Raw genomic sequence first — 576,716 nt, forward strand, 5'->3', positions numbered from 1 at the left:
CCAGAGCCGGGGGACCTGAGGCCATGCCCCCCGCCCTGATGCTGGGGCCAGGGGACCTGAGGCTGTGCCCCCCACCCGGCACCGGGCTGAGGTACCTGAGGCTGCACCCCCTGCTCTGTGGGACTTGATGGGGGTGGGGCCAGCCGGATCTGGGTCTTGCATGATTTCGAGGCATATGTGGGTGGGCAGGGACTTGACTCTGGGTCCCACAGTGGGCCCCAGACTCTGACAGGAGGGAGATTTTTATATACATTTTACTAATTTTCTTTCATCTATGACACTTTTATTATAGAGAAAGGGAAAATAGCAATATTAAAATATTTCCTCTAATTAATTCCCGTTTAATGTGCACAAATTTTGTGCACTAGGCCACTAGTCTATATATATAAAAGCCAAGCGACCGGAATGACAGGAATGACCGGTTCCTATGACGCACAATGTGGCGGCCATCCAGCCCAATCGGGGCCTCTATTGGCCCATCCAAACCTCTGGCAGCCCCTTCCCCCAGCTGGCACCACCCCTGATCAGCCCCCCAGCAGCCCGATCAGGGCAGGGCCGGCTGCCCAACCACCCATGGCCCAACCACCCGCATCCCCTCCTCTCCGCTGGCCTGGCCCTGATTGGACCCCAATGGGGTGGGATGGCCAGACCCCACCCATGCCCAAATTCGGGCACTGGGCCTCTAGTCAGATATAAAGAAGAAGCCTTTGAGTTGGGAGATAGTACTAAGCAGGACTGAGAAAAGGGGATGGGAAGTTATCTGCTAGTGGTAAAAGTTCCTTAACTACATGGACTATTGATCAATCTCAAGTTTTGGGGAAATGAGAAAATAACCACACATATAATAATAACTATTTATTATTCTAAATTCAAAGATTAAAGAGAATTGTCAAAAACATTAATAAAGACAAGACTGGCAGCTAAGAGAAGGGACTTTCAAATCTAAATGACTTGTGTTATAAACCCAGCTTTGTTACTCATTGTCTATAATTTTAAACCTCTTTGTCTTTGAGGTTCAAATGATAACAATAAGAATTGAAATCACTATTCATTAATTTTCACAGATATTTATCTATTAAGCACTTACTACGTGCTAGATATTATTCTAAGTGTTGGAGATACTGTAGTAAAAAAAAAATAACAAAACATATTGAATTTAAATTCCTGTAGGGGAGACAGGCAATATAAGCAAGGCAAGAAGTGCTAGGTAGAAAAATAATCAGAGAAGAAATTTAGAGGCTTCTGGGAGCATAGTGTATTAAAATTTTATTTCTTTTTATTTTATTTAAATTCTTTATTGTTGAAAGTATTACATATATCTCCTTTTTTCCCCATTGACCTCTCTCCAACAGCTCCCACCCCCAAGCACATGCTCTCAATCCCCTCCTGTCTGTGTCCATTGGTTATGCTTATATGCATACAAGTGCTTTGGTTGCTCTCTTACCCCCATCACACTCTCCCCTGCCTTCCCTCTGAGGTTTGACTATCTGTTCAATGCTTCTATGTCTCTGTATGTATTTTTGTTAATCACTTTATGTTGTTTATTATATTCCACAAATGAGTGAGATCGTGTGTTATTAATCTTTCTCTGACTGGCTTATTTTGCTTAGCATAATGCTCTCCAGTTCCATCCATGCTGTTGCGAATGGTAAGAGTTATTTCTTTTTTACAGCAGCGTAGTATTCCATTGTGTAGATGTACCACAGTTTTCTAATCCACTCATCTGCTGATGGGCACTTAGGCTGTTTCCAAATCTTAGCTATTGTAAATTGTGCTGCTATGAGTATAGGGCTGCATATTTCCTTTCTGTTTAGTGTTTCTGATTACCTGGGATATATTTCTAGGATGGGATTACTGGGTCAAATGGGAGTTTCATTTTTAATTTTTTGAGGAAACTCCACAATGTTTTCCACAGTGGCTGCACCAGTCTACATTCCTACCAGCAGTGAACAAGGGTTTCTTTTTCTCCATATTCTCACCAACACTTGTCAATTGTTGATTTGTTGATGATAGCCATTCTGACAGGTGTGAGATGGTATCTCATTGTTGTTTTGATTTGCATCTCTCAGATGATTAGTGACTTTGAGCCTTTTTCATATGTCTCCTGGCCTTCTGTATGCCCACTTTCAAAAAGTGTCTAATTAGGTCCTTTGCCCATTTTTTATTGGATTGTTTACCTTCTCTTTGTTTAGATGTATGAGTTCCCTATAAATTTTGGAGGTTAGGTCCTTATTGGATATAACATCGGCAAATATGTTTTCCCATGCAGTGGGCTTTCTTGTTGTTTTGTTGATCATTCCTTTTGCTGTGGAGAAGCTTTTAATTTTGATGTAGTCCCATTTGTTTACTTTCTCTTTAGTTTCCATTGCCTTGGGAGCTGTATTGATAAAGATATTGCTACAACATACGTCTGATATTTTACTGCCTATGGATTCTTTTAAGATTTTTATATTTTCCCATCTTACATTTAAGTCTTTTATCCATTTTGAGCTTATATATCTGTATGGTGTAAGTTAGTGTCTAGTTTCATTTTTTTGCATGTATCTGTCCAATTTTCCCAACACCATTTATTGAAGAGACTGTCTTGACTCCATTGTATGTTCTTGCCTCCTTTGTTAAATATTAATTGAGCACAATGACTTTCTGTGTTCTCTGTTCTGTTTAATTGGTCAGTATGATTATTCTTGTTCCAGTACCAGGCAGTTTTGAAAACAGTGGCTTTGTAATATAGCTTGATATCTGGTACTGTGATCCCTCCAACTTTGTTTTTCTTTCTCAGGATTACTGCAACTATCCGGGGTCTTTTTATTCCATATAAATTTTTGGAGCACTTTTTCTAGGTCTGTGAAAGATGTCATTGGTATTTTAATGGGGATTGCATTGAATCTATAAATTGCTTTGGATAGTATGGATATTGTAATGATGTTGGTTCTACTAATCCAAGAACACTGTATATTCTTCCATTTGTTTATGTCTTCTTCTATCTCTTTTTTCAATGTCCTACAATTTTCTGAGTATAGGTCTTTTACCTCCTTAGTTAAGTTTATTCCTAGGTATCTTAATTTTTTTGGTGCAATGGGAAACAGGATTTTTTTTTTTTTTTTTTAGTTTCTCTTGCTGTGACTTCATTTATGGTGTATAAAAATCCATAGAATTCTGGGTGTTACTTTTGTATCCTGTGACATTGCTGAATTCATTTATTAAGTATTTTGGTTTTTTGATAGAGTCTTTATGGTTTTCTATGTACAATATCATGTCATTAGTGAATAATGACAGTTTTACTTCTTTTCCAATTCAGATGTCTTTTATTTCTTCTTGTCTTCTTTGGCTAGCACTTCCAGTTCTATGTTGAACAGGAGTGGTGAAAGTGGGCATCCATGTCTTGTTCCTGTTCTTAGGGGAAATGGGTTTAGGTTTTTCCTATTGAGTATGATATTGACTGTATGTTTGTCAAATAAGGCTTGACTATGTTGAGATATGATCTATCTATTCCCATTTTGCTGAGAGTTTTAATCAAGATAGCATGTTGGATTTTGTCAAGTGATCTTTCTGCATCAATTGATATGATCACATGATTTTTGTCCTTCAATTTGTTTATGTAATGTATCATGGTTATTTATTTGCAGATTTTGTACCAGCCTTGCATTCTCAGAATAAATCCCACTTCATTATGTATATGATCTTTTCAATTTATTGTTGTCCAATTTGCTATAATTTTGTCGAGGATTTTAGCATCTATATTAATCATGTATTTTGACCTGAAATTCTCTTTCTTTGTAGAGTCTTTATCTGGTTTGGAGAGTAGGGTAATGCTGGCTTCAAAGAAAGTGCTTGGAAGTGTGCCTTCCTCTTGAATTTTTTGGAATAGTCTGTGGAGGATAGGTGTTATTTCTCTGAATATTTGGAAAGATTCTTCTGTGAAGCCTTCCAGCCCAGGGTTTTTATTTGTTGGAAGTTTTTTGATTACTGCTTCAATTTCCTTCATAGTTATTGGTCTGTTCAGATTTTTTTATTCTTCCTGATTGAGTTTTGGAAAATTATATTTTTCTAAGGAATATGTCCATTTCATCTGGTTTGTCCAGTTTGTGGGAGTAGTTGTTCATAGTATTCTTTTTTTATAATCCTTTGTATGTCTGTGGGGTTGGTTATTATTTTAACTCTTTAATTTCTGATTTTGTTTATTTGGGTCCTCTCTTCGCTTCTTGGTGAGCTTGGCTAGAGGTTCATCAATCTTGGTTATCCTTTAAAAGAACAAGCTCTTGGTTTTATTGATCTTTTGATTTGCTATGTGTGTGTGTTTTTTGTTTGTTTGATTTTGTCTCTATGTCATTTATTTCTGCTCTGATCTTTATTATTTCCTTCCTTTGTTATTTTTGTTGCTCTCTTTCTAATTCTATAAGTTGTAAGGTTAGATCATTTATTACCAGTTTTTTTTTTGTTTTTTCAGGTAGGCCTGTGGTGCTATGAAATTCCCTCCCAGGACTGCTTTCACTGTGTCCCATAGGTTTCATATTGTTGTGTTTCCATTGTCATTTGTTTCCAGGATGCTTTTTATTTCTTCTTTGATCTCTTTGGTAACCCAATCATTGTTTAATAGCATGCTATTTAGTCTCCCAGTGTTTGATCTTTTTATTGTTTTTATTGTAGTTGATTTCTAAATTTATGCCATTGTGATCTGAGAAGATGATTGATATTATTTCTATCTTCTTGTATTTTAGAGACTTAGCCTGTTTCTTCATATGTGGTCTATCTTTGAAAATTTCCCGTGTGCACTTGAGAAGAATGTATATTCTGTAGCTTTGGGCTGAAATGTTCTTACAATGTCAGTAAGTTCCATCTGATGTAATGTGTCGGTAAAGATTACTATCTCTTTGTTGATTTTTTGTCTAGAATATATATCCAGTGATGTAGATGGGGTATTAAAGTCCCCTACTATGATTGTATTGCTGTAAATATATCCCTTGATATCTTCCAGAAGTGTTGTTGTGTTTGTTTGTTTTTTAATGTATTTGTGTGCTCCTGCATTGGGTGCATATATGTTTATCTGTGTTATACCCTCTTGTTGTATTGATCCCTTTAATATTATGATGTGGCCTTTTTTTATCTCTTGTTATGGCCTTCACTTTGAGATCTATGTTTTCAGATATAAGTATTGCTACCCCAGTTTTTGGGTTTTTTTTTTTCATTTCCGTTTGCCTGAAAAAAAAATTTTTTATCCCTTCACTTTCAGTTTGTGTGAGTCCTTTGTTCTTAGGTGGGTCTCTAGTAGACAGCATAGATATGGGTCATGTTTTCTGATCCATTCAGGCATTCTATGTCTTTCGATTGGAGCACTTAATCCATTTATATTTAAGATTATTATTGATAGGTACTTGTTTGTTGCCATTATATTCTTTATACCTGTGTTCCTTCTTCCCTTTCTATTTCTTCTTTTTACAACAGTCTCTTTAGTATTTCTTGTATTGCTGTCTTGGTGGTAATAAACTTCCTTATTATTTTTTTTTTTGTATGCGAACCTCGTGATTTCCCCTTCAATTTTGAATGATAGCCTTGCTGAATAGAGTAGTCTTGGATTCATTCCCTTGTCTTGTATCACTTGTATCACTTTGTATACTTCATTCCATTTCCTTATGGTCTGATATGTTTCTGTTGAGAAATAATTTGATAGTCTAATGAGAGATCCCTTGTAGATAACTATCTGTCTCTGCCTTGCAGATCTTAAGATTTTTTCTTTGTTGTTAATGTTTACTATTGTAGTTATGTGTCTTGCGGTGGGTCTTTTTGGATTCATCTTGTTTGGGACTATCTGTGCTTGGGTGACTTTTTCTTCTGCAAGCCAGGGAAGTTTTCTGTCATTATTTCTTCAAATAGGTTTTCTTTTCCTTGATCCTCTTCTTAACATTCTGACACTGCTATTATGCAGATGTTGCTTTGTTTCATGTTGTTCCAAAGCTCTCTTAAACTCTCCTCCTGCTTTTTGATTTGTTTTCCAATTGCCATTCAGATTGGATGTTTTTTCTAATCCATGTTCTAACTCGCCGATTTGGTCCTCTGCTTCTTCTAATATATGGTTGAAACTTTCCATTTTGTTCTTTTTTGCACTTATATCAATTTTTATTTCTTCTTGATTCTTACACATGTGGATGCATTTCTCATCCAAAGAATTGAGCATCCTTATAACTATCACTCTGAATTCTTTCTCTGACATATTGCTTATCTCTATTTCATTTAGTTAATTTTATGGAGCTTCCTCCTTTTCTTCCTTTGGAGATTGTTTCTTTGTCTTCCCATTTTTGCTGTCTCTTTCTGGCCTTGTGCACCCTGCCTGGAGCCTGAGAGGTTGAAGCACTATCAATCCAATGCTCCAAAACTCGTTATCCCAGAGGTGAGGTCTGCCTTGAGTCTCACGCTTGTATTGTCTCTGCTCTGAATTGTATACCCTTTTCCCACAGACCTCATCTCTCTGTTGTCTACTTCAGATACTTGGGGTGGTGGGAGCACATGACAGTTCCTCTGGTGTGTGACTCCCTGTGAGGACCCAAAGCCCTCTGGCATGCAATTTGCCTTCTGGCCCCAGCACCCGTGGTAGGCTTGCCCCACAGTTTTCACTGTCAGCCTACCTGCAGCATGGTCCTGTGCCCTGTGGCTGAGCATATCATGTTGCTCTGGGTGTCCCTGGAAACATTGCACATGTGCTGGGATATTCTAGGTTGCCTTTGCAGCAAGTCCCAGAGCCCGCAAGGAGCAGGTGCCAGGTGGCTCTGGGTCAGACCAGCAGCATGGTTCTGAGTCCTGGGGTGGGGTTCTGGTCACAGGGGTCCCCCTGCCTTGCACTCATAATGGAGTTCTGGAGCACAATACCCTTGGTCTCTGAGTCCCAAGGACTGGCAAGAAGGCCTGATGTGGGAGGTCTCTCTGGCGAGCATTCACTGAAGATGTCTGGGAGCCTACAGCAAGGTACTGTGCTACTCACTGCCGGGACATGGTGGTGGTCCCATGTGAGTTATGGCTGGCTAGCGGATCCCTACACTGATCCAGGGTGATCTGAATGTTGGTGTGGCTGTGCTTCTGGCCTCTGCTGCTCCCCTCTACAAGATGGTGTAGGCCAGCCGTGGGCAAACTACGGCCCACGGGCCGGATCCGGCCCGTTTGAAATGAATAAAACTAAAAAAAAAAAAAAAAGACCATACCCTTTTATGTAATGATGTTTACTTTGAATTTATATTAGTTCACACAAACACTCCATCCATGCTTTTTTTCCAGCCCTCCGGTCCAGTTTAAGAACCCATTGTGGCCCTCGAGTCAAAAAGTTTGCCCACCCCTGGTGTAGGCTCATTGCCAAAGCTGCTCCTGCCCTGGGAGTACCTACAGCAGTAGCAGGGGCTCCCCATCTAGGATAGCCCAATCTGCCTGTCCCCAAGAGTCCTGTGAGATCTAACTGTCCCTCACTCACCCACACATACAACACACACTCCTCTCTCACTCCTTTTCTCTCCCAGATTCTCTTCCTCCCTGCTGTCCTGCCAGCCACCATGGTCCTTCCTTGAGTATAGAAACATTTAAGAAAATTCATATTGAGAATGTGACATTTTGACAGGGCTAACTTGAAACACAAGTAGATAGGGCAGGGATACATTGAAAAACAAAGGCAGGTGGAACATAGGCAGGGAAAGACACAGCAGTTAGAGTCAGCCTAATCACAGAAACTGACCATGCAGAAATATTAAAACGTTTCTGGACTCAAAGTGGGAGGCATGGGGAAATAAGGGAGGGCCTGCCACAACAAGGTGTAGGAACACATAGGAACAGATAAAGTTCAGGTCCATTGCTGGGCAAGAACAAGTGAGGAAATCAATCATGTGGTAACACAGGTAGACATAGAGCAGGCTTGTAGCAAATATATACCCCTGGACTACAAGGTTTTAGGAGGCCGCCCTCCCCATGAGGGAAGTCTGGATCTGCTTGTAATAAATTTTTCATTTTTACTTAAATTTTCTGGTCAAAGATCTTAAATCTTCAGCTCATTTTTTGGTTTTATGACACACGACCCTGGGTGAAAACCTTGGCTCATCATTCTGGTTATCAATTTGAACAATGTCTAGAAGGAGGTAAGAAAAGGCACCATGAAGCTTATATTAAACAAACAAACAAACAAACAAACAAACATAAAACAACAACTTCATTCTGGCTTGAAAGACCAGTGTCAAGACCCAAAGCTGATTGTGTGTGCAAACTATCATTGAGCACTGGCACAAGAAATGCAGTGAGTAGAGGTGAGGGATATCCATAAAAACTTTGTTGTTAAGCAGAATCCCCATACCTTTTTTTTTTTTTTTTCAAAATAAATATGGCCCAGCCAGTGTGGCTCAGTTGGTTAAGTATTGTCCCATGCACCAAGAAGTAGCTGGTTCAATTTCCTGTCAGAGCACATGCCCTAGTTGCCAGATTGACCCCCTATAGGTGTGTTCAGGAGGCAGCTGATTGATGTTTCTCTCTCATCAATGTGATATTTTTATCTCTGTCTCTCTCTTCCTCTCTCCCTAAAAAAATATCAGAGTAGAGGGGGTTTGGGAAGCTGGATGAAAGAAGGTGAAGGAAATAAGCAATTGAGTTATACACTTGAAAGCTATGTGGTTTTGTGAATCAATTTTTGTCACTCCAATAAATACAATAAAAATAATAAATGATATGTAGGTCTTACAAGTAAATTTGGGAAAATAATTCAGGAATAATAACCTAAAGTTTCAGAGGAATAATACATTGTATTTTATTTTGTATGCATATAGTTTTTATATATTTTGACATGTTTAAAATTGAGATTCAGATTATAATTAACATGTTAAGAAATTTTATTTTATAACTTCATTGACAACATTTTTTGTTAATTATATAAAAACAATTATGCATTTTATAGTTGTTGAAACTGAAGATTATATGAAATATGGTAGCTATGTAAATTACTTAAGAAATTTGTGATGGTAAAAATGCTGGAAAACTTTTACATTCTTAGTATAATGCAAGAGTTCTTAATTTCTAGGAAAAAACAAACAGGTAAAATGACATAACAGTTTGGATTTAAGAAGATGCTAGGGTTGTTCCAATCAAGATGAAAAGCAGGAAGGAATGAAACAAAATGATCACACAGAAACCATATTTCTCTTTGAGAATTAAATGCTGCCCTGGAGATTATAAGAATTTAAATGCCTATGCAACAGTTATGAAGAAGATAAGCTTAAGAAGTTTCCCTATTAAGTATTTAAGAGACCTTTCTTTAATGGGAAAATTATGACACTGAAGAAAGAAAGAGGAAGGTATAAATTAGTGCAAGCATATACTGTGTTCATGGATAGGAAAAAATAGTGTCATTAGAATGTCCATACTATCCAAAGCAATCTACAGATTCAACAAAATTCTTATCAAAATATCAATGGGATATTTCATAGAACTAGAAATATGTTTCAAATATTTTAATGGGCCCTGACCAGTTTGGCTCAGTGGATAGAGTGTCGCTCTGCGGGCTGAAGGGTCCCGGGTTTGATTCCAGCCAAGGGAATGTACCTTGGTTGCGGGCCCATCCCCAGTCGGGGGTATGTAAGAAGCAGCTGATCGATGTTTCTCTCTCATCGATGTTTCTAACTCTCTATCCCCTTCCCTTCCTCTCTATGAAAAATCAATAAAATATATTTTAAAAAAATTTAATGGAAGCACAAAGGACCCTAAATAGCAACAACAATCATGAGAAAGAAGAACAAAGTTAGAGGAATCACAGTACCTGATATCAAACTATACTACAAGGTCATAGTTATGAAAACAGAATAGTACTGGCATAAAAGCAGACATATAGATCAATGGAACAGAATAGAGATCCCAGAAATAAATCCATGCCTTTATAGTCAATGTCTAAGAAAACAGGTAAAAATATACAAGGGACTAAAGATAGTCTATTCAATAAATGGTGTTGGAAAATTGGACAGATACATGCAAAAAGTGAAACTAGACTACCTTCTTACACTGCACACAAGAATAAAATAAGAATAAATTAATGACTTAAATGTTAGACTTGAAACCACAAAAATACTAGAAGAAAACATAAATAGTAAAATTTTGGACATTTCTTTTAGCAATATTTTTTTTTCTGATATATCTCTTCAGGAAAGAGAAACAAAAGAAAAAATAAACAAATGGTACTATATCAAACTAAAGAGTTTTTGCACAGCAAAAAAAAAACTATCAACCAAATGAAAAGACAACCCACCGAATGAGAGAACATATTCACAAATAGTACATCTGATAGGGGCTGGATATCCAAAATTTATAAGGAACATATAAAACTGAGCATGAAAAAAACAAACAATCCAATTTAAAAATGGGCAAAAGACCTGAATAGACACTTCTCCAAAGAGGGCATACATACATATGGCCAACAACATATGAGAATATGCTCAATGCCACTAATCATCAGAGAAATGAAAATTAAAGCCAAGATGAGATATTATTTCACATCTGCTAGAATGGCTCTCATCAATAAATCAAGAAACAAGTGTTGGCAGAATGTGGATAAAAGGGAACCCTTGTGCATTGTTGGTGAGAATAAAGATTGGAGCAGCCACTGTGGAAAGCAATATGGAGTTACCTTAAAAAATTAAAGATGAATTGTTTTATGACCCAATGATTCCACTTTTGGATATTTACCTGAAGAAACCAGAAACAGTAATTTGAAAAAAAACAAATATATATATATATATACACTAGAGGCCCGGTGCACAAAAATTTCTGCACTCGGGGGGGAGAGGGGTCCCTCAGCCCGGCCTGTGCCCTCTTGCAGTCTGGGGCCCCTTGGGAGATAACGACCTGCTGGCTTAGGCCTGCTCCCGGGTGGCAGAGGGCAGGCCCAATCGCTAGGTGCAGCCCCTGGTCGGGCTCAGAGCAGGGCTGATTGGGGAGTTGGGGCGCCGCCCCCTGTCATGCGCAGAGCAAGGTGGATCGGGAGGTTGTGATGCCACCCTCAGTCATGCTCAGGGTAGGACCAATCAGGGGGTTGGGTAGCTCCCCCCTATCAGGCACAGAGCAGGGCTGATCAGGGGGTTGGGGCACTGCCCCCGTCATGCTGATCCTGGTGCCAGGAAGCCTCACGGCTCCGCTGATCCTGGTGCTGGGAGGCATATTACCCTTTTACTATATAGGATAGAGGCCTGGTGCACAGGTGGGGGCCAGCTGGTTTGCCCTGAAGGGTGTCCTGGATCAGGTGGGGGTCCCCACTGGGGTGCCTGGCCAGTCTGGGTGAGGGGCTGAGGGCTGTTTTCAGGCTGGCGGGTGACTGAAGCTCCCAACTGCGCCTTTTTTTCTTTTTTTTTCTTTTTTTTTTTAATTTTAATTTTTATTTTTTTAATTGCTTAAAGTATTACAAAGGGTATTACATATGTGTCTTTTTTTTTCCCCGCCCTTGACTATCCCCTGGCCTCCCCCACCCCCCAGCGTCCCATGTCCATTGGTTATGCATATATGCATGCATACAAGTCCTTCGGTTGATCTCTTATACCCCTCCCTCCTGCCCCCAACTTTCCCCGGCCTTCTCACTGCAGTTTGACAATCTGTTTGAGGCAGCTCTGCCTCTGTATCTATTACTGTTCAAAAGTTTATAATGGTCTCTATTATCCATGAATGAGTGAAATCATGTAGTATTTTTCCTTCATTGACTGGCTTATTTCACTTAGCATAATGCTCTCCAGTTCCATCCATGCCGTTGCAAATGGTAGGAGTTCCTTCTTTTTTACAGCAGCATAGTATTCCATCATGTAGATGTACCACAGTTTTCTAATCCATTCATCTACTGATGGGCACTTAGGCTGTTTCCAGATCTTAGCTTAGCTTTTTTTTTTTTTATTCTGGGCCAGCTTTAGCTCTGAGGCTTGGCTCCAGCTCTTAGGCCTCTGCTGCTGAAAGCAGGTATCTGGTTTGTTTGGGTTCTATAATCGAAACACTGTTTCAACTCCAGCTCTGAGATCCCGGCTGGCTTAAAGCAGGTTTCTAGAGTTTGTTTAGATTCTATATTTGTAACAATGTTTCAAACTGCAAGCTCAGAGGCCGGCAGCGGCCGGCAGGGAACGTTGGAGTCCTCTGTCACTGAAGCAAGCAAGCCTCCTGTTTGCTTCAAGCTGCCTGGCTGCTGGCCACCATCTTGGCTGGCAGTTAATTTGCATATCGCACTGATTAGCCAATGGGAAGGGTAGTGGAGGTATGGCTAATTACCATGTTTCTCTTTTATTAGATAGGATGGATATATATATATATATATATATATATATATATATATATATATCCCTATGTTAATTGCAACATTATTTATAATAGCCAAGATTTGGAAGCAGCTCATGTGTCTATTAATAGATGAATGGCTAGAAGCATGGAACAGACTGATGGATCTTAGAGGAAAGGCAAGGTTGGAGGGATGGGTGGGGAGAGATAAACCAAAGAACTTATATGCATATATGCATAACCCATGGACACAGATAAAAAGTGAAGGCCTGGGAGGGGGGCGTCAAAGGGGATGGAGAGGATTAATGGGGAAAAAAGGAAAAATAAATTTTTAAAAAGTGCTGTGCTATATTTACACAATGGAATACTACCCTACTATAAAAAAAAAAAAGGAAAAGAAAAGAAAATTTTGCCCTTTGGACAGCATGGATAGACCTGAAGAACATGATGGTAACTGAAATAAGCCTGTCAGAGAAAGACAAATACCATATGATTTCGCTCATATGTGGAATTTAATGAACAAACTAAACTACCAAGCAAAATAGAGACAGACTCATAGACAGAGAGCAGGCAGGCAGCTAGGGGAGTCAGGGGAGGGGGTGTGGGATTGAGCAAAAATGTGGCAAAAAGAGAAAAAACTCATGGACATGGACAACAGTGTGGTGATTGAGGGGGTGGAGGTAGAAGAGGGCATTGAGGGGATAAACAGTGATGGAAAAAATAAAATTAATTTTTAAAAAAAGTTTCTCTTTTTTTAGAATTTAGCAGAATAGTGCAATGGGATAAAATTAATTAACAAGTGAAAGAGTGATAGGTGTGATGAAACACAATGGAGGCTTCATAATCAATATTCCTTAAGAAAACAAATGGGAACAAAGGCAGTATTCAAAGATGAAACAAAAATATTTTTGACCTAAAAATGCTATAAATATATGGAACCAAATAATTTACTCTTTCCCTGGAACATAGGACAAGATTTTTGGAGAAAAAGAACTACATTTAGTAAAAAAGAAAGAAGGAAGGAAAGCCCTATTACTCATAAATGAACACAAACCAGGACAAATTCTGGCTTTCTTCTGCGTCAGTAACTTTTTGTAATTAACACAACGGTAAATACAAAATTGAAGGAAAATGCGCTCTCCTAAGAATTTCATACTCGCCAAAGTATATTTCCGGTGTGAAAGCTATAACACTCCTCTTTCCAATTAGGTGGTATCTGCACTGAGCTTTCTGTTTGGTGAGACTGATTCACCAAATCATACAAATTTCTAGTGTACATCTCAATGCTTAATCCCTTCACCTTCTTTCATGCAGCTTCCCTCCCCTCCTCCCCTCTGACATATTTATTTTGCAAAATAAAATGTATAGGTACCCTGCTTGACAACAAAAGGTTATATGGATCTCCCTCACCTCTATTCACTGTTTACATGATGCCAGTGTTTAGGAACAAAGTACACACACACCCTGCTTTTGGACCTTCACACTTCAAATAGCTGCATTTGAAGACTTCTTCAGAATATCATCAGAAACTTGCTTCCACTACAAAAATATCGCAGAAACTTGACTGTAAGAAACCATATTTATGGAGGGCTTTCTTTAGGACATACTGCCATCCAATTTTATAGACAGGTATCCCTCAAGTTGTATTCATGTGAACATAAATATTCCCAGAATTGTTAGTAGAGAAGCACAAAGAAAAAATTATGTGATACAATTTGACAGGAACCTGGTGAGCTAAACTAAGTTAAACCGAATTCTCTGCTACAGTACTCCTCAGAGCCTGTAAGAAATGATCATGCTTTGTGGATCTTCAAGAGTAGTATGAAGTGTGGAGCATTCATATGTATTCGTTTTCACTGCCTCCCTAAAACACACAGAAATAACATCATGATGTCACATAATACTAATATTTCACAGAGCCTACTTTGGGAGATTCCCAGTTGAGATACTTTAAAAATTTATTCCTGTAAAAGCCACATTTGTTTTGATCTAAACAGTCTACTTTAGTAGGAGATGTCAAAAGAGATTTACCTGTGAAACTTGATCATAACAAGTCCATTATAGTAGTGAACAAGCAGAAGAAATATTTCTCTGGTCTTAATACCAAGTCTGGTTGTGATTCTCCTAAGAAAAAATTTGTTTGTTTGCTTTGGTCACTGTGAACCTCATACGTTACTAAATTTTCATTTCACATTGACTGCTAAAAACCTTGCAGAAAAACAATTGTGGTCTATTTCTCTGAAGTGGTCAACTTTCTCTGGAGATATTCAAAAAGAGAGGGGACAGCAGCACAATGATGGGACATGGCCGTGTCTGTCTGCCCTGCTGCTCAGACCTAGCCTTCACACTGAGCTTCACCGTGTGCATCCTCTGGAGTGTGAGCAAAAGCTTCAGAAACTGTTTCCAAGACAGATGTTGTGAGAGTCTGGGCAAGCAATACTACTCTGGACCCAAATGAATGAACATATATGGCAGGAAAGAGCATTTCTCTTCCCATTTGTGCTCACACAAAATAAAGTAGGACCTAGTTACTGTTTTAGCTCTGTGGGAGGCTGGCAGTTAGAGGACACTAAGCATCATGCTAGAGAAAGACAAGTTCTTCCCAAAGGGGCAGTGGCAGCTAGCCCAGCAGAACATCAGTGAGGACAGCCAAGCATGAGCTGTATACAGCAAAGTAAAAGAGCACTAACTTCAGGTATGTGCATCCTGAACAATGAGACACATGGAACTTTCAGGAATGCTTGTGGGGAAATTTTCAGAGACATGAATCCATGTACCTAGAAGGATGAAGACTAATTTATACCTAATGCATGGTATGTACGTACAAATGCTAAGAGTAGAGCATTTATACCCTTATGATGGTGGGATTTGGGATTACTCAGAATTTTCATTTACTAGTTTTAATACTAGCTCCAATTTCCTACTCTTATTATTTTAACCTTACCTTTTTACATTTATATTATGCCCTAGCTGGCTTGGTTCATGGGATAGAGTGTTGGCCTGTGGACTGAAGAGTCCCAGGTTTGATTCCGGTCAAGGGCACATACCCAGGTTTTGGGCTCGATCCCCAGTAGGGGGTGTGCAGGAGGCAGCTAATCAATGATTCTCTTTCATCATTGATGTTTCTATCTCTCTCTCCCTCTCCCTTCCTCTCTGAAATCAATAAAGAAATGATTAAGTAATTGATATTTTATGGTAGAAGAAACGCAAATGATTATTCAACATGTGATGCAAATAGAAGCTTGTGGTAGACAGAATGACAATCCCTCAAAGCTGTTCATCATCTAACTGACAATACCTGTGACTACGTTACTTTATATGCAAAAGGGACTTGGCTGATGTAATTAAGTTAAGGATCTTAAAATAGGGGGATGATCCTGGATCAGTTAGGTGGGCCCAATATAATCACAAGGCTGCTAAAAAAGTGGAAGGTGGAGGCAGAAAAGTCCGAGATGGAGAGGTGGCAAGGAAAGCTGAGGGCAGAGGGATGCAGACGCAGGCCAAGGAAAGTGGGTAGACTAGACGCTGGAAAGGACAAGGAGAAGCTTCTCCGCTAAACCCTCCAAAAGGAATAGAATTTTGGACTTCTGGTCTCTAGAACTATAAGGTAATAGGTGTATGCTGTTTTGTGGCAACCTGTCACAGGAGCAATAGGAAACTAATAGAAGGCCTCAATGAGCTACATTTTATTTCTACTAAATTACCTTTTTTATGATAACACTAAATTTGCATGAGTTTAATAATTATCAAACTCTTCTACACCACTGGTGGAATGGGAATTTTTTACAATATTTGCAGAAGGTAAGCTTCGTGGACCAAGGTCTAAGTCTTTTAAACATTTTAACAGTATTTTTTTATTTTTAATTAATTTAGTTTTCTTACATAGTGACATACAATATTTTAATAGTGTCAGGTGTATGACATAGTGATTAGACATTTATATACTTATGAAGTGCTCATCCGGACATGTCTAGTATCCATCTGACAACATAGATAGCTGTTGTAACATTATTGACTATATTCCCTATGCTGTCATTTACATCCCCATGACTATTTCTTGGTAATTTGTACTTCTCAATCCCTTTCGCCTTTTTTCACCCATCCCCATAATCCCCTACCATCTGATGGCCATCAATTTGTTCTCTGTATCTATAAGTTTGTGTCTGTTTTGCTAGTCCATTTGTTTTTTTAGTTTTCATGTATAAGTAAAATCATATGGTATATGTCTTTCTCTGGTTGACTTTTTTTCACTTAGCGTAATGCCCTCTAGGTCCATCCATGTGGTGACAAATGGCAAGCTTTCATTATTTTATGGCAGAGTAATATTCCATTGTATATGTGCACCACATCTTTTTAATCTTTTTATCTATTGATGGACACTTAGGTTTCTTCCATATCTAGGCAACTGTAATTAATGCGCAATAAACATAGGGGTGAATATATCTTTTTGAATTAGTATTTTGAATTTCTTTGGATAAATACCCAGAAGTGGAATTCTGGGTTATTTTGTAGTTCATTTTCAATTTTTTCAATTTTTAAAAGAACCTTCACATGGTTCTCTATAATGATTACATGAATTTATGCAATCCCTTTTTATAGAACTAGCATTTTTTATAGAACTAGAACACATAATCTTAAAATTTATATGGAACCACAAAAGACCTAAATAGCTAAGAAAATCTTGAGGAAGAAGAAAAAAGGTATGCTACTTGATATCAAACTATGCTACAAGGCTATAATATTCAAAACAGCAAGATACTGGCATCAAAACAGACACATAGATTAATGGAACAGAATAGAGAGCCCAGAAATAAACCCATGCTTATATGGTCAATTAATCTATCAGAAAGGAGGCAAGAATATACAATGGGGTAAAGGCAGTCTCTACAATAAATGGTGTAAAAAAAATAGACCGATATATGCAAAAGAAATTAGACCACTTTTTACACCATAAGAAAAACTCAAAATGGATTAGACTTAAATGTAACACCTGAAAGCATAAAACTTCTAGAATAAATTATAGGAAATACACTCTTTGACATTGGTCTTAGCAAAATTATTTTTGGCTATGTCTCCTTTGGTACAGACAACAAAGCAAAAATAAGCCAAGGGCACTACATTAAAGCTTTGCGCTGCAACGGAAACCACCAACAAAACAAAAAGGCAACTTACTGAATGGGAGAAGATATTTGCAAATGATCTATTTGATAGGAAATTAATATCCAAAATATATGAAGAACTCATACAGCTCAACATAAACAAATAATCTGATTTAAAAATAGGTGAAGGACATGACTAGAATTTTCTCTAAAGAGGACATGCTGATGGCCAACAGACACATGAGAAAATGCTCAACATCACTAATGAAAACCACAATGAGGTATCATCTCCCACCTGTCAGAATGGCTATTTATAAATCAACAAGCAAGCACTGATGAGGATGTGAATAAAATATTTTTAACATTTTGACCCACTAACTAAACTCCAGGAATGTGTAATGAGAAAATAATCAGATCATATATATTCTGGAAAAATATTAAATAACATTATTTTGAATTATGAGATTTATATGATTTGCAGTTCTGCCTTTATGCAGTCCTAAATTTTTAAAAATAATTTTTCTGCAAAGTTAATGCATTACTTTCAAAATCATAAAAAATAAATATAAAATATATTTTTAATATATTATCATGAGGAAACTCAAAAACAAAACATATCAGCACTGCTATGTTAGAAGTGGATGTGGCAGGTCAGAATCCTCACAGTTCGTTTTGGGGCCATTGTCCTTCTATTCTCTTCTTCCACCTCTCTCTGTCGGACTTCCAGAAATCTCTGGTTTCTAGGAACATAGTGAGAAAATCACTGATCTAGTCCAACCCATTCATTTGGACGGAATCCAGGAAACCTAATGAAAAAAGCAGCTATAAAGTTAGAGCTAGAATAATGGTTCTCTAGCTTCTAAGGCAGTGCCCTTTTGCTTAAATCAGGATGCTTTTCTTATTTTCATTTCTCCCAGACTGGTCTGAAAAATATGTGTCCCCTTGACTACAGAGAAAAAAAAAATTAGCTCACACTTAGCTTCTCTAATAAGAAGGATGCTTGGTACACAAACCATTTGGAATCCTAAAATTTCTGATATTTTTCTTTGTACACTATAATCCCTTATGAGAAAAAACATGTAGTTTGTTTTTCTAAAAGCAAAATATCCCTTTATTTGTTTTTTTTAAATGGGCCTCAAATACACAGTGGTAGACCTTAATGTAAGATGGCTCCTTTGCATTGTATTTTCACTAGCAATGTTGAACTATGTCCTTAAATTGCTGTCAGAGAAAGAGGGTAAACTGTGCTGTTGGTCCTGGTGCATGGTCACCTAAATTCCTTTGTTAGAGTAGAATCACAGTTGTCTGGATGTGTGTGTGCTGTGTAGGTCCCAGCCTGCTGACAAATGCTCTTGACAGGAATACTTGAAACACTCACTTGGCTGGTGCCTCCCACAGACATTGCTCCCAAGGAGCACCACTGTTGTGGCTGGATCCACCCTTGTGATTCTTATGATTGCAGGTTGCACTTCAGCAACAACCATCAGGAAACTTTGAGAAACAAGATTATTACTTGTAAGTCCTGGAGTTTATATGGCATGCCCGAGGGCCACACAGCAAGGCTGTGGAAAGGGAGGGAGAGGGAGAGGGGGAGGGGGGAGGGAGAGGGAGAGGGAGAGGGAGAGGGAGAGGGAGAGGGAGGAGAAAGAAGAAAAGAGAAGGGAAGGGAAAGGGAGGGAAGGGGAGGGAAGGGGAGGGGAGGGGAGGGGGAGGGGAGGGGAAGAGGGGAGGGGATGGAAGGGGAGGAAAGGAGGGAAGGGAGGAGAGGGGAAAGAGTAGGGGAGGAGAGAGAGAAGAGCACATGAATCTGGGATCTGCTTTGATTAGAGTCTGAGGGAGAAGGTGGAGTATCTAGGGTTTCTCTTGGGTTTGCTCTCTAGTGGCCAATTTAAAGCCCAAAAGTCTGAATGCAAGAATTAGGGCTTAGAAAAGTAGAAGCAGAATCACTCAAGTGGTTAGTTGTCTAATTACCCATGGCTTTCTGAACAAGGGAGCTTCATGGGAGGGTGCAGCTAATTCCTTATATCATTGTTTTTGGTTTTTTGTGTGTGTGCTTTTGTATGTTATTTTGAAATGGATGTCTTGATAGTCAAAAGCTTAATGTAAGCCACTTACATTACAGTTTGATTTGTCACAGTCAAGCTGTGTGGCTCTACTCCTACTCTTAATAGGGAATGTCATAGTCTTTATAATTGCTTTTCTTTCAGTACTTTTGCCCAGTCATGAAAAATAGAATCAACATGGTTTTTGTTATATTTTATTATATTTTGTTGTTTTAATTTACATATTTTATATTTTATTTGTCCACTATAGATATAACTTTGGTAATACTTGGTGGCCATTATCCTATCTAATAAAAGAAAAACATGGTAATTAGCCATACATCCACTACCCTTCCCATTGGCTAATCAGGGTGATATGCAAATTAACTGACAGCCAAGATGGCGGCTGGCAGCCAGGCAGCTTGAAGTGAACATGAGGTTTGCTTGCTTCAGTGACGGAGGACTCCAATGTTCCCCGCCGGCCGCTGCCGGCCTCTGAGCTTGCAGTTTGAAACATTGTTACAAATATAGAAGCTAAACAAACACCAGAAACCTGCTTTCAGCCAGCAGGGATCTCAGAGCTGGAGTTAAAACAGTGTTTCCAATAGAACCCAAACAATCCAGGTACCTGCTTTCAGCAGCGGAGGCCTAAGAGCTGGAGCCAAGCCTCAGAGCTAAAGCTGGCCCAGAATAAACAAAGAAAAAGAAAAAAAGGAGTGGTTGGGAGCTTCAGTCACCCGCCAGCCTGAAAACAGCCCTCAGCCCCTCACCCAGACTGGCCAGGCACCCAAGTGGGGACTCCCACTCTGAAGGGTGTGTGACCAGCTGCAAACAGCCATCATCCCCTCACTCAGGCTGGCCAGGCACCCCAGTGGGGACCCCCACCCTGATCCAGGACACCCTTCAGGGCAAACCAGCTGGCCCCCACCCATGCACCTGGCCTCTATCCTATATAGTAAAAGGGTAATATGCCTCCCAGCACCGGGATCAGCAGAGCCGTGAGGCCTCCCGGCACCGGGATCAGCATGACAGGGGCAGCACCCAAACCTCCTGATTGCCCTGCGGCTCTGTGTGTGACAGGGAGTGGGGCCACAACCTCCCTATCCGCCCTGCTCTGTTCGTGACAGGGGAAGGTGCCCCGACCCCCTGATCAGCCCTGCTCTGTGCCTGATAGGAGGGAGCTCCCCAATCCTCTGATCACCCTGTGGCTCTGTGTGTGACAGTGTGCGGCACCCCAACACCCCCCACCCCCACGGGCCCTGCTCTGTGTGTGACAGTGTAGAGCCATAACCTCCCCATCGGCCCTGCCCTGAGTGTGACAGGGTGCAGCGCCCCAACCCCCTGATCTGCCCTGCCTTGAGTGTGACAGGGGGCTGTGCCCCAACCCCCCAATTGGCCCTACCCTGAGCATGACTGAGGGTGGCATCGCAACCTCCCAATCCGCCCTGCTCTGTGCATGACAAGGGGTGGCACCCCAACTCCCCAATCAGCCCTGCTCTGAGCCGGACCAGGGGCTGCACCTAGGGATTGGGCCTGCCCTCTGCCACCTGAGAGCGGGCCTAAGCCAGCAGATTGTTATCTCCCGAGGAGTTCCAGATTGCGAGAAGGCACAGGCCGGGCTGAGGCACACCCCCTCCCCTCCGAGTGCACAAATTTTTGTGCACTGGGCCTCTAGTTATTAATAAAATAATTTTGAATTTAAATATTGGAATTTGTCACCTTCTTCACTAGTTCAGAATATCTAAATGTGACAGACATTCACACTTCACTGAAAAACCATTACATAAGTATCTCCTCAACTATGTTTTAAGTTATTCCAAACAACTTATTTGCACATGGAATATCATATATACCATTACCCTTTGCTGTGTAACAAACTACCTAGAATTAGTAGATTAAAATAAATACCACTCATCAGTTCATGACTATGTGGATTGGCAATTTGAATGACATTTAGCCAAGCAGTTCTTCTGGACTTGCCTGAGTTCACATATGTAAGTGCATTCAAGCCAGTGGTCCTGCTGGAGCCATATGGTCAGGATATAGCATCATTCTCACACGTTTTGATTCTCTTCAAGAAACTTCTCCAATAAGCTAATGTGGGCTTGCTCAGTAATGGTCTAAAATAAGGTAAAAACAATATGCCTTTTGAAGCTCAGGCACAAAATCACCTTTGCTGTAATGTATTGATCAAAGAAAGACACACTGCAACAACATATTCAAGTGCAAAACCACCACGTAATAAATTGGTCAACCCAAGAAGAGGCTATCACAATAATAAATATCTATATACCAAACATAGGAGCATCTAAATATATAAAGCAATTATTAATGGGCATAAAGAGATAAATCTACAGTCATACAATGGTAGTAGAAGATTTTAATACCCCATTCGCATCAGTGGAAAAATCACCCAGACAGAAAATTAATAAGGGAATAACTGTCATATCAGACAAAATCATGACCATAGACAACTTCAGATTTAGCAGCTGTTTTATAACTAATACCTGTACCTACTGAGGAGCACAGAAAATGACCACATAACTGGTACATACCGAGTGTGCATGATGAGCTCCTATAAGATTTGCATCTCCCATCATGTCAGAATGAAGTCAGATACAACTCATTATCAAAATAGTCTTAGCTAAGGGGCTAATATGATTGGGAGAAGAGGCAGGGACGAAGAATCTTTCTAATTACTCAACTCACACCTGTACCTCAATCTTTCACTTTTTGTACTAGTTTGCTGTAATTGCCATAAAACTACCTCAGAATAAGTAAAGAGGAAAAATTTATATTTTGGAATTCTGGAGATGATGATTGTCAGTAACATTAGTTTCTGTTGGAGTCTTGAGGGATAGATAACTAACAGATGCTGTCTAGCCTCTGTGCCTTCATCTGGTCTTCTCTCCAGGCCTTTGTCCTAATGTCCTCTTGTAAGAACAGCAGTTAGATTAAGACCCATCGATAGGACCTCATTTTATCTTAATTACTTCTTTAAAGTTCTTATTACAAATACAGTTACATTCTAAGATACTGGGATAAGACTTTAGCATATGAATATTGGGGTACATAATTCAGCCCATAACACTTCCATTCAATATTGCTCTCTTCCCCTCTAGCTTGTGGGCTCTTGTCTTTAAAAAGCATTTTCATAATCACATACGTTTCTATTAATTATTGCTAAGCCCGAAACAGTCTGTTTTGAAAATCAAAAGCTGAAAATTTTATCTTTTTCACTCATGTGTTTTCTGCTACATCAACCTTTAAGGCAAGTCTGGTTTTTCATGCCCTCTCTTCATTCTATTCTTTGGGAAAAGAAAGCTTGAAGGGTGGAAAGAAGTGTTGGAAAGAAAAAATACATCAGTTAATAGCTTGTAAGAATACCCCAATGCTGCTATAAAACATCTTAGTCATCATGTACTTTAAATATGATTGTTTTAATATGTTAATGAGACTGTAAAAAATACCATCATCCAAATCTTTTGCAGAATCAACATATTATTAGCCAGTTATTTCTCCTTTTTGATGAAAATCATGTCTGACAGAATTTTTTTTCAAAAATTATATCTTTGTTGCTCCTTTTCATAAATTGCTTTATATTTAGTATAGTTAGGAAAGGCAGTTAAGATTTTTTAATGAGTAACACCTTCTTCAGTTTTAGTGTGTGTTCATTGGCATTTTTTTCGCACTTTCAGCAATTTTTATTTTTTAGTTTGAATTTTTTTAAATAAATATTTATTGTTCAGATTATTACATTTGTTCCTCTTTTTCCCCCCATAGCTCCCCTCCACCTGGTTCCCACCCCACCCGCTGCCCTTACCCCTGACCCCTCACTGTCCTCATCCATAGGTGTATGATTTTTGTCTAGTCTCTTCCTGCACGCCCCCCTACTCCTTTCATTGCCAAGAATTGTCAGTCCACTCCCTTTCTATGCCCCTGATTCTATTATATTCACCAGTTTACTCTGTTCATTAGATTTTTCATTCACTTGATTTTTAGATTCACTTGTTGATAGATATGTATTTGTTGTTCATAATTTTTATCTTTACCTTTTTCTTCTTCTTCCTCTTCTTACAGGATACCTTTCAGCATTTCATATAGTACTGGTTTGGTGGTGATGAACTCCTTTAGCTTTTTCTTATCTGTGAAGCTCTTTATCTGACCTTTAATTCTGAATGATAGCTTTGCTGGGTAAAGTAATCTTGGTTGTAGGTTCTTGCTATTCATCACTTTGAATATTTCTTGCCACTCCCTTCTGGCCTGCATCATTTCTGTTGAGAAATCAGCTGACAATTGTATGGTACTCCCTTGTAGGTAACTAACTGTTTTTCTCTTGCTGCTTTTAAGATTCTGTCTTTTTCTTTTGCTCTTGGCATTTTAATTATGATGTGTCTTGGTGTGGTCTTCTTTGGATTCCTCTTGTTTGGGTTGCTCTGCACTTCCTGGACTTGCCAGTCTATTTCTTTCATCAGGTAGGGGAAGTTTTCTGTCATTATTTCTTCAAATAGATTTTCAATATCTTGCTCTCTCTCTTCTTCTGGCACCCCCATAATTCGGATGTTGGTACACTTGAAGTTGTCCCAGAGGCTCCTTACACTATCTTCATATTCTTGGATTCTTTTTTCTTTTTGCTTTTCTGGTTGGGTGTTTTTTGCTTCTTCATATTTCAAATCTTTGACTTGATTCTTGCAATCCTCTAGTCTGCTGTTGGATGTCTGTATATTATTCTTTATTTCAGTCAGTGTATGCTTAATTTCTAGTTGGTCCTTTTTCATATCCTCTAGGGTCTCACTAAATTTATTGGTGGTTTCTAGAAAATTCTTGAAAAACCTTATAACCATGGTTTTGAACTCTCTCTCCAGTAGTGTGCTTTCCTTCATTTCTGTTACTTGTGACCTGTTTCTTTGTCTCTGCATTTTTTATGCTTCCCTGTGTTGATAGAATGGCTTTGTGTGCTAGGTGTTCTATAGGGCCCAGTGGCTCTGCCTCCCCAATTACCTGAGGTAGACACTCTTGGTGCATCCCTATGTGGGCTGTGTGCACAGTCTTGTTGTAGTTAAGCCTTGAATGTTGTAGGTGGCACTGGGAGAAAATGACCTCCAGGCCAATTGGGTGTGAAATTCAGCTGTGCCTACGGTGGGGGAACTTCTGTGCTGGAGACACCCTTATGGGGCAAGACTTGCTTCAGTGGGGCTTTGGTGCTCACTGAGTCTGCCCCCTGAGTGTGTCCCTTATGGATCTAAGGAGTTGTAATCTGAATGGTCTCACTCTTACCACTGGGTACACTGGCTCTTGGATCTCTAAGGAGGTGCTAATTTAGCCTCTGCCTGAGGCTACCCAGCAGGAGCTATGGAGAGATCTTCAGATTCCTCTTTCTTGTTTGGGGTTTGGAAGTGCCCAGATGAGGCCCAGCTCTGAAGCAATGCAAGCTGCTATGGGGTCTTGGGCCTTCGTTTGGATGTTCTGGGTCTCTCTGACTCAGCTGCAGTTTTTTAGGTAATTTTAGATTGCAAAGGTCCAGGCCATTCATATGCAAAAGCCTCTGGGCACAGCTTGGGTGGGGAGGGGTCTCTGGGAATCAACAGGGCAGAGCAAACAGCTATGGCTGATCCTCAGCCCTGCCCTAAGAGGATTCGGGTCTCAGTGTTCTGCAGTAATTGCTGCAATCACCTCTGAGAGTAAGCTGCCCTTGAGTGCAGTCCAATGCCAGACAGTCCAGTTTTTCCCCGTATGAGTCTGGGTCCCCAGAGACTCACCCGGAACGGGGGTTCAGAGCAGTTGGGAGCTTGTGTCTCCCTCCCAGTTGAAAAAGACAACCACATCCTCAGTTGCCAGCCCTTTCCACTCGCCTCCATACCTCTGCTCTTTACTTCCACACCTCCTCTGAGTCTCAGTGTCCTTTTCTCTTTCCTTCTAGTTATAGAATTTCCACTCATCCATCCTTCCTGTGGTTCTGGATGATATCCATTTTGTCTTTTAGTTGTAGTGTTGAAGTGGTTGTAGAGGCAGCAATTTCAGGTGTTTACCTATGCCGCCATACCTTCACACCTTCAACAATTTCTTCTTTCCTAGATGTGTATTCTAAGCTGCAGCTAGTAGATCTATAATAACTCACTAGTTTTTGAAGTATCCAAATTATTCTAAGTACCACAAAAAACACAGGGTCAAAATCAAGTAATTAACTACCAGAAGTTTTTTTAGAGGTCCTCATCATACTGTAAGTATGCTTGAATGCAAATCATAGATAGCTATGGATGTTATTGTTATTCTACATTTCCTTAATATGAAAAGTCTTCTTTAAAATGTGAACTAAGTTATAATTATTATATTTTTTAAAAGATTAAGTTAGAATGCAATGGGAGGAACCAAGATGGCAGCATAGGTAACTGTCTATACTTGCTGCCTCTCACAACCACATCAACGTTACAACTAAAATACAGAGCAACTATCATCCAGAACCTCAGGAAAGCTGGCTAAGTGGAAGTACTACAACTAGAGAGGTAAAGAAGAAAGCACACAGAGACTGGTAGGAGTTACAGAGGTGCAGAATGGGCCGGTCAGTCATTCAGGTATGCTGCCTTTTTTAATTAGGAGGAAGATCACCTCTGTGCAGGCCACCTGGAGGAGCAAGGAGTACCAGAAGTCCCAGCCCCACACCAGATCCCAGCCCATGGTCCCAACGCTGGGAAAGAAGTCTCTACGAACAGCTTGTAAGAACTATGGACTGTGCTGAAAGGGGCTGAGTGACACACAGGCTGCTAGAGACACAGCTGCCCCTGGGTCTGTACCATGAATTGAATTTACAAGCTCCCACTTCCTCTGAGGTCCAGTGCTGGGCAAGGCTCTGGGGGACCCATACACATACAGGGAGAAACTGAACTGTCTGGCATCAGGGCAGGAACTCAGGAGCGGCTTTCTTCCAGATGGAGATGCTCACAGCAGTCATTGTTCTCATGTTGGGACCTCACTGGTGCAGGGCTGACTGGCAGCCATTTCTTCTTGCTCCACCCTGGTGATTCCCTGAGACCCCGCCCCACCAAATTTACAACCCCACCCAAGCTGTGTGTAGCGGCTTTTGCAAATGAATGGTCTGTCCTTTCTCAGGCTAAAAAGCTGTCAAACAAGCTGCAACTGGGTCAGGGAGCCCCAAACCTGTAAATAAAAGGCCTAAAAACTGGCACAAGCACCAGCCTGCCTTGTTTCACAGCTGGGCCTCATCTGGGCACCTCCAAATCCGATACAAAGAGGAGGAATCTGAAGATCTCTCTGTATCTCCTGCTGGATGGCTCCAAGCAATGCTGACTTTGCACCTCCCTGGAGACCCAAGAACCAGTGTACCAGTGGTCAGTGTGAGACCATACCAGATTACAACTCTTCACATCCATAAGCGACACACTCAAGGGGCAGAATCAGTGAGCACCAAAGCCCCAGTGAAGCAAGCCTTGTTCCATAAGGCTATCTCCTGCACAGCATTTCTCCCACTGTAGTTGCAGGTGGTCCCCACAGCCAATAGGCCTGGAGATCAATTCTTCCCACAGACACCAACAACAATCAAGTCTCAACTACAACAAGACTGTGCACACAGCCCAAAAAGGGGTGCGCCAGGAGTGTCCACCTCAGGTGATTGGGGAGGCTGAGCCACTGGGCTTTATAAGACACCTACTACACAAGGCCACTCTATCAACTCAAGGAGACTTAGCAGCTACCCAGTACATAGAAACAAACACAGGGAAGCAGCCAAAATGTGAAGACAAAGAAACATGTCACAATGAAAGAAATAGAAGAAAGCAAACTACTGGATATAGAGTTCAAAACCATGGTTATAAAGTTACTCAAGAATCTTCTAGAAACCTCTGAGGAACTTAGTGAGACTTTCAAGGATCTTAGTCAGAATGCCAAAAAAATGGAAAAGGACCAGTCAGAAATTAAGCATACACTGACTGAAATAAAGAATAATATACAAGGATTCAATAGTAAATTAGAGGATCCCAAGAATCAAATCAATAATTTTAAATATGAGAAAGCAAAAAACACCCAACCAGAAGAGCAAAAAGAAAAATGAGTCCAAAAATATGAAGATAGTGTAAGGAGCCTCTGGGACAACTTCAAGCATACCAACATCTGAATTATGGGGATGTCAGAAGAAGAGAGAGAGCAAGATACTGAAAACCTATTTGAAGAAATAATGACAGAAAACTTCCCCTACCTGGTGAAAGAAATAGATTTACAAGTCTAGGAAGTACAGAGAACCCCAAACAAGAAGAATCTAAAGAGGACCACACCAAGACACATCATAATTAAAATGCCAAAGGTAAAAGATAGAGAATCTTAAAAGCAGCAAGAGAAAAACAGTTACCTACATGGGAGTATCCATATGACTGCCAGCTGGTTTATCAACAGAAATGATGCAGGCCAGATGGCAGTGGCAAGAAATATTCAAAGTGATGAATAGCAAGAACCTACAACCAAGAATACTCGACCCAGCAAAGCTATCATTTAGAATTGAAGGTCACATAAATAGCTTCACTGATAAGAAAAGGCTAAAGGAGTTCATCACCACCAAACTACTATTATATGAGATGCTGAAAGATATCCTTTAAGAAGAGGAAGAAGAAGAAAAAGGTAACGATAAAAAATATGAACAACAAATACATGTCTATCAGCAAGTGAATCTAAAAATCAAATGAATAAGAAATCTAATGAACAGAATAAACTGGTGAATAGAATAGAATCAGGGGCATGGAAATGGAACAGACTGACGATTCTCAGAGGGAAGGGAATGTGGGGGAGTGCGGGAAGAGATTAGACAAAGATCTTATATGCATGTATACATTACCTATGGACACAGACAATAGGGTGGAAAGGGCCTGGGTTAGGGTGGGAACCAGGTGGAGTGGGGCTATGGGAGAAAAAAAGAGGGGCATCTGTAATAATCTCAACAATAAAGATTAATTTTTAAAAAAGATTAAGTTAGTTGTTAGGACTTGTGCATCATCATCTCAAGGTTTCCAGTAATTACTTGGATGACCTAAATTCTTTCACACAACCTTCTTAAATCCATTGTTCTCATTTAAGAAACAAATGTGCACCATTCATTAATTTATGGTTCTCAAACTGTGACTCCTGTAGGCACCTAAAATATATATGCCTCCCACCCCTCCTGAAATGAAACCACTATTGCCATAACATTCTTACCTAAATCTTAAAATCTTTCTCACAAATTACCCTGAGCACACTGAATTCAATTCTTTATCAGTGATCACATGTCTTCATGTAGATTAGATAATGGTTATTTTATTACTTATATTCTCATATTCATTCAATTCATCCATGAAGGGTCAACTATCTGCATAATAATTTGTGGGGAAGATTTTGAAATGTATAAAATTCTTTGCATGTATATAGGTTACAATATACTATTTAAGGGAAATTATTGTAGAATAAACTTAACTTTCTATTGAAGGTATATTAAGCCAGTAAGAAAAGTAAACCTATCTCTCTTTTGTCAAATATGCAATTACAAATATATATGAAATTAAGTGCTACAAAATCCCTTGAATATGCATATTTGCTATCAAAATAACTGAGAACATTTTTATGTGATACAGGACAAATTGAAAGCAGTTTTCTTGAATTATTTAAAACTAACTGAACAGAAGAGTGGGCAGAGGTTATAAAGACCATTTTCAAAATCAAGTCAAAGGAACATTGTTTCCAGAAAAAATACTTGGCTTTGATTGTAAATATTTGTTTATAGTATATTGAATACATATTTCAGATGATAATGCAAGCAAACCTCTCCCCCATCAAGATGGTAGAATAGTCTATATTACCTTCCCTAATTATATCTGTGGAAGTTCACAAAGAGAATATACGCAAAAGGAAGTATAAAGGAAATAACAAAAAGCCATGCTTGAAACTATGGATATCCTAAATAATAAAGAGGTAATATGCAAATTGACTGTCACACTGTCGCACAAGATGGCCACCACAAAATGGCTGGCAGAGGAGGGCAGTTGGGGGAAACCAGGCCTGCAGGGAAGGGTAGTTGGGGGTGACCAGGTCAGCAGGGGAGCAGTTAAGTGTCGATCAAGCTGGCAGGGGAGTGGTTAGGGGGTGATCAGGCTGGCAGGCAGAAGCAGTTAGGGGCAATCAGGCAGGCAGGCAGGTGTGTGGTTGGGAGCCAGCAGTCCCGGATTGTGAGGGGAATATGTCTCTTGGAGAGCAAGACATGATCCCCACAGGGATTGGGCCTAAACCGGCAGTCAGACATCCCCTGAGGAGTCCCAGATTGGAGAGGGTGCTGCATGGGCTGAGGGACACCACCACCCCCCCCCCCCGCACAAATTTGTGCACTGGGCCTCTAGTTTTATTATATTCTTCAAAAAAGTATTAAATTAATTATCAATTATCATCAATATTTGCAGAAAACTAGACATATAATCAATAAAATGTACATAAGAGAACATTCACCTAAAATTGCCTGCAAAGTTTTATATTATTGAGATCATAACTCTAGGTCATTACTTTCTTCACAAAAAGTTAGCTTTCAACATAATCCAGCAGAGAAAATATGTATGCCTTGCAGAGGGGGATATGTTTCACCTTTACAGGCATGGAAATTGAATCTATTTTATTCGCAATCTATTGTTTACAGCCATTGTATAAATTTTAAAGGTTCAAGAAATCACTTTCGAGATGAAATAATAAACATTCTTCTACTGATCCCTTAATATGTCCCCAAAGAAACTGCAGTCCACATTTTCTACTATCATTTACATATATAATTTTTTCATATGTGAAAACAGAATCTTTACCAGAAATAAATATTGCTTTACTTTCTAAAGAGTGAGTAGTGTTTGGCTTTTTGGGGAACTGTAATATAAGAGGAGCAGATTTTGCCTACAGATATACAAGGCAAAATAAATAGTTGTTCAATGCTTTCAAATGTAAAGGCAGGATAACAAAACTTTGGAAAGCAAGACACTTTCCCAGAGATAAACAAGGAGTTCATTTATGAAAGAAGAAAGCATTTCAGGTTAAATGAATGATGCATAAAGCATATTTCCCTCTAAACATGGTATTATGTGTTTTGTCTGGGAGTGTGTATACCGAGCATGTCAAACTCAAAGGCTAACACAGGACAAATAAATGAGGCATGCAGCCTGCAGGCCGTCAGTTTGACATGCTTGGATTGAATGACCAGGTTGGAATGGGAGACAAGGCTGGAGTCACAGGGAGGGGAACAAAGGCCAGTATCACACAGCTGATGAGCACAGGTGTGAAACAGGGGAAATAAGTGCAATATGAGAAAAAAGTTTTAAATGTTTTAAACAGACTTTCTCTAAGCTCACTAATTCAGTTCTTAACACTCTAATATTTACCAACATATTTCTGAAAATAAAATGAAGGTTTAAATGAAAAAGAGAAAGGTAGAATTTATATTATGGATATTTCACTACTATTGGTGAAAGAAAATGGGTGTTCTTTTCCCCCATAAATTCTATCTTTATGGGAAAGATAAATAGATAAATAACTGAGTAAGTAAATGTATGAACACATAAATAAATCAAGAACAAATCCTAATATATATTTAAAATTACCCTATTGTCTCTAGTTATTTCTCAAAAATAGAAAGCACAGCCCCATAACTTGACTCCCAGAATTACAAATGCCTAGATGATTTCCTGCTCAAGTGGAGGTAAATAATATATTTTACTCACTCTCTTGCATATATGTACAGGTTTAGGTTAGATGTAATGGCTGTGGCAAAGTCTTCAGCCAGAGAGTGCACCTCACTGAGCATCAGAAGGTCCTCAGGGGAGAGGAGCCCTATCAGTGTGGTGAGTTCAGGAAGGTGGCCCACAACAGCTCCAGACTCATCCATCAACAGAGGCCACACGTGCAGGGAATGCAAAAAAAGCCTTCAGCCAGGGTGCTTACCTCACCTGGGACCTGCGATCCACACCTGGGAGAAGGAAGCCCTCTACACGTTCAGGGTGTGGGAAGGTGTCTGGTTCAGGGTGTGGGAAGGCGTCTGGTACAGGGTGTGGGAAGGTGTCTGGTTCAGGGTGTGGGAAGGTGTCTGGTTCAGGGTGTGGGAAGGTGTCTGGTTCAGGGTGTGGGAAGGCGTCTGGTACAGGGTGTGGGAAGGTGTCTGGTTCAGGGTGTGGGAAGGCGTCAGGCACAGCTCTGAGTGCCCAGCAGCAGAGAATCCACCTCCCTCTGGGAAGACTTCTCCATGTGACGCTAGAGGCCCCTGAGTTCTACGTACACATCCCACAACCCGCCCATCCCCTTATTTATTGGTCACACAGGGTTGTCACCGGTGAAAGGCGTTTCTGTTTAACTTTCGGGCATGCGTCGATTGTCCAGTCCCTTCCCTCAGCAATCTGCGGGGAACAGACCTGGAGAGTGTTAAACTGCAGCTTCCTGACACAAATGGCATGTCCATATTATTTGGCCTTCCCTTTGCTTCCTTCCTAATTAATAACCATATTTGCCCTTTAAGTCTGGCTTATTTCACTTAGCATAACAAATGTCCTCAAGGTTCATTTAAAAAAGTAAAGTATTTATTCATTTAGCAATTACCATTTAAAATAAAGAATACAGCCTGATTGGTGTGGCTCAGTGGTTGAGCATCAACCTATGACACAGGAAGTCCTGGTTCAATTCCTCGTCAGGCCACATGCCTGGGGTTGCGGACTCTATTGCTAGTGGGGGGCATGTAGGAGGCAGCCCATCAATTATTCTCTCATCATTGATGTTTCTATCTCTCTCCCTTCTGCTATGAAATCAATAAAAATATTTAAAGAATAACCAATACAAAGTTTTTGGCTCATGGATATCTTAGCTTAGACCAATCCATGTGATAGACTAGTGTCCCATCACACAGTCCATTTTTCTTAAGTTACAGTGATTTGCTACATGTCATTTCACTATGGTACATTAATTTAGATCCTTTATCTTTCATTTCCACAGCTTCCACCTCTCAGATCTTTACTGAGAGTTTGGCCAAGCTCTGCTTCCCACTTGAACCTGCCTTCATTTCCCTGTCCGACAAACACCAACTCCAATCTCCACAGAAACGCTTTCAAATAATTACCTTTTGAACCATATTTTTCCATATCAAGAACTGTTCAATAATCTAGTTCCTGTATCCACAAATATGAAATATTTAGTTAGATTTTTTATATTCTTTTAGTAAGTAGTTCGTCCAAACTTATTTCTCACAAATTTTCAGCATAGATATTCCATGCCAACCAAGCTCATGCTATTGTTTCTTACACATCCACAGCCGTTTCATTGGCATATATAATATATATATATTATTTCAGAGTGGAAGGGAAAAGAAAGAGATAGAAACATAAATGATCAGAGAGAACCATTGATCAGTGGCCTCCTGCACACCCCTTACTAGGGATCTAACCTGAAACTCCAGCATGTGCCCTGACTGGGAATTGAACCATGACCTCCTGGTTCATAGATCAGTGCTCAACCACTGAGCCACACTGGCTGGGCTGCAACACATTATTTCTTTATCCTATCCTTTGGTGCCTATTGTAAAGCCTCTGGATGATTGACAGATGCCAGCTAGGCAAGTTTCCATGTGGTAAATCCTTAAAATTTTTTAGAAAACAGAAAAAAACAAACAAAAAACTGTTAAAAGTTTGTTGTCTTCTTTAATCTCCCTTGACATAAAAGAACACAAAACTATCCATTAAACTACTGCATAAAGTTTTATTATTAGGCAGCAAGTTATTTATTTTTTGACTAAACATTTTTCTTTCTTGCAAAATAGGAGAAAACCCTAAATCAAAAAGCTTATGTAGAGAGTATGGCAATCAATTGACTAATTTCCAACTATTTACTAAGAATAAATTGTTGAAGAGTGATAACACTAGGTTTCTTAAACATCCAAATAATGACCAAACTAAAAAGTGTGAGATGACAAGTTAGGTTCTCATAATTTTTCTGTAGTCAGCTTAATAAAGAAGAAAAATGTATTCTCTGGCAATGGTATCTAATAGAAATGAAAAATATAAACTGATTTTATGAGAAGTATAGAAAACTTGTGTCTATTTTAATATTATTTTACTTTCTTAAAAAGTGCAACATTGATATTTTTTATCTTTAGATCCCAAAACAAATTTGAAAGTGATAGATTATCACAGGTGTAATGAGTAGAAACTATATTTCTAACCATTTAGTAGATTTTTATCTATGAAATTCCTACCAATATGAGGGGCTGTGAGAAATTTAATCTTCAGATCCTGTCAGCTAGACAAACTGACAATACAGCCTTGCATTTTTTACTCCAGTTGCTCCTCATGGAGGAAGGAATAAGGAAGAGCCTGGAGTAAGACATATGTTTAGTGAAGTTAATTTATCCAGCAACAAAAATGTATGAATAGAATATGGCATTTGTTGAATGTATAAATTAATTTTTAATTTTTAATTAACTATTATCTATGCCTTGTAATGATTATTTTAATTAATCTATTTTTTCATGCTAAAAATCAAAATCTCTATAAAGCAGAACTCAAAATGTTTCTACTATGCTAGATTTTTTCATGAATTACATTTTTTGAGAAAATGAGGTGTTTGGATACCAGGGTATTGTAATAGCATTACTTGTGATTTTTGGATGTAGTTTGTGTAATAAGATTGATAAATATATGTGTAAGTTTGAATGTTGTGGTATATTATTTATTTATAATATCCCATTGATTTTCTAAAGAATTTAAGAAATGTGGCATAAAAACATAGAGCTAATAAAAACAATTTAACCTATTTTTAGAAATTACATATAACAAGAATTAAGCCACAATACAGAGAGGAGGAAATAATATGCATATGTGTTTGTGTGTGTGTGTGTGTGTGTGTGTGTGTGTGTGTGTATACCATACACATAAATCTATATGGAAATACTCATAACTAAAATTTTCTATTCTATCAAGGGAGAGAATTTTTTTCTTATTGAAAATATTAACAAGAATATATAATGTATCTTTTATTTCTTTTCTTTAAAGACTACTGACACAAGATATTTACAAAATGATATTCCATATTATCATATGCATATTTTTTATTTAATTTTTTAAAAGAAAGGCCCCATGTTAAAGCATAGCCCTGAGGGAACATCCATAGAGAGTTAAAGAATTAGAATATATGTGTGAAGATTTCTGGTAACCTGACTTGCCACAGCTGCAGAAACTAGAGGAACTAAGGAGTGAGTCTCAGAGTATCATTACAGCGGGTGACTACTCAGGTCGCACCCAGGCCGCCTGGATCAGAAGCACCAAGGCCAGGCCAGAAAATCTTTATTTCATCAAAGCCTATCAGGCGACTCTGGTGCACTTTCAATGTTGAGAACCACTAACCTGGAGTGACATTTCTCAAAATACTCTGTGGAGCATTAGTTCTGAGAGGTGACAAAGAGCACTCCAGGGGGCCAGGGCAGCAGAGCGGTGCAGAGGAGGTGGGGGAGGGAAACACTGCTCTGGGAGAAAAAAGCAAACAAAAACACTTTTGGTGAAAGTTAAACAGGTTTCTTTACTATAGGTTTGTCTCAGGCTAATGTGGAAAACTGGCTTTAACAACCAAAATCTGTTTTTCAACCAACAGCTTTAGTATCACAGTGGAGCTTGTTAGAAATGCACATATCAAATCCCATTTTGAACCTACTGACATTGAATCTGCAGTTTTATGCACATAAAGTTCAGGGAGCATTTTGCTAAAGTGCATACTAGGGGATATGGCCGAGTGAAGACATAATGTGCAGTCTGTTAAAAATGCATTGGCGGTAATTAATAGGATAACCTGATCTAGAGGTGAGTGTCTAACGTGTGGTTAGAAATCATTCATGTCTGGATGACTGGGATTGCATGAGCAGAATAAAATAATTCCTGTATACAGTATCCCTCTACACTGTGAGGGTCAGGGGCTTAAGCTGGGTTTAGAGAAAGAGTATGTCTTAGAAATAAGGAGAACACTTGTTTTCAAACATTACATGTTATTGTCAAGCCCCAGTTAACCAGTGAAACAAAAAAGTAAAAATCAAAGTCTATGAAAATAGGAAAAATTGAGCTATGTGTGAAGATTTCTGGTAATCTGACTTGCTACAGTTGCAGAAACTAGAGAAATTAACGGAGTGAGTCTCAGCAGTAGCATCACAGGGGTGACTACTCAGATCCTGCCCAGGCCTACTGAATCAGAAACTCTAAAGCCAGGCCAGAAAATCTTTATTTCATCAAAGCCCATCAGGTGACTCTGGTGCACTTTCAATGTTGAGAACCACTTTTGGTGTGTTATTTTCTATTGGACTTAACAGAGTATGTTTACAATCTCTTTTTATTACATGAGTTGACTTTAAATGTCAAACCTTATAGTAGTTCACACTAAAAGCATGGTTCCATGGAAGGATTTAAATAGCCTAGACATTCATCAAAATGAGAAAGGCCATCTTAAAATAAATAATATGCTCATATACAAATGTTTCTTTCTTAAGGCCACATACTATTTTCCTCAAATTTCCAACAACACGTTAGCTAGATGATCTCAAATAATAAATGTCTATAAATAATTAGGGTAGTAATGCTAACATTAAGTAATCAGTGATAAAATATAATAATGTGCTTTATGTTACACTTATGTTTATTCTAGCAAGTAAAATTGTGATTAAAAATAAGAAGCAGAAATATAAAGAAAGATAACTGATCTTATTTTTATAAAATGTGTGTATGAATTTAAAAGTAATTTTATTTTGAAAGTTTTGCCTGCTTGGGTAAAAATACTAGCTATTTTTTCACTATAGTAAAAGTAACTCACAGCTGTGAACCCAATTAAGATGCAATTTTATTGAACTACTAGAGGCCTGGTGCACAAAATTCATGCATTCGGGGGGGGGGGGTCCCCTCAGCCTGGCCTGAACCCTCTCATAGTCTGGGAGCTCTCAGGGGATGTCCAACTGATGCCTAAACCTGCATTCGGACATCCTTAGTGCTACCGCGGAGGCGGGAGAGGCTCCCGCCACCGCTGCTGTGCTTGCCAGATGTGAGCCCAGATTCTGGCTGAGTGGCACTCCCCCTGTGGGAGCGCACTGACCACTAGGGGGAAGATCCTGCATTAAGTGTCTTCCCCCTGGTGGTCAGTGTGTGTCATAGTGACTGGTTGCTCTGCCGTATGGTCTATTTGCATATTAGCCTTTTATGCCTGTGGTATTGGGCTGAAACTGACTCTCTGAAATCCCCTGAGGGGTCCTGGATTGTGAGACAGCACAGGCCAGGCTGAGGGACCCCACCAGTGAACAATCGAGGCTGGGGAGGGACGTGGAAGGTTGTCCAGCTGGGGAGGGACTGCGGGAGGGCTCCAGGGCATGTAACAGCCCATCTCGCTCAGTCCCAATTGGCCAGACCCCAGCAGCAAGCTAATCTACTGGTCAGAGCATCTGCCCCCTGGTAGTCAGTGCACATCATAACGACTGGTCGACTTTCTGCCCCCTGGTGGTCAGTAAACCTCATGGTGAGCAGTTGAACAGCCTTAGCATATCACTAGCATATTACGCTTTGATTGGTTGAACGGATGACCGGACATTGAGCATATTAGGTTTTTATTATATAGGATTCATTTAAATTATAATAATACACACCCTGGCCAATGTAGCTCAGTTGGTTGGAGCACAGCCCCATATACTAGGCTGGATTCCTGGTCAGAGCACATACCCAGGTTGTGGGTTTGATCCTAAGTTGGGATGCATGCAGGAGATTTCTCTCTCACACCCATCTCTCTCGCTCTCTCTCTTTCTCCCCTTCTCTCTCTAAAATCAATGAAAATTTATTTTAAAAATTAAAAGATAATTTTCTGAAAAACAGAAATATCTAGAAAGTGATCATTCTTCTTGCTATTTTTAGCATTTAATGATATTGTTATCACATACTGTAGTGCTGATATAAAATATTTTCAAATGGAAATTATGATATATAAATATATCTAATTCCTTTAATAAAACATAGTATTTTTCTTATTGTCTTATGAAAACTAAAACACCTAATTTTCACATATAAACTCTGTATTTAATTAAAACAAAATCAAATAATCAGGGAAAAAATAACTAGTACTAGGACTTGAATACCTGGGTCCAGGTAACTAATAAAAGAAATATACTACTTTGGAAGCCAGTAGAAGTTACAATGATGCTTACATTTATTATAATAGAAAAGTCATTTAAGAGCTACCATTTTACTATTAGAAATTAAAATAGTACTTTTAGGGGTGAAATAGACAGGTTTAGGGAATTTTTAGAATTGGAGGTGCATGGGAAAAAAAAGGACTATAGAGCAGAAGTTACATTTCCATAAAACAAGGGAGCAGCAACAGTTACATTTCCATAAGATAAGGAAACTGGGATTATCAAAAAGGCCTATATTTACAAAATAAAGGAGGAAGAAAGCCCAGAGGGAATGGGAGGACAATGAGGGAGGACAGCTTTAGGAGTTACTGTAGCAGCCAATTTAAAAGGGGATATGGACCAATCAGAAAGGAAATCAGGACATGGGGACTTGCAGCCTTTATAAAACATGGAAACAGGAACTTGGTGGGATTCTTTCCCCTTCCCCATGTGGGAGTCTGTACTTGTTTTCAATAAATTTCCACTTTTTCTATACCATGTTCAGTCTGTGGATTCATTCTTCGACTCCAATGGAAAAAGAATCCGGGGAACTATCCTACCCACGCGTGGCATGTTCCAGTCCGAAAATCCCACATCAGATTGAATGTCTACTAAACTCTTATCTTATAAAAGAGGTATTGAAGGAGATTATGACTGGGGAAGCTGCTGACTATTAAGAGAAAACAGAAGTTTTGATACATGCACGCTCTTTGCTCTTCCCTTTTGCCTAAGAATCTTTCTTATATTTCCAAAGGGAAACACTTTAATATATATATACTCTTATTTTTAGAGAGAGAAGATAGAAACATCAATGATCAATTGTCTGCCTCCTTCACATCCCTTACTGGGGATTGAGCCCACAACCCAGACATGTGCCCTGACCTGGAATGGAACCAGTGACCTCTTGGTTCCTGGGTTTACATTCAAACACTGAGCCACACCAGCTGGGCTAAAGAAAAGCACTTTTAACCGCACTTCTAAAAATATCACTTATATGGACCCTACACTGTCATGAAGTAAAAAAAAAAGTCACTAACCATGAAAGAGGTATTTTTTTGTTTTTGTTTTAATTTTCATTCATTGCAAATACAATTCCCTGAGTTACTAAATGAATTTGGAAACTTCTAAATAGTGTTAATGTAAAACAACAACAACAAAACATTCAAACCTGTAAAGAATTTTGTGAGTCTATAAGCCAAACTCTCGACAATTGCCAGGAAGCAGAATCTCAATGGATTAGGATTATGCTCCAGAGAATGGTGAGTTTATACCTTGTTTTTATAAATTACCATCAAAAGGGAAGATATAAGTGGGTTCCATGAAATCCAGTGGTGATAGATGAGGGAGGTGGGGGAAAGCAAAGTGGGGAAACCTATGGGATTGGATAAAAAGTGAAATGTTGGACATATGCCTCTTTTAAATAGATGGATACAGGATAGTTAACATAGCTAACAGTTGACAATCCTATATAATAAAGAGGTAATATGCAAATTTACCCTCACGCCCTCACAAGATGGCTGCCAATGACCAGGCGGGCAGGGGGGTTAGTGAGGGACAACCAAACAACTGAATAAGCAGGCTGCATGGGGCAACCAGGCTGGCAGGGGGATTAGTGAGTGATGACCAAACGACTGAACAAGTAGGCTGCGTGGGGCAACCAGGCTGGCTGGAGGGATGTGAAGGGCGACCAGGCTGGTGGGGGGGGGCGGGGTGGAGAAGTTTGGGGCAACCAGACCAGCAGGGGGAGCTGTTGGGGGTGACCAGGCTGATAGGGGGGGTCAGTTAGGGGCAACCAGAGGGGGGTAGTTAGGGGTGACCAGACCAGCAGAGGGGGGTAGTTGGGGGCAACCAGGCCAGCAGGGGGGGTGCAGTTGGGGGCAACCAGGACAGAAGGGGGGGCAGTTGGTGGTGATTAGGCTGGCAGGGGGGGGCAGTAAGGGGCAACTAGGCCAGCAGGGGAGGCAGTTAGGGGCAATCAGGCCAGCACGCAGAAGCAGTGAGGGGCAACCAGGTAGGCAGGCAGGTGAGTAATTAGGAGCTAGGGGTCCAGGATTGTGAGAGGGATGTCTGACTGCTGGTTTAGGCCTGTTCCCCAGGATCAGGCCTAAAATGGCAGTTGGACATCCCCCAAGGGGTCCCAGATTGGAGAGGGTGCAAGCTAGGCTGAGGGGACTCCCCTCCCTGCCCCCCCATGTGTGAATTTTGTGCACCGGGTCTCTAGTTAACATGATAACAATAACAATGAGGGAATGCCCTGGTGCCATTTGTTATGCCCTGAGGAAAGTTATGTTACCCAGACATTTCACAGGTATGTTATTTTAGATGCAAAAAGACAATAGGCTCAGTAAAGATCTATGTTCATCTTTGTCAGGGAAAATACTGGCCTAGGACATGTCTACCCACTATAAACTACTTTTAGTCAAATATTTAATTTTTAGACCATTCTTTGTGGTTATTGTAGGTCTTTGAGTTTGTACAGCCACTATGCAGGCCTTCTCTGAAGTAGTCAGGTTAGCAAGTGGCCCTTTTTTTCATTCGTAATAGTCATGCAGGTAATGTATTGCCATATATACATGATGTTTTATTCCATGTGTAAACTTTGGCCTGAATGCAAGACGGTGTCTTTTTATATCCCAGCACCTACCATACTCCTTAGCATGAGGAGACTAGTGAATTTGTTAAATGCATGAACAGCCAGATGACGAAATATCAGAATGGAAAAGCAAAGTGACTACCTGCTTTATGCAACCAGATAAATTAGAAAGGTATTTGATTAGAGTAGGATACATGAGTATAAATACAAACAATTATTTATTTAGTAGAATTATTGAACTGAGGTTACTTAGGACTATAGTAAATTTCTCATTTGGGATCTATGGGCTCCTCAATTTAGCAGCTCTCATATTGAAAATATCTAAAATATGTTTAATATTTTAGAGAGTCTAAACATTTGCACAGATTAAATAAAATTCCAAGTTGTTTTGTTTTAGCTGAATTTATATCAATTATGGTGATTTTGTGAAGCCAAGTATTTATGACATTAATTTTTAGTGTTAATGTCAGTAGAATTTAAATGTGTATATTTGTATAGAATTTAAATTAAAAAAATTAAAAGTTAGGTAAAAACTTTGGGAATCATTTCTTCAATATTAAATTACTTGTCTAATTGATATATCTAGTTATTAAAAAAAGCAAAGACAAACATTTGACTTTGTAATTTAGTATTCATTTTCTGAAATATGGGAATGTTTATTTCATTACAAAACAGGAACTGCATTTAAGGAGAAAAAATATAACATTGCCTTTCAAATTTAATAAAGTAACAAAAGTAGAAATCATGAATTTATATTCCCTAAATAGTAACTAGGTTATAGAAATATATAAGGCAATTATCTCAAATTGCTTTACAGAAAAATTTAGGTTTAAAAAATAGGTTATAGGCCCAAGGTAAACAATTTATTCCAAAAAAAATCACATTATTATATTTTTATTTTAAAGTAGTTTTAGATTTACAAAAGAATTGTGAGGATAGTATAGAAGTTTCCATGTATTGCACATCCTTTGTTATTAACAGCTTCTATTATTATGGCACATTTGTTATACTTAATTAACTAACATTAATATATATTATTAATTAAAATTCTATGCTTTATTCTGATTTTCTTAGTTTTTATATAATGTCATTTTATTTGTTACTAGAGGCCCAGAGCACAAAATCGTGCACAAAATTTGTCCCCTCAGCCCAGCCTGCACCTTTTCCAATGCGGAACCCCTTGGGGGATGTCTGACTGCTGGGATCAGGCCTAAATCGGAAGTCAGACATCTCTCTCACAATCCGAGACCACTGGCTCCTACTGCTCATCTGCCTGCCTGCCTGGTCACCCCTTACTGCCCCCCTACCATCCTGGTCTCCCTCAGCAGCCCCCCCCCCACCAGCCTGGTCATCCCTCACTGCCCCCCTATGCTGGCCTATTTGCCCCTCACTGCCCCCCTGCCATCCTGGTTGCTCCAAACTGCCCCCCTCTGTGGGCCTGGTTGCCCCATGCAGCCTGCTGTTTGGTCATTTGGTGACCTCTCACTAAACCTCCCACCGGCCTGGTCACCCCATGTAGCCTGTTCAGTCGTCCGTTCAGTTGCGATGGTCACTTAGGCTTTTATATATATGGACTAGAGGCCTGGTGAACAAAAATTTGTGCACTCGGGGGATCCCTCAGCCCTGCCTGTGCCCTCTCGCAGTCTGGGACCCCTTGGGGGTTGACCACCTGCTGGCTTAGGCCCGCTCCCCGGGGGATTGGGCCTATGCTGGCAGTCAGACATCCCTCTGGCAGCCCGGGAGCCCTGGGGGGGATGTCCACTTGCCAGCAGGGAGCAGGCCTAAGCTGCAGTCGGACATCATTAGCACTGCTGAGGAGGCCAGAGAGGCTCCCACCACCACCACTGTACTGGCAGCTGTCAGCCTGGCTTGTGGCTGAGCAGAGCTCCCACTGTGGGAGCGCACTGACCACCAGGGGGCAGCTCCTGCATTGAGCATCTGGCCTCTGGTGGTCAGTGTGTCATAGTGACCAGTGATTCCCAGTCTTTCTGTTGTTAGGGTGAATTTGCATATTACCCTTTTATTATATAGGATAGAGCCCTGGTGCATGGGTGGGGACCAGCTGGTTTGCCCTGAAGGGTGTCCTGGATCAGGTGGGGGTCCTGCTGGGTGCCTGGCCAGCCTGGGTGAGGGGCTGATGGGTGTTTGCAGGCTGGTGGTCCCCACTGGGGTGCCTGGCCAGCCTGTGTGAAGGGCTGATGGCTGTTTGCAGCTGGTCACACCCCCTTCAGGGTGGGGGTCCCCACTGGGGTGCCTGGCCAGCCTGTGTGAGGGGCTGATGGCTGTTTGCAGCTGGTCACACCCCCTTCAGGGTGGGGGTCCCCACTGGGGTGCCTGGCCAGTCTGGGTGAGGGGCTGAGGGCCATTTTCAGGCTGGCCAAGCCCCCCCATAGATGGAAGCTTCCAGCCTCTTCTTTTTTTCTTTTTATTCTGGGATTTATTTACCTTCTATAATTGAAACTTTGTAGCCTTGAGAGGAGCTCAGAGACAGTCAGGACGGGCGGGAAGGAAGCTTGGCTTCCTCCATTGCCAGGGGCAACCCACGCCTCCTGCTCACTCCAGCTCCGTGGCCACAGCCAGTTGAAAGCAGGTATCTGGGGTTTATTTACCTTCTATAATTGAAACTTTGTTGCTTTGAGTGGAGCTCAGAACCAGCCTCGGCAGGTGGGAAGCTTGGCTTCCTCCATCATTGGGGCAACAAAGCCTCCTGCTTACTCTAGCTCCCTGGCTGCCGGCTGCCATCTTTGTTGTGTTAATTTGCATATAGTCACTCTGATTGGCTGGTGGGTGTGGCTTCAGTAAGGTCAATTTGCATGTGTTTTATTCGTGTAGATAGGATCCCATCCATGCCATCATAGTATTTTGTCATGTCTCCTTTAGCTCCTTTTGGTTCTAATAATTTCTTAGACTTCCCTTTGTGGATGATTTTGACAGTTTTGAAAAGTAATGATTACAAATTCTGTAGCATCCTTCAATTAGTGTTTCTAATCATGATTTTGCTGTTTGTATTCTGATTAGACTGGGGTTTGTTTTTGGAGAAGAAGACTGTAGAGGTTGTGCCATTTTCATCACATTATATGAAGGTTTATAGTAGCCTCATAATTTACTATACATGTTAATCTTTATCACCAGGGTAAGGGAATGTTCATTATATTTCTCCACTTTTAATATATGCTTTCCCTCTTTTCCATGTTGTACTATTTGGAATGAAGTCACTACAAATAACACAATTAAGGAGTGAAAAGTTATGTTCAATGTGCTTTAAGAAGAAATCAATAGGTAACCATATAGGTCATACTGATGTAGGTGGGCCCTAATGCAATATGACTGTGATAGGGACTCTTATAAAAGGAAGACATTTGGACACAGATAAGTGCACAAGAACATTGTTGGTTTGAAATATCAAAGGCTTCCCAGGTGAAAACTGGAACTGGCTCCCATACACAGAGGATAAATAGAGACCAAAGAAAGAGACGGGCCACTTCAGATTAGCAGGTTTAATAAGCAAAGGAATTTACATATGAGGCTTGCCTTGGGTGTTGACAAGACATGTAGAAGCCCCCACCCATTCAACAGAATCTTTATATAGAGGCCTTAACTGGGCTCAGTTATGTATAATGTTCAGGGGGTTTTAAAGGCTGAGTCTTTAAAACGGCTCCCACCGTGGGAACAGTGTGAAGAATGTATATTCCAAGAAGAAATACGGAGGTGAGGAGCCTCCCATTGTCCAGGTCCAGCTCCTGAGTGACATCCTCTTGATGCCCTCCTCCAACACTGTGTTAACGCTGGAGTAAACACCTCCCTGCTATATGTCAAGGAACTACCAGAATGTAGGAGAGCGATCTGGAGCACAAGCTTCCCTGCTGCCTTCAGAGAGAGAGTGTGGCCCTGAGTGAACCTTTATCTCAGATTTCTGGTCTTCAGACTTGTGAGGCAATACATTTCTGTAGGTTCAGCCACCCAGTGTGTGCTACTTGTTATATCAGACTCTAGAACTAAGATAAACTAAATCAGAATTTTTACTCTATCCCCCAGGGGGAAATAGGTTTATCAATTAGAGACAGTGTTATTGTAAAGTTACTCTTGCATTTAGCCCTTTCAAAAGCCACTCATTTCCAAAGTTATTAGGTCAGCAGCCTATTCCCCACCTCCTTCACTGAATTTTTTTCAGATGATTGTTTCATATAATTAGATTGTTTTGTCACATTCTGTCCTCGTATCATTCAAATTTCTTGATATTTTTTAATTTGCATAAAGTGAGGTTCATATATTGTGTTCTAAAATTACAAAGGGTTTGACAAATGCATAGTTTTATTTATTTAACATTACCCTATCATACAGAACATTTTCATTATTTGAAATAATTTCCTGTGGCTAACCTGTTCAAACTACCCTCCTTCTCCACCAGTCTACATCCTGGCAAATACTAATTTGTCCCTATTTATATTTATTGTATCTATATTTGCCTATATTGAATGTCATATAATTGGAATCATACATTAAGTATCCTATTCATACTGGCTTCTTTCACTAAACAATATGCATTTAAGATTCACCTGTCTTTGGGGGAATGATAACTCATTTTTTATCACTGAATAATATTGAATTGTAGGAATGTATAACAACTTAGTAATGCAGTCAATTGCTGAAGAATATCTTAATTGATTCCAGTATTTGACAGGTTTGAATACGTCTGATATAAAAACATTTGTGTGCAGGTTTTTAGGGACTTTTTTTGTAGAAATGAGTTTTCATATAATTTGGGTAAATACATTGGCATGCAATTGCTAGATCATAAGACTGTATTAGGCTTTGTAAGAAAATGCTGACCTGCCTTCCAAAGTGTCTGTACTGTTTTGTATTCCCATCAGTAATGAATGAGCATTATTATTGCTCCACATACTTGCCAGCAGTTGGTATTGTCTGGGATTGGGATTTTAGTCATTCTAATGTGTACAATGGTATCAGATTGTTATTTAAATTTGAAATTATCTTATGACAAATGATGCTGAGAAAATTTTCACATGCTCATTTTCCACCTACATATTTTCTACATTGAGGTAACTGTTACATTTTATCATTTTTATCAGTTTTCTTAATGTTGAATTTTTAAAAGTTCTTTGTATATTTTTAATATAAATCCTGTATTAGATATGTGTTTTGTAGATATTTACTTTCAGTGCATGGTTTATCCTTTCATTCTCTTAATAGCATATTTTATAGAACAGAGTTCTTAATTTAAATAAAGTTCAACTTGTTAATTTTTCATTCATGGGTAATAGATTTGATACCCAAAATATATAAAGAACACATAAAACTCAATAGCAAACAATCCTATTAAAATTGGGCAGAGGATCAAAATAGACATTTTTCCAAATGGACAATAGATCCATGAAAAGATGCTCAGTATCACTAATCATCAAGGAAATTCAAATCAAAACCACAATATGACATCTACTCACATGTTAGAATGGCTATAAAAAAGGACAAAAGGTAACCTATGTTGGAAAATGATATGGAGGTTTCTGAAAAATTAGAAAGAGAACTGCCATATTATCCAGCAATCCCACTTCTAGGGGCTATAGTCAAAAGAATTGAAAGAGATATCTGTATTCTCATGTTCCTTGAGCATTATTCACAACTAGAGGCCTGGTGCACAAAATTCATGAATAGGAAGGGGGAGGACCTCAGCCCGGCCTTCACCTTCTCACAATCCACGACCCCTCGGGCGATGTCTGACTGCCAGTTTAGGCCTGATCCTGGATTGGGCCTAAACTGGCCGTCAGACATCCCTTTCACAATTCAGGACTGCTGGCTCCTAACCGCTCTCCTGCCTGCCTTCCTGATCACCCCTAACCACTCTACCTGCCTGCCTGATTGCCCCCAATGCTCGCTTGCCTACCTGATCGCCCCTAACTGCCTCTGCCTCGGCCCCTGCTGCTGTGGCTTCGTCCGGAAGGTCGTCTGGAAGGATGTCCAGAATGATGTCTGGAAGGTCTTTTAGCTGTCTGGTCTAATTAGCATATAATGCTTTTATTATTATAGATAGCTAAGTTAATGAAACAATCTAAATGCCCATTGATAGATGAATGGATGAAGAAAATGGGGTATATGATACAACAAAATATTATTCAGCCTTAGAAATGGCTGACATCGTGGATAGACCTGGAGGACATTATACTAAGTGAAATAAGTCAGTCACAAATAGATAAATAGTATATGATTCACTTATATGAGGTATCTTAAACAGTGAAACATATAGGAGCAAAAACTAGAAGTGGTTGCCCACAATTGAAAGAGATGATAGTAAGGATTGTTATTCAGTGAGTAATAAGTTACAGTTATATAAAACAAATAAGTTCTGGAGATCTACTTTATAACATAGTATCAGTAGATAACAATACAGTGTTATACACTTAACACTTATTTAGAAGATAAGATCTCATATTAATTGTCCCTACTATAAACAAATCAAAGATTGCAAAAAAAAAAAAAAAAGGAAACAAAGGGATTCAAGAATTTTTGGAGGCCATGGCTGTGTTTATAACTTTGATTATGGTGACAGTATCACAGATGTATGCATGTTTCCAAAGTTATCAATTTGTATATATTACATATCTCAAATTGTAAAATATTAATTATTTTAAATACATCAATAAAGCTATAAAAAAATTTACAATTCCCTAACAAAAAAGTCAGAAATCAGGTGAATTTAAGATTAGCACATTATCCTGTATTATTGAGATGGACCTAATATTGGGTGCCCCCCCCCCAAAAAAAATGTATACACACTTTTAATAATTATTAATTCCAATGGGTTAAGTCCAAAAGAAAGAAACATCGATTGAGCTAACAGATTTGAGCAGTGTAAACAGTTTTGGGAGAACATTCTGTATTATTACAAGGTTCTGACAAGTAGAAGAGGGAGACTGAAGCATCAGTGTCAAGAGTGATGCAGTATGGTGAAGTTGTTCTTGGACAATTATTATTTATTTGTTCTAGGTCTGTGAAATATGCCATTGGTATTTTAATAGGGATTGCACTGAATCTATAGATTGCTTTAGGTAGTATGGATATTTTAATGATGTTGATTCTACCAATCCATGAATATGGTATATTCTTCCACTTGTTAATATCTTCCTCTATCTCTTTTTTTAACATCCTATAGTTTCTGAGTACAGGTCTTCTACCTCCTTGGTTAAGTTTATTCCAAAGTATCTTAATTTTTTTAGCACAATTTACAATAGCTAAGATCTGGAAACAGCCCAAGTGCCCATTAGTAGATGAGTGGATAAAAAAGCTGTGGTACATTTACACCATGGAATACTATACAGCTGTAAAAAAGAAGGATCTCTTACCCTTTGAGGAAGCATGGAGGGGCCTGGAGAGTATTATGCTAAGCGAAATAAGCCAGTCAGAGAAAGATAAGTATTACATGATCTCACTCATATGTGGAATCTAATAAACCAATGAACAAAATAGATCCAGAGACATAGAAGCATGAAACAGACCAATGAATCTCAGAAGGAAGGTGGAGGGTAGGTGAGTGGGTGGGGAGAGATTAACCAGGGAACATGTATGCATATATGCATAGCTCATGAACACAGATAATAGTGTGGAGGAGGCATAGGTGGAGCGGTGCAGGGTGTGGGATCAATGGGAAAAAGTGGGGGCATCTGTAATACTATCAACAATAAAGATACATTTTAAAAAGTAATGTTTCTTCAACTTTCAATTATTTCGTTTTATCATGATTTATATCTCTTTTTATCCCTTTCTTTTAACTTGTCAAAGTATTTATTTGCAAAGTAGGATTTTTAGAGACAACATTTAGTTGACTCTTGTCTTATTATATACTTTGACAATCTCTGTTTAATTGGTATATTTAGACCATTCACATTTTAAGTGTTTTTTGGTATGTTACTATCTACCACTTTTTAACTGTTTTCTATTCATTACATTTCCCCTTTGTTTCTCCCCCCGACACACACTTATTTCCTGCCTTGTTTGGTTTTAATTGAGCATTTTATATAATTTCAATGATCACATCTATTATGTCAATTATGTTTTAAAGTAATCTCTTAGTTGTTCTAGAGCAGGGGTGGGGAAACTTTTTTCTGCCAAGGGCCATTTGGATATTTATAGCAGCATTCAAGAGCCACAAAAAATTATCAACTTGAAAACTAGCCAGCTATATTTGGTCAAACATTTAATTACCTCACCCCAATGCCTTGGCAAGGCCAGACCAAATAATTTTATGGGCTTTGTATGGCCCATGGGCCAAATGTTCCCCACCCTTGTTCTAGAGTTTCCAATACACCTTTTCAACTAGTCTAAATCTACCTTCAGGTAATGCTAGAGGACCTCACATACAGTGCAGATACTTTTCAAGAGAATATTACCAATTCCTCACTCCCATCCTTTTTGGCATTGCTGTCATTAATTTCCCTTATCCATATGCTATATTCACCCAATACATTGTTACTATCATTTATATGAACAAAAAGTTGTCTATTAAATCAATTAAGAGTGAGAAAAAAAGATTTTATTTTACTTTCATATATTCCTTCTTTGACTTTCTTTCTTTATGCAAAACAAAATTTCTGACCCATATCATTTCTTTCTTCTTGAAGAATTTTTCTTGAATCTTTCGTGCAGGGCCTATTGTTATATCTTAGTCTTTTTCTTTTTCCTTTTGGAAGGGTTATTTAAGTGTATGCATAATCCTATGATGGTGGAGCTTTTCTCTCTACACTTTAAATATTTTTACTCCACTCTCTTCTTACTATCATGGTTTCTAGTTATAAGTACACTGTAATTCTTACCCCTGTTTCTGTATTGAGAAGATGTTTTATTTATCTGGCTTTTTTTTTTAAGATTTCTTATTTGTCTATGTTTTCTTGTAGTTTCAATATAATATGGGTACATGCAGATGTTTTTGGTATTTATCCTGCTAGGTGTTCACTTTGGGCCATTAATATTTTAAGTATTTCTTCTACTTCACAGTCTCTTTCTTCCAATTATCACATGGTTCTTAATATTATATTCTGGATATTTTTCTTTTATTATTTTTACTTTGCATATCGGTGTGGGACATTTCTACTGACCACCTGCAAGCTCACTGTTTCTCTCCTTAGCCATGTCCAGTATACTGATGACTCCATTAGAGGTATTCTTTTTATGTTAAAGTGTTTCTGAAATCTAGTATTTTCTTTTGATAATTTCTTAGAGTTTACTTCTTTTGGCTTACATTACCCATGATTTCTTTCATATTGTCTAGTTTTTCCATCACTTCACTTAACATATTAAGTTTACTTATTTTAAGTTCCCTGTCTGATCATTTCAACATCTGTATCATATCTTAGTCTAACTTGGATGCTTGTCTCTTCAGAGTGTGCATTTTCTTTGCATGCCTTGCAGTGCCTTTCTTTGGCATGCCTTGTAATTTTTTTGTTTAAATAAATATGTATTAGGTTCTAGGAACTGAAATAAATAGACCATGAATGTAAGGATTTATATTAACCTGACTAGGAGTTGCGCTGTGTTTAATGTTTGATGTAGCTCTAAGGGCCAGAGGCTTTAAATTCTGTAGTTTTCTTGTTTCTGTATCCATTCCTGACTTCATGCTTCCCTGTGGGCTTGTCTTCAGAGAAAGTCTGTCTCTTGCAGCCCTTTTTGTCTGTAATTCGCCCTTAGATTGGTTCCCTGCTGATGTGGTGTTATAGTGTGTGTAAGAGAAATATTTCTATAACTTGTGATTAGATCGCATCTTTTCATGAGTCTTTGTTGGCTTTGACCTTTGCAGGTGTTTTGTGGTGGAATAGATTTATTTCCCCTTAGGCAAAGCAGAAAGCCTAACGGAAGCTGAAGTGGGTGGGGAATCCTTTCTGCAGGTGAGATGGGGCTCTGGTAAAGTTTCTTTCCCTAAGGAGTAGGCCTTATTATATAGAACACACCGGGTATATTTCACCCACCATGACTCTTTCCTTTTCCCTGACAGAGATAAAAATGTATCTTTGTCAGATCCTTACCCATGAGAACATTGTAGAGTTTCTGAAGGGGAAGCCCATGAAAAGGTGAGAGACCCTGTGAGACTGTGATCGCCAGGAGATTATAATGGTCATGTTAGCCCACACTGAGCCCCCAGCAATATGTCAAAATAGCCATTCTACCTGTTAAGCATATGTTGATTGTGACACTCCATATTCACCTATTTGTCAAGATTCAGACAATAGTTTGTCCTGAAATCTCATTTCTCTGATGGGTCCACAAAGAGTTGTTGAATTTCAGTTAGAACAGATTTAACTTGTAAGGATTAGAAGAATGACATGTTAGAGCTAAAAGTGCCGGTCCCATTCCTTCTTGAGTTACACAAACAGGTGTATCTTCAGATTGCTGTTGAAAACTCTGTTCTGGTTTTGATAAAATTCACCTTTGGGAGCCTATTTTTTAATGGAAAGCCCTATAATACTGTATTTCCTATTACAGTTTAGGAAAAGTCTGAAAAAAACACCATCAATTTTACGACCATAGTATAGAATTTACATGATATGGCTAAACATTTATGTCATTTTTTATGCCAGTAAACATAGCATTTGTTTTATGAGAAAATATTTTTTTCCATAGAAAGAGGAAATTTTAGATTAAATTCAGTATCCTGAGACTTCTTCCCTATGCAGTGGAATCCTCAGTGGTGATACATTCTACTCTGCTTTCAACAAAGTCCTCTGGCTTCAACCATTGATATTCTTTAAATCAGATCATTTCACCAACACATCTTAGAGCCAGAAGCCAATAACCTAGCCCTTGTTTTCTTTGTCTATTTCAAAAATAATCCAGGCTAAAGCAATATTTTATCGGGAATGTTATTCCTGGATTGCTTACCAAAGGAACTGGGGTCCTTAAATGCAGTTATAGTTTTTACAGTTTTGGCATGATTATATTTTACCACTCTAAGGCCTAGGGTAGCATCAAAAATAAAAATGAAAACCTCATTTGGTCTGTGTTTCAGTCTTCCCACTGCCTTTCTTTCTTCCAACTCAAAATATGATTGGTTTCTTCAGTTGGTATCTTCTTTTTATTCATGCCTGACTGTTGTGATTCTCTCTGATGGTGAGCCTTCTTGGAAGGTTTGGATTCCCCCAGAGAATTCAAACACCACTGCTGCGGCACAGGCTGCCTCCCAGGCTTTGTGTGGAGCTGAGAGCTGAGAGCTGCCAGGAGTCATGCTTATGTTACAGAAAACAACATGCGGTTGCACCACATTTGCACTGTGCTCACTTTAGCTTTGCCATATTTTAATCTTAGCAATTTACCACTGAGCCTGGTACAAGCAGCTCCTATGCAGGGTGCTTAAGAATGTGTCAATGGCCCGGCCACCATGGTTGACCATCATCCTATGAACCAAGAGGTCAATTCTCAGCCAGGGCACATGCCCAGGTTGCGGACTCCGTCCCCAATGGGAGGTGTGCAGGAGGCAGCCAATGCATGATTCTCTCTTCATCATGGAGGTTTCTGTCTCTCTCTCCCTCTTCCTTCCTATCTGAAATCAATATATATCTACACCAATAAAAGAGAAAGATGAAAATTGGCCATACCTTTTGTGATACCCACCAGCCAGTCAGGAGTGAGTATGCAAATTAACCCAACAAAGGTGGTGGGTTAATTTGCCTATGTGGGCGCCGAGCAGCCGGGGGAGGGGCGGGACACTTGTGTGGTTGCCATGGCGATGACACAGGCATTCTGCACCACCCTAGCTGATCCAGGCCTTGGGCAGTGTGGGAAGGCAGAAAGGTGGCTCCAGACCAGAGCAAAGGCAGTGCCGGCAACCAGGGGAAAGACGGCCCATTCTTGCATGAATCTTCATGCATTGGGCCTCTAGTATCCTATCTAATAAAAGAGAAACATGGTAATTAGTGTACGACTGCTACCCTTCCCATTGGCTAATCAGGGCGATATGCAAATTAACTGCCAGCCAAGATGATGGCCAGCAGCCAGGCAGCTTGAAACTAACATGAGGCTTGCTTGCTTCAGTGACGGAGGACTACAACGTTCCCCGCCTGCCTTGCCGGCCTCTGAGCCTGCAGTTTGAAACATTGTAACAAATATAGAAGCTAAACAAAACCCCAGAAACCTGCTTTCAGCTGGCCCAGGATCTCAGTGCTGGAGTTGATACAGTGTTTCAATTATAGAACCGAAACAAACCAGATACCTGCTTTCAGCAGCAGAGGCCTCAGAGCTGGAGCCAGAGCTAAAGCTGGCCCAGAATAAAAAAAAGAAAAAAGAAAAAAAGGAGCGGTTGGGAGCTTCCGTCACCCGCCAGCCTGAAAACAGCCCTCAGCCCCTCACCCAGACTGGCCAGGAACCCAAGCGGGACCCCCACCCTGAAGGGTGTGTGACCAGCTGCAAACAGCCATCAGCCCCTCATCCAGGCTGGCCAGGCACCCCAGTGGGGACCCCCACCCTGATCCAGGACACCCTTCAGGGCAAACCAGCCGGCCCCCACCCATGCACCAGGCCTCTATTCTATATAGTAAAAGGGTACTATGCCTCTCAGCACCAGGATCAGCGGAGCCGCGAGGCGCCCAGCACCGGGATCAGCGTGACAGGGGGCAGCACCCAAACCCCCTTATCACCCTGCAGCTCTGTGTGTGACAGGGGGCGGGGCCACAACCTCCCTATCCGCCCTGCTCTGTGACTGATAGGGGGGAGCTTCCCAACCCCCTGATCACCCTGTGGCTCTGTGTGTGACAGGGTGCGACACCCCAACCCCCTAATCAGCCCTGCTCTGTGTGTGACGGGGTAGAGCCATAACCTCCCCATTGGCCCTGCCCTGAGTGTGAGAGTGGCAGCGCCCCAACCCCCTGATCGGCCCTGCTCTGTGGGTCATAGAGGGCGGTGCCCCAACCCCCTGATCTGCCCTGCTGTGTGTGTGACAGGGGCCAGTGCCCCAACTTCCCTATCGGCCCTACTCTGTGAGTGACAGGGGGGAGCTCCTCAACGCCCTGATTGCCCCTGCTCTGTGCGTGACAGGGGGCAGCACCCCAACCCCCAGATTGGCCCTGCTCTGTGCGTGACTGGGGTGGTGCCGCAACCTCCCCATCGACCCTGCCTTGAGTGTGACAGGGGGCGGTGCCCAACCCCCCAATCAGCCCTACCCCGAGCATGACTGAGGGTGGCATCGCAACCTCCCAATCTACCCTGCTCTGTGCATGACAGGGGGCGGTGCCCCAACTCCCCAATCGGCCCTGCTCTGAGCCCGACCAGGGCTGCACCTAGGGATTGGGCCTGCCCTCTGCCACCCGGGAGCAGGCCTAAGCCAGCAGGTCGTTATCTCCGGAGGGGTCCCAGACTGCAAGGGGGCACAGGCCGGGCTGAGGGACCCCCTCTCCCCACCAAGTGCACAAATTTTTGTGCACTAGGCCTCTAGTATATATATAAAAGAACATGTCACTTAAGCCCCATTTTCTTATCCACATTCAGAAGCAGAAACTATTTTGAGGAATTTAACTATTCTGCCCAGACGCTCAGGATAATCCAGATCCTACTTTATTACAATGTTTCCTTGTTTTTAGTCTCAGGTGTTATTTACTACTAGGTGAAGAAGTCAAATACCTCCCCATGTCTAATACTGACCCCTGTCAAGGTTGCTGCATGCCATCCTGGGAATAGCTCATATCATTAGGACTATTCAGCCACTCCTACTCTTTCAAGTATCTTCAATAATTCAATATAAGTCTTGTTGTTCCATGGAAGTTTTGTTATATTTCTTTGTAGGATAAAAAGAAATATCTAGATAATACCTAATTTCTCTTTGAGTTTTTAGATTTCATAATTAATATAAATGCCTTCATAAGAATGTAGTTATAGAGAATATGCTCATAGTCTCTCAGCTTATATAATTTTCTTATGACTCTTACATTTAACATAAATTTTCCAAGTAATTAGTACCGTAGATAGAATACACCCACTTTTGTTAACTTCTATCAAAAAGGTAACTGGGATATAAGGAACTGAAATTCTTACCATAATTCTTCTAAATGAGAATTTAGATGGAAAATAAAAGATATATATATATTATATATATATTATATATATATATGTCTTTGGATGTTCAGCTTTCACACAGGATTAAAAAGACAGCATAAATTCTTGAGCTTCTCCCAAGTTCAATCTTTAGTAACTCCAAAAACAGAAACAAATCTATGACTTTATGCATTTATTTTTTATTGTATCTTTTATCTATGTGCTCAGAAAGTAATTACTTAGACCCTGAAGGGGAGACATAGTCCCTCTCCTCATGGATGGGATCAACAAGTAAACAAATGTAATTCAGTGTGTAGGCTGCTCTGCTAGGAAAAAGCACACAGGGCTAAGGAGGGGGGGGGGGGCAAGGGGAGGGCACCTAAATGTTCTTTAGTTAATCCTCAGGAATTGAGAAACAAACAGAGAGAGAGAAAGAACTCATGGACACAGACAATGGTGTGGTGATTTCCCAGGGGAGGAGGGTGAAGAAAAGTGGCGGGTACAGGGGGGGTAAATGGTGATAGATGGAGATGTGACTTAGGGAGGTAAACACAGAGTACAGTGTACAGATGATGTGTTGTAGAACTGTGTGCCTAATACCTGTATAAAAGTTCACTAAAAATACAAATGTTTAAGCAATAAATAAATAAATAAATAAAACCTGTATAATTTTGTTAACCAGTGCCAACCAGATAAATTCAATTAAAACAAACAAACAGATATATTTCTTTTGGGAGATGTGGGCAAGCAGGAACGACATTTTAGAGGTAATAAATAGCTAAGCATAATCCTGAAGGATAAGTGGGAGATGACAAATAAAAGTAAAAACGATATTCTAGCCCTGCCTAATTTAGCCCTGTGGTTAGAGCGTAGGCCCAGGGACTGAAGGCTCTCAGGTTTGATTCCCAGTCAAGGCCTTGTACCTCGGTTGCAGGAGGCAACCAAACAATGTAGCATCTCTCTCTCTCTCTTTCTCTCTCTCTCTCTTTCTCTCTCTCTCTCTCTCTCTCTCTCTCTCTCTCTCTCTCTCTCCTCACTCTCTCTCTTTCCTCTCTTCCTTTTCCCTGGCCCTTCCACTCTCCCTAAAAAATCAATGGAAAAAATATCCTCACTCATTGGGTGAGGATTAAAAAAAACAAATAAAAAGGATATTCTAGTAAAAAGAAGCAGCGTGCACCCAGGACCAGAGGAAGAATACAGTAGAATCTAGGGAGACAAATTCTATGATCAGAAAACTTGGGACACAGAATAAAAATATATTGTGATAGTATGATAGGTTTTCTAGGGAGATGTAAGTAAGAGCAATAATCAGAGCCTCCTTCTTCCCTCTTTCTCCTGCTCACTTTCCTGGGTCAGAAATCTAAGGCCTCTTTTCCACAATTTTCTATCTCTAATCTTGTTCCTCTACAATAGCCTTGTTAAAGCATTTTATATATTTATTTCAAAACCTTTTATGTTTCATTAAAATAAATTAATCTGGCAGCCTGGGAAATCTTCAAGGAACTAAAACAGATGAAATTGTTGATCTGAAAGGAGCAAGTGAAGCGGGGGGTTATCTGCTAAGATGGAAACTACAAGGTGAGACCTGAAGCCCAACATGTTGCAGAAATGACTATTACAGGTTTTCTCTTAAGTATAGGTCAGGACAATATAAAATGGTGTGAGTTTTTCTTAATTTTCATTCTTTCACTTTACTCTCAAATGACAAGAGAGTGGGGGGGAGGAAAGCTGAGAATTTATAGCACTAGTTTCTGGTAAGTCTTATTAAAATGTAGGTGAAGATGGTAATTAAAAATTTAGAACAGAAGACAACCTAAATGAAATGTTGGCATTTAGCAACTCTTCAGATGTCTCATATTAGATAAGTTATTTCATATGAGCAGAAACATGGTAGAAATCACATTTGGACACTATTAACATGTATGGCCAGATAACTTTTTGTCATGGTAGCTGTCCTGTACAATGTAGAATGATTAGCAGCATCACTAGCCTCTACTCAGCAGATGCTAGTCTCACCCCTCAACCTCTGCCATGTCACGGTAATCAAAAATGTCCCCAGACATTGCTGGAAGTGCCCTGGGGGACAAAATCACCTCACATGGAGAACCACTTGCTAGATTTTAGTAGACATTGAAATGCATAGGAAGTCATACTTTCCATCAAGGATCGTACTAACTTGTGGGCAAGAAAGACTTGCTCAATCTTATTTCAGTTCACCTACTTCAAACCAGATTGTGATTATTACAAGAAAATAAATTCCCATACAATTTTATGAGAACACACAGTAAAATAATTCTGAGAAGAAAGTAGAAAGCAAAAGCAGTAAATATTCTATAGAGAAAGTGTGTAGATTGAATGACAGAAATGGAGGATAAGGAAACTTCAAAAACCAATAGCACACACAAAGGCTGGGAAACATGGAAGTATTTGAGAAATTGTGAAAATCCATTATAATCAGTCAATTTTAGAATAACTGATGGGCTCAGATAATGGAAAGATAGATGGAAGACATGTTTTGAAAAATCTTCATTGCATCTGGCCAGCGTGGCTCAATGGTTGAGCATCTATCTATGAACCAGGAAATTACAGGTTCAATGGGTGCCAGGGTTGCAGGCTTGATCCCCAGAGTGGGGAGTGCAGGAGGCAGCCCATCAGTGATTCTCTCTCATCATTGATATTTCTCTCTCTCTCTCTCTCTCTCTCTCTCTCTCTCTCTCTCTCTATATCTCTCTAAAATCAATAAAACTATATTTTTAAAAGAAAAATATTCATTGCTCTGGTTAGAAATTGGATGCTTTTATCCATCAAGTATTAAAGAACTAATTAATATTGCATAATCTTTGTGTTATGAATGCAATTTTTAATCTTTATTTTAAAATGTTTACAAATATTATAATAAAACAAGTCTACTCTCTATTGCTTAGGTAACAACACTAAAAGGAAGCCTATATATTGAAACTTCAAAGCCCTACCCCATATTAGTGTGGTTATTCAAATTGTAGGTCACGCTTCTCCAATGAAATGAATAGCTTCATAAATAGCTCACATAAAATCTACATATTTCCAAAAATATGGTTTCTACATCTTTGTTTTGCTAGTGAGAAAATGATTACTTTAAACAACAAAGGATGAAAATTATTTAAGAGATGTTTATAAAATGTTGTAACAAGTGAACCAAATTATAAATATACATTAAAATAAAGGCTTTGATTGCATTAGACTGTGTAGGGATATACTGGGTTGATGAGCACGGCCTCCAACTAGATGAGAGTTGGCTTTTACCCATGAACAGACTAGAGAGTCACTTGGATCCTCCCAACAAAGACTTCAATTTTTAATTAGCATAGGCAATGTTTTGGCTATGTGCACTGTGCTTGAATTTAGACAATATTTTGATAATCAAGGAAGATTTTATTCAGCACTACCCTGTTATCAGTATTTAAGAACCTAAGTAAAACATATTTGATAATTAAGAATTATTGTTCATGAGTGAGCCCAAATAGGCCACACAGTATTCAGTTGCCTTAATATTAGTGAAAGTGGTATACCAATGAAACAATACTTACTTAAATGAAAATGTTGTAATAAATACAGACAAAATTTTTATCCGTGTTACTTATACACCTGCTTTATTTTTTTAAGTATTTTTATTGATTTCAGAGAGGGAGAAGGAGAGAGAGATAGAAACATTAATGATGAGAGAGAATCATTGATTGGCTGCCTCCTATACTCCCCCTACTGGAGATTGAGCCTGCAACTGGGGCAGGTGCCCTGACCAAGTATCTAACCATGACCTCCTGGTTCATAGGTCGATGCTCAACCACTGAGCCATGCCAGCCAGGGTTAGTGGATAGAGTGTTGGCCTGCAGACTGAAGGGTCTCAGGTTCAATTCCGGTCAAGGGCACATGCCCTGGTTGTGGGCTTAATCCCCAGACAGAACTAACAAATGCAAAGTTCATGATAACAGGTATATTTGGTTTGAGGAAAAATGCAGAAACCATCAGAAGTTGTTTGCTACTTTGTTCATGGTAACTCAAAAGTGTTGACCTCAATGTAGGAGCTCAATAAATGTTTGCTTAATCAGTCCAGCGTTCTAGAGCTGGGAGTGAGAGGGAAAGGATAGGAAATGGAGTAGATAAGTTCTGGAAAGTACCTACAGGGTATTCTAAAAAACTATGGCTCTTAGTCTAAGAGAAATGGGAAATTATTAGGAGATTTGGAGAATGAAAGTGACATTACCTGACATATGTTTTATGTACACCAGAGAGTACTTTTATCAACTTAAGAATACATGAGGCCGAAACCGGTTTGGCTCAGTGGATAAAGCGTCGGCTTGCGGACTGAAAGGTCCCAGGTTCGATTCCGGTCAAGGGCATGTACCTGGGTTGTGGGCACATCCCCAGTGGGAGATGTGCAGGAGGCAGCTGATCGATGTTCCTCTCTCATCGATGTTTCTAACTCTCTATTTCTCTCCCTTCCTCTCTGTGAAAAATCAATAATATATATATATTTTTAAAAAAAGAATACATGAGAAAAAGCAAGGACAGAAATGATAGAGTTTTGACCAAGATAGTCACAATGGATGTTGCAGAACTGTTCAGATTCTATAAATGTTTTGAAGATGTAAACCGTAGGATTTGTTAACAGATTTAGAAATGTGATAAAAAAGGAAAAGTCAAGAATGACCCCAAGGTTAACTGAGCATTTGTAAATACGTACAAAGAGTTGTATCTACTGAGGAGAAGATTATGGGAACTAAATATGGGGAAGAGTTGTGAAATAAGGAGTTTCTTTTGAGGATACATTGAGTTTAAAATGTGTACTAGATATCTGTGTGAAGTTGAGTGGACAACTTCAAGTGCAATGCTGAAGATTAGACTAGCAGTTTGGACTTGGAAGTTCTCAGCATTGATAGTATCAATAGCCATATGAGACCAAGAGAGTGAGGGTATAAACTTTCAAAGGAAGTGCCAACAACTGAACTTTGGGGCACACCAGAACATAAGGAAATGAAAAGGAACTTGTAAACAAGACCAAGAAAGAATGGCCAGTGAAGCAGGAACAGAATAAAGAGAGAATCCTGGCAGGATCATATATTAAGAAGGAGAAAGTTATAAAGTCACTGGATCAATAAGATAAAACTGATAAGACAAATAAGTTGAAAACTGAGAAATTACATGATAGTCATTGGTGATTTTGAGAAAACAGTTTTTGCCAATTTGCAATAGAGTGGCAGGAACAGAAGCTTAATTGGGGAAGGATCAATACAGAACAAGAGGAGAGGAATTATAAATAGCAACTATAGCCAAATCTTTTGATACATTTTGCTTTGAAATCAACAGAAAGATTGTGTGCTATCTGGAGGGATAGATGTGCTTAGAGTGTTTGTCTTTTTTAACAAGGACAGTATAATATTGTAGTTGCATGATTATAACAATGACTAACCATAGTAGAAAATTTGATGATGTAGTGTGGAAAGGGGGCCTGTTGATAATGTGTTGTACTTGAATGGATGACAGCAATATGACCGCATGAAGAGTATTTCTTAAGTATGAATGGGCAATTAATTCATCCATAATAACAGAAGGGAAGGTAGAGAGTGTGTGTAGACTGGTAATGTATATAAATCATTTCCTTTCTGCTCTCTTTCTCAGTAAAGCAGAAAGGAAGAGCACCTACAGGGAGTAAGGAGGAGGAAGAAGGCACTAGATGCTAGAGGATTAGAGGAGGGAACAGTAGGTGAGAAAATGAGGAAATAATTAAATGTACTGGGTAGTACTGAGGGCTCAGCTGGGTGAGTGGTCATTAATTTAAAGTGAGACCAGCAGACACAATTGTGTCTTTTTCCCCAGCCATGTTCAGCTACCTGGTATGGGAATGAAGAAGGTGGAGAATTGGGTATAACCAGGATTGGGAGTAAGGATTTGTAATGAGTAAACAATATATGCTATAAGATATAGATCCACATAGGAATAACTTCAAAGTAAAGAAAATATTCAACTGCATGTGCATATGTGTAAAAAGAATTTGATTCTGCTTTGTCTACTAATCTTAAAAACAACAGATTAAATTAATGACTCATGGCTACCCAATCACAATCACTTAAAATAATATATACTTTATGTCTTTATAGACACTGATGTTTAAATTACCGTACTTTAGGCAAAAATACCAACTCCCTCTACCTCTCACTCTACCCACCCTTTTCCACCACCCACATCCACACACTTTAACTTGTTCATTTGCAATGGAGGAATAAAGGGTGAGGAGACTCTGGTCAGGCACCACGGTAACTGCAGTTCAAGAGTGACCCTCATATCTTCATGTGTAAAAATTGCAACTCCTTCTGGTGAAAGTGGGTTGTTTCCTTTACCTAGGGAGTAATAAAATGCACCTTTCTCTTTTATTGTTCACACAGCCTTTAAAATAATGTTTCTTATCCACATTCCATAAAAATTGTCTTTTTTCACAAGTGGTTCTCTTTGGTAGAAAAACAATTTCATGGAGGTTTTGATTGGTTCTTTTACAGTTATATGAGCATGGCAGGAACCTGGAAAAAACTCTTCTCATTTGGAACAATAATGTCTTAGAAAGAAAAACAAATTTCTCTCTCTCTCTCTCTCTCTCTCTCTCTCTCTCTCTCTCTCTATATATATATATATATATATATATATATATATATATATATATATTTGAAAGGATGTTTTTAATAGGAGATTTTTAAAATATTTTGGAGGCAATTGGGATATTTGTGAAGTAGAATGATTCATTATTCTTATCACAGTCATCATTATAAAACTAAAGAAAACACTCAGCAATGAGCTGTGTGAAATTTTAAGATTTACATAGTTCAAGTGTATGCCCTTTAGTACAAAATATTATTGAGGATCTATTTATATTAGCAAACTGTTTGAGCAATTTCAGAGAAAGAAGCATTTTATAAAAAATAAGTTGAATAATTTATGTCTACAACCTGCATTTAAAAAATGGTCCTTCAAGTATTGTTAGGGAGTCTAGAGAGTTTACTTATTGATTGAGCTTACCATTAACTGGTAATGTGTCTGTATATGTACTTCATCTGTAAAATAAGAGATGCCATCTAATGGATCTAGGGGTTGGGAGGGGGGAGGGGGAAAGAAATTAAATATATAAGTACTTTCACCAGTTTTCAATGACAATAACATGTGAACCTATATTCTTTTATGTATTAATCTCTGAATATTTATTCAGCTCTTGCACTGTTAATTATTAGGAATACAACAGTATATCTCTCTGAGTCTGTAAATGGCAATAATAAACCTAGTCTGCTGATATCAAAGGATTAATGCTATAAATCAATAATACCATATACAAAAACATATTTGGAATGATAAGGGACTATTTAAATGTGAAGTATCAATATTAATTTTTAGGGCTTTTTTAATAGTCTACATACAGCAAGCTTGATAGATAAGATTTTGGTGGAAATATTTGGGGACATTCTTCTGGAAATGATCAGAAAATTATAAAAAATGGTACTAAACCCACATTCTCTTGTCATTTCTGTTCATTTGAAATTAAAAAAATAACCTTTAGGAGAAAACTCATGCTGATTTGCTTTTAATGGAAAACAATGTTTTAAAATATATTTTATTGATTTTTTTATAGGGACAAAGGGAGAAGGATAGAGAGTTAGAAACATCGATGAGAGAGAGAGAAACATTGATCAGCTGCCTCCTGCACACCCCCTACTGGGGATGTTGCCCACAACCAAGGTACATGCCCTTGACCGGAATCAAACCTGGGACCTTTCAGTCCGCAGTCTCTATTCACTGAGCCAAACCGGTTAGGGCGAAAAACAATTTTTGAAAAAGGACTGTTAAAAGAAAACAGGAATCTTGGTTGGTGTGGCTCAGTTGCTTGGGCATCATCCTATGCACTGAAAGGTTGTAGGTTTGATTCTTGGAGCAGGGGCACACCCCCCAGTTGGGGGGCTTAATCTCCAGTGGGGGGGCATGAAGGAAGCAGCTACTGATGTTTCGCTCTCACATAGATGTTTTTCTCTCTTTACCTCCCTCTTCTTCTTCTCTCTCTAAAAATCAATAAAAAATCTTTAAAAAAACTGAATAGGAAAAATTTTAAGTAATTTAAAAATAGAATTATCTTTTGCTGAGTGTCTTTTTGGTGTGCTTGTTTGTTTTTATGTTACATTTTTTTTCTTTGTTCTTTTTACTTTTTCAAGTCATGAGGTATAAGAGCAGTCTTTGTTATTCATTTATTCTCTTCCCCATGTTATTTTTAAAATATATACATATATATGTATATATTTTAAAAATATATATACTTATATATAATATATATTTTTTAAAATATATATATTCCTATACAAAGTATCTACACTAATAAAAGACAAAGATGCTAATTGACCATACCTTCTCTATGCCCAAGCCACTCCCACCAGCCAATCAGAGCGACTAAATGCAAATTAACCCAACCAAGATGGCAGCCAGCAGCCACTGAGCTAGAGCAAGCAGGAGGCTTGGTTGCCCCTGCGATGGAGGAAGCCAAGCTTCCCACCTGCTCTAGCTGGCTGTGGCCTCTGCAAAAGGCAACAAAGTTTCAATTATAGAACCTAAATAAATCCCAGATACCTGCTTCCAGCCAGCCTCCACTGGGAGCTTGGGTGGCTGGAGGCTGTGGCCAGCCTGCAAACAACCATAAGCCCCTCACCCAGGATGGCCACACCCTCAGGGGGTGAGGGTCCCTGCTGGGGGGCTTGGCCAGCCTGCAAACAGCCATCAGCCCCTCACCCAAACTGGCCAGGCACCCCAGTGGGGACCGCTACTCTGAAGGGGCTGTGGCCATCATGCAAACAGCCATCAGCCCCTCACCCAGGCTGACCAGGTACCCCAGCGGGGACCCCCACCCTGAAGGGGGTGTGGTCAGTCTGAAAACAGCCCTCAGCCCTTCACCCAGGCTGGCCAGGCACCCCGGCAGGACCCCCACAATGATCTGGGACACCCTTCAGGGCAATCCAACCAGCCCCCATCCATGCACCAGGGCTCTATCCTATATAACAAAAGGGTAATATGCAAATTGACCCTAACAGAAGAACGACTGGGAATCACTGGTCACTATGACACACACTGACCACCAGGGGGAAGATTCTCAATGCAGGAGCTGCCCCCTGGTGGTCAGTGAGCTCCCACATGGGGGAGCTCTGCTCAGCCACAAGCCAGGCTGATGGCTGCCAGTACAGTGGTGGTGGTGGGAGCCTCTCCCGCCTCCTCAGCAGCGCTAAGGATGTCCGACTGCAGCTAGGCCTACTCTATGCTGGCAAATGGACATCCCCCTAAGGCTCCCAGGCTGCCAGAGGGATGTGTGACTGCCAGCTTGGGCTCAATCCCCTGGGGAGCAGGCCTAAGCCAGCAGGTGGTCATCCCCCGAAGGGTCCCAGTCTTCAAGAGGGCTCAGGTCAGGCTGAGGGACCCTCCCGAGTGCACAAATTTTTGTGCACCGGGCCTCTAGTAATATATATATATATATATATATATATATTCCTGTACAAAGTATATCAGAATGAAGTACACATGGTGATACTTCTTACAAAACCAATGAAATGAAATGAATCAAATGAAATTCATCACCTGTTTTTGTGACAGAGTGCAGAGAAGCAAAGAAGGTGAGGGATCAGTTCTCAAATAGATAACTGCCCAGGTGAATCTCTGTAAACTGGACAAGCAGCTTGAGGACCCAAGGATCAGATCTGTAGTCTGCTCTCAGTAATCATGGTAATGATTATATCAGGGTTTATCATATTATATAATATTGTGGTATTATATGATTAGTTACAGAAAAGAGACAATGAGAATATCCATAACTTCAAAAAAAAGCAGGTTTTTCACTGTTAGTAGGACTAATCTGCTTGTCTTATACAATAGAGTCTTTAAAAAAAAAAGTATACAATACAAATACACCAACCTATGCATCATCCTGTGGTAGGAAAGTCACATTATTCTGTTTTCCAATTCAGTCATTACAACATTCTAAGAGCTAGTTAATAATAATAATAATAATAATAATGGCTAAAACTATTGAGCCCTTATAATGTTACAGATAATATTCTAAACACTTTAATGCATATACCATTACTTTTTCCTATTTTATGGATGAGGAAATTTTAGCTAGCCCCAACAGGTTAACTAACTTATCCAGAACCACTTTGCTAGGAAATTTTGGAGTGGGTTTTCACACCTGGGCATTCTGATTCTAGAACTCACATGCTGATGGGAAAAGAATAGTGAGCCCTAGCTGGTTTGGCTCAGTGGATAGAGCGTTGTACTGCAGACTGAAGGATCCTGGGTTTGATTCCGGTCAAAGGCATGTACCTTGGTTGTGGGCACATCCCCAAAAGAGGATGTGCAGGAGGTAGCTGATCGATGTTTCTTTCTCATTGGTGTTTCTAACTCTCTATCCCTATCCTTTCCTCTCTGTAAAAAATCAATAAAAAATATTTTTATTTTTTAAAAAAAAGAAAAGAATAGTGAACTCTGGAAGTATGGTCATTTACCAGGTCCTACTGAAATCCATTATGTGCTCCCACCAAGTGAGGGGCATGAGGATATAGAAGAACTCAAAAGCTTTCCCAAGAAGCTTACAATCTAGTTAAGAATTCATGAAAGAAAAAAAAAAATTGGCAAGTCACAATTTTAACTGTCCATACAGTAATCTGGAGCTTGGATTATAAAAACTGAAATAGCTGGACTTTTGTTGTTGTTTTTCATTTTGGGGAGGCCTAATGGAGGAGGTGAACCTTTTAATGGGAGAAAAGGTTCTTACGGGTAGAAAAGAGAAGTAGAAATTCTTCCAGTAGCCATATAAATTTTACCTGCCTATTATTGCAACTGTTAAGAAAATCACCACCCTCTTGTTTTCTGGGAAACAGCTTACTAGTACTTGAAAGAATCGCCCTCCCCATATGACTTAGGTAATAGTCACAGATACCTTCCTATTCACCTAAGACAAGGCCAGACACAGACTCTCCAAATTCTCATTCTTTGCCTCATAAAAGAGCAACAGAACTTGTTCTATTGACCAATTTTGAATAATACCCATTAACTTGACTTGAGCAAACATTAGTGTTTCTTTCCTTCCTCCAGATTCTTGAACTTTGACTTCCCCCTACTCTGAGCTGGCATAAAACCCCTCTTTAAGAGACCCGCCTGAGAATCAGCTGACTGCAAGGAAAGATATTCCCTAACCCACTCTCCGATCATGCCATCCACTGGCCCACGGCCAGGTCTTTCTAATTTTGTTTACACTTCCCCATCCAAGAACAGCCCCTTCCCACCTGGGACCCTTGCAGAGCCCACAGTCAGCGAGCCCCACTGCAGCGGCTCCCTCAGCTTACTATGACCGTCCTTTCCCCATTCTTGCAAAAACCTTCAAGTAAGGCTTCCTTACTTAGTAAGCCCAGGCTTGTTATCTGTCAATAGAAAAAGAACAATGTGAGAAAAAAGTTAAAAACCCAACACAGAGGAAGAAGGGAAGACAGTGTCACTTACAGGACAGTGAGGAACTCACATAAGCAAAAAAGGGAGCCAAAAAGCTGACTTTGCAGAGCGCAGGGGAATATTGTGCGAGCAGCCTGGGGCAACATAAGAATTTGATTTATTGTTTACCTGACAATCACAACTAACAGCTGTAATAAAGAGACCTCTATCTAAAATGTATTGACTGCTTACATCATACCAAGTGTGTTACATGGTTAGCTTCCTTAAACCTCAGGTGAGCCCTAAGAATTAGAGACTACTCCGGACGGAATTGTGACCCCAATATATATATATAGTAGCCCTAACTTCTGGTGTGACTATATTTGGAGATACCAGACATTCTTGTTTTATAAATAGATTTTCATAAAATTCCTTTAAAGAATGTACTTTCTCATGCATTTTGAACACTTTTCTTACAGGCACATAAAAGGTTATTATAGTTGAATGAAAAGCAGTAAAAAGCAAGTGATGGTGCCTTAGCTAGTTTGGCTCAGAGCATCGGCCAGCTGACTGAAGGATCCCGGGTTTGATTCCGGTCAAATGCATGTACCTTGGTAGCAGGTTCCCCAGCCCAGGTTGGGGTGCCTGCAGGAGGCAACCCACCAATGTGCCTCTCTCACATTGATGTTTCTCTCTGTCTCTCCCTCTCTCTTCTACTCTCTCTAAAAATAAATGGAAAAATATCCTTGGGTGAAGATTAACAACAACAACAAAAAAAGCAAGTTATGGTATTATAATAATCTTTATAATATACAACAAACTAATTCTACAAACTGCCAGTTGTAAGGAGGTAATAAAGATTAAATCAGGTCCTAAGATGAGGCTTTCCTCATAGGACTGGTACCCTTATAAGAAGAGACACCAGAGATTTTTCTCCCTCCACGTGTGGGCCAGAGGGAAGGCCATGTGAGGACACGGCAGGAAGGTGGCCACCTGCAGGTCAGGAAGGGAGGGCCATCCAGCAGAAACCAACTCTGACAGCACCTTGATCTTGGATGTGAAACCTCCAGAGCGATGAGGAGATAAATTTCTGTTGTTTAACCACCCCATCTGTGGTACTTTCTTATAGCAGCCCTACCAGGCTAATACACTGTCTTATCCTTATTTTATCAGTGCAGAAATTAAGGCAGATAGGGTAAATCATTTAGCTGGTAAGTAACAAAGCTGGAGCAGATTTTGAACCCAGGCTAGCCAATTTCAGAATCTGTCCTCCTTGGTATTATATTATACTGCCCTCAGTAGGAAAAGAGGACGCATGCATCCTGTCTGGACCTGCACACGGAGGTCACAGGGCCTGTGACAACATAAATGCCACAGTTGCTGAGTACAGGTAGGGCTTACAAAGTACTTTTCTGATCTGAAGAAAAATTGGAATTATAAAAATGTTAAATATATGAAACAGTAAGCTATTGTGGGTAAAAGTGCCTGAGCAATACCTGTCACATTGTAGGCACTAAACTATTATTCATTGAAATTCTGTTTTATTATTTTAAAAGGTTATGCGTATTTCACAGGAAACGATGTTAGAAGAAGGTTTTGAATACATTTCATTGGATACATTTCACTTCATAACACATTGTATACTGGAAATGTTATAATTTCAAAATTCTCGTATTAAATAATAAAAAATAAAAAAAAAACATGAAAATAATTTAGCATAATGTTGCTAGTCCCAGAAGGAATTAGGAACTTCAAATTCTGCCCTTGTTGAGAAAACTAAGCCAGACTAAACTAAACAAAAATCATTGTATAGTAAACAGATTTCTCTTAATATGTGTAAAGTCCTGAGCAAGTAGAGATTTAAAAATTATTCAGTCAAACCAAACTTTAAATTATTGTGCCTTAAGAGCTTCACGTATGTTAAATATTTTAATAGAGAATACAAATGCAATGGATTAAATCAGGTTCAGCTGAAATACTTTAACAGAAGAAAGGGGTGATAACATAACACATCATAGCTTGTTTACTATAATTGGGAAAATGTACTTTATGCCACTATATACACAGAAACTTGACTTGAGATTTAATATAGACAATCAGTGATAAAATTTTATCTAATTCAAATGTGACTATCTGGTCCAACAACAAAGTTCATAATATGATACCAGACATTCTTGTTTTACAAATACTTTTTTCATTAAATTCCTTTAAAGAATGTGCTTTCTCGTGCATCTTTGAACCCTTTTTTTCCAGGCACATAGAAGGTAATCACAGCTGAATGATAATCAAACATCAATTTTTACATTAAGTTATTTATCTTTCTCATTAAACTGTAGCATTATTTCTCTTAATAATACAACTAATTCAGGGTCTGATTATCAGGTTCTTACAACATTTCTGCCCTTGGAGACTTGATATTTATTAAATCCTGGGAGAGGTCTATGTGTAGAATATAGCAAATAGCTCCATCCATATAAATCATGAAATCACAGTTAAAACCAGAATCATGACCTAGAAATTCATTCGGCAATTTATGTATTTTAATTAACAATGAAATTGAGTCAAACCATATTTTTTAACAAATAGAAAGAGTTGACTTTTTAAAAATTCTTAAATAATCATATAGACTAACTAGGAAGTAACCCCAGAAGCAAAATGAGGTGGAGCCCTATACTGAAGAGACCACAGAAATGAAAGCAGATTGACTGAAAGTCTCAAAACGCTTACTGAAGATTGGTTACTCAGGATGCTAAGGAGCAGCTACTCATAGGGCTGAGGGAAAGGAGAGAGGCAAACAGTAAGTGAAAAAACCTCTGGAAGGAGTATATTCATAATTTTATTATCACTTGCTTTAAGTATAAATATCACCTAAGTGAGGGTTCTCTGAACTTTATAACTCTTAGAGATTTATTTAGTAATCAGCCACTTTTAACTTCTCAATATATCACATGGAAAAGGAACAGTATAAGGTAAGACATGTATCCAGGAACAGTTTCAGGACCTGAATTGCCTTTATTCTGCCGTGAAAGCCATCTCACACAGAGCCAGAAGCTGGCCACAGAGACATCAGGGACACCACCCAGTTGTGTCTCCCACAAAAGAAAGCCCTGAAGAACGCTAATATTTTCAAAAGGATAAATAGAAATGTTCTACTGGGAATTGAGAAGTCTTTTATTCTTTATGGAATCTAAATATGAACAAAGCTAAATTTAGCTGTGCTGTGTGTGTGTGTGTGTGCATTTACACAATATTAGATTTGAAATGGTTATTGTTTTGGGGTCTCTTTATATTTCCCCAAATATGTTGTTTAAATACAATATTTATACTAGCTCTAAGTTCACAGTTAATTAAGCATAATTATGTATGTTTTTCTATATATTCTACTTACTTGGGAGAAAGATGATATTGCAGAAAGATAACATTCTTTGGAGTTAAGATAAATATTGTTTCTTGTTATTTATTCAAGTTTCTGAATATAATTTTTATTCACTATACATATATTACATTGATTGAAAACTAAATATACCAGGCACTGTAGCAAATGCCTTATAGACATCATGTCATTTAATTTTCACAATAATTTAAAGAGTGAGGTCCAGTTATTATAAACGTCTTTCTTTTTTTTTAAGTTCAAGGTATATAGCATGATGGCTTAATATACATTTATTGTGAAATGTTCACCGTGATAGTTTTAGTAAACATCTAAAATCTCATATAGATACAATAAATCAATTAACTTGATATCAATTTAATAAACATAACTACACAAGATTTTCCCACTATAAACATTTTTTAAGCAGGGAAACTGAGATGATATAAGTTGCTTAAGGACATGTCACTTTGGCAGTAAATGATGGGTACAGGACTCAAATCAGGCAAGTTGGCCTCAGAGGCCACAAGCTTAACCAATATGAGATTCTGCCTTCTTGGAACTTAAAAAATAAAAATAAAAATAAAAAGGCTTTGTATACATAAGTTCCCCGTATTCTGGAGTCTTGCAGCCTGAGTTCAGATCCCACTGCATCATACATAAGTCTGTTTAATCCTTACAATGAGTCTATAAAGTAGGTATTTCCCCACTTTTTTTTTAAACAAACAGATAAACTAAGGCTTCGAGAAGTTAAGAAACTAAGTTTCCCAAGGGAACATAGCTAGTAAGTGACACAGACAACAGTTTGACATGAATTGTTTTGACTCCGAAATTTATGTTCTTTCCAATACGTTGCACTGCCACTCCTTTCATTTTTATATAATCTTCCCAACAACACTGCAAGATAAGTCCTATTATCTGTCTTCTTATAAACAAGGAAATGGTTAAATGACTTACCTGAGTTCACCTGATTACTAAGTATTGAAACTTGGGTTCTAGTTTAGGTCTGTTTGACTCAAATTCATTGTCACTAAACTGTTCTTGTGACCAAGCTGCCATCACTTAGATATTTTTGACAAATTAAGAATTTATTCATTTTAATCTTGCTTTATAATCCTGTTTATAGATAGATGAACCTCAAATATAAACTTGATCCTTTTATGGCAGTCATTTGTTTTCCTAATCCTGATCCAAATGATACCAGAACCTGGAAAACATTAAAGACTTAGAAAGGCAATAGCCTAAAAAACGATATGGTGCTATAGAATACATATAATGTCATTTTTAGGGGAGATGAGTTTATACTATTTGGAATGTTTAAAGTAAGGTCATTTAAATATTCATTAAAAATAAACAAATTCATGTTTATTTAAATAATTAAATATGCATGTTTTATTTATTTATATATTTCCTCATTCTACCAAGGAATTATTTAAGGATTCTTTAGAATGGTGTTTCATATCTGTTAATAGATAATTTCAAGAACACCTCTTCTCTCAAAAATGTAATTAATAATGATAAAAGACATACTTGTTTTAGAGATTATCCATTGCACTAACAGCAAACAGATGCCACATTCAAATTAGAATCATCTGAGGAGGGTTTATTTGTAAAGCAACTACTAGTAATTGCAAAGAAACAGAAAGGGTGTGGAGGAAGCACAGGGACTAGAGCATAAATCAGAAACTGTTACCACCGCTATTCCTATGTGGATGGAATGGCGAAGGACTGAGAATTGTGTAGCAAAGGCCACTCAGAGTAAGCAGTCACAAAACACACCAGCCTAAGATAATTGCAGAGGATGAGAACAAGAGAAAACTAGTGATCTCATATTTCTATCCTACTGTTCTTTAATATTGTTTCAGTGCCTTAGATTGGCCTAACCCAATTGGAAGTCAAAGGACGTGGAAACCCACTGATGTTAAATATATAGATCAGTTTCCCTGGGTAGAAAGAGAGGTGGAGAAAGGAAGAAAGCTGATCTAGAGGGCCAATACAAAAATTTATACTCAGATTAACTAATTATGTACTTATGTATTTATATGTATTTTATCAAATCAACCAGGATTCATGTATATGCTGCTATATTAAAACTTTAAAATAGCAATAACTGTTATTAATAATGGCTAATTATTAATAATGGCTAAGCCAGCAGTCAGACATCCTTAACTCTGCTGCGGAGGTGGGAAAGGCTCCAGCCACTGCCACTGGGCTTGCCAGCCGTGAACCGGGCTCAGGGCTTCTTGCTGAGTGAAGCGTCTGCCCCCTGGTGGGCAGTGCCTGTCATAGCAACCGGTTGTTCCATTGTTTTGTCAATTTGCATATTAGCCTTTTATTATATAGGATAAACGTAATCTGTTTCCTAATAAGAATATAAAGGGGCCCGGAGTGATTTTTTTAGAAAACTCAGAGGTTATGAGTTAAGATTCCTACATTTGTCATTCATTGAAGGTGTGATCTTGAACAAATCAGTTACCTATTCATATTTTAGTTTCTGTTCTATAAAATAGAAATTATATATGCATTACCTCTCTCATGGGGGTGCGATGATAGCTACTGGTCACAGTACTTTAAAAATAGAAAATTATTATTTTTTTTCCAAAAGAAAGTGTCATGTTTAATTATGTCATCTGGAAAATATAATTTTAAGTAGTTTTGTTTATTTGATTTTTAAAATGGAAACTCATATTTAAAAATTATGTATGTACACTATTTTGATGAATATGAGTGTTCAATTTAGCTTTATCTCAATAGCCTGATTTCTGTTTTTACGTTCAAGCTATTGTCTTCTTTCTGAATAATTGATGACCATTTGTATACCAGTTACCATATGGTCAGTCACCTGACATATGTCTTGCATATTGTAAAATGAACAGTACAGCATGTATACTTTGACACTCTGAACATTTCAATCCTATATTAGAAATTGGGCTTATTTAAGTAAGAATATTAAAATACTCCAGAGTATAAAATAATTTAGATAAATTCTTAAAAATGGGTTTAAGTATTAGTTACCTTCCTATTTTCATTCTGTACACTCTTCCTGACTTATTGCATACCTATGGCTCTATCAGTTATAAAGCAATGACTTTCGTGTTGTTATCCAATGCTGGCATCTCTGATAACACATGTTATAAGTACCTCAAGTTCAATATGATGGAAATCAATAAAGTTATTTTCCATCCAAAATGATGCTGCCTCTTTTGTTCATCAATTCAATAAACATACATCTATTCAGTCACCCTGAAATTTAGATATTTCCAGTAGCTACCACCTCCTAGTCACCCACATTTAATTGATTTCAAAATTTACTATCTTGTGCTTCTTATCTTTAGGTTAAGATTTCAATCTACTCTTCCCAGTATTACTGCAGTAACCTTTTAAAATAGAGATGTGATCAGTTATTTTTTGCTTAAAACCTTTTAAAATATTCAAAACAGTTGAGTATCCAATGATGGGTGACCATTATTTGCGCTATCTTTAGTCGTGATATTTTACCACTACTCCCATTCTACCATAGTGCCCAACAAATATAGATATTTCCAACTCTCAATCCTATTCCTAACTATCCGTGCTGCTTCAGGTCTCCATGTCTTTTCATCACATTGTGTTCTTTCCATAGAAGAGTCTTCTGTCTCCCCCACCCTCATTTCTGACCCAGTCTAGCAGATCCAAACTACTCATCAGTCAAAATGGGCTAAGTGTTACCACCTCTATGTGTGCTCTTAAGCACTTTTTCTTCAGTTAGAAAAGACCACATCTTCTTTTGTGGTCTTTTATCATAGTAGCATTATTATTATTTTTAAATCAGTTGCTTTCCCTTACTAGAATTTAACACTCATTAAGATCAGTGGTGCTGACTCAATATTCTTACATCTAGTAAAAAAGGTTAAAAATGGTTATAGTGACATAGTTATGAGCTCATGTACTGTTTCCAACAGAAAAAAAAAATCATGCAAAATAATAGCAAATCTGTTAATTTCACTAAGATCAGGGCTTTGTTTCTCATTTTCTCAGGTAACTATATTTTATACTGAACTTTCTGCTTCAAAATAATTAAATACTAAGAAAGATAAATGCCCTTTATTTTTTGCCAAGATGAAAAAATTCTCTACCAAATTTGTGTTATGCTAAAATAAGAATTAAAATACATAAATTTGCATTCTCAATGTAAAAGTTTGCCTTTAAAAATCAAAATGTGAGTTAGTCATAAGTTTAAATATATTTAAAATTAGAAATGCAGTATGGGCACTCAAAAGAAATAGACTTTACCAACTTCAAGTTACAATTATTTTCCACTTACAAAATATTTTTCCAATCAAAATTTTTCTACTTATCCTATGTTTAAAAGATATAATTTCAGACTATTTGACTTAGCAATAGAATTATATGAACAATCATGTTAATTAGACCAATATATTTTAATGAGTCAATTTTTCCCAACCATGTTTTGCTGAAAGCAAATGTGAAATATATGTTCTTATTGTGGTTTTTCTAAAAAGAAAAAAAATCATCATAGCATCCACTTTACTCCAGAGGAAAGGTTTTATAGTGAGAAATATAGTAAACATATTTTCAATATGTTTTATGCAGAGTAAAGGAGATTAAATTTCTTCAAGTTCAAGTATTTGCAACACTTTTGAAAAGAAACAAACATGAAGAGAATTTCCTAGAAATTCTTATTATAAGATGTGCAGAAATCTTCTAGAAGGCTCTATTTTAAGCCTGAGTGTTAGGCATTCTAAGAGAAAATTATTTTCTATTACCACATGGCAGTTTAGAAAGCATTGCACTGACTGATAAGCCATAGCACAGTCCAGGTAAGAGCATGTAACAGTACGAGTCATAGAGGTACATGGATGTTGGCAACTAAACTGGAACAAGGCCTTGGAGGGGAAGAAAGAGTATTTCTCTCAGCCATGATATTCTACTTCCGAGAGGAATCCAAGCTATGGCATAGTCTGATGTGTTATTTTTTTCTTTTAAGGCATTTTTTCTATTTTTATCAAGATAAATTTGACAGACTGTGTAAATTTAAGGTGTCCAACATATTGCTTTGATACATTTATATATTGTAACTAGAGGCCCAGTTTACGAAATTCATGCACGGGTAGAGTCCCTAGGCCTGGCTGGCAATCAGGGCCGATCAGTGCCTTCCAGCTGTTGGCTAGGGCCTTCCTTCATTTTGTGCTGCCCCCTGGTGATCAGCACACGTCATACCAAGCAATCGAACTCCCAGTCTCCTGGTCAATCTACCGAGGGGACACTTTGCATATTAGCCTTTTATATATAGAAGATATGATCACCACCATAGAGATAGCTAGCCCTTGTATCACATCACAGAATTATCATTTAGCTTTTGTGGTTGGAACATTTAAGGTCTACCTCTTAGCAACTTTAATGTATATAATACAGTAGTGTGATGTGTCAATATTTGATACAAAGAAACAATGGCAAAGCAAGCTTAATGACCTGTCCTGTATCACACAACCAATATTTCCCAATTCAGAAATAGTTACATTTTCTTACACCCTTCTCTCCTGTGACATCAAATCATTCTATTCATTAGTTGTTTTCTGAATGAAATGCCTGGAGTTGAGGTAGAAAACTGCATCAAATATGAAAGTGGGTGCACACACACCTGTGTAAACAATTGCTTATGATGCTGGTGTGAGCATGAGTATGAAGGCAGAAGCATAGTCAGCTGAGGAGTAGCATTTTATAATATAAGCCTCCCTCTCTACCTCATATTTTTTGTTCCATTTTCAATCACAATATCACATCCTCTATTTTTATAAAACACTATGAAAAATCAAACACTATTACCTAATGACTTAAAGTATAATGCAAATTTTCTAAGTTAAGATACTGAATTTTTTTTTGGGGGGGGGGGATGCTGGTGTTTGCCTGGGTTTGAATTTTAGCCTTAGCCTGAGAAAATATGGACAAGTTATTTAGTCTCTCTGTCCCGCAGTTTCCCTAATTGTTAACTGGGGATGGTAGTAGTATCTTAGTGGGTTGTTGTGAGGAGCATATGAGTAAAGATATCAGAAATATTTCAAATAGTGCCTGGCACACATTTAACCCTATACCTAAATTATGATTATTATTGGGTTGTGTTTGTTTTTTACTATTAAATTTTTAATATAGGCATTCACTTCTAAAATGAGAATAAAAATCCACCTTCTTCTTGAGAGTTTATGAAATATTTAGAGCAGACAAACTATATGTATTAGCATTTTTGGTGTGCATTTATGACTCAGAGAATATTAAATAGAAACTAATACAGTCTGGCGACTGTTAGAGTGTCCCTAGTCCAGTTTTTGCTATTAATCCCATCACCTATATGCCTATTAAGGGCAGTACAATTGTAATATCATGTTATTTTAAATAAGTTCAACTGGTTACACTTGAATCAGAAGATAATTCTGCTGATATTGTGAGTGTGATACGCCTCTGTTTATAAAACTTACATATTTAAGAATTTCTATTTCAATTCTCACTACGCTGTTTTAAATCCTTCCGCCTCTCAAAGCAGGTAATATCTTGCCTGTTTTCCTATTCAACCTCATTTCATATTCATCCTTTTTTATTGCCTTTTCCAACCTGACTTTCAGCTTCAACAGACTTCCAAGCCCCAAAGCACCTGAGGGCATTCCTTCATTCCTTGATGAGTTCTATTCCTAGTAAGAGAATACATGCAAAAAGCCAACACATCAGTAAATTAATGAGAAAGCGGACCTGACATTCATAAGCTATCCCTCCTCAAAATGGAATTGCACATGTTTATTTGTTCATTCATCTGTTCATAAATTCATTTACTTATACATTTAACAAATATTTATCGAAATCTATTCTGTGCCAGTTACTGTTGGGCATTTAACATACATTATCTCACAATAATACCATCAATCTATCCATTTTTGACTGCACTATTATTATCAATTAGCAATAATTATACTCTGGATAAACCTCATTGTCTATAATATTGTGATTGCTTTTTTATTGTTTAAAATATTACAAATAGAACATAAGTCTCCTTTTCCCCCTATGGACCTCTCCCCTAGCCCCCTCACCCCTATCACATGTGCAAAGCTAACCATACCATTATTATCAACTTCAATATATACATGAAAAAGCTAAGATTTGGAGGTTTTAAATAACTGTCCTAAGATGTTAAGTTTTAGAACATCTTGCTGACTTTCTCCATTATAATAAGCCAGCCAGATAATATTCACACAAGATTAGAGCAGACCATCATTCACTTATTCATTCACACATGCATTCATCCATTTGTTCCAAAAAGGTAATTATGTGCCCAGTCTTGTACTAGGTATTAGGGGAAAGTCTGCTGTCAGGGAAAAAGGTAGTATTACTTGCCAGTGCTGATACTCGATATATGCTAACTCACCTAGTTTAAGAATGGGCTGGCAAAGCTTTGGTCCAGGGGTCTGAATGAACTTGTTCTAACAATTTGTAGAACACTGAAGTGTAGTATCCTGTATCATTTGCACCTGGTTGTTGAGATTCCGTCATTCTTATTGAATAATGCTTTTTGAATTCTTCAAAGCCTTTGATTATTTTTCAGATTTCTGAAAAAGTTGATTTTGACAATTTTTGCTATTGTTTTAATCAGTGTTATTGAAGAGCAGATTTTTAGAAGTCATTACTCTTATTCTAGAATTACCTCCCTACTATGGTTTTAAATATATCTAATTATATTCTTATCTCATTCTTTTTTTAAAAAAATATCTTTATTGTTGAAAGTATTACATATGTCCTCTTTTTCTACCACTTTGGTCCCCTCCACCTCCTCACACCCCGCCCCCCAGGTCTACCACATTATTGTTTGTGGACATGGGTTATGCATATATGCATATACTAGTAAAAACCTTCAGCAAAGTAGGAATAGAGGGATCATACATGAACATAAAATAGGCCATATATGACAAACCCACAGTCAAAATCATACTCAATGGGTAAAAACTAAGTGTTTCCCCTAAGATTAGGAAAAAGATAGGGATATCCACTTTCACCACTCATATTCAACATTACACTGGAAATTCCAACCACAGCAATAAGAGAAGAAGAAGATATAAAGGGCAAGTGAATTGGAAAGAGAAGTAAAACTGTTATTATTCATAAATGACATGACACTATACATTGAAAACCCTAAATACTCCACCAAAAAAACTAGTAGAACTAATAAATTAATTCTGTAAAGTAACAGTATACAAAATTAATATTCAGAAATTTGTGGCATTTTTATACACCAATAATAAGCTTTTAGAAAGAGAAATTATGAAAACAATCCCATTGCAGCAAAAAAAAATAAGGTACCTGGGAATAAATTTAACCAAGGAGCTAAAAGACCTATACTCAGAAATTTATAAAATACTGAAGAAAGGAAGGAAGATACAAATAAGTAGAAGCATATACCATGTTCATGGATCAGAGGAATTAACATCATTAAAATGTCCATACTATCCAACACACCTACAGACTCAATGCAATTCCTATTAAAATACCAATGTCATATTTCACAGATCTAGAATAAATATTCCAAAAATATATATGGAACCACAAGAGACACTGAATAGACTCAGCAATCTCGATAAAGAAGAACAAAGTCATAGGTATTACACTACCTGATATCAAACTATATTAAAGGCCATTGCAATCAAAACCATCTGATACTAGGATAAGAACAGACATATAGATCAATGGAACAGAACAGAGATCCCAGAAATAAACTCATGCCTTTATGGTCAATTAATAGTGACAAAGGAGGCGAGAATATACAACGGAGTAAAGGCAGTCTCTTCAATAGATGGTATCAGCAAAATTGGACAAGTACATCCAAAAAATAAAACTAGACCACCAGCTTACGCCATACATAAGAATTAACTCAAAATGGATAAAAGACTTAAATGTAAGTCACAAATCCAGAAGAATCCTAGAAGAAAATATAGGCAGTAAAATATCAGACATCTCTCATAGCAATATTTTTGTTGATAATATTTGGGACTATATCAAACCAGAAAGCTTTTGCACAGCAAAAGAAACCATTAACAAAATGAAAAGGCAACCCACAGAATAGAAGAACATATTCACCAATGAATAATTTCCAAAATATACAAAGAATTTATATAACTAATCACCAAGAAGAAGGCAACTAACCAAATTTAAAAATGGGTAAAAGATCTGAATAGATACTTCTCCAAAGAGGACATTAAGATGTCCAAAAGACATATGAAAAGATGTGCAATGTCACTAATCATAAGATATGCAAACAAAACTACAATGAAATATCACCTCAGATCTGCCAGAATGCTATCACCAACAAATCAACAAACAACAAGTGCTGACCAGTATGTGGAGAAAAGGGAACCTTTGTGCTCTGTTGGTGGGAACGCAGACTCGTATAAGCACTATGGAAAATAGTATGGAGTTTTCTCAAAGAGTTAAAAATGGAACTATCTTTTGACCCAGTGACCCCACTTCTATGAATATCAGGAGAAACCAGAAACACTAATTCAAAAGAATATATGCACCCTTATATTCATTGCAGTATTGTTTATAATAGCTAAATATGGAACCAGCCCAAGTGCCGATCAATAGATGAGTGTATTAAAAAATCTGTGGTACATTTTGCACAATAAAATACCATCCAGCTGTAAAAACAAAAGAAATCTTACCTTTTGCAACAGCATGGATGTATATGAAGAGTATTATGCTAAGTGAAAAAAGATAAAGACAATTACCATATGATCTCACTTATGTGTGGAAGCTAATGAACAAAATAATTTAACAAACAAAATAGAAACAGAAGTATGGAAGTATAGAATATATTGACAGCAGTCAGAGAAGAGTTGAGCTCAGGGTGAAGGGTTTAATGTGTGTGTGTGAGAGAGAGAGAGAGAGAGACAGATAGACAGACAGACAGACACAGACAACAGTATGGTAATAGGCAGAGGAAAAAGGAAGGGGATGGAGGAGGTAGGAGTGGACAAAGGGGGGAAATGGGGGTGGAAGTAGACCTTACTTTCGATGAGGAGCACATGACGCAGTATGCAGATGATGTTTTACTGCATTGTACATTTGAAACTTGTGTGATTTTATTAGCCAGTCACCCCCCCAAAAAAAATTAATAAAAAAAAAATAAAACCAACTGTCTTAGTTGACCTCTACTTTCAGTTTGTTTCCCTTTTATTCTGAACTAATACCTTAGTAAATTCCTCTATAGGAATTTTAGCTTAGTCTCTGGTATACTATAGGCATAGAATAGAAGGGTCATGTAAGTTCATAGTGAGGTATTGAAGGGAATACCATTAGCCCTAAGGTTAATGTAATAGAAAAAAACTATAATCAGTGAGAGAGCTTCAAGCTAAAGGTTTACCTTTCAGGACAAAAGTCAAGGTAGATGTTCCACCACTGCTCAGATAATCCTTTTGGTAACCTTGGAACACTGGCAATTTTTAAAGGGGACCTAGCTTCCATGCATAACATTATAACACTAGAGGCCTGGTGCACAAATTCATGCACTGGTGGGGTCCCTTGGCCTGGCCGGCAATTGGGGTTGATCATGGTCATCTCGCCCAGTCCCAGTCAGGGCCATCAGGGCCGGCCAGACAGGGAGGAACCACAGGAGGGCTCCAGGGCATGTCCAGCCCTCTAGTCCAGTCCCAATCAGCTGGATCCCAGCAGCAAGCTAACCTACCAGTTGGAGCATATGCCCCTGATGGTCAGTCTGTGTCATAGCGACTGGTTGGTTGACTGACTGGTTGGACGCTTAGCATATTACATTTTTATTATATAGGATAACATATAGATTTTATGTATAATATAGATATTATATGCTGACTATCCATATCCCTGAACTTGGGAGAAATTCTCTGAAGATTTTAACTCCATACCTCCAGAAATTAGCCATGACCTCCTTCTGTAAGTGCAGGTGGGATTAGATGTCCCACTACTGTACCCTCACTTCACTCTGTGCCTCCACCACACCATACTCTATTAGCATTCCTTAACGCTCTGTACCTACAAGCACTTTGACTAGCATTTTATATCTCCGTATCTCGACAGGTTTTGGTACTACTAGATGCGCAATAAATTGCTTGTGAAACTTTTATTGAACCTTCCTCTTATTTATTCAGAATTACTTATTAGTGCTTTCTTAAAGCACCTGCCAAGCTGGGCTATTTGTTCCAGCAGGGTTTCTCTACCCTTTGTCATTCAACTCATCTGATTTTAAGATTTACTATATTAACATATAGCCCTTTTTTTCCCCTGACATTTTATTTTTACTCTGTTTTTCCTGAAAGACACACTAGTATTGCTTTTTTCTTAATTTTGATAGCAAGGATTATATTGGGGTATTTACACTTCTTGAATTCATTTGCTCTTCAAAAATTTCATCCTTGTCTTTCCTCTTTTAATAGCACTAAAACTATGTATTAAGTATTATCAACTCCTAGACTCTAAATAGTGGTTTTCCTCATCTCCCATAATTCTAAGCATTGTTTCACACTACTGATCTATCTCACCCTCTTAGAGCTTGTCCCAGATTTGCAATGCTCCTCTCATGTTTCAGTATCTACCTGGTGTGTGAGTGCTCCTCTGTCGGCACACTCCAGAGCCCACACACCTCCCAAACAGCTCAGCCTCACTGGAGTGATGGAAAAACTGCTTAAATCAGGTTAGAGGGCAGGAGGGCCCTTTCCTGTGACCTACTCACCTACTGAAATGGTTTGGATCTTGAAATACTTCTTTTTCGCCTAATGCAGACCCCATTCTTCACCAACCACATTGTGCTATTTGAGCCCTACATTGTTACTGTATACAACGATGTTATTTTATCTAATGACTAACTCTGCCTATGATGACTTTCTAGATTGGGGGAACTCTACCTCCCCTGCTCAAATTCTGAGAGTTCCACCACATAGCAATGTGTACCGCTGCTGTGGATTTCAGCCTCAGTTTTACTGGAAGGTCCCAGGAACCACACCCATCTCTCTCTCTCTCTTTCTCTCTCTCTCTCTCTCTCTCTCTCTCTCTCTCTCTCTCTCTCTCTCTCTTTCTCTCTCTCTCCATTCTTCTGACACTCTTTCCCTTCCCTTAGCCTTCCCTTAGTCCCCTTCTCACATGTGTAGCCTAAGCATGGCTTCACCCACTCTCCTCTTTGGTTAGTGCTCAGCTTCCCCCCATTTTTCACGAACACAAGTCACTTTAAAATTTATTTTTCTTGTTGCTTTCTCTTAAAACATTAACCAGCCCAGCAATGTTATTTAATAAACATCAACTTCTATTATTATTTTACTTCTACCCATTCCAAACCCTAGGGAACCCAGAATCTAGAATTTTCTCTTACATCAGTTATCTATGCTATATTTTAAGTTGACCTAGAGCCTTTTAAGACCTCCAATTATATCTGACTTATATAGAGCTACTTACAGGCATGTTGTGATGCCACATAAATTCATACCGCAGCTTCTTTGTTTTTTGTGCTCATCTTTGCCTTTCAACTTTTATTTTTATTCCAATACACAAATCTTTCCTCTCCAACATATCTTCCTTACACATTCCAAGCCATAATGTGTAGGGCCGCGGCTATAGGGTTAAGCCTCAGGCTGACCTGTTGGCAAAGCCACAAAGTCCCAGCTTAGAGGGCACAATCCTCTTAGCATAATTAGGCTTGACCTTATGACGCTCCCTAGATCCTTCCTAGGTAGCTAATGGGCTGTGGGAGGTGCAGCAAGTGCTGCCCAAACAAGTGAAACTCACAAGAACACTGTAACTATGGTGACCACTACCTTGTTTACCGCTGGCTGTAAAATAAAGGCTCAGCTTGCCTCTGGATCTTTCTCTCTGTGGCCTCAGCCAGGCACAGGAAGATCCACCTAGACCCAGCTTATTCTCTGTGTCATTTCTTCATCCTTTCGCCATCCTCCCTCAGGCTTGTGGAACCCTTGGCTGAGCTGGCTTGGCACAATAATGTTTCTCTTTGGTCTCTTAATAGTGTGCTCCCCATGTAGAGCCTTGTATGTTTGCCACTTTTTGGTATGCCTTTGCTCACCAACTTATTAGGGCCATTGAAGACCCAGTCTACTCATGATCTGAGTGCACACAGAGCATACACACATACACACATATTCATGCTCACACACCCATGAAGGAAAGTTTTTTCCTTAAGTCAAGAATAACTAGTCAGAATCTAAGGCTTTATAGCAAGTTAAATAAAAAGGAACAAACAAAGCACCAACTTACAACTGTATCATAATAAAACCTTGCATGCTCATAAAAAATAGTGCCAGCTTAAGGACTGTTCATTTAGACTCTTTGATGGTAAAATTTATTCTAAATAAAACCTCACCACCATGCTGTGCCCTTTTATATAAGAATTGGAAAGAACGCTGCAGATCTAGCACCTGTTGAGTTGTACAGAAAAAGCCTTCAGGAAACCAAAAGTGTAAGTGCATGCGATTAAATACAAAATATTAGAATGAAAACCTTATGTGGCTATGGTTTCTTCTGTTATTTTAACTCTCCATGCTTTTCTACACTGCCTATAATAATTACAAATTACTAGCCTTATCCTTGAACTTCTTAGACAATGCATATTATGTGAACAGCTATGGCTATTCTATGAACAGAAAGTGATTAAGCTAAAAAGAAAGGTTATCACGTTGAGCTCATGAATTTTGATAACCAGTGGTCTTGTGTTACACACGTCTGTGACTCTGGAGAGCAGATTTAGGTTCAGTCTTGTGGCAGCTCCTGCAGGGGCTAATCAAGAGGGCTGCTGTGACTAAAAGTGAAGTGGAGGATGCAGCTGCCTGGGAGATGATTTTCATTTAAGCTGTCTGGCAGTGTCAATACAGAATTCAAACTGGATTTTAGAAACAAACTGTGATACTTACGAGGCACTTGGCATAGTACTCAGAATTCTCTAAAGTTGGCATTGCACCTTTTCACCAAGAATTGAACGAAAATCTTTAAACAATTATTGACATAAAATTCACCCTATAGGGAGAAACTAAGATGGCGGCATAGGGAAACACCGAAATTGCTGCCTCCTACAACAACTTCAAAACGCAATAAAAAGACAAAACAGACATCATCCAGAACTTATAGGAAGGCTGGCCGAGTGGAAATTCTACAACTAGAAGGAAAGAGAAAATCACATTGAGGGTCAGTGGCTGCGGAAGTAAAGTGCAAAGGTACGGAGGCTCGAGAGTGCGCGGAAAGGGGCTGGTACCTGAGGACGCGGCTGTCTTTTTGAATCGGGAGGGAGTCACAAGCTCCCGACTGCTCTGAACTCCGGTTCTCTGGGGACCCAGGACTCATACTGGGAGAAACTGGACTGTCTGGCAGTGGGCAGAACTCGGAACGTGAGCGTGGCTTTCCCTCAGAGGTGCTTGCAACAATTAAATTATCAGGACACTGAGACGCGCGCGGCCCCTTATGGCAGGGCTGAGAATCCACCATAGTTCCTTGCTCCGCCCTTTGATTCCCTGAGACCCCGCCCCACCCAGGCTGCGGCAGAGGCTTTTGCATATGAATGCCCTGGCCCTTTGCAACCTGAAAATTACCTAACAAACTGCAGCTGGGCCACAGACCCAGAACTTCCAAGAGAAGGCCCAAGGCCCCACAGCAGCTTGCATTGCTTCACAGCTGGGCCTCATCAGGGCACCTCCAAACTCCAAAAAAGGAAGGGGAATCTGCAGTTCTCTTCATAGCTCCTGCTGGGTAACCTCCAAGAGCCAGTGTACCCAGTGGTCAGAGGGGGACCATCCGGATTACAACTCCTCAGATCCATAAGGGACACACCCAGGGGGCAGATTCAGTGAGCACCAAAGCCCCACTGAAGCAAGTCTTGCCCCAGAGGGTGTCTTCAGCACAGAAGTTCTCCCACTGCAGACACAGCCGATTCTCACTGCCAATTGGCCTGGACGTCAATTCCTCCCATTGGTCCTACAACAATCAAGGCATAACTACAACAAGACTGTGCACAAAGCCCACAAGGGGGTGCACCAAGAGTGTCCACCTCAGATAACGGGGGAGGCTGAGCCACTGGGCCCTACAGGACACCTAGCACACAAAACCACTCTACCAATACAGGGAAGCATAAAAAATGCGGAGACAAAGAAACAGGTCACAAATGACAGAAATGGAGGAAAGCAAACGAATGGATATAGAGTTCAAAACCACGTTTATAAGGTTTTTCAAGAATTTTATGGAAACCGCCGATAAATTTAGTGAGACCCTCAAGAAATATAGTGAGACCCTTGAGGCTATGAAAAAGGACCAACTAGAAATTAAGCATACACTGACTGAAATAAAGAATAATATACAGAGATCCAACAGCAGACAAGAGGATCCCAAGAATCAAGTCAAAGATTTGAAATACAAAGAAACAAAAAATACCCAACCGAAAAAGAAAAAAGATTCCAAAAATATGAAGATAGAGTAAGGAGCCTCTGGGACAACTTCAAGCGTACCAACATCAGAATTATAGGGATACCAGAAGAAGAGAGAGGGCAAGATATTGAAAACCTATTTGAAGAAATAATGACAGAAAACTTCCCCTACCTGGTGAAAGAAATAGACTTACAAGTCCAGGAAGCACAGAGAACCCCAAACAAAAGGAATCCAAAGAGGCCCACGCCAACACACATCATAATTAAAATGCCAAGAGCAAAAGATAAAGACAGAATCTTAAAAGCAGCAAGAGAAAGAAAGTCAGTTACCTACAAGGGAGTACCCATACGACTGTCAGCTGATTTCTCAACAGAAACCATGCAGGCCAGAAGGGAGTGGCAAGATATATTCAAAGTGATGAATAGTAAGAACCTGCAACCAAGATTACTTTATCCAGCAAAGCTATCATTCAGAATAGAAGATCAGATAAAGAGCTTCACGGAAAAGAAAAAGCTAAAGGAGTTCATCACCACCAAACCAGCATTATATGAAATGCTGAAAGGTATTCTTTAAGAAGAGGAAGAAGAAAAAGGAACTCTTACCATTTGCCACAGCATGGATGGAACTGGAGAGCGGATAAATACCACATGATCTCACTCATTTGTGGAATATAATGAACAACATAAACTGATGAACAAGGACTGATCCAGAGACGGAGAGGCATTGATTGGACTGTCGGGCCTTGAAGGGAAGGTAGGGGAGGGTGGGGGTAAGGGGGAAAGATCAACCAAAGGACTTATATGCAAGCATATAGGCCTAACCAATGGACACGGACAACGGGGGGGGGGGGGGGGGGCATGAGCGGGGGGGTAGGGGGTAACATGGGGATAAGGACACATATGTAATATCTTAATCAATAAAAAATGTATTTTAAAAAAAATTCACCCTATAACAAACAGGCTAAATGTGAGCATTTCCATAGTTCTTTCTACTGATAATTGTTATTTATACCGAGGTTTTGGCACTAAATATACATGTCTTCAGGATGTGAATTACACTATAAACAGAGATCAGAATATAATCCTGAGTTATATTAAATTAATGAAATTCTGAGTAACTTTTAGTTTTTCTATTACAATTATTACCGTGTTTTTTAATCACAATGAAATAAATGTGAAAATAGTTGTAACAAATTTTTGTTCATTTAAGGACAAAGATTAATCTTGAGTTGACCTTTGTATAGTACTATATTTTTATACTTGGTTTTTAAAAAGTAGCTTTAATTACATAATTTTTTTCTAGTAAGATAACAGATGTTTGGGAAATAAACATGGCATTCAGGAAACCTCTCTAATAGATATGTCAGAATTTCTATGGCCATTAAAATATTTGTTTATTTAATACTATTACCTTGACTATTTTAGTGCTAGTCTACAGACTTCAGATAAAATTATCTCTATAAAATAATTCTTTGTTAAAATAAATGTTATGCTTAGAAACTAGTTGATAAGGTATAGACAGAAAATATTCTTTTCCAAGGGAAATAAATAAAATGAAGAGGAATCTCATAAGTGCTGTATTACAATATAGTATTTGGCTTCAGTCTAAAAAAAAGTCCCTCTCCTCTCTACCGCTTTATCCCAACAAATGTATAATTTTTTTAAATCACATTCATATCTTATTTGAGTTTTTAAATAAAGTTAAAATTCATCTGTGAAATAATGAGGGAAAAGCTTAGTCCAAGACTATGTCATGCCTTTCTGACTCAGAGCTCCTTCCTGGTTTCCTGGACATTTCTCCTGTGCCTTTGAGACCAGCTTATAGGAGTCTACAATTCAGCCAAATCTCTGACATATACCAATAAATATTAGTTTCCCAAATAAATTTTTCTAGTTTTTACTACTTCAACTAAAAGGATTCAACCTCTGATCTTTATCAGGATATGCTTCAGAGCATAGAAAATCTAAATATTTGAAAGATTTTGCAGCAATGGCAAATTAAAAAACACACCTGAAAAAGTCATGATTGCTGACCAGAAGAATTTAGGTTGTTGTTAACAGTGTATATTCATAATATTATCATTTTAGATAAGTGCAAGAAAATGCTTCTCGCTGTGATCATTAGGACCTAAAGTGCTTATTTTTTTTTTGGGGGGGGGGGTACACAAAATTTTATTTAAAAAAGATTCTAGGCTAAAAATGTTTGGAAAAGAATGTTCTACAAGAAACTGCCTTTTAATTTAATTTGTTAATACAACGTTCAATGTCTGAGACAAACTTAAGACATTTCAATTCTTAAATTCTTCTGCACAATGGCAACATTTCTACAAATCATAGTGTTGCAGGTCTTTAAAAATAGTGAATAACTTGTAATTAAAACTTACACTAAAAATTCATAATTGCTTAGACTCTTTTGATAGGCAGCTTTAAACAAGATTTCTATTTTTAAATTAGTATGTGTGTTGTGTTTTAATCTCCAACTATGGCCCTCCTCCACGTAACACGATTTTCTATCATCACACACCAAGCTGCATTGTGTTCAGGTACATTTCAATGATTTTAGATTTTATTTTGTGGTTTCATTATGAAACAGTTTGCACACGCCAAACTCAAACAATCTTTTTATTTAAAAATCCACCTCAAAATTCTCATTTTTGTGAGCAACAAAAACTAAGTGGAATCAAACCATAGAATTCATGAAGGAAGTCAATTTTTCAGAAACTTCTCAAATCGCTACAAACTGGTGCTAACTAAGGGCATCAGCATCTTAGAACATATGAGCCCCTTCATATGTTCTTCCAACACAGCATGCACTGGGTATTTATGATAAACTCCTCAAGGTAAGATATATCCTAGAAGAGGCATTAATTTCCCAAGGAAGAAGGGAAAGAAATGATTTTACTTGATAAAATAAAGTTGCCAAAAAGCTGTGGAACTTCCCTATTTTCAATCCATGAAGTTGACATCTTTGCTTGCAGGGGCCAAGTGATAATTTATTACTGTGCATGTGTCACTTGAATGTGTGTGCATCACAAGTGGATTCAAATACATGAGTTTTTACACCATTCAATTACTATTTAAGTCCCTATAAGATGTAGTCACTATGTCAACTTACCCACTTCAATCTGAGAGTAATTTTATATGCTTAATAATACTTCATCAACCACATTATTAGTTGATGGTATCAGAAACAGAAACCCACATCTGTCATTTAGACCAGAGTTTCTTAATTCAGTACCCTACCCATTGTGCCCTGCTCCATAGCACATTTCCTCTAGATTTTATTTCTCTTCTTTCCCTTCTTAACATGCTAAATCAAATTTCTGTATGCATCCCTTATTATATAAGTACATATACAAAGGTAAACAAACTTCATACCTATACTCGTTATATTTTGCACTGTATGAAAAAAGTTTTTAACCTAAATAAATTTTTGCCAATTGTGTGTGTGTGTGTGTGTGTGTGTGTGTGTGTGTGTGTGTATATATATATATATATATATATATATATATATATATATATATATTTGATTAGGATTAATTGTAACAAGAGCCTGTGGATTTTGGAGGGGAAAGCAAAATGAATGCCCAATGCCCACCTCTATGAATTTTTTTTTTGTTTGTTTAAGGTATTACAAATAGTAGTACATATGTCTACTTTTTTTTCCCCGTTGACCTCCTGGCCTCCCCTACCCTCCGTCACTTGCTCTCCCCGTCCCAATGTCTTGCGTTTATTGCTTGTGCTTATATGCATGCATACAAGTCCTTTGGTTGATCTCTTACCACCCCCCCCCAACCGCCCCTGCCTTCCCACTGTAGTTTGACAGTCTGTTCAATGCTTCTTTGCCTCTATTTATTTTTGTTCAACAGTTTATAATGTTCTTTATAATCCATAAATGAGTGAGATCATGTGGTATTTATCTTTCTCTGACTGGCTTATTTCACTTAGCATAATGCTCTCCAGTTCCATCAATGCTGTTGCAAATGATAAGAATTCCTCCTTTTTTACAGCAGTGTAGTATTCCATTATGTAGATATGCCACTGTTTTCTAATCCACTCATCTGTTAATGAGCATTTAGGCTGTTTCCAAATCTTAGCTATTGTAAATTGTGCTGCTATGAATTTTGATTTAGTGTAAAGAAGAAGCAAACTAACTGTCTAGTTTATAATGATCCACAAGGTATTTAAATTTCAAAATGTATTAAACTTATAAATATTACTTTAAGAGAGCTCTCTTAAGTATACATTAATATATCCAATTCTACATCTCACAGAGGAAATAAATAGCAGTCACATAAATTTCAAAATTCAATTTTTCTGTTGATTTATCTCTTGACCTACTATTTAAAAGAAAGCCAATATCTCCCATATCTTTTAGTACAAATACCTTGGTAGAAGTTTTAATAATCAGTAAATATATGAAAAGTTAGTATCAAAAGGAGATTGAGGAAAAGGGGATGGAGCTAAATAAGATGTGATGCATTTATGGCAGTAGGCTAAATTAGACAATTTTCCATTTATGTAAACCTAGATTCTTCTGATAATATTAACTTGTGTTCATATGGAACAGATGAAAACTTCCGCTGTCTATAATGTACTAAATTCAAACAAATTGCTTTTCTATAGACCAGGTGACTAGCACTGACTGTCAGTATATCTGAAAACAAAACAAAACACTGGAACTTTATATCACTAATTATGATAAACTGATGAATTCTTATATTTAAGTAGAGCATATGTTTACATGACTAATACTGTAGGTATGCAATAATTCCCCATCTATTTCCTCTCTCTCTTTCTCTCTCTCTCTCATACACACACACACACACACACGCACACACCAAATTATGATAGTTGCAAATATTAAAACAAAGAGTCTAATTATTTTAATCTTAGGCATACCATATTTTTTCTATAATAAAACTATAGTGTTTACACAATTATCACTTCACTGACAGGTTGCAAAGTTTTAAGTAATCCTATCTAATAAAAGCCTAATATGCAAATTGTCCAACCAGGAGTTCAACCGCTCGCTATGATTTGCACTGACCACAAGGGGGGTGGTGGAGCATGGTGGCCATCGGCGATATGGCACTGGCAGCAGGCGGCAGTGGAGGCGCTGCCAGCCCTGATAGGCTGCAAGGAGAGAGGGACCGTGGCAGGATGGTGGAGCAGGTGAGCAGGCGGTGCCAGGCCAAGGCAGGTGCAGGTGGGGGACTGATTACCCTGCTGATCATCCCACAGATGGCTCCCAGGCACTGAAAGAGCCAGGCAGGGGGCCCAGCCCTGACCAATCACCCCAGAAATGACAGCCAGTGGTGGCGGCAGGGGGTCGACCTGGTCTAATTAGCATATTACCCTTTTATTAGTATAGACTAGAGGCCCGGTGCACCAAATTTGTACATGGGGGGGGGACGGACGAGTCCCCTCAGACCAGCCTGCACCCTCTCCAATCCGGGACCCCTCGGGCAATGTCTGATTGCCGGTTTAGGCCCGATCCTCATCGGGCCTAAACCGGCAGTCAGACATCCCTCTCACAATGCAGGATTCTGAGTAGACATCCCTCTCACAATGCAGGACCGCTGGTTCCTAACTGCTCACCTGCCTGCCTGCCTGATGCCCCTAACTGTCCCCCTGCCAGCCTGATCACCCTTAACCGCCTCTGCCTGCCAACCTGATCACCCCTAACTGCCTCCCCCCCACCAGCCTGGTTGCCCCTTACTGCCCCCCCACCAGCCTGGTCGCCATGCTGACCTGGTCTCCCCCACCTGCCCCCCTCTGCAGGTCTGGTCGCCTCTAACTGCCCCCCCCCTGCCAACCAGGTTGCCCCCAACTCCCTCCCCACACTGGCATGGTCGCCCCTCACTGCCCACCCTGCTGGTCTGGCCGCCCCACACAGCCTGCTGTTCAGTCGTTTGGTCATCCCTCACTAACCCCCCCAACCAGCCTGGTTGTCCCACGCAACCTGCTGCTCAGTCGTTTGGTTGTTCCCCACTAACACCCTGCTGGCCTTGTCACCCCACTCAGCCTGTTCGGTCATCAGTTCGGTTGTTTTGGATGTGGCAGCCCCTGGCTCTTTATATATACAGATTGTGCACTAGTTTGGAGCATACACCACACACTGCTGGAGGGCAACTCACCATTGACAAGGTGCTGTCTCTTAACAATTGCTATAACAAGTCTTCAAATAGACATACCAATTTTCTTTATGTCCAGCAGCTTCTGGCTGATTTGAGAACCTTATAATGTCAGTGAATTCTATGAACAGTTTTCAATTACCTTACTTTTTTAACTAAAATGAAATCATTTTAGAAAGCAATAGTTTGTGACATAACATGATTTTTTATAAGACAGAAATTCCACAGAGGATGATTCTAGCAGAGGCATCATGAAGAAAAAATAAAGTCAAATCCAGAATATGTCTATTTATAAGTGAGTGCAAAAAGCCAGCTCAAAGGAATGGGTAATCAAATTTCCTCAGATAGCTGGCAGTGCAGATCTCTTAGAGGTAATATCCCATATTGGGGCTGAGAATTCCTAGAAAGTTAAGCACTGAGCAGGGGCAGTAACCAAGTTAGCCTTGATGACATGAAATCTTATTACTGAGTTAATCAATAGCATCTATCGTTAAAATAGTGTTTTTTTTATTATCCTAATGACAAACCACTGAATAAGCAATTTTCTTTACCTTATTTTTTGGGGTACCTTGGGTGTGAATATTAATATTGTATACAAACATTATCAAATTCTGGGCCTAAGCCCACTGTGTGCGGTCAATCTACATATCTTTCATAAATCTTTTTTTTTTCCTCGTGTCAACGCTTATTTCCACCAAGTATTTTATTAGTCAAATTTTAAGAATAGAGAAAAGTTGAAAAAATTAGTGTGAAAACCCATATATTCACCACTAGATTCTTTAATCTTGTTACTTATATTGTTTTTAATTGACTTTATAAGGGTGACATCCTAATATATAAAAACCCAGGGTCTGTAACATCCAAAATGACTGAAGGCTCAACCGAACACCAGGCTGCGTGCACAGCAGGCTCTGGTGGGCGGGGACTGGTGAGCAGGCTGAACTGCTGACCTCTTGGGGAGAGAGAGAGAGGTGGGGATGATCAGTGGCTACCACAACTGCTGGAGAGGCCCAGAGAGAGAGAGAGAAGCAGGGTCTGATCTGCGTCTGTTCAGGCCCAGAGACACTGACTGGCATAGACACTGACCAATCAGAACCAAATCTGGGTGAAGTGCAAGGAGCCAATGGCTTCCTAGGAAGCAGAACTTTTGACGCTGACAGGAATAGAAACTGACCAATCAGAACCTAATCTGGGTGAACTGCGAAGGTAGAACCTAAGGTGGGGGCTGAGGAGGGGTTTTAAGGGCAACAGCTGTTTGGTGTAAGGTGTAAGAAAGTGGTTCAATTTTTTAATGACCTGTTTGGCAGTATAGTGCATATGGCTGGCAATCAGTCCAGATACAGAGATTGTGTATTTTTGTCTGCCAAGAGCATCTCCTCCTGCTGAAAAAAGCTTCCCCTTCCCTTTTAAGCAATTCTATCCTATATAATCTATACAAATAAAAGAGTAATATGCTAATTAGACCAGGTCAACCGACCATTTTCCAGACGTCTGACTTCCTTCTGGACAAAGCCATGGTGGAGGGGGCTGAGGCAGAGGCAGTTAGGATAGATCAGGCCAGCAGGGGAGGGCAGTTGGGGGAGAGATCAGGATGGCAGGGCATTAGGGACAATCAGGCCATCAGAAGAGGGCAGTTGGGGGAGAGATCAGGCAGGCAGAAGCAGTTAGAGGTGATCAGGCAGGCTGGCAGAGAGGTTAGGGGTGATCAGGAAGGCAGGCAGAGGGGTTAGGGGCAATCAGGCCGCAGGCAGATAAACAGTCAGGAGCCAGCGGTCCCAGATTGTGATAGGGATGTCCGATTGGAGAGGGTGCAGGCTAGGCTGAGGGACCCCCCGCCCAGTGCATGAATTCCGTGCACCAGGCCACTAGGTAGTTCATAAACTCATATAGCTTTCAAGTGTACAACTCTATAATACATCATCTGTATACTCCACCATGCACTCACTATCCAAAGTAAAGTCTCTTTTACCACCATTTATCTCCTCTTTGCCCTTTCCCACCTCCCCTGCCTCCTTTCTCTCTGGCAAACACAATTCTATTGTTCATGTTTATGCATGTTTTTTTTTTAACTTTTAATTCCCTCACCTTTTTCACCTAGTCCCACAATCCTTCTCCCCTTTAACTGCTGTCAGTCTGACCTATATATCTATGATTCTGTTTTGATTAATGTTCAAATTAATGTTCCTTCTAAGTCCTACACTTTCTAATCCTCCTTCTAAAACAATGTAAGTGCTAAGGTCAGGCCATCTCTGCTTTGAGCAAAGAAGACAATGTGATGTACTATTGGCTATTCTACCCCACTAAGAAGATTTCTTTCCTGAATACTTCTTCAGGGCCATACATCAGTGAGATTACTGCAGTGTCTTTCTGGCCTGTGCAGGCATAACATACTGGGTATTCTGTGGCCCATCCTCCAATATTTTGTTACCAACAAGTCATAGAGAACTGTCTAGGAGACCACACTTTTGGAGTCAAGAAACACACAGAGTATGCAAAATTATGCATCTTTGTAATGTGATTTAAATACAACAAAAAGCAAAGCTCAAGTTTAAGTTGTCATTTTCATGTCATTGAACCAAAATGGTTGCTATCGTGTGATCAACATAATGTGTAATCTAGGAAAAGGTGACTTTTCAGAGATATATTTAGGTAGGCAGGCAGTTGCCATGACAGTTTTTGGAGATAGCAAGTTATCCAGATAAATATCATCTAATGCAATATGTAATTTTCAAACGGTGCATGGATTTAGATTCAAGAAACCTAGGATACAATTTTGTTTCCCGAGAGGGCCAGTTCTGGAATGGCAGAATAATGACTCCAAATATATACTCCTCCATAAAAGCCATAACAACTGGAAACCCTTGCAAAATTAAAAAAAAAAAAAAGAAATTGAAATAAACCTATTTAGAAATTTTGAAATCAACTAAAGATCTGTAGTGATTTAAAGTGTGCATATTCAAGAACCATGGCCAAATCTTGATAAAAGCAACAAGCTTGTATGTTATTCTCTGCCTCCCCAATTCTGTGGTAGCTTTAAAACTAACAGCCTGGCAGCTACAACTGCTATAAAAATCAGCTACGTGGAAGCTGCTGTATAAGACTAAGTGGGACTGGAGTTCCTAACCCTCAACCAGGAGAATTGTCACTATTTGACCTGTCTGGAAGCTACTAAAATGCTCCATTTTCAAGAAATGGCTGATTCAGGGCCTGCTCTTTGAAAGCAGCTCTCCTTGGGACATTTGTTAAAAGTAATTATCAGTAATTTTCCATCATCATAGTTGCCTGGGTCATTTACCATTTGGGGCTAATTAGGGGCTGAAAGGAAAAACTGGGGAATGACATGTTCACAGGGGGCTTTAAAAATTCCAACATATCCCTGGCAATCTAGAAAGCAACATCTATGTGGAGAGACCTGAGAAGGTCCTAATCTTTGACCCCAAGTTGACCTTCAGGGTTTGGACAACCAAAAGTGAATACTAAGGCAGACTTATCAACTACTTTCCAGAGCCTTTAGGGTATGGCCCAATGTAACAAAAAAATGCAGGTTCAGCTGCCTATGGCAACAAAAGCCAAACTTTTGAGACAGGTTCTGGTGCAAAAGAAAAGAGGTTTTATTCAGGTGCTGTCACCTGGGAGAATGGTGTTCTCCCAAGTCAAAGATCATCTCCCCTTCCTTCTCAAGCCGGTAGTTCTTACAGGGATAATGAAGGGAAGGCTTTTTTGTTTCTCTTCTATACAATTAACTTGCCAGCTTTTGGTGCATTTGGGCTCTGTCCATTCAACTTTCTAGCTTATGGCATGCTCCTGACCTATCTTTTCAACTTTCTAGCTTTCGGGGTGCTCAGTGTAAGAACCTCCCCTGTGCCATCTTAGTCACATGGGAGAGATTCCCAGGTGCTCCCTGCCTGTCTATGGTAGTGGGTAGAGGGACTGCAGGACCCACCATCAGGAAGCTTGTAGATGCTGAAGCCCTCAGCCGTCTTTGGACATGTGCTGAACCTCTGGGGGAGCCAGCTGAAATCCAAGCACCCATGTCCTCAGTGCATTCCCCGCACAGCCAACCCCTCTGAAGTGTCCAGCCAGGCTTGCACTCTGACTTATGGCTGCCTACGGTAACACTAATAAAGAGCACCCCTCAGCAATGTCTGGGAAATTCACTGGTTAAAAGACCTGAGGGAGCCTTGGCCAGGTAGCTCAGTTGGTTGGAGCATAATACCTTACACCAACAGATCACAGGTTTGATTCTGGTAAAAGCACATCCCTAGCCCTGGCCAGTTTGTCTCAGTGGGTAGAGTGTAGGGTGTAGGCCTGTGGACCAAGGGGTCCCGGGTTTGATTCCAGTCAAAGGCATGTACCTCAGTTTCAGGCTCTTCCCCAGTCCAGGCCCTGTTCAGGGTGTGTGCAGGAGGCAACTAATCAATGTGTTTCTCTCACACCGATGTTTCTCTCTATCTCTCCCTCTCTCTTCTACTCTCTCTAAAATCAATGGAAAAATATCCTCAGGTGAGGATTAAAAAACAAATAAACAAAACCATTTAAAAGCACATACGTAGGCTCCATACCCAGTGAGGCATGTATAGGAGGCAACTGATCAATATTTCTCTCTTACATTGATGTCTCTCTCTCTCTCTCTCTCTCTCTCTCTCTCTCTCTCTCTCTCTCTCAAAATATCAATAGACATCCTCATGTGAGAAAAAAAATAAATAAAAAAGAACTGAAGGAAATCTGTGTTTAATCATTAGTTGACCAGCAGCACTTACGACAAAAATGCATATTCCACAGAATATTGTCCAAGAAAGTAACTAATCAAACAGCAAAAATAACAAACCCTGGAGAAAGAGGAACAATATAATTTTTAGAGTTGGAACATTATAGTACTTAAAATGTCCAGTTTTCAACAACACTAAAAATTATATCCGCAAAGAGACAGGAAAGTAGGAACCATACACAGAATAAAAGCAGTCAGTAGATATTGTCCCAAACACTTTAAATCAGCATTTTAAATTGGTCAATGAACTAAAGAGAACTAAGTCTGAAGAACTAATGGAAAGTATTAGAAAGAGTTCTTAGCAAATAAAAAGTATCAATAAAAAGACAGAAATAATAAACAAGAATCAAATAGAAATTCTGGAGTTGAAACTACAACAGAAATAAAAAGAAATTATTACAGAGTCACAATAGCAGATTTGAACAGGCAGCATCAGTGAATGAAAAGTAAGCCAATTGAGATTATTCTGTTTAAAGAGCTGGGGGAAAAAGAATGAAGAAAAGTGAACAGAACCTCAAAGATGTGTGGAACAGCATCAAGCATACCAACATATGTATAATGGAAGATCCCTAAAGAGAAGAGAGAGAGAAGGAATATTTGAAGAAATACTGGCTGAAAACTTCCTACATGTGATGAACAACATCAATCATCACAGCTAAGATTAATGAACTCCAATTCAGATAGACTCAACGAGATTAATGTGTAAATATATCATAATCAAAGCTTTCAAAGACATAATTTTTTAAAGGAGCAAGAAAAAAAAGTGACTCCTCACATACAAACAATCCTCAATAATGTTGACAGATGACTTCTCAGAAACCATGGAGGTTAGAGAGAAGTGGGATAGTATATTTAGAGTATTGAGAGAAAGATTCTAAACCCAAGAATTATATATTCTGAAAAACTATTCTGAAAAACTAAATGAGAAATTAAGACATTCCAAGATAAAACTGAGAATTATTTGCTAACAGACATGCCCTGGGAGTCCTTCAGGCTTTAATAAAAGGAAACTGGATATTAATCCACACAAAATATTTAAGTGGTAAAGGTAGCTGTATAGGAAAATAAGAGATGATATAAATGTAGGTTTGCTTATAATTCTTCTGTTCAACTATCTGATTTAAAATATATCTGAATAAAATAATATTTTAAAATTGTGTTAATGGGCTTCTAAATGCATAAACATGTAATATGCATGAAAATAATTGTACAAAATGTGGAAAAATTGGAGCTATATTGGAGAAAATTTGGTATACTATTTAAATTAACTTGATATTAATGTGATTTATTTATTTTATTTTTTAATAAAATTATATAGGCTTCAGGTGTACAATTCTATAACACATCATCTATACATATTAATATGATTTACATATTAATGTGATTTAAATTGTTTTGAATTAAGATGTAAACTGTAATCCCTATGGCAACAACTAAGGAAATGACAAAAACATACACTGAAAGAAACAACTATAGCATTAAAATATAAAATGTAATATATAAAAGATTAAAAAATGGTAATTTAAATAATCAGATTAGTAGGCCCTGATTTAAATGTCAACCATAATTAACAAAAATGAAGTAATCACTTTACTTTGTTGGTATGAACTTATTTAAGCTTAAAAATTTTTTATGTATTTGTACACGCATGTATTTTAATTTAACATGATAATATCCTTTCTCTAAATGGTTGAGTATTTAAATCTAAAAACAGTGTAAATAATTCTTTAACCATAAAATTCTTATAAAGTATATTAATAAGCAAAAGTTGACATAATTTAAAATAAATTAAATGTTCATTCAAATGCTTTTGGTTTGTGGGCACATGCACATTTGCTTGGAGAAATTATTTTCACAGCATTCCCTTCACATAGGGATTTGTGTGATGTTTGTTTTCACTAAGAAGGAGAAAATTGGAAAGCTATTTCAGAACCTGATTTGATTGCTTTGAAAACAAACAAACAAAAAGTGCTTTTCTTCTTATGGCCTTGGGCTAATTGCTCTTCCTTTCAAAACTCTGTTTTGGGGGTTGATGTATTTTTTCTCTTTATCTATTTTCAAGGAAGATTTAATGGCTTATGTGAAAACTTGTTTAATTTACTTCTTTCTTATGAAAAAGGTTTTCTTCCCTATCTTTTTTTTGCCTTATTCTCTGAAGTCTTACTTTAGTCTTAGTGTGTTGGGGAATTAATAATGCATGTGACTAATTTTTTTTCTGATATTTTTCAAACTTAAGAAGTTATACCTAATGATCTGATCTCAGAAATAATATATCCTCATTTCAATTCTGCCTCTGAGGAAAACTATATTATCTCCAGAGAGCCATGATATAACATTATCCATTTATTATCAATTGTTTTACCTATACCAGTGGTCAGCAAACTCATTTGTCAACAGAGCCAAATATCAACAGTACAACGATTGAAATTTCTTTTGAGAGCCAAATTTTTTAAACTGAAACTATATAGGTGGGTACATTGCTATTAACTTAATTAGGGTACTCCTAAGCTGGCCTTTGCTAAAATCGTCCTCAATCTGAGTGAGGTACACTCGCTGAGGTCGACCCCTTCCAACTCTCACATCCACACTCAACTCCTGCATGAATCGCACGCTCCTCCCCAGCGCTGAGTATCCCCTGGCCTGTCTGCGCTGCATCTCCCCTTGCCCTACCGACCTACACCCCCCACTTCTTCTAATGCCACTTCTTCAAAATAGACTCGCCCAGGCCGAAAACCGACTTCTGCTCATGGGCCACGAAGTTTCAATCGCACTGTACGTGCGCGCCCGCACGTGGTATTTTTGTGGAAGAGCCACACTCAAGGGGCCAAAGAGCCTCATGTGGCTCGTGAGCCTCAGTTTGCCGACCACTGACCTATACCATAGAAAGGAAGGAAGATATGTTTCCGATAAAAACACTTTGAGTTAAAAAAAAAAACCTGTTAAGAATTTACATAATTATTTTAATGATGTGAAAATATACCATAGATATGTTCATACCCTCAATAATTGCTGACTAACTTTAACTTCAATACTTGCTCTTGAAATATTTGAATCCAAGTGATTTCTTATGTTCATTTTCTTACACGAAAATAATAGTTAATGTTAATTGAGTATTTATGCACCAACCACTATTCTAAGTCCTTGGCATATGTCCATTCACTTAATAGTCATAATAACCTATTAATAGGTATTATTCCCCTGACCTGTTTGGCTCAGTGGATAGAGCGTCGGCCTGCAGACTGAAGGGTCCCAGGTTCGATTCCGGTCAAGGGCATGTAACTTGGTTGCGGGCACATCCCCAGTAGAGGATGTGCAGGAGGCAGCTGATCGACGTTTCTCTCTCACTGATGTTTCTAACTCTCTATCCCTCTCCTTCTCCCTTCCTCTCTGTAAAAAAATCAATAAAATATATTTTAAAAAATAGGTATTATTATTATTAGTGCATTTTATAGCAGAAAATAATGAGATAGAGAGGTGTTAAATGACCTATCTAAGGATATGACTTCAAGTAACTTTATAATAGAGCCTACAGTCTTAACCTCTACATTATTAACTATGAAAAAAGTTATTGATGGGAGAATTTAATTTTGGATCAAAAATAAGCAATATCTTTCCTATTGCAAAAAATATAGACATATGGAGTATCACAAATAACAGTAAAGATATAAACATTTACTTAGAATAAGATTAATGGATGGAAGAGTTCCTCCCATGATTAAACTCAAATCATCATAAAATAGTAAACTGGGATGAGATTTGAAAGCAGACATCAAAATTATTCTTGGACTGGGTTATCTAAAAGTAGATTCCTTTTTTTTCCCAAATTCAAGTAGTATTTTTTAAAATAAATCTTTATTGTTAAAAGTATTATATATGTCTCTTTTTCCCCCATTGCCCTCTAGCACCTCCTCTCCCTCCACACCTTCACCACCTATTGTCTGTGTCTGGGTTATGAATATACACATATAATATGAGTTCATTGGTTGATCTCTTCCCCCCCTCCACCCACCCCTGTCTTCCCTGAGGTTTGACAGTCTGTTTGATGTTTCTATGTCTCTAGGTCTCTTTTTGTTCACCAGTTTATGTTGTTCATTAGATTCCACATATGAGTGAGATCATGCGGAATCTAATGCTCTTCAGGTCCATCCATACTGTTGCAAATGGTAAGAGTTCTTTCTATTTTATAGCTGCACTAGAGACCCAGTGCACAAAATTCGTGCAGGGGGGTCCCCTCAGCCCAGCCTGCACCCTCTCCAATCTGGGACATCCCTCTCACAATCCTGGACCGCTGGCTCCTAATCACTCACCTGCCTGCCTGCCTGGTCACCCTTAACTGCTCCCCCACTGCCTGCCTGATCAACCCTTACTATCGCTGCATGCTGGCCTGATTACTCCTAGCTGCCCCCCCCCCCCCGGCCTGGTCACCCCTCACTACCCCCACCCTGCTGGCCTTGTTGCCCCTAACTGTTCCCCTGCTGGCCTGGTCATACCCAACTGCCTTCCCCGCTGGCCAAGTCACCCCTCACTGACCCCCTGCCGTACTGGTTGCCTCTTACTGCCACCTCCTGCTGGCCTGGTGGGCCCCAACAGCCCCCCTCTGCTGGCCTGGTCACCCCTAACTCCCCGCCCCCACCGGCCTGGTTGCCCCACGCAGCCTGCTTGTTCAATCGTTTGGTCATTCCTTACTAAGCCCCCTGCCGGCCTGGTCATAGGCAGCCACCTTGTGAGGGTGTGATGGTCAATTTGCATATCACCTTTTTATTATGTAGGGTAGTATTCAATTGTATTTTATTGTTTTATTGTTTTGTTTTAAGGGGAGAATGAAGATTTTTATTTTTTTAAATATTTTATTGATTTTTTTACAGAGAGGAAGGGAAAGGGATAGAGAGTTAGAAACATTGATGAGAGAAAAACATTGATCAGCTGCCTCTTGCACACACACTACTGGGGAAATGCCCGCAACCAAGGTACATGCCCTTGACCAGAATCGAACCTGGGACCCTTGAGTCCACAGGCTGAAGCTCTATCCACTGAGCCAAACCGGTTAGGGCTATACCATTGGTTTTTAATCCATTCATCTGCTGATAGGCACTTAGGCTGTTTTCAAATCTTAGCTATTGTAAATTGTGCTGCTATGAACATAGGGGTACATATATTCTTTCTGATTGGTGTTTCTGAGTTTGGGGGATATATTCCTAGAAGTGGGATTACTGGGTCAAATGGTAGTTCCATTTTTAATTTTTTGAGTAAACTCCATACTGTTTTCCACAGTGGCTGCACCAGCCTGCATTCCCACCAGCAGTGCACAAAGGTTCCTTTTCCCCCACATCCTCTCCAGCACTTGTCATCTGTGGATTTGTTGATGATAGCCAGTCTGACAGGTGTGAGGTGATACCTTATTGTTTTGATCTGCATCTCTTGGATGATCAATGACTTTGAGCATTTTTTCATATGCCTTTTGGCCTTCTGTATGTCCAATTTGGAGAAGTGTCTATTGAGGTCCTTTGCCCATTTTTTAATTGGGTTGTTTATCTTCCCTTTGCTAAGTTGCATGAGTTCCCTGTAGATTTTGGAGGTTAACCCCTTATCAGATGTATTATTGGCAAATATGTTCTCCCATGGAGTCAGCACTTTTGTTATTTTATTGATGGTTTCTTTTGCTGTGCAGAAGCTTTTTATTTCACTGTAGTCCCATTTGTTTATTTTATCCTTCATTTCCATTGTCTTAGGAGATGTATCTATAAACATGTTGCTATGCGAGATGTCTGAGATTTTGCTGCCAATGATTTCTTCTACGATTTTTATGTTTCCATGTCTTACATTTAAGTCTTTTATCCATTTTGAGTTTATTTTTGTGTCAGGTGTAAGTTGGTCATCTAATTTAATTGTTTTGCATGTAGCTGTCCAATTTTCCCAACACCATTTATTGAAGAGACTGTCTTGACGTCATTGTATGCTCTTGCCTCCTTTGTCAAATATTAAATGAGCATTAGGACTTGGGTTGATTTTTGGCTTTTCTGTTCTGTTCCATTGGTCTATATGCATTCTTTTTATTATTATTATTATTATTATTATTATTATTATATTATTTTCTCTTTTTTAATTGTTCAAAGTATTACAAATAGTAGTACATATGTCTCCTTTCTTTTCCCAATTGACCTCCCCCCAGCCTCCCCTACCCCCCGGCACCTGCCCTCACCCTCCTCCCAGTGTCTATATGCACTTTTGTGCCAGTACCAGCTTGTTTTGATTACAGTGGCTTTGCAGTACAACTTGAAATCCAGTATTTTGATTCCTCCAACTTCGTTTTCTTTCTCAAGATTTCTGGAAAGTAGATTCCAGATATCTAAATCTGGAGTTTTAAAATTATTTTCTTGGTGATTCAACTATGCAAGGTAATCAAGTCTTTAACAAAAACCAATGCTTGTAAAGATTTCAAGAAAATAGTAGTATTGACTTTCATATTTTCACAAAAAAATGAAAATCATGTTTCTTTCAGGTATATAATAAAGAATATTTTGGTTGGATCAGAGACCTATCTGACTAAAAAATAATTTATAAACTTAGAATAAATTTCTAATTTTCCTAAAGTATAAGTAAATGAAAAGAAAAACAAAATGATAAACATTTGGATTATATTAATATTTTTTAAAAATGTTTTTTTACTTTTACATTATGCACTTATTTTATGCCAGGAGCTTTTCTATGTGTTCTACAAATATTATCTCATTGCATCTTTCTATCAACTGTTGTGTGTGGCATTTTCATCTAAATTTTACATATAAAGAAACTCAGAGAAGTTAAACTGGATGCCCAAAGTCATAAGTTATGGCAGACACGGTACATAAAACTTAAACTTGGGATCATAACCACTACGCTATATTGTGTATCTTAGGTTTTTAAAATTGTTTCTCTCTCTTCACACACACACACACACACACACACACACACACACACACACATTGATTTTTAGAGGTGGTGGTCCTGCAAGTTACCTTGGATTACCTATTTAGTTACATTATTCCTAAAATCAACACATATTATTTTCAGTAGCTTTTTTTGCATTAATTGTTGTGGGTTTTTTTTTTTGTTTGTTTGTTTTTTTGATTACAGAGCAGAAGGGAGAGGGAGAGATAGAAACATAAATGATGAGTGAGAATCATTGATTGGCTGCCTCCTGCATGCTGCTCCCTACTGGGGATTGAGCCAGCAACCTGAGCATATGCCCTTGACTGGAATCGAACCCGGGACCCTTCAGTCTGCAAGCCAATGCTCTATCTACTGAGTCAAACTAGCTAGGGCTGCATTAATTGTTAATGAAATTTTAAAATCATGTTTAATATGAAGAAGCATGTATTCCCTTTCAACATACACCATTCCAAGTAGGTACTCCTTAGATATTTCAGATGGACTATCAAGGAAAAATAGTGATATTACCTTGAAAGCACCTGCCAGTGCACTTTCTTTTCCTGTGTATTTAGGGTTATACTTAGCTATACATAAATAAATTATACATAAAGGTATAGATGATGATCAGCCATTTACCATGGCAGCAAGAGACCAAGAGCTAACACTTTTATCACATTTTATAACTACAAACTCTTTTCATACACATTATCTTCAAGAACCTTCCATAGGCAGGTATTTATTTTTCCCCATATTTTTTAATAAAGCTAAAATATCTGATATTTGTAGAGCACTGTGATTATTGATAATTAACTGGGTAACTTTAGAAAATAACTTTTCCATACCACAGATTTTTAACCTACAAAACAGAACTGGGCTGGTAATATATACTTTTCTCACTTCCAGGGGTTTCTACTACTACCAAGATAAAGCAGGAGAAAAGTAACTGCATACTGAAAAGTGCTTTCTTGGTCCAAGTATCCCCATATGCACAGCAGGAACTAATGTTCAGGCCCTAGAGTATCACAAAAATTCTTTCTGTAACAAAAAAATCTATTACTATATAGATGTAGAATGTTATTAACTGTTTATGACCAGTTAGAAAGACCTAGTTTAGAAAGACTTTAGGTTACAATTTAATTAGACCAAAACCTCAGTTGAAATGGCATTTATAAAGGTCTAGGTCATCATTTACTACAAATGGTTTTAATCAAAGGAAAACGTGCAGAGTGAAAGTACTGACCAATATTTTGTGTAATGCAATAGCTCCCCCATCTTACAGACTAAAGAATATGAACTGGAATTCTTCTTTTGATGAATAATATTAACAACATTTGTATTTTATTTTGTTAATTCTATTTTCTTTCCTTAACTCTTGAGAAGAGAGAAACCTTTTTATGTATATACCTACTAGAGGCCCGGTGCACAAATTCGTGCGTGAGTGGGGTCCTGAGTGTAGTGGGGGGAGACCCAGGATGCCATCTGCCCCCCAGCAGGCGGTGGGACGCCCTTGCCAGCAGGGATCGGAATCCCTCCTGCTGATGTTCCCGCTGGTTGTCGAGAGCCACCTGGAGGCTGCTTTTTTTTTTTTTTTTGACACTTCAACTGTTTATTCCATAATCAGAAATGGATCTACGCTACCACAGAGGATGAAACCGCACGGTTAATAGATTAAAAGCAGAAAATAGGTAATTTCACACAATGTCCCAGTTATCAACCCAGATGGGTGCATGGATACAATAACACATGAATGAGGGAAATCTAACAGGCTGAGGGGTTCAAGAAGACTGTCACCTACATGGTAACAAAATCCAAGGGCTCTAGAACCCAACACCAGGCCGGCCACAGGCTTCACTTCACAGAACAACCCTAACGTGCATGGGTTGCTGGGCTCTGTGGTGACTGTGTATCTTTCTGTGTAGTTGTCTGTGAGCCAACTGCTCTCTTACTTCTTGTTTAGGGCGAGCAGCATGTGAGGGCAGAGCACGCTGTCATGGAACACAGAGGGCTGCCCAGAGCCGAGGGGAGTGGCTGGGCCCACTGGGTGAGAGGTGGACACAGAGGACACTATCTCACCCAATTGTGGGGCGGGCTGGCTGGCCATCTGCCTGACCCCACCCAGGGAGGGACCAAGCAGGGTGTCTGCCTCTCCATTCTCCATCTTTCTATTTGTGACACCCGTCACCTTTGCCAGGCCTCCCCCAAACTGAGTTCAGTTCAATCCCTGCATGTAAAAGGACACGGGGGGAGGGGGAGGTGGGGCTCCACTCCAGTGCCCCTCTGATTCCCAGAGAAAGGACCTGGTCTCAAGATGGTGGCCACAGCTGCAGAACGTAGATCCTCAAGAAAAGTTGGGAATGCAGACTTTCGTATGAGCCCCTATTCCAAAAGGTGGCAGTTTATTCACATTGTGGCAAAGACACCTTCAAGAGTAACATAGTGGGTAAAATCAGGGCCAAACCAGGCCATTTCCTCATCCAATCTCTCTGAGGCACATGGACAGAACCAAGTCTCAGCTCTTCGCAGGACACTTCCGGGTTTTTAAGTCTGTCTCCATTCTTGTTCTTTGGGATTTTTCAACATTGGATAAAAGGATACGTACATTGGGGCAATCCTCTCAAGATACAATATTCTAATTGCACCATGTGAGGACGACAGCACCCCTTAGAGAGAGGGAGCCGGCAGATGGGGAGCAGGGAATTCTGAAAACCAAAGGGATGACAGAGATGCTAAGCCTTTCCTCCACGTGTCTGACACCCCTCCTCAGGCGGCCTGCAGGCCGGGCGTCTGCTGGACCTTAACCACTTGATGTCCTGGCTGCTGGCAGGCTGCCCTGGGCCCTGCTAGGGGGAATCGCCCCCTCCCCAACCACTCCTGGTACAGCTCCTGCACATGGGAGCTGGTCTCCGGAGGCCACACCGGGATGGCAGTGTAGATGCTTCCCATCTGCCACAGCAGCGCCCCATCTGCACACCCGTCCTCACCTGGGCCTAGCCCCTGCCGCTTAGGCATCCCTCGGCGCAGGCCAGGACCTCCACAAAGTGGCAGGGGAACTGCCCCTCTTCAGCTTCAAGACCACCTTCTGGATGTTCCGAAAGCAGTAAGCAGCCACAAAGCACAGCAGAACCTCTCCATACCTTTCAAGGGTGACCTCCTGGAAGTCTTTGTTCCTCAGGGTGCGGTAGGTGAGCACCCCCACATCCTCACTGAACAGCTCCTTGGACGTGTGCTTGAAGATGTGCGCCAGGTGCTGGATGGAGCTGGCACCCTCATGGGGCCTCACCTCCTCCTCCTTCACGTCTCCAAACAGAGTGTCCACGGTGGCAGCATTCGTGACGAGGTCACTTTGCTCCATTATCTGGACAATTTCACTTGAGGTTAACACGCAGTCAGCACCCCAGGAACTATGCAAAGCTGTTGGAACATCTTCTTGAAGGCCCTCCAGTTTCTTGTCATAACATGGGGCCACAATGACATGGAACATCTTGTCTGGGAATAGGTTCTGCTGTCTGGTGAAGTAATCCTTCACCAGAGAGCCCATGATCCGCTGGGGAAACTTGGCAGAGGTGGGGATGATGCGGTGACCCAGCACCTGCTCTGCATATTGGACCCAGCCGGGGCAGGCGGTCATCAGCATGGGTAGCCGGGGCTCTTCCTCATGGGGCTGATGGTATTGACAAAAAAATTCCTTCTGACTCTCGAGGATGCTGAAGTCTGTAGCTATCTTCATGTCAAAGACAGTGCACCCTAAGGCTTTTGAGGAAGCCACTTTGTGCTGTGAGGTATCACATTTCTTATTAAGGTTCAGGACACAGAAGTCGTCCTTGGCGTTCGGCTGAGAAACTTGGACTCCTTCCTCTGTGGTCACACAACTATCACACACAAGGCAGTCACTCAGAAATATCTTGGCATTGGCCAACTTATGGAATTCTCCTTTCTCTCTGTTCTTCTGAACTGAACTCTGGACGTCGACTGTGGCATTCTCTTGGTCATCGGTTTTTGTTTTTTTACTACAGTCCTGCCTCGTGCAGTGCTCACACTTTATCTGGAGCAGGGTGGGCGGGGGGCCAGTGCACGTGACCTAGAGGAAGCACGGGAAGAGCAGTCACCACTGGTCACTCCTGGCATGGCGGCCGCTTTTATATTCTTTCTTCCTTGTGGAGTGTCTAGGGCAGGGAAGTGGCCGCGGTGCCCAAAGCCAAGTTCCAAGAGGCTGGCAGCGCTGTCAGGATCGTGCCAGTAGTGCTGGTCCATGGGTGCCTGGTCCATTCTCTGGAAATTGAACCTGCAGGACTGCTGAGGGAGTAAGTGGCTGCTGCAGGGCTGGTGGGCCTCCTGAATGGGTCGGTCAGGACCGGCGCTCCTGCGTTGAGCATCTGCCTCTGGTCAGCGTACGTCATAGCAACAGGCCAGCCGGTCGTTCCAGCCGTTCTGCTGTTCGGTAGCTGGGCTTTTATTATATAGGATTCCAAAAGTACTCATTATTTCTACATGATTGAAAACATAAAATCTTTATAGGTGACTGAAACTATTTAGATATTTAAAATTCATCTTGTGAAAATGAATAAGTATTATAGGTATCCTATGCTTTGAACATATTCTGGAAAAATTAAATTTTCATTGCCTATATGTTTTTAAAGTGTTGTTTCCACTGCCAAATTCTTTTTTAAAGACTTCTTATATTTTGATCACTTAATATCAATATTCAGGGTAATCTATCCAAATTAGTTTGACTCAGATTTTAAACAAATATTCTTTATTTGCAGTCTTGCAAAATAGCTTTAAAAAGTACTAAATAGCCGAAACCAGTTTGGCTCAGTGGATAGAGCATCAGACTGCGGACTGAAAGGTCCCAGGTTCGATTCCGGTCAAGGGCATGTACCTGGGTTGCGGGCACATCCCCAGTAGGAGATGTGCGGGAGGCAGCTGATAGATGTTTCTCTCTCATCGATGTTTCTAAGTCTCTATCTCTCTCCCTTCCTCTCTGTAAAAAATCAATAAAATATATTTTTAAAAAGTACTAAATAATTTACTTCATGTATCCTTAATAATTATTACACAATAATTCAATTTAAAAATCCTAAAAATTAAGTTACTCAAGACAACATAGGTGAAAGGATATTTTTCTGAAATTCCTGAAAAATTGTGTCTGTAAATATATAAATTAATATTTGTGAAATTATGCTGCATAATGCATAAATTATGAAACATAATATATGAATTAAAATTTCTCAATTTTTAAAATTTTGTTGGGCCCTATTTGCTAGAGTTTTTCTCTATTAATTAGTATGAAACAAATACACATTTTATGATAAGCCAAAGGGGTTAAAAAAGGCCCAACACATAAAAAGTCTTAATAATGATTGATTAAAGTAAAATTATATGAGATTTTCATCTTATAAAGTAGGTATGCAACAGCCTACTAAACATAAAACAGATTCTTTTTTAAAATAATATATTTTATTGATTTTTTACAGAGAGGAAGGGAGAGGGATAGAGAGTTAGAAACATCAATGAGAGAGAAACATCAATCAGCTGCCTCCTGCACACTCCCCACTGGGGATGTGCCCGCAACCAAGGTACATGCCCTTGACCAGAGTCTAACCTGGGACCCTTGAGTCCCCAGGCCAATGCTCTATCCACTGATCCAAACCAGTTAGGGCAAGCAGATTCTTTTTTAAAGTTATCCTTTAATATTACATCAAGGACATGGCTCCATTTGGAAAAGAGTTTCTTCTCCTCTGCTTCCCCCTGATACCCACACACACATACAACCACCCAGGTTTCTTGAGAGCCTTTGGCAGGGAATATAGTGGTTAAAGCTATTGAATGTTTAATAATGGGGACATGTGAGGAGACTTTTAGAACCCACCTTATTGGTTAGCTCAGTGGTTGGCAAACCGTGGCTCGCGAGCCACATGCGGCTCTTTGGCCCCTTGAGTGTGGCTCTTCCACAAAATGCCATGTGTGGGCACGCATGTACAGTGAGATTGAAACTTCGTGGCCCATGTGCAGAAATCGTTTTTCGGCCTGGGCGAGTCTATTTTGAAAAAGTGGCCTTAGAAGAAGTGATGGGTGTCGGTTGGTCGGGCGACGGAAGATGAGGCACAGGGGGGCCGTGGGATACACAACGCGGGGGAGGTACATTGTTTTGAGGTACGTTCACTGAGGTCGACCCCTTCCAACTCTCCCATCCACACTCCTCAATCTGAAACAAGTATACAAGAGTGTGGATGGGAGAGTTGGAAGGGATCGACCTCAGCGAATATACCTCACTCAGATTGAGGACGTTTTTAGCAAAGGCCAGCTTAGGAGTACCCTAATTAAGTTAATAACAATGTACCCACCTATATAGTTTCAGTTTAAAAAATTTGGCTCTCAAAAGAAATTTCAATCGTTGTACTGTTGATATTTGGCTCTGTTGACTAATGAGTTTGCCAAACACTGGGTTAGCTGAAGCCAACTGTGTGCATCTCTTCTCAAATCTGTGTTCCCCAACCTCAGAGAGTAGTTTATAATCCCTCAAAGTAGGATCCTTTCAACCCTGGAGACTGGCATAGTTTACATACCAAAACTTTCCCTCCTCCCTTCCCCAAACCCTCTTTTCAAGTTGGTGGTTAAACCTTGACCTGTATACTACTGCCAGTTGCAATTCTAAACTTATAAAATACTTACTGGAATCAAGATTTCTTTTTGCTATGCATTCTGTAACATTTCTTAAATTGATGAAATTTCTCCTACTGGTAATTCTTTGGCTCTATAATTCAAATACAAAAATCTAAAACTTCTATTTTTGTTTTTATATTCAGATTGTCTAATTTGTTACAGACTTATATTGGGTAAATGGCAACTGTTACCTAATACATGAATTGTAATCTGAACATTTCATGATTTGTTATCTCCCATACAATTAAACATTGTTATACATAATTTATTCCATAGATTCTTCAATGTTGTGAAATTAGTTCTCAAAAAGAAGAAAAGACATTTATTAATGTAATAATTTACTTAAAGCAGTGGTTCTCAACCTTCCTAAGGCCATGACCCTTCAATACAGTTCCTCATGTTGTGGTGACCCCCAACCATAAAATTATTTTCATTGCTACTTCATAACTGTAATTTTGCTACTGTTATGAATCATAATGTAAATATCTGATGTTCAGGATGTATTTAGGCGACCCCTGTGAAAGGGTCGCTCTACCCCCCAAGGGGTCGCGACCCACAGGTTGAGAACTGCTGCTTTAAAGCAACCACAATTTTACTTTTAAGGAAAATAAACATTTGTGAATATTTACAGATTATAATGACTGTCTTCATACTTTAAGCAATTTTCTTGAAAATCAACAATTTAAGCTGAAACACAAGTATAAAAGTGGGAAGATGCTGGGGTTCATGTCCCAGCATCAAGAAGGGTTCAGGAATCTGAAAAAGGGGCTGTGCGCAGATGACATAGAAATCCGGAGACTAATAAAGAGTCTGGAGATGAGTTATAATTTTGAAAGGCATTGGGGGTCAGAGGACCTTCAGCTAAAGGAACTGAAGAGTACCTCCTTGTCTAGGACCCTTGCTTTTATTAACACAATTTGTCCTAAGGCAAGGTAGAGATAATACAATTCAAAGGGTAAGGTTTCAAACGGTACAGAAGCATTGTCAGAATGGGGGAATTAGCCTATGGCTGTTCAGGTGTTTGACCAATAGGAGGCAATAACATGTAGATTAAGATGCCCTTTAAATGTCTGGCAGCCACAGTCAGTTTCTTTTTTTTCTTTTTTTTTTTAAATTAAATCTTTATTGTTCAGATTATTACATTTGTTCCTCTTTTTTCCCCCCCAAAACTCCCCTCCTCCCAGTTCCCGCCCCACCCTCCAAAGTCACTTCCCACCCACTGTCCTCATCCATAGGTGCACGATTTTTGTCCAATCTCTTCCCACATCTCCCACACCCCTTTCCCCCCCAAGAATAGCCAGTCCATTCCCTTTCTATGTCCCTGATTCTATTATAATCACCAGTTCATTCTGTTCATCAGATTATTTATTCACTTGATTCTTAGGTTCACTTGTTGATAGATGCATGTTTGTTGTTCATAATTTGTATCTTTACCTTTTTCTTCCTCTTCCTCTTCTTAAAGGATACCTTTCAGCATTTCATATAATGCTGATTTGGTGGTGATGAACTCCTTTAGCTTTTCCTTATCTGTGAAGCTCTTTATCTGACCTTCAATTCTGAAAGATAGCTTTGCTGGATAAAGTAATCTTGGTTGTAGGTTCTTGGTATTCATCACTTTGAATATTTCTTGCCACTCCCTTCTGGCCTGCAAAGTTCTGTTGAGAAATCATCTGACAGTCGTATGGGTATTCCCTTGTAGGTAACTGAGTTTCTTTCTCTTGCTGCTTTTAAGATTCTCTCTTTGTCTTTTGCTCTTGGCATTTTAATTATGATGTGTCTTGGTGTGGTCCTCTTTGGATTCCTTTTGTTTGGGGTTCTCCACGCTTCTTGGACCTGTAAGTCCATTTCTTTCACCAGGTGGGGGAAGTTTTCTGTCATTATTTCTTCAAATAGGTTTTCAATATCTTGCTCTCTCTCATCTTCTGGCACCCCTATAATTCTGATGTTGGTATGCTTGAAGCTGTCCCAGAGGCTCCTTACACTATCCTCGCATTTTTGGATTCTTTTTTCATTTTGCTTTTCCGGTTGGGTGTTTTTTGCTTCCTCCCATTTCAAATCATTGACATGATTCTTGCGCTCCTCTGGTCTGCTGTTGGGAGTCTGTATAATATTTGTTATTTCAGTCCGTGTATGCTTAATTTCTAGTTGGTTCCCCAATATAACATCGAGGGTCTCATTAGTTTTCTTGTAGATCTCATTAAGTTTATCGGCGGCTTCTAAACAGTTCTTGAGAGACCTTAAAAGTGTGGTTCTGAACTCTATATCTTCCATTGACAATTTTGTCCTGTTTCTTTGTCTCCGCATTTTGTTATGCTTCCTTGGTGCAACCCCTAGTGGTCTTTGTGCGCAGTCTTATAGTTAAACCTTGATTGTTGTAGCTAATACCAGGGAGGGTTTGACCTCCAGGCCAAGTGGCTATGAGAATCAGCTGTGTCTGCAGTGAGAGAACTTCTGTCCTCTAGGGAGGTGCTAATCTAGCCTTTGCCTGAGGCTATCCGGCAAATGCCTCTGTGCAGGGCTTGGGCGGGGCGGGTCGCACAGGATCAACAAGGTGGGCCGGAGAGAGCAGTTATGGCAGCTCTCAGTCCTGTCCCCAGGGGCTCTGCCTCTCTGAGTCCCAGCACCCGCTGCAAAGCTCGGAGAGAAAGCTGCACTCGCTCTGACCGAAGCCAGACAGTCCCGCTTCTCCCGTTTGAGTCTGGGTCCCTAAAGACTCGCCTGTATCTGGAGCTCAGAGTCTGCGACTCCCTCCCGATTGAAAACGCCAACCGCGCCCTCCGCCGCCAGCCCGCTCCGCGCACTCCGCACCTCAGAATTTGACTTCAGCACTGCGCCTCCTCTGAGTGTCCGTATGCGTTTCTCTTTCCTCCTAGTTGTAGGACTTCCACTCAGCCAGCGTTCCTGTGGTTCTGGGTGATGTCCATTCCGTTTTTTAGTTTCACTTTTGAAGTAGTTGTTCAAGGCAGCAAACTCCGGCGTTAACCTATGCCGCCATCTTGGTTCTCGTTCCCACAGTCAGTTTCTTATTCAGGTTTGGGGAAATGCCTTTAGCCATTTCCAATAGGTGACTACATGTGTGACTCAACCCTGTTGAGTCCCCAAGTATCATCAACCTTTTGATGAAACTCTTGAAATTATGACAGGCTGGAATTGGTCCTCGGCAGGAAGAAAAGTAAAAAGCAATAAAATTAAAACTAAATTAAATTAAGGTTTTTTTAAACTTAAATTCTGTATTGTTTAAAGTATTACATTAGTCTCCTTTTCCCCCCATTGACCTCTCCCTGGCCACATGGGGCTCCCAGTACATGCCCTCACCTCCCTACTGTCTGTATCCATTGGTTATGCTCATATGCATGCATACAGGTTGTTTGGTTCATCTCTTACCCCTTCACTCCCTGCCTTGCCTCATAGGTTGGACAGTCTGTTCCATGCTTCTATGTCTCTGGTTCTATTTTTGTTCATCAGTTTATGTTTTTCATTATATTCCACAAATGGCTGAGATCATGTGATACTTTTCTCTGACTAGCTTATTTTGCTTAGCATAATGTTCTCCAGTTCCATTCATGCTGTTGCAAATGGTAAGAATTCCTTCTTTCTTACAGAAGCGTAGTATTCCATTGCTTAGATGTACCACAGTTTTCTAATCCATTCATCTACTGATGGGCACTTAGGCTATTTCCAAATCTTAGCTATTGTAAATTGTGCTGTTATGACCATAAGGGTGCATATGTCCTTTCTGATTGGTGTTTCTGTTTTCTTGGGATATATTCTTAGAAGTGGGGTTACTGGGTCAAATGGAAGTTTCATTTTTAATTTTTTGAGGAAATGCCATACTGTTTTCCACACTGACTGCACTAGTTTGCATTCCCACCAGCAGTGCACAAAGGGCTCTTTTTTCCCCACATCTTCACCAACACTTGTCATTTGTTGATTTGTTGATGATAGCCATTCTGGCAAGTGTGAGTGAGATGGTACCTCATTGCTGCTTTGATTTGCATGTCTCTGATGATTAGTGACTTTGGGAATTTTTTTTTTTCATATTTCTCTTGGCCTTCTGTATGTCCTCTTTCAAAAAGTGTATATTGGGGGAGGAACCAAGATGCCGGCATAGGTAAACACCTGAAATTGCTGCCTCGCACAACCACCTCAAAAATACAACTAAAAGAAAAAAACGAACATCATCCAGAACTACAGGAAGGCTGGCTGAGTGGAAATTCTACAACTACAGGGAAAGAGAAAAGCACACTGAGACTCAGAGGAGGTACAGTAGTAAAGTGCAGAGGTACAGAAGCGCTCTCGGAAAGGGCTGGCAACTGAGGACGTGATTGTCTTTTTCAATCTGGAGGGAGACACAAGCTCCCGATGGCCCTGACTCCAGTTCCGGGCGAGTCTCTGGGGACACAGACTCATAGGAGGAGAAACTGGACTGTCTAGCATCGGGCGGAACTCAAGGACAGCTTTCTCTCAGAGATGCTTTCAGTGAATACAGTGGGACACTGAGACCCAGGACCTCTTAGGGCAGGGCTGAGGATCAGCCATAGCTGTTTGCTCCACCCTGATGATTCCCTAAGACCCTGCCCTACCCAAGTTGTTGGCAGAGGCTTTTGCATATGAATGACCTGGCCCTTTGCAATCTAAAATTACCTAACAAACTGCAACTGGTCAGAGAGACCCAGAACATTCAAAAGAAGGCCCAAGGCCCCAGAACAGTTTGCATTGCTTCACAGCTGGGTTTCATCTGGGCACCTTCAAATCCCAAACAAAGAAGAAGAATCTGCAGATCTCTCCCTAGTTCCTGCTGGGTAGCCTCAGGCAGAGGCTAAATTAGAACCTCCTTAGAGATCCAAGAGCCAGTGTACCCAGTGGTCAGAGTGGGACCATCCAGATTACAACTCCTAATATCCATAAGGGACACACTCAGGGGGCAGACTCAGTGAGCACCAAAGCCCCACTGAAGCAAGGCTTGCCCCAGAAGGGTGTTTCCAGCACAGAAATTCTCCCACTGTAGACACAGCTGATTCTCACAGCCAATGGGCCTAGAGGTCAATTCCTCCCAGTGATACCAACTACAATCAAGGCTTAACTACAACAAGACTATGCACACAACCCACAATTACCTGTCCACCTCAGGTAATTGGGAAGACTGAGCCACTGGGTCCTATAGGACACCTAGCACAGAAAGCCACTCTATCAACACAGGGAAGCATAAAAAATGCAGAGACAAAGAAACAGGTCACAAATGACAGAAATGGAGGAAAGCAAACGACTGGATATAGAGTTCAAAACCACACTTATAAGGTTTTTCAAGAATTTTCTATAAAACGCTGATAAATTTAGTAAGACCCTCAATAAGTCTAGTGAGACCCTCGAGGATATGAAAAAGGGCCAACTAGAATTAAGCATACACTGACTGAAATAAAGAATAATATACAGAGATCCAACAGCAGACTAGAGGATCACAAGAATCAAGTCAAAGATTTGAAGTATGAGGAAGTAAAAAACACCCAACTGGAAAAGCAAAACAAAAAATAATCCAATAATATGAAGATAATGTAAGGAACCTATGGGACAACTTCAAGCATACCAACATCCGAATTATAGGGGTGCCAGAAGAAGAGAGAGAGCAAGATATTGAAAACCTATTTGAAGAAATAATGACAGAAAACTTCCCCTACCTGGTGAAAGAAATAGACTTACAAGTCCAGGAAGCACAGAGAACCCTAAACAGAAGGAATCCAAAGAGGAACACACCAAGACACATCATAATTAAAATGCCAAGAGCAAAAGATAAAGAGAGAATCTTAAAAGCAGCAAAAGAAAGAAACTCGGTTACCTACAAGGGAGTACCCATACAACTGTCAGCTGATTTCTCAACAGAAACCATGCAGGCCAGAAGGGAGTGGCAAGAAATATTCAAAGTGATGAATAGCAAGAACCTACAACCAAGATTACTTTACCCAGCAAAGCTGTCATTCAGACTTGAAGGTCAGATAAAGAGCTTCACAGATAAGAAAAACCTGAAGGAGTTCATCACCACCAAACCAGTATTATATGAAATGCTGAAAGGGATTCTTTAAGAAGAGGAAGAAGAAGGAAAAGGTAAAGATACAAAGTATTTACAACCAATACATATCTATCAACAAGTGAATCTAAAAATCAAGTGAATAAAAAATCTGATGAACAGAATAAGCTGGTGAATAGAATAGAATCAGGGGCATAGAAAGGGAGTGGACTGACAATTCTTGAGGGGAAAGGGGTGTGGGGGTGTGGGAAGAGACTGGACAAAAATCGTACACCTATGGATGAGGACAGTGGTGGGGGTAAGGGCAGAGGGTGGGGTGAGAACTGGGTGGAGGGGAGCTATGGGGGGAAAAGCGAGGAACTGTAATAATCTGAACAATAAAGATTTAAAATAAAAAAGTGTATATTTAAGTCCTTGGCCCATTTTTTTTATTGGATTTTTTTTTGTTTTTTTTTTTAAAATATATTTTATTGATTTTTTACAGAGAGGAAGGGAGAGAGACAGAGAGTCAGAAACATCGATGAGACAGAAACACTGATCAGCCTCCTGCACATCTCCTACTGGGGATATGCCCGCAACCCGGGGATATGCCCGCAACCCAGGTACATGCCCTTGACCGGAATTGAACCTGGGACCTTTCAGTCTGCAGGCCGACGCTTTATCCACTGAGCCAAACCGGTTTTGGCTTTATTGGATTCTTGATCTTCCTTTTGTATGAGTTTCCTATAAATTTTGCTGATCAAGCCCTTATCGGAGATACCATTGGCAAATATGTTCTCCCATGCAGTGGGTCTCTTGTTGTTTTGCTGATGGTTTCTTTTGCTGTGCAGAAGCTTTTTATTTTGATGTAGTCCCATGTGTTTATTTTCTCCTTCATTTCCATTGCTCTAGGAGCTTTACCAGTAAAGATATTGCTACGACATATGTTGGCAATTTTGCTGCCTATGGCTACTTCTAAGTTGTTTATGGTTTCCCATCTTACTTTTAAGTCCTTTATCCATTTTGAGTTTATTTCTGTGTATGGCAGAAGTTGGTGGTCTAGTTTCATTTTTTGCATGTATCTGTCCAATTTTCCCAACACCATTTATTGAAAAGACTGTCTTGACTCCATTGTATGCTCTTGCCTTCTTTGTCAAATATTAATTGAACATAATGGCTTGGGTCAATTTTTGGATTCTCTGTTCTGTTCCATTGATCTATATGTCTGTTCTTGTGCCAGTACCAGTTTTGAGAACAGTGGCTTTGTAATATAGCTTGATATCTGGTATTGTGATCTCTCCAACACTGTCCTCTCTCAGGATTGCTGTAGCTATTCAGGTCTTTTTTATTCCAGATGAATTTTTGGAAAGTTTGTTCCTGGTCTTTGAAGTATGTCCTTGGTATTTTAATGGGGATTGCATTGAATCTATAGATTGCTTTGGGTAGTATGGACATTTTAATGATGTTGATTCTACCAATCCATGAATACAGTATATTCTTCCATTTGTTTATGTCTTCCTCTATCTCTTTTTTCAGCATCCTGTAATTTTCTGAGTACAGGTATCCTTTACCTCCTTGGTTAAATTTATTCCTAGGTATCTTAATTTTTTTGTTGCAATGGTAAATGGGATTGTTTATTAATTTCTCTTTCTGTGGGTTCATTACTAGTATATAAAAAAGCCATAGATTTATGGGTGTTAATTTTATATCCTGCTATATTGCCAAAATCATTTATTAAGTCTAGTAGTTTTTTGATGGAGTCTTTAGTTTTTTGATGTATAATATTGTCATCTGTGAATAATGACAATTTTACATCTTCTTTTCCAATTTGGACGCCTTTTATTTCTTCTTCTTGTCTGTTCGCTATGGCTAGCACTTCTAGTACTGTGTCAAACAGGAGTGGTGAAAGTGGGCATCCCTGTCTTGTTCCTGTTCTTAAGGGAAATAGTTTAAGTTTCTGCCCACAGAGTATGATGTTGGCTATAGGTTTGTCATATAGGGCTTTTATTATGTTGAGGTGTGATCCCTCTCTTCTCACTTTGCTGAGGGTTTTTATCAGGAAAGGGTGTTGGATTTTGTCAAATGCCTTTTCTGCATCAATTGATATAATTATGTGATTTATGTTTCTCAATTTGTTTATATGATGTATCATGTTTATTGATTTGTGTATATTGTACCAGCCTTGCATCCCTGGAATAAATCCCATTTGGTCATGGTGTATGATTTTTCTAATGTACTGCTGGATCCAATTTGCTAGGATTTTGTTGAGGATTTTAGCATTTTTGTTCATCAGGTATATTGGCCTGTAATTCTCTTTCTTTGTAGTGTCTTTATCTGCTTTTGGTATTAGGGTAATGCTGGCTTTATAGAAAGAGCTTGGAAGTGTGCCTTCCTATTGAATTTTTTGGAATAGTCTGAGAAGGATAAAACCTATCCTTCTTTGGTTATCCTTTCTTCTTTGAATGTTTGGTAAAACTCCCCTGTGAAGCCATCCAATCCAGGGCTTTTGTTTGCTGGAAGTTTTTTGACTACTGTTTAAATTTCATCCATAGTTCTTGGCCTATTCAGGTCTTTTTAATTCTTCTTGATTAAGTTTTGGAAGCTTGTATTTTTCAAGGAATATGTCATTTCGTCAAGGTTGTCCATTTTGTTGGAGTAGAGCTGTTCGTAGTTTTGTTTTTTGTGTGTTTTTTTTGTGTGTGTTTTTTTTACGATTCTTTGTATGTCTGTTGGGTCAGTTGTTACTTCACCTCTTTCATTTCTGATTGTGTTTATTTGGGTCCTCTCTCTTTGTTTCTTGGTGAGCCTGGCTAGAGTTTCATCAATCTTGTTTATCCTTTCAAAGAACCAGCTCTTGGTTTATCGATCTTTTGTATTGTTCTATTTGTTCTATGTTGTTTATTTCTGCTCTGATCTTTATTATTACCGTCAGTCTGCTTGCTCAGGGCTTTTATTGTTGCTCTCTTTCTAATTCTTTAAATTTCAGTGTTAGATATTTTATTACCATTTTTTCTTTTTCTTTCTTTCTTTCTTTTTTTTTTCTTTTTTTTTGAGGTAGGCTTGTAGAGCTATGAACTTCCCTCTCAGCACTGCTTTCACTGTGTCCCATAGATTTTAGATTGTTGTGTTTTCATTGTCATTTGTTTCCAGGATGCTTTTTATTTCTTCTTTGATCTCTTTGGTAACCCAATCATTGTTTAATAGCATGCTATTTAGCCTCAAAGTGTTTGATTTTTTACCCACTGTTTTTATTGTAGTTGATTTCTAGTTTTATGCCATTGTGATCTGAGAAGATGCTCGATACGATTTCTATCTTCTTGAATTTGAAGAGACTTTGTGTGTGACCCATTATGTGGTCTATCTTTGAAAATGTCCCATGTGCACTCTATATTCTGTAGCTTTGGGGTGCAATGTTCTGAAGATGGCAATTAAGTCCATCTGATCTAGTGAGTCGTTTAGGATTGCTGTTTCATTGCTGATTTTTTGTTTAGAGGATTTATCCAGTGGTGTCAGTGGGGTAGTAAAGTCCCCTACTCTGATTTTATTGCTGTCTATCTCTCCCTTGATATCTTTCAGAAGTCTTTTTATGTATTTGGGTGCTCCTGTATTGGGTGCATATATGTTTACCAGAGTTATATTGTCTTGTTGAATCGCTCACTTTAGTATTATGAAGTGGCCCTCCTTATCTCTTGTTATGGCCTTCACATTGTGGTCTATTTTGTCAGATATAAATATTGCTACCCCAGCTTTTTTTCTCATTTCCATCTGCCTGAAAAAATTTTTTCCATCCCTTCACTGTCAGTCTATGTGAGGCCTTTGTTCTGAGATGGTTCTCTTGTAGACAGCAAATATATGGGTCATGTTTTCTTATCCATTCAGCTACCCTAAGTCTTTTGATTGGAGCATTTAATCCATTTATATTTAAGGTTATTGATAGTTTTTTTGTTTATTGTCATTATTATTCTTTATGCCTGTGTTCCTTCTTCCCTACCTATTTCTTCTTTTTACAGCAGTCCCTTTAGTATTTCTTGCATTGCTGGCTTGGTGGTAATAAGCCAGATTTGCCTTGTTTTATCTTGAAGATACTGATTTCATCTTTAATTTTGATTGATAGCCTTTCTGGGTATAGTATTCTTAGGTTCAGTCCCTTGCTTTGTATCACCCTTTTATGCTGATAACAGTATGCTCAGTCATGGGTCTCTCAGGTGACAAACTAAGGAAAGAGTGCATGGATACGAGTTAGTTTGCCACTAAACCTCACATTGGTAACATTTCAGGAAATTGTGCTGTGAATATTTTTGTGTTTTTTTGCTGTTGGGGGTCTGGAACAGATTAATTCAACTTATGTTATTTCCATTGGGGAAAAGAACAGTTTTTGAACAGTCTTCTGGAACAAATTATGTTTGTTAACTGTAGTTAAAATAACAAAATGGCAATAAGTATGTGGCTATAAATAATCATTTTCAAAGAAAATGGAATAAATACACCAATAAAAAGACATAGATTATCTGAATGGATAAGAAAACAAGACCCATATATTTGCTATCTAAAAGAGACTCACATCAGAATGAAAAGTACACACAAAAAGGGATGGAGAAAGATACTTTATACAAATGGAAATGAAAAACAAAACTGGGGAAGAGGTACTTATATCTGCCAAAATAGACTTTAAAACAAAGGCTATAGTAAGAGACAAAGAAGGACACTACATAATGATAAAGGGTGCAATCTAACAAGAGGATATAACACTTAAAAACATTTTTGCAACCAATATAGGAATACCTAAATATGTAAAGCAACTTTGGTGGACATAAACAGAAAGATAGAAAGTAATTCAGTAATTGTAGAGGATTTTAACACCCTATTGACATCAATGGCTAGAACTTTCAGACAGAAAATTAACAAGGAAAAGGTGTTCTTAAATGATACACCAGATCAAATAGATTGAAATTACAGCAAGCATTTTCTCTGACCATAATAATATGAAACTAGAATCAATCATATGAAAAAACAGAAAAACACACACAAAGACACGGAGGCTAAAAAAATGTAACTAAACAATGAATGGGTTAACAAGGAGAACAAGAAAAACAAAAGATACCTCTAAACAAATGAAAATGAGAACAACCCAAAATGTATGGACACAGTGAAAGCCATACTAAAAGGAAAATTCATAACATTACAGACCTATCTCAAGAAATAAGAAAAACATTCAAATTAACAATCTAACTTTACACTTAAATGAACTTGAAAAATAATAACACACAAAGCCCAAAGTGAGTGGGAAAAGAAAATACTAAATACCAGAATAAAAATAACTGAAATAAAGTCTAAGGAAAATATACAAAGCATCAGTAAAATCAAGACCTGGCTCTTTGAAAAAATTAACAAGATTGACAAACTCTTTACCAGAATCATCAAGAATAAAAGTAAGAGGCCTCAAATAAATTAAATCAAAAATGAAAAAGGAGAAGTAACAACTGACACCAAAGAAATGCAAAGGATTGTAAGAAAATATTATGAGTAAGTGTTAGCCAACAAAATTGATAATATGGAAAAAATTAATAAATTCCTAGAAACATACAATTTTCCATACTGAATCAGGAATAATCAGGAATATGAATAAACAGATTGCAACTAAAGAAACTGAAGCAGTAATAAGCACACACACACACACAAAAAAAAACAAACAACAAACAAACCAACAACAAAACAACAACCAACCAGCAAACAAAAAAACTCCCAACAACAACAAAAATCCCTGGACCACACGACTTCACAGGTGAATTTTACCAAACATTCAATAAAGAACTAACCTCTATCCTCCTTAAATGGTTCTAAAAATATCAAGAGGATATAAGATTCTCAAGTTCATTTTACAGGGGCAGTTTTATCCCAATTCCAAAACCAGATAAAGACACTATAAAAAAAAGGAAAAGTATAGGCCACTATTCTGATATCTACACTAATAAAAGAGAAACATGAAAATTGGTGTCACTCTGCTACGCCCACCAGCCAACCAGAGTGACTATGCAAATTAACCCAACACAGATGGTGGTTAATTTGAATACACAGGAGCAGAGCGAAGACTGAAGGCTCCAGCCAGAGTGAAGACTGAAGACTGAAGAATGAAGACTGAAGAGGCTTGGATTCTCTGCTGTGGCCAAACCAAAGGCCTGGGTCCTGGGTGCCGGAGGAAAATCAGTGCCAGCAGCCAGGGGAAGGAAGGCCTATTGCATGAATCTTCATGCAACAGGCTTCCAGTCAATACTAAAATCCTCAACAAAGTTTTAGCACACTATATCAAGCAATACATTAAATAGATCATACACCATGATCAAATGGGATTCATTCCAGGATGTAAGGTTGGTACAATATCTGCAAATCAACACACACGATACAACACAGAAACAAAATTAAAGATAAAAATTATGTGACCATATCAATAGATGCAGAAAAAGGCATTTTATAAATCTGGCACTCATTATGATAAAACTCTAAGCAAAGTGTGAATACAGGGAACATGCCTCAATGTAATAAAGGCCATATATGACAAATCCACAGCCAACATCAAACTCAATGAGCTTCTAAAACCAGGTGAAACCATTAATACTGATTGCTACCGACAACAAATAATCAATTTGAACCACACTTTGATCGTGAAACTACCAGAATGTGCCAGAAGACAGGGCAAAGTAATTTTGCTTCATAATGACCCATCATCACACACTACAAAACCAGTTAAAGACAAGTTAAGAGATCTTGCCTGGGAAGTAGTAACCCACCCACCGTATTCGCCAGACCTTGCTTCTTCAGGTTACCACTTGTTCCGATCGATGGCACACGCACATTCTGAGCAGCATTTCAAAACATACAAAGAAGTGAAAATTGGGTCTCTGAATGGTTTGTCTCAAAACAAGAAAAGTTCTATTGGGACGGTATCCACAAATTACCTGAAAGATGCGGGAAATGTGTAGTTAGTGATGGACATTACTTTGAATAAAGCACTTTTGATGTTTCTCTTGAGATTATCATGTTTTGTTTGATTATAAAATCTGTATTAATAACCACTATACCTAGCATATCTACAGAAACTGGAAACATTGGTTCAAAAGAATATATTCACCCCTATGTTCATTGCAATGTTATTTACAATAGCCCAGATTTAGAAGCAGCCCAAATGTCCATTACTGGATGAAAGTATAAAAATGCTGTGGTAGCCCTGACTGGTTTGGCTCAGTGGACAGAGCGTCAGCCTGCAGACTGAAAGGTCCCAGGTTCGATTCCAGTCAAGGGCATGTACCTTGGTCGCAGGCACATTCCCAGTGGGGAGTGTGCAGGAGGCAGCTGATCGATGTCTCTCTCTCATCGACTTTTCTGACTCTCTATTCCTCTCCCTTCCTCTCAGTAAAAAATCAATAAAATATATTTAAAAACAAACAAACAAACAAACAAACTCTGTGGAACATTTATATGATGAACTATTTCTCAGTCTTAAAAGAGAAGGGACTCTTATCATTTTCATCAGCATGTATTGACCTGGATAGTTTTATGCTATTGAAATAAACCAGTGAGGGGAAAAACAAGTATCATATGATTTTACTTTTATGTGGAATCCAATGAACAAAATAAACTAATAAACAAAATAAAAACAGACTCATATATAATAGACTGACAGCTGTAAGAGGGAGGGGACTGGGTAAAAAAAGTGAGGTGATTAAGCAAAAAAAAATAAAAAATAACACACACACAAAAGAACTCATAAACACAGACAACAGTATGGTAATTACTAGAGGAAAGAGTGTTGGGGGGAGGTAAAAGAGGGTATAGTGGACATAAATGGTGATGTAAGGAGACTTGACTTTGGGTGCTGAACACACAATAAAATATACAGATGATGTCTTATAGAATTGTATACTTTTAACCTATATAATTTTATCAACAAATATCACCATAATAAATTCAATAAAAAAGTGAGAAAACAAATAGAAATTCTGGAGATGAAGGACTTAATGAAAAAGATCAAAATGAATTAGTGAGCATTGGAAATAGAGCTGATCACATGAAAGAAAAAAATAGTGATATTGAAAATAGAAATCTAGAAATGATGTAGAGGTAAGACTTGATCTTGAAAAAAGGAGAGACCTATACAAGAATGATCTAAATCCATCAGGAAGATAAATATAAGAATAATAGATATACCAGAAGTAAAGAAGAAAGGAACAAAGAGTCTATTCAAACAAATAGTTGACAAGAACTTCCAAAACCTCTAGAAAAATCTAGATTCTCAATTCCAAGAAGCAAAAAGAACACCCAATTACCTCAATATAGTAAGCCTTTTATTAAAACTGTCAAACATTAATGACAAAGCTTCATTTTGGATTTCAACAGACTTTACTTCAGTTGTGATGATGACTTGAGCAAAAGTGGTCACCATGCTAGGTACCAATATCACCTATATCCCTAATATCTTCCAACCCAGTTAGTCTTAGTGGTGGAAGGATGGTCTCAGAACTGTTTGTCTCAAGTGGTCATTTAAGTTTAATATCAAAGGACTAGTTAATAATTACAATGTAAAACCTTCAGAAAGAAAGGATAATATTTTGTGGACCATTTGGTGTTTTTTGTATGTGTGCATGGCAGCTTTTAAGTTATTAGTTGTAAAAATCAGTATGTTTTAATGGAAACAACTTGACAAAAATCTGTCACAGAATTTTGAGATACATTGAAAAAAAGTTGAATGAGAAACAAAATTAATAACAAAGAAGAATTATCAAGGAAGCCAATGAAAGGAAGAGAGTAACACATAAAAGAAAGCCCATATATGGTTATCATCAGACTTAGCAGAAACTACAAACCAGAAGAGAGTGGAAACAAGTATTCAAACTACTGAGAGAAATTACCAGTCAAGAATTTTATATACAGCAAAGTTATCCTTTTGATATAAAAGAGAAATAAAAACTTTTTCACACATACAGACCTGAGGCAATTTATTACTAGAAGATCTTCATTGCAGGAAATACTCAAGGGGGTTATTCTAACTGAAACAAAGAACAAAGGGTCACAAAAGTAAAGGTAAGACCACCAACATAAACAGGAATAATTTTTTACAACAAAAACATAAAAAAGAAGGGGTGAAGGTCTGAATTTGTAAAGGAAGATAAATATCAGATGCATTAAAAAAATGACTACTGTATACATACAACTTTTTTTTTCATAAACCTAATGGGAACCACACACACACACACACAAAAAAAAAAAAATCAAAAAAACAAACAAACAAAAAACAACAAAGACAACTAACTTACAAAAAAGGAAACAGAGTAATAAAGTATGGAATACCATCAAATAAAAACAACAGACAATAACACAAAGGAAAAGAACCAACATATAAAATGGCTATAGGAAATCCTCATACATCAATAATTACCCTAAAATAAATGGACTGAATTCACTAAGTAAAGGGCACAGAATAGATTTTTAAAATTCAACTATATACTGCCTTCAGGGGACACATCTAAACTGCAAAGACAAGTACAGGCTCAAAGTGAAAGGATGAAAAATGATTCTCAAGCAAATAGCATCCACAGAAAAGCAGGTGCCGCTATACTTTTGTCAGACAAAACAGATTTCAAGATAACAAGGGGCAAAGATCTATATTTTATAATGATAAAGGGGATACTACCTCAAGAAGACATAACACTTCTCAATATATGTGTACCAAATCAAGGAGCACCAAAATATATAAGGCAACTACTAACAGTACTAAAGAGAGAAAATGACAAAAACACAATCATAGTAGGGGACCTAAATACTCCATGGACAACTCCAGATAAATCACTGAAACAGATAATCAATGAAGAAATACTGGCCTTGCCTTCCTGGTGTGGTTCAGTGGTTTAGCATCAACCTATGAACCAGGAGGTCATGGTTCTATTCCCAATCAGGACTCATGTCCCATTTGGGGCTGGATCCCCAGCAGGGGGCATGCAGGAGGCAGCTGATCAGTGATTCTCTGTCATCATTGATGTTTCTATCTCTCTCTCCCTCTCATTTCCTTTCTGAAATCAATAAAAGTACACTAAAATAAAAAAAGAAATACTGGCCTTAAATGACATATTAGAACAAATGTGTATAATTGACATTTACAGAGCCTTTCATCCCAGAATATCAGAGTATACATTCTTCTCCAGTGCACATGAAACATTCCAAGGATGGAACACATGTTGGGTCACAAAACTAGCCTCAAATTTAAGAATATTGAAATCATACCAAGCTTATTCTCTGACCACAATGCTTTGAAATTAGAACATTTTTTTAAAAAGTGAAAAAAACCCAAAACCCCCAAATATGTGGAGATTAAGCAACATACTACTAAAAAATGACTGGGTCATAGATGAAATAGAAGGTGAGATCAAAAGATATATAGAGACAAATGAGAATGACAATATGACATATCCAAATTTCTGAGATGCTGCCTGGCTGGTGTGGCTCAGTAGCTGAGCATTAATCTATGAACCAGGAGGTCACAGTTCTATTTCCAGTCAGGGTACATGTCCAGGTTGTGGGCTCGATCCCTATGGACCACGTGCAGGAGGCAGCCGATCAATGATTCTTTCTCATCATTGGTGTTTCTATCTCTCACTCCCTCTCTTTCTGAAATCAATGAAAATATATTTTAAAAAACAACAAATTACAAAGTTTTACATAGACAGCAACATGGTGGTTACCAGAGGGAAGAGGATTGGCGGGGGTTGGGGGGGTAGTAATTGGTAGAGGAGGCCAATTATATGGTGATGAAAGACAATTTGACTTTGGGTGGTGGGCACACATGCAATATATAGATCAGGTATCATAGAAATGTACACTTGAAACCTATACAATCTCATTAACCAATGTCACTCCAATAAGTTTAATTTAAAAATAAAATAGTTGCCCTGACCGGTTTGGCTCAGTGGATAGAGCATTGGCCTACAGGCTGAAGGGTCCCAGGTTCAATTCCAGTCAAGGGCATGTACCTTGGTTGCGGGCACATCCCCAGTAGGGGGTGTGCAGGAGGCAGATTATCGATGTTTCTCTCTCATCGATGTTTCTAACTCTCTGTCCTTCTTCCTTCCTCTCTGTAAAAAAATCAAAAAATATATTAAAAAAATAGTTTACTACATGCCATCATAGTTTAATTTTAAAAATATCTGTACAAAAAGTTATGCAACTAAAAAGTAAATATTTATGGAAGAGCTTAGATAGGGCAAAATGTACCAGCCTCTGTCATATTTTTAGAAAGAAGTCTCTTTTTCTGCCTGGAGCTAATCCCCTGTAGATGGGGCATTCCACTAATCCCTGGATACCTTGCTTCAGCAATTTATTAACTCTTTTTCCTGTATTTGTGTGCTTTGTTTCTTATTAGGAACTGACTTAATAGACTTTTCAACACTGTCTGCCCCCGTCTTCACATTTGAAGGATGACCCAGACCCGTCTTGGATTTCTCATCTACCATTTTCTTCTTGACCCACTGCTAAAAATTCTCATCACTCCACGAAAACTGTTCTTGCTAATATCACCAGTGATAGCCTATAAGTCTTCTCCCCTCACTTCATTTCTTATATTATTAATCTCTGCAACATTTGATACTGTTCTGTAATCCATTTGTTGGAATTATGTGCTTCCATTTCCCTCTATCATTCTCTTCAACTCCATATTAAAATATGTTCTTTTCAACTTATTTCTATCTCTTTTTTCATCAATTTCCTGGCTCTTTCTATATTTCTGCAGTCAATGTTTAGTCAGATGTTCTCTCTCATGCATTCTCATTTAATCCTATGGCTTTAATTGTCACCTATAAATTAATGACTTCCAAATGTATCTCCATCTCAGATTGTTCCTTGATGAACTCAACTTATATATCCAAATACTTCCTGAGAATGTTCTTCCAACCATCTTGAACTCATAAAAAAACTGAATTAATTCTTCTTACCCAAACTAACTTTCTTTCTATGTCCATATGATCCCAATATGTTCTTTCTTGGCTATAGATCCAAGTCTCAGAAAACTTACCGGAATCTCTTCTTAGAGTATGCTTCCCACGGCCATTTGTTGAGTAGGTAGCAGGCCATATTACCCAACACCCTGAGTACAGCTAGACTGGTCTAATCTCTTCTTTGAGGGTTGAAGTTCAGAAATAGACAGAATGTGGTATTACTAGCATTTAAGATCACCATATCCAGGCCATATTCTTTCTCATATGGGGGGGAGGGGAAGCTGGTCTGAAGAAAGGATCATAAAAACCGCATGTAAAGAGAGCATAAAAATAAGAAACTGTCTTACCCTATTAAGTGAAAAAGATGGAAAGAGCAGCTAGCTGCCCTGCTTTCTCATAACCCTTCTGTACATCCTTTTCCTGGGATACCGAATATTCTTTGTTGTTGTTGTTAACCCTCACCTGAGGATATAGGATATTTTCCTTTTGATTTTTTTTAGAAAGAAGTGGAAGGGGAGGAAGAGATAGAGAGAGAAACATTCTTGTGAGAGAGACACACGGATTGGTTACCTCCAGCACGTGCCCCAACGAAGGCCAGGGATGGAGCCTGTAACTGAGGCACATGCCCTTGATTGGAATCAAATCTGGGACCCTTCAGTCCAAAGCCTCTATCTTAGCTATACTGGTTAGAGATAGAATATTTTTATATAGATCAAGTAAATTCTGAGTTATCTATGGGACAACATAGTCTATTTTTTTTACAGTGATTGAAGTAGCCATTTGACCATATGGATACTAACTTATTACCAACTCTGGAATCCAAACTTTTCCCCAATCCATAGCCATGCTCTCTTTATTTCTCACCTAAGCTACCATAATTTCCCTTTATAGTGGTATTTTTTGTTGTTTTTTATGAGCACTCTCAGCCATCACTCTATTTTCCATACTTCTGCAGGACTAATCTGTCTAAAATAAGAATACTTACTTATTCTTCTGATAAAGCCATTCAATGGCTTCCTGTTAACTATCAGATGAAGTCAATGCTTAATCAGAGCACACACACTGTTTATGTCCAGAACCTGGTCTACCTTACATTATCCTGAGCGTTTACTGTCTTGTACCATTTTATTTGGCTCATGTCAATCTTGCTGCCTGAAATACCCTTCTATGCCTGTTACCTGGATCATTCGTACTGATCTTTGCAGACTCAGCTACAGTGTCTACATTTGCAAGCCTTCCCTGACCCACCAAGTGGAACTGATTATTCCCTTCTTTAGAATATATATACATACAAACTTATCTACTCTATTTCATTTATTTAAATGCCTTTCCTTCATTCCAGAATATGAGCTCATTGTTGATAGCAAACAATGTTTTATCATTTATGTAGTATTTATTTATTTATTTATTTATTTATTTATTTATTTATTATGATCTGATTAAACACAAGCAGTAACTGATGTAATCTGAAGTAGATCTGGGTTTTTGGAATCCTTATGGTTGACTAATCATCTAGTGGTGTTAATCCATAATCTAATTCACTTTCCCTTCAAGAAAGAGGATGACTTTAGAACTATTATAATGCACACAGCCTCTCTTTTAAATGTGAAGGAGCTAATGTGAAAGCTAAAGTGGAGCACATTAAAATGTTCAAGAATTTATTTAAGCACACATTGATACCAATCCGGCAGCACCAAACCGAAGGTGGCAGTAGCACTCCACCAACAGGAGCGAGGGGAGAGATTTTTATAGAAAAGACCTGGAAGCAAAACAAGGAAATTATTTGATTGGGTGTGGCTTCATCAGTTACCTATAAAAGCCTTGCTGACTGTTTATGATTGGTTCTTCTTGTTTCATTTTCTTGGATTTGAGTCCTTTGACTCTGGTTTAGGTTTTGGCTTGCTTGTGTTGGCTACCAAGATATTTGAATCACCTTAGTCTAGTGCCATCCTTGTTTAATTACATTAACATTCATAAATCACATCTTATTTTTAAATTAATGGTTCTCTTTATAGCATTTCAAATTGTGACACATATTGGTAAGATTCCTTGGAATCAAAATTTACCTTTTCCTACTCAAATTCAACATGTATTTTTTAAATGAATTTCTTTTACCTAAATGTGACCTAGCCAGGCCACATGGCTCAGTAGTTGAGCATCAACCTATGAACCAAGAGATCTCCAGTTTGATTCCTGGTCAGAGCACAGGCCCAGATTGGGGGCTCTATCCCCAATGCGGGGCATGGATGAGGCAAACAATCAATGATTCTCTCTCATAATTGATGTTTCTATCTCTCTCCCTCTCCTTTCCATTCTGAAATCAATAAAAATATATTAAATAAATAAATAAATAAATAAATGTGATCTAGATGATTTTCTCCTTTTACAATGGGGTTTACTAATAGGATTACAGAGTGGGAGAAGGAGGCAGTGTGACCTAGTTAATTCTAATCCTGTCTCTATTTCTCTACAGGAAGCATGGAAAAATTAACTAAAAATTAGATGTTGAAATAGTTGACCTATAAAATTCCTTCTAAGTTTCTGCTCTTAGAAAGTCAAAGCAATTCTAAATTTTAATAAATAGAATAGTTTGGAAAGTAATCATTAGTGGCCAGCTTACATACTTATTTTAATACTCAAAGGCAAATATTACTACCTGTATAAGCATAAATTTAAATATATTAATGAATTTTCCCCTCCCTAGGTACACATATCACAAAACATTTTGATTATAGTAACATACATATAAAAGTAAAAGTGCTATATATTGATTTTAATTTTTAGTAAATCAGAGACAACAAAATGTCAGATTACATGCAATAAGTACTTATTCATTTGGTGGTAACCTCCAACAGATTGTGTTCCATGAATGTTTCATTATTAGTTTGTTAGCAGCAGTGTTAGACCTTGGTTCTTGAGTTTGGCAAAGAAAGAATGCAGAGCCAAGAACTCTAGTGCAAGAAGTTTATTTAGCCTTTTAGAAAGAAAGTCACAGAGGCAGAAGCTGTGAGCCAGCTGGGCCGCATGGACTCAGGAAACAAGTTACAAAGGCAAAAGAAGGGCCCTTGGAGCTTAAGAGAAAGAAAGCAAAGGATACTTTCTAAGGAAAGGAGGGGGCAGTGCACTGGGGGAGGGGAGAGAGAGAGAGAGAGAGAGAGGAAAAGAGAGAGAGAGAGAGAGAGAGAGAGAGAGAGAGAGAGAGAGAGAGAGAGAGAGAATACACACTAGGTCCTCTCCTTAAAGTTTTTATGTTTTTTAAAGGCAGGAATTTTAAGGGAGGTCTCTGGAGAGGATCTCAATAGAACAGTCAGCAGCTTTCCAGGTGTGTCCTTTCAGGGTTGTGATCTCTACTGACTGGTCAGTGCTAGGGCAGAGGGTCATTGGTCATTGAAACTGGTCCCGATGTCAGCCATGATGTGGCTTTTTTCTGGTTTTGCTGCTTTTCTGGGCCTAGACTGAAACACAACTGAGTCCTAGATGTTATCTCTAGTTCAGGGGTTCTCAAACTTTTTAAACAGGGGGCCAGTTTACTGTCCCTCAGACCGTTGGAGGGCCAGACTATAGTTTAAAAAAAAACAACTATGAACAAATTCCTATGCACACTGCACATATATTATTTTGAAGTAAAAAAAACAAAATGGGAACAAATACAATATTTGTATTTGCATGTGGCCCGCGGGCCATAGTATGAGGACCCCTGCTCTGGTTTAACCAAAATCCTGTCTCTGTGATCAATAGACCTGATACTTTGTTCCTAAGATTATATGATGATGGTCAGTACCTCATTGTCCTGAGGGCTCAATGCTTAAGGGAGTGGTCATGCAAGGGAGAAAGAAGTAGGTGAGTCAGGGTGCTGGATGAGGCCAGTTTAAATCAGCTGTCTCCTTTTCTTCATTCCAATTGCTAAGGAATGTTCCTAACTTCTTACTGTCCTGCCTCAAGTTCGTGCTGTTAAAACCTAAAACAGAAAATGGAACAAAGTGTCAAATGATTTTTTAATGTTTTTATTGATTTTTTTTTTATTTTTTTGATTTTTTTTTTTTAGAGAGAGAGGAAGGGAGAGGAAGAGAGTGATAGAAGCATCTGACAGACAACACCCATTGGCTGCCTCCTGCACACACCCTACTGGGGAATTAAGCCAGCAATCCAGACATGTGCCCTGACCAGGAATCAAAATGGTGACTTCTTGGTGCATGGGTCGAAGCTCAATTCACTGAGCCAGGTTCAAATATTTATTTTTAATTTTTTTCAAGACTGCTAAATATTAGTGACTTCTCATTTTCATGGACAGCAGTTCAAGTTAGGTATCCTGTTTCACCCATTACACAGTTAATAGCTTACAAAAATAAAACAAAAATACATCTAAAAATAAACATAATACTTCAATTGAACAGTCTAGTCTATGTAAATTTTATGTACATGGATCTTTTTAACATTAAAATAACAGGATAAATTGTGCTGCTTGAAATCACACAACAAATGGTTTTTATAAAGCCTGACACATATGCAAATTATCTTTCTGCAACCCTTATGTGACACAGGAATAAGCATTAGATTGGAAAATACAAAAGACAGTTTTTTCATTCATTACATTTTATTTATTTTTATTTATTTATTTTTTTAAATATATTTTATTGATTTTTTACAGAGAGGAAGAGAGAGAGATAGAGAGTTAGAAACATCGATGAGAGAGAAACATCGATCAGCTGCCTCCTGCACATCCCCCACTGGGGAAGTGCCCACAACCCAGGTACATGCCCTTGACCGGAATCGAACCCGGGACCTTTCAGTCCGCAAGCCAATGCTCTATCCACTGAGCCAAACCGGTTTCGGCTCATTCATTACATTTTAAAAAATGTAGTTATTACTTTGTGTAAATGTGATCTACACAGAGGTAGAAACTAAATTTACTGGATCATAGCTGAAACTACAGACACACATTGAGGAGGGTGCTCAGTCACTTTCTCTTCCAAAATTTAACAACCTTGTTCAAAACCAGGGTTTACTCTCTTGGGCTACTCATTACTGTTGTCTTTCAGTTACAGCACTTGCTTCTTAGGGAAAACCATGGCACAGATACATTGCACTAAAGCAGTGATGGCGAACCTTTTGAGCTCAGCGTGTCAGCATTTTGAAAAAACCCTAACTTAACTCTGGTGCCGTGTCACATATTGAAATTTTTTGATATTTGAAACCACAGTAAAACAAAGGTTTATATTTTTGATATTTATTTTATATATTTAAATGCCATTTAACAAAGAAAAATCAACCCCAAAAATGAGTTCGTGTGTCACCTCTGACACGCGTGTCATAGGTTCGCCATCACTGCACTAAAGCAATACTTACCAAGTGAACCCCAGTTGGAGAGATTTTGTACCTAAAAGTCAAAGCAAAGGATAATAAAGAGAGTAACCAAGTGTTCATTCATTTCAAAAAACAGAAAAAAAATGTTATGCAAGTCAAATAAGCTTCAAAGAATAGTTGCCACGGGAACTGGACATTTACTCTATTGTTGTAAAATTACCTTGCATATTTACAAAGGTGAATGAGTTCACGTTTACAGAAAGTGATCTAATATTTTTTTAATATATTTTTATTGATTTCAGAGAAGAATGGAGAGAGAGAGAGAGAGATGGAAACATCAGTAATGAGAGAGTATTATTAATTGGCTGCCTCCTGCATGCCCCCCACTGGGGATCGAACCTGCAACCCATGCACGTGCCCCCAGGACCCTACAGTCTGCAGGTTCACTGAGCCAAACCAGCTAAGGCTCTTCTGTAATATTTTAAGTTTCACTGTAAATTCCAATTGGGGCATTTTCTGTGATATTTTCCAGAAGCCTCTTTTATAACTATTCAAAGAAGCACTCTTCTAATTCTGCAGTTACAAACAGAATAATTCCTGTGTTGCTTGGTGTTGGAAAACAGACATACATTTCACTTATAAAATGATATTTTCTTGTCAAAGATAAATCAGAAGTGATTAAATAACAAAGGCAAGAAAGAGAAGCTAGTTGCATAGTGCAGAGACAGACACAATAGGCAGAAATGAGTTCAGGATGTCCAGGAATCCATCTCATAGCTCACTGGCAATTTTCAAAATGAATGAGTAAGTATAGTACTGCTGAATCCAATTAAGGCCTCCAAAATGAGGTCACCTGAAAAAGAAACTGCCTTATTCTAGTTCACTGCCAAAAATAAGTGTCTTTTAAAATTAATAAAAATTTTATTTTTTTGTGTTAAGAGCATTTTCATATTTAAAAAAGTTAAGATTTAAAACTACATTTTGAACTTTTCACCATTCACTAAATTGAAAAGTAAGACGTTTAATGTGTTCTAAAGATCCATTATATATGATTTAGGGATATGTTCATGTTTTATGCAATTCTACTTATCATACTTGTAAATCTTCCATGTATCCTCATCTTATTAAAATATATAAAATAAATGTCTCAGTGGAATGGTAAGAAAATACTTTTGAAAATAGAGAATTAACATTTGTGAAAAAAAGTATTCTTAGACAAGATGAAGAGAATTGTTTTTGTAGTACCAAATTATTATTGACTTTATAATTTGCCCTCATTCTTTGCTTCTCTCTCTTTTTTTTGCCTTTCAAGTTATATTGTTGAAACTGGAGAACATGACCATCTTAGTAAATTTAAGGGTCTAATCTTGATGTATCCTGTCTAATAAAAGTCTAATATGCTAAATGTCTGGTCAGCCATTCAACCAATCAAAGCATAATCCTATCTAAAAATAGACAAACATAGTAATTAACCGTACCTCCGACACACTTCCCATTGGCTAATCATGGCGATATGCAAATTAACTGCCAACCAAGATGGCGGCCGGCAGCCAGGCAGTTGAAGCGAACAGGAGGCTTGCTTGTTCCAGTGATGGAGGAAGCCAATGTTCCCCGCCTGCTGCTGCCGGCCTCTGAGCTTCACTCTAAGAAACAATGTGGCAATTATAGAAGCTAAACAAAACCCAGATACCTGCATTTAGCCGTCAGAGCTGGAGCGAGCAGGACCGAAACAATGTTGTAATTATAGAACCCAAACAAACCCTAGATTCCTGCTTTCAGCAGCCGAGGCCTCAAGCTGGAGCCGGCCTCAGAGCTAAAGCCGGCTCTCAGCTCCAGTGACAGCCATAGAGGGTAAATAAATCCCAGAATAAAAGAAGAAAAGGAGAGATTGGGAGCTTCAGTCACCCGTCAGCCTGAAAATGGCCCTCAGCTCCTCACCCAGACTGGCCAGGCACCCCAGTGGGGACCCCCACTCTGAAGGGGGTGCGACCAGCTGCAAACAGCCATCAGCCCTTCACCAAGGCTGGCCAGGCACCCAAGTGGAACCCCCACCTTGATCCAGGACACCCTTCAGGGCAAACCAGCCAGCCCCCACCTGTGCACCAGGGCTCTATCCTATAGAGTAAAACGGTAATATGCAAACTGACCCTAACAACAGAAAGACTGGGAATGACTGGTCACTATGACACACACTGACCACCAGGGGGCAGACACTCAATGCAGGAGCTTCCCTCTGGTTGTCAGGGCGCTCCCACATGGGGGAGCTCTGCTCAGCCACAAGCCAGGCTGATGGCTGCCAGTACAGCAGTGGTGGTGGGAGCCTCTCCTGCTTCCTCAGCAGCGCTAAGGATGTTTGACTGCAACTTAGGTCTGCTCCCTGCTGGCAAGTGGGCATCCCCCAAGGGCTGCCGGGCTTCCAGAGGGATGTCTGATTGCCATCTTATGCCCAATCCCCTGGGAGCAGGCTTAAGCCAGCAAGTGGTCACCCCCGAGGGGTCCTAGACTGTGAGAGGGCACAGGCTGGGCTGAGGGACCCCCTACCCCCGAGTGCACAAATTTTTGTGCACTGGGTCTCTAGTATGCTAATAATATGCTAAGGCCACTCAACTGCTCACTATGATGTTCACTGACCACCAGGGGGCAGACACTCCAACCTGTAGGTTAGCTTGCTAACTGAGGTCCTGCCAATCGGGACTGAGCGAGATGGGCCAGACACACCCTGGAGCCCTCCCGCAGTCCCTCCCCAGCTGGTCAACCTCCTGTGTCCCTCCCCAGCCCAATCATGCACAGGTGGGGTCCCTTGGCCTGGCCTGTGCCCTCTCACAATCTGGGACTCCTTGGGGGATGTCAGAGAGCCAGTTTCAGCCTGATCCTGCAGGCCAGGCTGAGGGACCCCACTGGTGCATGAATTCGTGCACTGGGCCTCTAGTAATGTATATGAACATGAGTGAGTAAACGAATGAATGAACAATAATTTCAAAGTCATAGTCTTATGCTTTTGGCTACATTCATTATTACACTGGAAACCAAGATAGTGAAACATTTCCACAGAAAATGTAGCAAATCTTCAAATTGTACAACTATAAAAGCTAACTATAATCAATGCTGACCATATTTGAAAACCATATAAAAAGACTTTTTTTATATGACTTACCACCTAACTTTTTGTTAGTTCTTAAATTCTGTTGTTAATAAAAACAACACAAAATATCTAATATTAACATAACTTACTCCCACAATGAGTAAGTTATGGTAATTGTTCAATAATGTGTTTTTTGGTTTACTATATTACTAAAAGGTTAAAACATGCCAAACTAACTCAAAATAAGACATTAGTTTTTGTTTTAGTATAGACATGCATAAACAAAAGATATAACAAATGAATACTATTTAAATTAATGTTCCCAATATACAAATTCACTTTAAAGAAACTGAGAAAATATTATTGTAATATAATTTAATAAAAAGAAAAAAGGGGTTAAAATATTTTTTACAAATACAAATTTTAATGAGGATATTAATAAATTGGAGGTCAAATAATTTAAAATATAAATTTTATAATGTTTTATCTTTATTTAATATTGCTCAACTTTTATTCTCAACATATTTCTTAATTTTTATAACTAATAGAATACATTTCCCCCCTTTGATGAGTTATAGATAATTCAATAATGATCAAGAGACATTATGTATATTATAAGTAGTCTGAAAGCCAGGATTAAGCTAGACAAAATCCAAGAGAGCTGCTTTGATCATATTCTTACAAGGGTAGCTCTCATAAAAGAGAGGGTATTTAAAGAATTTGTACTAAACTTATAAAATACATTTTGAGGGTAATTACTGTGCAAAGGTCAACTTGAGTATTTCCAAATTTTGATAAATCATGTCACCAAAACTACAGAATATTTACTATGAAGGGGAATAAAAAAGTACAATTGTTATGCATCTTCCTGAGAATTTTTTCTCTCACTTTTCTGAGCAATTTTTCTTGGTTAAAATTGATTATTTTGAGGAACTGGATTATTTTTCATATATTTTCAGTGAAATTAGTTATTCACTACATAGTTTGAAACAGTCTAATGGCAAGGAATAGAAATGACATGTATGAAGAACCTCCTTGTAGTGGGCAGCTTGCGAAGGCAAAATAAATAAAGCCTCCTAACAAACCCCAAATGTAAGTCTTATAATTTTCATTTACATACAAGAAAATTCGAGATTCAAACTAGAGTGAAATTATTTCAATGAGTAATGCAGTAAATTTCAGAACCGAGATTCAAACCCAGTTGTGTTGTATCCCAGCATTTCACGGAATATGCTGTGTTGCACCCTGTACTCTGATAAAGGACGGTGTCTGGGTATTTTACAGGCTATCTCTCAAGACAGTTTGAATGAATGTGGGACCAACAACCTAGAAACAAAGAACAATAGAGAAACTATTACTGGAGCCAATTGTGGGGTGGGTTCCAGAGGTCTAACAAAAGAAGACTTGGGTTTAATAGCGAAGTATAACTGGTGCAATAAAAGCAAGATCATATTGCAATGACTTGCTTATTGGTCTATATAACCTCCATTAGCTGGGAACCTCTCTTGTGGGGCCACAGATCAAGAGAATTGTGTTTGCTCTTTTCTCCCCAGTGCCTAGTGAAGGACACTGACTAAAACAAGACATTGGATAAATTTCCACCAAATGATCAAAACTGCCAGCAGAAAAAGAAAGGCCATTGTATGGAGATAGAAGTATGGTGGGAAAGTAGCACAGAGAGGACTTGTGTTCATTACAGAAATAACTGCCACTACAGCTATAAAATAAATCTAAAAGGAACTTTAATGCCACGCTGGCAGAGAACTTGGGGGCCAGTCAAAGGACCAGGACAAACAGGGTGTAGAACATGAATAAAGGAATGAGAAGAAACCCAGTGTCCCAAAGAGCCCCTAATTAACGGAAAAGAGAACTAGTGGAGAGATTAGGAGAAAATTACTTAATGTTACGCTTTAGGAGTTTATGTTAAGAAATAATTGTTCTAAAGAAATTATCTGTTTTCATGTAGCTAACATACCCAACAATATGTGTTTCAATGAAAATGCTTCTTTCACAGTGAAACAGGAATTTTAGGGGTAAAATAGGACAGGTTTAGGAAATTTTAGAAACTTTAGAAATTAAGGGGACCATGCAGGAAGCACAGGGCTGCAGAGCAGCAGAAGGTACATTTCCATAGAATGGGGAGCTGGGAACAGCAAAAGGTCTATATTTACAAAATAAAGAGAAGGAAGTCCTTCATCCAGAAGAAGAAGAAATCCCAAAGGGAATAGGAAAACAATAAGGAAGGAGGTGGGGGAGAACCTCACATGTCCCATGAGCTGTTCACCTTTGAGCACAGGAGTTACTATAGTAACCAGTCTAAGGGAATAGTGACCAATCAGAGGGGATATCAAGGCACCAGGATCTATAGTTTATCAGCCATAGGGAAAAGGAACTCAGTGGGACCCTTTCCCCCTCCCCATGAGGGAGTCCATTCTGCGGGACTCTCTCCCTCTCCCCACGTGGGAATCTGTACTTGTTCTTCAACAGATCTCCACCTTTGTGATACTACTCTTTGTCTGTGGACTCATTCTTTGACTCTGGCGGACAAAGAATCTGGGTTCCAGTCCAAAAATTCCATTTCAATAGAAAAATAGAAATTAATTCTCAGTTCTAAATCTACGGTGGCTGTGAGAAAGGCAAACTCTGTGATCTCAGCCATATGAGTGTGTCACATTATTGCCGACTTGTGGCCACTTGGCTGAAATTCAGGGGCAGATTTTGGAGAAAGATAAACATGAGAAAAAGAAATCTGTAAAACTAAAGCTTAAAAGCAAATGCTTTTTATGTAGTTTATTATCAGCATTTTTAGAAAAGTTAAGTCCATAGGCTTTCCTTTTAAAATTTTTTTTTATTGATTAAGTTATTACATATGTGTCCTTATCCCCACATTACCTACCCCCCACCCCCTCCACTCATGCCCTCACCCCCCTGAGTCCATAGACTTACAAAAGCTTATTACTTCCATCTAATATAACTGGGTATGCCTACCAGTGCTCATAAATCAAGTCATTAAGAAATAGCAATGCAGACTTTTGTTTGTAAGATAATTATGTGAAGACTGGCTCCATTTTATAATAGAATTTCAAGATCCAGTGGAAACGTTCCTAAAATACTATATGGACATATAAATATAAAACTTTCTGAATGTTTCTCTCAAGGTGAAAATGTAGGTTTTAGAAATTGTTTCAGGGCACTATCAAAAACACAAAAAGTAAAACATAAAAAACAGTGCCATAGTTAACATTTAATCTTGTATGAAAATTTAAGGATGGTCAAGGTGACTTTGCTTCCCATATACGTATCACACTGCCAGAAATTCTGCTTTTTCAGAAGTTAAGTTGGTTTCATATTCCTGAATTAGGCAAACTGGTAGTGGATGACACTTTAGTTGGAATTAGTGTGCTATGATTGTTTTCTTCTTAATGATTTAATTAGATCTGTCCAACATGACTAACTGGAGGCTTTGACTAAAAGAGGAAAATATATCACAACATTGTATCATTCTTCTCTGGGTTAGATATTCCTAGATAGGATGTTGCATTTTGGGGGTTTGGGGTAACAAAATTAAAGCACCAGACAAATACAGGGAGTTGATACCAGGATGTAAGCAAATAAGCAAGAAAAAAAAGATGGATGGATATTAAAGATAAAATTTACTTCTTACTTGCAATATTGCCTAAGAATTGCCTTTTATGTCCAGCAATGTTTATCTCTGAAATAACTCCTCTTTGTGCTCTCTCAAAAAGTTCTTCCTAGGACACTATCATTAAAAATTATTACACTTATGATTAAAAATTAAGGTTCAAAAAATCACTTTTCTTAGTAAAGGAAATGACTACTTTCATGTAGTAATTTATTGGGTTCTTATTGCTAGTTCAGTGCTCATAATGTAAACCTTAAATCATGTAGTACCCCATCATCATGATCCGTAAAGTTTAAAAAATCTCACAAAAAATACAGGAAGAGAGGAAAGCAAGTGTATGCTTTACACAAGATCAAGTGAAAGCATTCAACAACAACAAAAAATATTTTTATTTGAACATAAAATAAAGATAAAAAATATCTTCTGTATCTCAGGAGAATGCTAAATAGTAAATAAGTTTGATTTCTGTGGGGATGTCCAGAATAGATAAATGAGAAATCTGTTTATTTATGATGAAATATGCTGGGTCTTCAAGTCTGATTGCCAAAACAATTTGTACCTTAGGACTTTATAGTCAAGTACAACATCAGAAACATGTTTTAAGATAAGCAGATCTCCTTTTATATTTCAAAACTATGTAGGGCACAACTTGGTTGTAATTTGAAAAATATTGATGTTTGGATTTAAGTTAGCCTATTTTAATAGTTTTTTTAAATGTTGTTCCTTCAATTCAAAAACCTATATTCCCCTGTTGGTTCTTCATATCATATTCCAGTCTTGAATTAATGGAGGACTTTATATTTGTAAAAGGAATCAAAAGCTCTTTACAGTAGTTATTAGTAATCCAGGAAATTTGGAGGTAATTCCACTGTAAATTAATGTTTCTGAAGCTACTTTCTTAAAAAAAATAAAATGAAATGTTTATAGCATCCATGGTATTGGCTTTCCCTTTGTGTTTTTGAGCCTTCTTGCTTCAAGGAGCTTTATGGTAGTCTTATTTGATTTGCAAGCTAAAGGGAGACTGGCCATTGGTTAAAGAGAGGACAGTTTGGTCCTAAACTGGAATACAGACTAGATCAAAAGTGATAATTTATCACACACTTCAATCCAAAGATATAAGAAAATTCATGGGGTAAGCAAACAAATTGTTAATTACAATTTTAAAATACAGTATATTGTGCCTTTTTCACTGCCTTAGAAGAAACTTAAATGCTAAATTATAATATAACCAGAAACTCAGGTTACCTTTGGTATCCATTAACGTACTGCAAAACAGTCATTTCCATTAATTGTCTGAAATCAGCAGAACACTCAACTTATTTTCAACTTCTAGATTATTATGGGAAAACAATCCAGCATTTATACCATAAACAATCTGAGAGAGAGACATTTGACATGATTTAAAGGTGATTTAGTATAAACTTTGGATTGGGGGATAAATTAAGACAATCTAGGCAGATATATTGAGAAAAATAAAAAATAAATGACTGAAATAAAATTTAGTTCTCTTTAGATGCTAATGTGTTAAGGGACCCTATTCTACAAGAAATTAGTTTGAACTCTTAAAGGTATACTAGTTTCAGAGTTAGTTAATTGTAACAATAATCATATAGACAAACTAGAAATTTTCATCTCCTTTGTTTTCAGAGGCTTTTTTTTTTCCTTTGGAGGAAATAAAAGTAAAAATTACCCTTTAACTCTCTGAACGATCCTTCGGGAGAATACCCTGGCCTTTTCCTTGAAAGTTTTGCCACTTCCCACTGAAAGGCATGTAAAATAAAGCTTTCTTCTTCCTTTCCATTGGCAAGCTCCAATGGGCCCGTATAGCAGGGAAACATATACACACTGTACCTGGGAGTGAGAGGTACAGGGCTTCACCAGAGTGCTTTCTAGAGAGGAGAAGAAATGTGAAAGCAGAAGAAAGCACTTTTACAATGAACAGGAAGGCTCCGCACAGCTTGCAACTTAAAAGCACACTGAAAAGTTACACACATTATGTATTACTCTGCACCTTAAGGATAGGTGGGCTTCACCCTTCTCAGGCAAACATACGCGCGCGCGCACACACACACGCACACACACACACACACACACACACACACACAAACGTGTGCGCGCCCAGGAAGACAGTGGAACTTGACCCTGTTCCCAACTCTGGACTCATTACAACTGGATCAGTGTGTCCCCTCTTCACCTCGATCCCGGTCCGGGGATGCGGGGAGGGGGGAGGGAGATAATAAAAAGAAAGCCAAAACGAAAAAGAAAAGTTAATCAGTACAGCAAGGCGAGGTCTTTGGGTTTCTCATTCAACATCTCTCTCTCTCTCTCTCTCTCTCTCTCTCTCTCTCTATACATATATATGTACACACACACACACACACACACACACACACACACACACACACTTTGGTCCCAGGGGAACTGCAAAGCTTCATCTCCCAGTCTTGAGTGGTTCCAATCAGCTCAGCCAGGAAGAGGCGCCAGAAATGGGGCGATCCTGAAGGAACAAGGAGTCGCCCCGCGGGCTAAGTATTCGGAGGTGCTCTCTCACCTCTGCCAGTCTGGCTGGTGCAGCTCCGCGCCCTCCAGTGAAGTCCCAGAAGCCGCTAAGTTTAAAGTGAACCAAGGATGGAAGCACGCTCTCTCCGCCTTCCTCAGGGAGCTCTGGGACTCAGTCCCCTGCAGGATCTTACCTTGGGCTTATCCGGAACCCCCTGTTTTCACTTCGGGAGACTTAAAGCCGCGGGGGCAGCGCTGCTGGTTGTAGGGGAGAAGCTCCTGGACTGCAGCGGTGGCCGCGGATGCAGGTGTCCGCGCTGTCCCGCTGGTTTATTTTTTGGGAGGCACCACCGCACAGTCCAGCTGCTGGGCGAGTGTGATCCTCCAGTTCTCGAACTCGGATCAGCCGGCGCCTTGGGGCTCCGCAGAGCTCCCCCCAGAACCCCGGACGCCGCGCCAACCGCCTACTTGGGGAGAGGAGGCGCCGTGGCAACAGCAGCTTCAGAGCCGCGCTTCTTCGGAACAAATCGGCCAGAACTGTTGCGGGGATTTCCAAACCCGGGGCTGGACTCCGAGTCTGGCGGGCATAGAGGGGGAACAGAGGAGAGGGAGGAGGAGAGACGACAAGTACCACCCGCCGGTTTCTTCCCGAAGGTGGCAGCTGTGTGGGTCCTGCTTACGGTGGTTGCCCTGTAAGCACTTTGGGGAGCCCGTCGGTGAGTTTGAGCATGAGCTTCTGTGCATCGCAGAGCAACGCTAAAGCCGGGGCTCTACCGGTAGCAGAACGCGAGAGCGCCCTATCCAAGGGGACTACTAGCACGTGGCTTCCCCAGTCGGCCACGCAGAGGCCCCCGAAAGCCAGCTTCCCTCTGCAACCTCCAGCTCTCCTGTTCTCTTTGGATTCCGGCTGGCGTCCGGGCCAGCTGGGCGGGGTGCTGCGGGGCGAGGCGCTCTGCTGGGAACGAGGACCACGTGCTGGGAAAGGGTTCCCCGGTTCCACCTGAAAGTAACGGCGTGATTTCATTGGGGGTTTCCAGGGGGAAGCCCTTTCCCGCTGGAGGGAGTGAGGGTAGAGGGTCTTGGCGAGAAGGTCCGGAGAGCAGTGGCAGAGACTCGAGAAAAGCCAAGCCCTCCCCGTGGGGCCCTGTCTAGCGCCTAGCGATCTCCCCACCCCTTCTCTTTTCTGATTCAGGCCGGTGCCCAGTTCCCGTGGCTTTAGTGGTCAGGCTCGGCTTATGGTGACTATTGGGCTTGCTTTCTACCCTTGATATGCTAAAATGTGGACAACAGATGAACCCAGTTGGTTCTCAGATATAAATGTTCTTTTCACCTTCCACTTCCAAGAAACTCTACCACCCACTATGCTACTAAGGGGACACGGGGAGCTGGTCGCAGGTGGCTAAGATCCCAAGCCAGCAGTCCTGGGTCTCAGATTTGTCCGGCGGGTTATAACGAATGGATTTTCCACCACCGTCAGTCGTTGGCTAACCCGGCGACAATCCCTTTATACCACAAGGTGGGGCAGTGGGCGGTCAGCAAGTCCCCCCTCGGGAGGAGTTCGGAACCCTCTGGAAGTTTGCCCCCTGGCTCCAGCTTTTCCGCCCGCCCCTCACCGCCCCCCCATCCGCCCCCCCGGAGCCTGCAACACCCGCGCACTTCCCAGCCCGGGGATTTGCGGGCGCTGCGCCGGCCCTCTCCAGCTGGCAGGGGTAAACCGCTCCGAACCTTCCAGGCTCAGAGGGGCCAGGGCGGCGCGGCGGCCCCCGCGGGGGTCTCCCCTGACTCTCAGTCTGGGCGGCGCGGCAGCTCCCGTCTCGGTGGCGAAGGCCGGGCCCACGGCCGCGCGCCCGCACCGCCTCCTTGCTGCAGCGCGGGGTGCAGTTGCTCGGGGTTGGGCGGTAGCTGTTGCCGGAACACGCCGCCGCGGGGAGCCAAGGACCGGGGCCCGCCTCGGCAGAGGCTGCAGCCGGGGATCTGGGCTGCCAGCCCGGCGCCTGAGCCACGGACTCGCCTGGGTGCCGTGGGCAGCGAGCGGGGCGCTGGGTGCAGCCGCGCGGGCGCGCAGGGAGGCGGTGAGCGTGTGCAGAGCGGCCGGAATCGAGGACTGTGTGTGCGTGCGCGCGAGTGTGCCTGTGTTCCTGCGTGTTTTCCCTTCTCCCTGGAGGATGTGAAGGGCTTCGCAGCTCGCGGTTCTCTTAGGATTCTTGACTTTTCGGAGCTCTGGGCTACGAGCACAACCCACCCACATAATCCATTTTGTAAGATCGGTTTACATCTGGAGTAAAAAGCGCAACTGGACGGGGGTGGGGCCGATAAACGAAACCTTCTGGAAATACGCACACACTCATACCAGAAAGAAACAATGAAAGATCTGGGAAGATTTTCATAACCTTCTAGCGGGTTCTTCCATTTTTTTCCCGAAGGATTCTGGATTTTTTTTTCTGCCTTTCGAAGTCATCTTGGCATTTATTTTTTGTAAGCTGTTCTCCAGATACGTGTGTGTGTGTGCGCGCGCGCGCGTGCGCGCCTATCTGATGCATTTGACTGTCTTTTATCCAACTGCCCAGAAGCAAATGTGTTAACTCGTCTTGCCCTCCGTGTTCAGGCTCTCGAGGGCGGAGGACTCTCAGACCCATTTTCCCTGCTGGATTCGGAGCGGCTACCTGGCTGTGGACCTATGTGTGTGGATCTTTTTACCCAGAGGCTTGGAAAGCGCCGGTATTAACCTGCTTCCAGGTACATCACAAGGTCAACAGAGGGTCCCGCAGCCCTCTTGTTTCTGTGCATCCAGACCTTCCTTTCTTGGCCAGAAGGATATTTACGTTTTGGACCCGTCATTTGAAGCCAAAAGTTTAGCCCTTCCTGCTGGCTCTGATTTCTGTTCAAACAAGGTAACAAGGATAGCTTTTAAAACTGCTTAACAAAATCCCCGGCTCCTCCTCAACCTTTCCTCGGTTCCCTCCTCCCCGTCAAAATGTCACCAGCTCTTGAATTATGTGGATTTGGGTTGGAGGAGAACTTGAAGGAAACATGATCTACCGGCGATGGCTATGTCAGACCACTCTCTCTGCTGCCCTTGGTCCGGTGGGCATCCAAGCCGATCGTGAGAAGGGCCTGTCCCCTCCTTGTTGCCTCCTCCCCGTGTTGTGCTGGGTGTGCGTGTGCAAGTGTGAATGCGAGTGCGCGCGCGCCTTGGTGCGAGTGTGTGTGTGCTTCTGAGTGTGTGTGTCTGAGTGTGCGTGAGCGGCCGCCCTGTCTCTGCCCGCTCCCTGGGCGCAGAAACGTGGGTTTCATGGGGCGATCGCCGCGGATTCCCCACCCAGCGCGACCTGCAGGCAGCGGCATCAGTGGCAGAAGCCATCTCTCGGACTCCCTAGGATGCAGGGGCTGAGCTATGGCAAAGGGCAGCCGAAGTGAGGAGAGAGACCCGTGTCGGACTGTGAAAGCCACCTGGAGCCACCTTGCCGGAATCGTACCTGCGGGCAGAAAGTACTCCTACTACGGTCTTTTCCTCTAGAGGCACCAGGTAACAAGCAAAAGACTACTTGCCTCACCCAGTTTCCTTATGATCTTGTTTCTAATGTCTTATCTGCATTGCAGGCTACTTTACTTATTAATGTTTTGAAAATTATTAGCAGCTGGGTATCCAAGGGCGTTCCCTGATGTTGCAATATAATTCTAGTAGGCGGGCTATAAATCTATACCTGAGCACTTAATCTAGCAGTGAAAGCTAAGGGAATATGGATACACTCCGCTGTAGCAGATGTTTTCGGAACACTGGGCTTGGTGAACCTCTCTGAAAATGCCAGAGGTTAAAATCCAGTGTTTCCTTCGGGTTATGGTTGTCAGGGACCAGTTGGTATCCAACCCTCCCCAGATTGTGGAGTGCAAGAGGGTGCTTGGTTTCCACCCATTATTTCAGGCCAGGATAATCGTTGACCCTTCCCTACTCCTGGTGCCAGGTTGATTTTCTTTCCTTATCGTGGCAGAGCTTGCCAGATCCTTTAGTAGTTGTAAATTACACATCTGGAGACTTTAATCCCAAATGGAGTTTTTTGTAACTTGCTTTGTCTTTGCATGGAAGGAAATTCATTGCTGTTGTTGTTGTGTGTGTGTGTGTGTGTGTGTGTGTGTGTTTGTGTATTGAGATATGGTTTTTAATTGTGAGGGTTGCTTTTAATGTAGCAAAATAGATCCATGAAAGAAGTCATTTGTATATCTAGAGGAGCCAGGCTAAAACCATAACCACCACCTCAACACCACCCCAGCTGTATTGTCTCAGTTGTGGAGAGGGGCTTGTGTGCAGTAGTTTGTGTGTGTGTGTGTGTGTGTGTGTGTGTGTGTGTGTCTGTATAGCATGTAATTTTGTAAATTCTTGATTTACAAGGAGTAGGGTGTAATTGTGACTGCCTAATTAATGTATTGGGTCTGAATGTTAAAATGGAGATTCCCATGGCCAGCTGAGGTAGAGCAAATTTAGTGAACTTCCAAAGCACCTATTTCTCATTCCTTTTTTCCATCACCTCCTTGTCCCCTACAAAAAAAAAAAAAAAAAAAAAAAAAAAATCCACTCCCTTCTCAGGGCATTAGGATTAGCAAGACAGAGCACTTCCAAAGTAGTCTCATCAATATTTCATTCCATCGTGGAGGTGGTCTGAATAATTCAGCGGAGGAGTGCTCGTCTGTCTCCAGCCTCCCAGCGCTGCTGGATGGCTGCACCCAGCAGAGGGTTTGGCCAGGCCCAGCACCGGGCACCCTGCTCTAGGAGACAGTGGCTGGGACTGCTACTAGGGTTTCTCTTTGCTGAAGCCGCTTAGAAGAGTGTAGGGGCACTGCCTGCTATTCCTCTTGCAGCTGCATTTTGATAGATATCCATATGATGGCATTTGCAGACTACAAGCTGGCCCTTAGCTTGCTCCTCTGGCTTGATGTCCTGGACTCCTCTGGAGTCTGGGCTCGGCTGCTGCTGCAGCCCTCACAGGCTGGTGGTGCTACAAAGCCATATATGCAGCCGGCTTGGGGGCTGGGCTCCTCCACTGCAGCTGCCAGGCCCTCCTTGACACTTTCTTGGGGCGGGGCAGGAGAGCTCAGCGGCCCCCTGGCAGAGCGGGCACATCTTTGCTGAGGTGGCTCCTTGGATATGAGAAGGAGGTAAAGAGAGGCATGGAGGGCATTGATGTCCTGGGCCTGCAACCCTCATCCCCTTGTGAATGAATATTCAAGAACGTAGAATAAAAGCTTGCTGCAAAAATGCCTTGATATTCAAATAGGATTTCTCAGGATTCAAAACCTGAAACTAAGTGCTTTTTCCTATACTTCCATTTGTTTCTTCTCTCCCCTCACATCCTCTGGATTGAATCAAGCTCATTTATACACCTGCTTTATCCTCAGTTGGAATACTAATGGAAAGACTACTACACCATCCCCTTCACCCCAGGCCCAGTGAAGATGAAGGAGATAGGGCCACTTTAAAGACAGATTTGCTCTTAACTTCAAGCTCTGGTGAGAACCAAGAAAGGATATAGAGGGTAACTCAGATTTAACAGAAAAGCAGGTCCCCACTCTACCTTCTGAAGACTCAAGGTACTGCCTGCATAAAACTAAAAAATTCTTGGGAATTTGGGAAAAAATAAGTGATTTTTTTTTTCTTTTAGTGAATTTATTGGCATTTCTCCCATCACTCAGAAAATCCTAGACAGAAAACTGACTTCTGTACACTACAAATCTGACAAGGACACCTCTTTGTCCCCCAAATTTCTCCAGAATATTATTACAACAGAAGCTATATCATTTGTAATATTTGTTAACAAATAAGGCATACCTGTTTGGAGTGTGCCCAAGAAAGAAGGGCTGCTGGTGGAGCATACAAGTACTTGGGACAATAATGAAATAATCTTTTCCCTCTTCATTTCACTTTTTTTTTTTTTTTTTTTTTTTTTTTTTTGCCTTTTCTCACTAAGGAGCTAAGGATTTAGTGAATTGTAGGTCAAGTCGTGGCCTTCTACCCTCATCCTCAGGGGTTTAGGTGAAATGTCATAACCATAAACACCTGCTAGCACAGAGTTTCATGTATAGAAGTTCCTAAAAAATGGACATTTCTGCCTCTCTTTGCTTTTCCTGTCTGGAGAGACAGAACTGTGCAAACCAATTTGGAGATCTGAGTCCTCTGTGCTTGTTAAGCATTTGTCCTTAGAGCTGGCTTGGCTCTTTAGCAGGTTAAGACTGACAGGTGTTGATAGGAAATTTCTCAGCAAAATCTTCCTTCCTTGTAAGCCCTCTTATGGTCCCTATTAAGAGGGCAGAGTAATAAGAAAGCCAGGACACCCATGGGAACCAATGTGAGCATATAGGCAGGTGGAAAGAAGTTGTCATTTGACTTCTGTCCCCCAGACCATTTCTTTTAGTCATTTTCCCATTTCTTTTTTCAAGAAGGGAATGACCTTGAGCAACACCAGTCTTCTGTGTTTCACACATGTCTTTTTCTCCCACAGGCATGTGATATATACATATAGGAACACACACACCCCTCATTTTTGAAATGTGAGATTTCTGTGCTTATGTGTTTTGGGATGGGTTCATCAGGATATATCTGACAGATACCAGACAGAGGTGATTTTCTTTCTTTTTTTTTTTTCTCAAGAGGGATGGCAACAACTGTGATCATTTGAGGGAAAAGTGCCCCACCCTTTCCCTCTCTTCTATTATTTTTGTCTCCTCTATCATTAAATGTATTAGTGTAAAGCAGTATCTTGTTATGGTATTTTATGTAAATGACCATCATATATTATATCTGCTTTTTATCTTTTCATTAATGACCAACAGTTCCTTGGTCCATTTAAACCAGTGCTCTGTTTCCTCTTGCTGCTTTAGAAGCACTTTTGGCTTCATAGTTTTGCTGAGTTTTCTAGCTGGTGAAATTAGGACCTTGCTTTCTGCTGATACTATTGCTGTGTTCTTATGTGGTTGGGATGAGATGCTTGCAGGTATCAACCAAGGTTCCTGCTTCTGCATGAAACTACTACATAATAGCTCATGAGTATTCAGTTATATTAGGAGTATTCAGTTATATTATATTAGCAATAAACATTGCTAATACGTTGTGTGTGTGTGTGTGTGTGTGTGTGCACGTGCGTGCCAATTTTGGAGTTGGAGGAAGCAGGCTACTTGAAATTTTCTAAAGGCTTAGCTGGCTAATCTATTCACTAATTCCAGTGGTTTTAATTTCCTCTTTACCCAGAAATGTAATATATTGCCAATACTTTCAGAGTTTTGTGTATGATATAATCTGTTATAAGTTCCATGTTTCATTGAAGTATAAAGATATAAATTTAGGCTTTTAAATAGATGTGATTGTGACCTCCTAGGACAACTGACTAACAGGGAATTTTGCTAAATAATTCCATTGACACACGTGTATACTTTGCCTTGTTCAGTAAATTTAGAGAGTGAGACTACACATTATATTTCTACAGCCCACATTTTTATTCCTGTGGCATCCTTTAATCATTGAGGACTATTTAAAACCTAAGGCAGAATAATTTGTCCATGGCTTGGTGTGTGTATGGTGAAATTAGGAAGTACTGTGTTTATAAGTATTGAAGCTATTCTGGTTAGAGGCAAACCATTTTTATTATGCTCTATTAACATAAATTATAAGTAATTATGAAAACCCCAAATTTATATAAGTATAAAAAGAGATAGAAATATAAGGATTTAATGCAGAGATAGTTAATGCTATATTGAAACTTTTATATCAGATTATCCTAATAGATACTGTTCTGATAGAGTGCTACTAAATGAACTATGACATGATTTAATACTAATTATTAAGATGGTTAACAAGTGATAGAATATTACGGTGGAGTTACATAGTTTTATAAATGAACTATCATTTTACTGATACCAAGTAAATCATATGAAAAGGCTTTATTATTAAAACTACAAACTATTTTTGTAAGGTTTCTAGGAAATTTGCTTTGATTATTAAAGTTACAAACTTGGTCACTTTGAGAGGAAAATGTCAATTGATTAATTTGGGTCTTCCTCAAAAATATTTTTATGAAAGAAATCTGTTTAGTCATAAATTTTCTGCTCTTCTTTTCTTTGTGGTTGAATATATGTAATTCATTATTTTAAAAAACTCCCAATGAAGTATTTTGAAATTGGTGTTATTATAATCCTTGTGAAGAATAATTGCAGAATTTCCATTCAATAATGCATCAATTTTAGATTTAACAAAAAAGGCTCTAAAAGAAGTAATAAGATACATAAAGCTACAGGATCATTTTTTCCCAACTCTGGGAACAGTTCCTTAATTCTTAGAAAAAGAATAAAAGAAAACACTAATTAGATCAATATATACTCAATTAGAACCACTGTATTTTATCAGGGATAGAAGCCAAAACAGTGTTGTTTAAGTTACTGTATTTTCACTTTGCTTGCACAGTTCCTTTGAGGAAATGCTAAAGAGTCCAGGGCACACAAGTTTCTCTCTGGATTCCATTCCCCATGTAGACTTCTCATTTCCTGTCCAGAAGTAGGTTTTCATGAACCTTAGTAGTGTCACTTCCAAAGTTATAGGATGCTTGCATTAAAGTGATTTACTAGTGGGGACATATCAATTCTGTAACCATGAAAACGAACTTTTTCTATTTTCTTTGGAAGAACAGGCTGTGGTATATATTTCTCAGTAATTAACACTTTTTGTTATTTTTTTTCTCATGGTGTAAAATGAGGTTATGAGATGATTTATGTGCACTTGTCTTATTAGTGCTAAGGCATTTGTATAGGAACATTAAAATTCATATAATTTATATGGCAACATTGAACACAGCATTGAGTAGTATGTATGCTTTATTCTACATGGAGAAAGATAATTATATCACTAATAGTCACAGGTATTTTAGTTTGAAATGCCTCATTTAATAGAAATGTGCCTCCCTGGACACTGAGAATTTAGGGTTATTTATAAGAATTATGGAGAGTACTTGCCATGTTTTGACTGTTCAAATATTAGGCACTTTAAAAACATATAACTAGACATTGGATCCTGACCTCAAGGAACTTGTTTTCTTAGTAATATGAAACATATAAACAATGCATATGCTTGAAAGTAACTGATATTTTCAATTATATTTTGATATTTTATGTTTGTAGTAGGAGAGAGAGGAAATAAAAAAATTGTAACTGTGTTTTGTGGAGGATGGTGTATGCAGTGGTTAGAAGCATGAACTTGGGGATTTCACAAACCTGTGTCTCAGGCCTGTGTAATCTTGAGCAAGTCTTATAACCTCTCTGAGCCTTGGTGTCCTCACCTCTAAAATGAAGCTAATAATAAAAGACACACTTAGTTGCTACCATCTCATCATTAGCAATCTATCTATAATAATAAAAGCATAATATGCTCATTAGACTGGACGTCCTTCCAGACAACTTTCCAGACGAAGCAAGGGCTGCTGCAAGGGAAGCACAGGTTCCGGGTGCCAGAGGGAATCCGGTGCTGGCAGGCTGGCAGTCAGGGGATTGAAGGCCTACTCTTGCACAAATTCCGTGCATCAGGAATATATATATGCCTAAGCTACCATTCAACCATTGGACTGGTAGCTATGATGCACACTGACCACCAGGGGGCAGATGGTCTGACCGGTAGGTTAACTTGCTGCTGGGGTCAGGCTGATCGGGACTGGGCGAGATGGGCCACACACACCTTGGAAAAATCCATGCACCCAACGGTTTTGGCCCAATCCCTACAAGACAGGCCAAAGGACCCCACAATCAGGCCGGGGAGGGACCACAGGAGGGCTCCAGAGTGTGTCCGGCCCATCTCGCTCAGTACCAGTCAGGGCCGCCTGGCTGGGGAGGGACCCCACTGGTGCACAAATCCATGCACCAGGCCTCTAGTTATGAGCATAAAAGAGAAATTAAAGGGTATAGTAGTTGGATAGGTTAAGGCTTATATTTTGGAGCAGTGGTTCTCAACCTGTGGGTCACAACCCCTGAAAATACATCCTGCATATCAGATATTTACATTATGATTCATAACAGTAGCAAAATTATAGTTATGAAGTAGCAACAAAAATAATTTTATGGTTGGGGGTCACCACAACATGAGGAACTGTATTAAAGGGTTGCAGCATTAGGAAGGTTGAGAACCACTGTTTTGGAGGGTCATAGACTCTCAGAATTCCAAGGAATTCTAAAGCCAAACCAAGGGTCATATAGTCCAGTGTCTTCAGTCACTAAGCAGAAGATATAAAGCTGGAAAATTGACTGGGTTTAAGACATTGTAGGCTGGACAATCTCTGTACACCATAGAGTGTAAGACTTACCCAAGACATTAACATTTAAATTTATTTTAACCTTTGTTGGGTCTGTCATTGTGAAATTTTTGTGTTAGTCTTAAAATTTTCTCTAAAGCCAGGTTGGTCATCTTGACTAAGCTTGAGAACCCTCAGTGATTCTAAAATCACTCCACCTAAAGTAGAATATTCCATTTTTGAATAGGCATATTACATAATTTCTTTTTTTCATTAAACCAAAAATCTGGCATCCTGTGGCTTGTAATTAATTTTATTATAGAAGGAGGGGTACACAATAAGCCTAATTCCCATGACAGTACCTCAAATATTTAAACTGACTTATTTGAGATCCCCAAACCATGATTGCTCTGCTTTTGATTAAATCTAACTCTGGACACAAACTGATCATGATTTTAAGCCCTATTATCTTTTACACTCAATAAATGTTAGCTATATGTCTTCATCATCACTCTATTCTAGATGGACTTCATTTTTTTTGCCTCACTTTTAATTGAAGCATGGTACCAGTGCCAACAAAACACATGTGATGATTAGCACAGAGTTGAGCAGGGCCATCATTTCTTTGTTTTTGGAACAGAGAAAGCAGGTATACATGGTTTAACTCTCCATCTGCATTCATGCCAAATATTATTTGATTAATTACTATTTTTCTTTTGAGCCTGGACAAGGCCTTGGAGTCCTATGGTGATTGCCACAGAAAAGAGGGTTAGGGGGAGGTAGAAGAGGGTACGGGGGAGATACATGGTGATGGAAGGTAACCTGACTTGGGGTAGGAAACCCAGAATACAATATACAATGATATCTTATAGAATTATACACATAAAACTTCTATAATTTTATTAACCCAATAAATTTAATGAAAAAATTAACATACCTCTGGGATGTTACAATTTGTCTATCCAAGTTTGGCCACAACTTTAAGAGTATTTGCCATTCTGAGTCTAGACACTAGTAAAAATACCTATGTAAACCAAAATTAATTTCAGAATATAAGAAGGAATAAAATACATTTATTTGAGCAAAAAGGAGCTACAGTCCAGGAGATACTGATTCAGGTAACAACCTAAACTAGGGAGGCCATCTTTTATAATAGAAGTTTCTATCCAGGTTCTTAAGTTCATTTTATATAAAAGTTTTCCATATTGTGCGATTCTTATTGGACAGGGCAGGTCTCAGTCTGTTGGTAGAAAGATAAAATCAGGGTTTTCCTGCAGTTTTCAGACTTTATAAACAAGTGAGGCATTTTTCGGGAAGCTGAGAGTTCAGTTGGAGGTTCTTCCTGGTGTACGGGAGGAGCTCCTCTCAGCAAACAGGCACTAGGCTCGTATTGTGTATAAATTTGGGGCCTTTAGTTGACCATGGAGAGTATGTTTTAGCAGATGAATTTCTTCTCAGGGTTCACATCAAATGAATCTTCTCTAGGTCCATACCTGAGCCCACTTTCTCAATGATTTGCTTATAATGAAGAAATTAACTTAAATCTTTTTACTAAATATTGAAAGAAAACTAACTTATACATTGTAATGATATTATTCGTAATAAATATGAAAATGAAATAGAGAAAGCTTAGATTAGTAGATTTTACCTGATACTAAGGGGTTTGGGTGGCTGCCTCATGAGCTCTCTGATCTGGATAAGAATGACTCAAGCCCATCCTCTGATTCCTTTAGCAAACATTTACTCATCATTTAGTGCATGCTGAGATACTCTGCTCACCATTGTTCCTTTGAGACACAAATGCCAAATGAGGAAGCTGCAGCCCAGAAGGAACAAATATTCCTTCAGAAGGGCAGCCTTAGGACAGAGTCAGTGTTGATGACATTCTCACATATTAGCCTTTTAATTTCCTCTTAAACCTAGATGAAACTGATTTCTATGCTCAGTTAATTTGTGCTACCTCCTCCATTTTTGAATAAAATTGACAATGATACTCCTAGCAGTTTCTCCAGCCTTCATATGAGGATACCTAATTTTTAACAAAGGGAAAAATAATTTGAATATAGAAGGAAATTACAGCAAATCTCCCTTTTATCTGGTATATTTGTAGAATGACTCTAGGACAGTGGTTCTCAACCTGTGGGTTGTGACCCCTTTGGAGGTCGAACGACCCTTTCACAGGGGTTGCCTAAGACCATCGGAAAACACATATATAATTACATATTGTTTTTGTGATTAGTCACTATGCTTTAATTATGTTCAATTTGTAACAATGAAAATACATCCTGCATATCAGATATTTACATTATGATTCATAACAGTAGCAAAATTACAGTTATGAAGTAGCAACGAAAATAATTTTATGGTTGGGGGTCACCACAACATGAGGAACTGTTAAAGGGTCACGGCATTAGGAAGGTTGAGAACCACTGCTCTCGGATATCAACATTCTTCATAATCTTCAATGTTATTTGTTTAAAAATGTCATTTAAATGCTTTACTTTTAGCATAAGCCCTACATTGTTAAAATTGACACACTAATTCTAAATCTAGTTTTCCTTCTCTTAATGACTTCAGGTCTTCACTGTATATGTTAGTGATTGCAAAATGCTCTCAGGAACCAATCTGTGACATGTTTAAGGCAGTTTTTACTGAAACTAATTTTTCCCCAATATTTTTTCTCTTCTATCTTCTATATATGATCATTCTTTGATTTATCCTTATTCTCTTATAGTTAACATTTTTTAGTGAGCCTATTTTACTTCTTCAATCACTGATAGGAACTTATTAATAAAATAACAAGATCCTTAAATATCTTTGGAAAGTAAGAGCCTGAGGGTGAATGCAATTCTATGACCTCCTCCACTGAGGAAAGCACATGAGTTTTCCTCCAAGTACTCTATGTGGAAAGCACTGGATGATGCTAACAAGTATAACTTGGATAATATATAAGAGATGTTACCCTAGCTGGTTTTGCTCAGTGGATAGAGTGTTGGCCTGTGGACTGAAGGGTCCCAGGTTCTATTCCAGTCAAGGGCATGTACCTTGGTTGCGGGCACATACCCAGTAGGGGGTGTGCAGGAGGCAGCTGATCAATGTTTCTCTATCATTATGTTTCTAACTCTGTATCCTTCTCCCTTCCTCTCTGTAAAAAAATCAATAAAATATTTTTTAAAAATATATCTATATTAATAAAAGGGTAATATGCAAATTGGTCATGAAGCCTTCACAGTCACGACCTGATATGCTAATTAGTCATGACCAGTATGCAAATTGACCATCACTCCAACGCACAAGAGGGCCGCCCACATGTCGCCACAAAATGGCCGCCACAAGGTGGCCTGCAGGTGAGGGCAGTTGTGGGTGATCAGGCCAGCAGGGGAGGGCAGTTAGGGGCAACCAGGCTTGCAGGGGTGGGCAGTTGGGGGCGACTGGGCCGGCAGGGGAGGGCAGTTGGGGATGATAAGGCCGGCAGGGGAACAGTTAGGCATTGATCAGGCTGGCAGTGGTGTGGCTAGGGGGTGATCAGGCTGGCAGGCAGAAGCGGGTAGGGGCAATCAGGCAGGCAGGCAGGTGAGCGGTTGGGAGCTAGCAGTCCTGAATTGTGAGAGGGATGTCCGACTGCTGGTTTAGGCCCGATCCCACTGGGCCTAAATGGGCAGTCGGACATCCCTCAAGGGGTCCCAGATTGGAGAGGGTGCAGGCTGGGCTGAGGGACACTTACCCTCCTGCCCCCCAGTGAACGAATTTAATGCACTGCACCTCTAGTATATATATATAATAGATATTGATCATCATCAGCAGCATCTTCATCATTTCCTGAGAATGTACTCTGTGCTAGGCATGCATTATTGATTTTCACTTTCCTCTACTCCATGGAATAATCATACATCTTAGGCATGATTATATACATTTTTAGAGGAATAAGTTGGAGCTGAGGGCAGTAACTTTACTTGTCCATGATTATATGACTAATAGATGATAGGGCTAGAATTCAAGTCCAAATTCTTCTGATTCTAAAGAAGTTATATGTGCTATATTTAGGAGATTTCCCCCTCTTTCTACCCATTGCCATGAGGTCTGAGCAGACTGATGTTGCAGTCCTTAATGAGAGTTTCAGGCTCTTCCCCCCTCGCCACCCCCTGCCCCCAACCTCCTTCTATTGGGACAAGGCCAGAGAAGAAGTCAAATGCCAAACTCATTTTGTCACCTTTATTACAAATTTCTATGCTGTTATTTTAATGACAGAGAGGCCTTACAGCTGGAATCTGATGTTTAATTCTAGCTATATATTTGGCAGAACAGACCATTTCTAGATTAATTCATGTGGTGTATTTCCCTCTGTTATTTACTTTCTGACCTCCTTTGGAAAATTTAAAATGGCCACAAATTTATTGTATGTCTTCCCATCAAGAGTAGATATCTGTTACCCTTCTCCTTGAATCTAGACTGGCATTCGACTTGTTTTGAAGGATAGGTGTGGCAGAAGTAATATGTTATAACTACCAAGCTGAACCCTCTAGAGCAGCGGTTCTCAACCTGTGGGTCGCGACCCCTTTGGGGGTCGACTTACCCTTTCACAGGGGTTGCCTAAGACCATCAGAAAACACATATATAATTACATATTGTTTTTGTGATTAATCACTATTCTTTAATTATGTTCAATTTGTAACAATGAAATTGGGGGTCACCACAACATGAGGAACTGTATTAAAGGGCCGTGGCATTAGGAAGGTTGAGAACCACTGCTCTAGAGACCAGGTACCCTCCATTCTTGCCATCCTGGAAAAATATTATCATCATGTGAAGAAGCCCAGGTTTCCTGCTCTAGACAGTGGCCCAGCTGAAAGTCTGCAGCAATGGCAAAGCATGTGAATGAGGCCACCTTATACCATTCAGACACAATTGAGTTTCCAATAATTATAGTCACATGAGTGACCCCAGGTTAGACCAGCAGAAGAACCAGCTCATATTTATGACCCACAAATCATGAAGAAATAAAATGGTTGTTACTTTAACCCACTAATTTATAAGGTAGGAATAAATAACTGAGACTCCCTGCCCGCCCCACCCCAACTCTCTGCCCGTTTGGGTCATGGGACATAGCCACCCACCATGCCTATTTTGGAAGACAGCCTTACCTCCATTTTTTAATACTTTCATCAAATATATGTTAACTATTTATAATATTCCATCCTGCTGTCCGTCCATCCACATAAACATGGATTTTTGAAGAATATATTATTTTCTTAAACCTTTAGGAGTATTTGCTGATTCCTTAAATATATTGAATGTCCTCAAAATGCTTTTTTCTAAGATGCTTCCTAATATGGCTAAATGTAATTTTGATTTGTGTTTTCTTCTTCACCCACTTATTACTGCATTAGAGAAGCTTCCCCAAAAGGGTTATTCTCTTATGCAAGAGGCCATGCCATTCACCTAAAGCCCAAGGAAGAATCTGTGTTTGTTTCTCCAAGTTGCATTTGGGCTTGGTTTAGTTCAGAGTGACATTTTGTCATTTCTCAAGATTTCATTTTACTCCCTAATTATATTTCAGTAGTTCATATTTACTATTCATTTATTCTGTAAATTAAACCTAGATAGCACAATTACTTTATTCTGGGACTTCATACACACCTTGTTTTATTTAATAATGTTCTCATTTATGCATCACATTACTCTACAGGAATTTGGCATACTGGTGCAGATATAATAAGGTGCGGAATGTAGGCCATGGAACAGTACAATTATGGTTTTCCAACTTGCTGATTACTATTTGTTTACAAAAAGTACATAGTTAACAAAGTAAGTACAATCAAATTCAGTGTTTTTAGTTTTAGTAAAGAAATACATTTGTGAGGGGGTACTTGGAAATGCATATCACATTCACCTAAATATTTTCCAGAAAGGTGTTTTGTCATGGATATGAAAAATCTCCCTGAAATATATTGAAAATGAAATACTTTATTTATATTTTTTTTCTGTTTTCTCATAATATTAATTTAGAGTTTAATATAAGTAAGGTAATGTATATTGTGTTAATCATTTGAAATTTTTACTAGTGATTTCAAAATAACCAAGCACATATTTTATCTGCTGCTGCCATAATATACATTAAAATTAATTTTCTTAGCATGATATATATCAGTTCCCTCATCTAAAAAATGGGGTTAATGTTAGTGTCCCAATGGCCTATTGTGAGAAGTAAGCCAAATAATGCTTCTCAAGACTTCACATAGTGACTGGAAAATAATAGAATGTTGAACAGCACTAGCAAAACATATATCTTATATTTTATATATCAGAGTGTAATATTTAGTCTGAGTAGATTGTCAGCTTGTAAATCTCATTCTTCTTTACTCTGTGCAGGCCCTGAGATTGAAGAAATCTTCTAAGACAAAATCAGGAAGATACTTTTATTTCCCAGTGATTGCAGAAATTAATAACAAAAAAGAAATTAATAATAATAAACTTTCATACAGATCTAGAATAACTCAATATAGTTAAACTAGCTAGAATATTTTAACAGGACTATCTCAAATAATGTATGAGCTTTGTTACATGATTTGGAAAACTGAAGATAACAATTATTTTAAAAATTATCTAATAGGTAAGACCAGTCCAGGTTTTTCAGAGTTTTAAAAATTATACAATTTGGTGGAGCTTTTGAGGAAGACAGTATCAAATTAAAAACACAAAAGAAAGGACCTGTGTGTGCAACATTAGCTTGGAAAATTTGCCTTTTATGTCATGCACATGTTCATCAAATTCTGGAGAAAATGAGTAATTTTCTTTTTTTTCTGTTTGGGAAAATTGATTTTATACTTCTTTAGACTAATTTGTGCCAAGAACTGTTTTATTAATTCATGGTAATCCCTTTAATAGTTCTAGTACATCTTTGAGTATTTTTATTAAATTGGAAATGGAAATATTTATCTAAGTACCTATATAAGTATATCACTATCACTTATTATTTTATTGGGATCAAAATAAATGGATGAATCAATTTGTATAATTAATGACCAAATTTTCCAATGAAAATTTGGGGAGATCCTTTCTTCAATTTCAGGTGATACCTGTAACATTACAGTTGAAAACATGGAATAAATAGTTGTCTCTAAAGTATCTATGTTAAAGGAAGAAAGCAGATTAAAGGGCAATTTTAAAGAAAAATAGGGAATTTTAGTGAAATCTTGCGTGTACACTCAGGAGGTATTGTTTGAATATTTACATGTACATTCATTAATAAATACTGGGTTTGGAGTCGAGCACTAAATCTATGTTTATAAATAATAGAAAGAAAACAGTTTCATTTTTTATAGTTACTTCCTGTATATTGCTGTTTACATAATAATTTTAATATTTGAACATTTGGGGATCCATGGAAAACTATATCACAGTTTTAAAAAACTCTCTCTCTCTCTCTCTCTCTCTCTCTCTCTCTCTCTCTCTCTCTCTCTCTTCTTAAAAACAATATATATATCTCCTTGGAAAACAGTGTCAGGTTTTAATATTATTATGAAGATTTTCCCTATTTTGCCCATCCACATATTCCCTCTATAAAATAAAATCCATATTCAGAATGGAAAGTATCAACTCTTTAAAACTGCTTCAAAGCACATATTACAAAATATTCCTGGATGAGGTGATAGGTTTTCTGGGATTCAGTACTTCTTGGATGGAGAGAATCCATGTGAACTGAGTTTAAATGGAGTTAATACTCATTACCGCTGAATTCGGTGCTATCAGTAACAATTTAAATATATGATTTACCATTGTAAGTTGAAATCATATATTGACTATACAACAGTCGAAGGAGGAGTTGAGACCTGCAGTTGAATAATATTTCAGAGTGAGACAAATGGAGTGATGTGGGGTAGTAAGCTTGTTAGAGTTCAGGTTGTGTAATCAGCCTTCTATAGCATAAGATTTTTGTTTTCAACAACTTACGACTAGAAAACAGGGTTGTGTTACTTAGGGCTCATTTATCTGTAATTGGAAAACCCAAGCCAAACTGGCTCAAGCTGAAGGAATTTCTTGGTTCACACAACCAAGAGCATGAAGCAGAGTTATCTTCAGGTATAGTTCGAGTCAGATTTGAAATAATTGAAAAATTGAATCCAACTTTCAGCTCTATTTCTCTTTGTTAATTTATTTTCTCAGATTTGGAAGGATGGCTCACTGGCCTCACATCATCACAACACTAAAGCCAAAGGCAGAGGGAGGAAGACAAAGAAAGAGGGAAGGAGGAAAAGAGAGAGAGGGTGGGGAGAGGGGGTTCTGCTTCCTGGCAGTCTGAACAAAGATTCTTTAACTATTTCTTTTCAGCCCTAGTTGTTTAACTTGTTTTCTTCTAATATCGCCAAACTTGGAACTTGGTTAGAAGGAGTCAAATAACTGTTTGGTTTATTTACCTCTTCCTTCATCCTGTGCTATCCTCTTTCCATCCTTCTATCCTCCTTCCATTTTTCTTTCAGAATTATTTTCCATGAAAAGCCATTCTTCTATTCTCCATGTGAAATTTTAATATTTTTCTCTGATAATCAGCGTTTCCTGCTTAGGGGAGGAAAAATAATTTTCCTTCTACCTTTCTAGGTTCTTGGCTAAGACCCTCCCTCCCCATAATAAAAGTATAGGTTAACCCGAGAAAAACAAACAAAAGCTTAATAATGTGTATATCTCTTGTAGACATGGAAGACTGAGTAACTCCCCCAGATGGCCAGGCCATTACCATCTTTAGCTAAAGACCAAAGATACTGAGAGTGGGGAGGGAGTTATGGGAGGTAAACAAGCCAAGCACTTAAAAGTGATAGTTGTGCCTTCTCCATTGATAAATTTCTAGAGATTTTCTAATCCTCTTCCAGGTATAAAGTGAAGACATTACAATGGAAATTTTCCTTATAAATGTAAATATATTTTACGAAAGAGTGACTACTACTTAGTTTTTAGAGCTGTTCTTGTGTTCTTTCTTAAAAACAATTAGCCTAAAGTAATCCTTATGCCAAAGAGGCATATTTTGGGGTGGTAAATCCTATTCCCCTAAACTGCTTTAAGATTTCTTAAATAAATTAAAAGTGGTCCAACCATAGTCTTACCATAAAATACTTGAAATGAGTAGGTCTAATAGAACTTAGCTACAAAGAAAAATGTATCTGTCTGTCCTTGAGAAATTGTCATCCTACTATTGTTGACCTATATTTGTCTAGGAAAATGGGTATATTCAAGAACAATAAAGAATCACAATTCAGGATATTCATGGCTAGTCACTTGCAAGTCCAGAGAACAAAAGAGAGTCCTTTGGAGGAAACTGGGCATTGGAAGTATAGTGGCTTTTCATTGGCTAAGTGGTGGCCAGGCAGGAAGGAGATCCTCATTCTTCCTGCTGGAGTAATAAAGACAAAAACATCTTCCTGTTGGCTGTGGAGAGTATAGTCACTTCCTTTTTGGGGTGAGTGCTAGGGCATGAGTGTCCCTCCCCAGGGAAGAGATTAACCAAAGAATTTATATGCGAATATGAATAACCCAAGGACGCTGACAATAGTGTGGTGAAGGCCTGGGGTGGGGATGGAGTGGGGTGGAGGGGATCAATGGGAAAAACAAGGTGGCTTATATAATATTTTCAACAATAAAGATAAATTTTTAAAAAATAAATGATATTTTTCTTTATTAATCTTCACACTGTAATACAATAGTAGTAGTTTATTTATATACATAGACATGTCTCACTTTATTGTGCTTCACTTTATGTGATTCACTAATACTGTCTTTTATTTTATTTTTCGCAAATTGAAAACAAGACCCTCTAACAGCAGAAATTATGACTTGCTGAAGACAGATAATGGTTAGCATTTTTAGCAATATATATTTTTTAATTAAGGTGTGTACATTTTTTTAGATATGCTATTGCACACAGTATAGTGTAAATATAACTTTTATATGAACTTGGAAACAAAAATTACATGTGACTTGCTTTATTGCAGTTTTCACTTTATTGCTATGGTCTAGAACTGAACTTGCAATATCTCTGAGGTATGCCTGTATGTGTGTGTATGTGTGTGTGTACATACACATATGTGCATGTATATATATGCACATGCATCTACATAAGCTTGTTTTTTACATAAGCTTATTTTTATCAAATACAAAATCTCTATATACAAGCTATATATAGTACTCTGCAATGATCACACTTTAAAAAGGAGTTGTAAATAATTTTTAAGCTAAGTGGTTGTGGAAAATAGTCATCTACTATTCATTTGAAAATAAAATGTAGTAAAATTATAAAAGATAAAATGATAATGACTGAATTTAAATATAATTTTTTAAAGACTCAGATAGCTTTCTTTTTTGTTGTTCATACACCAGAGATTATACAAATGCCAGAATAATTGTTGTAGATTTTGCATTTGTTTTTATGATTTTTTTGATCTTCTCAACTATAACATTCTCCATTATGATTATTGATTTCTTGAAGTCATACTCATTTTTTGATAGGAACAAACCTATATTTTCTTATCAACTTCCCTTCTTTCTACTAAGATGTGTGATAATAATAAACTCGGTTTTAACTAAGATAAACCATCAGATTTTATTGATTTCAGGTGAAGGAGGGAAGGAATAAGCCCCTGGCATGGGGTGAGGTGGGCACTTTGAGAGCCTCTGCCTCAGCATAGGGTCAGCTCAGCTATTAAAGCTCAGCCTTCCAACCGCGAAAGGCTCATTGCTGTTCCCTCAGGACCATAGCATTCTTGCAGTCGCTAAATAAACTTCCATTAGATGAATACAACAGCTAAAACTCATACCTGTGGGGATTTTGAAAAATTTCTCTGTGTTCGAGTTTCTATTAAGTGGAACATCAGAGAAGTAATCAAATGCACCAATGTTTTGCAGGGAACTCCATAATGCAGTTACTGGTGTATGCAACCTATAGTAAGTGCTTTGATTTTATTTTATTTTAATCCTCACCCAATGATATGTTTTCCATTGAGAGAGAGAAAGAGAGAGAGAGAGAGAGAGAGAGAGAGAGAGAGAGAGAGAGAGAGAGAGAGAGAGAGAAAGAGAAGAGAGAAGAGAGAAGAGAGAAGAGAGAAGAGAGAAGAGGAGAGAGAAAGAGATCAATGTGAGAAACACCAATCAGATCAGTTGCTCCTATAGGATCAGATGCCCAGGGATCAAATCCACATCTGAGGTATGTGCCCTGAAGGGGAATCAAACCTGCAACCTTCTGGTGTATGGAATGACACTCCAACCAACTAAGCCACCCAGCCAGGGTTATATTAAGTGCTTTTAATGATCAATTTTCAGTGTCTTTGTTATAAAACTGATGAAGAAATTTTAAAAATAATGTAGCCCTGGCACTCTAGCCTTAATTGATAATTATAAGCAATATCTACTCATGCTTCCTTTATGTCTTAGGTGCACTGGGCAGGTCTGTTAAGGTGTGCATCTTTAAAAGATGGATATTTACCTTCCTTTTAGCTTCCTTCAATGTAGTGGAGGTGGAAACTTCCTTTCATAGTCATTTTTCTTCAGAGTACTCTAAGATTTACTAACTAATCACAGTACAATCACAACTGTTTTCCTCGTTGGGAGGAAGCTGGTGGAAGCCCCAGAAGAAAAGAAGGTGTTGTGGTGTGGTAATGTTCCTGTCTCCTCTAGTGTACTGAAACTAGTTTAACCAATTCAATATGCAACGGTAAATTGTTGAATTACCAAGGAGGTAATGGTTCCTGGGCACTAGGTACAAGATATTTTGCTTTCAAACACCTTCAGCTCAGAGTTTGAAATAACTGTTGCTTCACTATGGGTAGCACAGAATCCATATATTTTACTATCTAAGCATACTTTGGAATATTAAATATTTTACATATAGTCCAACATCTTGCACTATAGAGAGAGAGTCATGCAATAGAGAGTGGAAGAGAGAGGGAAAGACAGAGAGAAATATTGATGTGAAAGAAACACATCGATTGCTTGACCAGGGTCATGGCCGGGGAGGAGCCTGCAAACCCAGGTATATGCCCTTGACTGAAATCGAACCTGGGACCCTTCGGTCCACAGGATAACGCTCTATCCACTGAGCCAAACTGGCTAGGGGTGGACTAAAATTTTAATGACTGGTTAGTTTTCCTGCAGTTAGTCCTTGTGTGGAAATGTGATTGCTATTATTTAATTAAAATCAATAATAGATTGCTCATAATTGTGAATAAGGAAGATATACTGTAATGTAATATCATTTACAATCTCTTTGGATGATTTTTCAGAAAGCAAAAACACTGTTTTGGAAGGTTATCAACAAAAATAGAATATATTAAAGGATATAAAAATAGCACACTTTTCCCTGTCTTTTTCAATTTGAGTACTCACTTTTTTAATTCTTACTCAAGGATACTTTTCCCATCGATTTTTTTTTAGAGAGAGGAAGGGAGGAAGGGAGAGTGGGGGGAGAGAGAGAGAGAGAGAGAGAGAGAGAGAGAGAGAGAGAGAGAAAGAGAGAGAGAGAGAGAGAGAGAGAGGGAGAGAGAGATCTACATGAGAGACAGATCGGTTGCCTCCTGATGGAACCTGCCCAGAGGCATGTGCCCCTTGACTGGGAATGAAGCCTGTGACTCCTAGGTCCCTAGGTCCTCTGGCCAATGCTCTACCCACTAAGCCAAACCCGCAAGGGCTTAAAGACTCACTTTTAATTGCGGTAACCCTAAGCTTTTTGAAGTGTAACCTGTGACAGACTAAAGTGACATTTCGATTAAGCCGCGGTTGTGCTCTCAAATACTGTTACTCTGTATTACTGCTGGGAGCCTTAATTGGACTACAGAGTCTTACTAAAGAAACAACTACGGCAACAAAGCAAAAAAAAAAAAAAAAGAAAGAACTGAATTATGATACCTTTTTATGTCAGTTCTCTCACAGTTCGCACACATGTTCTTTTGTTCTTCTCTTTAAATCATTAAAGAATTTCCCTCCCGATTCCTTTTTTTTTCTTTGTCTTAGTTCTAAAAAAGAAATGGACTCATTCCCGATAAAATATCTTAATTAAAGGTTAATCACTTACCAGTTTACTTTTTAATGAAGTAATTCTAAGGTTATACCTTTTGCAAGTATTTTCATGTTTTTCTGAGATACATATTGCTTTATTAAGTTCATCATGATTAAATATTGGACATTTAGAGATACATTAATGAACCAGAGAGGACAGGATAATAACAGTGCTTTTCTGTGTGTACTATTCTGTATTGTACTCCACCATGTTAAAGGTTAATAGGATCAAGGAATGGCTTTGAAATTCATCTCATAGTTACACAGAGTAAACGTATATTATAAGAAAGTTTATTGCAGTATGATTTGTAATAGCAAAAACATATTTTACAACATACTATGCAACCAAAATATTTATTAATGGTGAGCAAGTTTCTTAACAGATTATTCTGTACTCTTTAAATAAATGAAATAATATCTATTTTTTGATAAAAAAAAAAAAACAGTCCAAAATATATAGTTGGAGAAGGATGGGAATTATGATGACTGTAATGTTATCCTATGTGTGTAAAAGTATGCATACACATGCATATACATATAAATGTATATTTATGGATTAACTTTCTTTGGAAGGATACACACACAAAAAAGTAAGTTGTGTTTTCCTCATGGTGGGAGGGTCAAATGATTTTAAATTTTATTCTTTTATAAAATTTGAAATTTTCGAGGTTGTACCCATAATAATTCATAATAGTAAGAGCTCAAATATCAGGTTTGAATAGCTATTACTAACCAAAGAACTTACAGGCATATATGCATAACCCATGGACAAAGACAATAGTGCAGTGAAGGCCTGGAAAGGGGGTGGAGTGGGGAGAAGGGGGTCAATTGGGGGGAAAAATGGGACATCTGTAATACTTTGAACAATGAAGATAAATTTTGAAAAATGACTATTTCTAAATAATGACAGGTTATTATATGTTGCACACACACTATTAAATGTTTATATGTCAACAGAAACATCAATAATATGTACAAATTTACTTTATATAAATGAATTGTAAAAATTTAGCAACCAAGCTTAATTTGGAATGTTGTTTATACTGTATAAAACAAATTATATGTCTGACTCCTAGTGGGAATTTCAGTTTTAGTGTGAAATATCAAAAAGGCATTGCTTAATTGCTTGGGAGTTTCTGCTCTGGCTTATATTGAAGTTCTTTTGGAAAATATTTCTAAAACCTAAACATTCAACTTATTTAAAAAAAATAAGAAACTTTGACTTGTATTCTGGCCTTTATAAGTCCACAGCCTCATGCTCCTAGAAATAGAGTAGGAGAGGGGGAAAGTTCCCCTCTTCTCCCTCATAGTTCTTCTGGCTCCACGAATAATTGACATGAGACAAATTAAAAGGAGAAAATAGCCAAATTTATTACATATGTATATACGGGGGCTCCAGGAGAATATGGGATTTAGGAATGAGTGAGGCACTTGAAGCTATGTCCCATCATGAGGTAAGGAGAAAGGGGGGTTGGGAGCTTACTGTTTGGGAGTTCAGAGGGCAGGAAAGCAGTTCACAAGGAGATGAAAATAGTTAATATTTAGTTAACAAGTGTTTGTTGGGCCAATTTGAAACCATAGAACACAGACAGAACTTTGATCAAATGAGCCTTCTCCTTCCTCCTGTCTATCACCAATAGTTCATATTGACTTATAGTTATCTCTGATGATAGCTTTTTTTCTAGAGAGGTCCTCTATCTGTTTTTTAGGCAATAAGGGTGAAGGTCAAAGTTTTTTTTCTAAGTCTGATTTTTTGAAATTAACCAACTTAAAATCCCAAAAGCATATTTTGGGGTGGCCATCTCTGCTGTCCCCCAATAGAAATTTTGAGTGTTTTTTGTGTGTGTGTTTTTTGTTTTGTTTTGTTTTTGTTTTTGTTTTTTTTTGCAGCAGACACCAGCACAATGTTTGCCATGCAGATGAATGATTGGGCCATAAAATAAAAATTAAAATAAATTCTTGCCCTGGACAATGTGGTGCAGCTGTTAGAGTGTCCACCTAAGGGTCGCAAGTTCAATTTCAAGTCAAAGGCATGTACCTGGGTTGCAGGTTTGATTCCCGCCTGGTCAGGGTGCTTGCAAGAAGCAACCAATCAATGTCTCTCTCTCACATTGATTTCTCTCTCTCTCCCTCCTTCCTTTCCTTTCTCTCTGAAAATCAATGGAAAAATATCTTCAGGTGAGAATTAACAACAAAAAAATAATAATTTTTTTTTTTTTAGAATCTTAATTTAATTTGAAAATAATACTGTTTCCTGATATTCTTCAACGTATTAAACAAACAAAACAAACAAACAAATAAAAAAACACAAAACACAAGGATACAAGAGGCTCTGCTCTGAGACCAGTTTAGAAAATTAATAATGTGAAAACAAGTACTACTAAATTCCACATTAAAAGATGTAAAAGTTTCATTTGGATTTTTACAGAAGAATGAAGCTAAACTTTTGAAATCTAATCTCATATTTAACAAAATACAACTATGTATGTTTTAGAGCAAGAGAAACACTCAAATCTTACCATTCCTGTGCACATTTTCAAATAATATTGATCAATATCATAAAAGTATACTTTTTAATTCACATTTTAACTTTCGTAGCAAAATTCTAAGGAATTCAATTTTTTAAAATGTATTTTCCACTTCTTATTGAGATACAATTTCCTTACTATATAAATCACCCTTTTAAAGGGTTCAATTTGTAGTTTTTAGTATATTTACCAGTATTTAATTCCAGAATTTTTTCTTCTTCCCCAAAAGAAATTCCATATATTCATTGGCCACCACTCCCTATATCTTCTTCTCAGGGGGTTAATATTTCTTTTGGGGGTAGAAGGAACCAAGGAAAAGAAAAATAAAATGCACATGAAAACACACACACACACACACACACACACACACAAATTAGGGCTTTTTTTTCAAGACATCATTTTTCCCAAGGGCCTTTCTTTATCTTTTAGGTAAGTAAACCAATATCTTTTGAAGCCTTCTTGCAGATCTTTTTCATTTATAAGGTGGTTTCATTCTGCCAGATCCTCATTTGTCAGTAGCTATGCATTTGATTCTAGAAGTTATTGGACATTATTTCAAAAATTCGTGAAATCCCAATTTTTATAGATGAAATAGAAGTTCTACTTTACTTAGATATGCAATACATTTGTAATGCAAAAGTGATGGTAAAAAAGTTGACAACATCATCAAAAGTATCTCTAGATTGATCTATCTGATCACCTATATTGGTATTAAGTAGAGGGATATTTGAATGCAGTTAATTATGTAAGTTCATTAGTGACTATTTGTAGTTCCCCTTTTGCTGCTTTTTAAACAGTCTTATAATTTCAGAGACTTGAGTAAAGAATACTAGGTTAAAACCCCTTTGTATATCACGCAAGATTTTACACATTTTTACCCTCTTGAAATAAACTTTTTTCCATTTATGCAGTTGGTAATTGTGAATATTGAATAATAGAAATTAATTTTACTTATGGCTGATGAGAAAATTTGTATTTTCTCAGTATTTGCCATCCAAGGTTTTAGTGGCACTTAAACTGCTAGCATATCTGTGAAAAGCCATGGCCAGCGTGGCTTTCAGGTTCAAAGGCTTGGAGAAAGAGCTGATGTGCAAATTGACACACAAGACAAGAAATATTAATTTGAAATTATGGGGGGAAGCCAGGGAAAGCTTAACTATAGTAGTCAAGTTCCACTGAGTCTCCATTCCTAGCTGCTTTTATTTACTAGAATACACAATTGCCTTTTAGGAATGCAAACAGACATATCAATGGTAATGTTTAGTAAACAGCAACATTATCAGATTTTGGGGGAGTTTGCTTTAGGCCATTGAGTCAGCAGTAGGTAATAAAATGCAAATATTCATCCTGTGAATATCAAAGCCCAACCTCAGCCTTCTGGGGGACTTCTCCCATTTATATTAATTACTGTTGATCTTGGTTTCCAGCACATATCAAAGCTGCTGAATTAATATTTTGTTGTGGCACAGAGGCCTATGTACTGTGAAGACCATTCTGTCAAGGTGAAGCTATCTGGTCTCTCAACTGTGAGTTCCAGAATTTTGACTATAATTTTAAGTTCCTTTTTACCCCTTATTTCTCCTTAACAATTTCTCTTTTTCTTTTTTCTCACTGAGGTGTCAGTGAAACCATCTATTAGACTGGATTTTTTTTTTAAAAAAGTTCTTCTCTCTAAGCTGGTCCTTTTATTCTGTTGTGAAGTTCTGCATTTTTAGTTGATTCATTCACTCAACAAATATTTATTGATAAGATTCTTCATGAATAGTAATAGTGGCCAGAAATAGTGATAGGATCTAAAGATTCAATAGTAAATGAGATAGGATTGTTGGCCTTGTTGAATGCATAAAGTAGCAGGGAGATATATACTTTGGAATTTATGGATTCAATTTGTTGTGACCAATTATGCGTCTGGTATTGGTATTAGCAGTAAATATATAGATTCCCATTACATATCTGAGGACTGTTACAGCACAGGAAGCCCCGTGTGCTCTGGGAGCATGTAAGGTGGGATCCCATCCATCAGGCTCACTTTGTCTTGTCATCCCATGCTCCATGGATTAACGGTGGTGCATATTGGACTAGTTTGTTATATCCGGGCTACTGTTCTGATTCTTGTACATTCTCATTTAGTCTATAAACTATTAAAATTCAAATGTTAAGGTAGAAACATCACCAGATAGTTTTTACAAGATATTTACATATATGTGTATATGTATATATATAAATGTGTATGTATTTATTATATAAAGAAGTGGAAAGTGTCATTATTTCCATATCTGCAAAAAATATTTTTTGCAGTTATTCTATGAGGTCTGAGGATTTTTCTACATTTCTTTCTATTTTGGATAATATAAGCTGTTCTGCCTTGAGTGCTGGACTGAAAATTTACTTGAAGAATATTTCCTGTCAATAAAAAATGTATTGCTGTATGGTTTCTTGTATTACACCATCAGATAATTTATTCAACACAAGGAGCCTGAATTTTATTATTCAGTCAGCTTTGTGTGTTCACTTATTTGTATGCTACGCTTCCTTGCTGCTTTTATGGCCTTGAAATAATTTTCTGTTACTTATTTGTAAAATAATTCTATTGTTTTACTTCAACTCACTTTCTACAACACACCCACATATTCAAAGCTTCATTCATATTCTGTAGGTTAGACAAATACCATTATTTTTCTCTGAATGGAATTTCCTAATTGGGTAGTCAGTACAGCGGGCACAAAATTTTGTCCAAGCATCACTAAGCTGTCTGTAGTTCTTTAGACATACTAACTTATTTATGTCATGTTTCTGTGTCTTAGATTCTGTTCTTCCTTATTCCTAAAATATTTTCTCATCATCCTCAAATTATTTATTTAAGATGATTTCCAAAATCTCCTTTTGAGGAAGGCTTCTCTGATACCCTAAAGTTGAGGTTATTGTCACACACCTTTGTTCCTATACCAGTACTACCCTCATATCATATACTAGTAGACCCTAGATGGGTTCTGGGGGTTGGAGTGGGGGCCATTTTTACATTTCTGCATGAGGTGCTGATTTGATCTAAGATCTTTGGGCATATGTTTTTCTAAGAAATTTACAGTTTTACCTAGTCGCCATTCTGAATGGAGCATTCTTTCATCACAGCATTTATACCTCGTAATTAAATAATTTGCTTATCTTTCTCTCCATAGATATTAGGTTCTAATATCTTTGAGAGCAGGAAATATTTAGCCTATTTTTAATATTTCTTAATCCGAGTGACTAGAATAGTATTTGAAATTATTGAAATGAATTACCAAATTATTGAAATGAAGCACACATTTATGTGTAATAGCAATACTGGTGAAATAAAACAAGGGCCACAGTTTTCTCAGAGATTTTCCTTGAGCTTGTTTTGATAATAAGCTAAAAATGTTCTCCTTAACAATTTCTCACTTATTTTTCCTCATGAAGGTTTCAGTGAAACATTTTATTTTAACTTAATAAATCATTTATTTTAAACCATTTAATGTAATTAATTTATTGGGACACATTGGTTAAAATTATATGTTTTACTTGAAATTATACGTATCAAGTGTACAATTCTATGATACATCATCTCTGTAGAATAAACTTGAAAACTTTTTCTCAATAAAGAAATACTGGGAAGAACTAGGAATTACCTATATACATATCCTATCTAATAAAAGAGAAACATGGTAATTAGCATACGACCGCTACCCTCCCCATTGGCTAATCAGGGCGATATGCAAATTAACTGCCAGCCAAGATGACAGCCGGCAACCAGGCAGCTTAAACTGAACATGAGGCTTGTTTGCTTCAGTGACGGAGGACTGCAATGTTCCCCGCCTGCCTTGCCGGCCTCTGAGCCTGCAGTTTAAGAAACATTGTAACAAATATAGAAGCTAAACAAAACCCCAGAAACCAGCTTTCAGCGAGCTGGGATCTCAGAGTTGGAGCTGATACAGAGTTTCGATTATAGAACCTAAACAAACCAGATACCTGCTTTCAGCAGCTGAGGCCTCAGAGCTGGAGCCAGGCTAAAGCTGGCCCAGAATAAAAAAGAAAAAAGAAAAAAAGGAGCAGTTGGGAGCTTCAGTCCCAGCCTGAAAACAGCCCTCAGCCCCTCACCCAGACTGGCCAGGCACGCCAGTGGGGACCCCCACCCTGAAGGGTGTGTGACCAGCTGCAAACAGCCATCATCCCCTCATCCAGGCTGGCAAGGCACCCCAGTGGGGACCCCCACCCTGATCCAGGACACCCTTCAGGGCAAACCAGCCAGCCCTCACCCATGCACCAGGCCTCTATTCTATATAGTAAAAGGGTAATATGCCTCCCAGCACCGTGATCAGCGGAGCCGCGAGGCCTCCTGGAACCAGGATCAGCGTGACAGTGGGCAGCACCCAAACCCTCTGATTGCCCTGCGGCTCTGTGTGTGACAGGGAGTGGGGCCCAACCTCCCTATCGGCCCTGCTCTGTTCCTGACAGGGGAAGGCTCCCCAACCCCCTGATCGGCCCTGCTCTGTGCCTGATATGGGGGAGCTCCCCAACCCCCTGATCACCCTGCGGCTCTGTGTGTGACAGGGTGTGGCGCCCCCCCCCACCCCCCACCCCACGGGCCCTGCTCTGTGTGTGATGGGGTAGAGCCATAACCTCCTCATCGGCCCTGCCCTGAGTGTGACAGTGGCGGTGCCCTAACCCCCTGATCGGCCCTGCTCTCTGGGTGATAGAGGGCGGTGCCCCTACCCCCTGATCAGCCCTGCTCTGTGTGTGACGGGGGCGGTGCCCCAACTCCCCTATCGGCCCTCCTCTGTGAGTGACAGGGGAGAGCTCCTCAACCCCCTGATGGGCCCTGCTCTCTGCATGACAGGGGGGAGCTCCCCAACCTCCTGATCGACCCTGCTCTGTGCATGACAGGGTACGGAGCCCCAACCCCCTGATTGGCCCTGCTCTGTGTGTGACAGGGGGTGGCTCTGCAATCGACCCTGCCTTGAGTGTGACAGGGGGCGATGCCCCAACCCCTCAATCGGCCTTACCCTGAGCGTGACTGAGGGTGGCATCGCAACCTCCCAATCGGCCCTGCTCTGCGCCCGACCAGGGGCTGCACCTAGGGATTGGGAGGGCACAGGCCGGGCTGAGGGACTCCCCCCCCCCCCCCCCCAGTGCACAAATTTTTGTGCACCGGGCCTCTAGTCTTGAATAAAGTTAAGAATTTCCTCTTGAGTTAAATCAGTTTAAAGCAATGACTTTTTTTCAAATATTCAATTAAATTTCTGAATTGGCTGTTGGGTCTTGTAAATTTGGTAAATACTGCAAATGTTTAAAATTTCAAAATTATCATTTGACTTCTTGATCTTTTCCTGGGGTTTCTGAAGGCTGTTTCTGGGAAAATCATGGCTTTAAGAATGGATTGCTTTCTAATAGGCTTCCATTTGTTTAATCAGTCCATATTATTTTTTCAAGACCAAGAAATTCATATTCCATGTTGTACATTATACATAGTTTTAATTTCCACTTATTTTCTGCTAGTTCAGATGTACAGTAATAAGACAGTGATAATAGTCTCATTTTTTGACAGCATTACTATTTTACATCATATACTTTTGAGGTGACATAAGCAGAAAAAGATACTTTTCTTTTGTAATAGGATATCTTTTTTAAAAATATATTTTTATTTTTCTCAGTGAGGAAGAGAGAGGGAGAGATAGAAGCATCAATGATGAAAGAGAATCATTAACTGGCTGCCTCTTGCATGCACCCTACTGGGGATCAAACCCACAACCCAGGCATGTGCCCTTGACCAGAATCAAACTCAGGACCTTTCAATCCACAGGCTGATGCTCTGTTCACTGAGCCAAACTGGCTAGGGCTGTAATAGGATATCTTAATCTTATAAGACATTAACCCATTTTAGTCATTGGTCATATATTTTTTTCTACTCAGTTTTTTTGTCATTTAATAAAGTCTTTTCTATCAATTACATATATTTTATTTTCTTGGGATTTTTCTATATATGTGTTAGTTCTTTACCATTTTGCTTCTATATCTTCTATAATAAAGGTCTTTACTTTTAATTTAGTGACCTTACTTGAAAAACTTACAAATTAAAATCTGAAAGTCTTTTCTGATTTATCCGATGTTAGGGTGAATAAGGTTGGGATGGCCTATAGAAAGCACTGGCCTCACTATTTATAGACTTAGGCCTCTCTATTTATAGACTTCCCTCTTTAATCCATACTGTATATTCCTGCAAGAAAAACCTTCCTAAAGTGCTCCAGTCATGTTATTTCCCTACTCAAAAGCCTCCAGAGATTCACCATTGCTTATTAAATTAGACTCAAGCCTGCGCTCTGACATTCATGGCCCTCCAATCCCCAATAAGACCCAGCCTCTCCCCTGAACTATGACTATTCCTCTGCTCACACTGAGTACAACAATAAAACAGAAGTATTTGCTTGTACAGATTCTACTCTTTTTTTTCACTCTGTGTATTTTCTTGGGCTTGCTCTTCCTGCAACACTTGCTCTTATATCATTTCTGATTGTTCAAATTCTACTGATTCTTCAGAAATCCATGTTTGTAAGAAGTCTCTCCTGATATACTTATTCTGCCAGGTATTAGTTAAGGGCAAGTGAATGAGAAAGTTAAAATTCCTATTATTAAGGTCTTATTTTTAAGCAGGTGTAACAGACCATAAACAAATAAACAAATAAGTATATTTGTGAAATGGCTATGCAGGAAAATATTGAAGGTTCCATATGGGGTGTGGAGTTACAGAGAGAGGGCTGATTTACATATTGAGGGTGATCGGGAATATGTTCTTTCAGATGAGGGGACATTTTCAAAGACATCTAGAGAATAAGTCATGAAGATTTCTAGGAGAAGAATAGAGACTGTGGGAAGAGTGACTTCAAGACTTCTAGGGCAGCAGCAATCCTGGTGTATTTACACAATAGCCAAGAGGCTAAAGAGGAGTGAGCAGGGGTGTCACTACAGAGATTAGAAAGAAGTAATTCCTGTGGGGCAGCCTAAGGGCTTTGACTCTCAGTAGGTAAGATAGAGGAAAGCCAGGGAGGGTTGTGAGCAGGGATGTGACCCCTCTGGCCACTGCCCTTGAATAGACAGATGGACACAGAGGGAAAACAGGGGAACACAATGTCTATATTGATCAAGGTCTGATGGTGGCTTGAACCATGGATTTGGTGTAGGGAGTGACCAGAAATCCCAAAGAAAAAGATCAGAAGCATTTTGAAGAATCTTCAACTTCAAAGCGACCATTATTTTTTTTTAAACAATAATATTATGTGCCAGGTTGTTTACTAAGCTCTTTACTTCCATTATCCATATTTAAACTTCAAAACAACTCTGTAAAGTATAGGTATTATTATTGTTACATTTTATAACATGTAGCACTTGGAAAATGGAGAAATTGAATTATAAGAAAATATGTGTCTATCTTCCTGTATTCTTAGAGAAGGAAAAAAAAATGGTCAGGAATAAATACATAAGAATGTTAATAGTGGTGTAGAATGTTAATAGTAGAAAAATTGATAATTCTGTCTTTATATTTATCTCCTTCTTTTTAAAGAATAAATGCTGGTTTTCTTTTGCTTATCTAAAAATTTTTAGAACTCTAAGAGTATTGCTTTTATAATCTGATAAACATTAAATGTGAAAATTATGAAATTTAACCCAATTTACTGAACTCTTCTTATTTTATAGTTGATAAAGTATGCAATTTCTGTTCAGACTTGGTTTCAAATTTTATCACTTTGGGCAAATAATGTAGCCTCGCTGAACTGCAGTGCCTATCTGTAAACGAAAGCTAATAATCCCAAGGTTTCAGGCTTGTTAGGACATAAGTGGATAACAAAATGACGGTCATAGGCACAATGCCTGAGGTGAGTGTTTTTAAGTAGGTTTCAATAATTACAAATAATTAGTTAAGGATCCCTTTAGATATTGGCTGAGCATGTGCCAGAATTGTTTAGTGAAAAATTCTACTGAAGTTAGTTGCAAACAAGTTTGATGTCCATGTTGGTTCTTCTGCATTCAGGTTTTAGGGTCAGGTCCAATTCCATCAAAATTATTGCAATTATAACATTATATGTGGCACTGTTATGAGTGTCCATTAAGATATTCTTTTTTTCACTTACATTTTTAAAAACAGCAGGCAAAAATATTCCCCTCAGTTTTTTCAGTGTTGCCCTGTATAGCTAAGAAATTTCAAAAGTCATCAAATAAAAACTATAAAAAGTAGGTGTGTGCCCCCTTAATGACCCTAGACCCCCATCTTCCTAATCCATATGCTGTATTATGTATGCCTAGCACTCCAAATGAATTGCATGCTATTCTTTTGCTTTGAGCCCTATACCCTTCATTTAGAGATCTGTTTTGTTTGTTTGTTTGTTTGTTTGTTCTGTTTTTAAATATAAATTGGGTTGCATAGGGATAAGGGAAAATTGCAGCCTGTGTCTAAGGGCTGAGCTCAAAAAGGACAGGAGCTGCTAGATTTACATTTTTTTAAGGACCCAGGGATTTGATCCCGTTTTCCACAACTTTTTTTTTAAATATATTTTTATTGATTTCAGAGAGGAAGGGAGAGGGAGAGATAGAAACATCAATGATGAGAGAGAATCATTGATTGGCTGCCTCCTGCCTCTGGTTACTATATGAAGAAATTACTAGCAGAAATTTAAATTTCTTTCTCAAATTTAAATTCACCTTAGGGAATCTTTCAAGATTTTGCTTCAAATTCAAGTTCTATTCTCCATTTACATCTCTGGATTTCAGATACATTGTTTCCTTATCCCCAGACTTACGCTTGCCTAGGAGAGCAACACCAGACTCTGTGCTGTCCCACTTTGTGTCTAGACTGGCTCTACCCACAAGGCAGCTCTGACACCCTTACTATATGCTCAAATGTGAGAACAACCTATTCTTGTGAGTAGCAAGTCCCTGATTTCTTTGCTTAGCTCATAGAAATGGGGTAACCCTGAGGACTTAAAAATATTTGCTGTTACTAGTGAAGACTTTTAAGTGCTAATATATATCCTTGTTATACTAGATACAACTTGTTCCTCATAATTAGCTTTGTAAGGAGTTACAAACCAACATTGGCCCTACCAAGAACTGTCAGATTCTTCTTAGAAGGCAGTAGGGGTATCTGTGGAGTGTTATTAGCCAACTCTACACTTGACAGGAGGTCGCTATCCCCAGAAATTACGGAAAGAAATCCCCCACATTGTTGCTTAAATATATTGTTGATGGATTCAATGATGAGAGCCATTTAGTGAAGAATAATATACTGTGGATAACATTTCATATAATATTATAATTGCTTTCTCTTGCTAAATGAGAAAAAGACGGTTAAAAATATGTGACTTAACAACTTCAAGTTTGTTATTCTTACAGCATTCTAAATGAATTCTCTTCACTAAAATTTATATTCTACATGAGGAAGTTCCTAGTTCTTAAAAATAAATTTCAACCAACCTCAATTTTTAGGTGTCAGTTTTAAAATTAAGATAACCAAGATTATATAAGCTATGCAGTTCTTATAAGAAAAATTATATGATGTTATCTAAACAACTATAAATATAAATTTTATGAAGCTTAGAAGTAATGATATTTAAATATGTTAACATATATTTTTATTAAAACCTTTGAAACATACTTCTGAAACTACATCTTTATGAATAAAATAGATGTAGTATTTTAAATGCAGGCAAAATATTAATTTATATTTGTATATCTTATCTCTTTGTTGTTTCCTAGAAAGCTTTTCTTTCAGGTTATTGTTTACAGAAATGCTCTTAGGGTAGAAAGGAAGGTGTCATTGTCTTTACAGTACAGATAAGATATTTCTTCAATAAAACATACCTTAAAGGTGACAGAAATGGATCTAGAGCCTTCTGACTCCTAGTATTATTTTGCCTCTGTTGAAATAATAAAATGATATCTTTCCTCTAAAGACAGAGCACATGAACGATCCCTTCAGTAGGCAGAATCCATTATGTTCCTCTGAGGACTATTTGAGTAGGCACCAGGAATGCACAGTAAGTCAGACAGCCTTGGCCCTCAAAGGGTGGATGTTCTGGTAAATGCTTTTTATAGACTCTTCTCTAACCAATCTGGATATCACAGGCACAAATAAATAGGCTCTTGCTCCTTTAGCAAACATGATGCAGTCTTATCTTTTCTCCTACAATCTTATTAATTGAGCAAGGGGGAGCTCATGAATCCAGACCCACTATCTTATTCTGTAGGATTGGGTGGTTGCCCTCTGTAGAAACGGTATTCTCCAAGGAACTGGGAACCCAGATTCTTTCTTTGCATCTCATACTAACCTGTTGTATAATTTTAAAAAATATCATTTAACTTTCCAGTCCTATTTTTTTTTGTGTGTGTGTTTTTTTTTCATTTATAAAATAATCATAATAACACTTGGCCCACCTAACTTGCAGGGCTGATGTGAGGAAAAATATACTACTTCGTAGGTAAAATTGAAATTAAAAAATGTAGGAAGACTGAACAAATACAGGGTAATAATGTCTAATTCTGGTTACTATATGAAGAAATTACTAGCAGATAACTGCAGTCATAATAAAAACTACCACACTGACCATGTCCAGTTAGTGCTCTAGCCACTGTGAACAGAGGTGAAAAGTAAACCTAGATAATGGAAATGTCAGAGGTGAAAACATGTAATTGTCACACTGAAGACCCTGACATTCCAAGTGAGCTTTGTCAGAAGTCTTAGAGGCTGAGGCAGATTGGAATACCATTTTTCCTTTACCTTAAGCTCTTAATATAAAGGCACACTTAATTTTAATGCCAAACCAAATGGGAATAAGTTATTGTTAGAAACGGATGATAAATCCAACATTTCAAGACAGTAAGGGACATCAAAGCACTATGTTTGTATTCAGTTATACACTAAAGGGAAAGGCAGTGTTTTTCGATAAGCAAATTGAGAATGTATTTCCACCCTCTGATTGTTTCCATCATGGCCTGTATTATATCATATTTTACTTATGATTACATCTGTGAAGGAGCAACATGAAGGAAGGATGAGGACACTGGAGACAGAGTCATGTGGAACACTCATGAAAAATTCAATGCCCTTCCATTCTCCAAAGTAAGCCAGTTTATGCTTTATTAAATTTATATATCATAGTCACTGATTAACCTATATTTGGGTATTATAATTAGATAAAGCTGAATTTTGCATCAAAGCTCTTGTACAGCATCTGCCACATGTAACAGACAAATAGTATCAAGTTAAAAGATCGTCCAAGAAGTTTCTTCCTCAGATTTTATTGTCCTTATCTCATATTTCACAGCCCTGTGTTGCATACATCTAGGATTCTCTAACTAAATGACCTATTTTTATCTTTGGTTGCTATATCAGCAAAAGACGAAAAATCTCAGGTCTAAGTAGAATACTCAGGGCATTGCCTTAGGAACTGTATCTGAATCCCCTGCTGTTAGAATTTCAAGGATGGGTATTTGAAGAAATGGCACAAAGAACCTTATGTTTTTCAAAGGAATCGGATGGCTGCATAGACAGACTAAAAAAAACCCCACTCTCTCTCAAGTGCAAATTACATGAACTGTGAGCAGATATTCCCCTCTTAATGTAAAACCTCAGCACAGTAATTTGAGACGTATTTGATTGCTCCTGGAGACAGGATGAGTTCTTTGGCGGGCATTTGAAAACATTATTCCAAAGGTCTGTAAAGAACATTGAATGGATCATATGAAATATTAACTATACATCCAAGTAAGATACAAGAACACTCTAGAGAAATAGGAATGCATTTGATTGTGGGTTTTAGTAAATGGATGGAAAAAGTAAATTCATATTTTTTTTCACCATCATTGAGAAATATGACTTGTACCATTTTTGATTTTTTGTTGATTGGTTGGGAAGAGTGATATTTTGGTTAATTTTAATCACAAGTTTTAGCTATTTTGTGATAATATCTTTTTCAATGTTCCAAAATAATATACCACAGTAATTAAAATTACTGTTTTCTCTTTCCATGTAAACATCAGCACTTTTGGCATGAAATGGCTTTTCTGTGCCTTTTTATGCTGATATTTTTACTTTGCTCAGGAAGAAAACATGAAACTCAACATCCAGCTGCTCTTTATATTCCACAAATATAATAGCAGAGTGATAATTACCAGATCTGTGGTGTCCCAAATCAGATATTCATATGGTTCCTTGTGGTTTGATAATGGCTTTATAATATAGATTTAAAAGATTTTTGAAAGGTGTGGGATAATTTTATTACTCTGAAATATCAGAAGTTGAAAATTTGAAACATTACTGTAGTCCTTATAAGTCAAGCAATTTCCCTTTGTTTTTGTAGTGCAAAGTATTTTCCCTTGTTGAAAACAAGTGCATCAGCATAAAAGCCTCTTGAGCAAGAAAAATGTATATTGATCACTGTAAGTGCATTTCTGTAATACCCTGAAGTTATTGAAGTTGACCCTAAACCACACTTTATTTCTGACAATAGATTCTTTTCATGTGTTGCTATTTATTGATTTATAGTTTAATAGAGATGCACAAATAATTTTATTGCAAAAAACACATGTAAGACCATGTCTTAATATTGAATTTGTTTGTAGCATTAGGAAAACATCACAAGCATTATACTCAGAATAAGAGTTCACAGATTACTCACCAAAGCTTTTACAACACTTTCGCCCTCCAACAATGTGCTGAAATAGATATGTGTGCTGAATCATCTGCATTACGACAAAGTACACTTGGCTAGAGAACATGTAGGGAAAATAGATTCTGGAGAGGAAGGCTATTTGTGTTATAACCTGAATTCTAGTTTTTCTCAGACTTACCATATCATTTCTTGGCACTTCACATTTTCCATTTGGAAAAAGGTGATAACATTAGCCTTCATGTAGCTCAATGGATGTTAGAGAAACAGCTGAGGCAGCGTATATGCATAGCTCACAGAGCTTCGACAGAAAGTTGCTATGCAGATCAGGTACGGTGTATGTCAAAGCTACTGGCTAAGGCCGGTGCTTCTTCATTGATATTTAGTTTCTTCCATTCTAAGGTAAAAGCAGGCCGTCTGCCAAAAGACATGGAGTACCATGAAGAACTGGCATCGATTGCAGGAATTTAGCTCTGTCTCCCATTTCTGCATTCTCGATGATTAGGCTAAAATAATGACCACCATGATGGATTGATAGAAAGATCATTTGCTGCACGATTCATAGGCCCCACTTCCCCACTGGCTACTTATAAACGGCCTTTTCCTTTTCCTTCTTTCTTTTTTATCTTTAATATCTTAAACTCTGGGTTTAAAGGCTGATGAAGATGTTCTGTTGTCTTACACAGCATTGTGCATAATATTATGCAGGTGTTTGAATATTAGAGAAACATAATTAGCTGAATTAAACCACCAGTCATTTAAATGCAAATGATTTGTTATACCTCTGTTACTGCATTTTCACAATTTATACCAGATCTGTTAGTGAAAGTAATAAAGATGAATTAAGAGCCTATGTCATCAGTATGAGGTGGTCACACTAAATGCAATATTAAAAATACATCTTAACTAATTTATAATTCAGGACAAAAATCTAGTGCTTAGGGAAATCATAACTATTTTTGACTCCCCAAAAGCTAACTTAGGATTACATGGGTATGGATTTTGTAATTTCTTCATAAAATAAAGCAAGAGAAAAATATCTGTATGAATTTTTAAAAATACTTAATTTTGTTGTATTTTCAGTAAATTAAGTTGACCAAACAGAAAGTAAACAATTGAAGTCATTGGACTATTTAATACATATTAGTGCAATTAAAAATAGATAGATAGATAGATAGGTAGATAGATACAATATCTTGTGAGAATATTGAAATAGAAAAATATTTTAGAATTTAATTCCTGTCAGGGATATTTTTGAAACTAAAATACCTCCCCAACCCATTCAACTGCTCCACCCCAAACTATCTATGTATGTTAGTTTCCAAATGTTCTAGTGTATTTGAAAGTTAACTTCTTTGCATCATTGGGTTGATTCAGAGTCCTGGTTCTATCCTCAGTAGCTCCCCACTATATACTAAAAAAAGGTAAATTCAGTAGTTACTTCGTGTTTTTTATCGGCTTCTCTGGGCACAATCTCTGCCTCCCTTTGAGTCTCTCTCTCTCTCTCTCTCTCTCACACACACACACATTTTTCTGCTTAAGCTAATTTACTGTGATTTCCATGCGCCCTTTAACCCTCTGATTTACATACTCTGGTGTTTCATTGTCCATAAACAGTGTCTGGGCTCAGGTTCCCCGCATGCAGCGCTCCCCTCCGAACCTCTGTCAGTTTCAAAGTGAATTCTTCCACGAAGACACCAAAACCAACATTTCCCTCCTTGGAACCACTGCTGCAAACCACAGTTTAGCAAATCGCCCTATGTAACATGTGGTGATACAAAAATAAATTACTAATGTAGAAAATTGAAATGAGAGGTAATTAGAATACTCTTCTTGTTTGAAGTCACTGTTGAAAGGAGTGTTTTGTTTCTGACACTATTCTGTTGGCTGCTTTATTTTTGCAAACCTCTGAGGGTTTTAAAATTAACAGATACTCTGAGATCCTAAAAGTCCTATAACATGATTACAACCAATTTGATATTTCATATACTTCACATGTGCATTTCAGATTTATAGCACACTTACAGTCATTCGCATTTACAACATACATGCAGACAGATTACAAGTGCCAAATCTCTTAAATAATGTGTTGTTACCTTAGAGCAGCAGTTCTCAACCTGTGGGTCGCCACCCCTTTGGCGGTCGAATGACCCTTTCACAGGGGTCACCTAAGACCACCCTGCATATCAGATATTTACATTACGATTCATAACAGTAGCAACATTACAGTTATGAAGTAGCAACAGAAATAATTTTATGGTTGGGTCACAACATGAGGAACTGTATTTAAAGGGCCAGAAGGTTGAGAACCACTGCCTTAGAGCATATAGAAAGTAGGAAAACTATGCTGCTTTCAACAACTGTTTGAGTCGGTCATGTAATAAGGCATATAGTTTCTTTGAATCTTCTTTTTAATGCTTTTATAGAATAACTAGAGGCCCAGTGCATGAAATTCGTGGATTGGGGGGGAGGGACGGGGTCCCTCAGCCTGGCCTGCACCCTCTCAAAATCCGGGACCCCTCGGGGGATGTCCCACTGTCAGTTTAAGATCCCGCGGATCGGGCCTAAACCGGCAGTCAGGCATCCCTCTCACAATCCGTGACTGCTGACCCCTGACTGCTCGCCTGCCTGCCTGATCACCCCTAACCACTCTGCCTGCCTAATCGCCCCTAATCACTCTGCCTGCCTAATCATCCCTAACTGCCTCTGCCTGCCTGATTGTCCCTAACTGCCTCTGCCTGCCTGATCACCCCTAACTGCCTCTGCCTCCTTGATCGCCCCCTAACTGCGTGCCTGCCTGCCTGATTAGCCCTAACCACTTTCTGGAGACAGCTGGCCAGGGTGAGGGGCCATGGTCATTCTGGTCTCTGGTAGTTCTGCCATTTCAGTTTCTGGGCTTTTATTATATAGGATAATTTACAAAATATAGGTTATATTTTGTAACCAGTAATTATATATATATATATATATATATATATATATATATATATATATATATATATATAATGCGCAGTCTATAAAATAATGCATATCCTAGTATACACAGGATGCCATGAGTTTCATTACATGTCATGAACTATATACCACACACTATAGCTGGCTGTGGTAATCAGGTGTGTGTGTGTGTGTGTTGGTTGGTTGAGGTTAAAATAGAGGATATCTGTGAACCCTGCGATGAAAAGGAGAACATGACTCATCCTAAGCAAAATATATAAGGATGTTTCAATCAGCATGTGCTTTCAGTTCTTCCCCTACTTCTTCCAACTTTCAGTCACTCTATTATTTGAGAGTTTAATTCACAAACATTGAGGACCAGAACAGATGGATGTTAAAATCCTGGGAGAATCTTGGCTCTAGGCGCAAGTTTATCTTTCACAAAGACATTAAGATCAGATAATCTTAGAATGAGATGGGAAGTAAGTAATAATATTTACCTCACAGAGTGGTTGAGAAGATTAAAAGAGATGATGTAAGTAGAATGTAGCATAATGCCTGGAAGAAAACTCTCAGTAACTACTAGCGGTTATTTTTATGTGATTAATTTGATGAAGAGCTTGTTAAATTTTTTCTCCCCATATTTTAAGTCCCCCCAAAATAACAATCTTGCTAGTTTGTGCTTAGTCAAAAGGACAGTCTCTTTAGGATTAGAACCATTTAACTACAGGTAACCTATTTCTTAAGTCTTTTCTTTTGGGGGCTAAAATCCTAAATTATTGCATCTCCTCATATGTTATGATCCATCATTTAGGCTGTTCTCTGGGTATTGAGCAGCTGTGTAATGTTTCTCTAGACACTGAGCGCAGTATCCTTGGTGGATTGGCGAGGCAGAGTCCAGTGGAGTCATCATCTCCCCTTCCTCGTCTCCTCAGCTTATGCTGCTGATGGCTCTGTTTTCTCACTGTTTTGAGGCAGTGCACATTTCATTTTGAAAAGGCTAAGTTTTCTAGTTATATCAGGGCAGTTACACATTACATTTTGGGTGGCATCATTAAAATCAAGTTTGCAGTCAACTCAGAATCTGAAATGATTTTAATCCCTGCCTTTTTGTCTGGATGTTTTTGCCATGTTTTCTTCATAATGTATATTTGTCTTCATTTCACCCAATATTGTTAAGTCTCAGAGAAGACGTTTCTCTTTTTCTCTATAAAAATAATGTTAGCCCCCGAGACCATCTTGTCTGTTGCTGGACTAGATGCCTCACTTTACCTGGTGAAAGCGTTCAAAGGGGAAGAAGAAATAGTGCTCCCTAGACAAGGCAGAAGTCTCAGGGGACACAAACTCTTTTTATATCCTATTTGTTAGGACTACTTCCCTCTGTACTACATCAGGAGACATTTGCAGTAAGCATGAGCAGAAGATGAAGAAGCCGTGTAGAAGCATAATCCACAAGCATTGGCAAATAAAGTGGACAGAGAAAAGGAAGCAGGGATTAGTTGGAGATGATACTATGGATTTTGATTAAATAATGGGAGAATTATGACTTTAATAGGTGTAAGAAAGTCTGGAGGATGTGGCTTATCAAGAAGAGGAGTGCGTCTGTCCAATAGGTTTGACCATGTTGATTCTGAGTTACAACCAGGAAGTAGGGTTAAAGTGGGTGGAGGTTGTTTGAAGAGCAGTGATAAAATTTAAGTAACAGGAGGAGCAATATCTGGATTCAGGTAATGTAAGAAGATTAAAAATTATATAGGCAAATAAAGTGAATACAATAATGACTAATGAGAATAATTACTAAGAAGAATTGCCCAGTTTAGTAATGTGAGCTAATATATCTTTATGTAAGCCCATATTAAAATCTATATCTGTATCTTTATATATTTTATATAGTTTCATCTTTTAAAAACAGGAGTACACTTTTGAAGGTACTATACAAGCTACATTAGCATCATGCTTAGTGGGGTGTTAACAAATCCATCATTATTACAATTGAACAATACAATAATTATTTTTATTATTAATACAATTTCACAAGATTATGGAATGGAAATCACCATTATTATTTAATACTCTTGAAGTATTCAGGAAAAAAAAAATGTTAGAAATGAAGAGTTATACCCTAGCTGGTTTGGCTCAGAATAGAGCAATGGCCTGTGGACCCAAGGGTCCTGGGTTCGATTCTGATCAAGGGCACATGCCAGGGTTGCGGACTCGACCCCCAGTAGGATGCATGCAGGAGGCAGCCGATCAATGATTCTCTCTCATCATTGATGTTTCTATCTCTCCCTCTCCCTTCCTCTCTGAAATCAATAAAAAATATATTTAAAAAAGAAACGAAGAGTTATGTTTATTATTTTCATATTATTTTCTTAATCCAGAAATTTCCTAAATTGGTAAATATATCAGAAATACTGAGAGTTCATTATTACCAATAGAACATAAATATGTACAGTGAAGTAGCTTCTTTTTAAAAATCAGGAGTTGGAAATAAAATACATGCATTATCAAACAGTAATAGATACATAATATATGCAAGGATAAGCTTAAATAGACGTAAAAGAACTTTATCAATAAAACTATAAGACTTTGCCTTTTGGCTCCCCAAACAGCACCATGGCAGTAGGCAAGAACAAGTATTTTATAAAAAAAAAGACGACAAGAAGGGAGCCAAGTAAAAAATGGTTGGTCCATTTACTAAGGATGATTGATGCAATGTGAAAGCACCAGCTATGCTCAATATAAGAAATATTGGAAATGCACTAGTCACAAGAACTCAAGAAACCAAAATTCCATCTGATGGTATTAAGGGTTATGTTTTTGAAGTGAACGTAGTTGATCTGAAGAATGATGAAGTTTCATTTAAAAAATTCAAGCTAATTACTGAGAATGTCCAGGGCAAAAAGTGCTAATTTTCATGGCATGGATGTTACCCATTACAAAATGTCCTCCATGGGCAAAAAATGCCAAAGTATGATTATAGCTCATGTTGATATCAGGAGTACCAATTTTTATTTGCTTCATCTATTCTTTGTTGAAATTATTTAAAAAACTAGAGTCCTGGTGCACAAATTCATGCACGGGTAGGGTCCCTCAGCTTGGCTGGCCATCGGGGCCATCGTGGCCATCTGGGCCATTGGGGCCATTTCACCCAGTCCGGATCAGAGCTGATCAGGGCCGGCCAGCCCGGGGGGAGGAACTGCAGGAGGCTGGTTGTGGGAGTGCACTGACCACCCAGCCGGCCAGGGGGAGGGAGCAGGAGGTTTTCTATGGGAGTGCACCTGCATTGAGCATCTGCCCCCTGGTGATCAGTGTGCGTCATAGTTACTGGTCAACTGGTCTTTCGGTCAACCGGTCATAAGGCTCACTTAGGCATATATATATATATATATATATATATATATATATATATAGAGAGAGAGAGAGAGAGAGAGAGAGAGAGAGAGAGAGAGAGAGAGAGAGAGAGAGAGAGAGAGAGAGAGAGAGAGAGAGAGAGAGATATGCAACAGTCAGAGTTTGAAGGCCTCTTATGCTCAGCATCAATAGGTCCACCAAATCTGAAAGAAGATGATGGAAATCATGACCCAGGAGGTGTGGATAAATGCAGGGGAGGGTGGGTGAGTGGGAAGAGATCAACCAATGAACTTGTATACATCTATACATAACCCATAGACACAGATAATAGGGGGTAAAGGTCTGGAGTGGGGGGAAGGGGCAGGTTGGGAGAGGTCAATGGGGGAAAAATGGAACATATGTAATACTTTCAACAATAAAGATTTTATTTTAATTTTTAAAACATTACTTGAAAGAAGTGGTCAATAACTGATTATAGATAGCATTGGAAAAGACATAGAAAAGGCTTGCTAATTTATTTATCATCTCTGTGTCTCTGTTAAAAATGTTAAAATGCTCGAGAAGCCCAAGTTTGAGTTGGGAAAACTCATGGAGGTTCCTGGTGAAGGTAGCAGTTCTGAAAAAAACTACTGGGGATGAGACAGGTGCTCAGGTTTAATGAGCTGATGGATTTGAACTCAGTCCAAGAATCTGTTTAAAATTCGGACTTTTAATGGTGACAAAAATCCTAATTGCTATGTTTTAAAAAATTATAAGATTTAATAAGAGAAATTTTATAAAAGGTAAATAAATGACACTAATAAGTCCCTTGGTTGAAATGCCTTAATTTTTGTAAAAATGTCCTTTCTTCCCAAATATTTTCTGCTTTTATTAGAATCCATCTATCTCCTACTGCCTATAAAAAGACAGCCTTTTTGGGGGGAAGAAATGACCAAATAATTACCAATTTTATTTGAAGAATAAACCTTTATATTGAAAGAATAAATCAGGAAAATTATGATAATAATAATATAAAACTTTCCTTGTCAACTTGTAACATATATTTAAAATATTGGTAAAATGATCAACAAGGAGTTTAATGGGACCAAAATGTTGTTAGAGAAATAAACCAAAGCAAACATTACAATTTACTTTTGAGGATAGAATTTTTACAATCTTGAGAAAAATAGATTACTTAGTAAATAATGGAGATAATTTTGGAAAATATACTTAAAATAGTTACTCATTATCATAGATTGAAATCAACACCCAAATATTGCATTGAGCACCATAAATTTTACATTTTTGGTGCTCAAAGGCAAGAATCATTAGGAGAAATATTAAATTTCTTTACTATGTAAACTTGTTTTGATAAGAAAACAAAAATGTTAATAAATGATATACTGGTAAAATATTTGCAATGTAGATGAGTGACAAAGGTATAATACACCAAATATATAAATATAAATATGAAAACAAATTAAAATGGTGATATAAACAAATTCATTAGCAATTAAAGATGTGCCACAGTGGTACAAATCTGTGAGCAGGTGGGAGTTTCCATGAACTCTTTGTTGTAGGTTAAACGATAGGCTCTTTCAAAGGGCAACTTGATAGTATGTAGTATGTAATTTGAAGATTAGCAGACATTTTAGTCCATAAAATCCACAGTGAGAAATTTCTCTTAAGGAAATAATTAAAAACTTACATATATATGGATTTACAGAAGAATACTTTTATAAGAAAACCAGAAAACATTTTAAAGTATATGGTTAAGGTAAAGTACATTGCTACACACACACACACACACACACACACACACACACACACACACACAAATATGGTACCTCCATCAAATACTTAGATAAAATGTCTATAATATGCTCTTAAGTGAATTTTATAGGCTACACATATAATACAATTTCATTAAGAAAAAAAAGAGATAGGCAGAAAGAAAGGGTTAGAGATATAATTTTAATATGTAGTGGCTGGAAGGATATACCCCAAAATTTTGCAGAAAGATACTGGACCTATACTTTATTTTCATTTTTTCTTTATACTTTTTATACATAAAATAAAAATATATTAACTTGAATTTGAAAAAAGGTAAGGCTATATATAAGCATTGTCTATTTAACATGAGGACAGCAAATTCTGTGCTCAGCTCATGGAAACAGAGCAAATAGTGCAAATTATTTGCTATTACAGCACTCTCATAAATCCTCAACAAACACTTTGAGCTTCCTTGGTGGAAACTTTTAATGAGTGTGCAGGTTATGCTACCATAATGCAGAGTCGCTCAGCTGGCTTGAGATAGTAATTCTCCAGCTCTGGGGTTTTCTCAAAGACTAAATCTCAAAAGTAGAGCACTCTCAAGTTGTGCTTTTGAGATGTTCCCTGAAAAATCTGTGACATGAGCTGAAAAGATATTTTAAATGATAATCAGCCAGCTGTAATACAAAAAGATAATTGGAAGGACAAGATTCAATTTTGACATTTATACTCACACAAAGAACTTGAAACAGAAAAAGAAAAGATGCATTCACCTTTCATATCTTCTAGCAGGTAGTGTAGTGCAGGCAATTCATTTAATGATTCTTTAATTTATCCATGAAGGTATATATCTGAGCAGCCTGGGAAATAGCCCTAGAATACAACATCCTTTAGAACGAATAAAAATAGATATCCAAGTACTAAGATGTGTGAAGCTTAACATTTTTGTTGTAAAATAGTTAATTTAAAAAATGTAACTGAACCACACTACTAAGAAAAGCATACTGTATTAGCTGGTTGCTATTCTTAGCTGTCAATTAATTTTCTAGTGCTGTCATGACAAAGTACCATAGACATGGTGACTCACACAACAGAAATATGTTTTGTCACAATTCTAGAGGCTAGAAGTAAGGGTTGGTTTCTTCTGAGGCATCTCTCTTTGGCTTGTAGATACACATCTCTCAACATCTTCACATGTGTGTTTATGTCCTAATCTCCTCTTCTTATAAAGACATCAGTCATATTCAATTAAGGCCCTCTCTAATAGTCTTGTTTTATTTTAATCACCTCTTTACTGACTCTATCTCCATATATAGACACATTCTCAGGTAACAAGGGTTAGCATTTATAAAAAGGATTTTTGGAGAATACAGCTAAATTGAGGAATGACTGACTGACTATATATAAATAAATGAATAAATATTTAGTACTGCTCTAATTGCTTTGCTAATGTATTCAATTAAGAAATATGCTGAAAAATATTAAAATGGTATAAATTTTCTGAAAATGAGATGTCAAGTAAGACTCCCTCCACGTTCTGCGTGGAGTAGGGTTCGGTATCTGAAAGAGGAGCCACACAGCAAATGAGAGAAAAAGACAGGAGATAATTTTGCAATATTGGGGGACCAGGAGGCAAGTCCTGAAGGACTTCCCCCGTGCTCAGACCTCACCAAGCTTTTATTGATCTGGGATGCCCCCATAGCATAGCCCTTAGGCAGGTGACCCCCTAGTAACAAGCAGACTAGCCCATCAGCAAGGATTTACATAATAATAAATGGGGGAGTAGTTTCAGCTACCACTGTCTGGACAAACAGAGGTGGCGCCTAGCTCCGAGCTTTGCTAGGGCTTCAAAGGCATCCAGCCTTGGGGGGGGGGCGGGGGTTTCGGGGAGTTCTCTGTCTATGCTTATCAGATAGTGAAGGCAATAAACAGTTTCCCACATCTCCCCCTTATTTTTTCTTTAAAAAATAATCAAGTCCCAATTTCAATGTCCAAAAGTTCTGAGTCCATGTTTCAATGTCCAACAGTTCATGTGTACACGCCAGCAATGAAATGTTGGTTCTGGATGGTGGAAAATGCAGGTCCGGTCCTTTCTGGTCTGGTCCTGGGCAACCTGCAGCGACGCACAGCTGCTGACTGCTAGCATGGCAAGGCGTCTTCCACCATCTCTGTCTCTGAACTGTCTCTTCTGTCTTTGTGGCTGGCTTTTTGTGATCCGTTGTTACAGGAATCCACATGGTCTTATAGCTGTTCTCTGAAAGTATACAAACATATTCTCGACCAAAGGTTAAAGGAAATTTTACTTGGGGAATCCTTTTTATATTTGCCCAAATGATTTTCCTTTGGCTTATTTTGACACCACATATGTTTTTCATGGGTGTCTTGCTGTTAGCATTACAAAATGAAAAAAAAAAATTTTTTCTAGATGTAATTTAGTTACAGGATATTTTTCCTTACATGGTATTCTTCCACTATCCCCCTTTTTTGATTTAATTAGGAGACTTCTTGGAAATTTTATAATGCAGTCTAGATAGCTTTAAATATTAATTTTTTGCACGCAAAAAAAATGAACCTGAACATGCTTTAGGTTCATAGCATGTTTACCATGAAATGAAAATTTGGGTTAATACTATATGAATAATTACTTATTTCAAGTTTAGCCAAATTTAATTAATTTGAAAACTTGACAACTATTTTACTGTCAAATTTAATATTCTAACAATGATCTTAATTTACATTGTAAATATTAATTGAAAGGATCACTTTACATACTTGTGAAGGCTCTGAGCATTCCTGTTGTTAGTTAGCCAAGCCTCCATTTATCTGGATTCTGATTTCAGCTGGACCAAATCTCTTCTGTTATTTGGTTCCTGATCTGGGCTGGGCATGGGAAGCAAGAAGCAGCCATGGGGACAGGAGGCCTTCCTCAGAAGGGGCGAGTGTTCAAGCCCGTGCACCATTGGGGGGGAGGTCTGTGCCCCACCTTTGTTGCACCCCAAGTTTTCTCCTACTGGCTCCCAACTGTGCCTATCTTAGGTCGCCCCACCCTGTGGGGTCTTACCCGTCGTTGACTACCAGCCATCTCTGGGCCAAGTAGGGTGATGTGAGGTTCAGTTTTGTCTCCTTGGTAGCCTATGTCCCTCTGGCCTCCATGCCCAGCAACTGCCTTTGGATCCCCTTGCCTGCTGGCGGGGCCCCGGCATTGATCATAGGGAACCCAGGTTTCTTCTCCAGAGAGAGCCCAGCTTATGCCATTGGGCAAGAGACAAATCCATGGTACCAGCTTTTCATGATCCCAGCTTGAACAGAGAGCTCAGATAACAGCTATAGACAACTGGATTCCTCTTGGCAAAAAAAAAAAAAAAAAAAAAAAAGTCAAGATAGGTCAATACAGAATGCTTAAGTGGCTTCCCAGGAGGGAATAAATCCCTTCATGTAAAACATTCAAATTCATTTGTAAATTTGTTTGGGATAAATGCACAATATACTGTTGTAAAGCATCAAAAATTATTAATAAAACTTGTAGAATAATACCATGCAAGAATATTCTTTGCTCTAGGTCAAAGACAACTTAATTTTAAACTCAAGGTTTGGAATGAGGAACCTAGTTAGCAAAAAAAAAAAAAAAAGCAATTTACAGAAGCAGAGACAGCATGCTATCTAAATTACAGTTTTGGGTGAACACATTATCTAGAGTCCTTAGTGACCTAGGTTAAACTTAGGCATGTTAGGCAGTTTTGGGTCTCCAGAACACTGAGTTGACACGCTAACTGGAGCCTTCTGAGTTTGGGATAGCTGTGCTGTCCTTCCCAGGTAAAGGAAAAATGTGCCTTCTAAGACATATGAAACTTAGTTTTTACCTGAATTAATTGTTACCATACTTCACTTTATCATGCCCCCGGTGGTCTCTGGGCTGTTGGTTGTCTGGTTTGTCTTCCTCCTGCTGGATTACACTTGGAGAATTTTAACTTAAAAAAGAAAAACCTTTCTTTTTTACACCAAGTAACTATAGGGTTACTTCTTGGATATTGACTGATAGTGCCGCAAGGCCATGTATTCCGAGTCAAAGTCATTAAACATTTATGGTGACTGTACTTATTTTCAGATTTGGTATTTTAACAGCAAATCATTAGATTATCCTGTAAATATTAGTGGAAGATATTTCAAAATATTAAAATTTCTCCTTTTTATTAAATTTAAAATAATGTTTTTAAACAGCATTCCCTTTTGGCTTATTTGCATATACAGAGGGATCATGGGAAGCCTTCAGTAACTTCTTAGAAGATTTTTACTTTACTAGGATTCAATTGCTTACAAAGATAATAATTTAAGTAAGTATTTTTTAAAAAGCAAAGCAAGTAAATTTAGTATTTAGTAAACTTCTGATTCACAAGGGACAAATGCTGCACCACTTCCAACCTAATTTAAAATGCAGTGGTGAGGAGCTTTTAAATAAAAGACATTGCTAGTTTAAATAAAGACTTTGCTACTAATAAATCAATTCTTCCTTTTATTTGGCAGAAATTCCTTATGCAACCAAGCATATTATATTTTGAAATATTGCACTCGGGAAAAACTTCCAAATACATATCTAATTAAAACATTTTCAACACTTAAAAACAGTTCTCAACATAATAGGATCTAGTCTTGACCATGGAATCAATTACTCTTAATTTGTTTATGATATATGTATAACTGTGGTTCTACTGAGATTTTAAGATATCTTTTAAAAATGTATCTACAAGCCTTTTAAGAAATACGAGCTCTATTGTCGGCCCTTATAAAGCCAACTGCTTAAAACATTGGTCTATCATACCACTGAAATTATATTAAGACCGTGATTGCTAATTTATTAAGTATTAAAAATATCTTCTTAAAAATAGTATTAAATAAATCCGAGAGGCAAGCACACTTTCTGCCCCATCCACATTTCCGCAGTAAAACTCCGCCTTAAAACTCCACCCCTGAAATCCCATCCTGCCTCAGTGAGCAGACACTCCTTTTGTGATTGGCTAAGTCAGAGGGAGGGGCTGTTCCAAGATGGTGGCCCCCAGGGGAGCAGCAGGCCATGTGGCCAACATGGTGGCTGCCAAGTCACACAGCTCAACATTGTGGCTGTCTACACTGTTCTCTGACAGAAAAGATGATTTCCTTATTCTCACAATAAACAAGGGAAGAGGAAACCAAAACCCCTAAAAGATAGATGGCCAACATTATACTCAGACAAGCAGAAATCCCATTAGCTGTTTATACCCTTTATAATTATCTTAATATTAATTACATTTAAACTGGTTTTTGTATTAAAAATTTTCAGTTGAGATCTTAAAAATTAATCCTCTTTTTTTAAATCAGACAAAGAAGTAATATATTTTGAATTCCTAATCATTTAAGAGAAAACACATTTTATTTTTTAAAAAACAAGTTATACATTAGATATTTAATTTTTCCTGATTCAATTTGCATTTTAAACTTTCAGAGCTTTAAATCTTAGGTCGCAAATTAAATACTTAGCATTTTTCAAATCAATACTTTTGCATTTAAGGATACATTTCAAATAAAATATAAGGCATTTTCAATTAATAGATTAACTTCTATCTTCTAGACTTCGTAATAGGCATACTCAGATCAACATTTCAGTAATATAAATCTCAATACTTTTAGATGATTTGAACTTAAAAGTTTTAAATTTCCAGCCAATAAGCCTGGCATAGCTGCTAAATTTCAAAATGGTCACAATTTTCCCTCTGGGGAAGTCAAGAAGCAAAACCATAGCTATTCACATGTAAACTTGACTATCAACTTCCTGGTGGTACTCGCCTCAGGGCGGGAAATTTCAAAAGAGCTACTTTAAATGGCCTTGGGAAACCTGTCTACATTTCTTTCTTAGGTTCAACTTCGCCATTTTTAAGGCCAAAACAGTCTCGGGATTTTATTCTGTACACAGCAAAAGGTCAAGTTCAGCTCAAAACTATGCGCACTCGTTTTTAAACTGGCCTTTTCCCTTTACATGTGCACAGAAATCCTGGATGCATTTATGAATTAGTAAAAGCTATTCAATTACAAGAAGGACTTTAATTTTAGAATACTTGGGGAGGGGGCGTCCACACTGGATCGCCACGTGCTCCTTCTTCCCTTTCCCCACCTTCTGCTTTTGGGGGAAGTTTCAGCAAATGACTCAGATGGCGTATTTTTCCCAAAGTCATGCTTAATTGAAAAAGATAATTTAAGTTTTTCCCTATTTCGCTTTCTAAAGCAATGGCTAGCACCCAAGGTTATCTTAGCCAAAGTTTGGTGTTCCAAACATGTTCTCCGGTAATTTTTAAATAAAACATTAAGTAATCTCATTGTGGGAGAGCTTATAGAGCTCTGCCCTTTCCTGACACCTTTGAATCTCTCCGAACCAGAGAGAGATTCGGCAGCGGGGTTTCATTTCTTATTACAGATAGATTCCAAATACAAATTAAGATTTTAATTTGGGTAAGAAAACACATTAAGATGACCATGGCACTCTTTTTTCAGCCCGATCTAAAAGAGTACCTTTTTCAAGAAAAACAAAGGTTATGTTCTATTATAACATGCAAAAACTGTAAAAAATTACCTTCTAAAATTTTAACACTTTAAACATGCAAATCAAAAGTCTATAATAAAGTTTCTTAGTTTTTAAAAGCCAAATATACCTTTTTAAAGCTGAATCTACTTTTTTAAAGCCAAATCCTGCCCCGTTTGTTAGCCTGGTTAAGAAAACGTTCCCAGTGTACTTACAGACCCGGGCTTCTGTAGTTGATCCTGGGCATTGCGTGCGGTGGAATTCCCCTCACCTTTTTTCGGTGAGTTTTCCACACCTTTTCGGTGAAAACTTCCTTTTCTTGCTCCAGCAAGACCTGCACTTCCAGATTACCCGTCGGGTGCCAGATGTTGAGTAAGACTCCCTCCACGTTCTGCGTGGAGTAGGGTTCAGTATCTGAAAGAGGAGCCACACAGCAAATGAGAGAAAAAGACAGGAGATAGTTTTGCAATATTGGGGGACCAGGAGGCAAGTCCTGAAGGACTTCCCCCGTGCTCAGGCCTCACCAAGCTTTTATTGATCTGCGATGCCCCCATAGCATAGCCCTTAGGCAGGTGACCCCCTAGTAACAAGCAGACTAGCCCATCAGCAAGGATTTACATAATAATAAATGGGGGAGTAGTTTCAGCTACCACTGTCTGGACAAACAGAGGTGGCGCCTAGCTCCGAGCTTTGCTAGGGCTTCAAAGGCACCCAGCCTTCGGGGGGGTTTCGGGGAGTTCTCTGTCTATGCTTATCAGATAGTGAAGGCAATAAACAGTTTCCCACAGTGAGAGGTTGAAATATTTTTCATGTCATATTTTAGTGTAGGATGTTTACGAAGTTATGTCATTTCCATGATATACCTAGAGGTGCAGAAGTGTAAAAGTAAATAAAGATTCTAGAGAAAGACCCCTTAGGTTTTATGATATATAGTTATATATCATAATTTTGTGTGTTTTTATCAAGGCATAAAAAATGCTGACAAATTTGACTTAACAATTCACAGATTTGGTTATCATGTAATTATATAGTGGGCCAGGCACCATTCTGTGTATATTTTGATAACAATAAGCAAAAGAAATTGAGCACTTTCCTTCAGAGAGTTCATACTCAAATGGGGAAGAGAGTAAATAAATGTGCAATCCAATCAATAAAATAAGTTTAGGGTTTTTATATGCTACCAGGAAAGAACAAAATAGGAAAATATGGTAGGGAGTGGCAGCTGGTGTCTACTGTAGTCAGGGAAGGTCTCTGCTGAGATGACATTTGAGTGATTTCCTTTTGATGCGAAGGGCTCTCTAAGCAGAGCAGCATAAGCATATTCCCTTTGGATGAAATGATCTTCATGGGTTTAAAGGGCAGAAGTAGGTAACCATAACCGTGAGTAAAATGAAGTGAACAAAGAAAGTGTAGGGAAAGACCAGACCGTATGCAGAGAGAGAGGCCTTCAGATTATAGAGAGATTTAGGGATTGCAGTAAAAAGTTTAGATTTTAATATAAGTGTATTCTTTTGAAGATTTCAGACAGGAGAGTAACTTGGTCTCAAACACTTAAGAAAGACCATTCTTGCTTGGAAATGAGGCAAGAGGAGGATAAGGGGGAGACCAAGAGAATTGCTGCTACAGTGGTACATGCACAAGGGGAAGGTGAACTTGAGAAGGGCTGGGGAAGTAGAAATGGGGAAAACTCATCATATTTGGGAAATATTTTTGAGATGTAACTGACAGAAGTGAAGGGGGATTGGTTGTGTAGTGTAACAAGAAACAAATAATCCAACATGACACCACAATATTTTGGTTTCTGTTATTGTGTGAAAGATGGTATCATATACTGGGTAATTTTTTGGAGGGAGTATATTTGCAGGAAAAACAACAAGCTATCTTTTGTCAAGGGGAACCTGAAATGGAGAAGATGTTAAATAATTGGATATGAGTCTTATTTTTCAGGGAAGATTTCCCACTACGCAAGATATATAAATTTGAAAGTTTTCAGTATATACTTTGGCTGGGTACAGAAAGAAAATATGCCTTGGCTGGCGTGGCTCAGTTAGCTGAGCATTGTCCCATGCACTGAGAGGTCTCTGGCTTGATTGCTGGTTGAGGCACATTTGAAACCCTGGGGAGCTAGATGAGGTTACCTTGGTTGAGTACCGAAAGAAAAAAGAGGGGATTCTAAGACAGTGCTACAGACTTTTCAGGTTTGGAGGAAATGGAATTCCTAGTAAAAAATAGTAGTCCACAAAGTAAAAAAAAACCTCAAGAGCATAAGGTCTGGGGAACCTAGACACATTTTCAGGAAGAAGGAATAATCTATTGTGTCAAATGCTGATGAATGGTTGAATAAAACAAGAACAGATAATCATTTACTTTGGCAAAATGTTTTTGGTGTTCTCATTAAAAGCCATTTCATTGAACTGATGACAATTAAAGCACTATTTGAGTACATTTAATGAAAAATGGAAGATGAAGAAATAGATATAGACAGAAGAGGGTCAAAGGCTAAACAGAAGCCTGGCAGGTATGGCTCAGTGGTTGAACATCAACCCATGAACCAGGAGGTCACAGTTAGATTCCTGGTCAGAACACATGCCTGGGTTTCAGACTGGATCTCAAATAAGGGGCATACAAGAGGCAGGCAATCAGTGATTCTCTCACATAGATGTTTCTCTCTCTCTCTTTATCTCCCCCTCCCTTTCACTTTCTCTAAAAAATCAATGGAAAAATATCTTCAGTTGGGGATTAACAACAACAAAAAAGGTGAACAAAAAATATGAAATTAAAAAAGTATTAAAACACTAGAAAAGATTACAACATCACATTACTATGCCTTTAGGGGGAGGGATTTTTTGTTTTTTGTTTTTATCAAGGTATAAAAATGCTGACAAATGTGACTCTAATTTACAATAGAAAGAAAACAACAACAACAAAGACATGTTGATCTAAAGTCATCAGATCAAAACTACTTTTCCACACCCACTTGTATAAGGATATCCATATCACAAAAAGCCCCAAATAAGAAACAGTTCAAATGTGTATCAACTGATGAATTAATGTAAAGAGAGAAAAAAACGTCCTGGCTGATGTGGCTCAATTAGTTGAGCATTGTCCCATGCACTGAGAGGTCTCTGGTTTGATTTCTGGTTGGGGCACATGCCTGAGTTGTGGGCTCAATCCCCACAGTGGGTGGCTAGGAGGCAGCCAATCGATGTTTTTTTCTCTCTCTCCCTGTCCCTTCCTCTCTCTATAAGAATCAATATATTCTTAAAAAAGCAAAAAAAGCATCATATAATTACATAGATAATTGAAATATACCAAATTCTAATATCTTTAATAATTAATAAGGTATGGGTATAAATTTAAATAGACAATTGAATAATTCAATAATATTTTCAAAGAATAGCACAAACATTCTCATATTTTGGACTAACTTTAAAAATGTTTGTCTCCCTGATTTATCAAGTATCTGCATTTTAAAGTACACATCTATTGAGTGAGAATACTACTAATCATTCATCAGTGTTAAATCTTTAGGCCATTTCTCCTCTATAGGGATAATATTGTGAGTTTTAATTTAGTTTCACAGTATATTTGATCAACTACCTCTGTAAAGTCATAAATTTTGTAAGTTTCTACAGTATGAAATGTAGCTGTGATTTCTGTATTGTGCCACATTGTAGTATCATGGATACATGGTTCACTATAATTCAGACATAATTACATATAATTATTTGCCCTTTCCAACAAAATCTACCTTTTCTCATAGAAGTACAGGTTAGTGACCATTTCTGTTATTTCAGGATTTCACATTTCTTAAAAACAATGCCAAATTCTTTTTCTCTAGTTACATGGTTTGAGAAATAGGGCATCTCAGTGAGATGTGTCCCACAACTGAGTCCATCTGTTCTCCATTTTAAAGTGTTTCCAAAACTCATGAGTTACATTATAGGAAAGGAATTGTTAGCTCTCAGTCATGTCACCAGGGAGGGAAAGTCAACTCATTTGTCTGATGGCAATTAAAGTACTATTTGTGTACATTTAATGATAACCACCGCCTCATACACACCCACATTCACTAAACAAATAAAAGTGGAAGGTGAAGAAGTAGATACAGACATGATAGACACCTTGGATGACATTTACTACAGTAGGGAAATGGGAATCCACTGGAAATTCTAGAGAATTATGCTTATGGGTGGGTGTCTGTGGATACTGGTTAAATTAGGTGATATTAAATTATTCAGTGAAGAAGGAACTGATAATGCAGGGGAAAGAGAGAGAGAGAGAGAGAGAGAGAGAGAGAGAGAGAGAGAGAGAGATCCAGAACATGGATACATGGATAGAGAGTTTGGCTTTAGATAGGAGTAGAAGCACTTCTTCCATGGTAACTTGATGGAAGACAGATTATGGACTACAGATGTGGGTGAACTGGAAGAATTAATGGTGGTAAAATTAAATAATCTTCATTTCATTGCATTTATTGTCTTTATGAATTATCAGTGACGTCATCAGCTGGGGATGATGAGATAGAAAGGTCTAGGGAACTTGAGAAACAAAAGGCATTGTGAAATAGTCACCTTGAAGAGGGGTATGTGAATTTACTGTGGAAGTGTAGTAGTAGTAAGGCAATCAGGCATTGTTAAAGCATTCCTTGTGTTGTTATAAACTTGCGATGGTACTGCTGAGTGAACTAGGCATTTTTAGCTGCTGGGTTCAGCTTTTTCCTTTTATTATTGAAGGGTAACTTACATAAGATTATATTAGTTTGAGATGTATAATGTAGTGACTTGATATTTTTATATATTGCAAAATGATTACCATAATAAGTCCAGTTAACATCCTTCATCATACATAGGCACAATTTTTCTTTTTTTGGAGATGAGGACTTTCAAGATCTACTCTTCTAGCTACATTCAAATATGCAAGGCAGTGTTATTAACTATAGTAATAATGCTGTCATTACTTCCTCAAGACTTATTCATTTTATAATGGAAAATTTGTACCTTTGACCCCCTTTACCCACTTCACCCTTCCCCACACCCTGCCTCAGGCAACCACCAATCTGTTCTCTGTATCTGTGAGGTCAGTTTGTTCTTTTGTTTTTCTTTTTTGTGTTTTTTTTTAAATTCTAATTATAGATGAGATCATACAGTATTTATCTTTTTCTATCTGACTTATTTCATCTAGCATAATTCCATTAAAGTCCATCCATGTTGTCACAAATGGCAAGATTTTATTCTGTTTTTTAGCTGAATAGTATATAGGGTGTCCCAAAATGTATACACAAACTTTGAATACTTATAAAGGCAATGTTTATGAAAATAGATTTTATTTTTAAAATTGAGCTATCAGCTGGTAAAGTGTGTATACATTTTTGGGGGGACACACTGTATACAAGCATGCACGCACACACACACACACACACCTAAAAGTAGATTTATAGTTGTGAGTACTCAAAAACACTGAGTTTATTCTTGTATTATTATTTAATTATTGTATTATTTTTCATAAGAACAGCTAACTGTAAACCTACTTTGGCCTCACAACATATATATTTGTGTGCACGTGTACATATTTTTTTCTTTATTCATTTATCACTTAGGTTTCTACCATTTGCCTAGTGTCAGATATCTTTTTTTAGATACTAATTTTGTTTCTTTTGGATAAGCACCCAGAATTGGAATTGCTAGATTATGTGATAATTCTGTTTTGAAATTTTTGAGGATTCTCCATACTGATTTCCATAGTGGCTGTACCAACTTATATCCCCACAAAGGTTCTCTTGCCTCATCACCAACACTTGTTATTTCTTGGCTGAGCAAAAGGGATATGAAGATAGAGGGAGCTGATAAATAGCGAAAATCTGATGTGGTAGAGAGAAGGCCTCAGTGATATTAGAAGATTGTTGGAATTTCAGAATAAGTGACCCAGGCGGGTTAGATATGATAGTTAGATAGCAGGTACAGTTGTCAGTGATGACATGGTCTGTTGTATGGTCATATGCATGGGTGACAAAGGTAAGGAGGATAAAAAGATCATTGAACACAAGGATATCAAAGACATGAGAATCCACAATGTTAGATGGATTGCATTCTTGATTTTTTATTTTTATGTAGCTAAGAATGATGAGAGCATCAGTTGTGAATTGGGAGACAGTAAACTGGAACCAACATTACCACTGAGTGAGGGATATGTTGAGATGTCAGAAGATGAGGACAATTAGGAAGGGTATGGAGTAGGGAAGTCTGATAACATGCACTTCAAAGGAGCTGGGGTTTTCAAAGAGGTAAGAGAGAGTTCAAAAATATCAAGGAGAAGCAAACAGGACATTTAGTCTACTTATGCGGTTTTCTTACTTCTTCTACTTTGATGTGTGAGAGGGGGAAAAAACAGCCTCTTCTTAAGGTGAAAGGAGAAGCATGCCTTCAAGAAGACCTATGTGTCAGATAATCAGAAGTAATAAATTGAATGATTTTCACTAGAACTTGGAATATCAGAGAGTAAGTTTTAAAGGGAATATTAATAAAGCTTGTGAGGGAAGGGTTGAAGGGCTCTTGGATATGAGAATTAATGTTTTTATGATGGCTAATCTGGAAGACTGGGATTTTGGTGGTGACTGAGATGCATGAGGAATAGCTGTAAGGCAAACTGGTAATATTTCTGATCCTTAGGGCTGGATGCTATTTAAGCTATTAAGGCAAATATCTCACCTGTGACTGGTGGAATTTTGTCACAATGAACCATTAGGGAGGCTGGATATATTCTCAGGAAACGGAGTGCTTAGAAATGGAGGTGATTGAAGAAGGGCTAGGATCTTGGAGGAGAAGCTGGAAGGAGGAGGGCTCTGGGTTTTTCTGTGGCTAAAGGCTATTTAAAATCATTGTAAAACATAGGCTAGTCAAGGTGTTTGTAAATAGCCTGGATTGGTTAGCTCAGTGTCTGTGGCGACCTCTCTCTAGTGAGCCTTGCTAAACTACAAAGATCGGGAGACTAAAAGCTACATTACCCAGGCAAATTTCAACATGATTTCTCTGTGTGTTTTAGATTCTGTCAATCAGATGGGTTTGGATGAAATGTGAATTTGGAAGTGAGTTTTTGGGAGAAGGATTAGGGAATAAGGCCATCATCATTCTGCTGGTACAGATGGTGACAGAGACAAAACACTTTGGGAGCTGGCAGTTCTAACCCTCAGCAGTAGGTTTCTTGATAATAAAAGGAGCAGCAGTGCCTTTGGTGCTCAAGTATGAGGCATACTTTTTGAAAGCTGAGCCTAGAGTCTGATTCCGGGTCCTCCCAGTGATTTTGTAAGCCATTTTATATCCTATAATAAATATACAAACTTCTACTCTAAAAGCTGCCCTTTTCCAACCTGAAGTCAGGCACCCGATCTAGTTTTGGGGTTAAAACATATCAGCTATGATCACAGATTTTCTGTTTTAGAATTTTATTATTATTTTAAATAAGATAAGAACCAGTCAATTATGAGAAATAATATATGTTACTTTTAGAAAGTAAGTTGCATTATTCATGGGGTTGAATTGGGAGAAGAGAGATACAGGTATACCTGGTTTCCTTTTGCTTTGCTTTATTGCACATTACAGATGTTGTGATTTTTACATATTAAAGGCAAGACCCTCCACCAGCAAAGGTTTTAAACGCATTTTCTTGTGGTGGTCTGGAACTAAATGCACAATATCTCTGAGTTATGCCTGTAATCTTTAGTTAATCTGTAGTGTGTGTGTGTGTGTGTGTGTGTGTGTGTGTGTGTGTGTGTGTGTATGTATCAGAAATATTATTGGGTAGTTTATAAATGCTGTAAAATGACTCTTGATATGACACTGTTTTCCTAGAATCAGAAATTACCCTCTCAACCAAACTATTGATTGTTTCCTCCTATTCTCCTTTCTATTCTCAAGTAGACAGAAATGTTACTTTGAATAACAGGCATTTGTTAATTTCTGAGATATCTATATACACTGAGTGGCCAGATTATTATGACCACCCCATCAGTACTTCGTTGGGCCACCTTTTGCCTTCAATACCGCAGCAATTCTTCTTGGCATTGACTCCACAAGATGTTGAAAGGTGATGTGAGGAATCTGACACCATGCCTGATGAATAGCACTGTCCAGTTCTGTGAGATTTGATGGTTGTGAAACCAGCTGCCTGATGGCTCTCTTAACTTCGTCCCACAAATGCTCAATTGGATTGAGATCTGGTGACTGTGGGGGCCACCTAAGCAAGGTAAAGTCTCCCTCATGGTCTTGAAACCACTCCTGCACAATACGAGCACCGTGGCATGGCGCATTGTCTTGTTGGAAGAAGCCATCTCCATTGGGATACGCCATCAACATGATAGGATGAACCTGATCAGCAATATTACTTAGGTATGTTGTGCTATTCAGACGTTATTCCACATGAATTAAAGGGCCCAAATCATGCCAGGAAAACATGCCCCAAACCAAAGCACTGCCCCCACCAGCTTGAAGGCTTGTACTCATGCATGTGGGGTGGATGCTTTCATGCTGTTTCTGCCAAATTCTCACTCTGCCATCTGCATGATGCAACTGGAAACGTGATTCATCAGACCACATGACTTTTTTCCAATGCTCAGCTGTCCAATCCTTGTGTTCCTGTGCGAATTGGAGACGTTTTATCTTGGTAACTGCAGACAGCAAAGGTGTTTGAACAGGCCTTTGGCTTCCATATCCCATACGATTCAGTATATGAATAATTTGCCTACAAACATCAAGTGTTCATAATAATCTGGCCACTCAGTGTATATAAAAGCCAAGTGCCTAGAATGACTGGAACAACCAGTCACTATGACACCCACTGTGGCAGGCCAACTGGCCCGATGGGGGCGGAGCCGGCCGGCCAACCTCCCACAGTTCCTCCTCCTAGCCAGCCCAGCCCCCAATCAGGGGTGGGGCCATCCAGCCAACCTCCCACCGCCCCTTCACCCACCGGAGACCAGCTCTGATTGTCCCCAGTCTGGGAGGGCCGGCTGGACCCCATCCGTGCACAAATTAGTGCCCCAGTCCTCTAGTTTATTAAATGCTTAGGTGTCAGGCACTAAGCTAGGTGTTGGGAATACAGCTCAGGAAAAATTAGACAGCATAAAGCTTACAGTCTACTATAAAAGGTAGACATAAACAAAAATATTAATTAAATATGGTGAATATTATTGACAGGAAAGACTTGGTCTTTGGAAGCAAATCTAGAAGGGAGATCTAAGCTATCATATGTAGGTGGTGCTTCTCAGGGAAGTTTGCTGTCAATTGTTTTATTACATGTATTACTGAGCTTAACAATATGTGCATGTGGTAACAAAGGCAAATCTCAAAAGCTTAACAAAACAAAAACGTATCTCTTGCTATCATAAAGTCAAATGGATGTCTATCGGATGGCTTTCCCTCAATGCTGACCCATGTGTCCTTTCCTCCCTCTGGTTGCTCCTTATTTCTCTCAGGTCTCCTCAGATTCCCCTGCTGCATTGACAACATTCAGCTGCCCAAAGAGCAGAGCCAATTTGAGGAGGATTGTGTATCTGATACTCAATTATTTCATCCTGGATGGGATTGTTCACATTCCATAGAGAACAGTCAAATGGACCCACCAAGATACAAGAGTGGGGTGGAAGGAAAGGGATGTGGGAAATATCGTCCTTGACAGGATACGTGCTCCCCAGCAACAATACTGTTCTCTGCAAAAGAAGGAACATTTTCCCAGTTGAGTAGTTAGTTGTCTCTGCCACAGGAAGTAAAAGAGACACACTTGTATTTTTGAGAGATAACTAGCCTCATATTAAAGCTGACATAGAGAAAAATATGATTGCAAATGAACTGTTGCTATCACTGATTTTAGTACCATTGAGGGAATATTGGGCTTAAATATATATTTTTCATATAGTTCACATAGAAATTATAACTTTAAATTTGGGTCATTAAATTAAAGTGAACACTAGCTGTGATGTTAGGGAACTATTCTTAGAGTTCTATGGAAGTAAGCTATCTTAGAATTTAAGTCTGTGATCCTGTTCACAAACTTGAAATATTTAGGATACGAATGGATATAAACAATGTGGATTTGACCCAAATTTTACCTTCATTTTAATCATTGTTATTAATATTTCTTGTATTGAGATTCTATAAATAAAAATCATTGTAAACAATAGAGAAAGGCTACATAATCCTATATAATAAAAGGGTAATATGCCAGTTGGCTCTAACGGCAGAATGACTGCTAGACCAGGCACAATGAGGCACACTGACCACCTCTTGGTCTTTTCCCCAGCCTGCAGGCTCCAATTGCCCTATGGCAAATGGGGAACTGGGGGTGGGTGGTGGCAGGGGGTAGGGCTGTCTGTGGGAAGCCAGAGAAGATGGCCCTGATCACAGGCCAGGCCTAGGAACCGTACCTACACATGAATTTCATGTGCCAGGCTTCTAGTTTGAATTATAATGGAAAAATTTCAGGGGGCCAATAAAACTCATGTATTAACACAAATGGATGTGGCACAACAAATTATTTGTGCTTTTAAAAGTTGTTTCAAAATGTTTCAATATTTCTAATGTATTTAGACCATAGCTTGTGATATTGTGATTTATAATAAGAAATATATATTCATCCCTATTTCTGGCACTGAGTTACTAAAACCCTTGGAAATGCCTAAGTAATGAGAGGGACAAAACTATGTTTTATTATCTTAATGAGGTGACCATTTTAATTGAAGTATAATTGACATACAATATTATATTCATTTAAGTATACTGTACAGTGATTTGATATTTCAATACACTGAGTAATGATCAGCATAATAAGTCTAGTTACCATCTGTCACTATACAAAGTTCAGACACTATTACTAACTGTATTCCCCATGTTGCATACTATATTCCATTATTTATTTATTTTATATCTGTAAGTTTGTATCTCTTGATCCCCCTCATCTGTTTCTCCTGCCCCATCCTTCACTCTGGCAATTGCTAATCTGTTCTCTGTATCATTGAATCTGGTTTTGTTTTGTTTTTTTATACTCCACATATAAATAAAATTATATGGGATTTGTCTTTATAAGTCTTATTTCACTTAGCATATGTTGGGTTCAAATCCCTCTACCAGGGGCTGGACCTTCTTGGATCTTAGAAGCTGGAGAAGACATGATAAGTCGTGGGTATATAAGAGAGTCTGTATTGCAGCCCAAGTAGCCATTGCTACTAAGGAGCCATTAGATTAAGCAGTTTTTCAAAGGAGCCTCACAAAGGCAGCTGCTTCTAACATAGCAGCAAACATATGAGTCATCCTTGCCAAAACAGCTAGTATTGGCCGGTTAGTAACACATCTTCCCCACAACGCAGCCCTCAACATGGGAGCTTTACAAATATGTAGCCCAACCAAGCAGCCTCACATAACAGCAGCCTCTCACTGGCTGGTCAGTAACACACTTTATACTAACTTAGACAAAAGAGGCTTCTAGCCAAATAGTGACCTCAGTCTTTTGGGCTATAAAAGGGTTCACTTGTGCAGTGTATACAGTGAAACTCCTGTGTCCTTGCATCTGCCTATGGTAACTTGGCCTTGAACATCCCAATTAGGATTCCTATGCTCAGATTGGCCTTGAACATTTAGTGTAACTGACTGATTGGGGTTTCCCCAGCATAATACCTTCTAGGTCCATCCGTGTTGTTTCAAATGGAAAGATTTCATTATTTTTTGTGGCTGAGTAATACAGTGGGGCTTTGACTTACAATTGTCCCGACTAATGAGTTTTTCTAGATACGAGCTGTCTCTCAGCCAATTTTTTGCTTTGAGTTGCGAGCTAAAATTCGGGTTATGAGTCAGCTTCAGAGACTCCACCGCTAGTTGGTGCAGCGAACATCACAGTGAACGCCACAACATTAGCCCAGCATCACGTGTCTTACTCGTTCACTTTTTGATTTGACATACGAGTAATTTGAGTTAAGAGCTTCGTCATGAATTAAACTCCTAAGTCAAGGCCCCACTGTATTTCATTGCATATGTTCCACATCTTTATCCATTCACCCACTATGGACACTTAGATTGTTTCCATATCATGGCTATTGTTAATAATGCTGTAGTATAATATTTTTTGAATTAGTGTTTTCATATTCTTTAAATGGATACTCTGAAGTAGAATTACTGGATCATATGGTAGTTCTATTTTTAATTTTTGGGGGAATATGAGGTGACTTTTGGACCCCACCTAAGGATGGGAGCTGGTTGCTAGGAGAGCCAACCATAAAATTACTGGGTTGGAACTTTAAGTCCCACACCTGACTCTTGGGAAGAGGAGTGGGTCTGGAGGTTGAACCATTTTCCAAATACCAATGATTTGATCAATTGTGGCTATTTAATGAAGCCTCCATAAAAACCCCAGAGAACAGCGTTCAGAGAGCTTCCAGGTTAATGAGCACATGGAGTTGTGCAGCCTGGAAAGGGCACAGGAGCTCCTGTCCTTCCCACACCCCCCTCCCACCTTACTCTATACATCTCTTTCATCTGGAAGTACTTTTTATAATTATGTCCTTTTATAACTAGAGGCCTGGTGTGTGGGTCCCTTGGCCTGGCCTTTGGGGATCAGGCCAAAACTGGCTCTCCAACATCCCCTTGAGGGGTCCTAGATTGCAAGAGGGTTATTCTCAGGTGACACACCCCAGAATCAGGCTCTCTCCTTTCTAGTTCTGGGTGTGTCACTTGAGAACCGCAGCTTCCGAGTCACTGTAGCTCAGCAGCTCCTGCATTGAGCATCTGCCCCCGGTGGTCAGTGCGCCTCATAGCTACTAGTCAGAGGGTCTGACCCCTGGTGGTCATTGCGTATTATATCTACCGGTTGGACTGTCCAGATGGTCCCTTAGGCTTTTATATAGATTATGTCCTTTTATAATCCTATATAATAAAAGGTTAATATGCAAATAGACCAAAAGGCAGAACAACCGCTTGCTATGATGCACATTGACCACCAGGGCGCAGATGCTCAATGCAGGAACTGCCCCCTGGTGATCAGTGCGCCCCCATAGGGGGAGTGCTGCTCAGCTAGAAGCCAGGCTCATGGCTGGTGAGCGCAGCGGCAGTGGTGGGGAGCAGGCCTAAGATGTCAGTCAGACATTCCCCAAGGGCTCCCGGACTGCAAGAAGGCACAGGCCAGGCTGAGGGACACACACCCCAACCCTGCCGAGTGCATGAATTTCATGCACCAGGTCTCTAGTTAACTGATAATATAGTAAATGAAATGTTTCTCTGAGTTCTGTGATCTGCTTTAGCAAATTAAACCCAAGGAGGAGGTTATGAGACCCTCTGACTTACAGGAAGTTGGTCAGAAATACAGGTAAAAACCTGGCTTTGACTGGTGTCTGAAGTCTAAGGAGGGGGTTGTGGAACCTCCAATCTGTAGCCAGTTTGTCAGAAGCACAGGTAAGAACTTTGGGATTGTGACCGGCAATTTAAGTTGTGGGGAGGTGCAGTCCTGTAGGACTGAACGCTTACCCTGTGGAGCCTGATGCTGCCTCCAGTTCATGGGCTCGTCATTGAGTTGAAGTGTAGGGCATCCAGCTGGTGAGTGAGAGTTGCTTGTTGCTGTGGAGAAGCCTCCACATGTACACATACTGCAATTGGGTCCAGGAACCCAAGGAAGCTTTCTCCACAAGTATTTTTGAAAACAATTGACAGAAAAGTTAAATAAATTTAGTAAATCCCACATAAATCTTTGCATAGATTAGTAATTACTAACATTTTGTCACATTCATTTTCTCTCCCTTTTTCTTTCTCAGATAGATGGAGAGCTAGCTAGCTATAGATATAAGTTGTTGTTTTTTTCAGACTCAGATGAGATATTGCAGGTATCATGACACAAAACCTCTAAATACTTAAGTATGTTCCCTCTAATAGGTAGGGCATTCTTCTATATAAAAACAATAATTTTCAATGTGAAAAATGTAACAAATATGATACTCTTAACTAAAATGGAATATGTAATCAGAGTTCTTCAATTGTCTAATAATGTCCTTTAGAGCTAATTTTTAATCTAATGTAGGATCTAAGCAGAGATCATGCATTGCATTTAATTGTCAGTATTACTTAAACTTTTTAAAAATAGAATTGCCATTTTTTAAGAGTTCAAGATAGTGTTTTAAAAACGATTTCTGAGCTTTGATTTCTCATCGTTTCCTCATATTAGGTTCAGGTTGGACATTTGTCAGATTATTGCATTAGGACAACTGTGATACTAGTTTCTTCCATTGCTGGTGATGTCACATGTCGTTACAGAGTCACTGTGGTGTCTGATTTCTGCATTGGAAAGCTGCCTTTTCCTCTTTGTCATTAATGATTTAGCAGTGAGGTGATAGGAATGTGTAAAAATCCTGTTTCCTAACAACTTTTTACCTTATTGATGAACCTTGCCTGAAGTTAGTATTAAAAGTGTGTGGCAAAATGTTTATTTTTTATTTTGATTGTTCCTATGTCACTGGATCCCTACACTCTACCCTCCCTTCCTCCTCCTCTTCCTCCTTCCTTTTCCTCTTCTCTTCTTCCCCACTCCTGCTCTTCTCTCCTCTCCCTCTCCTCTTTCCTTCCTTCTCTCTTTCTTTTGTTTACCTCTTTCCCATCCTTTTATGATTACCCTTGCATTGAGGATTCACAGATTAAATGTGAGACACCTACTGTAATCCCAGTTTCCTTTTCTGTAAATCCCCTGGGGAAAGACAGTCTAGTAGCATCCACTGCATGTCAGACACATGTTATAAGCAGAGTTGATTTGAAGAGAGCACAGGGAGCACCCTGCACATGATAGCTACTAAGTACGTATGACCTTTGCACGGAGCTTCATGAATTTTCCAACATTTCCTTGCTTTCTGGCATGAGAAGGCCCGCTTTGTCCTCTTCCAATCTCAGTCTTGTTATCAGTTATGACTCTAGTTTCTTAATAGGAACTGTGTTTATAAACAAAGGCCCAAGCATTAGATTTAATGGAATCTTTTTTTTAAAAAAGCAGCCTTATAAAAACAAGAAGAAAGTAAGTGAAGACAGAACATTGCTCCAGTATGCTATTGTAGCACGGATATTTTTAGGTCACTGGAATTTATTTAGAGAGCAGCGAGTTCAGTGACGAGGTGCATGCATGTAGTATGCAGCCACACTACAGTTTTTGCTAAGCTCTGCCTGCTCTACCTTTGTGACTTACGGTAAGTTATTTTGTCTCTGCATACCTCCCTGCCTCTACCTCTTCATCTTTAAAAGGGATGTAATATGAGACCATCTTCATTGAATTGTTAATTTATTCTTTTGTTCAACTTAATTTTATTGAGTACCTAGTATACCTGCTATGTGACAGATAGCTACTCTTATAACAGGTACAAGACCTGCAAAAATCTCTGTCTCTGGAGCTCCCATTGTCACCTGGGAGATAGACTCCCCACCCCTCCAAAAGTCCCAGACAAACAAATGAAGGGTATGTTGGGGTGCTGACAGGGTCTATGGAAAAAAATGAAACTGGCTCAGGGTTGTAGGTTGGGGGAGGGTTGCTATTTGATATAAGCTGATGGGAGAAGTCCTCACTGATAGTATTTGAATGGTGACCTGAAACAAATTAAGGAGAGTTCTCTGTACAAGACAAAGCTAGCACAAGACCCTCAGCGAGTGAGGGATGTACTGCATAGAAGGATCCAGAACAAGCCTCCAGGTTGGTAAGGCTGGAACAATGGAGTCATGGTTGAGTGTCACTTTGTGAAGACTCCTATTTATAGAAGGATATGAGAAACCATTAGAAAGTTTTCAGAATAGTGGTGACACCAACTGTGTAATGGCTTTAAAAAGATAATTCTGGCTACTGAGTTAGGGAACAGATTGAAGCGGCCAAAATTAGGAAAAGGCAGGTGAGTTGTGAGGCAGTTGCGGTGATCCTGAAGGTAGGATAGGACAGGTGGTGGATGGTGATCAAATCTAGATATATTTTCAAGTTGAAGACCACAGTGTTTGTGGATGGGTTACATGTGGAGTAGAGGACAATGAAAGCAAACAAGGATGACTTCACAGTTTTGACCATTGATTTTGGGGCTTTGATAAGGATTACATAGTTATTTCACATCAAACATTTAGAACAGTGCCTCACTGGTGATAAGCAATCTATGAATATTAGTTATTTAAATTAGTTTTCATGCCTATGAGTTATTTTCCACTCTTTCTTTTATCCCTTTATGTTGTTTTTGACTTCTAGATTTTAACTTGGCTGGCACCTGAATGTTATTTTTCTAGAAATGCTAGCCATCTAACCAAATAAATTTTAGGAATGCAGTCATCTTAGTACCAATGCCCAAGATTGAAGTCAGCATCTACTTCACTTACAGTGTAGCTGTGGGCAAATTACTGATCTCTCAATTTCATCTCCTATGAAATGAGGATAATGATATTCACCTCCCAAGGCTATTATGAATATTAAAGAATATCCAGATTAAAAAATGAAAGTCACTATGAAGTATGAGTTATTGCAGTTTTTATTGTTGCCTACACTCTAAGAAGGCTCTTTATGCTAATCCTAGCCACTTAAAGGAATGAAAGAAATGAATTTGAATGCATTAGTCATTCACACTGAGTTTTATTGTTGTTTGGTAATATTTGAAGGTTTTTATTGGTGAAATTTGTTTTTTATATTTCACAGTTTGGGATTTATTGGGACTGGAACAGCTCTATTGAACCACTTTTAAAAAGCTTTAATCAACCCAGATCTTCCACTCAGGATTAAATTGGGTCCAGGAAGGGAATGTGGCAGGGGCAGTTTAGAAGATGTGTCTAAGTCACCCCAGAGGGCTGCACACCTTAGTGCATATTAAATACTTCCAGGATACAGTTATCAAAAGCAACTGTTATAGTTTTTATGCTCAGCAAATGTAGTGTCTAATAATTATGAAAATGTAAAAAGCATTTTTATTTGGGATAAGTTGTAAAGCCTTGATCACTTATACAAAAATTCTGGAAAGACCACCGAGGGATTTTTGTGGCTTTTTATAATTTTATTTCAAACTAGAGACCTGGTGTATGAAATTCATACATGGGGGGGGGGGTATCCCTTAACCTGGCCTGCACCCTCTCCAATCTGGAAACCCCTGGGGGCAGTGGGACATCCCTCTCACAATCCAGGACCACTGGCTCTTAACTGCTCACCTGCCTGCCTGCCCTGATTGCCCCCTAACCGCTCCCCTGCTGGCCTGATGGACACCTAACTGCTCCCCTGCCAGCCTGATCTCCCACAACTGCCCTCCCCTGCTGTGACTTGCCTCCTCCGCTCACTTCGTGGAGCAGCTGCTGGGCCCCGCCTCTGCTGTGCACGCAGCCATCTTGTTACGGCCATCTTGTGAAGATGTGAGGGCATGATGCACCTAGGCTATTATTAATATAGATGTTATGTCCTTACTGGGACTGAAGGTGGAAAACAAAACAAAACAAAACACTCCAATGTCCTTTCTAGGGCAAGTAGGGATACATAGCACTACCATTGCTCATTAGCGTAAATTATTTTACTATGGCCAAATATTTCTGTGTGGACTCTAAACAAAAAATCCTTACCCTGGTCCATCAAGTTATACTTTTTAGGTAGATGTTTTGTTTGTAATTAATAGAAAAAGGAATGGAGGACAAGGGAGAATAAATCACAGGGTTATTTGCTTAATAAGTGAAAGAGAAAGAAATACCACCTTATTTCCAGTCTCTCATCTCTATCTTTCAGTTTTAGACCTACATATTTTTCATCTAGGTACCAGAATTGTTCTAATCAGAAGGAAAAAAATGGTGGTATTTGAGCTTTTGCAATTCTTTATGCATTTAATGCGTAAAAGCTTTTACATTTAAATGCTTTTGGAGAAGTGAGGTTATACAGTGGGGCCTTGACTTACGAGTGTCCCGACTAACGAGTTTTTCGAGATACGAGCTGTCTCTTGGCTGATTTTTTTCTTTGAGTTGCGAGCTAAATTCGGGTTAGCCAGCTTCAGATACCCCACCGCTAATTGGCACAGCGAACGTCACAGTGAACACCACAACATCAACCCAGCAAATTGATTTGTCAAATTGATTTGACATACGAGTAATTTGAGTTACGAGCTTCGTCACAGAACAAATTAAACTCGTAAGTCAAGGCCCCACTGTAATTTGATTTTAGACACAAATCAGATACAAAATAATTTCATAATTATGATTTTAATAAAGGTTAAGGAGACATCTATGTAATCTGTTCAGCAAGCATGTGCACTGTCCATTTTATTTTTACATTAAATTATTTAAAATCAAGTGGACAACTCCCATGGTTGTCACTGGAATTAGGGCTCTGGTCCGACCCATTTCAGAAGGAGGTCAGAAATGTAGCATTTTATTTATTTATTTATTTTTAATATATTTTATTGATTTTTTACAGAGAGGAAGGGAGAGGGATAGAGAGTCAGAAACATCGATGAGAGAGAAACATCGATCAGCTGTCTCCTGCACACCCCCAACTGGGGATGTGCCCGCAACCAAGGTACATGCCCTTGACCGGAATCAAACCTGGGACCCTTCAGTCCGCAGGCTGATGCTTTATCCACTGAGCCAAACCGGTTAGGGCAGAAATGCAGCATTTTAGAATTAGCCTCTATAAAAATAGTTTTTACATTTGGACAGAGTTCATAAGGTAATTTGAATGACTGCTTTGTAACTAAGATATAAATGACTTTTAAAAACCTTCATATTTAAAGGCACTTCCAAAAAACACAAGAAGGATTTAAAGCCATTTAAAATATTTACTATATCCTGTTTGTGATATCATGATCACATGATAAAACCAAATATATACATATATATGTATATATAAATATATATTCATAGTCTTTTTAAAAGCCTTGTTATAAAGGGTTGAAATAGGTATGAAATAACTTAATAAGCCCTCTTCCCAATTCCTTCCTTTTGTCAAAGGCAACCTGTGAAATTATTGATGAACCTTAAATATATTTTTCATCAAGAATACTTTTGCTTTTTCCTACACAGAGAATAGGAATGAGAATTGCTTTGGTAAGGTGAAAGAGGCTGTTGAAAACCAGATTTGGGGAGGGGGAGAAACAAACTCTAAGCTCTACATTTTCAAGCCTTTTTTTTTTTTTAATTTAAATTCTTTATTGTTTAAAGTATTACATGAGATCAAACAAAGGCCCTGCATGAAAGCTTTTTTTTTTTTTTTTACATTCATATATAGTATAATTTTTTCTAAGCTCTAAATAATAAACAAATAAAGTTATTTTACCATTGGTGTTTTGGGTTTCTTAAGATATATTTCTAGAAGTGGGATCACTGGGTCAAATGGAAACTCCATAGTGTTTTCTATAGTGGCTGCACCAGTCTGCACTCCCACCTGCAGTGCACTAGGGTTCCCTTTTCTCCACATCCTCACCAGCACTTGTCATTTGGTGACTTGTTGATGATAGCCATTCTGACAGGTGTGAGATGATACTTCATGGTTATTTTCATTTTCATTTCTCTGATGATTAGTGACACCAATCAGAAAGAATATATGCATCCTTATATTCATAGCAGCGCAATTTACAATAGCTAAGATCTGGAAACAGCCCAAAAGCCCATCAGTAGATGAGTGGATAATAAAGCTGTGGTACATTTATACCATGGAATACTATGCAGCAGTAAAAAAGAAAAATCTCCTTTCCTTTGAGACAGCATGGAGGGACCTGGAGAGTATCATGCTATGTGAAATAAGTCAGTCAGAGAAAGAGAAATATCACATGATCTCACTCATATGTGGAATCTAATGAACAAAATAAACTGATAAGCAAAATATATACAGAGACATAGAAGCATGGAACAGATGGATGAATCTCAGAGGGAAGGTGGGGTTAGGAGGTAGTAGGGAAGAGATTAATCAGGGAACTTATATGCATCTAATCATAGCCCATAGACAAAGACAATAGTGTGGTGAAGGTCTGGGCGGGGCGGGTGCAGAGTGGAGGGGGTGAATGAGGAACAAATTAGGGCACATTTGTAATACTTTTAACTATAAAGATAAGTTTTTAAAAATCAATGTGAAAAAAAAACTACCATTAATTAGAGGAAGGGAAAAAGTTATTTTTTAATACCATAGCTTATAAAAAAAACTATATATATATATATATATATATATATATATATATATATATGTTATGTGCTGGGAAGTAAGTCATGTCACAGGGATCTAGAAATTATTTTGGACCCAATGCAGACAATAGGTGTTTGTATTTATTATTTGAACAAGATATTGAACATACATTTGTAAGAGAAGTTTAACCTTGAGAAAAAAAATCTAATTTTCTAATGAACAGAGATAGGCATTTTTATTCATAGGATTATAAAGAGCAAAATTAAACAAATTTCTCTGATAAGTGTGTGTGATTGACACTTATATAATTTTTAAAATAATGACTTACTTAATACATGCAACTTTATCCAGCGAAAGTATTGAATAACAGTTCATTGATGATTTAGTCATTCACTGCTTACTCTCTCGAAAGTAACCTCTTTGAACTTGTAATATATATTTCAAATCCTTTTCCTCTAAATCTGTAGCATGGAATTCATTTCTAATACATAAAATTTTCTCATGTAAATGTGAATAACTTATAATAGACTTTGTAAATAAAGTTTTACACATGTAGCCAATGTGGTGCATTTATCATATTAAAATACTGAATTACATCTTCTTCAAATGAACTCAAAAAGAGTCTGGAGGCTTAGCTAGAAATAAATGATAAAGATGTATTCAAAGGTCTTAGAATTTGCAAACCAGAAATACAACTATGCAATACCCAGAGTGTTCTGAAGGAGAAGAAAGAAAAAATTGAGAGTTTTATAATAAAAAGTACTTTTTTTAAATATAAGTATTAGTCCTGAATTCTGGATTGGTTCAAGATGGTAATCCTCTTGATGTCTGGAGGGCTCGATGATGGATGTCAGGTGGTCTGGATTCAGGGGACAATCAGAGAGTTATTTGGAAATTTGATGTATATCCAAGATTTGACTCAGTACTAAAATGTTTAAGTTCCCAGGGTAGTTAAAACAAGAATAGTCCTATCTAGGTGGCTCAGTTGGAATGTCATCCTGTACACCAGAAGGCTGTGGATTTGATGGCTGCTCAGGGCACATACCTGAGTTGCAGTTTCCATCCCCAGTTGGGACACATGTACAAGAGGCAACGGATTGATGTTTCTCTCTCACATCAATGTTCCTCTCTCTCTCTCTCTCTCTCTCTCTCTCTCTCTCTCTCTCTCTCTCTCCTCCTTCCTCTCTCTAAAGTTAATAAACATATCCTCAGGTAAGGATGAAAAAAAAAACCAAATATAGAAAATTTTTCTTGTGCCTCAACCTATTTGATGTTAGTAATTTAGCAACTTGGTCATAGTGACTACATTTTGTTTCTTCACTCTATTCCTCATCTTCACTTTTGAAATTTTTAGTGTAATTTTTTTTTCAAATATCCTAATGCCTTGTAAAATTTTTCTTATTGCTTACATTTCCCTTTAAAAGGAGGATGATGTTTATTTTTTATTTTTAAAATTTTTCTTTTTATTGATATTAGAGAGAGAGGAAGGGAGAGGCATAGAGAGATAGAAGCATCAACGAGAGAGCAACATTCACCGGCTGCATCCTGTACAAGCCCACAGCCCAGACATGTGCCCTGACCGGGAATTGAATCAGAAACCTCTTGGTTCATGAGTCAATGCTCAACCACTGAGCCATACCAGCTGGGTGATGTTTATTTACTGTTGGTTTAATGTCAGCTATGCCCTTGGATATCATATATCAATGATCATTACATTTTAATACCTGTAATTTTTGTTTATTAACTACTGCAAGGTAGTAGCTTTATGCTGGATTATCAGTGTGTCCTCACCCACAGCCATGAAACTTCCACTTTTAAATTCAAAAAACATGCTGTTTTAATCCACATAACTATGAAAGTTCTGCATATTCAGAAGACTGACTGGCATAGCCCTTAAAGGATTTATCCTTTTATTCTAGACATTAGAGCAATTTGTTATTCACATATATCTCAATTTAACTGCTTATATTATGTATGTAAGTGGTACTCAAATAGTGGGTGAATGAGTCACCTGGTGTGCTTGTAAAGATGTTTACTGTTGGTCAAAATTTCTAATATAGTAGGTACTGGGTGTGCCTTGAGAAACTACAAAATTAAGCAGAACCCTAAGTGATTCTGTTGGCAACAGAATGGCACCAGGTGTTGCATTAGTGAATTCAGACTGGATCTTGGCTCAGCAATCTCAGTTCTTGAGTTCTGGCTAAGAAAGAATTTCGAGTCAAGACTCAAACTGTAGGAGAAAATTTATTTAGAAAGTCACAGCAGAGGTAGAAGAAGTGAGCCATAGAAGAAATGGGCTCAGGAAACAAGTTACAGAGCAAAAGAAGGGCCCTTAGAGCTTAGGGGGAGGGAGGGAGATAGAGAAAGAGAGAAAGAGAGAGAGAGAGAGAGAGAGAGAGAGAGAGAGAGAGAGAGAGAGAGAGAACGAGAACATGCCTGGAGGAAGGGGGTAGAGAAAGTCCTGGGCAGGCTCCATAGAGAGAGCCACACTGGGTCTTCCACTTTGAGAGTATTGATCTGGAGATTTCAGGGTGGGTGGATTCCAATAGAATGTTCATCAGCTTTCCAGGTGTGCCCTTTCAGGGTTGTGGTCTCTACTGATTGGTCTGTGCCAGGGTAGGGGGTCAATAGTCAATGTAGCTGGTCCTGATGTTAGCCATGGTGTTGCTTGCCTGGTTGTGCTGCTTTTCTGGGCCTGGAGCTGAAAATAACCGAGGCCTATGTATATAGGTGATGCCAGTCGGAACCTCATTGTCCTGGGGGGTTAATGCTTAAGGGCTATTCTCTGCCCCCCTTCTTTGTTTGCCCTGGAAGGAGGTCTAACCCACATAAATACCCTCTGCCAGGGGCGGAAAGGTCAGGGAAGGGTCCAAACTGCATGACCAGTGATAAGCTGGGGGGCTGGGGGTGGTAGAGGAGATCACCCTGGGTGTGAAGTCCTTGTTTTCCCAGTTTTGCCTGTTGCTAGGCACCTGGGACTTTCCACCCAGGTGGCCTTCTGTACCTGGACTGTAGTTTTCTTCCTCTCATATCTGTCTGTCTGCTTACCACATTTCTCCTGCAAGAATTTTTGGCTCTGGGTTATTTAAGGGAAAGGGGGCACTGGGTCTCTCCTGTAGCTGCTTCTTGCTAAAGAGGGACAAAGTTTTACTTCAGGGCTAAGAGATCCCTGCTCTCTGTCAGAGGACGATGAGGCCTGGGCATGAAAAGAGGTTGTAATGGTGTCTAGAGGCAGTGTTCCCTGGGTATGAGTAGGGCTTATAACCTGGTCGAGAGAAGTTGTGTTATAAATCTCAGTATTATTGGGGCAAAAGCTAGAGTGACAAGAATTATGATGAATGGTTAGATAGAAGGGAAAAAAATTAATTCTCAGTAATTCCAATTCAAAACAGGAGAAGAAAATGAAACATTGGTTTGGAAGGTTGTAGCCAAATATTTAAGAAAACTAGCAAGTTTGGGATCTAGTTCAGTTTATAGGTGAAGAATAAACTTTGAAGACAATGAACTGGAGTCTAATATCCACAACAGTGTACTATATATCCTATTGAAACACAATCTCTCCCCCGAACTCACCCTCATTTTTATCAAAGAGCCAAAGTAAGACTAATTTATTTGCTGCATTAAGTCTAATTTCTATTTGGCCTGATTATTTACATAAACATAAAAAGAATAGTAATTGATCATATAGGCTTGCTTAAATATGCTTTGCTGGAGCCTTATAAGGAATCCCCAGGTGGAGCTTTAATTAGTCTCTCGTGTCGAAGAAACCAAGACACATATTTGCCATCAGGCTACTAGTTTAAGTTTGGGTGAATTCCTCAAATTCTCAAGGTTCCCCAAAATGTTTTGAGGTTTTTCCTTTCCTATATGCCAGGAAAGCAGCCTTCACTCCTTATGTGGAAATACTGCCATGAACCATGTGAATGAGCAAGGTACCAGGCCATTACTCCAAGGGGATTTTATGAAATTCCAAAGTCAATCTTAATTCCTTAAAGCTTGTTGGTGACATCCAGAGTCTAGGCATATCTTTCTCTAACATGACATTCCAGTCAAAGTTCTGTTTATAAAACCACAACTGGAAACTGGGTTTATGTGTCCTATTATAAAGAGGTCATATTCTTATTGGATTCGTGCAAACAAACATATTTCCATGATAATAATAATTCTTACTGATTAAGAGTTTCCAAGTTCTCGAGGAATCAGGGAGGGAGAGAAGTATAAATGCTTTAATATTGCTTGTGAAAGTATAATTTATCAAATTGCTTTCAGAAAAAAAATGTTTGCAAGCAAATCATTGTCATTTTAACAGAGTGAAAAAGAACTAAACTCTAAACTCTATATTAGTTTACTTCTTATATTTAAATTCATTTTCTAATTAAATTCATTATTTAACTTAACCCTATAATTTTCTCTCAATATTTCTCTTCATGAACCTTCTACAATTTTTCTAGGCCTTTTTTACTTTCATTTTTTTCTTATCCATTCAGAAGTGACCAACTTTAGAGCAACTCACTTCCTTTTCTTCCAAAAAGTATCTCCATACCATATAACTTTTATTAACAAAGCTATACAATTTCTTTCCAACTTAATTAGAAATCTTAATTCTTAGAAACTTTGATTTTTTTAGTGACAACTAAAAAGTAAGCAATTAGCATTCTTTTGATTAGCAAATACATTTTATAATTTCTAGAAACAGGGGCTCCTCCACTGGCAAACACACACTTTTAAGAGACATGCTTCTGGTAAAATGTGACACTCGTTAACAGCTCCAAATGTATTTTCCAGCTTTTCTGTAGTCAAAAGCCAATGTGGGTGAACTTGAAACTTGTCTAGCAATAAGTGTTTCCGTATTTCATATTATCTTAAAATATCTAGATAATAATGTCTATCAAAACATTAATTTAGAAAGGAACAGCTGAAATAAGTTAAATTGACCTGCTCAGTTGGCTAGAGGCTTTTTTTTTTTTCTTTCAGTAAGAATTACCTTCCAGAAGCTTGCATTTTAAAAATGGCCCAGATAAGATTTCATGGGCTTAAATTGTTTATGGAGCCATACCTCTGCCCCTATAAAGACTTCATTTGTAAAATAAGGAGAGTTGTTGTTAGTACCTCAAAGATTGGATTGCCACCCAAATGTTGACAAAGGACTGACAAATTCATTCACCCATTTTTTGAATTGTTTTCCCCATCTGGATATATTTTTTCTTTCAGGCTCTGTAGCAATTACAGAGAGATCTAGTTTATAAGGAGTACATAGCTCACCCCCTGAGATCCATAAAGGCTTGGGTGTATGGAACCTTCACCCGCTTCCCTTGGGAATGACAAAACAGGTCCCACTGCTCAATAGTATTGAGATTAATGGTGCCACCAACTGGCCAAACCTCTCCACTGCCTTCTTTATACTGGAACCAGGCTGTGTGGCAAAAGGAGATTTGCCTCTTTTTCTTTAGAGACCCAGGATCAACTTTCTCCCAGTTGGCGAGCATGGCTCCCAAAAGGGGTCTCTCGAGGTACAGTGGACTATTTCCCTTCCATGCAGAGACAGTCACATATCAAGCCAACGGCTAGAGGCATCCCTACAAGCCACTGGGCTGTTTGGGGCTGTCTGGAAGGCACCTTGTGCCTCAGCCACAAGCACCCTATACCCTGTTGTCCTGAAGTACAGTAGGTTGGCACCTGCCTCCTGGGAGCTACTTGGGATGTGGAGTGTTACCCTATTTCCTGAGGGCAGTCTCACCAGTGGTCATAGTGGTGGCTGGGCAGTCTTATCAGGCCAGTGGCCTAACGCCACATACCTCCAGGGCAGCATCCCTCCCCTGATGACCTCCAGGCTAGCCTGTCTACAGACATCCTCCCGCCTCACCTCTCCATGCAAGCAGCACCTAGTGCCTGCCTCACCACGGGTGGGAAACTCATCCTATCACTCTGGTTTTTAGTAGTAGGGTTAGTGACCTGTGTTCCATGTTTCTAACAGCCCTGTTTTTGTTTGTTTATTCTAGTAGGGAGAGGGCAGCTGCCCCTTGAAAGGAGGGAAAGTCTCTGCTGAGCCATCCCGGGAGTTCTTATGGAGGACGGCCCCCTCCCTGGTTTCAGGGACCTCAGGGAGTACGCAGAAAAGATGTTTTAAAAGACAGGGGACATGGGTAGTATAAAAAGATAACCCCAGTGACCTTCGTAAATTAGCTGGGTGGGCCAGGCTAAGACAGTACCTTGAGCCCCGAGGGCAAGTCCTGTTGGCTTGTTCTAGAAAGATCATAAATTTCTGGGTATGAGAGGGCCTAGGGTTTGTGAGAAAAATTGACAAATGTTGTTAATGTCAAGATTAGTTTCCTCTCGCGGCAGTGCCTTTAAAACCATTACGTTTTAATTGATTTGATATCTGCTTTGTTTAGTTCTAAATGCATTTCATTATCCTGGAAAAGGATATGTGGGGTGTCATTGATTTCAAGAAAATCTCATCCTATCAGGTGACATTGTGCCATCACATCCCCTAGTTGGAAGGGAACAGGTTCTGATTTAAAAACAGATGTTAGTTGATTAGATATTCCTGCCATTTGAGCAGAAGTTTTACTCAGAGAGAAGGCAGCTTGGGTGGGTGTGGTTAAGAACAGATAAAGTAGTCCCAGTATCTGTGCAAGCTTTAGTAGCTTCCTTTCCCCCTTTATGATCACCTCAATAGCTTCTGAAATATTACTAAGGAGACGGGAAATGCCCTCTCATAGTCCTGTGCTTGTTCCTGTTTCTTCTCTCTTTCTAAATCCCATTTCAGTTTCCTATAGGCTTTCTCAAGGTGACCAGGCTTTCCACGATAAAAACACACTCCTCTACAGCAAAGCCTATTTAGTAATGCTGCTGTTTTGCTCCCAGAAACCCATAGGTATATTAATTGGAGTAGGGCAAAATGGCCAGGGGCACATGTTCTAACAGTTAAATTTATTTATTTATTTTTTTTGTGTCCTTATCAGATTTCTGGAGAAAGTCAGGGAAATCTTTAGGTTCTAGTCCAAGGAATGTAACACTGTTTCTCCTCTGCCTGAGACCAGTTTTTCTGGGTTTCTATTCTGAATGTAATGTACCTGTGCTCCTCCTAAAAGCTTTTCATTTCCAATCAAGATAAGCTTTCCATTCATTGAATTTATTTTTAAAGCTGACTTTTTCTAATTTTGAATGTAAAAAAAAATAATTTAGCTGTCCAAAGAGCCTAATTTTGGCCATCGTAAGTTGATATAACTTCTAGCTAAGTCTTTCTATTTCTGTAAGTATTGTACTTGTAAGTAAAGGTTTCCTATTCATTGTATGTCTTCAGGAATATTAATGGGGGCTGGGTTCTTGGAATTTCCAGCCTTCTGGGCATAATTTCTCATGTTGATTATAGTTTTATTTTTAGATCTGCAGAGTTTGAATAAATTTCTACGGATATGTAAAAAATATATTTTTATTTTTAGAGAGAGAGGAAGGGAGAGGACCACTGATATAGAAACATCAATGATAGAGAAACATCTATCGGCTGCCTCTTACATGTTCCTACATAGGGGATTGAGCCCGCAACCTGGGCATGTGTCCTGACTGGGAATTGAACCAGTGACCTCATAGTTCTTAGGTTGACACTCAACCATTGAGCCATACCAGTTGGGCTCTAGGAATATTTTGTAGTGGGTCAAAGTGTGCTGCTTGTGGATAGAGTTCCAAGAGGCTGTCACCTTCCAACTCATCTAAAATTCTGCTACCTGTCTCAGTTTCCCTCCCTGGCTTTCTAATACAACCATGAGCACTTGGAGAACTAGACAACCAACCTTTATGTTCAGGTGCCTTGACAAGTTAACTAATTACAATTGAGTTGGAATTCCCTGTGGGGAGCCTGTACGTCATGAGAGATACCTCTGACACCTCCACAAAGATTCTGACTGGTCTAAGAACACCTGAGATTGAGCGAGAGGAATGAAGTGCCCCTTCTCTTTAGAGCCAAACAAGTTCAGGCTCTCATTAATCCAGCAAAAGGTTTTGTTCAGACCTTTAGAAAGCAGTTCCAATTGAAAGACAACATTAAGCCATGCCTTTCTCTCCTGTCCTCAGTTATCTCAACTCTTCTCAATTTTTTAATCCTAACAGGAGGATATGTTTTTACTAATTTTTAGAGAGAGACAGAAACATGAATGTGAGAGAAAAACATTGATTGGCTGTCTCTCTCCTGTACATGCTCTGACTGGGGATGAAACCCCTAACCTAGGTACGTGTCCTGACGGATAACCTTTTTTGGTGTACAGGATGGTTCTCCAACCAACATAGCCACCCAGCCAGAAATTGACTCATATTTACCTTAGGTTCCATCAACCCTTAATCTTTAACTCCACCTCAAGAATTTTAAAGAAGCAGTTAAGAAGTCTTCCTCTTGCCCTGACTGGTTTGGCTCAGTGGATAGAGCATCGCCCTGTGGACTGAAGGGTCCCGGGTTCGATTCTGGTCAAGGGCATGTACCTTGGTTGCGGGCACGTCCCCAGTGGGGAGTGTGCAGGAGACAGCTGATCGATGTTTCTCTCCCATCGATGTTTCTAACTCTCTATCCCTCTCCCTTCCTCTCTGTAAGAAAAATCAATGAAATATATAAAAAAATAAAATAAAAAATAAAAATAAAAAGAAGTCCTCCTCTTACTTTAAAACAGGGAGGTCTATAATTCTAAGGAAAACTTACCCAAGTTCACCTGATGCGAAGGGAGGAGCTGGTTGCACACAATGGGCCCCTGTGGGTCGGGTCTGCAAGGTGGTCCTGGGTGGGCTTCTCTGAAATCCTGTCACGGTAAGCTATGAGAAGACACTCGGAGGCACAGTTCCAGGCACCGCACCGATCTGGTGCATGTGGTCAAAGGATTATACTCTTATGAACTACTTAGGATAAGAAATTAGGATAATTTGACCAAGTCTGAACATGCATTGCTATTCTTCTCTACCTAATTACAATGAGAATAGCTCTAACTCCAATCTTGGATTCACGGCACTTATATATCTCGAGTCCTCATTTGATTTGAAATTACTGTTATTCATTCCTATAAGGAGGTACAAAAGATAGATACCTATTTCAGATGGCTTAGAAGAAATTTTATTTGCAAGTATATTACTAATTCTTCCATTATTAAAACTAAAAAAGAAAAATTAGAGATTGTAGAGACATTGTAGATAATTTATTCTAATACCCTGTTCTAAATGAATCCAAAATCTAGCCTTCTTAAGGGATTTGTTCATGAAGTATAAGCTAATTATTGGTATTGTGACTGGTAGAAGACAGGTTTCTTTCATCTCAGGAAGAACACTTCCCACTAAGCAATACTTTTAGATTTTTATTATTGATGAGAATCACCTACAGTGCCTATTGAAATAAATGTTCTTGGTCTCAGAAATAGTGCTGTAGTAAGCAAGGTGAATAGGCAGCTATCTTACAATTATTGATTATGATTTGAATATAAGTTGTCCAAGGCCCACGTTTTGTGAAAGACTGTACAGTTTCCTGCTAGAAGGATTGGTAAGTTAAATAAATAATGATAACTAGCCTTAATTAATAAAGATAAAGGTCATTCAGCCAGGCTTGATGACAGTTTCTAAAAAATATAGCCTAATAAATATAGCCTTTAACATTCAGGATTCCCACTGGTTAGAGATGGTAACACATCGGCAAATCCACCACTATAGTATGTTTGATGATATGAAGCAGAACACCCAGTAGAGGAAACATCAGTGTGAAACAGAAACATTGATTGGCTGCCTCCCATACGTGCCCCAACCTGGGATCGAACCCACAACCTATATATGTGTCCTGACCAAGAATCGAACCCACAACCTTTTGGTGTGTGGGATGAAGCTACCCAGCCAGGGCAGTTACCAAATAACTTATTTGAATTTTGAGGATGTAGATTTGTACTAATTTATTAGTACAGTGACCTAATTTAGGAATCTCTAATATTTGGAGCTCAATCCTAAAAACAGACTAAGTAAAAGGCATCTAACCGCTTATGTAGGAGTAAAATTTACCCCACTGAAGCATTATTTACTTTTATTTTTATTGATTTCAGAGAAGAAGGGAGAGGGAGAGAGAGAGAGATAGAAACATCAATGATGAATCATTGACCAGCTGCCTCCTGCACACCCCCTCCTTGGGATCGAGCCCGCAACCCTGGCATGTGGTCTTGACTGGAATTGAACCCGGGGCCCTTCAGTCCACAGGCCGACGCTCTATCCACTAAGCCAAACCAGCTAGGGCTCATTGAAGCATATTATTGACACAATATTAACTGAATATTTTCTATGACTCATCACACTTTTAAAAACAAAGTAGTATTGTTGATGATGAGAGATAAGAGATTAAGAAAAATGATTTTTAAGTGCTTAATTGGATTGTAAATATCACAGCTGGGACAGAACTGCATTTTAAAATATGTCATGTCATTTATTTATTCAAAAGTTTTTAGGTTTTCATATAAAGAAAGCTTAACACACAGTTCTTGAACTTTTATGTCAGCCTATATATTTATAATACTAGTATAAATTTTATGCCAGATAATATTAACTTTTTATACCATTTTCTTTTCTTTATTTTTTTTTTAAATATATATTTTATTGATTTTTTAGAGAGGAAGGGAGAGGGATAGAGAGTCAGAAACATCAATGAGAGAGAAACATCAATGAGAGAGAAACATCAATGAGAGAGAAACATCAATCAGCCGCCTCCTGCACACCTCCCACTGGGGATGTGCCCACAACCAAGGCATATGCCCCTGACCGGAATCGAACCCGGGACCCTTCAGTCTGCAGGCCGACGCTCTATCCACTGAGCCAAACCGGTCACGGCTATACCATTTTCTATACTAAATACAAATAATGGCTATTATAGCAACCACAAGCATGCAAGGAAAAGCAACGTTAACAATCTAACGTCTTCGTCCCTCGAATCACACCTAGTATGATATTAGGCCATACACAATTGGGAGGAAGAGCTAGGGAAGTAAAATTCTGGAAGGAGAGTTGGAGAAGGCACGAATCACCACATCTGAGAAGCCAACTGCGTAACGGCTGTGTTTAAGTGGGACCAAATGTGGCACTTTTATGACCAATTTTCCTTTTCGAGAGCATTGCTCCTCTGTGTAGCTCCCAAATCAGTAACTTCACAGCTGAGCATCTGTGGTGAAGCTGGAGCTGCAGTTAGTCAGTAGGGGCCATCGGTTAGGAAAAGGAGCTGTACCTGGGGCAAAGGAGTGGAACTACCTGGAACCCACAGGCACCTCTGCATCTATTTGTCACCATATCTGTCTGCCACTGTCAGGGAGCTGCGGCAAGCACTTCACTTCTGCTTTCTAAATCTCATAGTAATTCAACGTTTACCCAACTCTAACCTGGACAACATACTAGTAAAGGAGGGAATTCTGGGAAACAGAGTTCACAGCCTGAGTTGCCACAGCATAATCAACCCATAACTTATATTGAAAGCTGCCTTCTTCACTTTGCCTTTAGAAGTTAGAGTGGTTCCATATATGGTATGAAGTTGTATTTGATGAGAACATAAGAATGCCAGTGAACCAGAATGGCAGCTTACGACTCCTCCTCCGATTATAAATAGTGTGTATCAACTATTTGAGACGTATAAGAACTGTGGAAATTGTTTACACACAGTTTAATTTTGTCTTCTTAGAAACATGAGAAGTGAGTAATATTTCCTTCCAACAGATGAGAGATTTGACTTTAATGGATGGTGAGTTACCCAGATGATATAATCTTTCTATTAAAAAAAAAATGACTAATTTGTTAGGCTAAGGCAGGGGTGGGCAACCCCTGGCATGCGTGCCAAACATGGCACGCCAGTAACTTTTGCTGGCACGCGAAACCTCTCTTATAATCTTCCATTTACAATTTTTTTCTTAATAACGACTTTTTTATTTTTCAGATAAATTCAGTGTAGGTGCATCTTAGATAAAGAAATAATTTTACATACAAGTTATCTTAAAGACCATAGACATGGATTGGTGAGAGAGGGGAAGAGCAATTTCTATGCCTCTGCCTTAACTCTCCCTGCCTTCGTAGATCCGACCAGTGTTTTGGTTTCATTCACATACACTTGTGAATCTTTGTTCTCAGTGATGAATTTTGTTAAGTCTCAGAATAAGAGTAGCCTGACCAATGAAAGTAGTAGCTCGTGCATATCTCTGAAGGTCACAAAATATAAACCTGATGTAAAATCTCTGTCATCAGTGATGCAGCAGCAGAAGTCCCACTGATAATATCAAACGGAGTCATAAAGTTTTCTGTCGGACTATCAGTGCACATGTATACATTAAAAAATAAATGTATTTTTCATCATCAGATACCGTGTTTTTGTCGCTCGAATGAATTTTATTATTTCTTCAAGGTTCTTCACATATGTTCACCTTAAGACATATCAAGTAGGCGTAACATGTTCTCAAAAAATTAGGGTTGGCAAGCAGAAGAATTTTGAGTCAGAGATTTTGCTGGTTTTGGCACGCACTCACAAAAAGTTTGCACACCCCTGGGCTAAGGGGTGTAGTCAAACCACTATGCTGTTGAAAGAAAAACCAGGATTTCATGATTCACCTAAATAATGATGGGAAGACTGGTCAGAGGCCTGGTAGTTGTTTATATACTTCTTCCTGGTCAAAGAGGGCACACTTGCATCCCTTAATGTGTTTAGGTCAGAGGTTGACAAAAAGGCCAACCAAAAGGTCACAGCGCACCCAGGAAAGAGGACTGGGAGATATAGTGCAGAGCCTCATGGGACTGTAAGACCTGATAAGAGGAAAATTGTTTGCATTGGTATTTATAGAGGAAAACAAGCCTTCTAATTTTATAGCCATTGTGAACCTTTTGTGTAAATATAAAGAGGGAAGAGTAGTAGCAAGTTCTAAATATCATTTTTTTAAAAATGAGAATAAGGGGGGGTCACTTTGAAGGCAGCCTAATTTTTCATTTTGAGAGCATTGCTCCTATGTAAAGAAACTGCTTTTAGAATTATCATCTCATTCTGTATTTTCTAGAATAACCTGGCAGCTCATCTTAGTTGTGGAATCTGACAGGGAATTTGTTCTTAGGGGTTTATAAGGTGGTCTGTGCACACAAAGTGTTGTGTGGAGCCATGGACTTGGAGTTAGAGAACGTGGGCAGTTGCTAGTTTCAGGGGGAAAAGGGTAAATAATACCTGTCTAATCTAGTTTATATAGGGATTGTATTTAAGTAGTAAGATAAACTAGTAAAAACTCAACTTATTCTCTATAAATGAAAACTATCTATTATGGAAGGTACATAACTTGATCAATAGACATTAACACTAAAAATAGGTTTAATTTGGGTGGGAATGTTTAATGTGTTCACAGTAGGACTCATGATAAAATGTATTCCTTTTCTACCTCCCTCTCCCTCCCCCCTCCCCTGCCCTCACATAATAGTCCAGAGTGGTAGAAACACCGTGGAAACATCCCCCCCACCCCCGTAATTCACCTTCCTTCATTTCCAGAAACAACTACAAAATTAAACTTTCCTTACAACTGTTTGCAAATTATCTATAGGTGAGACATGGGGGAGTTAAAATTACAATAGTTTCTCTCTCATAGGAAATTGCTATGTTTTATGTAATTAAACCTTTAGCTTAATTTTAAAATGGCATCCTAAATAGCTAATAAACAAGCTATATCTTAAAATGCAAAATTTGTGCTACTTCCTTAACTATAAAAGGGATAGTAGAACCTGCAATTTTCAGTTGTTTGTGCCATCATTTTGTATCATTTTTCCTAATATAAATTTTTCTTGGAGGTACATAATGCTGAGATTGATAAGTTTGAATCTTACAAATTTGGGAGCTAACTAAATAAGTTCTTAATTTATTTGGTACGTTTTAGCATTCAAACATTCTGGATTTTTTTTCTCTAATCCAAGGACATTAAAAAAAACCCTTAGGAATAATTATACAAGGCACATTGAATCATAAAATAATAATTATTTTTTATTTGTGAGATAGTCTTTTAAAATTATTTCTGATTTAAGTTCTTCTAATGTATTGATTGAATTGAGATATGGGCTACACAAATCAATGCATAGGAAGACAAGTGTTCATGATGACAGTAATTCTATATGCAAGGTAACTGCCAAATGTCTGGGTACCAATGATTATATTTCAGCTAGCTGGTCAGCACAGGATAATTTGTCAGTAAACCATCTTGCTTGCTTATTTTCTTCGAAATATTCATTTTATGAACTATATCAATATTATGTTATTGTATATGTAATTATATATGTATTATGACTATAAAGCTTGAAAATGCACATTTTTAAATTTGATTTCCTTTTCTTATTTTAGAGCATGGATGGTCCCAGCATCCTCATGCTATCTGGTTTACAATGTTGTTTTATGCAGCAAGCTGCTTGTGATCGGGTATAAGACAATGATACGCTACTGTAGCTACTGAAATACTCTCTAATAGGGACATTTCTGTGCACTGAGGGTAAAGAAAATAAAGGAAAGAAGAGTAATAGATTACATTGGGAATTTCTATAAGGGGCTAACAAAGGAGAGGTACCATTTAGGAACCACATTTTTGGGTGGGACTAGAAATCTGTAATCTATCCTCCATTCTGTACAGGAAGCCCACCAGGGAATCCCTCTCCCCCCTCCACACACATGAACTCACTTCTTGGATTGACAGCACTAATTATTAGGCAGTGGAACACAGTGTACATGGGTAAGAAATGATAAACATCATAGTTAAAAGAAAAGCATCACTCAAGGAAGATACACTTGGGATTTTCAGCCCAAGGGCAAGTAAACTTTTCTCTTATGTTCTTGCTTGTTTCTTGATTCTTTTAGCTCAAAAATTTTAATATAAACATAAAATTTCTATTTTTAGAAACCATTAATGATATGAGGCTGAAGCTCCCTTCAGAGAGAGCAGTGGTGCTGTAAAAAATGCCCACTTCAGTTTTAATGACTAGAACTGACACCTATTATTCACTTAAATTGCAAAACACATTTCTTTTCTGATATGTAGACTTGTCCATTTTTAGTTAGAAGTGTAAATCCAATTATAATGCCGTGTTAAATTTATTTTTACATTTGTTTTATGTTCCCTTGCAACTGAATATTTCATAAAACTGAAGTTACCAACTTTTTATAAAGGTATATTTTAAATCAGGAATAAGAATGTTTGGTTGTTCATGGTTATTTTGTTTTAAACAGAGAGATTTCTTCAGAGACCTTCTCTCCAAATATAACTAGCATTCTGTTTTGTTCACATAAGAAAAAATTATATTAATTGAAAGGACCTAAGAATTCACAGAAGTCACATAATCCAAGGGCTTTAAAATTGTTTTATCCAAATGTTGCTTGGTGCCTTTGAAAGAAAATTGATCAGTGATGTGTTTATTTCATGCTTCCTCTTTCTCTCATTTTGTTGAAGCCCTGGATATTAATTGGGACTATAGGATATTAAATATAATTTGAAGAGTTGCACATTTAAAAAAAATCTCACAGTCTAGGCATAGAAGAAGGTGTTAGTCTCATTTTTCAGAAATGGAAACAGGTTTAGAGGTTTTAAATTATCCTGTGTTAGGCCACACTAATCAACAAAAGTGGAGTATGTTAGTATTTTTTTCCTTAATGAATATTTCAAATTATTATCACCACTTCTACTAAGTGGCAAAATGAATCATGCTGTATATAGATGTTGCATCTTTACCCTAGAGTTAGTTTCTCAAAGTGCTTTTTAACTAGGGGGCATCCATGTTTGTGAAAGAGAAATCGGGCTACAGGAGTTAATTTCAATTGATGAAAATGTTGGTTTTATAACTGGATTCTATTCTTTTAAAGTTTCAATTTTGTGATTTAGGAATTATCTTGTAAATGGAAACAAAATGGCCGGGAAGAAATTATTGCTATTAATAATTTTTCATGGGGTAGGAGGTTCTTCAAAAGAGCTCTTCAGCCATTACTCAGGGAGTTCGTGTGTGGTTAGTAAATTGTAAAGAAACATGATGGATTGTTAGTTTAGAGAATAATGACGATATGGCTTCAAGTGCAATGTAGAGTGCCAGTATTCCTTACTTTTTTTCTGTCTCTACATTCCTAAATTTAATGGTTATGTATACTGTACAAATTAGGATTAGAGTCAATTCTTGCTAAAATTTGAGGTAAAACAATAGTAAAATTGTAACAATTGTCAAAAACAAAATTACCTTATGTTTAGCAAAGGGGATTTTGTGTAAAGTTGTATGTTCTAGCTGTATTGTCTAATACAGTAGCCATAGGCACGTGTGCTATTCAGCACTTAAAACCTGACTAGTGTGATGGAGGAACTGAATTTTCAATTTGTTTCATTTTAGTTAACTTAAATAGCTATGTGTGGCTAGCGACTACCAAACTGGGCAGTGATGTGTGTGGCTCTAGAGCTCAGCAGTGGCTGCTAGAAATCCACGCTCCTACTGTTGCTCCTGAATCTGTGAGTGCTGGTTCTTTGTTAGGGGTCATTAAGCCCTGACTCATTTACAAATTTGAGTCTTCGTTTTCCCTAGTGTGGGCCCAGCTTGAAAAGCTAAATATCTATCCATGAAACTTTTTAGTTAGCCAATATCTCCTACTCACCCTCTATGTTTGAACCATTGGTGGTCTGTCTGCCTTCTCTGATTCTTGGATTCTGTTCCAGTTTTGACTTATCCTGAGAGCTACTGAGCATGACTTCTGACAGTTCTAGCCATTTACAGTTGGTGATTGGTGATTCTTGAGCATACAAGTTCCTTTCAATAATGTGCATTGGACATCTTGGCTGTGCTTGTTAGGTAGAGCTCTACAGTTAGCTTCTGTAGTCTGTCCTGGACCTCCCCATGCCAAACCGGGTGATGAAGCTGTTGTTTCTCATTTTGTTACTGCACAGCCGGATCATTACTGGCTGTAGAACCTTGGCAAGTTATTTAATCCCCTTTGCTTCAGCTTCCTAACTTATAATATAGAGACAGTAATCCTGTGTAGCTCACTTGATTACTTGAGAAATAAATGAGTTAATACAAGGTGGTATTTTGAATGGTGCTTAGAATATAATTGTTGTATAAATAGCCATTATTTACAGTATTTTAGTAGTTTGCATCAGATGACCCAGTCAAAACTATTTTATTTCATTTAGCTTTTCATTTTTATTGTATGTCAAAAAATATATTAACTCTTTTTTTTTTGTTAATTTAGAATGAAAAATTTGTCAGGGAGACTTAATCCCTGCCCTATGATCTTGGGAGATTAAATGTGTGTTTTCTTTTTCTCTCCTTACCTATGCTGTACCATCCCTCCTATTCTACATTATTGCCTAGTTTAATAACAAATCCTGGGTCAACAGGAACTTCTTATAAAGCGATTTAATAATGTCTATTTTTAATTACACATGCCCTTTTGGGTTTTACCACTATCCTAAATGGCTTTAGAATTTTTCTACACAGAATACCAAGCCCAAGATAGCTTTTCAGAGTGCTTATAAAGAATGATATTTTTCATGTAATTATACTTTTAATATTAAAATGATCTCAGGTTTGGAATACATATTTTATAATTGCTGTCTTTACCAGATACCAAGCAGAGTTTGTATAAGGATCAGATTTCTTGAAGAAAAACCAAGCCAAGGACACTGTGCACTTATCTTTATTCAATACTACTGACTTAATCTGTTGACCTTAGATCTGGCTTCTGTTTCTCTAAATACTCCTTCTATATAAATATATATGTATATGTGAATACATATATATCTTGGTAATTTTTTCAAGCAATTATGTTCTGTATACAGAAGAGAAGAGAAAAAGTGGAAAACATGGATGAATAATCTTGGCAGCTATGAATAGAAATATGTAATTTTGTTTACAGAGCCAAATGACAAGTCTGTAAATGATGTTGTGAGAAATGTGTAGCCAACTAACAGGAAAAAAATGGATCCATATTTCAAACCATATATCAAGATGAATAGTTAAAATATTTACATGTAATATGTGAAATCTTAAAAATATAAGAAGAAAACCTGAGAAAATTTATAACCTTAAAATGGGTTAGTCCTTTATAATCAAAACTCTTTATCTGGAACCCATACAAGGAAGAATAATTACATTAGAAAAATAAAAAATATTGAATAAATGCAAAGGCAGAGAAAATTATTTGTAACTTATATCATTGAAATATACTAATATTGTTAAGATACTATAGAAATCAAGAACAAGACAGAAATTTAACCCATATAAAAACAACATAAGTTGAATGAAATATGATAAAATGTTCTTAAACATAGAAAATATCCATCAGAATCCTAACAGGAATTCAAATTAAAGCAATGCTGGTAAAGTGTTTTTATCTATTTGATTGATGAACATCTGTAAGCTTGTTAAACTTACATTACTGGTATGATAGCAAAATAACACCCTCTTATGTGGCCTGTGATGTTAACAGTACATCTCACATGTTGGATGATTTTACAAGAGATATAAATATTACAACTATATGCATACTTTCTTCTCCCTGGAAATTTTGCAGTCCTATATTTACAAACACATGAAATAAAGTTTGTACAAAATACTTTACTCAACCATTCAATTAAAAAATGGGCAAAGAACCTGATTAGACAATTTTACAATGAGGACATATTGATGGCCAATAGACATATGAAAAGATGCTCAACATCATTATCACCAGAGAAATGCCAATTTAAACCACAATAAGATATCACATCACACCTGTCAGAATGGCTATTATCAATAAATCAACAAACAACAAGTGCTTGCGAAGATGTGGAGAAAAAGGAACCCTCGTGCATTGCTGGTGGGAATGCAGCTGGTGCAGCCACTGTGGAAAACAGTTTGGAGTTTCATCAAAAATTTAAAAATGGAACTCTCATTTGACCCAGTGTTTCCACTTTTGGGAATATAACTTAAAAAATACAAAACACTAATCCAAGAGGATATATGCACCCCTTGTTCACTGCAACGTTATTTACAATAGCCAAGATATAGAAGCAGCTCATGTGCCCCTGAGTAGATGAGTGGATAAAAAAGCTATGGTACATTTACACAATGTTATAGTACTTGGCTATAGTATAGTAAAAGAAGGAAACCTTACCTATCGTGACAGCATGGATGAACCTAGAGAGTATTATACTAAGTGAAATTAGCCAGTCAGAGAAAGACAAGTACCGTATGATTACACTTATATGTGGAATCTAATGAACAAAGTAAACTAGCAGAATAGAAATTAATTCATAGATACAGAGAGCAGACTGCAGTTGTCAGAGGGGAGATGTTTGGGGGGCTGGGCGAACATGGTGAAGGGATTAAGCAAAAAAACCAAAACACCAACTCATAGACACAGACAACAGTGTAGTGATTGTCAGAGGGAAAGGGAGGTGGAGGGGTTAGATGAGCGTAAAGGGGGAATGGTGATGAAAGAAGACTTGACTTGGGGTGATGAACACACAAACAATATACAAATGATGTATTATAGAATTGTACCTAAAACCTACATAATTTTATTAACCAATGTCATTGGTTCATATTTTTAAAATATAAAAAATGAAAACTTTGTGGAAAAAAAACCCAACTTTTCACATTATTGTAATAGCAGAAACAACTTAAATTGTTAGTGTTTGATGGTTAAATAAATTAAGGAATGTCCATGCAGTGGAAAGTTCTTCAATTCTAATAATTATAAAAAAAAAAAAGAATAAGGAAGTTTTCTAAACAGGTGACAACCCAGCTACACTGTTAAGTCAAGCTCCTGTACTGCATGCAACGTACAACAAAAGCAGAAGTGCTGCCTGACAGGAGTGGCTTGGTTGGTTGGGCGTCTTCCCCTGCACCAAAGGGTTGCCATTCAATTCAGGCCCAGGTTCATGCCTGGGAGCATGCAGGAGACAGCTGATCTCTCTCTCTCTCTCTCTCTCTCTCTCTCTCTCTCTCTCTCTCTCTCTCTCTCTCTCTCTCTCTCTCTCTCTCTCTCTCTCTCTTTCTCTCCCCCCTCCATCCCTCACTGTCTTTTAAGCATGTCCTGGGATGAAGATAAATTTTAAAAAAGGAAAAATGCAGTCCAATAAAACTATACAGTGTCTTTCTATATTCGCATATATAAAGAACCTCCAGAATACATATTATTGGAACTGTCATATGGGTACTGGGTGTATGAGCATGAGAATTTGAAGGAAACTTTTCACTGCACGATCTTGTGTATGTTTTTGATTTGTGAATAGCATAAATTCATTACCTATTAAAAATAACTTGAATTATATAAAAGGTTAATTAGGGGAAGTATCCCTTCAAGAAATTCAAAATAAAAAGTATATTTCTATTATTTACATTTCAAGCCATCTGTAACTATATTAATTTGATTTATTATTTTTGGCACAGTGGACCTTTGGGCCTCTGAAGTTTATTGTTTTGAATTTCATCTTTGGTTATATTTCATTGAGTTATAAAATTATACATAATTCCTCACTGAAATAAGTCCAGAATTTTTTCATCATTTTTGTTTCAGCAGATAGCAAAATAAGACCCAGGAAGATTAAAGTTGCATGTCAGAAAGTAACATAGTTGTAAACTGAATAAATTTTCTATTTTCTAACTTTCATTCAATATTTCTTTAATAATGGTGAATTCTATTAAGTAGATTGTTTTTATTTGTTCTACTTTAGTTTTAAAAGCTTCTATTTTATTATTGTGAAAAACCCTGAAATGCCTCTTTCTAAAGGGCAAAATTATTAGCAAAATGGAGCATAAGCAATAAGAAATATTAATATCCTTTTTAAAATTTTTATTTTTAGTCTGTAAAGGTCATCCTTTGCTCCAAAGGTAATTTATTTCCTAATATGAGACTACTTTAAAAAATAATGTCTGTAATAGTTAACAAAGTCATGAAAAGAGATTACTATTAAGAAATTTTATAATTTAAAAAGAAATCAAGTTCTTAATATGATAATAAGAATGTGAACTTTCTTTGCTGAAGTCTAAAATCATCTTAATGGGAAACTAATAATTATTTTAGCCTAAAAATGCAGAGCACCGGACTAACATTTTTCTGTTTAAATTTTTTCTCTTTTTCCCCACTCCTAACAACTGTGGTTTGCTGTGCTTACATCTTAGATACCAGCTGCCTTAGCTTGTCATCTTTATTTGTTCATTCTAGTATCTCTTTAGGCAATCATTCTTTTTTTCTTGTACTCCAGTACCACTTCCAACAATATACCTCTCTTCAAACAAGATTGTTCAATAAATCTTCCTAAAACATCCCTTCATGATACCACTTCCCAGCCCAAGAAGCTCCTGTATCTCACAATACATTCAGGAGAAATCAATACTTAAGAGCCAAATCTTGATTGAAAACCAATTTATTCGCATCTAGTCATGTGCAAAGTCTCAGACTTATTTCCTCTTTCCTCCTCTTCCAGAAGCCAGAGGTTTAATTCATTTTCATATTCTGGTTCTGTTAGGTGACCTAGGGAAAGTACTTATTTTTCAGTCACCACAGTCTCTTTAGTTGTAAAATTGGTATAATAAGTGTACTTATCTAACTAGATATTATTAGGATTAAATGATGTTAATACCTGTAAAATGCTTTAGAAATATGTTTTGGATATGGTAAGCACTCTACAACTATTACCCATTTTTATTCTCTTTTTCTTTGAAGTGTCAATGTTGTGTTTGATTCCTCCCTATGTTCATCTGTGTCTCATGTGAAAGATTATATTCCTCCTCCCCATTTATTCAGATTATATCCTTCCTTCAGGTCACAGTTTAAGTGCCTTCTTTCTGCTACAGACATGTCTGTTCATTTCAACCAGATGCCTAATAGCACTGGACTGAAAATTTCACTTAGCTCCTAATCAGATACTTCTCTGGAGTAGAGATCATGCTTTTTAATTATTTGATTCCAAGTAATGCTCAGGCTGCCTAACAAGTAGACAGAATTAATAAAGCAACACACTTCTTATATGGTATATGGACCCAACTTGAAAAAAAATTATAGCCTTCAATCTTTTTATCATGCTGGCAATTCAAATGTGTTGCTATTTTTACATGATATTCACTGGCTGTCCCTTGAATACAAGGATCCTTCCATTGGGATTTGTAGATAGGCTTCAGGAACACTTCTACAACTCTACAGGAAATCAATATCTCAAATATGTGTTAATTATAATCATTTTCCTAGTTATCTCTCTGGCCTCATCCCTTCATTATTTGTTTCCCAGAAAAATATAGAGGCTAGGGGGGAAATTAATAGAGTTCTGTATATAACAGGGATAGTTGTAATGGTTTTCTTTTTTCCAGTTTTTTTTTTGTGAGATATTGACATACAGTACTCTATAGTTTAAGGTACAGAGAAAGATGACTTGAGTTATATATATTGTGAAATGATTACCACAATAAGTTTCGCTAACCTCCATCATCTCATATAGATACAAAAAATAAAGTTTTCTTTTTTTGCAATGAGGACTCTTAGGAGTTATTCTCTTAACTTTAAAACATACCATACAATAGTGTTAACTAATCATCATGTATTACATGATATCCTCAGTACTTACTTATAACTGGAATTTTGTATCTTATGACCACCTTCATCTGATTCCCCACCCTTTCTACCCTCCCTGCCTGTGGGAACTACAAATCTTATCTCTTTTTCTATGAGCTTGGTTATTAATTTTTTTAAGTTCCCACATATAAGTACTGTCTTTCTCTGACTTGTTTCTCTTAGCAGAATGCTCTCAATTCCATCCATGTTGTCTCAAATGGCAAGATTTCCTTCTTCTATAAGACTGAATTATTTCATAGTATATGTAAATGTTTTATTTGCAAAAAAAGAGTGATCGATAGATTTACAATTAAGTAATGCAATTTTAAAAATGTACAAAGCAAGAGAAACCTATGAAAAAATAAAGGGAACTGAGGAGTTAGAGAACCTGAATAGTTTACTCTGAAATCCTTCCTTTTAGACGTAGGTGATTAACATTGCCAAATGCTATAAAATCGTGTCATTTGTGTGGTCCTAGAATCAGCAGGATTAGATTCATCTAGGATCTTTATCAGATTCTGCATTAATAGAAATCACGAAGTGATTTTTCTGCACATTAAATGTGAACACTGTATAGAGCAGTGGCTCTCAACCTTGCCTGCATGTTAGCATTGCCCAGGGAGCCTTTAGAAACCCCATTGTACAGGCTATACCCAAGATCAAATCAGAGTTTCGAGATCTGAGACTCAGAAATCAATCTTTTAAAGCTCCCAGTGGTTCTCTTTTGCAGCTGAGGCTGAGATCCAGCGCTATCAGATGCGGAAGAGAACAAGGAGAGCTGGGGAGGCCCTCCGAGGCTGGATTCCAGTCCTTGCTCTGTGTTTGGGAGAGAGTCATTTATACTCTGTAAAATCAGTTTGATTTTTCTGACTACTTTTCTTTCTACAGAAAATACTATTAAGGGCATACTTTATTCCAGACGGTATGAGGGGAGTTTATTAATGATCTCCAAATCCATTCCAAGTCTATAATTTATAAATTAGGAGATAATTGGCAACATATAATAGATGGATGCTAATCATATGTATCGGATCAATGTGTGAATGGTGGTTAAAAGTTTGCCGATTATCACTGTTCAAGTAATTGAGTATGCAGTCTTCATTAGAATATCTATTGTATCAAAAAGGATTTAAAAAACAGTCAGAGCTGGTTTGAAGAAATAAAACTGGATAAGCCAATACATTTATTTGTGTATAATTTGAGGAAAGTTTGAGAAAAGATAAAACAGAAAAAAATTAAATTACAGACATATATTTTTTCTTTTTTGATTTTACCAGCAGAGAAATGAGGAAAATTAGATCAGTGCATCTCAAACATCAATGTCCACAGCAATCACCTGGGAGTTTTTGTTGAAATGAAGATTCTGACCTAGTAAGTCTCTAGGGTAGTTTTTCAAACAAGCATCTACATGATGAACACTGCTGTATGGTAACCACATTTATAGCGGCCAGGAGCTGGCGTTCAGGTGTATGATTACAGGTAGAGCAAGGATTGTATGGAAAGCTGACCTGCTCACACCTCTTTCTCAGTTGCCTTAGTAACTTCCCCATATCAAGATAAAACATCATAATAATGCTGATAAAACATTGTAGGGTACAACAGGGCTATTTTATTTTCAACTGACCTTCGTCATAGCCAGTATCAGATCACATAGGTCATGGATATGTCCTCACCTATTTATGTGACATTAACATTGAAAGGAAGAAAACCTTCCAGAGAACAGAGTTATGGAGTCAAAACCAGGTAATAATCAGGAAATGATATTCATTTCTTTTGTAGGTATAGTTAATAGTGAAATTGAAAGGGGAACTATTCCAGAGACCACTGAAAGAAAAAAATAAGAACATTAACATTGGGAGTAAAGCATGACAAAAGAAAAATACATTTTTTTCTGTTTCAAGGATGAAAAAAACTAAAGGTGGAAAGTGTACCAGTATACTCTCCATATTAGGAAAATAAGGACAATCTGTCAAGAATGAGAAAAGGGCCCTGGCTGGTGGCTTGGTTGGTTGGAAAATTGTCCCATGTACCAAAAGGTTTCAGGTGCAATCCCCGGTTGGGGCATGTGAGAGAGGCAATGGATCTCTCATCTCTCTCTCTCTCTCTCTCTCTCTCTCTCTCTCTCTCTCTCTCTCTCTCTCTCATCTCTATCCTATCTGTCTCTATCTCAGAATATACCTTTGGGTGAGGATTAGAAAATGGAAAGATTGAGTAAATGGAAATTTATAGATCAGAGGAATAGATTCTGTTTGCTACCAGATTCAAATTTTTGGTGAAATAGATGCGTGGTTTCTCCATCTATGCTCTGAACTCCAGGGAGGGCAATGGGAAAGTAGATGAGTGTTTGCAGAGAGGGACTGGTGACTACTGTTGGTAGTATTATGTCACAGAACCTAATTATAGAGAGAAGTAGGTGTTGCATGGAAATGGTTGACTCACTATTTTAGGGAAAATAAGAGAAACTAGAAATGAGCCAATGAGTTGCATGAATTGGAAAGCATTTTAGCTTGAAATCTATGATAAATATAAAGAGGAAAATGTGTTACTTGTGAGATCTGAGAGTGAAAATATGTTTGAAACCTTGGGAATGGAATATGCTATGAGATGACAAGTATAAAACATGGTTGTACATGGCATAGGTGACTGATACAGAGTGAATCTATAATAATAAAAGCGTAATATGCTAATTAGACCAGACATCCTTCTGGACATCTTTCCAGACAACTTTCTGGAAGCAGCTGGGGCTGCAAGGGAAGCCTGGGTCCTGGGTGCCTGCCAGCGGCCAGAGGGAAGCCCAGGTCCTGGGTGTCAGAGGGAAGCCAGTGCCAGCAGCTGGGGGAAGGAAGGCCTACTCTTGCATGAATTTTGTGCATTGGGCCTCTAGTATTAACATAAACACCAACAATGAACTCTCAGAAAGAGAAACTGAAAAAAAAAATTCCATTTACCATTGCAACAAAACTATTAAGATACTTAGGAATAAAATTAACCAAGGAGGTAAAGGACCTATACTTGGAAAACTCCAGGACATTGAAAAAAGCGATGGAGGATGATATAAACAAGTGGAAGGATATATACCATGTTCATGGATTGGTAGAATTAACATAATTAAAATGTCCATTCTACCCAAAGCAATCTATGGATTCAATGCAATCCCAATAAAATACCAATGAAATATTTCACATATCTAGAACAAATACTTCAAAAATTCATATGGAACCAAAAAAGACCCAAATGGCCACAGCAGTCTCGAGAAAGAAAAACAAAGTTGAAGTGTTCACAATACTGGATATCAAGTTATAGTATAAAGCCACTGTTATCAAAACAGCCTGGTACTGGCACAAGACAGACATATAGATCAATGGAATAGAACAGAGACCCCAGAAATCGACCCAAGCCATTATGTTCAATTAATATTTGATAAAGGAGGCAAGAGCAGACAATGGACTAAAGACAATTTCTTCAATAATGGTGTTGGGAAAATTGGACAAGTACATGCAAAATAAAATGAAACTAGAATACCAACTTATACCATACACAAGAATAAACTCAAAATTGATAAAAGATGTAAATGTAACTTCTGAAACCATAAAAATCCTAGAATAAAACATAGGCAGCAAAATATCAGACAACACTCTTAGCATCATGTTTGCCGATACATCTCCTAGGGCAAGAAGAACAAAGGAGAAAAGAAACATAAATGGCTTCAAGGAGAGAAGTTTTAAAGCTGGGCGCACAATGTGATTATTAAAGTTAGTATAGATGTTCCAAAATGTCGAATGGGAAAGAAATACATGAGACAGTTCTTGAACTTGTTAAGGAGGGAGAATGTGGATCCTAGTTTTGAGGATTTGGAAAGAGTGGTATAATAATAATACAGATTAATAGGGTTGGGAAAGAATTTAGAACCAATTTTCCAATGCCCATAATTTATACATGAGGAAGCTTATAATCAAGAAGGTAAACGACTTGTCTAGAAATACAAATCTCTTACAAAACAGTTGGGATTAGACTATAAGACGAGTGACCTCTCCTGTGTCGTGGAGAAGACGCCGGTAGTGATTTTGATGATACGGGCCTAAATACACATACTGACGGGCTTATGATAGATGGGTGCTTGCAAAACAAAAAGGTAAAACGTTTGATTCAAATTCCCCTCCAGAATGTTAGCTCCATGAGGGCAGTGATTGTCATCTTGCTTACCCCCTGGCATATCCCTGAATCATGTTCACTACTCATTATGATTCATATCCAGCTACTCATTTGCTAAATACATAAGTGAACACATATTTAATTTATTTCCAATCGGCTAGTTCCTACTGTAGAATGATAACTGCTAAGGGCAATGTTGTTTTATTGAATATTTATCACTACAATACTCATTACTAACTATTGATAGACAAGAAGTTACAGTTACTGCACACACATTATAAACCACATGGTATACATATTCTTTATCCACGTAACAACTCTTGAAAATAATTAGTATAACATGGTATGCCACATCTGCTATTTAAAGTATTTCCTACTACTAAAGGGTTATATGATGAACTTACTGGGCAGACCTTACATAATTTATAAGGAAGATTCAGTATTCTCCAGGGAGAGAATGTCTCCTAAAACAAAGAAGATGCCAGGCTAAGGTGGGTTCATCAAAAACCATTAGTTATCAAATGAAAGTTTCTGGTTTGGTAGATGCAGTCTTTCCCTGGCTCAGCTGCATGGATCTATGTGTGTCCTATTGATAGAGAGAAAAGCTGTTGCAATAAACTGTGTTAATTCTTAGGGAAATGAGTAATGATGTGATGGGGAAATAAACACCCTCAACTTTTTTTTTTTTTTACTTAGATCACCAAGACCATTCAATACTGAAAAGTCTCAGGGTGATGATTATAGAATCATAGATACCAGAGGAAAAAGTTGGGTTTAGTACACTGATCTGAAAGTGCGACTCCTCAGATTACGCCCATGGACCAACAGCATTAGCATCACCGGGGGGCATTTTAGAAAAAGGGAGCCTCAAGCCCACACCAGACTGACTTTTTTCCGAAACTTCATTTTAGCAATGTCCCCACCTTAAAGTAGGTGATACGTGGCCAAGCAGTTAATTGAAGCTGAACCCAGTAAAGCAGCAGCGATGTGACATGTAAAGGAGATGTAAGACTTATTCTGAAGATTCCATACTGACTTGGTAGATGGATAAAGATGCTATGTGAGCAAATGAAGGTGAGTTTAAGTGAATTTTTGGTAATTATTATTAATAAGACTTTGTCTATATACACAAGTCAGTGAAGCTTAGAAAATTTGAGGTTTTGTCTATTTTACTAATGAAGAGAAGTTCACTAGCTCAGGGTGACACAAGGAGTCTGTGTTCTTTCCAAGTTCCTGCCAATATTTTAAATGAGAAGTGACCTGGCTAGCAAGAAGCATGCCCTCACTGCCTTCTTTTGCATAATTACGAGCCAGGAGAGACAATATGGCCTTTTCATAATGAGTACTTGGGCAAGATGGCTGTTGATGTTTAGGAAATGCCAGATTTCTGCTAACGCAAAAAAGTGGAGAATGAAGGTGATAAAAGTTTGGTGGTAAAAAGGACTTAGTTGATTTGAAAGGTCACCAGAAGAGACTTAGTTGATTCAAATTGGAATTACATAGCAAGAGTTTCAGGTGTAGCTCACAAGAAGCCAGCAAAGAATCAGTAGAGAGGCAGTGGTTCTCAACCTTCTGGCCCTTTAAATACAGTTCCTCATGTTGTGACCCAACCATAAAATTATTTTCATTGCTACTTCATAACTGTAATGTTGATACTGTTATGAATCATAATGTAAATATCTGATATGCAGGACGGTCTTAGGCGACCCCTGAGAAAGGGTCGTTCGACCGCCAAAGGGGTCGCGACCCACAGGTTGAGAACCACCGGTTTAGAGGCTCCTATCAGTGAAGGTGGCAAAGTAACAAAGTGACTAACGAGGCTTAAGACTGAGTTGGGACAGGGGAGGTCTTGCAGGAAAATGATTAAACAGTAAATCAGACATCTCACATACAGTCCACACTTTTAAATTAAATCTGTATGAAAAAACTGGCACACTACATATATACTTATTAGAATTCTAATTATAAATAGGCCAGCTTCTATTCAAGGGATCAATGTGTTTAATAAGCATAATCATATTAATCTTATAGTACTTCGAGAAACAAGTAGATATATAATCCTACTTAAATGTTTAAATTTTCTATCCCTCAATTTAACAGGGGAAATAATTTGATGAAACAACACCCTTCTCCTGAACTGAAATAGTTCACAGAATATTTTGATAGACTCTAAGCAAGCCAGCTATCTTTTCAAGTCATGGTACTCTTATACCACTGTCAAATTACAGTGTCTGACTTAATTATTGGAATATCCTTTCAGATTTCCTGAAAGACTTAAAGAAGAAAGAATGAAATTCCGGATATAAAAGTTAGGAACATTTTAAGACTGTCATGTAGCTATAAAAGGCTAATATGATATCTAGATTTATCTACAAATGGAATATAGTTGTTTAATTAATTAGAAATTAAATAATATATTGCATTATTTCAATTAATTTTTTCTAATATTTTAAAAATAATGATGTATAGTGATATTTGATGATGAGTTCTGACATATATATCATGTGATTATACTATGATAAGAAATTTAATATAATTAATGGTTTCCTCAAAAATGGCTCTTTTTTGGAAGAAAAATTTTCTATAAACTAATAGACCTTGTTCCCCACTCCCCCCTTTTTTTATCTTGAACAATCAAATTATTCTCCAGGTCCATGAAATAAAACATTTTTGTCTGCTTATTTAAAAAAACACTAATTATTGCAGTCTATTTGACCTGTTTTCTCTTTTTTAAATATGTTTTTTATTGATTTTGCATAAAGGAAGGGAGAAGGAGAGAAAGATAGAAACATCAATGATGAGAGAGAAGCATTGATCAGCTGCCTCCTGCATGCACCCCACCAGGTTAGAACCTAAAACCTGGGCATATGCCCTGACCTCCTGGTTATGGGTTGACGCTCACACACTGAGCCACTCCAGCCAGGATGACCAGTTTTCTTTTAGAGTGCATTTCTTTCATTAAACAGAGTGGCCTTCAGAGCAGTGACAGTAGGAATGTTTTTTGAACATGTCTAAACCCAGCTAAAGTGTCTTCTTTTTAAAAGGGCTGCAGCACACAGCAATTTTTGCTTTTTGTTTTCTTTCCTGTGGGAGAATGGCTATTAATAAATATTTGTCTCAGATATTGTGTACATTTATCAGAGTAAATGCTCCTGATTTGTTTTTCTTTGTTAATCCTCACCCGAGGATTTTTTCCCATTGTTCCATTGCTTTTTAGAGAGAGTGGAAGGGAGGGAGGGAGAGACAGAGAGAGACAGAGACATTGATGTGAGAGAGACACATTGATTGCTGCATGTGCCCTGACCGAGGTGGGGAACAAACCTGCAACTCAGGAGCATGCCTTTGGGAATTGTACCTGTGACCCTTTGGTGCCTGGGCTGGTGCTCTTTCCACTGAGCCACACTGGGCAGGGCAAAATGCTCCAGATTTGATGATCATTTCATGGTAAAACCCTTTAGAAATCAACACATACTTCTCCAAATGTGATAATGCCAGGTGGTACAATAAATGTCAAAATGCTTTATCAGCATTAGTGTGACTATTTTTCTTAAACCACATAATGATAGTGTATGTTTTATTCATTTGGTGGACTTTGACCTTCATGTATTTTGGTTTCTTAATTAAAATGGGAGGTACTAATTCTTTACCTTGCAATAAACACTGCATACAACATCTAAGTCCTTCTTTGACTCTTCAGAATATTCAACTCTTACCTGAATTAAAACTCTGTATCAATTTAAAATGTCCTTCACATTGAAGTGCTTTATCCTCTGTTCAATTGCAAGTCTTTTCTCTGAAACAGGAGAAAAGGAAGACAGCTGAATTGAAACTAACTCCCTTTTGCATAGCCATGAAATATTTAAGCGTGGATTGTTGATACCAATCCATTCTCTGGGGCCAGAAGAGAATGCACATATTTTAAATATTTTAATATATGAGAACTGCTGCATTTTTAAATTTTACTCTCCTGGGGACAAACTCATTTTTCTTCCCTTTTCTGTGTTTGCCTATATTTTTAGTTAGCCTAAGTGTTGATGATGACATTACTTTCTTCTCCAGGGTAATAAGGGATTGAATATATTTATTGTCTTTCATAATAAGTGGAAAGTTAAGTGTTTCCAAAATTAATTCTCCTAGAAATATTTATTTGATTTTAAAATATTTAAATATCTCATGCCTTTACCCTTGTAATTAGATGGATTCCACAATTATGAATTTATTTAAATTAAGAACAATTTATATAATTTTAAAGAGCTATATTTGCCCTGCCAGTGTCAGTGGTTGAGCATCCCATATAATAAAGAGGTAATATGCAAATTGACCCTCACTCCGTCACGCCATCACAAGATGTGCCCACAGCGAAGTCAGGGTTCCTGTAACACAAGATGGTTGTGCCCACAGCAGAGGCAGGGTTTCTGTAATGAGCCATAATGAGTGATCAGCAGGGACCTGAGGCTGCACTCCCCGCCCGGTGGGGTTTGATGGGGGATCTCAGGCCACACATCCCCAGTCCAGCGGGGCTTGGTGGGGGACCTCATGCTGCACCCTCCACCTAGTAGGGCTTGACAGGGGACCTCATGCTGCACCCTCCACCTAGTAGGGCTTGACAGAGGACCTGAGGCTGTGTCCCCCACCCAGCGAGGCTTGATGGGGGTGGGGTCAGCTGGGTCTGGGTCTTGCGTGATTTCAAGGTACATACAGGTGGGCGGGGACCTGACTCTGGGTCCCATGGCATACCCTAGACTCTAACAGGAGGAAGATTTTCATATGCATTTTACTAATTTTCTTTCATCTCAGATACTTCTATTATAGAGAAAGGGCAAATAGCAACATTAAAATATTTCCTCTTATTAATTCCCTTTTAATGTGCACAAATTTTGTGCACTGGTCAATAATAATAATAATAATAATAATAATAATAATAAAAAGAGTAGTATGCTAATTAGACCGAACATTATTCCGGACATCCTTCTGGACAAAGTTGGGGCTGGAGCAAAGCCCGGGTCCTGGGTGCCAGAGGGAAGGAAAGCTTACTCTTGCATGAATTTAGTGCATCAAGCCTCTAGTTGACCTACAAACCAGGAGGTCTGGTCCTGGTCAGGGCACATGCCTGGGTTGCAGGCTCAATCCCCAGTAGGTGAGCATGCAGGAGGCAGTCAATCAATGAGTCTCTCTCATTAATGATGCTTCTATCTCTCTCCCCCTCACCCTTCCTCTTTGAAATAAAATTATACATATGTATATGTATAATTATATATATTAAAGAGCTACATTACTTTCAGGTAAGATGAGGCTACTTCTTCCTATATGTTTAGTTAGCCATCTGCATAGTGGTCATTAAAGTTTGGCTGTAGGTGATTGACATGGATTTGGTAAAATGACATCAGACAGTTTAGTTCCAAGACTAAATGACACATGAATGGGTCCTATAGCACAGGGTGCTGAAAGGCATTCACCAAATTGAGAGTAGTATTTTAGTAGGTATTTTGGCATCAAGTTAGCCTATAAGGTAATGTATTTCTAGTTGATATTGTAATCAGTATATTTGGACTTGAGAACTAGATGGGTGTCACCTGACCTGGAAGAGGCTAACTTTTCACCAAAATGATGTGCTTGGAAGCTTTCTCTTCATGGAAAGTAATTTCTTTTATCCCTCACCTTCCTGATCCAGGCAACCAAAAGGCCTGGCACCCATTTTCGTATTAGGAGAGTATTTCTGGCAGCCTACCTCCAAATGTTTTAGATAGCCAGGTTGGGATTCTGTTTAAGTGAATTTGAGGTAATTTTTGTGCTCTTTAATCTTGTGTTCAGAAGTACTTTCTTGTCCACAATTGAAACGTTTTCCAATCTGATGTCCTGGCACATTAGACAATTAAGGTTCTGATTTTTTTTTTTTTAATCCTCACCTGAGGATATTTTCCCCATTGATCTTTTTAGAGATTAGAAGGGAGTAAAGAGGGGGAGAGAGAGAGAAACATGGATGTGAGATAGACACATTGACTGGTGGCCTCTCTCTCACCTGGTTGGACCAGTGATCGAACCTGCAACCCAGGTTCATGCCCTTGATTGGGAATCAAACCTTAGACCCTTCAGTCCAGGGGCTGATGCTCTACCCACTGAGCAAAACCATCTATTATAAGCTCTGATTTTTTTATCTGTTATGGGGCCAGTCTATTTTTAAGATCCAATTGTGTATTAGTCAGGGTTCTCCAGAGAAACAGAAACAATAGGGTATAGTATATAAATGTGTATAAGAGGAGAAATACAGGAATTGGTTGTATGGTTATGGAAACCTAAAGTCCCAAGATCTGTCAACTGCAAGCTGAGAACCAGGAAAGCTGCTGATGTAATTCAGTCTGAGTCCAGAAGCCTGAGAATTGGGGGCTGAGGGTGTAAGTCCTTATCTGATTCTGAAATCCCAGGAATCTGGAGTGCCAACGTCTGAGGGAAGGAGAAGATGGATGTCTCAGTTCAAGTAAAAAGATGGAAGTTGTTTTTCCTCCACATTTTTGTTTTATTTGGGCTATCAACAGATTGGCCAAAGCCCACCCACATTGGGGAGGGTCATCTGCCTTACTCATTTTACCAATTCAAATGCTAATCTGATCCAGAGACAACCTTACAGAAACACCTAGCTATCTAGACTTACCTTGTCAATTTGACACCTTAAACCAAGCACGTGAAACTCAAAGGCTAACACAGGCCAAATAAACAAGGATTAATGTGGGCCACAAAAAAACAAACGCTTCAATTTTCATAGAAACATAGGTTTATTTCGATAGAGACATGTTGAACACAAAGGTCTAAAATAAATGAGTAATCGTTAACATAAAATAATAGAACATTTTAATAAAAATTAATATTTTTTCTTGAACATTAACTTACCAGGCACTGAATAACTGCACAAATTAATAAGCGTAACACAAATAAACCTATTTTTCTTCTTCTCCGAAAGCGAAATATTTCCTGTTGCACATACCAAACAAGTCAGTACATGACTAATGATGTGGCAATCAGCTGCTAAAATATTCGCTCTTAGTATTAGTGGAGAGAAATGGTGCCTGTGCATGTAAGGTGCATAAGGGAAATGAATGCAACAAGATTATAGTAATCAGTCATTAGCAAAAGTTGTAGTTCATTATTAATAATCCTATCTAATAAAAGACAAAAAGGGTAATTGACAGTACCTTCACTACACTTCCCATTGGGTAATCAGCGAGATATGCAAATTAACCACCAACAAAGATGGTGGCCGGCAGACACGCAGCTGAAACAAGCGGGAGGCTGGCTTGCTCCAGTGATGGAGGAAGCCAAGGTTCCCCTCCTGCCGCGGCCCGGCTCTGACCTCCGAAAGCAACAAAGTTTCAATTATAGAATCTAAACAAACCCCAGATACCTGCTTTCAGCAGGCTGTGGCCACAGAACGGCAGCGAGCAGGAGCCAGCTCTCAGCTCCAGTGACAGCAACAAAGTTTCAATTATAGAAGGTAAATAAATCCCAGAATAAAAAAAAAGAAAAAAGATAAAAAGGATAGGCTGGGAGCTTCAGTCACTGGCAAGCCTGAAAATGGCCCTCAGCCTCTCATGCAGACTGGCCAGGCACCCCAGTGGGGACACCCACCCTGAAGGGGGGTGCGGCCAGCCTGAAAACAGCCATCAGCCCCTCATCCAGGCTGGCCAGGCACCTAAACGGAACCCCCACCCTGATCCGGTACACCCTTCAGGGCAAATCAGCCTGCCCCCAGCCGTGCACCAGGCCTCTATCCTATATAGTAAAAGGGTAATATGCAAACTGACCCTAACAGCAGAAAGACTGGGAACGACTGGTCACTATGACACACACTGACCACCAGGGGGCAGACGCTCAATGCAGGAGCTGCCCCCTGGTGGTCAGTGTGCTCCCACATGGGGGAGCTCTGCTCAGCCACAAGCCAGGCTGATGGCTGCCAGTACAGTGGTGGTGGTGGGAGTCTCTCCCACCTCCTCAGCAGCACTAAGGATGTCCGACTGCAGCTTAGGCCTGCTCCCCCCTGGCAAGTGGACATCCCCTGAGGGCTGCTGGGCTGCCAGAGGGATATCTGATTGCCAGCTTAGGCCCAATCCCCCAGGGAGCAGGCCTAAGCCAGCAGGTGGTCATCCCCCGAGGGGTCCCAGACTGGGAGAGGGCACAGGCCGGGCTAAGGGACCCTCCTGTGGAGTACACAAATTTTTGTGCACCGAGCCTCTAGTTATATATAATTGGATATTGTAAAAATTAAGTTACAAAATTTTTATTAAAATGTTTCTTACATACTGTTATATTGGCTGGGCCACAAAAATACTCGTTGTGGACCACATGTGGCCCACAGGCCATGAGTTTGACATGCTTGCCTTAAACCATACTTAATTTCCAAATAAAAACTATAGCAAGGTTATAATTCCATCTAACATAACACAGTTATCTAAAATACAAATGCAACCACTAATTTCTTCCACAGATGAGGATGTAAAGCCCTTGAATGTTTGCTCGTTTCCTGATATCCTGAATATTGAATACTATGATGTAAAATTGACAAATACTTAAACAATGATCTAAAGTCAAGACAACTTATGTTACATAAAAGGGAATAAGAGAGGAAAGAAGAAAAACCAAGTTGTTTGCTACACACACACACACACACACACACACACACACACAAACATTCAAAATAAAGAGGAAATACGACAATTACCATTCTTTCTATAATTAGTCATGCTGTGGTAAGCTGGTTTTATAATTAAATTTTTCTACTACCTATTATTCTTTAGTTCCTTTGTTTTCAGCATGCACCTCAGATGATGTTAGTTCTTTATCTGGTTGGGTGATTCCTTCTTGAAGGGTCTGGGCAATTAGTAATTCTGCCTGGATTGGGTTGTTGTAGTTTTTCATTGGCATTAATCACAGGTCATGGTAATACTAAGAGATACTCTAAGGCAGCGGTTCTCAACCTGTGGGTCCCGACCCCTTTGGGGGTCGAATGACCCTTTCACAGGGGTCGCCTAAGACCATCAGAAAACACATATATAATTACATATTGTTTTTGTGATTAATCACTATGCTTTAATTATGTTCAATTTGTAACAATGAGAATGCATCCTGCATATCAGATATTTACATTACAATTCATAACAGTAGCAAAATTACAGTTATGAAGTAGCAACGAAAATAATTTTATGGTTGGGGGTCACCACAACATAAGGAACTGTATTAAAGGGTCGCGGCATTAGGAAGGTTGAGAACCACTGCTCTAAGGGATCTTCTGTATCCCAGACATACTCTTCCTTACCTTCATTGTGGAGGAGTATTGCAGTTCACCTTGGTATTCAGGATTAAACACCCAGCCAACTCTGTAACTTTCTTGCTTACTGAATCAGAGGCAAGAGGAGCCAAAAATGGCCAGGTGGCAATCTGTTGTGTGTCCTGGTGGAAACATTCCTCTCTGGAACTAAGGTCTCTAGGCCATCACAGCATATATTCATGGGGACAGGAATGAAAACATTGCCAAAAACATACCCCTCCTTAATAAGAGGGTTAACAGTGAGTAGTGCCGCTGCCATTACCACACCCAGATTCCTGCACCTGTGAATCCTAGCTACTAGAGAAAAACAACCATATATTAAAAACTCATATATGCTCACTGATTGAGAATGTATGCAGCCTGTGGAGAATCTTGCTCAAGCCTGCAAAGTATTGCCACCTACCTGGTGCTAGCTGTCATGGGGACTATCTTATTTTAAAGTTGGATTGTTTCCTAAATTCTGTATTGTACCAGTATTATTGGGGGAAATCATTTATCTTTTTATGTTTTTAGTAAGACTTTTTTTGGGGGAAATGTATCTTTTAATAGGATGTAATGCTCATAATTCCAGTGTGAAAGACAACATAAGGATGGCAAGGTTCTTAAAAAATAATTGTGTCTGATTTGCTTATCATTCCAATCTAGTTAGCTCCATTATTTACCCTAAAATTTTCTACCAGGAGAATATGACCATCGAGATTCTAGATTCAAGGAGATCTATCTCCATAAGGAGAGAATAAAAAACAATAAATTAAAATAAAGTCTGTGAGACAACAGTGGACAAAATAGATCTTTCCAAGTGCCCACTGGCTTGTATTTCTGTGAATTTAATGGAGTGTTCTTTTATTCCCTTTATATGGAGGACATCTTTAGATGTCAGCCGCTGCTGTAGATTTGGGAATTATTTAAAATTTTCAGAGTAGCCACATGATTTCCCTCTTCCCCCTTAATGCTGTACCCATTGTTTCATCTCCTCAGTACTTTATATCTGACACCGTGTTGCTTGTACCTAGCTCCAATGAGAATTTCACTTCAACTTCCTAGACTTGTTATATTTGAGATAATTTTCCTTATCCTATTGTCCAAAATCTATTGTTATTTATTTTATCAGTTTCTAGGGGTGTTTCTTATCATTTTTACTTTTTTAAAAAGGAATTATTAATTTGTAAGCTTGTTTCCTAGGTTTGCAAAATGTCAATATGTAAGATAAATTTTCTTCTAACAACTCACTTTCTCTTTTCTTTCTTTCTTTATTTTTTATTGATTTCAGAGAGGAGGGGAGAGGGAGAGAGAGACAGAAACATCAATGATGAGAGAGAATCATTGATCGGCTGCCTCCTGCACATCCCCTACTGGGGATCAAGCCCACAACCCAGGCATGTGCCCTTGACTGGAATTGAACCTGGAACCCTTCAGTCCGCAGGCCAACGGTCTATCCACTAAACCAAACCAGCTAGGCACAACTCACTTTCTTGGCTGATTTTTAAATCAGGTAGCCACCAAATTTAATTTTGTGAGGGATCATGAACTTTCCTATTAGTCCTTTGACTATGTACACATCTGGGGATAAATATTCTTCTAAAATTATTTTGGGAGGAGAAATAAAGAAGATACATATTATATTAGCTGAACTATATGATACATGTCCAGAGATATAAGCTTATTGTAAGTAATTAGGTTTCTGGCTCCTATCTGCTTATGTCTCAAGTGCTCTCAAAGAATGAAGGCTAGATGTGAGATATACTTTGTTGAAGTGATATATGCAGGGCAGTCAGCTGTATGCATCATCCATTAATTATAAGGATAAGTTATTATGTGGTTTGACTAGTTCACTTGTTTGTTTCTAGAAGCATTTTAAAGTACTAAAATTATACATTTGAAAAATATATCTTTTTTGAAAGGAGAAAGTAGCCATTTTTCTTATAAATTAACTAATATAATTGCAAATGAACCTCAAAACCTCTTCAAATAAAATGTGAAAATAAATAAATAAATATCCAGAGGACAAAACAGTATAACACACCACACTAAGCAGCAGCTATGGCTTCAATTGCTTTTTGGAGACTGCAGATATATTGATGTCACATAAATATTGATGCCACCATAACTTCCAGTTCTCAAAGTATCTAATTCTTGATTGTGAAAATTCTTGATGTTACCAAAGTAATTTTTTCTCTCTAATATTTTTATTGATTTCAGAGAGGAAGGGCGAGAGAGATAGAAACATCAATGATGAGAGAGAATCATTGATCGGCTGCTTCCTGCATGCCCCCTATTGAGGATCAAGCCCACAACCTGGACATGTACCCTTGGCCAGAATCAAACCTGGGGACCCTCAGTTTGCAGGCCGATGCTCTGTCCACTGAGCCAAACCAGCCAGGGCTTACTAAGATAACTTTTGTTGTGGTTGTGAAAATGTATCCTCCACAGAGGATATTTTTTCCATTAACTTTTAGAGAGAGTGGAAAGGAGGTGGAGAGACACAGAGAGACACATCAATTTGAGAGAGACACATCCATTGGTTGTCTCTTGCATGTGCGCTCGGATGGGTGGGGGTTGGGGGCATTCCAGGATTGAGCCTGCAACCAAAGTATGTGCCCTTAACCTTGACCGGAATCAAACCCAAAACCCTTCAGTCCAAGGGCCAATGCTCTTAAAACTGAGCCAAACTGTCTAGGGCACTAAGGTAATCTTGTAATAGTTTAGGAATGAAACTAAAACAATTTGAGGTTTAAGACCTCACATAAAAAATAATACATATTATTTTGCATCAAAAAATATCTTTAGTGATCATTCTGAAATAGCTATTACTGTTTTGGTAATTATTTCTTCCTCATTTTTTTCACACACACAGACATCACAATGATAGTATTATATAAGCCATTGTATAGATCCTTTTCTGAGTAGTGTAATACATTTTTTTCTTCTTTTCTTAGTTCTACTTCACATTAGACTGCAATAATTTAATGTCTCATTGTGCTCATCCTATATCATAAAAACCTAATATGCTAAGTGTCTGGTTTACTGGTTGACCATTCAACCAATCAAAGTGTGATATGCTAATGATATGCTAAGGCCCCTCAACCACTCGCTATGATGTGCACTGACCACCAGGGGGCAGATGCTCCGACCAGTAGTTTAGCATGCTGCTGGGGTCTGGCAGATCGGGGATGAGTGATACAGGCCAGACATGCCCTGGAGCCCGCCCACGGTCCCTCCTCAGCTGGCCAACCTCCCGCATCTCTCCTTGGCCCTGATCTTGCACCAGTAGGGTCCCTTGGCCTGGCCTGTGCCCTCTTGCAATCCTGGACCCCTCGGGGGATGTCAGAGAGCCGGTTTTGGCCCAATCCTGCAGGTCAGGCCAAGGGACCCCACTGGTGCATGAATTCATGCACCAGGCCTCTAGTATATCACATATATGCTTATATGTAGGGTTTACATATTTATAATAAATTATATTTATATAGTCTATACATGTATCTTTTTTTCTGTGTTCTCCAAAAAATGTTTTTATATCTATCAAACATACCAAAACTCTGTAAATTAAATACATATATGTTATCACTATTAACTTATAAGCCTGAGCTATGGTCTATAATTCATTATTTAAACATACCTTATAGGATTCTTGTCATGTCAACTAGTGTACCTCCAATATATTTCTTAAATTCTTTCACAATAACTCTGGTAATAATTTATTCCTTATATTCATCAATATCATTTACATTGTTTCTACTGATTTTTACAACTACAACCATACTTTTACAGAGAACCTGTACTTTACCCTTAAATCTTTAAATTATTAATTTTTTTTTCCAATGGGATAGTTTCCCAGGAAGAACTTTTTGGGTCAAAGTTTCTGTTAATGTTATCTATTTGGTTTCTAAAAAGGCTATCAAAATTCACAATCCTCTGGCAATGTGTGAGTATCCCCTCATATCTAAGTCAACTGCTGTTATCAATTGCTCAAAATTTTATCAATCTGATTCATATAATCTAAAATCTCACTGTTATTTTGAGTTTGAGCATCTTTTCATGTATTTATTGGCTGTTCATTTTGTTTTACGTGAATTGTTTTCTTATTGTTGATTAGAGCTATATTCAGCTGCATTAAATAAAACATTCAAAACAATAGTACATCTAACCATATAGAAGGTTGATTCTATTTGTTATAAAAGAGATATAGCAGTAGGCAGTGCAAGTATTAGTGGCTTTCTGCTGTAACCTGGGTTCTGGGACCACTGTGTGCTCTGCCATGCTTGTGTATTCTACTCAGGGCACTAGCACAGGCTTGAATTTCACGCATTAATTTCCAGGCACTTGGAAGCAGGAAGAAAAGGAGTTAACTGTTCCCTCTCTTTAAAATAAATCATCCTCAAATGCACATATTTGTTATTTCCTGCTATATGACACTGGCTAGTAGATAGATACTGCTGCACATAGCAACAGTAGAATTTGTTAAATGTGGTATTTTAAATTTTTGGCAGAATGGCTGGCTTAAAAGCAGGTATATGTTACTAACAAAGAAGGCAAGACTATATGTTAGGACACCACAGCACTCACCGCCATCCATATCCTTTCCTATATTTCCATTGGATTGTCTTCTTGATTAAATTGTATGTACTTCCTGCTACCTCGCAAATATTAGTCCAAGTATATCATGTGTCTATTAACTTTGTTTATGAAATATTTTACTGCATAAAAGTTTTAATTTTTAGATAGCCAAAGATGTCCTTTTTCTCTAAGCTTTCTGTGTTGAGTAGAAACTCTCCCCAGATTATTGAATGCACATGATTATATGAAGGTTTTCTAAGTTTATTATTGCTTTTTCCTGCATATTTAAATTTCAACCAATCTGTACATACTTTTGTAAATAATAGGTTATGGGTCTAATTATGTTTTCTCTTGATGGATATTAGATGTGTTACCATTATTGTTTTAAATGATGACATTTGTCATCTCTTTCTTACTGAATTAAAATACCATCCTAGCCATTCTATTTTTACACATAGTGACATCAATTCCTGGACTTATTTATTTCCTATTCTTTTGTTAGCACTATTTACTGATGTGCAGTAATAATATTTAGTTTTGGCAAACTGAACTGCATGGGCCAAACCCAGCTTACTCCTTGTTTTTGTAAACCACGTTTATTGAAACACTAGAGGCCTGGTGCACAGAAATTTGTGCACTCGGGAGGGTCCCTCAGCCCGGCCTGTGCCCTCTTGCAGTCTGGGACCCCTCGGGGGATGTCCACCTGCTGGTTTAGGCCTGCTTCCCAGGGGAACAGGCCTATGCTGGCAGTCAGACATCCCTGTGGCAGCCCGGGAGCCCTCGGGGGATGTTTACTTGCCAGTGGGGACAAAGCCTTAGCTGCAGTCAGACATCCTTAGTGCTGCTGAGGAGGCAGGAGAGGCTCCCGCCATCACTGCTGTGCTGGCAGCCATCAGCCGGGCTTGTGGCTGAGCAGAGCTCCCCCATGTGGGAGCACAATGACAACCAGGGGGCAGCTCCTGCATTGAGCATCTGCCCCCTGGTGGTCAGTGTGTGTCATAGTGACCAGTCATTCCCAGTCTTTCTGCTGTTAGGGTCAGCTTGCATATTACCCTTTTACTATATAGGATAGAGGCCTGGTGCACGGGTGGGGGCCGGCTGGTTTGCCCTGAAGTGTGTCCTGGATCAGAATGGGGGGTCCCGCTTGGGTGCCTGGCCAGCCTGGGTGAGGGGCTGATGGCTGTTTTCAGGCTGGTCAAGCTCTGCTCAGTGGGTACCCTCATCCCACAGCCCCTTCAGGGTGGGGGTCCCCCCTGGTGTGCCTGGCCAGCCTTGGTGAGGGGCTGATGGCTGTTTGCAGACTGGCCACAGCCCCTTCAGGGCAGGGGCCCCTCCTGGGGTGCCTGGCCATCCTGGGTGAGGGGCTGATGGCTGTTTGCAGGCTGGCCACCCCCCCCCCCCCAGCCACGCAAGCTCCCAGTGGAGGCTGGCTGGAAGCAGGTATCTGGGATTTATTTATCTTCTATAATTGAAACTTTCTTGCCTTGAGCGGAAGCCACAGCCAGCCAGCGCAAGCGGGAAGCTTTACTTCCTCCATCGCCGGAGCAACCAAGCTCCTGCTTGCTCCAGCTCCATGGCTGCCGGCCGCCATCTTGGTTGGGTTAATTTGCATATAGTTGCTCTGATTGGCTGATGGGCGTGGCTTGGAGAGTAGAAAAGTTATGGTCAATTTGCATGTTTCTCTTTTATTAGATTAGATGACCATCTGCGTGTCATCTATGACTGCTTTTGTGCTATTTTAGAAGGGTTGAGTAGTTGTGACAGAGATTTTATTGCCACAAAATGAAAAATATAACTGTCTGTCCTTTTTCAGAAGAGTTTGCTGGCTCTTGAATGACTAATTGGTTGGCTCTTCAACCAATATATAGGTATTAAAAAACGAAGCACTTGCTGATATTTAAATATCAGATGGGTTAACTGATTTGAGCAAGAAATAATATAAAATATATAAAAACTAAAACAAATTATAGAGTTAACCAATTATCAAAACCAATCCTATATGAGAGGGATGTGCTAATTAGCCCTTATATGCTAATTAGTCATGGCCAGTATGCAAATTGACCATCACTCCAACACACAAAATGGCCACCCCCATGTGGTCAAAGATGGCCACCCCATGTGGCCACAAGATGGCTGGCAGGGGAGGGTAGTTGGGGGTGACCAGGCCAGCAGGGCAGGGCAGGGCAGTTAGGGGCAACCAGGCTGGCAGGGGAGGGCAGTTGAAGGTGATCGGGCTGGCAGGAGAGTGCTTAGGGGTGATTAGGCTGGCAGGGTACTGGTTAGGGGGTGATCAGGCTGGCAGGCAGGTGAGCGGTTGTGAGCCAGCAGTCCTGGATTGTGAGAGGGATGTCCCAGATTAGAGAGGGTGCAGGCTGGGCTCCCCACCCTAGTGCACGAAATTCATTTTGACATATTTGTACTTGTTTTTCATTTTTAATAAAGTTGTCATTTCAGGGATAAAGAACCCTAATAGGGATCATATTGAATTATGTTTTAAATAATGTTATCTTTATTACAGGAAACTTCAAATAAACAGTTTACAAAGTAGAAGTAACAATATAATAAACCCATAAGCCAGTGGTTCTCAACCTTCCTAATGCCGCGACCCTTTAATACAGTTCCTCATGTTGTGGTGACCCCCAACCATAAAATTATTTTCGTTGCTACTTCATAACTGTAATTTTGCTACTGTTATGAATCATAATGTAAATATCAGATATGCAGGATGTATTTTCATTGTTACAAATTGAACATAATTAAAGCATAGTGATTAATCACAAAAACAATATGTAATTATATATGTATTTTCCAATGGTCTTAGGCAACCCCTGTGAAAGGGTTGATTGACCCCCAAAGGGCTCGTGACCTACATGTTGGTGACCCACAGATTGAGAACCGCTGCCCTAAGCAGACATTACCCACTATTATTAATTATCACCAAAATGGCTAATTTTATTTCATTCATTTGCCTAATCTCTTTCTACTATCTCACTTATTTAAAAACAAACCTCAACATCAATTTTTTGATCCATAAATGTTTGTTTTGTTAAAAGTTTTAATAAACTTTTAATAAATCAATTACTATTATCACTCCTAAAAATAGCATTAGTTTCTTTATATAATAAAAATCCAATTAGTATTCAAATTTCCATATTTGCTTTATAAAGTTCTTTTATGTTTGGTGTTTTCTAACCAAGATCTTCTATTCCAGTGGTTCTCAACTTTCTTAAGGCCGCTACCCTTTAATACAGTTCCTCATGTTGTGGTGACCCCCAAACATAAAATTATTTTCGTTGCCACCTCATAACTGTAATTTTTCTGCTGTTTTGAATTGTAATGTAAATATCTGATATGCAGGATGTATTTTCAGGGGTCGTGACCCACAGGTTGAGAACCGCTGTCAGTGATTTGTTGATCATCATTGAGATTCATTATCTCATTAAGGTTTACGTAGTGGTGATATTTGAGGTTTACCATTTACCTACTAGAGGCCTGGTGCACGAATTTGTGCACGGATGAGGTCCCTTGGCCTGGCAACCAATCAGGGCCATGGGAGGTTGCCCGGGCGGAGTGGCCACTGGTGGTTGGCTGTAGGAGCTCACTGACCACCAGGGAGCAGCTCCTGCATTGAGCATATGCCCATCATGGTCAGTTCATGTCATAGTGACCAGTCGACTGGTTGTTCAGTCGTTTGGTCACTTAGGCTTATATATATGGATTAGGTGAAAATCTTCTACAAAGTAAAACTTACTCTCTAGAGTAAGTATACATTTACATGTGTTACATTTAGTTACATAGTTAGTCCAAGTATACTTACTTGGTTACATTTAGTTACATTTAGTTACATAGGAGTGGGCACAATTAGGTGTACAATTGCAATACAAATAAATAATGCAGTAATTAATAAATAATAATATGAGGATAAACTCTGTTTTGTGTATCTGCAACTGTAAACCTGCTTTTGCCCACCCCTGTAGTTCCTGTAGAGGAAAAGCAGAATAGATGCTTGAATCTTTTCATTTATTTAGACATTTCAAAATATTTCAATTTACTGGCAAGCTCAGAACCTAAATCAATATGATTTTTTAAATATATTTTATTGATTTTTCACAGAGAGGAAGGGAGAGAGATAGAGAGTCAGAAACATCGATGAGAAAGAAACATCGATCAGCTGCCTCCTGCACATCCCCCACTGGGGATGTGCCCGCAACCCAGGTACATGCCCTTGACCGGAATCGAACCTGGGACCTTTCAGTCTGTAGGCCGACGCTCTATCCACTGAGCCAAACCGGTTTTGGTCAATATGATTTTTATTGGTTGAATTGATAGCTTATTGAGTACCACTATGTTTGTTACCCCAAGCTTGGCTACTAAAGCTCCTTCAGTTACTGTACTTCTGAAATCCTTTTGATTAGAACTCAGTAGTTTTTCTTTCTAACCGGTAAAATTAGATGATCCAGATTCCTCAAGTATATTTTTAGACCCAGACCTGGAATCCCACTGGGTTTCTGAGAACTAGAACTTGAGATCACTTTTTATTCTTTACATGGTTTATATATGTACTGATAGGAAAATAATTCACATATTGAATTTGCTGTTTCTGAATTCTACTTCTTATATTTTCCTTTACATAGTTTTCTTAAATGTGTAAAAGAAGTGTTTTATGCTTATTAAAGATATCACCTACCAGTCATTTTGTAGCATTAACTATGGTATTGAATTTCTTTTTGTATGTGAAAAATGTCACTATTGGCTATCCATCTTTCTTTACTGTATACTTGTTTGGAATTTAATTATCATGTTAGAAATATATATCCACAAAATTCAAAATTGGAAACTTAAAGGAGAAGAAAAACATTTTAGCTTTAAGTTAGAAATATTAAGCAAATTTGTCTAAATTTTGCCTACATATAAAAATGTAAAATTTATCCCAATCTAAAGATATAAATGAACATGTAACGTATTCTAACCTAATAAGTGACTTTATCACTACCTGTAAGCATACCTGAAGAAACAAACAATAACAAAAAAAAACCAAAAAGTGAGCCCAGCTGGTATTGCTCAGTGGTTGAGCATAGACCTATGAACCAGGAAGTCATACTTCAATTCCTGTTAGGGCACATGCTCGATTTGTGGGTTCGATCCCCTGTTGGGGGCTTGCAGGAGGCAGCTGATCAATGATTATCTCTCATCATTGATGTTTCTAGCTTTCTCTTCCTCTCCTTCCTCTCTGAAATCAATACAAATATGTAAATATTTTAAAAAGTGAGGCAAAATGAATAAACCATAATATTGAATGCCAGGATCTGAGTTCTAATTTCTCCCTCTGAGATGATTAACTGAAATTTTACATATAAGTTATTATCCATTCTAAACTCAAATATCATAATAGAATACATAGTTGTTGTTTTGGCAAGACATTTTTAAAGCAATGATATAAATACATTAGATGAGTAATCTCTGTGCTCCAATTTGAAACTACATTAAAGTATCAATATAGGACATTAGTGTCAACATTAATGTATGAAATAATTGTAGATACTAATCAAGAACTTTACTTTGGAAACTTTCTGAAAGAGCCTCAAATTAATGCAATTCATTAATGGCATATTCCTGAATCATGGATTATGAATATTATATCAGAGCAAGTCTTAGAAATAGAGAGAGAGAGAGAGATAATATGCAAATTAGGCCAGGATGTCCTAAAGGTCACGACCAGCTCAGGAGGAGGTGCCTGGCGCGGGCCCAGAGCCTAAGAGAACAACAGACAGGGCGGCCCGCACCCGGCCCTGGAGCCAGAGAGTACAACACGCAGGGTGGCCGGCCTCCAGCCCCATCCTCGTGGCTGTGGTGCTGGGCTGCTGGGGCCAGAGCGGAGACACAAACCCGCAGGGGGGCCGGGTTGATTCTGACCAAGGGCATATACCTAGGTTTCAGGCTCCTCCCTGGCCGGGGCCCAGGTCAGGGCTCATGCAGAAGACAACTTATCAAAGTGTGCCTCTCACATTGATGTTTCTCTCTGTCTTTCCCTCTCCCATGCTCTCTAAAAATCAATGGGAAAATATCCTCATGTGAGGATAAAAAAAAAGAAAGAAAGAAATGTCATATCCTATGAAAGACACATCTTGAAAATGCCTAAAAAAAGTTGTCATTTTTTTGTGGTGAAGGGACTGGAGTCCGTGTTGATGAAAACACCATGGCAGGTGTGGTGGCCAGCAGTGGCAGCAGCAGCGGGGGTGATGGGGGTGGCATCTTACCCTGATCAGCCTGGTTGCCTCCCACAAAGGGAGGCCATACTGTGGCTTAGGCCCGCTGGCTCCCCATGGGGAGCAGGCCTAAGCCATCAGTAGGACATCCCCTGAGGGCTCCAGGACTGTGAGAGGGGCAGGCTGGGCTGAGGGACCGCTCCACCCCACCCCCAGCCCCAGTGCACAAATTTCGTGCACTGGGCCTCTAGTTTAGTATAAATTTTTGGAATCTTTTTTGAAATAACTAATGTGCTTATATTTTGTCAAATATGTACTCAGTAGAGAGTTTCCCTTTAGTGTAAATGGGCTTAGAATAACAACACAAGACCCTGTTTTATGAAAGTAACAGTAGTTCACTTCGTTATAACTATCAATAAACAAGTATAACATAAAGCTCACTTTTATTTGACTTTTACATTTATCTAATGATATATAATTCAATGACTCTTCATTATGAAAATCACTAAAAATTAACAATTTGGAAATATATATTTAAATTTTGATGATGAGTTTTTCTATGTCAGAAAGAAAGACCAGATATCCTGAACAAATATTTTAATTTAAACAAAAAGTCCTAAATATCTCTCATACACATACACATGTACACACACACACCTCACAGGAAAATAATGCATATTAACTGAAGCAAAAACAAAAACTGAAAATAGCAACATAGAGAGAGATAAGCACTTTATAAACTCGTTATTTGCTTTTGGCATGATTTTGAGGTTCCATTTTTCGGATGAGTGCATAATTATAGGAGAAAGGCGACAAAGCCACCACACATGCAAAGCTGGGTGACTCGCGGGGGATGCCTCTTTAAAGCCAATGTCTCGGAGCGTGACATGTTCAGTCAATGAGAGAAGAAAGGGCTCCGCACAGACAGGAAAATAAGCAGATTTTTCTGCTTCAAATTTAGCACCAGGGCTATGGGAAATATTAAAGTAGACAGGTAGTCTGCTGAGAATTCAAAACCTCAAACTGATATATGGATTAGATTTGTGACCTAAATGTGATCGTAGTTTTGGTTCCAAGCAATTGTAAGGTGTAAACTGTTTTTAAATTTATTTCTGATTTTTAATGCTTACAGACAGTTGGCAGAAGCAATCATAGCTTCTCTCTAAAGAAACTCTCCTTAAATAAAGGATTCAAATAAGTTTTTATTAATAAAGACTCAGAGCATTAGAAAATATAAGGGAAAAGGCACTATACTGAGACAATAAGACCCAGCTGAAGTATGGAAACAAAGTCAGACTTCCAGTGTTTTCAGGTTTTAGAAAGATTTCAGAATGGAAAGCCAGTATGTGTGTGAGTGTGTATGTGTATGTATCTCTGTGTGTGTTTGTATGTATCTGTTAGTATATGTCAGTGTGTGTGTGTGTGTGTGATTCAAAATAAGTTTTAGGGAGAGGAGACTATGAAAGATGGCCAAACAAATTAAGAAAATAACCAAATGAAACTTCAAAAAATGAAAAATAATGTTAAAATGTATCATCCAGTTAACATCAATTAGAGATAATAAAATAAAGAATTGGTAAAATTAAGGAATAACTAATGAAACTACACAGTAGACCATGGAACCAAATATGGGGATTATGCAGGATATTATGAGAAACATGAAGGATAGCTTGAGAGAATATTTGTCAAAGCAGTCTTAGTATCTATCAGCCAGGGATATTTCTCCTTTTTATATCATCTAATGTCTTTCAAGAAGGGATTAAAAATTTATCCAAGGTTTATAATTTTCTCCAAGAAAAATGTTTTGTAATAGTTTTATTCTAGATACCTTCTTATAAAATTGATCTGTAAATTAAATGTCATTCTAAATAAAATTATGTTTTTCTGTGAAACCTGACATTTATTAAATTGATATAGAACCAAAAGGATGAAGAGCCAAGACATATTTTAAAAATGAACAATTTAAGATCTTGACTAAATCAAATAACAACTGTCATATAACATTAGCAATTAAGACAATATGGCCTTGTCACTGAGATTGTCAAGAAAGAGTCCAAAGAAAGAAAATAGAGATCTACAAACAAATCCACATAAATATAAGAACTATATAGATAGAGCTGTATTTGCAGATCCATGGGGGAGAGGATGGGTTATTAATAATGCTTTGGGAACACTTGATTATCCTTCTGTGAAACTATTTGAAATTTTTGACTATAGTAATCTCAAAGCAGTTCCAGTTGGAGTAAAAATTTGTGTGCAAAAAACAAATATTTTCATATGTTTGAAGGAAATAATTGATCTTTATGATATAATGACAAAGATTTAAGCAATTAATATAGAACCAAACAATAAACAAAAAGAGAAAATGTGCAAGCATGTAGAAAGTTATTGAGAAATTTGGCTCCTGCAAATTAAGATTGTTTCAACCTAAACATCCCATAAAGTACAAAGATAAATTATAAACTTGTCTTCACTAATGCAAACTTGAAGGTATATGTAACACATATAACTGACAAAGGGTTAGTATGAAGGATATGTGAAAAATCTTCTAAACACAACTTAAAATCTCCATAATTACCCTGTAAAATGAGCAGAAGGCACAAATAAATATTTTCTACTAGAGAAGATAAGAATGGTTAATAAACCTATCAAAATACATTCAATATTACTGGTATTCAGGAAAATTCAAATTAAAAAGAAACAATAACATTGTTTTTAATCTGTTGAATTGACAATGCCCAAAGAAGACATAAATCAACTTATTAGAGTTCATAGAACAAAATTTGTAATTTTGCCTGCTGGTAAGAGGTAAAGTGGTATAATCTCTTTGTGAAACAATTTGTCATTACTCTTTTTTCCCTTTTAAATATGAAATGTCCACACTTTATAGCCTAATACTTTCAGCTGTAGGAATAGAATTGCTGAGAAGCTCTTTTTAATGTGAATGAGAAGACATAAGTATTAATGGCTAATTTCTTGCAATAGTGAAATATCAGAATTAATATATATGGCCGCTGACAGAACAATAAATACATAAATTGAAGTATATACACAGGAATACTATGTAGCACTGAACATGAACTATAATTAAATGCATAAACATGCACAATTAAAGATCCAATAGGAATGGAAAACAAGATTCAAGAACATGGCTACTCTGTGGATGGGATAATGAATGGGATGGAATTGGGCCTTAAGAGTCATGATTATCATTATTATAGATAGTATGTACATAGGTGCTTATTTCTCTTTGTCTTTAGTGGTCCACATATTTGGTCATGCTTCTCATTGAGAATTTACGTTGAATCATCAGCTTTACCTATCAGTTTGTTTACCTGCAAAGCTAAGAACATACTTGACACGTAATTATCATACAAAAATGGTTGCTTAAATAATAGTCTTTAATATTTTTAAACTATTCCATTTCTAGTTAGCATTTAAGATGAAATGTCTTTTGTTGCCATAGTGAATTGTTGGTGCTTTACTCTAATAGGAATTTAATTGGACAGACTTTTGTTATTTTGTAACATGCAAAGGTCAGTGGTATTTTAATATTTTTGGTAAAATATGATAAACGTTATCATGATTTTCCATAACATTTCACTTCATTATCTGCCTATATTCTTCAAACACTTCAAAACATAGGCAATTAATGGAATTTATGAAATATTGATGGGGAAATATATACTATACTAGAGGCTTGGTGCATGAGATTCCTTCACTGGGGTAGGGGAGGGGGCGGTCCCTCACCCCAGCCTGTACTTTTTCTCAGTCCAGAACCCCTTGGGAGATGTCCACCAGCCAGCTTAGGCCTGATTCCTGGGGGGGTCGGGCCTAAGCCGGCAGTCAGACAAACCTCTTGTAGTCTGGGGTTCTAATAGCCCAGAACCCCTTGCTCCTTACCACCCGCCTGCAGCCTTGTTCCTTACCACCGCCACTGCACTTGCCAGCCATGAGCCCATCTTCAGGCTCAACAGCGCTCCCCCTGTGGAAGTGCATTGACCATCAGGGGGCAGCTCCTGCATTGAGCATCTGCCCTCTGGTGGTCAGTGCACGTCATAGTGACTGGTTGTTCCACTGTTCAGTTGATTTGCATATTGCACTTTTATTATATAGGAGGATAGAGGTAGACAGACTTTCATGATCCTTATAGTCATAAGTAGCTTATCCACAAAATGAAGGAAATTTCATATTAAAGAATGTAATAAAATGGAAAATAATGAAAAATAAGTGAGATTGAAAACATCTCTAAATCTAGTGCTTGCCCAAATAAATGGCTCCTCATGACCATTTTGAAATAGTTTTCTTAAAAATCAAAGAGGAATTCTAAGACCAGAGCTTTGACATTTAAAATATTTTCTTGTAATGTCCTTCCTCTGAATTGAGTCATTAGAACATTCTATTCTGATCCAACCATGTGGAATGTTTAATTGACTTAATCTTGGGTTTTAAATTAGGTTTATAACATAAGAATCAGAATTCCAGCCCTGCCTCTTTGGTCTTTATTAACCTCCTCCTTTAACAAAAAGACTTCACATCATGTCACATTTGGTCCTAATTTGCAGGTGGAGACTGTGTTCTTCATAAACAAGAGAGTTTACAATTCTTCCATGTTCCTCTTTTGTTTTCTTTCTCATTTCTCTTCTTCAGGTTATACTTCTCAATGGAATCTTTCTTCTGATGAAATTACCTTTCCAATGTTTATATTCTCCCTCATTCTTTCAGACATTGTTGGAAATCTAATTTATTTCCTAAACCATATCCTTTTTTACTTTATATTTATTGCTCTGAAAAAACACAATCTCAAGAAATCAGTGAGCATTTTCTTACACTTTTCTGATACTGTATCTTGAGCTTATAGTTAGTGTTTTAAGATACCCATGTTTATAAATAAAGAAGGATGAAGAATGGGATGGTGATAATTAGAAATTCTGGACACTGTGCCTGTCCTCCCCACTCCACACCTACTTTCCATTATTCTTTATTTGGTTATCCTAAGCTAAATATATTTTAGCCACTGGAATGGCTCAGAGTAGGCTTAGATGAGTCAATGCATGTTGAGGACAGATTTTCTGGGCACATTTGGGACAGAATATTTTTGTATTTAAGAGAGAACTATAGTGCTCACTTTGGCAGCATGTATACTAAAATGGGAATGACAAAGAGAAGATTAGCATGGCCGCTGATCAAGGATGACACACAAATTGTGAATGTTCCATATTAAAAAAAATGAGAAAGAACTCTTACAGCCGTATTTTCTTTCTCTGACTAGATGTGAACCCCCAAACATGTAACTTTAATCTCAGTGGCATGTACATGGTGAGGGGGACAAGCTTTAGAGTGAACCTAACACTGTGCACTTGAGGAGAGTTAGGAATCTGAGTCTGTGATAACACCTCTGAGCCTCTGGTTCTGCTGAAGCCCCTCCTCACCACAGATTCCTCTTCTGTCAACTGATAATTTTTCTTATTTTTTTAAGCCATGTTAAGTTGGACTTCCCATTACTTGTAGTCAGAGTAATGCTAAGGGTTTCATTAGCCTTCCTAAAGTGTCCATTATGTGTCAAATCCTGAGATTGACATTTTACATATTTTATAACTCTAACTAGAGGCCCGGTGCACAGATTTGTGCCTTGGTGGGGTCCCTCAGCCTGGTCTGTGCCCTTCCGCAATCCGGGACCCCTTGGGGAATATTGGGCTGCTGGTTTTGACCCAATCCCTGAGATTGAGAGACTTCACCGGTGCACAAATCCATGCACCAGGCTTCTAGTATGCATATAAGATTTTTGATTAAACTCTTCCCTCCTTCCTTCCTCCCCACTTCTCTCTGGGATTCATCAGTCTCTTCCATGTGTCCATGCTTGTGCTTTGAACGTCTGCCCCCTGATAGTCAGTGTGTGTCATATCTACTGACTGAATGGTCGAATAGTCACTTAGGTTTTTATATATATAGATTAGACTTCCTCGGCCTGGCCTTGGGGGATCGGGCCAAAACCAGCTCTCCAACATCCCCTGAGGGGTCCCAGATTGCTAGATGGCAGTTCTCTGGTGACGCATCCCAGAATCGGGCTTCCTTCTCTCTTCTCCCAATATTATGTCACTTTTTCTCTGTATCTGTCTCGCTTCTTTCATCTCACTTTACCCTAAGTTTGGTGGTAACTGACAACTTGTAGGCATTTAGCTGCAAAATGCAATTATTTAGCAAGCAGGATTTATTTAGCCTGAAAGCTGGTCAGCCTAGGGCAGGACCCTATTCAATGTCAGGCTCCTGCCCAGGGCCCTTCCACCCAGGGGGAGTCCTGTGATGGCAGGAACCTCCTTCTTCCAACCTTAGCTGCTCCTTCACCTCCTTCCCTCCCCAAGGTTGCCCACTGGCACTACTGTCAGCCCAGAAGGAGGGAAGCTGTGGCTGGTTTCCCAGGTTGAGAGTGGTAGCAGGAAAATTCACTGCCTCCACTGGAAATCAACATTAAGTGGATGGGCCGGCATGGGCGCCAGACGTTGGGGCCGCAGCCAGTAGGTCCTGCACATCTCATCATTTAGCTAATTGAGTCGAAAAGTTTCTGTAAGGGCCAGACCCATGACCACTGCAATGGGCTAGAGCAGCAGTTCTCAACCTGTGGGTCGCGACCCCTTTGGGGGTCAAATGACCTTTTCACAGGGTTCGCCTAAGACCATCGGAAAACACATATATATTTACATATTGTTTTTGTGATTAATCGCTATGATTTAATTATGTTCAATTTGTAACAATGAAATTGGGGATCACTACAACATGAGGAACTGTATTAAAGGGTTGCGGCATTAGGAAGGTTGAGAACCACTGGGCTAGAGGCTGGTGGGGAGCCAGACCCGAAGTGGGGAGCCAATGGACTAGAAGCCCGGTACACGGATTCATGCACCGATGGGGTCCCTTGGCCTAGATTGGGTCGAAACCAGCTCTCCGACATCCCCTGAGGGGTCTCGGATTGTGAGAGGGCAGTTCTCAGGTGACACACCCTGGAACTGGGCTCCCTCCTCTCTGGTTCCAGGTGCATCCCCCGAGAGCTGCAGTTGCCAAGTCACCGCAGCTCGGCAGCTCCTGCATTGAGCACCTTCTCCCTGGTGGTCAGTGCGCATCACTGGTCGGCCGGTCGCTTAGGCTTTTATATATATAGATAGGCACTGCTTAAAAGCAGACCTCTCAGCCTCAGCAATATTGATTTGGAGGCCAGGTAATGAGCTGCTATGGGAGATTCCTGTACATCACAGTGTGTTTAGCAACATCCCGGCATTTTTCTGCTAGATGACAGTAACACCTTCCTGTTGTAACAACTAAAAATATCTCCTGGTAGTGCCAAACACCTTCTGGGAGACAAAGTCACATGTGATTTAGAAAAATTACGTTAAAGGAAAGCATATTTATCTTACTTATACATGAAGAAACTGAGAATGAAAACACTTAAGTGTGAATGGATCAAAGACAATAAAACTAGAACGTGCAGGCAACAAGGCTTGGATCCAAGTGTTTATAATCCCCAAGCTTTAACTCTTTAGCTTCATTAATCAATGCACAAAGAAGTACACTTACTACATATATAGCCATAGGAAGGTATTTATTCAAATACAAGGTGGTGGTTGCTAGTACTGTTAGCATTTTGATATATGATACCAGTACATTGAAAACCCACTGCTCACCAGGCTGCATTCACAAATGAACTATTAATGTCCCACACTGGGCTATGTTATCCTTTTATTTAGATGAATCTCTGCAAGCCCCACAACTTCTTCAGTTATTGCTAGATAACATGTGTTTTTTATTTTAAGAATATTTTACTTATAATAACAATCTAATTTCAGAAATTAAATGGCCGGTCGAATATAATTTTCCAATTCCTTATTTTAATTTAATTTTTCTCGTTTCCTATAACTCAGTCTTCTTTCAGGCTAGAAACTGCAGTGAGGCAGAGTGGGGATTGTGTTCAGTTTTCCTCATTTTTCCCACTTTTCTTTCCCCTCCTGCTCTAATCACTGTTTTGTGGCTCCTAGTCTGAGGCTAGAGTTTGGAAAGGAAAGAGAGTTGAAGACAAGGAACAACTTGGCTTGCATGGTTCTTATGTTCCTTGATAGTAGTGTTCTCTGAGATTGGTGGATATGCTAAACTTTCCTTTTGAGATATTTTGGAAGATAATCAAAGATATTGATTTCTCTCATAATTACAGAGGTAATGCATTTGCTCTGGGTAGTCATGCATAACTCTTTTTTAACTCCCAGACATTTCCTATATTTGGATAAACTAAATTAAACTCAGTCTTACTAGGTATCAAGGTTTCACATCTAATCAGCTGGAAATAGGTACTTTTGACTCAGCATTGTTAGAAGTATAAACCTCTCTGCTTTGTATGTTTCTAGCCAATATATTTCTTACGTTTAGAATTTTCCAAGCTTCAGTCCAGTTTCAGTCTCAACTTCTATAACATTTAAGTGACACAGGAAATTCCTAGGAAAAGTTCCTCTCATGATTGTCACTTACCTTGAGGGGGAGGTAATCATATCCCTTCTCTCTTGGATGAGATGTCCGAGGGAAAATGCCACAACATTCCTACAACGTTCAAAAAGGAAAGTCTCTCTGCTTGTTTGTTCACATCCAACCTCTGACCCTAGAAGGGCATGATAAGTCAAAAGTCACCGGACTGGTTTAGATCGCTAATATCACAAGACCAGCATCCATGGCTCTTCACTGAGGAATATGGGGATACTTGTCACCTTTGTGTTGTTCTCAGCGTTTGTGACCTCTCCCAAAACTGAGACAGAAAGCATCCACTGTTAGCATCTTGTTAGGCATCGATCAAGCATAGACATGTTGCAATGCATATATTGAAAGATAAGGGAACTGGCTATGGTCTTGCATTTTTCTCTTAACTCAGTCAACTTGGAGAAATTATGTGGCATTTTAAGCCTCAGGTCCCTCGTCTGCCAGAATAAACACCGCATACACTTTACTGGCCTTAATTGCCTGGCAAATAGTAGGTTCATAATAAGATGGCCATGGGAGGTGGTTCTAGAATATGTGCTTCTCTGTCTTGGAATTTGAAATATCATTAGTCTAAGTGACCATTGAGCTTAATGAAATTAGCCAACCATATCATTAAATGTCAAGTTATGAACCTGTCCTTTGATTTGTTTGACATAGATTAGAAAGGGCAGAGAAATACATCTTTTGCTAAAATCAGGCAAAAATGCTATTTATTGTAACCATTTTAAGCCTACATAGTACATGTACTTAACTATATTGTACATTTTGAAAAGTATACATAAAATGATTAATTTCTAAACTTCAAATAGTTTGTATTAGTTGTTTATTGTGCTACATCTGCATAGGAAGAGTAGACATTATATTGATTTCCTCAAATTCATCTTGTCTCTCCCTGACTGCCTAGCCATTTAGGCTACTGGCCCAAACTCCACATCCTAGCTGTGATTAATCAAAGTCAGTCAAAGTAATCCCACCTGTCTTGTTAGCAACTGGTTCAGACACCCGGCTCTAAGCACACTTCTGATTGACATTCCACTACTACCTTATGAGTGAACATCTGACCTATGTTGGGCTTTTAAAACTGGTGGGAGGGTATTTTTTACAATTTGAGAGAGGCTTTTGCCACTTTGCTTGCAACAGGCAGAACCGAGGAAACACTGCCACTGGAAGCCATGCTACAGCTGCAGGCGGAAGCAGCCTCAGGAGGTAGCTCAACACTGGACCACAGTGTTAGACTAGAAAGAGCCAGGGTCCTCATGACGTTTCTGAACTGCCCTTCTTTCTTCTGAACTTGCAGAATTCTGAGCTAGTAGAATCTTTAGTCTTTAACCATCATGTAAAAAGCAAAAAGAAGACCATCTCTAGAAATGTGTCCTTTTTGAGTTTTTATTTTTATCCTGACTTTGGGCTTGTGTATTATTTATTGAAATATGTTTCCTTATTTGTTCTATTTAAGCCTTTCCATTTCAGCAAGAGTAGATTTTTAGTGAACGTTTCCCTATTTTAAGCTAACTTTTTAAATAGCCGATTTTTTAAAATATGAAAATGCCCAAGATTATAGTGTCATTTTATAGTCATAGTGTGTGGTATTTTTACACCAGTGATATATATGTATATTTTAAGAAATCACTGTTTAAATTATCCTATTATTATAAGAGCTATTATTCCAAGTCACCCACATACACCCTTTCTCTCTAACTTCTGTTTTTATCATGGTACCACTTAGCTCACTTAGGAATCTTATAACCTTCAGTCTACCTCTTATGCAAATCCATCGTATTCTCTTACAGTCTCTCTAATCATACCTTTTCACTTCTGTAAAAGCTAAATATAGTTTACATTATTTTGCCCTTTTCATCCTTTAAGATGTTACTATATATATTCTATTCTATACATACACATATACATATAATATGCATATACATATATGTATATGTATTGGAAGAGAATATGTATATAAAATATATTTTAAAATACATATATATTTAATATTGAAATAGAAGGCAAAAGACAAATAAAAAAATAAAGAAAACAAAAACAAATTAACAAAACCTTTGCTAAAAGTTCATGGTAAAATTCAACATAAGAATTGGCAGAATCTGCCCATTCGGCGTAGCTCAGTAGTTGCACATTGACCTATGAACCAGGTGGTCATGGTTCGATTCCCAGTCAGGGCACATGCCCAGGTTGTGGGCTCCATCCCCAGTGTAGGGCCTGCAGAAGGCAGCTGATCAATGATTTTCTCTCATCATTGATGTTTCTATCTCTCTTCCTCTTCCTTCCTCTCTGAAATCAATAAAATCAATAAAAATATATTTTTAAAAATTGGGAGATTCTGCTTGAGGATATTATGCCAAGTGAAATAAAACAATCACAGAATATCTAATACTATGTGATTTCACTTACATAATGTATCTCAAATAGTCATGTTCATAGTAGCAAAGAATAGAATGGTTATCAGGGTCTGGGGGAGGGGGGAATGGGGTGTAAAATTTCATTTAGGCAAGATGAATAAGCTTCCAAGATCTGCTGCACAACATTGTGTCTATACATAACAAAACTGTATTGTACAGATTTCATGTTGTGTTCTTACCATGATGCAATAAAAAAAATCTAATGACAACATCTGTTAAAAGCAAATAAAACAATCTTTCTTATTCAAATGATTTTAAAACCTTGAAAGGAACACCAAATTTGTCCTTTAAATTTGTAGCATATGTATTTTGAGGGCGCCAAATTACAAACTAAAGACCTGTGAAATGAATTAAGATATTTATATTTCAATTAGCTAGCACCTTTACCTAAAATTTATTTTAATATGCTACACTGAAATCAGAAATAATTTACATTTGAACTTCAAGAATGATGTCTGTAAGTGCACATAAATTGATTTATACTAATTAAAAGTAACCATAAAAACATGAAATTATAGTATGCTTAAAGTAGCAAATTAACCAATAAAATCAATTTTTTATCTTTGTGCAACATAATAAATATGTATGCTCACTTTTTATAGAACATCGTAAAGTAGTTCTTTCTATTCCGGAGAGTCTATATAATCTATAAACATGGTTAAGAAATTAAAATCTAAGCATATTTTAAGGAGTGTATTATCACTAATATACAATAAACGCATGATAAACTAAACATAGGGAATTTATTGTATGTGATGATTATTCATTTTCATCTTTGTACACATCTTGTTTACCCAATATTTTATTATCATATCGGTTCTTAATTTCTCTTTTCTCCAGAGCCACAATAAAAGCCTTATTCATTTTTCTTACTCTTTGAAATTTTTATTTATATCTCAGTAAGCAGTTACTGCCTTGAAAATTTTCTAGCAACATATTCCCCTATTTTTTCTACTTTTTGTCAGATTATTCTTTTTAAACAGTCCTGAATGGTTTCTTTTATTGATTATGATTGATGTAGGAAAACATTAAACTATTTTGCCTTGAGGCTTCATCCTTTTCCTTTCTTATTTCTTAGTAGATGGTAGGTAGTTGAGTAATGAAGTTAGCAGTCATTATGATATTTTAAGGAGCATTTATATGTCTCATATAGCACCTTACATTCATTCACCCATTTCAGTTTTATGACTACTTGGACAAGGTGCCTAGAATTAATATTCACATTTAGGGGTGAAAAGCTAGAGGCTTAAAGATGTTAATTCCCCAGGTGATATTTCTATTAAGAGGTAGAGTCAGCATAAGAAGCAGGAGCTATGTGACCTTGGAACCCAATGTATTAACTCTGACGTTTTCTGCTTCCCGTTTGCTTGCATGGCTTCACCTGATATTTTTGGAAACTGGTAACATTTAATTTCCTCTTCTTTTTAAATATGTTTTTATTTATTTCAGAGAGAGGAAGGGAGAGGAAGAAAGAGATGGAAACATCAATTATGAGAGAGAATCTTTGATTAGCCCAGTGATGGCGAACCTATGACATGCGTGTCAGAGGTGACACGCAAACTCATTTTTTTGGTTGATTTTTCTTTGTTAAATGGCATTTAAATATATAAAATAAATATCAAAAATATAAGTCTTTGTTTTACTATGGTTTCAAATATCAAAAAATTTCTCTATGTGACACAGCACCAGAGTTAAGTTAGGGTTTTTCAAAATGCTGACAGGCTGAGCTCAAAAGATTTGCCAACACTGGATTAGCCGCTTCCTGCATGCACCCAACTGGGGATCAAGCCTGAAATCCAGGCATGTGCCCTAACCTGGAATTGAACCTAGACCTTCTGGTTCATAGGTGGACACTCAACCATGGAGCCACACTGGTTGGGCTAATTTCCTCTTGATTTACATACCATATGACAGTTAAGTCAGGCCTAGTGAGAGATCTTCCTGTCTCTTCCTAGACATTTTTGAATGCCTGACACATAGAAACTAGTCAGCTGTCTCAAAATGAAAACCCCAAAATTATCCTATTCTTCAATTGCTGTGCTATACTTTTGGAGGCATCTTTAAAAAATGTATACCTCTCTTCCCCTCAACCCAATTTATTTGTCAGGTGTTGATAAATGTTTGCCAGGATTACTATAAATTGCAAAATCTATGCAATGATTTCAGAGAATTTCTGGTCAAATAATAATTCTCAGTCTTCAGAACTATATTGTTATATTTATAAAAGAAATCTCTTTAGATCTTCCAGGAAATGTAAATCTATTTTATAGGGCATCTGGTCCCTGGATGCTGTAGATATATTCTTTAATCCTCTGAAATAACCACTATATACTATTAATTTCATACACACACACACACACACACACACACACACACACACACACACACTTTCTCTTATGTTAGGCTATAAACCAGGCTGGGAAAAGTTCTTCTGAGTGTTAACCTTTTATCTTGTAAATAGAAATTGTGACACAATTGGTTGAATTTCCTCATAAGTTATTATTTGGTAGTGCTTTTATTTAGTTATTTAATAAATGCTTATCTTAAAAACCTAAGCATGTAAATATGATTGAGAATTATAATATATTACTTAGATAAAATGGGAGCACATTACTTAAAAAGGTTGGCTTGCTATTGGCTGTAGGAATGACCCTTCCTCCCTACTTGGTGCTCAAAAGTAGGCTACATTGTCTGTGCTCCCCTCACTCATTGTCCTCAGTATCTGCGCCTCTAGTTATGCCATCTTGTAAGTCTGATCATTCAAAGGAACCCAATGAACTTCACCACCTCTTGTCTTTCTTATAAAGTACCTTAATATTTCCTTCCTATTCCTGTCAAGTGAAATGTACAAGTATATGTAAGAAATATAGTATTATATAAGAAATACGCTATGTGAAATATAACTTTTGCTAATGTACATTAGAGCAAGTAATACAAATGCATATTTTCAGCAACAGTCTAGAAATAATAACTAGGAAAACTGTAATGCATGAGTTTCCACAGGTGCAGTGTGATAATGAAATTAAAGCCTGTACTTGCCAGGAATCGAACCTGAGACACTTTGGTGTACAGTCTGATGCTCTAACTATTGATGTGCCCCTGTATTGTATATGCGTAGTAGTCTGCTTTACTTAATCATACTTTTTCCATAATGTTAATGAAGGTTTGTTCATTTTTTTCTATTCTCTCTCTCTTTCTTTTTTTGTTAATCCTCACCTGAGAATGTTTTTTCCATTTTTTTCAGGGAATGGAAAGGAAGGAGGGAAGAAAGGAGAGAGAGAGAGAGAGAGAGAGAGAGAGATGTGAGAGAGACATATTGATTGGTTGCCTCCCAAAAGTGCTTCAACCAGGATTGGGGAGCAAACCCAAAACTCAGGTATGTTCCTTTCACCAGGAATCAAACCTGAGATACTTTGGTGCACAGTCTGATGCTCTATTGAGGATCCACCAGGCCACTAGTAAATACTGAAAAAGGAAGGTTGGCCAAAAGACAAAGATCAAAGAAAAAAAATTACTCTATTTATATACATCTTTGCTTAGTGGTTGATTATTAAGTGCTATTTTTGAGGCACCAAATCTAGTTTTATTTTTCAGAATATCTGTGTTAAGAAGCACTCAGAACTTTTTGCTGAGTGTTTTGGAAAGAGCTGCATAGCATTTAGGGTTTATTGAGAATATGACGAGTCTAGATTGGAAGAAAAGATTCTAAATTCACTTTGGTCTTTTGTGCAATTTTTTCCATGATCTGTTTTTCCTCAAAACCCCACTTTTATTTCTTCTTAAATTCTTCTTTAGCAATTTCTTCCAGCTTTAATTATACAGAATTACATGAGAACATCCCTAAGGAGCTTTTGTTTTTTCATATCAAGCAAACTGTCTCCTTTGTTTTCATAACCCTTCAAGAATATCAGCCAGTGCTTATTTACAGGTCAGTCCTCACCATAATGAGAAGATTCTGTGATTATATTGGCAATATCACTCCCATGTGTGAGGTTTTTACAAAACCTAAAAGGCTGTACCTACGTGGGCAATCCACCATTACTCACATTTATCGGTTAAACTTGCAGGGTCAGCAATCACTAACAGTACATACAGACAACATTAGTGTTGCTTCATTTTGAAGAAAAAACAAGTAAAATGGCTGTAACTACCTCTTTGAGAGTTCTTGCTAACAACTTAAAAAAATCTATAATTCAGAGGAAAATAAAAGACAATAGAAACACTCAGCAAAAACGTCTAACAGTGTCTGAGTCTCATATGGATAGATCATCCGAACAAACTCAAGGACTCTCAAACAAGAAAAAACACACCCCTGTATATCCCTTCCAAAAAGTGACAAAACAAGTTCAACTATAAAAATAAAACAAATTGAGACCCATTTTCTGTGTATCTTTTAATAAGGCAGGAGTGAATTATATTGCATGATCCTTAAAATGTTATTCTAAGTCCTTTTTAAAATTAACTCTAGAATTTCCTTTGAAACTAAGAATTATAATCTTTTAAAGATTTCTAATGTTCTTTTTAAAATAGTCACCATAAGACAGTCTATCAAGTCTACAACATAAAATTGGGAAAGTTTCCAAATTTTATAGCTGTCTTATATCTTGAAGCCAAAACGTTTAATGAGTCTCTTGGTTCTAATGTTCTTAACTCAGTTGAATGCCTGAGCATTTTGGATGAGAGACATTTTTATCACTGTCACAAAAATTGCAACTTTAATTTTAATGGCTCCATCAAAAATTTATCAAATATGTTGTTTTTGTGAGGTCTTTTCAAAAATGGACTAACAGGCAAGCTCCCCCTCCTCTTCCCCTAAGGCTCCCTACCTCTGCCTTCCTCTCTCCTATGCTCCAACGGCCCTTCTTTTGCCCCTGTAACTTACTGTTTGAAAGCCCAGCTGACTCACTTTGACTATCTCCATAACTTTTTAAGTAAACTTTCTCTTGTCATTTGAAAAAAAAAAACACAAACTTACAAACCAACAATTTAGAAACTCATCCATTTTGTCTTAAAAACTTTACTTCAGCTCAATATATGAATTAACCAATTATTTACACATGGCAGCTTTTAAAAATGAATCTGAATTGCAGATAGAAATCCAGAACAAAGGTTTCCAACATTCAGCTCACTTTTTGAAATGAATTAATAATTCAGTCAAGCTATCAAAAACTATATCCCCATTCTCACTTTTTTTTCTTTACAATAATAGTTTCCTATTAAATACAGGAAAGAATATTAATTTGAGTAAAAACCTTTTGTAATTTCAATACTTTATTACCTGTCTTAAGTAATACTTGATATTTTCAATAGTTTTATGGAAAAGATTTATTTATTGAAATGTTTTTTAAATTTTATTTTGCACCTCTGTTTAATTTTTTATTATGTTTTTATTAATTTTTGGGAGGTGGAATTGGCCTATAACATCATATAGATTTCAAGTATATATGATACATCCATCATCTGTATATTGCATTGTGTGCCCACCACCCAAAGTCAAATCATTTTCCATCTCTATATGTTTGGCCCACTTTATCGTTTAGTATGTGCATCCTCTTCCTTCTAGTAACCACCACAGTTTGTTGTCTATGAGTTTTTGTTTGTTTTTCTTGTTTTTCCAGTTTTAAACTGAATAGTTTTTAGATAAATGAGTTCTCTATAAATACTGTTCACTTTTCTAAATATTTAGAAATGATTTTAGAGTATTAAATATTTTAAAACATCTATGATTATCAGGGAAATTTTTAAGAAGATAACATTTGTTAAATAAGTGAAGAATAATTCACTTAATGAGAGAGTTTTGTGAGAGAATTAGTACTTATTTTAATAGCTAAAATCAAAGAAGAAATAAATTGTGCTTTAAAATATGAGAATTAATCAAATCCATAGTATTTTTTACCCAAAATTCTTTTTCTGCTATTTGAATATTGCAATTGTTTATTTAAAAATAAATCTGAAAACATGTATTTCAAATCATCAGTGCTATTAATGATTATATTATCAATATCAATAAAACCATAGACATCAATAGACTTTCTAAATAGCTATATTCTCATTTTGTTTACCTTTTATTGCTCAAATGTTATGAAATGCTAATTAAATTCCATAATTTAAAAATACTAACCATAATAACCATGTCTCTAGTCCCTTCAAGTCTTTGGTCATATGAAAACTTATTTTTAGCAAAGTTTACTAAATTTACAAACATTTTAATGACTTGTACTCATGGAGTACTTTCTGAAATCTGAGACTGGAATAGTAAAGAGATAATGCATGGACCATTCAAGAAGATGGGTAGGTTGACAAAAAACAAAATGTCGTAAGTATTAAATTTATATTATAGGAAGCCTAAACTATAATTGACCAACCATATTTAGGAGTCACGCAAGGCTTAACAAAGGGAATACAGTTTGAGTGTGGACTTGATGTGGCATAGTTAGAATATGTATTTTGTTATGTTAAACATGCTAATTTTTGCTAACACTTACTATGTAATTTTTCATTTAAATAAGTACTTACTAATCTAGTCAAATCTACTTTCCATAACAACTTTTCTGTTTTTAAACATTAGTTCTTTCCTATTCCTCAGTTCACCATTATGTCTAATGAGCATCTTTTATGTAAATTTTTATTAAGATAAATACCCTAATATGATATTTGCAAAAGAGATGAGAGTTCTTTTTATAATAATTATAGAATTTGAAGTTGCCTTTTTCTTTTATGATTGTAGCTAATTTCTAATTTATATTTTTAAATGTTAATTTAATAAAAGGTCCTCATCTGGTTAGTACCCTGTAGAGTGCCATGCACAAAATGGGCACAGTATTTAGATGTTTCATTTCAAAAATGAGAAGAGATATTTCTTTTATGTAGTCCAAATGCCTTACTTTATATCCAAAATATTTGATAATTCAAGAAATTAATTAACTTGCTCAAGAATAACCACAACAAGAAAGTGTGAGAGAACTGAGTCTAGGACCACAGTCTGAGCAGCACACAGACTACTGATCCCTGTCACTCCATTGTATTTTGCCCATCGCTAAAATTATCTAAACATTTCTTTTACATTATGTTGTCAGCTCATATGAATTTAGGGAGTCATTTTTTTCTATTAGGTTATACTGGTATCTGATGTTTTCCCCACTTCTTAAATTGTTCTCAAGCTTACCAGATTTGACACTTTTCAAAGGTAATCTCTCCCTTTGACTACCAGCTATATTCTAGGCCAGTGGTTCTCAACCTTCCTAATGCCACAAACCTTTAATACAGTTCCTCATGTTGTGGTGACCCCCAACCATAAAATTATTTTCGTTGCTACTTCATAACTGTAATTTTGCTACTGTTATGAATCGTAATGTAAATATCTGATATGCAGGATGTATTTTCATTGTTACAAATTGAACATAATTAAAGCATAGTGCTTAATCACAAAAACAATATGTAATTATATATGTGTTGTCCAATGGTCTTAGGCAACCCCTGTGAAAGGGTTGTTCGACCCCCAAAGGGGTCGCGACCCACAGGTTGAGAACCCTTGTTCGGCCTTCATATTAACTCTTCACTCATATGATCTCATTTAATTCTGATATAAAATAGATGAGATAATAGGTACTTTGGTAAAATGACTTTCCTGTGACCATAAAGCTAGTAAGTGATAGAGTCAAAGTCGCAAATTCTATTCTTTGTGCCATGGTGCTCATACTGGCACATTACAGACCCTACGATGTCCCATCTTTGCTCCTGACATTATCCTCCTCTAAAAATCCCAGCTGCATCCTGGGTGATGGAAATAATCTCCTAACTGGTTTATCTTCTTCCTCATTGACCATCATTAACCAAAATAAATGTTTTAATGTAAATTTGATCATGTAGCCTATCCTTGATTTTTTTTCCCTCTCTGTCTAGATAGTAGAGCTCAGTTTGGAAGATGAGTTAGCCAGGCAAAGAAGAGGGGTTAGGATACTACAAGTTGAAGAAGCAGCCTATGTAGATGCCTCACCTTTCCAAAAGGAGAGTTGGTTTGAGGATTTGCAAGTATACTTGGAGATTTTCAAAGTTGTCTTTGAAAGTATATGGCTTAGTATGCATGGAGATTGGTGCATGAAGAATGGTGGAAGTCAGATGCTTATGGGCCTTGTGTATCAAGCTAGAATTTTACTTGTGACATATAATTTGATTTTCATTTTATAGAGATAATCATTACAGTGGTGGAAAAATGAAAATATGGAGGAAAAGTTGTCTTGTGATAAGACAAGAGCATGGATTCCCTTTATGAAGCTGTTGTATTAATGCAGGCGAGAGGTAGTGAAATACTGAATTACAATAAAGCTAATGAGGAATAAATGCAAATATAGCTAGGATACTAAGGACATTGAATGAAGAGAACTTGATTGATTAGGTAAGAAAATAATAATCTTAATATTGAGTGTTCATTCCCATTAAATTATTGTAATAATTAAAAAGTAGAGTTATTGATGCTGGAAAACCAGCACATATTTTAATAAAATAATCTCAAAAATAGTAACTTCAAGCCAATATCAATAGGAATAGATGCACATTTTAAAATTCTCTCTAACTTTTATTTTCATATTAATATATATTTTCTGTTCAGCTTATTCATTTTTGATGTGCTGAGATAAATTTAAACATATACTGCCCTTAGCTCCAAAATAAATTGAAAAAGTATACATAAATGATTTACCAATTTGGCTTCTATGAATTGAATTTCCATTTTATTTTTTATTGCTCACATCTTTTATAGTACTGTCAGTTTTCTTCTTTATTAACCTGACTTGGTTGAAGTTTCTTGTGCCTGAGCAACTTTTTCTATAAATGTGAAAAATGGAGTTGAGTGGAAAGAGACTTATGAGAAGTCATAGATTCTTTAGTGTCTTATTTTATCTACTACCCAGTAGTGGCATAGACTTGTGCAAGTGACTTCTTATATTTAGGACTGGGAAATTAAATCAATAACAGTGCTACCTGCTTTGTAAGAATATTTTGAAGGCCAAACTAATTAAGTTGTATGGAAAAGCTTTGAAAATTGTAGAGTGCCCAAAGAAAATATTAAATTGGCTTTTATTTTATTCCAAGCTCAGTTACACCTATGAGAACCATTTGACTAATGCATGTAATCCCTCTAAAGAAAATAACAGTGTGCTCTTCCTTAGAGTCTTAAAGTTTACAGAGCTAGTAGCACTTACAAGAAAATTCAAATGCACACTATTTTTAGAGTTATAAAAATGTTATACTTCCAAGCATCAAAAATCACAAACTTGAATATATTGGAAAAATAATTAAAACTATATTCCCCTCACACGTGTGTATTGAAGTAGGAATACACTACTTATAGGTAGTGGTGTCCTAGGAGTTGAGGTGAATTTCTCATGTATATGTAGTCTTAAAATTTATCATTATATATTCAGTAATGATGCATACACTTATCTATTTATCTCAACACTTTATAAGAGGCTTCTCTAAGCAGTCATACTCTGCAAGTGCTGGAAAGCCACTTTGCTTTTGCAGAAGGGCCTGCCGAAACCTGGCTGTCTTATTAGAGGCAGTCCCATAAAATATGAAGATATTAGCATTAGAAGGGTATCTTCATGGCCATCTCCTCCAACTGTGAGTCTTACAAGAAATGTTATCTTTGATATTCATATAGAATGAACCTATCAGCAAATAACAAATTCAATGCCTCCAGCTCATCCTTTTGTGGGACTATTTACATAGCATGTTCTTAATGTAAAAATAAAATCCTCGTGCAGTCTTATCCTTTATTCCAAATCATGTTTTCTGGCTTTAACACTTATTCTTCCTACCCCTTAAACATTACATGTGAAAGAAATTTTCCCTATATCTAACCCCTTTCCCAAGATGTAATTTCCAGTTTTATTCTTCAGCTATTTTTCATTTGCAGTGGTAGGGGTTGGCTGTACTTTCCTTAGATGTCTGTCCTAGGCATGGCCCACCAGAATTCAGGATGAGACACCCTGTAGTTTAGATGTGATTCAGTAAGAATCAAATAATTCACTGCAACTGTTAAACTTATTGTTCTGGATGTTTCTTTTCTATTGATGAATGTTGAGATTGCAACCCTGAAACTGTTGACCCTTAGGATCATGGACACAATTAATACCTTAAGTGCATTTCATGTAAACTGCCTTTAAAGATGTACCCTTCAACTTTAATAGCTTTGTTTCTGAATCTAAGCATCTTTAGCTGTGGCTGTGTTGTATTTCATTTTGACAGTCTTGGCCCATCTATTAAACCTATGGAGACATTTTTAAATCCCAGTTTTATGTCAGTCACAGTGTGACAGATTTAATAAGCACTGTTTCATATATCCCCTTACAAGTCAGTGTTAAAATGCTGAACAAGAAAAGACCAAGGACAGCAGGGTTACTGTCTAATGAAATAATGTATCTGAAAGTGCTTTGTAAACGCTATTTTACATTCATCTTTGGTTCTGCATCCTTCCTTCTTTTATACATACCACTTTATAATCTGACCTTATGGGAATTTCTTCCTGTACAGTCTTCATGGTTTCCTTAACTATCTTTCCAATAACCTTTGTCATCAAAATCATTTCTAAATTGCACCATATGGATTTTACTTTCAGAACTTCTCTTTTTGAGTCATCTTTGCTTTCAGAAACTTTATTATCCTCAAAAGGCAACTTCTCTGAATATTTCACCATATTATTTTCCTTTATTTGCTTTTAAAAATATTTAATGTGTATTTCTTGGGTGTCTGTTATATGTAGCTGAGTGTGCTTGAAGCTGCAGCGCATGGAGTTACCCATGGGATGTTGCGGGACTTCAAAGAGCTTTTAGGCAGACAGAAGAGTTTAGGCACAGGATATACCATTAGTGATTCATTATAGATGTGATATCTCTCACTCCATTCTCATAGGTCTTTCCTGTAGTTGTAAAGGTGACTTTAAACTCCCCCCTCCTCTTCCCACAAAAGAAGTAATCTTTGTGCTTCTAGATATTTTCTACACCCATGTTACCTATTAGTGTGTTCCCCGTGGTTCCAACTCCCAATCTCCATGTAGTTCTTGTTTATCTGAAGTTGCTATAAATTATTGTTATAACTCACTGTCAATCCAGCTGACAATTGTGCAACACTTGCCCAGGACCCACAGCCCAGTGTTTAACTCACTGACTAATGTGTAAGCTCTAGTGTTCTTAGAGTGGCCATTTGAAGCATGTTCTCTCTGTGTCCCTCTCTGGATAGACAGATGGCTTGATATACAGGTCTACTTATTTATAGTGTTCTAATACATATTCAGGTGGGTGCACCCATTAGAAAAATCTTCTTTGTACATATATGCATAGAGTAGATGTTGCTAATATAAAATATAGCTGTTTCTAATATACTGTGTATAGTATGCTTTTGTGTGAGTTCAATTTGTACACATTATACATGCATTTGTTTGGATTTATACATTTTAAGTAGATTTTATTTTTAATATAATTTATTAAGAATTTTCATCAGAGATTAAAATAATGAATTTTAAAAAAGAAACTACCACCATCCCAACAAAAACACAGAATGACTCCTATCCACACTACTAAGCATTTTCTCTCACTCTTAAATCACCTCACATTTCCCAGGCACCAGAAATCCACATTTTCTCTTCTTTTTTACCTAAAAAAGTAAAGGGTATCAGTGAAGAGCAGGTAAAGCTTTTACTCCACCTCAGCATGGCAGGGTACCCAGCAGTTCTTCATTTCTCATACCACACTTTCTGTCCCTTATAAGGATGCGCTGGTGCACTCCGGGACCCAAAGCAAGCAGCAAGTCAGTCTTTTTCATTGACTAAAGGACTTCAGCTCTTTCTGAGTTTTTTGTTGTTTTCTTTTTGGGGGGCGGGGGGCGGGGTGGGTAAGGTGCACTGTATTACAGATGTAGTTTGAAAATCACCAAATAATTCACTGAAAATGTAAAGCTTGGTGTTCTGGGTATTCCTTTTCTATCAACGAATGCTGAGAGTACAGCCCTGGAATTGTTGACTCCCAGGGGTCACCTTAAGGTGCATGATGGACCATTATGTAGATTGACTGCAGTTGTGAGAAATGACAGAGATCCCCATGTACCCTACACCTAGTTCTCCCAATGGTAACATCCTGCATAACTGTAGCACAGTAGCTCGTAACACAATTGAAAAACTGAACTTATTTGGATTTTACCAGTTTTACATATATTTGTGTGGGCGTATATTTAGTTTTCTAAATTTTATCACATATGTAGGTGTGTATGAAAGTCAAAATTCAGGGTAGTTCTATCAGCATGGTACCTCCTGCTACCTTTTATAGCCGCAACCACCTCCCAATTCTATCCCTAACTCCTATCTAGTATATACAATTTTAAAAGAAGAAATGCACCCATGTATTACTTGTGTAATTAATATTAATAAACAGATGGTACACACACTTCCTCATCTGCATATTAAGAAACTAGAGGCCCGATGCATGAAAATTTGTGCAAGACTAGGCCTTCCTTCTCCTAGCTGCAGGCACCAGATTCCCTTTGGCACCCGGGACCTGGGCTGGCTTCCCTCTGGCCCCAGCTGCGTCAGGAAGGACATCTGGAATGACGTTAAGAAGACATTCGGTCTAATTAGCATATTGCACTTTTATTATTATAGATTGATCTGAATTCTTCAAATTATGCATGAATAAAAAGTCAGAATTTCATGTTTTGAAACTCTAATGTATTTGAAAAATTACTGTTTAGAGAAGGTACAGTATAACGGTTCCTAAATGAAATTATTTCTAATTTCACCTGCAAGTGATGAAATTGTGGAGGAAAGGAAGAAAGGGATGGAGGGAGTGGGGGCTGGAGAGAGAAGACAAGAGGTGGAGGGAAGGGCGGGAGAGAGGGATGAAATGGGGGAATGGGAAAGAAGAAGCCAGGGAGGAAGGAAAGAAACACTGTATGTAGACATGTGTCCTGAAAATAACCAGTGTACTAATGAGAGTTTGCTGGTATTCTCTTTTAATTGAAATGGTTATTACCAACGTGACACAATGCCATGCAGATTAAGGTGACCATAATAACTGTCTGCTGACTTTTTCCAATTCACTGAAATGAGCAGGGAGGCTGCATTTTATTTTTCCCTGCATTCAAATGAACAGAACAGGACTGGCATATTGTCCCAGCAGACCAAGGGCCAGGACAGGGAGAAAGAATAAAGGAACAATTCTCTCATTTCACCAAAGGATGCAAATGTGGAAGGAACCACCAAGGTCCAAGTGAGCAAGAAAATCCCATGACAGAAAGATCTCTAGGGGCCTATAAATCTGTTGCTATGGGCCCTTTGCCAACATGCCCAGACAGCAGAGTGGATGGTGCCGCTTGGTGGGGCTTCTATGGCGAAGGGCTTTCTTCATTCACCTGTGGCAAGGGAGCTCACCCCATTGTGGTCATGCAGACGGATTCCTGGACAGAAGGCAGTGGCTTCCACGTGACTGAGCAGATGTGTGACACCTGTGGGTGTTGGATTGTGCAGCCCTCTACCAGGGCCAGTCAGGAGCTGACACCTACCTGATACCCCAGACCCCTGAGCTGCTGCGGATTCCCGCCAGCCATGTATGTACTGTTTATACAGCCTGTCTCCACACGGCCCCAAGTATGAGCTTAATATATGGCCTTTTTCCAGGTCCTGGGAGCCTTTCTTTTGTCCTTCCACAGTCCTGGTCCCTAACTGTTTATGCACATAAGCCTGAAAAGAACTTCTGGCTGTGCAAGGGTCCCTTCAATATTTTCTGCTTCAAGTCTCCCTTTGAGATCTGCCCTGAGCACAAAATTGTGGTAATTTTTCATCTGAAAAGAATTTTAAATGCTACCAATTGAGCAAGATGCTGATTCATTATTTATCAGACCTATTCCTTGTACTGGGATTTTGGCTCAGAGCTGGGGTCACAGAGTTGCTGGGCTCAAGAGAATAGCTGGTTTCTTTAGTTTGTTTCTCTAAAACCCTAGGTTCATAAATACCAAGAGGCAAACCCTCACATGGAAGGTGCGTACTTAGGGATGCGACTTAATGTCAGGACAGTCCTCGGGCAGCTTTCAAAGGTTGGAGTGGAGCATCAAGAAGGGCATTCAGAGGCAGGTAATGGATATAAATATGAAACTGAATTAGAGGGAGAGTCATGCTGACCCTGATCTCTAAAAGGCTGGGTAAGATCTTGTGTCTGAAGAGAGTCTTCTCATTCCCTGTTGGTAATAAATAAAATGCTTACTGTTGTAGCTATGATATGTGACCCACTCCTCTTGAAATATAAGATCTCTGATATGAATATTTCATGTCTGTAAAGTGACGGATCCCACCAGCAAAGGAGCTGTTGCTTTCCTTGAGGTAATTTTTCCTCTTGCTCCCCACTGCTGGCGGTACAGCTTCATAAATAATTTCTTTTGCTGAAGGAAGAGAAAGTGTTTTCTATAAACTCATTATCCGGGCTGTTTATAGCTGTTGGAAGGACAAAGTCTTCCTTTGTCCCTCAATGTGTGAGGGCAGTGCAGACTTGATTGTACAAAATATGTTTTGTAAATGTACTATTCACCTGCAAATAAACTTGGTAGCAAAAACACTTAAAAAAAAAAGATATGTCAATCAAATTTGTATCTTGGAAGAAAAATAAATTTAGAAATTCAAGGAAATTTCAAGCAAATTTTTAACAGAGTAAATTTATATAGTGAATGATTTATATATTAAAATTTTTATTACTATTTATAATCTTTTAATTCTGTCATTTAAGAAAATGTTAGTTATGCAAAGAAAAATACTTCATTAGCTCTATAATCTTTAGTTAGGCCTTATTTTACATTTCTCTTATTTATTTTTTGTATTAGATTTTTGCAACCAAATTTAGTAATTAGGATTTCTTTTTTTGTAATTAAAGTTAAACTATGGTAGTGAATTTTTGTGTCTTTACTAAATCAGTCACTAACTAGTATCTGTTTTGTCACAATGAAAAATATTATTTTAAATGATCATTATACAATTTAGTGAATAAGTTAGATCCTTAATAACATTTCAAAGTCAACCCCACCTCTACTTATCCTCTGCCCCTCTCAGAAAAGCCCTTCACGTGGGTTGTTTCTTATTGAAATATACCCATCATTTAAAGTTATTTTCTTGAGTTGTTGAATGGGAAATTACAAAGGCAGTAATAAAAATTTTCAGGTCACCAAGAGTTATGTTTTATTTAACTGCTGAACTCTTGCTATTAGAGGAAAGGATGATTAGTTGTTTTCATTTACACTGTGACATTTACATTAAGCAATGAATGCTCTAGGGGTGCATTAATTTATCAGAGGATTCTGGATGTATATAATAATTTATAAACATTTTTCTATATTTGAGTATATAATATTACATTTTATTCAGCAACACAAATGCATTTTCATATTCAATCATATGAATCTCTCTGAATATTTATGGAATTTAAAAACTCAATGTGAAATTATTTTCAATTTTATTCTATATTTCTTCCCTAAATGTTTTTAAGTTATTCCTCTTTTAAACAAATAAAAGCAAACATGTTTTATTAATTTTTAGAGAGTGAGGTAGTGAGAGGGAGAGAGAGAGAGAGAAACATCTATGAGAAAGGGAAACATCAATTGGCTGCCTCCACAGCACTTCCAGCGGGGCCCCAGCAGCAAGTTAACCTACCCTCGGAGTGTTTGCCCCTGGTGGTCAGTGCACATCATAGCGACTGGTCCAATGGTCAAATGAACAGTCTGACACTTAGCATATTAGGCTTTTATTATATAGGATGACTATTACGTACATGAGTTGCAGTGAAACAGCTGGTTTTTTTGCATCATGGAGCCAAGCATATGTATGATTAAATGCTTAATCATTTTCACACAAGGTAAATATAATTAAAGGCTACTGTGAAACACCTTCTTCATGTTATTTATTTTGTACCATTAGAGATAAGATGGAAAGAGATTGGTAATGATACCATTTGGTGGATTCATAATTGTTCAATCTCTATGGATTTTTAATTGATGGAAATATTTAAGATCACGTTACTGTTATCTTTGAATATTTCAAGGGTTTCTGTTGTGTTCAATGGGTTAAAACTCAGGGCAACCTTAGGAAAAGCTTCCTGAGGGAAACAAAATGATTGCATGTCTACAAAGAATAAAGCACCATGCTTAGTACCTTCAGATATTATGCCTTGAAATAATTACAGCTTTTTGTAATATTATTTCTGTTTTTTTTTATTTTAAAAGAGAAACTGAGTGATATGATTATTGCTATGATTCTACCAAGTTTATAAGATGTTAACATCCTGCCTTTGCTGATAGTGAAATTGGGATCAAAGAACAGACCAGACATTCCCTGACTTAGGATATACAACTTAAATTTTTTGACTGTATGATGTGTGAAAGCGATGCCATTCGGTAGAAACTGTGCTTCAAATTTTGAATGTTGATCTTTCCCTGGGCTAGTGATATGTGGTATAATACTCTCCCATGTTGCTGGGCATTGGTAATGAGCCACAGCTTCCAGCCAGCCAGGCAACCATGAGAGTCAACAACCAATACTCTACAGTGTTTTCATCGTTTAGATGATTTTTCCCAATTGTAGGCTAATGGAAGTGTTCTGAATACATTTAAGGTAGGCTACGTTAAGCTATGACGTTCGGTAGGATAGTTGAAATGTATTTTCAACCTAAGTTATGTGTTTTTGGGGACATAACCCCTTGAAAGTAGAAGAGCATCTGTATATGTTTAGACAACTGATGAACACTTAGCAAAGACATAGGGGAAGAAATTTCTATTAGGGACTGGAAGGGGTCATGAGTTCCAGTTTTATGAAAGACATTCTGTAATAACTTCCAGAGCTTTGCCAGTTTCCTTAGTTCTTTCAGAGTTTAGTATTGTCATTCAAGATTATCATTAGAGGGAGATTCATATTTCTTGGGAATACATGTACATATAAATTAACTGTTGCCAGATTTTCTAAGACTGTGGAAGAAGGCCAACATATCAACCTGGAATTAAGAAATCGATCAGAATTTCTTATGAGATGTTTTATTTCAGCATACTATCAAGAAGAAAAGGAAACACTGGAAAAATTGTATTGTTCAAATTCCAATCTAACTGTTTTTGGCATTGCACTGGTCAAAGTATATGGACTGAAAAAAGCACCTTATTAAGTTTCTTTACTATATAGAATTTATGTTTTTCTGAAATCTTACATCATAAGATATAAGAGCATTGATTTGTAGTCAGATAGACCTAGGTGAAAACCCCAGCTTTGTCAACTACTAGCTATATTACCTTGCCAAAGTTCAGTTGAAATATTTCTACTCCTGCCTCTTATACCAGTATATAGGTAAATGTAACTTATCTCATTTTTTTAAAAATATATTTTATTGATTTTTTACAGAGAGGAAGGGAGAGGGATAGAGAGTTAGAAACATCGATGAGAGAGAAACATCCATCAGCTGCCTCCTGCACATCTCCTACTGGGGACGTGCCCGCAACCCAGGTACATGCCCTTGACCGGAATCGAACCTGGGACCCCTCAGTCCGCAAGCCGATGCTCTATCCACTGAGCCAAACCGGTTTTGGCAACTTATCTCATTTTATTATTGAGAGGATTGCCTTCGATAATACATATTTTCATATTAGGCACACATTAAGCGCTTAATAAAAGTATTATAATAAAAAGGAAATGTTATCATTTATAAGTAATGCAACCATACATAAAAAGAACTTTCGCTGGGAAATTAGAATTTAGATAGGATTATAATAGTTACTAAACTCTTCAAGCCAAAATGAATACATGTAAACACTGTTGGTCATCAATCCTTTTTTGTTGTTGTTAAGATCATTATAGGAAATATTTATGTTTTGCTATCATAATGCAATAATATAAAGCATCTTTATAAATTCAAATTTACTCTTGATTTATACTACCTCTTCACTGCAAAGAAGAGGACATAATCAGAGTTTCAAAAACAATGAGGCTTCTTGTTCTAAACATTTTACTTCTAGGAATTTATTATATCTATATTCACTCATAGATACATGTATATTGACTTTGGTTAAATCACTTTATAATAACAAAAGTCTATAAAGTTAAATTTTGACTCTGTAAGTTCATTCAGACATCTTTAAAAATGAAAAGAGCAGGAACAATAAATTTAACCTGAGTTATATTTGTATCATCTTATACACGTTTTATTTTTTTTATTGTTACACTTTGGAATTGTATTATTCCTCACTTTTGCTTCTGTAGATGAAATAAGTCATAGCCTAGTAAAATTACAATTCTTTTATTCATTTCAAGAACATTTTTATAAATTCAGCTCATTTCTGCATTTAGAATGATAGTGGTTGAGTATTAGTTGGTTCTATTACAAGAATCATGGGGGGATTAAATATTGTGTCTTAAAAAGCTAGGTCTATTATTATTTAGATTGACATAGAACCCTCAGACATAGATAGAAATCAACAATCTTCTGAAAGAAGGTTAAAATACAAGTGGCATACCTGTGTATTTCCTTCATAGACTTGTGTGTTGAAATAGTTTCTCTATTGATAAAATACAGGCAATGCAACATAAGACTATTAGCTTCATGAGGGCAGGATTTAAGAGCTTCATTTCGGTGATATATTCCCAGGGTCATGTATCTGGTGCATAGTAGGTGATGATTATACATTTGTTGACTAAGGACATTTTTTAACATTCGCTTGCAAGTTGAATTAATGGAAATGCTATCAATAAAATTGAACTAGATATCTGTTGATTGTTTAAGCTATTTTCAATTATGAGATAAGAAGACTCCTTCCAAAATGAAAAACAGAATGCAACATATCTATTGAAATCAGAGCATATTGCACATTCCTCTGGAAAGCCTCATTATGCAAATCTATTTAAATTCCATTTAGTGATATTCCTGATATAGTTTGAGGTTGATCACACAGTTAACAGCAACTATATTTATCAAAGATACTTCCTAAACATATTTTGATACAACTTTTTTGTGCTTGTCTCCTTTGAAGAATCCCTGTAACCATTCAGCCAGGTGTTGGGAAGCCATGCAGTAGCTGAGCACCCTTACTTCTGACACCAGCCTCAGATTCAGTTTTGGAGATGCTCTCAACCTGTCCGTCTTCTGCAGCAGCCAGGCAGAGTGCCGACACCTTCACAGCAGTGAGGAACTCTTCAGGCTCCAGAAGTAAGTTAATTGCCTTCAGTTTGATCATTGCCAATGGGAGCTCCTTCCAGTTAAAAAGAATGTCCTAATTTTTGCTGACTTCAGTGGTTGAAAATAATTCATTGCTAATTGTGTTTCAAAGCTAAAATTATGCAGGGTGTCCCCAAAATTGTCTATATGCTTTCACAGCTGAGAGCTCAGTTTTGAAAATGAAATTTATTTTCATAAACACTGCCTTTATAGTTATTCAAAGTGTGTGTATACATTTTTGGGACACCCCATATTTCTTAATGATAAATGATAACCTATAGATCTATTGGGTTTTTGATGAAAAAGCACATACCAAGTACTTACAGAGTGTTATTTATTTCTAGGAAAATTATTGGCAGGAAAAAGGTGGATTTGGTGTATAAAAAAGCAAACAAACCTGATAGCCTTACTTATTTTACCATCAGAAGTAGAAGAAGCAAGCTAATTTTTACTCAATATCAGCTATGTTCTAGAAACTCTGCTAAGTGTTTGAGCATATATTGCCTATGCTGGGAAACAATCCTTAGAGTGAACAATTGCTGACTTGAAAAGAAATTCTGTACATTTTGCTAATTGAACACCAGATAATGACTAAGACTAGTCACATGTGTATCCTATGCCTTGTGTTACTATAGAATCAAAAAATGGAATTTTCAGTAATGAATTTTCTTTCTACATTTTAGCATCCTATTGTATCTAAACATTCTCTGTCCAACTCATGTCATATTGCAATATAAAAATAATTAGAAAGTGTAGAGTATATCTTAAATGTCTTGTGTCCACAATAAAAAACAGGCAATGTCTTCCAAAAAAAACCACATAGGAGAGGTTTACTAAAAAACCTTATAAATTAATGTACAAATTAAAACAACATCAGTCACTAATTGTTATTTTTTGTCATATTTCTGGAGATACAAAATATACAATTTTTTTTATGTTTATGACCTATATCTTTATGGAATTTTCTGATTTTTTAGGATTGTTTCACAATGCATTTCCATAATTTATATTTGCAGCTTTGAGGAATAGACAGGGGAAAAATTGAAATACTAATGTTTGCATGTGAGTAAACAGATGCAGAATGAACAAGTATTTTATCAAAGTATCTTGACTAATGATTTGTAAAGATGAGATAAAATCACTGGCCTTTTGATTCATAAAAATCAAGCACTCACCCTGGCCAGTGTGGCTCAGTTGCAGTGTCATCCTATACACCGAAAGGTTGTAGGTCTGATTCCCAGTCAGGGCACATACCTTAGTTGCAGATCCCATCCCCTATTGGGGTGCATACAAGAGGCAACCAGTTGATGCTTCTCTCTCACATTGATGTTTCTCTCTCTCTCTTCCTGTCTCTAAAATCAATAAACATATCCGTAGGTGAGTATGAAAAAAAAATCAAGCATTTATTCTATGACTTTGATCACTTGTGGTATATGGAGATATGGGGGTGGAACTAAGAATAAAACTTTTCCTGATTGGTTGGATTTTTGACTGACATATTCCTTTTGTGTCATTGAAGGAGACTTTGTGGCTGCTTATAAATATTAATACTGAAAAAAACTGAAGAAAAGGAAAATCACATATAGGAAAATGAATTGAAATCAGGAGACAAATTCTAAGCTACATATATATTTTTGGGCTTTCTAATTACTGGATAAATAGATAAATGCATTAATTACATGACTATGTTCATAGGATTTGAAAAGTCAAGACAGTTTCTCTAGAAAATTCCTTACTTTCCTGGTCCATACCTATGATTCTATTGTTTTGCCATTTTTATAGTTTACTTAGTTTACATTTGACATATTTCTTTTTATCCCTCCTTCTCCCCACTATTTGATATAGGCATCTCTTGCTGCTCTTAGGAATATATTTTTATCAAAATGTCACCACACAGAAAATGCAGTGGATGAATTTTTATAAAGAGCAAGGTTTGTTAGAACTGATATTGTCTTTTGGTAATTAGGTGCTTAGCAATTGAAATTTCCTTGAGAGGAAGGGTAGAAGACACTTAATAACCTTCGTTTATTTTCCAGCATATTACAGCTCAGTATGCCAGCAATAGAAATGGCTATGCCCTTCAGAGAACATAGAGATTGTTCTTTAAGAATTTATTTCTGAATCATGGTGCTATGGATTACATAAGTTTTAAAGCAGGCAACCAGTATGTTTTGCTAGTGTGCTCAAAATAATGTAGAAGGACCACTTTTAAGAGGTAAACAAAAAGGATATATTAGGTTATATTAACTTATTATAGCTATAAGTGTAGCATAAAATGATGAGTCTAAGTATGTGGAAGACAGATAAGAAGTGATTGTTTTAGCGTAGGTTTCTTCTATGTATATTTTATTACCTTGTACTCCTTTGGTACATGATTTACTCATTTATCTTAAGAATTGCTTTTGTTGCTTAGGTCCTTGCGTTTTTTTTTATTAAATAAAGAAACTTGAGGAAGATATTCTAGATTTTTCATCTTTTACTTTCCTTAAAGAAATGGAGGACCCTGTCTAAGACTGGTTGAATTCACACATTGGAAGACATGGAAATGTATAGGGTTTGTTTCTTAAAAGCAACCACATAAGAAACTCCAGAGATTTTATCTGGCCAACAATTAGATAATTAATGAATTTTTGTTTTCCATGAATAAGGCTGACTTTTTAAAAATAAAACATCTGATGTCATGAAAGCTCTTAGCAAAGGAAATATATTTACTGATATAGATTCCCTTGTGTAAATCATAAGACTTAGTTAATTCAAATACATTTTCATTTACTAATGGCAATAAGGCCAAAGGATTTATTTAATTAACCTGGCAATAGAAGGCTAAACAGAAATAATTTATACATTGAAAATGTCTCTTCTGAGTTAATGCTTAATTCAATTTTTTTAATTAGCAGTCCATTAGTCCGTAGAAGTAGAATCTTCTTTTTCCTTCCTATTTTTTCTTTGGAGTAACATTAGGCTGAAATTCTTTAATGGAATTAATCACCCTGAAAAAAAAGAGAAAGTAAATACATTCCTAATTAGGTTCCCCAAATTTCAAATAGCTCATTGAAAATTCATAGCACATCCATTAAATCCCTTTAAAAGATAAATGGAATACTGGGAACTTTCTTGGAGGAAATAATGAATGGAGAAGTAGTACAATAATGAGGCAACGGGATATCCATTAGTTATTAGTGCAGGACAGTTGAAGAGGTGGTGGTTATTATGATGGTTATGTTTCTCACTGTGGCATTTTCAATTAGTCTTGGTCAGTAAAATAGTACTTTTGTCTGTTTCTGCTATTGTTTCTGGTTTAACTAAAGCACTGATGAATTTAAACAATAAACAATAATGTCTGAACAGGACATTTGTATGCCTGTATAAATAGATCCATATATATCTAAAGATAATCTACTATACACATAATAGCAATGATGGTCACTCTATAAAACTAATATGCCTTCTTTATATTTAGGTTTGCTTAATAACATTTCATATGTAATATTTAAAATAATTTTATTTTGCTGAAACAAATTTCCTGATGTTTAAGACTTGTAAATATCAACTCTGATAACATTAGTTGACTTATCATAATAATTGCAAACATTATTTGATACTTTCTAATAGTTTTTAATAAACATTATTTTTATTCTTATACTATATAATTGATATACTTTAAAAATTGTATATGCTCTCAACCAGATCAATTTTTTATGCTTAATATCTTTAGGTAAATATTTATATACTTGAAATCATACCAGACACTTGAGCCACAAAAGCAGTTAGAAATTAGTGTTACCATAATATGCTAACCATGAATACTAAGATGGTTACATGAATTAGGTTTAGTAATTCCAATTCCAAAAGGTAGAACAAAGAGGAAACATGTTATACTATGCAGTGCTCATTTTAAAAAGAAGAGTGCAAAATTCTTAAAGAAAGCAAAGTTTTAATGACTATCATGAATGTATGTATTTTGGTCCAGTTTGATACATCCAATTTCCTAAGTGCCTTAAATTTAACATGTTGCAAACTAAGCACTTGGTTCTCCCTCCAAATATACTCTTTAGACATTTCTGAGCTCAGTATATGCCTTCACAATTTACCAGATAAAAAAAAATAGACATCATCTTGTCACCTCTCTCCCTCATTCCACAATTCTGTCACCTAATCTGGTCATACTTACCTACAAAAAAAAATCTTCTGAAATTCATCCACTTTTTTTCCATTTGGGACCACCATTTCCCAGTCCCAAATAATATAATGTCGCCCCTGGGCTACTACAGAGGCTCCTGAATTATTATAGACACAGAGGCACCTATTCAGTCTATTCTCCATAAGCAGCCAAAGAGAGATTTAGAGACACAAGACTGAGACATCATATCTCTCTATAGACAAAGTTCCTTATCATGACTAACATGCTCTTATGATTTAGCACTTTTCTAAATGCACCCAACTTATCCCACAATGCTCCCTGCCCTTCCTGGATTCCAGGAACCACCAGAAGTCCTTAGGTTCTTCCCTGTCATATGACCTCCCACTTAGGTCTTTGCATCTGTTTGTTTTTCCCTAAGGAGATCATTGCTGTCACCTATTTTTTTGCCTAGTATCTCAACAAGCTAGTCACCTCCTGACAGAAGCCTTCCTTGCTATGCCTGACCCTATTATCTTATCTTAACGTAGTGTAGCTATAACTCGTTACAATTGTATGTCTCTTTGTGGAGGTGTCTGATAATGTTGACCTCCCTGCCAGATTGTAAGCACGATACGGTCACAATCCATGTTCATTTTGATCATCATTAAAACCCCTTTTTATATTGAACACAGGCATAGATCCTCTCTCATTCTCTCTCATTGTGTGTGTGTGTGTGTGTGTGTGTGTGTGTGTGTGTGTGTGTGTGTGTGTGTGTTTTAAGAGATACATTTCTGAGATCTGAAAAAAGTATCATAGGAGTATCAGGGAAAGAAATTTGTAGCAAATAGGAAATGTTGGCACTGGAAAATTATTATTTAAATTTTCCCCTTTCTTTAGTAATTTACTGGGATAGTTTTTTTTAGAACTGTCATGGCTTTTGTTATGAAGTTCCCAAAACTATGATTCTACTAAAAATAGCCAGACCTTTGTGTTTCTAGAACTAACAGCAAGTAGTGGCATGAAATTCTTCTACTTCGTATTGATAATGATAAATGTTAAATAAGAACTTTCAAATGTTTAAATATGAATGTCCAACCCAAGGCACTGGTTGGTAAAACAGAGGAAGTTTCTATCATGTAAGAAATGAGCATTCTTTTATTTTTATGTGACAAAAGAAAGATTCCAAGGATATCAACTGGAACAAATTTTTTTTTTTTGCATTTTACTGTTGTCAAAGTTTGACCCTGTTTACTGCAGTCTTACCATTCACAGTGGGTGTTTATTTTTCCAGTGCCATTAAATTGCTACCCTTTCCTCTTTTCAGTCTGAGCACCATTTTCAGGGACTTGTTTTCAGATAGGTGATGGATCAAGACCCTGTGCTTGCTGTTACGAAGCAGGTTCAGATGAAATAAAATGAAATTTTTGTTTAAAAAATAATTATATATCAGTACGAGTGGAAAGAGTATTACAGTGCAAAAAGAACTGCCATAGATAAATAATGATAAAAAGCTGCAAATGATCACGGGAGTTCAATGGAAAAAAGGTACTTCCATCTGAGATTATGCAAACATATCTCTTAGTAGAAGTAGACTTGTCTGGACCACAGATACCTTTCAACATTGGGCTGTTGTTAATGTGCTGATGTATTGTGCCATTTAGATGAAAATTCCAGAAGGTAGACAGATAATGTGCAGTTCTCCCCAAAGCCCTTAAGTACTGACACCAAAACTAAAAAGGTCTCAGCTGGCAGTATGTGGCGTCGAAAGGCCTCTGCTCTATCTGCCTACTGTTACGTAGTGTTGGCCCTGTGGGTTGCTAATACTACAGTTCTTACTGTGAAGTGTCCTGGGAAGAGGTCTGAATAAATGCTTTTCTTTAGGAGATAATGATTACATTTAGGCCCAGGAGATTGTGTCATGGGGAGAGTACTCCTGGCCGCTGACATCGGATGCATGGAAACAATCTTATTGCAAAGCATTGGCTATGAAACCCGTTGGAAAAAATCCAATTTGTACAGACTCAGCCTTAGTTATTATCCCAGTTATTTTGATGAGCAACCTGTCCCACTGACCGAGCAGTCAACCTCCTTTATACTATTGTGAGTGTCAGTAGGGATATTTTAGCATATGTCAGATTTAGAATTTTCTGGGTAAACTGAAACATCTTTCATCAACATAAAACTGAATGTGGGCGATTTTACAGCAAGGAAAACCTTGGCAATACAAAGGCTTCTAAAAGGAAATTCAAGATTTGCCATATGGAGAAAGTGACAGACTGGAAGAATCTATGTATATTGATCCTAAACACTAACTTTTATTACGGATGACGTATTTGAATGGGAAAGACACCATGAAATTTATAGTTACCACTACATGGGAAGATATGTGAAAAAAAGTAGGGACTTTGTAGACGTATCCTTACTAGCTGAAAACAATGTAAGAAAACCTATGGTGGATGATACACTTGGATAATACAGTTTTGAAAAGTGCTATGTTGGATGATATGCTTGGATAATACAGTTTTGGTTCAGAAGTACTTAATGGCTAAAATGTTGAAGAACCTCCGTGGTGTTGAATATATTTTATATTTGAGAGGGGATAAATAAAGCACACCACTGGGAATATTGACAAGCAGGATTTGAGTTATGAGTTAGTCCCAAATGGATTTAGGAATATTTACTGTGTCACTGACTTGGCATAAAAACACATTTTCCCCTCTATACAATAAACTATCAAGCAGATAAGGTTTGTCAACTGAGGAGAAAGCTTTGTTTGTGAAAGCAACATTTTTTTTCCCCTCTAATGGCTTTTCTTGTTGTCTGGCAATTCTAAATCCGTAATAAAACCTTGGCTTTCTTTTTGATCACTTGCATGCAAATATGGATTATGATGCTAAATCCTGAAGCCTTAACATACTGTTTAATATCTGGAAAACAAATAACCTTTTAAAACCTGCTTACTTATTTATGTCATGAAGATAGAGTTCCATTACAGGCACATGAGCACCTCCTGGGTTATTTCAGTGCCTACTACAATAATGATTCTAACACAAAAATAATCTGCAATTGAAAGCATACATTTATTATTTATAAAGAAACAGAAAGACAAAGTAAACTGTTTTGTAACAAGAACTCTATACTTAAAATTGAGAATTGAAAAGTAAACACTGACAAATAAAACTATGTATTTTAATATAATATTTTCATTTTATCAAGGTTATTTTATGAAGAATTTTTTAACATTTCTTATAAGCATCTTGAAATAAAACTATAGAATCTCAGAATTTTCATTCAGTATAATTAAATAATAACTCAATTATAACAGTTATAGAGATAATAAGAGTGGGCCTGTGGCATTCATGGGTTGTATATGTGAACACTCCAGCCTGGAAAATAGTATTCAAGAATGAGTCATATAATAATGAGTTCAGAAGATATTCAACATCTGAATTACTTTTTTAGTTCATTCTGTATTTAGCATGACATACCAATAACTTTTATTAAAGGTATAAAGAAATTCTTTAAAAATTTTCAGCAGTTCTATATTATATTGTATTATACTAGAGGCCCGGTGCACAAAAATTCATGCACTGGGAGGGTTCCCTCAGCAAGGCCTGCTCTCTTCCACAGTCCGGGAGCCCTCAGGGGATGTCCTACTGATAGCTTAGGCCTGCTCCCTGAGGGAGGGCCACCAGCCAATCATGGGAAGGTGATGCCCCCATCATGCCACTGCTGCCACTGTGGCTGCCTGACTTCTGGAAGACATCCAGTCTAATTAGCATATTACCCTTTTATTATTATAGATTATATTATATTATATTATGAATTATATTATACTAGTGGCCTGGTGCATGGATTCCTGTACATTGAAAGGAAAGTAATTAGAAGAAATGTTTTAATATCGCTATGTGCCCTTTTTCTATAATAGAAGTGTGAACCAAATTCACGATCAACAATGACAAATCAAAACACACATGTGTGATTGGTGCCAGTGAGAGCTTACTATGAATCGTGCATGCGTGAGTCAACTTAGCCTTTTACATATATAGAATAAACTTGCTTAATTGGACCTGATTTCTGATTTAGCTAAACTTTTTCTAGTCCAATGAAACACCCCAACTTCTCTTTCAGGTAATTGTCAGCAATACAGCAGTAAATATCAACACGAAGCAGATTATTATTGTAGACCATTCAGGAAGAACAAAGGGTAAAATATTTAACTGCAGCAGTGTTTGACTATATTTTGCACAGTGAGAAAAACTGAAGTAATTTTCAAGGTCCACCATTTCTTACTTCTTTTCAGTAGGGTCAAGTCTCTAAACTTTCTAAATCTCTGTTTTCTGGCTAATGAAAAGAAAATAGGATTCTACTAAGTCTCCTATCTACCTACTCCAGGACTTCTATAGAATCAAATGAGATGAGGCAAGGAAAAATGTTTCACAGACATTTGGTTAAAGTGTAAAATTTGTGCACCTGGCTATAAAGCAAGTTGTGTTCCTGGGCTGAAGAAACTCCAAGGAAGCTAGTATCTAGGGAGAGGAAGCCAGGTGTTGCTATGTGACATCATTACCAGGTGCCCACAGCCACCATTTCTGGGCTGGGCTGTGGGCTGCATTTTGCGTCATGGCGTCTCGGCAGCATTGGCTGTGATTTGGTGGGCTGTCACTCTGGGATGGTGGGAGGGCCTGTCCCACTTGGGGGGAAGCCGAGTGTTGCTTTGTCAGCACCAGGTCCGCAGTGCCGTTTCTTTGTAAATGGTCAGTGCATGTCCCTGTAGCTCCTGCATTGAGCATCTGACCCCTGGTGGTCAGTGCATGTCACAGTGACCGGTCGGATGATTGGAGGGACACTTAGCATATTAACCTTTTATATATAGATTATTTTTGTTATTCACTATAAATCAGTATCAACGATTTCTAAATATTTTGAGACAAAATCCATACATATGACTCAATATGTAGTTGTACAAGGGTATTCATGTAAAGAGATCTATAGTGCCTCATTATGAAAACTAATGGTAATAAAGGAAGATAATGAAGAAAATATCAAGTAAAAATCTGACAATCATTAAGTCAAAGTAGAGCTCATCCCTATCTAGTCTAGTAGTATCCTTAGATTTTATTTTTGCTACATGATACCCATGATAAGAAGTAAATATTTTGTTCTCATATATTTTAGACCTCAGAAATTGTCAAGTCTGTCCTCCAGACCTAAACAGGTGTTTCACTCATATAAGTATTTTATGCTTTTTTTCCTCAGAATATTTCTTAAGTCACTTTTGGAATAAATCCAGGCATTAATAAAATACTAACTTCAGTTAAAAGATAGACTACTCTATGAAAATCTCTAATTTAGTCCATTCCAAATAACAAAAACATATACAAATTTGCAATTTGTACTTTTATGCAAGATACTCATATGAGAAACAAGAAATATCAGTTATTTAATTTTTTAATGAATACATCAAATATGTTATAAATAACAAGAGTGGTAAGTCCACGGCACTGGGGATCCTTATGAGAAATGGCTAGTTATAGATATTTATCTCTTGCTTCTGTTTTCAGTATTAGGTGCATTTTGACATGCTGCAATCAATTCCTTGCAAATTAGTAATCTATATTTAGGACATATAGTGATTTCACTTACTATATGTAGCTTATGCAGCATTCTATAATCATTCTGAATAAGTAGGACAAAGGGAAAGAGAGAGAGAGAGAGAGAGAGAGAGAGAGAGAGAGAGAGAGAGAGAGAGAGAGAGAGAGAGAGAGAGATCAGTTTGTTGTTCCACTTATTTATGTAGTCACTGGCTGCTTCTTGTGTCTACCGTGACCAGGGACTGAATCCACAATCTTGGCATATTGGGAGGACACTAACTAACTGAGCTACCCAGCCAGGGCGTGATTTTTCCCTTTTTTAATGAGACATCGATTCACAAGATATGAATAACACACAAGCATGCTTCAATGTCAGCACCAGACCCTTGACTCTCAAAAGGGCATAATAGAACTGATATTTTAGTCCCACTGGGGAGCAGTTAACAGACACTAAAGGAAAATGAAGTGTTTGGGATTGTGGAATTGTTCCTACAGCTTGCAGATCCCCAAGGAAATGGAACCCTATCCCATCTGGTCATGGAAGGAGCACATGTATTAGAGGGTGTACAGGTACCGTAGTGGTGGCCTGGATGAGAGCATGTTTCCTCAAACTGCACTGGAGAGGTAGTCATTAAGTGCTCTCCTTTATGGTGTCAGCTGAGAGTGTTTCTGAGTCTTATTATTGTGTTTTGATGTTTGATGGACATTCTGGAGCTTACCTACGCTAGCAACCCATACATAAATTTTAAATATGGATGCTAGCGACCCATTCCACATTTCACATGTAGTGCAGATGCCTTAATTTAGTGTACTTTATTGTCAGCAGATTTCATCTGCTCTTTTTGTATTTATTAATTTTAGTCTTTAATTTTAAGGGACAGTATAGTGACAAAAAATGTAAATCATTTGTACATAGAAGAATTTGCATGAAGGACTTCAAGATCCAGGAAAGAGTTTGTTTCAGAAATTACTTATCCAGATAAAATATTTTCATTTAAATATGACAAAATTTTCAATAATTTATTTTAATTTCGATGTGTGTGTATATTTTGTGTGATTGTATGTCTGTTGTTTAAGCAATTGTTCTCTGCTATTGAAGAGATAGATATTTTGTATGCATTCTTTTAATATTTTGTATTTTTCACATGTTTTATGTAGTATGGAGATTAAATTGGATTTGGAGTAAAGTTCAGTTCTATTTTATTTTGCCATACTTATAACCAATTTCCTGATATTGTTTCTTGAATAATCCATACTTTCCACAGTGAACTGAAACTAATTCTGCCATACAAAGAGCTTTCATGTATGCATAGATATAGTTCTTGCTTTCTACTTTATTTCATTATTCTATTCATGACCCCTGAACAAATACCATACTGTGATTTAATTATTCTATGTATAAGTCTTGAAATATTGTAAAATGAATGAATCCACTCTTTCCATTCCTCCTTCAAAATTTCCTTGGCTAATGTTGATTATTTATTCATTGTCCTTTTTCAATTTTTGAAATAGACAATTTCAGTCAAAAATCATGTTGTACATTTTATTGGAATCACATGTAATTTTTCTTTTAGTTTAGGAAGAATATATATGTTTAAGTTTTTTAATATTGGATATATTTTCAATAATTTTTTGGGTCCTATAATAAGGTTTTAATCATTTATCTTAATGGATATTGCATTTTGTTTCTTCACCTTAAGCAATCCTTTTGTATTTTTGCAAATACTTCAAACTGTTACATTTTCCAATTAACTGTGTCTACATAGTAACATTGCTTTTTATCATTAACTTCTAAGCACTTTTCTGAATTCTTACCAGTTTTCATAGTTTGTAGTTGTTCCTGGATTTATGTAATTTTATTTATAACATATATAATAGTGTTGTATAAATGTGTGTTATATTATCATTATTTAATTGAACAGATTAGAAGATCTAATAGTGAATGCAAATGGTGATTATGGCCATTTTTATATTTTCTCCCCTTTAAGGGAAATGTTATAATGGTATGAACATTGTACTTAAAAGCAGAAATTATCAAATTGAATATAAAAGCAAGACCCAATGTTATTTCCCTTAAAAGACAGCCACTTTGAATTAAGACATGCAAATAAATGAATATCAAAAAAGTGAAAAAAGATATATCATGTATATATTAATAAAAAGAAAATTAACAACATTCAATGAACAAACAACTAACTAGGAAACAGAGATTTAGAGGAATATTCCATAATAATCAAGGTATAGACTTCTTCCAGAATACATGATGATACTAAATGCACATTCAAATATTAAGAGAACTTTGCATATGGAGATAAATAAAGGCAAAACATTTTTAGATGAACAAAAGAGAATATATGTCAGAAGTCTACCTGGGTTGCAGATGAGATCCTGTGTGCTGGAGACAGCCTATCAATGTGTTTTTCTCACATTGATGTCTCTCTCTCTCTCACCCTCCCTTCTTTCTGCTTTCTCTAAGAATCAATAAAAAAAAAAAAATCCTCCAAAATATCCTGGTGAGGATTTACAAAAAAACAACCCCCGCCCCCCACTAAAACAAACAAGATAAATATAAAAGTAAAGTTCATGACTTAAGTTGAAAGACTACTTTGTTTATAATCAAACATGGCCATGAAATCCAGGAGTATTTTGAAACACACAATGTTGGAAGATTGTCACTATCGGAAATCAAAACTTATTGTAAAGCTATACTAATTATGACAATGTGGTATAGGTATAGCTACAACCAAGTAGAGGGGTAGAACATGCAGTGTCCCAAAACATTCTTCACTTTACTGTTATACTGCACCATGTTTGTCAGACGTTGTGTCCATGTACACATAATTTTTAAGAAAAATTACAGAGCACTGCATTGGGGTAAAGAAAAACATTTTATTGTATATTAAATAACTATTAATATAAGAAAAATAAATCTAAATCTTACCTTCCACCATATATAAAACCTATACCAAGTGGATTATAATGTAAATGTCAAAGGCAAAGTAATTAAGCTTCTAGAAAATAGCATAAGACAATTCATTCATGATTTGGAGACTATAGTTATCTTCTACATTAAATAAAAATTAGGAAAAGACTTATAAATTAAATAATATTAAAAGTAAAGACTTGTATTTATCAAAAGTTACCATTATGAAATTTCAAAAAGAAAAACCTCAATGGGACATATTTGTCACAAATACTTGAAAAAGGACTTATACCCAGTTACATAAAGTCCTTCTATAAATCAGTGAGAAAAGTTTGACTAGTGCCCATCAGCAAATGAGTGGTACATCTGCACAATGGAATACTATGCTATGGTAAAAAAGAATGAACTCTTACCATCTGCAACAGCATAGATGGACCTGGAGAGTATGATGCTAAGCAAAATAAACCAGTCAGAGAAAGATAAGTATCACATGATCTCACTCATATGTGGAATCTAATGAATAAAATAAACTGATGATCAAAAATAGACACAGAGACATAGAAGCATGAACAAACTGATGAACTTCATAGGGAAGTTTTGGATAGGGGGAGTGTGTGTGCTGGGGGAGAGATTAACCAGGGAACTTATATGTATACTAGGGGCCTGGTACACAAAAATCGTACACGGGGGGGGGGGGGGGGAGTCTCTCAGCCCAGCCTGCCCCCTCTCACATACTGGGAGCCCTCAGGAGATTTCCTACTGACGGCTTAGGCCGGCTCCCTGCTCCCCTTGGGGAGTGGGCCTAAGCCACAGTCTGGCCTCCCTTTGTGGGAGATAACCTGGCTGATCAGCCCCATCACTCTGCTGCTGCAGCCACTGCCAGTCACCACAGCCAGCAAGGTGTTTTCATCAACACGGACTCCAGTCCCTTCACCATGAAAAAAATGACAACTTTAGGCATTTTCAAGATGTGTCTTTCATAGGATATGACATTTCTTACTTTCTTTATTTTTTTATCCTCACCTGAGGATATGTTTCCATTGATTTTTAGAGAAGGTGGAAGAGAGAAGGAAAGACAGAGAGAAACATCAAAGTGAGAGGAACACTTTGATTGGTTGCCTCCTGCATGAGCCCTGACCTGGGCCCCGGCCAGGGAGGAGCCTGCAACTTAGGTACATGCCCTTGGTCAGAATTGAACCCAGACCCTGCAGTGGGCAAGCCGAGGCATTATCCACTGAGCCAAACTGGCTAGGGCAGGATATGACATTTCTTAGCCCTCCAGCAGCAGACCTTCATTTTTTTCCCCAGGAGTGTGATGGAAAAACCCTAGATCACCTTTTTGGATTCTTATTACCGAAGTTAGTAAGAATATTACCAGTGGCATACAGGGAGCTTAACCAATGAGCGGTCAGAAAAGGTATTTCCTCTGTAGTTCACACTGATCGCCATCTTGGCCCCTGCCCAGGCCTAAAGCCTCTGGCCAAGGCTTCAGGGCTGGGCAGGGGCCCCCCAGCTCCCTTCAATTGCTGGCTCGGCCCCTGCCCAAGCCTAAAACCTCTGGCCGAGGCCTTAGGCTTGGGCAGGGCCCCCCTTGGCTCCAAGCACAGGCTCGGCCCTGCCCAGGAGCCCCCTGGCTCAGGCCCTTCCTAGGCTGCTCAGGGCCCACACGGGGCCTACCTCGGAGTGACCTGGGTGCCGATGATGTTCCCGGGACCCAGGCCGCTGGGCGCCTATGTGTGCAAATTAACTGCCATCTTTGTTGGGTTAATTTGCATACTTATTTGATTGGCTGGTGGGCATAGCGGAGTCACAGCAATTTGCATGTTTCTCTTTTTTTAGTGTAGATATGCATAGCCCATGGACACAAACAATAGTGTGGCAATGGTTTGTGAGGGGCCGGTGCAGGGAGAAGAGGGTCAATAGGGGGAAAAACCACAACATGGACATCTGTAATACTTTCAGCAATAAAGATAAATAAAATTAAAAAAAAAATCATTCAACAGGGGCAAAGTTTTACAGAGGCAGTGCATTAAAAAGTATTTAAAAGAATTATAAATATGCAGAAAGCTGCTAAAGCTTATTAGTCATCAGTCAAAATGCAAATTCAACCTCTAAACCACCCATTGGAATGGCTATATTTAAAAGAACTGACAGAGCCTGACCAGCTAATTCAGTGGTTGAGCTTTTACCTAAAAACCAGGAGGTCACAGTTCAATTCCATGGTCAGGTGGCACATGCCCAGATTGCAGGCTGGATCCCCAGTGTGGGGCATGCTGGAGGAAGCCAGCCAATGATTCTCATAAACATCCAATATATATATATATACATATATATATATATATGTATATATATATATATATGTGTATATATATATATATATATATATATATATATATTATCCTACATAATAAAAAGCTATTATGCAAATCAACCAAACAGCAGAACGACTAGTCACTATGACGTGCACTGACCACCGGGGGCCAAACTCTCAATGCAGGAGCTGCCCCCTGGTCATCAATGTGCTCCCACAGGGTGGGCACTGCTCAGCCAGAAGCCGGGCTCACGCTGGCAAGCACAGTGGTGGTGACGGGAGCCTCTTCCACCTCTGTGGCAGTCAGACATCCCCTGAGGGTTCCCAGACTGTGAGAGGGCACAGGCCAGGCTTTGGGAGCCCCCCACCCCCCAGTGCAAATTTTATCAGGGGATATATATCCATCCCTTATCCCTGAAATTAATAAAAAGACATTTTTTAAAAATTAAATAAATAAAAAGATATACATAAATACTGTATGATCTCGCTAATATGTGGAATATAAAACCATCAAACTCACAGAAACAGTAGAATGCTAGTTTCTAGGGGCTGAGCAGTGGAGAAAATAGATATGTGTTGGTCAAATGGTACAGACTTTCAATTATAAGATGAATAAATTCCAGGGAGCTAATGTTCATTATGATGACTATAATTAACAATTTTGTATTGTATACTTAAAAGCTGCTATGAAAGTAGAACTGTAATGTTCTCACCATAACACCACAACAGCATAATCACAATGCATAACTTTAAATATTCACACGTTATATGCCAATTATATCTCAATAAAGCTGAGTAAAAAAAGAAAAAATTTAAAAGACTGATAAGGTTTCAGATCCAACATGGAAATTGTCTCTCTAATTCTTATATCATAAAAGAGCTGAACAAATATTAAAAAATCAGTGATTCTTGTATGATATATAATCAGAACATTGTATGTTCACATTTGGGGTTCAACTTTTCATTTTGCTACTTCTTTTCTATTTTTCTCATATATCCTTCATTCATTTTGCTCCTCTTTTCCTGCCTTTTAGAAAAGTTACATATTTTTATGATTGTATTTTATTTTCCTTATTGGATTATATAGTTATACCTGTTTGCTTTATTTTTTCAGAATTTGCTCTAGGGCTTAAAATTCTTTAACTTATCAAAATTTACCTTTAAATGATATACCATATCACATATAATGCAAGAACCTTTGTATCCATATTTTCACCCCCATTCTTACTTCCAGATATGTTATAATTCTTACAGCACATAGTTATTAGTTTCCATTTAAACTGCCAATTATATTTTAAAGAGATAAACACTGTGAAAAATACTTTCATTTTACACATATTTGCCATTTATGTAACTTTCTATTATCTAGTATCATTTTCCTTTTATCTAAAGAAAATCTTTAATATTTGCAATAGTGTTAAGTCTACAGGTGATTAATTGTTCCAAAAGTATGTAACTATTCATTTTTAAATCCTAATTGTACATTTTTTTTTCTTTTAGTACCTTTCAGATCTCTATCCACTGCCATCATCTTTTCATAGTTTCTGGTAAAATATATTGGCATTTTTCCCTATTTTCTGTATCGTATGAATATGTGTTAGAGTTTTCCTCTTTATCAGAGTTTTGCTGAAAATTGATTCAATTGTGGCTTGGTGTTGTTTACTTAAACTTCTTTTGCTTGGAGTTTGTTGTGCATTTTCCATCTGTTGGTTTATGATTTTTTTATATCATCTTTGGAAACATATCAGCCATAGTTGCTTCAAATTTTTTTTGCTTGGCAACTTTTTTGAGATTCCAACTACGCATATGTGAGACTGTTTGATAGTCTCAGACTACTGATGCTCTGTCTGTATTTTTTCACTTTTGGTTTTTTTCACCTCATTGTTTTTATGGTTAGTATTTTTCTGTCTTTGCTCTATTTTGTATAGTATTGATTGCTATGTCTTTCCTTAAATTTATTGGGGTGACATTGGTTAGTAACATTATATAGGTTTCAAGAGTACCATTTTATGATACGTCATCTGTATATCACATTGTTTGTCCACCACCCAAGGTCAAATCTTCTTTATATTCACTATATATTTCTTCTGTACTGTCATTTCTGCTATAACTAATAATCATGTGTGTTTTTAATTTCTTAAAATATGTTGTATTGATTTCAGAGAGAGGGAGTGAGAGGGATAAAAATATCAATGATGAGAGAGAATCATTGATCAGCTGCCTGCTGCCTGCCCCCAGTGGGGATAGAGACTGCAACCCAGGCATGTGCCCTGATATGCATCAAACCATGACCTCTTCATGGTTCATAGGTCGATGCTCAACCACTTAGCAACATCAGGCAATGGTGTTTTTAATTTTTGATATTGTATTTTTCATATATGGTCTGTCTTGTGTATCTTCCATTGTGGCCATGTTATCCTCTAACTTTTTGAGCTTATTAAACATCTTTATTATAGCTGTTTTAATATGTGTTTTTTGCTATTTTTACCACCTCTTTCTTTTCTGCATCTTTTTTATTGATTGAGGCTTCCTGTTTTGTTTTTTTAGGGGGGGGGAGGGGGTCATATTTTCTTCTTTGCATTCCTGGTAATTTTTAAGTGGAAGCCTGACACAATGAATTTTATATTGTTGATTGCAAGATTCAAGGGGATTCTTAGACAGATCTCTGGAACTCCCCTTATGCGTCACCCTCTCTTCTGATAGCTGCGTACATGTTCTAGACTCTTGACCTCCTGAACTCTGATCACTCTGGACACACTCAGGAAGACTGCTGGCTTCTGTTAGGGTCGCCCTCCCTGTGGTACACCCTGGAAACTGCACCGTGGGCAGAAAGTGGAGGCAATTTTAGGAATAACTTCAATTTGCTATTTTTCTTTCAGGAATTATCTTTCTGTGCTACCTGTTAACCAATATGAAAAAAAAATGTATTCTATTTTTGTACATTTTTTCAGTTGTTTAAAAGGTGGGAGGGTATATTAGTCCTATTTACTTCATCATAGATGGAAGTAGAAGTCTATTTTTTTCTTTAATTTTTTAGAAGAAAGTTTACTGGGCACTGTATTATGTTTGTGGATATTTCAATTAATTTCATTGTTTTCCAGTTTCCAGTACTTCTTTTCTTTCTTTGAAGGAATACAATATGTTTTTTCTTACTGCCATTTAAATATTTGTGAGTTTCTTTTATATCAGTTTTATGATGCAAACGTTCTGGACTGAATATTTGTGCCTCCCCCCCCCCCAATTCATTGTAGAAGCCCTAACCCCCCTTTTGATAATATTTGGAGATGAGTCTTTGGGAGGTAATTAGGATTAGATGAGGTCATGAGCATTGGGCCCTCTTGATGGGAAAAGTGACCTTAAATGAAGAAGTACCAGAAAGATTGATTACTCTGAAAACCAGGACCAGAATCTGATCATGCAGGCACCTCATCGCACATTTCCTTCCTTCAGAACTGTGAGAAAATCAATTAATTTCTGGTCAAAGAGGAGATCAGCCTTGTGTTTACCAGAGACAGAGTTGGGGGGAAGGGGATTGGAAAAAAGTGGTCAAAAGATACAAACTTCCAAGTACAAGATGAACACTAGGGATGAGCATTATGACATATAAGACAGTTGTTAGAATAAATCCTAAGAGTTCTCATCCCGAGAGGATTTTTTTTTCTTTTTGTTTTATCTATATAAGATGATGCATGTTAACTGAACCTATTTTTCTAATCCTTTCACAACATATATAAATCAGACCATCCTGTTGTATGCCTTAAACTTATACAATGATATATGTTAGTTATTTACAAATAAAACTGGAAAATATTTTCTGTTTTTTAAGCCACACAGTCCTTAGAATTAATTATACTTTAATATTTATAATGCTAGGGGTCATAGGTTTTCTTGAATCTCTTGATACCCTCTAACAGCTCTAAGGGATATTGCTTACTATATCTTTAAATGGTGCTTCCTCCTTGTTGTCTGGAGTCAGCTTTTCTAGGACTCCATTTATTTGGAAGGTATATCTATTCACCATGTCCCATATGGCTCTCTTAATTTTCTTTTCTGTATTCCCCATCCTTGTTCTTTCTAATGTTTAACCTGGATATTTTCTTCCAATGTAGTTTTACAAATTCCTAATTTTTCTTTAAATCCAGTAAACCCATCTATTGAGTTTTGAATTTCGGTTTTGTAATTTACATTTGAAGCTTTTAATACATTCTAGTTTTCTTTTAAAATCCTTAATTTTGTCACAATTTCCAGTTCATATTAATTAAATTTATCTTAGGTCTGTGTCTCCTAACTGATAAATCAAATATGTTGATACTCTTTGGATTTGTTGGAATTGTGTCTTTTATATTTTTTATCAAGTCAAATATTGTCTTTTTATTTAGTTACTTAATTTTTAAAATATTTTGTCCCATATAATGGGTATAAAAATTGTGAAAATAATTTGAGTATATGGGAAATATCTCAGTAAAGGAGATCACCTGCAGGATTTACTTTTGTTAAGAAAAGGCAAGTAAGATGAAAGCTATTCACTTGGATGTAATTAGGGTTCAACTTTAGTCTTTCTGAGGACTGAGCTATTCGTAATTCAAACTTGTTGTAAGATCTTAGCTATTCTTTTTTAAAATTTATCTTTATTGTTGAAAGTATCACAGATGTCCCTTTTATTTGTTTGCTTGTTTTTTCCCATTGATGCCCTCCACCCTGTACCCGCCCCTCCCAGGTCTTCACCACTCTATTGTCTGTACATGGGCTTAGCCATTCTTGATGCCAGTTAAAATTCTGGGATGTTTAAAAAAGCATTTTCTATGGAAAGGCCCAAAATCTATTTTTTTGTGTGTATTTTTATTTCAGCTATTAAACCTTTGACTCACAAAAGCTGTACTCTAACTTAGGCTCTCAGTTGCTTTTGTTTCCAAAAATTGCCTTTCGGACTTCAGTGGCCCAAATTTCTGACTCATTTCTGAGGGAGGGTCTTACCTTTTCTTCAGGATATGCCACAGACTTTCCCTACCGTGGTCACTTTAAAACAGACACACACACACAGTTTTTCAAGAGAACACACAGTAGTTTTACATTTTGATTTTGTGTCCAGCAAATTCAATGAACTTTCCTATTTAATAATATATCTGTAGATTTTATTATTTTTTTACCTTAATAAGTAGTGTATATCATTCATATTCCTTTTCTGCATGGTTTTATGATGTTTAAGTAGCTTCACATTCCTGGAATAAATCTCGATTGTCCATGATACATGTCCATTGGTTATGCTCATATGCATGCATACAAGTTCTTTGATTACATCTTTTCTTTTTGACTCCTGGTCTTGATTTTTGTGACTTTATTTTTTTGTTCTTAATTTTATTGTGGATCTGTGAACTGTTTGTGTCTTTTGAAGATGTAGCTATTAGTCTTGTTGATATTTTCATTGGTTATGTTTATTTTCTATTCAATTAATTTCAGCTTTTATCACAAATATTCCTTTCTTGCTATTCCCCATGATTTACTTTGATGTATTTTCTCCTAACTACATGAGGTGGATTTTTTGCTAATTAACTTTCAACCTTGGTTTTTTAATAGTATATAAGTATAAGATTATTTTAAAAGAACTGCTTTACTCATAATACATATTATTATAAACATCCAGATCAAAATATTTTTATTTACATTATATTTCTTTTATCAATTAACTATTTGGGAATTGTTTCTTATTTTGTAACAGTTTTATCTAACTTAAAGCTTAATTCATTTTGGTCAGCAACCATAATCTTTCTGATTCCAGATTGAAGTGTGCTAAGACTTTGATTTATGGACTGCTCTATAGTCAGATTTTTAAATGATCTCCTGGTTCATGATATGACTGTGTCTCTTATGTTTGTTGGATGTTGCGTAGTCTATATAGTCATTGGGTTTACTTGTTCATTATGTGATTAAATCTATATAATTTTGTATTTTTTTATATTCTGTTAATAAGAAAGATGTGTTTAAATCCCCAGGTATTGTTTTGTATTTATCTATTGGTCCACAAAATCTGGCAGTTTTGATCTACATATTTTGAGGTTATGCTATTTGGTACAAATTGTTTTGTGTGTTGTTGGTTTCTAAATGAATTGAAAATTTTAGCGTTTTGAGCCAATTCATTATCTGTATAATGTTTATACCTTAAATTGATCATTTGATTAGCTATTTTTTAAAATGTCCTTTGGGAACTGTTCTTTTTGTATTGAAATTATAGTTGAGATGATCATTAAACCACTACTTAAAAATAACTCAATATTTTGGATGTACAATGATAACATCTGTCATGTATCATTTTCTATAGAAGTGATCAATCAACATCAGGGGAAAAGTTCAGATGTAATTATCTACCACTCTCATGTGCCTAATTGATGTTCTTGCTACTAAGGACCAGTCATGTTCATTATGAAGTGAGATCAATATGCATAATTAGTGATATGATTTAACTATTTTTATATGCTGTATTGTCATATTAAATTGACACTTATTTAATTTCATTTTGCCCCAAACATTTACTAAGCTCTTATATGAGGAATTACGTGTCAAGACTAACTAATACTTAGATTGGTAATTTTTGCCACAATCACCTCATTTTAAAAATGTTTCCTGTTAACAATGTCATTGAATACCTGTCTTGGGTTTATTACTGATAAAGCTGCCTTTGGCAATACTGTGTTTCCATTAAGAGGTTTATTTCAGCTCAATTTCCAGGTCATATTGCTGCAAGATATAATATATTATCTGTGGGCCATCCTTTATTCAGAGGTGAGGTTAGCCTGAAAATTAATGCTAGAAAAGCCTTCTGAATAATACTTATGAACAAAGAAGTCATTAGTGCTGAGTCCTAGAATTTAAGATGTCATAAAAAGGAATGCAATTTCTTTACCTTTGGTTATCCAATATTGTAGAAAAACCAATTATTATACTTTTGCAAATATGGTAAATGTAAATGTTCTCCAAAATCATAAGGAAAGAATAGCAAACCCACAGGTTTGATGAGTCAAAATGTTCTCTGTGCACTAGGGCATGTTAAAATTCCATGCATAATAGTGAATTCATATTCCATTCGTGAAATAGCTACCTTCCAAGAAAATTTTGTAGTATTAAATATTTTGGAATATAATTTACTAGGAAAACCTTTTTATTTGCCCACATCATAATGTATTTTTGGTTCTGTTAAATTGCTTGAATATTTACTCAAGAGACCTATAGATTTCATAGCCATGACACAGGACCACTGGCTGCTGGTAGGGTGACCTGACAACTTATTTTCCACTTATTGAACGCTTTTATCCAGACAACTGGTAATTTCAACAGTATGCTGAGGCAATGGGCTTCAATTAGGACTCACCTAGACATAACCATACTGTACTTTTACCCTACTCCTAAGGATACATTTAGAAATAGCTGATCACTTAAGGATAATCCTGGCAATGAAAAATGTAGTTCAAATATAAAAGAAAATTGGTAATTAGTAACTTTCTAGCCAGATTTCTTTTTTGTTGTTGTTAAATTTCTATCCTGGTATTCAGGATTTTTGTGGGGGGGTTTTGTTTGTTTGTTTGTTTGTTTGTTTTATTTCTAGCATATCCACTTGAATGTTCCAAGGTTCAGTCTATCTGGAATTGAATTCATCTTTGAAAATCTACTGCCTTTATATTCCTTTACCATATCCCAAAACAGGAGAGTTTTATGGAGTCCTCTTGTCACCCACTTCTATAATTTATCTGTCACCAATTTTATTGATTTTGCTCACCTTTTCTATTCTCACTTCCACTGCCGTGGCTTTGCCATATCACTTCTTATATTTATAAATGCAACCCCCCTCCTGAATAGTATTCTGGTTTTCTGTCTACCCGTGTAACATTTTGTCAGTTTTATTTCTAACATGATAAGTTACTATGTCATGACCCTGCAAAACTGAACATAAGCTTCACAGATGTTCAAGGAATTTCAAATTCTGCATTCCAGAATCTGTAGCTTCATATCACTCTGTGCTTCATTCATGCCCCCACCCCTGACCATTTCAACTTCCTGTGTGTATGTTTTGTATAATAATACTAATGTGTTCATGACCCCTGCCTATCATATATTTCAATAGAAAACAGATGTCATAATTTTTCAAAAATGTAATTTTCTGTGATTATAATAGCCACATGTGATTATTGTACAAAATGCACAAAATTATGTGAAAAATAGAAATTATTTATAAATATTACATAGATATTATAACTCTTAAAACATTGCTGCCCTGCCTGGTCCAATATTCCATATTTTTACAAGTTCAGTTAATGTAAATATGTACGGTAGATAAATAAATAAATTGAAATTTTACTTTATAATATAGAGTTTCAGATTTTCAGTTTTAGTTCATCGATCTTGAGCATTGTGTCTATATTTAATATTATTTAAAAACTAGAGGCCTGGTGCATGAAAATCATGCATGGGGGGAGGGAGGGTGTCCCTCAGCCCAGCCTACACCCTCTCACAATCCAGGACCACTGTCTCCTAACTGCTCTCCTGCCCGCCTGATTGCCCCTAACCACTCTGCCTGCCTGCCTGATGTCCCCTAACCACTCTGCCTGCCTGATCGCCCCTAACTGCTTGCCTAACTGCCTGATTGCCTCTAACCACCTCAGCCTTGGCCCCTGCTGCCACGCCTTCATCTGGAAGGATGTCCGGGAAGTCATTTGGCTGTCCAGTCTAATTAGCATATTATGCTTTTATTTATAGATATGCTTTTCAAAAGGTTGCATCATATTTTGTTATTCATACATACTTTAAGAAATTTAAACTTTGCTATGTTTGTTATAGTTTTATCTTATGAATATTTTAATATATCACAGAAATTTTACTTATATATTTAATTATTTCATTATAGATTATTTAGGGATTATTTTTTAGGTGCTACTATTATCAAAGTTCAGAGTAGGGAAAAAGTAGCTTTTCAGTTGTGAATATGCAAAACAGAGTTTATTCTTATATTATTGTTTATTAATTACTGTATTATTTTAAAAAAATATTTTTATTGATTTCAGAGAAGAAGGGAAAGGGAGAGAGAGATAGAAACATCAATGATGAAAGAGGATCATTGATCAGCTGCCTCTTGCATCAGGGATCAAGCCACAACCCAGGCATATGCCCTGACCAGGAATCTAACCATGACCTCCTGGTTCACAGGTTGACGCTCAACCACTGAGCCACACCAGCTGGGCATTATTATATTATTTTTAATATGAACAACTGTAGGCCTACTTTTGCCCCACCCTGTATATTGATTTTATCATATTATATTGTAGAATTTCACATGAGCTTCTTTATTCAGATTATCCTAGTGAACAACCTCACAAACATTGAAATGTGTGTCTAACTGTCCCATTTCTTGATTTAAGTCTGTTCCTAAACAGACACTTCTAAATATATTTCAATTTCAAATAGACATAGAAGATAATAATTTCTTAGTATTTTTGATGCCATCAATCATTATAGAATTTGAGCATAATTCTAATACTTCTTACTATTTTTTGTTTGTACCCTTTACTTATTTTAAAAATGGACTTTTCTTAAGATGATTAAGAATTCCTTATCTTGAGTACTTGTTACAAATATTTTCCTACTTGGTTACCAATATTCTTTCTGGTGGTTTTTAACATCTTGTGCATAGAAACTTCTTGATCACCATGAGATGGATAGTCAACTTCATTTCCTCTCAAATTTCTATGGTTTTTAATAGCATTTATCTATTTGGCCATTTGGGAGTTAATTTTGAAATAGGATACCCTACTGAATTATTTTCCCATGTTAAAAAGTTCCCAGTGCCATATTATACCTATCCATTTTGTGATGATTTACAATTTTTTATATTTATTTTTAATCATCTATAATAATAAAAGTGTAATATACAAATCAACTGAACGACTGAAAAGCAGAATGACTGCCCAGACGACCTTTTGGACAACCACTGGTGCCAGGCCAGCTAAGGAGCATGCAATGTGATTGGTCAGGGGCCCGGCCATTGCCCCATGAATGCAGAGAAAAGTTACCAGCCAGCAGATGATTGATCAATCCGGGGGCTCCATGATTGCCCCAAAGAGGAAGGCCCAGGCCACTGACTGGTGGGCTGTGGTGGGTGGGCGGGGCGTCCCTCTGCAGGGTGTGATCGATCTCATGAGCACCTTGCAGAGGGAGGCCCAGGCCACTGGCTGGCAAGGTGATCTATAGAAGGGCTCCACAATCTCCCCAAAGAGGGAGGCCCAGGCCACCAACTGGTGGGCTGCAGTGGGTGGGGGGGCCTCCCTCTGTGGGGCCGATCCATCATGGAGTCCCGGCCTGGTGGGCATGGCCTACCTCTTTGGGACGATCAATCGCAGAACCCCGCAATTGATTGCCCCAAAGAGGGAGGCCCAGGCTACCTGACCAGTGGCACTGTGTCAGGTAGCCTGGGCCTCCCTCTGAGGGGCAATCCATCGGAGAGCCCTGGCTGGGTGGGTGGGGCCTGCCTCTTTGGAGCGATCAATCACAGGGCTCCTGGACTGTGAGAGGGCACAAGCCAGGCTGAGGGACCACCCCCCCTTCCAGTGCACAAATTTCATGCACCAGGCCTCTAGTTGTAATATAATTTTATGTATTAACTTGCTGAACTGTCATTACCCTTCTTTTTCTAGAGTTTCTTATCTAAATAGAACTATTTATACTGCTCTGTTTATAATTTGTTAAATTTTCCTCCAAAGGAATGTTCTGGATTTACTAATTAAACTGGCAATATATAAATGGTGCAAACCAACTTTCTTTCTTTCTTTCTTTCTTTCTTTCTTTCTTTCTTTCTTTCTTTCTTTCTTCCTTTCTTTACCTATCTATCTTGTTTGTTGGGCCATAGATTTTACTTTTTCTTAGTTTTCTCACTTTATTGCAGCAATTTTCAAATATTTCTTGAGAAAATTTTTAGGGAGGAAATTGTGGTGAGTTCTTCCATGTCTGAAAATATTTATACTGAATGTGTAGGTTGATATTAAGGCACTGTTTCTCTTCTTGCTAGCACCGGTGTCGATGATTAGAATTGAATACTTATGTGGCATTTCTTTTTTTTAACCCTCTCTAGAAGCTTTAATACTCTTTAGTTTATTCTTTCATCTAATAAATAGTTTCCGAGAGCTAACTATGTTCCATTTTGTGTCCTCAAGAGAGGGCAGTGAGCAAAGCAGACAAAATTCCTGCCGTTATACAGTTTAATCACAGAGAGGGAAAAGCTAGCCATTTTCCAATGATCAGGTCTAGAAATATATATTTTTGACATGAAATGTGTTGGGCATTCAGCAGGCACTTTTAAACAGAAATGTGACCTAAGCAGAATTCTCTTATATTAAGTTTCAATGATTCGCTTTGGCCAGGTAGCTTAATTGGCCATGGTCAGCAAACTGCGGCTCGTGAGCCACATGTGGCTCTTTGGCCCCTTGAGTGTGGCTCTTCCTAAGCCTTAGGAGTACCCTAATTAAGTTAATAACAATGTAACTACATATAGTTTAAGTTTAAAACATTTGGCTCTCAAAAGAAATTTCAATCGTTGTACTGTTGATATTTGGCTCTGTTGACTAATGAGTTTGCCGACCACTGGTAGAGCATCATCCTGATGTGCCAAGGTTGCAGGTTCTAAAATCAATTTTAAAATGATTTAATTTATTTATTTTCTTTCTGAAACTATCTTAGAGTTAAAAAACTTATATTAATATTTTGTGACACAGTGTTAATCATACTGTTTTTTACTTCATTTTGTTTTAAAATTTGGGTAACTTTATAACATAATCTTATTTTAATTTACTTTAACATATTGCATGTGCTCTCTCTTTTTTTCTAATTATTCGTTTGTCATACTATCATTTTAAATTAATATCTCTTTTAATCTGAGTTTCCTAACTGTGGTTTTCTTGTGATGTGTGGCCTCCTTTGTTCCTTTTTATTCTCTAATTTTCCTTGGATGACCTGGGAAACTTAGTTGTAAGTTCAAATTGTAAAATGAAATATAAATCCATTTGGGAGCATTGTACATGATCCAAGCTTATTGACTAATGACCCTAGCTTGAGGGTAAACATATAGATTGCTGGCTGCTGCAGAGTCAAGGGAACACTAAATCTCAGAATATGAAGATCTTTTGTGTGGAGTACAAATAACCAAAAAACTTTTCTGACCCTTCCTAGAGAATTCACTCTCTTTGTGTGTGTGTATTTTTGTTTTGTTTTAATCCTTTCAGTTCTTTGACTGGGGAGTTGGAGAGGGGATTGCTGCCAGGCATTACTTTTTTTCAGATGATAATATTTTATTTAATTTTCATTTATGTACTTTTTATTATTGGGGTGACATTGGTTAATAAAATTATATAGGTTTCAAGTATCTAATTATATAATACATCATCTGTATATTGTGTTGTGTGTTCATCACCCAAAGTAAAGTCTCCTTCCGTCTCCATGTATTTGACCCCCTTTTATTCTTTAGTGCCTCCCCCACCCCTTTCTCTCTGGTTGTCTGTATCTATGAGGGTTTTGTTGTTGTTTTTGTTTGTTCATTTTTAACTTTCTGTTGTATATTCTACATATGAGTGAAATCATATAGCTCTTGTTAGTGGTTTGATTTGGTTTGGTTTTGTCTGACTTATTTCACTTAGAATAATAGTCTCTAGATCCATCTATATTGTTACGAATGGCAGTACTTCATCTTTTTCTTATGGCTGAATAGTATTCGATTGAAGGTATGTACCACATCTTCTTTATTCAATCATCTGTTGAAGGACATTTTGGTTTTTCCCATGTCTTGGCTATTATGAATAATGCTACAATGAACATAGGGATATATATAACTTTACAAATAAATGTTTTCACATTTTTCAGGTAGATATCCAGAAGAAGGATTGCTGAATCATGTGGTAGCTCTAATCATATGGCCCTTCCATAATGTTTTCCATAGTGGCTCTACCAGTTTACATTCCCACTAATAGTGTATTTCACTCCTCTTTCCCACTATACTTAGCAATTCCAGGTACAATGTCTTTTTTTATCCTTAGATAAGGATATGTTTATTGATTTGAGAGAAAGAGGAAGGGGGAGAGAGAGAGAAAATAAAACACCAATGTGAGAAACATCAATTGGTTGCCTGACATACAGGCCCCAACTGGGGGTCCAACCAACAACCTAGATATGTGCCCTGACCAGATATCAAACCCGCAACCTTTTGGTGTATAGGATGATGCTCCAACCAAGTGAGCCACTGGCCAGGTGAGTTATTATACTCACTCTCATCTACAACTTTTACTACCCTGGTTTATAGACATTACATCTCTTTCATCCACTTTTTCCTGATGTTTGTCAAAATATCTTATTTTGCTGATCATGTCAGACCTGTTTCCCTCAAGACTGTGGATACGTTTCTTTCTAAACTAATTGTCTGTTTCATAGTAGAACAGGTGAGGAAGTTAGTGTCAGTGTGTCTGCTGGAATTGGAAGTTGGGAAATGTGGCTCCTTCTGCTGTTTCTACCATTTTTGTTTTAAAATTGTTAAATGTTGAGTAAATAAAAAGTAAGACTGATAGAAATGAAACTCTCAAGCTATGAAATACAGTCAATGGAAAGGAAAGAAAAAAAACCCATTTGTTCATTTTTTATTATTTGTTAGATACAGGACAAAGTATTTCATTTAATACTAATAGCAACATTGCTATACTACGTATTATTATAACCAGCTACAATTTCTAAAAGACATTTTCAAAATCTGACACCTTAATGGTGTGCCATGTGGATCATTTAAAATTTAAAATCATATCACATCCTATAATTATTTGTCTACAACCTTCCATCTCTTCCCTGCCGAGCTGCCACTAAATTAGAGGTTTCTGATGGACAGGATTTATATGTGATTAATAATGTTGTTTTCCAAAATATTGATCACAGTTAGGAACAAAAAATTCTCTGCAAGTGTACTTAAATAACATGTAATTAATAATTTAGTATTTTATTTTATTTTAAAATATATATATTTTTTGTTGAAAGTATTACAGATATCTCCTATTTTCCCTCCTCCAAGCCCCTCCCCACTCCCAGATCTTCACTGCCCTATTGCCCGTGTCCATGGCCTGTGCATATAAGTATATAAGTTATTTGATTTATCTCTTCTTGTCCCCCTAACCCCACATCGAGGTGTGTTAGTCTGTACCATGCCTTCCTGCTTCAGCTCTTATTTTGTTGGTCAATTACCTAGTTCATTAGATTCTACAAATAAGTGAGGTCATGTAATATTTATCTTAGTTTGGCTTATTTCACTTATCATAATATTTTCCATGTCCATCCATGCTGTCCTAAAGGGTAAGAGATCCCTCTTATTTACAGCTGCATAGTATTCCATGGTGTAAATGTCCCACAGCTTTTTTATCCACTCATCTACTGATGGGCACTTGGGCTGTTTCCAAATCTCAGCCATTATAAGTAACATTGCTATGAACATACGGGTGCGTATGTACTTTCTGATTAGTATTTTGGGTTTAGGACATATTCCCAGAAGTGGGATTGCTGGGTCAAATGGAAGTTCCATTTTTTATTTTTTGAGAAAACTCCTTACTGTTTTCCATAGTGGCTGCACCAATCTGCATAGTATTTTATCCCAGTGGTCGGCTAACTGCAGCCCCTTGAGTGTGGCTCTTCCACAAAATTGTACGTGTGGGTGTGCACATACAGTGCGATTGAAACTTCGTGGCCACAATAAAGGGGCCAAAGAGCCACATGTGGCTCGCGAGCCACAGTTTGCCGACCACTGTTTTAGCCCCATAATGCTGGACTCCCTGAAATATTAATAACCTAAAAATGGTAGAAGTGAGGAGTTTTCAACCATATACTAGTTATCTAGTTTTATACTTACTTTTTTAAAAAAAGTACATTCTGATTATAACTTATCAATGTAAACATTTGCTAATAATTGAATTAATATATTCAATAATTAAACAAAAATGTATAAGCAACTTTTATATTACCACTACATCATTAAACACTAGAAATAGTATCACTACTGACATTTAGTATGAGTTTAATTGTACTCTATAAACAGGAGATGCAAAGTAACTTATTAACTCCTTAACAAATGAAATCATTTTAAAGTTTCTGAATACAGAAATACATGGTAGAGGAAAACATATATAATACAATGAAATGTAAATTTAGATGCTATGTCCCTTCCAATTCATAAAGGAGTCCCCTGGGGAAAGGACTACAATGTCAATTCTGATAAAACTGGAAAAATCAGCGGCACTGCCCGTGCTCTGAAAGGAGAGTCAGGTTTCTACTTTTAAAGAATTGAGTTCTAAACACAAGACCATAAAGAAAAAAAGGTAAGGTTCAACCACTTCTTGACTTATGAGTCAAATATAAGAACTGGATATACATATATAGTCTTTAAATTGTTAAATAAACTACAGCAAAGTTAACGTGACATTTTTACATTATCTTATTATATCTAACAATATCAGTTAGATATGCAAAGGAAAAGTGAATGGATTAAGCAAAGAGAAAAAACTCATAGACACAGATAATAGGATGGTGATTGCTAGAGGGAAAGGGAGGTGGGGGCAGGTAGAAGAGAGTAAAGGGGGGATAAATGGCGATGGAAGGAGACTTGACTTGGGTTGGTAAATCCAAAATACAATATGTAGATTATGTGTTGTGCAATTTTACACCTGGAATCTAATTTGATTAACCAATGTCACCCTAATAAATTTAATAAAAGTAAAAAGATAAAAGCACTCCAGTTATTAGGATTTGTTAATACTGGGTAGAGGGTACAGATGTTATTTATATAAATCTTTATACCCTTCTGTACATTTGAGTATTTCATATTAAAAAAGAAATAGAAATGACTCAAGAAAAGAAAAACAAAGTATTGTAAAGTCTGAAATACTTTCCCTCAAAGAATAGAAAAATGAATACACCATAAATTGTAATTGAGTTGCCAGGAAATGTCACAAGACTATAAGCTCTGTGGTGAAAATTGGACAGTGAGATCAGTTAGCATATTTGTGATTTTTCTTCATCTAAACTCGTTAGGTGCAGGCATAGTGGAGAACTGGGTTTAGCCAGTGTTGGGATTTTGGCTGTACATATAAAATGAGGGGAGAAAAGGTTGTATTATTTTCTGAGGGGTACTGCAAAAATGTTTCCACAGACTTGGTGGCTTAAAGGAACCAACACATTTTCTCACAGTTCAGGAGGCCAGAAGTCTAAAATCTAGGTGTTAGAGTATTGCTGTCTTCTAGAGGCTTTGAGGAAGACACTGTCCTTGCTTCCTTTCAGCTTAATCTTAACTAATTCATCTGCAAAGATCCTGCTTCCATTCAGGGTCATATTTCAAGGTTGAGTGGACATACTAGTAAATTTGGGGGGAGACACTATTGAACTCACTATAGGCGTTGAGAGTATAGGCAAGGAAGTGGTTATTTTTTTTTTTAAAGAAAAATGAACATGCATGTAAGAAGACTGATAAAGTTGGAAAAACTGATTTTGGAATCTAATACAATTTAAGTTTGGTCTCTGGCACTCAGCTACAAATGCTGTGTAAATTCGCACAAAAGTATTCAGCTACTTAGTATCTATCTAGATATGAAAAACAGAACAGAAATCTCTTAAAAAGTATTGTGAGGATTAGGTACATGTATGTTTGTAAAGCTCTTAATGAAGTACCTGGTTAACGATTGGGATGCAATTAGTAAAAAATAAAAATCCTCCAATGACAGCTTTGTCTTTTTTTTAGTCCTTCACTCTGAAGTTAATATTCATTAATAATATTGAGCTTTCAGTTATCAGACACATCTACAGGAAAACAAGCCATATACATCTTAAAAATAAGAGTGCTTGTTCTTCCACTCAAAATCTGCTTCTCCCTTATTATTTATAGTCATCCCAGAGTTAAGATTTTCTGTGCTCCATCATGTCCTATTTTTCTAGTTTTCTCCCATACTCGTTTCTTTCTCTGCATGATGGTTCTTGAGGTGCTTAAAGCTCACAGAATGTGCTCAGCATCCTGGATGTTGGGGTCTTTGAAGCACCATACAGACTGTGTTGGAGATGGGAATAGGTTTCTCTTGCCATTCCAACATAACTCGCTCTAAAGCCTGCAGTTGGAAAGCAGCATTTGCCACTGTGGGAGGGAGGAGGAGTTTCCTGTTTGCCAGGACCTTGATGTCCCCACTGGTAATGCAGCCCTGAAACAATGGCAAACGGAGCATCTGGGAGGGGCCCAGAGAGTTCAGAGCAGAGTGAGAATGGGCTCTAAGTCCCTAGAAAATGGGAATCACGGGAGTCTGAGATAGAAAAATGAGATGAGATCAAATGGGATTAAAATGGGGATATTTTGAAACTGATTTTATGCATCATTCCACCCCGTTTGATTCATCCATCAGCCCTGTTGAATAACAGTCAGCCTTAACTACAATATAGTTTAATAGGCTAGGTTACAATTGTCTTAGCTTTGAATTTTCAAGTCCTTAAGTTCTAATTGCAAAGTGAGAATCATCACTTCCAGTTAAGAAAATTTAGGCTAAAGCTGCAGTGAAGGTGATATTCAAAGAAAGTGATGTTTTTGTTTTGTTTCTTTTTTCTCCCGAGCCTTAGGCTTCACAAGCTACCATTTACTCAGTGTGCAAGTTGTTTCACTGAGTGCATGTAGTGGGAAGACACCTGAGAAGGGCTGAGAATTATTTGGCACTAAGATAGAAACAAAACACAAAAGGAAGAATTGGATACTATTACAGACACATTTTAACACCACTTAATTTGGGGTGCATAATCTTTTTTTAATGAGTATTTTGTATCTTCACTTAACAATACAAATGTACCTTATTGGTAGCAAGACACAGTGAACCTTTTAAGTTCCCCCAATAATATAACCAAAGAAATAAACAAAAAAACAGTCAGTAGCTTCTTCTCATCCACGGTTTTGCTTTCCATGGTTTTAGTTACCCATTGTCAACCTCGGTGCAAAAATATTAAATGACATGTTCTAGAAATAAACAATTCATAAGTTTTAGCTTGCACACCGTTCTGAGTAGCGTCATGAAATCTCGCACCATCCTGTGGTGTCTTTCCCAGGGTACGCATGACACCCTGGCCCAGTGCATCCACGCTGCATAAGCTGCCGCTGGGCTGTTAGCTTCTTAGTAGCCGTCTCAGCTACCAGATCAGTTATCAGAGAACGAGGCCACATTCACATAACTCTTATTACAGTCTACTGGCAGAATTGCTCTATTTCATTATTAGTTATTGTTTTTAATTTTGTACTAATTTATGAATTAAATTTTATCAAGCATGTAGTTATAGAAAAAAACACTAAATACAATACACATATATGTATATACAGGATTTGATACTATATATATTTTATACTACATATATATAGGGTTTGGTACTATTGGCAGTTTCAAGCATCCACTGGGGGTCTTGGTGCATATTCCTCATGTACTGGAAAGAAATTTGTGGTTTCTAAATAACATGCCATTATTTATATGTAAAATCAGTTGACTTAATGAATATATTATTACATATATGAATTATCAGTGTAACAGAAATCTTTCAGTATTTTTCATTGACTTGTGATAACGAATATGTATATTATTTTTCAAAATTACATATCTAAAGTAATAGGGTTATAAACCTAATTCAACTCATTGATCAGATGATTTTTATTTGTACACTTTAAATTATACTATTATTTTACAATACTGTTTTTGTAGCACTACACTTAGAAAAGTGCCTGGAATATAGCAAGTTCTAAAAAAGTATTTATTAAATGAATAAGTGTCCATTCTCTTAATTACTTTTCTATTTTTTAATCACCTCATAATGTTCTGAACAGAATTGAAATTATCTCTAAAACTAATAAACATTCATAATAAAGATGTGCATTTCCTTTTTAAAATGTCAGTATTCTGGAAATCATTATTATATTAGCTATTACTTGTATTAAAAATATCTTCAGGCTGTTAGTGGTGGCATTGTTTTTACTGCTGATGGAGGGAGGAAGGGAGATCAATGTGGATCAAGAAGCAGATGGAAGATAATGTTACTAAGATTAGCTGCAGAAGAAAAGCAATAAATAGCATCTGTATTTTTAATAAATAAAAATTGGATTATGGCATAATTCTATGCCTGATTTATCCCTTAAGCAAGATTTTAGCTCTCAGAAAACATCTGAGGAAGAAATGTTGGCCAGATTGGTAATTATGGAATTAAATAAAACATATCAGGAATATGCGAACAAAATTATTATCTGTTATAAACAGAGTAAAATACAGAGGAGAAACTGTATCAGTTACAGAGGTCTGGTCATTGAATGTTCTCACAGATCCTCAGGACATACCCACACATGGCTTTCCTCAAGGAGCTATAGCAGAGTCAGGACAAAAGTGCAGGCAAAAAAATAGGAGTTGACTGGCTTCCTGGTGCAGCTCCTCTGGGTGCTTTTTTGTTGTTTTTTGACTTTTTCTTCAGATTATGAGTCATCAAGATATCTATGAAGATATCTATGAGCAACCTTGGTTTCAGAGAGCTCAGATGAAAGTTTTTAATGGGGTCTTTGATAGACCACTGACCTTGCAGCCAGACTATGTAGCTGGTTAAACCAGCTCTAAACCATCCATCTACAAACCCCTAAACAATAAAGACAAATTAATACTGGTTGCCAAGTTGAGAGTATTAAACTTTAAACAGCACATTACAATGCACAAACTAGTTCATCTTGGCCTTACTTTGGCCAAAGGTGGATACTAAACTTCCAGGAGTTCCAGAGATGAGCACAGTGACACCTAGTTGAGCTGTAAGATGACCTCACACACAACGCTGCACAAGTAGATAGGTACTCACCTGGACCATCCTAGGTAAGTTGAACACCTCTGAACTTGACTCCCTTCATTATGCTCAGCATTCAGCACACACAGACATATGAGCAATCTGTCCACCCCAAGAGTTTATTGCCTTGTTAAGGGAAAATACCAAGTTCATGAAATGGAAAAATGTACAAGTAATCAATTGCTATTTTCTGGTAACTATTACTACTACAGTGAGTAGAGAGGTATTCCCGCTGAAAGCTGATCTTTTAAAGGGTGATCCTTTATCCTGTAAAGTGAAACCAGATAATTATCGGATAATGAGATTGGAGGACAGTGTGATTGATACTTGTCTCTGGATTGAGATGAGAATTTATTTAAGAGGAACTGAATTCTAGGGAGAGCTCAAGAAGGTTGATGTATACAGATCTGCTTGATATGTCTAGGTCTGATTTCTAGGAAACTTGGTGTCTAGGGAAGCCTGGGTTAAAGACTGAACGTTCACGTCAGGCCTGCCTAAAATAAAGGGCTTAACTGTATGTGTGCAAACCTGGAGAAGCCCCGGGATCTCCTTGGTGAAGATGCCCTCTGCGGACTGTTAGCCAGGAAAGCTCCCTTTCATGGAGACTGACCTTCACAATCACAGCTGCTGGAGCCTGACCAGCTGGGTTTTTCTGCAGCCCCATCCCTGATGGCTGATAGCCCACGGCTCTCTAGAGGAGCAACTGCTCACCTCTTACTTGCGCATCTAGCATTTCCTGAAAAGATTCAAAATCTAAATTATATGGCTATTCAGGGAATTCATACCATCTAATGGGTCAAAAAAGAATCAATATGAGAAGTAATGAAATAAGATCTATCCCTGTCGTGTAAGAGGAGTGAGTGATGTTAACATCCGGAATAATTTGCTGGTATTTTAGGCAGAATCCAGAAATGAAAGTATGTCTACAGACATGCTCTTCTAACTGTTGAATAAATATGACCTGATGAGATTTGCTAATCAGTTAAACAAAAACAAAAACGTAGGTTCAAAATAATACTGTGGCTTTGCAGTCATAAATTAGAGGAGATATTACATAACAGAAATCATTTTCAAAACATGTGGTCAAGTGTTGGTCAAATAACTATTAACAATATATTATCAGAATTACAATACCCATATTTTAACATAGATTTTTTTAAAAGTAGAATAAAATAAGTCTAGAATTATCTTGGTCATTTTAAAAATACAGAAAACATTTGATGAAAATCAATTCAACAAACATTTACTGAGTCTATAGCATGAACGAGGTACTGGCACTAGAGTAAATAACTAAAATTGCTTCAAAAATATTCTGAGTACTAATGCAAAAGCTAGTCTAGCCTGGAGCTGGGGGGATTATGAGATTTTTGGGTGTATTTTTAGGTTAATACATGAGCATAGGAGCAACCTGTGATGCAGATATGATAGGCAGGAGCAGGTTAAAAGGACTTGAATGCTTGAAGGAAGAAATAACCATGGGGGGGGGGGACTTTTTTTTTTTCTTGGCCTATAGATATAGGAATATAAGGAAGGGAAAACTTAAATTCTAATGAGACAGAAGTTTCTAACCAGGTTTGCAGATTATGATAGTAAAGAACTTGGGACAATAAGAAGCTGGAATGGTAAATATAATTTTGAGAGTAACATGTTAACATGTAATTTCTGAAGATTCTGCATATCAGGATCACATTGTGGAAGCTACATAGAGGCACAAAGCTATATTTCTTGGTTACTATACATTCTAAATTATGATCAAAATGTAATAAGTAGACCTGTTGTATTGTCAATTGACATTTTAGTAAAGATTCAACTCACTGAAAATGAATGACCTAAACCGTAAGATGTTAAGACAAAGTCTGTAATTCTATGCCTCAAAATGTTCAGAAGTCAAAGAAAGAAAAAAGTACAAAGATAAAGAGGCTAAGAGAGGAAAGGAGGGAGGGGAACTTAGAAGTAGGTCTATGAGATTAACTCTAGAAGCGGTGCCAGCAATTGCGGCCAGTTCTAACAATCCTGACTAAAGCAAATGTTTAAAAAAGTGTTGAGAATTCAAATGAAGTCAGAAGAAGCCAAGTTCTCCCTAACTTTTCAATAGTGCACTATGTATGTGTTAATATATGTTAACATGCGCCAAGTATAAGTCAGCTCTGGGCTTTGAGTGTTAGTGGATGGCTTTGCAGCTCTGGGGGAAATCCAGGTCCTTCCCACCATCCTGCCTTGTGCATTTGATCATAATAATTTATCCCTCAGAACAGCCTCCTAAGACACTGTACTTGATCAATTAGTGCATCTTCTCTAAGAGATAGCCTGTGTTCTTCTGGCATTGTAACTAGCATCAAGCTTTAGCGGAACGTGTACATGCTGTTGAACTACAGTTATCCAAGGCAGAAGGACATTTTCTTTCTTCTGACAGTTGTTCCTCCCTACTGCAAACTATCATATTCCTGTGGACATCTGGATTTTACTCTAATGAAGCATAGACAAATAGCCTGGTTTATAAAGTTGCCTTTTAAATACCTCATGCATTAATAGGATGTTGATTAAATAAACTATGGAATAGTTATGAAATGAAAATAAAAGGCAATCACTAAAAATAATCTAGATTTAGTATTTTCATGGAAAGTGACTATGATAAATTCAGTGGAGGCAAGCAAGCAAGATAACATAGTATCTTACTTGTATTGGGTCTATAGTATTTGAGAGACACAACTATATGCTCTTTATAGTTTTTATCTTATTTAATACTTAATGCAACTCTATCAGGTAGGTACTATCAATTTACCTAATTGAAGTGGGGAAAATAAGTGATATACAAGCATCAATCCAATCATCACATTTTCCAAGCAACAGAGCTGGGATGTATATTAAAACACTCTGATTCTGGAGTTAATTTTTTGCATATGTTTTTATTGATTTTTTAGGGAGAAAGTAAGGGAGAGGGATCGAGAGATAGAAATATTGATGAGAGCAACATCATCGGTCAGCTGCCTCATGCATGCCCCTACTGGAGATCTAGCCAGCAACCTTGGCATGTGCCCAGACCAGAATTAAACCAGCAACCTTTGGTTCATGGGTCAAAGCTCAACCACTAAGCCACACTGGCCAGGCCTGAAGTTTAAGTTTTTAACTGTATATTATACACTGGAATATAGCTCTAATATTTTTTAAAACATATAAACCATATAAAGATATTCATTAATATATTAACAGTGGTTAACAGTGGATAATAGATAATGATTTATATTTACATTTCTTAATATTTCTTGATATTTTAAATAGTTTCTATATCAATCCAGAGACATAAAAGCATGGAATAGACTGTTGAATCTCAGAGGGAAGTCAGGGGAGGGTAGGTGAGTTAGAAGAGATTAACCAAAGAATTTATATGTATATGTGCATACACAGATAATAGTGTGGTGAAGGCCTGGGCTTGTGGGGCAGGTGTGAGCTAGAAGGGGTCAATGAGGGGAAAAGAGGGACATCTGTAATACTTTCAACAACAAAGATTTTTTTAAACTAGTAAAAAAATAAGTAGTTTCTATATATTTGTAACTGACATGTATTTTTTAAATCAGAGAAGACAAAATATGTATATACTACTCAACAAAATTATTGCATCAACATTTATAGGGTGTAGATCTAAAGATACATACATGCCATTGATGGTTAAAGTGAATTATGAGGAAAGTAAAAACATTTTATATTATGCTCACCAGGAAATAACAGCAAAATTAAGATATCAATGACATTTCAAAACAAGTAGCCAAGCATGGTGCAGTTTGTTTATGTGGCTGTCATCTGTCCTTAGTTGAAAATATCTTCCTGGTATATCCAGTAGAAAAGGCTTCAGGCAAGCATGAACAAAAACAGAAACTACTTGTTAATAATAAGACTAATTTTTATTCAACACCAGATAAAGGAGAGGAAAGTTCTGTATTAGATTAAAAACCAGTATTATTTCATAAGGATATTATCTCCGTTTTCTCTGAGGATGAGGATAAATTGGCAGCAAGGGCAGTAACAAATCTCCATGGTCTCCCTGTGAGTGTATACCTCCTGAAATATTTATATCAAAACATTTTACCTTTGCAAATCACCAAAGAAGACTGAACTCTTTCTATGCAGTTCCTACAGGAGTGTTTAACTAATTAAAAATATGTAGTAATCCTTACAACTGAATAAAAAAAGACAAGTAACCAATTTTCATATGTGCAAAAGTCTGAGTGGCTATTTCCCCAAAGAAGGTATACAAATGGACAATGAGCATATGAAATATTCAACATTATTAGCCATTAGAAATATTCTAATCACAACCACGACAAAATACTACTTCACACCCACTGGAGTGGTAATAATAAAAAATACAGACAATTACAAGTGTTGGTGAGCATGTAGAGAAATTAGAAACCTTATACTTTGATAATGGGAGTGTAAAATATTTCAGCTGCTTTGGAAAACAGTTTGGTAGTTTCTCAAAATGTTAAACACATAATTAAATATGACCCAATAATCACATGCCTAACAGTATATATATAACAAGAGAAATGAAAATATATATACACACAAACACTTGCGCGCAAATGTTTATAGGAGCATTATTCTTAACTAGAGGCCCAATCCACGGAGATTCATGCAAGAACAGGCCTTCCTTCCCCTGGCTGCCGGCACCGCCTTTGCTCTGGCACCACCTTCACTCCAGCCTGGAGCCACCTTTCCACCTTCACACACTGCCCAGAGGCCCAGAGCGGCTGGGGCGGTGCTGAACAACTGCATCATCACCATGGCGACAACACAAGCGTCCCACCCCACCTCCAGCCACTCGGCACCTGTGCTTGCAAATTTGGCCATCTTTGTCGGGTTAATTTGCATACTCACTACTGATTGGCTGGTGGCATCACACAAAGGTACTGTCAATTTGCATCTTGCTCTTTTATTATCATAGACTAGAGGCCCGGTGCACAAAAATTTGTGCACTCGGGGGGGAAAGGAGGGTCCCTCAGCCTGGCCTATGCCCTCTCGAAGTCTGGGACCCCTCAGGAGATAACGCCCTGCTGGCTTAGGCCTGCTCCCGGGTGGCAGAGGGCAGGCCCAATCCCTAGGTGAAGCCCCTGGTCGGGCTCAGAGCAGGGCCAATTGGGGAGTTGGGGCACTGCCCCCTGTCATTCACAGAGCAGGCCGGATTGGGAGGGTGCAATGCCACGCTCAGTCATGCACATGGTAGGGCCGATTGGGGGGTTGGGGCACGGCCCCCTGTCACACTCAAGGCAGGGCCGATGGGGAGGTTGTGGCGCCACCCCCTGTCATGCACAGAGCAGGGCCAATCAGAGGGTTGGGGCGCTGCCCCCTGTCACGCACAGAGCAGGGCCCATCAGGGGGTTGGGGAACTCCCCCTTGTCATACACAGAGCAGGGCCCATCAGTGGGTTGGGGAGCTCCCCCCTGTCACTCAGAGAGTAGGGCCGATAGGGAAGTTGGGGCACCACCCCCTGTCACACACAGAGCAGGGTGGATCAGGGGCTAGGGGCGCCACCACTGTCACACTCAGGGCAGGGCCGATGGGGAGGTTAAGGCTCTACTCCATCACACACAGAGCAGGGCCCGTAGAGGGGGATTGGGGCACCGCACCCTGTCACACACAGAGCCTCAGGGTGATCAGGGGGTTGGGGAGCTCCCCCCTATCAGGCACAGTGCAGGGCTGATCAGGATGTTGGGGCGCCTTCCCCTGTCACTAACAGAGCAGGGTGGATAGGGAGGTTGTGACCCCTCCCCTTGTCACACACAGAGCTGCAGGGCGATCAGGGGGTTTGGGTGCTGCCCCCTGTCACGCTGATCCCAGTGCCGGGAGGCCTCTCAGCTCCACTGATCCCAGTGCTGGGAGGTATATTACCCTTTTACTATATAGTATAGAGGCCTGCTGCATGGGTGGGGCTGGCTGGTTTGCCCTGAAGGGTGTCCTGGATCAGGGTGGGGGTCCCCACTGGGGTGCCTGGCCAGTCTGGCTGAGGGGCTGAGGGCTGTTTTCAGGCTGGTGGGTGACAGATTCTCCCAACTGCTCCTTTTTTTCTTTTCTTTTTTTTTTATTCTGGGCCAGCTTTAGCTTTGAGGCTTGGCTCCAGCTCTTAGGCCTCCACTGCTGAAAGCAGGTATCTGGTTTGTTTCGGTTCTATAATCGAAACAATGTATAACTCCAGCTCTGAGATCCCGGCTCCCTGAAAGCAGGTTTCTGGGGTTTTGTTTAGCTTCTATATTTGTTACAATGTTTCTTAAACTGCAGGCTCAGAGGCCAGCAAGGCAGGCGGGGAACATTGGATTCCTCCGTCACTGAAGCAAGCAAGCCTCATGTTAGTTTCAAGCTGCCTGGATGCCGGCCACCATCTTGTCTGGCAGTTAATTTGCATATCTTGCTGATTAGCCAATGGGAAGGGTAGCGGTCATACGCTAATTACCATGTTTCTCTTTTATTAAATAGGATAGCCAAAGAGTAGAAACACCACAGATGAATGCATAAATAAAATGTAGCATATCCATACAGTGTAATATTATTCAACAATAAAAAGGAATAAAGTAATATGTGCTACAAAATGGATGAACCTTTATCTTGCTAAGTAAAAGAAACCAGGCAACATGGACTACATATTATTTGATTCAATCTATTATGGAATGTTCAGAATAGACAACTCCACAGAGGAAAAAATGGTTTCCTAGGACTGGGAGTGACAAGGTTTGGAAGAAATAGAGAGTGAGTGTTAAGGGGCATGGGTTTCTTTTTTCGGGGTGATAAAGATGTTCTGAAATAGATTGTGAGGGTTGCACAGCTGTTAACATACTAGAAATCTTTGGAATGTACACTTTAAAAAGGTGAATTGTATGGTGTGTGATTTATATTTCAATATATCTGTTAAAAATAAATATGGAGGATAAGATAATTAAAATAATCTTTGCAGCAAAACTTTAAAAATACGTATTGATTTTTTAAAATTTAGGTTTTGATATTGGGAAGGCAACTTCCAAATTTGCCTTTGAGAGAAGATTGGTCACTGATTAAATAAGATCATAGGTATGTGGTGAAATGGAAGTTTCAAATTGGAAACTTATTAATTAACTAGTAGCCTATTGCATGATATTGAGTGCAGTAGGCTGCTCACCACTTCTGCAGGAGCCGGCGGGAACTGCAGTGTGCCACCGGGAGCCGCACTGCTTCCACGGGAGCTGTGCAGCTTCTGCAGGAGGTGGAAGCGAGCTGCTGGCACCAACGGGAGCTGGGAGGGAGACGCGCCAATTCTGCGGGAGGTGGGAGGGAGCCACGCTGCTTCAGCAGGAGGCGGGCCAGCAATATCTTCTCCAGACCACGGAGGCTGTGGGTTGGTCCCCAGTCCCTGTCCGTGTCCACTCCGGCTCCTGGTGGGGGAGGCTGGCCCGAGCTGGGGTGCAGCGGTTCACTGGCCCCTGTCTCTGTCTCCACTCCAGGCCTCACCTGCACACATAACCTACTCCTGTGTGGTTGTGACCCGTTATGGCATCCCAGCCTAATTTGCATAATTCCACTTTATATATGTTGGTGTGGCAGTACCATCTAATCTAATAAAAGAGAAACATGCAAATTGACCACACCTTCACTATGCCCTAAGCCACGCCCATCAGCTAATCAGAGTGACTATATTCATATTAACCCAACCAAGATGGTGGCCAGCAGCCATGGAGCTGGAGCAAGCAGGAGGCTTGGTTGCCCCGGTGATGGAGGAAGCCAAGCTTCCTGCCTGCCCTGGCTGGCTGTGGCCTCCGCTAAAGGCAACAAAGTTTCAATTATAGAAGATAAATAAATCCCAGATACCTGCTTCCAGCCAGCCTCCACTGGGAGCTTGGGTGGCTGGGAGCCGGGGCCAGCCTGCAAACAGCCATCAGCCCCTCACCCAGGCTGACCACACCCTCATGGGGTGAGGTTCCCTGTTGGGGGTCTTGGCCAGCCTGCAGACAGCCATCAGCCCCTCACCCAGGCGGGCCAGGAACCCCAGAGGGGACCCCTACCCTGAAGGGGCTGTGGCCAGCCTGCAAACAGCCATCAGTCCCTCACCCAGGCTGGCCACACCCTCAAGGGGTGAGGGTCCCTCCTGGGGGGTTGACCAGCCTGTAAATGGTCATCAGCCCCTCACCCAGGCTGGCCAGGCACCCCAGCGGGACCCCCACCCTGATCTGGGACACCCTTCAGGGCAAACCAGCTGGCCCCCACCCATGCACCATGCATATAAAAAAGGGTAATATGCAGATTGACTCTAACAGCAGAACGACTGGGAATGACTGGTCACTATGATGCACTGACCACCAGGGAGCCAACACTCAATGCAGGAGCTGCCCCCTGGTGGTCAGTGCGCTTCCCCAGGGGGAGCTCTGCTCAGCCACAAGCCAGGCTGACGGTTGCCAGTACAGCGGTGGTGTTGGGAGCCTCACCCACCTCCTCAGCAGTGCTAAGGATGTCCGACTGCAGCTTAGGCCTGCTCCCCACTGGCAAGTGGACATCCCCCGAGGTCTCCCGGGCTGCCAGAGGAATATCTGATTGCCAGCTTAGGCTCAATCCCCCAGGGAGCGGGCCTAAGCCAGCAGGTGGGCATTCCCCGAGGGGTTCCAGTTTGCAAGAGGGCACAGACTGGGCTGAGGGACCCCCCAGCCAAGTGCACAATTTTTTGTGCACCGGGCCTCTAGTATTTAGACATAATAGAAGACATCTGAATTTTTAGAAATCTAAGCTCTTTCAGAAATGAAGCTTTGTTGTTTGTCGTTTGGTTAAAATACAAAATTGAACAGAGTAAATCTGAACATTTAATTGGCCTTATTAAATGATTAATGAATTGGGCAGCATCCCACCTCACAACAGAGAGGTTGCACAAAATGGAAGGTTTTTTAATAGGAAGAAGGATGGGGTAAGGGACCTATTAACTAAAGGGACCAGGACAACTTTTCTTTGGCAGAAGAGAATGTGATGGTTTTTATCATGCAGATTGTCTCTTCTATTTATTGACCATGGGGAGCACCCAATGACTGATTACCTTTCTGGTGTTTGGCCAGAAAATTCTAAAGTGGTGGTTAACATTACATTTCTGAGAAAGTCTGAAACTGCAATTAGTTCAGATATTAAATCTAGGTTTGGGATCATGGCTTTCAGCATAAGTGACACTATTTGAAATGTGTGGTTTTCTCTTTAATAGACTTAATAATCAAAAGCATGACAAAGTCACCACTGAGCACAAAAAATTATTCTATAAGTATGAAATATCTACTATCTGGGGCAGATTGCACAGAAGGAAACCTTATTATAAGCAAATTGAATACTCCAAACCAATTTGTCATTTAACAGAGATAAAAATCGAAGTTTTACTGTCCATAAATATAGGTGAAATTGTATTATAATATTCCACAGTGGCATGGTGGAAAGAATGTATACCTGATTTTAAAACAAAATTGTCAAAACAGTAGGATCCATGACAGATTATATTTTATTAAAGGAATTTGAGTTATTTCATAAAATGCTTCTTAATTAGGAATTTCTGGGAGATTTTATTTTCTGAAAAGAATAGCACAATGAAATTATTAAGATTTTAGTTTTTCCATTTCCTGGGGATTATGAGAGTATTAGTTTCTATAACCTAATCAGAACAGCTTTTATTTTGAGACATTTATCTCTAATTTCTTAATATCCTCTGGAGGTAGGAAAATATTTTATACTCAGCCAATGATATATAAAGATTGTTCTCACATATATACAGACAAATAGGAAATTTGCACCTTTATTTATATTACTTCAGCCACATGTCAAAAGTAGGCATAAATACATATAGAAATTAACCAGAAATTTAAAAATGTATAGATCTTTTCTCCTTTCCAGCAGGTACAAAGTATTTTTTATGATTTATACTTTGAAAAAGACACACAAACCAAAAGAATATCAGACTGTATTCTCTATTGTCTCTCGTTTATCAGAGAATAGATTCAATCATCCCGAAAGAGATGACCAAGGGGTCACATCATCAAACCCAATTTTCTGACAGTGCTGTTACCAACGGAGAATAATGTTTCCTCCATGTGTAAACCAGACTCAAAAGTACACAGAGACTACTCTTTCGAATATGTGCTCAGACTGGCCTTACAGATAATGGGTACATTAGTCCTTGAGCCTTGTTGGAGTATGGGAAACAGCCCAACCCAGAATTAACCAAAATATAGATGGACCAACAGCGTTGCCTAAGAATAAGAAATAATGTTTAAAAACACAAAATATAGTGGAGTGGAATAAGAAAAACAGATTCAACAAAAGGAAATTGCCACTGAGATTTAATTCAAGAACCAGGAGTAGATGTACCTGGTTTAGAACAACTAATAAGTCAAATTTCTCAGGCATCATAGTTTAATTGGCCCCCGAGGCTAAGTCCTGGGCCTTTAGGGATAACTTCAGAATATCAAAGTATATTTTTTTTAATTAGGCATATATCAAAATTTATTTAACTCATTAATGAGGGACATAGCAGGATGGTAAAACTGGTTCCTGCTCTTTATTCATTGTTTCTCAATAAACTATGCATTTTCATGCTTTATGTAGTGATGTTCACCTTTCCTTTTCCTGGAATTATCTTCCCTGTTTTTCTCAATGTAATATAGAATCACTTGTCTTTTTTTATTTAATTAAATTTATTGGGGTAACGTTATTTAATAACATTATATAAGTTTCATGTATACAGTTCTGTAATGCATCACCTGTATATTTCACTGTGTGCTCACCACCTAAAGTCTTGTCTCCTTCTGTCACATATATCTGACCCTCTTTGTCCTCCGGACCCTTCCCCCAACCCCCTTTCCCTCTGGTAACCACCATACTGTTGTTTGTGACTATGAATTTGTTTGATTTGTTTGTCATTTTTCTTTGAAGGTATAACACTGCCTCACCTACTTTTAAAGGCACTGTGACTGTACTTGTCTTATCAAGTGTGTTTTCCACATTTCATAATTGTCATTTATACTTTCATTATGATAGTTATTACACTCTAAGAAAGGCCTCTTTCTAATTTCTGTAGTGTTGTATTTTTTACAGATACACTGTACCTTTTTGTTTGTTTGAACAAAATGGTTTTAATATTATGACCTCATTAATCTGGCCGAGAAAGGGCTATCATTCATATATAAGGTAATTTTACTGACAATGTATAAGCATTAATTGAACAATAGCAATATATTTGAATTAAATGGCTTAAAGAATCAACAGAGTACAAAACCTGGTCCTTAGCCTAAAATGACTTACAGGGTAGTTGGGGAGATAATGAATGCACATAGGGAATTCTGTGTTTATAGAATATTTATAGAACCTACTTAAATGATAAATTCTATTGTGCATTCTAAAGGCACTACAGAAAGCAGTAGCAAAATAAATCAAGGGGGATCTAAATAGCTGAGGAAAGACAATCCTACCATGAACCAGGTACTGAGCTTCATTTTTGCCTGCATCACAAAATCGAATCCCTCAAAAATCCCAGGAGCCTAATTACTCCTGTTTCTCAGATGATGACATTGACCATCAGAGTTGTTAGCTCTATCACTCTATCCATATTCCTCTAGTAATATGTGACAGACAAACCAAAATCTAGAATTTTTGACTCTACATTACAAGCTGCCCTACTTAGCCAACGTTTTAAGGCTCTTTGTAACTGTGAGAACTGGTAGTTTTTGATCTGCAATAGACAGTAAGAATTGGATTTTAGCAGAAAAAGAACGTAGCAAAGGACATTGAGAACAACCGGAAGGTGTATAAGGATCATAGACTCTCCTTTCTGTTCTATAAGAGAGAAACCCATGTTATGGTCTTGAGAAGTTTTTACCTAGCCTGTAATTCATTCTGCCAAGTAATCCAGGAGGAACAAGAAAGTCTTCCCTTGGATTCCCAGGTTATTCAGTCCTAAACAGCACCACACATTAAACTCTGACGGTGAATTGGGAAGTTCTTTTGATGAGGACATAACAAGGTACTAAAATTTGGAAGACCTGAGTTTAATCTCCTCAGTCTTTGCTGTGCTTCTTCCAGGGTTTTCCCCATCTGCTGTTCATCTCGATCCTTCTAAATGGACACATCAGGTCACTTGACAGTTGCTTTCTTCTTGTGTCATAGAAAGTCTGACACTTTAGGGAAACTTGAATAAAGCCCTATTCAAAGATCATTATTATTTCTTTTGGTCTTCACAGCAACCTTATGAGGGCAGTTTTATTATTATCATTCCATTTTACAAATGAGAAAATCACACATTTATTAATCTTTGTTCAATACTTTTTGCCTTTTGCCACTGTATCCTAGCTCTTAACTCTTAGTCACCCAATATGGCTCCTCCCCAGTTCTGACAAATGGAAAGGTGAGTTCTGTTGAGCAGGAGTATGGCATGTGCTCTGACTCCAGTCTGTCCTATCTAGAAAGATTTGAAGTTCCCAGTTTTCTTAATTTCTTGGCATGGAGTTAATTTTCTTCCTAAAACTGCATAGTCTAGTTACACATCAAAAAGCATCAGTTTATCCTATTAATGTACTGTTATCTCTATTCTTTGAGTACTAGCCCTGGCCTTGCTATGTTAAGAGAAACTGTGTCGTTTCCCCAAGTCAATAGCGCAGTATCTGAGGACACCTAAGTCAGAGTTCACAAGTGTTGTCCCTGGTAGCAGTGGTGCAATTTCTCAGAGTTTGGCAAGGATCAGGATTTTATGTTTAGACTTATTAGTAGACCAATTTGAAAATATTAACTTGTTTTTCAAGTGATATTTGCAAGTTATAATAGAAGCTTATTTTGGAGAATCTGAAAAACTAAGCTAAGAATTGAAACCTGCTATTTCAATTGTTAGTCAAACCAGAAAACTTTGAGATATTTTTTACATTTCCCCTTTTTTACTTATTTTCATTTCATTTTATTTTGTTAATACTCATCCAGGATATTTTTCCCATAAATTTTTGGATAGTAGGAGAGGGGTGTGGGGAGAGAGAGAGAGAAAGAGAGAGAGAGAGAGAGAGAGAGAGAGAGAGAGAGAGAGAGAGAGAGAGAAACATCATGTGAGAGAGACACATTAATTGGTTGCCTTCCATATGTACCCCAACCAGGACTGGAAATCAAACATGTCCTTGACTGGGAATCAAACCCACAAACCTTTGGTGCATAGGCCAATTCTCTAACCACTTAGATACACCAGCCAGGGCTTCCTTTTATGTTTAATCTATCATCAAGTATTATATGAATTACTCCTCCAAAATACATCTAAGTGTCAAAAATTAATTTTCCTCTATACTTTCATTAACTAATGCAAATATCTGCCATCTCTTACATATATAATTTCAATAATCTTCTAATTAGTCCTTCTGGCATTGGTAGTGTTTTATGAGAATCACATGAATTAATATATACAAAATGCTTCTGTGTATACAGTAAACACCCAATAAATGTTATAATTTTCCTCCATTTAATTCTTCCCATAGAATTCAGAGTAATCACTTCAATATTTAATTCATTTCAATTTTTATTAAAGTAGTATGAATAGGTAGTTCAAAAGGCAGGTTGTAACAGAAGAGGAATATAGCAGTCCCCTGGCCTACCACTACCCAAGCCAAAGTTCTGCTATACCCACGATAATGTTTTGCCTATTATTTTCTCTGCATTTATGCATAATATTCTTATATTGTAACTCCCTTTATTCAAATTTACATACTATCTATTAATTTATCAGAATAGTTTATACTATAACCTGGCTATGTACATTTTTCTTTACTTCTCTCTCTAGTCCCCCAAATTTTTTAACTACTAAAACTATTATTATATCTATAATAAGCATAAATATTTTTATTATAATATAAATATTGTTCACTGAGACCACACTTTCTTGTCTCTATAATTTGTTATTTTTCCTGGACTTACTAATAAATTTACTTTTTTTCTTTTGCTTGTTTTTTATTGAAATCATCTTTACTTTTTTTCCCAAAAGATCTAACACCTCGAACACATGCTTATGCCTATCAGTGTTTTTCCTATGCTGTAAAAATATTTTTTTATTTATTTACTTACTTATTTACTTTTTTATTGAGAGAGAGAGAGAGAGAGAGAGAGAGAGAGAGAGAGAGAGAGAGAGAGACTGCTTTCCCTTGGCTCCTCTCTGAGTAGGTTATTCTCTCATTTTGGCTTCCATTTGCCTTCATACTAGAACTTTATTTAGTAGTTCTTCTATTTTGATCAATTTTCCCTATATTTTATAACTTTTTTCTTTGCTTTATCCATATTTCCCTATGACATTTATCTATTAGCTTCTAGTAGAAAGAATCCTGGATGGCAGGCAAAAATCTTGAGTTTCTACAGATCTTCCTTTTCTCTGACTTTTAATGGCTAGTTTTGTTGGGCAGAGATAAAGTTCTGGAGAAAAAAATTCTTTACATATAGTAATATATTAAAATTATCACTTCATTGTGCTCTAGCTCCCTGTTTTGATGTTACAATGTTCAATCCCATTTTGATTCCAAATCATCTGCTATGACTTGATATTTTTGTGTACATTTGGAGATCTTCACTCAAACTTGTTTTATTTTCTTTAGTTCTGGGTATTTTCTGTTATTTGTGATTATTTACTTCCTTTGTTTTCTCTAATCTTTAATTCACAAAATTATATTAATTTGATGCTGCTTTTTTCTTTTTTCTTTCTATTCAACATCTATTGCCATTTCATTCTACTTCAACTGTATGTTCAACTCTCCTTTAAATCTCATGTATCTTAATTTTAATTTCTAATAACATATTGTGTTTCCAGATTTCTTTTAATGTAAATTTTAAATATTGATTTGTGGATCACTTTATGCAAAAAAACAAAGATCTTATCTCTTAGGAAATAGAAGAGTTATTGTCACTTTATTGTGTTGGATTTGGTAGAAAATTAGGAAATCTAGATATTTTATACGTAGGCTGATAAATAGAACTTTTGATGTTGTTGTTGTTTAGCCTCACACACCTTCTTCCAGTGCAATTTACTATAAAGTCTTAAATAGTTCTTGGGTTTTGTGTGGGCAAATTATTTATTTCATTTTGATTATTCAAGTCTGTTGTGGCTATTTCTGTTGTTGTCAATCATCACCAAAGTGCTGAAATGTCTTCACCTCTATTGTTAGTCCTCCAATTATCTTTGTATTTTTGTGTTAATTCCTATTTCATCTCTTGCCATCAGGTTATAAGAAGTTTGTGAGATGGTACCATTAAGGCCGATACCTCAAAGACAACTTCCTGCCTTTTAAACTAGTCTGGTACCATTGTTCCCTTACACATGAAGTTCTGATCATGGTTGACTTCCTTTAGTTCTTCAAATACCATCCACACCTTTCCCATTTGGGGAATTTTTTTTGTATATCATTTCTGTAGTTTAAAAATATTTTACACTCTCTTAACCAGCAATACTATTTTTTAAAATTAGTATAATCTCTTAAATGTTGTTTCATTTGAGAAGTGTTCACAGTACTTGTCCAGTCTCCTTGATTCACTATCCAACACCTAAAACATAGATCTCTGATCTGTCATTTGGTCTAATATATACACAATGATGAGAAAGAAATGTTTTGGTGTTGACTGAGCATGTCATTTCAGCAGGGTTGTTGTTCTTACATAAATTACAGAACAGTGTGGGATAGTGATTAAAAGCAGGAAATTGTGAGGCAGGCTGCTTGGGTTTGAGTCCTGGCTCTGCCAGTGCCTAGCTATTTGCCTTTGGACATGTTATTTAACTAAGTTAATTGGTTTCCTTGTCTATAGAATGGGTAAAAGAACTATTAAGGTTTGTAATAATGAAATAAACTAATATATGTGAGATACAAATGTTTGACATGTTGCAAGTGCTATGTAGGTATTGGTTTAAAAATTTAGTATTTTTGATGCACACTGAGTTAAACAGATTAAATCTACTTTGCAAAGGTAAGTTTCTGTTATCTCATAACTTATTTCAGAAATATAAATTAGCTTTTCCTAATTCATAAATCTTGAATTAAAACACATAAAATCAGAACAAAATTATCCCTACTTAAAGGATAAAAAATAATTAAAATTAGTATCTGGTTGAATTGCACAGTCTGTTTCTTCTCACATTCATGAGAAGGACTTTATAGAGCTTTCCTTTTTATGTTAACATACTAGCATTTTGCATAACAGATAAAAATAAAAGCAGAGCTATAAGCTCTTGATGGCAATTGCATTTCTCAGCTGCACAAAAAAGGATTGGTGTATTTATTTCTAATTTTCATAAAGTAAGCTGTAGCAAATACTGGAATATGAATATAAATGCATAAAAATAAAGATAGAAACATCTTTTCAAAAGTTATTGCTTTTATTACTTGGAAACATGTATTTGGAGAGCATATATTTTCATGAGCAAGAAAATATGAAGCCAGATACATTTCAAAATTATAGTAGCAAAATATATTGGAGGAAAATAAAAAAGGAAATGAAAAAATGAATGACATATTCATTAACCATTCGCTGATAATCTAGGTGCCATCTGATTTAAATTTTTCTTCAGCTTAATTTCTAAAATTATGACAGCAAACCATAGGCCAACTATTGTTTTGCAAATTAAAGCTTCACTAATTATATTTGAGTAAGATGATAATATCCTTCCAAACTTAAAATTTAGAACAATTTGCATTGACAATACTTTATTTGTGTATAATACTTTTCTGAAGTATCAGTAAGTTTTATTACTTATGATTTTCTAAGTTTAGGAGCTAGTTTTAGTTCATGTCTTTCTCTTTTCTTACTTTTGCAGTGGAAGAAAACTTAGCAGACATGATCCATGATTCATTCCCTAGTTCCTTCCTTTCTTCTTTCCTTTGGTATATGTTTTTTTTTCCACGTAAAAGTTTTAATTTTTCCCTTTAAACTTGTCATGTTTCAAGATTGTATTCAATGTCAGTGTTTGGGTCATGTGACTAGAGGACTATGTCTGTTCCATAAAACGAAGTGAGTATTGTTTTATCATGAAACTGAAGTAAATCAAAGGGAAATATTTAGGTTAGCTTTCTCCAGTCATAACTTTTATGTCAATAGAATAGGTAATATACATTCTAGACTTTAGATATGGAGAAAATCTTTCAGATTTAATGTAGTTTCCTCTATTTTTACCTAACTACAGAACATCTTTTGCTTTGCTTTTTCCTGTTATTCTAAAACAATAATTAATCCAATAAGATGTGTTTGCATCCTATCTAATAATAGACAAAGATGGTAATTGACCATACCTTTGCTATGCCTGCCATTGGCTAATCAGCGCAATATGCCAACAAAGATGGCGGCTAATTTGCATACTGCAGGCAGGGTGGAACAATGGTGAGCCGCCATCCGGGCCCTGTGTGCAGCCCTTGGCAGCGGGGCTTAGACAGCGCAATTGCGCCACCTAAGCCCCGCCCCCATCCGGGACTCCCATGTGCCGCCTAAGCCCCTCCCCCAGCCAGGACCCCTGTGTGCTGCCTAAGCCCCTCCCCCAGCTGGTACCCCATGGTGATTAGAGAGCAGGAAAGTGCGGCCTGACCCCGAGTGCCTTGGAGATCCAGCAATCAGTGAGCAGGAAAGTGCGGCCTGTAGGCAGCACCCAGCGACGCCTGCTCCTGCGTCACCATGGCAATCCCAGAGCAGGAAAGGGTGGCCTGCAGGCAGCCCCCATGTGCGCTTGTTCTTGGGTCGCCTTGGTGATCCCAGAGCAGGAAAGTGTGGCCTGCAGGCAGCACCCCACCCTGGCCACAGCTCAAGGGAGAGTACAACATGAGTGGAGGCCAGGAGCCTGAGAGATCAACAGAGAGGGGCGCCTGCTCCAAGGCCCCATGGTGTGGCTGGGGGCAGGCAGCAGACACACACACACACACACAAACACACACACACACACACACACACACGGCAACTGCTCCGAACCTATGTGGCTCGGCTGGGGGCAGGCCCCAGCAGACACATACACACACACACACACACACACACAGGACGCCTGCTCTGAGCCTCTGCTGCCAGACTGTGGCCATCAGTAGGACATCCACTGAGGGCTCCCGGACTGAGAGGCAGGCTGGGCTGAGGGAACCCCACCCCCCAGTGCACAAATTTCATGCACCGGGCCTCTAGTAAAGAAATAATTGCAGTTTAGGTCTTGAAACTTGAACAGGTTATCTATTTTGTAGGTGCCAAATTAGCTTGAGAAGGCAGTAGTGCTAACATATTCCAGTTTATTTTCCTTCTCCACAATTTCTAACCTAAATTAAACTGATCAGGTTGGAAGAAGGAATGTTACATTTCAGGCCTTGGTCATCTTTTAACAAATAAAGCAAAACCCCCTTTATTTTGAGCCTCATAACCCTTCTGTGTCTTTTCTTCTCTAGTGAAGACATGGGGTTGAGTCTTTCAGTCATCATGGTATCTCTTTTTTGAGCTTGGCATTTATGATGTTCACCAAATATTTTTCTGAGCATTAATAAAGTAAGAAAAACTCATCTGTATAAAGCTATTTTCTCCAGATGCATATATCTAGCATTTTACTCCATATATAATCAGTGTTCCTTTAACAAGAACACACAAAATCAACATGTCCAATATTGAACACATGATTTTTGTCCTGAAACCTACTCTCTCTTTCACTTTTTTCACTTTTTTATTGAATTTATTGAAGTGACACTGGTTAACAAAATTATACAGGGTTCAGGTGCACAACTCTGCAACACATCATCTGTACACTTTATTGTGTGGTCACCACCCCAGGTCAAGTCTCTGTCCATCACCATTTATCCCCCTTATACCCGCCTCCACCTCCCTCAACCCCACCTACCACCAATCACCACACTGTTATACTCGACCATGACTTATTTCTCTTTTGCTCAATCCCTCCACCCTCATCCCCACCCCACCCCCTGTCAGCTGTCACTTTTATCCAGTATATGCATTCAGTTTCTCAAGTCAGAAACCTAGAAGTAACTCATGGCAACTTTTCATTTTCTTACACACTCAGATCTAATAAGTCACTAAGACCTACTAATTCTCCTTCTTAGTTCCAAAATCTGTCCACTCAGTCTCCACCTTCACCAACACCGTGGTAGTCAGGGGCACTACCATTTCTCACTTTACATATTGCAATATCATGCATTCTCTAGTCTCAAATTAACTACTGCATCATTTTCCTTAAAGTGGAAGTAATCACCACAGATTTCATTTTATGGTTTCTCCATGCTTCTTTATAACTCTCTAGCCTCATTTTGTGCCATTCCCTTGCAACAGGCATTAGATTAATAACCCATTCTCAGATCTAAAACTCTAAGCATTTTCTGGTACTTATGATCTGTCTTCTTATAATACTTCCCTCTTTCTCACACATCTCTCACATTTTATAATTCAACGATTACTCATTTGCCAAAACAGCTTAAATTTCACTTCCTAGCAGTAGAGTGCTCTTTTTCAAAGGCAATTGTGATTATAACATTTTTTCTCAGACGCGTTCAGTTAATTGTTAAACTCCAAATCCTTCAACACCACCCACCTCACTAGCCTTTTTTCAATTTCCTCTTTCCCCACATGGGAACGTTTCAGATATTGTTTCTTTAACTACATTAACTATATTTAGAAGTTACCTCCTCAGGGAACTTTTTCTTAACCTCTAGACTAATTCCAGCTGCCCTGTTATATTTGCTCATAACATCATGTGCTAGAAATGATCACATTTAAAATTTTACATTTACTTAAATGTTTTCAAAATTACCTTTCCCAGTGGTAAATAACAACCATGTTTCTTTGAAGAATATTAAATTTTCTGTTGTACAGAATAATTTAAACTGCATTAATTTCTTTTACTGTACAGAATATTTAAAAGAGTATGTAAAGTATATTTTAAAAAGGCAGTTGTCTTAATAAGAAATAAATTAAGAACATTCCATTTCTGTTCATTATTATTTGCCTGTTGATTTTTCTTCTACATTTTTAAATTAATTTCATAATCACTATCATCCTAAGGAAAAAATACATTTTATTACTGATTTCAAATACCTCATTATTTATTTTCTAATTTTCCTTTAAGTGATTATAATCCTTTGCTCATTTAAAATAGTGTGTATGGGGTTGTGTATGTGTGTGTGTGTTTACTTTTTTATTGATTAGGGCTCAAAAGGTGTTATTTTCACTTTTCTTTCTGAAACAACTATTTCTTAAATTTTCTGATTTTATACTTTTATGGTAATAATTTTAAAATTTGTCTTTTAGTATTTATAAAAATACTTTTTTATACATATTTTCTGTGGACCATTTTCAAAGTGTATTTAGTTGAATGCTATTTCAGCTACACTTTTGTTATTTTTATTTATAAAACTATTTAGAGCTTTGGATTTATTACTAATAATATATCTGACTATATAAGTTAGCTTTTGAGTAATGCTCCTAATATATTTACCTTATAAATATTTTGTAAACAGATTTTATTTTATATCATAAAGTTATTTGTTATTATTATTATTAACTTACAGATCTTTGGTTTATATTTTTGTTGCATATATCTGACTTTTTTGAATTGAAGTAGTTATATGACCCGCACAGTCTGTGATCTATATATATGATGATATTTAAAAACTTCAATTTATAATTTAATTTGAATAAACATGATCCTCGAAAATCAAATCTAAAAATATTAAAGAATTTTAAGGTTTTTAAAATATTTTTTTCTTGTTTCTTGTCAGCTTTGTCTTTTATATCAATACTGTTATTTAGTATATAGAATATTATGCAAGTTTTATATTTATTGTAGCTTGTGTATGTAACCTTATATATCAGTCAGTATTTGATCAGGAATGCTGATTTACTATGAGTAATTTGGAATAAAAAGTATATTCTAGGAGGAAAATCTGGAAGTGGCATTTGGAGAGTCAGAGAATGATCACTAACTTAGCACTCCTGCAGCACTGGCTCCGATGGACGAATTTGCGCTGCAGGGAAGTGTTGCAGGCATTGCTGACCTGTGGAGAGACCTGAGGAGGAGGTGGTGCAGACACCTGCGGAGGCTGCTGATGCCTCCACATCAGCGCTGTCAGCAGTTGGAAAGGAGAGCTGGTCATGAAGTGGCAGAAACCAAGCCAGGCTGGGACTTGCCAGCACCTCTGACTTGTCTCTCCCCTCATTTCACCCCAATAATCTTCAGAGAGTAATAGTTATTACTTCATTTTTCTTTCCGTATCTCACATGATTTCTCTTTAGACAACCTCTACTTTTATCCCTACCAGGAATTCTAGGAAAGGTTGTCCCAGCTTATAGATTTATATCTTTTAACAGCATCACTGTTCACCCTTGAAAACTTGGCATTTATGTTTCGCTTTTTTAATCATATAATTTTTCTGAGTAAAGTGATAATAAAAACATGCAACTATCTCACATACTTCTCTACCAAAGAGAATATGTCATGTTATCTATCTGAATAATATGCCAATCTTTTGTAGCTGAATGGTACTCAGCATTTGATAGCTTGTAACTTAAATACTGAGAAATAAGTTAATCAGTATTCACACATTTTATGAATAGGGGAATGAGTGAAGAAAAACAATTGCATGTATTTATATGTACTTATGTAACTACATATATACATACTATACATACAATATATACACATGTATACATACTATATATAATATACAGATGCATAATGTTTGCAATATGCATTATATATACACACACTATAGATACATATGCTTTGCACTACATGCATGTATATGCATATATGCTGCACATGTGTTTATACACACATATATCAACTTGGAACATGCAACTAATTACAGAAAAAAATCAACTGTGTACCTACCCCATGGATATTTCTTTCTTAAATTGAACACACATACTAGTACACACACACACTTTTTCTTTCAATTTTATGTAATACTAGAGGCCTGATGCACAAAAATTTGTGCACTTTGGGGGGTCCTTCAGCCCGGCCTGTGCCCTCGGTGGATGTCCACTTGCCAGCGGGGAGCAGGTCTAATCTGCAGTCGGACATCTTTAGTGATGCTGAGAGGCAGGAGAGATTCCCGCCACCACCACTATGCTGGCAGCCGTCAGCATGGTTTGTGGCTGAGCAGAGCTCCCCCTGTAGGAGCACACTGACCACCAGGGGGGAGCTCCTGCATTGAGCGTCGGCCCCCTGGTGGTCAGTGTGTGTCATAGTGACCAGTCATTCCCAGTCATTCTGCTGTTAGGGTCAATTTGCATATTACCCTTTCATTATATAGGATAGAGACCTGGTGCATGGGTGGGGGCCAGCTGGTTTGCCCTGAAGGGTGTTCTGGATCAGGGTGGGGGTCCCGCTTGGGTGCCTGGCCAGCCTGGGTGAGGGGCTGATGACTGTTTTCAGGCTGGCCACACCCCCTTCAGGGTGGGGGTTCCCACTGGGATGCCTGGCCAGTCTGGGTGAGGGGCTGAGGGCCGTTTTCAGGCTGGCGGGTGACTGAAGCTCCCAACCTCTCCTTTTATTCTTTTTTTTATTCTGGGATTTATTTACCTTCTATGGCTGTCACTGGAACTGAGAGCCAGCTTTAGCTCTGAGGCTTGGCTCCAGCTCTGAGACCTTGGCTGCTGAAAGCAGGTATCTGGGTTTGTTTGGCTTCTATAATTGAAACACTGTTGCAGCTCCAGCTCTGAGGCCTGGCTGGCTGAAAGCAGGTTTCTGGGGTTTGTTTAGCTTCTATAATTGCAACATTATTTCTTAGAGCGCAGCTCAGAGCCCAGCAGCAGCAGGCGGGGAACCTTGGCTTCCTCCATTGCTGAAGCAAGCAAGCCTCCTGTTTGCTTCAGCTGCATGGCTGCTGGCCGCCATCTTGGTTGGCAGTTAATTTTCATATTGCCTTGATTAGCCAATGGGAAGCGTGTAGGAGGTACAGTTAATTACCATGTTTGTCTATTATTAGCTAGGATAACTACAACAGCTCTTTTCTTCTGTAATTAGTCATATGGTCCAAGGTAACATTTGTATTTGCATCCCAATAGAGTCTATTTTCTCATTACCCTTAGTTTGAGTTACCATAATATAATACCAAAATAAACTTGGTGCCTTAAACAACAGATGTTTATTTCTTATAGTTTTGGAGCATGCAAAGTTCAAGATCAAGGTTCTGGCCAATTTGACCCCTGGGGAGGACCCACTTTTTGGCTTACAGACCACAGCCTTCTCTTTGTGTCCTTACAATGTGGAGAGAGAGTGATTTCTGTCACTCTCTCTCCTTTTATAAATCATCAGCTTTATTTTTCCCCACAGGCCTCATGTTCAATTACCATCACATTAGAAGTTAGGCCTTTAATATATGACTTTCTGGAGAACACAGCTAAGTCCATAGCAGGCCTCACCAAGCACCTTAATAGGATCTTGCCTGGTTAGGTGACCCAGACTTTTTTATTTGAGCAACCTTTTATTCCTGAATGACCTGTGTTATTTCTGGTCATGCCAGTATTAGATCATTGCAGTTTCCATTGACTCATCACAGGACATGAAAGCATTGAGAGATGCCCAGTAGTGCTTCCTCCATTCCAGATATGCTCCTTTTTGTCTTCTGCTGTACTGCATCATCCCGTTTCCCCTTAATAATCAGGATAATCTGCTCCTTCTATGCATGTTGATTCACTGGCATGAAGAGCCCAAGCTGAACAGGTGGCATTTTCATTTTCCAGTTTAATGGAACCACTATTGTGACCCTGGGTATAAATATTCCTTCCTTTAGAATTAATAGTTTTAGACCTGCAGAGCTCAGAGTGCAATGACGAGAAGCAAAATTTTCACTAGAGGCTCATCAGTGGCAACAATGAAAGGAGCTATTCACATTTGCACAACACGACTCCTGGACTTGTTAACCTTGGATATGGGAGAAAACAGCACCCAGCACCATAGAGTGATTGTTTATTCAGAACATATCCCTTATTCTGGACGACATTGCCACTGCCTCACACAGGGAGCACCATAACTGAGTCTTCAAAATGTGGTTTCATTTTTTTACAATGCCAGGTGTTTGGGGTGGATGGCAGACATGGTAATATTAGTAAATTCCAAGGGCGTGAGCCACACACTTTTCTTGTAAAGTAAAATATTAGCTTTAACAGAAACATTGAAGGCAGGGAAGGCAAGTCTATATTCAGAATAAAGATCTATTCCTGTGAGAACAACACTCTATTTCAGGAGTGGTCCGGTATAATCAACCTGTCACCAGGGAGCTGGCTGTCCCCTCTCAGGGACTCATGCCATATCAGGGTTTCGTTATCTATTTCTGCTGATGCTAGTTTGGTCATTTCAGCAGTGTCTCTTAGCCAAACAATCCTTGGTAAGTACAAGTCCACTTTTACAAGCTCATATATGACAACTATAGGCGCGATGCACAAAATTCGTGCAAGGGTAGGCCTTCCTTCCCCCAGCTACTGGCACTGGCTTCCCTCTGGCACCTGGCATCTGGGCTTCCCTCGCAGCCCTGGCTTTGTCTGGAAGATCGTCCAGAAGGACATCCAGTCTAATTAGCATATTATGCTTTTATTATTATAGATATTATTGCCACTATGACAACTTTTGTTTGTGGTTGTGTTTGTTGTTGTTTTTCACAAGAAAGGAAATAGCTAGAGAAAAAGGCTAACATCAACAGGAAAATCATCTTATTCACATGATTAAGATCCTCTGTTGAGATTGCTATGTCCTGAGCATTCACAGGGGACCTAAACTTCTTCATTCTCTGGGCATTCAGAGAGATCTACCTATAAACCACTTCTACAAAGCCTCTTGTTACCATTTTTTCAATTATATTTTTTCAAGCCCTTAACTATCCAGACAAATTGTTAGCTAATACCATTGTGTTAAAGAAAATTTCATACCTCTTTCCACCTCTCTTTCATGGCATACTTATACCCAGGTACACTGCTCAGAGTCTGGCTCACTAGGGAGATATCCCTTCTCCAATGCTTTTTAAGTTCACCCTGAGTGGTATGTTAATGCTAGAGCAGCTGCTGTCCACATTTGTGATTTTTAATCAAGAGCAAAGATAATCTGGTGCATCTCTTTGTACAGGCTACGTATAGTTAATCATTGGCTTCTGTATAGTCAGAAGCCAATTTACTTTTTTAACTTTGTCAAGTTATTTTTTCATATGACAACTATCTCCTAGTTTCTTCCTTTCCTGGGCATAAAACTTTCTATGGGGAGAGTTGTTTAGATTCTTTATTTTGAACTACTCATTCTGCTCAGCCTTAACAGGATGAAGTTGTGTCTGTATTTACTTATTATTGGGAATCTTTTTCAACAAACTATACACCAGATATTATGCAAGGGAATAAAATTTTGTGTGTGTTTACATATTTGTATGTTACTTTTGTACAGTATTGTTCTGCTTTCCAGTGAAAGCAGATGAAACCAAGAACATTTTTATTTGCCCCTCAGCATGGCATGTACTTGTTTCCAGGGTGACACAGAGCTGAGGATGCCAGGGGGATTCCAGTGGAGGGATGCTCCACTGATCCCTAAAACTTATTTTGCACTCAGGTCCCTCAGTGCAATTAGGTCTCAGCTTGGTCTCACTTTGCACAATACGTAGCCCAAAATCTTAAATATCTCTTGCAAAAGTTTTCTTTTGTCTATTTTTTGTAACTATTTCATTTATATTAATTAATTTATTATTAAATTACCTATGTATTTATTTGCATGTGGTTGAGTCATTTCACTGGGTATTTTGAAGCAGAAAGAGTTAAAAGCAAGGGCTCAAATCAGCCTATGGAATGCGATCTACCTCTGCTTTTGGAATGCAACTTAAATTGGGACACTTAGTCCTGTTAACCTTGACCAATCAGCCTAGTCTGCCAAGACCCTCTGTATGCTAGTTACACAACACATGGTGCTTGCATTTTTATTTCACCTTGTCATTTAATAAACACACCCTCTAAATATTTATCTAATTACTTCATGTTCATGTTAAATGATATAAAGGGACTTGATATCCAAAAGTGGGTTCCCAGTGGATTTGAGGAGAAAGTTGAAATTACTATTAGACATAAGAAAATCTTAGAAACGTTGGGCATGGAAACCATTTTTTATCATTATCTGTTGCTATATCCTGAATATTGTGCTTAAAAGATAACTAAGACAAAAGTATAGCTTTGATAAGAAATGTATGTGGCAGTTTCAATCTTCAAATGCCCTATTGAGAAGGAAAACAGAATTGAGGCCAGAACAGCTAAACAGATAGAGCAGCATTTTTGCTAAGGAGGAGGGGCAGTGGTGAAACATAAATATCCATCACTATATTTCACTAGCTCACCATGCTGTGGCTATAGGCTAAAACATGGAGTGCCCCCTCCTTTGTGTAAGGACACAAAATGGTGCTGTAAACAAAAAGTTCAAATAAACCTCCAACCTGAGCACTTTAAGCAGATGCTTATGTTTGGAAATAGAACACCGCAAAATGACACTCTTTCTTGGGCCATCTCAGCAAATAAAGATTACAGGCACCCACTAAGAGAGCAAACACATTCGGAGTGAGTTAAGTAAAAGGAAACACATTCATGTGTACACATATGTACATATAATATTTGTATAGATGACATTTGCAAGTGCATTTATGTCTATGGATATCCATGTACTCACATCGCTAATAGACATAATCCTTGGTCTTGTAGGATTTAGTGCTCATTCTCAGACAGTCCCATTCCCTCTGTATGAGTGTGCCACTGCACCCCAGCAGACTCACTCATGGAGATCGGGATGCCTCCACAGGAGCCTTTATCCCTTCTTTTGTAGGGGCTATATATTTTAATAGAGATGTAATTGACATATAACATTGCGCAAGTTCAAGATATAAAGCATGTTGATTTAATACATATATATATATATTTAACTTACATATTCATTTTCCCTTCTTTGAACAGTCCTTTCTCTCCTTGTTGGATATCTGTGTCGTCAGTGATTTTCCTGTTCAGCCTGCACCTTCCTAAGGAGGAAGGGAGACAGGAAGCAGGCACAGAGAGGAATGACAGAGGAGCAAAGTGCAGCTTCCTAGCCGATGGGCTAGGATGGCTGAATTTTCTCTGAGCCTAGTGCTTACTTGGGAAGCTGACTAGACTTGACTGATTCTCTAGTTTCCCAGCTTAAAGGATTGCTCTGAGGAAAGAAAATCCAAGCAGGAAGCTCTGGGGAGGTGAAAGGTGTAAGCATTTAATTCCACTTGGTTTCCCAAATCAGGGAACTGGGGAGTGGAGATTCCCTGCAGGGTCTTTGAAGAGTTCTCACACACATTCCCCCAAAGGGCCAGCATTTGAAAAAAATCTCAGTGACAACAGCCTCAACAGTCCAGTTAGTGTCAGAGAAGCCTCCACAGCCTGCAGTTAAGACAAATCTGACCTTTTTTCAGCCCACTACCCTGCCCAGGGGTGAAATGCTAGAGCTGAGATGAGGGCAACGTGGAAAGACACACAAACACAGCATGCACTCCCATCTGCATTTAAGTCCCCTTGACCTTGTCCTGAGATGATGAGAGAGCTTGGAATCAGCAATGAGATTGAAGCATTACACTAGAATGACCGAATTTTATTAACTGAAAGTAATCTGAAAGTTATAGAATCTGGCCAAAGTAACAACCCACTTTAGGGAGAAATATAGGTTTACATGTAATAGGAAACAGTGAATGATATTTGCTGAGGAAAGATAAAGAGGTAGGTCAGAAAAGGGGAATAGGGATCTTTTTTCAGTTACTGTGCGAGAGGCACATGTTAAAATTTCATTCGCTGCATGTGCAACCTCTCTGCCATACAGATGAATTATGATGTTTAAAGAGTTGCTGCTTTAAAATAGCCAAAATAATTTATCTGGGAGTTTTTAAAATGATATTCAGCATTGCAGCTTGTAATGCAGACCAAAGAAAGCTAAATTCTGGTATAGGTCTAATTTATTTCTGTCTTCTGGGCCAATTTTTCACCAATTGATTCAGTGTTGAAAATGTAGGAACTATGTGTCCCTGTGGTTGGGCATGCACGCAGCATTAGCATACATACATACATGGAATTATATTTAGTTTTTGGAAAAAATTACAGTATATGAAAAGTAGATAAGGCCCAATAGATGAGATTTTTACATTATAAAGCACATCAAAATTCTGACAAAGGGAAAAATTGATGGGTACATTTTCATTCTCAGTGCACTTACAGTGTAATAATGTATTTTTTAAATCCCATACACACAAATATTAAGTACATTTAATCTATTTTGTGTTATTTAAGACCAAAATAGAGGAAAACTTGAAGGTCATATTTTTGTTCTAATTTGAAAACAAGACATCAACTATTGTAACATTTTAATGTTACACATTTCACCTTGGAAAGTGTAGATTCTGGCATAGACAATACCTGGTACCACCTCCCTAGAGAGATGCCTCAATGGCATAGGCCCTGCTGGAGTGGCCCCATGTTGTATGAGAGCTACACATCCAGGGAGAATGGTCTTTATTCCGTTCTTTCCTCCAGTACCCTGTTACAATACCAGCCAGCGCTACATAACCTAGTTGTGAATGTCTTCCTAATGTATGCATTAAGAGCTACAAACAAAGTTAAAGTAAAGAATTTAAATAAAATTAAAATAATTTAAAATAAAACAATTCAAGTGAAAGTAAAATGAGTGGGAGCAATAATGGTTATCATCTTGCTGGCATGTATACTCTGTGTCTTTTCTGTGTTCTGATCCTTAGGGATTTTCAAAAAAACTAAGAAACTTTATTTTCTCACTTTGGAAGAAGTGAAGGAAGAAAGATAAGAAAATAAGATTACACTAAATTATTTGTCAGTATAAATAACATGATACTGTTTTGAAAAAGTCATTAATGAGAGCTTTACAAATGAATAAATATTAAATATGTCAGTAAAGAAAGTAAGATTAATTTGTGTTAGACTGATGTGGGAAATGTTGACTTGTGAAAGAATCTTGTGTCTTCAGGATTCAATATTGAATTATATTAGTCTCCTCTGAATAGTTTTGGTAGCTCCAAATCATCTATTCTTTATGTTGCATAATAGTTTTAATTTCATAAATTATTCAGAATGCCATGTTTTCATAACTTCTATCTTCGCAGACTGTTTTGTTAAAAACAGTCCCCCCACACTAGCCAGCATGGCTCAGTTGGTTGAGCATCCATTGTCCCATGCTCCAAGAGGTCACTGGTTCGATTCCCGTCAGGGCACATGCTCAGAGGGGGGCATGCAGGAGGCGGCAGATCAATGTTTCTCTCTCTCTCTCTTTCCCTCTCCCTTCCTCTCTTTCTCTCTAAGAAAATCAATAAAAATAAAAGTTAAAACAACACCCTTTTTATATATAAACAAAATAATTTTCAGAGTGGAAAGAAAAGTGAGTGAATTTACTGAGTATTTGAACAGATATGATGTCTTAGACAAGCTTCTTTCGACTTTAAGAAGAGTTTTAAGAATATAATATTTTCAAAGATTTTTTGTATTAAGCAATGTGTATTTCTTAAGATAATGTAACAACTTCAGTAGCAACAACTATATTATCTATATAATCTCTCTTTTTTTACATTCAGCTATTATACTTATTCCTAATCCTTACAACCCAGGTGGCAATTATCTTGCTTTTCGTATGATGAATCTATACTATATCCTCCATTCAAGCCAGGCCAAATCTTTTTCTTAAGGCATGTGAATTCTGGGAGGAAGTGCTACAAGTTCAGGCTAAATGTGAACTAAATATTTTACTTTATAGTAAACAGTAGCTGCAGAATTTATGGAAAATAGCTCAACTCACCATAGCTGTTTCTGTGGATGAATTTTAACAATAATCAGCTTTTTTCTTCCTGATCTAACTGCCTGTGAACCTATTGCTATATACCCTTGCTGAGGTCTTTCGATTGAACTCCCTTGGCTTTAGCTAATTCAATTCCTAACCAGCAGGTGTTGCTAAAGCATGCTGTGCGCACATACTACCAGCTTTCATAATACAGATGGGAACAAGCAAAGAATCACCAAACAAAGATATGCATGCTGTTCTTGCCATAAATAGTCACATTATCCTGGCATTCTATCTAATTCTTCCCATCTTTCATTCTCCTTATAACCCCAATATGTAATTTTAATTTCATGATTACTTGGAAGGGTAATTAGGGCGTGTGCATTAACTATGGAAGCAACTTGGAAATGTTAACTATAAGAGATCTTGATGGAAAGAAATATCCAGTAACCTATTACATGATCCACGATGTCCTGGAAGACATAGACAAAATGAATCAATCGCTAGGCTGAGTCCCTAGCCTTAAAGAAATTAGAAAATATGTATATGGCTTTTTTATTACCATTGTAAAAGTACTGATGTTACTAAAGAATTCAAACAACACATATGTAGGTTAATGACTGAATATATCTAAATGTCTTTGTTCTCTTATAAAAGATATAGATATATTATATATAGTGATATATATATATATATATATATATATATATATATATCTTTACCTACATCCATACATATATATTACACTATCAGTGTAATTTCTTTTGTGATTATTTTCAAACAAACTATTCCTGAAAGACATTCAATGTTTCCTAGTAATAAAGTCTGTTATTATTTAATCATACCTATTAAATATTTCAATATAATATTATGCACAAAACATTAAAATTACAGATGTAGAGTGTAAAATCTTTTATTGGTGCTGAAGTGCGATTTAAAATAGTCTTTCAAGAACTCTGATATGGCACTCCCAGGCATAAATATTTTCTGAATGCATCAATAATGAATATCCTTTTTCCCCTTCATCCCTTAAGTAGAGAAAGTTGTAACCTTGCCATTGTATTATCTTATAGGCCAGCTGAGAGAGCTAAAAAGTCATATTCCTCAGAGGGCCAAAAGGCAACTAAAATAATTCTAAGTGAACAACATATTTGTTATTTACACAATTATCTCTTGTTGATATTAAATGTTTTAATAATATGTGATTCATTTAGTGTAAAAAGTCTGGATTAGAATTATTTTTAATTCAATTAAAATAAGAATCTACTCAGTGAAGATAAATATTTTATTTTTTGTAATACAAATATGCAAGATAAATGTGTAGATTATTTGTTTTATTAGTCAGAATTTAAATGTTATTCCAAAATCTTGGAATTTAAGAGATCTGTATGTATTTCAGAAACTCAAAGCGATAATAATATATATTTATAACCAAAAATGAATTTTTCTCCACAGTAGCAAATATGTAACTGTATAAATGATATATAAATTTAGAAATAAATAAATAAATAAATATAGGAACTAAAAATAAATCAATAACTATTTTGTGATAGTTTGACATTTTTTTACAGGCTAATATAGAAATAATAAGGATGTTATCTCTTATTGTCCTAATTGGAAAATGTGAATATGAAAAGGGAATAGCTAGAAGCACATATTATAACAAAGAAGTTAAATTGCTTTACTGGATGGAGACATCTAGTTCTAGGTCGGGGCTTTGAGGACACATTGCCTTGAGGAAAACCCTTCTGGCAAGCTCATAAATCTGACTGGTTGAAGTATGTCCATACGTGTGTTGGGATGGGTGAAGGGGAGTGTTATGTGCTGGATATTTATGTATGGCATTAGATAGTTTGTATTATTTGTGTCTGATTTTTTTCCATTCGGTGACATATTTTAAAGATTCATTTACTATGTGTTGCATATACCAATAATTGATTATTTACATGGCTGTAGAGTATCCCAGTTTAGGGTTATTATGATTAAAGCTGCTTTAAACATTCTAGTACCAGTCTTTTTTGTATACATGTGCACTCTTTCTTGCTAGTGTATGCATAAGTGTTGCATTTCTGGTCAGAGGTAGATGGGTAGACTGGAGCAATCGCGTATCAGCTCACTAATGCTGCTTGTTAAAGTTTTAGGTGTTTTGTGAACTGGTTGTTGAATCTAGACATTAGGAAAAATGAATTATATAAATTTCCACTGAAATTATATTTAAAACAAAGTGAAAAATTATCAAAAATCATCATACTGTAATTATATTTTACTATATTTCAATATTATCTATATTACTGAGGTTATTTTTGTCTTTTTTGTGTTTGGTGGAAAATCTGTACTAAGATGTTCTCTTGTGCATCTTTTTCCAACTCTACATTCAATGATATAAAATCAGACATAATGGGAGTATTTATACTCACAGAACTTGGTAACAACTACAAATCAGGCTGGGTTTTTTGGTTGCTTTATATTTGTTTATTTTTTGTTTTGTTTGTTTTTTGGTTTTTTTTTTTTGCTTGTCTTGACTTAAGAAACTTACGGGGAAAATGTTACTCATGCAGATTAAACTGCAAAATGGTATTGGATTTATAGACATTGTATTGTGAATATCAAATAAACTTGAACAAATATTCTTCAGGTATTCCAATCTTACTATCTGAGTCAACAAATAAGTTGCATATATTATTGATGAAATAGTGACATACATCTTGTTTCATGTATGTCTTGCTAGTTAATGTAAATAAAAATATTAAGAAATATTTATTTGTGCATTGAATGCTGCACATCATTTATATTAGCAAAGATTATAATAAATTTAACTATGTACTTATATGAAAACATTTTTCAGAGGACAGGTTGTTAAACATTTACTAACTAGCAACTTAAAAATGGTTAATTAGCCCAGCCACTGTGGCTCAGTGGTTGACCATCAACCTATGAACCAGGAGGTCATGGTTTGATTCCTGGACAGTAACATGTCCGGGTTGTGAGCTCAATCCCTAGTAGGGGGTATGCAGGAGGAGCCGCTCCATGATACTCTTTCTTCATTGATGTTTCTATCTCTCTTTCCCTCTCCCTGCCTCTCTGAAATCAATAAAATATATATTTAAAAATAGTTAATTAGAAAGTAACTGCTAAATAAGTCAGCAAAAATAAACAAGATGGCTACATCAAGCTATGAAGCAAAGAAAATGATCAACAAAAGAAACCATCAATATATAGAGGAGGGATAAATTAAGTTTACAGTTGTTCATATGTACAATACAATAATCAATAAACAATAATACAAGAATAAATTGTTTTCATGTATTCATAAGCATAAATCTACTTTTGCCCCAACCTGTAATGAAAAGGCAACCAATTTGGAATGGGAAAAATACTTACAAGTCATATGTCTGATAAAGTAGTAATATACAAAATATATAAAGAATTCATACAACTCAATAGAAAAAATCCAATTTAAAAGTGGGCTGAGGATTTGAATAGACATTATCCAAAGAAAATGTACATATAGACAACAAGTACATGAAAAGATGCTTCACATTACTAATCATCAGGGAAATGCGAGTCAAAACAGTGAGGTATCACTTTATCACTAGTAGAATCTATGTTATCAAGTCAAGAAATAACAAGTGTTGGTGAAAAAAAATAGAGCAATTTTGCACTGTTGGTGGGAATGTAAGATGATGCAGCCACTGTGGAAAAACTGTATGATAGTTCCTCAAAAAATTAAAAGTAGAAATACATATGATCCAGCAATTTCACTTCTGAATAATTATCCAAAGAAAGCAAAATCAATATCTTGATCAGATATCTGCACCCCTATGTTCATTGAAGCACTATTTACAATAGCCAAAACAGGAAAACAAACTAAGTGTCCATTGACAAATGAATGGATAAAGAAAATGGGACACACACACAGATAGGAATGTTACTCAGTCACAAAAAAGAAGAAAATGTTGCCATTTGTGACAACATGAATGGAACTTGATGACTTATGCTAAGTGAAATCAGTCAGAAAAAGACTAATAATGAAATCCTATGTGATTTCACTTATATGTGGACACTAATATCAAAACAAAAACCAACTCAAATACAGAGAACAGATTTGTGGTTGCCAAAGGTGGGGGTCAAGGGATAGTGTAGAGCAATATGGGTAAAGGTGGTCTAAAGGTACACCCTGGAGCCCTCCTGCGGTCCCTCCCCAGCTGGCCAACCTCCCACATCACTCCCCGGACTGGATCGTGCACCATTGGGTTTCCTCGGTTGCCTGTGCCTTCTCTCAATCTGAGACCCCTTGGGGGATGGCAGAGGGCTGGTTTCAGCCTGATCCCACAGGCCAGGCTGAGGGACTCCACTGGTGCATGAATTCGTGCACTGGGCCTCTAGTTAGATTATCAAATTATTTATCAACAGAAACTCATCAGGCAAGTAGGGAATGGAATGAAAAATACAAAGTGATGCAAAGCAAGGGACTGAATCCAAGAATAATTTATCTAGCAAGGCTATCATTCAAAATTGAAGGTGAAAACAGGAGTTTCAAAGACAGAAAAGGGCTAAGGGAGTTTATTACTACCAAGCCAGCAATGCAAGAAATGCTAAAGGGATTGCTATAAAAAGAAAAAAATAGGAATGGAAGAAGGAACACAGGCATAAAGAATAAAAATGGTGACTAACAAAGTACCTATTAATAATAACCTTAAATGTAAATGCATCAAATGCTCTAATCAAAAGACATAGGGTAGCTGAATGCATAATAAAACATGACCCATACATCTGCTGTCTACAAGAGAACCACCTCAGCACAAAGGACTCACACAGACTGATAGTGAAGGGATAGAAAAAAAAAATTTGAGGTGAATGGAAATGAGAAAAAAGCTGGAGTAGCAATACTTATATCTGACAAAATAGACCTCAAAGTGAAGGCCATAATAAGAGATAAAGAGGGCCGCTTCATAATACTAAAGGGAGTAATTCAACAAGAGGATATAACTCTGGTAAACATATATGTACCCAATACAGGAGCACCCAAATACATAAAAATAATTCTGGAAGATAACAAGGGAGAGATAGACAGCAATACAGTCATAGTAGGAGACTTTAATACACTATAGACACCACTAGATAAATCCTCTAAACAAAAAAATCAGCAAAGAAAAAGCAATCCTAAGTGACTCACTAGAGCAGATGGACTTAATTGACATCTTCAGAACATTTCACCCTAAAGCTACAGAATATACATTCTTCTCAAGTGCACACAGGACATTTTCAAAAATAGACCACATATTAGCACACAGGCAAAGTATCTTCAAATTCAAGAAGATAGAAATCATATCAAGCATCTTCTCATTTGTTTTCCATCCTTTTCAGAGTCCTTATGACCATTGCTCTGAATTGTTTCTCTGACATATTTCTTGCCTTCATTTTGTTTACTTCCTTTTCTGGTGATTTCTTTTATTTTGTATGGGGGCTGTTTCTTGGTCTCCCCATTTCAGCTCCTCTCAGGGTGTCTGGTTATGTGGCTCACTCTACCACATTGACCAAAAGGCACAAAATACAACTCAAGAAGACACAACACAGGAAACAAAACCCAACTGTATTCACAACATTAATAACACCAAATAAAGGTGACCACCAGAGAAAAGAAAATTAGGGGGGAGAATAGAGTGCAAAAATGATATTGAGAAAAGGAAAAATGGTAAGAGAGAAAAGATAAAGAGGAAAAAGCAGGGGGGGAAATATACGTATATGGGGAGAAAATTCCACAAAACCAACAAATAAACCAAAAAATGCAAACTACAAACACCCAGAAAAAAAGGGATGAACTGAATCTGAAGAGGCAGAGCTAATTTCCAGAAGGTAAGGTAAAGGAATTGAATGAATAGGGGAATGGCCATGATTCAGTATAGAGGAGGTAGAAAGAGAATGAATGTATAAGAAGAAAAGTAAAAAACAAAATACTCAATAAAATAAAATTAATTAATTAATTAAAATGATAATAATTTAAAAACATATATTTAAAAATTTTCCCTTTTTGTTAATCTATCTAAATTATATTCATCTATTTTTGAAAGTGGAGAATATAGTAGAGAGCAGATAAGCCTGAGTTTGGTGAGTGAAACTAATTAAGCTATTAGTAAGAGAAGAGGGCAAGCAAGGAGAGGCAAAACAAAAGCATAAAATAAAAACAAACAAATAATCACAGGAACAACAAAACAAGAAAAAAATTGGATAGCAAGGAAAGAGAAAAGAGAAGGGTGCATGTATGTGGAGCAGAGGAGAGGAAATTAGATGTATGAATAAACCAGCAGAGACTACTATAATAGTAATGCATCTATAAAGGAGATAAAGGAGATCAATTTTTAACAAGGAGTAAAAATAAAGGAGAAAGAAAAGTTAAAACAGGAACCTGAGAAGAGAAACATGATGAAAAGGGGAGAAATGAGGAAGAAAAGATTGGCAAAAAAAAAAAAATGAGATAAAGTAAAATAATGATAAAAAAATAAAAATAGAATGTACAACATTAACCCCAATAAATAAAAGGTTAAAATAATAATAATGATAATAAAAATGAAATAAAGAAAATAAATTTTCCATTTATTTATTAAAAGATAAAAAATATAGCCGAAACCGGTTTGGCTCAGTGGATAGAGCGTCGGCCTGCGGACTGAAAGGTCCCAGGTTCGATTCCGGTCGGGGGCATGTACCTGGGTTGCGGGCACATCCCCAGTGGGAGATGTGCAGGAGGCAGCTGGTCGATGTTTCTCTCTCATCGATGTTTCTGGCTCTCTGTCTCTCTCCCTTCCTCTCTGTAAAAAATCAATAAAATATATTTTAAAAAAAAAGATAAAAAAGTGAAGTAGTGAAATGTCATTCACTTCAGCTGAGTTTTAATGGCCCATGGGGGCTGGTTTAAGACCCCTCTCTACTGTTCTGTCTGCCACATCTCAGTTTCCTGTTAGGTAGACAGCACCGTGTTGAAGTTCCCAGAGATCCACCGCTCCTCTGTGTCAGATTCCACAGCCTTGGGTCCAATCTGCCAGCTTTGTTTGTCTGCCTGCTTTCAGTCATATTTACACAATCGTCTATTTCTGACATGGGCTCTAGGCGGTGGTGTTGCTGTATTAGTTTCCAGGATCAAATGGCCCCTCAAACCAGTCCCCAAGGGCTCCTTGGGATTTTCAGAATCCTTGTTTCCCTGCCGAGCTCAAGGCTGGGTGCAGCTGTGCTGCTAGGAGGAGTCTGGTCTTCAGGAGAAAAATGTCTATTCAGGGTTGGAGGAACTAGATTGTCCCCGAGCTGGCTTCCTGGTTGCCTCTCCCTATTTTGCTTGCCAGTTTCCACAAAACCACATTTCCCTGCATCGCAGCCTCAGTGAGTGTTTGTAATTGAAAGATCCTATGTATAGGGTTCAGCGAGCAAAAACAAGGAGATTATAAAGACAGAGCAGCTGTGCCACTGCGCGTCTCTCTTCTCCCGACACTGTGCGGCCAGTGCGGAACTTGAGGCTGTGTCTCTGGGCACAGTCTCCCACGGCTGTGGGCCTAGATGTAGAGTCCCCGGCTGCCAGCATCCCTGTGGACCCTCTTCCACAGTCGAGTGTTAGGTGTGTCCCCATGGGACACGAACTTGGTGCAGCTCAGTTTCCTTCCGACCCTCTTGACCAGCCGTTGTTAACCTTTCGGACCTCACGGACCACCAGTCTAGACTCTGTTGTGCACATCTCTCTCCAGCCCAGATCCCCAGTCCTTCCATTCTCCAGGCATCCCCAGTCCTTTCCGGCCAGGATTGTCACATCAGCTGTTTAATTCGCCAACTCTGGTGGATGTTATTTGATTCAGCTGTTCCTTCTATCTGCTCCGTGAGAAAGCACCTGACATGTCTGCCTATTTCGCCACCACTTTGTCTCCCCTTGGACAAACGTTTTAGGAGCCCATGGCCAGGGAGGCTGGAGTCTCAGTGTTTGTGGTTTTGCAGCCGAGGCAGCAGGTCCCTGGCCAGTGTGGCTGTAGGGTCCTGGGCGGCATCCGAGGTCTCCCCTGGTGGAGGTGAGGCTGGGCTCCCAGTCACAGCGCTCTCCTCTTCCCAGATGGTGTGGTCTCTGCCACAGAGCTGGCCACCCCGGGGGAGATTGCAGCGGTTGCAGAGGCTGCCTGGCTAGTGGAGCCTGGTCTGTCCCCAACAGTCCTGTGTACTATAACTGTCCCTCTCTCACACATACACACCCTCCCCACATGCCCATGCACTCCCTTTTCTCTCCCTCACTCACTCACACTCTTTCTCACAGCTGCCCTGTCGGCCGCCATCTTGGACCTCTCGACATTTCTTGTAATAGTGGTTTGCTGGTGATGAACTCCTTTAGCTTTTTCTTCTTGTCAATTTCTTTATCTGTCCTTTGATTCTGATTCTAAATGATAGCTTTGGTGGATATAGTAATCTTGGTTGTAGGTCCTTGCTTTTCATTACTTGCAATCTTTCCTGTCAATTCATCTGGCCTGCAAAGTTTCTGTTAAGAAATCAGCTGAGCTCCTATAAGACTTTATGGGATTTCCCTTGAAGATCATTAACTGTTTTTCTCTTGCTGCTTTTACGATTCTTTGTCTTTAGCATTTGGCATTTTAAATATGATGTGCCTTGGTGTAGGTCTTTTTGGGGTTCATCTTGTTTGGTACACCCTGCGCTTCCTGGATTTGTACGTCTATTTCCTTCATGAGGTTAGGGAAGTTTTTCATCATTTTTTCACATAGGTTTTCAATTCATTGATATCTCTCTTTTTCTAGCATCTCCATGATACAAATATTGGTAAATTTAAAGTTGTTTCAGAGACTCTTTATACTGTCTTTATTTTTTTTGCATTCTTTTTTTTTTTTTTCTATTCTGATTGGGTGTTTTCTGCTTCCTTATCTTCCAAATCCCTGATTTGGTCCTCCAATTCATCTACTTCACTGCTTATTCCCTGTAATGTATTCTTCATTTCAGTTAGTGCATTCTTCATCTATTACTGGTCCTTTTTTATCTTTTCTATATTCATTTTTATGTTTCATAAAATGTACTTAGTGAGTACTAAAGTTCTCACTAAGTACGTCTACTCTTTTCCTAACTAAGTTCATTGAGCATCCTTACAACAGTGTTTTGAATTCTGCATATACTAGGTTGCTTATCTACATTTTGTTTAGTTATTTTCTGGAGTTTTGTTGTTATTTCACTTAACCCTTTGAGTGCCAACCAATATCCTAGGAACTATGGTAAAATTGCCAAGGCATTTTTGCTGATTTTACAGCAGTTTAGGAAAAAAATTATGAATTGCAAGTAAATGAAGTTACATATTCAAAAACTTAAGGAAACCTTTACTACATTTGTTTTCATCTTTGACATATATTGTTTGCTGATTGTATTATAAAATATTAGTAGAAAAAAAATTTGAACAAAACATATAATATTAAAATAGAGGGACACCCTTCTCCAATATCTTCCACAAAATCATCATCTTCACAGCAAGAATTGACATATTTAGCAATATCGTCATCACTAATAAAAGCAGACTTAGAACTGGACGCCATTTCGAAGCTTTAGGGCTACAAAATCTGAGTAAACTTCCTAAAATCGTAGTACCTGTAAAAAATTAGGCAGATAAATGCCAGTGGTCAATTTTAGAACTACAAACATTCGGCATCATAAGTAATCTGCACTTAGGTGCCATCTGTCAATAAAGAGTGAACTACTAGCATCTAATAGACACTGCAGGAGGAGCGCGATAGCGCTCCCGGCACTTTTGGCGAAAGACAGGAGGAGGGCGATCGCGCTCCCCGGCACTCTAGGGGTTAAGATATATTTCTTTGGCTCCTCCCTGTGTTTACTTCTGTGTATTAGGTACAGCTGCTACATTTCCTGAGATTGATAGTGTCGCCTAATGTAGTAGGTGTCATGTAGGGTCCAGGGACACAGCGTCCTTGTTCACCCAGGCTGGGCACTTTAGGTGCACCCCTGCCTTCTCTTGTGTGGGCTGTGTGCACCCTTCTGTTGTAGTGGAGTCTTGAATGTTGTTGACACATCAATGAGAGGAATTTACCCCCAGGCAGTCAGCTACAGGGACTGGCTGTGACCACCATGGAGGGTCAGCTGTGCAGGAGCTGACCCCAGGAGCAGGACTTCCTTCCGCTGGACTCTTGTGTCTGATGAGTCTGCCACTAAGTGTGCCTCTTGTGGAGGAGTTGGGTGGTGCTTTGACTTTGTCTAAGTCTGTGTATTTGGTGTGCTGGCTCTGGGGCTCCCAGGAAGTGCAGACCGAGGTCAGCTTCCTGACATTAGCTACAAAGCAGCCTGCAGATGGCTGCTGCTTTTGCTGGCCTTGGACATGTCCAGGAGAGGCCAAGCTGTGAACTAAGCCCATCTGCTGATGGTACTGGGCCTGGTGCCACTTAGTGAGATGTAAGGGCCACAGCAAGGCCAGATATGCTTCTTTAAGAGATTGTAGGAAAGTCCAAATCATGAGGCACGACAGGCTATTTGATAGGAAAAAGCACTGGAAATGGCTTGGATGGCCCTGAATGTTGGGTGGGTAGGGGTCTCAGGGAATCACCAAGGTGGGTGAATGTTAGCCAATTGATGGAGACTCAGATATGGCACCTGCCTGTGGCTCTGTGAGAGTAGGGCCCCATAAAGGAACACTGGCCTCTGCCAGCACTTCTGTCTGGGAGATCACTGTCTATCTAGCTCTTGCCCTGATTCCAGACAACTCAGTTCTCCCCAAATGTTCCTGGTGTCCCAGTGCTGGAACTCAGAGCAAGTGTGTCTGAGAAAGTCCTACACAGGCCTTTAAGAGAAATGTCTGGGATCCAGAAGCCCTCCATCTCTCTCAGCCATAATCCCCACTGGTCTTCACAGCTAGGAGTTATGGGGAGTTCTCTTCCTGGCACTGGAACCTGGGCTAGGGGACCTTTTGTGGGGCTGGGACCCTCAGCCTTCTGGGGAAACCTCTGTAACTGAAATAGCCCTCCTGCTTTTTATCTGCCACATGTGGGTACAGGACCAGCCACTTCTGTGTCCCTGCCCCTCCTACCACTCTCGATGTGGTTTCTTCTTTATATTCTTAGTTGTAGGTCTTCTGTTTAGCTAGGTTTCAGTTGGTTCTGAGTGATGTTTGTTATATGATTTAGTTGTAATTTTGATGTGGTGGTGGCAGGATGCAAGTACTGTGTTTACCTACGCCACTGTCTAAACTAGACTGCAACAGTCCTTGTGTTCTTACTGGCTGTCAGGTGAGGGCCATTTCTAGCTTCTATAGGCCAACTGCATTCTGTGGTTAACCCTTTTCTCCATCTTTCAAAGCCAATAACAGCTCTCTCTGATCTCTCTCTTCTGCTTTTAAGGACCCAAGTGGTTGTATTGGGCTCACCCAGATATTCAAGATTAATCTACCTACTGTGGTATTACTCTGCCTACCACAATATTAAACTTTAGATTAAAACTTTTAACAAAAATGTTTTGAAACCATACCAGACAAAATTAATTTAAGAATAAGTATTCTTTCTTAGAGCTGTAGCTTTCATAGAGCCTTGACCATTTGTCCTCTAACTCCCTGAGATTCATAAACTACCAGGGATCATTCCAGATTTTTTGTTATAAGTGAGCCTCCTATTCCCGTGTTCAAATAAGCTTGGGAAACCCTGACTATTATCATCCCTCATGGGGAGCTGCAATATGTGTTAATATAGAAAGGTTCCGAGATATTCTGCAGCAAAGAAATTCACTTAGCTGTGTTAGACCAAATGAATTTGAACATGAAACTAAAACAACAACAAAAACAACTGTAAAAGCTATTAACATCACTCATAGGAAATTATTTTCTTTGATCTAAATATTGAATATGGCTCTTGAATGTCTTTCAAATTATTTTTGTTATATCGCCACTATTACAGACTTCCTTTCTCTTTCCTTATTAAAAATATTGATGGTGGTTTTACTCTATTTTAATTGTTTATATGTGTTATTTCTTTAGAATTATTACCCCTCTTTCACAGATGAGAAAACTAAGGTGTAGTAATGTTCCCAACTATTCTCACTGAGCTATTAACTGGCAGAGTACCCTTACCTATCTCCAGGTCCCGTTTACCTCTCCCCAAACCATCTTCTGTTTTATGGTGAAAATTTCTTTCTAAAATACTGGTTTGACTTTTTTTGCTTAAAGTATTTCCAATTAATCATTATAACCCATAATAAATATAAGCTACGCTTAATGTGGTAAAGAAGGCCTTTCCTAGACCTTTTCAGATGCTCTTCTACAAGAACAGGTGTCTCTCCCTTGTGACTCTTGGTTTACTCACCCACTTCACACCTTCATGGTTTTCTACATGGTCTTGCATATCTCTGTTCCAAGTGTTAAACTCCTATTCATTTTCCCAGAATCTCCCCAAACATAACCATCTCTACAAAGATGTCACTCTCTCTTCTAGATAGAAGTATGTGAGGTCAGCCCTTACAGTTGTTGAATGTGTGTTTGTTGATTTGGATTTATTTTGTTTGAGTGTTGGCTCAAAGAGAAATAATATAAAAATAGTTTACCACTGACCCTCCCTGCCTAACTTCTAAATTACTTTATTTATTTACCATTGAGAAGTGACTATTATAATCCATTTACTTTATTGAGAGATTTGAGCATTTGATTTTTGGTAGAGTGATTAGTTAACTTCATTAAAAGAAGACTAACTATATCAGTTAGCCATTATTTTTACAGTCCACTGTTATAGAACAGTCTTCTGATCTGCACAGGGCATCTTGCCTATATCTGGCCCACTTCTTAAAAGTTACTCCTAGGAAGTCAATGTATGACTGTTACTCCCCATAAGGGTTATATTAATATTTCAGGAAAAATGGTGTTACTGCATGAAAACATCTAAAATGTTCTTGTAGTAAACAAGTGGGTGAAGGATGATATTGTAATTGGAAGAGAGGAGAAAATTGTTCCTAATTTTTGCCAATAGACTTAGTAATAATACACTGTTGAAAGTTGTGCCATAAGAGCTTGCTTTTCTTACATAAAACAATTAATATAAACCCAAAAATGATGAACTAGGTAACAATATTTTGGTACACCATGTTTCCTACTCCAAGGAAAAGTTATAATGATATAGCTACCATGGTGTACCTAAGGTTTATAATTAAGCTGAAAAAACGGCACCTGAATACACATGCTCTCCGTATAAATTTTATAAAACAACACCGCTAGAAAACAGTTATTATCAGAGACTTTTCAAAGCAGGTTTAGAATCCTAATATATGAATTACATTCTGGAAAAATGTACTACTCAGTTTATATGGAAAGTATTTTAAATATGATTGCAGCTATATTACAGTGGGGCCTTGACATACGAGTTTAATTTGTTCTGAGACAGAGCTCGTTAAGGAGCTCCTTAACTCAAATTACTCGATCAACTCAATGCAAAAAATCGGCTGAGAGACAGCTGGTATCTCAAAAAACTCGTTACTCGGGACACTCATAAGTCAAGGCCCCGCTGTATATAAATACTGATTCTAAACCAAATCTCTCTTCAGCTATAAGAGCCAAAGAGTAAAAAGCTGGGATTTTGATTAATTTTAGATTTTTTGCATAAAATGCTTACACAAAGATTCCCCAATGTTGAAACATAATTTTGTAAAAAATTAAAAACATTACATAAATTAATTTAATTTAAACCAATTCATCTGTTTGACAGGGAAACTTATAACAATTGTTTCATTTTCTGAAGCTATTCACAAGGGTTGTTTAATAAAGCAGTGTAAATGTAATTTTTAGTTTAATTTTCATACACAGATTGAGTGGTTTACCAAATGCCATAGTGAAGATGATTAAGAAACATTGATTTACATTACATGGAAAGATTATTAGAATTTCAAATTTGAGTTCAAAGGTTTGCTAGTCTCCGACCTTTTTACATATTAATAAACCAAAATTGATGGGTCTGTTGCACTTGAGAAAGGTTAGAAATTGGGATGTTTTATTAATGATCCGGTTTGAACATCAAACCAGTGCCTAACTTGATCCCTGTGCATTAGCAGCAGCGACACTTGTCAGCATAACTTAATGCAGGGAAAGGAAGAGAACCTCCGTAGAAAACGTAGCATCCTGTCTTTCCAGCTTTGTGCACATTACATTTCTTTTCAAGCAAATTGTGGTTACATCTGTACTCCCCTAGAGTGTCATTTGCTGTAATTCTAATGATCAATACACAATTTTCAGCCTTCTCCTTATTTATTATTGTTAGTGCAGTCCTATTTGAAAGTACTGTTATCTATGAGCAAGATGAAATTGATAGTTCACTCCCAGATATTGGAAAATGATAACACATAATCAGATGAATCTCTTTTGTAATTTTACATTCTGAATCACAGTATGTATTTAAATAGAGACAACTTTTTAATCCATCACTGCAATCAATGTCAATGCAAAATAAAAAAATTAATTTTCAACACATCATGTACATTTTCTTGTAACATGTTGATTTCTTTTTGTTAGTTCTCAGGTAGAACACAAATAAATTTATTTCCTCACCTTAATCTAAACAACTTAAATATATGAATAGCTAATTTTGAAAAGCACCCAGATTCCCAGATAACATGTATTGACATAAAAGAAATGTTTTTCCCTTTTCCTCTTCCTTTTGACATATTTTACCTGAGCTGAATATTTACCTTTTCCTTTTTGAAAACCAGTTTTTACCTTAGCACTAACTTTCCCTAGTCACCTTCAAGCAGGTTGCTGTGAAAGGGAATTGTCTGCTTTATTTTTTGCTAGTTAAATCATTATTGCATTTTCTTTTTGCCAGGCTACCTCTTTGGGTAATTAAGGTATGTTAACATGTCTCTTACGTTATTGGACTAAAGGTGTTTGCTAGCCTGAGTGCATCAGAGCCCAATAAGACACAAGCAGGAGCTTGCAGCAAAGAAAGTAAGGGTTTATTACTTGAGGAAGTGGCCCAGGACCAGAGTCACAGGTTAACTAACGCTCAGACTCCTGGCTCCTCAGCCCAGCCGGTGCAGCTTAATGGTTGAGTGTCTACCTATGAACCAGGAGGTCACATTTGATTCCCACCTGGGTTGTGGGCTCGATCCCTGATAGGGGGTGTGTAGGAGGCAGCTGATCGATAATTCTCTCTCATCATTTATGTTTCTATCTCTACCTCCGTTCCTCTCTCTGAAATCAATAAAAACATGTTTTTTTTAAAATATATTTTAAAAAAAACACACCTGGCTCCCAATGGCTTTCAGAAGATGGGTTATATAAGGGAAAAGTCATTGATCATGGTGACTAAGGGAGTTAAAGTGGTGAGTCCAGGTCATGGTCTCTACTTATTGGTCAGCACTAGGTTATGGGATAGTTTATCAGTGTATCTTGTACTGATGTCAGCTACAGTGTCACTTCCTCTGGTTTTTCTTCTTTTCTGGTTCTGGAGCTGAAGCACAACTGAGGTTTAGATGTTCTCTCTAGTTTGACCAAAGCTCTGTCTCTGTGTCAGCAGACCTGAGACTCTGTTCTTAAGGTTATTTGATATGGATCAGAACCTGATTGTCCTGAGGGCTTAATGTTTAAGGAAGTGAATATGCAAAGGAGAAGGAGACAGGTGAGTCAGTTTTACTTAAAAGGAAAGAAAGAGCCCTAGCTGGTTTGGCTCAGTGGATAGAGCATTGGCCTGTGGACTGAAGGGTCCCGGGTTCAATTCCAGTCAAGGGCACATGCCTGGGTTGCAAGCTCAATCCCCAATAGGAAGTGAGGCAGCTGATGGATGATTCTCTCTCATCATTGTTGATTCTGTCTCTCTCTCTCCCTCTCCCTTCCTCTTGGAAATCAATATATATATATATATATATATATATATTAAAGGAAAGAAAACAGAAAAGGTCATATAAAAGAAATGAAGTTTCTGAGCGGTTATACTTACAGAAGCTATTTTAATGCAAGTTTAGTGTTCTTCTTAGAAAAAAAGGTCTGCAGTCAACATGGGTAAAGAAGCTGTTTTTAATAAAGCCAATGCCATAGCATTGTTGAATTTACTATCTCCCAGTTTGATAAAGCAGATGATTTTAAGTAAATATTTTTAAATATTAAACAGAATCAATTTAAAATTTTCAAATAAAATTGAAAAGAAGGCTGGAGGAGAGCATGTTTTTATTCACTCATTCATATAACAAGTACTTATTTTAAAGTTAATTGTTCTCATATCTACTCTAGATACAATGTGTGGAATGTCAATCTAATTAGCAAAAAGACTAGTTAGCAGGAAATTACAACTTTCTGATTAAACGATAATGGCATTTTGGTCTAGGAAAGTGACAAGAGATACTATGATAAGTTTATGGATTTAGAATATATTTGGCTACGGATTGTTAAAATTTACCAATCTTAATTGTTTGTTGGGGCACTGGGGGGAAATGGATTTGTTGGGTTACATCAGGTTTCCATTTTAGATATGTAATATTTGAGATACTTATACATCTAAATGTGCATATTAAGAAGCAGGTAGTTACAAGAGCCTGGAACTCACAATGGAATTCAGGGCCAGGGGTATATTTGAGTGAATAACACCTTACGGAAATTGAAACCATGGGGAATGGTGAGCTAACTTTGAGTATGAATAAGAATGATGGAAGCTTACAGATTCTTCTGGACACTGGAGGACATCAGTGTTTAGATGTCAGGTAGAGGAATGGCAGAGAGAATACTCATGGTAATAGTGACAACAAGGGTGACAGCAGCAACTATGATTTATTGTGTCCTTATTCTGAGCCAATTAGTATTCTAAGCATTTTACACTATTTTAGAACAACTAGTTAATCCTCATGGCAACCATATACTGTATGTACCATTACCATCTTCATTTTGCGTGAGGGGAATAAAATTAGGTACAAAGGAATAAAATGACTTGTCCAAGATGAAGTGAGTTTTTGTTTGTTTTTAATAAGGAAACACTAGAACCCACAACCTATTACCTAGTAGAGCAAGAGAAACATTGTTAATGTAATAAAGAGGATTAACTACTAAAAGAATGTCCTTGAGGAGATAGAAAGGAAGAACTTCTATAATCCAAAACTCAAGAGATTTGTCTTTGAGAAAATCAGTGATTGGAAGGAAGACATAAGGAATAAATGTGCAAGATGAATATATTGTGGGTTTGTAGTTCATGTATGGCAAGATGAGGTAGTTCGCTTTTTATTGCTTCTGTTTTTTGTTGCTTTTTTTTTTACCTCCTTTTATTATTTTTTAAATTTATCTTTATTATTGAAAGTATTACAGATGTCCCTCTTTTTTCCCCATTGACCCCCTCCACCCTCCACCCATCCCCCAGACCTACACCACACTATTGTGTGTGTCCACTGGGTATGCATATAGGTTCTTTGATTAATCTCTCTTCACTCACCCAATCCCACCTTCACTCTAAGATTCATCAGTCTGTTCTATGGTTCTATGTCTCTAGATCTATTTTGTTCATCAGTTTATTTTGTTCATCAGATTCCACATATGAGTGAGATAATGTGATGCTTGTTTTTCTCTGACTTATTTCACTTAGCATAATACTTTCCAGGTGCATTCATGCTGTCTCAAAGGGTAAGAGAGCCTTCTTTTTTATTGCTGCATAGTATTCCATTGTGTAAAAGTACCACAGATTTTTTTTATCTACACATCTACTGAAGAACACTTGGATTGTTTCCAGATCTTAGCTATTGTAAATTGCATTTTCTTAGGATATATGCCTAGAAGTGGGATCACTGGCTCAAATGGCAGTTCCATTTTTAATTTTTTGAGAAAGCTCCATACTGTTTTTTTCCATAGTGATTGCACCAGTCTACATCCCCACCAGCAGTGGGCTAAGGTTCTCTTTTCTCCACATCCTCGCCAACACTGTCATTTGTTGATTTGTTGATAGTAGCCATTCTGCAAGGTGTGAGATGATACCTTACTGTCATTTTAATTTGTATCTCTCTGATGATTACTGACTGAGCATTTTTTCATATGTCCCTTGGCTGTCTATATGTCCACTTTGGAGAAGTGTCTATTTAGGTCCTTTACCCATTTCTTAATTGGATTGTTTGCCTTTCTTTATTAATGACATTTTTATACATCAATAATGAATTATCAGAAATGGAAACTAAAAAGCAAAAACCAACAATCTCATTTACCATTGCAACAACAAAATTAAAATAATTAGGAACAAATTTAACCAGGAAGATAAAAGACCTGTACTCAGAAAACTACAGGACATTGTAAAAAGAGATAGAGGAAGACATAAACAAGTGGAATCATATACTGTGTTTATGGATTGGTAGAATTAACATCATTAAAATGTTCATACTACCCAAAGCAACCTATAGATTCAATGCAATCCCTATTGAAACACCAATGGCATATTTCACAGATCTAGAGCAAATACTTCAAAAATTTACATGGAACCAAAAAAACCTCCGAATAGCCACAGCAATATTGAGAAAGAAGAATAAAGTTGTTGCTCTTTAATAGATATAATCAAAGGTAGTTGATTTGTGGGGACATTATCGTGTAAAACTAGAATCTTCACATCTCCATTTCATAAAACACCATTTTACATATAGCATTAGTCATCAAGTATCTGTCATGTGAATTGTCTGTCTGTGACGACCCTGACTCTAGACATGAGTTAATTAAATGCTCCAGGTGAAAGACAGACAATTTTTAATAGAGCCCCCAAAAGTGTGCACTTAAACCCAGTGACCTTGAAAGGTTCATGGAGGAAAACACATTTCAGCTGACAGTCTTAGAACTAATGGGATTTTGATGGGCACAATTTTGAGTGAAGGATATTCCAGAGGGAGATGGCAGGGTGATCAAAGGCATGACCAGAAGCTGATTTGGCTTAAATGTAGGGCAAGGAAAGTTACCTAGTAGTATATAATTCACCCAAAATATTATGGACAGATTGTGAAAGCCTTGGATATCACACTGAGTACAGATTTAATCTGTAATAAACCAGGAGACATGGGAGGTTTCTGAGCAGTAGTGATGAGACAGTATATTTGGAAGTAGATAATGAGCCCTACAGTTTGGTGATTTGGAATGTATGATACTTTAGTACCACTGAACTTATCTAGTTACACTTTAGGTTGACATAACTTTTCTTTATATCATCTTTCTATTCTAAGCCTAGGGCAACACTTGAGGACAATTTTCTTTTGTACAGTTGTGCAAGGATGTCCTAGATACAGGGTGTTTTTTTTAGTCTGTTAAAAGACAGTTAAATATTTTAAGCTCTTAGCAGCCTATGCACATTTCCACTTTGAAAATGTAACTGCAAAGGGATTCTGGCCCACTAAGAAGGCGTTCGATGACTACTGTTAGCAAGCTGAATAAACATTCCTATAAATGTTTAATTAGACCTACTGGCTAAAATAAAATTTTGATTTACCTATAACAACCCCACCAGGGCTTAGTCAAACAGATGTTTTTAGCAAAAACTCTATTCCCTTAGGATGTAACAAATACAAATTTATTTTGTGAGATTAGGTATCACTGTAGACTCTTTCTTAGCGTATAGAAACGTTATAAATACAATTTAAGAAATTCTCAACTATTTTCTTTTGGAAGTTATTTCAGCAATCAACCTGTAAACCTTTTTTGTCTCCCACTTTGCCATGCAGATACCTATTCATTTCCAGAAGTTAATTTTGTGTTTTAAAGGGTGTTGCCATTCATGAATGTATTAGATTCAGATTGTTATATTAACACAGAAATTGAAAATATTGTTTCTCATCAGTGAAAAGTCAAAACTCAGTAGTCTTCTCAGGAGAGGGATGTGGCATGTTTGGATTAAGGAACTCTCCTTTTTCCCTGGTTCTTCTTGTAGCAAACAGAGAAAATTGTCCCAGTGAATCTACTGACCATAGATAAGTCTAGCCAGTAAACAGAGAGAATCATTTTTTATAAATACATAATGAAGATGTATATATGTGGTTTTAACCAATTGATTTATGCATTTACTTGATGCTGGAGATGGAAATGTAAATAATACATAGCACTTTCCTTTAAGGAGTAACACCCTAGTGGGGCAATAATAGGAGAAAGAATCATGGAAAATGTGCCCCACCTTTGCATGCCTGCATTTCAAACTTCTGTTTTCTAAATGGTTGATTGAACACATTGGAATGCCCAAGGTTTTACAGGTATTCAGTGACAATCATGTTTTGAAAAAGCCCAAGAAATTTAGCCCACAGTTTAAAATAACTTAATTTTACTATTACCCTGAAAACAAAAAGAGATAGATGACATTAATTCTGTTATCTATGCAGTAAAATACTTAGAAAATACATAGATTAAGTTACACAACTCTCAGAAACTGTCTTAAACTGGAGTGCAATTAGTCTTTTCATCCATTCATTCACTCATCCTTAAATTTATTGAACATGTTTCCCTTATACGTTCTACATGGTAAACACTGTGGTGAGATGTATACTAGGTATTGTAATACAAAGGTTCATAATACACATTCTCTTGTACACCTCAAAATTGGAAAAGAAACACCAAGTGTGGAAACAAATCATTATGCAGTCCTGCAAGGTCTTTACAATCAATAATCATAAAAGTGTAATATGCTAATTAGACCAGACAGCTGAACAGTGGAACAACCATCCGGACGACCTTCCAGGGATGAAGCCGGGGCTGCGAGGGTCGAACCCCTTGCACGAATTTCATGCATCAGGCCTCTAGCAAGGCTTATAAAGAATATTATTGAAAGGTAAAGCAAATAGTAATTCATCCTCAATAGGAATGCCAGGGAAGCCCGTGTGGAGGCGAGGACACTTACACTGAAACTTGAAGCTTGAGAATGAGTTAGGCAGGAGAAGTGAAATGGGATATTTCCACTGGAAATGAAAGAGACGGATGGTTTCTCAAAGAATAAGCCAGCCATTTGATTAGAATGCAGTCTCCACAAGGAGTCGGGGAGATGACAACAGTAAAACAGTTTAGAGCCACCTATGAAGAATGTGTACCTTTACCTTGTAAACATATATGTGCAAATATTGTTTTGTTGAGGGAAGTCATTATGAGACTTACTTGTATTACATAAGCTATTCCCCAGGCAAAGTCCTTGGTCACAAACCTCAAGGATTGTTCTAAATCTTTTCCACTCTCTCCAAGTCTCCCTTGGACAAGGTCAGCAGAATGTGTTACCTCTTCTTCAAGAAAAATGCCGTTATACACACACACCTCTCAACTTCCTGATTCCAAACAAATGTTATGTCATTCTGCATCCTCTATTTCCTGTCTCCTGATCAGGTTTTGCTCTGGACCTTAGGGAGGCCTTGCTCTCTGATAGATACTTGTTTCCATCATGGAGTCATCTTTTCTCTTTTGGAACTTTTCCTTAGCTACCTATGGGTTTGGACAATGCTAAAAACAAAATGAAACAAAACAACAAAGTAAAAATCCTTCCTTTGATCCTACATGGTTCTCTAATCTTTCTCCTTTCAGTCTCCTCTTCAAAGCCAGACTTTTCTGAGTTCTGCAAAGAAACCCACACTTATACTTCCTATCCTCCCACGTTCTCTCCAGTCCACTGCAAACTTTTTCTGTCGACCACGACACAAAAATTAATGAATTGTTAACCTCAGACTTCAGTGGATATATCTCCCTCACAGTCTAATGGGCTCGCCAGGCATTTCACAGGGTTTACTACTCTTTGGTATGTTCTTACCTCCCTAATACTGTTCTTCCCAGTTTTACTTCTAGGCCTCCTGTGCAAAGTCTGTCCTAGATTAATGGTCCATGTTGTTCTAGGGATGATGTAAATTAAGCAAAGACCATTTAGCTGGCGGGCTGTTAAACAATAGCAAATGTATAATAGCTGGCCGGCAGCTTGGGTAATCGTAGCATTTGCAAATTTCTGTAATGTAATTATTCCTACCAGGGTCAATTTCAAAGTATCTTGTGTGGTGAACTAGCTCAGAAAATTTAACAACAGTGCCTCTCACAATTCAGGGAGTGCCATCTCCCGTACACCATTGGATTAGAAAACTATCAGGTATAAGTCATGAGAAATTACATTATGTTCAGGACTAACTTGATACAGACAGCAGTTCCAAATGATTTTATTAGCCCCAAACTCATATTAACTTTCTAAGTACTTTTCCATCAAATTCAATTCTGTAGGTAAACCCACATCCATTTACATCCATTTGGGAGAGAGGAGGAGTGCTTAATAGAAGTAACCTTATGAGGAAAGTCCACTACTCACCCTAATGATTGTTTCCAACTTCAATACAAGGAGACAGTGGCCAAACTCCTTCATGCCTCAGGCCACTGTGTTTCCCAGAGAGGGGCCGATTTTCCAAGGTCGCCATGCCTCCCTGAAGCCATGGGTAGGTAGTGCTGTTATACATGAGCTCAAATTCTGGAAAAAATTATTCAAAGAAAGTTTTCAAACTCAGGAAAGAAATATTAATGCACTATTCAGATATATAGACATTTAAGGCTATCCTGGCAGAACGTACATAAAAAAGGATCAGTTTCAATATTTCTGAGATTATCTCCAATAATAATTTAATAAATATTGCACTATTGTTATTACTGTTAAACCTTAACACCCCCTCACTGTTTTCATCATATCAAAAGCATCTCTTTCCTCTTATTTATGCCAAGTCTCTTCTACATTATAACTGATCAGTTATTATATCAGTCACCCTATCCTATCTGCCCTGGGTTTTGGAGCCAGCTTACTGTTCACAGTCAGAAACACGTGGATTATCCACCACGATGGCATAGCCATATGCATTCTTCGGCTTGAATCTAGTCCAAGTATTCCAGAACTGACTCCAAGAACTGTGAGTCCAGATAGCTCTCACTGCCAGCCCCACCTTAACACACAGCCAGCTATCTAGAAAGAAAGATAAAGCCCAGAATTTCTACCACAGGCCAGAAAACAAACAAAACAAAAACATACAAACCGCAGGAAAGTTAAAGGCATGATAAGGTACCTAGCATTTATAAAATAAAAAAATCTTTGTATGCTTCATATAGACTGGGATGAACAACAAAAGCACTTGCTTTCATTGCATTTGTTTTATTTATAAAATAATTATAAATGTTTCAAATATTGCAGGGTTTTAGAAAGTAATAGTATGATTTTTCATTTCTTTTCCAGTGTTAGTAGCTTTGGTTTATATTTATTTTATTTTAGATCTATTCCTGTATAAACCCACAGAGATAGCATTTTTAATGTAAGTTGATTTAGTAAAGTATATTTTTCTGAAACTAATTATTTTTCATTTAAAATTGTATCATGAACATTTGTCTATAATGTACATCAAGATTTACATTATTTTACTGACTCATAGCATACTTTTTCCTCAATATTTATTTATTTTTTGATAAAAATTCTGTGAACCAGGGACATGTGGTCTGAGAAATTTAGACCAGAGGATGGAAGGATTAAAGCAATCTTCACTTATTTTCTTCACATTTTTGTTTAGGGCTCATGTTCTTTCAGTGAGTTTCTCAAGCGTGGGAGAGCAGCACATATCCCAGTAACTTCCCCACACCAGGGTTATTGAAAGGAGTTATTGAGATAATATTTGTAAGATACATAAAACAGTGCCTGACACATGATAAGCACTCAGTAAATACTAGCTATTATTGTTGCTGCCATTATTTTTTATTAAGTTTATTTGGAGAAGTAGTTGAACTGTTTACATTTTTTTGGTTTATTTTCTGTTATATTTAACCAAGTTGTGAAATCACTCTTTAAAGATTAAATGAGAAAAGAGAGGGTGTTCTTTCCATTTTCATTCAAGATTGAATAATAAAGGCAAGTGACCCAGACTGGCCTAGTTTGGCTCACTCACTTCCCCTGTGTCCAGGACTGGCAGGCAGAGTACTACTGTGACTAGTCATTTCCCACAACCACCTGGGGAGACAGAGGCAGGTCTCCAGCAGATGCAGATGAAGGAAGATGGAATGCTTGGCAGAAAAAAAAAAAAAAAAGCAACAGACATCCACTACAAAGTGAAATCCCTGAATTTTTATATCAAAATGAATTTAAAGAGAAATAATTCACATTTTAATTAAATAACTCAGTTTTAAAGAGGGTTTAAAGTGAACTATCTTAATGTTGTTCTTTATAGAAAATAAATAATTCTGGTTCAGGGTCTAATCTATGTTGCATTTAGTTTTTAGGTCTCTTGAGTCTCTTTTTAACATAAAATGGTTCTACAGAATGATGTTGATGTTTATAAATGTTTAATACTTTGACAGATTTCTTTTCTATAAAGTTAGTACATATCTCTTTAAATTAGTAATTTGTGTGAGGATATATTTTGAGACTATGGAAATATCCTATTTTTTTTATCGAACTTTCACCAACTCTTTTAACACCTATTAATGATTAATGGCCTGGATCAATTATTATCATGATGTTTGCAAGTGATTTTTCTAGCTCTGTTATTACTTCTACATTTATCAGTTGCTATTCTACTAATATAAAGATCACTATTTTCTTCTCTTCCAGTTGTTTATATATTTATTTACTTGTATCAGTATAATCAGCATTGACTCCTGGATTCCTATTTTAGTCCACAGATTATAATCCATTGCTATATTTTGATGTTCAAACACTCTTTGAGCAGCAAGGCTTTAACCAGCTTTATTTTAGCAAATTCTACACTGCATTTTAATGAATATGTTTTTAATTTTTACTGGCATTCTCTGAGAAGAGGGACCTTGTTTCACTCATCTCTGTATTTCCAATGTCTGACAGAATACTTGGATTGGATGGTGATCAACAAACACTTGTTGGGTGGTTAAGAGGCTACAATAGGAATGAGACCAAGATGGCGGCATAGGCTAATGACTGTACTCACTACCTCCCACAACCACATCAAAATTACAATTAAAATACAGAACCACTAGAAAGCTGACAGAATGGAAGTACTACAGCTAGAGAAGTGAAGTAGAAAGCACACCGAGACTGGGCGGAGGCGCGGAGGCGCGGAGGCGCGGAGGCGCAGAACGGGCTGGTCCGGCACCCACGTGGGCCACTTTTTTTAACTGGGAGGGAGATTGTCTCTGTGAGGCCGCCCTGAGGAGCAAAGGGTCCCAGCCCCACACCAGACCCCCAGCCCAGGGTCCCAGAGCTGGAAAAAGAAGTCCCTATGGCAGTAAAAACTAGGGCTGTAAAACCCAGTGCAGGTTGGGGCTAAGTGACACACAGACTGCTGGAGACCCAGCTATTCCTCTTAAAAGGCTGGAACCACAAACTGAATTTACAAGGTCCCACCCCCACTGAGCTCTAGCACCAGGTTGAGGCTCTGGGGAACACGGACACAAGCAAGAAGGAACTGGATTGTCTGGGATGCTTCCTCCCAGATGGAGGTGCTCAAAGGGATCATTGTTCTTATGCTGAGACCTCTTTGGTTGCAGGGCTGACTGGCAGCCATTTATCTTTGCTCCACCCTGGTGATTCCTAAAGACCCTGCCTCATCCAATTTGCAGCACCACCCAAGCAGTGTGCAGAGCATTTTGTATATGAATGGCCTGTCCTTGTTCAGGCTAAAATCTGTCAAACAAGGAGCAGCTGGGTCAGGGAGCCCCAAACCTATCAATAAAAAGCCCAAGACCCAGCACCAGCACCAGCCTACCTTGCTTCATAGCTGGGCCTCGTCTGGGCACTTCCAAACCCAATACAAAGGGGAGGAATCTTCAAATATCTCTGTCGCTCCTGCTGGGTGGCCCTAGGCAGTGGCTAACTTTATTTACCCCTGGAGACCCAAGAGCCAGTGTACCTAGTGGTCAGTGTCAGACCATACCAGATTACAACTCTTCACAGCCATAAGTGACACATTCAAGGGGCAGACTCAGTGAGCACCTAAGCCCCATTGAAGCAAGTCCTGCTCCATAAGGGTGTCTCCTGCACAGCATCTCTCCCACTGTAGACACAGCTGGTCCTCACAACCAATTGGCCTGGAGGTCAATTCCTCCCAGTGACATCAACATCAATCAAATCTCAACTACAACAAGACTGTGCACACAGCCCACAACAGGGTGCACCTAGAGTGTCCATCTCAGGTGACTGAGGAGGATGAGCCACTGGGCCCTATAGGACACCTACTACACAAGGCCACTCTATCAACTCAAGGAGATATAGCAGTTCTACCCAATACATAGAAACAAACACAGGGAAGCAGCCAAAATGTGGAGACAAAGAAACATGTCACAAATGAAAGAAATGGAAGAAAGCAAACTACTGGACATGGAGTTCAAAATCATGGTTATAAGGCTTCAAGAACCTTCCAGAAACCTCCAAGGGATGTAGTCACACTTTCAACAATCAGTGAGAATGCCAAAAAAAAAAAAAAATTTGAAAAGGACTTGTCAGAAATTAAGCATACACTGACTGAAATAAAGAATAACATACAGGAATTCAACAGCAGACTAAAGGGTCCTGAGAATCAAGTCAATGATTTGAAATGTGAGGAAACAAAATACACCCAACCAGAAGAGCAAAAAGAAAAAAGAATCCAAATATATGAAGATAGTGTAAGGAGCCTCTGGGACAACTTCAAGCATACCAGCATCCAAATTATGAGGGTGCCAGAAGAAGAGAGAGAGCAAGATATTGAAAACCTACTTGAAGAAATAATGACAGAAAACTTATCCTACCTGGTGAAAGAAAATAGACTTACAAGTCCAGAAAGCACAAAGAACCTCAAACAAGAGGAATCCAAAGAAGACCACACCAAGACACATTATAATTAAAATGCCAAGGGCTAAAGACAAAGAGAGAATCTTAAAAGCAGTAAGAGGAAAGCAGTTACCTACAAGGGAATGCCTATACAACTGTTAGCTGATTTCTCAACAGAAACTATGAGGGCAAGAAGGGAGTGGCAAGAAATATTCAAAGTGATGAATAGCAAGGACCAGGATTATTCTACCCAGCAAAGCTATCATTTAGAATTGAAGGGCCAGATAAAGAGCATCACAGACAAGAACAAACTAAAGTAGTTCATCACCACCAAACAAGTATTATATGAAATGTTGAAGGGTATTCTTTGAGAAAGAAGAAAAAGAAAAAGATCAAACATATGAATAACAAAATGGCAACAAATGCATATCTACCAACAATTAAATCTAAAAATTAAAATAAATAAATGAGAAATCTAATTAACAGAATAAACTGGTGAATAAAATAGAATCAGAGGCATGGAAATGGAACAGACTGATTATTCTCAGAGGAAAGTGGAGTGGGAGAGCAGGAAGAGATTAAACAAAGATCTTATAGACATAGACCATAGCATGGCAAAGGCCTGGGGCAGGACAGGACCTGGGTGGAGGAGGGGATATGGGGAAAAAAGTGGGACATCTGTAATAATCTCAACAATAAATATTTAAAAAAAGAATTTTTAAAAAGGCTACAATAGTTCTCATGTACATTACTTAGCCAAATAGCTAATATGCTTATATGCATTACCCTGGAACACAGACAATAGGGTGGTGAAAGCCTGGGGTGAGGTGGAAACAGGGTGGTGGGAAACAAGGTGGGAAAAGTGGGCACATCTGTAATACTCTCAACAATGAAGATAAAAAATAAAATAATATTTATTGAAAGAAGTACAACAACCAAAAGAGTACAAAATGTAAATTTACAGCTCAATTATTTGTGTAAAAATTACCTTTTAAAAAACAAAAAGACCATTGTTGATACCCCAGGCACTCCCCTCATGCCCATCCCAGCCAGTAACTCATCCTTTCTCTTTAAGGGTAATCACTCTCTTGACTTCCACATCATGAGTTATTTTTTGCCTGGTTTTGTATTTTATATAGTAGAGTCATGCAGTATTTTTTGTGTGTGATCTTTTTCTGCCAAACATTATGCTTGTGGAATTCATTAACATTTTGAGTGTTACAAGTGGTTCAATTAATTTTCTTTCTTGTGTAATATTGAACTATATAAATACCCACAATATATGGACATTTGAATTCCTTCTGCTTTTTTTACTATTGAATATAATATTGATATGAACACCCGAACATGTAGGTATGAGTGTCTATCAGCATGCATTAGTGTTGGATATATGCCATGTGTGCAAAGGCTGGGTCATAGTATATAAAATATATATGCCCAACATTAAGTAGAAAATCCTAACTGTGATTGAGCAATTTACCAGCAGGGTGTGAGAGTGTCCATTGCTCTATATTCTAACCATGCTTAGAATTGGCAGTACCTTTTTATTTTGGTCATTAATAGATATGTATATACTAGAGGCCCAGTGCACTAAATTCATGCACTTGGGGAGTCGAGAAGGGTCCCTCAGCCCAATCTACACCCTCTCACAGTCCAGGAACTTTCAGGGGATGCCCAACTGGCAGCTTAGGCCCACTGCCCACAGGGACCTGGCCTAAGCTGGCAGTCAGACATCCTTAGCACTGCTGTGGAGGTGGGAGAGGATCCTGCCACTGCTACTGTGCTCACCAGCCACGAGCCCAGCTTCTGGCTGAGCAGCACTCCCCCTGTGGGAGCTCACTGACCACCAGGGGGCAGCTCCAGCATTGAGCAGGATCTGGCCAAAACTGGTTCTCTGACATCCCCTGAGGAGTCCCGGATTGCAAGAGGCACAGGCCAGGCTGAGGGACCCCATGGTGCACGATCGGGGTCAGGAAGGGATGCGGGAGGTTGGCCAGCCAGAAAAGGATGGTGGGAGGGTTCCAGGGGGTGTCTGGCCTGCCTCCCTCAGTCCCAATTAGCCGGACCCCAACAGCAAGCTAACCTACCGGATGGAGCGTCTGCCTCCTGGTGGTCAGTGCATGTCATAGCAAGCAGTTGAGCAGCTTTAGCATATCATTAGCATATTATACTTTGCTTGATTGAATGGATGACCAGATGGCCAGACACATAGCATATTAGGCTTTTATTACATAGGATGTAGTCACAACACATTGTAATTTTATTGTGCATTTCTTTGTTGACTAATAAAGTAGAATTCTGCTTTATATGTATACTGGAGGCCCAGTGCATGAAAATTCATGCACTGGAGGGGGAGTCCCTCATCCCGGCCTGCCTCTTCTCACAGTCCAGGAGCCCTCAGGGGTAGAAGGTGTCCCGGCGATCAGGGGAAGGCGACACCCCATCACACCTCTGCTGCTGGCAGCACAAACTTCAGCCTGCCCTGGTTACCTGAGCCTTGGGTGGCCCAGGCTGACATCTGAGGCTTGCCTGCACCTTGGGCAGGCTCTGGGTGGCTGGGGTCTGAGGGGATTGGGGACTTCGGAGGCAGGTACACTCAGTTCCCATTTTCCCTCCTCGTTGACTGTGGGCACCACCATCTCTGCTACCGCATGAGGGTCAATTAGCACATTCCCTCTTTATTAGATAGGATTGACTTCTTATGAATTATCTTTAGTAAAATGATTATTAAATTATTTTACATATGTGTACTAGTTATTATTTTTCTTATTGATTTATATAACTATTTATATAATTGTGAAACCCAAAATATGAAATATTAAACTCAAAATATGGTCAGGTCCAAGTTTTTTGTCTCATGAAACCAAAGAATGGATTCATGGACAAAAATGGTGGGAAGAAAACAAAATTTATTGGAGGGAAAACAAAGTTGTGGGGGGTGATATATAGACTTCATGTTGCAAACAGGAAGGGGGCCCAAAATGGGTTACCACTTAAGCTCTTTGTCTAGGGCAGCGGTTCTCAACCTGTGGGTCACGACCCCCTTGGGGGTCGAATGACCCTTTCACAGGGGTTGCCTAAGTCCATCGGAAAATATATATATAATTACACTAGAGGCTCAGTTCACAAAAATTTGAGAACTCGGGGGGGGGGGTGTCCCTCAGCCCAGCCTATGCCCTCTCCCAAACTGGGACCCCTCAGAGGATGTCCACCTGCTGGCTTAGGCCCACTCCCTGGGGGACTGGGCCTAAGCTGGCACTCAGACATCCTGGGAGCCCTCGGGGTATGTCCACTTGCCAGCGGGGAGTAGGCCTAAGCTGCAGTCGGACATCCTTAGCTCTGCTGAGGAGGTGGGAGAGGCTCCCACCACCACCTCTGTACTGGCAGCCATCAGCCTGGCTTGTGGCTGAGCAGAGCTCCTCCTGTGGGAGCATACTGACCACCAGGGGACAGCTCCTGCATTGAGCATCTGCCCCCTGGTGGTCAGTGTGTGTCATAGTGACCAGTCATTTCCAGTCATTCTTTTGTTAGGGTCAATTTGCATATTATCCTTTTATTATATAGGGTAGAGGTCTGGTGCATGGGTGGGGGCCAGCTGGTATGCCCTGAAGGGTGTCCTGGATCAGGGTGGGGGTCCTGCTGGGGTGCCTGGCCAGCCTGGGTGAGGGGCTAAGGGCCGTGTTCAGGCTGGCCACACCCCCTTCAGGGAGAGGGGTTCTGCTGGGGTGCCTGGCCAGCCTGGGTCAGTGGCTGATGGCTGTTTGCAGGCTGGCCAGAGCCTCTTCAGGGTGGGGATCCCCGCTGGGATGCCTGGCCAGCCTGGGTGAGGGGCTGATGGCTGTTTGCAGGCTGGCCAAGACCCCTAGCAGGTGCTCTCACCCAATGAGAATGTGGCCAGCCTGGGTGAGGGGCTGATGGCTGTCTGCAGGCTGGCCCCGGCCCCCAGCCACCCAAGCTCCCAGTGGAGGCTGGCTGGAAGCAGGTATCTTGGATTTATTTATCTTCTATAATTGAAACTTTGTTGCCTTGAGCAGAGGCTACAGCCAGCCAGGGCAGGGGGGAAGCTTGGCTTCCTCCATTGCCAGGGCAACCAAGCCTCCTCCAGCTCCATGGCTGCTGGCTGCCATCTTGGTTGGGTTAATTTGCATATAGTCGCTCTTATTGGCGGGTGGGAGTGGCTTGTGGGTGTGGCTTGTGAGTGTAGCAGTGGTACAGTCAATTGGCATGTTTCTCTTTTATTAGATAAGATATTATTTTTGTGATTAATCACTATGCTTTAATTATGTTCAATTTGTAACAATGAAAAGACATCCTGCATATCAGATAATTACATTATGATTCATAACAGTAGCAAAATTACAGTTATGAAGTAGCAACAAAAATAATTTTATGGTTGGGGGTCACCACAACATGAGGAACTGTATTAAAGGGTCGCAGCACTAAGAAGGTTGAGAACCACTGGTCTAACACAGTTGTTGGCAAACTGCGGCTTGGCAAACCGCGGCTCATGAGTCACATGTGGCTCTTTGGCCCCTTGAGTGTGGCTCTTCCACAAAATACCGGCTCTTTCACAAAATACCGACTTCTGTGCATGGGCCACAAAGTTTCAATTGCACTGTATGTGCACGCCTGCACATACTATTTTGTGGAAGAGCCACACTCAAGAGGCCAAAGAGCCGCATGTGGTTTGCCAGCCGCAGTTTGCCGACCACAGGACGCTAGGGGATAGTCATATACTCTGCTAGCTTCTGGTTGGTCCCTCCAAGGAATTCTGGCAATACCCACTTATATCAAAGTTCAAGTTCCTTCCTGTGGGAGTACCTGATTGAGGACTGCCACTTCAGGTCCGAGGTGACATCATTGTTCCTGCCTAGAAGCATCAATAGTCAAGTTTCCCTGCCCAGCCAGGTTTTGCCTAGCTAATTCAAGGCTCTTTGTTTGCTTCCATGTCTGACTTTCCTTCCCCCTACCTCCATATGGTCCCTGTCCCTGACTGCCTACCTAGATCTATTTTTCTATCTCAATTGAATATGAATTTTTTTTATTGTATGTGTAGCAAATACCTTCTAGAGTCTAGACAGTTGCTGCTATGCTCTCTTTATGGTATGCCATATCATACAGTTTTAATTATTGCAGTTTTATAACATACCATGCTTCGTAGTAGCAAAAAGCCACACATCTTGTGATTTTATTGAGTTTTAGTCAATGGCATTTTTAGACTATTGAGTCTTATAGCTTTTTATTTACCTTATTTTTATTCAATATTTCATTTTATTTATTTATTTTGTTACATTATTTTCCTAAGGGTAACCTTAGATATTTGACTTTTTTCCTGCTATTTCAAAGAGTATATTTTTATCTCTAGCTTTAACTTTTCTTTGTACATTATCAGTTGTGAGTAATAAGGTTTTTATTTCTTCCTTTCTATTATTTACTAGAGGCCCGGTGCACAAAAATTTGTGCACTTGGGGGGGAGGGTGGGGTCCATCAGCCCAGCCTGTGCCCTCTCGCAGTCTGGGACCCCTTGGGAGATAACGACCTGCTGGCTTAGGCCTGCTCCCAGGTGGCAGAGGGCAGGCCCAATCCCTAGGTGCAGCCCCTGGTCCGGCTCAGAGCAGGGCCGATTGGGGAGTTGGGGCGCCGCCCCCTGTCATGCACAGAGCAGGGCGGATTGGGAGGTTGCGATGCCACCCTCAGTCACGCTCAGGGTAGGGCCGATTGGGGGGTTGGGGCACCGCCCCCTGTCACACTCAAGGCAGGGTCAATGGGGAGGTTGTGGTGCCACCCCCTGTCACGCACAGAGCAGGGCCGATCAGGGGGTTGGGGAGCTCCCCCCTGTCACGCACAGAGCAGGGCCCATCGGGGGTTGGGGAGCTCCCCCCTGTCATGCACAGAGCAGGGCCGATCAGGGGGTTGGAGAGCTCCCCCTGTCACTCACAGAGTAGGGCTGATAGGGGAGTTGGCTCACCACCCCCTGTCACACACAGAGCAGGGCGGATCAGGGGTTTGGGGCGCCACCCTCTATCACCCACAGAGCAGGGCCGATCAGGGGGTTGGGGCACCGCCACTCTCACACTCAGGGCAGGGCCGATGGGGAGGTTATGGCTCTATCCCGTCACACACAGAGCAGGGCCCGTGGGGTGAGGAGGTTGGGGCGCCGCACACTGTCACACACAGAGCCACAGGGCGATCAGGGGGTTTGGTCGCTGCCCCCTGTCATGCTGATCCCGGTGCCAGGAGGCCTCGAGGCTCCGCTGATCCCGGTGCTGGGAGGCATATTACCCTTTTACTATATAGAATAGAGGCCTGGTGCATGGGTGGGGGCTGGCTGGTTTGCCCTGAAGGGTGTCCTGGATCAGGGTGGGGGTCCTCACTGGGGTGCCTGGCCTGTCTGGGTGAGGGGCTGAGGGCTGTTTTCAGTCTGGGACTGAAGCTCCCAACTGCTACTTTTTTTCTTTTTTTTTTTTTTATTCTGGGCCAGCTTTAGCTCTGAGGCTCCAGCTCTTAGGCCTCCGCTACTGAAAGCAGGTATCTGGTTTGTTTAGGTTCTACAATCGAAACTCTGTATCAACTCCAGGTCTGAGATCCCAGCTCGCTGAAAGCTCGTTTCTGGGGATTTGTTTAGCTTCTATTTTTGTAACTATGTTTCAAACTGCCAGCTCAGAGGCCTGCAGTGGCAGGCGGGGAACGTTGGATTCCTCCGTCACTGAAGCAAGCAAGCCTCATGTTAGTTTCAAGCTGCCTGGCTGCCGGCTGCCATCTTGGCTGACAGTTAATTTGCATTTTGCCCTGATTAGCCAATGGGAAGGGTAGCGGTCGTACGCCAATTACCATGTTTCTCTTTTATTAGTGTAGATACTTTTTATTTATGTTCTTATTGTTTCACTATCTAGAACATCCAGTCCATTGCTAAATAAAAGTGGTGACTTTGGATGCACTCATTTTGTTACTTTCTCAGACAGAAAGCATTCAATGCTATTTTTAGATAGCATTTATCAGGTTATGTACACTCCATTTTATTCCTAGTCTAGAAGCGTTTTGTTTTGTTTTGAGTCAGGTAGATGTTGAATTCTATCAAAGTCTTTTTCTGTTGACATGATCATAGTTTTTTGTTTTTTTTTCCCCTTCTTTTGCTCTGTTAAAGAATTACACTGATTTTGAAAGGTTAAAAATAATTCTCAAAATCCATCCAATTTCATCATTATGTATTTTGACTTTATATATGACTATACTCAGTTTAATAATAATGTGTGAAGAATATGTGTCTGTGATCCTTACTGAGATCAGTTGCTAATTTCCTTCTTATAACATTCTTATCAGTATTTACTGGTAATGTTACAATGACTTCATAATAGAAATTAAGAGTGTCTTATCTGCTTTTATTCTCTGAAAGACTTGTAAGATCGCTATTATTTCTTCTTTACTTGTTTCGAAGTATTAATCAGTGAAACCATCTGTGCCTGAAGATTTCCTGGTAGGAGAATTATAATTATGGATTTTAATTAAATTATAGTATAGTCACCTTTTTAATCTTTTTCTTGTGCCAGACTTGGTAATTGTACTTTTATATAAAAATGTCCATATTATGTAAATTTTCAAATGTATAGTTCTTGTTGTTTTAATAGCTTCAGATATTTTTATTAAGTGCCTTTATTGTATTTAATGAAGTTCTTTTTTCTTGCCATTATGAGTCTTGATAATGGGTAATTACTTTTAGTAGTTATTTTAAATAACATTTTTGGATTGTTGATGTTTACTTCTATTATATATTTATTTTCTATTTCAATAATTTCTGCCTTTGCCTTTATTATTTTCTTCTGTTTTTAATTTTTCCTCAGGCTTAATTTGCCGTTTTTTAAAAAAATATTATCATTTTATGTGATGTTAATATTTAATGTGATGATTAGTCATTGCTTTTTAGTTTTCTGCTTTTCCAAAATATTTTTGTCTATTAGGCATTTACCTCTTTGTGAATTTAGCTGTATTCCACAAGATTTGATATGTAGAGTTTTCATTGTCATTCAATTTAAAATACTTTCTGATTTGCATTATTAGTTCTCTTTGACCCATGGGTTATTTAGAGTTACTGGTCAATTTCCATACATTTACATATTATAAATATATTTTTCTTGTTAATTTCTAGCTTAATTGCACTGCATATAAAAATATACTAAATAATTTCAGTCTTTTGACATTTTTATACACTTGTTTTAATTAAAAGAATGTTTGATTTTAAAAAATATTTTCTGCGTTTTTTACAGTTGATGGACAGTATAATATATGTGTTTGTATAATGTTTATTAGAGCACCTAATTAACGATGTGTTCCACTACTCTATATTACTGATTATTTTCTGTCATATATGAGAGGGTGTGTTAAATTATATATGATGATTATTACTTTACTTATGTTGCTCCATACATTTTGAGGGTTTTTTTCTTTGTTGTTGTTTTTCAATCCTCGCCCAAGGATATTTTTTCCATTGATTTTTTTTTTTTAATAGAGTGGAAGGGAGGGAGGAGGGGGGGACTGAGAGACAGAAAGAGAAACATTGAAGATGTGAGAGAGACACATCTATTGGCTGCCTCCCATTCAAGCCCCCACTGGGGCCAGGGATCAAACCAGCAACTAAGGTATGTGCCCTTGAGCAGGAATGGAACCCATGACCATTTCAGTCAACACTAATCACTGAGCGAAACCTGCCAGGGCTTGAGATTTTATTGTTTAAAAAAATACAATTTTATAATTTGTATATTATCCTATGGAAGTGTATTTTTTCTCTAGTAATGCTTTTTGTCTAAAAGTTTGTTTACTGATATGAATATAGCTATACTTTCTTTTTTAGCATTTTCATTTTTTCTTTTTAGCATTTATATGTATACATTGTATATGTATCTCCTGTAATCAACATAAAGTTTAAGTCTGTAATTTAATAAAGTTGTATTAGTTTGCTGGGGCTTCTGTGACAAAATACCGACCAAGTACCACAAACTGAGTAGTTAAATAACAGAAATATATTGTCTCACAGTTCTGGAGACAAGAAGTCTGAGATCATGGTATAGGCAGCACCATTTTGTCCTGGGGGCTGTGAGAGAGGATCTATTGTACACCTCAGGCTTGGCTTCTGTTAGTTTTAGGGCAATCTTTGATGTTCTTTGGCTTGTAAAAACATCTTCCTGATCGGTCTTTAACTACCTGGTATCTGTTTCCAGATTTCCCTTTTTTATACAGACATCAGTTATATTGGGTTCAGAGCCCATTCTGTTCCAGTACGACCTCATTTTAACTAATTATATCTACAATGGGCCTATATCTAAATAAGGTCACATTCAGAGGTATGGAGATTAGCACTTTAGCATATGAATTCTGGAAGAATACAGTTCAACCCATAACAAAGTATTTACTCCATTTAAACTTCATGTAAATACGGATAGATTTTGGAATAAATATACTATATTAGTATCTGTTTCCTCTTTCTCTAGTACATATTTTTTCTCTCTTGTTTCCTTTCTGGTTGAATACTTTCCCCTTGAGATAATCAAGAGCTTCTTAAGTGATTCATTTTTTTGCTCTCTCTCTTTATTAGCTTTTCTATTTCACCTTATTTTATTTCTAATGTAACAATATTCTTAATTTATTATAGGAAAACTAAATTAGTTATTTTGCTACTTTTCAAGCAACACACCATACAACATTTACACTTTTTTTTCTTTGTTTTGGCAGAATTTTATATTTCCTTTTTTTTTTTTTTAATGTGTACCATTATTTTTGGAACATCTTTATTGAGATTCACATGCCATACAATTCATCCACTTAACATACTTCCCTAATAGAAGGCCATAAGATAGCTTTAGGTCTTATATTTAGGTCTATGAGTTATAATTTGTGTATAGTGTAAGGAAGCAGATTCATTCTTCATCTTTCACCTTCCTCTCTGCATGGGAGGCCTGGCAATTATAGATTACACTAACAGGCTCTCTTATGCTATAGTCAACCAGAATGGTAACACCTTTGGAAGAATTTTTCAGTTTTTGTAGGCTCAGGTGGCTGAAGACCAAGTCCAGGTTACTATTGTAAAGGTTGCATAGCTACTGCCACTATTAAATGCTCTATTTTTGGCTCTCTCCTGGGGAAAATGGTTCAACCAAAGCCATAGTATATCTGAACTTAACCCAAGAATTTCCAGAAGATGCAAATAAACTGCATAAGCAGGTTGATCAGATTCCTGTGGTACCTGTTTTTCAATCCACTTTGGTAACCCCAGGCAGAATTTCTTATTATTTATAAGAAAAAAGCAGTTCTGCATTTTCTTGCAATTTCTCTCCTATTAGTGATTATGTGGAAAATTCAATATGAAAAGAGAAGCTCCCTTACAGAGCATACTATATAATTTTAAATAATCACATCATTAGCAAATTGCATGAAAGTGATAAATTGTGAAAGTACCTGATGTTAACATACTGTTGACTTAATCTCTAAGAACACTAACATAGATAACTATCCATGTTGTCTTTTAAAAGATCTATGAGCAATCCCAATGAATGAATTCAGTATATGACCTAAATCATATCTATACTAATAAAAGGGTAATATGGTAATTAGGGTGGATGTCTTCTGGACGTCCATCCAGACAAAGCCACAATGGCTGTGAGGCCCAGGGCTCAGGGAGGTGTGAGCCCCAGCAGCTGTGAGGCCTGGGGCTCAGGCCTTGCAGCCGCCATGGCCAGCAGTGGCAGCAGCAGCAGGGTGATGGGGGTGCGGCACGTTCTCCTGATCAGGCTGGTTGCCTCCCTTCAGTAGGACATCTCCTGAGGTCTCCCGGACTGTGAGAGGGGCCAGGCTGGGCTGAGGGACACCCCTCCCCCACCACCACTGCATGAATTTTCGTGCTCCAGACCTCTAGTTACTAAATAATATTAGATTGTGTTAGTGTATGAACCAAGCACTCTTATGTATATTGTAATCATATTTGGAATTGTAGCCATACTCTTTTACAGCACTGTCACTCTTGATGATTTACTTAAACTTTTTTGTTTCTAAGTTTTAAAATGATTATAATACCTACATTATAATGTCATTGTGAATGTTATTTGATATATTATACACATAAACAAACTTGTGTGTACATGCACTGCAGAAATAATGTTTTAATCCTGATACTTTTAAAAAAGAGTCAGATTTATGTTTTATATAAATCAAAAGCTTTATATTTAAATCTACATTTTAATCTAATTACATATCATTTTTTTACTCCTTTCCAGTCCTTTCTGCAGAGTGCCAACTAAGTTTTGTACCTGGGATAAGGGTCAAGTCTTTAATATTAGTCCACATTGGCACTGGAGTGTACTGTGTACATCATCCTAGCTGATTCTCAGATAGTAGCAAACCTTCATATTCTTATCTGCTTCAAAGTTTTATTCCCATCTCTGTCATTTTGTTTGACCATGAATCCTCTCATTTATTTATTTTTGAAATATATTTAATATATTTATTGTTGATTTCAGAGAGGAAGGGAAAGGGGGAGAGAGATAAAAACATCAATGGTGAGAGAGAACCATTGATCGGCTGCCTCCTGCATGCCCCACACTGGAGATGGAGCCTGCAACCGGTCATGTGCCCTGACTGGGAATTGAACCATGACCTCCTGGTTCATAAGTCAACACTCAAGCACTGAACCACATTGGCCTGGCGAGTCTTCTCATTTAGAACATTTATATTTGTCAGCTCTCACTTTCTCCCTTCCTTCCTCCCTTTCTCTCTCCCCTACCCCAGGTTTACTTATACTACTTGGCTATGTTATTTAATGCTTTTATTACCTCTGATACATAGCCTTTTTATACCTCCCATGCCATGAACACTAACTGAACTTTTATGAATAAAACATTTCCCAGAGATCCAGACAGAAAGTGTAGGACAGCACTTCTCAACTCCTAGAATCTATGAGTGTTTAACTATTGTTTTCTCTGTCTTCACCTTGGAGGTACTGTCCCTATGTATGCATTTGTCTTTATTCTTTTTCCCTAGGCAGAATATTTTTTTATAATCCTCCACTATGATTGAAAAAACAAACAAACAACAACAACAAAAAAAAACAGAAAGCAAAACAAAAGCAACAATAAACTAGGGGTGATAAGATACCTTAAAATTTTTTTCAAGACATAGGCCTTTGGAAATTCATGAGGTAAGATTTAATTTTTCTTTATTTCTCTTTGCATTTTTTTTTTTAGGTTCTGTCTATCCCTCGAATGTAGATGATAAGGTTATAAATAAGTGACCATGGGATAGAGTGAGTAATAAACTATATTAAGGGATTAGGGGTTGTAACAAAATAAAACACCTCATTGGCTAATATTTTAAACTAGAGGCCTGGTGCACAAATTCGTTCACAGGTGGGGTCCGACCAGCCCCACACCTGATTGGGGTGGGGAGCGCCGGTTGGGGGCAGAGTGGGTGGGAGGAGGGGCCATGAGTAGTTAGCCGCTGGCCCCGCCCCCTATCAAGGTGTTGGGGGCTGGCCGGGGGAAGGGCCATGGGCAGTTGGCCAGCTGGCCCCAGCCCCAATTGGGGTGTAGGGGACCCATCAGTAGCGGGGCTGGCCGAGGGGGGCCGATCGGGGCCCGGATCAGGCCAGTTGGCTGCCGCAGTTCATGTCATAGACACTGGTAGTTCTGGTCATCTGGTCATTTCACCATTCCCATCGCTGGGCTTTTATACATATAGACTAGAGGCCCGGTGCACAAAAATTTGTGCACTCGGGGGGAGGGGGGTCCCTCATCCCGGCCTGTGCCTTCTTGCAGTCTGGGACCCCTCGGGAGATAACGACCTGCTGGCTTAGGCCTCCTCCCAGGTGGCAGAGGGCAGGCCCAATCCCTAGGTGCAGCCCCTGGTTGTGCTCAGAGCAGGGCCGATTGGGGAGTTGGGGCGCTGCCCCCTGTCATGCACAGAGCAGGGCGATCAGGATGTTGTGATGCCACCCTCAGTCACGCTCAAGGTAGGGCCGATTGGGGGGTTGGGGCACCGTCCCCTATCACACTCAAGGCAGGCTTGATGGGGAGGTTGCGGCGCCACTCCCTGTCGTGCACAGAGCAGGGCCCATCAGGGGGTTGGGGCGCCACCACTCTCACACTCAGGGCAGGGCTGATGGGGAGGTTAAGGCTCTACCCCATCACACACAGAGCAGGGCCCGTGGGGGGCGGGGGGGTTGGGGCACCGCACCCTGTCACACACAGAGCAGGCTGGATAGGGAGGTTGTGCCCCCGCCCCTGTCACACACAGAGCCGCAGGGCGATAAGGGGGTTTGGTTGCTGCCCCCTGTCACACTGATCTCGGTGCTGGGAGGCCTTGAGGCTCCGCTGATCCCAGTGCTGGGAGGCATATTACCCTTTTACTATATAGCATAGAGGCCTGGTGCATGGGTGCGTGCCGGCTGATTTGCCCTGAAGGGTGTCCTGGATCAGCGTGGGGGTCCCCACTGGGGTGCCTGGCCAGTCTGGGTGAGGGGATGATCGCTGTTTGCAGCTGGTCACACATCCTTCAGGGTGGGGGTCCCCACTGGGGTGCCTGGCCAGTCTGGGTGAGGGGCTGAGGGCTGTTTTCAGGCTGGGGGTGACTGAAGCTCCCAACCACTCCTTTTTTCTTTCTTTTTTTTAATTCTGGGCCAGCTTTAGCTTTGAGGCTTGGCTCCAGCTCTTAGGCCTCCGCTGCTGAAAGTGGTTTGTGGCCTTTGTTTACAATGTTGTGATCCTGCTGGCTGAAGCCCAGCGGACTAAAGCAGGTTTCTGGGGTTTTGTTTAGCTTCTATGTTTGTTACATAGTTGCTTAGAGTTGCAGCTCAGAGGCCGGCAAGGCAGGCAGGAAAAGTTGGAGTCCTCCATCACTGAAGCAAGCAAGCCTCATGTTAGTTTCAAGCTGCCTGGCTGCCGGCCACCCTCTTGGCTGGCAGTTTATTTGCATATTGCCCTGATTAGCCAATGGGAAGGGTAGCGGTCATACGCTAATTACCATGTTTCTCTTTTATTAGATAGGACTAGAGGCCCGGTGCACAAAAATTTGTTCACTCGGGGGGAGGTGAGGTCCCTCAGCCCGGCCTGTGCCCTCTCGCAGTCTGGGACCCCTCGGGAGATAACGACCTGCTGGCTTAGGCCTTCTCCAGGGTGGCAGAGGGCAGGCCCAATCCCTAGGTGCAGCCCCTGGTTGGGCTCAGAGCAGGGCCAGTTGGGGAGTTGGGGCGCCACCCCATCATGCACAGAGCAGGGCAGATTGGGAGGTTGTGATGCCACCCTCAGTCACGCTCAGGGTAGGGCCAATTGGGGGGTTGGGGCACCACCCCCTGTCACACACAGAGCAGGGCCTATCAGAGGATTTTGGCACCGCCCTCAATCACCCACAGAGCAGGGCCGATCAGGGGGTTGGGGCGCTGCCACTCTCACATTCAGGGCAGGGCCGATGGGGAGGTTATGGCTCTACCCCGTCACACACAGAGCAGGGCTCGTGGGGGGGGGGGGTGTTGGGGAGCTCCCCCCTATCGGGCACAGAGTGGGGCTGCTCAGGGGGTTGGGGCCCCGCCCCCTGTCACACACAGAGCCGCAGGGCGATAAGGTGGTTTGGTCGCTGCCCCCTGTCACACTGATCTCGGTGCCGGGAGGCCTCGAGGCTCTGCTGATCCCGGTGCTGGGAGGCATATTACCCTTTTACTATATAGGATAGAGGCCTTGTGCATGGGTGGGGCCGGCTGGTTTGCCCTGAAGGGTGTCCTGGATCAGGGTGGGGGTCCCCACTGGGTTGCCTGGCCTGTCTGGGTGAGGGGCTGAGGGCTGTTTTCAGGCTGGGAGTGACTGAAGTTCCCAACCGCTCCTTTTTTTCTTTTTTTTCTTTTTTATTCTGGGCCACTTTTACCTTGAGGCTTGGCTCCAGCTCTTAGGCCTCCGCGGCTGAAAGTAGGTTTCTGGCCTTTGCTTACAATGTTGCGAATCTGCTGGCTGCTATCCGGCGGTATTTGTTACAATGTTTCTTAAACTGCCCGCTCAGAGGCCTGCAGCTGCAGGTGGGGAATATTGGTTTCCTCCACAGATCCTCCGTCACTGAGGCAAGCAAGCCTCATGTTAGTTTCAAGCTGCCTGGCTGCCGGCCGCCATCTTGGCTGACAGTTAATTTGCATGGCTTGCTGATTAGCCAATAAAAAGGGTAGCGGTCGTATGCCAATTACCATGTTTCTCTTTTATTAGTGTAGATTACCATGTTCCTATAAGCTTAGCACAATTCTTGACACAGAAAAAAGCAATCAGTATATGGTAACCAGATCATTAGTAGTCCTAATTTTAGTAGTGGTTATATAATTTAGTCATGTAACAAAACCTGAATAAATTCTTAAACCTTCTGGCTTCTCCAATAGGCACATAAAATTAATTTCTACTCCCCCATCTAATGAAGCATGGCATGAATGGAATATGCTATACTTGGAATGTGTCTTTCAGGTATAGACACACTCTTCACTCCCATGACCCTTCTGTTGCCTTAGTTCTACCTACTTGGCCTAAAATGGAATTACTTGAATGCAGGTCATTATTAATCACAGGACACTATAACTACTTTTTTATATTTTAGACATTTTTAAACTATTTCTTATTAGATTTATCATTCAGAATGAAAGTACATAACACATACTTGTACAGTAAATGAGTAATTATAAAATGGATGCTCCTTAGTTAAGAAATTGAACATACCAATAATCCTCAATGCCCTATGTGTCATATGGAAACTACATTTTCTCCATCTAATATAAAATAAACATAATCCATAAATAGGGTGAATGATTAATAGGGATTATGCATAATTGAATCATGCATAATATGGGCATACAAATAAACAAACTTTTTATGTTAATAACTTCCTTGCTTTTCTTTATAGCTTTATCACTTTTTTAATACATCCCTGGTTTTTCAAATTTATGTAGAGCATCCATTGTGTTTACTAATATCTGGTTTTCCTTGGCTATATTATGCTTATAAACAATATGTTGCTCCCTGCAGCAGTAGTCATTTATTTTCAGTGTTTTGTAGTATTCCCTTTTAAAAATATTCTCCAGTTCATATTGTTATTTTACTCTGGATGAACAACTGGGTTGTTTTCCATTTGGAGTTCTTACAGATAACACCAGTGAAACATCTTCCTTCATGTCTCCTCAGCTCATGGGCAGCACCACAGGTCTATTAGAAAGTCTCTGTTTTCGCCAAAACCGGTTTGGCTCAGTGGATAGAGCTGGATAGAGCGTCGGTCTGCGGACTGAAAGGTCCCAGGTTCGATTCCGGTCAAGGGCATGTACCTGGGTTGCAGGCATATCCCCAGTAGGAGACGTGCAGGAGGCAGCTGATCGATGTTTCTCTCTCATCGATGTTTCTAACTCTCTATCTCTTTCCCTTCCTCTCTGTAAAAAATCAATAAAATATATTTAAAAAAAAAAAAGAAAGAAAGTCTCTGTTTTCATGATCAGAAAAAAAAATTCTCAGGACAGAACTGTTTTGGAGAATTAGGTTTATCTCTGTATGAACTTCTGTTTCCTAAAATGTAATCTGGTATACCTCCCTGCCTTGTTAACTTTATGGAGATTTTTTAAAGATATTTTCATTAGTGTTTCATCAGCTTTTTAACTTATCCTCAGTGAAAGGGATTATATTATTTAGCCCAACATTATTGGAATAAGAATTATATGAATATTGTTTATAGTTTTAGTTTATTTTTAAAACAATTATGATCATAGTGACATCAATTTTATTACCCACTTTTTAATCTAAATATTTTGTATTAATTTTCTATTGCTGTAAGAAACTTGGTGTCTTAAAACAATACAGATTGATTATCTTAACAGTTTTCACAGTTATTCTGGCACATTTTACCTAGATCCTCTGCTGGTTTCATAAAGCTATGATAAAATCGTTGGCTATGTTGAATTCTTATCTGGAGGCTTAACTAGGGAAGAACCACTTCCAAGCTCCATTGAGCTTCTGGTAAAATTAATTTTCTCACTGCTATAGAATCCAGACAATTTACATCTTCAAAGCCAGCAATGGAGAGAGAAAGTCTCTGCTAATTGCAGCGTCTAACTTCAAGGAAAGTTAGGACCTTCTTTTAAAGGACTCACTTGATTGGTTATGCCCCCAGAATATTTGTCATGCCCTCTTTCTATTAAGTCAAAGTCAAATAATTAGACATCTTAACACATGCAAAATCTGTTTACCTTTGCCACATGCTATTGGTTAAAAGCAAGTTACAAGTTCTGATTGAGCCCAGGGGAGGATTAACAAGAGTGTATACACTAGGGAGGGTGAAATAAGGCACATCTTAGAATTCTGCCTATCATCTATATAAAAACCTAAGTGACCGTTTGACCGGTAGCTATGATGTGCACTGACCACCAGGGGGCAGACCCTAAATGCACAGGCATGGAAATATGGAACATACTTATGAATCTCAGAAGGAAGGGGGTGGGGGAGGACAGGAAGAGATTAACCAAAGATCTTATATGGATACTAGAGGCCTGGTGCACAGATTTGTTCACCAGTGGGGTCCCTCGGCCTGGCCTGCTTGGACCAGGCCAAAACCAGCAGTCCAACATCCTCCAAGGGGTCCCAGATTGCAACAGGGCACAGGCCAGCTGAGGAACCCCACCGGTGCACAAATTCATGCACTGGGCCTCTAGTACATTATAACACACATTTTCCTGTTATTTTTAACTGTCATAAAGATTTTTCATGACTGTATTACATTTAAACATGATGTACATTATAATTCACTTGAATACTAGATTAACAGGATATATTTATGTTTTATATACCTAATTTTTAAGGTTTCTAAAACTCTAATCATAATCTGAAAAATATTTGAGTGTCAATTTTCTCAGATGTAAATCAGTGCTCTTAACAACTGGAAAAATAGGAGGGGTAGGTACATTATTTAAAAACTACTTGATCTCTAGCTCTGTTTTCAAAAACCTAAAGCAAATAGTAGACACTAGATTCATCTCATTCAAAATGCTAGGATCACAAGGTTTGACAGGTGGCACTTAAAAATAATTATTAATCAAAAAGTAAACATTATTTTATAAAATAATAAATAATTATGAAAGTACTCCCAAATTTAGACAGTAGAGTGCTGTCAAGATTTTTAAAATAACACATTTTTTATTTTTATATATTTTTGTAATTTAAATTCTTTATTGTTTAAAGTATTATATAAGTCTTTGTTGCCTGCAAACCAGCCATATTCATCATATTCTTTAGGAATTGCATACTCACAGATTGTAATACTAGTATCTTCTTTATTTTAAAGTTTATCCAGGCCTAATTTAAATAGCACAGATACCTTCAAAAATAGATTATTCCAAACCAACTCATTATATCATATCACATTTATACCTCCTTTCTTTCCTATGTGTTATACTATAATTAATGCATCCACTCCATTCCCCAAGCCAAAATAGAGGAAGTAAGCTAACACTTGGCATTTACCTCACACAATCAATCAATGACCAAGTTAGAAATCTATTTTTAAATTGCATTTTCATAGAGAATATCTATAGTGGAGTCAATACCTAATTTTTATAGAATTTTCTTTGGTTAGATTGAAATAATTAAAGAACTTGTCTAACTAACTTAATATCAAGGAATGCCTCAGGGATTGAATAAATAGTGTCTGCTTGCTAATATATGACAGTTTTATGCTGAATGTACTTACTAACTTTGATCATCATAAGGTAACTATTTTTAATAATTTTCTGGGGTTTGTTATAGCTCAGAGTAATACCTGCCAAAAATCTCTCAATAAGCAATTTTATAATCCTATGTCTCATTATTAACACATATGAGTTAGTATTAAAGAACCCAAGTTAGTTTACCTCTTTTTTATTTTACAGAAATGAGATGCTCATGTCATACAATGTTTTAAAAATATTTGAAATATCTGAATTTTGAAATATTGAAATAGAAATATAGACTTAATGTACAATATGTTTTCTCTAGTCATTTTTAGCATATTCATATTTGGTACTTTTGTGATCTTAAAATCATACTGTAACAAGTTGAGATTAGTCTCGCTATGAGTAGCAGGGACTTTTCATAACAGTGATGTAAATTTGTTGGTAGATATCCAGGGCTGGTAGGGCAACGCCATGATAATGAGGAATGCCTCCTCCTTCATCCTGACTCATGACTCCCATCTTTAGGGTCACCTCAATGTCCTGGTTGGCTTCTAGAATTACAGACATCATGTCAAAATATAGTTCAGAAGAAGGCAGATGGACAAATGAATGAGTTGGGTACATCACTTCTTAGTCATCTCCCGCTAAGCAGCCTTCTCTGAAGTTATGCCTACAGTTTCAGTTACACCTCATTGGAAGGAAGGAAATCACATGATTAACCTTCCCACAAATGAAGCTAGAAAATAAACTCTTCATTCTGAGAATCAATACAACAGGTAAAATTAGAGTTCTGTTATTAAAGAAGGGAAGAATGGAAATTAAAAAGGCAACTAGTAATTACACACACATGCTCATGTATACTTGCACACATTCACATACACACAGAGATTTGGATGTATAATATATATATATATATATACATACTTGAGGCCCAATGCACGAAATTCGTGCAAGGGTAGGCCTTCCTTTCCCTGGCTGCAGGCACTGGCTTCCCTCTGGCACCCAGGAACCAGGCTTCCCTCGCAGCCCCAGCTTTGTCCAAAAGGTCATCTGGAAGGACATCCAGTCTAATTAGCATATGATGCTTTTATTATTGTAGATGAGATTGCTTATTCTGGTTTTTTTGTGTGTGTTTTTTTTGCACTAAGCACCTGCCTTATTTCCACTTCTTTATGATTCATAAACATTTAATGGCTTGACTTAAAAGTCACCATATTAAAATATTTCAGTCTGAAGTTGCTAATGGGCTTTTCTACATTATTAGTGTTATTATTGCTTGCTGCAGGTGCTGCCATGATGACTGTTGCTGCTACTACTTCTATTCATGGAGCATCTATCCTGAGTCAGTCATTGTTAAATAGCTCAGAATGTGAGTATCTTGCCTGGCCAGTGTGGCAAGGAGATCACGGTTTGATTCTTGTTGGGGCACATGCCCAGATTGTGGGCTTGATCCTCAGTTAGGGGCTTGCAGGAGGCAGCCAATCAATGATCCTCTCTCATCATTAATGTTTCTCTCTCTCCCAAAAAAGAAGGTGTGTATCTTTAGGGATGGGCCAGCATAGTACAGCATTTGAAGGTACCTAAACACCCCAAACCAGAAGCATTTACAAATCACAGGTTTTCTTCAGATGTAGAAGAGGGATGGTACTGCTCAAAACACAATAAAACATCCTCTAATGCTCTTAATTCATCAGTTCCTTCAAAACGCAAGGTTGCTGAATTAATGACTTAATCTCCCTTGTCCACAGCCTGCCAATATTGGGCTTTTCCCTTACTCCCCCATTCTAGACCTATTTTTTTCTCCAGCCCTCAGAATCTGTTAGATTTTAGAAGCCATATCACTCTAAATGCCTACTACCTATAGCAATGTGTGAGACTATCTTTTCATTGTACTCTCATCAGCACTGATATTATAATGTAAAAATAAAACACTAGTTTTAGAAAATGTTGCTTTCATTTACATTTTAATTATAAAAACTTGCAATAGTTTCTCAGACACATGCTAAAAGTTAGATTTCCATCTTTATTCACTCAACGAATATTTATTGAGAACCCTCTTTGTGCCAGTCCTTCCCCCAGGCCTTAAGGCTACAGTGGTAAACAAAAGAGAAAAATGTATTCCCTCATAGAGCATTAATTTTATTTTGGTGAAGTTGGAAACTAAACAAAGAGATGAAATGTATAGAAGGTGAGTTGATGGTAATTGTTATGGAGGAAAATAAAGGATTGGAGGGGGGGGGTTAAAATATAAATAGGATGGGTAGGATAGGCCCACTCTGAAGGTGGTATTCAAATAAAGACTGGAAGGAATTGAGGGATTAATGAAGCGTATGCTTAATGATGGGTGTTGAAACCCAGAAAAAAGGAAGAGAGTGCAGCCTTTAGCAATAGTTTGCCCACTGTGTTTGAGAAACAGCACGTGGCCCATGTGATAAGAGGGGAGTGGTCACTGAACTCGAAGGAGCAGTGGTAGACAGATCAGGTAGGAATCTGTGGCCATTGTGAGGATGTGATCCTTTCCTCCAAGTGAGCATTTTCTCCAAGCAAAAAGTTTTTGCTTTGCTTTAAGTTTTAATAAGATCACTTTGGCTACTTTGTGGAAAAGATACTGAAGGGATATAATGTCTGAATCAGGGTGACTGGTATGAGGCTATTTTTGTACTATAGGTGAAAGACGAAATGTCATTGTGGTAGATATGATCTCATCATATATATTTGTACTGTATAGTAGAAATATTAATGAATAAGATATGGTATATAACAGAAAGAGAAGAGTAATGAATAACTCTACTGTTTGGGGTCTGGGCTTTGAAAATAATGTAGTTAACCTGCAATTAGAGGGAAATACTACAGGAGGAGTAAAGCAGATTTGAGACACAAAATTAGGAGCTCAGTTGTAGACATGGTTTGAGATTATTAGAGATCAAAGTGGAGTAGACAAGTTGTCAGTTCCATACAGAGAGGGAGTGGTCCAGGCTCCTGTGAATCATCTGTTTGTGTCCTTTAATAAGTTATCTCTTAAATTTTTAATTTTTATATAAATGAGCATGGACTTTTTATGTGGTAATATATTACTTTTTGAAATATGAATAACATCACATTAAAATGATCATTATGTTGTAAAAGGTATAAAATGTCAATAAAAAAAACTAGGAGAATATAATAACACTGTATAGGGTGAATGTGTTTGAGAGAGGTGAGGGAAGGAGGGAGAGAAGAGAGAGAGAATGAGATATATATAGAGAGAGAGAGAGAGAAAAAAGCATTGCTTTCAGTGGTATAAAAGCTTCCATATGGTGTTAGTTTGTCAAAATATTTCTGTAGGAGTACTGCCAGAACTTTCCACCCACACACATATTTAGTATTTAAACCCTCAGTAGTAAACTTCTTCCTTTGTATGTGTGTATTTCTTTTTTTTTGTTGTTTTCCTATTTCCTCAGCTTTTCAATTAGATTTTATATTGGTGATAACTTGGCTGCCTTAATGCCCACAATAATATCAATAGAAACTCTAAACCACTTTTTTTTTCTGAAGACTTGTCCAGATTTCTAGATCCCTGAATTGTGTCAGACAACATATCTGCGCTGATCACTCTGTCTGCATTGCTCTGCAAATGTACCTCCTTAATTACTATGGCAACAGCACAATAGAGTCAATATAACCACAGAGACTAGTTACATGAAATGGTAAACACCATGCGGAAACTGTAACATAATGGATAGCATGCCATCTCAGATGCTCAGAGACTCACCCTTCAGGATATCAAAGGAAAACGGATAGAGTATAAAACCATTTGCTAGATTTGAAAAACCAATTAATGGCATTTATATTTGTATTATAACCCTCTTTCTGCCCTTTCAAGTTGTCATAAAATCGAGGTGAATTCTAAGGAGGAAGCGTCTGTACTCTTGGAAATTGGAAGAAAGCAAAGGTCATCTACTATTCTGCATAGGCAGGCTAGTCATTTCTCTGTGTTTCACATTTGCTATGCTTCATGTCCTGGACATTTCCTTCTCCCCTGTGTTCATTGAAACCTGATTATCCTACAAGGAGCGACAATCAAAAGAGAAACCAGTGCATTAAATCCAGATTGGACTCTTAGCGGGCCTACAATGGGATTCAGTTTCATCTTCATCTAGAACCAGACCAGACATAGAATACAGCTCCTTTTCCCCTGAGGTTCCCAACACGGCATGGACTTGCTGGGGCACACTTCTTCAGGTTGAATTTGATGAGGAGCAACCATGTGATAATATTCAAGCGAACAAGATGCTCTTTATCTGAGAGGTTACTTACCTGTGACTATTAATCTGAAGGCCACATGCCTATCCCTGTTCTACACAGAATATTCTCCCTTTATGTGCTTCCTTCAATACTCTCTGCTCTCATATCTTCCCCACAGTGGACATTAACTTAAATTTATTAAACATGGAAGTTGGCTATCCCTTGTTTCATTGCCCTTTAAAAGCATGCCTTCAGGTGCTCACCATTCACACACAAGTGGATTATCAAATTATTTTGCTAAACAAATAACCACTACTCTCCAGATAAATTAAACCTATTCCTTAGAGGCATTATTGTCTTAATTGAAGTTTTAAATATAAATTATCTTGTACTTTTATATACACATCAACCCTCTCCCTTCTCAAATATTTCCCATCTATATCTGAACACCCATAAGGAGTACTCACAATCAACAGACATTCATTTTAAGAATCTACTTGTTCCCTGTGCCAGCTGACCCAGCTCCAGACTACTACAGTTCCAGCACTGTTGGGAATCTTCACATTCTCTTAGCCCTGGGCTGTTCTAGGCTGCTTTCTCTCTCGCAGCTATTTTCTGTAACAGTGTGCATTCTGCTACAGGATTACTAATGGTATTTACTAACCCTAACCCTCAATGGCATGATCGTCTCTGCAGGCAGACTTGCAAGTGGGCAAGAAGAGAGACAATTCAACCCACATCAGTGGGAGAATACTGGCCTCTTTATACATAGAAACCACTCTCCTTCCTTTGAGGTAGAATTTATACTCTTAAAAATAATACTTAGCTTTATGGACTTAAGTATTTGGGTAACTTCAGTCATGTCTTAACATACCAAAGAAAAATGAATAACAGTAGCTAAATGTGTCATTTGGTTATCATCCAAGGTGCTTTGAAGTCTCTACTATGGTAATATGCTAGCAACCTTTTAAATGTAATTTGGTTATAAAAACAGACCAGGAAAATAACTGAGTATATCAGTTAATGACTTTAAGGAATCATTGTTGCGGTCAACAACTTTTTATGTCAAGAGCTACATAACCAGAATATTTATAAGCATCATTTTATCCAAGGAAGAGCATAGTTTAAAAAAATAGATATATCTTCATCTTAAACCTACTGTTTGACCATGAGGGATTGCTTAACATTTCTTAAATTTTATTTTATTATATAAAATGGGAATAAAAATAACTACTTTATATGGAGTTGTGTGAGGATTAAATGGGATATGGTATGATAAGAATATCACATAACAAGTCTCCCTTTGTTTCTAATGTAAGCTAACAAAATTAATATTAAAAACATTTTATAAAAGAAATAAAGCATTTATATAACTTTTACCTTAATTTTTAAAAGCAACGAAACAGTTACACATCTACTAGTTAGATATTTGTACCTTCATTAAATGGCATATATTTCATTTAGTAAACTGGTTTAATTTAAAAGTTATCAGTATTTAAATCTCATTTTTTCATTTATAAAATAAACCATTACTTCCTTCATGTTTACCTGTTCTCAATGAATGGAAACTATTATTTTTTTAAATTTGATTTAAGTAATTTGCCTCTTATTTATAGTTTATTAGTGTAAATAATATGTGTTTAATATATATATATATGACATTAAATAAAAGAAAACATGTATGTATACACACATATTGAGAATACAAACTACAAGATGCTGTGTTAATCACAGAGACATTTGAACTGTGTAAATTTAAATATCAAAGTATATATTAAGTTCAAACTTTTCACAGTCAGCCTTCTATCATAATTGAGTATGTGTTTGTCCTAGTTAGACTCCAGCCTTCTAAGCTTGGTAGGTTCTAGCAATCAGCTTGTACGTGGTCCAGATACTAAGTAAACCTTGATGCATAAATTAATAAAAGAATGAGGGAATGGATGCAGTGTGAATTTTAAAAATGTATTATGTTCAATGTGTTTAGAAATTTTACTAGTGGCTACCATAATCAAAGACCAAAGGATAATCATTGTAGGTGAAAGCTGTCATATTTTGAGGCCTGGATTTAACAGATTCAATGGTCATATACTCAGTACATATTCTAGTACAGAATGGAGTTATAAGGTTATCATTTATAGCCCTACTTAAAAAATTGGGCAGAAATCTAAAATACTTAAATGAATATCACATGAGTTTCATTATCTAAACTATATTATAAAAGAACCATTACAGCAAATCCTAAAACAACTCGTCAGCATCAAAGGCATCTGCTTCTGTGCCTCAGCATTGGCCTTGGCAAAGGCGTGCTAACTGAACTGGTAGAGCTCTGCTGAATGATGGCTGCCTTGAGGAGCCCACTAGCTTTTCTTTAATGCCACATATAAATTGGTACCCTATTGGTTTCTGCAGAAAACAGATTATACTCTCAGTTTGTTGTAAAGTTTAAATTTGCTTTTAATCTTTGTCTAGTTTCCAAAAAATACTTCCATGGGCTGAAAGAAGAAAGCAGTACTGAGCAGTCATTTTCCAGTTTGTGTGTAGTTGACTCTTCTTGTTTATAAAAGTGTCACTTTGTGTCCGAAAGGAATTAGCTTGAAAGAATATAAAGTGTAGAGATGTGTAAATACTATCTTAAGAGCTTCAGCTGTGTGACTGCTTACTGAGTTACAGTCCCTCTAAAATATTATTAAAAACCCATCCACATGGTCTCACTCATATGTGGGATATAATGATCAACACAATTTGATGAACAAGAATAGATTGATCTAGAGACAAATGGTAGGTGAGGGGGGTTAGAGAGCAACCAAAGGGCTTATATGCATGCATAGTAGCATAACCAATAGACACAGAAACTGGGGTGGTGGGGGCTTGCCCAGGCTGGGAAGGGATGGGGGAGGGGGTCAATTGGGGAAAAAGGAGACATATGTAAAATTTCAGACAATAAAAAATAATAATAATTAATTAATTAATTAAAAAAAAACATCAGTGTTGTTAGAGAATGGAACTATTTAGAGAAAGCAATAGACTAATCATGTTTTATAACAATGTCACTTAACTAGATAAGTTGAAAAGAGTATTTTTGATGATATTTATAAAATTTAAATCATGAATTCCAATAAAATATGACAACTACTCTGCTCTACCATTCACATTTATTTTCTTCAAGTGGTCATATATTAATCTAATAAGTATGTCAATAATTAGTATGTGAACTTGTAAGAATTAAAAATTGTTTGCGTCGAGAAACCAAGATGGCGGCATAGGTAAACACTTGAAATTGCTGCCTCGCACAACCACTTCAAAATTAGAACTAAAAGACAAAACAGACATCATCCAGAGCCACAGGAAGGCTGGCTGAGTGGAAATTCTACAACTAGAAGGAAAGAGAAAAGCACACTGAGACTCAGAGGAGGTGCAGAAGTAAAGTGCATAGGTACAGAGGCGCACGTGGAAAGGGCTGGCAACTGAGGACGCAGTTGTCTTTTTCAATCAGGAGGGAGACACAAGCTCCGGTTCTGAACTCCAGTTCCAGGCTAGTCTCTGGGGACCCGGACTCATACAGGGAGAAACTGAACTGTCTGGCAGAGGGTGCTTTCTCTCAGAGGTGCTTGCAGCGATTATCGCAGGACACTGAGACCCACCCGGGACTCTTAGGGCAGGACTGAGTATCAGCCATAGCTGTTTGCCCCTCCCAGTTGATTCCCTGAGACCCCACCCCACCCAAGCTGTGTGCAGAGGCTTTTCATATGAATGACCTGGCCCTTTGCAATCTAAAATTACCTAACAAACTGCAGCTGGGTCAGAGAGACCCAGAACATCCAAAAAAAGGCCCAAGGTCCCACAGCAGCTTGCATTGCTTCACAGCTGGACATCTTCTAGGCACCTCTAAACCCCAAAGAAGAGGAATCTTCAGATCTCTCTGTAGATCCTCCTGGGTAGCCTCAGGCAGAGGCTAAATTAGCACCTCCTTAGAGATCCAAGTGCCAGTGTACCCATTGGTCAGAGTGGGACCATCCAGATTACAACTCCTCAGATCCATAGGGACACACTCAGGGGGCAAACTCAGTGAGCACCAAAGCCCCACTGAAGCAAGTCTTGCCCTATAAAGGTGTCTCCAGCACAGAAGTTCTCCCACCATAGACACAGCTGATGCTCACAGCCAATTGGCCTGGAGGTCAATTCCTTCTAGTGATACCAACTACAATTAAGACTTAACTACAACAAGACTGTGCACATAGCCCACAAAGGGGTGCACCAAGAGTGTCCACCTCAGTTAATTGGGGAGGCAGAGCCACTGGGCCCTATAGAACACCTAGCACACAAAGCAGCTCTATCAACACAGGGAAGCAGCCAAAATGCAGAGACAAAGAAACAGGTCACAAATAACAGAAATGAAGGAAAGCAAACTACTGGATAGAGAGTTCAAAACCATGGTTATAAGGTTTTTCAAGAATTTTCTAGAAACCGCCGATAAATTTAGTGAGACCCTCAGTAAATCTAGTGAGACCGTCAAAAAATCTAGTGAGGCCCTTGAGGATATGAAAATGGACCAAATAGAAATTAAGCATACACTGACTGAAATAAAGAATATTATACTGAGATCCAATAGCAGACTAGAGGATCGCAAGAATCAAGTCAAAGATTTGAAATACGAAGAAGTTAAAAACACCCAACCAAAAAAGCAAAAAGAAAAAAGAATCCAAAAATATGAAGATAGTGTAAGGAGCCTCTGGGAAAACTTCAAGTGAGCCAACATCCGAATTATAAGGGTGCCAGAAGAAGAGAGACAGCAAGTTATTGAAAGCTTATTTGACGAAATAATGACAAAAAATTTCCCCTACCTGGTGAAAGAAATAGACTTACAAGTCCAGGAAGCTCAGAGAACCCCAAACAAAAGGAATCCAAAGAGGACCACACCAAGACACATCATAATTAAAATGCCAAGAGCAAAAAACAGAGAGAGAATCTTAAAAGCAGCAAGAGAAAAACAGTTAGTTACCTACAAGGGAATACCCATACGACTGCCAGCTGATTTCTCAATAGAAACTATGCAGGCCAGAAGGGAGTGGCAAGAAATATTCAAAGTGATGAATAGCAAGAACCTACAACCAAGATTACTTTACCCAGCAAAGCTATCATTCAGAATTGAAGGTCAGATAAAGAGCTTCACAGATAAGAAAAAGCTAAAGGAGTTAATCACCACCAAACCAGTATTATATGAAATTCTGAAAGGTATTCTTTAAGAAGAGGAAGAAGAAGAAAAGGGTAAAGATAAAAATTATGAACAACAAGTACATATCTATCAACAAGTGAATCTAAAAATCAAGTGAATAAAAAATCTGATGAACAGAATAAACTGATAAACAATTCTCGGGGGGAAAGGGGTATGGTGGGTGCAGGAAGAGACTGGACAAAAATCATACACCTATGGATGAGGACAGTGGGGGCAGAGGGGTAAGGGCAGAGGATGGGGTAGGAACCAGGTGGAGGGGAGCTATGGGGGAAAAAAGAGGAACAACTGTAATAATCTGAACAATAAAGAGTTAATAAAAAAATAAAAAAAGAGAAAAAAACTGTTTGCATGATTCCTTATCCTTTGTCTTTTAGAAATCTCCACCCTGTCCTTTGAAAACGGGAGAGCTCATGAATCACACAACTCATATGATTTTTTTGTATTTGTTACAAGTCTCAAACAAAAATAAACAGAGTTAAAATCGTGGCCCATATTTTATTCTAAACTTACCCTTACTTCCTAAATCATCCTATTGACATTGAGATCATATTTTATTAGGCAGTATTTATATTACTGGTAAAATAAATCAGATTGTGAAATAAAATGCATAATTTAGGTTGGAATGAAATGACATCTTTGACGATATATGACAGAGATGAGAAAAATATGCTAAGTTCTGATTAACTACCAATAATGTGTCATTTTATAAATTCTTTTGACCAATATTTGGAAATATAATGGAAAATCCATATTTCCTTTATTAATCTGATCAACTATATTTCAATATTCTTGGATTTTACATATATAATTAATGAATTGTGATAAATGGGTATATCTGTATACTACTATTCCAAATATAATCTATATTATAAAAGGCCAGTGGCAATAATGGTGCAACACCAGAATGACCAAACGACCAGTCACCAGGAGATGCATTGATGGATCTCGCAGTGCAGCGAGTCTTGGTCTCACAGAGAGGTGTGAGTTAGTCTGGGTCCCACTGGTGCGGTAGGAGGGAGTCTGGGTCCCATGAGATTTCACGTGCTGGGCCTCTAGTATAGAATATTTGTATGACCCCCAAATTTCCTTGTACTCCTTTCCACTCTATTATCCTCCTACTAGGCAATCGCTGATTTGACTTCTGTCACTAAGGATTAATTTGGCCTCTTCTAAATGAACATACAGGGTGGGGCAAACATAGTTTTACAGTTGTGAGTATGGGCAACACAGAGTTTATTCTCATATTATAATTTGTTAATTATTGTATTATTTTCCATATAAACAACTATAAAACTACTTTTTCTCCACGTGGTATATTTGGAAGCTTGCAATGTGTGTGTGTGTGTGTGTGTATATATATATATATATATATATATATATATATATATATATATATATATACCCATATATAATCTGCAATTCTTCTGGTAAGGGAAATATTTTAAAGATTCATAGTTTAGAGTTAGAGCTGCTGTAACACTGTATCACAAACTGGATGTCTTAAACGGAAATTGTTTCACAATTTTGGAAGCTAGAAATTGGAAATCAAGGTGTCTGAGATGGTTGGCTACCTTTTGAGGGCTCTGAGGGAGAAACTGTTTTCTTCCTCTCGCCAAGATTCTGGTATCATTAAGCTTTCCTCGTTTTTATAGAGAACATTCTCATTGTGCTTCACCTCGACTTCCTTCTGTGAATGTCTGTCTTTGCGTTGAAATTTCCCCTTCTTATAAGGTTACAATCATTGGATTGCACGTAAGGCATATAAGAGAAATTAATGCAACACGATTATAGTAATCAGTCATTAGCAAATGTTGTAGTTCGTTATTAATAATTATGTATAACGGGATATTGTAAAAATTACTTTACAACATTTTCATTAAAATGTTTCTTACATACCATTATATTGGCTGGGCTGCACAAGTATTGGTTGTAGGCCGCATGCGGCCCACAGGCCTCCAGTTTGACATGCTTGGTCTACAGTAATCACCTCCCTTTAATTTGATAATCTACAATGACCTTAGTTCCAAATAAGGTCACAATTATGGGTTAGGACTTCAGCATCACTTTTCTGTTGTTAATTGAGATATAATTTACATATAGCATTGTGTCAGTTTAAGGTGTACACTGTGTTGATTTCATAGATTTAATATTGCAATGTGATTGCCACCATTGCATTGGCTAACACGTCTGTCGTGCCATATAAGGGTCATTTCTTCTTTGTGGTGGGAACAACTAAGATCTAGTTCTGATGTTTATGATACAGTATTGCTATAATTAGTGTGTTACTCATTAGTAAATTTGCAGGATTTATTTATCTACTAATAGCAAGGTTTTACCCTTAAACAAGATCTCCCAGTTCCTCCACCCCAAAGCATCTGGAAACCACCATTCTACTGTCGGTTTTTACAAGTTTGGGCTTTTTTAGATTCCATGTGTAAGTGATACCAGAAAATATTTATATTTCTTTCTCTGACATATCTCACTTAGCACACTGCCCCAAGGATTACCCATATTTTTTTTGAGAGGATACAATTAACCTATAACAAAACCCACCCATGTAATTGTGAATATCAGTAACATTCATTTTCCTTTCTATTACTCCCTAGCATTTCTTGTGTGAATATAATAGCATTTATCTCTTCCACTGTTAGTAGACATTTGAGTTGTTTTGAATTTGGGGCAAATATCAATATAGCTATTTTGAGCATTCCAGAGAGCACCTTTTTGTATACCTGCATTTTTGTATCTCCTGTAAATACTTGGAGTGCAATTGCTGTATCATTAGGTAAATAAGAAAACGTTTAATGTAGCAAAACAACTGCCAACAGCTCTCCACAATGGTTGTGACATTTTGCCTTGTACCAGCAATGTATTAAGGTTCCAGTTGTTTCAGAACATTACCAAAAATGGAATCACCAGGCTTTTTTTGTTTGTTTGTTTTTAATTTTCAGGTTGGGTAGTAAGGATTTTAGTTTAAATCTGATTTCCCTGATGACTAATAACATTGTGAATATTTTTATTTGGATATAGGGTATCCTTATATATTTTTTGTTAAGTATCTTTTCCATTCTTTTGCCAATTTTCTTATTGGAAATAGTATATTTTATTAAGTTGTAAGATTCCTTTTTATATTCAGAATACAGGGTTTTTGTGAGATACACACACACACACATGCACACATGCACACACACACACACACTTTGAATATTTTCTCCCAGTCAGGGAATTGCTTTGTCATTTCCTCATGATGCTTGTATTATCTTTTAACATTTTTGGTTATAATTTCATAATTAATAAAAGTTGAAAAAATAGCATGCAGAGTTTCTATGTACACTTTACGCAGATTGCCAAGTGGTAACATTTACATTTGTGTGTGTAGATATATTTTTTCTAAAGCATGGTTTTTAAATCCTTTATGAGTTGGCTCCCCTGTTATTTTAGGCAAACTAATAGCCTTTACCTTTAAATTTTAGATTCAATTTATGTTTAAAATTATTGATATCTTGAGATTAGATCATATTTAAATTATATGTAACTTATAGGTACTATATATTTAAATGATCATATATTATATCTGTCCATTTCAGAGAGAGAGAGATCTACTTGACTTGGAATGACCTGTGTAGAAAGGTGTTGTTATGCATTTAGTTTCTTTAATAAATGTGGTATTTTTTTATATTTTCTATGAGCTTTCTTGTGTTAATAGTTGTGGTAATTTGTGTTCTAAAGCAAATTTATTAATGTCATCTAAATTGAGTTTATTGGCATTACATTGTTCATAAAAATCCTTTTATTAGTCTTTTAATGTATTTGGGATGTATATTGATGTCTCTTTTTTATTCTCTTTGTTAATAATTTTTGCTTTTTCTTTATATGTCTTGCAGAGTATAGATCAATTTTATCAATCATTTTTGAAAGCTTATTTTCACTTGTGTATTTCTCTACTTTTGTCTCATTTCAATTTCATTGATTTCCACTCTTATTTCAATAATTTATCTTCAGAATATTGATTATATTCCTTTGCGGTGTTTTTGGTCATTGTACTTTTTAATTTGCTAACATGTTAGAAGTTCCTAGATAAATTATTTTTATTGATTTGTAATGAAATACCAAGTGATCAGTTAATATGTTTAGTTGAATTAAATCATTTTATATATTTTGAGAATTAAGGTCTTTTATATAGAATGTCTTGGTAACTGTTCCATGAGCACCTGCGTATCTATATAATAGAAGCATAATATGCAAATCGACCAAACGGTGGGACAACCAGTTGCTATGACGCGCACTGACCACCAGGAGGCAGATGCTCAACGCAGGAGCTGCCCACTGGTGGTCAATGCTCTCCCACAGGAGGAGCACTGCTCAGCCAGAAGCTGGGCTCACAGCTGGCAACCCCAGCAGCAGTGGCAGGAGCCTCTCCTGCCTCTGAGGCAGCACTAAAGAGCAGCAAGCCAGGCTTATGGCTGGCAAGTGCAGCAGCAGTGGCAGTGGCGGTGGCAGGAGCCTCTCCTGCCTCCACTGCAGGCGGGCGGTAAGGAACGAAGGATCCCAGATTGCGAGAGCCCCGGACTGAGAGAGGGGTGTCTGACTGCCGGATTAGGCCCGATCCTGAGCTGGCAGGCGAACATCCCCCGAGGGGTCCCAGACTGTGAGAGGGTGCAGGCTGAGCTGAGGGAACCCCCCAAGTGTATGAATCTCATGCACCAGGCCTCTGGTGTTCCATAATTGTAAATGAAGTCAAGTTGGTTTATAGTGTAATTGCGTTCAAATCATTTATAGCTACTGCTCTTTTTATTTTGTCATCTTATTCTATTAACTAGAGGCCTGGAACATGGTTTCATGCACCAGTGGGGTCCCTTGGCCTGGCTTGTGGTATTGGGTTGAAACCAGCTCTCTGACATCCCCCGTGGGGTCCCAGATTGGGAGAGGGCACAGGCCAGGCCGAGGGACCCCATCGATGCACCACCAGGGCCAAGGAAGGACACAGGAGGTTGGCCAGCTGGGGAGGGAGGAGAAGGGCTCCAGGGTGTGTCCAGCCCTTCTCTCTCAGCCCCGATCGACTGGACCCCAGCAGCAAACTAACCTACCTGTCAGAGCGTTTGCCCCCTGGTGGTCAGTGCACATCATAGTGAGCAGTTGAGCAGCCTTAGCATATCATTAACATACTATGTTTTGATTGGTTGACCAGCTGACCTGACACTTAGCATATTAGGCTTTTATTATCTAGGACTAGAGGCCCGGTGCACAAAAATTTCTGTACTGGGGGAGGGGAGGGGAGGGGAGTCCCTCAGCCCGGCCTGTGCCGTCTCACAGTCTGGGACCCCTCGGGAGATAACGACCTGCTGGCTTAGGCCTGCTCCTGGGTGGCAGAGGGCAGGCCCAATCCCTAGGTGCAGCCCCTGGTCGGGCTCAGAGCAGGGCCGATTGGGGAGTTGGGGAACCACCCCCTGTCATGCACAGAGCAGGGCGATCGGGAGGTTGTGATGCCACCCTCAGTCACGCTCAGGGTAGAGCCGATTGGGGGGTAGGGGCACCATCCCCTGTCACACACAGAGCAGGGCCAATCAGGGAGTTGGGACACCACCACTGTCACACTCAGGGCAGGGCCGATGGGGAGGTTATGGCTCTACCCCATCACACACAGAGCAGGGCCCGTGAGGGGGGCGGGGGTTGGGGCGCTGCACCCTGTCACACACAGAGCAGGGCTGATCAGGGGTTTGGGGAGCTCCCCCCATCAGGCACAGAGCAGGGCTGATCAGGGGGTTGGGGCGCCTTCCCCTGTCACGAACAGAGCAGGGCCGATAGGGAGGTTGTGGCCCCACCCCCTGTCACACACAGAGCTGCAGGGCGATCAGGGGGTTTGGGCTCTGCCCCCTGTCACGCTGATCCTGGTGCCAGGAGGCCTCATGGCTCCGCTGATCCTGGTGCTGGGAGGCATATTACCCTTTTACTATATAGGGTAGAGGCCTGGTGCACGGGTGGGGGCTGGCTGGTTTGCCCTGAAGGGTGTCCTGGATCAGGGTGGGGGTCCCCACTGGGGTGCCTGGCCAGCCTGGGTGAGGGGATGATGGCTGTTTGCAGCTGGTCACACACCCTTCAGGGTGGGGGTCCCCACTGGGGTGCCTGGCCAGCCTGGGTGAGGGGCTGAGGGCTGTTTTCAGGCTGGGGGTGACTGAACCTCCCAACCGCTCCTTTTTTTCTTTTCTTTTTTTTTATTCTGGGCCTGTTTTAGCTTTGAGGCTTGGCTCCAGCTCTTAGGCCTCCGCTGCTGAAAGTATGTTTCTGGCCTTTGCTTACAATGTTGCGATCCTGCTGGCTGAAGTCCAGGACTAAAGCAGGTTTCTGGGGTTTTGTTTAGCTTCTATATTTGTTACATAGTTGCTTAGAGTTGCAGCTCAGAGGCCTGCAGTGGCAGGTGGGGAACGTTGGAGTCCTCCGTCACTGAAGCAAGCAAGCCTCATGTTAGTTTCAAGCTGCCTGGCTGCCGGCCTCCATTTTGGCTGGCAGTTAATTTGCATATTGCCCTGATTAGCCAATGGGAAGGGTAGCGGTCGTACGCCAATTACCATGTTTCTCTTTTATTAGATAGGATTATTGAGAAATAATTTATGTCTCCAGTTGTAATTGTGGATTTTAACGAATTATTCCATTTAGTCCTTACATGTATTGTTTTCTCTATTTTGAAGCCCTAATATTAAGGGCATGCACTTTTAGCGTTTTCGTATTTTCTTGGTGTACTGATCCTTTTCTTTATGAAATGCCGATGTTTATCTCTGGTACACTCGTTCCCTTCTTCCACTCTGTTTGATAATAATTTAGCCATGCCAACCTTTTTATGCTATTTCATGATATATCTTTAATATCCTTTGACTTTCAAAAGTCTGTATTTTCATTTTTAAATTGTGTTTTTTAATGCTGTATGAATGGGCCCCTCTGCAATTTTGGGCAGACTAATAATCTTTACTTTTAAATTTTTATTGAAGTTGTTTTAAAGTAATTATGGATATCATTGGGATTAAGTCTACCATCTTTTCTTTGATTTTATATTTTCTCAGTGGTTGATTTTTTTCTCTTTTTTCTTTCCCATGAACTTCTTCCATTATATCTTGCAGATAATATCTGAGACTAAGCCAGCCGTGGGCAAACTATGGCCCGCGGGCCAGATCCTGCCCGTTTGAAATGAATAAAACTAAAAAAAAAAAGACCGTACCCTTTTATGTAATGATGTTTACTTTGAATTTATATTAGTTCACACAAACACTCCATCCATGCTTTTGTTCCGGCCCTCCGGTCCAGTTTAAGAACCCATTGTGGCCCTCGAGTCAAAAAGTTTGCCCACCCCTGGACTAAGCCCTAACTGGTTTGGCTCAGTAGATAGAGCGTCGTCTTGCGGACTGAAAGGTCCCAGGTTCGATTCCGGTCAAGGGCATGTACCTGGGTTGCGGGCACATCCCCAGTAGGAGTTGTGAAGGAGGCAGCTGATCGATGTTTCTCTCTCATCGATGTTTCTAACTCTCTATCTCTCTCCCTTCCTCTCTGTAAAAAATCAATAAAATATATTTAAAAAAAACAAAAAACAAAAAAACACTTCAGGGGAACCCAGCAATAAGGGAGGGGCCCACAATATTTTGAGATTTACATCCAGGAGCTCCACCAAATTCCCACAGCAAATATTTGAGAAATATCTGCTCCTGCTTCCAGCAGGGAGAAGGAAAGCAACCCTTATGTTAGAGCTCTCTACTTCTTAGCAAGGCTTGTCTCGGGGGGAAACAAAGTACACCGAGTGTCCAGATTATTATGACCACCTGACGTTTGTAGGCAAATTAGCTATAATTTCGCACTGAAGTCACTAGAGGGCCAGACCATTATAAATAGGGAAGTAGGTTGTTTACCACGACAGTAGAAGTGGGTTTTTTTTCTGAAGATATGGGTAAACAACGCAATTTAACAGCCTTTGAACATGGGATATATTTGAATGTGAGTGGCCAGATTGTTATGACCACCTGACGTTTGTAGGCAAATTAGCCATACACTGCATTATATGGGATATGGAAGCCGAAGGCCTATTCTAACACCTTTGCTGTCTGCAGTTAACAAGATAAAACGTCTCCAATTTGCACAGGAACACAAAGATTGGACAGTCGAGCATTGGAAAAAAGTCACGTGGCCCAATGAATCACGTTTCCAGTTGCATCATGCAGATGGCAGAGTGAGAATTTGGCGGAAACAGCATGAAAGCATGCACCCCACATGCATGAGTGCAAGCCTTCATGCTGGTGAGGGCAGTGTTATGGTTTGGGGCATGTTTTCCTGGCATGATTTGGGCCCTTTAATTCATGTGGAACAATGTCTGAATAGCACAACATACCTAAGTATTATTGCTGATCAGGTTCATCCTATCATGTTGATGGCGTATCCCAATGGAGATGGCTTCTTCCAACAAGACAATGCGCCATGCCACGGTGCTCGTATTGTGCAGGAGTGGTTTCAAGAACATGAGGGAGACTTTACCTTGCTTAGGTGGCCCCCACAATCACCAGATCTCAATCCAATTGAGCATTTGTGGGACGAAGTTAAAAGAGCCATCAGGCAGCTGGTTCCACAACCATTAAATCTCACAGAATTGGACAGTGCTATTCATCAGGCATGGTGTCAGATTCCTCACATCACCTTTCAACATCTTGTGGAGTCGATGCCAAGAAGAATCGCCGCAGTATTGAAGGCAAAAGTTGGCCCAACGAAGTACTGTGGGATGCTCATAATAATCTGGCCACTCAGTGAAAGCAGTGCTTAACTGCTGTGGTATTATCTGAGCCTAACTGACCTGGGGAGGAAAAATCTCAATCCCAGCCAGCTCTAGCCTTGCAGGAGGGAAAGTCTGACTCCAGCTCACTGTAGCCATCCTGTCTTACCTAGGGAGAAGGGGAGGGGAACACAGGAACACTTGTGTTTTTATTTTGTGGTTTCTTCTTAAGCTTAACCATTGAAAGTATTACAGATGTCCCCTTTGTTTTTTGTTTGTTTGATTGTTTTCTAATTGACTCCTTCTTCCCTGCACCTGCCCCTCGGAAGCCTTTGCCACACTATTGTCTGTGTCCATGGGCTATGCATATATGCATATAAGTTCCCCCATTAATCTCACCCCTCAACCCTTCCAACCCTACATTCCCTCTGAAATTCATCAGTCTGTTCATAGTTCTATGTCTTGGACCTATTTATTCATCACTTCATTTTGCTTATTAGATTGCACATATGAGTGAGATCATGTGATACTTATCTTTCTCTGATTGGCTTAATTCACTTAGCATAATACTTCAGGCCCATCCATGATGTTGCAAGTGATAAGAATTCCTTCTTTTTTTCCCCACTGCGTGGTATTCCATTGTGTACATGCACCACAGTCCAGAGGCATTGACTCACTAAAACACTGAGACCTAATCATCGGACTATATACTCTTGCCCTCACTCTAAACCTCGCCACCATATGACTAGGTCTATTTACGGTTGTTCCAGAAGATAACAATCCTAAGCCAGAGACTGGAAGAAATTACTGTACTTACAAAGACATATCTGATAAAGCACTTACCATACAAAAAGTTCTTAAAACTCAAAAATTGTTTTATGGATGTTGACAAATGAATCTAAAGTTCATAGGATCCAGAATAGTCAGCATCACATGTTACTGAAGGAGAACGTTGGTGGGCCCTCCAATGTGCCTCCTGTTGGTGGGGAAAACGGGAGAACATCCATGAATCTCTCCCCTTTCATAGAGGATTCACTTCCTGGAATATAGTTCTTTTAAGTTTATTTGCATCCTCAGCATTATGATGCTATTTTTAAAAATACATATGATTTGTAGCTTATCCAGCTAATTTGGTGGTTAGGGTGAGAATGATGGTTTTTGTAACTTTTAAAATTTATGCCAGAAGTACTATTTATATACATTAAAAAACACAAAAATATTTTATACTTATCCACAGATATACCATTTATGTTGTTTTTCATACATTTATAAAAATTAAAGATTCCATCTGATATAATTTTCTTTCAGACTGAATAGAATTCTTTTATATTTTTTATAGTTCAATTCTTCTGGTGATGAATCTTTCCATTTGTTTCTCCCAAAATATCTTTATTTTACTTTGATCTTTTATGAATGGTTAAATCCACAGCCAAGTTGACAGGCCTTCCTTTTTCTTGAAGCACTTTAGAAATATTTTTTTTTTTATCATCTTCCATCTTCCTAAGGGAAGTCAGTGAGGAGTCAGCCATCATTTTTATTTTGTTCACCTTATCTTCTTGTGATGTGTCTTATTTATGTGACTGCTTTTAATATTATTTTTTCTTTTTTTCAGGATAATTGTCATGTGTGTTGGTGTGGTCTTTATTATTTTGAGCTTAGATTTAGGCGTTGCTTTGGTTTTTTAAATCGCAAATTTTGCCATTATTTCTTCAAATATATTTTGACCTTACAGCCTTCTTCTGATAATGCAATTATATGTATGTTTGACTTCTCACAGGTCACTGAGTCTTTGTTCAATTTTATTTCTATGTTTCTTTTTAATCAATGTTTCATTTTGGCTAGTACTTACTCTCCTGTCTCTATTTAGAGATTACTGGAGTTCCGAACACTTGCCTTTCTGCTCCTCTGCCTTATACATTCAAGCCACTGAAGATTCTCTGCCCTCCAATCTCTGTTTCCTCAATTCATTAAGACTGTTGATGCTTTGCCTTGTTTTCCCTTCTGTGCTGTGGTTTAGAAAGTGTCTCCAGGAGCAATAATGGGGTTTTCTTTTTCTTAATTCACTTATCTCAAGGAACACAGTTTTGTTCTTCTTTTCTGATGTCTGAAAACTATAGTTTAATATATTTTTGTACTTTTTTTGCTGCTTATTTTGGAAAGGCTACCTTAATACTAGTCATTCTGTCTTGAACCTAGAGCATGATTCTATTTCATTTGTTAAAAATGATAATCCTTACTTATTGCAACCACATTTAATATGGCATAAAATAAGCATAAAGTAAATTGAACCTATAACAATATATGTTTTATTTTGGAAAACCAGGTGCATTATTTCTAGAATAACTCCTTATTTCATATTTTTTTCAATTAAAAATTTGAGTGATTTCTCCATCTACTTTCCCTCTTGGCTTGTAAAACTACATGTACTAGTAAATTATGAGAATTTTTAATTATATGTATGAATATGTTTTTGGTTTTGAGCATTAATTTCAAGAGCAAATACTTAAGATCAAACTTGAAAATGAAAGCATCAGGTTCTTTTAAATTAAATTTGGATAAATGTAAGTTAATTAAGATTTTAAGAAAAAGAAAATGGAATATGACATCTTTTTGGACTCACTGCCAAGTATTTTGATAACTTACCTTCAAAAATTATCTTCAAAAATACATATTTATAGCAAATAAAATTTTCTAATATTATAGAAGCTCAGAGCATTTGTGGTAAATTTTCAGCATTTCTATTTTTGAGAATAAGATTTTGTATGACTGTTAGAATGTAAAGGTTGTGCTATGTTTAATATAACTCATAAAGATGAATAAAATTTAATAAAAAATAATTATTTTCAAATATACTAGTAATGTCACCAGGTTAACAATAACAAATATTGTCTCTTATTGTTTCTACCCAGGCCAGTAAATTGAAATACTTGCAAATCCTTAAATATGTCTAAGCTTTTGAACTTATGTCTTTTGGGGTCTAAGGGATGTTTTCCAGAACTCCTACCCTACAATTTGGGCTAAATACCTCTTTGTGTGCACCCAGGGAGTACCCCGACCGTATTTCAAGAATAACACTTAATTTACAGAATTATAGTAATCTATTGACTTCTTTTCCCCATTTGATTGCAAATCCCATGAGGCCGTGAATGGTATATTTTTATTTTGGTGTCCATAATATCCTCAGGTCCAGAGTAGATATTTCATACTTATTTGTTAAATAAACAAATTAATAAATTGTTTCTGTTTCAATTTGGATTAAAAAAAAGATTATTCTAATAGGAAAACAAACTTGGTGAAATGATTAAATGCTAACTGAACATTTTGTCTTTCCTTACAGGCTCTTAAATCTGATCTACAATGGAAAAATTCCTTTTCTATCTGTTTTTCATTGGCATAGCAGTGAGAGCTCAGATCTGTCCAAAGCGTTGTGTCTGTCAGATTTTGTCTCCTAATCTTGCAACCCTTTGTGCCAAGAAAGGGCTTTTATTTGTTCCACCAAACATTGACAGAAGAACTGTGGAACTGCGCTTGGCAGACAATTTTGTTACAAATATTAAGAGGAAAGATTTTGCCAATATGACCAGCTTGGTGGACCTGACTCTATCCAGGAATACAATAAGTTTTATTACACCGCATGCTTTTGCTGACTTACGAAATCTGAGGGCATTGCATTTGAATAGCAACAGGTTGACTAAAATTACAAATGATATGTTCAGTGGGCTTTCCAATCTCCACCATTTGATACTGAACAACAATCAGCTGACTTTAATTTCATCTACAGCATTTGATGATGTCTTTGCCCTTGAGGAGCTGGATCTGTCCTATAACAATTTAGAAACAATTCCTTGGGATGCTGTTGAGAAGATGGTTAGCTTACACACCCTTAGTTTGGATCACAATATGATTGATAACATTCCTAAGGGGACTTTCTCCCACTTGCACAAGATGACTCGGCTAGACGTAACATCAAATAAATTGCAGAAGCTACCGCCTGACCCTCTCTTTCAGCGAGCTCAGGTACTCGTGACCTCAGGAATCATAAACCCGTCTACTTTTGCATTAAGCTTTGGTGGAAACCCTTTGCATTGCAATTGTGAGTTGTTGTGGTTGAGGCGTCTGTCCAGAGAAGACGACCTAGAGACCTGTGCTTCTCCAGCACTTTTAACTGGTCGCTATTTTTGGTCAATTCCCGAGGAAGAGTTTTTGTGTGAGCCTCCTCTCATTACTCGCCATACACATGAGATGAGAGTCCTGGAGGGTCAAAGGGCAACCCTGAGGTGCAAAGCCAGGGGAGACCCCGAACCTGCAATTCACTGGATTTCTCCTGAAGGGAAGCTGATTTCCAATGCAACAAGATCTCTGGTGTATGATAATGGAACACTTGACATCATGATAACAACTGTAAAGGACACAGGTGCTTTTACCTGCATTGCTTCCAATCCTGCAGGGGAAGCCACACAAACGGTGGATCTTCACATAATTAAGCTCCCTCACTTACTGAACAGTACAAACCACATCCACGAGCCTGACCCTGGTTCTTCAGATATTTCAACTTCTACTAAGTCAGGCTCTAATGCAAGCACTAGTAATGGTGATACCAAGATGAGTCAAGATAAAATTGTGGTGGCAGAAGCAACATCATCTACGGCATTACTTAAATTTAATTTTCAAAGAAATATTCCTGGAATACGTATGTTTCAAATCCAGTACAATGGTACTTATGATGACACCCTTGTTTACAGGTAAGGGAAACTAAGCAAATTTGTATACTTGCCATGCATCTTAGTGTAGGGCTTCTTATGGCACTCTGATATTTTTAAATGTCAGTGCTACACTATATTGTAATTATATTACTTCATTTTTAAGTGTAAGGCTTAAAATGTGAGGCTTGTGAAAGATGAATTCATGTGGGAAACTATTATGAATGGTGTTATTTTTAGAGAGTTCAGATTTATATCTAATTATGCTTACTTTTTCCCCCTCCTCTAAGAGATGTGACTATCAGAGAACAAGATTGATTTATTTTAAAAAGTCAAAAACATACCAGAACTTACATATCCATATGAGTGTTCTTTCCTTCAAGGAAGTCATGTTGGGAGGCTATACCATTATCCCAATGATGCTGCCATTGCTCAAAGCACTTTTGGAATTATCTTTAGAACCTTCGTCATACTATTTTGAATATCCTCAGTGGTGGCAAATCATCGTCTTTTGAGGGTGAATTTGAATTTTGGAAACAAGCAAAAGCCATTTGGAGCCAAGTCTTATGAATAAGGTGGGTGATCAAGATGGGTATTGCCATTTTTGGTCAAAAATAGGATGTAACTATAAAATAATGAGACTGATATTTTGAGTGATTGACTTATGTGTATGTGTGTTTGTTGTCTCATATACACTGGTTCTTAAGACAGTTCCAAAGGGGAAACTTTATAAATATTTTGAGCAGTGAGAGTATCACTGAAGATACATATTTAATCTCCTGTAAGGACATTGATGGAGAGAATTTGCATCTGACTAAACAATTTCTGGTATGTTTTTCTAAAGTTCAGCCTCATTGATTTATAGTCACATCTTGTCCAATTTTCAGTTGGAAATATACCTTTTTATCCCTCCATATAATTTCACTCATGATAGATTTTTATTAATCCTGGGAAATGATGCAAAATCATGGCTTTGAAATATATCTTTTGTGAAATCAGATCAACTCAGTTCTTTTATACCTATGTGAATTCTTGAAGATAATTTGATTTTCACTCATGTATGGAAATGAGATAAGTTTTTTAAAGTGAGCATAAGCTGGTAGGAAAAACAAAACTAGCCCAGCTAGCCATGTGATCAATCCTGGGCGAGGTTCTCCCTGGCTGAGTTTTCATTTCCTCATCTCTAAAAGGAAGAGATTAGAGTAAATGGTTTCTAATATTTCTCTTATTGATACATTTATGGGTTACAGACTATGGTTCATGTATGTTAATATACAGTAGTTTGGGTCTTTGTTATACTCGGCTCTTCACCTGAGCTAGGAGTTATCTAACCCAGTGAAGACAAGCATCCACCTCTATCCCCTTACCTTCCTGTAGCTACTACACATTCTATATGTTTTAAACATTAACTCTGTGAAATAGGTTAGTTCCTATTTTCTAAATTCCAAGATTTTAACCCTGCCATGACAATTAAGTTCTATTTAAGGAAATGGCTTGAAATCCGGTCCCAAATGTTTATCATGTGTAAAATTGTAATAATGCCTGCCTCATATAGTCATTGTAAAAATTTAATTATAGTGGATATAAAATACTTAGTAATGCCTGTTATTTATTAGCACTCACTAAATGGTGGTGATTTCAATTACAAATTCATACTCTGGACTAAGAGTTTCCTGGTACAGTTAGACAACATTGCTTAGGTTGTATAACATGTTGGTATTGCCAAGTTTTTCCAAAATTCTCTTTTAGGAAAAGATAGAGTTGTAAGCCTTTTTTCCCCCCACATTAAATGTAAGTTTTGGTCAGAGTGTAAGTTACTACTGAGTTAGTGGAAAAGTCTTCCACAGAAGACTTTTGTAATGCAATGGATTCAGAGATATCTATAGACTCATCAAATTTTAGAAACTGTTTTGAAAGTAACTCCATCATCCCATAATTGAGAGGTCAAGGGATTTATGCTCTGGTAAAAGCCTTGCCCTGTTCATGTTTATAGGATATCACTCATACATTTTCATCAACCTCATATTCAGATAAAAACATACAGGGAACCAAGTGTTGAAGGATTAAGAGATGGGTGAGATTTCTAAAAATATTTTAATGTTGGTAATGATCTTAGTTATTAAAGATAGTTTTATTGGGTGCCATTCCATAGCAGCTTTTAACTGATTTGGAAAATAAACACTTCAAAATGCATTTCCATTCTGGTTTCTAATGTGACTGTCAGTGTTTTCCCTTCCTTCAAATTGGCTTTTAGTCACAGAGGTGTTGTAAGTGCTAAATGGATTTGCTTAGCGGTCTGATAATGTCACAGTCACACCTTTCAAAAGCAATTTGTCAGAAGTTATTTCTCAGCAGTGGCTTTTATTTGGACTTCTGCTTTCCAAGCAATGTCATTGATAAGCTCTTCAAAGACATGGTGCAGAATACAACATTAACTTTTAGCCATTTTAACTGGGATAAGATTAGATCATTTCCCCATATTTCATGTCTGTTATTATTGGGCTTATCTTAATGAGCGCTGAAATGAAACAGAGCTGAAGTCATAATGACTCTGTGTGTATATATGTTTTTTCTTTTCAATATTAACACAAATTCCATTGTCCCTCAGAATGATACCTCCTACGAGCAAAACTTTTCTTGTCAATAACCTGGCTGCTGGAACTATGTATGACTTGTGTGTCTTGGCAATATATGACGATGGCATCACTTCCCTCACTGCCACAAGAGTCGTGGGTTGCATCCAGTTTACTACGGAACAGGATTACGTGCGGTGCCACTTCATGCAGTCCCAATTTCTGGGAGGCACCATGATTATTATTATTGGTGGGATAATTGTAGCATCTGTGCTGGTTTTCATCATCATTCTAATGATCCGGTATAAGGTTTGTAACAACAATGGCCAACACAAGGTCACCAAGGTCAGCAATGTCTACTCGCAAACGAATGGGGCTCAAATGCAAGGCTGCAGTGTAACGCTGCCCCAGTCCATGTCCAAGCAAGCTGTGGAGCATGAAGAGAATGCTCCATGTTGTAAAGTTGCCAGTGACAGTGTGATACAATCTTCAGAAGTTTGTTCAAGTCAGGACTCCTCTACCACTACCTCTGCTTTGCCTCCTACCTGGACTTCAAGCACTTCTGTGTCCCAAAAGCAGAAAAGAAAGACAGGCACAAAGCCAGGTACCGAACCACAGAATGAAGCTGTCACAAATGTTGAGTCCCAAAACACTAACAGGAACAACTCAACTGCATTGCAGTTAGCTCGTCGACCTCCTGATTCTGTCACAGAGGGGCCCACATCTAAAAGAGCACATTCAAAGCCAAGTAAGTTTCTCACTTTGCCCGCTGAGAGGTCCAGAGCAAGGCACAGGGACTCCCTGAATGGAGAATTAAAGGAATACTATTGTATTAATTCCCCGAACGCATGTGAACTATTCTCTAAAAGAAGCATGTCTATGAATGTGATGTTAATTCAGCCCAACACTTCTGATGGGTGTAGTGGAAGAACAACTCTTTCAAATCCTGAGTGTATATTGGAAAGCACTGTGTAACCTGTTTTTTTTAATGAAAAATTTATTTTGAGAACTCACATAGGAAGTTGGAATTTGAAATTTCAGTCCTGTTTCTCTGACACATGGCTAATAGAACCAAGGTGTATAAACCTTCTAGGATACAGATATATACATATATATATATATATATATATATATATATATGAATAGGAAAAAAGTATGACACAGTAGCAGTGCCTTTCCCAAAAAGAACTGGCTTCCAAGCTCTGCAATAGCAAATCACAAAATGAAAGTTGTCATAGGAAAACTAAAGTCTTGCATAACTAATGATATTTCTCCTCCAGTCTTAAAAGGACCACCTATGAATAATTGGTATTTTCCAGTGAATATATTGCCTATTTATCTCAATAACAATAGTGTTTGTTTTTAGACAAATATTGTAGAGAACAACTTTGTGTTGTTATGTTATTTAAAATAAAATATTAAATAAGTATATCCAGACAAGTGTTAAAATAAGTACCCTTCTGAAAAACATTTTTGGTTCTGATGCCTTAATGGTTCCATGATATTTTTCATCCAGGACATACTTTTTCAGTGGGAAGCAGAAAAAAAAATGCAATTGATTTTCCATTTATAAAAATATACAGTTCAATTTTAAATTATATGCCACAATTTTATATGCATCTGCCTGGGCATATGAAAGTGTTTTCATTACATTTAATACACATTTGCTAAATGAATGAGTTTTATATTTTTCTCGATGTAAGTTAAAAAGGGAGACAAAAATACAAGACTGCTTTTATCAGAGGGATGTTTATTTTTATTACCAGGTAATTTAAAAAAACTTTAAATGAATTTCTTATTACATTTATAAACAATATAAAGTCATCGCTCATTAACCAGATAGTGGTTTCATTTTTCCTTCCTGCACTGTGATTCTGAATTGAATGTTTAACTTTTAGAGTAAATTCACTTATTATTTTAACAAAAACCTGAGATGAAATGTAATTAGAAATCTTACTGCTTAAAAAAAAGAATTTAAATTTAGTCAGGCAATAATATTGCTTCTTGTTAATGTGATGTTTTTTGTATTTATTGAAATCAAGGTCTACAGATAAATGTTTCTATCAACTTGTTGAAAACCTTACAACATTATACACTAAGATGATGATCTCTTATTAAAGACTAGAGGCCCAGTGCATGAATTCATGCACAGGTGGGATCCCTCGGCCTAGCCTTTGGGGAACAGGCCAAAACTGGCTCTCCAACATTCCCTGAGGGGTCCTGGATTGTAAGAGGGCGGTTCTCAGGTGACACACCCCGGAATCGGGTTCCTTTCTCTCTGGTTCTGGGTGAGTCACCTGAGAACTGCAGCTGCCAAGTCACCGCAGCTCGGCAGCTCCTGTGTTGAGCGTCTTTCCCCTGTTGTTCACTGTATCATAGCTACTGGTCTGACGGTTGAACAGTTGGCTGGTAACTGGTTACTTAGGCTTTTATATATATAAATTGGTAAATGAGGGTTAACATTAAGGGTTTTTCATTTTTGGTTTTGTTTTGAAAATAAGGTTCATGTGGGAACCTTGCAGAAAAAAAATTAATCATAATATAATAAGCCTTTATTAACTCATGTCACTTGAAATACTATTTAAAGCACAGCTGAGGAATGTCAATCATTAGTTTAATTTCCTTCTGTTAGAGGCATATATAAAAATTTCAGTTAATTTTAACTTTACAGAAGTACTTCTTATCACACACGACTCATTGTGATGACATTCAAAAGAGGGCAAGATGAAAGCAGTTAGAGATTACTTTCCAGGACAGTCTTGAACATAATTGTCTAATGGGCTTTTATTGGGTTGGATGTTTCCTAAGTGCCTTCTCTGCCCTGCTTCTGACGTTTGCCTTTCACAATTTCTAAAATCAAATCAGCACGCATGTGTCAGCTACATAGCTCTTATGAAGAATAAAAAAGATCACGTGTTGTAGTAGTTTATAAAATCAAAAACACTGTGTGTATTTTCAGCACTATTTTTGTCATAATGCTCTAATACCAACTAAGTATTTTTATTTATTTTTAACTCTTGTTGATACACACACTTTTCTTTTTTAAATTGTGGTATAATTGACATACAACATTATATTAGTTTCAGATATTAACATAATGATTCCATATCTGTATATATTGTGAAATTATCATCACAACAATCTAATATCCATCACCACACAGAGTTACCACAGAATTTTTTTTCTTGTGATGAGTACATCTAAAATACACTATCTTAGCAGCTTTCAAATATACACACAGTGTTATTAACCATATTCACCATGCTGTGCATTACATCCCCACGACTTATTTAGTTTACTAGTATAGCTGGAAGTTGGTACCTCTTGACTTCCTTCATCCATTTTGCCCTCCCTCCCTAATCAACACCCCCTCCCCCCGCTCCGACAACCACCAAATCCATTCTCTGTATCAATGAGCTTGGGTTTCATTTTGTTTTATTTTGCAGATTACACATATAAATTAGATCATATGATATTTGTCTTTCTGTAATAATGCTCTAATCCCAACTAAACATTTCCATGTACCATGAATTACTTAATTCTTAGGCGGTGCTGGTTGAGAAAAGTATATTATTTTATTCATTTCCAGTTTTTACCTACATAATATTTAAAAATCATGAATATAAAAAAGCTTTTGAGACTTAAATAAATGAATCCCCAAAGAAGGAATTTCTGGCATTATTAAGATTGTGAACAAGTTGGCTCTGAAATCATAGGCAACATAGGCAGAAGCTTAGCATATTTACTCCAAGCTACTGATTCATGTATTTTGTATTTTCCAGTTGTCTCTGTGTGTGTTTTAAAATCTATTTCCTGCTTATGTTTCTAATGAAACTTTAATTAAATATTTTAATTTCTTATAAACATTTGGAAATCTTTAATATCTAGCCATGTGAAATTTATTGTTTTATTAATGCTACTGAATTTATTTAAATTTTTATTACTTTTTCAAGACTTTTCAGGGTATATTAACCAAAGGCTTGACCACTTGTTCTTAGAAGTGATAAAAAGTCCTGTGTTCCCTTCTTTCCAAATGTTTGTATTTTGAGAGATTAACAAAAGATTGGCCTATCAAGAAGATCAAATGTTTTTTTGTCTGTTTGTTTATAAGTATAAGGAAAAAATTTGCTCATGGTAGTTTCAGTGCAAAGTAACTAAAAAATAAATCTATGGGAATGTTGAGATTGATTAAAGGCACCTGGTATAAAATCTGAACCACAATAATGACTCTGGTGCATGAATGAGTGGATAGATAAGTAAGGGAGGTACAGTAATAACGTCTTTTGTTAATGAGCACAGTGGAGAGATTTGTGGTTCAGATATTATATTATATTACTATCAGCAGGAAGTTCTTTGTCTCTTTCTTGTTGCTTTCCTTTGTCATTTCTTGCATTCCTTATTTAACCAGCCATGTATGTTTGTTTGCATGTATGTATGTATTTGACCCAAAACATATGGTTTGCTATTTGGTGGTGTTGATTATGTATAGGTTATATATATGGATTTTGGTTCCTTGTTCATAATTTTTTTTTATTTTTAGCCATTTTATGCTATGATTTCAGCTTGTTCAATAGTAAAATATATTAACAGTAATACATTTACAGTGATTTACTTCAAGAATTTTAAATTACATGTGTTCCTTTGCTGTTTTTTGTTTATTTTGAATAATTGTTTCCAATTTGAAAATGTCAAAATCCTATTAAAGTAGAAAGTAGATCTTTTTAAAAAGCAAATATAATATCTGAGTGTCATAAAGGGATAATGAAGCATTAACAGTTGCCTCAAGCCCTAACCGATTTGGCTCAGTGGATAGAGCGCCGGTCTGCAGACTGAAGGGTCCAGGTTTGATTCCAGTCAAGGGCATGTACCTTGGTTGTGGGTGCATTCCCCATAGGGGATGTGCAGAGGCAGCTGATCGATGTTTCTCTCTCATCGATGTTTCTAACTCTTCTATCCCTCTCCTTCCCTCTCTGTAAAAAAGTCAATAAAATATATTATTTTTAAAAAGTTGCCTCAAAATTCTAAAAAAAACAACAAAATTTGTTTTGGACAATATTATTTATTTTAAATCTAAAATAGATTAATACAGAAGTACAATAAATGCAATAATTTAAATTAGATACTGTTAACACCCTCATTGTGGCCAATTTATTTTCTGTTCTGGTTTTGTTTTGTTTTTCATTAAATGTAGTTAGTAAACTTGAGGTCACGATAACCTATTTTATGTTTTCAGGCAGTTGATTACAGCTGCTTTATACATATATCTTTTACTAAAAAATTTTAGAATATAAGTTGTGGGACTGTTGTACTCCATCTAAAAACATAACAAGACCACTACAGAATAATACATATTTTCTCCACAAGAATTTAAGGAATTTGTTTAAGGTAAACATATTCCATTTATCTTTTTTGTCAAGTATTTTCTACTGTATTTTTAAGCACTCATAAAATTTTTACTTGCAAACTAGATTTTAATTTAGTTTATTTGCTTGTATTAATAAAGAAGGAAAACTAAATGTTTCATTTATAAAGCTAAAAAAATAATAGAACTATTATCACAACATTGACATCAATTGACTTTCATTTCCTAAATTTTAGTGTTTCACCCCTGTTTACTCACAATAATAAACTTAAAAACAATCATTAAAATACCAATAGCTAACAAAATTCCAGAAACATGAAACAGCTTATTGTACATACAATTGCTAAGGTAAATGGAACTTTTTTCAACAAAGACTGCAGGTATGAGCCCATTCTCTTCTCAGAATGATCGAATTCGAATTGCATTCTATAATGCTAACAAGGCAGTGTTCCGTTAGATCAGACAGAACGAAGACTCTCTGCTCCTTTTTCCTTGCAAAGCCTTCTCTTCGGTCTCAGGGAGAGTCCAGTAGTATTTCTACTTTAACTGGATGTGGAGGTGCCTATGTGTGAAGTGTTTGGGGGAAAGGACTTCACATGGAGGTGGATTAGATGAGAAAGGCATAGTTTTCTTCTCTTCCTCAGTTAATGATGACAATAATAATTTATCTTATTATGTTTGTGAGTTAAATGTTAGTTGAGTTACAGTTATGGACAAGAAATATCTCATTTTTAAAATTTCATGGATAAAAGAGAAAATAAACTAAATTTAATGACTGGAATTTTACACCTAAATAAATGTTCTATCAAGATTTGGAAGCAGGAAAGTCTCTCAGATTACTCAATCACTTCCTTCTCATCCTAAATTAATAATGCTGGGATTATAAATAAAATCTGTTTTGTCTTTTGTTTTTTTGTTTTAGGTCTTTTTTGTGTGAGCATGCTTGGCTTGTTGTTGTTGTTGTTGTTGTTGTTGTTGTTGTTTTCAATAGAAACTATCCTTCTTGTATCAGTACAGGGGATCACTCACTGTAGAAAGAATGATAAACATATTATTGCAATTGAGTTATCCTAAAAATGTGGTACTATATGAAGTGGGACGTAGGAAGTAGCAGTTTGTTACTGGGGGCATATTTAAGTAGGAAATTACCTAGATAAGGTAATGTTAAAACTTCACAATTTTATCAAATATTACAAACTAGAGGCCCAGTGCACTAAATTCATGCACTGGGTGAAGAGTCTCTCAGCCCAGCCTGTGCCCTCTTGCAGTCCAAGAGCCCTCAGAGGATGCCCTAAGCAAGCAGGCGGACATCCCTCTCGCAGTCTGGGACCCCTTTCTCCTTACTGCCTGCCTCCTCACTGCTCAGCTCACTGCTCCTTAGTGCTGCTGCAGAGGTGGAAGAGGCTCCCACCACTGTTGCTGCGCTCATCAGCCATGAGCCTAGCTTCTGGCCTTATTCTCTTATTGAAGTTCTTGCAGGAAAAGTGTATTCCATATTGATAATGACTCATTTTAGGAACTAGAGTAATATTCTTAAAAATTCTACCTTTCTAGTATTATGTATCAAGAAGTAGCCATAGAGAATTATAAAAGTCCATTGCAATTAATCCAAGAACTGGTTAAGTTAAAAAAAAAAAAAAAGTGTGGATAAATCTTTGTTAAGAGGAATCTTATCAAGATTTCCGTGAAAAGTGTTTTAGGGTCTGTTTCTCAAAAATGAATTGTTCCTTATATTGTTCCTGATATTGTTCCTGTGGGAGCGCACTGACCACTACAGGGAAGCTCCTGTGTTGAGTGTCTGCCTCCTGGTGGTCAGTGCGCATCATAGTGACCTGTCATTCAGCCGTTCAGCTGATTTGCATATTAGTTTTTTTTTTTATATAGGATACTATGTTGGCTCTGCCATAACGCAATTTCCTAATCATTTTCTTCTGTGTAATGTGGATATGTCTTAATATTGCTTTCAATAATCTAGAGATGTAAAAGTTAATCTCCAGAGGTCATTGTAAATTTATATGGATGTTTGCGCTGGAGTTTTGTGAGAAAGTATTTCGTACTATTCTCATCACACTGACCTGTGAACCCTGAGAATGACTTTCCTGAGATACCTAAATTTTCTTTATCATGTGTCCCTTCTTAATGACCAGTAGAAATAATTGCTTTAAATGATATTTTTGGAAAGAAATAAAATGTGTGCTATACATGGCTACTTAATGGTATTAAACATTTATAGCCAATTATTATATACATACGGACATTTGAGGGCAGGATGTTTGTATTTAGAACATTACTGTTTCATATAAGGATAAATGGGTACACGGTAAAACATGCTATTTGTGGGGTTAATGAATAATGGCTTATATTGCAAATGATTACTTTAAACTCTGTGTGGTGAATATTGTGAAATTACATTTTCTTCTTTGAATTTTTTTTTTCCTTGACATATCTTTCATATTAATTAAATGCACTCTGTAGATGATATGTTAACTTTCAGCAGGGAAAATGAATAGAAGCCTTATTCTCTTATTGAAGTTCTTGCAGGAAAAGTGTATTCCATATTGATAATGACTCATTTTAGGAACTAGAGTAATATTCTTAAAAATTCTACCTTTCTAGTATTATGTATCAAGAAGTAGCCATAGAGAATTATAAAAGTCCATTGCAATTAATCCAAGAACTGGTAAGTTAAAAAAAAAAGTGTGGATAAATCTTTGTTAAGAGGAATCTTATCAAGATTTCAGTGAAAAGTGTTTTAGGGTCTGTTTCTCAAAAATGAATTGTTCCTGATATTGAAAATTTTATTCCCAGATGCTTTGCTGTCTAATGTTGACCAGATTGTCCAGGAAACACAGGTGAGATTCTTATCTGTCACATACATCAGCTCTTTAAATGGGTATATTCTTTTATAAATGAACTTTAAATTTTTGTTTTGCCAGCTTATGTACCTTATTGAAATTTCAATTACAACCTAATGTCAACAGTAAGGAATGAAGTTCAGTTCAGTTAAGTGCATTTCCAATTCCTAAATTTACATATTTCTGGTTAAGTGAACATATCTGACTCATGCTGCAAGAATAGAGGGAACACTGATATGACTGAGTCAGTGCTGGAGTCATGCATGATATAATGAGCATTTAAAAATATTTCCCAGTGGGAAGACAGTGGCTTAATAAGAATCTGTTCACTTCTCTCCTTGACATCCACATCCGAAGAGGAGTTGATGATACTTCACATTTCATTAAAGTGGAGGAGCAGGAGTGCTTCTCTCTTATCTGAAATGAGTGAAGCTGCTCTAAAATGGAGAAAAAGACAACCCATGAAATATTCATGGAATCCTTTTGTCAGCAACAAATTACTCTTCTTGGTGTGCTTTTATTTTTTTAAGTTTCAAATGAGGATTTGATTCCTGCATTTTAATTGGATTAGAAAGTGTGTTTCCAGAGCAGAATCGCACTTTAGCAATCTGTTCAAACAGCTGGAATCATCAGCCATTTGCTTAGAGTTTGGCACAGGAAAAATCTCCTGCTTTTAAAAGTTCTAAAAGAGGCCATTGATTTATTTCTTGGTAATAAAAATAAGATCTTGGTTTTCTTTTTTACATTTTGCAATAACTTGGACAATCATTGAAGGTTACCCCTAAAAAATTACATCTCCAAATCAAACAAAATGTTTTTCATGCATCATTTCTTTACTGAATTTAGGATTCCATTCCTGTGTTGGGAGAAAAAAAAAGAGCAGATGGCTCACTAGAAACAATCAATAGCACAGCGTCTGCCACATATTTTATGTTCTGTTTTGTGTACTGAACTGACCCGCCTGAAGGTGCACTGTGTTACCACCACCCCTCTTCCCCTTCTCAATCTTAACCCCTCTCTTCTCTGTCTCCCTCTTTCCCCTGGCTTCTTTCCTTCCGTTTTTGGTCTGATTTTAAAAAGTTCATTTATTGTGTAACTTTGGACATCTAGCTGTCCTGAAAGTTAAGATATCGTTTGAAAGGTGTAAGGAGCTAAATGGTTAATCCATCAGAAGCACGGTCCAGAATGATGCTAAATGTTCTATCAAGATTTGGAAGTAGGATATCAGTCTGAATCCCAGACATTTATATTATTGGGTTTATTTATGTATTTACTACATTCTTATAAGTTGAATTTAAAGAATTTAAAGTCTGTGTACTACCAGAGATAGCACAGGGTTTGCCGATATGATTAGTAAGATTTATAATAATGACAATTTTGTCCTAAAGTAACTAGTATTAATTATAGAAACTTCAAAAAGTATCATTAAAAAATAAATATAAATCCATCATAGTCCAACATTTAGACACACAGACACTAATAATATTTCAGTGATTCTTTATTTGCACATGCAGTAAATTCATGTGTACTGGGAGGTATGTGTGTTTTGTATTAAATTTACATAGTGAATGTGTACTAGTATATGTGAAATATGTCACCTTTTAAAAAATATTTTGTTAAGACTCTTTTTTGTTTATTTTATGAAATGAATGACTATGTCATCATGTCATAAAAATTTTCCTTCCATGTTGTCTAATTCTTTTTGCTGTCTACAAGCATTAGAAAAAAAAAATCACGCACAAAAAATTGTTTTAACAACATTTAGTGGCAATACATCATTCACTTGTTACCCAACTCCTTGCTACATTCTATTATCAGATTTATGTCACCATATGACCTCAGTATAATTAATCTTGCTACTTGGTCAGTGGTTTCTGCTGTAGCAGGCCTGCAGTCCCTACAACTGTCTGCACAATCATACAGTGATGCCCCTTTGAGGAGACCGTGGCCTGTGTGCTCTGAGTCATCTCCTGGCCTTTCACATGTCAGCAGGACTTTCTGCATGTGAATGAAGGGAGAAGGAGAGCTGGCAGAGATTCCAGCTGTGCTCACAGCTGGTCTATCTGTAAATAGAAAATAAAAGTACGCAATAAACCCATGTTCCTTCTTTAATATATAAAAATGTTTCCAAGGCAACAATTTTAAATTGATTACCCCACAGTCCCTAATAGAACATCAAGCTCTAATAGGAAGGTACAAAGAGGGAAGAAGGTACAGTGCATGAATTTTGTGCACTGGGCCTCTAGTAATATATAAATGAATAAAAAGTAATTTTGATTATAAATAAACAGCAATATCTAAATAACTATGTGAAAACACAGGGAAACAAAGGAAATCAGAGCTATGCAGCACAGTAAATGTGTGTATATGATCCAGATATTTTCCCAATGACTTTATTTTCCCCCCTCAAGGAAAAATGACCAACATTCAAGTTAATTTTTCAAGTTAATTTTTCAAAATAAGAATACTATATAGGCCCTTATATAGAAAACATCTATTTTTATAATAATTAAAGCACACTTTTTACATATTTATTTGAACATTACAGAAAAATCAGAAAAAAGTAAACCCTAGTGTCAGTCCTGACCTTAAGAAACCATTTCATTCTTTTATAGATATTAGAACTATATAAGATAAAAATCTTTCATAGCTCTTAATTATATTTGAGTAAAGGCAGCAACAGCATTTTCGCACAATCCATTCAACATCAGGACATTTTTCCAACTCTTAATGTTGAGGTAGCTTTAATTTGCTCTTTTCTTTGTACTATTAATAAGACTATCCACCTTGTTGTACATGATACTCTTTAACTGTGATGTGAGGGCCATTACTGAAACACCCTGAATCTACCCCCCATTCATCATTTTTATTTCTTATAAAAGTTTTAAATAATTATTACAATTTATTTTGTTTATCTCTTTCTCATGCTCTTGTAATTTTTGATATTAAAATAAACTTTGCTATTCTGTAATTTTTGGCATTAAAATAAACTTTGACTATTTACAAAGTCAAACTAGTTATGCTATCCACTATATTCTTCTTCTATATGTAGCTATTTTCTGAAACTTTAACTTTGGCAGAATGGAATTATATATTTTTTCTATTAAAAGGAACATATTAGGTATGCCAAAAAAAATCCTGTTGAGATCCAATTTCATCAAAATAAGCTATGCTATAAACCCAACAGAGAGGAATATAGATATATCCCATTGTAATTTAGTTATTTTGCATTTTTAAAAATAATCTTCCAGGTAAAGTATGATAACTGATACTTATATTTCAGTTATTTCCATGATAATTATTTATTACAAAGAGGATATACATCTCTTATCTATTAATAATCCTCCAACATTGGGTAAATTCTTTGATCAATAATTTTAAAAATTAGTTTGTTCCAAAATTAATTACACTTACTTAGATTACCAAGTGGTTGAAATATATTTTCTTCAATATATTTCAGTACCTTGCCTACTTTTATCAAATAATCTAAATAATCATAATATACTTTAATAATTTTATCACCAAGTTATCCAAGTAGATTCTACATCAGCATTCTGATATAGAATATTTAGTAGATAAGTAAGAAACTATGTTTCATGATTTATTTGTGCCATATATTTATAACCCCTAAATATGTGGTTGTTTTTGAATGGGAAAGAAAAATTAATTTTATTTTATATGTATGAAATTGTATAGTTCTCAAAAATTACTTTCCATTTTGTTCAAGCATAGACTTTCTGGACAAATCTTAAATGTAGTATTAAGTACTAAGTGCTCAGAACATAGGGAAAAACATATTTATAGTTTATTATTATTATAAATTTATTGTAGAAGTATATATTATATGTGACACATTAATATATTTAGATATTTTAATAATGGTTTTTATATTATTTCTTTTAAAATCACATTAACTACTAACTTTGCTGGTGAATTAGTGTCAGTTTGCACATTTATTGTATTTGTCCTGTTGGTGAGGAACTAATTATTGAATATGTATAATTGTCTTTACCATCATTAAATTTATAATTAAATTTCATAAAATTTAAATATTATACTAAACTCCCAGCAGAATATATTTAAAAGGTAGAGATCACTTAGGTTTTAGATGTAATGAACAAATTTTATGTAATATGTTCATGTTTTAAAAACCAGTATAAATATTTATTATAACTTAGATACTACACATTAATGAATAAAATCATTATGTTTTTTTATCTTGAGAATGTACATGTGAAAAATCAAAGCAAAGGAATATTCCATTTCACAATTTGGCTTTGACTTGCATAGTGACTTAGGCTAAAAACATTTAGATTTTTTTAAAATCAAATTATTTTATATATCCACCAATTTGAATGACCAAGCAATATCTTAAGTGCTAATGTGCATGTCTAGGCTGTTTTCAGAGGAGTGTCTTGTATTACAGCAAGGCACTCCTGCCTGAGTTCTGACAGTTCAGTAAGTTCTGGATTTCTAGCACGATGATCTTATCAGTTATGTGTTTCTTTTCTTTTATATTTTTTCCTTTCATTTCAGAGGCTGGAGTTAATCTGAAGAGCACCACTTCTCTCTCCTGAAAAAAATGTTGCCACTGATATTTTTACTGGATAAAATTCAAAAAAAAGCTTCATTTGCAAAGGCTAATTGTTGAACTGATGTCCTAGAAGAAATTGTCCACAGGAGCTGACGCAGAAGTTTCTGACGCCGGTGCGACTGGCTCCATCAGATCACTGTTCATCTCTTTTAAAACCAAATTGTTTTTCTTCTGGTCCACAATTATTTTTTTTAAAAAAGAAGGAAAGAAATAAGCCTATATTGGGCATCGAGTTCTGTATCAATCCATGTGACATTGCCATCCATGATTTAAGACTGTAGAATCTTGAATAATCTATATCACTTTAACGAATAAATGTTTTACTATGACAGAATTCGCACTTTGCCTGATTTGTGGAACTATCACTTCAAGTATGAATGGTGAAATGATGATTGCAATAACTAATAATATTATTTTACATTTATGTAGTGCAAAAACCTTAAGGCATTACAAATTGTTGTATAATTCTGGAACTATTTCTTCTGTGACTGAAATCCACCCACTTCTCGGGAGAGCAGTGCAGCTGTTTAAACAGCGTTACAGGCATTGTATTCCTCAGTGTAAGACAGAAAACGATGAGGGATCTCTTTTCCTAATGGAACTTCAGAAAGCAGTAAGGTAGGCATATTGTAATTAATACAAATTTATTCATTGCTTTTCTGGAGAGCTAGGGCAATGATGTTTTAATAATTTTAGGCCTTATGTTTCATTTTAAGTGCCCATTTCTCCAATTTTGCACAATTCCAGGGAAAATAACGAACATACATCTGATTTAACTCCAGTAGAAATATTAGTAAGATATCTTTGATGGCTAATAAATGTTAATACTGTCATGTTTAAACAAAATCAAACCCCAGCATTTAAGAGGTGCTCCAGGTGTCAAGCAGGCCTGAGTTCAGACTTTAGCTAAGTGAATTTGGCCATTCTACATTTCCATGGGCTTACAGGATAAATATATTGTAAAATTTGAAAATGCACACTAATCATTGCACTTGGCTTAGGCAGGAAATTCAATTAGAAATATTAGTGGCATTGTTATTAACAACTGAAGTAAGGTTCTCTAAAACATCAGAGATTTTATTTTTGCCCCTTGGCAATTCTGGTAGTTATTAATTATTAAAAGTAATATGTAGTTTAATTTTTTTAAATTAGTTAAAACTAAAAAAGCCAGAGAACTTTGTTTTTTTTTATTTTATATACATTTGTAATTCCTGTTTTTCTTTTCTTTTTTTAATTAAGTTATTACATATGTGTCCTTATCCCCACGTTACCCCCCTTCACCCCACTCATGCCCTCACCCCCCTGTTGCCTGTGTTTTTTAAGAAATTTAGATTAATCTGTTAACCATTTCATATCACTTAGGCTATTTTAAATACGCAATCATCCAAAGAGAGGTTACAGAATGCCAGTCATTAAATGGCACTTGGAATCTGTGGTAGTAGCCACCTAAACAGCAGTTTAAACATCTGTACACACACAAACACACACTCCCAAATACATGCAATACATGATTGAAACAGAAGTAAGGTTTGAGTTGAAATGTTATAATTAATTTGTGATCTTGGGCAACTGGCTTAATTCTGTTTCTTTACAGATGCCCTGGAACAATCTGTTTATGTATGTGTATGTGTATGCATGAAGAAATGTTTATGGGGACAAAGGGACAATGAACAACATTCCATGAGTGGAATCATACAGTATTTGGCTTTTCATGTCTGGCTTTTCCTACTTACCAAAATTTTCCAAGATTCATCCCTGTTGAAGCATGTCTTAGAACTTTATTTCTTTTCATAGCTAAATATTATTCCTTTGCATATATGTGGCACATTTTATTTATCCATTCATCCTGTGATGGACACTTGTATTGTTTCCACCTTCTAGGAACAGAGAATAATGCTAAAATGAACATTTTTATACAGGTATACATATTTGTTTCAGTTTTCAAATTGTTGACTATAGACTTAAGGGTAGAATTACTAGAGCACATAGCAATATTTTGTTGAGTTCATTAGGGAACTGCTAAATTATTTTTTACCGTGGCTACATTTTACATTCACTCAACGTGTAAGTGTGCAAGGGTTCCATTTTGTCCACACATGTAATTTTTAAATTTTTAATAGTCATCCTTGTAGGTATGAATTATCTCATTATTATTTGCAGTTTCTTAATCAAATAACAATGATATTGCTCTTCTTTTCATGTACTTATTGGCCAGTTGTATGTCTCCTTTGAAAAATGTTAACTCAAGTCCGTTGCCCCTCCTTTTGTTATTTAGCCACTACACATTCTATATATTTTAAACATTAACTCTGTGAAATAGGTTAGTTTCTATTTTCTAAATTACAAGATTTTAATTGGGCCATGACAATTAAATTCTATTTAAGAAAATTGCTTGAATTCCAGACCCTAATGTTTGTATATCATTTGCCAGTATATTAACCCATCCTATAGATTACCTTTTCACTTTCTTTTTTATATATGTTAATTTTTATTAACTTTTTATTTTATTTTTTACACAGGATTTTATTTCTATTTAATTGTTATTATTGAAAGTATTACATGTTCTCCTTTTAACCCCTCACGGACCCATTCTAGCCTGCTTCCATCCCTGGCCCAAGCCTTCACCACCCTATTGTCTGTGTCCATGGGTTATGCATATATGCATATAACTTCTTTGACCTCTTCCCACCACACACCCACCCCTGCCTGCCCTCTAAGATTCTACAGTATGTTTGATGCTTCTGTGTCTCTGAATTTATTTTGTTCATCAGTTTATTTTGTTTAATAGATTCCACATATGAGTGAGATCATGTGATACTTGTTTTTCTATGACTGGCTTATTTCACTTAGCATAATACTTTCCAGGCCCCTCCATGCTGTCTCAAAGAGTAAGAGATCCTTCTTTTTTACATCTGTATAGTATTCCAAAGTGTAAATGTACTATCGCTTTTTTATCCACTCATCTACTGATGGGCACTTGGGCTGTTTCCAGATCTTAGCTATTGTAAATTGCACTACTATGAACATAGTAATGCATACATTATTTCTTATTAGTGTTTTGGGTTTCTTAAGATATATTCCTAAAAGTAGGATCACTGAGTCAAATGGCAGTTCTGGTTTTTTTTTATTTTTTGAGGAAACTCCATATTTTTCCATAATGGCTGCACCAGTCTGTATTTCCACCAGCAGTGCACGAAGATTCCCTTTTCTCCACAGCTTGCCAGCACTTGTCATTTGTTGATTTGGTGATGGTAACCATTCTGGTAGGTGTGAGATGATACCTCATTATCATTTTAATATGCATCTCTGAAATGATCAGTAACTTTAAGCATGTTTTCATATGTCTCTTAGGCATCTGTATGTCCTCTTTGGGGAATTGTCTACTAGGTCATTTGCCTTTTTTTAAAATTTTTTTTGATGGGATTGTTTATCTTCCTTTTGTTAAGTTGTATGAGTTCCTTGCATATTTTGGATATTAACTCTTTATCAGATATATCATTGCCAAATATGTTCTACCATACAGTGGACTCTTTTTACATTTTTTTTCTGATGGTTTCTTCTGCTGTGCAGGAGGCTTTTATTTGGGACTACATCCATGTTTATGTTCTCCTTAGTTTCCTTTGCCCTGCCTAGACCGTGGTCGGCAAACTGTGGCTCGCGAGCCACATGTGGCTCTTTGGCCCCTTGAGTGTGGCTCTTCCGAAGTCTTAGGAGTACCCTAATTAAGTTAATAACAATGAACCTACCTATATAGTTTAAGTTTAAAAAATTTGGCTCTCAAAAGAAATTTCAATCGTTGTACTGTTGATATTTGGCTCTGTTGACTAATGAGTTTGCCGACCACTGCCCTAGGAGATGTGTCTACATAAATATTGCTAGGAGAGATATCTGAGATTTTGTTGCCCATGGTTTCTCCTAGAATTTTTATGGTTTCATGATTTACATTTAAGTATTTTATCCATTTTGAGCTTACTATTATGTATAGTGTAAGTTGGTGGTCTAGCTTCATATTTTGCATGTACCTGTCCAATTTTCTCACTACTATTTGTTGAAGAGACTGTCTTGAATAAGTGTATGCTCTTGCATTCTTTGTCAAATATCAATTGAGCATAATTGCTTGGGTCGTTATCTGGGGTCTCTGTTCTGTTCCATTGATCTAGATGCCTTTCTTGTGTCAGTATCAGGTTGTTTTGATTACAGAGGTTTTACAGTATTACTTGATATCTGGTATTGTGATCCCTCCAACTTTGTGCTTCTTTCTCAAGATTGCTGCACCTATTTGGGGTCTTTTTTGTTCCATATAAATTTTTGCAGTATTTTTTCTAGATCTGTGAAATATGCCATTGGTATTTTAATAGGGATTATATTGAACCTATAGATTGCTTTGGGTGGTATGGACATTTTACTGAGGTTGATTCTACCAACGCATGAACACAGTTATATTCTTCCACTTGTTTATATTTTCCTCGATCTCTTTTTTCAAAGTCCTGTAGGTTACTAAGTATAAGTCTTGTACCTCCTTGGTTAAGTTTATTCCTAATTATCTTACATTTTTGTTGCAATTGTAAATGTTATTGTATATATAATTTCAGAGAAGGAAAGAGAGATAGAACCATCAATGATGAGAGAGAATCACTGATTGGCTGCCTCCTGCACACCCCTTACTGGGTATTGAGCCCATAACCAGGGCATGTGCCCTGACTAGGAATTGAACCATGACTTCCTGGTTCATATGACGATGCATAACCACTGAAATGCACCGGCCAGGTAGGATTTTTTATATTCTTTTTCTGAAAATTCATTATTGGTGTATAAAAATGCCCTCGATTTCTGGGTGTTAATTTTGTATCCTGCTTCATTGCCAAATTCATTTATTAAATCTAGTAGTTTGGTGGAATCTTTACACTTTTCTATATACAATATCATGTCATTTGCATATAATGAGAATTTTACTTCCTTCTTTCAAATTTGGATGCCTTTTATTTCTTCTTCTTGTCTGATTACTGTGGCTCTCACTTCCAGTACTATGTCGAACAGGAGTGGTGAAAGCTCAGATATCCATCTTTTGCCTGTTCTTAGGGGAAATTGTTTTAGTTTTTGCCCATTGAGTATGATGTTGGCTGTGGGTTTGTCATATAAGCATTAATCATGTTGCAGTATGATTCATTTTACCTACTTTGCTGAGAGTTTTTATCAAAATGGGTGTTGGGCCGTAGCCAGTTTGGCTGAGTGGATAGAGTGTCAGCCTGTAGACTGAAGGGTCCCAGGTTTGATTCCAGTTAAGGGCACATGCTCAGGTTGTGTGCTTGACCCCCAATAGGGGGTGTGCCGGATGCAGCTGATCAATGATTCTCTCACCATTGATGTTTCTCTCTCTCTCTCTCTCTCTCTGAAATCAGTAAAAATATATTTTAAAAACAAATGGGTGTTGGATTTTGTCAAACGCTTTTTCTGCATCTAATGAGATGATCATGTGATTTTTATCTTTTATTTAGTTTATGTGATTTATAACATTTATTGATATGTGAATATTGTACCAGTTTCGCATCCCTGAAATAAACCCCACTTAGTCAAGGTTTATGGTATATTTAATATATTGATGGATCCTACATGCTAACATTTTGTTGAGGATTTTAGCATCTATGTTCATCAGGGATACTGACTGAGATTCTCTTTCTTTGTAGGGTCTTTATCTGTTTTTGGAATTAGGGTAATGCTGGCTTCATAAAAAGAGCTTGAAGTGTGTCTTCCTTTGGGAGTTTTGGAATAGTTTGAGGAGGATAGGTGTTTGTTCTTCTTTGAATGTTTGGTAAAACTCTCCTGTGAAGCCGTGTGGTGGGGACCAGAACTTTTGTTTGCTGGGAGATATTTTTATTACTGCTTCAATTTAATTAGTTGTTATTGGCCTATTCATGTTTTCGGACTCTTCCTGATTGAGTTTTGGAAGATTGTATTTTACATCCACATTGTTCAGCTTGTGGACGTATAGTTATTCAAAGTATTTTCTCATAATCCTTTGTATTTCTGTGGTGTGAGTTGTTACTTTACCACTTTTGTTTCTGACTTTATTTGGGTCCTCTCTTTTTGTTTCTTGATGAGTCTGGCTAATAGATCATCAATCTTGTTTATCTTTGCAAAAAAAAAAAAAAAACAGCTCTTTATTTCATTGATTTTTTTGTTGTTTTTTTTGTGATTTTTTTTGGCTGTATACCATTTATTTCTGCTCTAATCTTTACTATTTCCTTCCTTCTACTTACGCTGGGCTTTTCCTCTTTCTAATTCTTTAAGTTGTACAGTTAAATGGTTTATTGTTAAATTTTTTTTTGTTTTTTTTTTAGGTAGGCTTATAGTGCTATGAACTTCCTTCTCAGGACTGCTTTTGCTGTGTCTCAGATATTTGGGGTTGCTGTATGTTCATTTTCATTTGTTTCCAGGAAGATTTTTATTTCTTTCTTGATCTCATTGATAATCCATTCATTGTTTAATAACATGGTATTTAGCCTCCATGTGTTTGAAGGTTTTTGAGTGTTTTTATTGTAGTTATTAATTTCATTCCATTGTGTTATGAGAAGATGCTTGATATGATTTCAATCTTCTTGAATATGTAGAGATTTCTTTTGTGGTCTGTCTTTGAGAACTATACATGTGCACTTGAGAAGAATGTATATCTACAACTTTGGAGTGAAATGTTCTATAAATTGAATCCATCTGAGCCAGTGTTTAATTTAGAGTCACTGTTTCCTTTTTAATTTTTGTATCAAAGATCTATCCATTGAAATCAGTGTGATGATAAAATACCCTACCATGACTCTACTGCTGTTGATCTCTCACTTAAAGTCCTCCAGAACTTTTTTTTTTATATATAGGTGCTCCTATATTGGGTTCATATATGTTTACCAGTGTTATATCCTCTTTTGGAGCTATCCCTTTAGTATTACGTAGTGACCTTTATTGTCTCTTGTGATGGCATTCATTCTGAAGTCTAATTTGTCAGATATGAGTATTGCTACCCCAGCTTTTTTTTGTTTCCACTTGCATGGAAAAATTTTTCCATCCCTTCACTCTCATCCTGTGTGAGTGTTTTTTTCTGAGGTAGGACTCTTGCAGACAGCATATAATTACATCAGGTTTTTGTATCCATTCAGTTACCCTATGTCCTTGGACTGGAGCATTTAATCTATTTACATTTAAGATTATTATTGATAGGTACACATTTATTGGCATTTTAATTCTTTATGTCTATGTTTCTCTCTATATATTTCTTCTCATTACAGTAGACCTTTTAGCATTTTTTTTTGCAATGCTGGTATGGTGTCGATACACTTCTTTAGCCTTTCTCTGTCTGGGAAGCTCTTTATTTGACTGTCTATTTTGAATGATAGCCTTGTTGGACATAGTAAACTTGGTTTCAGATCCTGGCTTTCCATTACATTGAGTACTTAATGCCATTCCCTTCTGGCCTGTGGAGTTTCTGGTGAAAGATCAGCTGACAGCATTACGGGGCCTCTTTTGTAGATAACAAATTGCTTTTCTCTTGCTGCATTTAGTATTATGTCTTTGTTTTTAATTTTTGGAATTTTAATTATGATGTGTGTGGGGGTGGGCCTGTTTGAGTTCTTATTGTGTGGGATTCTCCATGCCACCTGAAGTTGTGTGGTTTTTCCTTCATCATATTAGGAAAATTTTCTGACATTATTTCTTCAAACATTTTTTTTTAATCTCTTTCTCACTTTCTTCCCCCTCTGGAATTCCTCTAATGTGAATATTGTTACAGTTCATGTTGTCCCACAGCTCCCTTAAGTAGTCCTCTTGCTTTTTAATTTTTTTTTTCTTTTTCTTTTTGGTTCTGATTGTGTGATTTTCTCTAGCATGTCTTCTAATTCACTGATACAATCCACAGCTTACCCTAATCTGCTGTGGGGTATTCCTTCCAATGTGTTCTTTATCATTCTTTATTTCCAGCTGATCTTTTTCATAGTTACTATATCTTATGCTGTTGAGCATCCTTGTCATCATTATTCTGAACTCTATATCTAACAAATTTCTTATCTCAGTCTCATTTAGCCCTTCTTCTGGAGAATTATCTTGTTCTTTCAATTTTGGCTTCTTTTTTTGTCTCCCCATTTTGGCTGCCTGTTTGGGTTTGTATCTATGTATTAGGTAGATCTGCTATGATTTCCAATCTTAGTTCAGAACAATGTCAGATGCTGTATATGACTGGCCTTTGCATCCTGTTTGGAGCTATAAGCTATCCAAAGCTAGTGGCTTCCTCTGCTGGGGTTGAGTGCCTTTTGAAAGGAACAAGATGTGCACTAAGGTCTGCTTTTCCTATCCCTCATCCCAAAATTAGATTAGGAAAAGACAAAGATTCAAATCCTCTAGAGACCCAACTCTGCCTGCAGTCTGATTGTTATTCAGTCTTGATTTGCCTCAGGCTGTTGACCACAGGGGAGGGCAAGAGGTTTCCCAAATGATGGGACAGTTTGCTTCTACCTGCAGGCTGATTGTTATTTTCAGTCTCTTAATGGGCCTCAGAAACTCCACAGGATTTGGCAAGGGGTTTTCTAATAGAGTGGACCAATTGCTTCCCCCCATTGCTCCAGGCAAAGCTGCCTGGATGGTAAAGTTCTGCATGAAAAAGATGTCCTCTACAGTGTGAGGGAATGACTCAGCACAAGAAAACAGGGTATCTGCCTTGAAGCTCTACACCCAGAGCCTCCAACCCTGGTTTTGCTCACATAGCTCCAGTCCACTCTGCCCTCCTGCTGGAACCCAAGGTGATTGGCTGCACAGAAAATTTTATGCATTTGTCTTTTAAAGAGGGTGCCTGAATTTCCAGCCATCTCTCTCTGGTAGACAACACCCCTGTTGCTTTTCACAGTCTGATTTTGTGTGGGCACCTTTCTCAGTTCTGATGCTCTGGGCTGGAGGAAAAAGCTTGGAGTTTAGACCCCAGAGTTCTCAGTGGAACCCCCACCACCACCCCGCCACACATACACACACAGCTTAGATATCCCTCCAGAACTTCAGCTGCTGTCTGCTGGAGCCTGACCAGATCTTTTGCACCTCCACACTTCCTACCATCTCTATGCAGTCTCCACTTTCTTTTTGGTTATTGGGTTTTTCTCCAGCTAGTCCTCAGTTGATTATTCAGGATGTTTTTTCTATATTTTAGTTGTAATTTCACTTTGGTCCTGGGAGCATGTCAGTCTAGCTCCCACTTACTCTGCCACAATTTTGCAATCTTCACCTTTTCACTCTCTTGATATACTTTGATGAACAAAAATGTTTATTTTTTATGAGATACAATTGTTTCACTTAATTTTGTTTTTTTTTCTTTTAACAACACATATAAGATTTATGACCCAACCAAAGGTTTTCTAGATTTAGCCCTATGTTTTATTTTCAAAGTTTTATGGTTTTAGCTCTTATAATTAAGTGGTTGATCCATTTTGAGTAAATTTTTGTATATGACTTTAGGTAAAGCTCCAAATTTATTCTTTTCTTTTATTATGGGGGAATGCAGTTTCAAATAAAAAAAATAACTATGTTTCTCTACAATTCTATTGTGAATAATCTATAGCTCTTACATGCATAACCTTTATTTACTTGCAGGAGCAGAATATCTCTATATGTCATTGCTGGCCTATGTCTTCCTTTCCCAGGAGTGGCACAATTCAGAAAATTGAGGCTGCTACTGTTGTGACAGAAGACTGGCAAGAAGACTTCATGCATAGAAACATGTACTAGGATGTCTTTGGAGGGGCACACAGGTCTGAGCACATCACTGGCATCCTGAGAAGCCTTTTCTGAAGTCTGGAGTGGGAGGGGTGTTAACTTTCACCATTAAATATTGGTCAGCATGTTAGTTTTATTAGCTTATGTAGCAGATAAATCATGTGCTTAATTACTTAGTAATCTTAGAACATCGGATTATTAGAGAGTTCATCTTATTTTACCTTCTGTCATTTCTGTGCTTTTATAGCATTGGGTTGAGGCTAAATAAAAGTGAATGGACAAATGTGTCTATTCTTCTTACTCAGTAAACTGAAAGTATAAGTGGGCACTGAGAGGTAGATATTTCTGATGTCAGGTTGCCTGGGCTTGAGTCCTGGCTCTCCACTTGCCTAATTCTTTTGTTTTTCTTTTCTTTCTTTTTTTGTGTGAAAGTTTTGAGATCTGCTCCCAGCATCAACTTTATTTATTTATTTTTTTAGATGTGATATCCCAGTTGACTCACCACCATTTGTTGAAAACAATTATTTCCCCATTGAATGGACTTGCTGTCAAAAACAGTTGACTATATGGGTTTATTTCTAGACTCTAGACTCTATTTCATTGGTCTATATGTCTGTCTTTATGCAAGTACCACAATGTTTTGTTTACTGTAGCTTTGTAAGTTTGAAACCAGGAAGTGTGAGTTCTTCAACTTTGTTCTTGCTTTTCAAGGTCGTTTGGTCTGTACTCCTTTCAATTCCATCTGAATTTGAGGAATGGCTTTTCCATTTCAGCAAAACAGCAGTTGGAATTTTGATAGGGATTACATTAAACCTATAAATCATATTGTGTAATATTGGCATGGAAACAATATTAAGTCTTAATCCATTAACACAGGATGTCTTTCCATTTTCTTATATCTTCATAATTATTTTCAACACTGTTTTCTCTTTTCCAGTGAAGAAGTCTTTCACCTCCTTGGATAAATTTATTTCTAGATAATTTATTTTTTCAGGTACTAGTGCAATTGGAATAGCTACCTTAATTTCCTTTGTTACTTCTTTATTGCTGCTATTTTTTCAAGTAAATGTTTGATTTCTGGGTATTAACCTTGAATCTTGCATCTTGGTTGAATTTATTAGCCCTAGTAGCTTTTTTGTAAGTTAATTGGGAGTTCTATATGTAGAATCATGTATCTGTGAGTAGAGATAGTTTACTTCTTCCTTCCCTAATTGTATGCTTTTTATTTCCTTTTCTTGTCTAATTGTTCTGGCTAGAAAATGCAGTTTAATGTCAAATGGCAGTGCTGAAAATGGGCACCCTTGTCTTCCTTTTTATTTTAGAGGAAAGCTTTTAATTTTCCAAGATGTAGACTGTAGATTATTAATTATTGGCCTTTAATTTGATGAGTTCTCTCTTGTTCCTAATTTTCTGGTATTTTCATCATGAAAGGCTGTTGAATTTTTTTCAAATATTTGTTAATTGTGGTGATAATGTGGGATTTTTTATTTTTTGTTCATTTTTTTAAAGTTATTTCTGTGATATGGTGTATTACATTGATGAAATTTTTGCATTTCTATGATAAATTCCACACATGTTCCTGGTGTATAATCTTATTAACATAATGTTGCATTTGTTTTGCTCATATTCTATTAAGAAATTTTGCAACTCTATGCACAATGGATATTAGTGTATATTTCTTTGATGATTTTATCTAGCTCTGGTATAAGGTAATACTAATCTCAGAATTAGTTAGGGAGTGTTTCCTCCTCACTATTTTTCAGAAGAGTTTTAAAATAATTGCTGTTAATTTTTATTTTAATAATATTTTTATTTGGTAGAATTTGTCAGTGAATCCATCTGGTTTCTTTCTTGAGAGGTTTTGGAGTATGATTTGTTGAGATTTTCTATTTTCTCTTGACTCTGTTTAGGTAATTTTAGTGATTCTGATTTGTTACTTTCATCTAAGCTATCTAGTTTGTGTTCTGTATAATTGTTTCTACTATTCTTCTATAATTCTTTTTGTTTCTAAAAATTCAGTACTCTACTTTATTGAAAGTGGTTTATTTAAGTCTCTAACTATTATTGTAGAATGTTCTATTTCTGTCTTCAATTCTATTAGTGTTTGCATCTTATATTTGGAGACATTGTTTGCTGGTATATATAAGTTAAAATTTTTAGACTCTTGATGCTCTGATTGGTTTTAGAATGTTTTTCAATATCATAAATCTGATTATTATAATTATTAACTAAGTGAATTTATTTTGAATTTACCAAGCTTATTTGCTAGGTATAAGCTTGTCACAACTTGCTTCCAAACTGAAATGTCATTGGCTTCTCTTCTTAAGTAATTTACTAACAAGAATCTTTCATTTTTGTCTTCCAATTTGCAATCCCATTTTAAAGACTAACACCCATCACCTCCCTGAGTCTTATCAACTAACCCATATGCTAGGTTCTCTGTCATTAATGTTTTACTAACATCTAGGAACCTGCTTTCAAAAACCAGCATTTCCAAATGCTACCTAATCAAAATACCAGCAAATATTCTTTTTCTTTCTATAGGTTAGTAAAGTGAGTCATAAATAACTCTCCACCTGACCTTGATGTGAGTACCAAACTTTAAAAGACCCACAAAAGAAATAAAACAATTTTTTCAAAAGAATCATAATCTCTCTATATAATAAATCACTTCACCAGCATAACATGTGAATACATGGAAAAGTCAACAAGTACTCCAAGTATATTATTACATACACGCAGATAAACTGTAGTTTATGAGCTCTTGGAAGAGTTGTTTTAAGCTACTGTTTGTTGTTGCTGTTCCTTTATAAGGAAAAGGAGTATCAAGGGTCCTTATAAAGATAGGGCATAATATAGCATTTCATGGCTCCTAGGGATAATGAGATGTTCAAAGGTATAGAATTAGAAAACAATAAAGTGGGTCCAATTTATTTTTCCAATTTGAGTTAAGAAAATAAAATTGATGCATTATCATATTTAACAATCCAAATATAAAAATGTAATTGAATGTGATTAGAACCATTTTTATTTGCATTAATTTTTAAGTGGAGTGGCCAGAAAATGTTCACAGGAATTCTCCAAATCCTAAAACCCTCTATTTTATTTCAAAGGGAATATTTCAAAATCTGGCTCTCTTCATCAAACCTGTTCAATTCTGCAACCATTAGTTCAATATTTAATTTATCCTGGAGCTGATTCTATCTACTGAGGATACAGAAATAAATGACTCAGTGGCCTCTCAATTGTTCATATTTCATGCTTAGGTGTTAGATAACTGTGTAGATACTCTGTTAGTCTGTTCAAGCTGTTCTAACAAAAATAGCACAGACCGGGTAGCTTATAAACAATAAAAATCTATTATTCAACAATTCTAGAAGCAAGGAAGTCCAAGATCAATGTGTCAAGTTGCTTGAGTTATGGTAAAGGCCATCCTCCTGGTTCATAATTGGTGCCTAACACTGTCCCCACATGGTGAAAGGAGCTAGAGATCTCTCTAGAGCCTTTTCTGTGAGCCACTAAATCCCATTCACGAGGGCTCCATCTCATGTTCTAAGCACCACCCAAAGGCCCACCACCTCCTACTGATCTTGGATTTCAACCTATTAATTTTGGGGGCAATCAAACATAAAGACCATAGTACACATTTATATAAGAACTAATATCATCAGGGATTTACGACCACAACTGTGTGGAAACAGAGTACAGACCAACACAATGACCACTGAAGAAGAGAGATGAAAAAAAAAAATCATTATAATGGTGATACTCACAATGAGTAAGATTTAATAGTGTCCCCAAATCATAATTCCAATTATGGAATCATAAGACTTTTTGGTCCCATTTTGAAACTACTCTTCGTACTTTAACACATCAACTTAAGCTATCTTCCCCAAGCCCTGAATTTTGTCCCCCTTTTTTATTTATAGAATGCATATTTTTCCTCTTCAGACTTGAAATTTCTTTGAGATCAGATACCATTTTTTACTCAATTTTGGATCTCCTAAAATGCTCAGTATCCTGCTTTGAATATACAAGCTGTGCCACATATGCTTATAATATAAACATATTGCAACAGTAGATACGTACATAAAGAACTGGGGAATGGTAAATTTGGAGTCAGCTATGAAGATGTGGAAGTCTTCTGTGATGAGGTTAGGGTAATAGCTAAATACAAAGCTGAAATAAGATACAAAAAGTACCAAGGGAACCTACATTTACTTATAAAAATATTTACTTATATTTAACACATACTTTTTAGAATTACTTGCTACTGAGATAGAGTAGAAAATAGGTGACCTTAGACCATCTATGTGGTTCATAAGAAATCAATCTACCAACTCTTGCAGGTAACTTTGTTGCTGGGCTAGGAGAACTCATTTTTATAGTTGTAAATAGATGTATAATCAGCAAGTTTTAAAACAAGATATATGTGCTATAAACGTAATAGACACACTGTGAGAAAAAGTGAAAAATAAAGGGTTAAAAAATAACATATTTCTGAGATTTTGGTATCTGAAAAATATGATTAACACTGAGAGTTATGGAAAATATGAGTGGTATTAAGTTTTATTTCCATTTTAACATGTGTGATATTATGATTTATAATAAGAAATATATATATATTTTATCTTTGTTCCTGGTCCTGACATAGAGCTCATGAAACCCTTGGCATTCCCTATATGAGGGTAGTAATAAGGTGTTTTTGTTATGTGAACAAGGTGACTTTTGGACCTCACTAAGGATGGGGGCTGGTTGCCAGAACTAATCATGTGATTAGAGGGTTAGAACTTTCAGTCCTACTCCCTCCTTGCATTTCCAAAGAGGAAAGAGGGGATGTAGGTTGAATCAATTACTGATGGCCGATAATTAAATCAATTGTGAGGGTAATGAAACTGACACAAAAAACCAGAAAGACTGGCTTGGTTGGTGAACATGTGCAGATTTGGGGAAAAGTGACCTGGGAAAGAACATAAAATTGCCAAACTCTTTCCTATGCCTTATTCCCTGACATCTTATTCCTCAGTTATATTTTACAATAAACCAGTAATCTAGTGACTAAATGAGTTCTCTGAGCTCTGTAAACCACTCTAGCAAATTAACCAAACCCAAGGAGGGGGCCATCTTTGATCTGTAGCCTATCAGTCAGAATGGGATTGGCATCCTTGGTTGGGGGCAGGCGGAAGGAGGGGGGGGAGAGGTGGGAATCATGAGAATCTTCAATTTGTAGCTGATTGGTCAGAAGCAGAGGTGACAACCTAGGCTTGTGACTACAGTTGAGGGAAGAGGGGAATGCAGTCTTGTAGGACTAAAACTTTAACCTTTGGAATCTGAAACTATCTCCAGGCAGATAGGACTTCAGAATTGAATTGAAGTTTAGGACACACAACTGGTGTCTGGAGATTAGTAACCTGAAACTTTATTTAATATTTATTAAGCTAGAGGCCCGGTGCACAAAAATTTCTGCACTCGGGGGGGGAGGGAGGGTGTCCCTCAGCCCAGCCTGTGCCCTCTCACAGTCTGGGACCCATCGGGAGATAACGACCTGCTGGTTTAGGCCTGCTCCCGGGTGGCAGAGGGCAGGCCCAATCCCTAGGTGCAGCCGCTGGTCGGGCTCAGAGCAGGGCCGATTGGGGAGTTGGGGCACTGCCCCCTGTCACGCACAGAGCAGGGCCAATAGGGGAGTTGGCACACCACCCCTGTCACACACAGAGCAGGGCGGATCAGGGGGTTGGGGCGCCGCCACTGTCACACTCAGGGCAGGGCCGATGGGGAGGTTATGACTCTACCCCATCACACACAGAGCAGGGCCCGTGGGGGGGGGGGGGGTTGGGGCACCGCCCTCTATCACCCACAGAGCAGGGCCGATAGGGAGGTTGTGGCCCCGCCCCCTGTCACACACAGAGCCGCATGGCGATCAAGGGGTTTGGGCGCTGCCCCCTGTCACACTGATCACGGTGCTGGGAGGCCCCTCAGCTCCGCTGATCCCAGTGCTGGCAGGCATATTACCCTTTTACTATATAGAATAGAGGCCTGGTGCATGGGTGGGGGCTGGCTGGTTTGCCCTGAAGGGTGTTCTGGATCAGGGTGAGAGTCCCCACTGGGGTGCCTGGCCAGCCTGGATGAGGGGATGAGGGCTGTTTTCAGGCTGGGACTGAAGATCTCAACTGCTTCTTTTTTTCTTTTTTTTTTTTTTATTCTGGGCCAGCTTTAGCTCTGAGGCTCCAGCTCTTAGGCCTCTGCTCCTGAAAGCAGGTATCTGGTTTGTTTTGGTTCTATATCGAAACTCTGTATCAACTCCAGCTCTGAGATCCCAGCAGCTGAAAGCTCATTTCTGGGGTTTTGTTTAGCGTCTATATTTGTTACAATGTTTGAAACTGCAGGCTCAGAGGCCGGCAAGGCAGGCGGGGAACGTTGGAGTCCTCCGTAATTGAAGCAAGCAAGCCTCATGTTAGTTTCAAGCTGCCTGGCTGCTGGCCGCCACCTTGGCTGACAGTTAATTTGCATATCTCGCTGATTCGCCAATGGGAAGGGTAGCAGTCGTACGCCAATTACCATGTTTCTCTTTTATTAGATAGGATTGAGTCAGGTGACATTAGTCAACATGAACTTATAGGTTTCGGGTGGGTTTCTATGTACAAGATCAGTGCATTGCACCATGTGTCCACTACTCAAGTTTTCTCCTGTCACCTCATATTGGGACGCCCTTTTCTCCACACCCCCTTCCCTCTGGCAACCACCACACTGCTGGTTGTGTTCATGACTTTTAACATTATAAATTTTTGTTTAATAATGATAACAATAAGAGTATAGGGTTTTACGATTAGGAATACATATATAACTATACTATATAAAATTTAAACCACCATTTTAGGGTGCTTAGGTAACCTTTTGCTATTCTCTAGGAAAAGAAATTTATTTTCTCTCTTGAACTCACTGCAGTGTTCACACAGTATTTCTATCTCTCATCCTCTCTACAATTACTTTCATTTACTCAAATTAATTCCTAGATTTTCCTTTAAAGACTTCTTAACATCCCCTTCCCAGTGGTGGTGATCCTGACAGAACTAAAGCTTTTGTGTCAAGTGAATTAATCCATACATCCTTGGCAATTGTGAATAGATAAAACTGCCTCTATTCATTTTTTGTATTTCTATTTTTGAGAGTCTTTTTCATCATGAATTTTTACTTATTGTTTTTATTAGAACTAATTTGCATTTTACTGTATTAAATCAGGAAAGACATAAATTGCTATTGTAAAATGTAAGTAAATGTAAGCTCATATTACTTTAAATGCCTCAAGGATAGGAATAATTTCATGCTGGTATACTTTTAGTGCTCTGTTATTTCCTTTGATTGACTCACTGGTAAATGCTTAAATAAATAGCACTCAAGAACTAGAAAAAAAAATTATTTTGTTTATTTTAAGATGTAATTTCTAATAATATGAGAATCTAAATTTGTATCAATTATTATTTGAATTCAAATACACTACTACTTACATACCTGATCTTGTGATCCAAAAATCACTTTACTTGTTTGCATGCTAATGAAGTCTGTAATAACTAAACACCAACAATCTAATCCTGCTTTGGGCAGATTATTTGAAACAATGCAACTTGAACATTCTTAATTCTAGTTCTATGGTCCAATTGTATTATTACTTTCCCTAATTTTTTTTTAATTCAAGAATAAATAGTACAGTGTAGACAAACCCTTCTTTTGAAGGAGTATTTTCAATATTTTTATAATGACACCAAATGGTTCCTATATTATTTCTCACACTTCAGTGGACATCAGAATTAACTCAGAAACAAGTCAATGTTTGGATTTCAACCCTGTTTCAAGAAATTGTGTAGAGCTATAATATCTCAATAGTTTGCACCCTCCACCCATCACTTACACGTACTTTTAAAGCATGTGATCAGAAAGTAAGACTCTGAGAAAGACTGGCTTATAAGATGTTACTGTATCTGAAAAGTAGAAAATACAGTTAGCATAATTTGGTCTTCATAATGAGTGATTTTAAAATTATTTTCACCATTTGGATTAATTGGTGTTCTGTGGATGCAATCTTATATGATATGACTATTTCATAAAAACATGATTATTAGTTTCTGACAAATTCAGCTAAAAGTTTTCTGTCTTTATTAACTGAGAAGTTTAATATTTCCCTTAAAAAGTGTTCAATTTATTTAAGATAGAATGTTTATTTTCAAATAGATGGGAAACCACTGTTATTAAGTCTTATTACCCTTAGTGATGCCTTATCAACATCCTATATTAATTCCCAATTTGAAGGCCTTTTCTGCACTACAAAAATTGTCTTCTAAAATGACGCTGTCAGGAGAACCAAGATGGCAGTGTAAGTAAACAGCGGTGCTTGCCACCTCCCACAACCACATCAAAATTACAACTAAAATACAGAACAACCATCATTCAGAACGGCCTGCAATTCTGGCTGAGTGGAAGTCCTACAACTAGAGAAGTAAAGAACAAAACACATTGAGAGTGATAGGAGGGGCAGAGGTGAAGAATGGCTGGTCTCACGCCTCCAGGTGGCATTTTTTTAATTGGGAGAGATATGGTGGCCGCACAGGTTTCCCATGAGGAGCAAAGGGTCCCAGACCCACACCAGAACCCTCAGCACAGGGTTCAAGTCCTGGGAAGAGAATTCCTCCTAACCTTGGGGTATAAACACCAGTGAAGATTGCGGCTGAGAGACCTAGAGGCTACTGAAGTCCCAGGTGTCCCTCTTAAAGGGCCAGCACACAAACTTACACAGACTCAATTCTTCTGGGCTCCAAAACTAGGGGGAAGCTTGAAAGGAACCTGGGACATTTGGAGAGGAACTGGATTGTCTGGCATCAAGGCAGGACTCAGGGGCAGCTTTCTCTCAGATGAGGGTGCATGCAGGGGTCATTTTTCCTGTGCTAGAACCTCCCTTCTTGCAGAGCTGACTGGGCATTCATATCTGAGATTCCATCACCTTGGCTGACACTGTTTGCTCCGCCCTGGTGATTCCCTGAGGCCCAGGCCCTTTCAATTTGCAGCCCCACCCAAGCTATTGGCAGTGGCTTTTCCATATGAATGGCCTGTCCTGATTCAGGCTTCAGACTTTCTTAAAATCTCTTAAACAAGCAGAAGCTGATGTCAGCATGTCCCATACATATCAATATGACGCCCAAGACCAGGGCACTAGCACCAGCCTGACTTGCTTCATAGCTGAGCCTCTCCTGGTACTTCCTAACCCAATACAAATAGCAGACATCTGAAGTTCTCTTTGCAGTTCCTGCCAGGTGGCCTCAGGCAGTGGCTGATTTTGCATCTCCAAAGAGGCCACAGAGCCAGTGCACCTGGTGGACAGCTTCAGACCATACCAGATTATAACTCTACACATCCATTAGTGACACACTCAAGGGACAGACTCAGTGAGCATCAAAACCTCACTGAAGCAAGTCCTGCTCCATAGGGTTGTCTCCGGAACAGCAGCTCTTCCACTGTAATCACAGCTGGTCCTCACAGTCAATTGGCCTGAAGGTTAATTCCTCCCAGTGACACCAACAGCAGTCAAGGCTCCACTACAACAAAACTGCGCACACAACCCACACAGGGGTACACCTAGTGGGCCCAGCTCAGGTAACTGGGTAAGTTGAGCCACTGGGCCCTACAGGAAACCTACCTCACAAGGCCACTCTAGCAATTCCAGGAGACATAGCAGTTCTACCTAATACATAGAAATAAATACAGAGAAACAGCCAAAATGTGGAGACAAAGAAACATGTCACAAATGAAATAAATGGAAGCAAGTAAACTACTGGATACAGAGTTCAAAACAATGGTTATAAAGTTGCTCAAGGGTCTTAATGAGAGCTTCAAGGGTCTTAATGAGAGCTTCAAGGGACTTTGTAAGGCTTTCAAGGATCTTAGTGAGAATTTCAAAAACACAAAAAAGGACCAGTCAGAAATTAAGCCTACAATAACTGAAATAAAGAATAATTTACAGGGATTCAACAGTAGTAGAGTAGAAGATTCTGGGAATCAAATCAATGATTTGGAATATGAGGAAGCAAAAAACACCCAATCAGAAGAGCATAAAGAAAAAAGAATAAAAATGTTTCAAGATAGCATAAGGAGCCTCTGAGACAACTTCAAGAATGCTACCATTTACATTGGGTGTGTGTGGGGGGGGTGCCAGAAGGAGAAGAGAGAGAGCAAGATATTGAAAATCTATTTAAAAAATAATGACAGAAAACTTCCACCACCTAGCAAAAGAAATAGACTTACAAGTACAGAAAGAACAGAGAGTCCCAAACAAGAGGAACCCAAAGAGGTCCACACCAAGACATCATAACTAAAACGCCTAAGGTTAAAGACAAAAAAGAGAATCTTAAAAGCAGAAAGAGAAAAGCAGTTACCTACAAGGGTGTGCCTATGAGTGTCCGCTGAGTTCTCAGCAGAAACTTTGCAGTCCCAATGGGAGTGGTAAGAAATATTCAAAGTGATGATAAGCAAGGACCTACAACCAACATTATACTACCCAACAAAGTTATCATTTAGAATTGAAGGTCAGATAAAGAGCTTCACCAATAAGAAAAAGCTAAAGGAGTTAATCACCATCAAACTAGTATTACATAAAATGTTGAAAGGTCTTCTTTCATAAAAGGAGGAAGAGGAGGAGGAGGAATAGGAATAAGAAGAAGAAGAAGAAGGAAGAAGAAGAAGAAGAAGAAGAAGAAGAAGAAGAAGAAGAAGAAGAGAAGAAGGAGGAGGAGGAGGAGGAGGAGGAGGAGGAGGAGGAGGAGGAGGAGGAGGAGGAGGAGGAGGAGGAGGAGAAGAAGAAGGAGAAAAAGGGGAAGAAATATGATTAATAAATACTTTTCTATTAAAAATTGAATCTGAAAAGCAAAATAAATGAACAAGGACTCTAATGAACAAAATAAACTGATGAATAAAATAGCATCAGAGGCATGGAAACATGGAACAGACTGATGAACCTCAGAGAGAAAGAGGGAGGGGGGACAAGAAGAGATTAACTAAAGAAGTTATATGCATATACACATTACCTAATACACAGAAAATAGGGTGGTGAAGTCCTGGGGTGGAGCAGAAACCAGTGGCTAGGGACAATGGGGGCAGAAAGGGGGGATATCAAAGTCTCAACAATAAAGACTTTTTAAAAATAAAATTGCCGAAACCGGTTTGGCTCGGTGGATAGAGCGTTGGCCTGCGGACTGAGGGGTCCTGGGTTCGATTCCGGGCAGGGGCATGTGCGTTGGTTGCGGGCACATCCCCAGTAGGAGATGTGCAGGAGGTGGCTGATCGATATTTCTCTCTCATCGATGTTTCTAACTCTCTATCTCTCTCCCTTCCTCTCTGTAAAAAATCAATAAAATATATTTAAAAATAAAATAAAAATAAAATAAAATGACACTGTCAAACTATTTGGGGCATAAAATTTCACTGACTCAAATAAAAGTTCACTATGTTATGCTAAATTGTCAAAGAATTAGTTGTAATGTTTAATTATGTAAATTTAATATTCTAATTAAACTTCAAAAAATATTAAGTTGTTTCATAAAGATGCTTATTATAGTGATCATTAGCTCACAAGATAATAATATGGAGGTAGCATCAAAGTTTTCTGAAGGAAAAAATGAACTCAGTCACTATTATTGCATACCTTAGAATTTCAAATTTCCTCAGATCTCAAAATGTGGCCAAAATTGTGATTAATATAAGACTTTGACACATAAGAAGAGAGCAAATCAACATTAGTAACTCAGACAATATTTTAATAGATTAATGCCATTCACTTCATTAAAGTGATTAAATTATCATAATATTTTCTTTTAAATCAGTAAGAAATTATGTGTCTAAATCAATAGTAATTATACCATGTAACATTTTAATGCTTTATATTTTTATAACCATAAAAAATTCCCCAAAAGGTTGTATTCTAAAGGTATCATCTTGATGTTAGATTAGTTAACTCAAATCAAGCACACTAAATATATATATATATTTAATTAGTATCAATGATAATCTAAAAGGAGAGTTTATTTCCAGAGAATCCTGGAAGTTATAGCTATGATAAAATAGTGGGTAATTAATCAATGCCCAGTTATTTTAGGTAAGTAAGTAAATAAAGCAGATTTACTTTTCCTCAGTGTTACATATTTAAATTCTGAGGAATATCTTATAGTGCACTAATTTTTTTTCTACCTTTCCAACTTTTATTCTGCTTCTTTTTCATAGTGTAGATTTTAATGTAATATTTCATAATTTTATTCTTTACATTAATGTCTTTGAAATTATCTTCAAATTGTACTATTTACTCTATTTGTGAATTATAATTTATATATTCAGCTATATTTTTATCTCAAGATGTTTTAAATGACCAAATTACCTGCTATTTAATTATTTGTTTCTTCTCTTTGTTGGCTGTAGGATTATTTCTTAGTGTTGTTTCTTTTTAAAATGTGTTAGTGTTATAGTCCTTATAATTATTTTGTTTTTGGTAATATCTATAATTTAACAATATGCAAAAAAGTAGGCATAATAGAAAGACTAAATGTACTAAAATCAGATGTGAACAAATTACATTTACAAAGATATGCAAGTCATCTAGCAACAATAAATTAAAGTAATTCTTTTGTCTTATTAAAATAAATTGAATTAGAAATAAACCCTAGGGAGGGAGAGTAGGTAGGGACTTGGATCTTTGAAGTTCTGTATATAAATTTAGAAACCAGGGCAGTGGGTGTGGGTATGAAAATAAAATATATCAAAGAAAAAAATAGAAGGTTGAATCCATAGGATGGATTTACTAATTTGTGTGAAATCTGAGGACAAGTATAGAGTAGAAAATTCTCAATACTTCTTAAAATTGAAAGTTGGGGGGTAAATAAAAAGCATGATAATGAAGATATGAGATATATTTCTAGACCCAAGGCAAATTTCAGTAAGTAAAATACATTATACTTTTAAGTTTATTATGAGAGTTCATTTTTTAATTAATTTTAAAATTTTTCTTTATTATTGAAATTATTATAGATGTGCTCCCTTTTGTCTTCCATTGACCCTCTCCACCCCTCACTCACCCCTCCAAGACCTTTACCACACTATTGTCAGGTCCATGGGCTATGCATATATGCATATAAGTTCCAGGTTAATCTCTCCCCACCCAAACTCCAACCCCTACCTTCCGTCTGAGATTCTTCATTCTGTTCCATGCTTCTATGACTCTGGATCTATTTTGTTCATCAGTTCACTTTGTTCATTAAATTCCACATATGAGTGAGATCATGTGATAGTTATCTTTCTCTAACTGGCTTAGCATAATACTCTCCGCTGTATGTAGAACAAATTTGCCAATGACACATCTGAAAAGGAATAAATTTCCAAAATTGATAGGGAACTCCATACAACTTAACAAAAAGAAGACAATCCAATTAAAAAGTGGGCAAATGACCTAAATAGACACTTCTCCAAAGGGGATATACAGAAGGCCAAGAGACATATGAAAAAATGGTCAAAGTCACTAATCATTACAGAGGTGCAAATTAAAATAACAATAAGGTATCATCACACACCTTCAGAATGCTATCATCAACAAATCAACAAATGTCAAGTGCTGGTAAGGATGTGGAAAAAGGGAACCCTCGTACACTGTTAGTGAGAATGCAGACTGGTGCAGCATATAGAAAACAATATGGAGTTTTCTCAAAAAATTAAATATGGAACTGCCATTTGACCCAGTGATCCCACTTCTAGGGAATATATCCTAGGAAACCCAAAACACCAATCAGAAAGAATATATGCACCCCTATGTTCATAGCAGCACAAGTTAAACTAGCTAAGATCTGAAAACAGCCCAAGTGTCCATCAGTAGATGAGTGGATAAAAAAGCCATGGTACATTTACACAATGGAATATAATGCAACTATAAAAAAGAAGAATCTCTTACACTTTGAAAGAGTCAATTTTGAATAGGCTAGAGACTAAGCCAGGAATGAAAGAATGTAAAGGAAGATGTTTAATTTCCAAAGAATAAAAACATAGTAGTATAGGATATTTTCATGTGGAGACAATAAACAGAGGACATAATAAAATTGAAAGTGATGAATTTCATATTATCTCTGTGTCTATTCTAGATTTTACTCTCATTCTCAATATATAACAATAGATATTTTCTTTTTTTTTCTTTGTGTGTGTGTGTTAATACTCACCCAAGGATCTTTTTTTCATTAATTTTTACAGAAAGTGGGAGGGAGGGAGAGAAGGAGGGGGTGAGAGAGAGAAAGAGAGAAAGAGAAATATCAATGAGAGAGACATATCAATTGGTTGCCTCCTGAATACACCCTGACCAGGGCTGGGGATCAAAGTCACAACACAAGCACTTGTCAATGACTAGGAATCAAACCTGAAACCCTTTGGTGTGTGGGCTGACACCCTAACCACTGAGCAACATCGGGCAAGGCAACAATAGATATTTTCTACTTGTGAATTCTACTTATCTTACCCACATTTCCTTCCCCGAACTTGACAAAGTGTGGTGCCCTAGAATGAAGAAGATTAAAGTTAGGCTGAAACTGATGTCCTTATTTAAAAGCCCCAGTATAGTATCAACAGGCTATGTTCAAAACTAACTATATTTATCCATTGATTATTTAGTTGATTTTCCAGATTAAAGAACAACAACAACAAAGGATCATTTACATGTTGAAGAATATAATTCAAGACTTCTGACTCTTGAATATAACTACTAAACCATATGCTGATGACCTTTTTATGGCATCGTAGAAATAATTGTTTTAAATGTGTCCTGATTCACTTAGGTTAAATTATTTAAGCATCATGTTTTATGAGTTGGAAATTATAGGTTCACTAGGAGGAGCTGATGCAGTATTGCCTTTTATAGTTTGCTTGGAAAGCTTTATTTAGCATTGGAGAGCTAACATATTTTAGAGGACAGATATTCAAAATTCTATAATACCTATCATAATTCTCTAGTATTTTATATACTTTATGTGATAATAATATATTTATATAGTTTGTGTGTGTGTGTGTGTGTGTGTGTGTGTGTGTGTGTGTGTGTGTGTGTGTTTTCAATCCTCACCTGAGGATATTTTTCCATTGCTTTTCAGAGAGAGTCGAAAAGGAGGGAGAAGGAGAGGGAAAGAGAGAAAGATCAATGTGAGAGAGACACATAGATTGGTTGCCTCCCACATGCACCCCTACCCAGCCAGGGATTTAACCTGCAACTCAGGTTAAATATATATATATCCATACACAAAGTACATTTACCTTGATGGGGAATTGAACCTGAGACCTTTTGGTGCACGGGCTGATGCTCTATCCACTGAATCACGATGGCCAGGGCCATTTACATAGTTTTTTATGTCATGTATTGAGCCTTATTGTCATTGGTACTCATGGGCCTTGGTTAAAAGGTTGAGTAATCAGGTTTATCTCCAATGCCTTCTCATCACCTGTGGATAACCTCCTAGGTGACATCCCTGTAAGGTTCATGCCAAAGCTCTGTGGGAGCTCAAAACATTCTCTGAGGCCATATGATGGCTATAATCTGCTTAAAGCACAGGCATGAGGCAATGTTTTTCATAACACTTCACATTGTATTGAGACAATTTTAATTGTTTATATTCAAGAATGGGGATAGAATTCATGGAGATCAAGCCATCTTTTGTTGCCCCTGCTATCTGTTCAGAAAACTAAGCCCACTAAGTAGATACAAGATAGATGGCTTAAAGTTTTCCTGCAACAACAAGTAAGAAGTTGGCTATTGGGGTATAGAAAAAAGTTTTAGTCAAACTTCCATGTGTATAGATTATACCCTAATGGTAGACTGAATCGAACTTAACTTTTTCTTTAGTCACCAAATATTAAGCAATCAGCTCAGACAAATAGTTGTTATGTTAACTTAGGAGTGTTAAACTCCTCCTAATTAGCCATAGATTGAATGTTCAGGGGTAAGTAGACAGGCATGAACAGTGCTCTTTCTGGACCCTCTTAGAGAATGTTTTTCTGATTGAATAAACAGTTCAAAATCCAAAACAAAATTTTCACTACAAAAGTGTCAAAAGGGTCTCAAATTACTAAGTTGCTAACTTGAAGCTAAAGGGAAAGTAAAAGCTTAATGCTTAATTAATTGATCTTCATATATATATATATATATGAAATCTTTTAATTGTAATGAAACTTAGGTGCAAATATAAGAATGTACCAAGTTTACTTTTTAAGCACCAGCATCCTTTTCCTCTACATTTGGATTATTATATTAACACTACTCTAAATCAGTAAAACAGAACTACTCTGAAAATTCTAAAGTAATCTACCACAGGAGAAAGAGAAAACATCACCCAAAGGTAAACACTGTACTATCAAAATGAGACAGTACTATTTCTGACTGAAGGAAGCATCCCGAGCCAACTGTGTCTGCTGGGATCCTTGCTAACATCTGGCACCTGTGTGCCACCCTCACCCTGCAGAACTTCTAGGACAACAAGCAGTCTAAGCACCACTCTAGTACCCTCCTGACCATTGGAAGGAAGTTCACAGGACCCCCTTTTCTCTAAACCAGCTCCTCTCTCCGGTTTTACCCTTTCTTTTCCTGACACTGTGAGAACAGAATAAGTTACTACTCTCAAAAATTTAAAATATATATATATATATATATATATATATACAAAGTACATTTATTTTTTTTTTAAATATATTTTATTGATTTTTTACAGAGAGGAAGGGAGAGAGATAGAGAGTTAGAAACATCGATGAGAGAGAAACATCGATCAGCTGCCTCCTGCACATCTCCCACTGGGGATGTGCCCGCAACCCAGGTACATGCCCTTGACCGGAATCGAACCTGGGACCTTTCAGTCCGCAGGCTGACGCTCTATCCACTGAGCCAAACCGGTTTTGGCACAAAGTACATTTATTTACCTTTTATTATACACTAGAGGTCCGGTGCACAAAAATTTGTGCACTCGGGAGGGTCCCTCAGCCCGTCATTGTGCCCTCTCGCAGTCTGGGATCCCTCAGGGAATGACCACCTGCTGGCTTAGGCCTGCTCCCCAGGAGATTGGGGCTACGCTGACAGTCAGACATCCCTCTGGAAGCCCGGGAGCCCTCAGGGGATGTCCACTTGCCAGCGGGGAGCAGGCCTAAGCTGCAGTCAGACATCCTTAGCACTGCTGAGGAGGTGGGAGAGGCTCCCACCACCACTGCTGTACTAGCAGCAGTCAGCCTGGCTTGTGGCTGAGCAGAGCTCCCCCTGTGGGAGCACACTGACTACCAGGGGGCAGCTCCTGCATTGAGCATCTGCCCCCTGGTGGTCAGTGTGTGTCATACTGACCAGTGATTCCCAGTCGCTCTGCTGTTAGGGTCAATTTGCATATTACCTTTTTATTATATAGAATAGAGGCCTGGTGCATGGGTGGGGGCTCACTGGTTTGCCCTGAAGGGTGTCCCAGATCAGGGAGGGGGGTCCTGCTGGGGTGCCTCGGCAGCCTGAGTGAGTGGCTGATGGCTGTTTGCAGGCTGGCAAAGCCCCTCAGCGAGGACCCTCACCCCATGAGGTTGTGGCCAGCCTGGGTGAGGGGTTGATGGTTGTTTGCAGGCTGGCCACAGCCCCTTCAGGATGGGGGTCCCCACTGGGGTGCCTGGCCAGTCCGGGTGAGGGCTGATGGCTGTTTTCAGGCTGGCCACAGCCCCTTCAGGGTGGGGGTCCCTACTGGGGTGCCTAGCCAGCCTGGGTGAGGGGATGATGGCTGTTTTCAGGCTGGCCAAGCCCCCCAGCAGGGACCTCACCCCATGAGGGTTTGGCCATCCTGGGTGAGGGGCTGATGGTTGTTTGTAGGCTGGCCACAGCCCCCCCCAGCCACCCAAGCTCCCAGTGGAGTCTGGCTGGAAGCAGGTAATTGGGATTTATTTAGCTTCTATAATTGAAGGCAACTTTGTTGCCTTTTGCCGAGGCCACAGCTGGCCAGAGCAGGTGAGAAGCTTGGCTTCCTCCATTGCCGGGGCAACCAAGCCTCCTGCTTCCTCCAGCTCCGTGGCTGTCTGCCACCATCTTGATTGGGTTAATTTGCATATAGTCGCTCTGTTTGACTGGTGGGCGTTGTTTGGGCATAGTGAAGCTACGGTCAATTAGCATCTTTGTCTTTTATTAGTGTAGATAATATTCACCTCACTTCATTAATCAGTGAATCATGAAGTATATCCTTGTGTTATCAAACACTGTTTGAAAATATTATGCTGAGGCAGGAATTTTAGGGGGATATAGGCAGGCTTAGGGATTTTTTTTAGAATTACGGTCCATGGAAAAAACCACAGGGCTACAGACTGAGAGAAGATACTTTTCCATAACACAAGGAAGCCAGGTGCAGTTACATCTCCATAAGGCAAGGAAGCAGCAACAGTAGCATTTACATAAGACAAGGGAACTGGAAGTACCCAAGAAAGGTCTATATTTACAAAATAAAGAGAAAGAAGCCCTTCATTCAGAAGGAGAAGAAGGAAGCCCAAAGGGAACAGGGTAACAATGGGGAGGAAGGGGGGGAGAACCCCACATGTACCATGTGAGGTTTGACCTTTGAGCTCAAGGGCTGCTATAGTGACCAACTCCAAGGGGAATATTGACCAATCAGAGTGGATATCAGAACACAGGAACTGCAGTCTTTATAAGCCATAAGGAAAAGGAACTCTGTGGGACCCTTTTCCCCCTCCCTTCTTGGGAGTCTCTTCTGTGGGACTCTTCCCTCTCCATACGTGGGAGTCTGTACTTGTTCTTGAATAAACCTCCACCTTTACTATACCACCTTCTGTCCGTGGATTCATTTTTTGTTTCCAGCAGACAAAGAACCTGGGTTCCAGTCCAAAAATTTGGTATCAATGCAAAGTATTACATAGAATTGTTAAAGTAAAAACCATCAAACCTTTACTGTAAAGAATTTTGTTTATTTGAGCCAAACTGTCAACATATCCCAGGAAACAGTACCTCAATGAATTGAGATAATGCCCCAGAGAATGGCGGGTTACATTTGTATTTATACATTGCAGTCAAAGGAAGGGACATAGGTGGGTTATATGAAATCCATTGGTAATAGGCTAGAGAGGTGGGAGAAATCAAAGCAGGGAAACATCTGGAATTGTATATAAAGTAAAATGATAGATATATACTTAGGTGGTTACAGGAACAATTAACATGATAATAATGGAGGAATTTGTGGTATCTGTCCTGGTACCCAGGCACATTAGGTTGTACCCAAGGGGACTAGAAAAAGGGAAGTTACAATTTACCCAGTCATTTCAAAGGTATGTTATTATAGATGTAAAAAGGCACATAGGCTCAGTTAAGGTAAAGGTTGACCTTGTCAGTGAAGATACTAGCCTAGGATGTAACTTCCCACCATACCTGCTTTTATATTTTTTTTTATTTTTTTTTCAATTAAATCTTATTGTTCATATTATTACATTAGTTACTCTTTTTCCCCCATAACTCCCCTCCACCCAGTTCCCACCCCACCCTCTGCCCTCATTCCCCACCCACTGTCCTCATCCATAGGTGCAGGATTATTGTCCAATCTCTTCCCTCACCTCCACACCCATTCCCCCCCCCCCCCCCCCCCCCCCGCCAAGAATAGTCAGGCCATTCCCTTTCTATGTCCCTGATTCTATTACAATCACCAGTTCATACTGTTCATCAGATTATTTATTCACATGATTTTTAGATTCACTTGTTGATAGATGTGTATTTGTTGTTCAGAATTTGTATCTTTACCTTTTTCTTCTTCTTTCTCTTCTTAAAGGATACCTTTCAGCATTTCATATAATACTGGTTTGGTGGTGATGAACTCCTTTAGCTTTTTCTTATCTGTGAAGCTCTTTATCTGACCTTCAATTCTGAATGATAGCTTTGCTGGATAAAGTAGTCTTGGTTGTAGGTTCTTGGTAATCATCACTTTGAATATTTCTTGGCACTCCCTTCTGGCCTGCAAAGTTTCTGTTGAGAACTCAGCTGACAGTCGTATGGGTATTCCCTAGTAGGTAACTGACTTTCTTTCTCTTGCTGCTTTTAGGATTCTCTCTTTGTCTTTTGCTCTTGGCATTTTAATTATGATGTGTCTTGGTGTGGTCCTCTTTGGATTCCTTTTGTTTGGGGTTCTCTGCTCTTCCTGGACTTGGAAGTCTATTTCTTTCACCAGGTAGGGGAAGTTTTCTGTCATTATTTCTTCAAATAGGTTTTCAATATCTTGCTCTCTCTCATCTTCTGGCACCCCTATAATTCTGATGTTGGTATGCTTGAAGCTGTCCCAGAGGCTCCTTACACTGTCTTCGTATTTTCGGATTCTTTTTTCATTTTGCTTTTCCGGTTGGGTGTTTTTTGCTTCTTCGTATTTCAAATCTTTGACTTGATTCTTGTGACTCTCTGGTCTGCTGTTGGGAGTCTGTATAATATTCTTTATTTCAGTCAGTGTATGCTTAATTTCTAGTTGGTTCTTTATCACAACATTGAGGGTCTCATTAGATTTCTTGAGGATCTCACTACATTTATCGGCGGTCTCACCAGTCTTTTCGAGGGCCTTATTAAATTTATCGGCGGCTTCTAGACAGTTCTTTAAAGACCTTAAAAGTGTGGTTTTGAACTCTATATACAACAGTTTGCTTTCCTCCAATTCTGTTGTTTGTGTCGTTTCTTTGTCTCCGCATTTTTAATGCTTCACTGTGTCGATAGAATGCCTTTCTGTGCCAAGTGTCCCAATTACCTGAGGTAGACACTCTTGGTGCACCCCCTTGTGGGCTTTGTGCACAGTCTTGTTGTAGTTAAGCCTTGATTGTTGTAGTTATCACTGGGAGGAATTGACCTCCAGGCCAATTGGCTGTGAAAATCAGCTGTGTCTGCAGTGGGAGAACTTCTGTGCTAGAAACACCTCTCTGGGGCTAGACTTGCTTCGATGGGGCTTTGGTGCTCACTGAGTTTGCCCCCTGAGTGTGTCTTTTATGGTTCCACAGAGCTGCAAACTGGATGGTCCCACTCTGACCTCTGGGCTTCCTGGCTCCTGGATCTCTAGGGAGGTGCTAATCTAGCCTTTGCCTGAGGCTATCCAGCAAAAGTCTCCCTGCAGGTATTAAGGTGTTTGCTCTTTTTGTGTGGTATAAAAACAGGCAAAAGCCCTAACTGGTTTGGCTCAGTGGATAGAGCGTTGGCCTGCCAACTGAAGCATCCCAGGTTTGATTCTAGTCAAGGCATGTACCTTGGTTGCGGGCACAAGCCCAGTAAGAAGTGTGCAGGAGGCAGCTGATCGATGTTTCTAATTCTCTATCCCACTCCTTTCCTCTCTGTAAAATATCAATAAAATATATTTTTTTAAAAAGTTTTTTAAAAAGTTAAAAAAAAAAAACAAGTAAGAGAAATACTTTAAGCTATTTCTAACAGTAAAAGGAGATTGTCATTATGAAGATTCTTGATGCATGTAACCAAAATGTCATTTAGAAGGATTGAACCAAGTCATCTTCACATCAACAGTGCCTGGTATTGAAACAGGAATTTTAGGGGGATATAGGCAGGCTTAGGGAATTTTTAGAATTGGGGTCCATGGAAAAAACACAGGGCTACAGACTGGGAGAAGGTACATTTCCATAACATAAGGAAGCCAGGTGCAGTTACATTTCCATAACACAAGGAAGCAGCAACAGGTACATCTCCATAACACAAGGGAGAGGCAACAGCTGTATTTACATAAGATAAGGGAACTGGGCATAGCCAGGAGGTCTATATTTACAAAATAAAAAAGGAGGAAGAAAGCCCAGAAGGAATGGGAAGACAATGAGTGAGGAGTGCCTCAGGAGTTACTATAGCAACCAATTTGAAAGGGAATATTGACCAACCAGAGGGGATATCAGGACACAGGAACTACAGCCTTTATAAACCATGGAAACAGGAACTAGGTGGGACTCTTCCCCCCTCCCCATGTGGGAATCTGCTGTGAGAATCTTTCCCTTTCCCCATGTGGGAGTCTGTACTTGTTCTTCAATAAATTTCCACTTTTGCTATACCACCATCTGTCGTGGACTCATTCTTTGACTCCAGCGAACAAAGAATCTGGGTTTCAGTCCAAAAATTCAGTATCAGTATCACCTATCCTACTAAACCTTCACTAACATGGGAATTATCATTAAAGAAAATAAAGTCTTTGATCAATTTTTAGTATTGAAAGTAACTATATGGGTAAATGATTGAGTAATAATGAATTTGGTCATTTTTTACATGTTTATTGTCTTATAATATTCCCACAATTCTTTTCAAAAGAAAAGAATAGGAACTTTCATTTCTTTGCATTTGTATGAACTATCTACACTAATAAAAGAGAAAAATGGTAATTGGCGTACAGCGATACCGTTTTCATTGGCTAATCAGGGCTATATGCAAATTAACTGCCAACTAAGATTGGCAGTTAACTGCCAACAAGATGGCGGCTAATTTGCATATGTAGGCACAATGCAGGGAGGCGAAAGGGAAAGCAGGAAGAAGCCCCCTGCCACTGACAGTGATCGGAAACCCAGGGGGGAGCTAAGAGCTGGGGGGCCTTTGCCCTGCCCCCCAGCCATGATAGGAGAATCAGGCGCCTTTGCCGCCCTGGCCAGTGATAGCAGGAAGTAGGGGTGGAGCCAGCGATGGGAGCTGGGCACGGTCGAAGCTGGCAGTCCCGGGAGCTAGGGGTCCCTTGCCTGGGCCTAAAGTGAAGCCCACGATCGCGGCACCCTCCCGCTGGAGCTTCAGGTCCCCGCTGCCCGGGCCGGATGCCTAGGCCAGAGGCATTAGGCCTGGGCAGGGGCGGAGCCTGCAACCGCGGGGAGCTGGGGGTCCCCTGCCCAGGCCTGACACCTCTGCCGGAGGCCTCAGGCCTGGTCAAGGGGCCGATCCGGTGATTGGTGATCGGAGGGTGATGAGAGTCAACTCCTCTGGCCGAGGCATCAGGCCTGGGTGGGGGGGCGGAGCCGGGGATTGGGGGGATATGAGGGTCCCCTTGCCCAGGCCTGAAGCCTGGGTCAGGGGCGTCAGGCTTGGGCGGGGGGTGGAGCAAGCGATCAGAGGGAGAGGGGGGTCCCCTGCCCAGGCATGATTCCTGGGCCAGAGGCCTCAGGCCTGGGCGGGGGCCAGAGCCAGTGATTGGGGGGAGAAGGGGGTCCCCTGTCCAAGCCTGACACCTCTGGCGGAGGCGTCAGGCCTGGGCAAGGGGCCGATCAGGCGATCGGAGGGTGATGGAGGTCTACGCCTGAGGGCTCCCAGTATGTGAGAGGGGGCAGGCTGGGCTGAGGGACACTCTCCCCCCCCCCCCACACCCAGTGCACGAATTTCGTGCACCGGGCCCCTAGTTAAACATAATATCAAAAACTTATTGTCATGTCTATTGACATTTTCTGAGCTTATCATTTGCCTTATACTTTCATATGATATTATGCAAATATTCTAGTTTTAATTTATATCTAGTTTAAATATAAATTGTTTTCTGAGTACTTTTATTTGTCTTTGTACTTAGAATTTCTTTATTGTCTTGATAATGAGTATTAACCCATGTTTTCTTTAAATTGTTGAATTATTTGAAAATTTTCTTTTTAACTTTCTGTACTGTCTGAACTATAGTGTGTGTGTGTGTGTGTGTGTGTGTGTAGTATATAGAGGAGTTTATTTTTAATTTTTTAATTGAAAAAAATTTCACTTGCATCACTTATCAAATAATACTTCCATTTATTGATTTTTAAATTATACTTCAGAAACCAAATACTATGCAGTTCTATTATAAAAATTTGACTAATACCATGCCAATTTTTTTTTTTTGTTCTTGGGGCCCATTATTTAACTTTATATTATATGTTTAAGTCCAAGTTCTCCTATAACTTTTTTATATACTTACTAGTAGCCCGGTGCACGAAATTCGTGCACTGGGGTGGGGGTGGGGGAGAAGGGCCCCTCAGTCTGGCCTTCACCCTCTTCAATCTGAGACCCCTCAGGGAATGTCCAACTACCTGTTTGTGCCCACACTTTTAACAGATAACAGCTCCATTGTTGTTTCTTTCTTATGCTTAAAACCATTGGAATTAGTAGGTATTCAAAGTGTGTATACATTTTGGGGGGACACCCTGTATATATCTAGTCAGTGGTGAAAGAAACCAACAGCAGATTTGGAACCCCAAGACAGGGAAGCTCGCTCACTCCCCACATGTCTCCCCACTTCACTTTCCACCTTCGTGGTCAGCAGGACAATCAACGTTTTCTCTCATTAATTCGGAAAAGCACATCCTGTCAGCTGCTGCCCTGCGGGAGTGCGCTAGGTCCCAAGCAAGCGAGGCTCAGTCAGGGCAGCCTTCGCTCATGGGTGCTGGCACCCAAAGTACACATTCCTTCTCTACAGTCACCCCGACTATCCCACTGTTTCACTTAGAGGACAGAATTCCTCTCCGCCTCTGGGTTCTTGATCTTGAACGCTGACCAAAGGCACCTCAGTGAGGGCCGCCCGCGCCCACCAGGTGTGTCTGTCTGCACCTGCTCCTGCCTCAGCACCTGCATCAACCCCCCAGAGGTGATCTCGCAGCTGCACTGGCCTCCGTGGGAACAGGGCATCACCACTCCGCCCTCTCACTGTCATCTCACAGGTGCCCACCCTCAGCACACAGAACACCCAGACACTCTCCAAAGAACGTGAGCTCATCAGAGCAGATGTGTGCACATCCTGTGGGGTGTTAGGCATGCTGGGTTGATGCAAGTGCGGTGGAGAGGTGGGGGTAACTTGTGCACCCCTTGGTTTGCAACTGTTGCAGGCGTGGGAGGGTGACAGTGTGCTGGGGGATGTTCGCATGCCAGGGGGGGATGTGCACACCAGAGGCCTCTGGCTTTGCAGATCTGCAAACCCCCGTGGTGTGGCCAGGAGGACTTTAGTCTGGCCCGCCATGGTGGCTGTCCCTGTGATACTGCACCTTCTGGGCCAGGCAGTGGATCTTGTGCAGCCACTCCTGGATGGCCTGCAGGCGTTACTTCAGCTCAGCCTGCAGGCTCCAGTTGGCGCACTCACAGCTGTCAGCACCGCCATGTGGGGAGTACAGGCTGCCCTCCGCAGGCCTGCCTCCCCATCCAGAGGCTCTCTGTGCTGCTCACCTGCCCAGAGTGACTGGGGCTGGGTGGAAGCCAGGCATCCTTCCCTGCCCAACCCCGGCCGATCCCCCCCATGCGAGCTGCTGCTCCGCCGGGAAGTGTCACAGATCTGGGTTCCGGGACTGCGGACAGTCTCAGTCTCAAGCTCTGCCCCCCGCCGGGCAGGCTCACAGATCCATGTCTTGGTCCCATAAACAGCCTCAAACACTGCCCCCCACCCGCCAGGGTCACGGATCCTGGTCCCAGACCACAGACAGCCTCAAGCACTGCCCCCCGCCCGGCAGGGTCACAGATCTGGGTCCTGGACTGCGGACAGCCTTGCCCGCTGCTGCTTGCCTTCAGTATGCAAATTAGCCACCATCTTGTTGCTTCAGGGTGGGGGTCCCCACTGGGGTGCCTGGCCAGTCTGTCTGGGTGAGGGGCCGAGGGCTGTTTTCAGGCTGGCGGGCAACTGAGGCTCCCAACCTCTCCTTTTTTTTTTATTTTTTTTTTTTAATTCTGGGATTTATTTACCTTCTATGGCTGTCACTGGAGCTGAGAGCCAGCTGTAGCTCTGAGTCTTGGCTCCAGCTCTGAGACCTCCACTGCTGAAAGCAGGGATCTGGGTTTGTTTGGGTTCTATAATTGTAACACTGTTGTGATCCTGCTGGCTGAAGCCAGGCTGGCTGAAAGCAGGTTTCTGGGGAATGTTTAGCTTCTATATTTGCAACATTGTTTCTTAGAGTTGCAGCTCAGAGGCCGGCAGCGGCAGGCAGGGAACCTTGGCTTCCTCCATCACTGGAGCAAGCAAGCCTCCTATTCACTTCAGCTGCCTGGCTGCCGGCCGCCATCTTGGCTGGCAGTTAATTTGCATATATCCTGCTGATTAGCCAATGGGAAGGGTGTTGGGGTTATGGTCAATTTGCATGTTTCTCTTTTATTAGATAGGATTAGCTAAAAATTACCTTGTATTTTTCTTAATGAATCCATAATATAATTGAGGAAGAAATAACATCTTTATACTTTTGCATCATTAAATCTAGTAAATATAATGTGATTTTTTTCAAGTCTTCTCTTTTGTATTTAAGATTTACAATTTTTGTCTTGTGACTGTACTTTATTATTAAACTTAAGGGTCACCTTCAAAAGTGAAAAGAGCCCTAACCAGTTTGGTTCAGTAGATAGCGTGTAGGCCTAGGGACCTAAGGGTCCTGGGTTAGATTTCAGTCAAGGGGATCGGGCAGGAGGCAGCTGATCGATGTTTCTGACTCTCTCTTCCTCTCCCTTCCTCTCTGTGAAATCAATAAAAATATATTTTTTAAAAAAATGAAAAGAAAATTATTTTTATATTTTCTGTATTCTCTCTAAGTTGATATTTATACTTGAATTGCAAGATTTCTGCAAGTATCCCTTTCAATTGCACGGCGTTGAATGGTGGAGCAATTTCATATAGCTTTTAAGATGCTGTCTCTGGAATCCAACATGTCTGAATTCGCAAACAAATCTTATCACTTGTTACCTGTGTGACACTGAGCAAGATATTCACATTATTTTTACCCCTCCTTTCTCACCTATGCTTCACTTAGATTAATTAGCAAAAAAATATTTCCCTCTGTTTCTTTTGAAAGAAAAGTAAGTTAATAATGATAGAATGCTTAAAACAGTGCCAATTAAAAGTGCTTAACTGTAAAATCTCTAATTTTGAGAAGGTTAAAAATGGCAGCAGAGTGGGAGGATGCTGCACGGACATGCTCCCAGGAACAAGCTGGAATTACAACTGAAATACGGAAAGCTTCCTGAATAATCAATGGAAAACTCACAGAAGAGAACCCTGATGCCCAAGGAATGAAGGTGGAGACCATATAGAGACTGGTAGGAGGGGTGGAGGTGCGAAAAGGCTGGCTGGACACCAACAGATGGCAACTAAAGCCCCAGAGAGATATCTCAGCTGTGTGTGTGTGGGGGGGGAGGGGGCAGGGTGCCACTGAAAACTCTGAGATCTAATCTCAAAGCTGGGACCCCCAGCAGAGAGCACCAAACTGAGGAAGGTACCCACATAACATCTAGCTGTGAAAAGCAGTGGGGTTCTGTCTGCCAGGGAGAGTTGAAAATTTGGGCACCCTCTTAAAGGGCCAACACACAAAAATTCCCTGTGGATCCACCTACCTTGTGCTCTGGGAGAGGGAAGGTGAAGTGGTCTGGAGCTGTGAGAACAGAACCCAGGATGAGAGACTCGGGGGATAGAGCTCAGAAGGCAGACACCTCAAGTTTCCTGGGCTGAGTCATTCCCTCACACAGCAGAGGACATCTTTCCCACAGAGACATCTGCCTTGCCTGGGGGAAATACAATAAACACACCCTATTGCAGAACACCTTGCCCTGAGGCCACTTAAGAGATTATAAGTAACAATTAGCCTCCAGGAAGAAGCAACTGCCCCACCCTGTTGAAAAAACTCTCACCACATCTGAGGACTATTGCCTGGGGGCAATTCAAGTCAGAATCCTATTAGTTTGTAGATAGAGGCAGTCTCTGGAGGATTTGAATCTTTGCCAGATCCAATTAGTCAGAAACAGCCTTTAACACTGTTCTGCACTAGAGATTGAGAGGTGTAGAGGATCTACCTAAAACAGAATCACAAACCCAAACAGACAACCAAAATGAGGAAACAAAGAAACAACCCTCAAATGATAGAACTAGAGAATTCTCCAGAAGAAGAGATAAATGAAGCAGAGATAAGAAATTTATCTGAAAAAGAGTTCAGAGTAATGATGTTAAAAATGCTCAACAGTATAAAAAAGATATAGTAACTGTGAAAAAAGGAACAGTCTGAGATAAAGAATGACATAATACAAATAAAGAACACACTGGAAGGAATACACAGCAGATTAGGGGAAGCTAAGGATTGAATCAGTGAATTAGAGGACAGAGTTGAAAATATCACTCAGAGAACCAAAGCGAAAAAACAATTAAAAAACAGGACAGCTTAAGGGAGATGTGACACAATTTGAAACGTAACAATATTAGAATATAGGTTTGCCAGAGAGACAGAAAGGGAGAAAGGAATAGAGAAGGTGTTTGAAGGAATAATGTTAGAAAACTTCCCTAACCTGGTAAAGGAAGTCACACAAGTTCAGGAGGCAGAGAGAACCCAATGCAAGAAAAAGCCAAACAGACCCACACTCCGACACATCATAATTAATATGCAAAAATTAAAGACAAAGAGAGAATCTTAAAGGCAGCAAGAGAAAAGAAAACTGTTACCTACAAAGGAGTTCCCATAAGGCTGACACCTGATTTCTCATTAGAAACTCTACAGGCTAGTCTTTGAATTTCCATTTTTCAAGATAGTTCAGATAGACCTCCAGGGAAAGAACAGGAGGTGGGTCTACACTAGTCCTTGCAGATAATTCCAACATTGAGGCAGAAAGCAAAACACTTCTTTCTATGGACACTAAACTGACTAAACTGACCTTACCTAGGGCCTCCTTACCTGAGGGTCTTCTGAGCAGGAATGTCTGTGGGAAAGATGATGGTGGGCGGAAAGGGGCTTGTGCAGTGCCCTTATCTATTCTTATTGGATAGATGTTTGCTGTGATAACTAGTAGCCAATTCATATACCATACAGACAATTTTCTTCTCCAGTTGTTTGGAAATGCATTCTGGGAAGACAAGATACTGGGCATTGAAGAGCATAGCGTTGAAACTCTAGGACTGGTATTTGGTATTTTGATTTTGTGTGTCTTTTGACAAGTAATTTAAACTCTGAACTCTATTTTTATCATAATAAACTGCAAATAAGAATATCTACTTTCTAAGATTATTATACAGATTAAATAAGATAAGGTATGAAGCTATTGTGTGTTGTTGAAATGGAAGCATGGTTGTAAGTAATGAAAACTCTTTTTACTATTTGATCCGCAAATTAGTAATTTAGGGCAACATTTAGAAGGAAGTAAAATTGTATGTCAATTTATTTTATTTTAGTTATTTAAATATTCTTAGATATAATTTTTTAGTTTCAAGACGTGTTTATTGAGAACCAAGATGGCGGCATAGGTTAACGCCGGAGTTTGCTGCCTTGAACAACTACTTCAAAAGTGAAACTAAAAGACGGAACGGACATCACCCAGAACCACAGGAACGCTGGCTGAGTGGAAGTCCTACAACTAGGAGGAAAGAGAAACGCATACGGACATTCAGAGGAGGCGCAGTGCTGAAGTCAAATTCTGAGGTGCAGAGTGCACGGAGCGGGCTGGCGGCGGAGGGCGCGGTTGGCGTTTTCAATCGGGAGGGAGTCGCAGACTCTGAGCTCCAGATACGGGCGAGTCTTTAGGGACCCAGACTCAAACGGGAGAAGCGGGACTGTCTGGCTTTGGTCAGAGCGAGTGCAGCTTTCTCTCAGAGGTTTGCAGTAGTTGCTGGGACTCAGAGAGGCAGAGCCCCTGGGGACAGGACTGAGAGCCGCCATAACTGCTCTCTCCGGCCCACCCTGTAGATCCTGTGCGTCCCGCCCCACCCAAGCCCTGCACAGAGGCATTTGCCGGATAGCCTAGGCAAAGGCTAGATTAGCACCTCCCTAGAGGACAGAAGTTCTCTCACTGCAGACACAGCTGATTCTCACAGCCACTTGGCCTAGAGGTCAAACCCTCCCTGGTATTAGCTACAACAATCAAGGCTTAACTACAAGACTGCGAACAAAGACCACTAGGGGGTGCACCAAGAAAGCATAACAAAATGCGGAGACAAAGAAACAGGAGAAAATTGTCAATGGAAGATATAGAGTTCAGAACCACACTTTTAAGGTCTCTCAAGAACTGTTTAGAAGCCGCCGATAAACTTAATGAGATCTACAAGAAAACTAATGAGACCCTCGATGTGATGATGGGGAACCAACTAGAAATTAAGCATACACGGACTGAAATAACGAATATTATACAGACTCCCGACAGCAGACCAGAGGAGCGCAAGAATCAAGTCAATGATTTGAAATGCGAGGAAGCAAAAAACACCCAACCGGAAAAGCAAAATGAAAAAAGAATCCAAAAATGCGAGGATAGTGTAAGGAGCCTCTGGGACAGCTTCAAGTGTACCAACATCAGAATTATAGGGGTGCCAGAAGATGAGAGAGAGCAAGATATTGAAAACCTATTTGAAGAAATAATGACAGAAAACTTCCCCCACCTGGTGAAAGAAATGGACTTACAGGTCCAAGAAGCGCGGAGAACCCCAAACAAAAGGAATCCAAAAAGGACCACACCAAGACACATCATAATTAAAATGCCAAGAGCAAAAGACAAAGAGAGAATCTTAAAAACAGCAAGAGAAAGAAACTCAGTTACCTACAAGGGAATACCCATACGACTGTCAGCTGATTTCTCAACAGAAACTTTGCAGGCCAGAAGGGAGTGTCAAGAAATATTCAAAGTGATGAATACCAAGAACCTACAACCAGGATTACTTTATCCAGCAAAGCTATCATTCAGAACTGAAGGTCAGATAAAGAGCTTCACAGATAAGAAAAAGCTAAAGGAGTTCATCACCACCAAACCAGGATTATATGAAATGCTGAAAGGTATCCTTTAAGAAGAGGAAGAGGAAGAAAAAGGTAAAGATACAAATTATGAACAACAAATATGCATCTATCAACAAGTGAATCTAAGAATCAAGAGAATAAATAATCTGATGAACAGAATAAACTGGTGATCATAATAGAATCAGGGACATAGAAAGGGAATGGACTGACTATTCTTGGGGGGGCAAGGGGTGTGGGAGATGCAGGAAGAGACTGGACAAAAATCGTGCACCTATGGATGAGGACAGTGGGTGGGGAGTGAGGGCGGAGGGTGTGGTGGGAACTGGGAGGAGGGGAGTTATAGGGGGAAAAAGAGGAACAAATGTAATAATCTGAACAATAAAGTTTTAATTAAAAAAAAAAAAGAACCAAAAAAAAAAAAAAGAATGTTTATTGACATTGTTATATTCTTAAAACATTAGACAAACCACTGTAATGTTTGGCAAAAATAACATCTCATTATACATACGTATTTCACAAGTTATAACTTTAAACAATCCAATCTAATAAAAGAGAAACATGGTAATTGGCGTACGACCGCTACCCTTCCCATTGGCTAGTCAGGGCGATATGCAAATTAACTGCCAGCCAAGATGGCGGCCGGCAGCCAGGCAGCTTGAAACTAACATGAGGCTTGCTTGCTTCAGTGACAGAGGACTCCAATGTTCCCCGCCTGCCGCTGCAGGCCTCTGAGCTGCAACTCTAAGCAACTATGTAACAAATATAGAAGCTAAACAAATACCCAGAAACCTGCTTTAGTCCACTGGCTTCAGCCAGCAGGATCACAACATTATAAGCAAAGGCCAGAAACCTATTTTCAGCAGTGGAGGCCTAAGAGCTGGAGCCAAGCCTCAAAGCTAAAGCTGGCCCAGAATAAAAAAAAAAAAAAAGAAAAAAAGGAGTGGTTGGGAGCTTCAGTCACCCCCAGCCTGAAAACAGCCCTCAGCCCCTCACCCAGGCTGGCCAGGCACCCCAGTGGGGACCCCCACCCTGAAGGGTGTGTGACCAGCTGCAAACAGCCATCATCCCCTCATCCAGGCTGGCCAGGCACCCCAGTGGGGACCTTCACCCTGATCCAGGACACCCTTCAGGGCAAACCAGCCGACACCCACCTGTGCACCCGGCCTCTATCCTATATAGTAAAAGGGTAATTTGCCTCCCAGCACCAGGATCAGCGGAGCTGTGAGGCCTCCCGGCACCGGGATCAGCGTGACAGGGGGCAGAGCCCAAACCCCCTGATGGCCCTGCAGCTCTGTGTGTGAGAGGGGGCGGGGCCACAACCTCTCTATCCACCCTGCTCTGTTCGTGACAGGGGAAGGCGCCCCAACCCCCTGATCAGCCCTGCTCTGTGCCTGATAGGGGGCAGCGCCCCAACCCCCTGATTGGCCCTGCTCTGTTCGTGACAGGGTACAGAGCCCCAACCCCACTGATGGGCCCTGCTCTGTGAGTGACAGGGGGCAGTGCCCCAAGCCCGTAATTGGCCCTGCTCTGTGCATGACAGGGGGTGGCGCAACAACCTCCCCATCGACCCTGCCTTGAGTGTGACAGGGGATGGTGCCCCAACCCCCCGATTGTCCCTACACTGAGCGTGACTGAGGGTGGCATCACAACCTCCCGATTGCCCTGCTCTGTGCATGACAGGAGGCGGTGCCCCAACTCCCCAATCGGCCCTGCTCTGAGCCCGACCAGGGGCTGCACCTAGGGACTGGGCCTGCCCTCTGCCACCCGGAGCAGGCCTAAGCCAGCAGGTCGTCATCTCCTGAGGGGTTCCAGACCGGGCTGAGGGACCCCCCTCCCCCCCGAGTGCACAAATTTTTGTGCACCGGGCCTCTAGTACTATATAATAAAAGCATAATATGCTAATTAGACCATGTGCAACCTTCTGTATGAAGTTGGGGCTGAGAGGGCTGAGGCAGAGGCGGCCGCCATGGTGGCAGGGGCTGAGTCTCTTGCATGAATTTTGTACATCAGGCCTCTAGTTCAAATATAAGCAGCTCATGTGTATAAATGATGTGTGTGCATTAACTGGAATTTGTATTTTCATGTCTAATTGCATATGATCAATAAATGAGGAAAAAGAGGTCAAAATAGGGAAATGTTATGAAAGTAGATGATTAAAAATACTGGTGTTATAAAATTCCTTTCAATTTTATACTATCGTTTTGTTGATGGATTAAAAGGCAGCATTATAATTTACAAATAACTGAATGATGCCTATAATGTTGAGAAAAAAGATTTTTCATGGCATTATACTCCCACTCCAAAATTTTTCTGATTATTTACCTTTAGATGATGTGTACTTCTCAAAAAACTGCTACCTAAAGCATTAACTCTTTGTTTTTTCATGTTTTTTTAAAAAAATTTCTTATTGAAAAACAATTGGCATAAGTGAGAGAGGCACTATTTCTATGACAATTTTCAATCTGTGTGGCACATAAAAAATAGAAGTGAATTAAGTAAATTTCCAGAGTAAATTATGGGAATTGAATTTTCCTGTATTAAATGTGGCAGTGAATTATCTAATGATGTTCATTACAATCAGCTGATTAGTTCATTGTTCCCATAATGACAGTTTTCTAATCAACAGCACATTTAATGTCTGCATTTGTCAAGTCAGGCAACAAAAGTGAACAAGCAAGTACTTTGATCTTTTCAGGATCAACAGGCATTTGACAGGCTTTTAACCATTTTAGTGATAGCAGCTATATTTTAATTGAATGAACACTTAAACTAAGCTAGGAAAGAATCTTCAATTTAGAGACATCTTAAAGCCTTTCGGATGGTTAATAGACCTTTTAGCATATGCTACATACAACAAGAAAGTTAATATTTTATGTAACAAATAAGAATAATAATGATTAAAGTAGGAAAAATTTGGAAAAAATTAAAAGGAATTAAAATTATTAAATGACTGAATGGAAACAATGGACAAAAAAAAGAATACACAGTCTCCTGGCTTTGTGGTTCTCACAATTGTACTTTTGAGCTTTTCACTCAGTATTAACATCTTGTCTATGGAATTTTGATTCAGTTAGTATCTCTCAAGAGCATGCCTTTTTTTAAATATTAAATTTATTGTGACTGCATTATAGGGGCACAGATTAATTTTTGGAGGGAAAGGCCAAGGAAAGGATTTTATTTGCTTAAATTAGGACATAATAAGTGCAGAAAAACAGCTTGATTTTTAAAACTGGAAAGACCAGTGCAGCAATTGTAGGCTCTATTAATTATTCCTATTTGGAACAGTGATCATTAGTAAATGTTTTGGCTCAGAGATTCAAATTATAATGCTTGGTTCTGAGCAATCAGGAATGATTCACTGTGGAAGGCAACAGGGGATGAGGTTTTTAACAGTGTGGCAGATGGAAAATGGAAAACCATTACAGTTAAGAAATACAAAAATGTGTCTTCTTATGATAATCATAACTTGCCTACAGCTCATCTGTGATAATGATGAAAATTCCAGGATTATTTTCTCTCAGTTTTTCAAACAAGTATTTTCTTCCTATAAACATTTCTATCTACATTTATACATGTGAATGCACACATATCCAATAAACCTCTATATCTATACATACCCTTTATATATATATATATATATATATATATATATATATATATATATACACACACAATATAGCAAATTTAAGGTTTTCAACAAAATTTTGTTTATTGTAATTACAAAATCAATTATATTAACAATTCAAAATGTAAAATTGAAAATGCCATCTATAACAATAAAAGCATAATATGCTAATTAGACTAGACAGCCAAATGACCTTCTAGATGTCCTTCTGGACGAAGCTGTGGCAGCAGGTGCTGAGGCAGAGGAGGTTAAGGGTGATGAGGCAGGCAGGCAAGCAGTTAGGGTGATGAGGCAGGTGAGAGGTTAGAGGCAATGAGGCAGGCAGGAAGAAGTGGTTAGGGGTTATCAGGCAGGCAGACAGAGGGGTCAGCAGGGGTGGGCAAACTTTTTGACTCGAGGGCCACAATGGGTTCTTAAACTGGACTGGAGGGCCGGAACAAAAGCATGGATGGAGTGTTTGTGTGAACTAATATAAATTCAAAGTAAACATCATTACATAAAAGGGTACGGTCTTTTTTTTTTTTTAAGTTTTATTCATTTCAAACAGGCCGGATCCGGCCCGCAGGCTGTAGTTTGCCCACAGCTGGGTTAGGGACAATCAGGCAGGCAGGCGGAAGGGTTAGGGGAGATCAGGCACACAGGCGGAAGGGTTAGGGGCGATTAGGCAGGCAGGCAAGTGGTCCTGGATTGCAAGAGGGTGCAGGGTTGGCTGAGAGACCCCCCCACTGTGCATGAATTTAATGCACCTGTCCTCTAGTGTGTAAATGATAACTTTTCACCAGTTATTTTACTATCAGAAAAAGAAGCATAGTACTGTTGTTACTACTACTAGAGCTCCTACCAATAAAACTAACAATAAAAGTCACAAATAGAACTCATATTGATCTCCCAAAAAATACAGTATTAGACTATTTATCACATTATCCATAAAAATAAAATTTAAAAAGAACTATAAAAAAGCAATTATGTATCTAAACTTAGTGATGCTAATTATAATCACTAATGCGCTATTATTAAACACTAGAAGCCCAGCACACACAAAATCGTGTGCAAGTAACTCACTTCCGCTTGCCTCAGCTGGCCACCCCGCCCTTCACTGCTGGTAGCTCCCCGCCACTAGTAGCTCGTGCTCCGCCCTCTGTCACTCCTAGCTCCCCGCCACTAGTAGCTCACGACCGGACCGGCCCCGCCTGCCGCGAGAGCCGCTGCTCGTTTGGTCGTGATGGCATTATGGTGTGATGACCATGAGCCTTTTATGATATAGATAGTTTTTACTTTTTGAGATATGGTCTTTCTAATGGTATTGTAAATAATGTAATACTTATATGATTAAAACAACTATAGAAGAAATAATATATTTTATGTTAAGAATAAGTGATCTATTGGTTATTTTAGGAGATAGAAATATAGTAATTGATACTTTATAGTCACATTTCTTAAAATGTTAATTGTCTACTTCCCCCTCCCCCCACCCCCACTGAGTTAGCATTCTGTTCCAGGTTATTTGAATCATCATTTCAAGAAAACAGACCCTAAGAAAGAACAGTCACTTTTTTTTTCCTTTTGTGTTCATGAATGAGGTTAAAAAATGTTGTCTCTAGAAACTTAACAACCATTCATTATTAATTCTTTAGTTTATTTATAAAAAATTGACATGTATGATGTTAATACAAAGTCTTTTGTTCTAAAAGATCACTTAGTATATATTTTTACAATTCTGGGCCACTTTAATTATTTCTACTTTATGAAGAACAATTCCAGTTTTTATATGTACTTTTGATTTACAACAGTATAAAGCTATAATCTTCAAAATATTACTCTTGACTCATCCTATTTTCATCAGCTGCCATTGGCTGCTCCCTTCTGAGTCAACATATAACCAGCTCTACTTACCATTTTGATGTTGGTGTTTCTCTTGTCACTATAGGTAATTGTACCTCTTATTTAATAAGTAAAAATCTTTGCAAAACCATAACTCATTTTAATCTATTATACCATGGTATTTTATTTCAAGTTAGGAAGGTAGAATAGTCTGATATACATCTTATTATTATCACAAAGAAGTAAATGTCCACAGATGTTCTGAAATGGGATCTTTCCTTTATTATAATCAGCATTTAATGTTTTAGGTACATTCTATTTTTTTAAGCAAATTGTGACTCCTCCAAATGAAAGCATTTTGAGACATGAAATTAGATGCATTTGAAATACATCTGTACTTCTTTTTATACACTTTTTCCTATTTCTCATATATCCTGAATGGCGCTGAGTATTTATCTGAAGCAATGATTAAATAGATGCAAAAGTAAAGCTTTCCTGGTGGTAAGATTTCCAGGAGGGTCACAAAGTGTCAAGTGTGAGTACTCGTGAACCTGAACCTGAACTTCATGATGGGAAAGGTAGAATCCAGGAGATTCTTGAGTGCTACTGGAGCTGTGTAGTGAGAATCCAAGTACAGTAGTAAAAACATAGGGTGTCCCAAAAATGTATACATGCTTTGAATAATTATATATTCCAATGGGTTAAATCTGAGAAGAAACATCAATTGAGCTATTAAAGTGTGTACAGCTATTAAAGTGTGTACACATTTTTGGGACACCCTGCATATACCCCAGCATAAACTAATATTTGTTGTTTTCAATTTTTTATTGCCATATTTTACTATTTAGAAAAGAGAACTATGGCAACAAAAAGACACATTCTTTCCTTTCCTTGCTTTTTAGCTCTATGGTTATCACCACAGAATCTCACATCTCTGAAATTCTCTGCAAGAAACCTGCAGTTTTCATCAAACCCCTATTATAACTTTAGTTATATCAGTACAGAGCAGCTTGTTTGTTCCAGATTATATCTCGTGTAAGTCCCCAGCTTGTGTAGCTTGTACTCACACAGTGATTTGTGGCCTGAGGCTGCTGAGGAAAGGATGCAAGTGTGTGATTTGGGGACTGGGAAAATAGCCTTCCCTTTTAAGGCCTGGGAAGCAATGACCTCAATGCTGAAGTTTAAACATTTGTGCCGTGACAATTATAAATAGACAATAGCTTTTTAAAAAATTTTATTAAAAGAGCATCCTGGAAACATATGCTAGAAAATATATCATGTCTTAGCTGTGAGAGAAAGGAAATTAATAAATGTTGTGAGTATCAAATGTGGCTACTACAAAAGAAATTCCATGATGCATTACAGGAAAATTAGCTTCTTTCATTCTTAGATTAGTCTCAGCAGGACCATGGAATATGTCTTCCATGTGAATACATGTGAATATGTTATGTTAAAAAAAGGGTTTTCATGTTTTCTAAAGAGATCTAAGACAACTCAGGAATGTCACTTTTTTTATTGTTGACACCATTACAGATGTTTCCATTGTCCCCCTCTTTGCTCCGCCCTATCCCAGCTTCATCACCCTGCTGTTGTCCGTTGTCCATGAGCTACATGAGCTGTGCACGTATGTCCTTTGGCTGCTCTCTTTACCTTCTTTTATCCATCCGCCCCAACCCCCAGGCTTCTCCCTTCTGACCTCTATCAGGCTGCTCCATGTTTCTATGCTTCTGGTTCTATTTTGTTTGTCAGTTATTTTGTTCATTAGATTCCACATATAAGTGATATCATATGGTATTTTTCTTTCTCTGACTGGCTTATGCGGCTGTAAAAAAAGAAGGAGCTCTTAGTTTAATTTTTAAAGGTTTAATGGAGGAATAGGCACCCAACCTCAATAGGTTGGTTGAGAGAATAGGCCAAGTATGTGGGACTGCTGAAAGGAATGTCTCTAGAAACCAGATTTTCAACGGTGTATAGTATTTGCCTTATTGAATTGATTAAAGTGAGAGCACATTGTTTACATCATTTAGTACATAACATGAAAAACAAAATTACTTAATATACATTGTTTATGTCTAATTTCCCATAATTTCCCATTTTCTTCCTCCAAGTCAAATGCTTGCCAAATCACATTAATTAAGATAGGGCTCAGCCAGCATGGCTAAGTGGTTTACTATGAACCAGGAAGTCAGGGTTGGATTCCCAGTTAGGGCACATGCCTGGGTTGCGGGCTTGATCCCCAGTGTGGGGTGTACAAGAGGCAGCTGATCAGATTCTCTCTCATCATTGATGTTTCTCTCTCTCTCTCTCTCTCTCTCTCTCTCTCTCTCTCTCTCTCTCTCTCTCTCTCTCTCTCTCTCCCTTCCTCTCTGAAATCAATAAAAATATATGGGGGGGGGGTGGGAAGAAGATAGAAATTTGCATATAACCAGGAGAATGTCTACATATAACATAAATAAAGTTAAGGCAACTCTGACTCTAAGTATTATTCATTCCCAACCCCTCCTAATCTTCACACTGATTACACACATACAGACATATCTTGTTTTCTTGCCCTTTATTTCAATTCATAGATATTGCATTTATTTACATGTAGAAGGCAAGACCCTTCATGAGCAAAATGACTACAATTCGCTTTATTGCAATACTCGCTTTATTACACTAGTCTGGAACCGAATCTGTAGCATCTCTAAGGTATTGAGAATTCTGTGGCATCATTCTTATCTTACTAAAATTACTTATTTTATACAAAAGATCTTCAACTAGTTATTGTAAATTGATTGAGTTGATCAATTTTGGAAGCCATAAGTAACTTTGCAAACCCATTTACTACAGTGTTACTCACAGACAATATAATTTAGAGCCTAACGATTAAGATTTTCTTGGTATCACATTTATATCCATAAAATGTGTTTTCTTTCATTTAAAAGTAATTATTACTCTACCATATGTGAGAAAGTAATTTATTTAAATATTTTAGCCAATGAGTAAAGAAACATATAAATAAAGAGGATAGAGTTGAATAAGAAGGGGATAGATTCAGGTTATCAAGTTTTGCTAACCTGAAAAATAAACAGTGAAATAATTATCTGAAACTGACATATCATTCTCTTAACTGAATGTGATTTGAATTTCTATAAATATTTTCTGTTCAGGAGAGAAGACGCCTTTTTATTTCTTGAGATTGGCCATAGCTCCTTTAACAAAATCTTATGGAGTTTTGATACTCCACAGGGGAGACCATCCTAGATATTATCCTTAAAATAAACTGTCTACTAATGAAAGAGTAATATGCTAATTAGACTAAGGGACCTTCTGGAGACCTTCCAGACGTCCTTCTGGACAAAGCCCATTGTGCAGAGGCAGAGATGGTTAGGGGCAATCAGGCCAGCAGGGGAGAACAGTTAGGGGGATCAAGCTAGCAAGGGAGGGCAGTTGGCAGTGATTGGGCCAGCAGGGGAGGGCAGTTGGGAGCGATCAGGCAGGCAGGCAGAAAGGTTAGGGGCAATCAGGCAGGCAGGCAGGTGAGCAGTTAAGAGCCAGCTGTCCCAGATTGCGAGATGGATGTCCGACTGCCGGTTTAGGCCCGATCCCTATGGGATCCCTGTGGGATCGGGCCTAAACCGGCAGTCCGACATCCCTCTAAGGGTCCCCGATTGGAGAGGGTGCAGGCTGGGCTGAGGGAAACCCCCTTCCTATGCATGAATTTTGTTTACTGGGCCACAAGTATTTAAATAATTATGAAAGGGTCTATTAATTGCTACATAAAAGTAGCTATGAAGAAAATTAAATTAGAAAATATCATCTCAAAACTAGAGAATAAATGTAAATGTGACCATATGGAGAAAATGGATTTCTTTAGTTTGGGGCATTTGAGACATGGAAACATCTCTAGATACATGGTGAGTAGAGACTTTCTTTTCTCAGTGAGAGGTAAGAATCAATTGGTTTAAATCCTGTATAGAGGATTTTGATATCACATGAATGATATAGCATTTTGGTTGAACAGCCATTAAGCAATAAAAAGGAATGATCAAGACATTTATTAAATTTTCTTTAAATAACTTTAAAAAACCTCTATTATATGTATGTCTTTATTAGGTAAAGCTATTGAAGAAACTGATATATATATATATATATATATATATATATATATATATATCAAAAACATCATCTTTTTTTTAATGCCCACCTCTATTACCACAGATATAGAAACTCTAAAAATTTCAATAATTTAAGTATACATTAATATATGGGGTGGGAAAATTAGATTAATGATAGTAATAAATAATAAAATAATATATAAGTAATAATACAAGAATAATCTATTTTATATGCTCACAACTGTAAATCTACTTTTACCCACCCCTGTACATTTATGTCATGCACACATATGTATACTTACAACAGTGCTATCTTAGGGTTGAAACCCCTCATTGAGTAAAACTACATTTTTTTAACAGCATTGTCCCAGACCCAAAACACTAGAAAATTGGGTCTCCATTTTTAGGGTACATTTAAGAATTTTTTGATTAATACAAATATACATAAATGGATCTTCAAATTAAATACAATGGACAACTATCAAGAGAGTATATTTACTATTGAAAGTTATGTTTTTATTTGTGTTTTTATTTTATTTCCATCTCAATAGATTACCAGTGTAAATAATTGTGTTGTAGTTGTTCAATAAATGGGCTTACTAACTTCCTTATTTAATGTTGAAAAATGTATGAATTCACTGACCGGAATGCAGAAGAATGTTGGAATAAGACATAAATTTGACTTACAGAAATAATGTCTTGGTCTTTTCCTCCAAGATTTCCCTAAAATCAATCACAGATCTGTGGACCGGTGTTATGGCTTTGGGCAGACTTAGCAACAGGGAATTTTTGAACTTTATCTCACCTTTCATCTTTCATTCATCTCTTCTTATGCTATGCTGAGTGTTTTTGACATTCATTAAACCTCTAGAAGGTTCATAAGGGTATATTTAACATTAAAAGAATTTTCTTGCTAAAACTATATTAATGAAATTCCTAACCCCACTCTTCCCAACTCTTAATTCTCTCAGCTAAGACATTTAACCTACATACTTGTTAATGTTTCTGACTGGCAATTCTAGTTCGCTAATGACTATATATGTAAAATTAATTCCAGAGGGAATTAATCACATCTTTTAAAAACGAAATGGAGTGAAAGTGTCATATAGCTTTCTTAATTACCATTAATGTATTGCAAGTCATTTTGTGTTATAATTAATACAATTTCACAAGTACTAAGGACAGAAAGAGATAATACAGAAATTCGAGCAACTTTAAAGCAAGATAGAATTGTTTAAGGAATGCTTCTTATTTCCGTAAACCTGAAAAAAATTCAAATCAGTAGATTTATACTTCAGAATTCTATTTTGCATAGCATGATATATACTCTGTGGTCCTGGAAGCATGACTGATATACAGTATCTGCAACCTTGATACAGCAACACTGCTCAATAAGACAAAATTCAGTATTGGGTTTTTAACATGAATTGTGATGCAATTGCTCTTATTTATAATTCTTAGGGTATGGATTGTGACGTTAATAGAAGAGATATTTGTTTTTCATTTGGAAGCAAAGTAATAATATAACTATGGCAAAACAGTGCACTACTTGTTTCTCCTTATGGAGCTCCATACAGGAATGAGTGGATCAATATGTGACAGGCCATATTGCTCACTGGAGACTGCAGGGCACATTATGCAAGCATCATGTGGTTTTCAGCAGGGCCATTTCCATTAACGTAGATGAAAGTTACACTACTGAAATTGTATAGAGTGATTTAAAAGTATACTTACAAACAGTATATTTTAAACAGAAGTAAGGCTATACACACAAAATGGTCAGCTTATTGTAATAGTTTAAATAAACCATTGTGTGATATCATATCTAGTAAACTAAGTCAAAAGCTCAGTGGATGGTGACAATGACTAGTACACAACAAATATTGAGAATTGGTAGATACAAATCTGTGCTAAGAACACAAGTAAAAATCATTGTGAATAGGTGTGTCTTGTCTGACTTCTAATTTTGAATATAAAAATAGAAATGCCAGATAAGGCTTAAACTAACAAATTCAGCTACCTCATCTTCACTGTTAACTACTGTTGTTCTTTAATTTTTAAATGTTATAAAGGAAAGAACTTGGTTAAATTAAGCATAGTGTGGACTCTACTTTTTATAAGGTGTGGAAATAGTTATAATATTAAGTAATTGACAATGATCACTACTATTAACTTTTAGTTTATCATCACTGTTGCTAATAATGTTAGAGTATCAGCCACTTATGCAACATCTTGAGATCTGTCTCTATTCACATTGAGGTCCTCATTCTATGCTCAACTAGAAATATCTGACCCAGATTGTTCACTTTCATATAGGCATTGGTGTCAGATGCAAGGGTTCTTATACCAACTCTGATACGATGTAAATCTGTGAAACTGAGCAAGTTACTTATTATTTCATCCAAAGTTTTCTTATTTGGAAAATGCAATTGTGGTCCCTCAGTTTAGGTAGAGAATAAATGAGCTAATACATGTGATGTGCTAAGGAAATGTTTATTATTATTGTTATTATTATTATTATTATTATCTGTGTTATATCATTGCTTTGACTCTCCCTCTACCTGTTCCTCCTGCTACTACTATAGACTACACAAAGATGTGTAACAATGGGTTTAGTTCTTTTGCTGTGATACTGAAAGTTTAGTCTTTAAAGTAATTCAACTATATTGTAATTTATACTAGGGGCCTGGTGCATGAATTGGTGCACCTTGAAAGGAACTGTGGGCCAAGAGGCTGCAGTGGGCACAGGGGCCTGGTCTTGGCCCATCCTCTGTGCCCCTGCCTGGTCCCTCCTGCCACAGCCCCCAGTTCCTTGTCTGCCGGAAACCCCACTGACTCCCACTGCCGCTGCTCCCATGCGCTGATGGTACCAGCCCCACTTACACCCGCTGCTGGCATGGGCCCCAATTAGGAGTGATTGAGGCCAGCACCATCGGAGGCTGTGAGTGGTGGCTGCTGTCCTGATCTCCCCTCAGCAGCAGGGCCAGATGGAGAAGCCCTCAGGGGCGATCAGGGCCATCAGCCACCACTGATACCACTGATGGTGCTGAACAATCGGGGCTGGCGCCAGGCGCCGGCAGTGGATGGGAGCGGCAGTTCTGGTGCCGACAGTGGGTGTAAGCAGCTGCTCTGGCGCTGGCAGTGGGTGTGAGTGGGGCTGGCGCTGACAGCAGGTGCGAGCACCAGGCAGGATTGTGGAATGCGGGAGAAAAGAATAAAGAATTTTCAGTAACCGCCAGAGGTTCTTCCCAATTACAGCGCCTGGCGCCCCAGGCGTCTTGGTCTAGTGCCCCTGCTCACCTACACCACCATCCCGCTGCAGCTGACACCTGCCATGTTCTGCACTCTGTTGCCTGCTGCCAATGCCCGCCGTGTTCCACGTGTGCCCCCTGGTGGTCAGCATACATCACAGTGACCGGCTGTTTGGTTGTTCTGTTATTCTGCCATTTGGTCTATTTGCATATTAGCCTTCTATTATATAGGATTTCTCATATTTTGGTCACTCCATGTAGATGACAAAATGCCAGATGTGACAATACTTCCAATACAGTTAAGCTTATGCATAAATTTCCAAGGCTGATGTCTCAATACGCCTCTGAAATATTTTCATGCAAGCCTTTTAATGAAAAAATAATAATAAATTATTGTGACTATGGATGGAAACTCTGTATAAACTTTCTTAACTTTATTCACAATAGGATTTTTGGCCCTAGCCAGTTTTGCTCAATGGATAGAGCATTGGCCTGCGGATTGAAGGGTCCCAGGTTCTATTCTGGCCAAGGGCACATGCCCAGGTTGCAGGCTCAATTCCCTGTAGGGGACATGCAGGAGGCAGCCGATCAATGAGTCTCTCTCATCATTGATAATTCTATTTCTCTATCCCTCTTCCTTCCTCTCTAAAATCAATAAAAAATATATATATCTTAAAAGAAAATAAGATTTTTGGCTGGATTGTTATCAGGAACAGACTACCCTATGATTCTAAAACCACTTAGATTAACATGATGTCTAATGTTCTACTATTGATCATAGATAGATAGCATCTACTAGCTGCCTTACCTGGATTTTGTTTATTTTCCAAGAATTTAAATAGGCATAACATAAAAGTATGGTTGTGAAACTCAGAAAAAAAGAATGTTACTGGGTTTGGAATCTCTTCTGGTATTTCTTACCTGAGCTGTAGATCAAGAGACAGAGGTTACTAGGTCAGCTTCCTTGAGTAGAACTATCCCAAGGTCAGAAAATCTGGTAGCAATGACTGTACAATTATCAAAGATCAAGATGTTCCAAGCTTTTGTAAAATAATTGAAGAACATACATAACATCAGCTCCTCCTTTGACTTATTTCTGTACCAAGAAGGTGGAATGTCACCTGTGCATAGAATCAAGTTACATTCATTTGGTGATTCTTGGTTTTTCTCTTGGTCATTATAACCTGACCCTCAGTATTACAACTGAGAAAATAAAACCGTGTTACTTATTAACCTTAAACACCAGAGATGTTTGTGCAGAAGACATTTATACTGCTCTGAAATTTCTGTCTACCATTCCTATCCTTTCTACTTTTCATTGGGGTTCACTTTGCTTACCTAAGAGGTTCTGCCCCTTGAATCCCTGGAATTCTAAATAAATCTCCTTAATTACCTCAGTGGACAGTTGTTTAACATTCTCTTTGGCCCCAACCATGGCTTTGAGTGGAGGAGAGATATAAATTCTCTGCTGATTTTAATGAGCTTTCAGCTTCCCTTCCATGTTTGCATGTTGCAATGATTTTAATATAATTACGGCAGGGAATTAATTCCTTTTATAAAATACATGTGGTTATCAAAGAAAAAAATAATGGGGCTAATTTTAGATAAAATTTATTTTCATCTTACCCATTTTTTTCTTTTATTTTTTTATTGGATGCTGAGCACTGACAACACAGTCATTCTCTATGAGAAAATGATTTTAGATACCTGATTCCTCAGTTAAGCTAACTCAATGCTAAGTATTGGATAAACTCAATTTCTTTATAAAAATGTGATTTCTTAAATGAAGAGAGTATCTTTTGGAAAGAATACTGACACATTAGCAACTGAATAGCAAACATTAGTAAAGCAACATATATTCTTTTTAAACCACCACAGAGAGAATGAACTAGAGGAACAGCCTTGTTTCTACAACCCAACCTAGAAAATAATGCTTCAAAACACTTCACTCTCCGATGAGACATCCCTCTCCCAACAGTATACTTAAGAGATGCTTATCATTCAACCAAAGATCCACTGAGCCATTTCAATGCTTCAAAGAATTGGTACAATTGCATTTCTTCCAAGGTGGGCCATCTAGTCTTGTATCATATGATGTTACTTTGGTTTTCCAATGGAAGTCATAAAAGAGATTGATTCCTATCTTTGGATATTTTTGCCTTCCTTGTCATATGCAGAGCCGTGTAACACGAGCTCTTTCCTTGGTGGCTAATCTGATATATTACTTGTTGCAAGGCTCCAGAGACCTAGAAAACGAAATTGCTGCAGTAGCAAGCACCCTGCAATTACTCAGGCTCTAACGGCATAGATCTAACAAACCACATTGCTCCCCAGGTGGCTTTGTTGTGCCTTACTCCCTGCTGGTAGGCCTTTTGCTGCTCCAGGGATCCTGGAGATTGGGTTTGAACCTGCCTAGAGTCATCTGATCCTTGCAAAGCTGAATTATACCCAGTGTATATTCTGTGGGTATCAAAATTCAAATATTTCAAGAAACTGAGTATATCTTTTCATTGTCAGTGAAATAGTGAGCTTCAACGAAGAAACAGCCAATATCTAGTAAGAACAGATATTTAACAAAGCAATATCTATTTTTAGGTTATACATAATCAAAGAAAATAAGAGAAAAGGCACACATAAAAACATATTTTTAAATGAAAAATGATTATGGTTTTATATATTTTAATTAAAAGCAATTTTGGCTGATGATTTCTCATACTTTTCTGATGTTTCTTGAACTGCTCTAGGATTAAACACATCCTTGTGCAATCAATTGTTTAAGTTTGTATTGTCCTTTTTACAAATTATACTACACAGATAATGGCAAATAAAAGATTTTTCTCAATGAGTGTGATTTTAATATCTAAACATACTACTTGGCCATTGTAGCAGACTACAGTTATAAGTTATAAGTAAAGTTGTGTAACTGTGCAGAAAGTTCATTTCTTTATTTTGACCTTTTCTCCTTCTTTTCTTTTGATTCCTACTGGTGTTGTCTAACCTGGGAGTACTCACCCGTGCCCCTCTCCCTTGCACAATGACTCCCTTAATCAGTAAGCCCTCAGGACAAGTAGGTCTGGTCAGCACCAAATAATCTTAGGAAGGAAGCCTCAGGACTGTTGACCACAGAAACAGAATTTTAGTCAAAGTAAAGATATTCGAGCCTCAGTTGTGTTTAGCTCCAGACCCAGAAAAGCAGAAGGTCTCTGCCCACAATACATTTGCAAAACCAGATAGAGAGACAACATGGTTGCCATCAGGACCAGATGCAATGATCAACTATCTCCTCCGCTAGCACTGACCAATCAATAGACCATGACCCTTACTCCACCATAATTAATGATCTTTCCCTTATAAAACTCATCACTAGAAGCCATCGGAGGGCCAGGCCTTTGAATATGAGCTCACCTGTACTCCGGGTTTGGCATAATTTCCTTAAAATAAACCCTTACTTTCTTGACTGCAAACTCCTCTGTTTGCATGTGTTTGGGCTCTGATGCACGCAGACTAATGAACACTTTTCGTTTAGTAACAGCTGCAATAAATTTTTATTTACTCTAATAAATTCCTATATAGCTATGCATAGGAGAAGGTATTTTTTAAAACATATTTTATTGATTTTTTTTTACAGAGAGGAAGGGAGAGGGATAGAGAGCTAGAAACATCAATGAGAGAGAAACATCAATCAGCTGCCTCCTGCACACCTCCTACTGAGGATGTGCCCATAACTGAGGTACATGCCCTTGACCAGAATCGAACCTGGGACCCTTCAGTCTGCAGGCTGATGCTCTATCCACTGAGCCAAACAGGTCAGGGCAGGAGAAGGTATTTTGAGAATAAATTCCATATAAGTGTGAGTCAATTTATGTAAGGGAATGAAAATATTAATGAACAAGCGACTATATTATAGTATTCACTGATTACCTATGAACCTAATTCCTTTGCCATGTTTAAATTATTTTCTGTTTAAACCCCTGTTTCTGTAACATTTTACTCTTTTTGAATGAATGTAAATATGCAAGTTCAAAGGTAGGGAGTATGGGCCAAATTTGCATTGGTCATGGTAAGTATAAGTCATATCAAAATGTATTTATCAGGGCAATTAAGGACCTTTAGAAATTGGTATCATCATGAAAAGATGGTAACCATTCAAGAAATCAGCCCAGCTTGTGTGGCTCAGTGGTTGAGTGTTGACCCCTGCACCAGGAGGTCCCCAGTTCAATTTCCGGTCAGGGCACATGCCTGAGTTGCAGGCTCCATGTGGATGGTCTCTCTCATCTATGTCTTTCTCTCTCTATTCCTCACCCTTCCTCTCTCTCTAAAATAAATAAAACTATATTTTTTAAAAAAGAAATGGTAAAGTGATGTCTGAGATACATTAATCAGTAATCATTTGATATTTTTAGTAAAAGGTCAGAGAGTGAAGCTGGTAGGTAAGTTGGAGGAAAAGCAACAGAAAACAGTGTTTGGCAATCAGAATAAATATTTTGAAACATTAACTATTGCTCCTTTTTAATCACTTTTGAAAAATTCAAAGTTGGGCATGGGTAAATTGAATTTTTATTATCTCTCCATGATATTATCATTAAACATTAATTCTATTTGCATGCTGGTGGAGTTTACACTTCCTCAGTTAATATCAACGTAGGTGTTAAATTGTAAAAGCTTACAACTTATTTTCCCAGTTGAGGAGCAGTTTCCATTAATTGGTTACTAGAAGACAATGGATTGCTTTTTGTTGATCAGCCTGTATCTTTAAAGCTAACAATGTTCCTCAATATTGTGTGAGCCACTTAGCATTATAATATATGAGATGATAAAATAGTACAACTTTACTTAATTTAACTTTAATACTGCTTAAGTTAACAAATACATATTACTTAGGTAAATAAGAGACTAATTAGATTTAGATTTATTTAGAGACAAAATTAACAGTATAATGTATCCTAAAATTCTATAAAACAAAAGCATTTCTGCTGTAAGTCTCCCGGACAAACTCAGAACTATGAAATCAACTTATAATGTCTCCTAGAGAAGGATGGTCTGCTGAACAGCCCTCCCTTGCTTGTGACTTCAGCTGGGTGCTTCACGGGAAATGAGTACTTAATTTGCTAATTATGCTCTCCACACTTAATCTGGTGGATAGGTCTCAGGCTAATGTTCTCAGACTCTGAAAGAAGCATGAACCATTCTTAGTTTAATTGAAGCATTCTTGGTCAAACGAATTAAATGATAGAAGTTGTGACCTTTAAGCTCTGCTTATCAATTTGCACTTATCAAAAATGTGGCTTTTTCTTCTGTTATGAGCCAATGAGAAAACATTTTTGAGACAAATACTGGGGATTCTTTAGCTTTTTAAAAGTTCTGCTCCTTTGAATTTGTGGAGAACAAGTTACACCAGGCATGCTGTCTTGTTTTATTTAAGTATCACCATGGTCTCTCTGATATCTTAATTAAAACTCATAATGTTTCTAAATGATCAAAGTGATTTTAAAAAAATTAGTACAGATACATTTGAAAAGTAGCATTTTAACATTATTTTAAAACAGGTTTCTGCACACATACAATAAATGTTTCTTAAAAAGTAAATATGGGTATATAGATAGAGCATTTTTCCTGGTTTAGTTCTACATATTAATGCTTTCTACCATTAAAATTCTCACAACAGAAGCAATATGTACTATGAACTTTTTACAGAGAAAATCTACTTACAGAGGAACACATGTGTCTTCTTTTCCCACAGGCCTTAGGGGCCTAACCTATCATTACTGCAGAGGAAAGTAAATACAGTTGACTCTTGAACTACATGGATTTGAACTGTGTGGGCCACGTATATGAGGCTGTGCTTAATAAATACGACTGGCACTTTGTTCCTTAGGTTTGAATCTACCAGATTCAGCCTCTGCTATTAAAACAGTATTTTCACATTTCCAGCCATGGTTTCCCTAACCGTGGATTGAAAACACTATTTTTAATCTGCAGATGGTTGGATGTGGGGATGGGAAGACTTGACTGTAGAGTGAAATGTTTCATGCAAATTTCTGATTGCTTTGGTCTCAGTGCCCCTAACCCCCAGTGTTTTTCAAGGGTCTACTATAGTGATTCTCAACCTTCCTAATGCCACAACCCTTTAATACAGTTTCTCATGTTGTGTGACCCCCAATTTCATTGTTACAAATTGAACATAATTAAAGCATAGTGATTAATCACAAAAACAATATGTAATTATATATGTGTTTTCCGATGGCCTTAGGTGACCCCTGTGAAAGGGTCGTTCGACCCCCAAAGGGGTCTCAGCCCACAGGTTTAGAGCCGCTGATCTACTACCATTCAGCACAAAGGGCTATCCGAGTGAAGGTGATAGTGGGAAGAGCATTGAAGGGAGGCCAGGACCAACCATATATTCTTTAAATTTCTTTTAAATAATGTCCCCTTGGCTAGGAAATATGACTCAAGAAAAGATGGAGTGAGGCCAAACATTTAACATACAGCTATTCATCACTGTTTAAAATGAGAAACTATTCCTTTTAATATTTCCTGTAGCTGTAGCTATTGTTTTTTAGTGCTTCCTTGCCCTGTGGAAGTACTTAGTAGAGATGTCAGTGTAACAGGAGCTCCTAAAAGCAAGAACAGAGACAGGCAACAGGGGAACTTAGCTGCCAGAGCACTATTATCACATCCAATGTGGTGTAATTCAAAGAGCCATTTACAGTTCTATAAAGAGGAGCAAAAGAGAAAGCTCACAACATGATTCCCAGTGAGGCTGACTCTGAGATGGAGATTATTATGCAGATCTCTTGAGATGACCTGTGAAAGGAAAGGGAAGGAAGCAGGATTGGGCTGAAGAAGTCAAGCTTCAGTTTACTCTAAAGAAAGCATCAGTTGACAAGAGTGGTCTAAAGATGACCTGACCCTTTGGAGATCTCCCCAGTGAGTCAAGAAGATGCAGGCCACCCTGAGAAGGAGTGTATTGCTTGGCCAGTGGTTCTCTTTCCAGGAAAGAATCCCCGAAGGGGTCTGACAATTTCAAGTTGTCTGCTGGCAGCACTCCTAGAAGCTGGGGCAATGAATCCTTCATTCCTCGTGGGGAAGTAAAGAATAGGAAGGCAGGGGAGGGTGGTGTGAGAGGGAAAGATCAACCAAAGGACTTGTATGCATGCATATAAGCATAAGTGATGGATGTGGACAACACGGGGGAGGGGGAGGGGGAGGGCAGGATTGGGGGGATGAGGGGACATTGGGGGGATAAGGACACATTTGTAATATCTTATTCAATAAAGAAAAAAATGTAAAAAAAAAATAGAATATAGCTTTCTATTGATAAAAGCATTTGAGTTTTTCCTGACATCTGTTTTTCCTCTCTGCCTCTTCCAATCTGTCCTGCATTTAGTTGCCAAATAAATCTTGACTTGTTTGTGAAACTACTAGTTCTCCAGACTGCATTTTGAACCACAGATCACTACTTAAACTCCATTATCTCTTTTTGTCTGCCATATTGCTCATTATATAAAAATTTTGCCCATTGTTATTTCCTAAAATTATATATATATATATAAAATAAATGTGTCTGGTCACTTGTCCTGGAATACAGATGCTCATTATGTTCTCTCCATCTCTGCACATGCCCTTGAATTTACCCCACAGCATTGTCCTCCCTGGTCTTTCTAACCTCACTTTGGGTTTTATTTCTTCCAAGAAGTATTTCCTGCTAGGCGCCACTGAGCGCTTTCTCCCTAACCCTGATATACTTACATTCCGTAATGAGAGCATTTGTCTAGGTGACTATAGGCAAATCAGGCAGATAAGTTACTGAGTTGGTATTTTGGTTTGTTTTGTTTTCTAGCACAGTTGCTGGCCTATTTTTATTATGCAGCATAGAGGATACTTATTATTAACACTTGTTACTTATCTGACTGAATTATGCTCCTTATTTATCAAGGCAGCCAATAATGACTTTGGTATGATGCAGTATGCTTGCCCCGCCTCTGAAGTCCCAGACCTCTTTATCATTTCTCTTTTCCAAATACAGACGATAATATTTTAGTTATTTGCATACATGCTTTATTTATCTTAATATTTTGTAAGCAACTTTAGGGTGAGCACACTGTTTAGCCCCTTTTTTATCTCAAATGTCCAGTCCAGTGTTTTTCAGGCAGAAGGCACCAAATGCATACTCATAGAGTGGTGAAATATTAATGAAATTTAAAACTTGGTACTGAAGCTAGAAAAAAAAGGTGTGTTTTCTGGGGAATTGAAAGATGATTCGCTATCATGAGCTTGTTGCTTTAACTAACCCATTATTGCTCTATTGGAGGAAAATCTACTGTTGTCACTATTAGGATTGTATTATATTTCAGTAGCACATTCTGTGAAATATAGTACAATAATGCCAGTGATTTTTAAAAATATATATTTTATTGATTTTTTTAGAAAGAGGAAGGGAGAGGGATAGAGAGTTAGAAACATCGATGAGAAACATCGATCAGCTGCCTCCTGCACAACCCCCAATGGCGATGTGCCTGCAACCAAGGTACATGCCCTTGACTGGAATCGAACCTGAGACCCTTCAGTCCGAAGGCCGACGCTCTATCCACTGAGCCAAACTGGTCAGGGCAATGCCAGTGATTTTTGAAAATAAAATTGACTTAAATATTTGCAGAGAAAAAAAAGCCATATCTTTACCTGATTCTAATTACACCACCTTGTAAATTTGGTAATTGCTACCCTATGTAAATATATCATTTCCCTTGTTTTGTTAAAATTTCTTAAGTAATAGCTTATAAAGCTTTTCCTATCCATAGATTAAAAAGTAGTAATTTACTATTTTTTTCTTTTTGCTAAATAGTGAAATTCCTGTGGCGACCACAAATGTATGGAAAAGACTCTCCTCTTCCAGGGTTTTCCTTGCAAGAACAAGTTTTTGTTGTTGTTATCATCATCATTTAGCCACAAATTTGTTATCTTTTACACCGCTAATATGCTATAAAAATGAATATATCTGAGATCAGAGATGATAAGTAAAATAATTTTTATTTTAAGAAATTGACTTAGGAAAAGGGAGACTTAGGTTCAGTGTTAAACTCAACTTTATCTCCTGATTATTTCCCCACACTTTTTTTTCTATTACAGCTGCAATACATACTCATTAGTAGAAACGTAAGAAAAAGCACGTATGTAATAGGAGATAAATACAGCAAATATGAAGAGTAGGAAGAATATTCAAATTGACCCTAGGCCCTACCCACACTGTGATGTCTTTCTTTTTCCTTTTTTCTAAGGATGATAGCACATATTTTAATTATCCTATATATTGAATTGTATAGTTTGGAAACTCTTGATTCTATATAAAGTGAAGTTTCTCCTTTTTTCCCTAAAATAAAAACATTTAGGAAATTATCACTTTAACTCAAAGATGTTAAAAATGTTTCTAAGGTAAAAATTTGGCAAACTATTTCACTATTCTGTAAACATAATAAACAAAAACACTGAAATCCTGTATACATCTGAGGTAGATGGAAAAATGGGGCCTGATTATGATTTTTCACTCCTTCTTGTAACCATGATCTTTGCCATGTAACTTCATCGTGCTCTCTCTTTATAGGGTTTGGTCATTTGGCCAATGAAATGAGGTGGAAGTGACATTCTAGAAATTATAAACCAAGATTTCAAGGGCTGTGAGTGTTTCTACTTGTATTTCTTTCATTGCCATAAGGGATGCCCTGGTTGGCAACTGGGAGATGAGAGACACATGGAGCAGAGATGAGTACACCAGTTTTCCCAGCAGGTACTCAAGTATGTAAGTCACCTCAGCCAAGACCAAAAAGCCCTTCAATCCATGCCTATAATTAACTAGAGGCCTGGTGCACAAAATTTGTGCACCGGGGGGGGGGGGTGTCCTTCAACCCAGCCTGCACCCTCTCCAATCTGGGACCCCTTGAGGGATGTCCAACTGCTTGTTTAGGCTCTATCTAACTGGGCAGCCGGACATCCCTCTCACAATCCAGGACTTCTGGCTCCCAACTGCTCACCTGTCTGCCTGATTGCCCCTAACTGCTTCTGCCTGCCAGCCTGGTCCCCCTCTAACCACTCCCCTGCCAACCTGATCAACACTTAACTGCTCCCTTGCCAGCCCAATTGCCCCTAACTGCCCTCCCCTGCCAACCTGATCACCCATAACAGCCCTCCCCTACCAGCCCAGTCACCACTAACTGCCCTCCCTTGTCGCCTGGTCCCTCACAGCTGCCTTCCCCTGCAGGCCATCTGTGGTGGCCATCTTGTGACCACATGGGGGCGGTCATCTTGTGATGACATGGGTATGGCCATTTTGTGACCACATTGGGGCGGCCATCTTGTGACAACATGGGGCTGGTCATCTTGTGCAACGGTGTGATGGTCAATTTGCATATTACCGCTTTATTATATAGGATATGCATGTGTAAACTACTTTTATGTGCTTTGTGTAAGATGTAGAGTCTAATTTTACTGTTAAATTTATTGCAGAAGATTGCATTACATAGTGTATTGATAATATACACTATTTTCTTGTCACGAATATAATTATACCATTTTTCTTCAGAAAATATGATAAAATTTATGAAGCTCTGCTTTATATGAACACATTTTATAATAAGATTTATAAGTGAAAACACCAACAGGTAAAGAGCGCTTTGTGATATTTATATAACTAACTTGTACTTTCCTGGCCTCATTTAAACTACAATGTAGGTGAAGCCTGAAAGTGTCGTAATTAATAATAACTCACTTTCATAGCATTTATGCTTAGAACATTTGAAATGGCATCATTTTAAAATTAATTCTAATCCTAAATGCCTTTTCCCTCCTCCTGCAGCATTATTGGCAGTGTGTGTGTGTGTGTGTGTGTGTGTGTGTGTGTGTGTGTGTGTTTTACCTCACCTGAGGACATGTTTATTGATTTGAGAGAGAAATATCAATGTGAGAGAGAAACATCCATTGGTTGCCTCCTGTGCACACCCTGATTGGGGATCTAACTTTCAACCTGGGTGCACAGGACGACATTCCAACCAACGAAGCCAGGGTGGCAGTGTGATTTTATGCTCCCCTAAGAATGCGTATACTGGTATGCTAAATTAATGCATATCTACCAAAGAAAAATGAAAAAAATAATCTTTGTGTTCAGTGTGGTTAACCTTTTATCTGTTTCTGTATAATATGTTCATCAAAGAGAAAAGGCAAGTTTTATTTACTCATTTATTTAGCAAATTTTTATTGAGTTCCTGACACCAAGTTAGTTTCCATAGTTCTTGTTTGCATGGAGCTTAGGGTATAGTTGTGGATACAGGTACACAAAGTCAGGTACAATACAGTTTTATACATGCCATCATTTGAAAGAGTGCCTTTTTTAGTCAAAAAGAAGAAATTCTGTCTCCTATTACTCAGAGTTATTGGCATTCCCGTTAGTCTTAATTACCATTAACGTAAAAATTCCTGTTCCTGTAACTTCCTGATCAATTGTGTAGTCACTGGAGGAATATCACACCAGACACAGAACCTCTGAGCAAATGATGAACTATAGACAACTTTACAATTTCTTCTAAAGCAGTCACCCTTACATCAAACACTAAGATGCAAATCAGCTACATATCTATTCTTTTTCTCTGTCAGAACAACATTTTCCTGAAGATTATCATATCTCCATTTCAATATTTTACAAGTAGCTGAAATCATGTAGCATCCCTAATTAACTTCCAAAATTCTACAGTATGGTGCAGAGAACAACTCGCCTATGGTGATACTGAGAGCAGTGTCAAGTTCATGAGCTGGAGCATACAAATGTAGCTTTCAAGTTAAATTTCACATCAGGAAGCACTTGGGAAATGTATTGCTATGCAATCCAAATATATCAAATTATATATACAGCTAACTTTCTGTGTTAGCAGGGAGAAAATGTTTTCCTGTCCCATCAATAAACTAGAGCATGCAATCTGTATTCTGTACAAAATACAGATATAGATTCTTGCACCAGATAGGAATGGCAATCAATATGCTACTATTTGGTCTATGATATAAGGTCATTTTAGACTTCCTGAATTTGGCAAAATATAATCTCATAGTTTTTACTTTGATAAAATGTAAAATAGCTTTCCTATTTTATGTTGGATGATATTCAATGCTAATAAGATGGTATTTGAGAAATTGCTCTTACTCTAAGTAGAGATTTTACATCCTTTATAATAAAAGCCTAATATGCAAATTGTCCCCTCGAGAGTTCAACCGCTCGCTATGATGTGCACTTACCACCAGGGGGTGGCACAGAACATGGTGGGCGTTGGCAATGTAGCACTTGCAGTGGGCAGCAATGGAGGTGCTGCTGGCCCTGATGGGCCCTGATGAGAGCAGTACTGTGGCGGGATGGTAGAGCAAGTGAGCGGGCAGCACCAGGCCAAGTGGGGTGCGAGCAGGATCCAATTGCCCCGTAGGCTGCGACCAGCAGGGGTGGTGGGGGGCAGGGCTGCCGCCTGCCTCCCAGATACTGAGGGAGGTGGGCAGGGAACCCTGCCCTGATTGATTGTTCCTCAGGCTGGATGGTGGAGCTGGTGAGGGGGTGGCGTCAGGCCACAGTGGAGTGCCAGGCAGAGCTACGGGGCTGCGAGGCTGGGAGAGTGAGCTGGGGCTGCTAGCCTGGGGATGCGAGCTGGGGCCCAATCCCCACAGGCCACCCCAAGGGACCCCACCCATGCACAAATTTGTGCACTGGGCTTCTAGTATATTTATTATAATCTTTACAAATATCTGTTTTCAGTTAGTAGCTTTTATCTTCATATTTTTGTGGTATCTATTAGTTGAGAGAATTTTTAAATTTGCTAATGTCAAATGTTCCATCTCTGTTTTCTATGGTCATGTTAAAATATCCTTCCCATTCCCCAAGTTGAGCAGAACATCTTCTATGTAACTTAAAATTTGTCCATTCTAATTAATAAATTTACAAGTTGATGTAAAATTTTATAAGTAGCATTTCTTAGGTTTTTTGTTTTATTTTTTATATCAATAATCATTTTTATCATCATAATTTATTAAATAATCCATACTCTTTCCAAAGACCTGTAATGACTCTTCTGGAATATATTAAGCTTTTCCACATATGTGAGTGTTTTCCTTACCTTTCTGAGCTCTGTCATTTATTTATTTTTCCATCACTGTATCAGTATTATACCACATAATGTCTTAATGTCTTTATTTTGTAAGATCTTTATTTCTACTAGGTCAAATGTGTACTCACCCCACTTTTTGTCATAAATATATTGGATATTTTTTGGCTTTGGACATCCAGATAAATTTTAGTTAACTTGTCAAGTCAATGAAAATTTTGTTGGGTTGTTGATTTGAATTATAATGGCTCTTCATAGAAATGGGAAGCACTGACATCTTTATAAATTAATATTATATGTATTTATAAAAATATAATCATTCTGTACTTCCTTAATATTTTTGAATTAAAAGTTTTAGAATTTCCCCGCTTATTTTGCAGACTTATTGCTGAGGCAGTGCTTTATGTTCTTTGTGGTTTTTTTTTTTTAAACTATAATATATAATACTATTTTAAATTCTCAATATTTCATTGTCTATCACTGGTATAAATGTAGAATATATATAAAATCATCTTACAGATAATCACTGGACATATCTATTGATTCTGATATTTTTATAAATTATTTGAAGATTTCCAAATAGATTAATTTATCATCTGCAACTAATAATTTTGGTTTTTTTCCATTTTAAATTTTATCTTTTATTTCTTTTACTTGTCAAATTGTGCTGGTTAGAACTTTTGGTCCATGTTCAATAGAAGTGATAATAATGTTATTTTAATAAAATTATACTTGCTGCCCTAACCAGTTTGGCTCACTGGATAGAGCATCAGCCTGTGGATTCAAGGGTCCCAGGTTCGATTCTGGTCAAGGGCATGTACCTTGGTTGCAGGCACATCCCCAGTAGGGAGTGTGCAGGAGGCAGCTGATCAATGTTTCTCTCTCATCGATGTTTCTAACTCTCTATCCCTCTCCCTTCCTCTCTTTAAAAAATCAATAAAAATATATTAAAAAAATTATACCTGCTTTGTTTTTTTGGTTTGTATACTTTAAAAGAGCATCTATGCTTTCAACTGAGAGATTAATATATTCACATTCATTTGAATTACTGACATAGTTGGATTTATTTCTATTGTATAATTTGAGGTTATCATTCTTTGCCTTTGTGGAAAGTTATATTTTTATTGGCCCAATTTCATTTTTCTTTTTCTAAAAAGAATGTATGGTTTAAAAGCTACACATTCTACTTCTGTACTTTTCCATTAACTTTTAAAACATATGTTTTTATTGATTTTAAAGAGAAAGAAAGAGAGAAGGAGAGAGAGATTAGAAACATTGATGAGAGAGAAATATCAACATCAATTGGCTGCCTCCTGCAGCCCCCTGCTGGAGATGGAATCAGCAACCTGGGCATGTGCCCTGACCAGGAATCTAACTGTGACCTCCTGGTTCATTGGTAGATGCTCAACCACTGAGCGACACCAGCTGGGCAGGCTTTGTTTTGCTTTTATTTATTTATTTTATTTTGTTAAATTTTTTTATTAATTTCAGAGAGGAAGGCAGAGGGACAGATAGAAACATCAATGATAAGAGAGAGTCATTGATTGACTACCTCCTGAACGCCTCCCAGTGGGGACCAGGCCAGCAACCTTGGCAAGTGCCCTGGCTGAAAATGGAACCATGACCTCCTGGTTCATAGGTTAATGTTCGAGCACTAAGCCACACCAGTTGGGCTTACTTTGTTTTTAATCTCCTTTCTTCACTGTGGGCTTCCCTAACTCCTCCTCCTCCTCAGAGAAAGCCTGTGTCTTGCAGCTCTATTGGTTGCAATCCGCTGCTGTGATACCGGAGCCCCCATTGTGAGATGAGGGCAGAGAAGCATTCCATAATCTTCCCGCTGCGCCTCAGCCTACTGCTTGGTCTGTGTGTCCGCGCTGTGACGTTCGCTGTTTCTCCAGGAGGACAGGTGGTTTTCTCTTGTCTTCTTTCCGTTCTCTAGGAAGTGCAGCTTTCCCCGCTTATTTCCTTGAAACCTTGACTCCTTTAGACTATGTTTCTTTTCTCTCTTAGGTGAAGTAGGAAGACTGGAAGAGGCTGTAGTGGGAGAAATTGTCTTCTCCCTCTCAGACAAAGATGTGGCAAAGTGGTTTCTCCTGAAGAGTTATTTTTTGTTATGAAAAAGACTATGGACATATTTCACAATGATTGCTCTTTCTCCATGCTGTAATTCTGACCACCTTTATTGTTATTCAGCTTTTAGCTTTATCAGTTTAGTTTTATCCTATAAATTAAATATTATTATTTATATATACAGTAAAGATCTGCTTATATTCAACTTCTTGTTTATAATTTTCTTCATTTATTTGTCCTTTATGCGTCTCAGAACTTTATTTTTATAGTACATTCTTGGCAAATTTCATTAGTAGGAGTTTCTTGATAGAAATCTGTTTTATTTATCTAAAATATTTTTATTTCACAGTCATTCTTGTATAATAATTTACTTTTCATAAGATTTTAGTTTGACATTTTGTCATATGACATTGAGGAAATTGCCTCTGGCTTCAAATTGTTCTGATGAGATGCCTGCAACTGTCAATGCAGTTCCTTCTAAGTACTCTCTCTTTTTTACTTTTATTTTTTCCTATATCTGCTTAAAGATTCTTCTCTATGTCTGTGTTGTTTTGTAGTTTGGCTGTGGTGTGGTTTTATTTTTATTTTCTGCTTGGATTCCAGAAACTAAGGATCTTTGCCATTGAATCTTTTCAGAATATTTCTCAGCCATTGTCTCTTTCAGGATATTTCTCCTTGTCCACTCTCTACCTTATAATCTCATCCCAGACTCTGAAATGTGTTAACTTCCATTTCCAAATCTCCAGGTATTTATCTATAATTCCATTATTTAAAAATTAAGCCACTCTGGCTAGGCAGCAGTTTTTATTAAAAAAAAAAAAAAAAAAAAAAGTCATGAATATTGCTTTTTGCTTTCATATTACACTAGAGGCCCAGTGGACAAAATTCGTGCACATGTGGGATCCCTAGGCTTGGCCAGCAATCAGGGCCAAGTGGGGCCTTCTGGCTACCAGCCAGGGCCTTCCTACTGGCTGCCAGTCACTGGCCAGGGCCTGCCAGATGCAGAGAGGGACTGTGAGAGGTTGCCTGGCCAAGGGGAGGGACCAGAGGAGGTTGGCCGGCTGAGGGAGGTTGGCTGTGGGAGCTCACTGACCACCAGCACCTGCATTGAGCGTCTGCCCCCTGGTGGTCAGTGTGCATCATAGTAACTGGTTGAACCGGCCATTCCAGTTGTTTTGGCATTCTGGTTGCTTATATATATATACTAGAGGCCCGGTGCACAAAAATTTGTGCACTCGGGGGGTAGGGGCGGCCCCGCAGCCCGGCCTGTGCCCTCTCACAGTCTGGGACCCCTCAGGAGATAACGACCTGCTGGCTTAGGCCTGCTCCCGGGTGGCAGAGGGCAGGCCCAATCCCTAGGTGCAGCCCCTGGTCGGGCTCAGAGCAGGGCCGATTGGGGAGTTGGGGCGCCGCCCCTGTCATGCACAGAGTAGGGCAGATCAGGAGGTTGCGATGCCACCCTCAGTCATGCTCAGGGTAGGGCTGATTGGGGGGTTGGGGCACCGCCCCCTTTCACACTCAAGGCAGGGTCAATGGGGAGGTTGCGGCGCCACCCCCTGTCATGCACAGAACAGGGTTGATCAGGGGGTTTGGGAGCTCCCCCCTGTCACGCACAGAGTAGGGCCCATCAGGGGGTTGGGGAGCTCCCCCCTGTCACTCACAGAGTAGGGCCGATAGGGGAGTTGGGGCACCGCCCCCTGTCACACACAGAGCAGGGCAGATCAGGGGGTTGGGGTGCCACACCCTGTCACACTAAGGGAAGGGCCGATGGGGAGGTTATGGTTCTACCCCATCACACACAGATCAGGGCCCGTGGGGGTGGGGGGTTGGGGCACTGCACCCTGTCACACACAGAGCAGGGCCGATCAGGGGGTTGGGGCGCTGCACCCTGTCACACACAGAGCCACACGGCGATCAGGGGGTTGGGGAGCTCCCCTCTATCAGGCACAGAGCAGGGCTGATCAGGGGGTTGGGTAGCCTTCCCCTGTCACTAACAGAGCAGGGCAGATAGGGAGGTTGTGGCCCCGCCCCCGTCACACAAAGAGCCACAGAGCGATCAGGGGGTTTGGGCGCTGCCCCCTGTCACGCTGATCCCGGTGCTAGGAGGCATATTACCCTTTTACTATATAAGATAGAGGCCTGGTGCACGTGTGGGGGCCGGTTGGTTTGCCCTGAAGGGTGTCCTTGATCATGGTATGGGTCCCCACTGGGGTGCCTGGCCAGTCTGGGTGCGGGGCTGAGAGCTGTTTTCAGGCTGGCGGGTGACGGAAGCTCCCAACCGCTCCTTTTTTTTCTTTTTTTTTTTATTCTGGGCCAGCTTTAGCTCTGAGGCTCCAGCTCTTAGGCCTCCGCTGCTGAAAGCAAGTATCTGGTTTGTTTCGGTTCTATAATCGAAACAATGTATAACTCCAGCTCTGAGATCCCGGCTCTCTGAAAGCAGGTTTCTGGGGTTTTGTTTAGCTTCTATATTTGTTACAATGTTTCAAACTGCAGGCTCAGAGGCCTGCAAGGCCGGCGGGGAACGTTGGTTTCCTCCGTCACTGAAGCAAGCAAGCCTCATGTTAGTTTCAAGCTGCCTGGCTGCCGGCCGCCATCTTGGCTGGCAGTTAATTTGCATATCACCCTGATTAGCCAATGGGAAGGGTAGTGGACGTATGTTAATTACCATGTTTCTCTTTTATTAGATAGGATATTCTCCCCTTGGTCCATCAAGTATTTCATAGGTACTCATTTAAAAATTTCTAGTTGATGATTTTATTAGCTGAATTAGGTGGGAGTTGGTCCATTTGTTTGAAATATCTGCTAATTCTTACTTTTCTTGACTGGCTTTTTGTTAGTTTTTTAATTTTTATTATTAGTTGTGTTTGTGTTATAATTCTCTCTACATGTTCTCTATGAGGCATGTTTCCCAGGCCCTTCTTCCACGAAGGATTTGTGTTTTTGCCTCTGCTAAGTTATCTAACCAGATGTTTACATTTTAAATTTCTTGTTTTGTTTTCAAATGGATTTAATCTTAAGAATTCAGGCTACACAGACAATTTGATATTTTGTTCCAAAAGTCTGTATGTTAGCTTATTTATGTTTATGATCTTAAAGGAGGCATTTTGCCTCCAACTTAACTACGTCTGAGAAAGAAAATTCTCCCTTCAGTCTGGCACTGCTTGATAAATCTTCTCACAGCCTGCCTTTATATGGAGTGTTCTTCATTATGACTTTGTACTGTACATGAGGCACATAATTTCTAGATATCACTAGATATCCTCAGGATATATGCCAGAGGCACTGTTAGCTCATGTCTTCTGTTTCTGTATTCCCATCCTTATAAAAAAAACTGTTAGAATTTTGAAGTTTTGTCTAATCATTTACAATTATTTCATGTAGCAAGTTTAGCTGTGTTTTAGCAGAAACATTTTAGGATATCTAGTCCCCATGTATCCTAATAATGAAAATTCATTGTCATTCTTTATATTATTATCATACTTACCATGGGTAGCTTTTTCCATTTCTTCAATTGACTATGTTATACATATTGTAAAAGATAAATATTAGATGAAGACATTTTCAAGTCAACAGAAGAGTAAATAATCACCTGTAGAATCTGGAATCACCATGACAGCTTTCACTCCACATTCCCATTTCATTTTTCTGCTCTGGGACAGAAGCTCCATAGAAAAGAAGAAAGTAAAATCCACAAACATGAAAAGTCAATTAAGCCACCTGGATTTCTACAGCAGTCTATGTGACTAAAGCACCTTTATTTTGTAGATGAATACATATTTTCACTTCTCTGGAGGAAGTGTGCCATGTTCTTCCTTAAGATAAATTATGACAAAGAAGATTTGACTGGCAGAATCTTCATAAGTTTCACTGACCACATGGTCCTAACTTTTGGACCATGGTCCAAACACCCTGGTCTAAACATGATCTGATAATGAGGAATTCACAAAGATTTTTGAGCTCTCATATATGCAAGCTTTACTGAACTGTCTCCCATCTTCATTTTCTTTCTTTTTTTAAAAAAATATATTTTACTGATTTTTTACAGAGAGGAAGGGAGAGAGAGAGAGTTAGAAACATCAATGAGAGAGAAACATTGATCAGCTGCCTCCTGCACATCCCCCACTGGAGATGCGCCCGCAACCAAGGTACATGCCCCTGACCGGAATCAAATTTGGGACCCTTCAGTCCTCAGGCTGATGGTCTATCCACTGAGCCAAACCGGCTAGGGCTCATCTTCATTTTCATTCCAAGTGCAACTTGATCATAGAATACAGAAAGGCAGAAGGGTCATAGTTTCAAGACAGTGATTATTTTGTATAATGACCTCTCCTTTTCTTCTTTTAATTCCGACCTTATTAGTTAGAGAAAAAACTATTTTGAGAAACACATATCCACTGTAGACTTTTGACTTAGCTCCAGACTCACACTTTAAACATGGCTACAGAGATTACAATAAAACATGTAATTTTACTGTATGTGAAATAAAAATGCAGATTCTTTGAAGCTTGTTAGAGAATTCAATATGTATAATAAAACATGAATTCTCTGAAATTTTTGGATGATTACCAAAAATATCAGCGAAATGAAAATACAGGGGGTGGGGAGGGTGGATAAAGGACTCTAAAGACAAAAGGCAGTATTTCAAGATTAAAAAATGCTGGCAGCATGCTTTATTTCATGATTTTAAAGGTTTTTAAAACAAATTTCCTGAATATATAAAATTAAGAACAGGAGTAGGGGAGATTCATATTAGAAAAAGGTGAATTGATTTGCCTCAGGTATCTTAGGTTCAAAAAAAGAAATGACGTCTCCAGTAAGCAATCTCATGCTCAATTCAGTGCACTCTGCTTGGAGTAAGTGAACTGGCATGTAACTCAGGGCCATGGAAACATGCAGAGTCGATGTCCTACAAAACAATTTTAATGAAATGAGCTTTTCCAGTACACTCATATGTGTAATAGCATTTTCTTTTGATCTTCAATTCATTTATTTAACTTTCACTTGAGTTGATTTAAAGTGGAACTTTAATAGTTAGTTGCAAGCTCTTTGAGATAACTGTTCATTACCTAATTTTATATTTTCTGGAGCATACGGGTTTGCCTAAAAAGGAGCATAAGCAAGTAGGGATGTAGACGAAATTTGATCAGCCTTGAGATAACTGCAGAATTGATTATGACCATAAATGATTTATGATTCACTTCTAATAATATTAAAAAGGAATTCTAAGAATAGGAATGCTGATCAAATTACAGACAAATCTCACATGAGCATAGATGCTTCATATGTAGAAAAGAAACCTATTATCCACTATCTAATTATAGATCACTACTTCCATTGTATTCCATGGACAAATTTCTTTCAATTTTATATTTATATAGTAATATTTTATAATAGAGAAGAATGATAGTGGTTTATAAAATATTATTACATAGTATGTCTGTTATATAAGTATAGAAACTATTACATAAGTTTGTGTAAATAATTTAACAAACAGTTATGTAAGAAAAATATTGTATATTAAGGTAACCTACTTAGTCATTGTATGTTATTTAAAATTCAAATGACTATTATTTTTAAAAAAATCATTTTCTAAATTTATTAGGGTTATGCTTATGAAGAGGTTAATTCCATCTAACCATTCAGTATAAAGTTATAAATTTTATGGAATAGAATAGAAAGATAAGGTCCCAGAGAGTCCATAAATAAATAATACTGTAGACTATACAACAATGAAGATTCAAAATAAAACCTAAAATTATTGGGTAAACATATATAATTATCTCTAATATAAAGAATAATATTAATGATAAAGAATTTCTAATAAATGTAAAAAACTCATATGGAGAACTAAATCCTGAGAATTTTAATGATAACATAACTGTTTTGATATAGGTCTCAATCTTCCAGTTTGGTTCTAATAGGAAGAGTAAAAATAATAATTATTAATATACTAGAGGCCCAGTGCACAAAATTCATGCATTTGGGGGGCCTGGCCTGCGCCCTCTCAAAGTCAGGAAGTCCTCAGGGGATGTCTGACTGATGATTTAGGCCCGCTCCCCCCAGGGAGCGGACCAAAGCCGTCAGTCGGACATTCTTAGTGTTGCTGTGAGCCAGGTTTCTGGCTGAGCAGTGCTCCCCCTGTGGGAGCGCACCTATGAGGGGGATGCTCCTGCATTGAACATCTGCTTCCTGGTGGTCAATGTGCGTCATAGCAACCGGTCATTCCTCTGTCGGAACTGGCTCTCCAACATCCCCTGAGGGGTCCCAGATTGTGAGAGGGAGCAGGGATCCCCACCAGTGGATGATCAGGTCCGGGGAGGGATACAGGAGGTTGACCAGCCAGGGTGGGGCTGCGGGAGGGCTCCAGGGCATGTCTGGCCCATCTCGCTCAGTCCCAATTAGCCAGACCCTAAGTAGCAAGCTAACCTACTGGTCGGAGTGTTTGCTGTCTGGTGGTCAGTGCACATCATAGCGACTGGTTGACCATTCGACTGTCCGCCCCCGGGTGGTCAGTACACATCATAGTGAGCAGTTGAGTGGCTTTAGCATATCATTAGCATATTACGCTTTGATTGGTTGAATGGCCCTCTGGACAACCAGACACTTAGCATATTAGGCTTTTATTATATAGGATTACTGCAAGCTTAACAATACAGTTTAAGAAATTGCAATTAGATTTCTGTTGGTCAAAAATTGTATTAATATGCATTCTTTTTAAAATAAAAAATGCTTTATTCTACCTTTTCCTTCAAGTAGATAATATGAAAAAGAAATGCAAGTTTATAAGTTAAAATATTTGCACAAGTGGTCCCCAGTAGATTCTACCTCTGTTAAGCAATACATTCCTCAGAACCAAAATCAAGGAAAACAATGGATAGTGTCATGTACTTGGAAGAGCACTGTTTGAAAGTTAGAAAATAAAACTTTATCTAGCTTGTTCTGCTAAATAGCCATTGGAACTATGCTTTGCCCCAAAGGTTCTTATATATTCTTTGGGTTTATATATGTTCTTGATTCTCATAAATCCTTTATATAAAGCACCATTTTTAAAGAAGGAAGAAACTCTAATGGCTCCCTTGTGATCTGAATGTCTCTTCAATTCAAAGTGAGGCAATTCTATCCTACTAGAACAATATTATTTTCTTAGACATCTCCTCCTCTGGCCCTTGTGAAACTTTTTTTATTTTTTACTTATGGCATTTTTATCAGCGTTACCAAGATATTCTTACCCTCCCTTGCTTTCTGCCATAACATGGCCTGGTACATTATTTTCATAGTCAATAAATAACCACATGGGAATTCAGTTTCTGTGTCAAACTTCATGGCCTTTAAAATTAATGAAGAGTTTTTGACAATGATATTTTTAGAGGCCTCATTATCCAAATGTCTCTGAATATCCATGTATATGTTACTGGGATTCTAATAAGAATCCTGAAATCTGCCTCAGTCTCTGAGGGTGCCATTGCTGCCCAGGTGGGTGCCTTCACTGAACCTACTAGAGTCAAAATAATGTACACATCTCTGATATTGAGGGAAAAGTCACTGATCATTAATTATCCTGCTGCTGTTGATGTTGAATCTACCACAACTTCATTCAAGGTTTCTGCTATTCATACTGTTGCAGTCACTCTTTGATGGAGTCATTGTTAATGAAAGCCACAGTTTTGTCTAGTTTTTGGCAAATAAAGGGCATGACTTCCAAACATCCTATACTGTAGACTAATTTGAACCATTTGAACCTATAAATGTTTATATGTTTGTGAATTTTTAAGGCTAATTTTTATTTTTCATAGAAATGTCATCAGAAGTCTAACAGGGCTATCTGAAGTTACTGTTGGATTTAATGGTAACCCTCTCCTCTCCAGCCTGTTAGAGTGAAGATTTTATTACTAGACATAATACCTGAGTAATGAGTTCCACTTTTGCTACTTTTAGGGTATATTCATATGACCTACTTTTGTGTGTATCTATATGAATGTTTGTGAAAAGCTATACCTGTAAAAATATCATTTTCAGTTATTATTTCTATTTTTCCTGATAGCTCTGACAATGATATAAAAGGAGACCCTTGCTATTTGGTTAAAATCTCCTCTTAGTTATGGAACTATATGAGTTACTACCAGGGTCATTAGTCATGCTGATTACAACCAAATGATTTTTGGCTGCATACTGCATACAGCAGATGCTGTAAGTGCTCTGCTCAGATGCCCTCAGGCCTTTTACTATTTCTATGTACTCCTCATGTGGTTTTTGTTTTCTTTTACTTCTAAGGTCTATGCCAATGACTCTCTTCTAGTAAATATCCAGTAGCTACTTTGACCACATACATAGGGAGTCAGAAGGGCCTAGGGGATTATGTCACCCATGGTAGCCCTTAGCCAATGACTGACTGGTGAACTGATATAGGAGTATAAAAGGCCTGCATTACACAATGAAGTATAATTTACACTCTGAAGTTCCCCTGAAGGATCAAGATGAAGCTTAAACTTCCTCCATGTGAGGATTATAAGAACCCAGCTTTGGTATCCACAAGGCTTTCTTGGCCTTAGTTTTCAGCTTGTGGGAATGAAAAAGATCATAGAGAAGTAACACTTGCTTCTAAAAGCAGGGACTAACACATTTGTATTCCATTGACAAGAACCATTTACAAAGCACGACCTAAATGCCAAAGGGCTGGGAAATATAGTGCTTTTCTGAGAACACTTCCTAGCATCAACTCAGGGTTAATGAAGTGTGGTGAGTTCCTAGCTATCTGGTATACCATAGATTTATTTGAATTAGTTATCATCCTAATAGGTTCTATTGGTAAAGTCCATTCATGTTTGTTTTTAAATCTATTATGAAATAAGTGAATCATTCATAAATAAAAGTCTGTTCTGATTCTATATGTATATATGCATGTGTGTATATGTATGTGTATGTATTTGACAGAGTTCTTAAGTGATTCTCATGGGAAAATTGTGCTGAGCATTATTGACTACAGAAGATAATTTTAAAATAGTATAAGTTACTCCACTGAACTTTCATGGAATTGATTTTATTTATCTCTCATCTGTATCCACACACAGACTTATTTTTTTAACTAAACGTTAGACATTTCTCATCTAATATTGCATTGTGTGGCTTTGTTCTATAGTTGCTAAAAGAGGTAAAACAGTTCTAAGCACAGAGCACAGCTACTTTGTTCATTGATTGGTAAAGAACTTTCTGCTACACAAATGATATCATTCATCTCAAGTGGTGGGGGCTCTTATCAACACAACTTTTGGAAGAAACAAAAGACCTTCCTTCTGAAAAAATCACAATGTTCATTCTATGCAAGTAAGGAACCTGATGGAAATGCAGTTACATAAGTCCATCAAAGGAGTTACTAAGCACTTCAGAGGTTATTATTATTTTTTAAATAAACATTTTTATTCTATAAGATATTAATGGTTAGGCTCCTACTGTGCTGTCTAACTTGCCTAGTCTCAAACCAATTCTGTAGCAGTTGGACATTTTCTAATTAATCATTGTAGATTGAAAAGAAATGTGTCTAACAAGTTGATAAAGGAAAGCTTCAGGATAAATTAATTCTAATAAAAAAATATCTGCTCTTCTCATGCCTGATTTGTAAAGTAAAAAAAAAAAAAAAAAAAAAAAAAGATTATTTACCTTTACGCTGTGTACCAAACTTCAGTGAATTTCTGCCCTAAAACAGTTCATAATATTTATTTGACTTAAATTCGATAGTAATTTAGTGCCAATTTCTTCTATGATAACCCTAGGGTAAGCCTGAGTCTGGGCAAAACAAATTACCTGTCTTGTCATCTGTTTCAATCTGCAACTTAAATAAAGACTTGCACTTTACTATAATTACTAGAGGCCGATGCACAAAATTCATCCAAGAGTGGGCCTTCCTTCCCTCACCTGCCAGCACTGGGACCCGGGACCTGGGCTTCCTTGCAGCTCTGGCTACATCTGGAAGGTCATCCAGAAGGACATCTGGTCTAATTAGCATATTATGCTTTTATTATTATAGATTACAGAAGCATTGACTCTGCCAAAGAAAGCAAGGATTAGACACCTCTGTTACCAATCCTGCTCTGCAAGTGTTTAATACCATCTCAACTTTACATTGGTGTATGCAGAAGTTCACTAGTATATTAGTTGGAGGGCTTTCTATTTTTTCATTTACTTTTCCCTGAATGATTGTAATAAGTTGCACGGTTTTAAATAATTAACCGCAAGTTCAAAATATTAATTTTATTTATCCCAATTGCCAAACTCATATATTCAAAATTCGCATGGATAAGAAAGGCACCTCAAACTCTAGTACTTGGCTCATCTCTTCCTCTCCTCCTCCTCCAGCCCCCCCACACTACAACAATCATTTGCCCTGTGTTGAAAATTCTGTTTAGTTGTGCCACTATCCCTCTAATTACCCAACTCAGGCATGTTTTCTGGCACTACCATTCCCCCAACCACCCAAGCAGGACTTCAGACCTCCTTAAATTTCCTAAACTTTCCTTCTCTCTCTTTCCTACAATTTCTTAAGTGCAGGCTTTCAAAAATCCCTCTTATAAACCATAGCGGCTGTTCGATATGTTTGTACTACTGCTAGCTGTTCCCCTTTCTCTCCACCTCCAGCTCATACTCCCCATTGCCACCACAGTAATTTACATGCTCTGTTATTTAGAACACTGTATGGATCCGCACTGACTACAGTACCAAGTACTTGTACCTCTTTAGACGTTGGCTAGTCTCTTCATGTCTCAGCAGACTCATGGCCCACACAACTCTGACCCTTATTCTTTTTCTTTTTTTAATATATTTTATTGATTTTTTTACAGAGAGGAAGGGAGAGGGATAGAGAGTTAGAAACATCAATGAGAGAGAAACATCGATCAGCTGCCTTCTGCACACCCCCCACTGGGGATGTGCCTGCAACCAAGGTACATGCCCTTGACCGGAAACAAACCCAGGACCCTTCAGTCCGCAGGCCGACGCTCTATCCACTGAGCCAAACCAGTCAGGGCTGACCCTTATTCTTTACTTCCATACTGAACTATGTACACTGAGTGTCCAGATTATTATGACCACCTGACATTTGTAGGTAAATTAGCTATAATTTCGCACTGAAGTTGCTAGAGGGCCAGACCATTATAAATAGGGCAGCAGGTTGTTTACAACGACAGTAGAAGTGATTTTTTTCTGAAGATATGGGTAAACAATGCTATTTAACAGCCTTTGAACATGGGATATATATATATATATATATATATATATATATATATATATATATATATATATTGAACTATGTGTTTCTCTGACCAAGCTTTTGAACTTTATGAGCCTAAATTATCTGTTTGCTTTTTCTTAATCCTCACCTGAGGATAAGTTTAGAAACAGGAAGTGGGGGAGAGAGAGAGCGAGAATGGGACAACTCTCCAATCAACTGAGTCACCCAGCCATGGCAAACTCTCTATTTTCTTAATTTTTATTTTCAGTTAGTAGTGAATCAACATTAGTGTAGGGCTTGACTCTAGATACCTGCTCTGGTTGAATGGACTTCTTTGTTTATTTATGATGAATTTATAAATCTTAAAAAACATGGCTTTGTGGAGATGCTTTGATGATACTAAGAAAACAAAAACAAACAAAATACCCACTGCAATTGTAAAGAAGATAAATTAGGAGATAGATAATTTTAATAGAATTCATTAAAGAGCAAATGGTGTCTTACTCCATGATTAAACATTCCTGTATTTGGAAAGATATTGTCTTTTCAGCTGGCTCATTTCACCTGTGGGCTTGTCTGAGAGTTAAAGAAAACTCTCGATAATAAGAAAAATAGGTTAATTTGGATTATTAAAGACTTTGGATATGGGCAAATCTGAATCTGAAATCTAAATCAAGCACTTCTCTGTGTCAAATAAACAAAGTAATAATTGTTCTGAGATTCAATTGCATAGAACCTGTCACACAGTAAGGATTTTACAAATATTAATTTCTTTGCAGCTTTTATGTATTATTCCCTTTTATGGTGATACAATATTAGTATCATATCCAAAAAATCCCTTTGTTTAAGTTAAAGGTATTTTCAACAATTTGTATAACATTTTTTAAACCTTATAATCTTATTAATTGATCATATTCTTCTGAATGGGTTACCTTTTGCCTTAAATATTTTTTTAAAAAGCAGGTTGTATAACTAAAGAAAACAACCTAGGTAGGGTTTAACCATAATAGATATCAAGTTACAGATGTTTGTTTTTAATCAATAAAGAAAATGATGAAAGGTGCTATGTTTACCTCATAATATTGACAATTATTATGCAGAGAATATCAATTGAAACCCTCAAGCTGCTTTGTCATTTTCTACCACACTTTTTGTTGCTAAGCCACATTTATTTTCAATCACTTTGATGCAATTACGTTTTTGGACAAAAGCTATCCCTTTTGTAACCTTGTAATTATTTTGATTAAAACTGTCTTGTTAAGTTTGGCCCATCATTTGAGCTTGTCAAGATCTTGGAGCACAATTCTGCCATCATACTCCCCAAATTTATATAACTCACACATTTCCTGAGCTTGCTTTGAATATTTTAATGCAAATCACTAATGAAATAAAAGATGAGGCTCTGTGACTTTCTACTGTCATCAAAATGGGCAGTGATTCCATGTCAACATTTAAGTATCGTCAGTTAAGCAGTCAATTTACCTAAAGGTACAAATATCAATTGAAATTAAAAGTAGAGAAAACAATTTCCTTGTGTTTATTTAATACTAGAGGCTCGATGCATGAAAATTCATGCATGAGTAGGCCTTCCTTCCCCCAGCTGCTGGCACCTGCTTCCCTCCAGCACCCGGGACCCAGCTTCATCAGGAAGGATGTCTGGAATGACATCTAGAAGACGTCTGGTCTAATTAGCATAGTACCCTCTTATTATTATAGATTGGGATTTGGGAGAATGCTAAAGTACTTTGTCTTGGATTTTCTTCTGTTTATATAAATGGAGACTAAGGCTATACTAATATTGAGCTTAAGTAAAGGAAGATCAAGTATTTGAGCTAATGGTATTGAGACCTCTATCTTGTCATCATATTCTGGTAACGAAATAAGCCTCTTCAGAAAGGCTCTTATCTTCTGAACCACCTTCACACCTCTATGCCCCACCCTGGGCATGCACACACGCTGACATAGCTGCCTTGGTGAAGAAGAACCATAAGAAGTCAGTTCTGAAGTAATGGAGCTAAGTCTGGAGAGTCACTATTAATTTCCAAGCAAGCCCAGAGCAAGGAACTTTCTACTCCAATACATGGCTATGGGAATAGAAGAACTGGATCCACTCCTATCTTTTTTTTTTGCCACCCCCCCCCCTTCAATATGTAGGCTCATCTTATTTTTATTTTAAGACCTCAATTTAAAGAGTCTTAGAAACCTGTAAATAGTCTTATGAGGCTGTCAATTACCAGTGCTGTCCAACAGAAGCTAATCTTCAACAGGCTGACAGAAAACGTCAGATGTGAACTGCCCAGAGAACACTCAAGATAGTTATTTTTCTAGGGGCATTCATCTTGGTTTTAGCTTTAATACTCAACATTAAAGGCTCAATCTTTTTTCCATCTGAACATAAATGAAAGTAGGTCTGCTTTCTGAGATGCACGGTCATTAACCAGGCTCTCACAACACTGATGTACCTAACAATTGACAAAGAGAATTCTATGAAAAATGCCCAAATACTTGAAATTTTTATCTACATGTTTGCTTTCAATAGAGCACTGTATTCAACAATCTAAATTATAATCAGACAGTTACTCAATGGGCATGGAATACTAATAAAAGGGTGTGAGTTGGAAAACCAGAATTTGTTGACCATCATGCTGATATGGAAAATGTAACATATTTTTCTAATATTCAAGTCTAGCAAAAGTACACTAGAAGAAAACACATCTTTACATTTGATTTAGCAAGTTAATTATAGTTTTTTGATATTCACTAATTTTCTTTGTATATTCACGAGTTCCCCCTTCAACAACTTTCTTTCCTCAACTTATTTGCATTCTTATCTTAGTGTGTTTTTTAATATCCCACCATTTTTATTAATTCTCACCTGAGAATGTTTATTGATTTTTTTATTTTTTTTTAGAGAGAGGAAGGGAGAGAGAGAGAAACATCAATGTGAGAGAGAAACATACATCAGTTGCCTTCCATACCGGCCTCAACCTAGTTAAGTTCCCTGACCCAGAGTCGAGCACACAGCCTTTTTGGTGTAGCAGATAACTCTCCAACCAACTGAGCCTCCCAGCCTGGGCTAGCATCCCACTATTTTATTTGAAGTTTTTCATTTGCGCTTCCTGCTTCTGTTTGTGTTCTCCATGAGTTTTTCAAAATTACTAGTAGCGTTTCAGAGATATTATTTAAGAGTTTTCTCAGTACTTTGAGATATAACTCATTAAGCCCCTACAAGTTTAACTTATTAATAAAAACTTTTACATTCTCTTCTTTTTGCTGTAATAATTATTTTCCCTATACATTTCAATCTAAAAAATAATTTCCTCAAGGAGAGTGTTACATAACAATAGGGATTGCATTTCTTTTTCACACCTTCCCTTTATGCCCCTGACCCTATATCTCTGAAAATCTAGGTTACTTTTGGCCATTTGTGTATTTGTATTCTTAAATATTTCTTGAGAGATTTATGTTATTCATTTATATTAGTCTATAGATATTTGCCTGTTGACATTTTAAAGGAGATGTGTGTTGAGGCATATGATTGTCATCAAAAAAGCCTGGCTACTAAGATATATCTCTTGAGTTAGCATATATTTAAATTTTTTAAGGTTTAGGGCCTCAATACTTACTTGTATAGGTCCATAAAATTAACTGGGCACTCATTATGAGCAGTCACATACAGAAAGACAACTTTTAGAATAATTTATATGAGACCAATACTTAAAACCAATACCAATTTGTTAAATATACAAGGTAGACAGATAATGTTTTATAGTGACTGGATTTGTCCGCATGCATGACATCTGTGCTCCTAGCATTGATGATTCTAAAGAAATCTGAGTAAGTAAGCAGAGTTTGGGACATTGATTTGAACCAAAGAGAGATGACTTGATAGTATTGAAGGGTATTCTTCCTAAGTGATGGTGAAGCCTAATTAATCCTTTCTGCCTTTCAAGAAAGACTCTCTGACCAGACACTTCTGGGTCCCTAGATCATTATCGCTTACTAGAGGCCCAATGCACAAAATTCATGCAAGGGGCTCATGAATTCATGCAAGGGGCTCCAGCTGCTTCGGCCCTCACAGCCCCAGCTTCGCCCACAATGTCGTTGGGATGGCCGTTCTGCTGTTCTGTCTAATTAGCATATTAGTTCTTTATTATATAGGATGTCTGCACAGTTCTGGACAGAATCTACCCATATTCCTACTTGGACTGCTAGATTTTCCAGTTCTTGATAAGGATCACTATCCTTTCTCATGGTGTTTTTTTTCCCTTTACATGTACTAATGTTAGCAATTATGGATTAAATGCTATTTTGTGGGCTAGGAAGTCAATCTTCATCCAACTTTCTGTGTTGCCAGTGCTATTTTTCAATTGCTTAGTTGAAACATCATCACACTAAAAATAACTCGCTTCTTGTTTCCTATAGATTCTTTTGAAAATATTAGCTTTTTTCCATGGCCAGTGAGGATCAGTTGGTTGGAGCATGGTGTTCCCACACACTGAAAGATCGAGGGTTCCTTATCTGGTCAAGGCATATACTCAGGTTGAGGGTTTGATTCCCAGTTGGGGTGTTATGGGAAGGAACCGATCAATGCTTCTCTCTCACATTGATGTTCTCTCTCTCTCTCTCTCTCTCTCTCTCTCTCTCCCCCCTATCTTTCTCTTTCTCTAAATTCAATAAAAACATATCCTCAGGTGAGAATTGATATATCAGCTCTTTGAAGAGATCCCTATAAAGATACATTGACTTAGTAAGGTAACACTTTCTTTTTAACTATTTTGGGTGATTTATTTGGTGTGGTTTTGAGACTGATTTGCTGGTTTAATTTTTTGTCACCTGGTCCCTGGAAATAACTAGTGTTATTTTGTAATTCCAGGAATTTTCAGAGTTGGCTATGGTCTTAAATATAGCAAAATAGCTGAAGATTAGAAGATGGAAAATAACAGCAAGTGGAGATCTTTTAAATAATCAGGTTATCACTAAATTATTTAAAGAATCCCTATGCAGATTCCTTCCCACATCAATACACCAAAAATGCTCTTTTTTTTTTTTTTTTAATCAGGGATTATTGTCTGTCACAAAAAATATATTCTTATGAACTCTTTTTTTTAATTAAATCTATATTGTTCAGGTTATTACATTTATTCCTCTTTTTTCCCCCCATAACTCCCCTCCTCCCAGTTCCCACCCCACCCTCCACCCTCACTCCCCACCCACTGTCCTCATCCATAGGTGCACGATTTTTGTACAGTCTCTTCCCGCATCTCCCACACCCCTTTACCCCCCAAGAATAGTCAGTCCATTCCCTTTCTATGTCCCTGATTCTATTATGATCACCAGATTATATATTCACTTGATTCTTAGATTCACTTGTTGATAGATGCATGTTTGTTGTTCATAATTTGTATCTTTACCTTTTTCTTCTTCTTCCTCTTCTTAAAGGATACCTTTCAGCATTTCATATAATACTGGCTTGGTGGTGATGAACTCCTTTAGCTTTTCCTTATCTGTGAAGCTCTTTATCTGACCTTCAGTTCTGAATGATAGCTTTGCTGGATAAAGTAATCCTGGTTGTAGGTTCTTGGTATTCATCACTTTGAATATTTCTTGCCACTCCCTTCTGGCCTGCATGGTTTCTGTTGAGAAATCAGCTGACAGTCGTATGGGTATTCCCTTGTAGGTAACTGAGTTTCTTTCTCTTGCTGCTCTTAAGATTCTCTCTTTGTCTTTTGCTCTTGGCATTTTAATTATGATGTGTCTTGGTGTGGTCCTCTTTGGATTCCTTTTGTTTGGGGTTCTCTGCGCTAGCTGGACCTGTAAGTCTATTTCTTTCACCAGGTTGGGGAAGTTTTCTGTCATTATTTCTTCAAATAGGTTTTCAATATCTTGCTCTCTCTCATCTTCTGGCACCCCTATAATTCTGATGTTGGTATGCTTGAAGCTGTCCCAGAGGCTCCTTACACTGTCTTCGTATTTTCGGATTCTTTTTTCATTTTGCTTTTCCAGTTGGGTGTTTTTTGCTTCTTCACATTTCAAATCTTTGACTTGATTCTTGCGCTCCTCTGGTCTGCTGTTGGGTGTCTGTATAATGTTCTTTATTTCAGTCAGTGTATGCTTAATTTCTAGTTGGTTCTTTATCACAACATCGAGGGTCTCATTAGATTTCTTGTAGATCTCATTAAGTTTATCGGCAGTTTCTAGAAACTTATTGAAAGACCTTAAAAGTGTGGTTTTGAGCTCTGTATCCTCCATTTCTGTCATGTTTCTTTGTCTCCGCATTTTTTATGCTTTCTTGGTGCACCCCCTTGTGGTCTTTGTGTGCAGTCTTGTTGTAGTAAAGCCTTGGTTGTTGTAGGTAATACTGGCAGGGATTTGACCTCCAGGCCAACTCGCTATGAGAATCAGCTGTGTCTGCAGTGGGAGAACTTCTGTGCTGGATCTCTAGGGCAGTGCTAATCTAGCCTTTGCCTGAGGCTATCCGGCAATGCCTCTGTGCAGGGCTTGGGCAGGGCGGGTCCCAGGGGATCTACAGGGCGGGCTGGAGCGAGCAGTTATGGCTGCTCTCAGTTCCGTCCCTAGGTGTTCTGCCTCACCGAGTCCCAGCAACCACTGCAAACCTGGGAGAGAAAGCTGCCTTCGAGTTCCAACCGAAGCCAGACAGTCCCGCTTCTCCCGTTTGAGTCTGGGTCCCTAGAGACTCGCCCAGCTCTGGAGCTCAGAGTCTGCGACTCCCTCCAGATTGAAAAGAACAACCACTCCCTCCGCCGCCAGCCCGCTCCGCGTGCATTCCGCACCTGAGTATTTCTCTTCAGCACTGTGCCTCCTCTGAGTCTGGGTATGATATTGTCTTTCCTCCTAGTTGTAGAATTTCCACTCAGCCAGCCTTCCTGTGGTTCTGGATGATGTCCATTCTGTCTTTTAGGTGTAATTTGAATTGGTTTTTTGAGGCAGCAATCTCTGGCGTTAACCTATGCCACCATCTTGGTTTCTCCTCTTATGAACTCTTTTTCTCCTCATTCATTCATTGTGGATTTCTCTATTTCTCCTTTTAGTTACCTAGTAAATTTTGGCTTTATATATTTGGAAGCTCAAATATCAGTTTTGCACACATTCAGAACATCCTGATAAAATATTCCTCTTTTTTCAACAAAACCACACTGTGTTCAGTAGCCAGAAAACCTAGGAGTAAACTCTGATATTTCAAGCATACTCATTACACGTCCAAACTCCATCACCATGTAAATTTTACCTCCTAAATTGTAGATCCTGTCTACTTATCTTGCAGTTTATTTCCTGTCTACTTATCTCCTAACTGGTCTACCTTTATCAGTCTTTCTTCCCTCAGAATGATTTTTATCAAATCTATAATCTGATTATATCAGTTCATAAAGTACCGCCATTGTTTTGCATTGTTTTTAATAATCTAAATTTTTTATGGCTTACATGGTCCTAAATACAGTTATATAGCTATTTCTTTATTTCTTTTTTCTTCTGGCTCATCTAGTCACTCCCTATTTCTTTTCTCTGCTTAAGAAACAGTAACATTCTTATATTCTTTTATTAAATCTTTATTGTTGAAAGTGTTACAAATGTGTCCCCCCACACACACACACCCTGACTGATTCCCTCCACATTCTTTGTATTCCTTCTAATAATCAAGTATTTGGAGCCATAGGCCATTCCTTTTTCCAATTCCGTTTTCCAAACCACACCCTCAGGTAACAATGTCATGAACCTCTAACTCATATTTGTAATTTTATGTTTATTTTGATATTTGATTAATGCCTATAATAGGATTTAAATTATATATATATATATTTCAGAGAGGAAGGGAGAGGGGAAAGAGATAGAAATACCAATATACCAATAATGAGAGAGAATCATTGATCAGCTGCCTCCTGTACACCCCACACTTTGGATTGAGCCTGCAACCTGGGCATGTATCCTGACCAGGAATTAAGCCTTGACTTCCTGGTTCATAGGTCGACACTCAACCATTGAGCTACGCCAGTTGGGCTACAATAGGCTTTTTGAATAGGGACAGTTCTATTTTGCTCAACAAAGTATATATCTCTTGCCATGGATATGGCAACAATTTGGTGTCCAAAAAATAGTTGTAGAATGACCAAACTGAATGAATGAGCAAGAAGTATTCATGAGCATTTCTAAACTGATTAACATTAAGCAAAATAAGTTTAGAGTTTATTTCAAATTTTTACAGAAAAAATCAGCACAATTTCCCATAAGCATGTAGCTCTCCTATCCTACTATCTTAAATGGAATTAATGTTTTAACTCTATTTAGTGCTTAAATGATTATTCTTTTTAAAACAATGTAAATAATAGTAACTATACAAATTATAGCATTTTCCTGTATCCTATATCCAGGTATAATTTTGTAATAATTCTGTAAGAATAAAGCTACTATATTGTTATTTCTTTTAGGTTATGCTGTTAGCAATAGAAATGACAATTTGGAGATTTTTTTTTACCCCCAATAATGACCAATTTACCTTAGCTGTTGTCACTGTCAAAATTATTAAAGTTCATTATTTTCAGTGAGATGTATGATTTAATTGAATGCCACTTGATTCCCGAATGCATCTTGAATTATTCATGTCTAAGTGTATACCACAGATAATATATTTAGAAAATGGGATATATGAGTTACTTATAACTGCTATTTCTTATTTTATGAGAAAAGTGTATATAGGGAAGGACATAGTTGTTATACAGCATATGAGGAGCAGAAGACAAACATGGTTTTTCTATATCTATATATGTGTGCGTGCATGCATGAGACTAATTCATTGTAAAGTTTCTAAATATGAAATGAAAAACTAGGTTATTATGTAGATTAAATGAGATACCTTATTTAGTTTCATTCTTCACACTAAATATGCAGTTGGTACATACTTATATTCTTTTTATTGCTTAATTACTAGAGCTATTCTTATTTAAACTTTAAATTATGCCTCCTCATCCTTCTTTTATAAATGTTCAATCTTATATAATAAAAGCATAGTATGCAAATTGTTCCCTTGAATGGGAGTTCTTCTGGGAGTTCGACCAGGGGGTGGGGCGGGCTGAGGGAAGGGAGGGAAGCCCTGGCCAGTGGCAGGTGGCCAGGGGAAGGGAAGGATTTCCCGGCCGGCCAGCCACTGCCAGCCATTAAGGACCCTACCAGTGCACGAATTTTGTGCACTGGGCCTCTAGTATTATAATAAAAGGCTTTCATTGGCTCAGAAATTTTAATGGCCAGGCAGTAGGTCATTACAGAGAGTAATCTTTTCTTGCTGGTATAATCCCATTGTGCTTAGTCTTTTGATGTCAGGATGTCTAAAATCCACAGGAAAACAAAAATATGAAAAACTGAAGAGCTAACAAGATTTTAATACAATACTGAGAGGTAGAAAGTGTGTCACTATTAGGTTGCTAACTCATTTTGAACTAAATTATTGTTTGCTTTAGTTTCTCCTTTACTGCAAACAAAAAAATATTTCCCAACTTCTAGCACGGTGTATAACATATAACAAATAATAGACATTAATAAATATTTGTTGAATTAATGAATGTAATCTTAAACAATTGTGTATAAAACAGATTATATTGCCCTTTGATTAATATGTAATAGTAATCTGAAAGTTGATTGACAATAATTTCAGAAAATATTAACTTAATATAAGTTAAATTGGCATAATTTTATACGAAAACATTTAGTTGTACCTAGAGTAAATTTAAATTATTTGGAAATAGCACTTATGCAGTAAAGAAATATTGCTATGACAGCTAAATTGTTTTAGAGTTGTTCATTGCTTTGTTAAATAGTTAACAAAATCATACTAGATTTTGATGATGGAGAACACACCTTATTCAATTTTATACCACATTTTGAAGAATACATTTTTCTATTTATGGTTAGTTTATAATTTTTTGTTTTGCTTTAATCTTATTAATTCCTTATATTTGCCTCACACACTGTACTTTGCCTTTTGAAGATGGTGGTGTCAAACTGAATCTTAAAGATAGAATGTAGCCTAAAAATTGAGGATTGGGTGGCTAGAGCTAGTAAGAAGGGAGAGTGTAGACTACAAGCAGAGTGGTAACCAGCACTGCAAATGCATGGAAATGAGGTGGCATTCAATAGCCCGTATGCTCTACATGCTCTGAATATATGTCTCAGTACCCATTATGCATGGAAAAACGTTTATTGAAAAAAAGTTTATGTTGTTTTTATCAATTCTATAATTCTGCAATTCTTTAATAATGTCTTCTTTTTTAAAAGGAACAACGTTTAAACATGAAAAATTACTTTTTCATCACAGTTTTAAGTATTATAGGTTTATAGTATCAAGAGAAGTAGTGATAATACTAGACCAAGCTTTCTATTGCTTGCTTTAAATGTTTGTGGGTTGTTTTTTGTTTTGTTTGTTTTTAAATTCTTTATTGTTTAAAGTATTACATATGTCTCCTTTTTCCCCCATTGACCTCTCCCCAGTCATCTCATCCCCCTCCCCCCAGCACATGCCCTCACCCCCCTACTGTCTGTGTCCATGCGTTATGCTTATATGCATGCATACAAGTCCTGTGGTTGATTTCTCATCTCTCCCCCATCCCCCACCTTCCCTCTGAGGTTGGATTGTCTGTTCAATTAAAAGTAAAACAGGAAAGCATAAAAATATCAGAAGACTCCATAGGCAGCAAAATATCAGACTTATGTCATAGCAATATCTTTACTGATACAGCTCCTAGGACTATGGAAACTAAGGAGAAAATAAATAAATGGTACTACATCAAAATAAAAAGCTTCTGCACAGCAAAAGAAACCACCAACAAAACAACAAGAGAGCCCACTGCATGGGAGAACATATTTGCCAATGTTATATCCGATAAGGGTTTAATCTCCAACATTTATAGGGAACTCATACAACTTAACAAAAGGAAGATAAACAATCCAACCAAAAAAATGGACAAAGAACCTAAATAGACACTTTTTCAAAGAGGACATAAGGAAGGCCAAGAGGCATATGAAGACATCCTCAAAGTCACTAATCATCCAAGAGATGCAAATCAAAATGACAATGAGGTACCATCTCATGCCTGTCAGAATGGCTATCATCAATAAATCAACAAATGACAAGTGCTGGCGAGTTTGTGCAGAAAAAGGAACCTTCTTGCACTGCTGGTGGGAATGCAGACTGGTGCAGCCACTGTGGAAAGCAGCATGGAGTTTCCTCAAAAAATTAAAATTGGAACTCCCATTTGACCCAGTAATTCCACTTCTGGGAATATATCCCAAGAAACCAGAATCACCAGTCAGAAAGGATATATGTACCCCTATGTTCACAGCAGCACAATTACAGTAGATAAGATTTTTTTTTTTTTTAATAAATGCATTGTTTGCATTCATCTTGACGCTAGAACCCAGGGTAATGTCTGGAATCTTTTAGAGCATTTCCTTGCTCTTGTAGCCTTACAACCTATAAACCCCTAACATGAGTGCAATCACAGAAGTAGGAAGAATTCTGGATGATGACTGCATTTTAAGGTACTTGACATATTTAAGAAAATGTTGACTTGCCATAAAATCGTGAATGTTTACATATGTCTCCTTCCCCCCCCATTTACCTCTCCCCAGTCATCCATGTAAAAGCTTAACAAACAAAAGTAAAAAGATTATGTGTAGAATCCCACTTATATACAATAAGATGAATTTACAGCGTATGCCCTCTGAGAATTTAAGACCTTGCATGAGTAGCTTTCATGTTTACCCGCCCTTTGGTCAGCCCCACCCATCCTGTAATTTACTCTATGTTCCTTTATGACAGAAAAAAAGAACTAATGCACTGTAGTCATCCGCTTTAATAAAATACTAATATATTTATAATGTGTTTCTAATCTCTGTTGATTCTTTTTCGAAGTAGGATATGCCTAAATATGCATTCTTTTTGAACCTCCTCTTACAAAGTATATACATAAAATTAAAAATTAGTCATTTAGGCTTCTGATTGACATTCAAGTGATTCTGGCCATAATCACATATCAAATAAAACAGAAAATTATAATATAAGGATTCATAAAACACTACCATCCTTTGTTAAGCAGTGTACCAAGCACTTTATTATCTCACTTGAGAACATTATTTTCTGTTTATTTTACAAATGCGTATCAGATAATTTCAGTGATTTATCTAAAATCATGCCATTGGTAATTAAGAGTTTTTCCCAAGATTCTCTACTCTTAATTACCAGAATTTCCTTACTTATTAAAGCTAGACCTTAAGAATTCGCCCAAAAGGAATATAGGCATATGGCACATAAATATGAATAACAAACTGAATACTGCTGTATATATGCTGCACTAATGTTAGTATTTATGTTTTGGATTTTTTGTATTGATGAAAAAGGAGTACTGATGAAATTGGATTGACTGCAACTACTTTAATATGCATGTTGTATGTATATACACATACATATGAATATTATTCTATACTTAGTAGTAAAGTGTGATATAATTATATAGTCATCCTAATTTCATATTATTTTGTGATTAATTATATAATTAGTCATCCCAATCTTTTATATTTTGTGATGCATGTTACATTTTGGTGTTATTTACCATTATAAAAATAGTATTTGGTCAAAACTTAAGTGGCAAATATATGTAGCTATACATATCTGATAAGGTATTCAATGTTTCTTTTCAGAAATTGCCATATTGCAGTCATATTTTAGCTTTTAGTAAAAAGTTTTCTTTTAGAGCATGAAATCCTTTCCTCATTTTTAAAAATTTTTAAAATTAGTTTATTTTATTTTCTCTTCTTTCTTTTTAATAATATAGCTTTTGGGTTTACTTCTACAAAATATTTTATGGCAGGATTGAATAAGTACTCATAACAGCCAAGGTCATGAGAAATTGTTACCTGGAGTTTGGGTCGAGTGGAGTCTTCTACAAAGTTTGAAGAATAAAATTCATGGACTAAAAGGCTTTGTAGTAAAAGTGTAGAAATTTATTAGAAGCATATACAAATTCCCCCTGTGGGGCGGTCCCCAATGGAGAAAAACTGCTCTCTCTCTAAAATGGGAAAAAATCAATTCCTCTGAGTCTCTTTGTCTCCAGGTTTATAAATGCTGGGATCTCTTTGTCTTCTCATGACCCTTTCTAATTGGACCCTTCCTTAACTTAAGTCCCCTGTGCTCTGTGCTCTCCTAATTGGTCACTGTCCTGCAGGGTATCAGTTTCAAATTTCAAAGCCTACCCCGTGCCCCCCTTGTCCTCTTCCCCTTATCTTGTAACATTCCTCTATCCTCTGTGAAAGTAAGATAAGCATTCTGGCAGCTCCCTGCCCATCACATATGCATTCCTCTTCCAGGGACCTCCCCGCCCCATATTCCCTAACTGCCTGTCCTGTATCTAAAATTCCTGTCAAAAATCAGTCTCCCTAATTTATAGGAGAAAGACAGAATTCATAGAAGGGCTTCAGTACATACATTTTCTGTGATAATAATTAATGAGTGAGAGACTCTAACCAAAATTCACCTTTCTGAATCTGAGACAGAGGGATAATGTTAGGGAGCATGAATGTATAACTGCCAATATTTTGAAAGGAATTTTTACAATGTTCAACTATGGAAATTGTGAGATTATAATATATTAGTATAAAATAAAAATATTAAAATGTAACTAATATTGAGTATTTACCATGTGAAATATTTTTCAATACTCATAAAACCATATTGGATGCATTTTGATCACTGTAGTTTTGAAAAAACAGGAAAGAATGGCATAGTCAGTAGAAGGTGGACTGAAAATTCTAACATACCCTGTACGGCATGATTTCAGAATCAGAGTTTATAAGCTCTGCTATGGTGTCATTTAAGGTTAGATATCTATGGATAGGGATGTAACATGTGACTGTAAAGTTTAGTTAGCTGGGTGGGCTTTTTTATTTTATTTTTTCAAAGAATGCCCCAAGACAAGTTTTATTCCCAAGCAGTAGCTACAGCATATTGAGATCAAGTAGAGAAAGGTCTTGGCATAAAAGTAGGACTTTGTGTAGTTTAACTTTTTTTCTATAAGCTCTAGAGGAGAGATCTTCTGTAGAGATGGGAGACCACACAGGTTAGCCATCAAGGAGGCTCTGCTGCACAGCAATGAACAAGGAAATGGTGGGCACTGGAGATGCTTCTTATACATCTTCCTTATCTCTCTGACTCCACAGAAACTTTAATCCTAAGGAATGTGTATTTAGCACATCTGATTTCTATGGAAACAGTACATTTTTTCTTTTATATCCATGGACTCATTTTCCCTGGAAGTTGATACAAATGAGTGTCATTTTGATTGTATTCCTGAATTAAGGTTTAATAATGTACTAACTCATAAAAATGCTTACTCAAAATATAACTAGCAATTCTACCTAATATATTTCTGTATTGATCCTGAGAGCTTAATAGATTAAAATTTTGTATAAACATAGAACTTTATTTATTTATTTCAGTGAACACAAAGTTTTCACACATTGATGTTTGGTAAATATTAACAGTGTGAATCCTGAGAGAGAAGATACTTACTAAGAAGGGCTCCTGGTGGCTAATGGGGCTCAAATTAAAAACAACACAACAGCAACAACAAACAGAGTAAAGCAGTCATTTCGACCTAGGTGCCTCTCACTATACCACAGTCCACACTTCAGGGAGAAACCTATACTAAACTTCTTACCTTCTGCACTGAACTGCCTTCCTGCCCTGTGTTACTGCAAACTGAGCCAGCCCTTATAAAGGAGTTTCTGCAATTCTATTTCAACCAATAGGATTGAGGCTTTGCCTAACCAATTAGAGCTTTGAAGCTATATCCCCATCAATATTTTCACCATCCAATCAGAGCAGCTTCATTCTAACCCATCAGGACAGTGGCTTTTGGACTAATCAAACTGCAAGGATTTAAATTCTTCCTTTTAAAGCGAATGGACTAGTCAGAAACCAGCTCTCCTCTGGCTCTGAGAGCTCACTTTCCCTTTCCACTGAAAACTGAAGACTATATGTCCTCCATTGGAGCTGAGTCACCAGAAATAAAACAATGAAGTTGTCTGGCTGTAGCAGAGCAGAGCAGACTGGTGCAGGGCAGAGAGGAGGAGACCGGAGCAGGCGGAGCAGACCAAAGCAGAACACACCAGAGCAAAGCAGCATGTTTAGCCAGAAAAGGACCTGGTCCCAGGGCCACCTGTCCCCAGGGCCGCCTCACAGCCAGCAGCGCTTCTTCTTAATGGAGCTGTGACACTATTACGCTGTTTTGCAGCTGTGCTGTTCTCATAGTTGTGAGCAATTTGCACTGAATCAAGTTTCTTTTTTCATTGCACCCTAAATTGGGATTCCTATTAGTGTTGAATTGAATTAATGCTGATGACCATAGGTTGACAACAGTAATAAAAATTAATAAATACTTATAGCAGCCAATGTGATATCACTCCCAACTTAATTATATCTTACATGAAAAAGAATAATCTTCTATAATAAAAGAGAAACATGTAAATTGACCATCCCTCTGCTATGCTCACCAGCCAATCAGGAGTGAGTATGCAAATCAACCTGACAAAGATGGCCTATTACTTTGCATACACAGATGCTGGGCGGAGAGCAGAGCGGGAGAGCCTGAAGCTTGGGGGGACGTGGGTCCATCAGTTGCTCCCCCAAGCCGCAGGGCAGAGAGCAGTGCAGGAAAGCCACCGGGCAGAGAGCAGAGTGGGAGAGTCGGTGGAGAGTGGAGTGGCTTGGGGAACTTGGCTTCCCAAGCCGCCAGATGGAGAGCAGAGAGGGAGAGCTGGCAGCTTGGAGGACTTGGCAGCGTGGGAAGCCATGGGATGGAGACAGAGCAGGAAGGAAAAATCAAGAGTGCGGGGAGCACCAGGAATTCTGGGAATAGTAGTTCTGGTGGCAACCCCAGAACCTGAAGTGGAAGCCCAGAGCGCGGGGAGCACCAGGAATGCTGGGAATCATAGTTCTGGTGGCAGACGGATCTCCTAGACACTAGAGCAAAGTGAGCCTGGAGCAAGTTACTGTTGCAGTGGGGGATGGAGGGAAAGCAAAGGTGAGAGACATAAGTAAAATCAGAGCATCTAGGAAAAATTAAAGGGAAGATATCCTAAAAATTCCAGGAAAACTCCACTAATGAAGCAAAGAAAAAAAAAGCCTCTATTTTTCTGTGAGCAACAAACCAAACTGGGTTGGGGGTCTCAGACAATTCACTCATATGATTGCAAAGACAGAAAGAAACTCCCAGATTGGAGAGGGCTCCCCTGAGGGCTCCCAGATTGGAGAGGGTGCAGGTTGGACAGAGGGACCCACCCCCAATGCACGAATTTTCATGCACTGGGCCCCTCGTAACTAAATATTTGACAAAAGGAAAATTGAAAATCTTAGCCAAAAGGTCATACTCTAGAGTCAGTATCCTCAAAGGGTGAACTCAGAGTTGGAAGAAAATAAAACATTTTACATTTTCTGACAGCACTTAAGTCAAGAATGTTTTCTCTGCTGCTTCGTTTCTGTATAGTTACACCATCTGCCCATACTTAGCTTTGGTTTCTATTTGCTTTCACTTGTGAAGTAACATAAATTGAAATAACACATTAAAAACGTTTTGAGAAATATCACATGTAGACACATAGAAACCTCTCAGTAGCTGCCAATTTTATAGGCTCATAAGTGATCTGTGCGGAAAAGTATTTTGAAAATTCAGGATTTTGCGCTGGCCAGTGTGGCTCAGTTGGTAGAGCGTAGTCCAGTACACCCAAAGGTGGTGGTTTCACCTGGCCAGTTTGACTCAGTTGGTTGGGCATCCTCATCCTCCTGTGCAGCAAAGGGTTCCGGTCAGGACACATGGCCTGGTTGCAGGCTCAATCCCTGGTAGGCAGCATGCAGGAGGCAGCATGTCGATGTTTCCCTCTCATTGATGTTTCTCTTGCTCTCATTCTCTCTCTCCCTTCCTCTCTCTAAAATAAAAAATTAAAAAATTAAATTCAGGATTTTAGTCTGGGCAGTGATGGAGTCTACATTTGCAACACATAAAATGCTCTCAAGTTGATAGTTATGCTGGAGTAGCACATCCATGTGACGCTTGCTTTAATTATTCTAACACAAATAGAAAGTTTTTTCTTTGAGTTTTCTATAGCATCTATAATTTTTGAATACTATTTTTCAGCTATTAATTTTTATTAATTTTCCAAGCATGAAATTTTCTGTACCTCATTAATTGAAGGCAGTGCTCATTATTTTGTAAAGGCATGACAAATATAGAGTGAAGACTACCACTTTAGACTGCCTCTTTACTACTAGTCCATTGTTGAACATGTAAATGTTACCTTCTTACTTTACCTTTGAATTTGACAACACGGTGCAATAGGTTTAAACTTATGAATATTTTCTCATTACCTACTTGATGATAGGTTTTATTTAACACTTACATTTAATTCTTTTCTCAATGAGACTGAGTATAACTAAGAATTATAGTATTCCAATCTATTAGAGAGTAAGAGAGTTTAGATGATTTTTCTGAGGTTACTTGTGAAGAAGTAGTAGCATTCCCAGTACTTGGCAGCTGTAGCAGCACTCTGTTAGAATGGAGTGGCACCATACTGACATGTATTAGAATATTAAAGAAAAGAGATTTAATAGTTCTCTCCCAATATATTTCATCTGAAGTCTTGTGGCCCCCAAAGTGCCTAATTTTATGTGTTTTTTCAAAAAATTAATGCATCTTCTTTTTATGTGGTGTAGCATTTAACATTAACTGAATTTAGGCAATCTATATTAATGTCCATTAGAAAAAAGAACTTCTTTAATATGACCTACTTCATGAGTCCTCAATTTTAATACTTTTCAGAAGAGTTTGGTGCTGTGTGAGTTCATGAAGCATGTGGCATGTGTGTGGAGTGTGTGTGTGTGTTGTGTGTATGTATGTGGTTTGTTCTATTTTAATGTTTTTAATTTGTATTTTCCTTGGTAATAACTATTGTAGTTTAAATATAAATTATTACTAGAGGCCCAGTGCACAAATTTTTGTGCACTGGTGAGGGGGTGGTGACCCTCAGCCCCACTTGTGCCCTCTCACAGTCTGGGACCCCTCGGGAGATAATGACCTGCTGGCTTAGGCCCACTCCCGGGTGGCAGAGGGAAGGCCCAATCCCTAGGTGCCTGCCCCGTAGCTCCTGGTCGGGCTCAGAGCAGGGCCGATTGGGGAGTTGGGGTGCCGCCCCCTGTCACACTCCGGGGAGGTTGCGGGGCCACCCCCTGTTGTGCACAGAGCAGGGCGGATCAGGGGGTTGTGGTGCCACCCCTGTCACATACAGAGCTGGCCGATCAGGGGGTTGGGCCGCTGCCCCCTGTCACCCACAGAGCAGGGCCAATCAGGGGGTTGGGGCACTCCCCTCTGTCACACTCAGGGCAGGGCTGATGGGGAGGTTGCGGATCCACCCCGTCACACACAGAACAGGGCCCATGGGGGTGGGGGGTTGGGGCGCTGCACCTTGTCACACACAGAGCAGGGCTGATCAGGAGGTTGGGGTGCCTTCCCCTTTCATGAACAGAGCAGAGTGGATAGGGAGGTTGTGACCCCACCCCCTGTCACACACAGAGCCACAGGGCGATCAGGGGGTTTGGGCGCTGCCCCCTGTCACGCTGCTCCGGGGCCAGGAGGCCTCATGGCTCTGCTGATCCCAGTGCTTGGAGGCCTCGCTGCTCCGCTTGACACAGGGGCAGTGAGGCCTCACTGCTCCACTGATCCCGGTGCTGGGAGGCCTCGCTGCTACTCTTGACACAGGGGCAGTGAGGCCTTGCTGCTCCGCTGATCCCGGTGCTGGGAGGCATATTACCCTTTTACTATATAGGATAGAGGCCTGGTGCATGGGTGGGGGCTGGCTGGTTTGCCCTGAAGGGTGTCCTGAATCAGGGTGGGGGTCCCCACTGGGGTGCCTTGCCAGCCTGGGTGAGGGGATGATGGCTGTTTGCAGCTGGTCACACCCCCTTCAGGGTGGGGGTCCCCACTGGGGTGCATGACCAGTCGGGTGAGGGGCTGAGGGCTGTTTTCAGGCTGGCAGGTGACTGAAGCTCCCAACCTAACCTTTTTTCCTTTTTTAAAAAATTCTGGGATTTATTTACCTTCTATGGCTGTCACTGGAGCTGAGAGTCGTCTTTATCTCTGAGGCTCGGCTCTAGCTCTGAGACCTCGGCTGCTGAAAGCAGGTTTCTGGGCTTTCTTTACCTTCTGTATTTGAAACTTTGTTGCGACTCCAGCTCTGAGATTCCAGATGACTGAAAGCAGGTTTCTGGTTTTTTTTTTTAGCTTCTATATTTGTAACAATGTTTCTTAGAGAGCAGATCAGCAGTGGCAGGTGGGGAACGTTGGCTTCCTCCGTCACTGGAGCAAGCAAGCCTCCTGTTCACATCAGTTGCCTGGCTGCTGGCAGCCATCTTGGTTTGCAGTTAATTTGCATATCGCCCTGATTAGCCAATGGGCAGGGTAGCGAAGTTATGGCTAACTACCATATTTCTCTTTTATTAGATAGGATAAGTGCTATTGCTATGTTATGTATTTACTCTTTTAAGTGTGATGGAGAGGTTTTCTGACATGTTATATTCTCAAATGTCTTCCCAAGTATATTTAAGTTAAAAAATCTACACACATAAAAGACAAAGATGCTAATTGACCTTACCATTGTTATGCCCAGGCCACGCCCACCATCCAATCAGAGCAACCATATGCAAATTAACCCAACCAAGATGGCGGCCGGCAATCATGGAGCTGGAACAAGGAGAAGGCTTGGTGCCCCAGCGCTGGAGGAAGCCAAGCTTCCCGCCTGCTCTGGCCGGCTGTGGCCTCCACAAAAGGCAACAAAGTTTCAATTATAGAAGCTAAATAAATCCCAGATACCTGCTTCCAGCCAGCCTCCACTGGGAGCTTGGGTGGCTGGGATCTGTGGCCAGCCTGCAAACAGCCATCAGTCCCTCACCCAGCCTGACCAGGCACCCTAGCAGGGACCCCTACTCTGAAGGGGCTGTGGCCATCCTGCAAACAGCCAGCAGCCCCTCACCCAGACTGGCCAGGGACACCAGCAGGACCTTCCACCATGAAGGGGCTGTGGCCAGCCTGAAAACGGCCCTTAGCTCCTCACCCAGGCTTGCCAGGCAGCCCAGTGGGACCCCCACCCTGATCCAGGACACCCTTCAGGGCAAACCAGGTGGCCCCACATGCACCAGGCCTCTATCCTATATAATGAAAGGGCAATATGCAAATTGCCCTTACAAAAGAATGACTGGGAATGACTGGTCACTATGACACACACTGACCACCATGGGGCAGATGCTCAATGCAGGAGCTGTCCCCTGGTGGTCAGTTTGCTCCTATAAGGGGAGCTCTGCTCAGCCACAAGCCCGGCTGATGGCTGCTAGTACAGAGATGGTGGTGGGAGCCTCTCCTGCCTCCTCAGCAGTGCTAAGAATGTTCAACTGCAGCTAGGCCTGCTCCCCGCTGGCAAGTAGGCTCCTGGGCTTCCAGAGGGATATCTGACTTCCAGCTTAGGCCCGCTCCCCCAGGGAGTGGGCCTAAGCCTGCAGGTCGTCATTCCCCGAGGGGTCCCCGACTGCGAGAGGGCACAGGCCGGGCTGAGGGACCCTCCTGAGTGCACAAATTTTTGTGCACCAGGCCTTTAGTATAATAATAATTGTATAGTAATTTTTAGACATTTTAATATCATGCATAGGACCATTAATTTTACATCTCAAATATAAATCCCTTTCAATGACAAGTAAAATTGTAAAAGTATTTTCTTATTATATTTGACTTTACATTAAGAGTGTTGACATAATCATGCCTATGAATATCAAAGTTAAACAATGCTGCTAGCTGTTGGTAAATATGAATAACTCATTTTAAGACACTATACTATTTATATTGATCTTCAATTGTGTAGTCTATGCTACTTTGCATATGGTGGACTCTTTTCATATTTGTGAATCCCCTCCATGATCCCTGTCTTGTGTCTTGTCTCTACCATTCTTATCTGCACACAGAAAAGTTCTGAAGCTGTATAAGGCAGATGTGACTAGATGCAATTTGATATTTTTCATGATGTCATTGACCAGAGAACTCTGGGATTTAAATGGCCTTTAGGTCATTCAGGAACGGATTGGTTCATTGGTGATTACTGTTCATGCCTATCCTTAGTTCTGAAATTTTAACTGGTAGGGTTACCAATGGGGTAGAAGGAATTCTGGGTAAGCAGTCTGTCTTCCAAATCTTCCCTGCCTTGCACCGTTACCAAAACTTTGGAACTCTAAAACCACAAAGATTGTGTTCAGGTGCTTGAAAATGGGAAGTGAATTCTATTACTAGAACATTTACTTCCTATTTAATTATTTTGCGGAATCTGGTAGTGAATGACTAGTGAGCAGAACTTTTAATAAATAAATATATGAGTTTTGCCGAAACCGGTTTGGCTCAGTGGATAGAGCGTCTGCCTGCGGACTGAAAGTTCCCAGGTTCGATTCTGGTCAAGGGCATGTGCCTGGGTTGCGGGCACATCCCCGGTGGGAGATGTGCAGGAGGCAGCTGATCAATGTTTCTCTCTCATCGATGTTTCTAACTCTCTATCTCTCTCCCTTCCTCTCTGTAAAAAATCAATAAAAAATATTAAAAAAATATATATGAGTTTGATAAATTTTAAACAAAAGATTATGAATTCACTTTTCCAGATTTTTAAATGGAGTCCGGATTTTTCTCCTCTTCAATTTTGTAGCTGGAATCTTTATTAATTTTCTTATAAATAAAATTCATTCTAGTCTCAAAATACATCCAGAAGTTTGTGAGGCAGAAAAGTATGAATTTGCTGACATTTCAATGACAAGGCTTTGCCTTAAACTTTCATTGTTATATTTCTTGAACTAAGTGCACGAAAACACAGTCCTGTGGGGAATCCATTTGCATGTTGCTGAACAGCTTGGTGTCATCAGTTGGAGCACAGCAAAGTGCACAGTGGACACCTGACTTTTTATGGCAGAGACTGAAATAGGAAATTGAAAATAAGGAAGAATTTCATTCCATTCCAGTTATTTGGTTAAAGTTCACTTTGAAAACATGAAATGTCTCATTCAGTTTAATGTATGCAAATAAAGCCCACAGCGGATGGCAGAAATCAAATGGCAAAGACTCAAGTGCTGTAACTGAGAGCAAAGCAGTTTTATACTATTTTTTAGGAGGATGCCACAAAATACTGTCGAAGTGGCTGGAGACTGTATTGAAGATTTTGTAGATGTGGAGGAGCTTAATAATTTAGGATTCAAATTAGCAGAAAGGTGAGTAATTTAGCAAAACACTAGAGTGTTTTCACCTAAGCTAATTTTATTTTTCGTTAAATTGGAAAAAGGAGTTCATGATTATGTGCTTCCTTGATAAATAAGTTTGTACATATAAAGATATTATACAAATAATTTATCCTATAGAAGTCTTTTGGCTTGAAACACCCAGATAATTGAAGCCAAAATAGAATGTTTGCTCTTTGGCTTTGTTCATTTGAACTATTGCAACATTATCAGAGCATTTTTCTTTTAACATTTTTTATTGCATTTTAAAAATAATTGGTTTGGCTGTTCCTTGAAAACTGTAGTGTATACAGTTTTGGTTGCTACCAGTGGTATTGTTGTTATTCTACTCCTAGGTAAATTCTATACTTGCAGGGCACATGTTATACCTTTCAGTTATGAACAGTCATTGAATATTCAGTTTTGTGACTGCTTTGTCTTTACTTAGAGTTTCTCCTTCATGTGTTTCTTATGCTCTCTGATGGACTTATAACAATGCAGTCTTTGAAGACTTCCCTATTTAATACAAAGAAGTTTCTAAATCAATCTCCCAAAGTGTAGCTGAATTTGAAACTCAGGAAGCAATTTAATTCCTTGACTTTTTGGGAGAGATTTATATTTGAATTTATGCTAAATAAAATGTTATTTATTAAAGAAAACTATGCACCTAATTTGAAAGTCAAATAAGTTTTTAAAAAAGGTTTAAACAAAAACATATGTATATGCAATATTATTCAGTAATATACCAGTCCTTTCCATTAGAGATTATAAAGATTTATGCTTCTTTTATTATTAGTTTCCTTTATGTTTCAAATTATGTATATATTGATATTTCTCAACTTATTAGTTTTACATATTTATCTATTAACTTTTTTAGTAGTTGGATTTTTAGATTTCTTTGACTTCCCTGCTTTTTTCCATTACTATTTCACATTATTTTATTAAGTTACTCTTCAGTATTTGTATTGGTATGATTCTATAGATATACACGACTGAACCAAATGGCATATATCCTTTCTAATAAAGAGGGGATACGCTAATTGACCCTTACACTGTCACAAAGATGATTGTGCCCACAGCCAATAAGGAGGGAATATGCTAATCTCCCAGACAGTGAGAGGCAGCAGGCCAGGCTGAGGGACCCCCCACCCCCCTCCAGTGCATGAATTTTCATTCACCAGGCCACTAGTATTATAAAATATGTAAGTATGTAATATATACATATATGTACTTTTTTCTTCTATGTATTATTTTCCTAGATTTAGTAGTTGATTTCTTCTGTATTTGCTTAATTTTCTATGGCATTGTACTTTACTTGTCCAAATATTCCAACAGTTTTAAAAACTATTACAATATAATTTTAAAATGCTTAAATTCAATACTCTATCAATTTAATTATTTTTCCTGCTGATATTCCTCAGACCACTTGGCTGTTTTACTCCCAAAAGGAAGGCTTGTTCTCTAGGCCAGAACGCTCATCTTTGGTATTCCTTTTGTTCCTCTTCTGCATGAGAAGTTAAATAAATGCCCACTAGAGACAAGGCTGGTCATGGGCACACAACTTATGCAGAATCCTCTGTTTTTTCCTTTTTCAAAATGACTTCATTTTGTTCAATCACATTCTCAGTTTTGTCACATGAAGACATCTTCCTCTTTTCTCTGTGTCAATTTTTCTCTGGGTTTATTTCTACGTTTTGCTTGGTTTTTCTTCTTTCTTCTATATAATAAGCTTTCTCAAATGGTTTCTGACTTTTTGATGTCCATTCATATTTAAAAGTGAGGCATGAAAGAATTTATTAAACTCTTGGTGTTCCTAGCCAAGGTTGCCAATATCTGGAAGTCTTTTCTCTTTGGACATTTTTCTCTAGAAAATTGACTTCCGATCAACCCCACATAATACGCGAGGCCCACTGCAAACTGCAAATGCGGAGCTCCTTCTTGAAAAATTAAGAATATTGACAGCAACAGCAGAGCATTAAGTTCAAAGCATGGTCCTCAGAGACTCAGAAATTGCAAAGCCATGAAGCTCCTCTATCTCTAGTAGGCATTTGCCTGACACCCAATGTTCTGGGAACTGCAGCTCTCTGCAGTGAACAGATTCCCTCAATTATTTCTAGACTTTCAATTGATTTCTCATTTTTCAGCCCTGAGCCTTACTTATAACTTCTGCTTTTTCCTTTGTCCTCTGTTTCAAGGCGCTTCTCCAATTTCCACTGAGAACAAGGGTATATTTCCTAGGGGAAAATATATATATTTCCAAGGGTATGTTTCCGAGTAGAGTGGTGAGAAGCTGGCACCATGGTATTCATCCTCTCTGTGTACAGACGTTTAACCAACCATTCCCATTTCAGCCTACATCTTACATCTTCATTCTGGAACCTTTAAGTTTGAAGCCCCTTGAATGTTTTATTATTATTATTATTATTATTATTATTATTTATTTATTTATTTATTCATTTAAAGGAATTAGTGTTGCTTTTTCCATTTTGTTAAATAGGATTCACCCATTTTCCATCTTCTTTTAATCTTCCAAAGATTTGTTAGAATCTCTTGCTATGGTTACCTTTTCTACTATTCTTTTGGTTCTTGAGATTTTAGACCTCATTATGCTCCTTTGTCTCATTCACTGTGGTGTAGTGTAGAAGAGGAGGCCATTATATGTCCAAGCTGCCATAATTAAGTAATATCTTCAAAATATTTATTTTAATATTTAAAATAAATACATTAAAAATAAGGAAACTCTTTACCTTAGTAAACCATTTAAGAGTAACATAATATATACTAAAAATAAACCAATAATCAAGAAGAGATGATCAAACTATAGGTATAAATTGAAGAGAATCAGAATCAGAATGTAAGATTGAGGGAGCATATTAGGAATTAATTGAAATAAATGTCTTTAACCATTTCTCAAAACATGTCAGCTCTGCATCAAGGTTCACACACAAATGAGTTTTGTCTCTCTGCAGTGAAGGCAGTGAGTGAGTGAATTTTTAGAAATCTTCCAGCTGACTAACATTTAATGTCCTAATTTTCACTGGTCGTTAAAGACTCACTGATGTTCTGAGAAAACAAGGGGCAACCAAAACCTTTGCCAAATTTAAGCATGGAAGAGAATAAAAATCAGGAGATGGCATTGTTTAAATTGAACATAAGCCTTGTTTGGTGGTTTGCTTCTCTAAATTTCATTAAGATCAATTCTACTATTATTTTCTACAGCAGAAATACCATATGGCCTGATATTTTAATATACAGGGTGTCCCAAAAAATGTGTACACACTCTGAATATCATTAATTACAGCAGGTTAAATCTGAAAAGAAATAAACATCATTTGAACTATTAGCTGTTAAGTGTGTATACACATTTTTGAACACCCTGTATATTCCTGCACAGACAAAAATTATTTCTTTTTAAAAAAAATCCACCTTTGAACCTTTTTATGTTACCATTATATTGCTATAATATATTAAAATCAAGGGATTTCTTGAAAATCACTTGGAAACATGTCACTTGGAACATGTCACCTAACTCGGAATGGAAGAGTGCATTGAGTGTATGCAATCACAGTATCTTGCTGGAAGAGGAGAGGTTGCTGGTGAGCATAGAGTTCAGCATCATCTCTTGTGTCAGGGATTGCTTTGGCATGAAGGAAGCAGGTGACTATGTGGGGATAATAAAATAAAGTCTTAACTTGTTTCAAATCTCCTAATAGAAACCAAGAGAGGTGGCTCACCTTTATGTCTAGCATGTTTTTTTTTAACTATTCTCCTAATGCACTTTTCCAAATATTCCAAATGATCATGTATCTTTAGACAAGTAATAGGCATTTATTTCAGTGAACACTTACATTGCTCTATTCTTAATGTCTTTTGATATTAGCATAAAGACATGGCAAGGAACAGGATTCCAGCGCTGAAATCAGAAAGACTTGGGTCTTCAGTCCTGGCTTACCACTTACTACAAAAGAAACATTGAGTAAATAATAAATTTATCTTAAGCCAAATATTTTTCAAAATTATCTGCATATGGAAATTGCCTAGGAATTAAAAAAAATATATATATTCATCAATTAGTACTCATTGCAGGTCAAATAAATTATATTCACTTGGGTTGTGGCCTCACCCCACAGAGCTTTCTTGGTGACTCTAACATGCAGCAAGGGTTGAGAATTGTTTTTTCTAAGCCTCATTTTCCTCAGCTTTAAAATGGGTGCAATAATAGCACCAGTAATGTAGGGTTATTTTAAGAATTAAATGAAGAAAATGCATGTAAAGAACATAGCACAATGCTGGAACATTATAAATAATTCCTCTCCCACTGCCTGCCAGAACTATAAATACAATTAAAGAGGAGGTTGCACACTTCTTGTTTACTTTTGCATGCATAGCACATAGAAAGTACTTTTTTGTGGGCTCAGTAAATCACTTGCTCTGTCTTGAGAAGGGGAGAGAGGCACTGTAGGCTTGGCTTTTGCTCAGCCCCGGAGACCCTTCTGAAGAAACAAAGAAAAACTGGCTAAGTTCTGCTGTAGATTCACTTTTTAGTTAAACCTTTAATTTTTTACTGACTGATACACAACTTTGTCCCAACACATTTCAGTATCTGTCTTCCAATGTAACTATAGAATTATCTTTTTAAATGTCTTCCTCCTTCCTTTTCTCTTTCCCTTACTCCCTCTCTTCCTTCCTCTCATCTTTCTTTCATGCTTTTCCTTTTCTCTTTTTTTCTTTCCCTCTTTCCCTCTTATCCACTGCCCATACCTCTATTTCTATCTCTGTCTTAGACATCACTTTTAAAACCTTTGGTTCCAGGATAAATATTTCTTCTTGTAATCTTGTCTGGCTAAGTACCCTGTCCACTGTACCACAGGCAATCATTGTAAATTGGTCTTCAGAGTACCAATAGTCCCCTTCCTCTTATTTGAGTACTGCATAACAATAATTGAATACTTAGACTTGCAAATGCAAATGCAAAAAAAAGCAGGTTATAGCTCCAACATTCACATTGTTCTCTTTCCATAGAGACACTTTTAATGTTAATCATTAAATAATGTTTTATGCATTCACTCTACTAATATATTTTGGGTCATTATCATGTATCAGGACTTTTATTGATACTAAACAGAACTGGTAAGGGCATAAACTGGTGGAAGCTTCAACAAATGAGCAAATTATTATTGCACAGTGTGATATGTCTGTAGGGAAATATTAAGTATTCTCCCCATAACTGAGGAATGAAAATGGCAAGGGTCTTCAGTTAGTTTTACGTACTGGGAAGCAGGGCCAGGTGTCATGCCATCTGAGCTGTAGTTTAAAGAAGGAAGGTAGGAGTTTTGTGAGGAGTAAAGAAAGGGTAAATGAAGTAAGATGTAGCTCAGTATTCTGGAGTGTGAGGAGACTGGTTAGATATAGGGCTGGAGAATTTATGGAATGCAGAGTTTAAGAAGCTTGGGATTTATTCTTGGGACACAGGGCAACCCTTAAAAATAGCTTAAATAACTTGGATAATGCATGATAAAATTTCCTCAAAAATCATATTTTCCTGTCAGTTTGAGAAAAAGTAAAAAAGTCAGCTGATAACAGGCAAGGATAATGCATAAAAGTAGATAAAATGTGCCATCATTTTTAAGATAACTAAATATAATCTCACCTTTAATAGCAAAAAATTATTGAATGCCTGCTATGTGTCAGATATTTCTCTAAGAATCATACAACTAATAACTATCATATAAGGTAGACTCTATTATTATGGAATTATTATCATCATTATTATTATTATTATTATTATTAACTAGATTGCCCAAGGAAGTCATTTTGACTGCTTTTTAATTTCAATTAGAAAAACAATTATGTATATAAGGACACAATGTCTTAGAATTTTGTGACTTTTTGTACAACATATAAATGCGTTTATTAATAATTGTAGTTACCTCCCCCTCCTTCATTTACGGTATATATATATGTGTTATACCTACATTGCCCAAAAGCAGTCATTTTGACTGCTTGGGAAATTTTAAATAATCAAATGACTCTTATTATTGAATTGAGTAATAACAGTTCGGCTCTGTATTGAAATAACAGTTTTCATTTTTTTTTTTCGATTACCGTCACATGATAACATACAAGTACATGATAAATTGTCGATACTTGATAAGTTGCAGTTGCTCAATAAGGTAAACTAGTACTTGGTATTCGAATCTTTATGCAGTGATACTTGTTCTAATAGGCTGTTTATTGTATTTCTTTTGCTCCCTAAATTCATGAAAGAAATGTCGAAGAGAAGAGAGTTACTGGAAAAGCAAACGAACATAAGTGAAGAGTGCTCCGATATAGAATCAGACGCAGCAAATTCTGAAGTATCATCTGAAAATGAAGCGGATTATATTCAAAGTGAAACATCTGACACTGAAGATAGCGATGAAGAGTCGATCACCAGTGATGAAAAGGAAAGTGCCATCAATATGCCCAGGAAAAGGTGTAGGGTGCCAAGTAGTTCAGACTCTGATGAAGAAACTGAACACACCGTTCAGGAGACCAAAACAGCTGCCGATGGTACTGTGTGGTCAAAATTTGACGAAGGTGGTATTCCTGGAAGGTTACCATGTACTTGTATTTTCAAGGGTGTGAAAGGGCCAACAGGCTACGCAAAAAGGAACATTATGGCAGATAATCTTATCAGTGCATTCTCATTGATAATAGATAACTATATTATCAAACATATAAAGAAGTGCACAGAAGAAGGCCGCCGAATTTTGAGGAACTATTGGACAACATTACCGGAAATACGTGCATTTATTGGGATTTTATATGCTCGTGGAGCCTACGAGGCAAAAAATTTAAAACTCAGTTATTTATGGTCAGCAAAGTGGGGTCCCGAATTCTTCAGGAAAACTATGGCCAGAGAAAAGTTCAAGCAAATCCTACGATTTATTCCTTTTGACAGAAGAACCGAAAGAAGTAGGCACCTACAAACAAATAAGTTTGCCTTGGTTTCGGAAGTATGGGACAAGTTCACTGAAAAGAGTCAAGCTTGCTATCAACCAGGGCAAAATATAACAGTTGGCGAGCAATTATTTCCGTCAAAAGCCAGGTGCAGGTTTACACAGTATATGCCTAATAAACCCAACAAATTTGGCATCAAATTCTGGCTTGCATCAGATGTTAGTAGCAACTATGTTTTGAATGGTTTTCCTTATTTGGGGAAAGATGAACAGCAACCATCGTCAATGCTTCTCAGTGAACATGTTGTTCTGAAACTTGTCGAGCCATATACAGGCTGTGGAAGAAATATCACGACCCATAACTTTTTCACTAGCATGTCACTCGCGACAAAATTATTGGACAAACAAACAACTCTAGTTGGAACTATTAGAGGAAACAAAAGAGAACTACCCAAAGCAGCCAAACAAACGAAGGATAACATGCCTCCTTTTTCCACTCTGCTATATAAATCAGAGAATTGTGTTCTTACAATATATAAAAGCAAACCAAATAAAAGAATAGCTGTTCTAAGTTGTAGGCATAAATTTGTGAAAATTGATAAGAGTAATAAAAAAATGTTACCGGAATCTATTCAACTTTATAACAGCACAAAATTTTGAGTTGATATGGCGGATCAAATGGCCAGAAAATACACAGTAAAAGCTAGTTCTTGTAGATGGCCCCTCCAAATATTTTTCAATATTTTAGATTTGGCTGCTATAAATGCTTGGATCCTTTACAAAGAAAGGACAGGAATACAAATACAACGAAAAGAGTTCTTGTTTCAATTAGCAGAACAGCTTTCCACCGAATACAGAGCTGCAAGACAGAAAAATTCATCAGAACATGAAGACCCACAAAGATCAACTGCAACATCATCAAATGCAACCCATTCTAAGAAACGCAAAATTTGTCAAGTACAACTTTGCCACAACAACAAAACAAATAATATATGTGAAAAATGTCGAAAGTATGTTTGCGGAAGATGTACACATAAAAAGATTTCCACTTTAATTTGCATAAAATGTACAAATAATAATGCATAAATTATTTTTTTTCCAAGTGAGGTACATTTTTTTTGTTAATATTTACTAATACCTTGTTATATAACTATAAATACTATACAAAATATTAAAAATTAATTTTAAACAAATTTCTTTACACATTTGTTATTCTTTCACAATGCAGTCATTTTGACTGCTTTTGGGCAATATAGGTATATACTAAATTTCAGTCTTTCTAGTGTTAAATGTGAGTCATGGTAACTAGCAGTTGTTAACTGCACAGATATGGAGGCCATGCCACTTGAGGTCAAAGCTTCACTCGACCACTTATTTTCTGTGTGACTTTGGACAAATTATTTGATATACATAAATATACTCACACATATCTGATAGTATTTTTGTGGAGCTTAGGACTTCTTCAACCCATACCTGCCCCTTCTTTGTTCAATGGATTTTAATAAGGTAGTAAAAAGAGGTAAATAAAAGAAAGAAAAATGGATGTTCACCATCTGAGTGAAGACAAACTCTACTGCTTCATCAAAGAAATGAACAGATATCAAACAAAAATAGATGAGATGAATTGCCAGCAAGCAAGGACTCTGGAAGTTGTAGCAGGTTAAAGCAGTAGAATGGAATAGGAGGGAGGGGACATGGGTAAACATATTCCCTGTGCCCTGTGTAGGAAGGGAGACTTTATCCTAATTAATAAAGAGGGAATATGCTAATTGACTCTCACAGGCTCGCAAAGATGGCAGTGCCCACAGCCACTAAGGAGGAATTATGTTAATTGACTGCCCCACCCTCAAGATTGTGCACCCATAGTCAATAAGGAGGGAATATGCTAATTGACTGCCACACCCTCAAAGATGGCAGCACCCACAGTCAATAAGGAGGGAATATGCTAATTGACTGCCACACACTCAAAGATGGAGGCGCCCACAGCTACAAGATGGCTGGCAGGGGAGGACAGTTGTGGGTGATCAGGCCAGCAGGGGAGGGAAGTTAGGGTGACCAGGCAAGCAGGGGAGGGCAGTTAGGGGTGGCTGAGCCAACAGGGGAGGGCAGTTGGGGGTGACCAGGCCAGCAGGGGAGGGCAGTTGGGGACAATCAGGCTGGCAGGAGAACAGGTAGGCATCAATCAGGCTGGCAGGGGAGTGATTAGATGGTGATCAGGCTGACAGGCAGAAGCAATTAGGGGCATTCAGGCAGGCAGGCAGGTGAGCGGTGGGAGCCAGCAGTCCCAGATTGTGAGAGGGATGTCCTCCAAGGGGTCCCAGATTGGAGAGGGTGCAGGCTGGGTGAGGGACATTCTCCCCACAGTGCATGAATTTCATGCACTGGGCCTCTAGTTTTGATTATAAAGCAACTAACTTCATAGATACTGCATGTACCTTTTTGGATTCCTATCTTTATTGTTTCTCCACTGTATGACTTTGTACAGATGACTAAACCTCTCTTTGCCTCAGTTTTCTACTTTAGACCTATATAAATAATAGTATTAAACTCATAAGATGCTGTGAAGATTAAATTAGTTAATAAATATAAAATAATCAGTGCTGGCTCACCATATATTTTATCTATAATAATCATTATCATTTTATCATAACTATTGCTATTATTAAAACATCCTTTTTCATTTCATGTAACTGGTATATTTGCTTAATAGTAAGTTGTATATGACTCTAATCTCAAGCTTATAAAATGTTAGGGTCACAAGCAAGTGCATACTACCTTTGCTACCTAAACTATTCATATCATCTGCCTTGCTACAATCAAAGTATACTTTGAAATCCAGTCAAGGAGAGCTTGCAAACTGTTTAGTTGGAGAGGAAACCAACCAAAAGAAGTAATAATTGCAGTGGACATCCTTTCTCTGTGGTAGATGGTGGTCATCTCCAGTGGACTCGCTTGGGAAATGTAACATCAAAAATGGATGTTTCAAGCACAATACAGGAACTTAGGTTCATAGGATTAGAAATGAGCTTTGAAAGAAAAAACGAGATGGCGGCATAGGTTAACGCCGGAGTTTGCTGCCTCGAACAACCACTTCGAAAATACAACTAAAAGAGGGAACGGACATCACCCAGAACCACAGGACGGCTGGCTGAGTGGAAGTTCTACAACTAGGAGGAAAGAGAATAGCATACCGAGACTCAGAGGAGGCACAGTGCTGAAGTCAAATACTGAGGTGTGGAGTGCCTGCGGAGCGGGCTGGTGGCTGAGGGCACGGTTGTCTGTTTCAATCTGGAGGGAGTTTCAGACTCTGAGCTCCAGATCTGGGCGAGTCTCTAGGGACCCAGACTCAAACAGGAGAAGTAGGACTGACTGGCTTAGGTTGGAACTCGAAGGCAGCTTTCTCTCCGAGGTTTGCAGCGGTTGCTGGGACTCTGAGAGGCAGAGCCTCTGGGAACGGGACTGAGAGCACCCATAACTGCTGGCTCTGGCTGACCTGTAGATCCCCTGGGACCCGCCCTGCCCAAGCCCTGCACAGAGGCATTGCCGGATAGCCTCAGGCAAAGGCTAGATTAGCACCATCCTAGAGATCCAGGACAGAAGTTCTCCCACTGCAGGCACAGCTGATTCTCAAAGTCAGTTGTCCTGGAGGTCAAATCCCCGCCAGTATTACCTACAACAATCAAGGCTTAACTACAACAAGACTGCACACAAAGACCACAAGGGGGTGCACCAAGAAAGCATAAAAAATGTGGAGACAAAGAAACATGACGGAAATGGAGAATATAGAGCTCAAAACCACACTTTTAAGGTCTTTCAATAAGTTTCTAGAAACTGCCGATAAACTTAATGAGATCTACAAGAAATCTAATGAGACCCTCAATGTTGTGATAAAGAACCAACTAGAAATTAAGCATACACTGACTGAAATGAAGAATATTATACAGACACCCAACAGCAGACCAGAGGAGCGCAAGAATCAAGTCAAAGTTTTGAAATGCGAAGAAACAAAAATCACCCAACCGGAAAAGCAAAATGAAAAAAGAATCCGAAAATACGAAGACAGTGTAAGGAGCCTCTGGGACAGCTTCAAGCATACCAACATCAGAATTATAGGGGTGCCAGAAGATGAGAGAGAGCAAGATATTGAAAACCTATTTGAAGAAATAATGACAGAAAACTTGCCCCACCTGGTGAAAGAAATAGACTTACAAGTCCAGGAAGCACAGAGAACCCCAAACAAAAGGAATCCAAAGAGGACCACACCAAGACACATCATAATTAAAATGCCAAGAGCAAAAGACAAAGAGAGAATCTTAAGAGCAGCAAGAGAAAGAAACTCAGTTACCTACAAGGGAATACCCATACGACTGTCAGCTGATTTCTCAACAGAAACTTTGCAGGCCAGAAGGGAGTGGCAAGAAATATTCAAAGTGATGAATACCAAGAACCTACAACCAAGATTACTTTATCCAGCAAAGCTATCATTCAGAACTGAAGGTCAGATAAAGAGCTTCACAGATAAGGAAAAGCTAAAGGAGTTCATCACCACCAAACTAGTATTATATGAAATGCTGAAAGGTATCCTTTAAGAAGAGGAAGAAGAAGAAAAAGGTAAAGATACAAATTATGAACAACAAATACGCATCTATCAACAAATGAATCTAAGAATCAAGTGAATAAATAATCTGATGTACAGAATGAACTGGTGATTATAATAGAATCAGGGACATAGAAAGGAAATGGGCTGACTATTCTTGGGGGGAAAGGGGTGTGGGTGATGCGGGAAGAGACTGGACAAAAATCGTGCACCTATGGATGAGGACAGTGGGTGGGGAGTGAGGGTGGAGGGTAGGGCGGGAACTGGGAGGAGGGGAGTTATGGGTGCAAAAAGAGGAAAAAATGTAATAATCTGAACAATAAAGATTTAATAAAAAAAGAAAGAAATGAGCTTCATGAAGGAACCTAATCTAATAAAAGAGAAACATGGTAATTGGTGTACCACTGCTACCCTTCCCATTGGCTAATCTGTGAGATATACAAATTAATTGCCAGCCAAGATGGCGGTAACCGATGAGAGGCAAAAGGGGAAGGACTGAACAATGGTGATCGGCAACCCAGGCGGCAGGCAAGAGTTGGGGGTGGGCAAAGGCTGCCTTTCCCCACCCCACAGCCGGTGATGCCATGGGAAAGCTGGGGTTGTCGGCTGGCCTGCAGCCCTGATCGCTATGGAAATTGGAGGGCAGGAGGGCCAGAGCGCAGGCCAGGCGGCAACCCGGGACCCCCGCCATGGCAACTGATGGGTGGGAGGGCCTGCGTCCCTCAATTGCCATGGTGATTGGAGGGCGGGAGGGCCATGTTGCAGGCCAGGCAGCAACCATGGACCCCCACCATGGCGATCGAAGGGCGGAAGGGAGGGGCGCAGGCCAGGCAGCAACCACGTACCCCCACCATGACAATATAAGGGCAGGAGTGCGGGGCGCAGTCCAGGCAGCAACCCCATACCCCCGCCATGGTGATTGGAGGGCGGGAGGGCCAGAGCACAGGCCAGGCCGCAACCCCGGACCCCCATCATGGCGATCCGAGGGCAGGAGGGCCGGAGCACAGGGGAGGCATCAACCTCGGACCCCCACCATGGCAACTGATGGGCGGGAGGGCCTGCGTCCCTTGATCGCCATGGTGATTGGAGGGCGGGAGGGCCGGAGCGCAGGCCAGGCAGCAACCGCGGACCCCCACCATGGCGATGGAAGGGCGGGAGGGTGGGGCGCAGGCCAGGCCGCAACCCGGACTCCCGGAACCTCTCTTAAAGGTTCTCTTAAGGCAGTTGGCGAGGGACCTTGGAGAGCCCCAGGGGGCCCTAGTGCCAGCAAAACTGAGACCTGGGGCGGCTCTCCCCAGAAGGTCCAGAGAACAGCCACTGCAGCCTGCCCCCACCCCAGCGCAAGGCATGGCATGCTGGGCCCGAGGACCCACCCCCTCCCAGAGGCCCCTGGCTTGCTCATGTAGCCCTGGTCACATCACCGGAGCAGCTACAAGGCACAGAAAGTACCAGGGACAGACGCTTGGCCCCACCCACATTTGCAAAGACAAGGCCGGAGGGTGTCAGGGCCGGCTCACATCTCCTTCTCCTTCCTTTTGCTCTTCCTCTGGCTGCTTAGCTCACCCAGCTTCTTATCCAGGCTCCTCTGCAGTTGGGCCCACTTGGCGGGGTCCAGGGACAGGTCCTTGGCCCCACTGCCAGCGTACAGCACTCCCTCCCAGCTGATTCTCTGCGGGGCGTGGGCGCAGGCCCTCTCCCCACAGCCATGGATTTGGGGCAGGCAGTGGCTGAGGCAGTAGCGGTGGCTGCAGTGTGGGCAGAGCAGTCCTGGATTACGAGAGGGATGTCCGACTACTGGTTTAGGCCCAATCCCTGTAAACTGGCAGGACATTTTTTGAGGGGTCCCAAATTGGAGAGGGTGCAGGCCAGGCTGAGGAACACACCCTCCCCGTGCACGAATTTCGTGCACTGGGCCACTAGTCTATATATATATAAAAGCCTAAGTGATCAAACGGCCCTTGGTGCCCCCTGGTGGTCAGTGTGCTCCCACAACCAACCTCCTGCAGACCCTGCCCTCCAGCAGGCCAACCTCCAACAGCCCGATCTGCCCCAATTGCCAGCCAGGCTGAGGGACCCCACCCATGCTCGAATTCGTCCACCTGGCCTCTAGTATTGAAGAAACAGTGCTCAAGGAAGATGATTCCTATGCTCCTGTTATCTAGCATAGAATCTGAACTGAATGGTGATTGTTTTTGTTTGTTGGTTGGTTTATTTTTATTTGTTTCTTTCCTGTAGAAGGGTCTCTGAGTAATATGATTATGATATGACAAAAAGTTTAATCATTTTTCAGATGTTTGAGAATTGTTCTTGGAAAAATAATTTGGGGCTGCACACAGAACGCTCTTGGGGGAAGATGCCTTAGAGGTTGAGACACAGAACTGGATAATGCAATGAGAAACGCTTTAAGTTGTAACATGGGGTGATATCTGGGAAGGATTTTGCAATTGTGCTTGACTGTTTGCTGAATTTAGAACAAGTTTTTTGCAGGGCAGAAATGTCTGTGGTACTATAAAGTTTCCAGCACCCACCAGAGAAAGGATAAAATAACTTTTATTTACATGAGATTATTTTCCACTATTGTGGTCTGTACTAGAAATATGTGACACAAAATCAAAGATTAAACACATGTTTACATTGAACATACCTTAGGGCTAGAGAAATGGTAGCCAACTTCAATACACACACACACACACACACACACACACACAAAATAAAACAAACAAACAAAAAACAACCTGATCTTATTCTAATTTAAGTGCAGGGGAAGCAAGTTGAATAAAAAACATGAAACAAAAAATGAATTGGGAACTAGGAATGAGGTCTTTGACTCACATTCAGATCTTCTTATGTAGAGGAGAGTTAGGCACAATTGCAACTCTAGAAAAGCTGGGATCAGAAAACTATGATATTCAAATTAGGTTAGAGTGGGGTGAAACTTTGTAGGACTTGGGAAGTTACTGATGGTACTGATTATTCTCTTCCCATATACAGAAGAATGAGAAACTGCTCTAGAGTCTACCCAACCAAGATATCCTTTCTTATTGTGGTAAAATGTGTGAACATCCACAGAGTGATGGTGATGGGAAGTTGGCAAAGGCTCCAGATCAAAGCCAGTGAATTCCAGGAATTAAAAGTGAACACTGAATTTGAGCCCTATCATAGGAGTTCTAAGCACTTTTAAGTTGGTTGAGGGTTCAGTAAAAATGTATGAGCAATAATTATGGAAAATTAATGCAAAGTGGTACTGGAGAGTGAATAACAAGTAGTGAATAACTACTGCATTTCACCATTGGAATGGTGCTTGATCTATGTCTCTATACAGTAACTTACAAAGTTACAGTTCTTTATACTGACTATAAACGGATTCCAGTAATCTGTGGAACAGTGTGCTTAATTTTTGCAGAAGAGACTCTGGAGGCTACTCAGTTTTGCCACTTCTACAAAGGTGTGTCCAGAATTGAAAGACATAGCTGAGTAAATGCTATATTTGAGGTCAACTAAAATTTGTTTTTCATGCTGCAATCTATTATTTTGCTGAGGATGGGTAGTGTTTCTCCATACTTGTGATAAGCCCTTTGAAAAAACACCAGGAAGTGGTAGACACAGTTTTCTGAAATATTTATGGCAGATTTGATCTTGAAAATTCCTGAGTCCCTGAGTGTTTTTAAATGGATAGTTATAAGATAGAAGTATTTTTCTATCTTTGTAAAATAGACATGATCTGCTTAAAATGGAAATAGTGCTTAATGATGTAAAAATAACCCAGCATTTTTTAGAGTGCTGTAGAATGATTGCTTTCTCAAGATCAATTTTTCTAAAGAGTACATAACAAAGGACTTAATTAATGCCATTAGCTGGTAGCCTGGCAGGTATTATGGGTCACTGAAAGTGGAAATCATAATAAATCTTATAATATTGAAATGTATGTGGATAAAAGACTACTGAAGAAACAGACTCTTGGTAAGTCTAAGAGTGATCACTGCATCATCACAAGCCCAAGGTGCTCTGGGATGGCTTTGCAGCATGGATGGTTTCAGTTTCAGATTTAAAGAGCAGGTACAGCAAGGTAGCCATTGGAAAAGAGGAGCCCTCTCTTCAGAACCTGATATGCATCTTAGAACTGACTGCAGAATGTGATCCTCAATATCAACATGCACAAAACTGAATTCTTGATATTACCTCCCAAAATGGCTTCTCTGACATCTTCATACCTGTAAATGGCAACTCTGTCCTATTTGCTCAGGTCAAAACTTAGATTGATTCTTGACATCTTAATTTTCTTTCTCATATACCACCCATTAGCAAAACCTACTGGATCATCTTACCACTTCTACAACTTCCACCTGATCCATACCACAACCATCATATGCCTGAGTTATTCCAGTATCTTTCTACATGGTCTCCCTGAATTAATCCTTGCCCAAGTGCTATTCATTAGGACCTTTTGCTAATGTCACTTCTTTCAGACTGGGCATATAAGGGATCTCCTTTTCTTCCCATTTAAACTATTATTTTGATCATGTGATCTTCTTGGCCACTGAAATGTATCAGAATGTATTCTTTCTGGGTAGTAGCTTTAAGAAGCAGTGATGTTCAAAAAAAGACCCCAAATAGCTGCAGCAAATCTGAGAAAGAAAAACAATGTTGGAGGGATCACAATACCAGTTATCAAGCTATATTACAAAGCCACTGTTCTCAAAACTGCCTGGTACTGGCACAAGAACAGACATAAAATATATATATATATATATATATATATATATATATATATATATATATATATCCCATGTTCAAAGGCTGTTAAATCGCATTATTTACCCATATCTTCAGAAAAAAATTACTTCTACTGTCATGGTAAACAACCTGCTTCCCTATTTGTAGTGGTCTGGCCCTCTAGCAACTTCAGCGCAAAATTATAGCTAATTTGCCTACAAACATCAATGATCATAATAATCTGGCCACTCAGTTTACAGACCAATGGAACAAATCAGAGAACCCAGAAATCGAACCAAGTCATTATGCTCAATTAATATTTGACAAAGGAGGCAAGAGCAGACAATGGAGTCAAGACAGTCTCTTTAATAAATGGTGTTGGGAAAATTGGGCAGATACATGCAAAAAATGAAACTAGACCACCACCTTACACCATACACAAAATAAACTCAAAATGGATAAAAGACTTAAACGTAAGATGGAAAACCATAAAAATCTTAGAAGAAGCCATAGGCAGCAGAATAACAGACATATGTTGTAGCAATATCTTTACTGATACAGCTCCTAGGGCAATGGAAACTAAAGAGAAAATAAGCAAACGGGACTACATCAAAATAAAAAGCTTCTGCACAGCAAAAGAAACCATCAATAAAACAAGAAAGCCCACTGCATGGGAGAACATATTTGCCATTGTTATCTCAGATAAGGGTTTAATCTCCAAAATATATAGGGAACTCATACAACTTAACAAAAGGGAGATAAACAATCCTCAAAACATGGGCAAAGAACCTAAATAGACACTTTTTGAAAGAGGACATAATGAAGGCCAAGAGACATATGAAGACATGCTCAAAGTCACTAATCAAAACTACAATGAGGTATTATCTCACACCTGTCAGAATGGCTTTCATTAATAAATCAACAAATGACAAATGCTGGAGAGGATGTGGAGAAAATGGAACCTTCTTGCACTGCTGGTGGGAATGCAGACTGGTGCAGCTGCTGTGGAAGCCAGTATGGAGTTTCCTCAAAAAATTAAAAAATGGAACTTCCATTTGACCCAGTGATCCCACTTCTAGGATTATATCCCAAGAAACCAGAAATACCAATCAGAAAGGATTTATGCACCCTTATGTTCCTAGCAGCACTATTTACAATAGCTAAGATTTGGAGACAGCCTAAATGCCCATCAGCAGATGAGTGGATTAAAAAACTGTGGTACATATACACAATGGAATACTACGCTGCTGTAAAAAGGAAGGGATTTTTACCATTTGCAACAGCATGGATGGAACTGGAGAGCATTATGCTATGTGAAATAAGCCAGTTGGAGAAAGATAAATATCACATGATCTCACTCATATGTGGAATATAATGAACAACATAAACTGATGAACAAAAATAGATACAGAAACAGCAAAGCATTCAAATGGACTGTCAAACTTCAGTGGGAAGGTGGTGGTGGTGGGGTGGTAAGAGGTCAACCAAAGGACTTGTATGCATACATATAAGCATAACCAATAGACACAGACCCTAGAGGGGTGAGGGCATGTGTAGGGGTGGGGATGGGTCGGGGGAGGTCAATGGGAGGAAAAGGAAACATATGTGATACTATATGTAATACTTTAAACAAAAATTTTTTAAAGAAGCAATGCTGGAGCAGCCATAAGCCATTCACTAGGGTTCCTATTATGAGCTCCACTTCCTTACAGCTTGGGTAGATACATAGGATAAAAGAAAAATCAATATTGTTGCTTGAAACCACTGAGACATTCAACTTGGCAAAAAGCTTAACTTTGCCTATCTTAACTGATAAAGTTGTTTCAGGATATTCCAGAAAAACAAGAACACAACCCAAAAACATTTGGCATTGGTTATGGCAATGGGTGGTAGTTGTCAAGGAAATATTATTGGAAGCTGATGGATGATGATTTATGTTATGTGGTGGTAAAATTCTAACCTGTGGTGGCATGACAATTGGGCTTATAGCTTCACACAAGAGAATAAGCAACAGCATCTATAATGTGAGTATTTTTATTTTATTTTTGACTTCATTTTTACTTGTTACAACATAAAAGAAATTTAAAAATGGTTAATCTATAAGAAGAAATGAAAGGCATTAAATAGAGTTCAGAAATGTTGTGACTTGCAGAATAAAGATGCAGATGATTTCCATTTTTATGCAGTGAAGATTTTAAAAACAAAGACTAATTAAAATTCAGCCTAGCCACAGCAAGGGCCAAACAAAAGTGTGACCATCGGTCACATTTAAAAATCTTTTAATGAATTACTATTTCACACAGTAAATGTTTTAAGTTGTACCAAAGGTCTACAGAAAATAGGGATGTGCCTATATCCAGATGTCAAATTTATACTCACAATTAATGTCTCAAAAAGACTATGGGTGAGATTATTGGCACATGGTACTGACTTAAAATAAATAAAAATGACATGACTATAGCTTTGACAAAATTGCATTGTCAAAAAACCACCAGCTTGTGAATGTGTAACTATTAAAGACGTAAAACAGACTCCTACAACACGATATTGAAAGAAGTCCAATTTAAAAAATGGGTAGATGACCTGAATAAGTACTTTTCCAAAGAGTACATAGAAATAGCCAACAGTCATACAAAAATATGTTTAATGTCACTAATCATCAGAGAAATGAAAATTAAAAACAATGAGATATCACCCCACACCTGCCAGGATAGCTATCATTAATAAGTCAATGAACAAGTGCTTGTGAGGATGCGGGAAAAAATGAGCCCTCCTGTACTGTTGGTGAGAATGCAGATAGGTGCCTCTACTATGGAAAACATTACGGTGGTTCCTCAAAAAATTAAAAATGAAACTGTCTTATGACCCAGGGATTTCTCTGCTGTGTATATATCTAAAGAAACCTAAAACACTAATTCAAAAGAATATATACATCCTTTTATATTTATTATTTATAATGGCCAAGAAATGGAAGCAACCCAAGTGCCTATCAATAGACAATTGGATGAAAAAGAGATGGTGCATATATACAATGGAATATTACTCAGCCATATCATTTGTGAATGTAAGGACCTAGAGGGTATTATGCTAAGTGAAACAATTTAGTCTGAAAAAGAAAAATGCCTTATGATTTCTTTTATATATGGAATTTAAAGCACAAAATAAATGAACAAACAAAATAGAAACAGATTCATAGATTCAAAGATCAGGTTGATGGTTGCCAGAGGGGAGGAGGTTGGGGTACTGGTTGAAAAAATGAAGAGATAAAGAAGTATAAATTGGTAGTCATGAAATTGTCATGGAAATGCAAAGTACAGCATAGATAATATAGTTAATAATCCAAATAATAAAAGCCTAATATGCTAAGTGTCTGACTGTTCAACTGTCTGACCAGTCGCTATGACACCCACTGACCACCAGGGGGCAAAAGCTCTGCCAGTAGGTAAGCTTGCTGCTGGGGTCCAGCTGATCGGGAATGGACAAGATAGGCTGGACATGACTTGGAACTCTCCTGCTGTCCCTCCCTGGCCCCGATCATGCACTGGCCCTCTCACAATCCAGGACTCCTGGGGGATGTCAGAGAGCTGGTTTCTGCCTGATCCCCACAGGCCAGGCCGAGGGACTCCACTGGTACATGAATCCGTGCACCAGGCCCTAGTATTGTAATAACTATTATGTGGTGCAAGGTGTGTACTTAGAACATGGGGAGGATCACATTGTAAAGTAGATGATGGTCTAACCATTATGCTATACACCTAAAACTAATAAAAAATAATATTGAAAGTGCTCTATAATACAAAACAAAAAGTAAAATAGTCCTCTGGGCCCCAAACCTTGTAGAGGTAAAGAATTAGCAAGTTGCTCAGGTCTCAATATTTTTATATCCTTTTCAAATGTAACCAGTGAGGATAATGTGTAGAGGTCAGAGCCAAAGACCCCTGAGAACTGCAGGCTGAAGAATTACTCTCAGGGAGAAAGCCCTCAAAATAGCCACTCAATGGGTGTGGAATTTCTATGGTTCAGGTTCCTACTTAACCCCACTCCAAATCTTATCTTCCTGAATAAGAATGTTTATTCAGTAATTCCAGGCCTCTACTGTGAATCCAACTTGGATAGAGTAGGGAGGGGGGTAGATCACATAACATTTTTTGTATTTTTGTATATTTTTACATTTATTATGTCTTTAGAGCAAGAAGTAGCACATCTAGACTTATACAGGATGGGGAAAATTTAGGGTTACAGATGTGAGAATGTGAAACAGGTTTTATTCTTGTATTATAACATTAATTATTATATTATTTTCCACACAAACTACTGTAAACCTACTTTTACCCCATCCTGTATAGAAACACTCATTAGATCTTATGCTTTAAAATCTGGACAGGACTTTTGAGTTTTCTCTCTTGGGTTAAGGTATGAGTGTATTTTGTATCTAGGGAAGAGAGTGAACCAAATATTTGTGACCCTAAGGAAATCATGTTGGCCGGTCAGGGTACCAAAAAAAGTCTGTTTTTTTTGCTTTAAAAAACACTTTAGAATTGAAATTCTCTACCCAATTGAATGCAGTCAGGGTCATAAGTTTGCATGGGCCAGGGAAATGTAAGCAGAAGAGACAATGTCACTCAGAGGGAGGCTCTGAAGAGCCAATGCAAGGTTTTTCATGCCTTTGTCTTTGTACTCTGGTTATGGAAGCAAGCCCAGTGGTTTGGGTCTCTGAGTAATTGCCATGAGCGTAATCCCCTTTGTGGCCAACAATCTAGATGTAGGACAATGAGAACTAGTTTAATGGTTGTAAATCACTGAGTTTTTTTTAGGATGTTTATCATTGTAGCTAACTTACCTTATCCTAATTGCTATAAACCCAAATTCTACTCTCAATTCAGAATCCAGAATTGTCCTTTTAAAACACATCACATGACTCAGTCCTCTTCATGAACCTCTCCAATGGCTCATAGTAAAAGACAGCCCTAATATATACATTCTTCTTTTTAACTTTCTGACCTAATTTCCTCTGACTCTATTTCATTCCTTCAGCTGTAGCCACACATTTGTAACCTTGCTCTTCTTAGAAAATGGTAGCACATGTACACTTTGCCTTTGATGTTCCTTCTACCTGGAACAATTTTATCCCAATTATCCACATGATTTTCTCCTTCATGTGTGCTCAAGTATCACTTGTAATACTTTCCTGACCATCTTTTATAAAATAAAGCAATAATACCTACTCTTTTATTTCCATTTAAGCTGATTTCCTTTCTTCCAAAACACTTACCACCCACTGATATATTGTATATTTACTGATATGGCACTCCCCGCCCCCCTTTCCATATATTGTTACACATTAGAATCTAAGCTTTGTCACAGAAGAGTCATAGTTTTGTTTATTGTTATGGTCCCAAGTCCCATAACACTAACTGACTTAGAACAGTGACTCAATAAATACTGATTGAATAAAACTGAAAGAGAGAAATCAGGCATATGTCTTTTTTTGAGGTATTTGTGTAATTAGATAATATAATTTTGTTTGGAAAAATCTAGGGACTCTGAAAGGGTGCAAGAAGGAATCCAGTTATCTAGAAAAGAGAGGAATAATACTGATACTTGATGTACTATAGTTGATTATCTTACATTAAAATAAGTGGAAATAATTATTTCAAATTGAAGATAAACATGAAAGCATCAATTTTTCTTTCTTGACCCACAGCACAATGGAGAGCTAAAGAATGAATAATTATTACATAAATTAATGTGCATTTGTACACTTCTGCTGGCCAGCCAGAAGACTGCTCATAAAGGTGCCATACTGGAAGGTTTAGAAGAGAAGCTATATTTAAGAATTAGGAAAATTAAGACTATGACATTTGTGTTGGGTACTGTGAAAAATGCTACAATAAATTTAGAGGTGCATATATTTTTTACAAATAGATGTATTCAAATAAAGAGGGGTTGCTGGATCATATGTTAACTCTCTTCTTACTTTTAAGAGAAAACTCCAGACTGTTTTTCCATAGTGGCTTACCAGTTTACATTCCCAGGAGTGGTGAAAGAGGGTTCCTTTTTCTCCACAACCTCTCTAATACTTGCTATTACTTGTATTGTTGATGATAGCCATTCTAACAGATGTGAGGTGATATCTCACTGTACTTTTGATTTGAATTCACTCACAGCTAGGGAAGTTGAACATTTTTTTATATATTTGTTAGTTATTGGTATGTCTTCTAGGGAAAAGTACCTGTTCGGATCCTCTGCTCATTTGTTAATTGGACTCAGTTTCTTGGTGTTGAGTTATGAGTATTTATATATTTTGTGTATTAACCCCTTGTTGGAGGAGTTGTTTGTAAGTTTCTTCCATTCATTTGATTGCCATTTTGTTTTGCTCATAGTTTATTTTGCTGTGTAGGAGCTTTTTAGTTTGATATTGTCCCATTCATTTATTTTTTATTTTACTTCCCTTGCCTTTGAGGTCAAATTCATAAAATCCTTTCTAAAAAACAAAGTGTTCTTTGATAGATGATTGAATAAAGAAGGTGTGGTACATATATACAACGGAATACTACCATACAAAAAGATGAAATGCTGCCATTTGTGACAACACGAATGGATCTTGAGACTATCATGCTAAGTTAAGTGAATCAGATGGAAAAAGTCAAGAACCATGTTTCACTTATATGTGGGATATAAAAGTGAAAACAACAAATGAACAAATAAGACAAACAGAACTCATAGATGGAGATAACCGTGGTTATCAGAGGGAGAGCAGGGTGTGGAGGAGGTAGTAAAGAGTAAAGAGGGTCAAATATATCGTGATGAAAAGAGATCTGACTCGGGATGATAAACAAACAATGCAATATATAGATGATTTATTATAGAATTTTATACTTGAAGCCTACATAATTTTATTAACCAATGTTACCCCAATAAATGTAATAATTTTTTTTCAAAAGACTATGACATTTCTCGATTGAGAGGATTATATGTGACCTATCTAGAAATCTTAGTGTTATAATAAAAGCCTTTCGTCAATACATTTAAAGAGTATATCTACATGTATGAGGTTCTTTTCCTAAGTGGATTGATAATAAGTCTTTCCAACATGTATTGACTATGCTAAATTGTACCATAATGGACAACAGTATGTTGCCTCTGTAGTGAACTAAAATTGTGGTCATGTTACCAAACTTGAGATGCAGATTCTCCATCCTGCAAATTCCTCAGATCACCTGACTGCTTATTTGGTGAATGGATATGAATGAATGGATGATGAAATCACATTCTCCCCCCCCCCAAAAAAAAAAAAGTCTTAGATCCATTTCTTAAATTTGGGTGGAGGGCTCACGGCAAGAGTACAAATGGAGGCTCAGAAAGTAATGTGTTAATATTAAAAATTTTAAGTCAGTCAAACAGACTATTAAAGAAAATATGCTCTAGACACTTTTATTTTAACAAATATATTTTCTTAATGATCCAAGAGGGTGAAATTAAATTTAGAATTTAGAATGCTTAGATTTCTAAGAGTTCCATATTAGAAAATAATCATGAGCCTCATTCTACCCTCTTCTTCTTTTCACATATCTACTTTCATATTGTACAGGGAAGGCCATATTGTGTATTTCTGCTTAACACCCAAGCTCTATATTCAAACCCGATAAACCTCTGATCTCTTGGTCATTGCTTAGGCCTTGAGATTCATATATATCTTTGGAATGGAAGATCCATGGGAGAGACCAAAGCAGGCCTTAAAAAAAAGGTTTGGTCCAATTGTGCAAATAATTCTGAGACCATTAGACATGGATGGTGTAGAATTAGGGTTTATGTTCTTAGAGTGGATACATTCCTTGACCTTGCAGCTCATTTTCCCATGGGAAGTAGGAACTTGGTCAGAGAGTGTTCCAAATAGGACTCCATACTGCAAGGCCCAGGAAAGTGGCCTTTTCTGTTCAGGTCTAAAGGCAGTGTCATTCTAGTAAGGGTAATCTCCACAGGCTCTTCCACAGGATGTATCAGCAAGAGCTGTGTATTTATAAACCTAAACCTCTACTATCCGCAGTTCACTGAGCTGTTGACGGTAGTGGAAAACACACTTTGAGCCTTAAGATGATAGTGTAAGCTTTAACTGAAGACAAGTATTATTAAGGAAATATAGAACACGTACTAGTAATTAATTAATTGGATATTTTATGAAGTAATTTGGAACCTCATAAATCTGCAGTTTAAAGCAATTGGTGCTGGTCCAGAAAATATCCCACCCATAGTGACTTTGAATCCCTGCGGAGGGAATGGCGGCTCTCATCATAAAAGGTGTGTTTTCACTGGCCCATGATGGCAGTACAGTGTTAGCTGTACCAAAAATATCCAGTGCAAAATGCTGCAGACCATGCTGTTTTCTGTCTACCTATGAGGCATACTAGCCTGTAAACCTCTGGAATTAGTATGCATTAACTTGTGTTCATTAAAGCCAGACATTCTGATGCTGAGAATTTACTGGTGCTAAAAAATCATTTCATTCTCTGTATGACTGAAATCCTCCTGAGTAGCATGGCTGCATGAGAAAAGTGCTCCTTTTAAAAACAGTATCTGACCCAGTAGGAGATGTTGATTATTGATTGCTACAGGAAACATGTAGAAATGTTTTGGACCATTCCCAATTATATTCAAGGGATCATCCAACACAAAAATATTACAGAACTTTGTTAAACAAGCAAAGAATTATCTTTTCAAAATAAAATAAACAGTGAAATTTCTCCTTGAGTTGTTTAGTTCAGCAATTTTCAAATTTTAGGTCTCAGGACCCATTATACTGTTGAAATGATTGAGGAGCTCAAAGAGATTTGTTTCTGCTCAGTTATATTGATTGATATTTACCATATTAAAATGTTAAACTGATATTTAAATTTTCTAAACTATACATTTATTTAAATATCATCAGTGCAATACAAATTTTGCAGATGTTTTTATAAAATATAATTATATTTTCAAAAAATAGAAACGTGTTATTTTGCACCTTCTATTTTTTTAATGTTTTGCTTAAGAAAAGATAATGAGTTCTTAAATCTATGACTGCATTTATTCTCTTGTATACCACATGTCATGTAGCCTCTGGCAAAGTATGGAAGTAAAATGAGAGTAAACTCTTAGTGTTTTTATAAAAAACTAAAGGCCTGGTGCATGGATTCATGCACCGGTGGGGTGCCTATTGCAATCTGGGACCCCACTGGTGCAGGGCCAGGGAGGGCTCCTGGGCATGTCTGGCCCATCTCACCCAGTCTGGATAGGAGCTGATCAGGGCTGGCCAGGGAGGACCACGGGAGGTCTCTAGGGTGTGTCCAGTCCCTCTTGCCCAGTCCCGATTGGTCGGACCCCAGCAACAATCTAACCTACTGGTCAGAGCATCTGCCCCTGGTGGTCAGTGCATGTCATAGCTACCAAACAAAAGGTCAACTGGTCACTTAGGCTTTTATATATATAGATAGTGTTGATCTTGTGGTCCCTTGAAAGGCTCTAGGAAAGCCTCAGAGGTGCCTAGATCACATTTAGAGAACCACTGTCCTAGTCTGATACCTAAAGTTTCACTGCCAAATAAGGTAAATAACAGCCATGGTTAGCTAAGTGCAAATTAATTAAAATTAAATAAAAGGAAAAATTCAGTTTTTTATTTTCACTAATGCCTTTGGCCAAAAGAAAAAAGTTGAACTACCACATTTGGACCAGGCAAAAACAGAAAGGTGTGAAAGTTATTACAGGATCTTCATGAAGAGTTCTTTCTAGATCCCGTGTGAAGTAGGCAGGGTCAGGGCTAGTCTGACATATGAAGGAGTTTAACTTAGGCCTCCAACTACTCTAGTGGCCAGGATGGTCCTTCTGAAGCCTAGGCCAAGGTATTTCCTGGTGTGTGTCTTTTGGCATGAAAATACATTGGAATAACCCTTTTTAATACTGTTCACTGGCTGTCAGGAATGCTTAAATTGATTCTCTGAGACTTACCACTCAGAGATGAAACGTGTGAAGTGCAGAGTCTGGTTTAGGTAATACATTGGCAGCAACTATTTTATTTCAGAGAAAAATCCATCAATTAACAATTGAACATGACAGCTAGAGTGACAGTGTTTCTCTGTGTTCAAAAGAGGTAGTTAAAGAAAAAGGAACACTGGATATCTGAAGAGGAAAACTCACCCCTGGGAAAGAAAGAAGAGCCCCCTGAGAATGTAAAAGGCTCACAAAATAGATCTGTCAGATCCTTTCACACTTTGATGAAAGACAGCGCTTGATATTAGGAAGACGCTGGGCCAAAATAATTCTTCACCTTAGATGAATTCTAAGCTGAACTAAAGACAGAGATTACCATGAAAGGAAAAATGAACCAAGATTTGGAAGAGTTCAGTGCAATGAAGAATAATTTTGCCTACTCCATAATTTGTTTAAGATAAGACTTACCAACCTCCAAATCACTGTTGAAACAACAAAACAGGCATTGAGACTTTTTTATATTGTGCATTTGTGTAGTCATGCTGACTGCAATACATCTTAGCGAGACCAGCATAAATGTTAATGTATTTGTTCTCAGAAGTTTGTCCAAAAAACTTAATTTAGTTTAACAAACATTTATTGTATGCCTTTTTTGTACAGCAATATGTAGGTGCTCTTTGGCAGTGCAGTGATAAAGACAAAGAACTTGCCTTTATAGAAATTCTAATTGAGTTCAACAGCTATGATGTAGAGGCAATGTGAATTTATTTGAGTGGGTAACATTATTATTTCTAGATCTGTATATTTGTATAATCAATAGAATCCTAAACATAAAATTAATTGAAATAGAAATCTTGCAAATTAATTTTCAGTCTCTCCTTCATGTTAATATTTCAGAAAACATATCAAATAATTAAACATTTGTTCAGTGATTATTTAATTGAAATAATGATGAAAAGAGCTATTGTTTTAAGTTTTCCCCATTCTTTTCTATGAATAGAGAATGTTTAGAATAACTGATTTATTAAAAACCCAACCAGTAGTAGGTCTTTCAAGACACCTCATGTCTCTTTTCTCCTAGTATTCATACCATTGTGTAGTCCCCACCAACTACAAATAGTGCTAGTCTGTGTAAGTATTAGAATATTGAAGAAATAATAATTGTGACTTCGGAAGCAACATTCTAGTTTCTGTGCATTTTAGGCCATTTTGGCTTCTGCCCTGTTCACTGTGGACCACTGGCTCTAGAGAAAGACTGCAGCTAATGTGAAAACACGCAAGCAGCCCAGCAGAAAGGCCCACATGGCAGTAACTAACATCTCTTAAGGGGAGCCTGCATCAACGTACCAGTCATTTTAATGAGCCAGCTTGACAATGGATCCTACAGCTGCAATTAAGTTTTCACATGACTGTAGTCCAGGCTAATATGTTGACTACAACCTGTTAAAAACAAGACAACAGGCCCAAAATGAGTTTATTTATGCAAAGTCTTATGTTGCCAAACCGAGACCTAATTACAATTTTGGCTCTTTAATCCATGGGATCTAAACCAGTCAGTCAGGAATCACCTCATCAGCCTTAATTAGGTAATCTGCCTGGTACACACCTGCCATGCACCCAACGAAAGTAACCTTGCAATAACCAATGTGATTTTTGCCTAGAGTAACTCTCATTCCTGCTCCCCTCTGCCAATTATAAAAGTCTTTCATTTTATACAACTCCTTGGAGTTCCTTTCTGCTAGATTGAATGCTGCCCAATTCGAATTGATTTTTGTTCACATAAATTCTTAAAATTTTAAATATATCTCAGTTTATCTTTTAGCTGTTCTGGTGTCAGAGGAGGGAATAAAAGGAGACCCCTGTGGACCCCCAGAAGCAAGGATAAACTAGGTGGAAGTACCTGTGGAACCACCTCTGGAAGTCATAGTGCCTCTCGGATCCTAGCTCTGTACCTTTTGCATTATGAGCTTCCAGACTATGAGCATTCCTTGTTCTAGATAGGGTCCAGAAACTGGCCAGTCAGACTGGGTTTGACTTAGAAACAACACTTGGTCCAGGGTCAGACTAGCCCTGACTTGGAAACTGGACTGGGGCGAATTTAAAAACCAGAGTGATGCAAGGATGACCTAGGTCCAACTGAGAAACTAGAATGGACCTAGGGTCTGACTCAGTCAAACTTAAACTGAACTGTGTCCAGTATGAGGCCTAAGGTAAATAAAATTTTGTTTTAAGGCTTAACAAGCAGGTTAACCCTACCAAACATAAGCTTGAATTATGGTAGCCACAGGGGAGGCCCTTTAAACTACATAATCTTATTAATTTACTAGAGGCCTGGTGCACAGATTAGTGCACTGGTGGGGTACCTCTGCATGGCCTGTGAGGACTGGCCTGAAACCGGCAATCCAATGCCACCTGCCACGCCTGCCACCCCTTAGGCTTGCTGCCCCTCTGCTGTGGTTTCTGGGCTGCGGCAGCCAGCTGTGAGCCCTGCGTCTGTCGCCCGTCAGTCAGCTGAGTGGGCTCCTACTGTGGGAGTGCACTGACCACCAGGGGGCAGCTCCTGCGTTGAGCATCTGCCCCCTGATTATTAGTGCATGTCATAGTGACGGGTTGACCAGTCGAATGGTCGACATGTTGAGTGGTTGCTTAGGCTTTTATATATATAGATGAGGTGTCCTAGAGAAAAAGGAGTCTCAGCCAAGCACCACTCTAAAGGGTAGAAAGGAAATTATTTCCCCCCTGCCCCTACAGCTTCTGGTGACTAGGTTAAGACCCACTGGGACTCCTACTCTGTCTAGAGCCTGCAAACACAATCCTGGAAAAACTATCAGAGGCAGGCATAGGGTGAGAATTCTTACTGGAGTTAGTTCTTTGAGATCTCTATCTATAGTTCCCGCTTGAGAGAGAAAGGTAAAAATACACATTGTCCTGGCCTTTTCAATTTCAGATTGGCTGGCAAAAAATATTTGTAAGAAATAGATCTTGGAATTTTGACTCATGAATTTGCTTTTAGATACCCACTGATTACCAATCTTTTCTCTCCCAGGGACAACTATCCCCCTCTTGTTTGACTCATTTTGTGTCCTGGGAACTTAGTTTGACAACCATCAGGTTAGGGGCCTTCAAAATATGGCCAGATAGAAATGTGGGTTGTACTCCATTTGTGGCTAGGGCTCTACTGACTCTTGCTTGCTCTCAAGGGAATTGTCTAAGTCTTTTTTTTTAATTTTAATTATCTTTGAGATTGTCTGTGGATCTTGTGAGGCTAGTATCATTTGTATCTTCTCTGTAGATGCCTTTTCTGTCCAAGAGACTGTTTAATACTGCCAGGAATATTTATCCCAGCTGAAATCTGACAAGATATATGTAAGGATATATTTTTTTAAAATTAGTTCTATTGTCATAAATTGTTCAAATTAGAAGCTGCTATTAACAGCCTGATAGGAACATTTTTAGGCCTTCTCCCCTAAGTTAAAACAAAACAATGTATCTAGAAAGAAACAAGAACATTCTGAAGCCACTGTGGATGGATTTTCTAAAATATTCCAGAGACATACAGCACTGAATCTAAACCATAGGAATCCTTTTATTTCTGACTTAGTTGAAGATCTCTCAGATGTAAAAAAGCAATTTAAGGATAATGTAGTTGGATGGGTTGTGAGCTTCTGGATATCATTCAGGTTGCAACATAATTTTTTGAGGAATTAGAAACAATTACTTGTCTTACCTATTATAAATCTTACAAGCTATAAGATCTCTACTTGCAATCTGTCTTTATGTCCATGTATGTATGTAGAGTTGCATATTTTTTATCTCTAGATGATATTGCCAAAATTAATTTGTAACAACTTCCATTTAATTAGCTTAAATTATGTATATGCTCAGAAATACAGAAACCACCCAAATGTTTTCCAAGTTCATGTGATCTAGGATAATCATAAGTAAATGCTAAAAATGTTCTTGATATTTTTACAATATTCAGATAAGCTCTTTTATTACCCACATATAGTTTAAATATGGCAGAATATATTGTGTTTAGAGAAACTATGTGAGCATATTTTATTTTCAAAGGTTCAGTGTTGCCTTGTTTAATGAATCTTTTCTATATCCCAAGTATAATAATACAATTGAGATGAACACCCTTTATATTCTTATAAATCTATCTTAACTTTGACCTTCCAAAGCTGGATTATCTGATTTTATGTAACATGACTATAAGCCAAAATATAAATTAATATTTGATTTAAAAGTACATTAGTTTATTCAAAATCAAATATTGGTCACTAGTGTCTGTATAAATTACTGAATTAGTTATCCTATCTAATAACAGACAAACAAGGTAATTAGCCGTAGCTCCAACATGCTTCCCATTGGCTAATCAGGGTGATATGCAAATTAACTGCCAACCAAGATGGCGGTTAACCGCCAACAAAGATAGCGGTTAATTTGCATACTTGCAATGATGGGAGGCGAAAGGGGAAGGATGGAAGACAGTGATCAGAAACCCAAGCATATGCAAGAGCCAGGGAGCAGGACAAAGGTCAGCCCTGGAGGCCACCTTTGCCCTGCAACCAGCAGGTGATCGGAGAAGCCTGGGGGGTGGGGCAGGGAAGCGGACACAGACAGCGACTGTGACCACAGAAACCAGGTGCATGGGCAGGGAAGCAGCCTCCGCCAGCATCCAGGCCGAGGCTTCCCTGCCCCGCACCTGGCTTCTGCGATTGGTGATGCCTATTTTTGCATGACACTTAACTGACTACCCTCCCTGGAAGCACAGAAGAAGAAGAAGCCCCCAGAAAAAGAAGCCGCCCACCTTTGGTCCAGGCCAGGAGTCCCAGGCTGCAGCCACCTGGAGAAGCTGCCAGCCCTGTGGTCCAGGGCGCCAGCACCTGTGGCCAGGGAAACAAGTTCCCTCTTCTCCTACTGTAGTCATTACTTCAATATTCCCCTTCTGAGTTTCTCTCCTGTGCCGCAACCCAACTCCACTTTTCATCGGAAGGATACGGAACAGAGAGGGCAGTGTTAAAAGCTTACATTTTTAAGCAGGTAAGGTTGGTACTTAAACATATAAATGGAAAACTAGAGTCCTTAAGGTAACAAAGGCTACAAAGGACAGGGACAGGGCATGACCTATTATATCCAGCAATCCATATGGGGACTGAAAACTTTGCAATGATGACAATTACTGAAGATATGAATCAACTAACATAGTTGACAGGGGCAATTCTTCCATCTTTGGAAATATCTACATAAAATCTGTTTAAATAGATTTTCATCTGCATAACCTAACACATTCTGACAAGACCACCACCACCACCACCAATGTGGTCAGTGTTGTGCTCTAAAATGTTTAATAACTGAGGGACCGCCCCCCCCCCCCGAGTGCACAAATTTTGTGCACCGGGCTACTAGTTACTTTATAATAGTTGAAGACATTTTGTGTGTGTGTGTGTAGCTTTTATCTTACCATCTGAGTTGTATGTTACCAAAGGCTGAGAAGATTTTGAAATTTTACTTGTTACTCTGAGTTAATTTAAATGCTTGGAAATGGCAGAGCATTTCAAATTTATATTATATGTAATTATTTTTAATATTTTCTTCCCCAAATATGTTTTAGTAAACTCAGTATATTTTAATTGGTATAAATGCCAGAAACAATTTCAACAAAAATAAAAGCAAAATATAAAAAGCAGAATTAATTTTTTAACATATAAAGTTAATAAATGAACAAAAATATTCTATTAGTTTATGGCTACAAATGCTAAATTGAACCTGTAAATTTTGCTATGAAGCTCTGTTAGAATATTCATTTGTTTAAAGCAACATTTCTTTTTATTCAAATTATGCAGATGTTTGTTTAATTTGTTCACTTTAGTTAGCATGTTTAGGCATGGCTTTACTCCCCAGTGTTAGAGGGTGGAAACATAATTTAGTCCCACTGAAGCTAATGGAGTGAGAGTGCTATGCTCTATTATTCTCCCAAAGGTCCATTTATATGCCTTGAGCTCCAGTCCAAAAAATAAATCTTGAAGTTCAAATTGCCATATGCTCTGAATTTTAGCACAGGTGAGCACAGTAAGACCAGCTGCTGTTGCTCTAAATAACAATATCATGTAAACAAGAGAAAGTATCTTTTGAAAATTAATACATATCACTTTTACAGATTAGAAAAAAGGAAACATTTGAAAAAAAATGACTACAGGAAAAAGTCCATTATTTTTTTAACTTTTTTTTTTTTTTAATTTTTGACACTATTACATATGTCCCCATCCCACCCTTTGCCCACCTCCCCCCAGCCCTGCTCTCCACTTTCCCTCTGACCATCACACATTGTTGTCTGTGTAGATGGATTATGCATATATGTTCTTTGGCTAATCCCTTCACCTTCTCTCATCTAGTCCTCACCACTGCCCCCCCTCTGACATCTGTCAGTCTATTCCATGTATTCATGCCTCTGGTTCTGTTTTGTTCATCAGTTTATTTTGTTCATTAGATTACACATATAAGTGAAATCATATGGTATTTACCTTTCTCTGACTGGCTTAAATCCTAACCCTTTTTAAATATATACTTTTCTACATTTATAAAAAGGGTTTCTCTCTGACTTCTGTTGGTTGGTTTGGCTTTCATAAATTATGTATTTTATTTATAATGAAATAACATATATTTTATTATATATGGGATTTAAAAATAATAGTGACACTGCTGGAACTGAAGTTATAAGAATTTCTGTGGAATAGAAAAGAAATAGATTATAATACATATAGAAATTTAGTATATGACAAAATTAGTAACTGAAATCACTGGGCTCTGTAGGAAATGATATTGGGGTATCTGGGTAACCATTTGAAAAAAAATACATATGTATGTTTAGTTCCATGCTTCACACCATGCACAAGAATAAATTCTAAATTTATTAGGTATGTGAACGTTGGTTTAAAAAATAAATCAATAAATCACTACAAGAAAACATGGGTGAATGCTTTTTAAATATTTTTATATGTTTTTATTGATTTCTGAGAGAGGAAGGGAGAGGAAGATAGAGATTGAAACATCAGTGGTGAGAGAGAATCATTGATTGGCTGCACTCCCCTTATTGTGGGTGGAGCCCACAGCTCAGGCACGTGCCCTGACTGGGAACCAAACCATGACCTCCTGGTTCATGGCCCAATGCTCAACCACTGAACCACACCAGCTGGAAAAGTGAATGCTTCTTTATGTGTGACTCAAATCCAAACATTTTAAGAATAATTGATCACACAAAAAATACATGGCAAAATAATAACAAAACCATTCTAAACAAGGACAAAAAATACATGGTAAAATAATAACAAAACCATTCTAAACAAGGACAAAAGATACTTAGTCAATTGAGAGAAAATATTTGCAATAGATGGTATAGAAAGGGCACTGATATCTTTAGCACATGAAGAACTCTTCAAATACTAAGGAACAAAGGATCAAAAAACAGTAAAACTCATGAAAATGCAATATAACAAAAGATATAACAGAGACCAATACATAAAAAAATCCAAAGTCATGATTACAAAAAATGCAATATCAAACAATACTGATGTGCCCTTTCTCACCTATAAAATAGTGGAAATTTTAAAAATTGTGAAAATACATTTTGTTGGGGGAAAACCCTGCTTCCCTCATTGCTTATTAGAATACAAAATAATATTATTTGGCAATAGCTGAGAAACCTACATAGTCATTTATCTCTAACAGAGCAATTCACTTATAGGAATCCATCCTAATGATATATCTTCCACAATAGGCAAATAAACATGATCCAAAAAGGTTATTCATTAGAACATTTTTTTGCTTGGGGGGAAAGGGCGTGGGAGAGGGCAATGTGGAAAAAGGGGGACATATATGACACTTTCAACAATAAAGATTTATAAAAAAACAAAAAGAACACTAAAAGTAAATTCAAAATATACTGAGCCGAGGAAATAAAAACAATAAGAGTGAAAGTTAATAAAAGAAGATATGGACAAACAGGATATTAGCGGTAGTAGAAACGGTGTCGTAGGCTCCATCCCCAGTAGGGGGCGAGCAGGAGGCAGTTGATCAATGATTCTTTCTCATGAACATTTCTATCTCTCTATCCTCCCTTCCTCTCTAAAATCAATAAAAACATATTATATATATATATATATATATATATATATATATATATATATATATATTTCTAGCTGGACAGTCAAGAAAAAAGGATCAAAATTAATATTATTATAAATGAAAGGGGAGATTTTATTATAGATTACTCATAAAGTAAAAAAATAAGAATTAGTTGAACACTAGGGGCCCAGAGCATGATTTCGGGCACCTTTAAAGGAACTGTGGGCCGTGAGGCTGTGGTGGACACAGGGGTGGGTCTCGGCCCATCTTCCATGCCCCTGCCCGGCCCCTCCCACCATAGCCCCTGGTCCCCTGTCTGCTAGCAGCCCCACTCCTGCTGCCGCTGCTGCTGCTGCCACACCCACTAACTGATGGCACCGGCCTCACTTGCACCCACTAATGGCACAGAGCGATTGGGGCCAGCGCTAGCAGTGGGTGCAAGCAGGGCCGGCAGCAGGTGTGAGTGCTGGGCAGGACTGTGGTGCACAAGAGCAAAGAATTTCAATAACCACCAGAGGCTTACCCCGATGACAGCGACCTGGAGCCCC

At 38.3% G+C, this 576,716-nt stretch overlaps 2 protein-coding genes, 1 non-coding gene and 2 pseudogenes across 5 annotated transcripts; 4 read left to right on the forward strand and 1 right to left on the reverse strand.

The window, feature by feature from the left end:
• Nucleotides 1-105,024: 105,024 nt before the first annotated feature.
• Nucleotides 105,025-106,530, reverse strand: LOC118667291 (annotated as a pseudogene).
• A 36,549-nt stretch (nt 106,531-143,079) lies between these two features.
• On the forward strand, nt 143,080-440,168 carry LRFN5 (leucine rich repeat and fibronectin type III domain containing 5). Of its 3 annotated transcripts, XM_036346671.1 has the most exons (7): nt 143,080-144,960; nt 291,385-291,560; nt 423,099-424,503; nt 427,070-427,782; nt 435,205-435,248; nt 435,333-435,398; nt 439,788-440,168. In XM_036346671.1, the coding sequence occupies exons 3-6, from the start codon at nt 423,119-423,121 to the stop codon at nt 435,366-435,368; spliced, it is 2,178 nt and encodes a 725-aa protein (XP_036202564.1). In that variant the 5' UTR covers nt 143,080-144,960; nt 291,385-291,560; nt 423,099-423,118; the 3' UTR covers nt 435,369-435,398; nt 439,788-440,168. The 3 variants fall into 3 exon arrangements, with proteins under 3 accessions (XP_036202564.1, XP_036202575.1, XP_036202556.1); XM_036346682.1 differs by lacking the exon at nt 435,333-435,398; XM_036346663.1 differs by lacking the exons at nt 435,205-435,248; nt 435,333-435,398; nt 439,788-440,168 and having other exon boundaries at nt 427,070-428,009.
• On the forward strand, nt 185,277-186,960 carry LOC118667336 (annotated as a pseudogene).
• LOC118661406 lies at nt 266,542-266,646 on the forward strand. Its single transcript, XR_004969331.1, has one exon. It is a non-coding gene; the product is annotated as a U6 spliceosomal RNA (small nuclear RNA).
• A 107,928-nt stretch (nt 440,169-548,096) lies between the features above and the next one.
• LOC118667384 (piggyBac transposable element-derived protein 4-like) lies at nt 548,097-568,803 on the forward strand. The gene is given in 2 exon segments (XM_036330611.1): nt 548,097-549,725; nt 568,702-568,803. Coding segments are annotated over 2 exon segments (1,731 nt in total).
• Nucleotides 568,804-576,716: the final 7,913 nt, after the last annotated feature.

The sequence above is a fragment of the Myotis myotis genome, unplaced genomic scaffold (assembly GCF_014108235.1).
Source record: "Myotis myotis isolate mMyoMyo1 unplaced genomic scaffold, mMyoMyo1.p scaffold_m19_p_1, whole genome shotgun sequence".
Classification (NCBI taxonomy): Eukaryota; Metazoa; Chordata; class Mammalia; order Chiroptera; family Vespertilionidae; genus Myotis; species Myotis myotis.

Bases quoted from the DNA above. Each gene is read 5' to 3' on its own strand.
- LRFN5 (XM_036346663.1), top strand. From the start codon at position 423,119: ATGGAAAAATTCCTTTTCTATCTGTTTTTCATTGGCATAGCAGTGAGA. The intron at 424,504-427,069 runs GTAAGGGAAACT...ATTGTCCCTCAG, and splicing joins GATGACACCCTTGTTTACAG to AATGATACCTCCTACGAGCA.